General features: G+C 33.9%; 60 protein-coding genes, 3 long non-coding RNA genes, 5 other non-coding genes and 3 pseudogenes across 100 annotated transcripts; 31 read left to right on the top strand and 40 right to left on the bottom strand.

Moving 5' to 3' along the window:
- Positions 1-3,505: 3,505 nt before the first annotated feature.
- LOC127904390 (uncharacterized) lies at positions 3,506-4,132 on the bottom strand. The gene is made up of 2 exons (XR_008057521.1): positions 3,840-4,132; positions 3,506-3,651 (listed from the first exon to the last, which is right to left on the bottom strand). It is a non-coding gene; the product is annotated as an uncharacterized LOC127904390 (long non-coding RNA).
- A 1,329-nt stretch (positions 4,133-5,461) lies between these two features.
- On the bottom strand, positions 5,462-8,765 carry LOC7456622 (protein TAPETUM DETERMINANT 1). 2 transcript variants are annotated; one of them, XM_002321691.3, is made up of 4 exons: positions 8,575-8,765; positions 7,582-7,934; positions 7,184-7,291; positions 5,462-6,260 (listed from the first exon to the last, which is right to left on the bottom strand). In XM_002321691.3, the coding sequence occupies exons 2-4, from the start codon at positions 7,691-7,693 to the stop codon at positions 5,920-5,922; spliced, it is 561 nt and encodes a 186-aa protein (XP_002321727.2). In that variant the 5' UTR covers positions 7,694-7,934; positions 8,575-8,765; the 3' UTR covers positions 5,462-5,919. The 2 variants fall into 2 exon arrangements, with proteins under 2 accessions (XP_002321727.2, XP_024442236.1); XM_024586468.2 differs by lacking the exon at positions 8,575-8,765 and adding an exon at positions 8,081-8,532.
- Positions 8,766-12,308: 3,543 nt separating this feature from the next.
- Positions 12,309-20,760, bottom strand: LOC7456621 (protein MICRORCHIDIA 7). The gene is made up of 20 exons (XM_024586920.2): positions 20,137-20,760; positions 19,936-20,010; positions 19,772-19,806; positions 19,599-19,677; positions 19,201-19,293; positions 19,029-19,113; positions 18,858-18,933; positions 17,773-17,901; positions 17,391-17,489; positions 17,202-17,303; positions 16,047-16,208; positions 15,873-15,968; positions 15,068-15,119; positions 14,874-14,985; positions 14,707-14,780; positions 14,159-14,568; positions 13,555-13,649; positions 13,400-13,481; positions 13,123-13,245; positions 12,309-13,005 (listed from the first exon to the last, which is right to left on the bottom strand). Exons 1-20 carry the CDS (start codon positions 20,588-20,590, stop codon positions 12,922-12,924), a joined length of 2,517 nt encoding a protein of 838 aa, XP_024442688.2. The 5' UTR covers positions 20,591-20,760; the 3' UTR covers positions 12,309-12,921.
- Positions 20,761-24,868: 4,108 nt separating this feature from the next.
- Positions 24,869-27,201, bottom strand: LOC7456620 (omega-hydroxypalmitate O-feruloyl transferase). The gene is made up of 3 exons (XM_002321689.4): positions 26,892-27,201; positions 26,279-26,746; positions 24,869-26,128 (listed from the first exon to the last, which is right to left on the bottom strand). Exons 2-3 carry the CDS (start codon positions 26,717-26,719, stop codon positions 25,271-25,273), a joined length of 1,299 nt encoding a protein of 432 aa, XP_002321725.3. The 5' UTR covers positions 26,720-26,746; positions 26,892-27,201; the 3' UTR covers positions 24,869-25,270.
- A 3,066-nt stretch (positions 27,202-30,267) lies between these two features.
- LOC18105862 (DEK domain-containing chromatin-associated protein 1) lies at positions 30,268-37,452 on the bottom strand. The gene is made up of 11 exons (XM_006374503.3): positions 36,759-37,452; positions 36,625-36,658; positions 35,093-35,172; positions 34,877-34,936; positions 34,573-34,683; positions 34,398-34,478; positions 34,227-34,298; positions 32,648-33,182; positions 31,110-31,207; positions 30,979-31,009; positions 30,268-30,886 (listed from the first exon to the last, which is right to left on the bottom strand). The coding sequence occupies exons 1-11, from the start codon at positions 37,182-37,184 to the stop codon at positions 30,714-30,716; spliced, it is 1,701 nt and encodes a 566-aa protein (XP_006374565.1). The 5' UTR covers positions 37,185-37,452; the 3' UTR covers positions 30,268-30,713.
- A 4,958-nt stretch (positions 37,453-42,410) lies between these two features.
- LOC7456618 (chitinase 2) lies at positions 42,411-43,977 on the bottom strand. Its single transcript, XM_024586133.2, has 2 exons — positions 43,815-43,977; positions 42,411-43,580 (listed from the first exon to the last, which is right to left on the bottom strand). The coding sequence occupies exons 1-2, from the start codon at positions 43,876-43,878 to the stop codon at positions 42,745-42,747; spliced, it is 900 nt and encodes a 299-aa protein (XP_024441901.2). The 5' UTR covers positions 43,879-43,977; the 3' UTR covers positions 42,411-42,744.
- A 784-nt stretch (positions 43,978-44,761) lies between these two features.
- Positions 44,762-45,875, bottom strand: LOC7454740 (chitinase 2). The gene has a single exon (XM_002321686.4). The coding sequence runs from the start codon at positions 45,866-45,868 to the stop codon at positions 44,945-44,947; it is 924 nt and encodes a 307-aa protein (XP_002321722.4). The 5' UTR covers positions 45,869-45,875; the 3' UTR covers positions 44,762-44,944.
- Positions 45,876-47,650: 1,775 nt separating this feature from the next.
- Positions 47,651-51,426, top strand: LOC7456341 (SWI/SNF complex subunit SWI3A). The gene is made up of 7 exons (XM_002322243.4): positions 47,651-47,849; positions 47,966-48,510; positions 49,227-49,721; positions 49,891-50,060; positions 50,166-50,215; positions 50,721-50,884; positions 50,997-51,426. The coding sequence occupies exons 1-7, from the start codon at positions 47,747-47,749 to the stop codon at positions 51,192-51,194; spliced, it is 1,725 nt and encodes a 574-aa protein (XP_002322279.4). The 5' UTR covers positions 47,651-47,746; the 3' UTR covers positions 51,195-51,426.
- Positions 51,427-51,858: 432 nt separating this feature from the next.
- LOC7454739 (ACT domain-containing protein ACR4) lies at positions 51,859-54,366 on the bottom strand. Its single transcript, XM_002321685.4, has 7 exons — positions 54,036-54,366; positions 53,899-53,944; positions 53,635-53,749; positions 53,480-53,547; positions 52,730-53,314; positions 52,527-52,631; positions 51,859-52,446 (listed from the first exon to the last, which is right to left on the bottom strand). The coding sequence occupies exons 1-7, from the start codon at positions 54,092-54,094 to the stop codon at positions 52,120-52,122; spliced, it is 1,305 nt and encodes a 434-aa protein (XP_002321721.2). The 5' UTR covers positions 54,095-54,366; the 3' UTR covers positions 51,859-52,119.
- A 5,494-nt stretch (positions 54,367-59,860) lies between these two features.
- LOC7463145 (recQ-mediated genome instability protein 1) lies at positions 59,861-65,802 on the top strand. Of its 3 annotated transcripts, XR_002978064.2 has the most exons (9): positions 59,861-60,440; positions 60,537-60,707; positions 61,076-61,221; positions 61,810-62,066; positions 62,393-62,733; positions 63,849-63,959; positions 64,042-64,170; positions 64,335-65,042; positions 65,526-65,802. XR_002978064.2 is itself a non-coding variant. In XM_002322242.4 (8 exons), exons 1-8 carry the CDS (start codon positions 59,970-59,972, stop codon positions 64,503-64,505), a joined length of 1,797 nt encoding a protein of 598 aa, XP_002322278.4. In that variant the 5' UTR covers positions 59,861-59,969; the 3' UTR covers positions 64,506-65,204. The 3 variants fall into 3 exon arrangements, 1 of the variants encoding a protein (XP_002322278.4); XR_002978065.2 differs by lacking the exon at positions 65,526-65,802 and having other exon boundaries at positions 64,026-64,170; positions 64,335-64,482; XM_002322242.4 differs by lacking the exon at positions 65,526-65,802 and having other exon boundaries at positions 64,335-65,204.
- Positions 65,220-66,280, bottom strand: LOC7463144 (uncharacterized). The gene is made up of 2 exons (XR_008057542.1): positions 65,753-66,280; positions 65,220-65,661 (listed from the first exon to the last, which is right to left on the bottom strand). It is a non-coding gene; the product is annotated as an uncharacterized LOC7463144 (long non-coding RNA).
- An 898-nt stretch (positions 66,281-67,178) lies between these two features.
- On the bottom strand, positions 67,179-69,271 carry LOC7463143 (11-beta-hydroxysteroid dehydrogenase-like 4A). The gene is made up of 6 exons (XM_024586020.2): positions 68,958-69,271; positions 68,633-68,825; positions 68,449-68,534; positions 68,074-68,205; positions 67,864-67,992; positions 67,179-67,617 (listed from the first exon to the last, which is right to left on the bottom strand). The coding sequence occupies exons 1-6, from the start codon at positions 69,138-69,140 to the stop codon at positions 67,417-67,419; spliced, it is 924 nt and encodes a 307-aa protein (XP_024441788.1). The 5' UTR covers positions 69,141-69,271; the 3' UTR covers positions 67,179-67,416.
- Positions 69,272-72,177: 2,906 nt separating this feature from the next.
- LOC7463142 (11-beta-hydroxysteroid dehydrogenase A) lies at positions 72,178-75,197 on the bottom strand. The gene is made up of 7 exons (XM_002321682.4): positions 74,984-75,197; positions 74,342-74,653; positions 74,027-74,219; positions 73,842-73,927; positions 73,380-73,511; positions 73,176-73,304; positions 72,178-72,596 (listed from the first exon to the last, which is right to left on the bottom strand). The coding sequence occupies exons 2-7, from the start codon at positions 74,522-74,524 to the stop codon at positions 72,396-72,398; spliced, it is 924 nt and encodes a 307-aa protein (XP_002321718.2). The 5' UTR covers positions 74,525-74,653; positions 74,984-75,197; the 3' UTR covers positions 72,178-72,395.
- Positions 75,198-77,736: 2,539 nt separating this feature from the next.
- LOC7463141 (uncharacterized) lies at positions 77,737-78,746 on the bottom strand. Its single transcript, XM_002321681.4, has one exon. The coding sequence runs from the start codon at positions 78,568-78,570 to the stop codon at positions 77,959-77,961; it is 612 nt and encodes a 203-aa protein (XP_002321717.3). The 5' UTR covers positions 78,571-78,746; the 3' UTR covers positions 77,737-77,958.
- A 7,178-nt stretch (positions 78,747-85,924) lies between these two features.
- On the bottom strand, positions 85,925-87,387 carry LOC7454738 (HVA22-like protein e). Its single transcript, XM_002321680.4, has 5 exons — positions 87,155-87,387; positions 87,028-87,054; positions 86,763-86,885; positions 86,447-86,666; positions 85,925-86,302 (listed from the first exon to the last, which is right to left on the bottom strand). Exons 1-5 carry the CDS (start codon positions 87,199-87,201, stop codon positions 86,282-86,284), a joined length of 438 nt encoding a protein of 145 aa, XP_002321716.2. The 5' UTR covers positions 87,202-87,387; the 3' UTR covers positions 85,925-86,281.
- Positions 87,388-89,462: 2,075 nt separating this feature from the next.
- Positions 89,463-91,917, top strand: LOC7463140 (palmitoyl-acyl carrier protein thioesterase, chloroplastic). Its single transcript, XM_002322241.4, has 6 exons — positions 89,463-90,204; positions 90,405-90,538; positions 90,749-90,862; positions 90,954-91,131; positions 91,234-91,302; positions 91,430-91,917. The coding sequence occupies exons 1-6, from the start codon at positions 89,758-89,760 to the stop codon at positions 91,667-91,669; spliced, it is 1,182 nt and encodes a 393-aa protein (XP_002322277.4). The 5' UTR covers positions 89,463-89,757; the 3' UTR covers positions 91,670-91,917.
- Positions 91,918-107,143: 15,226 nt separating this feature from the next.
- Positions 107,144-109,332, bottom strand: LOC7454737 (heavy metal-associated isoprenylated plant protein 7). The gene is made up of 5 exons (XM_024586120.2): positions 109,085-109,332; positions 108,760-109,000; positions 108,431-108,636; positions 108,250-108,340; positions 107,144-107,768 (listed from the first exon to the last, which is right to left on the bottom strand). The coding sequence occupies exons 1-5, from the start codon at positions 109,091-109,093 to the stop codon at positions 107,311-107,313; spliced, it is 1,005 nt and encodes a 334-aa protein (XP_024441888.2). The 5' UTR covers positions 109,094-109,332; the 3' UTR covers positions 107,144-107,310.
- Positions 109,333-119,299: 9,967 nt separating this feature from the next.
- On the top strand, positions 119,300-120,460 carry LOC7454736 (uncharacterized). Its single transcript, XM_002322240.3, has one exon. It carries the CDS (start codon positions 119,489-119,491, stop codon positions 120,278-120,280), a length of 792 nt encoding a protein of 263 aa, XP_002322276.2. The 5' UTR covers positions 119,300-119,488; the 3' UTR covers positions 120,281-120,460.
- A 2,172-nt stretch (positions 120,461-122,632) lies between these two features.
- LOC7454735 (UDP-arabinopyranose mutase 1-like) lies at positions 122,633-124,243 on the top strand. Its single transcript, XM_052447679.1, has 4 exons — positions 122,633-122,726; positions 122,971-123,211; positions 123,445-123,613; positions 124,016-124,243. The coding sequence occupies exons 1-4, from the start codon at positions 122,633-122,635 to the stop codon at positions 124,241-124,243; spliced, it is 732 nt and encodes a 243-aa protein (XP_052303639.1).
- A 1,655-nt stretch (positions 124,244-125,898) lies between these two features.
- LOC7463139 (probable WRKY transcription factor 43) lies at positions 125,899-127,498 on the top strand. The gene is made up of 2 exons (XM_002322238.4): positions 125,899-126,468; positions 126,922-127,498. Exons 1-2 carry the CDS (start codon positions 126,110-126,112, stop codon positions 127,097-127,099), a joined length of 537 nt encoding a protein of 178 aa, XP_002322274.1. The 5' UTR covers positions 125,899-126,109; the 3' UTR covers positions 127,100-127,498.
- A 2,296-nt stretch (positions 127,499-129,794) lies between these two features.
- On the bottom strand, positions 129,795-133,409 carry LOC7454734 (SUMO-activating enzyme subunit 1A). Its single transcript, XM_002321677.4, has 10 exons — positions 133,059-133,409; positions 132,927-132,978; positions 132,636-132,831; positions 132,358-132,437; positions 132,107-132,223; positions 131,545-131,595; positions 131,000-131,066; positions 130,464-130,567; positions 130,269-130,373; positions 129,795-130,184 (listed from the first exon to the last, which is right to left on the bottom strand). Exons 1-10 carry the CDS (start codon positions 133,139-133,141, stop codon positions 130,068-130,070), a joined length of 972 nt encoding a protein of 323 aa, XP_002321713.1. The 5' UTR covers positions 133,142-133,409; the 3' UTR covers positions 129,795-130,067.
- Positions 133,410-140,380: 6,971 nt separating this feature from the next.
- LOC7454733 (squamosa promoter-binding-like protein 13A) lies at positions 140,381-144,048 on the top strand. 6 transcript variants are annotated; one of them, XM_024586040.2, is made up of 5 exons: positions 140,381-140,534; positions 140,661-140,721; positions 141,298-141,807; positions 142,543-142,676; positions 143,239-144,048. In XM_024586040.2, the coding sequence occupies exons 3-5, from the start codon at positions 141,389-141,391 to the stop codon at positions 143,829-143,831; spliced, it is 1,146 nt and encodes a 381-aa protein (XP_024441808.2). In that variant the 5' UTR covers positions 140,381-140,534; positions 140,661-140,721; positions 141,298-141,388; the 3' UTR covers positions 143,832-144,048. The 6 variants fall into 6 exon arrangements, with proteins under 6 accessions (XP_024441808.2, XP_052303670.1, XP_024441807.2 ...); XM_052447710.1 differs by having other exon boundaries at positions 141,286-141,807; XM_024586039.2 differs by having other exon boundaries at positions 141,263-141,807.
- A 3,182-nt stretch (positions 144,049-147,230) lies between these two features.
- Positions 147,231-153,713, top strand: LOC7454732 (F-box/LRR-repeat protein At5g63520). Its single transcript, XM_024586194.2, has 11 exons — positions 147,231-147,679; positions 148,280-149,641; positions 150,561-150,668; positions 150,776-150,868; positions 150,965-151,096; positions 151,288-151,386; positions 151,472-151,511; positions 151,631-151,783; positions 151,996-152,174; positions 152,633-152,751; positions 152,914-153,713. The coding sequence occupies exons 2-11, from the start codon at positions 149,411-149,413 to the stop codon at positions 153,371-153,373; spliced, it is 1,614 nt and encodes a 537-aa protein (XP_024441962.1). The 5' UTR covers positions 147,231-147,679; positions 148,280-149,410; the 3' UTR covers positions 153,374-153,713.
- A 1,355-nt stretch (positions 153,714-155,068) lies between these two features.
- Positions 155,069-161,775, top strand: LOC7463137 (F-box/LRR-repeat protein At5g63520). Of its 5 annotated transcripts, none has more exons than XM_002322235.3 (10): positions 155,069-155,289; positions 155,612-155,722; positions 155,824-155,916; positions 156,067-156,186; positions 156,459-156,560; positions 156,644-156,683; positions 157,211-157,366; positions 157,512-157,699; positions 158,910-159,028; positions 161,031-161,775. In XM_002322235.3, the coding sequence occupies exons 1-10, from the start codon at positions 155,071-155,073 to the stop codon at positions 161,482-161,484; spliced, it is 1,602 nt and encodes a 533-aa protein (XP_002322271.1). In that variant the 5' UTR covers positions 155,069-155,070; the 3' UTR covers positions 161,485-161,775. The 5 variants fall into 5 exon arrangements, with proteins under 5 accessions (XP_002322271.1, XP_052303589.1, XP_024442556.1 ...); XM_052447629.1 differs by having other exon boundaries at positions 155,824-155,925; positions 157,518-157,699; XM_024586788.2 differs by having other exon boundaries at positions 155,824-155,925.
- Positions 161,776-162,167: 392 nt separating this feature from the next.
- LOC112324368 (uncharacterized) lies at positions 162,168-164,989 on the bottom strand. The gene is made up of 2 exons (XR_002978216.2): positions 164,712-164,989; positions 162,168-162,631 (listed from the first exon to the last, which is right to left on the bottom strand). It is a non-coding gene; the product is annotated as an uncharacterized LOC112324368 (long non-coding RNA).
- Positions 164,990-166,887: 1,898 nt separating this feature from the next.
- On the bottom strand, positions 166,888-171,658 carry LOC7454731 (gamma carbonic anhydrase-like 2, mitochondrial). Its single transcript, XM_002321676.4, has 2 exons — positions 171,189-171,658; positions 166,888-167,548 (listed from the first exon to the last, which is right to left on the bottom strand). Exons 1-2 carry the CDS (start codon positions 171,565-171,567, stop codon positions 167,172-167,174), a joined length of 756 nt encoding a protein of 251 aa, XP_002321712.3. The 5' UTR covers positions 171,568-171,658; the 3' UTR covers positions 166,888-167,171.
- A 2,501-nt stretch (positions 171,659-174,159) lies between these two features.
- Positions 174,160-174,249, bottom strand: LOC112324405 (small nucleolar RNA snoR114). The gene has a single exon (XR_002978262.1). It is a non-coding gene; the product is annotated as a small nucleolar RNA snoR114 (small nucleolar RNA).
- Positions 174,250-174,254: 5 nt separating this feature from the next.
- TRNAG-GCC (transfer RNA glycine (anticodon GCC)) lies at positions 174,255-174,325 on the bottom strand. The gene has a single exon. It is a non-coding gene; the product is annotated as a tRNA-Gly (tRNA).
- A 2,671-nt stretch (positions 174,326-176,996) lies between these two features.
- Positions 176,997-177,577, bottom strand: LOC112324282 (polyadenylate-binding protein RBP45A-like; annotated as a pseudogene).
- A 1,975-nt stretch (positions 177,578-179,552) lies between these two features.
- On the bottom strand, positions 179,553-185,445 carry LOC7463134 (truncated transcription factor CAULIFLOWER D). The gene is made up of 8 exons (XM_002321675.4): positions 185,175-185,445; positions 184,980-185,058; positions 181,228-181,289; positions 180,990-181,089; positions 180,737-180,778; positions 180,529-180,570; positions 180,309-180,385; positions 179,553-179,855 (listed from the first exon to the last, which is right to left on the bottom strand). Exons 1-8 carry the CDS (start codon positions 185,354-185,356, stop codon positions 179,828-179,830), a joined length of 612 nt encoding a protein of 203 aa, XP_002321711.1. The 5' UTR covers positions 185,357-185,445; the 3' UTR covers positions 179,553-179,827.
- Positions 185,446-191,641: 6,196 nt separating this feature from the next.
- On the bottom strand, positions 191,642-195,409 carry LOC7463133 (uncharacterized). The gene is made up of 2 exons (XM_002321674.4): positions 195,092-195,409; positions 191,642-191,932 (listed from the first exon to the last, which is right to left on the bottom strand). The coding sequence occupies exons 1-2, from the start codon at positions 195,129-195,131 to the stop codon at positions 191,727-191,729; spliced, it is 246 nt and encodes an 81-aa protein (XP_002321710.3). The 5' UTR covers positions 195,132-195,409; the 3' UTR covers positions 191,642-191,726.
- LOC112324404 (small nucleolar RNA snoR114) lies at positions 192,923-193,012 on the bottom strand. The gene has a single exon (XR_002978261.1). It is a non-coding gene; the product is annotated as a small nucleolar RNA snoR114 (small nucleolar RNA).
- TRNAG-GCC (transfer RNA glycine (anticodon GCC)) lies at positions 193,018-193,088 on the bottom strand. The gene has a single exon. It is a non-coding gene; the product is annotated as a tRNA-Gly (tRNA).
- Positions 195,410-199,024: 3,615 nt separating the features above from the next.
- Positions 199,025-206,418, top strand: LOC7454729 (CBS domain-containing protein CBSCBSPB5). Of its 2 annotated transcripts, none has more exons than XM_024586119.2 (14): positions 199,025-199,434; positions 200,212-200,380; positions 200,494-200,626; positions 200,711-200,881; positions 201,031-201,109; positions 201,237-201,350; positions 201,494-201,560; positions 201,892-201,997; positions 202,079-202,137; positions 203,806-203,915; positions 203,999-204,132; positions 204,428-204,513; positions 204,607-204,696; positions 205,995-206,418. In XM_024586119.2, exons 1-14 carry the CDS (start codon positions 199,304-199,306, stop codon positions 206,169-206,171), a joined length of 1,626 nt encoding a protein of 541 aa, XP_024441887.2. In that variant the 5' UTR covers positions 199,025-199,303; the 3' UTR covers positions 206,172-206,418. The 2 variants fall into 2 exon arrangements, with proteins under 2 accessions (XP_024441887.2, XP_024441885.2); XM_024586117.2 differs by having other exon boundaries at positions 199,026-199,434; positions 202,079-202,146.
- A 4,010-nt stretch (positions 206,419-210,428) lies between these two features.
- On the top strand, positions 210,429-212,715 carry LOC7463132 (non-specific phospholipase C6). The gene is made up of 3 exons (XM_002322231.4): positions 210,429-211,788; positions 211,959-212,135; positions 212,287-212,715. The coding sequence occupies exons 1-3, from the start codon at positions 210,711-210,713 to the stop codon at positions 212,583-212,585; spliced, it is 1,554 nt and encodes a 517-aa protein (XP_002322267.1). The 5' UTR covers positions 210,429-210,710; the 3' UTR covers positions 212,586-212,715.
- A 343-nt stretch (positions 212,716-213,058) lies between these two features.
- LOC7454727 (mediator of RNA polymerase II transcription subunit 30) lies at positions 213,059-215,800 on the bottom strand. 12 transcript variants are annotated; one of them, XR_008057509.1, is made up of 5 exons: positions 215,218-215,793; positions 214,646-214,726; positions 214,233-214,396; positions 213,697-213,767; positions 213,059-213,636 (listed from the first exon to the last, which is right to left on the bottom strand). XR_008057509.1 is itself a non-coding variant. In XM_052447642.1 (3 exons), exons 1-3 carry the CDS (start codon positions 215,620-215,622, stop codon positions 214,332-214,334), a joined length of 561 nt encoding a protein of 186 aa, XP_052303602.1. In that variant the 5' UTR covers positions 215,623-215,800; the 3' UTR covers positions 213,059-214,331. The 12 variants fall into 12 exon arrangements, 2 of the variants coding, with proteins under 2 accessions (XP_052303602.1, XP_002321708.2); XR_008057508.1 differs by having other exon boundaries at positions 213,059-213,608; XR_008057507.1 differs by having other exon boundaries at positions 213,121-213,451; positions 213,534-213,636; positions 213,697-214,396; positions 215,218-215,791.
- On the bottom strand, positions 215,801-215,882 carry TRNAS-UGA (transfer RNA serine (anticodon UGA)). The gene has a single exon. It is a non-coding gene; the product is annotated as a tRNA-Ser (tRNA).
- Positions 215,883-215,978: 96 nt separating this feature from the next.
- On the top strand, positions 215,979-217,307 carry LOC7454726 (thylakoid lumenal 17.9 kDa protein, chloroplastic). Its single transcript, XM_002322230.4, has 4 exons — positions 215,979-216,269; positions 216,420-216,534; positions 216,616-216,685; positions 216,946-217,307. Exons 1-4 carry the CDS (start codon positions 215,983-215,985, stop codon positions 217,164-217,166), a joined length of 693 nt encoding a protein of 230 aa, XP_002322266.2. The 5' UTR covers positions 215,979-215,982; the 3' UTR covers positions 217,167-217,307.
- Positions 217,308-220,798: 3,491 nt separating this feature from the next.
- Positions 220,799-224,879, top strand: LOC7454725 (uncharacterized). Of its 2 annotated transcripts, none has more exons than XM_024586279.2 (2): positions 220,799-220,969; positions 221,907-224,879. In XM_024586279.2, exon 2 carries the CDS (start codon positions 222,006-222,008, stop codon positions 224,310-224,312), a length of 2,307 nt encoding a protein of 768 aa, XP_024442047.2. In that variant the 5' UTR covers positions 220,799-220,969; positions 221,907-222,005; the 3' UTR covers positions 224,313-224,879. The 2 variants fall into 2 exon arrangements, with proteins under 2 accessions (XP_024442047.2, XP_024442046.2); XM_024586278.2 differs by having other exon boundaries at positions 221,903-224,879.
- A 3,116-nt stretch (positions 224,880-227,995) lies between these two features.
- LOC7454724 (nuclear transcription factor Y subunit C-1) lies at positions 227,996-232,869 on the top strand. 2 transcript variants are annotated; one of them, XM_024586781.2, is made up of 2 exons: positions 227,996-228,853; positions 232,449-232,608. In XM_024586781.2, the coding sequence occupies exons 1-2, from the start codon at positions 228,141-228,143 to the stop codon at positions 232,462-232,464; spliced, it is 729 nt and encodes a 242-aa protein (XP_024442549.1). In that variant the 5' UTR covers positions 227,996-228,140; the 3' UTR covers positions 232,465-232,608. The 2 variants fall into 2 exon arrangements, with proteins under 2 accessions (XP_024442549.1, XP_024442550.1); XM_024586782.2 differs by lacking the exon at positions 232,449-232,608 and adding an exon at positions 232,618-232,869 and having other exon boundaries at positions 227,999-228,853.
- Positions 232,870-234,663: 1,794 nt separating this feature from the next.
- Positions 234,664-236,050, top strand: LOC7454723 (protein transport protein Sec61 subunit gamma). Its single transcript, XM_002322227.4, has 3 exons — positions 234,664-234,881; positions 234,967-235,082; positions 235,887-236,050. The coding sequence occupies exons 1-2, from the start codon at positions 234,788-234,790 to the stop codon at positions 235,080-235,082; spliced, it is 210 nt and encodes a 69-aa protein (XP_002322263.1). The 5' UTR covers positions 234,664-234,787; the 3' UTR covers positions 235,887-236,050.
- A 6,909-nt stretch (positions 236,051-242,959) lies between these two features.
- Positions 242,960-245,354, top strand: LOC7454722 (acetolactate synthase 2, chloroplastic). The gene has a single exon (XM_002322226.4). The coding sequence runs from the start codon at positions 243,050-243,052 to the stop codon at positions 245,000-245,002; it is 1,953 nt and encodes a 650-aa protein (XP_002322262.1). The 5' UTR covers positions 242,960-243,049; the 3' UTR covers positions 245,003-245,354.
- Positions 245,355-246,198: 844 nt separating this feature from the next.
- On the top strand, positions 246,199-248,573 carry LOC112324281 (acetolactate synthase 1, chloroplastic-like; annotated as a pseudogene).
- A 209-nt stretch (positions 248,574-248,782) lies between these two features.
- LOC7454721 (uncharacterized) lies at positions 248,783-250,733 on the bottom strand. The gene is made up of 3 exons (XM_024587011.2): positions 250,220-250,733; positions 250,044-250,136; positions 248,783-249,939 (listed from the first exon to the last, which is right to left on the bottom strand). Exons 1-3 carry the CDS (start codon positions 250,265-250,267, stop codon positions 249,013-249,015), a joined length of 1,068 nt encoding a protein of 355 aa, XP_024442779.1. The 5' UTR covers positions 250,268-250,733; the 3' UTR covers positions 248,783-249,012.
- Positions 250,734-255,612: 4,879 nt separating this feature from the next.
- LOC7463130 (glucuronoxylan 4-O-methyltransferase 1) lies at positions 255,613-256,587 on the top strand. Its single transcript, XM_024586131.1, has one exon. It carries the CDS (start codon positions 255,613-255,615, stop codon positions 256,585-256,587), a length of 975 nt encoding a protein of 324 aa, XP_024441899.1.
- Positions 256,588-257,530: 943 nt separating this feature from the next.
- On the bottom strand, positions 257,531-260,992 carry LOC7454720 (TITAN-like protein). Its single transcript, XM_052447640.1, is given in 10 exon segments — positions 257,531-258,171; positions 258,173-258,222; positions 258,459-258,697; positions 258,859-258,913; positions 259,746-259,816; positions 259,923-260,193; positions 260,196-260,240; positions 260,376-260,411; positions 260,413-260,503; positions 260,627-260,992. Coding segments are annotated over 10 exon segments (1,413 nt in total). The 5' UTR covers positions 260,911-260,992; the 3' UTR covers positions 257,531-257,900.
- Positions 260,993-265,153: 4,161 nt separating this feature from the next.
- On the bottom strand, positions 265,154-266,047 carry LOC7454719 (zinc finger protein SHOOT GRAVITROPISM 5). The gene has a single exon (XM_002321669.4). It carries the CDS (start codon positions 265,965-265,967, stop codon positions 265,440-265,442), a length of 528 nt encoding a protein of 175 aa, XP_002321705.1. The 5' UTR covers positions 265,968-266,047; the 3' UTR covers positions 265,154-265,439.
- An 8,012-nt stretch (positions 266,048-274,059) lies between these two features.
- LOC7463128 (uncharacterized) lies at positions 274,060-277,478 on the top strand. Of its 2 annotated transcripts, XM_002322222.4 has the most exons (9): positions 274,063-274,434; positions 274,549-274,624; positions 274,725-274,764; positions 275,200-275,258; positions 275,333-275,370; positions 275,691-275,754; positions 276,011-276,064; positions 276,724-276,825; positions 277,151-277,478. In XM_002322222.4, exons 1-9 carry the CDS (start codon positions 274,235-274,237, stop codon positions 277,205-277,207), a joined length of 690 nt encoding a protein of 229 aa, XP_002322258.1. In that variant the 5' UTR covers positions 274,063-274,234; the 3' UTR covers positions 277,208-277,478. The 2 variants fall into 2 exon arrangements, with proteins under 2 accessions (XP_024442686.1, XP_002322258.1); XM_024586918.2 differs by lacking the exon at positions 276,724-276,825 and having other exon boundaries at positions 274,060-274,434.
- Positions 277,479-277,522: 44 nt separating this feature from the next.
- Positions 277,523-282,564, bottom strand: LOC7454718 (ubiquitin-like modifier-activating enzyme 5). 3 transcript variants are annotated; one of them, XM_024586916.2, is made up of 14 exons: positions 282,359-282,564; positions 282,167-282,235; positions 281,960-282,073; positions 281,610-281,738; positions 281,329-281,397; positions 280,829-280,981; positions 280,550-280,586; positions 279,897-279,979; positions 279,632-279,706; positions 279,261-279,335; positions 278,970-279,056; positions 278,742-278,857; positions 278,452-278,533; positions 277,523-277,923 (listed from the first exon to the last, which is right to left on the bottom strand). In XM_024586916.2, exons 1-14 carry the CDS (start codon positions 282,449-282,451, stop codon positions 277,795-277,797), a joined length of 1,311 nt encoding a protein of 436 aa, XP_024442684.1. In that variant the 5' UTR covers positions 282,452-282,564; the 3' UTR covers positions 277,523-277,794. The 3 variants fall into 3 exon arrangements, with proteins under 3 accessions (XP_024442684.1, XP_002321704.1, XP_024442685.1); XM_002321668.3 differs by having other exon boundaries at positions 278,452-278,498; positions 282,359-282,560; XM_024586917.2 differs by lacking the exon at positions 282,359-282,564 and having other exon boundaries at positions 281,956-282,073.
- An 11,196-nt stretch (positions 282,565-293,760) lies between these two features.
- Positions 293,761-295,219, top strand: LOC7454717 (F-box protein At5g50450). Its single transcript, XM_002322221.4, has 3 exons — positions 293,761-294,014; positions 294,112-294,274; positions 294,389-295,219. Exons 1-3 carry the CDS (start codon positions 293,866-293,868, stop codon positions 295,151-295,153), a joined length of 1,077 nt encoding a protein of 358 aa, XP_002322257.1. The 5' UTR covers positions 293,761-293,865; the 3' UTR covers positions 295,154-295,219.
- Positions 295,220-301,560: 6,341 nt separating this feature from the next.
- Positions 301,561-305,787, top strand: LOC7454716 (uncharacterized). The gene is made up of 12 exons (XM_002322220.4): positions 301,561-302,008; positions 302,074-302,202; positions 302,291-302,383; positions 302,467-302,546; positions 302,928-303,041; positions 303,287-303,360; positions 303,570-303,646; positions 303,999-304,082; positions 304,310-304,402; positions 304,519-304,626; positions 304,707-304,775; positions 305,134-305,787. Exons 1-12 carry the CDS (start codon positions 301,700-301,702, stop codon positions 305,581-305,583), a joined length of 1,680 nt encoding a protein of 559 aa, XP_002322256.1. The 5' UTR covers positions 301,561-301,699; the 3' UTR covers positions 305,584-305,787.
- A 1,946-nt stretch (positions 305,788-307,733) lies between these two features.
- On the top strand, positions 307,734-309,728 carry LOC7454715 (uncharacterized). 2 transcript variants are annotated; one of them, XM_052447639.1, is made up of 5 exons: positions 307,734-308,080; positions 308,341-308,584; positions 308,917-308,995; positions 309,325-309,406; positions 309,498-309,728. In XM_052447639.1, the coding sequence occupies exons 1-5, from the start codon at positions 307,788-307,790 to the stop codon at positions 309,559-309,561; spliced, it is 762 nt and encodes a 253-aa protein (XP_052303599.1). In that variant the 5' UTR covers positions 307,734-307,787; the 3' UTR covers positions 309,562-309,728. The 2 variants fall into 2 exon arrangements, with proteins under 2 accessions (XP_052303599.1, XP_024442085.1); XM_024586317.2 differs by having other exon boundaries at positions 307,735-308,075; positions 308,336-308,584.
- Positions 309,729-311,936: 2,208 nt separating this feature from the next.
- On the top strand, positions 311,937-317,074 carry LOC7454714 (probable inactive purple acid phosphatase 27). The gene is made up of 12 exons (XM_002322218.4): positions 311,937-312,264; positions 312,816-312,907; positions 313,265-313,331; positions 313,431-313,553; positions 313,728-313,820; positions 314,194-314,323; positions 314,714-314,795; positions 314,891-315,023; positions 315,405-315,610; positions 315,718-315,843; positions 316,188-316,491; positions 316,650-317,074. Exons 1-12 carry the CDS (start codon positions 312,061-312,063, stop codon positions 316,953-316,955), a joined length of 1,866 nt encoding a protein of 621 aa, XP_002322254.2. The 5' UTR covers positions 311,937-312,060; the 3' UTR covers positions 316,956-317,074.
- A 4,876-nt stretch (positions 317,075-321,950) lies between these two features.
- Positions 321,951-324,967, bottom strand: LOC7463126 (50S ribosomal protein L21, mitochondrial). The gene is made up of 5 exons (XM_024586127.2): positions 324,421-324,967; positions 324,256-324,336; positions 324,040-324,141; positions 322,497-322,571; positions 321,951-322,404 (listed from the first exon to the last, which is right to left on the bottom strand). The coding sequence occupies exons 1-5, from the start codon at positions 324,859-324,861 to the stop codon at positions 322,285-322,287; spliced, it is 819 nt and encodes a 272-aa protein (XP_024441895.1). The 5' UTR covers positions 324,862-324,967; the 3' UTR covers positions 321,951-322,284.
- A 4,960-nt stretch (positions 324,968-329,927) lies between these two features.
- Positions 329,928-338,256, top strand: LOC7463125 (DExH-box ATP-dependent RNA helicase DExH12). The gene is made up of 4 exons (XM_024586522.2): positions 329,928-330,032; positions 330,278-333,260; positions 334,345-334,734; positions 334,849-338,256. The coding sequence occupies exons 2-4, from the start codon at positions 330,300-330,302 to the stop codon at positions 338,050-338,052; spliced, it is 6,555 nt and encodes a 2,184-aa protein (XP_024442290.1). The 5' UTR covers positions 329,928-330,032; positions 330,278-330,299; the 3' UTR covers positions 338,053-338,256.
- Positions 338,257-340,515: 2,259 nt separating this feature from the next.
- Positions 340,516-344,796, bottom strand: LOC7454712 (uncharacterized). Of its 2 annotated transcripts, none has more exons than XM_024585975.2 (7): positions 344,290-344,796; positions 344,004-344,190; positions 343,655-343,905; positions 342,192-342,306; positions 341,965-342,057; positions 341,709-341,852; positions 340,516-341,045 (listed from the first exon to the last, which is right to left on the bottom strand). In XM_024585975.2, exons 1-7 carry the CDS (start codon positions 344,643-344,645, stop codon positions 340,983-340,985), a joined length of 1,209 nt encoding a protein of 402 aa, XP_024441743.1. In that variant the 5' UTR covers positions 344,646-344,796; the 3' UTR covers positions 340,516-340,982. The 2 variants fall into 2 exon arrangements, with proteins under 2 accessions (XP_024441743.1, XP_002321701.1); XM_002321665.4 differs by having other exon boundaries at positions 340,516-341,029; positions 344,290-344,736.
- Positions 344,797-348,368: 3,572 nt separating this feature from the next.
- On the top strand, positions 348,369-350,942 carry LOC7454710 (pentatricopeptide repeat-containing protein At5g50390, chloroplastic). The gene has a single exon (XM_002322214.4). It carries the CDS (start codon positions 348,672-348,674, stop codon positions 350,784-350,786), a length of 2,115 nt encoding a protein of 704 aa, XP_002322250.2. The 5' UTR covers positions 348,369-348,671; the 3' UTR covers positions 350,787-350,942.
- A 688-nt stretch (positions 350,943-351,630) lies between these two features.
- Positions 351,631-354,784, top strand: LOC7463124 (RNA polymerase I termination factor). Its single transcript, XM_024586830.2, has 2 exons — positions 351,631-351,796; positions 352,114-354,784. The coding sequence occupies exon 2, from the start codon at positions 352,185-352,187 to the stop codon at positions 354,423-354,425; it is 2,241 nt and encodes a 746-aa protein (XP_024442598.1). The 5' UTR covers positions 351,631-351,796; positions 352,114-352,184; the 3' UTR covers positions 354,426-354,784.
- A 392-nt stretch (positions 354,785-355,176) lies between these two features.
- On the bottom strand, positions 355,177-356,804 carry LOC7454709 (cytochrome P450 726A27-like; annotated as a pseudogene).
- Positions 356,805-365,846: 9,042 nt separating this feature from the next.
- Positions 365,847-368,423, top strand: LOC7463123 (exocyst complex component EXO70B1). The gene has a single exon (XM_002322212.4). The coding sequence runs from the start codon at positions 366,256-366,258 to the stop codon at positions 368,224-368,226; it is 1,971 nt and encodes a 656-aa protein (XP_002322248.1). The 5' UTR covers positions 365,847-366,255; the 3' UTR covers positions 368,227-368,423.
- A 1,915-nt stretch (positions 368,424-370,338) lies between these two features.
- On the bottom strand, positions 370,339-373,621 carry LOC7454708 (SNF1-related protein kinase regulatory subunit gamma-1). The gene is made up of 6 exons (XM_002321663.4): positions 373,248-373,621; positions 372,855-373,027; positions 372,227-372,397; positions 371,865-372,140; positions 371,343-371,506; positions 370,339-370,914 (listed from the first exon to the last, which is right to left on the bottom strand). Exons 1-6 carry the CDS (start codon positions 373,444-373,446, stop codon positions 370,617-370,619), a joined length of 1,281 nt encoding a protein of 426 aa, XP_002321699.1. The 5' UTR covers positions 373,447-373,621; the 3' UTR covers positions 370,339-370,616.
- A 5,379-nt stretch (positions 373,622-379,000) lies between these two features.
- LOC7463122 (uncharacterized) lies at positions 379,001-382,649 on the top strand. The gene is made up of 6 exons (XM_024585980.2): positions 379,001-379,285; positions 379,786-379,831; positions 381,159-381,285; positions 381,602-381,672; positions 381,770-381,888; positions 382,309-382,649. The coding sequence occupies exons 1-6, from the start codon at positions 379,166-379,168 to the stop codon at positions 382,339-382,341; spliced, it is 516 nt and encodes a 171-aa protein (XP_024441748.1). The 5' UTR covers positions 379,001-379,165; the 3' UTR covers positions 382,342-382,649.
- Positions 382,650-384,337: 1,688 nt separating this feature from the next.
- LOC7454707 (SWI/SNF complex component SNF12 homolog) lies at positions 384,338-386,885 on the bottom strand. Its single transcript, XM_052447638.1, has 3 exons — positions 386,769-386,885; positions 384,801-386,440; positions 384,338-384,616 (listed from the first exon to the last, which is right to left on the bottom strand). Exons 2-3 carry the CDS (start codon positions 386,345-386,347, stop codon positions 384,547-384,549), a joined length of 1,617 nt encoding a protein of 538 aa, XP_052303598.1. The 5' UTR covers positions 386,348-386,440; positions 386,769-386,885; the 3' UTR covers positions 384,338-384,546.
- A 98-nt stretch (positions 386,886-386,983) lies between these two features.
- LOC7463121 (60S ribosomal protein L17-2) lies at positions 386,984-389,830 on the top strand. The gene is made up of 7 exons (XM_002322210.4): positions 386,984-387,109; positions 387,333-387,369; positions 387,456-387,496; positions 388,848-389,078; positions 389,190-389,292; positions 389,391-389,458; positions 389,595-389,830. The coding sequence occupies exons 1-7, from the start codon at positions 387,107-387,109 to the stop codon at positions 389,655-389,657; spliced, it is 546 nt and encodes a 181-aa protein (XP_002322246.1). The 5' UTR covers positions 386,984-387,106; the 3' UTR covers positions 389,658-389,830.
- A 6,799-nt stretch (positions 389,831-396,629) lies between these two features.
- On the bottom strand, positions 396,630-400,962 carry LOC7463120 (UPF0235 protein At5g63440). Its single transcript, XM_002321661.4, has 8 exons — positions 400,511-400,962; positions 400,273-400,447; positions 400,015-400,129; positions 398,980-399,133; positions 398,694-398,787; positions 397,593-397,681; positions 397,412-397,480; positions 396,630-396,837 (listed from the first exon to the last, which is right to left on the bottom strand). The coding sequence occupies exons 2-8, from the start codon at positions 400,385-400,387 to the stop codon at positions 396,778-396,780; spliced, it is 696 nt and encodes a 231-aa protein (XP_002321697.1). The 5' UTR covers positions 400,388-400,447; positions 400,511-400,962; the 3' UTR covers positions 396,630-396,777.
- A 565-nt stretch (positions 400,963-401,527) lies between these two features.
- LOC7454706 (elongation factor 1-delta 2) lies at positions 401,528-403,967 on the bottom strand. Its single transcript, XM_002321660.4, has 8 exons — positions 403,815-403,967; positions 403,598-403,693; positions 403,319-403,435; positions 403,133-403,226; positions 402,850-402,967; positions 402,518-402,631; positions 401,830-401,991; positions 401,528-401,721 (listed from the first exon to the last, which is right to left on the bottom strand). Coding segments are annotated over exons 2-8 (693 nt in total). The 5' UTR covers positions 403,684-403,693; positions 403,815-403,967; the 3' UTR covers positions 401,528-401,719.
- A 12,743-nt stretch (positions 403,968-416,710) lies between these two features.
- On the top strand, positions 416,711-430,947 carry LOC7454703 (uncharacterized). 2 transcript variants are annotated; one of them, XM_002322207.4, is made up of 28 exons: positions 416,712-416,958; positions 417,038-417,239; positions 417,366-417,484; positions 417,623-417,739; positions 417,925-418,065; positions 418,228-418,602; positions 418,705-418,862; positions 420,571-420,692; positions 420,803-420,894; positions 420,989-421,232; positions 421,353-421,416; positions 422,989-423,137; positions 423,253-423,323; positions 423,422-423,595; positions 425,162-425,233; positions 426,054-426,155; positions 426,245-426,334; positions 427,985-428,060; positions 428,143-428,248; positions 428,344-428,413; positions 428,571-428,750; positions 428,891-429,013; positions 429,099-429,182; positions 429,280-429,464; positions 429,618-429,756; positions 429,858-429,917; positions 430,361-430,465; positions 430,555-430,947. In XM_002322207.4, the coding sequence occupies exons 1-28, from the start codon at positions 416,806-416,808 to the stop codon at positions 430,666-430,668; spliced, it is 3,687 nt and encodes a 1,228-aa protein (XP_002322243.2). In that variant the 5' UTR covers positions 416,712-416,805; the 3' UTR covers positions 430,669-430,947. The 2 variants fall into 2 exon arrangements, with proteins under 2 accessions (XP_024442428.1, XP_002322243.2); XM_024586660.2 differs by having other exon boundaries at positions 416,711-416,958; positions 418,228-418,862.
- A 1,747-nt stretch (positions 430,948-432,694) lies between these two features.
- On the top strand, positions 432,695-438,181 carry LOC7463119 (conserved oligomeric Golgi complex subunit 2). The gene is made up of 12 exons (XM_002322206.4): positions 432,695-433,242; positions 433,506-433,700; positions 433,846-434,182; positions 434,693-434,854; positions 435,006-435,105; positions 435,234-435,449; positions 435,603-435,711; positions 436,268-436,468; positions 436,651-436,758; positions 437,304-437,429; positions 437,515-437,649; positions 437,808-438,181. Exons 1-12 carry the CDS (start codon positions 432,772-432,774, stop codon positions 437,919-437,921), a joined length of 2,274 nt encoding a protein of 757 aa, XP_002322242.1. The 5' UTR covers positions 432,695-432,771; the 3' UTR covers positions 437,922-438,181.
- A 2,195-nt stretch (positions 438,182-440,376) lies between these two features.
- Positions 440,377-441,128, bottom strand: LOC7463117 (calcium-binding protein CML37). Its single transcript, XM_002321658.4, has one exon. It carries the CDS (start codon positions 440,924-440,926, stop codon positions 440,504-440,506), a length of 423 nt encoding a protein of 140 aa, XP_002321694.3. The 5' UTR covers positions 440,927-441,128; the 3' UTR covers positions 440,377-440,503.
- A 2,606-nt stretch (positions 441,129-443,734) lies between these two features.
- On the bottom strand, positions 443,735-444,082 carry LOC7463116 (anther-specific protein BCP1). The gene has a single exon (XM_024586130.1). The coding sequence runs from the start codon at positions 444,080-444,082 to the stop codon at positions 443,735-443,737; it is 348 nt and encodes a 115-aa protein (XP_024441898.1).
- Positions 444,083-444,720: 638 nt separating this feature from the next.
- On the bottom strand, positions 444,721-454,265 carry LOC7463114 (ribonuclease J). Its single transcript, XM_002321655.4, has 17 exons — positions 453,956-454,265; positions 453,633-453,867; positions 453,349-453,472; positions 452,092-452,148; positions 451,532-451,723; positions 451,374-451,451; positions 450,487-450,669; positions 450,315-450,395; positions 450,126-450,191; positions 449,964-450,056; positions 449,115-449,240; positions 448,684-448,797; positions 447,858-447,953; positions 447,677-447,774; positions 447,131-447,579; positions 445,564-446,033; positions 444,721-445,294 (listed from the first exon to the last, which is right to left on the bottom strand). The coding sequence occupies exons 1-17, from the start codon at positions 454,068-454,070 to the stop codon at positions 445,199-445,201; spliced, it is 2,673 nt and encodes an 890-aa protein (XP_002321691.2). The 5' UTR covers positions 454,071-454,265; the 3' UTR covers positions 444,721-445,198.
- Between the last annotated feature and the right edge of the window lie 880 nt (positions 454,266-455,145).

The following is a 455,145-nucleotide window of genomic DNA, read 5'->3' as shown; positions in this document are numbered from 1 at the left end:
TATCCATCTATTTTATCCCACATCAGTAATCAAATGCAATCTAAATAATTTGATAAATTTGTGTGTAGTTCAAGTAGCCTCCTCTGTGTTCGATCTATAAGCACAACATTGTATGGACATTGCATTCATTAGGATTGGCCTAATCTGGTGTTAAAAAGCATTTAAGTAGCTATGATCCCCCTTGTTGTTTTATATTTTTGACGTTAAATCTAATTCTAAAGACATTAACAACATGTGATTAGGTCATTGAAGAACAGCTTTGTTAATCATGGACATTTAGAGCTTGTTTGGCAGTGTGGTTGCGGGTGCTCTTTAAATAACTTTTCGTGCCAAAATGCATGTCAATGATGTTTTTTCATTTTTTAAAAATCATTTTTGACATCAGCACATCAAAACGATCCAAAACGTACAAACCATATTAAATTTTAATAAAAAAAAAAATTTAAATTTTTTAGAAATACAGGTTGAACCGCGTTCCCAAATACTTTCTTAATGATGTTCTAGCTGCTTGCTCATCTAGACAACTCTCATTAAATTATATTTCTGAGCAGGTTCTTCTTCTGTCATGTGTAGTGGACTGTCCAGACTTAGGGCTCCATCATGTGTTTCCGAGGTAATGGTTTTGTGCTTATTTACTTCTTTCGGTGGTTAGTTGGCTAGACTGCAAAGTGTACGAGCTGCCTTGTGGGTGGGAAGGTGCATAGTACTGCCTTGCGAGAGTGTTGCCCTCCAAAACGGCTGTAGCAACAGTTAACCTGACCACCTTGGCCCGGAAGAGAATCCGCCTCTGTACGGCCGTTGTAATGCGCCAAATTTCTAAGAATACAACTGTAAAATAATATAACAATCGAATTAATTGAAAAACTTTATATGAAATTAATTTTAAAAAACTGACTTAAGATATTAAACTGGAAAATAGATTAGGATTTTTTTAAAAAATCAGTTTGGTCTGATTTAATTTAATTTTAAATTTTAAAAAAAAAATCAAACTAAAACAAATCAAATTATTTTTTTTCTAAATAAAAACTAAAAATGTTGACGCTTGCCACGTCAAAGCTTATAAAAAAAATCCAAATTAAAAGACTCATGAACTAATTTAATTTTTTAAATAAAAACCGAACCAAATTTATCGGTTTAAACTGGTTATTTGGTTCAAAGAAATTGGTTGGATTAGATTTCTTGATGGCAACCAAACAAAACCAACTGATGCTTACCTTACCTCCAAACAGACATTTGTGTGTTAGATTGATTCTATATAATAACCTGTTGATCAATGATAGAACATTAAAAGCGCACTTCAATATTTATATTTTTTTTAATTAATTTGTTTTAGAGTTTAATACACTAATTAAGATGAACTTGAAAATCCCTTTTTAATTACTGTTGGAGCCCAACGAAAGAGAGCAATAGTTTCATTATTTTTGAACCTTAGCTTTATAGTTTAGACAGCAAACAAGAAAATTGCGTATTTGTGTTGGGTGCGGATTGACATTAGTTCTAGGCTTGAACAAAGAAAATGAAAGAAGCTATGTTATTAAGTATAAATGTTTTATTATTATTATTAATTAATAGAAATAGATTGTTTCATCCACCACCAGCACACGACCACCGAAGAGGGCAGGGGCGCCTGCGTGTCGACGGCTACACCCATTGTTTATACACACAGAGAGAGATAGTTGACTCCCACAATTGACAAGTACCGCTGCCGAGTGCTAATTATTTATCTAAAGTCCTAATTAGGCAGGCAGCATGATGCTTAAAAAGTAACAATAAAAATAAAATCATCTCTCTCCTGTCTCTAGCTTATGTTTTCAGCAAAGTTGGAACCGTATTTTTTAGTGTATTTTGATTATATTAATATCAACAATAATATATATATATATATATATATATATATATATATATAAAATTAGGTTTTTTCAGGACAAGGCTTGAGATAATAAGAATCATAAGTTGAAATCAAAATCATAAATTGAAAGGATTAATCCGGGACAAGGCTTGAGTTATGAATTGCTGAGTTTCTTATCAGGTTTTACTTGAGTCGGGATCTATTTTTTCTTTATTTTTTTTAATATAAACCTGTCTAGATTTAGATCGGTCGAGTTCTAAATCAATTTGCCGAGCTAATTCAAGTTTTACAACTAGAATCCAAGTTTACATATAGATCATTAGATTAATGCCACATGTGTTTTTAATAAATTAATCAGTTAATTTTTTTGGTTTTTTTTTTTTCAAAAACAATACTAAATCCTTTATGTTTCCATACTTGATTGTAACTTGAATCTTGTGTTGTTTTTCATTATAATTAACTATTTTTGCTTCTTAAAATGTAATTATTTTGTTGTAAGATTTTTTTTCTTTACACGTATGGCACGGGGTGGATCGATTTTATATTAATAATTTTTAATATATAACATGTTATTATTGGCTGGTATTGAAGTATTTTATACGTATGGCTAATTCACACATATATCAACTTATCGAGAATTGCATCTGTTTTACTAAAGTATTTAAATTAGATTTGAATATATTTAGATACCATATATACCTCTATTTTGTTTTCTTTTCTTCTTTGAGCTATTCTTTTTAACGATAAAAATAATTGAAATTAATAAGTAAACTATTTTTACTCATTATTTTTAGATTAATATAGGTGTTCGGGCCAGCTTGTACGTGCATCTTGACTAATTTCACGTGCCCTGAAGTTAACGACCATGTAAATCTCCACTGACCCTGAGGTTTGTGGGATTCGAACTGGTGATATCTGGTGTCATAACTCAATTTTTGATCTTTTTATTTTAATTATTTTTATTTTCTAAAAAATGATGAAAAACAAGTAAAAATAAAATAATTGAAGAATGAATTAAAATTTGGGTTAAGAACAACATGATTAGAAGTGTAAAGATTTAATTAAACTCTTGACTAGTTTAATTAATTAAATCAATGGCTTAATTGGAGAATTGATTTAATTAAAATTTAGATTATTTTACTTAATGAAATTAAGAGTTTAATTGAAGAATTAATGAGTTTGAGGACTTAATTAAACTTTGATTTAATTAATTAAATAAATTCAGGGACTTAATTGAAATTAATCCAAGGGTAAAATTAAAAGATTGTTGGGATCAAATTGTTAAATTCCAGAGGCAGGGGTCAAATTGAAAATTCTCATTTTTTTACCGAAACGGCACCGTTGCTAACAGCCGTGCGTCTTCTCCATCCCGCTTCAACAGGGGAGCTCCCGATTCAGCAGGGGAGCTGATAATCTGCAACAAATCCGATCGTGGACCACGTCTCTCGCCCACGATCTCGTCGGGGAAGATAACAGTCCTGTAAAGGCAGGACTGGTTAGAGGCAAACAACTGGGTCTCTATAAAAGGGGCCGAAAATCAGAGGAAAAAGGGGGGGATTCTTTTGGACGAAAAATCAGAGAAAGACGCAGCAACAGGGGAGGAAAAAAACACAGGAGAAGAACAAAGAAAAAACACAGCGACGGGGAGGAGAAAAATAAAACCCAGAAACCAGACGAAGAGCCAGAGCTAAAAAAAAAACAGAGCAGAAATACAGAGTAAAAAAGGCACAAATTCACAGAGAGAAGGAGAGAAAGGGGAGGGGCAACACAGAGAAGAATCAGCCTTGCTATTGTCTTCGTCCCTGCAGAAAAAGAAGAACCCGAAGTCAGTAAAAGAAAAAACTCAGAAAAAACAGAGCAATCAACCCAGAAAAACAGAGCACACAAAACACAACCCAAAAAAAAATACAGAGTCAAGAACGGAGACATCAACCCAAAACAGAGTAAAAAACCAAAAAAAAAAACAGGGCATAAACCAAAAAATATATACACAGAAAAGGAGAGAAAGGCAGAGGGGAGTCACGGATCAGCCCTGTTTTCATCCCTGCAAGAAAACAATTGATCACCGAACCATCGGTTATTGACAGAAAGCAGTCGAACCCACACCGGCGTTGCAGCCTTCTTCACCATCGCCAGAAACGGAAAGCAGTCGAACCCCACCAGCGTTGCAGCCTTCTTCGCAATCTCCAGAAACAGGTGCGCCCGTTTCCATTTGTTTTTGCTCTTCTGTGTTCAAATTGCATTTGAACAGTGCGAAGGTAATTTAATTACCTTCGCGCTGTTGATGCACGCGTGAAAGTGCTTCACGCGTGCATCAGCTGTTTTCTTCTTTGAGCTATTCTTTTTAACGATAAAAATAATTAAAATTAATAAGTAAACTATTTTTACTCATTTTTTTAGATTAATGTGGGTGTTCGGGCCAGCTTGCACGTGCATCTTGACTAATTTTACGTGTCCTGAAGTTAACGACCATGTAAACCTCCAGTGACCCTGAGATTTGTGGGACTCGAACTGGTGATATCTGAAAAGCAAACCCAGAATTTAATCAATTGAGCTACACCTCTCAGAGTTACTATTTATACTTATTTTGAGGAGAATGCTCGCTGTAATTTACTTTGATCACTAACTATATAATATGGAGTATAAAAATTACAAGAATATAATATCAAGAAGTAGAGGAGGTGGCTAAATTAAATTATGCGATGGATGATCATTAATCTTCCTGTGACTATATGTAAGTAGAATTTAAATATGTTAACTTTATATAGAAAACAAATTAGGGTATCAGTGTCGGCAGAAAGGGCGAGACAGTAATATATAAATTATGGAACTATGTGCTTGCAGTGATAATATTATATCCAAAAACAAGGACGTGGGCTTATTAACATGCATTGCTTACAAACACAGCTATAATAGAGTTTTTTACAAGTAATATATACAAACACTAGCTAGGGTCATATATTTATTTTTTTTAAAATGGATATTTTGGTTTGTTCTTTTACATAAAAAATCAAATTTTAAATCAAAAAATTTATGCAAGTCTTTAATTAAATAAATTAATAATTATTTATATCAATAAATAAAAAAACAAATCGTCAATATTAATCGAAAGAAAAAGTAGAAAAATTAAAAGATAAATATGAATTAAAAAATTTGATCAATCAAAATAATTATGTTTATTAAATTTATTTATTAAAATCAATAAAATATAACAAAAATAAAAATACATATGAAATTAATTGAATAAAATAAAAATAGATGAAAATATTATCTAAAGCCCAACATATTATAAGTGTTATTTAAAAATAAATTTTAAAAACTAAAAAATATTGTTAAAAATAGATTTTAAAAAAATTAAAAATTATTATTTTAATAATTTTTCATCACTGCTATATTTAAAACACCCGAACTCGAAGGAGGTGGCGAAAGGGCTACTAATCATGCGATGTATTAATCTTACTGTAACTTGCTTAAAGAATAAAAAATATAAATTTTTTTATTTTAAATTAATATATTTTTTATATTTTCATTCTAATATTAAAATTAATTTTTAAAAAATAAAAAAATATTATTTTAATATATTTAAAATAAAAAATATTTTAAAAAACAAACTTCTAGATAAAACTTGCCACAGTGTGCTTGCAGTGATGATATTATATCCAAAAACAAGGGTAAAACATGATCTCTAATCACACTTGCAAGTTTTGGCATGTCTCACCATCCAATATTAACTACAATATACTAACTTGCTAGTATATAAACCATATACAGATAGGTCACCCCAAAACAAAACAAACAAAAAATCAAAATCACCTCCAATTGTTTGGCCCTCTTTCACTCTCCCAATTCAGCTTCCAGGCCTCTCTCTATACCGTATCCTAAACCTCTCAAACTATATCAATATCCCCAAAAAATGTCCGGCCAGCCAAGTAGCAGGAGACCCACAAAATACACAACGGCCTCCCCAGGGGCAGTGAGTGCTTGACCAAAATCCCGTTGTGGGTTCTAAATGATAGTGCTGCTTGTTATTGTTAAGAGATACGTACTACCTTTTGGTCTTCGTATATTCTTCAATGACAAACTATAGAAGAGACTCCCAGAGGGTAAGAGAATGTGTTGGCATATTCGAAGGTGAGAGTGCCGCCGGTTACCAAAGGCTTTCCATCGTTAACAAGGCAGTCATTGTAGCGAAGGCGCTTGAATATCTTGGGGTCGATGAGGCGAACAGAGCTGAACCAGCCACAGTTGAGGTGAATTCCGGAGATGTCACAACCAGTGGCACACATGTTCATGATCTGAACAGTGTAAGTAGGTATGCCACTGGAAAGAGGGGCTGTGGGTCCCTGACTTACCACTATATCAGCGCTGGTACACTTTTCTCCTATCCTGTTAGGCTCCTCCATTGCCATTGCTGCGTAAAGCAGATGCAAAAAAGAAAAAAAAAGTGAGTTTTTTTATTCAATTCCATGATAGTGAAAGCTATGTTCTCTTTTTATATATATTTAAAGGTAGTCGCACACTTGGCCGCCTCGATGAAACGTAATGTGAACACACCCAGCTGACCCACCAATAAGGGAATCGTCAGCAGACAAAAAATACTTTTTGGAGGTGAATCACAGGAATTATATAGGAAAAAGGAACAGACAAAATTAACTCAAAAGGCTAGATTAGGGTAGGGGTGCATGATGCCTCCTCTATTCAAAGTTCAACGTTTCCCTTCCCCATGTACATCCACTTTCATTGAAATCGAAAACTCGATCAAAACTTTTGGCTCACTCTCTTCGTAATAAACATAAAATAGTTTAACCATGCAAAATCAATCCCAACTGGCATGTCCCAAAACAATTTGCCAAGGCACTGATCGCAAACTTTCAACAAAAAGACTAATAAAAGGTGACAGAAACACGAAGGGATTCTAAATTCCATCAAGAAGATACTCTCAAGAACCCAATTGTTGAAGAAGGGCGGAGAGCAGGGGACCACAGTTTGCCAGCGGTGCACGTTAGCATGAGACGCAACAAAAAAAAAAAAAACACAGACGTGCCCCTCTGACAAATATATCGTACGCACATCTGAATAATGAGACGACGATAATTACTTGCTGGAAAAATAAATAAAAGTTGTTTCACTTGTAAACAAATGGAGTGTCAAAGACTGATAGTTTTCAGGACCGGCCCCTCACAACAATCAACCTACACTCAAAACAATCAAAAACCCACCCACAATTCTTTTGATCCCCATTTATTTCATTTCGAAAATATTAAAAAAAATAAAAAAACCACTTAATTTCTTTTTTGAAATAAAAAAGCAAAATCACAAAATATGAAACCTTACAGCGAACAAGGAGCTTGCGATGTGGGGCAGGGGCCGTGTAGTTCCCTCCCTCGTGAAGAAATACGTGACTCGACGAACCCATGAATCCACCTTCGTCTTTAGCCAAACCTGGAAATTGTTAAAAACAATTGATTAATTAGAAGAATGAAAACAGATAAGATCGATCAGGTATTTTGGATTTTATAAATAAAATAAAAAATGAAGACAAAAAAAAACAAATGGAACAAACATAGAGAACCCCTGATGTCCCAGAAAGAGAGGTCCCCAATCCACCAAAGCATATTAAAAGCAAAGCAGAACCGACCACAACAATAATTTAAAAATGATGATAATAGTAATAATAAATCATTCGTTTTCGTCGGAATCCATAAAAATAAATAAAAAAATCAGGGACGAACCAGAGGAAAATGAAAACGTGGATAGTAGTATAGCGAGCAAGAAGATCATCACCAAAACGACGCCGATTGTCTTCGAAACCACAGTTGTCATCGTCGAAGAAGGAAAACTCATTGAGACTCAAAAAACCAAAAAGGAACCAAAAGCTTCTCTTCTCTTTCTCTTCTCTTCTTCCTCTTCTTGAAACTCTCAAAAGAAAAGGCGTCTCCAAGAAGTCAAAGACTATAAGATAGACTGACTAGTGATAATAACAGCTCGAAACTCAGTGAAAACAAAACGAGTGAGTCTGGCTCGGAGATAGCTTTGGTTTATGATAAGATGTTTCTCTCTCTATCTCGCTGTCTTTCTCTGAAATCTGCATCAAAGAACGAGGGAGATGTTATTATTCATTAGTCGTCGTGTGTGTGTGTATTTCACATCAAAGAACAACCGTCAGATTATAAAAGAAACAAATGGTTGAGATTTGACTTTCAAAACAGCTAAGACGACGACTACTACTACCTATAAAACCTGTCTAGGTCGCGGTCTCACGAGGGAGGGAGAAGATGCTTTTCAAAACAAGACTAAACGACGGCGATTTGCAGCAGAGCTGGAAACAAAGCATGAAAAAGGAGGAAGAACAAAATAGCAAGAGTTTTCAAAGGAGGAAGTTGTTGAAGGAAGAGAAAGGTGTTTGGTTGTGATAGAAAAGGAAAACATGTATTTTCCAGGAAAACTTTATTTGAAAAAAACAAAAAAAAACAAAGCAATGACAGCTACTGCTAGAAACAGCGGAATTTACTGCGCTATAACAGTGTAGACAAAACACACAGAGAGAGAGGTTTAAGAGACAAAAATTGCAGAGACAGAGAGAGAGAGAGGATCGTTAAAGCCAGAAATGACAAAACATCAGAATCCTCCTCTAAACACTGCATTTATACCTCATACTCTTTAAATACACCGTATACAATTACGTACATCCATACAAATGGTGTGTATGTGTACAGCATACGTACTCAGGTTACGGAGCGTTCACTGATTCTTCCTTCTTCACCCCCGAGAGAGATCCATGCAGAACAATCAACACCGAAACGCGTGCGTTTTGTTGATGACAGAGAGAGAGATTAGGGTTTGGTTTGAAGGCTCGGTTTTTGAGTTGAGAGAGAGAGAGAGGGAGAGAGAGAGCAAATGCTGTGTGTATTTGTAGCTCTGCTTTTTTTTTTTTATGATTGATTAAGGGTTAACTAGGGTCAGGGTTAAAGCGTGGAGTGAACGTGGGAGTTTTGACTGTGAATGGTTGGTTTTTTAACTGGGGTTAAAATGTGCACGTGGTTGTGTTACTTAAGGAGGATGGATATTGATAACGACGACGATGACGACGGATATTAAATTAAGCAAGGGGTGAGAGGGAAGAGACAAACAACATTGCTCGTGTGGGTTGACAGTTACAAGAATCTAATCATGATTCCGAGCTATGGGTTCATTGCTCTGTTCATTCCACTGTTAACAATGCCCGCCTCGGCTCAAGCCAGTTCATGTTGATTTCGAGCTGAATCGAATTACTTTGATTTTTATATTTCTATGAGCATATGATCAACGCATAGCAAGAATGATATTGCAAAATACAAATAAAATCGATACCCAGAAAACCATATATGTTTATAATAAACCCTCGAGAATATCTGAAACTTGGCTCTTCTCAAGTATAAATCAGGAAGTCACATATTCTTTCGACATCTGCAAAAGCATGTCTCGTGAAAAGGATGAACAGCCGGAATGTGAGGGAAACTTTTTATTTTGGTTGCTTTCTTGGATGCTCACGGAGGTTTTGACTTGATGACAGTAAATGAAGCTCAAACGATGTGGGTCTTGTATTTTTGTGGGTATTCTTTGATGGTGACTTTAGATGCTCACGGAGGTGTTCCAGCGCAGGCGTCGAGAAGAATATACTGATACAAATTAGCTTCTTCTTCTTCTTCTTCTGTCATTGACCCAACACTACCATGTCAAAGTCGGACGATATTGGAGGCAAACATAATTCGTGAGAAATGGCTACACAAGACCTTGAGGAGGTGGAGAAGATCTAAACCTAATATATATATACAAATTATTTTATTATTTTGTTGAATAGTAAATAATAGTTGTACAATAAATATCTGTCTGGATATTTGAAATTTGATGAATAAGATATAAATATTTAATTTTTTTATTTAAAAAATAATAAATAGGACATGAAAATAAAAAATTCCAACATGTGAATTCCTAATTTTATCCATGAATTTAACAACCATCACAGAAGGCAACCTTCTTCGGTTGGGTAAACAGTTAAAAACTTAAGAGAATTTAATGGGTATTTAGAAGTATGGTAATTTATTTTTTAAAGTATTTTTTATTTGAAAATATATCAAAATAAAATTATTTTTAATATCAATATATTAAAATAATTTAAAAACAAGATAAAAATATTAATTTAAAAATAATAATAATAAATTGAATTATTTTAAAAAATATTTTTAAAATAAAAAAACAAAAGAGGACGTAAACTTATAACTAGTGATCCATTGTTTTTACGACAGCTGATTTGCGGTTGCCGTTTTGGTTTCATAGTGGGGAATTTTTTGGTTGTAAGTTTGGGCATTGCTCGAGCAAGGAGAATAAGGAATTGGAGTACAGTTGGTTTTTGTTACACTAATGTTGTTTTCTGAACTACTTTTAAGTATTTAATTTTTTTTAAAATGGAAATAAATATTTTAATAAAAATTGTTTTTTTACAATAGGCGGTTGAGATTCGAAATCTGAAAGATAACTCGGAGAGCAAACCCACTTTATAACCAAGTTGGATCCTCAAAAGTCAAAAGTAAAAGATGATTTGCTACCATTACTTTCTCTACTAAACAGTGAAGCATTTCTTCTTCTTTTTTTTTTTTCAAGTTTACAAACTTTTTTTAAAAAAAATTATATCCTTTCAATTCTTTTCTTTTAATTTTATATTTTAATATTTTATTAAATAAAAAATAATTTATTAAAAATAGTTAAAAAAAACAAAATTTTTAAACCGTACAGTCCATAATTTAAGTCATAATTTTACAAGTTAAGCCTAAAAACCCGAGTTGATTTAATTTATTGCCATCTTAATATTAAAAAAAATATATATCATCTTAAATTTTTTTAAAAATCAAATATCATCAAGTCAACTGAATCATATTAAATCAATTTTTATATGAATTAATTTTAAAATTAAACTAATTAATGAATCGGATCAAGAAATCATGCTGTGCTTTTAGGTATTCATCCATGGTGACTAGAGGAAGCTACTTCTAAGCATCGGAAAAAAGGTTAGACATCAGCATATCATGTTAAATATAAACCATGACATCCGCTATGCGTTTGCTTTACGAGGGATCTTGTTTTTTAAGCCCAATAAGTAGTCTCGGTAATTAAATTTTAATTTTAATGTTGAGATTATAGGTTTGAATTTTATAATTAACCCGGTAATTTTTTTTTAAATCATTGTCAAATATCAAGAAAATGGTGTGGTTAAAAAATTATATATATCTTTCTTTGATTATCTAGCTTGAATCTTTTGAAACATTTTATAAGAACAACAAGGAATGGCACCTTGCACCCAAAAAAAAAAAAGTAATAATCAACCTATCAATTATTATTATTTTGAGTCGATCCACCATATGCTATCCCGCATCATCTAATTTTTAATTATTTTATGAAAAAATATTTTAGTATATCCTTATATATTTATCCGCATGGAACAACCCACGAGTTGTATTGCAGTAATTTAAATTTTTTTATAGTGAAAACCATTGACGAGAGAGTCCTCTATTCTGAAAACAAAGGAGGGAATTAAATTTTGGAAGAGAAAAGGAAAGGCATGATTCTGAAGCTACATGGGCTGAAAACAATGGTATAAAAAACAAACAGCTCAGATTTGAGTTTTAAATAAGCTAATTGAAACTCATTGTAATATTTAATTCAACAAATAATAAAGATTCAAGTGAAAACCTACTTCAAGGAGAGAGGGAAATAAAGGGGGTTTCAAATGGAGTTTTTAAAAATTTTAATTTTCTTCATTTTAAATTAATTTTTTAAGTGTTTTTATATTGTTTTGATGTAATTATATCAAAAATATATATATTTTTAAATATTATTTTTAAATATTTGCAAGTAAAAAACATTTTGGAAAACAATTATTATTACTATCCCAAACTACCCCAAAATTCCACGAGTAAAAACAAGATTTGACGTGATTAAATAAAACTAGTATCAGGAAAATACATAAATAGTATTGGAAAAATATATAAAGTTTAATTTCTAAACTCAATCCCGAAACCCCTTATATATCATCTCTCATAAACAAGGCCGGGACAAACATTTAGGATTGGAGGGTCAAAAAGAAAATAAGTGATTTTTGAAGGTGCAAACCATGTTTTTCCTATAAAATAAGCTTTAAACCTGAAGGGGATAATTAAAAAAACATCAAAATTTTAGAACTAAAAGTGTAACATTTTTCAAATTTTAGAGGGAGTCATAGCCCCAACCATTAACCACCCAACATAATTCCACCTCTACTCATAAACTCGAAGAAATCCTCATTGATGTCACATTTTACAAGCATGATTGATATCATGTTTCTAAATCCAGCCTATGAACGCCTTCTGTAGTGAATGGGCTCTAGATGATTTTTCTCTGCGTGCGAACTAGCCCCCGACTAACCAATCAATGCTTGACGCTGGTGTGGTTATGAACTGGATTCAAATAAAAATCAGTGTTAATTATTTTACAGCCAGCTTCCCAAGATGATCAAACCCAATTTCGAGTTCAATAGGCCTTGAACTGGAGAATAGTTAGTTACATTTTGGGCGAGCAAAATTCAGATCAACTCACAGCTGGTACCAGGAAATGCTAGCTAAAAGAGATGCATGCAGTTAATATGGCAAGTGACTCATCTACCATTGTGATTGTCCAAACTCAATTAACAGGGGATGCATGCAGGACTTGTATACATTATTTACAAAACTCAATCAATGCAGCACTGACTACAGCTAAGATATGGGACCTCTCACAACCATAAATGAAGCTCTTCTCCTCCCCGATTCATCAAATCGGAGGACATGAGCCTGAACAAAATTTGGTAGCCAACACCGAAACTACAGCTTCCCAAGCAATTGCTGCAAAGAGAGAGAAGGATACCAGGGCCAGGTGCAGGAGAAAGGAATGGTCAGTGGTTAGCAGATTTTGAAAGCCCAAATATGTCTCTGCTTAAGGTCACGATGAAGACCAGACACTAAATAGAGGAAGATCAGTCTGCACAAGATATAGCTGGTGGAAGAGATTGATATACAGAGCTCTCAACGTCCTTTGAGATAAGGAGATTTCATCTTCTCCAACAGCCTGACCTTGTCAAGCAACTCTTGAATGGTATTTGATGCATCCTGCAGAGATACAACTCATGAGTTGTCCATCTATGATCAATAAGAAGAAAACATTCAAAAAGCACGGACAACAAGTTCCACCCAGTGGTGAAAAGGGGGAGAGGTGATGCAGATAACCTTAAGCTTCTTTCTCAAATTCTCCTCCTCCTGGTCTCGCCTGACCCTCTCCTCTGAGAATATATCAATCAGACTTTCCTGTTCCTTGTTCAATTCTTCAAGCTTTCGCTGCGCTTCCTGCAACTGAAGAAGCAGAGAGAGATTTGAAGTTTCAGGACAACTCAAATTCATCAAGTCATGAAGAAAACAATAGCACCAACAACATATCACTTGGAATCCTGTATTCTCAATATCCCATCCAGCACAGTAACCAATGATAGGTGGAGATTTTGCATACCTGTATCTCAAGAGATTTACACTTCTCACACTGAGAGCCATTCCTGTACTCCCCTCGAGTCTCTCCTTCCAATTTCTCTAATCTGCAAACAAAGAAACGAGTTAAATAAAATAAGATGTGGCACAGTTCTTAAAAAACAGAGGGAGAAAACCGACCTTTCTTTTAGTTCACGATTCTCTTGTTTCAAATGAACAAGGGCAAGCACATCGGATTCTGAAAAGGAACAATCCATCTTATCAACATCACCCACCTGTCAATTGAACAGCCTTAATATGATTTCTATCAACTTCAATACAACAAGCACAGAAGCCCAAAGAAAGGGTGCAAAACCTACGTTCTCATTTTTATCATTTAATAAAGATGAATGATAAGGAAATAAGTCACTTGACAACATGTAGCGCTTGAAAGATGACCAAGCCTTTCTGTAGACTATAATCACAAATACAGATGTGCCCTAAGATTTCAACAGTAGAAGAATCTTTGCCAGCTATCATTAACATTTTCTGCTTCTTTTCCAATAGTTCTGGAAGTATGACAAAGTAGATAGCTTAATGACCGAAGAGTGTCTGATTAACTTCAGACAGGGAACTCATCAAAGTAGCTTTCTTTCTCTAAAACTGCCATCTGGACTCATATTGGGAATAAGATCCCACATTGTAAAGAGGGATAAAAAGGATAGCATTGGAAAATATCACCAGCTAAAAACACTATTTCATAAATGAAGCACGTAAATTGGCATAAACTTCATAACACAAATACCTTTGTTTGGGATCTTGTGACAGTATGAACAGTCCCCCCTCCAGACATGCAATCATGCTGAGATCCAGAATCTTCCATGCATGAAGACGACTGAGTTGCATGCAACCCATCTTTCTCAAAAGACTTGTTGGTAGGAGTGGTCCTTTGAGTGCTCCCATTTGCTTTTCTTACAGGAATAGCAACACAGTCATCATCTTCACTGCTAACATCCTGAGCAGGAGGTGATGGTCCAGGCGATATGGTGCTTTTTCCAAATTTGGTTGGGGTATTTGTTCTAACATTCACTTTGTTGGAGGCATGCCCATTGCCATACCCATGGTCGGAATGTGAAGGGGATATCTTACTGCCCAAGGAAGTATACTTCTTTCTAGAATGAGAAGATGTGGGTGGTTGATAGCCAGGAGAAGTTTCTACAAAGGAAAGACAACTTCGTGTGAGATTTGGGGGGGTAATAAGAAAGCATTCAAAACTAGTAAGCAATTAAAACAAGACAATGCCTGATACAAAAGATCATATACTTAGAAACAAAAAAGGCTCCCAAAATATACCTATATCTGAGAACTCATTTATGAGTTTCTTATTTCGCCTTGGAGCATAACCAATTTTGTGACAGTAAGTGCTCCTAACAAAGTAGTTAACAGCAATTAATCACATTTAAGCCTAACATATCCAGGAGCAATTAATAACAATCAGTTAAGAGACATAAACAACACACCAGTATTGTTTTTGCATTTGTACTAATCGAGCTTCTAGTCTTGCAAGAACTGTTGTGCGTTCAAATCCTTGCTTATCATGAGCTGGCTCAACAAAATTAGCTTCCAACACACCTGTCAGAAGAGAAGGAATCATCATGTTTCCAAAACATTTGCTAGTCATTGATAGTTGGAGATGTAGAATGCAATTTTTTACCTATTACTCCACGTCCATCACTTCCTGCGGCATTCCAAAGCCTCCAAAATGGCTATAAAACAGCAGTGCTTATTAAGAACAATTGAAATCAACTAATTGTTTGGCAAACTCAAATCACAGCAACTAACGCCTAGGGATTTGAATGTTTGTTGATAATTCATATGCATGCTATTAAGTACATCTAAGAGGTATTAACATGGTAATTACTTCCCATCAGCATGCTTTAAAGGACATGATGATTGGAAAAGAGAAGGATAGTATTTAAAATGCATTATCAGCAAATTTAAGAGTGGAACATTAAAATTTTGGTTGGCATTTTTTGTAAGTTGCAAAACTCAAAAATGTCACATCCAATGATCTATGCAATTCATTTTTTCCACAATCCTTCATTACCCCAAGATATTTCTTCCCATTGTCCAACTTTTACATGATTTTTCAAATCAAAACAAAGTATAAGTTCAAACACATTGTTAATACCTCTAGCTCTTGCCATGGGACACTAATCAATCTACACATAGTTCAAATAAACTTGCCCGTCCATAGTTCATTAACAAAATGAGAAATGGAGCATGGTCGGAACTTTTTGACGACCATATTCTAAGCCTATCCATCCATTCTGGAAAATACACAAGCACACAAAAGCTTGAACAAAGAAAATGAGTCAAGCATCAAAAATAAATGAACACAACAATAATAATAAATAAATAAATACAAATGCATCATAATGCATTGAGTGTCACATTATCACTTAAGTTTTTAAAAAGAAAAAAAAATCAATGATAATTTATATTAAAGCAAAACAAACCTTAATTAGTCGATTTTTGTGATAAACGTTGAATCCTTGAACATCAATATGATGCTTTGCATCCTTCACAAAGCCAATAGTGACAACAGCAGTCATCTGCTGACAATAGATGCAAGTAATTAGCACCAGAATAAGAAAAGAAGAGAACTATATAAACAAGTTCAGCTGCATTACATTTGTGTCTTTTGGGACACCATCTGCGCCAGGCTGTGGCCGATATGTTACCTCCTGCGATAGCATCATATCATTCACTATATTGTGGTGCTCAACATCTTTCCCACGGAGAATGATTCGAAAGCTGGAAGGCAGTCTGAGATAGAGAATTGAGGCATAATTCTGGAGGTTGACATGGAAGAGGATAAGCATCAATCAATTACATAATAAAAGAGAGATCTGGTGATCTTTAAAGCAGCCAAAAAGGTAAGCCTCTTTAATAAAGCAGAAATTGATCAAGCCATATTAATTCCACAAAGTTAAACAAGTCACAAATGGAGTTATTTAGATTACTCAATGCATCGCTAGAGGTCAAATGAAAACCCAATATGCTGCCCAGGCTGATGGGACTTGACAGAACAAACATGATGAATTGATACAAGTATATAACCAATAAATATAAAATTTAAGTTGAAACTAAAATCTTTTCACAATCCATCCTTCAATTATTGGACAACCAAACATCACAATCGTTCCTTACCCTCAAGACCCATTAAAGAATCTCCACTTTATTCAATTTGTTTCCTATCATTCTTCATATTTCCTATTCTTTTTTTTTTCTAAGGAGTAAAATAGATAAAAAACACCTATGCAACACTAAACTTATGAATTGAATAATTACCAGCATAAGAATTTTCAAATTACATTGTTTCAGGAAAAAAAAGTGTTTTTTCAAACGTTTAAAAAATTTCACATCAAGTTTTTCAAAGACTCGAATAATAAATCTTGATTATATTGAAAGGTAAAAAAATGGTATATTCGTAGCTAGTTTGATTTTTTTTATCACTATGCTTTATACAATTCCACAAGTTAAAAAATGAAAATCCTATGCATGGCACTCAAACAAAACTAGTTCTATTAGGATTAAGTGTTGCCATTTACAAGAACAAAAAAAAGTACAAAACACAAAAGCATAGAAATAATGGTGTGAAGGGATTAGCTAAATCAATCTATTAAAGTAGAAAAACATGGATTACAGAACCAAAAATTGACCAGTCAGATAAATCACAGATACTCTTAACAGATGTGAAGAATTAAAGAAATCAAAATTCTGATCATAGAAAAAAAGAAATTAATCATCTGAATCATACAAAACAGTATAGAGGGATTAGCTACCCTTAATGAGTGCCTATAAGTAAGGAAGTGTCTGGAATTGGGAAACTCTTTCGCCATTTTTATATGCTTCTCATCTCGATTGACACCTCTTAGTTGGATATCCTGTCAGATTATACACCACATAAAAATACTCTCCAAATGATCAATTTCAAAATCTTATTTGAAATGCGTTAGAAATTGAAGACATACATGAGGATCACTGTCAAAATCAAGTTCCAACAATCCCTGGTCATCCTCCCAAAGATTGTATATAATTATTCGCGTCCCATGATCTGACATAAGATTAAACTATAAAGTACAAAAACAAGAAGTTAATAAAAAAATTACAGCGAGAACATGATAAATACAAGTGGTCACAATTGAGCTGCCACATGAGGTAAGTTTGACAAGAAGAGAGAATCACAATTGAAAAAAGGAAGCAGAAAATGATATGCAGGAAGTAGAGAATACTGTGAAAAGTAGACCACCAAAGAGTAATCATGCAAACCGAAGAAAGTAGACAAAAGAGGAGAGGAGGTGCAAGGGCACATTAGTTTTTGTTCTTTTTTTACAGTTCATCAGTAGAAAATACCTGACGAAGAAGGTCTGCCTCGCTGGAAAATGGAGACCAACAAACTATCGTCTCTACATTTCTATTCCAATCACTAGCAGAGTACCGTATCATCCTGCTCCATTCCCGCCCCTTTCTTTGAAAGTCAAGCTTCATAATAATTCAAAAAACAATAAAGATTAGAAGCACATTATTTCATTAAAGATTAGAAGCACATTATTTCATTAGAGGCTTCTGGTTATTCATCTACAAGAAAACTGTGATCCACACTCCATAGTTCACACATAAAACTAATAGAAACATAAATGGAGAAAAGTTGAGAGTTACAACAGTGACTAAGGTGTATCGTTAACATGCAATCGAGACTGGACAGTTGCATGTTGTCACCAAGATAGAAAACAAATAAGTACGAGAACCAAACTTTGGGCATTCCTCTTAACAAGATCTGTTTGTCTAAATTTCAATTTTAGCTAGTATAACCTAATGTCAACAACTCCAATTGACAATCACGTGCAATACAGAAACGTTGGCTATGCATGCAACACTGCAGAGTACACAACTCAACAAAAAAAAAAACAGTAGTAACTCAGCACCATAGTGAAGACACAGAGTTCATTCATTCTCTAATTGAAGTAATGCATGCAGATACCAAAATGCAATACCACAGTATGAAAATGAGTGGTTTTTCTTAAATGCAACTTTAAACACAATTACGAACAGTGTAAAGATTAAAGATCCTACAGAACCAAAATGTGACTCTATAGGAAGAAAATGAAAAGTTTTACCAAACTGCACCGCAATTTTCTCAAATAGTACCCAACTTGAAAAATCTAACTACTACTGTAAGCAACTCATCAATTTTGATAACAGTTGAGAACTATACAGAATAGCATACGATATGTGAAGGTGAAGCCATTGGAAAATGTGGCCCCAGGAGAGCCAACCACTTCTATGCATAAAGAAAGGACCAATCAAAAAGATCACACAGCAAAGATACTGGTCATCCTTAAAGATATCTCGAGTTGCAGCTACATATGTGGATAAGATGACAATGTTTAATTTATAAACAAATTCTTCCAATGCATTATAATGTTCAATTTTAGTACCATGGGCACCACAATATCTTCTTTCCCCGTGCTCCTCAAAAAAGTGTATGATAGCAATCCAATGCTCTGTGTAGGACTGAAACCAAACAGAAAAAACAGTCAACATTCACCATCCATATGAAGAAAATGCAACACAAATGACATGATCATAAAGAAAAACACAGGTCAAACCTTTTTCCATCTTTTCCTGGACAACGTGAAAACACAATGACATCTGCTCCAAGCCTCATGGTACTTGTCTTAAATCCATTGCCATCTGAATAAAAACAACATAAGCGGTTTAAAAAACTACAAAACAGAAAAATAAAATGGATGCATCTTTTCCAAATAATTGACGGTTTACATTGTCCAATGGTGTTCGCCACTTTGCTTTTTGCAGAATAACCCAAGGACATGCATTGTCGCATTTTATCTGGATCCATTCCACCGCCATTATCTACAACAAAGAACAGAAGCATCCCAAAGATACCACATTATGTATATAATAGGATCATCGAGAAAAAAGTCTCAGAAGAGGAAAACATGACATGAAGCCTCAAAAAATATTCTCAGAAGAGATTATATCATGAAGCTGTTTGTGAGTATGAAAATTATATTTGAGGAAAACAAGCCCCTCCAACATTAACATAGAATTGCATATATGTCAAAGTAACACCTACAATATCACCAGTGATCCATATAATTCTAACATAACTAGACCCAACAAAGATAAACACAAGCTAAGCAAAGGTAAGCAAATACCTTCAATCAAAAGCATTCTGCTGCGATCCTTCTTACTTTCAACCATATCTATGTTAACAAACGTAGCTCCATTGCCAAACTAACACAAAAACAAATACAACCATCAAAAAAATGAAAAAAACAATTCTACTTCCCAAGCTTCACAACACAAAAGTAACCCATAAAAAAAATACCTCATCCAATGCATTGTCCATAAGTTCCGCAAATGCTGTAAAAAGGGGAAGGATAAACGAAATCATAGCAAACCAAAACAAACTAATCAATTTCATGCCATGTCTAGTATAAAAAGGAAAAGAGAAAATCATGCTGCATGAATAAGCAAATTAGGTAAGTTTACCTCCAAGTGCCCATTTATGACTAGTTGCATTAGAATGCAAAAATTTTGGATGAACCCTAACACGATCCATTCCACCTACATATAGTAAAAACATTTACCATCACAATCACTTCTTCATACATTACCATTAACAATAAAAACTCTTTCAAAAAAATAGTAAAAAAATTGCAAATATAGCATGCAGAGAAAGCAAGAGATTACCAGAAGATAAATCCCAATTAGCATGAGGAGCACCCTCATAATCACCCGCTTTCCAGAATTGCTTGCTGCTTTGACCAATCAAATTCACCATCGTACTCTCCGTCGACTCCACCACAGCCATCTCCGCTTCAGTGGGCGGCTCTGAAGACGGCGGTTGCGGAAGTGGAGCGAGAAACCCCAACGGCAACACAACACCTAAATCATCCAAATTCCTTCTCCTCTTCTTCTTCTTCTTCATCTCAGAACCTCCATCACCACCATTAGAGTCCCACTGTCTCTTAGAGACAACGCTGTTTCCATCTAACTCGGTTTCCGACTCACTGTCACTACCGCTACTGCTTTCACTGCTGCTACTGAGTTCGATGACGGCGTCTGGAACTCCCGAAACGGTGGCGTTTTGTCGATTAGGTGAAGGTTCAAGAATCTCTTGCTTTACATTACCAATACCATCCATGATGATTAAAAATTAAACAGAGAACTTCAATAAAATCTTTTCGCAGTGGCTTTTCGCTATGCTTCGCTTTGCATGAGATTTTTTAACAAAAAGAGAGAAAGAAAAGAAAGGAGTATTTCTTTCCTACGGCAGAATGTGAAGCGTTGGAGAGAAATAAACAGCCAGCCGTATCGTTTTCCTCTTTTGGTTTGTTGTTGTCGTTTTGTATTCGATTGATTTGGCAGGGTCCATGAATCGAAATTTTTTTCATATTTATATTTATTAAATAAAAAAATATATATTATTTATCAAATTTTAAATATTCAACAGTATTATTTATAGTATTATTTATTATTTATTATTTAATAATATATATACACACACACAAATATATGTTAAATAATAAGATTATAAATATTATATCTAAGTTTTGAATTTAAAAAATAAATGAAACTTTATTCCTATTGATATATGATAAGTTTAAAACAATTTTAGAAGGAGATAAAAAATAAAGCAATTTAATTAAGATAAAATAATGTACATCAGTATGTTAAAATTACCAAAAAAAACACTTAAAAAATAAATTTAATATTTTTAAAAATAAAAAATACTTTTAAAAATATTTTAAAAAAAAAAGAAGTTGTGCCAAACACTCATAGGAGTGTAATTTTATAGCAAACATTTTTTTTTTTCTTTTAAGTTTCTATTTTTTAAAAATTCAGATAATTGAAGTCCAATAATTAATTTGTTAACCAACATTTTGCGGTGGTTGAACAAGCATGGCCCCTAGGTTTACCCTCATAAAGTAGGCTGGCGACCTAATTTGTTGACTTTAACATCATCTAGGAAGAAATAAATGAAAAGGCCAAGGAGCTCTGCTATAGGCAAAGGTCAATTTTATCAGCTAGGAAGAGAGTCAAGAAACCCGACTCGTGAAAATTCTACGCTTTCCTTTGTTCATGCTCCTTTGACGTCGTGGCTGAGTCAAATGCCTCGGGAGGATATGGATTAATTTTTTAAAAAAATTTATATATAAATACATCAAACTAATTTAAAATTACTATAAAAATTAATTTAAAATAAAAAAAATAAAAATTTTAACAAAAAAATAGGTTGAGATTCACTTTCAAACACCTCTTAAATCTTGTTGAGGTTGTTCAGTATTATTATGGCAGGGTTGATTTTTAAAATAATATTTTTTAAAACTTTTAAAATTTATTTATCCTATTAATAAAACATAAAAAAAAATTATTAAAAAAATATTTTTAAAATACAAAATTAAACAGTATAAAATTTTGAATTAATGGAGATATCAAAGGCGGCAAAGAACATGTTTTACAACTAATGGATACCATCACGCAAACATTGTTTGAGCCACAATGTTAGCGAACTTGGATCCGACCCGATAATTGACCCGATCCCTCCATCAAATCAGGTTACCAAGTCAGTGGATTATAGGGTGGATTTACCGGTCCACAGTATCTTAAATACAACGGTATTGTCTAAATTACATTATTATTTTCATAAATTAATTTAATGACCTGTACATGGCAAGGAAAAAGGTTTCTGCAAGTAAAAGGTTATGCTTCTAATTCGCTACTTCAAAGGAAGATTCTAGAAAATATTCATATCATCCTCATTTGTAATGTCCTCACCTGTAGCTTGTTGGCTTTGAGATCATTCACCAAAACAATGAATTTCTTTATAAAAAAATTTAGCTTATTTTTTAAATTTCACTCTAGCTATTGTTTGTGATTTTTCTTAGTATTATTAAATTTATTTTATCAAAATCTTTTTTATTATAATAAAAATATTATCATCAAAGTTTTGATGTGTTTTCAAAAATCATGCTTTCTTTTTTGTCTCTCCTCCTAGTTATTGTGACACCTCATTTGTTATTGAAACCAATGTTAAGTGCTTGTTTGGTATTGAAACTACGGCCGAGGTTTATAATCAACCACAAATATTAACATTTAGTTAAGTTAAAAACTGAGTTTTGTTCTGGTGAGATCCATTTAAATTACGGATAAGATCGCGGTTCAACAAAGACAAAATTTATAAGTGGAGAGTGAATTATTCTCTACTGTTCATGTGAATAGTAGAGAGCATCTCCACTGTTCATGACCCGGACGGGTTCCGGCCTCAACCTAAAAGCATTGGACTGAGTCCGACCCGATAAATAAAAAAAATCCAACAAAATTTCTCAGGCATTGTGTTTTATTTAAAAAACTAGTGTTTAATATTATTCAATGACACTACATAATTATATTAGAAGAAGATTCCATGATAACGTAACATTTACAGAATTTGATCGCAATCCCAATTTTATTCCTGATGATATTTTACCTGATATTGTTGCACGCTCAAGAAGCCATGGAAAAATATTACTAACCAAACACATTAAACTACTTTTTGTTCAACCTCAATTTCAACCACAATTTTAACCAAACATATATTTTCCCAAACCAACCCCAACTAAAAGTACTTTTTATAAAACAACTTTTTTCAAACCTCAACCACAATACCAAATATATATTTTTCCAAACCAACCTCAACTAAAAGTACTTTTTATAAAAAACAACTTTTTTCAAACTACAACCATAATATCAAACACACTCTAACAAGGAAAACACCCAAAATAATTAGTTGTCTGAAGGGTTATTTATTTTTGCATTTTAAAAGTATTTTTTAAAAAAATATAATTTTTTTTCTCTGTTTTATTTTTATTATTATTTTCAGATTATTTTGATATACTAATATAAAAATAATTTTAAAAAACAAAAAAATTATTATATTAATATATTTTTAAATAAAAAACACTTAATATATTTTTAAACAGTGCTGAGAGATTCGTTACGGTTGCAGAGTAGTTGTTGTAAACTTGTAATTATTATAACATGGATTAATTTATTTCATTGAATTGCCGTTAAGGAAAAAGGGCAAAAAGAAAAAGTTTCTCCAGCCTATTCCAGCCTGTTGAGCCCATTTATGTTCATTAATAGAGGCCCAGAGCTTCTGACTGTCACTGGATCATTGAAGCTCGACCAGAACATGAACACGTCAGCCTCCATTTATCAACACGAAAATATACAACGCTTCCAGATTCCAGATTTTTTTTTCCACTTAATATACCTATTTCATTAGTTTTTTTTCGACATTATCCACATTTGTTTTTTGCATTCGAATTATGCGACAGCTGGGGTGGTGGTCAAATATTTTGGGTTTTTATCAAAAAAAAGTACCTTTACATTATGCAATATATAAAAAATATTGTAATGTCATTGAACTCTTAAAATATAAAATAAGTACCTCTTCCAAGCATAGATTAAAAAAAAACTTATAATATTAATAAAGTTTTGTTTTATGCTTTTGAGGTTTGGCCCAACCCTTTTTTCCGGTTGGCCCAACCACATATCTCTCCGGTAGTTACCGCCAATGATAAGTACAATAAGGTATCATAACCCAAATTTAAGCACATGATTGGCATATAGATAAAGATATTCTTATGGTCGCTTTTTTCTATGCTAAGCCTCATATTTAAACATAATTTTATCATAATAAAAAAAATATTAATATAAAAATTAACCACCCTTTGAAATAATAAATCATATATACATATACATGTCATTCCAAAATAATATGAACTATTGTAATTATGGAGTTTAAGCCATACACAATATCATAAATCATGTTCACAAGATAGGTATCAAAACGAGAAAGCCCACACGAAGGAGTGTTGGATATACCAACTTAGGGTACAAACAATAACCCCCTCCTAATAAAATATATGTACATAGACTAACAATTTCGTCTTGGTATAGGTATTTTAACTTGTATGACTCTACAATCCATTTCATATTAATATCTTAAAATCACATAATTCAAATATAAAATAGATAATCAAACTAATCATATTTAATTAAAAAATAATGTGATCCATGTTTATGATTATACATATATTAGTATTATTCCACGATGATTAAAAAAAACTGAGATAAATATTAACATTCACTAATCACAAGGGAGCAATATATAAGGCTTTCAAAGTACCTAAACACAATTCAATGCAAAGTGGAATTAATTTTCAATTCAAAAACAAACCGTAAAACTTAATAATAAACCACCAACGAATCTCAATTATTTATTAAAACTCATCTTAATATTATATAAGGCTTTAAAAATTATTTTTGATAAAATGATATAAAAACATTAAAAAACTATTAATTTGAAGTAAAGAAATAAATAAAAAAATTATTTTTTTTTAAAATGAAAAAAAAAAAAGTGAAAGGGAAGGCCTGCTTACACTTATAATCTTATTTCAATAGATTTGGCAGAAAGCATAATACATAGAACCCATTCGAACCAATAGGACAGCTGCGACATAAAATCAAATTCAAAGCTAAGAGTTGCGTGTTATCGAGGTTTTAAACTTACGACATCCAGCATGATGCCTCAGACACGTGCATGTGAAAAATAACAGAGGAAGCAAGGAAGATGAACTTGCAGTTCATCTGCCATTTCATCCAGACCTGGATTGAATTACTTTGCTAGGATTTTTTCTTCCTCCGCTTAGATATCATATCATAGCCATGTAAAGTGCATCTCTTGGCAAGAAAAAAAAAACAACACATAATCAACTTCAAGAAATAGAAGTCAGGGAGACTTCTCTACGATACGAGCTTTGGATGAATCTTTTGATGCTCAAATCTGCATTAGTTCTTCAAATATCTTCATGGAAGAAGCTGGCAGGCCTACGAGAACGTTTATGTTTTTCCTCTCAATCCCATGAGAAAGGAAGAGAATTACTTCCTTCTCTGGTAGAGCCACAGGCCCTGATAAAATAGGCACCCCCCATCCGAAGTCTGTTGTGTGGAAAGATAGCCTAGACCAAGTTGTGATTAGAAGAGTTGCAGTCAGAGAGGGCCTGGCTCTTGTAACTTCAAAATAATCTATCGCTGATCTCATATAACTGTCATCAACCATTTTAACTGCCTCCTGAACTAGCCTTACAGCAAAGGACAACTGGTTTTCCATTATCTCTCCTGCTGTGCACAGAGAATTTGTTAACACGATCGCATTGCCAAAGTATCCTTCAGGAATTGGTGGCTCAAATCTAGACCGTCCATCTGCAGCAAACAGGAGCTTTATCTGTTGATCAGGCACCATCCTCAATGCCTGGCATCGAGCTCTCCACACAAAGGCTGAGAGAACTTGAAATGTTGTGCACTTGGCTATAACTCCGTCTTCCATAGCTTTTTCCTTGAGTTGATCAAGTTTCTCGGGGTCAAAACAGAAAGATCTATAGAGCATTTCCTCTTCATAAAGCTTGCTGGTATTTGACACATCTTCAATGTCATCAAATTCATGGTGTGGAAACTCTATCTTAGGCGGGATTCGAGCTTTGAGTATGCTTCTATCTAGAAATGGAGGTACATCAAGAGCCAAACCCCTAGCAGTAGCTCCCCATGAATTCACAAACTCCATAGCACCAATTCCATCGAACATACAATGGTTCGTGCATAGCCCAAGAACAAATCCTCCACATTTGAATTTAGTCACCTGGAAAACAATAGCAAATTTTTGTGCGAAAATGAGATTTTTTGTTCTTTTAGGCTTACTTTCGAAAAGGATTTTACATCCCTACAGTAGTACAACTATATAGAACCTGCAAGGTTATAACTAACATAAATATTCAAAGATTCTTCAAACCTGAGCCGTTACAGGAGGCATCTGAAGTATGTTTTGTGCACCAGGAATTTCATAAACCAACTTCCCAAGAGTCACAGGATCAGGTTTTGTTATGTCTCCAAGCTCGGCTATTTCACAATCCGTTTCAGCCTCAACAAAAACAGCACCTTCCCCGGTGCAATCCACTATCAGCTTTCCTTTTGAGCTAATTGTTAGCCGCCCAGCTATTGGATAGTAGTGCACAAGAATTTTTGACAAGGCATTCTTAATGACTTCCACAGCATCCTCATTTCCTTTCACGTCAGACTTAAAGCAGTAAATTGTACGAACTATGACTGCGATATTTTGATCAAGGTTTGAGAGAAAGTACAGGCCCTTCTTTGTCTCCTCTGCTGGAGGAACCAGAGTCGGTTCTCCTTGCTTAACAGTAAGTTTTAAAGCATCGTTACTACCATCTGCCATCAGGTAAGACTCCTTAAAAAACAAAACCTGGCTCAAAAAAACAAAGAAAGATGCTTCAAAAAAACAAACAATGAAAAAAACCTATGATCTGTTCAAGAAACGCACATATGCTCCTTGAACATCACAGATTAAAGACCATACAATTCATGAATAGTAAGAAGAAAATACATACCTGCAATGCTAGAGTATGGAACGGGGAACAACTGGATATCTACTTGTATAATAATGTTGAAGATATATAGGATGAAATGGACCTGGTGAACATTGAATACAGTTGTTTTGGTTGATAAAACACTACATCTTGATAGGGACAGGAGATGGGGATTCTTCGTATCGCAAAAATTGCACGTAAGGTTGTGTAAATGGAGGAACCCTACAATAAGAAATTGAAAACTGCAACCCTTTTGAGTCTTCTTTTGGACATCGTCACAATTTCCTTGTTGCAGATTATGGAGAGGTCACCTATGGGGTTGTGGTAGGCTACTGGCCAAAGAACCAAAACATCACCAGCTACCAAAATTGGCGTGAGAAAGAAGAGTCATCCTGGGGTTGGTTGGTGGGGTTGGCGTCCAAGATTTGCTTACTTCGATTTTATTTATCAGATTTCTTATAAACAAAATTGTTCCTTTGTCTACAGCTTTTACATATAAAACTAGTTACATGAACCGCGCGATGCTGCGGGTTAATTTTTTTTATATATAAAAATATCAAAAAATATTAAAATTTAAAAGTATTAGGTTTTTCTGTAAAGCTGTATCCAAGAGTCTTGGGTTTGACTGTAACGTCTGACCTAAGAGTAATATTTATAATATTAATAATAACATTAAACTTACATGACCCAAGTTTAAGTGGGTGTGGCTGCAATACTAGACCTAATAGCCTTGGATGTGGGTCTGGCTGCAAGGTCGTGTCATAAAAATATGATAATTAAATAGATTAATTAAAAAGAAAAAAACAAAGAAAAAAAACCAACAGAAAGAAAAAAAATTAATGAAGAAAAAAAATTAATCCTTCAAAGTAGGTTAACCCATCAAACCTTTGATTCGTGTCGTAAAAGTTTGATAACTAAATAGAAAAAAAAAATTACGGGTTACCCAGAATTAATTGGGCTAACTCGTCAAATCAAGTTAATCCATCAAACCCGGAATCCGTATCATGAAAGTTTGATAATTAAATAGAAAAAAAATTGAACTTTAACAAACTAAATTAAACAAAAAATAATAATTAAAAACAAAAAAAAACCAAAACAAACAAAAGGCATCAGCCTTTTCACTGTGGACGGCATTGTGCAGTCCACAGTCAAAGGCATAAAAACAGCAAAAAAGCAAAAAGAAAAAAAGTTTTTCTCTAATTAGCCAAACCTAAGATAACTAAATAGAAAAAAGGCATCAACCAATAACTAAATAGAAAAAAAATTTATATTAATGAACTAAATTAAATAAAAAATTATTAATTCAAAAGAAAAAATAACAGAAAAAAAACTTATAAGAAGAAAAAAACTAATGAAGAAAAAGAAAAAAAATCTAAATTAACTGGGTTAATCTGTCAAACCTAAGATCCGTGTCATGAAAGTTTGATAACTAAATAGAAAAATATTTAATATCAACAAACTAAATAAATAAATTAATTAAAAATAAAAAAAACATTAGTCTTTTCACCGTGGACTGCACTGTGCAGTCCACAGTGAAAGGCATAAAAAGAAAAAAAAAACAAAAAAAAAACTAAAGGCATTAACCTTTTTACTGTGGACTGCATACAATATTAAAAGATGAAATCGGAAGAAAAAACTAATGAGAAAAAAAAATCGAAATCAACTGGGTTAAGCCGTCAAAGCAGGTTAACCCATCAAACCTTGAATTCGTGTCGTGAAAGTTTGATAACTAAATAGAAAAAAAAAATTGACGGGTTACTCAGAATTAATTGGGCTAACCTGTCAAACCCGGAATCCGTATCATGAAAATTTGATAACTAAATAGAAAAAAATTAAACATTTACAAACTAAATTAAAAAAAAATTCATTAAAATAAAAAAAAATAAAAAAAAGCTTTTTAGTATATGTTATAATATAATAATAATAATAATAATAATGAGAAAAGTCTAAAAGGCGTGGGAAAGCTACGTATTTTTCCCACGCCTTTTAGAGTATTGTTAATTATTAATTATGTGCTGAATACCTGCAACCCACTTTGATTTGATTTTTTGATGGTAAAGAGATACAAGTTATGGACCCATGAGCCGGCTGATTATTCAATACACAAATAAGATGCTCCATAATGCAGTACAATAGTCAATGCAAATTGATTGTTTAATGGGTCGATGGTGTCCCGAATTGGTTGTACGTCCTTTGCTCTGGAGCCCAGTCTCTTTTATGATCCTCGACATTGCGAGAAATTTGCAGCCTCTGGATATATTATCCAGTTAAACTAGCATTGGCTAGCTTGGCATCAGCCTAAGCAAGAAAGCTTAAAAAACCTTTGATTGGTAGCTTGTCGGTTGAAACATTTCAATCAAACTTTTTTAGCTGAGGGGCCAAAATCCATTTGCAAATCCTGTCTCGTGCCAAACTTAGAAGATCCCACAGGGCAATAGCTTATTCATAAAACTCAGAGTTGTAGCACAGTGTGAAATGATCGCCACTTGCATGGGTTTGAACACCCCCCCCCCCCATTGTCGAGTTCAAGTAACGAAAAAGACTTGAATTTCAAAGATAAAGATGGATACCAACTCAGAGCCCAGTATTAACCCACAGATATGCAAGTTCAAGTTGGGAAAAAAACGGATAGAGATGGATACCAGATCAGAGCCCAGTATTAACGTATTAATACCAACTCCATAAGGAAAAAGACCGTCTACAAATCAAAGTATGGACACCAATTCGGAGCCAGCATTCAAAGCCCGAGGCAACTCCATTGATAAAGATAAAGACCTTAGCTTAATTGGTTTTAGGTATCTTAACCTGTCAATCGAATGGAAATACCAGGGAGAACCTTCAGCAAAACCATCACCTGCATCAGGTAATTAGAGCCCTTTGCTAATTTTTATTTGCATCAGCCCAGACTGGACAGGAATTCCTCTCAAAGCTTACAGCCGAATAAATCCATTCTCAAAAGCTCATGCAGGCTTCAATTTCACACTTCAAAACACAAATTTCATCTACCAATCAACCCTAGTAAATCAACCAATGCTAGTACGCAGAACAAACACTTCATCCATCAACCTATTGACAAACAACTTTTACCAAGGAAGCTTTATTAGCAAAGCAACTATGGCATGTACAACATTCTGGTAGGCTGGAAACATTGATTGAAGGTTCTTGGTGCTATGGGCATTGTAATACCAAAAACACCCCCAAAAAGCATCCGGTTGGCAACTTTTCAGCCCAAAAACACTTTGGAAAAGCACCTTCCACTGCAATACCAACACTAAAAAATGTGTGACAATTGCTGGTAAACCGAGCAAGTACCTTACTCTCAGAGAAACATTATCTTTAAGTTTCAAATCATGAAGGCCATTAAATTGCATAGCAAAAAGTTCCAGATAAATTTAAGTTAAACAGAAACTATCACCTGTGACAGTTAATTTGCAAAGCATTCAACTTACATTGTTCATAAATTATAAGCACCCGTAAGGACCACATGAGAATGCGGTTCAAATCTCTACTCCTTTGCAGGGAAAAGTCAACAAATACACCTAAAAGCCAAGTCTAAATGGAAAGGGACGTTGGGGGTGGAGGTAGGGATGGAGAAATAAAACTACCAAGAATTTAAGTTCAGCTCAGCACTACTTGTAAGAGCAAAATGTACTAAAGCATATGATACAAAACAAACCCGGTTGGGTGCCTTCATCTGGAAATGGTAACAAGATCCAAATTGCAACAGTGGTGCATCGTCAGTATCTGTTGTTGAAGCCCCTCCAGTGGGGGGTGATATCTGGAGAATACACCACATACCTCATGTTCTACAAGAGTCAAGTAAAGCATTTGTAATAAAATGAACTAATCATCATCCTCGTCAGCATCTTTATCTGCATCATCACCACCCTCAGCATTATCCTCCGCGTCCTCCCCTTCACCTTCTTCTTCATCATCAGACATGCTATTTATCACATCTGTAATAATATCCTTCACTTCCGCTTTTCTATGCATTAGATCTATGCCAAAGTGGGTACCTAATATAACCAAAATTATATGTATGATGTGCAAAGTTGAAACGGAAATATGCCAACATCTAAGTAATAGAAGAAAGATAAACCATACATACCAAGCTGTCTGAGAATATCTGATAGAGTTGCCTGCACATCACCAGAAACAGATTCTTAAGGATGGTATAACTAGCAAGACAAACTGTCCTAACTATGCAAATTACAACGCTAAATCACAGGCAAGACTTACAGTATTGAAATCCACTTCCTTCAGAATATTTACTACAACTGCATGCATCTCTTGTCTGGTGGGTTCTGCCTTGGCCCTTTTGTTAGACTTGACTTTACCTAATTTTCAGACATAAAAATCATAAGGCAGGTGAACAAATTCTCTAACAACAAAATTTAAACAAATGGAGATCCTGTCACCCTGTTTATTGTTTAACAAATATCTCCCAAGCACAACAGGTTAAATCCAGGAAGATGTCATAGACAACATCTATTATATGGGCATCAAAATCTTTTCTTCATGCCATAGATACAAGCACTCTATGAATGTTATTGTTTCTCCAAAATAACATCTTTTACTTTATCCTATTTCTCTCCCCGCAACTTGTGACAATGACACCATCTCACTCTTCATTTTATTTCTCCAAAATAACATCTTTTACTTCATTGACAATGACACCATCTCACTCTTCATTTTAATTCTCCAAAATAACATCTTTTACTTCATCCATCCTATTTTTAACTGCAATTGAAGAGCTGATGCATATCAATTTTAAAAAGAATTTATGCTTGTATAGTTTTGTCCTTTCTCCAAAACCCTGCAACATTCAAAAGATGTCCTTTTATGATTCACCACTAAGCTTGTGCACTCATTCTTTTTTGAAAGATAAAACTGGACCTAGTTTTTTCCTTGGCTTTTTTTATCATACATAATCTTCAAAAAGGATATTGATACAGACACTTTTAAGGAGGTTTTTGGAAGCAGGTGAAAGGGAGTGAAAAATCACCCATGCAAACTACCTCCTCGAATAATTGTTCAGTAAGACAAATTGTTAAGTTAATAAATCAGAAGGGTAACGTTTCAAACGCTACTCGCCAACCACAAGGGATGGCAAACACTCTTTGTAATTTGTTCTCAAAACTAACACTCCCTGTCCAGCCAAGACAATTATCTATGGATCTCTCAAATACAATTCCAACCACATTTCTTGGATATTCTTTAACAACACAAACCTTATAATCACATTATAATTATTGCTCCATCCTAGCCCTGTCTCCTATAACAAACCACTGTCACTTAGCATGTTTCAATGTCCTTCAACAGTGATAAACTTCCACTGAGCTCAAGCTTCCTATTTGACATGATTGTGGTCGCAGCAAAAAAATTATAAGGGGGAATAATCCAAGTTCTGTCCACTTTGAAGAGTGCAAAAGAAACTGGAAGAAAGAGAAGTGGTGTTTAAGGAACAACAACAGTAACTACAAAATCAATAAATTATTGAAGCAAGTGGATATGTGAATCCTACTAAATGCAATCAATATTTACAACTTCAACAAATTCCCCCCCCCTAAAATTTACACATTAACACTTGCATAATATTTTACCCCTACTTTTTCACCTCACAAAAGACTCACCATAAAACACATAATCACCAAAATATAGGTACATAAAAGAGTGTTGCATAGACAAAATGCAAAACAAATCAATTACTTGCTCAAAACAGTCACAATTTCAAACTGAAAGCTTTAAACATCAGGAATAGAAGGAAAATCATTCACCTTGATCTTTTGCAGTATCCTTTGATGGGGACTTAGTCGACTGCTTCTTGCCAGTGACCTTGTCCTTGGACGAAGCGCTTCGGTCCTTAGGGTTTTCCTTTTCAACCTTAAGTTTCTTAGATGCAGATACCTTTGATTTAGAAACAGAACTGGAACTTCCATCAGTATCTTTAGCGCCCCTTTTTGATGATGAGCCAGAAGTATTTTTGGTAGATTTTACTGGACTTTTGACAGGCTTTGCAGGGGTGCTCTTTTTGCTAGGCGTAACTTTCTCTGCACCTTTAACCGCTGAACTCTGCTTTGCAGATTTTTTTGATATCTTCTTAGGTGGCGTCTGCTCCTTTGGCTCATCTTCCTCTTCCTCTGATTTGCTCTCCTCATGATCACTCTCTTCTTTCTTTTCTGCCTCATTTTCATCATCCTCTTCTGAATCATCTTTAGCAACTGGTGATTCAACTTTATCTTCATCATCATCTTCCTCATCTTTGGATGAACGCTTTCGCTTTTGTCCACTTTGGGGTGTTTGTTTTTGTTTCTGTTGAACAATGAAGTACAGAATTCATAACCAGCTCAGCATAAAAGCAGGAAAAACAAAACAAGCAGTGGCAAAGGATATGCATCATGTTATATTGAAGACAAAAATTTTAAAACAAGTGATGGGTAAGAGCACTATCTTTCCCTATTTACACCATCTGCAAAGAACTGTGTCATAAGACAGGCTTTTGCAGAACATGTGCAGGCTAGAAAATTGATCCTGAAGGCTTAGGCAAGGTCCAATTAGCTGATCAAAACATTTGAGAAATAGCAAAAATGTATGGAAGATGAAAAACAAGAAAATAATATATCAAATATATGATCAATGGTTCACGTTGTCAATTATAAGGATATCCTGTGTATGTCTGTTTGGAATTTATGGATGATTAAACTCAACACAGAATAATGAAGCAGATGAAAAACAAAGTAAATAGGTCATATAAGCATTCCTGATGTATACATGTGTCTGTGCTAGCACCGGGCTAGTATGTGCCCTGCATGGGATTGGGTGAGGGTGTGCGTGTTTGTCTATGAGAGAGAGAGACTTGAGGTAAGATGAACATTTAAATTGTCTTACTTTTTATATGGAAATCAGGAACGTCACATTATGCAGCTTCACATAATGTCATCCATAATCACAACAGTTGGGATCAGTTAAAGGCATTTTGCTTCTCTAGAATAGAAGAACATAATAACTTGCACACACCTAAAAGCAATGTCAGTTTAAAATGTACCAATTCCATACTACTAGAAAATGCAGAGACTGTTCTCATTTCTGCTTTTAATATTCATGATTTCACATCTAAAAATATCAGCGCTGCAAAAAATTATTAATGATTAAGCAAACATAGCAGTTGTAAGAGGTGCATTATGACACAGCCAACATGACATTCAAATATCATCAGAAGCAGCATAAAGGAGTCTTGAAAAAAAAACAGAGCACTGTCTATTGGTGTGCACCAAGAAAACACATCCATCCAAAGATTTTATTAAAGAAAAGCTCTATAAAATGTTTTATACAGAAATGATGCTGCGAACAACAAACCTTTGCTGGTGTAGTTGATGCTTCTACAGGACTTGCATTTTTTCCGGTTGAGACCTTACGCTTCTTACCTTTCTGAAACCAAAATAAGCAGCAAGTATCAGCAACTCTCAAATTGACAGTGAAAGGCTACCTAACAATCTGCAATGGGTAAATATTTAAAGAATAGATAACCTGTTCCTTGTCAGCAAGCAGAACATCAGTGGTGGCATGAGGGGATTCCAAGAATTCCAATATTTTTACAGTGAGTTCCTCCTGGAAACAAGGCCCAACCAAGTGACTAATCAAATGGGTTTTAGATGGATTTGAATAACAAGAAAATAAAACATTTAACATAGTTGATACAAACCTTTTTCACAGCAGACCTATTTATAGGGACATTGAGCACATCACAAAAATCCATCAACTTCTCTTTGACGCACTTGTCAAGCTTTTCCCTTACTTTTGCTTTCTGCTTATCCTGATAAGATGTGAGGAAACCAATCAAAACAGTTTCAAAGCACTCACAATCGCTAAACATATTGTGCCTTTCATGAATGAATCATGGATACAATCTTATTTTTACCTGAGCACAGGCTTGTGCAACAACATATGCAATACAAGAATGTGTGGACAAACATGCAGCAACAAATATAAGGCAAGAACTTCAGTACCTCATTCTCAACCCACACATAGCCTGAAAACTGGCCTATGTTTTTCTTTAGATTGTATGCCTAAAAAAATCACATTAACATAATTTAGAATGGTCATAAACATTAATGAATCAATCAGCAATGATAAACTAATTAACCAAGACAGCAATGATAAACTAATTAACAAAACAAAATGAATTAAAACAACCATTTCCAAAGACTATATCAGACAAGCACCTTTCCTTTCTTTCCAAACAGAATCATATGAAGCATCTGTAGATTGTCATCAGGTTTTCTCTTGGACAACTTGAAAGCCACTGAAAAGTTCACAATATCAGACAAAAAAACAGACCAGTCTGTTGTAATGACAAAGTTGAAAAAAAGTAAAGATAAAGCATGTGCAAGCCAACAAGATAGGAAAATCTGTTCCCACTTATGTACAGGAAATCTCCTATATTATGGAAATTCAGTATTCCTGAATAATAAAATCCAGATCCAAAGAATTTATCTCCCTTCCTACAGGATAATTGTGCATCCTTTGACACTAATAACAAAAATGATAGTATGATAAAAATGCCAGAAACAATACAAAGAGAATGCCAGGAAACAAGAAGGGAAGTCAATCAAAATATTAGATCAAGTCTCAAATACATGGACAATGTTCAGAGAGTTCAAACAAACTATCAAGCATTTCTTGTCTGTGAAACCTTTAAAACTACATGCATTCACATTCCTAGCAGACTTTTAACACCAATGAAAATGGAAAACATCCTCTACTTTCAGGATAATGTTCCCAGAACAGTTAGAACCAGTAAGCAAGCACTTTGAGCAGTAAAACCCATTGAGGGTAAAACCACACATGTTTATGCAAGTTCAAAGCTTTTGTTTATGTTTCAAAGTTCTATACAAAGAATGTTCTAATGTTATAGATAACTAGTGCCACAATTTTGTTCAACCATAAATTTAATGGAACAGAAAAGAGGAAAAGAGTGATTCATGAAAACAATGACAGTTAGCTCAGAAGCCGGACTTAATTGGATGTGTTTTCCTCCAAGGTGAACAAGTGTGCAGAACAAAGAGCTGAAAAAGAGAATCTTCTCCTTTGATGAATGGATTTGCTCTCATTTAAAACAATTGGCAGGCAAGCCTGCAAATGCGACGCAATGTAACAACTTTTAAAACTCACAACAAAGCTAGAACCCAATTCCTACTGCACAATCACCTTCCTCTAATACTGCATACCTACCAAAACTTTTCTTCTCTCTCCCTCTCTCTCTCTTTCATAAGTAGCTACACATTGTACAACAGGCTCCATGCTAGCACTTCAGAAGCAAGTAACCAGTAATACATTTCCCTGCTAAACAGTTAACTTTTCTCAGCAATGTAAGTTAGTTATGAAACATTGATGAATTCCCACAGTATTCACGAGAAACCCACAATATCAAAACATATAGATGGTACTTTCACCAACTTACCAGTACCAAAATTAAGATTAAACCTATTTGATTGCATACCCATGCTACATAAAATTAAAAAATAATCTCATTTCACACAAAATCACAACATATAGATATGCATCAACCATAAATGTATCAAAACTTGTCGTCGTTGCTTAGTTGCAATTACCATTAACGTTTTCTACTCCATTCTTTCGTGATAACTTCAGAGCATTTAAAAAGCATAGTTACTAAATAGCAAACAAAACAGTACACACCAAATAAACACAAACACCAACAACAGCATGGGATCCACAAACAAATCACACATACCATTAGGAATATCCTTCAGTGGTGTTCCTCGTCCCTGCAACCAAAAAAAAAGTTATCTCAAAACTCCAAATCCAAAAACCATTTTCTTTTCCAAGGAAACAAGATCCTTTTTTTGTGTAAGATTTGAGTATTACCTTTTCAATAGACAAAGGCTTGGTCGCTGACCGTCCAGGCTCAGGAGCAGAGTACCTTTCCACCATCTTCCTCTCTCTGGCAGGCCTCTCACTACCTGGAGTCACCGGCTCCTTCTCCTTCTTCTCAGTCAAATCTTTACTCGATTTCTTGCTTCCTCGCTTAGTTTTCTTTCTCTCTACCTCTTCCTCTTCTTTCGCTTCTTCTTCTTTCTCCTCATTTCCAAAAGACTCCTCCTTTTCAGCTCCCTCCTTCTCAATCTTCTCTACTTCTTTCACTTCCTCGTTGTCAGCCTCCTTCGCTTCATTCTCTGTACCCTCCTTCGGTCCTTCGCTTTCAGTTTGCTCCTTTTGTGCATCTGGTTTTGAATCCTCACCAGGAGGAGCTTCCTGCCCTGGTTTCTTCTCTTCTAGGGTTTCACTCGCCATGGAAACAAAACAGAACACTAAAACCCTAAAAAGTTAGGGTTTTGACAGAGATCACAAGAAGGTGAGATTTTCCGTACACAACAAAGAGAACGAGAGAGAGAGAGAGACGGAGAGACGGAGATATGGAACTTAGGGATTAGGAGATTTTGAGATGGCGGGCTGATTTGATTGAGAAAAAAAGGAGGAAGGCGGGGGTTCAAAAATTTTTGATGCCACAAAATGAGAGCGGGCTTTGGGGCTTTCGTTTTTTTCACTCTAAAAAAAGTGGAGGCAAAATTAGGGGATTTTGTTTTCTTATATATCCCATAAAAAAAAATTACAAAATATGAAATAAATTCTTTTCTTAAACAGCTTTGTAATGAATCCTATATTCTCTCTATCCGAAGATTATGTTTTGTATTACAGTGGAGGCCCTTTTTTTAATATTTTTTAATTAAAAATAATTTAAAATGATTTTTTAGAAAGTTTTTTTTATTTTTTATATTAAAAATTCAAAACTATTATAAAATATCAATTTAATAATTTTTAAATAAAAAAATGTGAAAAATACTAAACTATTACAATTACAATAAATAAAAGTTATTTTAATATTACTTTTTATTAGTATTGTTATTATTATTATTATTGATTTTAATGTACAGCAGTAGCCAGTAGACGACTGTGTACTGCTCTGAGCTAGCTAGCTAGCTGTCTTTTTATTGGGCACACACACACCACTCGCAATTTGTACTTGCTGGCTTTACGGGATAAAAAAGGTCATTAATCCATGTGGATTTGCATGGCATTTCTTATGTTGCTTATCAGCTGTTGCTCTGTCTTGTCGTTAAGGTGAGTCTGCATGGAGTATGTGACGGTTAAAAAATATTTTTTATTTAAAATATATTAAAATAATATTTTTTTATTTTTTAAAAATTATTTTTACATTCAAACATCAAAATAATATAAAAACAAAACAAAAAAATTTAAACAAAAAAATTTAAATATATAAAAAACATGGTTTCAACTATATTTGCAAACACTACCTTGCACCTTATTTATTTTTATGTTTCAATAGTGTTTTTAAAAAAATTAAAACTTTTTTATTTGCTTTAAATTAATATTTTTTTATATTTTCAGATCATTTTTATCATCAAAATTTGATGCATTGGTGTTAAAATAATTTAAAAAAAATAGTAATTTAATGCATTTTCAAGTGAAAAAAAATTTGAAAAGCAACCGTTACCATATTTTCAAACATCATTTAAATGTGTTTCGTTTGTTTTTGTTATTAAAAAATATTTTAAATTTTTTTTTTATTTTAATTTGTATGTATTAATATTAAAAAATATTATTTTAATATATTTTAAAAAACATATTAGTACACTTACTTATAATTATTCCTTGTATTTTTACTGGTGGTTGGAGGGGGTGGTGCTCTTGGTTTGCATTTTGATTTGATGATTGGAACTTGAAAATGGATTTATGTTTGGATTCCCACCAATAACGAATTTGTAGCTGTCTAGGCATGATTTGTCCTTGTGTGCTGATCATTTTGATATGGGTCACCTGTGATTTAGATTTTTTAAAAAAAATCATTAGACATCATAATTACAGGATAATGCAAGTCGTTGCTCGTAGACAGTTATTTAATATATATGTTAATTAATCGGTTATGGTGTTTATATATATATATAAAAAAAATATTGGTACGAGAACTTGAGTTGGATAGTTGTTTGTTTTTTATTTGATGATTGGAACTTGAAGAGGATTTGTTTTTGCCATGTTATTATGTTTTTTAAAAAAAATTAAATTTTTTTTATTTTAAATTTTTTTATTTTTATTTTCAAATTGTTTTGATGCATTAATATTAAAAATATAAAAATATTATTTTATTATTTAAAAAAACCGCTATCATGATATAAAATACTACCCAAAATAATATTTTATAGCATTCACATTCATGCTACTTGTTTTATAGTTAAATAACTAAAAAATCATTTTAACTAGCTCTTTAAAAATTATAATCATATACATAATTTTTTAAATAAAAAACTATTAATAATGATTTAGTACTGAGACGGTCGAACTCCACCTAGTGGTAACACCGGCGATCCACGGGGTTTGTCGAATATTTTCTTTTTCTTTTTCAACGTGAGACCAGTTAAGTCTGTCGAGTATGCACAGATAAATCCTTTGCTCTTCACACTACGAGCTCTCAAGCAACTACATTTGATAATTAAAGACAGTAGTTTCCCAACAACAAGCTAACAAAACAATATATTGTGTCTAAATAGAGATCGACCCGGGCATGCAGCATGCATTCTAGCTAGGCTGAGGTTTGACTATCCATCTTACAATATTTCCTTCATGGATTATCTCCTCCATGCGTACATGGGCAGCAGTAGCCATGAAAGAAGCCATCTAAACCCCCACAGACAGGCAATACATTCGAGTAGACATTCGTAGGGGAACTCTTTCGAGTATCAGCTAAACAGGCCAGAGAAATATGACACGTACGATGCTTGAATTTAAGTGCTGGGAATGTCGAGAACAGGGAAAGGGAAGGCCAGCTTGAACTGAGAAGGCTCAATTCATCTCACGAGCATGCAGGGAGATCAACGAATAATCATGGAAGAATAAGCGTTATTGAAAAGAAAATATGATGTGATATTATTCTGAAGTAGCAGCTAAGTTTTTTATATTATAATTAATATGAATGCTTGGATCAGTTTACATGTATTTTGATTTATTTAAATATTAAAATTAATGATGATATAAGTTTTTAATAAGCTTAAAAAAACTAATTATAACTAGATAAGAAAAGGTGAAAAGTATAAGCATTTTCTTAACACAATCGCAACGTAATATTTATAGCAACTCACTAAAGGGTTGGTTGGGTTATGTACGCGACGGTCCAACATGTTTGCGACCAGGATGTGTAATTATATTACATTATAGCGCCATTCTTTACTTTTTCTTTTTTTATTTTGGTCATGGATTTTTTTTTCTCATTCTTTTTATGGACAAATGAATCAACAATTCCTTGTAAATTGTTCTATGAAACAAAAATTAAAGACCATAGCGTGTAACACAAAGAACACGCATGTCCGCTCTGAATTTTATAAAAAAAAAGTTCATTTTGATATGTAATTTTCCTTTGATTACCTTTTAGTTCCTTTAGTTTTTACTAAATGAACTAAAAAGGTAAAAACCAAGCCCGTGCGTCTAATTTTTTTTTATTTATATTTAGATTTAAATGCACATTATAGTAGTTTATCAAGTCATGCAAGTAAATAATTAGATGAGCATATATTGAGCCTGTTGAACCTAGCCTAGATTCTATAAAGAATAGTTGTTAAACACTTTGTTTGTGCAATTGTGTCTTATATATAATGATTTATTAATGTTCATTTATTTATAGTATCAATGTTCGCAATTTGCTAATTGATGTTTTTATGCCCGGTTTTAAATACCAGAGTAGTGAACATGACAAGTTAATTTACTTTGAGATCAGATTTAGTGGCAAGAATGTTTAAGACTTGCAAAGGAAACCAATACTCTTGATTGATACTTAGGTGACATTGATAGTTACTAGGCCTCGATGTATAAAATCTTGAAAGGAAAACATGTTTTGAAACTTAAAAACAAATAGAATTAAGGTGTTACATCTTATCAATATTTAAAGTAATAGATCATTATAAGTCTATTTATCTGAAATATTACGAATGAATAATAAAATATTTATTTTTAACGTGATTTTTTTAAAAAAAGTTTTTGAAAAGGGTTTTGGAATATCGATCTACAAAGATCTTTTAACACGAGCTCAAACCCTTAATAGATTTTGTAATCAAGATGTGAATATGCATACATAATGATGAAAATATTTTTTATGTTATTTGAATAATAATGTGAATATGTCTCTCATACAAAAAAAAATAAAAATAATTGATACTCAAATATTTCAGATGAAAATAACATGACTACTAACACATAAAATAATAAGGCGTAATTCAAGAGATTAAATCAAAATACAAATATAAATATCAATTCAATAGTAAAAATGATTCAACAAAAAACCTCATCAATACACATTAAAATCAACCATAAAATCAAAATAATCATTCCAAATATGTATGGGATTCGAAATAAACCTTACGGAGGAGCTAGCTAAGGTGGATTGGAAGAAGTTGAAACAGTTGCTAGAACAATGGCAATAATGACGTCACATGCAAGCCACGCATTGAAGAGGAGGATTGTTATGGTTGACATGTCATTTTGCTAGTCACCAAAGTCTAACTAGCGTGCGGAAGTCTTCACCTAGTGCACCACTCCATGTTTTTCCTTTCGGTGTAGATGGTGTCATCCACCGCTACCACACGAGGGAGATTAGAGGTGTTGAAGCCTTATTTTTCTTGTTTTTCATTTTAATCTTTATTCTATTCTTTATTTTGATTTTCTTGTATTTTAGTTTTTTTTTTCTAAAAAACAACGCTAATCTCAATTCGATAAATAAAACAATTAAAAAGTATGAAATCAATGTATTAATTGTCAAAGAACCATCTCAACCCAATAGCTTAAACTGTTAGGTAAGGTTCCAGGATATGATTTATATTATTCTCTAACACACCCCCTCAAGCGAAAGCCCTTTGGGCTTGAAACTTGCACAAGTCCACATTATCTTGTGCTTGATTTTTTTATCAAATAAATGGGGATGGTGAGATTCGAACTCATGACCGCTTAGTCATTAAGACTCTGATACCATGTAAAAGAACCATCTCAACCCAATAACTTAAGCTGTTAGGTAAGGTTTCAGGATATGATTTATATTATTCTCTAACATTAATAACTAAAATGTGTCGAAAATATAATTTTAAATTCTGATTTTCAAAAGAACATTGAAAATTACAAAATGCACGCAAGTGGTTTAAAATATATTTTTAAATTTTTAGTTTTTCGGAAAAGTCATCAACAAGATAAAAATATTGAAAAATTATAAAATGAACGTGTGAATGGATAAAATGCTTTGAATTTTTTTTTCTTTGATTTTTTTATTAATATATATTATTTTTTACTAAATAATAAATAATAATTATAAAATAAATACTCAGATATCTGAAACCGATAAATAGAATATAAATATATAAATTTTTTATCAGCAAGGATGATAAGGTATGAATATAAAAAAAAAACCTACCCTTAAATACCCGTTGACATTCCAAAACATGAACGAAGGCCCAACTCATCATATGGCACCTATAATTAACTTATTACAATGCCTGGTTGATGCATCAATGCTTAATTAATGCATCCCTTATTCAAGAGCAAGAAAGCAGACATGGACATTTTTTCTTCTCTCGTGACTTCTGCACAAATTTTTGTTGACGATGAAAAACTAAAAATATCATCGGACGATTGTCTGCACGCAACGAGGACGAAGCCATACAATACAATAATTATATCCCCCAAGTACATCCACGTTATTCAAGCCCAGTTGGATCAAGCCGTCCAATGGACTTTTTAGCTGCACAATTAACACAGCACACATTCCTTTATTTTTCATTTACAGATGATGACAGCGCAATCAAGCAGCGAGAAGATGTTGAGAATTTTTCTCGCCTTCAAATCCATGCTTCTTCGAATTATCAGCAGACCAAATAAAAATACCTCCCAACTTTTCTTTGCCTTGTAATTCCTTGCAAGCTTCAAAAAATCCACCGTCAGGATCCAGACCCCCTTCACTCTCATCATCAGTGCTGAAGCTAGCCAAGATTTGACCACCTCCATAATTAGAGGCTTGTTCATCAAAATGCTTGACAAACTGAGACACGCTTGATTTCTCGTAGGCATAAAATTGGAAGTTTACATGATCAATTGCATGCCCATATTTTTTCCACAGGGCCAAGTAATGGCTTTGGACCTCCCCGTCATCGTAAGGGGCAATTGAAGCAAATGATATGGTCCTACTTTTCTTTAGAGTCGTTATCAGCCTTCCTACGCACTCGGCAAATGTATGAGGATCTGACTTGAAGTGCTCATAGTCAATGTCAATTCCATCCAAGTTGTATTGTTTTATCATACTGGTTAGTGAAGATATGGCATTTTGGACCCAAGAATCTATAGATTTTGGTGCGAAAAATGCCTTCTTGCTTCCAACACTATCTCCACCCAAGCTAACAGCAACCTTGACATTAGAATGCTTGTCTTTTACGGATGCAATTTCTTCCGGGGTCACATGGCTGGATGCCCAAAAAGCATTGAACTTTCCATTGGTTGGTGATGGATTTTCAAGGCCTGTGTAGTCGATTGCAAATGCAATGATGAAATGGAATTCGACATTAGAACTTACAGGCACGTCAGAGAGCTTGATCGAGCTAGACATGGCACCAATGTACTCCCTAAACAGCTTGGAGTTGGCAGCTACAAGGAACAACCAAAAGAACTGTCAGCAACATTTATAGTCAACTTCACCGATACTAATCCATGGAGGACATCTGATTAAATAAAAATTCAATGCAGCAACTAATTAAACAGTTCTGTTCGCATGAATTCGGCTGGACACATTAAAAACATTCTACTTCTGTTGACGGAACCAATTATTCTCCGCTACTGTACATGAAAGAATTATAAGGAACTTCTATGGCATAAACTTACCATTGCCTGTGGTGAAGAAAAGGATCAGGATGCTGGTGATCAAGAGGGCTTTGCGGAATCCCATTATTGTTTTTGGTGCTGTGAAGGTGGATCTTCAGTTCATTAGTGATGAATATTTATAGAAGAACTGAGACAAAATGTAGCCGTAGCAACAGTCAGGGTAGGAAGCGGCTCTTGTTATAACCGTAAATAAAAAGAAGAAGAAGAAGATTAGATGGAATCGTTTAGGGAAGATGGTGATGCACACGACCAATCAAATGTGGGGTTGCTTAGACTTGCCCATGAAGTATCTTGACAGTCACCTGTCTGTTCTTGTCGTCGAGGTATCTTGCTTAATTTATTCTGTTTGTTTTCTTGTTCAACATGAATAATCAAATTTCTGATTAAATCGAAGTTGGGTTCGTGTGAGCTGTAAGAAATTGAGTTGTTTTTGCTCAACTTTTTTAGTTTTTGGAATATTAGAAACCTCAAAAACGGCTTCCGTACAACCCAAGAAACCAGTGCTGATTCTCCAAGGATCATGGGTGCCTTACCTGTGATTATGGCACAGTCAACTCCATGATGATCGTTACAGGTTGGCAGCTGTCGGATATTTGTTGTGATTTTGAAGATGGTCCCTTAATTAAATATATATGAACAAAATTAATGTTTTGTATAATCAATTGATTAACTATAAAAAAATATACACTAATATTAAAGTTATAAATGATATAAGAACTCTATTCTGATATATTTTGAAATTAATTTTTAAAATATATATTTAGTATTACATACATAGAAGAAAATGATATAAGAACTCTATTCTGTTATTAATTACATAAACACACAAGCCAACAACCACAAGGCCACAACCAAGATTCAGAGGCACCACAGGCTGAACAAATATTTGAGCCAGAAAAGGAAGAAGTTCGATCCTCACAGACAAAATGTCGTGTGCTTGGCGGACGTCTACTGAAATAATACTGAACAAGCAGTCCAGCATTCAACCGAGCAAACAAGCTACATCAACATTAATAAAAGAACCGAATCTGAAATGTAATTAGTATTACATACATAGAAGAAAATCATGGAGTGGTAAATGACCATGGAGTTTAATTCATTACATATAGTAATTAAGCTAATTAACAACGCTAGTGATGAATTGCTAGTAGGGCTTGCGACTGCTTTTCGTAGCGGAAACCCTCGGCCTTAGAGTCATCTGCTGACCAAACGAAAATCCCTTGGAGTTGCTTCTGACTCTTAAGCTTACTGCAGGCTGTAAAGAAGCCATCTGATGGAGATAGCCCGCCGCTTCCATCACTGATAAAGCTCACCAAGACTTTACCACCAATGTATTTAGAAGTCTGGGTTTTGAAGTAATCCAGAAACTGGGATTCTGAGGTACCCTGATCATATGCATAAAATTGGAAGTTGACGTAGTCTATTTGATGCCCATATTTCCTCCATAAGGCCAGGTAATGGTTTTGAACTTGGTCATCATCGAAAGGAGCTATAGAGGCAAATGAGATGACCCCATTCCTCTTAAGGGCTGCAATGAGTTGTCCTGTGCACTCTGCAAATGTCTCAGGATCAGCTTGAAAGTGCTCGTAATCAATATCAATCCCATCCAAATTATACTGCTTAATGATCCGTGTGAGTGAAGAAACAGCATTAGATACCCATGAATTAACCGAGGGAGGATTAAAGTAAGCATAGCCATTCTCTACTCTATCCCCTCCAAGACTCAAGGCAACTTTGACATTGGAATGGCGGTTCTTGATAGAAGAAACCTGAGAAGGGCTTAGATTATCGGAGTCCCAAAAGATGTTGAATTTTCCATTGGTGGACGAAGGAGAATTCGAGGTGTCATGGTCTATGGCAAAAGAAAGGATGAAATGGAATTCAACATCTGGGCTGATAGGAACGTCGGTGAATCTGACATTATTGGACTCGGCTCCAATGTATTCACGGAAGAGGTTTGAGTTTGCAGGGGCTGCTTGGATTGATGCATGAGAGGGGAAAATAGCTTGGAGAACAACAAGGGTGGTGATGAGCAACAATATTGAAAACTCCATTTCTTGTTTGCTGATCAAGATGTGTGTTTTGCTGGGTGCATGCTCGACGTTGTCTATATATATACACACACAGTACTGTCAAGCTGGCAATGAATTCAACAAAGCTGGATAGTATTGAAATTTTCAGATGGCAGATAATTTCTTCTTGATTCATCATGTAATATTGAAAGACAACATATTTTTCTACCATCTTGTAAATGAAGGGGAACAAGTTATTTTGTTTTATTGGGAAGGATATTGCGACGACCGCGCTTGTTTGAAACTAAAAAATATTTTTTTTTCTATTATCTAAATCCTTCAAACTTTTTTGGATATTTATTCTTATTTTCGCATGATTATGATTGACTTTCAAAATGATTCCTTATCTTCGTCATTTTCTCCACTCCACGTTTTATTATACCTATATTACTATTAAATAACATAGTTATTAATTTGTTGTCTATGATTATAAAATACTTACATGTTTATCTATATTTTATTTTTACAAATAATATTAATTTTTTATTTTAGTATGATCACAGCTCATAGCTTATTTTATACATTTTATAATTTATTTGTTTATGTTTTTTATAATTTATTATATTAAACACACACATAATCTTTTTATAATATTCAAATAATAAATTTCTTGATATTATAAAACACACCTATTACTTCGACATCTTCTTTCAATATCTAGGATGTACTAAAATATAGTTATTTAGTAATAAAATTAATTTTTTTTTATTAATGTGAGTATTCGAGCCAGTTTGCGTGTACTTGGATTAATCTCACGGTCCTTAAATTAATGACCATGTAAGCTTCTAGTAGCCCTTAAATAAAGGTGGTTCATTTTGCAGTTTAATGTTATTCTTGAAATATAAAATTTCATTATACATTTACATTGCTCTTGTATTAATGTTTTATATCATCCATTAAAATACACGTATTAAAATCTCATGATTAGCAAAAGGCCACGTCAATGCAATTATAAAAATGCTTCAACTTCGGAGCTCCATGAATACATTTAGAAATGTTTAGAAGAGGTGGTAATTATTTTTTTAAATATTTTCTATTTAAAAATATATTAAAATAATATTTTTTTAAAATTATTTTTTTATATTAGCACATTAAAATTATTTTTTAAAAAAAAATTAAACAAAAAATATTCAAATTTTAATAAAACACGCTACTCCAAAAAACAGGGACATGATTTCGATCTCAAAATTTGTTGAGAAACTATTTGCCTATGATTGAATTATTTCAAGATTAATTATTCTTTGACCGGGCGATGTAAATAAAAAATCTCATCACGGCCCAACCCGACTTGACAGGCCTTTCTCAACAGGGCCCAACCCGACTTGACAGGCCTTTCTCAACAGGGCCCAACCCGACTTGACAGGCCTTTGTCAACAGGGCCCAACCCGACAGGACTCGGCATTTCTCTCCAGGACATGAATTTATGAGAAATTTCATAGGGCACAAATCTATAATTACTGAATATAATGTATAAAAGAGATAGGAAATGACATCAAACCTGCTAAAAAGTGATAATAATTCAATCACTTATTTAAAAACTATGCTATAAATAACCAGAAGTCACAACTTCACCGTCATAGAATTTATAAGAATTTTCCATCTTGTTTATTGATTTATTTATTAAATGAATTTATATAAAAGGTCTCAATTGAAAAGTTTTAGGAAGTTTGGATCCTAGATCGAGATCCATTGCACAACTGAGGTTTTTCCAAAAGAACTCTTCATTAATCCTCCACTTTTCGAACCCCTACTGGTCAGTTACGCAACCAACCACCACCTCCTGTCACCGAAACACCCAAATCCCAATCTCCCGAAATTAAAAATCTCACAAATTTATAAAAACCAAACACAAAACCACTCATGTCCAAAATTATGGAGCCAACAACACACTCCGACCCGAATCTAAACCCGATCCGACCAAACGAACCAGAGCTCGACCTCTACACCATCCCCAGCTATTCCAGTAAGTCGTCTCTTCTCTGTGTTACAAAACCCTAACTCTCTGTTTGTTTCCCGTAAAAAAAAACTTTCCCAGAAAATCTACAAAATCTTCTTTTCTTTTCTTTGTATTTTTCTCAGGTTGGTTTTCATGGCATGATATTCACGAGACAGAGAGAGTCGCTTTAAGAGAATTCTTCGATGGGAGCTCAATAACGAGAACTCCAAAAATCTACAAAGAATACAGAGACTTTATAATCAACAAGTACCGTGAAGATCCTTCTAGAAGGTTAACATTCACGGAGATTCGAAAGTCACTGGTTGGTGACGTTAGTTTGTTGAATAAAGTTTTTCTGTTTTTGAATAATTGGGGATTGATTAATTTTAGTTGTGAAAAGAATGAGGAAATTGGTTCGGGTTCGGGTAATGTTGATGTTCGGGTTGAAGATGGGGCTCCGAACGGAGTTCGGATTGTGGAGATGCCTGATAAGTTGAAACCAATTTCGGTGGGGTCGGTGCAAAGTAGCGCAGAGGGTAGTGGTGGTGGTGGGAGTGGGACTGGGTTGAAGTTGCCGCCTTTGGCGTCCTATTCGGATGTTTTTGGCGAGTTAGTCGGGAAGAAGAAAGAGGTTGTTTGTGGAAATTGTGGTGGAAGTTGTGATTCCGGCCAATACGAGTATAGTAAGGTAATTGAAATTCGGGTTTGATTGCAGTGGCATTTGATTTTATGTTGGTTTATTGCGTTCGGTTATCTTTTGGAGTCTTAGTTGTGAATTCATTATCACATTGTATGCTAAAATTTTGCTTGTGCACTTTTTTGCCATGGAATATTTCGGTTCATCATTCGATTGTAGGTTCATTTGTGTTGTTCAATTTGTTAAGATATAGTGGTTGGTTTGGTGCGTTGACTGTTTTTCATATTGTAATGTGACTGTAATTTTGAGAATATATGCTAGGTTAGGACTTCAGACCATCGACTCAGTAGATTTTACCTTTCTGAATTGTCCGGTGTTCTGTGTCTAGGCTGGTTAAAGAAAAGAGTGGCTAAACAACTGTGTTTAGGTATGCTAGGAGATAATCTTGGTCACCTAGAAAGCAGCTTTATTTACCCTGACGGAGTGGTGCATTTTTGGACTTAACACAGCCTGTTCTCTTGTCCCTGCCATTAAGTTAGGTGATATGAACTTTGCGGCATTGTGGATTTGTTAGATGCGTTGTGAGACTGCAGATAATTCTCTTCTTAAATATCTGGAATCATTCACTTCAATTAGGCATTTACCAACCAGTGCTTCTGTGCAACCCTATCCATTTTTGCTATTTTTATATTTGGGAATGATCTCTCTCTATTTCCTTCTGTGGGAGTGCTGATTTTATTTTCTTGTTCTAACGGTTGAATTTGCAGGGTGATTACTTAATCTGTCAAAAATGCTTTAATGATGGAACTTATGGCGAGAACAAGTCTAAGGATGATTTCAAGCTTAAGGATAGTGCTGAAAACAATGGTAGCAATGCAGCTGTGTGGACTGAGGAGGAGACTTTGCGTCTTTTAGAATCTGTTTCGAGGCATGGGAATGACTGGGACCTGGTTGCTCAAAATGTTAAAACCAAGACTAAACTTGATTGTATTTCTAAGCTCATTGAGCTGCCATTTGGGGATCTTATATTGAGTTCTACATATGGAAAGGGCAATTCTAGTGGACAGATTGGGAGCACAAACAACTCAAAACAAGTTCCTGCAGCTCCATCTGAGCATCAAGATGACACCAAACATGAAGATCAATTGCATGAGCAGATGAATGCAAATGAGGAGAAGGGAGATGTCATGGATGATGGCCCCCTTTTGAAAAGAAGACGCATCACTTCTGTTTCAGATGCTGGTGGCTCTCTGATGAAACAGGTAGAATTCACCGCTACAAAATCCTACTACTTTTAACTTCTTACCAGACTTTCTTGTTGACACACCTTCAATAGGTTTATCTGATTTTGTTAATTAGGATATGTTTCAATTGTAGTGTTTTTCATCTTAGCTTATGTTTTACCATGCAATTGGTGATTTTTTTCATTAGGTAGCTCTCATCTCAACCATGGTTGGCCCAGATATCACAGCTGCTGCAGCTGAGGCTGCTGTTGCAGCACTTTGTGATGAAACTGCATGTCCAAGAGAGATATTTGATGGTGAGGAGGATTTTCCATCTAATGGGTTTTCTTCTCCCTCCTTCCATTCCAAGTCTAAGAGGTTGTTTATTTATGTGATTTTTATCCTCTGCTGTTCCTGTGATTATTGTTTTGCCCCTGCCTTATTGATACATGTTAAAGTTTTCTGTTCATTTTTCTGTTTTAGAGTTGACGAGGTTGATGCCTCAGAGGTGAAGCAAACACCCACTCAGTCAGGTAATTGATACAATGCAACTGTGCAAAAAATCGACTGGATGATATCCAAAGAACTTTGTTGGAGGGGTTTCTGCCTGTTCTTAATGTTATCATATGCTTCTTTATGTTTTGTTCACTTGTTGATTTCAGTTTCATTTGCTCAACATGCTTGTTTAGGTACATTGCCATTTTTCTTGTGAATGTTCTCATGTGTTTTTATGGGGAGAGGTGGGGGCATATCCACTTTGCTACATGCATGATAGTATGGCATTCTAGTCTGCTAATAGTTTAGCTTGCAATAGACCCTACGTGTAACTTGCGAGTAATCCACATCAACCATATCACAAAGTATGGCATTCTAGACTGCTAATAGTTTAGCTTGCACTAGACCCTATATGCAACTTGCTAATAATCCACATCAACCAAATCACTAACTTCTTTATGTTGGCCAGCTTTCTCCTATTGTTTATATAGTGAATATATATTTACCAATCCTTTGGTCTCTTCACATGTCTATCTTCGACAGTAAACGAGGAGGCATCTGCATGGCAGAATGACATTCCTCTATCTTTGCGTCTTAGAGCTGCTGTTGCAACAACTCTTGGGGCAGCTGCTGCTCATGCTAAATTACTGGCAGATCAGGAAGACCGAGAAGTTGAGAATTTAATGGCAACCATAGTTGAGACACAGGTAGGTCAGGTTGTCTATCTCTGTATCCATTCTATACATTTTATACTGAAGAAATTTCCAGTTTAGAGGATGCAGCTCTTAATATTCTTTTATTAAATGAATGCAACATTAGTTGAAGAAACTGCACCACAAAATCAAGCACTTTGATGATCTGGAGCTGATAATGGAGAAGGAATACGCTGAATTAGATGAACTAACAGAGTCCTTGACCGAGGAGCGGATTGATGTCTTGCAAAGGGCAATTCGTGCAGGCATATCTAAATCAAGGGATCATGCTCCCATAAAATTTCACATGTCAAATGTAGTTTGAAGGAGTTGTAGATCAATTTAGCATAAAAAAGTGGCAGAATGCACATGATTTAAGCTTCACCTGTTCCAGTTTACACCTTAGATTTCCAATGTATTTAGCGATCACTTCTTTTAGCTAACTGTAATTGAATTTGCAATTGGGGCAGCTGAACATAAACTTGCTTGTCACTGATTGCATGTAGCCTTTTGGAATGCTAATAGTTCAGTTTAGTTTAGAACACATTTTATTTGCATCCTGCCGGGTTATCTCGTTGTGCACTATTTGTTATCAGCGTCAAATTGTCTTATTGATATTGCAAGAATCCTTGAGATGGGTTGGATGAGGAAGCATGATCATGGCAGCTTAGGGGATTTCTTAACCTGTATAATGATCGAGTTTTATTTGAAAAATCTAGTTCCCATTACTAGCGTCAATTGTTTCAAGGTTGGTAGCTATGTGGGAGGCGTTCCTTTATCCTGAAAAGAAAGAGGAGAAAATCCTGTTGGAGCTTAGAAGAAGGAATCGAGGAATGGGATATTAAAGTCTGTTCAATAGATGCACTTTAACAGGGCAACAGAGCCCTACCTTGGTGCAGCTTAGGGAAACAGTTCATAGAATATGAAGGCATGATTCTTGTTCAAACGAGTTGAAGCTAGCAAGATGTCGATTGAGCTAGTGCTGTGAGAAAAAAAACCATGGCAAAAACATACTTGCCTCTTTTCAGAAAAGATCTTCCTTCTGTAGTCATTTTCTCTCACAATTACAAACCAATTTCAATCTGTACACTAGCTGTACACAAACCATGAAAAATAACAATAAGCTTTCAAGTGTATTTTGCTGTGTTCTATTGCTTCAAGTCACTTATGGTCCCACTGAACTGGAGTCGAACAGTTTGTTCTGTCGTTTTTGCAACGTTAACAAACGATAAGCATATCACGAGTGGGATTTAGTTGAGTCCAAAATTCTGGAAACTTGGGCATCTGAAAAGGGCCCCAAAGAGGAAACTTCTTGGTGTCTCCCGAAATTTCGGTGGCATGCTCAAATTCCCCTTCACCTGTAACACGGTTTGTCCCATTTGCTGGTGAATCAGAAGGATAGTTTTGGGGTCAACAGGGTTACCAGACACATCTGTGACAATATAACTATGTTTTGCTTTCCCATTCCTTGTCGAGATTTCTGCACTTTTGGGCCACAAACCGTTTTCACGAAGTATCCTTGTAATATAAGAGAGAAGTCCAAAATGGTCATCTGTGAATAGCTCTAGTGGTAGACCCTGCAAGATATCAAACAACCTGTGAAAATGTGCTACATGGACTGGGAAAATAGAACTCACAACAGGAGGTAGAGCAATACCTCTGATGCTCGCCTTTCAATGGCTGCCTGAATACATTCTATGACACGTTGTCGCTCAGCTTCTGAGCTTGTAGGGAATCCATCCACATGTCTGATATAGTATTCCTGCAATCATATAATTAACTGTTGTCAAGATTCAGTTTTACACAAAACCCTCACGCTTAGGCACTAAAGAAGTCCACTAATAGGCAGAGAGTAGATACCTGATAAGCTTTCTTGCTATCTGTGATGACTGTGCCATGGAACACCAGATACTGCATGTCTGTTAGAGTGCACACGGTATCAAACACTAACTTTGGCCGGTCGATGGATGTTGCTGTAACAACAGTGTAATCTCTATCAGGACAGTCGAACACAGTCACGTAGGGCCTTACACTGTTGTCGTTCTCGCTGCCAGGCCTTTCAAAGTCCCTAGCAGCAAACATCATCTGGTGCAACCTTCTCCCTATATGTATTTCCCCAGGGGAAGAAATGGAAACTATTGGTGTCCTAAAATCGCCATGACCTTTTAGGACATTATAAAGAAGTTCCTTTATCAAGGAAAGCTTCCTTGGGTCTTCGATTGCAGTTCCAGTTGACTGGTCTGCAATGTGAATGACTGCTGCTGCTCTACCATTGTGTGCCCAAATCTCCGCATTGACAACATTGCACCTCAGGTCGGTCAGCACGGCACATACTTCTGACAACAAACCAGGCCGGTCAGTGCCGGTCAGTTCTATTAATGTGTGCTCTTTAGAAGGCAGCATCTTCCCCGTTGACTTAACCATGCAAGCATCAGTCTCAAGAGCCTGCAAAATCAAGCAAAATAGTTGTAAAGATTATTCTCATACAAAACCGGCCAAATTGAGAACTTAGTAGTGAAAAACCGAGCCAAAGAAAACCGAAATAATTTGGTAATTTTCAAAACCAATTTGATTGCATGGTGAATAGAGAAGAAGCAAAAAATTGAATACCTTCTCTATGCAATTGACGATGTCTTCATCTCTGATTTTGTTTCCATGGTCATCAGTCACATAAAACACTGAAAATTGAAATAAACAGTCAAATTAAGGGAGCAAAGAGGATTAAATTTCTTCATTTCTTTAAGAAGGTTTTCAATTAATTATACCGTTCATGAACCACACTCCATCAGAAGACATGTATGCTTTTGTCATTACAAGGTTTAGGTCTGTGAGAACTTGAACAACTTCAAGTAGAGCACCTTGCCTTTTGACAGTATCCACCTAAACAAGAAAAAAAAACAAATTAAAAAGTATGAAAAAGAAACAACTGGATAACAAAAAACAAAAACAAAAACAAAATTCTAGATGGATAAACCTCACCATCAGACAATCCTACATCCTTACAACATGAAAGTTCCAAGGTGATTTACCTGAATGACTGTTGCATGCTCACAGGCATCATTGTCAACCACAACTCTGCAACCACAAAGTAGGTGTCAGGTAAGGACTATACTTTCTCCCACAAATGAACAAGTGTCAAGTGGGACTTGGGAGAGAGATGAAATACCTTGGAGAGTTCACTCTCCTTAAAAGTTTAGCATATGCATCATCATCATGGTAATCCATTTCTGGGTTTCTTTGATCTTCAGTAGAAATTAAAGATCAACCCACCAAAACTCTCACAGTGGCCTAAATCCAAAGTGAGAAACAGAGTGGAGTGTTGTAGCCATTTATAGACAGAAACCTCGAAGAATACCAACGACAAACAAACTAGTTGGTTACATGTAAAAACAGTCAAGGTTGGTTACCTATAAAATAAGTAAAGATTCCACATCCATCAAAAATGGAAAATGAAAAAAAAAAAAAAGAGAAGAGAAGAAATTTCTTAGATTCCAAAGAGCGTCTTGTTCTCGGATTCTATAGCCGTACCATTATTGGACTTTAGGACATAGGTAGCTTAGCATTCTTGAAATGTTGCCTCGTGACAGATTTAACAACTTAAAGTTGATTTATTCTCCATTAAAATAAGGGATAATTACAAAAACTATCCTTTAGTTTTCTCTTTATTTACACATCTTAAAATTTATGTCTATAAAAATTTACATTCTCATGCTGATTTGCATTCTCATGCTGAGTTGCTGCCTCTTAGCTAACAAAAAAATATTGAATTATATTTATTATATTTCATTTAATGTCTAATAAACCCTTACAATATTAATATTAATACTTCGTCATTGAACTAAAAAACCATAACCATTAAATAATTAATTTAATTCAAAAACTTAAATTATTAGATAAGATTTTAAAATATAATTTATATTAATTTTTAATATATTTTTTAAGTGAAAATTCTTTAAATTTAAAAAATATAATTGAGGAATTTAATTAATTTATTGGATTTAGTAATCGTGAGAAGCATAATTGAGAGTTTTAGCTGGGATGAGAAGAGAAATAAGAGATTCTTTCAGTGTGATTTTGTGGAGATTTCTAGCGTGTTTTATTGTTAGATTGAAAGTGGGAAACGTGTGGAATATTGAAAATTGTTGTTGGGTTTTTAGTTTGTGAAGTGAATATGAGTGGATTTGGAGGGCTACGAAAGTTCAAAGTGGTGTAGATGGAAGAAGTAAGCAAGCATTTCTCCAATGGATTCTAACAGAACAGGCGAGGGCATTCCCCAGAAACATTGTTTGAACGAGATTTGAAATTTGGCAGCATCGGCCGTGGAATCCAAGATTGAGGGTGACCGACACCACTAGATCTGTCGATCGAGACTTGATCTTCTTGCAGTGCTGCAGCCTTTTGACTTTGTGGGTTTCAAATTTGTCCCTCGACTATCTCTAAAGACTTTTCTGGTGATCAAGATTCCTTAACTGTGGGGTGTATGATCATGGAAGAAGGGTTTTGAACAACATGCGCTTTGACGTGGACGGCCTAAAAGTTTTTTTCAATGCAAAAAAGAAAAAGAATGTTCATGCGTTTACATGTTTTCTGAAACCCAAAAAAAAAAAAAAACAAATTGCAAATAAAAATCTTTATTCATATATTTAATTAAATAAATCAACAATAATTTGTAATAATAAAAGAAAAAAAATAATATAAGCGATTACTAATAACTAAATTGAAAAATTAAAAAATAAATGCGTATTAAAATATATAATGAATCCAGTTATATTTAATAACTTTATTTTTTTGAATTGATTTTTTACTAAATTGGATAACAATAAAACAAACACGCAAAAGAAAAAACATGCGAGTTGGATTAATCTTTTTGTAAACACAAAAAATTACTCAAACATCATTAATGTGTTCTATAAGAGAAAAATAATTTATGATTTCTAGGTTTGACACGCATTGAAAGATTTTTTTTATATATAAAAATATTAAGCTAACAACATATTAGATTGACTTGAATAAACTCGATTTAATCAATTAAATTTGCGACTTATGTCATGAGACCGTAATAATTCTATAATAAAACAAACCAAAACAAATTATGATATCCAATTCCCAATTAATTCGATGTTGAAGTATGAAATTGAGAATACAAATATTCAATTAAAAAAGACTCGTGTTCCAGTGACCAAAGGATTGCCGAAAGACAGCGTCGTAGTTTTTTTTTTTGCCTAAAAATTTGATTTTCAACCTATTATTTTACCTAAAATACCTAGAAAACACTCTAGACATCTTGATAATCCCTTCTATAATATTAAATAACCCAAAAATTTGTTCAAAATCTCAAAATCAAATCGAAATAAAAAAAAAAACCTTCCTATGATAAAATTTACCATTCGAGGTAAGGGGAAGGACAAAAAACACCCATGTGAAGCTCTTCTAATTAAATAAAACTCGTTGATACTAAAATTAATCTTTTTATGATTGAAATCAATGCTGATGTTTTCTCTCTCTTACACTATAATCCAGCAAACTCGCTCTTCTTTCTCTTTCAAATCAAGAACTGAAAAATAAAAAATATGAAGCTGTGTATCAATGTAAACATTTCATGATAATTTTGAAATTACCATCTATTTGCCTCACGGGTTTTACTTTAAGTCTATGTCTTTTAATTCGGGTATTTTTTAACAAATCAGGAACAATGGAGTACTATTTTGGCAATTAAATGATCAATTCAAAGAGAAAAAAGATCGATGACAAAATAGAAAACATCTTTGCCCTTTTCTTTTGTGTGTAATTGTTATTGTAATGTCCTGCTTTCTGCTGTGTAGACCAGCGCCGAAAATCCACCATTAAACTCCAAGCATGGACATAATATAGCCCGAGGCTAATAATCAAACACATAGCCTCCGCGAGTAAAGTCGTTTGAACAATAAATATTCCTTCCAATTAACCATTTGCAAAATCAGAGCTACGTGACATTGTTGTAGATTTGGCATTCATTTCATCAGGTTGCCAATCCTTATCACTTGATCAGCTCCTGCTGAGATGAAGTTATACGGCAACAAACTTCAAGGCACCGATGCCTAAGAATATCTGGACTGAGATTTTTTGAAGCAAAATGAAAATCTCGAGGAAAAATCATTGTTGTAAATCTGATGCAGGATAACCCAAAACAGCAATCGTGTCAAGGATTAAACGAGTTAATCTAGTATTTTCACAAAAAAATTAAAATCAGAACTCGGTTCTGAAAAAAAAATCAAAAGATAGTCGGGAGATCATTTTAGATTTTAACCGAGACACTGAGTTAACTTCTCCTATTTTTCTGCGAAACCCAGCTGGAGTTAGGTGATCACAGCTCACTCTAGCATGTCGGGGAAGGTAGCGATGGGCCAAGGCAAAACTTTATGGTATTGTTTGCTCAATTACTCTGTACATCAATTCTTAATTTCTAAGAAAGTAAAGCCACGCTGTGCTGTGGCCTTCTTGAAGATATCGAGCAGGAAAAACAGGTCTTGTAAAAATGGGACAGGATAAGAACTTGTCACCACATATTTCAATTACGAGAAAGATTGTCATAATGCATACAAAACATGCAATAAAAATCATATTTAACCTGCACCTAATACCGACTAAAGCTTAACGGACACATAAAATATTATTATTTTGATATATTTTCAAGTAATAAATATTTCAGAAATTAACTCTAATGTCATCCCAAACACCCAATCGTTGCCTTCCACCACAAACCACCCAAGTCCCTGATCAGAACTCATTAAAGCTTTTAGATTCAAGCATTAAACCAAATCTAGTGCCCTTCTTAAACGCCAGCTCCAACCATCAAAATGGACTCCATGAATAACAGGACAGCCAGACAAGTGACGTGGACCAAAAAGGATGGTTCGTGATTTCCCATTTTGGTAGTTGGTGTATTCAACTCTCACAGTTATTTGTCAAACATTGAATGTTGCAGCCAAAAATGGAGGTGCGTTTGTTGAAGTTTCATGCTTCATAGATATCTCTATACGAACAGCACACCTTCATGCATTGTAGCATTTAAGAATTCGCGTTTCTGGAGGTGAGAAGTTGCCGCAGATTTCATGCCACTCCGCTTAAAACACCATTTTAAAACTCGATCCAACCACCTGATAAACACTGACAGGTTGATGTGTTGACTCGATTACTCAAGATTTTTAAAATGAAGGTGAGAATTGAAGAATTAATTTGGGATTTTCTAAGTTTAGACAAACTAAAATTAAGTCACACTAACTAGCTCTAAGCGGTGTAACTCAACTGTTTAAGTTTTGAATTTGCTTTTTAATTTGAGTGTTGTAAATCTTAGAATCACTGAAAACTTACATAATCATTAACTTTTTGATCTTGAAGAATTAATTAAGATAGGTTTAAATTAGTCCGAATACTCATAATTAAAAATAAAAAAAACAATGAGTCACACTCTCTATATTCTCAAAAGGTGGATTCACATGCTACTAAATATATATATATAATATATTGACTGATGAATATAGAAAAGATGACTGACGAGTAGAAAGAGGGTGGATGGCTTGGGAAGGAGACAACACATTTCACGGAACGAAACATGGTGATAAAAGCTTCATTTCAATCAGCTATTGATCAGTAACAAAACTAAAGAGAATTGCAGAGGCCTCTCTTGATCGAAAATGATGGTTTGTCCGTACGTACTAGACCATGCAACTGCTAGTGCAGATTCTTGCCACGTTGACTGTTTCGCAGTCACTAGTTGAAATCAAATTGAAAAGAGAATGGTAGGCATGGCAGTGATCGTTTCCGAATCATATGTAGTGGTATTTTGATAAAATTATATAAAAACCTTCTAAATTATCATAAAATTATAGTGACTCCTGAAGTTTGAAGGTATTATAAAAACCCCTAAGCCTTCTCTTGTTTTAAAACATAACCTGAATATTTCTGAACAATTTTCGTAAAATTAAAGGCGTTTTGGAGATATGAAAGGGGATTTTTGTAGTATTTTAAAACTCTTTGATGATAATTATACTCATAGTTTTTAGATCCGGTCCGGTATAAGGCCCGGATTTCGGGTTTTGACCGGGTCACCGAGTCGCTCGGGTCAATTTTTTTTTAAAATCAAAACGATGTCTTTTTAGGGAACGCGGCTGCGGCTGCGTTCCCAAAAATTTTGAATTTTTTTTTACTAAAATTTAATATGGTTTGTATGTTTTGGATCGTTTTGATGTGCTAATGTCAAAAATGATTTTTAAAAAATGAAAAAATATCATTGGCATGCATTTTGGCACGAAAAGTTATTTGAAAAGCACCCGCAACTACACTGCCAAACACGCTCTTAGTAAAAAACAACAAAAGTCAACGGGTTACAACCGGGTTTTTCCGGGTCATTAGGGTCGCCAGGTCAGCCGGGTCACATCGAATTTTTTCTTTTCCTATTTTTTTTCAACCCAGCCTGGTTTTATCCCCGGGTCCCGGATCGACCCGCCGGGCCGAACCGGTTTTCAAAACTATAGTTACAATTTCATTTATAATACATCAGGGGTTATTATAATTTACCAAAAAAAACAGAGACAAAAAAAACTATAGTTATAATTTCAGATCTGGGGCTGGAATTGGGCCGGGTTGAAGAAAAAATAGAAGAAGGAAAAACTTGGTGTGACCCGGTGGGTGTAACCCAGTCAAAAACTCGGTTGCAATCTGTTGACTTTTATTTTCTTACTAAAATACCGTCATTTTAATTTTTAAAAAATAATTGATCCGGATAACCCGGTTAAAATCCGAGCCTTAGACCGAATCTGCTTTGAAAAACTATGAACAGAAGATACCTCGATAATATATCATAAATGTTAGGTGGATTAGTGTCAGGCCCAATATCCACCTGTTAATTAGATTTGTGTAAGGCCCATAACCCATTTTCCTGTCTGTCAAGGACCTTAAATTTATAGGAAAATTGCAATTTCACCCCACTCCTCCTCCACTTTCCCACCTTGACAAAAAATAAAAATAAAAAAATTATATCACAAATCTGGAGGGAAACCCCAAACGGCCAAAAAAACAAGAAAAAAAAACCCTCACTGGCTCACTCCTTCTCTCAGTAAAAATGACAAGACGACGCCTCAGACTCAGCTCTTACTCCGACGACGACGACGACGAAGAAGAACAGCAAAACCACCAACAAGATTATCAAATGGAATCTCACCAATTACCAAACCCTAACCCTAACCTCCCTGAACAACCAGTGCCACTTCCAATCTCCTCCGACGATGCTGAATTCGCCGACGCCTCCGATAACCTCACTCCACCGTCTCCTCCGTATCCTCCGTCGGTGGCTCCACCCATATCCGGTTGTCCTATTGGGGATTTTCTACTGAGAACGGGACTTAGTTTAAAAAGAGAGTGGCTTGATTCCTGTCTTCGCCAAATTGACAACTCGCTTGACATAGTGTCAAAGGCTAAGATTTGCTTCGGTCAGTTTTTGATTTCAGATATGAATCACTGCGGTGCTGGTGTGCTTCCTCCAAATGTGGACTCTATGCACCTTGCTGATCTCCCCGGACCGTTTGTGTTGCAGGTGGCCTATTTCGATTTGATTACAAATTCTGTTAAATTAAATAGATAAATTTATAATACGTGATTGTTTATTTACGATGAATTTTAATTTTTTTAGGTGGATGAGATTGTTAACATTAGTTGTCCACTTAAAGGAAGGTATCAGGATGCGAATGCGGGAGTGAAGAGGTGCCTTAAGCTGTCTATGACGGATGGTGTCCAACGTGTTTTTGGCATGGAATATAGGTCTATTAAGGATCTTAAAGTTTTAGCTCCTCCAGGATTCAAGGTTTTATTATAATTTTTTTCCTGATGATTTATGGTTTATTGAATTGGAGTATCTTTTTGTCATTGTCTTTTGTCATAAATAGTGATGATAACATGGAAGGTCTGAGATGTGTATTTAGTAATCTGCATTGGTAATTGTGAGGATGGTTTAGAAATATGGCAAAAATACTGATGGATTCTGTTAAAGGTTTTTGAGTGTGGCGTGACTATAGTTGTTGACCTGGATATAAGGTGTTTCATGTTTGAATGGCTAGCTAAAGAGAAAATAAGCTGATACGTTAATTTTGTTGTGCAAATGTTATTCTCATGTTTATGCATCAGTGCTAGTTTCGTCAGAAAATTGCGAAACATAATTCTTTTGTATTGTAGGTTGCTATCTGTAATGTACATATACGGCGTGGGCTTTTAATGTTGGTTCCTGAAGCTTTAGCAATTTTAGGAGGAGTGGTTGAAGAGTTGGATGCAGCACGTCAACGTCTTGCTGATGAGATAAATAAACCACCAAGGGGAAGAAGGTATGCTTTAGGTGTCTAGGATGTATTGAGCTTTCTGAAGATTTACAGCATTGTGCCTTTCTTATTACTTTGCTTTTCAGTTTTTTTTATTTCTGTCCCTGAAAAAGGAAAATCTGCTTTTAAATGTTATTGTATAGTGAAGTTCTCTGCATGTCTTTGCCGGACCATGCTCTTATTGCATAATTAGCTGTACCTTTTGAGAGTGGTTTATGGTTGAGATATTGGATTACCCTCTGCAAGGCTTTGCATATGAAAGACTTCTTTAAGCAGAGGCATGTGCAAAGAACTAGACTAGGACTAATTCTTGATTTCATTGCATTCCTGGATGTGAAAATTTTGAGGTTATAGTAAAAAGTTTTCCAGAGATAATCATTAATAGAGTTGATGATTGAGTTACACTGAGAGACTTTTTTTTGGGTTTTAGAATGGTTGTTTTCAAGTGTAGGCTTTTGATCTTGCTGGTTATTTTAGTTTCAATTCTTTTTAGTTGGCCTGTTAGGTGAATTGAGTTCTGATCTTCAAGGGATCACTTGAGATCCAACTGTTTGTCTCCTTTAAATGCAACTGATTTGCACTATTGTTATGCAGATCAAGGACTGGAGAGGTTCCTCCTTTAGCAACTAGAGCAACTCAGGCTGCATGGGCCCCTAATGGAGTCAATATTCCCAGTAGCACCAATAACTCAGGTAATGTTCCTGGGCATACAAATACCTCAGCGGATGATCTTCAGAACACCAATGGTTCTGGTAATGCCCTGGGACGCACCAATAGTTCTGTCAAAGTTGTTCAACATACTGATAGATCCACATTACGAGTTGCAACTCCCTTTCAGGAAGATGGACGAGGTTGGCCTGCTTTCTTTCTTCTTCTTGCAGTTTTGAGTTACTTTAACACGTAAATGATGATATAGCAAACTTTTGGGAGAATGTCAAGAGTAAATTACACTGTACATGAAGTAATCTTGTGTTTTCGTTTTACTGTCTTCAAATGTATAATAGGGAATAAATAAACTCGTGAATTAACTATTACTTTCATGCTTGAGGATATAATTACCAAAAGGTTCACATTTTGGCGGATTACAAGCCTGTTAATAGCTTTTATTGTATGCTGGAGTTTACATAATGTTCGTCTAATAAGAAGAATGTTTTTTTTTTTTTATCATGTTTTCTAGGTGCCAATTTGGTTGTATCTGGCACTGATACTAGTCAAAGGACTGTGGAAGAATGTGCTGTTCCAATGAGTGCAGAAACCACTATGTGTAATCTATCATCTAGTATTGTTTCCGATGTTGGGGAGATGCATATCAATTCTCCTATAAGTGGGGTGAATTCTGTGTCTAACCAACACTCTAATGGTACTTTGGAGCAAGAGGATGTCTGCATGATTGATGAATTTGAACACCCCCTCATATTATCTAGAGACCGAGAAATCCCATTCACATACTTGGCTAGTTTGTCAGCTAAATGGGCAGCAATGAAGGAGAAAGAACCTTCTGTTAGAGGAAAGATCAAGGTGTGTAGTATCTCTCTTTTTGAGCATGTGTGCAAGTGTGCAAGTGTGTTACTCATCTGGTGCTTATATTTGCACATTGGCATTATGTGCTCTCCTAAAACAGGTTGTGATTTGGATTTTGACTGGCTTCATTTATTGCTCAACTGAATTTGGTGCAAGTCGCAGAAGTCTTAACTTCAGTATTCTGGGTTGGGTGCAAAGAATAGTATGTATAGCTTAGATATTATGGAAAACAAAATATTGTTTTAAAAAGACAAACAGAATGAATGAGGTGTTTTTTTTTTTTTTTTGTAGTTTAATACTAACTTCTATTGCTGCTACTTAATTTTTAAGAAACATTTATCAAGAAAACCAACTAGCTGAGCTTTGTTAATGATTGATAACTATTTTATAAATGAATAGCTTTGCTCTTAAAAATAAAAATAAAAATAAAAATAAGTAGCTTTGTAGTTTAGAAGGTATCCAAAGAGCAACTCCCAGTAGGCTCTCAGTTCCAACCTAAGGTTTTGGATTATGTATAAATTCTTGTATAACTTTTTCTATGCCCGTGAAAAAGGACAATGATTCACATGCTGAAATACTTTAAAAAATATACTTGAATATGCTTTCATTTTTATGTTGATGAATGATGGAGGAACATGGTAAGGATGGTGTAACTCCTCTGCAGCCTACTGGTTTATTGTTTTATTTCATGCTTATAGTTTCCTGACTTTCAGGGGCCTTCTCTTGCTGTAATGGTAAATACTTGCACTTTGTAACCACAATGATAAGAGTTTTAAGAACTCTATTTCACATGAATACCAAAGTGTGAGACTCTCAAAGCTGAGACTCTGGATCTCGTTTTGGTGGGACTATATTTAAATAGTAACCATAATAGTTTCAACACCTTTATTATGTTGCATGGAAATGTGAATTATTCTATTTCCATTAACCGAAGAAACTTTTTTATGGTGGTGCAGTCTTACATATCTGAATAAATTCCCATGAAAACAATATATAAGTTTTCTTTTTGATGTTATTTGAGCATATAATTGAAAGTACATACCAAACCCGTATAGTATCTGTACTTTCTACTGTTTCAGTGCTTTCTAATATGTTCACATAAAATTTTGCAGTGCTTCTTGACTGGTGTAAAGGGATTCCAATATAAGCAGAGGACGACATATGAGCTTCAGGTTTATGTTGATGATGGCAGCCTCATTTCTGAGATCCTAATTGATCACAATGTGAGTTCCAAGTTGGAGTTTTACCTTTTGATGATACGAGGTTAATTTTTTTTATAGTTTTACCAGTCATTTGTACTTTCAGGTAGTGCTGAAAGGAATAGGTTGTTCTCCTGTGGAGGTTACCACTGCTCTTTCTTCGTCAGATAAAAAGAGAGCTGGTGAAATGAAGGAGACCCTGAGACAGTTTCAGATGTTCTTAGTGAATTTTGAGGTATTATATGTTAAACCTTTAATTATTTATGAATTTGAGCTTCATTGAAGAATCAGTCAAGTTCTTTTCATAGGAAGACTTCAATGTTCTTTGAATGTCGTGTTGTTGAATTTTTAAGCACGGTTTATTTTAGTTTCACTCAATCTGGAAATACTTTGGTCCAGGGAACAATGCTCATAGAGATAAATGGAGCCTCTAAACTTCCTGTTGCTCTTGAGATGAACCAAGGCTGTCCTCCTTCTGATGCATGGTTGCTTATGAGAAGACTGAAGTCCTTTTCTTCTTCCCTAACACCACAGCATTCCTCCATGGGACCTATTGATATATCACCGTAATGGCTTCACATGCGATGATGCTTAAAGGGAAATGAAAGTTGATTATGATCGAATTTTTTTGCTGCCTTTTCTGGTTAAAGGAGGAACCTTCTCTCAGCATGGTTATGCAGATTCCTAGATCATATTCGTGCTCACTCACCAGGCACCTATAAAATAGCCTGAAATTTTTTGCAGCGACTGGGAAAATCATGGTCTCGCCTGATATCATCGATTGAGATTATTTGCCACATGTATATATGGCTGAGAAGGTGAATGTTGCTGACACTTTACCAGGCATGATATTGCATCATGTGGTTTTCATGAGACTTGTGTGTTGCTGCTGATCTTCTCAAAGATGGTCATCACATTAAGTCATTTGTTTATGAATGGGTGAAACTATGAACTGGAGATTTGCCAATTGTGCCCAGAAGAGATGTACATGAAATCTCATCTTTGTAAAAATGCAAAGCCACTCATATCTAAGGGAGGGGAGAGGATTATCCGAATATTAACGAGACAAGGAGAAGCCACTGTTTGCTTCATTAACTTTTAGTCGAGGTACACTCACGCAACTCCATTAACTTTCCTTTTGCTCTTATTTTCTAAGGCTCTCGGATTTCTTTTTGGGTTTTCTTAGCATAACTCCTCACATTCTCTGTAACATGCCATATTTGTAAGTGGATATAAATTTCTGTAAAATTATCATAGATTTCCAGTAAAGTTCAACCGTTGCTCTAAAATAAATCATTCATGATATCCCCATAAATTTATCACTTATTTCTTGAGACAGATACATAATTTCTAGACTGGCATTATGCAATACAAGACTAGTTAAGGAAACTTCTATGATACAACCATACATGATGCAAGAAGCTTCCGTTATGGATTCAGGGCATAAGGTTAAAATGTTATAGATGCAAGACCGACCTTCATTTAGTTACTAGATGGAGGATCTTCTCAGTACTTCTCTCAACTCCTATCTGTTGTAGATTGATCTTGTCAAGATTAAAAATAAACGGTTGCTCCACTCTACTATATCAGGGAAAAAGTACCTGAAATAAATTATGGAACGGTACCAAGCTGGTTCAACCAGGTATTTCTCTCCTCGGCATGCACCATCTACAATTGCTTTGGCACACTCTGTGGTAGACTCCGCTGGAATCGGATTTATCATTGCCTAACAAGCAATTCAATCCTGTTATAAGTGGAAGCATAAAGTTGAAGACGACTTTTAACTACATAATTGTATCATGGGTATGGAAATTTACCCTTCACATTTCTTCATCTAATTCCAATTTGCCTTGCTGGTTTAGGAATTTTTTTTGTGTCATTTCTGACTTGATCAATCCAGGAATAACAATTGTTATTCCGATCTCTGATCCTAATTCTACCCTCTGTCTCATACATGCTATACACTGCTTTACTTGCCTATAAACATTGTGAAAACAGAATGGATATTAATTGAAGTAACAGACGGATTTGAAAGATGTAGATGGAAAATCTTACATTATAGAAGCTTAGTCTTGGGATAGGTAGAAATGCGGCAACTGAAGCAACTACTACGATCCTTCAATTTTTCCTTTTTAAGTGCGGAATTGCAAAGTAGGTACAATACACTGAGCCCCAGAAGTTTATGTCCTATACGAAATGAAAAATTAGCATAGAAAATGCATGGAGACATGAGTTTTGATGGAATCCCATTCCTTGTTCATCTGAAAAATGGGAGGGTCGTTTTAAGGGTTTGTACTTTGTATGGCTGGTGCAAAAGGAGTGACATCATGGGCGTCTTCGAACACGCCCACTGTTGCAACCCCAGCGTTGGCCACCAGATGATCCACTGTTAGCAAAGAAAACCTATCAAGAGTTTATCATTTTAGTGCATTTGAGTCCCAAAGCGAATCGGAAATCGATTGATACTGCTAGCTCAGATCTTCTTGGATGGTCTACTAACAGTGACCAAAGTGCTTCACTGTTGCATCTATAAATCTTTCACAATCTTCGTCCTTGGTAACATCTCCAGGGATAAAAATAGCTTCAGGTGATCCAATCAGCTCAGCCATGGCAGCGACTTGTATCAGACGTTCCTTTCTTCTTGCAACAAGGGCTATACAAGCTCCTCTCCCAGCATACTCAAATGCTATGCTAGAGACTTCCATCTAGTAGCAGATTATATGGACTTGATGTAGGTTTGATTTGGAGGAACTTTCATCATGGAGTGATCATGAAAGTGCTGATATGCAGGAGCTGTAATTTGATTAAAATTTCCGACTAGATGGGAGAGGTCCAAAACTCAAGCTTTTGGTTTTCTTTTTTGACTGTATGACAAGCTACAGTATTGGAAGCAGGAATTATTATCGCAAGAGAGAAAGGAGGTTTACTTATAAAGCAAAAAAATATTGTTGTCGTGTTTCGAACTCCCTTCGAGTTTCTCCTCAAAGATTGACAGCCTTATTAAAGCTGGTTTTGGTGGGACAAATCACTAGAGGATAGGAAGATATATCGAAAGAGTTGGAATGTCCTTACCCCTTACCAAGTCCAAGCAAGAAGGTAGCATGTTTCATGGAAATGGAGTCTTTAAACAACACACCATTTGATCCTGTCACAAGCTTTATTCATAGTCTAGTTTCTTTTTACTCGAAACAGAACAACAAAGTAGTAAACGTGGAATATCTCGGCAGAAATTTGAGTGAAAAATTCAAAATAACCTGAGATGCGAGATGAAATTTATTCCATTATATTCTGTTGTTTTTTTTTTTTTTATATGATATGAGATATACCGGTTATTCTAACCGGAATAGAATGAAATTATCAAACATTCTGAATTTTCAGAGGAATAAAAAAATGAAACAGAGTCACTGCTTGAGATCTGGAATTAAAGCTGAAATGCGCAAGGCATATTTGACGCCTGTTAAGTGAGATACAGAAGCTCATGCTAGTTGCTCTTCTTGGAACTCTTAGCAACCAATATCCTGTGGAACCACCACTCCAGCACTTCAGGGCAAAGGACTTTCATCAGAAACGTAATCCTTGCCCAAGACGGCTCTACCAAGTACCTGTCTCCTCGACAAGCACTGTCCACGATTGCTTTAGCACACCTTTCGGTCGACTCGGCCAGAACAAAGTCCATTTGACCCTATTTAAAAAAATTGTTAGAAAATCAAATTGCGCGGACGAATTAATGTAGGTAAAACTTGGACCTATTATACATTCATATATATATATATATATATATATATATATATATATCACATGTTTTTTCCTAGATTGAATTCATGGTGAAATTCCATTACCAAAAAAAAAAAAAACATCATGCAAGGATTCAGAAGTACACAGAGGAGCATTCATATGTTATTGGTCTGTTTAGTTCCTTCAGAAATACCTTTGATAAAAAATCGCCTTGGGTCATTTCTGACTCAACTAAACCAGGAGTGACGATTGTTATTCTAATATCCGAACCAAATTCAGCACGTAGTGTCTCATAAAAACTTGTTATGGCTGCTTTGCTTGCCTGATGCCATTATAATATTGATTAGTTACTCTAAAAATGACTGACTGGGTGCAACATATTAATTTCAAGGACATTTCTTACAGAATAGAAGCTCATCCTAGGCACTGAGCACCATCCAGCAATTGAAGAAATCCCTACAATCCTCCCTTTACTTTTTCTTAGGTGTGGAATAGCGAAATGGGAGGCGTATACGGAACCCCAGAAATTTGTGTTCTGCAAAAGGCACCAAAATGGATCCTTTCAGAAAATATTCTGGCATGGAAAAATGTCGAAACATGAATAGCTTTGAACCTTTAAGTTGGTAAGTAAGTAATTCCCAGATCACACCCTACTTTAAAATTTTAGAGGTATACTTAATTTTCCTATTTCTAAATGACCTTATATTTTAGTTGCAGTTGTGTAACGGCGCATGTTAGGAACCAAGAAATGTCAACGGTTGCGGTAAAAAAAACATACCATAATTGTTGCAAAATCTGATATTTGCTTGCAATCCTCAAACATGTCAATTTGAGCAACACCAGCATTGTTCACCAGATGATCCACTATTGCATAAACCCCGTGAGTCATAGTAAAACAACGACTTCTATGAAAAACCTTGCACGTAAACTCAATCTGAATTAAGAAGATAAAAGATCCTTACACTTGCCAAAATGATTCATTGCCTCATTAACAAACCGCTCACAGTCTTCAACCTTCGAAATGTCAGTGGCGATGACTATAACATCCGGTGACCCCAGCTCCCGGGCCTTATCAGCTACTGCTCGAAGACGCTCCTCTCTTCTAGCAGAGAGGGCTAAACAGGCTCCTCTCCTAGCATACTCGTATGCAAGATACTTACAAAAACCACAAAATACAGTTAGAGCATTAAACAAGCAGTATCCCAGTAATAATGGTAACAATATTCCAAATCTTTAGTCTGCAAAATATGATAGACATTTACTTCTGTGCAGAGAACGTATACCAACCTCGCCAATGCCTGAAGATGCACCGGTGATTAGAACTACTTTTCCTGCCACCTTTTCGCTATTTATTGATCTTTTTATGCGACTTATAAACTTGGAAACAAGAAAATACGGAAAGAAGAGAAGTAGCAGAATCAATGTTATAGGAGGAAGTACAATGTTCAGGACCTTGTGAATCAAATCCATGCTGTGGTTCGGTAAGGTCGGAGAGAAAAGACCAAAACACAGTAATTTCTGTTTCTTGTGTAGCTGAGCTCAGGTTCACGAAAATATTCGTCCTGGCCGTGGTTGCTCTGTATAAATATATGATAACAACATTTCCCTTCAAATTAATAAGCATATATCCCCAAATGATTTTAAAAAAGGCAAGAGGAATTTAATGCCGATCCCAAAATTTGAATTCAAACCTCCTGTTCAGATATCAATAATATAATTTCCTAACATCGCTGATATTTGTCAAAAATGTAGCAGTTGCCTATCTATCTATCTATAAAAGCGCGCTCCTCCATATATAGGAAAAGCAATAAAAATAAAAGTAATAATTGTATTTTATTTGAAAATATATTAATTTTTTTTAAATTTATTTTTGATATTAACACATTAAAACAATTTAAAAATAAAAAAAATAAGTATATCTCCTAGAGAATGTTAAAAAAGGCAAGGGATTTGATGTAGATCCCAACCTCCTGGGAATGTTGAAAACTCAAGTTTTTATTCTTTCATATTCAACATTTTTAAAATTTTGCATGCAAGGCTCTTATAATCCAACAAGGATTCTAAACATAAACCACTAAGTAATTTTTCTGAGCTTCATAAACGACTCTAATTTGATGGTATCTTCTTCTATATTTTCTTTGCAAAGGGTATATTGGTTTTCAAGATCCTACAATTGTATATAACTTGAAATATATTTTTAAATTGATTTTAATTCAATAATCTATGAATTACTGAAACCAGATCTTCTGAGACAAATTTTGCTATGCAGAGAATTTCTTGCTTTTGCTGGTAAGAGGTCAAAATATTAGCAAATACTTTTTTTAATCTTCTTTCATGCGCGAAGTAAAGTTTATAAACTATTTTTTTTTCTTCGGGATAATATATTTTATTTAGGGGTGATCATTTTCGGTTCGGTTCGGTTTTTATTAAAAAAAATAACCAAACTGAATTTTAAAAAAAAACCAAACCGAAACCGGTTCAAACCGACAAGTTTTGGTTCGGTTTGGTTTTTTAGGACAAAAACAGGTTCAAACCGGTTTGGCTTGATTTTTTCGGTTTGACTCGGTTTTTTCTGTTTTGGCTCGGTTTTTTTTCTGATTTTTTTCGGTTTGGGTTCGGTTCGGTTTTTTTGGTTTTAAGTTTATAAAACCGAAACTGAACCAAACCGGTTGGTTTTTTAAAAATTTTAATTGGTTTAATCGGTTTTTTTTTACGGTTCAGTTTTTTCGGTTATTTTTTTTTCCAATTTTCTTGATTTTTTAATTTTTTTAATCACCTCTAATTCGATTGATGGTGGTTTCAATTCCTCATTGCATCCATCTTTATTTCTTCAACTAAGGTATTTTTTAAGCAAATTAGAGTCTATTTTTCCCCGCGAACAAATAGTAAACTAATTTTAACGTTCTTTTCACTTTATCAATCATGAGTCCCAATCTTCATTTGTCCTTGAGAAAACTCGTCAACGAAGGATTTTAGAAGTTTGATTTACATCATAACTGTATATATTCCATTTGTTATGGAATCTTTATTGATTTTCCAAAATAGGCTCCGTTTCTGTAGCTTTCCCAGATAATTTTTAGATATCAGACAATCGGTCATGCTTGCAAACAATGGTAACCTTACTGTTGCAGCTATGGCGTCTAGAGGATTAAAACTAGTCCAAAGCTACATATGACTTCCAAAGCTATAAAATCATGGTCTTCAGCACCATGTAGTAGAAAACCAAATCCTTCAACAAAAGCAAAGGGTCGAACAGAGGTTGGAGGAAGTGGCTGTTCTCATTGTGGAAACTTGAAGCATGCTCGTGAAAATTAGATGCTTACATCTACCAAAATAATTTACTGTTTCCTCAACCATTTTTCTACAACCATCCACCCTCTGAACATCTACAAGGATAACGATGACATCAGGAGAGCCGACGTACCGGGTTGTTTCTGCAACTTCAGTGAGGCTTCTCTCTCTCATGGCTATGAGAGCTAAGCAGGCTCCTCTACTAGCATACCCACAAGCCAAATGATGCAGCAAAAAGAAATATCCTATTCTTAAAAAAAAATCCCAATAAACGTTTCTTATTAGTAAATTCTATAAAAGTTAAACTATCAATATAAATACCCACAATATCCAACCTTGCAAGAGAACGAAGAGAACAGAGGAGAAGAGAGAGGAGAGAAACGAGTCACGACAATTGTCAAGAGAGAGGAATTACATGAAATGATTTGGTTAGCCATGAATCACAGGAGAGAACGAGATACGAGGCAGGGGAGGTGTGGCTGAAACAAAAATCAAAAGGGAAAAAAATATTTTAGCTTTAGGTCAAGTTTCTATTTATACCATTTTTTTAGTTGGTTTAAATTCAATGCAATCAGTTTCAATTTTCTGAAACCAAAACCGAATCAAATCAAGTGATTTTTCTGGTTCTTAAATCGGTTTCTTCGTTTTTCTCTCGCTGTGGTTTTTTTAGTTTTCTTGGCAAGTCATTTGTTTTGAACACCCCTGTTCCTCCCGTCTTGAAAACCAAGGACACTAGAAACATGTACTCCGTTGATTGCTACACTTCCTTCGATTACCTCCTGGTTACTAATTAGTATCTATTTTCCTAAATCTTCCTGGCTAGCACCATCTCTTGATTCAATCAAAATCAATTTTGATGGCGCATTTAATTAGGCTGCAAATCAGGGTGCTTTAGGCTTGGTGTTGAAGGTACCTTTTTAGCTCATGCAAATGACCCTGCTGTTTTAGGATCTCTTGCTTTGAGAACTGCAGTTCATATGGCCTTAAGTTTACATGAAGAGAGAACTTTCATTGAAGGAGATGCTAAATCTTTCATCGAGACCATTCTCCCAAGTTCTTTCAATAATTCTTCCAGCTAATTTAATCCTCCAAGACGCTGCTGCCGCTTTAGGAGGACCGCGGACAATCGTTTTTTATTTTGTCAAAAGATGTTGTGTTGTCCATGCTGAGTTAAGCATAAAAAGATCCAATCCTGATGTGCAAAGTTGAGCAGACCTATGAAAAACATCAATGACGTTTTGATTTATTTGTAATATTATGAGATGAAGATGGTTGATGAGTTAGAAAAATGCAAGTTGGATGTCTATGCAAAATCCATCTTTAGTATTCAGAGGAATAAAAAATGAAACAGAACCGCTGCTTGAGATCTGGAATTAAAGCTGAAACGCCACAGGCATATCTCGATGCCTGTTAATTGAGATACAGAAGCTCATGCTAGTTACTTTTCTTTGAACTCTTAGCAACCAATACCATGTGGAACAACCACTCCAGCACTTCAGGACAAAGGACTTTCAGCAGAAACGTCATTCTTGCCCAAGACGGCTCTGTTAAGTATCTATCTCCTCGGCAAGCGCTGTCCACGATTGCTTTAGCACACCTCTCGGTCGACTCGGCCGGGACAAAGTCTATCTGGGCCTGCAGAAAACACCATTTAGAGAATTGTTAGAAAATCAAGTTGTGTTGATCAATTTTGGTAAAACTTGTATCCAAAGGAAATGTCCTACTTATACTTGAGGAGACAGGACAAGTTTAATAGATTAATGAACATTTGTTTAAAAGATCAAATATTGGTATCTCTCTCGACTTTTCAACCATAAAAGTCGGAGTGAACATGAAACATATTGGTAAGTAGCTATCGAACAGAACAACTGGGAGAAAAAAAAGATGTCCTTTTTGTTTTGAAAGTAATTTACTTCAAAATTATTTTTCAACAAAACATATAAATTTGTCTTTTTATCATGAAAAATTATGTGATATATATATAAATCTTTGTTTTTTCAACAAAAAAACATTTTTTCTCTATTTTTTCTATCTTGAAACATTAATTAAATGCAACCTAAATAAAAAAACATGGGATTGCTAACTATCATGAATATCACATAATTTTTTCCCAAATCCCATAACCCCGCCCCCCCCCCCCCAAAAAAAAAAAAAAAGAGAGCAAATAAAGGGACATTCATATGTTATTTCTCCCTTTAGTTCCTTCATAAATACCTTTGACAAAAAATCGCCTTGGCTCATTTCTGACTCGACTACACCAGGAGTGACGATTGTTATTCCAATATCCGAACCAAATTCAGCACGTAGTGTCTCATAAAAACTTGTTATGGCTGCTTTGCTTGCCTGATGATGCCATTATAATATTGATTAGTCACTCTAAAATGGCTGAATGCAGCATATTTCAAGGACATTTCTTACGCAATAGAAGCTCATCCTAGGCACTGTGAACCATCCAGCAATTGAAGAAATCCCTACAATCCTCCCTTTACTTTTTCTTAGGTGTGGAATAGCGAAATGGGTGGTGTAAACGGAACCCCAGAAATTTGTGTCCTGCCGAAGGCAACAAAATGGATCCTTTTAGAAAATTTTCTGGCATGGAAAAATGTCAGAAACATGAATAGGTTTGAGCTTTTAAGTTGGTAAGTAATTCCCAGGTCACAACAGAGAGTCACCCTACTTTAAAGAGAGATGAGAAGTGAGCTCAAAACTCTAGCTGTCAAGGAATATCAAATGCATTTACTTAAGTTTAACAGCTTGTGATGGAAAATTCAGAGTTATACTTAATTTTCCTATATCTAAATGACCTTATATTTAGTGGCAGTTGTTTAACAGAGCATCGTCAGAACCTAGAAGTATCAACTGTTGCACCAAAAAGCATACCGTAAGTGTTGCAAAATCTGATATTTGCTTGCAATCCTCAAACATGTCAATTTGAACAACACCAGCATTGTTCACCAGATGATCCACTATTGCATAACCACCATGAGTCATGGTAAAACAACTTCTTTAATGAAAAAATCTTGCACATAAATTGAAATTGAAAGAAGATAGAAGGAGATCCTTACACTTGCCAAAATGATTCACTGCTTCGTTAATAAACCTCTCAGAGTCTTCAACCTTCGAAATGTCAGTGGGGATGACTATAACATCTGGTGAACCCAGCGCCCTTGCCTTACCAGCAACTGCTCGAAGACGCTCCTGTCTTCTAGCAGCAAGGGCTAAACATGCTCCTCTCCTAGCATACTCATATGCAAGATACTTACAAAAATCACAAAATACAGTTAGAGCATTAAACAAGTAGTATCCCGGTAATAATTGTAACAAGATTCCAAATCATAATATGATAGACATTTACATCTGTGCAGAGAATGTATACCAACCTCGCCAATGCCTGAGGATGCACCGGTGATTAGAACTACTTTTCCTGCCACCTTTTCGCTGTTTATTGATCTTTTTATACGACTTATGAACTTGGAAACAAGAAAGGACGGCAAGAAGAGAAGTAGCAGAATCAATGTTATAGGAGGAAGTACAATGTTCAGGACTTTGTGGATCAAATCCATGCTGTGCTTCAGTAATTAAGGTCGGAGAGAAAAGACCAAAACACAGCAATTTCTATTTCTTGTGTTGCTGAGCTCAAATTCTCGAAAAGATTTGTTGCCGATTTAAAAACTTCAGCTTGAAAGGTTCTCCTGCAGTAGTTGAACGTGATTAACAATGAACTAAAATCAGGTTTCTCGAGATTCCCGGGTCAAAATATAAAATAATAACAGTCTGGACAAACAAATATTTGATACCCTATAAAACTATAATCTGAACTTTGACCCTTATGCTCCACATTCATGCAAATGTGTTCAATTGAGCAATGCAATAATTGAAAAAAGAAAGAAAGAACAAATCCTAAATTAAACTTAAATGGACAATCGTTAATATGGCATATACATATAATCCAATAGTGACATAGCTCTTGGATAAGAACCGGCAATAAAACAGAGATAGTGCAAGAGTGAGAGAGCACATACCAGGAAGCAGAAAACCGCTCTTCTATCAATTCCTCTGTATTTGGGAAAAAGCGATAAAAAATAAATTCAATATTTTTTTTCTCGTCCTGGCCTTGGTTGCCCTGTATAAATATACAATAACAATATTTCCCTTAAAAATAATAAATATTATTATTAACAAAACACTTTTTTTGGCAAACACACTAAACAGTATTGTTAAATCATTATAGCGTGTTCACAATATACTATTTATTAAAATACTGTTTTGTGTTTTTATTTTTTTATTTTTTATTTAATTGTTTTTTTTTTTAATTTTACCCTTTAAAAACCTATTTTGGATTTTGTTATATATATATATATATATATATATATATATATATATATATATGTGGAGAATGTACTCCATGAATAACAGCCATATATATATATATGGAGGTTGTCTAAAATGTACTAACAGCCATATATATATATATATATATGGAGGTTGTCTAAAATGTACTCCATGAATAACAGCCAGACAAGTGACGGGACCAAAAAGGCTGGTTCTTGTGTTAAATTCAATCATAAAACTTAATTTGTTTTTGTTTTTTTTAGATTTTTTTGATGAGTCTTATAAACAAAACTCAATCTCGACCACAAAAACAAAAACACCCTAAATGTTGCAGCAAAAAATGAGGGTGTGTTTGTTGAAGTTTCTTACTTCAGGGATATCTCTATATGAGCAGCACACCTTCATGCATTGCAGCATTTAAGAATTCACGTTTCTGGAGGTGAGAAGTTGCCGCAGATTTCATGCCACTCCGCTTAGAAACACCATTTTAAAACTCGATCCGACCACCCGCCTGGTTGATGTGTTGACTCGGTTACTTGAATTTTTAAAATGGAGGTGAGCACTGGAGAATTAATTTGGGATTTTCTATTTTTTAGAACTGCACAAAAGTTGCTATGCACAACTACATTCAAATAATTTTATATGATATGAATTATTTTTTTTTGTAAGATAAAATTTTTTCGTGGGCATAACTCTCAGCATGTCTACTACTATCCTCTAATTTATAGTCAATGTCGTACAATCATGAAAATGTTAGCATTGACTTGTTGTCATATTAGATGAATAACACATGTCAATGTTGTTCGTATTTCTAAGTAATATATTAAGAAAAATAAATAATAATTAAGAAATAAAAAAAATGTTAACCCTCCGGCCAAATAATAATTAATTAAGAAGGAGATTATAATTTTAAATGAATTTATCTTTTTTTTATTACGTGGATGTCTGGGTAAGCTTGCATGTATCTTAACTAATCCTACGGATCATAAAGTTAATAACCATGTAAGCCTCTCGTGGTCCTGAGATTTGTGAAACTTTAACTAGTATTTTTAAGTGAGCAAACTCAGAGTCTGACCAGTTGAGATATATCTCTCGAGGTTATTAAATGAATTTATATGTTTAAGTAATAATTTGTGGTTTTTACTTTTTTTTTTTGAGAATTTTAAAATTACTACATTTCTCTTAAATAATTCAGGAAAAAAAATATAATGTTTCTAAGCACTTTTCTTTTGCAAATTGAAGAGCAAATCAAATTCAATCAACATGGACTTGGTCAAACATTGAGCATCACTTTTAATACCGTCATGATGGAGGATCCTTTTTTCTAAATCCAGCGTTAATACCTCATAGTGATAAACTCGGTCAGTAGTTAATCTTAAAAGCTCATCACTCTGATTTAATTTAGATTTCAAATAAAACTAAATTTTTTTAATAAAAAAATTAAAAGTACATGGTTTAGAAAAAAAAAAAGAAAGATATAAATTTAAGTTTATCTAATCACTTGTGAGTTCACAGCCCAGCAACCTCAACTCTTTTTCATGTCAGAACGTGAAGTGGAGCTGACAACAATCTTTATTTATAATATAGCGATTAAGGTTAAGGACTTCAGTTAATCAAACTATCATGGTACAGTTATAACGCTTGTAATTAACTCTTTGGATGGGTTGGATGACGAGTCGTCTCTCTGAAGAACAGAGAAATTGAACAGTGAATCCTCTTTGTGGCTTTGAACGAAAGGAAAGCAGAGGGTTTCTTCACCAATAGACAATAACCGACCTGGTTGCCATGATTGACCAAGGTCCATTTTTTTTCTTCTTTAATGGCTATTTCTCTTCAACGTTTTCTTTTCAAATCATGTTTCCGTCAGCAAAGCAGGTTTGAGTTAAGACTTAATTGTACAATGGTTCAAGGTCCTCATTTAATAAAAAAAAAAAACTTTAAAAACAAATAAGATGTATTTCAATTATAATTTATAAAATGATAATTGCCCTCACTTAACAAAAAGTTTCATATATAACCTGTCAGGAATAGTCCTGATCAGGAAAGACCATCTGAGACTTTATTCAGGCTAGAACTCAGAGACAGAGTCCATCCTTGCTACCTTAACAACCAACGAGAAAAGGGGAAAAAAAACTTGCCATTTTAAAGATTGAATCAAGTGAATTACTTCAGTTACATAAATTTTCAGCTAAGTTCAATCATGGGTTTTTTTAACACATGACGATCAGCGCATAATCTTTTGATTTCTGGTGGAAGGCACAGAAGGAAGATAGGATATTTTGAGTAGTCCATTCATGAAAATATTTCAGGGATGATTATACATGTTGGGATTCTGTGAAATCTGGTTCATGTGTTCAACATTTGTAGCATCAAGTGATCCAATCCGTTTCCCATGGATGACTTGTTGGTATTCGTTTCAAAGTTTGTTAGAAGCAAGCTCATATAATGGTGAAAGATAGACTGTATTCTATGTTGTCCGAAACCATGAATTTTACATGGTATTTATGTACTAGGATAATTACATAGAGGAATCTTCACTTCAAGCAAAGATTCTAGTTCAATTGAGGGTCATGTACAGGACCATCTATTAGTTTAAACTCACCCAGATTTAATCCACAAAAACCAAACTACTAGCTAGTTCATGCCACTAATTTACTCGGTTTTATTAACTATAGCATACTAATAGCCTAGCTTCAAGCATCCTTTGTCTGTTGACTCTTGCAATGAAATCATCAGCCCTTTTTTTCAATTCCTCTGTCGGCAAACTGAACTCTTCTTCTCCTTCTAAATCCTCACGTTCCTTGTGTACTTTCAAGTTTCCCTCACACAATCCTTTCCCTCCATTGTTTTCTCCGCTTTCGCAAGTTTTGCTTTGTTTTTCTTTGAAAGATTCCTCCATTTTTACCTCCTTTTTCTCCTCCACGCTAGCTGAAGTTGTTTGAAGGCTCTTTTTCTGGTCAATGTACTCATCATAGTAAACAGCAGTCGCTGATGGAGAGTTTGAAGTAAAGTACTTGGACTCACCAACAAGGACAAAGATTATGAGGTTGCCAACAATGAAAATAAACTTGGGGCTGAGTAAAATAGAACTTAGTTTTGGAAGAGAGACGAAGAGAAAGAGCTTCATGGAATGAAATAGGGAGGGAAACCAGAAAGGGCTAGAACAGAAAAGAGTACAGGACAACACAGTGAAAGAATACAGGAAAAAATTGTCAAGAAGTTGATGCTTCTTGGACTTGTTAATCGCATGAATCTCTCTCAGCTTAATGAGATCCATTTCTTGATTTTGTATAGAAGAGGGGTTAGCTGGGGCTTTAAGATAAGTTTAGAATCTCACTCTATCCTTTAGGAAAGGAATAGAAACAACTCTGGGAAATAATTCAGAGGCAAATCTTAAAAGACATTAGAGAGAACAGCCATTTGACTGGACAGAAGGCATTGTAAACATGGAGTTATATAGAAGGGCAAAAGGAGGTTAATTTGGTAAAACTAACACATGCTACTCTACTTTACTCTGGAATGGTTATATGACTTTATGAAAAGCTATGGGAGATTGATTAGTGCTTATTGGCTACTTTTCTCTTTTGGCTACCAGCTTTCCTGTAGTTGATGTTATGTCGATTAATATAGTAACAAACTATCTGAATAATTATTAAGGTAATCTGTAAACATTCTCCTTTTCTTTCTATTTACATGCACGAAAGAGTGAAAATGTCTCCTTACATAGTTTTTTTTGCCTGGCATCAACTGACAAACTTTAGCTTAGTGGTTTTGATTTGGAGGGATAGGGGAAGTGCTTAATGTTTCATGAATATCAGAGATAGAAAACCAAGAATGTTTGCTTAGGATCAAGGAAGCGCAGTGTACCTTAAGATTAACAAAGTGAAAGAGGAAAAATTATACTGATTATTTGTCTCTTGTTGTCTTAGGAGATTTGCTTCAATAACTACGTACATAGTCATGGTGAGGCTTCATAGTGCTGGGAACCATGGAATTTTTATTTTTCAGAATTTTGAGAGAGTAATACTAAGCATATTAATTTAGGAACTCCACTGATAAAAGCATCGGATTTGTTTCTTTCCTGGAAGAGAAGTGTGGGGTTCTTAAAGCAGTTGCTAAGCTTTTCCTTGCATAATTCTACCGGTAGAAGGCACGTTGTTGAGTGGAACGAAAAAGGGAAGCTGGTATTTCCTGGGAAGTGGGGTATTTTCAAAAGTTATTGGCAGAAGAGAGGCTTTTATGGATATAATCAGAATGCCTAGACATCCACACACAACAAATAAGCTTACTTAATGAAATTAAAGACTTGGTTTGTGTTATATGACTTGTATTATAGGTATCATATACAAACCCATTCTAGTGGTTCTAGGGCATAGAAATAGAGGGTGGGTGCTTTTTGGATAACAACTATAGGATATCAAGAAATGTGCTCTCTGTTTATGCATCTTCATTTTTCATGTAAAATAAACTTGAAAATACACAAGCAAGATATCGGCTGCTGGCTAGCTAGCAACAGTTTGTTTTTGTCTGCTGATAAACAAATTGCAATACTCTAGCAGCCTCTTGCGCGCGCGCACTTCTCTAGCTTCTCGACCATTAAACAGTGCAAAAGAATTGCATGCTTGGTCTTGGTAAACTTGCTAAGATCCACAATAGATTTAGAAATAAGTATAATATACATCTCTCGTTTTAAGATAACTTTATTATTGGTATTCTAAGCTTAGTTGAATAATGAACGTATCCTCTACAGATTTACATGTTGAAAGCAGAAAAAGTCGAGCAAAAAAAGGGGAACAATTACTTTAATCGAAGATTTTAACATATTTATCTCCTTGTGTCTAATGTGGTTTTTCTTTTTGCTTAGCAACAGCAGTATTGAGGTATTGGGGATCGCCATCGACCTGTCTACTTGTACTGATATCTTGCAGCAAAAAGAAAACACCTTCCCAAGATACCTACAAGCCAGCCAGTGATTGATGATGGTTAAACAATTGTTATATATATTGGATGAATGCGTGCGGTGTATCAAGCAAACATTTTTTAAGCAAACATGTGTGCAATCTTACCTCAAAGTTTAGTCATTCAATTACCTTTATTAGGTAGAAAAAAGCTCCAAGAACCCTTTAGATGCATCTAGAGGAGCTATTTTTGCAATTGCTTTCGGTGAGGTAACTAAGCATTATTGATTTTCTCTAGACAGATGTTCCATTCTTTGAAACTCGAAAGTAGATGTTGCCTACCTTTAGTTTTTCATCGAGGGCACATACTGTGGAGTTTCCCTTGTTTTTTTCTCTTTTTTTTTGAGATTTTTTGTGGACGTGTAAAGATTGAAAGGACAGGCATGCTTTTGCTAAAGGTAATTATATCTCCTGATTTCACCCAAAGGATTCAAATCATTTAAGATTTGAGTTTCTGTATGTTTAAGTGAGAGAGAAAAGGAGGGAATGGCCCCTCTGTGCAATAGAATCTCAATGTATTTTAAGGTCATTGGTTTACTTTCCTTTACATGTTTTCCTATTTTAATTTAAAAGAGATCAAGAACATTACATGCCTAAACCATGTATCTATCAAATATTAGTGGACACGAGGTACAAATGGAGCATATGAAGATTTATGCACATACTAACCTTGGTGACTCAGCTAGGTTGTCGGTTTGGATATTTTTTTGTGCGTAAATAATAATGTTCAGATACTGAAATGAGATGAAAAAAATATATAAAAAATTGGTTATAACAAGCCTGTAAGCATGCTAATTAGAGCGGAGTTAACTTGAGATATCTTGTCAAACCCACGGTTTAGATTATGTGATTGGAATAATCTAATTAAAAAATTAAATAGAATTATAAAGCTGTTTTTTTAAAAAAAAATGTGTAAACTTTTTAAATCTGTAACCCAGGTCATTAGAACTAAAACACTCAATCTGGAAAAATTATGAAGTCTAATTCTCATTCAATTAAATATTGAAGGATGAAATTGAAAAAAAAATCAATTATACAAAAAGATTTTTTTAAAAATAGCAATTAAAAGAACGAGATTAAAATTATAAAAAATAATTTTATATTTAATTGAAGGATGAGATTGAAAAAAATCAATTTAGTAAAAGGTCAAGAAAATTAAAAAGAATGAGGATGATAATTGACATAAAAATAAAAAAATAATGTTGTAATTAAACGGTGAAATTGAAAAGAATAATAACTTTTACAAAAAAAAAAAAAGGATCAAATAGAAAACATAATACCATTTAAAAAACTAAAAGTAAAACAAAATATTATTCTAATTAATAGATTTTTTATGGGTATGACTACAATGATTTAGCCACATCTATTAGTGTTTTGTTAATAAATAACTCAATGGAAAGATAATTAAAAAATAAATTATAAAATATAATTTCCAAAACAACCTAAGTATTAAAAGAAGAAGTTGAAAAAAAAAACTAAATAAAAAAATTAAGTTATTTAAATGTTAAATTGAAAAAAAAAACTAAAAACAAAACAAAACATTATTATTAATACGAATGTTTCTGCCTTCATAGATGTGTGAAAGAAAGAAAGAAAAATGTAAATGTATAAATGCGTGCGTGAGAGTGAGAGAAAGAAAGATATTGAGTGGTGTGAGTGAGGAGTGTAGATACAAACACTTTACCTTGTGGTGTAGTATCATAGAATGTGTCAAAGTGTTGTTATTATAATAAGTTCTAATGTTTTGTTAGGCTGTCCTAAATCCTACAAGTTGCTCGAACATTCAATATCTTAGCTCTTTCCCGAATCAAACCGAACAAGGGTTGGTAAAGCAGAGATTCTGCCCGAACTTGGAACCTTAATGCTTAAACAAAGAAAGAAAAAACCTAAAGTGCCTGAGCACATGGTCTTACACTGATCATAAAGAGAAGAACAACTGGGGATGAAGCTTTCTTGGCCATTGACAAATATCAGAAACCTTCTTTTAGAAAGCATGGGTGGTACTGTTATATACGGCCTGCATGTACTCCACAGTACAAGAAATGGTATGCATACCTTCTTTTGAGGGAAACCTAATTAATTAAACAAACATGGCATAGGCGATAGAGCTAGCTAGGGGGGAATATGCCACAGTTTCAAGGCCATTATTGCTGTTTAAAGTTAAAGAAGCCGACCTTGAGCTCGTTTTTCTGCATATAGAAGAATCTTTGATGCCATTTGGCACACAAGGAGCCAAAAGAAATGCGGATTCGCATGCTGCTTCTTTCACGATTTGCTTGTTAGAGAAGGCAAGGAGACAGAAGAAATGCGAATCCGCATATCTGCTTGCGGGCTTTCACGATTTCCTTATTAGCGAAGGCATTTTCCAAGGGAAGGTTTGTTATTATTATTTTAAATTGATTTTTTTTTTTTATGGTTTTGAAAAATTGATATTAAAAATAATTTTAGTGTTTATTAATTACTTGTAAATACATTAAAGTAATATTTTTTTAAAAACAATATTACTTTAATTCATTTACAAATGATAGACTTTGAAAAGTAACCGCTGTAACAATATCAAATACTACCTTAGTAAAAATAAAAAATCTAAATCATGTAGAAAAAAATATTTGAATAGTATTTTTTTCATTTTGCCTTTCCCCATGCAAACATAAATGTTAGCAAATGAGGTATTATGGTCTTTTTACAAGGACACATATGTCTTTTAAAAATTTATTGGGGCACAAAGATCTTTTTGCTTTTTATTTGAATAGTTAAATTACCAAAATAACATTTTTTTAGGAAAAAATGAACTTTTTGTCCAAGAGCTTTGTGGTCATTTTCTTTTTTAATGAACAATAATAAACTTCAGTGCCATTAGAATTAAATAATTTTAAAACTTCCTTGCAATTATTTTTTCATCTTTATCTCTAGTTAATTTTATTTAGTTTTTGTTATTTTTAGGTGTTCTCAAGGGAATTTTTGTTTTCCAGTAATATAAAATATTAAAAACAAAAACAAAAAGTTAATGGCACGTGATAAACACACAACGAGAGGACGCCGCTTGTGCTTTTCAGACGGTGCATGCAGCAGCGTACAGACGTCAAATACCACCTTTTGCGGCGGCTTTGAAAACACGTCAACATCCTTTTCTCGATAGTATGACACATGTGTGCGGCGATGTGACAATTTGGCTCCAATGGTCTTTTCTCTTCTCTTCCCTCTTTTCTCTCTCTTCTCATTGTCAAAGTATGATGATGTTCTCTTCTTGTCTTTTAAATTCAATTTGGACCTCCATCTTTTAATTTCTATTTGTTTTGTTTTTGTTTTTTTATCTTTTTTTAATTGATTTTTTCTTCAATTTTGTCCTGGTCATTTGATCGAATTTGATTTTTATATTTAATTTTGACTTCATTCTTTTAATTTTTTTAAACCCTTTTCTATTTGAATTTTGTTTTCAATTTCATTCATTATTATTTGTTTTTAATTTTATTTTTACATTAAATTTGGTCCCTTTTTTATTGTTTTTTTTATCTTTTTTATTGCATTTCTCTTTTCAAATTTCATAAATTGTCATTTTTTATTGAGAATTTTTCTTTTTCTTTTTTTGTTTCATTCCATGGGGTTAATCTTGATCTCATGACTAGGTTCATGGATTTCAAGAGTTAACACGATATGACTTTAGTTTTTTAGGCCCTTTTATAAAATTAATTTATTTTAAATCTCATCATTCGATGTTTCATTTTATATTGGTCTTCATGCTTTTTTTTTGTTTTTCTTTTTTTGTGGGGTTATCTCATTCATATGCTCATGGTTGCGGGGTTAACGGGTTAACTCATATTAACTTAAGTCTTTTTTTTTTCATTGTTTTTTTAATTATTGTTTTTTTCATTTTCATCACTCAATATATTTTTTTTTAGAATCTTGCTTCATTGTTTTTTTTGGATTTGCCTTTTATAAGGTCAGTTTCAGCATCAAGATCACAATCACGTGTTTCAAAAATTAAAATGGATTGACTTTGGTTCTTTTTAAATCCTCTTTTAAAAATGAATTTTTTTCAATTCCTTCCTTCAATATATTTTTTTAATTAATTTGTGTTTTTTTTCACTCTCTTTTTTGTCTGGCTATCTCAATCTTGTGCTCATGATCGCAAGGTTAGGGGTTTTATTAAATTTGGTTTTATTATGAGTGATTATTATTATAGTTTTAAAATCTATCTCAAAAGTCGACCTGAGATAAGACCTAGGTCACGTGTCAGGAGGGTAAAATTGGGTTGACCCAAGTCAACATTAAATAAAAGTGGTTATTATCATAGTTTTAAAAGCTGACTTGGATGTCAACTAGGACAAGGCCCGGGTCATGAGTTGGGAGGGTCACATGGGTTAACCCGAGTTGATGTATGGATAAAAATGGTTATTATAATAGTTTTAAAATCTGACTTGGGAGTCGACCTGAGACAAGGTTCAAATCATTGGTTGGGAGGATTAACTCGTATAACCCAATTTTTTTTTTAATAATCAAAGCAACCTTTTTTTGATCAAGTTTTTTTTTTTAAGGTCAACAAGTTTTTAACTCATGTCTTATCTTGGGTTAACCTATATTTTTAACCATGTTAGGTCGAGTCAATCCTTTCTCTATTTTTTCTTAAATTTGGACCAATCAAGGCCCTAGACAAACCTGTCAAGTCAGTTGTGGTTTCATAATTATAGCTATTATAATATTATTAATTTCAACACTCTGTATAAGCTAAAGTGTATATATATAAGTCTGATAATAGTAAAATAAATTTTTTCATATTTTATTATGTTTTATCCATCATAACCAAATATGATATAAAAACAATCATTTTATTATTTACATCACTCTCAAACATGATTTATATTTGTTTTTATTTTATTAACATGATTTATATTTGTTTTTATTTTATTATTATTATTATTTTTTAATTCTGAGACGCTAACCAAATGCTATCTTGGTCTGATCCCAAAACAACGACAACAATAATCTTCATTGGGTTGTGGATTTTATCTCCCTGGATTTAGAAATTGGATTTAGTGAGTTACTGGGCTGATAAGAGAGTCCAAATCCATAGCAATCAAAGTTTGCCCGAAGCTCAACTAGCTGAACTCGTAACCATCTTCTATACCTCCGCAACGGTCATTTCGGGAGCCCATTACTCTAGCCCAGTTAGCGTAAAATTAGAGATTGCAAAATTACCCGATGGGGACCCCACCAAATTAATACATATGGGAGGTATTTTTCTCCAATAAACAAACAAACAAATAGGATGAATAATATATCCTCATCCTGTAAAAAACCCAAACTTATTGTATTCAACACATTTCTTGAAAAATGGATCCTTTAAAATACTTTTTTTTTATAATTAAAATTACCTTTATATTATATATATTGAACTATCCATTAGATTTATATATTTACATGGCTTAATATTAATTTTTTTCATTGTACATTAATTATTAAATATTTTATTGTAATTACAATAATCCCTTTTCTTTTTATTATTAATGGAGAATATCTGAATCCACCTAAAATTGATGAAAATTCTTCCCCGCCCTAAATCTAATAATAGGGATGAGGAGGTAAAACCCGTCCTGTTACCATTTTAAGTAAAATTGTTTCTCACGAGTTAAGAGTTTCAGAACTTGATTACCCAGATGGGTCCTGAACCTTCCATTAAATCAATGAAAAACATAATTTCGATTTCGAGAGACAAATGTTTATATTTAGGTATCATAAAAAAAATCAACCATTAAGCTCTCAGATAAACACCCACAACATAATTAAGATGATATACACGTAAGATTGAAGAAAAATCAGTCAGAGCATCATCGTCAAGGGGACAGACGTTCAAATCTTCCATCATAGATTTTCAACATAGCTCATTAACCTAGGCATATGAAAGGAAAGTCACAACATTCCAACAAAGTGTAAAGGGGAAAAGCAAAGAGGTGAAGAGAAGAAGATCCACAAAAGCAAGCTGCCGACCATGTCTTTACTTGTCTTCTCTTCTAGCTAACCTTTCTTCCCTCTTCAGGAAACCTCATGTTCTCCCTGAGCACGCACAGTATATTCATGCCAAATTATAAGAATACGTACCATCAAAAAGATCACGAGGAACTAGTTAAAAGAGCCTAAAATATTAATGTGGCTTATGCAAAAGTAATTAATGATAGGTAGATTGATTTGTTTGCTTACTTTATTGGGGGATATGAAGTGAACGAACTTGTTCTTGCCTTTGCCGCCACCACCACTACCACTGGCAGTGGTAGACTTGTGATGGGGATGATCTTTTTCCCCTATAAATTTCCTGATATGCTCTCTCACAAACCTTTCATAAATGAAAGCTGCACCTTTGAACTGTGGTAGAACCAACCATGCAGCCACCACCAATTTCAAAGAGTACCATATAGGAATCCTACAATAATATAATAATCTGAACCCCATTAACATAAAGTATTATGATAACTAATAGCCCAAAAAAGAAAATTTCGAAAATGATTTTCTTAATTACCACTCTAAAATGGATTGGAGCAGCATCTCTGTAAGTGTTAGAAATGAATATAAGATCCAATAAGCAAGCCACTGCTCATCATCCTCCCTTGATGGACTCTCTATAGCAATTACTGATGCATACCTAGTGATCATAAAAAAGAAGAGAAATTGATTGCTTAATAGACCATTCGGTGCGCACATTTCACGCACTCTAAATGAAAGCAAAATACACAAAGACAACAAAAAAGACTGGAACTTTTGGAAAATATGGTTCAGGTTCTTACAAGGGGTAGAGCAACATCATGACTGGCCTGCATATTGTTAAACAAACATCAATCAGATCATTAACCAAAACATTAAGGCCTAAAAGAAAGAAAGAAATTAATCATCTTGGGATCACTCAAAAACTACCCAGATAGTGTGTGAACATGAGTGAGAAAAGTCCAAAAACGACCCATATTTGCTGATCCTGCTCTTCCTGTTTTCTCAGTGGCAACAAAAATCAAAGAAACCGAGTAAACTGAAACTGAAAGAAGGGTGAAGTTGAAACCACTCAATGAGACTGAGAAAACTGTTTAGAGGATGTAACGACAGGTGGACAAAGACTTGAAGGTGAAGGGCTACTTATACGGTGTTCTTGAAGACACTTGGCAGGAAGGGAGTAAGCATCAGATTCTGCCTTAAACGTGTCGAACTAGATTTAGCACCGTCCAGATTGGCATTAATCAATAAATAAGCTCGGGTGCTTGCAGGGCCAGGTTGCATTTTAATCTTAAAAATCACAATCTTTTACTTTAATCACATATTTTTTCATATACAAATATTTTGGGAAAAACCTAAAAACAATGCCTTAACTACGTACTTTATCTTGTTCAAGTTGTTAAACAATGTTTTGTCTCAATTGGATCCTCGAGCTCGAAGTACTTTGAGGGATTCTCAATTAAGTTTTTGATGGTTGCAGAAAGGTTAGTATAAAAAGACAGAGTACTAGTTAAAATAGAGTTATCACAGCATCTCTCTATGTCACAATTTTATTTTTGAAATAAAATCTAATAAGTTCGGTTTATAATATTAACTTAGTAATAAAATTAAAATCCTAAAGTCAAAAGGAAAGAAAATAAAAAAAACTAAAAAAAATACATAAAATCAAATAAAATAAAATAAAAAATCAAGTCAAACTTCTTATAGAACTAAATCTCGGGTATCTCTTGAAGAAATTTGAGTCCTATAAAATAATTAGATCTAAAGTTACAAACTTTTAATGCTACTTTATTGGCCTAACTTGATCAAGTTTTTTTTTTTTTTGACTTCGCTCTACCTTAATGATCCATAAATGCATGTATTAGACTATTTATATAATTTGTAGGTAATGTATTTTTATCTAACCAAGTTAGATCCTTACCCGAATATTTAGAATATTCACTTTCTCAATACATTAGTTTCTCCATCAAAACTCTTTTATTTCTTATAAAATAACTTGTTTAATTTATCATTAAAAAACAATAATAATATGGATGGAATTCCTGTACAAAAAATGAATGAAGATACTCAATTGAGAATTAACATTAGAGAACCCCAGTTGATCATATGAAAAAATGTTCGGGGACTCGATCAAGACAGTTCGGGAACTTCTTCAAAGGTCTGCCCAAGATATTAATGGGGTTGTCCCTTTCCCAAGCAAAAGCCACGTGCTCATGTTTTTGAGGAATGAGGTCGGTGACACTTGCCATCAGGAATAGGGTTCGTCTATATGAGGACAAGTTCCTACTTTTATAATATTTTCATGGGCGGATGGATCAAGACAAATGTTGGAAGCTTTGTGCAGGCTAATTATAATTTTTGAAGTTACAAAAACTGGCCGGTTAAATGGTGCTGGGCCAAGAACATGAGGATATATTGATCCAGGATAAGATAAATGGGCTCAAGCCCAATAAAATGATTCTGGGCAGCGAGAGAAGGCCCAGTTCTTGCTCTTCCGAATTGTAGCAAATCCTCTATGAAATCATTTTGTCAAGTGTCACTGTCATCTACGCTTGTTTTCCGATTCCGTGGTTGAACCAATGAATCACTCAACCGAAAGTAAATCATTTAACTGATGTCTACAAGTTATCAATCTTGTGAAATTTCGTAATTTCTGCCGAAGAAGCTTCAACCACCCCACCAATCTTCTTGGAATAATAATTTTTGTTTGGAGGATCTCTAATCAAAATCTTTAATAATATATTTATATTGTTTTTGAAAGTATTTTTTAAAATGCTTTAGATTTTTTTATTCAAATTCCCTTTTTTATTATATAGGCTAGAAACCATAGAAACATGAATCAAATACAATTAATTAATGCACTTAAGGTTGAGGTATAACGGAAAAAGGGACTTGTTTTTTTTCCCTGCACCTGGATTCGATTTTCTCTATACATGCCTATCATTCCCACGGTGCTTTACATGCTCACTGGGCTTGCAGGATATTCAGTGAACCCGAGAATTAGTTATGGTGCGCGTAAGCTGGCCCGAACACCCCGGATTATATATAAAAAAATACAATTAATTATTATGATTGAAGGTGTCCTTTTTTTTTCTTTTCCTTTTTTTCTAGCTCAAAGGAAACAAATTAGTGGTCTAAGTAATTATTGATGATTACCACAACATCCAAATATTTAAAAACTATCAGAGCCCTTAAAAGCAGGCAAACAACACCGTTCAAATCCCTATACATTTGCGTGTAAGCTAACAATGGAGACCATTTCAAATGCTTAAAGTAGTTGAGCTGCTTATCAATCTCATTTTCCTCTTTTACTAATGCTTTTCTCCTTCTAATTGAAGTGAAGAACTATAGTTTTTCCAATATTTTGGTTTAGGCTTCTTGTTTAAATCTTTTGTAGATAAGTATGTAGTTAGACCAACAAAAACTTTGAAAATTTTCTCTTCTAGGAAGTGACCAATCTAAGCTAGAAGCTTCACCCTCTTCCTTTTTCAAACTTGAAAATTTTATGGGGCTATAATGTGCTTGTGTGTTCAATGAATGATCACTTAGCAATGGCATCAGTGGCGACAAAGGGTGCATCTGGATTATATTTTCCAGGGAATTTGTACAAGGTAGAGGAAAGGAATAATATGACAATATTGGCCATGGCCAGGGCAGGATCTTCTTGTTCTTGGCGCATGATCACCCCGAAAAAACGAAGCTTTTACGCAATAGCAAGCGCCGGTAATCCACCAAGCTTGGACATGAAAAATGGGAAGAAGGTGAATGGGATTCATGTAAAGGAGACTCCGTCTCCGTATATAGGCAATACAAATCCCAGAGGGTTGGCAATCGATAGCAATGTTGGTGAACCTCACACATATTTGCTTGGGAGGTTTGTGGAGGATAGGTTTGTTTATAGGCAGACATTCAGTATCAGGTCTTATGAGATTGGACCTGACAAAACTGCCACCATGGAAACATTGATGAATCTCCTTCAGGTTAGTTAGTTAACTTTGTCATCCTATCATGGCTCTTGGCATTTATCCTTTTCCTGCAAAGCTTTTAGACAAACTGTGTAACATTCCTTCTCAATTCCAAACATTTGTGGCCTATAATGCAAGTGCCAATTAATCAAGTTTTTATGATTAATTAATGTATCACACAGTGAGTGGACTCTATCTAAATGCATTTACTTTAGGAAACTGCTCTAAACCATGTGACAAGCTCTGGACTAGCTGGAAACGGCTTTGGTGCCACACGAGAGATGAGCCTGAGGAAACTTATTTGGGTAGTCACTCGCATTCACGTTCAAGTACAGCGATACAGCTGCTGGTATGTTATCTTCTTGTAGTCCAGAATTCTTCTTAAATAATGTTGCGAAGATAGACTGGACGACAGGACAAGAAAAATTTGCAAATACACTAACTTCTGAATTGTTTCACCATGTTCTATAGCTAATATATAGACGTTCTAAATTATATTCTTTACATTACTAACATTTGTGATTTGAACATACTGTTTCTGGACAATTCAATGTGACAGGGGAGACGTTGTTGAGATTGATACTTGGGTTGATGCAACAGGGAAGAATGGTATGCGCAGGGACTGGATAATTCGAGACTACAACACCCAAGAGATTATAACAAGAGCAACAAGGTTCTGCACTTCCATCTTAAAAGTGCGAGTGAATGATTTCTATCTATTGAGAGTAGTACTTTAACTCCTAATATTAATCATCTCAATGCAGCACATGGGTGATCATGAATAGAGAAACAAGAAAGCTATCCAAAATCCCAGGTGAAGTCAGGGAAGAATTGCAACCATTCTACATAAACAGGCTAGCAATTCCCGCTGAACACAACGATATTGAAAAAATTGATAAGCTCACTGATGAAACAGCAGGCAGAATTCAATCCGGTTTAGCTGTAAGCGGAGATAACTAAGATTTGTAGCTTGTCTTTATTACCTATCTACTTTGTTTCCAAATAGTTTTGTTTATTAATTCCTGGAATCTTGTGTTCATGCAGCCAAGATGGAGTGACATGGATGCCAATCAACATGTAAACAATGTCAAATACATTGGATGGATTTTGGAGGTAATTAAGATAAAAAAAAATAAATCCCTCACCACTCATAAATTCAACAGTTCAAGCACAATTTTCATTGAATGAGCAGCAACAAGATTACTATTTATTATAGCTTATTTTGATGTTATGTTCATAGAGCGTGCCAATGCATGTCCTGGAACATTACAACCTGACAAGCATGACCCTTGAGTATCGACGAGAGTGTCGGCAATCAAACCTGCTCGAATCTTTAACAAGCACGAGCGAAGATTCAAACAGCAATTCCAGTAATCGCAAAGCAGACATGGAACACACACATCTGCTGCGTATGCAAGCTGACAAGGCAGAGATAGTTCGTGCAAGAACAGAATGGAAATCTAAACTAAAGCACGAGTGATGCGATTTCATATATTTTCAACCACAGCTCATGCTCTATTTTGCTTTTTTGTTTTTCTATTTATTTTGCTTCCTTCTTTTGTATATTAACCGTTGTTGCTTTAAATGTTGTTACAAGCACATGTTATTGATTGTGCAATCATTTCCTGGTTTATATGCAGAGCATAAACTATAGAGTATCATCAAGCAAACTTTCATGTATCGAGACTATATTTATCTTTTCAGCCTAAGATGGTCTATTCATTTCAAGATTAGAAGGATTCTTGAGAATTTTTAATTCTTAATAATGCATGATGATTGAAATATTGGGTTTCTTAAAACACATACATACATACAGCACAAACATTAACTTTAAATTTTTTGATGAATTTCAAGAATTCTATTATATAAATTTAAAATTGTTTATGGTCGATGTAAAAATTACATGAAAATCAAATGTTTTTTTCAACTTTAAATATCTGTTTTAAAACATGAGTTATTACAAATTACAAGCTGTCAAAATATTCGGTTTCTAACAATAATCCTCGCAAACTTACGTGTGAGGAAGCAAAGTTCTTGTTGGTGTGTCTATATATATAACTTGATGGGTATTTTGGGAGAGAAATTTCAGTAAGAGATTCTATCAAATCGCAAGTCTTTTGGTCTCATTTGTTTTTGCAGGAATTTGAGATTTGAATTGTGTAATGACCTGATTAATTTAAAATAACAGGGACAAAATTAAAAGACTTTTATTGAATTGAAAGGATTTAATTGCAAACAATAGGACTCAATTGAATGGAATTAAAAGTTTCTTAGCAGATTCAAGGTAGCCTTAACCTTGTAGGATTAACTAGATTGTTCTTAACATTTTTCATACCTCTCATGCCTGCAATTGTTATTGAAAACAGATTTCAAAGATCCTAGAGACTGAAGACCAAGTCTTTCCAAGCAAAACATTCACGTCTTCTCAAAATGACGGTGTTTCCTTGTCTTCAAAATGCCATTGTTTACTTGCCAAACATTTCCATCCCTTCCAGCAGCTGACTCCTCTTCTAGTTGCCTCCCAACATAATATGTTCGTTGTCCTAACAACAAAAACAACTGGCAGAGAATGGTTCAATATCTTCATCAAATCTTCCCAGGTCCATTACAATCCCTCCTCTTAGAAAATCTTTCCCCCAAGGTGTAGGTAAGTATTCCTAAGCCATGATTCTTCGATACATACATCTTCTTTTTGTTGTCCTTACCATCGGACCATGAAGTTCCCTCTTGGTTTTGCGTTTAGAGACTCGTTCTCTCCGATCTAGCACCTATGTTGGCTCCAACTACACCTTCTTCCCTTCCAAACCAAAAAGCGGTAGCTTGGGTTCTGGCTGCTGGTCCTTGTCGGTTCATCTTTTCATAAGAGAAACTTGGAAGGTGTGGTGGATATATTTTGGCCTTGTCATGTAATTCTAAACGATAAGCCACCTTCCCTATCCTTGCTTGTATTTTCAATGGTCTGTGGTATTTATAAGCTAACTTCTTATTTTTCTTCGGATGCAAGCTCAATAAACAATAATGTTGGAGCTTAAGCTACACCCAATCTCCCTTTAATTCCAGTTCCTTCCTTCCCTTGTTTGCCTGTGCTTTCTACCTATTCTGGGCCTTGCGTAAACTTGATTTGATATTTTATATATAATGACATTGCCCGATCTCTTAAGTGCTCCTCCACTGCCTGATTTTGTGTTGATCCTGGGATGCCAGTGGTTAAAATGGCATTAGAAGGAGATTCTACTGGCCTCTTTCCTTGAGTTTTAATAAGTTAATCTATTTTGGGTGACATGTGCTATAATTGTTGAACTAGTTCTTCTAAAATCCGTTGTTGTTTTATGCTGGTGATTGCTAACTATGACCCATACACTAAAAAAAATCCTTCCATAACAAGTTGGGATTATTTAACTATTATGTTTACATATGGACAAGGACGGGAGAAGTTGGGAAACATTCAAGTAACATGAGGTAGTCTAGGCCTCCTACCACGAACTAGATTGTTCTCAACAAATTTTCACACCTCCCCTGCCTGCTGCATTTGTGCAATTTATAGACAAAACTAAGAATTTAAAATTTGCAACTTGAAGTTTGAAAACAGATTTCAAAAATCGTTGACTAACAAACCGAAAACCAAGTCATCCGAAGCAAAACGTTCTCGTCTTCTTAAAATGTTGTCCTTTCCTTGTCTGCAAAATGCCATCGTTTCCTTAGCAAACGTTGTCGTCCATTTCAGCAACTAACTTCTCTTCTCGTAGCTTCCCAACAAAATATGTTTATTGTCCCAACAACGGGCAGGTAATGGTTCATTTTCATCGGATCTCTTATGAGAATTGTTTAAAACCTAAGAATTCAATTGAATTATATAGAGTTCCAAAGATTTGGTCGTCTCCTAACAATTGATGTCAATTAGTAATTTAGTATCAGCACGGTGTTACCAAAAAAAAAAAAAAAAAACACTAGCATGGTAAAATGGGTTAACCATCATTGGGCCATGTTTGGAATTGACAGGGATTGAAGTTTAAAGGCACGTCCACCATTGAATCACAAATAAGCCCATAGATTGGCATAGTTGCACCAAAATGAGGCAGACTTGTCATTATATGTAGGCCTAGTCTGAACTTAGAGAGCTTGGTTTGTGCCCCGGATATAGCTCCGACACTGGAGGTCCTCGTTAAGGTAAAACTGTCTGATCGCCTTCTTGTGAAGTAGACGTCCAATGAAAGAAGAAGAAATATCTCCATGGGAGGAGTACGTTCTTTAACCACTGTTTTCTTTTGTTTCCCTTGTCTTCCTTTATGCTTCCAAGGACCGCAAAAAAAAAATTTACGTGTATGTTTGATTTTGATGTGTATGTTTCAATTGACTCTCCACTAGCCAAAAATTACCTTAGTTTAATATATATCTGGATGGTACATAAAAATCGAAAGGATCTTGACTATAATATTTTTTTTAAAAAAAAATGGAAGTGTATGAGAAGGTTGAAATCTATGAGATGACAGTAATAAGATAATATCATTAGCATAATTATATATCATATGATGACCTCAATCTTAACATAGGCAAATTCTACACTATTGTGGTATATGGGCGCGCGATGTCAAGGGTAATTAAAGGAAGTCGTCATCTAGTTATTTGGTTCAGGATTACTAGAAAATTCAAGTATATTGGTCTTATCAGAAATTTCAAGGGTAAATGACTAGTTATGGCTAGGGAAGATATTAGCACCCCTAACACTTTATTTGAAGTAAGATGCATTATGTGGTCTAAATGGTTTAAAGGTTTTGATGGATTACTAACTGGTGGTCTGTCTATGCCTTGGGATCAAGATTTATTCGTGTGAATAAATCTGGCATTTCAAATTTATTATAGGCTCATCCCAAATGAATTCTTATGGAAAAGATATATATAAGTTCCCTAACATAGTTCACCTATTTTGAGAGGTGAAAGGGTTTTTCACAGCTCGTATGTGTGATGAAAAATATTCTTAATTAAAATTGATGAATATTCAGAATAATTTTAAGAATTTTCTAGTCAATTCCTGATATTTAAATATTAGCTTACTTGTAGGTCTGGTATTTATATCAGAATATTAACTATTAATTCTCATAAATTAAAATTTTATGAGTTATTAAAATATTGGTTAAATTTTCATAAAAAAAAAAAAAAGATTTTGTTATTTTGGTTATCACGGTTAGTAGACTCCAATTCTGAAGGGAGACAGGACATCATCAAACACAAGTATAAGCCTTCTTATTTATGTCAATGTCCTTCCAGTTTTCGGTGTTGCATTCTCACAGCCATGGAAAGGCATATACTCTATTATTAACTCTGATTCGGCAACTTCAACTATCTTAAAGAATGAGTGCTATTTCAAGGTTGGTAATGGGAAACCATTAAATTCTGAAGAATAAATAGCTACAAGCAGGGACTTTGCAATCTTGTTTTCCCACCGCTTTATTAAGTATCAGCATCCAAAACAGCGTCACTGCTGGGAATGAGGGACTTCAAGTTAGATTCTTAGCACTGGAACTTTAGATGGAATCAGAGATTTAAGATCTTCAGATCAGACACAACTTCAGCAGCTTGTTCTCCTATTAGATGGGGTCAGCTTTTACTCTAACATCGAATCTGTACAAGGAATTTTCTCGTACATAGGCGATTGCTTAATCTCAGTCAAACAGCTTGCGCTCACTACAATATTGGCATAAAGAATGTGAATCACCCTTTTCTTCATTGCTACGCATTTTGGCGTCTTTGGCAGCGTTTCATGAATTGGTTGGGCATTAGTTGGTGCATGGAAAAGTCTGTCAATCAAGTTGTTTTGCAATGGAGCGTTCTAGTAAAAGGCCAATTCCAACGACGAGCACTTACAAAGTCTTCTTATGGGATTTTGTGGAACACTTGGAGTGTAAGAAACAAACTGATTTTTTAAGACATCATGCCAGTTTGGAATACAATGTTTGATCATATTCTTCATCATTTGTCTCTCTGGTTGTTAAAGGCTATGGATGGAAATTTTTCATATATTGGGAATCATCTAATTAGAAGCTCAGATGGTATTTTATTATTGGAGCTTTTTTTCTAAAATAAAATCTCAAATCATGCTGTTTGGGTAGTTAAATGAGCTCACATAAATATATTATTACTTGTATTTGAGATAATCTAACATTAATATAATAAAGTTTTTCAATAATTATGAGAGAGACATGAACATTGGACGTTCATTTCAAGTACAAAAATACTTAAATTTAAAAAAAAAAATGAAATTTTAATTTTATAATGCTGCACAAAAGTTTTTTTAATGTCTCATAATATTTGATAAAAAGCTTGGTTGAAGTATTTTAATTAATGTTTAATAGTTAGATTAAAAAATATTTTTTATTTAGAAATGTATTAAAATAATATTTTTTATTTTTAAAATTTATTTTAACAAAAACGTTTTCTTTTTCGGTGATGATAGCGTACAGTTGTAGGTTCTAGCTGCTGCTTTACAAGTACAAGAAGTGGATATGCGTACGTATAAGTATATAGAAAGCAGTAAATTGAACGGAATACGATGCTTCGGTGCCCTAAAGACGGCAGACAAAATGTACGAAAATGGTAAAGTAGAGAGAGTGGAAGTGGGGGCAGTCACGTGGGTTCGGCCGTAAATACCAAATGGACCCACCACGTGGGGCCAATGTAGAACCACCCCATCATCAAGTTCAGGTATCTGCCCTCCCTCTGTTTCACTAGAAAACAGATAGAGATATATAAAAGGTGATTGCGTAATATTTGAAGGAAAAAAAAAGAATCACTCAAATCTTGAAGGCAGGAAGGAATCCGGGAAATATTCCCGCATAGCTAGAAAGGAGAGACGCGAGAGTTTAAGTGCAGTAGGCTGCTACTGTTGTAGTTGGAACCTGGACAAGATTGCTAGTAATAGTATTATTATTCGATAATAACGGTGATGATTTTAAGTATTTTTTATTTAAAAATAAATTAAAATAATTTTTTAATTTTTTAAAAATTATTTTTAATATCAGTATATTAAAATAATATAAAAATATAAAAAAAATTATTTTAAATAAAAAAATTTAAATTTTTTAAAAAGATAATTTACACCATGTTTCCATACTAACTTTAATCTTCACACATTTAGGGTTTGAGGCTTGTAAATGGGGTGCTTATGTGGCGAGTGGGAGATACCATACCACAACCAAGTGCTTGGGGATCGGAGGGGATCGGAGAGATGATATCTCTTCTATTGTATCTATGAGTACTTTAATGTCTTAGTATAATTGTATTCTACATCTCAAAATAAGAAAAGTGATGGCTTATTTTTTTTCTTTAGCTTAGATATATCAAGGGCTAAACCTATGAATATATAGATCTGATAAATCATCAGATTTATTATCTCTGGATTCAATTAGACGTCAAGCACATACATGTGTAGGTCTAACGAATCACCAAATCTACTATTCAGAGATATTTTACTTTGATAAGTTAGATATATTTACAGACATGTGTAGGTCTAACGAATCACCAAATCTACTATTCAGAGATATTTTACTTTGATAAGTTAGATATATTTTATCTATAATCATATATATATTTTATACCAGAGATATTTTTCATCATTAATACTATCAGAGCGATATTATATCTTTAATCCTCCCCTAACCATAAAGAAACTCATATGTTATATATAGATCACGAATCCTTTAGCATTAAGGAATCCATTATCTACTATATATTTTATTTCTAATGTATTTGTATGTGAAATCATTATATTTTTTTCTCAAAAAAATCACTAACTTAATTATTGAAGAGTAATCAAATTCATGAAAGAGAATTTTTATTACAAGTATTAAACAACAACCACCTCAAAAGATAAAATAAATCAAATTTCTAGAATTAAAAAAGTCAATTAATTATCCAAGATATATACCAAGCAATTTGAGTATTTTGAAACTCATTAAAAAGAAAAGGGCTCAATAATTGTATCCTTCTTACTAATCACACGTATGTGTATAGAGTTGGGTCCACAGGATTCAATCCGTATGTTTAATTTCCAGTTACGTACAAAGGGAAGGAAGGCAGTGAACTGTGACGTAGATGTGATAAGCATGAATAAAGACAGTGCAGTTCCTTCCATACGCACTACTTGCACATTTGCACACGAAACTCTGCTACTGCTTAGATTAAACATATATAATTCTGTTTCAATTTGTAATTTTATATAAATAGATATGGAATCTAATTTCTCTTGAAAAAAATAAAAATAGATATAACAAACTAAAAAATTAATTATTTAATCTCTACGAATACTAAAAAAAATATCCCTTCTCAGAAAAAAAAAGAAAAAAGAAAGTGAACTTTAAAAATATACTGCATGCATTTGCGGCGTATACACATAATAACATAAAATCATCACCACTGCCCATACGCAGTTAAAAAGAGCGGAAAAAATTAAAAAAGAGTGGTACAGAGAAATGTAGAAAAACTGCATAAAAATGCGAGCTTAAGCTGATCAGTGGCAGGACCGTTCACCACCACCACCACCCACCAGCACTGATTTTCTTCACTCACTCATAAGTGACTGACCGAAAAATGAGACCGTAGTGTGTTGTCGGCCGAATTTAGCACTGTATCAGGTAATAAATGCGATGTCTACATGGGGCAGGCTGTGGGAGAGTGCCTGAGCTTGGAGTATTGTTGCCTGGAGAGTAGGTGGCTAGATTAATGGCGGAACTTAAGCAATGAAGATGATTTAACAGCTAGCAAAAATGCTAGCATGCAAACAAAAGCTGGGAGTATCTGAGTTGAGTTAACCTCAAGCTGACATGAACCGCTCAGGTGGTTCCGGTTAACCAGTTGTTGAATCAGTTCGTTCAGGTGTTGGGCTGGTTTTTTTATTCTTATTTTATTTTTAAAGAATAAAATTACTTAAAGTCAGCTCTTTTTTTTTTCTTTCTATTTTTAGCCATGCGAGTAAAAAATTAGCTAGTGATTGGATGATTGGGTTAATCAGTTTTTATTTTTTAATAAAATTGGTTAAAGTCAATTTATTTCATATATTTACCCATATGAGTAAAATACTGTATCAGTGGTTTTGTCTGATTTACTCTCAAGGTATCTGTGGGTCATTATAGTTAAGATTTGATTACATAAAATCACATCAATCTTTTTATTTTAAAGGCTACACAATAATTAAATCTATAATATTGAAGATTTCTTATGCTACTTCACTGTTTATATTTTTTCTAGCATTTTTTTTCAAACTTTTATTTCTTTTAATTGAGGCTTTGAATAACCTAATTAAATTAGTTTATAGGCCATGTCACGCTATGTCTCAAATACAAAAATTTATATTATAGAAAATTATTTAATATTATTATTAAATCCGACACGGGTCCATCTTAAAACTCTTAACCCATTTCATTGTCTAACTCAGATTTAAAATTAAATTGTGAATGAATTGTCTTGACATGATTGTTCGTCTTATTTGGTTAAAAAATAACCTATGACTAGTAAACAATTGTTATTAATACCCTCTCTCTTTTTTTTATATTTTTTAGTTTACATTAATTATTTATTTAAATTTAAATTAATTCTCTCTAGCTTTTTATTTTTTATTATTTTTTAAAGAGATTATTGCAATTTTTGCTTTTTTCTTTTATATTTTTTATTTGTATGATGTATTTAAACAAAAAATTGTTTGTTCTTGATAAGAAAAAATAACCTCTAAACAAATCATCAATTCAAAAGAAAAACAGGTGTTAAGTATTTGCATAATTATCTAAATAATATTGATATTCTTTTACAGTTGATCAATTTAACTATTTTTAAATTTATTTTATGAAGTATAAATAGCTTTTTCTCATTTTTTAATTAAAAAAAAGGTGTTTTTCAGGTATGTCTGGTCATTATATCAATTTTGATAATGAGGAATGCTAAGAACACTCGCAAGCATTGTTCCTTTAAACCAAGCTAATTGGTAACTATACCACCATAATCGAAAAAGATTGAATTAATTAATTAATTCTTAAAATAAACATGAAATAAATTACTACAACGTTAAATTAAAATACGATTGCTGCCATTGTGTATATACGTCCATGGTCGGGATTATTGTAATAGAGAAATAGGATGGAGTTAAAAACCTTGCATCATTAATAAGCTATAATTAAAAAATGGATTGCGATCATCTTATGTTCATTTATCTCATATTCATTAAATCATAATCATTAAATTTAAATTGAATGGACATTAATGAGTACTGTATGATAAAAATTACAATAACTTAATTTATTATTATTTTATTTCTCTCGTCTAGCTAATCCAAATCAGTGAATCTGAAATTAAGGATAAGATCTCAATCATTACTGATAATGCTCCTTTAAAAACATAAGTGAATTCAAATCCAATAAAATTATAATTTTTTAAAAATTTATGTATATTAATCCATAGTTACAAAAGTGAAAATTCCAATAAACTATTGTGCTTCTAACTTATATTTCTAAGAGAGGAATAAAGATATGTATTTGTGTTTGATATTGTGGTACAAAATATTTTTTAAAAGTGTTTCTATCTTGAAAATATATTAAAATTATTTTTTTAGATTGTTTTTATATAAATACATCAAAATTATCGAAAAATATTAAAAACATAATTAATTTAATTTTTTAAAAACAAAAATATCCAAAAACAAAAGCTACCACTTACTCTCCATTTTAAGTGTACGTTGGAAAAAAAAAAAAAAAAGGACAAGTGAAGAAGGTCACCAAGTTTATCCAGCTTGCAAGAGACTTTTCATTGTTCACCAAGTGTTTGTTCTCTGTAAATAGATCATAGAGAGTGTAAGGCATAAGGTTTGGCCTATGGTATTGATCCAGGATCACCTAGGAACGAGGGTTGAGAAGTTTTCTTTCGATTTTCTTTGTTTTTCTTTTTTCTTAGTTATTTATTTGCTTTCACATGCTTCTGCGTTATTGCTCAACTTTAAAATAAACTTAGGGTTGGTTGGCATTGGGACTGCTTGTAATGTTATAATGTAAATATTCAAACGCACTTCTCGATTTAATTTGTATTTTGTACTATGAAATGGAGTGCAAATCTCTAAATTAATTCCTATCAGTACTTTTTAATGTAAACAATTTCATAATTAAGTTAAATCCACGAACTTCGATACAAACCTAACTTGAGGCATGTGAATGAGATGGATTGCTTGTATTCACAAAAGGAGCAAATTATATGAAAATCCTTGATTATTCAATTAAAAAGAAAAGCAATTGTAGCACAGTTTTTTTTATCAGAATATTATTACTAGTACAGTACTTTGAAGACATTTTACAACGTTTTCGAGATTCCACCTAAGTTTTCTGCTCGTAATTAATTAATTTTGATTTTATTAATGTAGTACCTCACTCTTTGGAAACCGAAATTTAGTTGTCCAAGAACAATGAGTTGAAACCCGTCACCGAGTTTCTTAATGAAAATAATTGACCAAGTCGGCTAAACATCCATGCATATCGGAATTCTCCTCTGACGACTGCGGTGTCCATGCATGGAACAATAATAAAGCTGTCACTAGGGAATTTTGACCGAGAAAAGGAAAAAAGTTTAGCAACTCCAATTTGGCTTTGCAAGGATAACATTGAATCGATTGTCGATCAATGAAAAAGTTGATAAATTATTTTAATGTCAAAATAAAAGAGATTTTTAAAGTAAATGTCATCCACAATAAAAGATACTGCTAATTTCTTTTTTAATGTCAAAATAAAGAAGATTTTCTCTCCTTGAAATTAAGCTCGAGTAAAACTTGACTAATTCATCGAGACGTAATTTTATTGGAACCTGCAGGCTCAATTCCAAGGAGTGAAAGGAGGAGGATATTCATGGGAAGAGTTCTTTTAAACTCGAAGAAAAGGGCAAGAAAAAAGACATGGAAAACGACGAGGAGATAATCAACATGTTATTTCGTGTTGACACAAATAAATGAATGAAAAGATCGAGACCATCTTTCTAGATTAATTTTTGTGTTGAAGGCTAACGACCACCAACGACTTAGGGCCGGTGAGCTGTTCCTATCACTGTGTATACGGGGAATATAGTGAGTAAATGTAAAGAAGCTTGGACAAGGACAATGTTGCTCAAGTGACTAATTAATCCACTGCACCTAACCCTCCAACATCCGGTTCGATTTTCATTATTGAATTCATATAAAAGACTTCCGACATTTACTGTAGCAATTGATGCAATATATTGGATAAAAGTTAAGATTCTCAAATCTTAAAATTATTAAAAAATGAGTAGGAAAAACTCTTATATCTTGTAAAAATATCTATAATTTGATAAAAAAAAAATATATATATATAAGATATCAACAACCGACATAACTAAAAGAATTCAAAGCTAAGTAGAAAAAGTAATTAAATCTAAAATCAATTAGGAAAATAATTAAAACAAAAAATATTTATTTGGGATCTAATTTAAATTAAGGCTTTTTGTAACACGACCGGTTATAATCAGCCATCTCCTATGAAAATGATTCTATAAAATCTAGTAATTATGCAACGGTCGAACATAAATTTATAATTATTTTTGTGAAGGCTATGTATTCAACACATTAGAGCTTAATTTTTCGAGAGTTTTTCCTTACCTATCTAGTCCTAAACACATAGGCAACATATCCCATGCCAGCAATCTAGTGATTATACGGATAAATCCATCGTGTGGTCCCTTGATTTTCAAGAATGGATTAAAACAACCCATGTGCTTTTGTTTTGGGTGTGATAAATCACACTTTCAATATCAATTGTGTTTGCATGGATCTAACTGGATGAAGGGATCCCGTGTGTGACCACCAATTGAACGTATGAGGTTTGATATGCCTAAAGTTGAAGAACATGAGCTTATTTAATCAATTTATGTTTGATTAAAAAATTAACAATTTATGTACAGTATAATTGTGGGTAGATTTCCCATAATCTAGATATTGAATAAGTCAGAATATAATTGTCCAATTCCCTGGTTTGAAAACTTAATTAGTTAATATAACATAGAATTAATTAAATAATAGAATTTGTAAGGAATCAAGACACTTTAGCAATTCTTTTAAATAGAAGAATGGAGCATGAATTTGCAAAACATGATGGAGGATTAATTCTAATAAGCATGATAAATAGAAAAAAATACACACTGAAGCTGAGCATCACGGAGGAAATGCCAAAAATAAAACTCAGCTTTATTGGAGCTAGTCCCAAACTAGAAAAAAAATACTAGGATTCGGTTATATAATTACCAAAACCAATGGAATGAAGAATGTCTAGCTTCCCAAATTTTTTATATCCTAGGAGAGAAAGATGCTTAAGATCAATCTCTCTTTTGTTCGCAAAAGCTTCCTCCGGGAATTTTGAACCCACCCATAGAAACAAAAACAAGAAACCTTTAGCTGGAATGATGACCTAGCATGTGATGGGCGAATCTCATGCAGCCACAGAAGCAGTCATAAGAACTTTTGGAAAGGGAATTTGGCTAGCTAGAGGTCGTCCTATAATCTAATATGGAGGGAGCCATGATTGAGTTGTATAAACAGTGTAGGCACAACTCTCGACATGCTACTTTGAACATACAGTAGCCCTAAAGGAGCAATGCATGTGCTAGTATCCTCGGCAAGTATGGTCGTTAAGAATCAATCTTATATCATTGAGACGCATATGAACCCACACTTATAACCTAAAAACCCACTCTCACCATCAAACATGTCGGGACTGTCCAGGAGTTGATATTCTACGTTGTCATTATACTTTTATTTTTTATATCAATCGCTTCCTTCTGCGAAAATCATGATCATACGCTGACAAGAGATCAAATTGGATTCCATTGCCCACTCACAGGTCACAGGGTTCTGTAAAGTACCTTAGGTAATGATTATTTTAGAAAGAAAAGAAGAATGATTGAGTGTAGTTTCAGAAATTTTAATTATAGAAAAAAAGTTTCTGAAATTTTAGCTTGAGAGATTCTTGTACAGTACTCGATTCATACAGCACAATCTCTCTTCTTGTGGGTTTCTGTATGATGCAACATTCCAAAGCAACAATGAATTATTGACTTCCAACGCATGGAAGAACAGTTCATGGAATAGGTTCTTGGATTCATTACGCAATTCGTAATTTTATTTGATTACTATTTATGCTAGGGTTGTATTTTTCGAGGAATAACCAAGTTATTTAGGTGATGCTAGGGGTCATACGGCAAACAGTATCCTAGTTACAATGAATTATTGAATCAAAATTATTATTTAATTAGGGTTGAGAATTTGATGAAGTTCGTGGTCTTCTAAAAGCGGGCTTTCCTAGATCAAGGTGAAAAGTTCTTTGGGTAAAAGTAAATGCAATTGGAAATTTAAATGATGCAAAAACTTTTATCAAATTTGATTTGCTTCATCCCATGCTAAAGGGAGAGGAAAAGGTGGTGGAAATAGGTCAATTGTTTTGAATTAACAAATTTTTTTTCCAAACACATTTTTTGAGTAATTATTTTTTGATATGGGGGAAAACAAATTTTATTGTTTGGGAGGAAATGGGTAATTTTTTTTAGGGTTTTGTTTTTTTGGAGGAAACCATATTTTCTTTTATTTAATTCTCAAGAGGATATATATAAATTATAATTTAGTGTATTCATTTGTAATTTTTAACAAATCTCTATGAATTAATCTCCACCATCTAATCTCACCATCCATTTCTACTTAACGTACAAATTAGGTTAGAATGATCATGCGTGACAAATAATAAAAGTTTGATATCTATCACACCAAAAAGCCAAACCAAGAGGATTAGAGTAATATTTCTACTACGTTAATTTTATTTTTTTAATTTAAATATTTTTTATTTTTCAATAAATTAATAAGAATAAAGTGTATTGCAATTTAGTCATTATAGTACAAGATATAACTGGATATTAACGAATCAAAATTATCTTAAAAACATTAAAAAAATTAATTTAAAATAAAAATAATAAAAATTTTAAAAATACTTTAGAATCACAAAAATAAATAGTTTTTTTTACTGATTTCTTTCTATATTCTCATCACTCATGGCAGTACAGTTTTGATGCGAAAACATGGCAGTACAATTTGTCCTTTTTACCTTTCATATAAAAAATAGCAAAAAAAAACTGTCACATAAAGATACCATATAATTAAAAAGTAACATGAAAGTGTAATCCAAATAAAGAGACGAGGCCACTTGTAACTTAAAAATGGATCCAAAAAAAGTGTGATCATAATCTTCTTCTTTCCTTCCATTAATTTCTTCTTTGTTTTAATGATTTTTAGGTGCAAAATGCAACAACCAGTCCAAGTGCTGAAGGAAACAAAATCTGGGTCCATATCCCCAATCATTTCCCAAAACTCTCCCACCTCACATTTCCATCCACTTGTTTAAACCGTAGCAAAGAAGATACCTATAAATTAATTTAACATCCTCCTATAATAAAATGAAACTATATAGTAATAAAGAAGATTAAGGCAAATCCACAGGATTTCAAGACCATATATGCTATGTAGTTTTGGTTTATACTTAGATTTGTGATCCCCGCTAGGCTACAGATTGGTCAAAGACTTTTTAGCACACAAAAAATATTTAAACAATGACAATATTTATAAAGAAACAGGAACAATCTTATACTTGAGTCATTAATTTAACTAGATCTAATAAGACCGGTTAGTCTAATAATTTGATTTAAACCACGGGCAATGATTGCAGACGGATAGTAAAAAAAACATTTGGTAACAATTAACTAAAACAAATAAGTCACTGATATTATACTCGAAAGGAAAATGAAAAAAAAATCTTTGATAAACTACTATCACTCCATTGTAGACATCGCTCATCACAAAAAAAGCTAGCTGAGACGGTTTAAATCCGACCTTAAAATTTTGAACAATAACATAAGAATAAGTCACATGGATCGCTGGAGCAAAGTCCTGGAAAAGCAAATCGAACAAAAAAAATGAAGTGCACATTTATTTATTTTAATTCTATTTAATTTAAGAATAAAATTTATTTTTTTTAAATAAAATTTACAAAGAATAACAAATAAAAAAACTTGAGGTGACCCAATTAAATAAAAACAAATGATAAAGCCAAAGTAATAGAAAGTATGAAAAAAAACGGAGCTCAATCTCGAATTAAATAAATATTGAAGAATAAAATCAAAAATATTAGCTTAAAAATGATAAAAAAAAAAAAAATCTAAAGCGGTTCTAGGCAAACCTCTTGAAGCTAGGTTAATTTTCAAAGCTTGCAACCCATGAAATCATGAAATCTTATACACGAGCTTGATCAAGCTCAAATTCAAATCAATTAATTATTGAAGAAATAAATCAAGTAAAAAATACCGCTTTTGAAAATTTTGCAAAGAAAAAAACAATAAAAAAATAAGAATGAAATCTATCAAAAGAAAATTTAACGGAGGGTGGAATCAATAAAAAATGTGACTCTAAAAATTATCTCAGACTACAAAAAATAACAATAAAAAAAATAAAGATCAAAATTTTAAAAAAAATTAAAAAAAAATAAAATTTAAAGAAAAATTTAACTACTAGAATTAGCGTGACCTTTTTATGCATTAACCGATTAGTTCCAAAATAAAATGATTCAAATCCCCTTTAACCAAGAGTTAAATTATTTTACACCTAGTTATTTTTGTTATTCTAAAAATAAAAAAGTTGTTTTATTTTGTATTTTTTAATTGAAAATACAAAATTAACTCAAAAAGAAATTATCTTACCTGCCCCAGTCAATTTTAAAGCACCAAAATTATCCCTTACAAAGACTATTTTACTTTTTAAAACCAAGAAGAAAACACTATTCCCATCCACAGTCAATTGCGTGCGTCTAGATATACAATGTTTTGTCCTTTCTCTTTTATTTTTTTTTAATTTAAAAAAATTAAGAAAAGAAAAAAACTACAAGCCTCACAAAAATTCTACAGCTTCTCTGTAGATTATAAATTTATCAAGGAGCACAAAGGAGGGTGCACATTTAGGCAGGATTTTATATATATATATATATATAGGCAGATCATGTTTATCACCCATTTTAATTTTCCTCATCCCATCCTGCCCCTCATTTTCATAGTTTTTTACATCACAGAACATGCATTGGGGTTCTCATCACTGAAGATCTGAGGATGTGCATAGTACTCATATCTTGGTGGGCAATAATAATTATAAAAATCCATTTTCCTGAGCTCCACCACCGTGGTCTCTTCTGTAGTTTCCTCGGCTGCTGTTGCTTCTTTAGCTTCTGCTTTGGCCTCACTGTCACCACCACCAGCAGCAGCTTCTTTCTTGTCTTTGTTCTCTCCTTGCTCACCAGCACCACCATCACCACCTTTGTTTTGTTTGTCACCTTCTTCACCTTTTTTCTCTTCCTTGGATTCTTTTCCTTTCTCTTCTTCTTTCATCTCGGGCTCTTGTTTTACTATTACTGCGTGCTTGCCAGTTCTCTTGTACACATACTCAACTAGTTTCTGAGGTTCAAACACTCCCTTCACCGTCACCTCTGAGCTCTTAAGATCTGGTTCAGCTGATTCCACACCTATTAATATTATACCAAATTTAATTCCAGAAATTAGTGTTGGCTAGCCCCACATAGAAATGTAAAATTTCAAGAAATCTAATTTGGGGCTGGTAGGATTTGAATAATTTGATGCAAGGGGAACTGAATTGACTTCGATTGGGACCAAGTTCCGTGGAATCTAACAAGTTCAAATATATAATAACTAGAAAGACTGTGTTGATTTTAAAGGACTGATAAAGAAATGAAATCTTTCTTTAAAAGATTCAAAAGGTGCCAAAAGGGCATGGGCGAGTCATTTTTTTTCTTTATGGTGATGGAGAAATTATCTTAAATAAAAAAAAAGGGGGAAAAACTGTGAGCAACCAATAAATCTTACTAACAAAAGTTGAAGTGAACGAAACCACAATCGCATGAACCAAAAAAATGGTGCAAAGGGACCCAAGTAGAAGAAAAATAGGCACTTTTTAATTAATTAAAAGAAAACAAAAAATAGTCATGCCTTTCATTCTTAGTATCCGTTTCTTGATTTCCATCGCACAAGCTTCACAATGCATGGATACCCTTAGCACCACCAATCTGATCACTGGAGGCTGCACTTAATCAAGAAAAATAATCAAATACTGAAATTGCAAAGAAAAACAAATCAAAAGAGCTGTTAAAATAAGAGTGTTGGTAAATACCTCTTCTTTCTTCTCTTCAACTTTAGGCTTCTCCTTCTCCTCGGCCTTCTTCTCCTCCTCCGACGGAGGTTTTGGGATCGGAGATATAAGCACCACTTGCCTATGGCTTTTCCTTTGAATTCTTTCAAGAACTTTCAATGGATCCGCTTTCTCTCCTTTCACAACCACCTTACTAGCCTTACAGTCAGTAGCTACATCTTCAACTCCTGAAATTAATTGCTCGTCCACAAAAACACAAAAAGGAGTAAAAAAAAGAAAAGAATAAGCGCACATTAATTACAAATGGGGTTACAAGTTAAGAGCGAAAGCCGCTAATTAAAGACACTGACCTTCGAAGCCCTTAAGGCACCTACGGACCTTACGGGCACAGCCCTCACAATGCATGTAGACTTTAAGTACAATTTCTTGAGGAGGTGGAGGTGATTTATCTTTCGTCTCCTCTGGTTTTTTCTCATCTTTTTTCTCTTCAGCCGCTGGTTTTTCTGCTGGCTTCTCTTCTTTCTTCTCCTCCTCTACTTTCTTTGGTTCCTCTGGTTTTTTCACCTCTTCTGCTGCCGGTTTCTTCTCTTCCTAATTAAAAAATAATAATAATCAAGAAGCATGAAAAGCAAACGAAAACATTAAGAAAGACTCATTCTTGTAAGGTTTTAAGACCTCCCCCATTATCAGCTTAGGTTTTTGTACTGCAAGAACACGAGTAGACCTGTCAGGGTGATAGATAGAGAGTGATAAGCTTTGAAGTGCTTGTGTTTCAAGGCTTCAGTTTGGCTTGTTTTCTTTTCCCTTTGCTAAGAAAAAGAGAGGAAAAAACATACTGCTGCTTTGAGTTCTGTTTCTATGTGAACAGTGGTGTGAGAGTTTTGAGGACCACCAGATCTGATGAGAAGGGAAGGAAGCAGCTATTTTATTTACAAGGGCAGGCAGGCAGGAAATCTAAATTGTTAATTAATCATCGTCGTCGTCATCAACAACAACGACAACAGCATGACGTGGCTTTTGATACGAGGGCACGTGCAGTGGAGGAGGGGCATGGTGGAGACAAATGGTTCCCGGAGGTTACATGCTCTTTGGACTTTTCCTTTTTCCCCAGTTTTATTTTATTTTTGCAAACTAAATCATTACTGGACTTATTTGTTTTTTACTTTTGCTAGGTGGTAACTTTTGTCTGTTCTCCTCTCTCGGTGGTCCTATTAACTATTATAGTTTTGTTTGGATTGGATTGAATGTATGTGACAGCGGTTTGAAAAAAACTGAAAATTTGATTAAATGGAGAAAATTAGAAAAATAATAATTAAAAAAAATTAAACCGCGAAAAGAAACTGATTAAACTGATTAAAATTTTAAAAAAATCAACTGATTTGGTTTCGGTTTTATAAGTCTGAAACCGAAAAAACCAAATCAAACCCAAACCGGAAAAAAACCAAGCCAAACTGGTTTGAACCAGTTTTTATCCTAAAAAACCGAGCAGAAACCGGTTGGTTTGAACCGGTTTCAGTTCGGTTTTGGTTTTTTTTTAATTTAATTATTTATTTTTAATAAAAACCAAACTAAATTGAAAATGACTACTCCTATGTAATATCCATCATCTTATCACCATTTTTCAGAAATTGATAAAGACGATGTGCTCGGCTAATTACTAATTAGTTCTTGGAATTAGGTTATCTATCAGCCAAGGAAATCAACACCGGCGGGCTTGAAAATAAGACTATGCGGGGTATTGTAACTCTTGGAGAGAGCCACGGTTATAAGTAGAAACTCGAAATAAATTTGAAACATATGTGTTATTTATCTCAATACACCAAGAAACATTTCTGTTAAAAAATATATGGTTCATTGAATGATGTTATTTATCTGATTGAAATCGACTTGATTCATTGTAAAATTTTATTTTTAATATCAAGATAATGATATATTAAATCAATCACAATTAACTTAGATTAACTGTTAAATTTACAATCCTAAGTTATAAACATGACTATAATGTGTTAACTCAATTGTCTATTTGTCTATTTCTTTTCCCTTTTTCTTATCTTTAATGGACTAATTGGCATTGGAGAGGCGCATACGGCTCCCTCAACTCTAGAAGGCCACATTCTTTAAGGGTAAGTGTTTGGGAACGCGGTTATATCCATGTTTTTAAAAAAATTAATTTTTTTTACTAAATATTATTTTTATATATGTTTTGGATCGTTTTAATGTGCTGATCTCAAAAATAATTTTTAAAAAATAAAAAAAAAATCATTTTGATGTATTTCGGCACAAAAAACACTTTAAAAAACAACTACAACCACACTACCAAACAGATGTTGCCGATATTGTCACAAAATAGGCTTTCTCTAGAAGCAGCATGCATAGACAATGCACCTCCACTGTTTCTCTGACTTCCAATTTTTCTTCTCTTTCTTTCCCTCTCTTATTCCTATCTTTTTTCTCTATTTTCTATTTAGTTTCGTTACAAATAAGGTTTGTTTGAGATTGTGGTTACAGTTACAATTTAAAGTGTTTTTCACTTAGAAATGCACTAAAATGATTTTTTTTATTTTTTAAAAATCATTTTTAAGATCAACACATCAAAATAATCCGAAAATATAAAAAAATTAATTTTAAATAAAAATAATTTTGAAATTTTTGGAAACACGGGTTGCACCGCGTTTCCAAACGGATTCTTAAGGGTTTTTTTATTTTATTATTATTATTTTCATAGTAAAACTACAGTTATACCCTTTAGAGCAAGTAACCATTTAACTTGCATGGGAAAGGCTTTTTTTATATTTTCAATTTTTTAAAACAATGAATTTACAAAACTAACCTTAAAATCAAAAAATTATATACATGATTCAAGGGTATTTTTTTTTTACTTATGATTTTTTTATTTTTTAATTGAGCCAGAGCATTAATTTGAGTTATCATCATTTAAAAAAATATATATTTGGTTGGCCTGTTTGGAATTGTAGTTGCGGTTACAATTCAAAGTATTTTTTGTTTAAAAATATATTAAAATAATAATTTTTATTTTTTCACTTGTGATTTTTTTATTTTTTAGGTTGAGTCGGAGCATTAATTTAAGTTATCATCATTTAAATATATATTTTATGTTAAAAAAATTTTAACCCAGCGTCACGCAGTACGGTATCTAGTTTATTATCTAAAGGCTCTCCTCATAGTAATTGGATTGGAGGCTTACACCCCCCCACTGTTATTTGAAAGAATGAGTAGTCATAAATTACTCCATTTTTATATTCATTGAAGCTCAACGCTGCCCCATGGTTGCATGAGGCCCACTGTATATACCGCCAACAGATACAGTAAACACTCTTGCAGACTTGCAGTTACCTCCTTGAAATTAATTAAATATTCTCAAGTATTTTAATTACCTCGGCATGTTTATTTTTATATTTTAAAAATATTTTTTTATATTTTAAACTAATATTTTTAATATATGATGTCAAAAATAATTTTTTAAAAATAAAAAATATTATTTTAATATATTTTTAAATAAAAAATATTTTAAAAAACAATCACTACTATAATTTCCAATACTAAAATAATTATATGTCTATGGCAAATGGGCATTGGCTGCTGCCGACAAACCTTTCCAGGTTAGGTAAAACAATAAATGTTCAATCTTTATAGAACAATATTTGCAATTTCCATGACAAGGAGAGCATTAAAGACGTTGAACCATAATCTGAAGCATATTAATTTATTTTCATTTGCTAATATATACCTTTTCTGTCATTCACGTACATGTTGAATCCTGTTCAGCAGTATCGTCTGCGGCATAATTGATATTTTTTTTTTTATTAATATGAATATACGAGTTAGTTTATGTGTATCTCGACTAATCTTGTGAATTCTAAAATTAATAATTATATAAACTCCTGATAATTATTATATCCATGAGTGAAATTTAAAAAATATACAAGCATAACATAACATCAAATAATTTTACTAATCAAGCAATAAATGATTAATCACATTGGTTGTCTTCAGCAAAGATTTTAGCTTACTGCTTTTTTTTTTTCCTGGTGCATGTGACGCTGAGTGTTAGATCATTTAATATTTACGAGCAGTAAATGACGTTAATACTTGGGCATAGTCCTAAATTGTGAAGTCGTGGACATTAATTATAGCCAAACAAAGAAAATTTTTTTGTAGATCTTCCCGTTGGTAAATAATAATAATAATAATAATAATAATAATAAGATTGAAAAGGATACTCAATGTGTTTAATATGCATTAGCAAGTGCTTCACCACCTTTAAAATTCCTTGAAAAAATAATTTAATCTCTCTTAAGAATACTTTTTTATCGAATCAAGAGAGAAAAATATTGAAATATTAACTGTCCACTTTCTTAAGTATTGCAATAATGCCAAATGATTATAATAATTGGATCTTGGATTTAAATTTAATGGGTTCCATTTTTCTATTTTTTAATAAAATTAAAATTCTCTAGTTAAATTAATATTGACATTTTTTTTTTATTTTATCTTCTTAGAATTTTGATATCTTATTTTACAAGTATTGATCACAAAAACAACCCGAAAAAAATTTAACAAAGTTGAAAGGAAGTTAATTTGATTAATTACCCCTCCTCCTGAAAAAAAAAAAAAAAAAAGAGTGGTTAATCATCCCCTAGCAAGCAATATTAATGTATATTAGATTATTAACCTGCATTATGTTGTAGGTTAGATAATTTTTTTATAATGTAAAAAAATATCTAGTTATTGTTAATGTCTTTTCTAATAAGAAAACAATTTAAAATTTAATTACAGGTAACCTGGTTAACTTGATGGGTTAAAAAATAATTCGAATAACTATTAAAAATATAGTTTGACTACAAGAAATTTAACATATTTTTTTTAAATATTAAAATAAAAATATATTGAATTGATTTAAGTCCATCCAAATTAATTTGTTAAATTTATAATTTATATCATAAAACTGAAATAAGTTTATGAACAACATATAATTAATGAATTTAACAGACGGAAACATTGAATTCCCCTCCTCATTTAATTTTTGTTTAATAATAATAATAACAATAATCAATCAATCAATCAATCAACTAATTAATTAATTGTCATGATAAAAAAATAATTGTGTTAGACCGTAGAGTGTAAAATCTCACTATCCAGCTAGTACCCTGATGATAGAGTATGATAATAACATTTAATTAAAATAAAAGTACATTTGGATTTGGTGAAAAGAAGGTTAGTCACAAACCTACCGAGGAACAATGCCTTCATCATCATTCTAAAAACACTGGCCTTCAGCGTTATAATTAACATACAAGGATTAATTAGTACTTCAGTTACGAGTCAATCCAGAGGTGTTTCAGTCTTTTTATATTTTGCTAGAACAAGAAAATGATTTTATTACCTTTAAAAGCAAAATAAAAATAGAATTCTAAGGACTTCTTTGTAACTTCATCATGACTTTTTATATATGTGCATGCATGCATGCATGTATGGTTAACTAATTATTCATAATTATTGAGTTTTTTGTCTTCATTCATTTCTGTCCTTTTTTTTTTTTAGAATGAAATGGAAAATAGGTAACCAAAATTTCAAAGAGGCGGGCAATGTTGGTTGACTCCAAAACCATGAAAATGGTTCTATAAAATGGGATAAGGAGAATAATTAAAGAAGATTAGTAGGGGCCATTTGAGTGACAATGCGACATGACTACTCTGATTCATAAGATTAGTAGTACATTTTGCTTAAATGATAGAATTATAAATTAATACATCGGAATAAATTTAAAAATAAAAAATTATTTTAATATATTTCTAAATAAATAAAAAATTATTTTCACCACAATCCTAAATACATTAACGATACAAGAGCTAAACATCCTTTTTTGATAAGGAAATTAGATAGTTTTCTTAGATTTTGTTTGTTTGCTAGAAGTAATTTTCTTTTATAAAGTTGTTTTTTTTTAAAAATAGATTCCTGAAAAGTAAATTATTTTTCGATGTTTGGTAGTGTAATGGAAAATAAGTTGGAAAATATTTTCCAGTGTTTGGTTATGTCATGGAAAATAAGCTGGAAAATAACTTATTAATATTTTTTTCAAGTTTATTAAAATAATAAGGATCAAATCTTATAAATTAAAAAGTTGAATGAGAATGAAATTAAAAAAAAAAATCTAATTTCATAAATTAAAAAAAAATCTAATTTCATAAATTATCTCAAATAAAATAAATAACAATCAAAATTAATAATAGAGATCAAATCTAACAGATAAAAAAATTAAAAGATGATGAAATTAAAATAATAATAATTACAATTTTATAAATTATTTCAAATAAAATAAATAACAATCAAAAGAATGAGGATCAAATTTGATAGATAAAAACTTTCAATTAAAAAAATAATAAGAGAAAAACAAATAACAATCATAAAAATGAGGACCAAAGTTAATATAAAAATCAAATTAAATCAAATTCTAAGGAGTGTAATTGAAAAAAAAAGATTCAAAACAAAATTTATAGCAATCAAAAGTTTTAGGACCAAATTTATTATAATCAGTAAATAATATAATATTTCTAAATTTTTCATAACTTATAGAAAATGTTTTTCGTCCAAAATAAAAGGAAAACACTTTTCTGAAAATCAAGCCAAATTTTTCTTTAACTGGAAAATGTTTCCCGATGATTAATTTTTATAATGACATACAAATACAAAAAAAAAAATTAATTTTTTTTTAAAGTATTATTTTTCACCAAACAATCAATGCCTTAGCAATACATCTTTTTCTCACAGGATTATATATCATGATTAAACTATTCTCTCGGCTATTGTGCAATGGTACAAAAGGGACGACATGACTGGCATTTGGATCACGCTCTTACTGCTTAAGATTAAAACGAAAAACACCATTGCTATTTATTTCCCCCTGATTAAAGTTAGCAAACCAGCAGTAACTTGCTTGAAATTTGGCATGTATGTATGTCGTGGGAACGAAAAATCCATAATTAATTATCTATGTGATGATTAATGCAGTGTAGATACCAGGGCTAGACCACTTGGTGCCTGATAAATTCAATTCCTGGCTGCAGGAAACGCAAAATCACTGTTATTTTTACACTGGACTATACAGAATTCACATGTACGTGGGCAGCTCTTTCTCGTTTGCTTCGCTGTGGCCGTGAGCTTGTTGGCCATAATTAATCGATCGAAGAAAACCAAGCTTAGTTCTCACGTTTTAGATTTAGGTTCAATCAACAAGAGAAGGGAACAGTACCTTTATATATATTAACTCACTAGAAAAACCTTTGTTTGTGTGTGTGTGTGTGTAGAGAGAGAGAGAGAGAGGGAGAGAGAGAGAGTTAACCTAGCCTCCTTTCTAACAAGCTAGCTAGCAATTGTTTCCACATATTTGGAACTTAATAAATTCTATTTAATGGGAGCAAGTATGGATCCCAAATTGCAATGTCCAATAAAGGGATACCCTCCAAATTTAATCGAGTAGGAATCGAAAGTGAATGGTTTGCAATGGATCGAGGGCATGCATCACAAGTGTCACAGTTCTCCAGGATAGGACCATGACTTCTTCAGAAAAAGATGATTAACCAGCTCACAGAAACCTAATGTACAAGAAAGGTCAGGGCCTACAAAACCATATGCAGTTCCCTTAAGAATTGGGGAGCATGTTACAATAGTACCTTTCATCTCTTCATTTTGTTAGACACAAATAATAAAACTTACAGCAAGAGATTTATCCATCTCAAAAGTCTCCTAGCTTGTGCATAGTTCCCAACTTTTTCCTGATCAGTTAGGAGGTAATTCAGCCTTTCCCAGAGATGTATATTTAATGGCACATGATGGCGGTACTTTTGGTTATCATGTAGATTTTGGCTAGATTTACCAAACCAATAATGGTACCTAGAGGATACATGGCTAGTGTTTGGTTATTATTTGAGATAAAAAAATAAAAATAATGAAAACAAATGAAACAAGACAAAATAAAAATAAAATTATGTTTGGTAGTAGTGTACAAAATAAAATGATTGTTTTTGTATCTTATTTGGTTGATGATGGATAAAACCAACTAATATAAATAAAAATTTATTTTATCCATAATATGTGTTACCGTCAAACTTATATATTTAAAAAAATAATTAGACATTATTTTTTTTTTACTATAGCTAATATTGTGTTCAAATTAATAAAGTATAATAACCTAAGTTGTAAGATCCAGACTTACATGGGGCCTAAACCAGTCTGGGTTTAAGAGAAAAATAGAGAAAGGGTTGACTCGGCTTGATTTGATCAACCTAGGGTAATACACGGATAAAAAAGTAGTGTTATGATTGTCTTTTTGTTTTTGTGGTTTTTGATTCTATGGTTTGATGTTGTTTTCTAAAGTATTTTTAGGATATGTTTGATGTTTTTAATGTAATAAAAGCTTTCTAGTTGGGTTGATTTTAATAAAACAATGTTTTTTTTTAGTTTTATTATTTTGATTAATGCATTGTGAAGCAATATTGTTAATTCTTGATTTACAAGTCTTGTTCATGACCAAAATATGTTTAGAAAACCAATTTTAAATCTAAATTGCATGAATATGTAGACTAATAAGATTTAACAATTTTAGAAAATGAAACATCATGCATGTTTTGATGATTTGATGTTGATTTTTAGTTTTTTGGATTCAACTATACTTGGTATTGGTAATGTGGTTTGTGATAACAAAAAACAATGGGTTTAAAGGCCTAAGAGGCCATTTGCTAGGTTTGGTTGCATATATGCAATTTCTGGGTTTCTCTAAGTAGTGTTCTTGGAAAGAACATTGCTTTAGCTATGATTTTGACCTGTTTTGTTTTATTTCTTCACATCTGCATCTTCATATGACATCATTAGCCAATAATATATGGTCTTTTTTTTGCATCGATAACTTGTATTTCAGTGTTTTAGTTTTAGGGTTTCAATTTTGAACCAAAACCTTCTCTGACCAAATCGTGATGATTCATTGATAATCAAAGTGAAAAAATATTATATTATTGATCCTTGCATGATTTTCAATCTCTTGTACCTCTAGATTTGCTATATCTAATCAAAGTGAAAAAATACTATATCTCACGCTACATCCTCTTATTTTATATATATATTATTTTCTCCTCTACATTACTGATTTAAGCATTGAATACTCTCTCATTCCATGAGACATTTACTTTTCATAAACTCTTAAACACAAACTCAACTTGGTACACACATCTTATCCAAGTTTGACAATAAACCGTGAAAAGCATAATTTCCATGTGAAGTTTCTTTACTACTTCATCATTAATAACATAGAAAGAGACATTACCATGGATGCACTACATATGCTTGTCTGATATCAATTACGTCTGCTTTGTCTATATTTTCTACTCACTCACGAACAAAGCCTTAGAGTTGATGCATAAAACAAGTTGGAGCAAAGCCATCCAATTTTTATCATATCGTACTCAAAGAATGACTCTAAAGGAGATATCAAGTGCCAATCATGTCCAACTAAAGCTTACCATATAATGGTAAAATTATTTGATGGGCAATGCATGTGGTGATGTCTTGTGGATCCCATTTTGGACCCACTTTAAAATGCAGCATCTTAGCGGGCATCGACCCAAATAATCAGCAAATAGTTATTTCAACTTTTTTTTTGAGCCCCATAAACACAAGCGCCCTCTCTTTGCCTCTTCGAGTCTCAAAATACATGATCACGATAGAAAGAGTATAAAAGACGTGACAATTGCCTGTATGGCCACCAATGGCAAAGAATCTACTGGGACAAGGAGAGTGGATTGTGGCATGGTACCTTAGGGTTGATGGGCCACGTAGTGGAAGACACATCCTGCTCCATAATTTAGGAAGAATGCGATTTTATTGAAAGAAGAAAACTAAATGAAAACATAATTTAGCATACTTTGCATTGCGCTTACAATAAACCTATTCAATGGCAGCCTCAGGTGTCTAACATTAGCTTGGTAACGAAGCCCGATTGAGGATGATATCCATGTAGTAGGGCCTAAAAATAGTTGGGTTTAAAATAAGGTTTGGAAAACATGAGGAGTAACCAAGAAAGCAAGCTTATGATGAATTCTAGGCAAGGAAGAGCCACGAGTGAATTGTATAGTTTCAGGCTTTCAACCCAATTGTTTTTATTTTTTCAGGATTTTGGAGCACAATATTTCATGCTGTTGTTAAAAACAGTTGTGGTGAGTTTGAAGTTCTAAAATGTTCCTTCCAATATCATGACTAGCTCAAATAAGGCGGTTCTCATATGCATATCCTTTATTTAGCCATTGTTAACATTCAGTTTTCGAAGATGCATTCATGGCTATTCGATCTGATGGCCGCCGGAAACAGATGTGTGTAGAAGAGGGATGCTTGCCATAGCCAAACACATTTTAATTACCATTAAATATCATACAAGGTGATTACAGAGAACTTATAAAGTCTTATGATAGAAGAAGGTGATTGGAGTAAAATCTGAAACGGTGACTCGATCCCTTAGCAGTACCAGGCTCTCTGGACAATCTCATTTCCTATTACTGCGGCTCAAAGCCCATAGAAGGAGCTCTGTGTTAAGACATAAGACATGTCCATTTTTGAATGGATATTCATTTGGGACTCTCATCTCTACGAAAAGAAAACTGGATTCACTTGTTGTTTTATCTTAGAATTCCAGAGAGAAAGAGAGAAATCAGGTTAGGGGCAACCCTTAAAAAATGTGTTTACCAATGAGCTCACACGGACTTGAAAATTGAAATAGCCTGTTTGCTGGTTCAACCCATAAAGTAAAGGCTTTGTTTGCTATGTTTTCGTTAGCTGCCAAAGCCTTAAAATTTTCCCAAGGAACAAAACAAAATGCAGACTCTCTCTCCTTCTTTCTCTCTCAACTTATAAAGGACCTCTCGTTAATGATCAGTACATCACCTATCAGTCCCATTCCTATCTTCCCTCTCTTGGGACTCGAGAAAATAAACAAAGAAAAATCCTCCTTAACATTTTTAATTAAGAATCTTTCCACAACAGATAGACAAGGGAACGGAGAAACGAGCGGTATTTATGCTAACCAAGAAAATGAAGGTTGAGAGAAAAGGCAAAGCGTACCCATCCCAACCTTCAGCATCATCATCAAGATTTTCATATAAAGATCCTGACTCGGTGTTAAAGCTTCTACCAGTAACTATTCTAGCTCTAGCCCTCTCTCTTCCTAACCAGGACCGTGAAGTTCTAGCTTATTTGATAGCAAGGTCCATCTTTGTCACCACCGCACCAAACCCATCTTCACTTATAACCCAGCATCCAAAAAAGAAATGTAAAACCAAGAGTACTGCCAGCAAGAATGACAAATATTGTGACCAGAAAGTTCCTTCTTTTCAATGTGGGTGTTTTGATTGCTACACTAGGTTTTGGTATAGATGGGACTCATCTCCAAATAGGGATTTCATCCACCAAGTTATCGAACCATTTGAAGAGCATTTGGTGCAAAAAATTGAGTCCTCAAAGAAGCACAGCAGAGGCAAGAAGAAAGGTAAGGTCTTGATGATGGGCCATTTTGAATCTGATAATGTTTTGTTTAATATACCTGAAATAGCAGTGCCTAAAACTGTATGCGAAGTGATGATAATGCAAGAAAATCTTGAAAGTGGAGAGATCGAGGGAAATGGGGTTGTCTTCGAAGAGGAGATGGTGGGTCAGGAGGTGACTAGGAACCTGGAAATGGAGGTGGTGACAGGACATCCTTCAGGCTACAATGATAACAACCACAAGGGTTTGGCTATGAAGGTTTTACTGGACGTAATGGGTTTACTGAACTCTCGTTTATGGAGTAATCTTTGGAGTCCTGGCATGTAAGGAACATATGTTTTGCTCTTAGTTCATTTTGGGAGATATTGTTACTTTTGCATGTTGGAAACCTTTAATTTCTAGCACTATAATATTTTGGGGAAAAATCTCTAGGGCATTATTCTTCAGATGGCATATAGTGACGGAAGTGGGAAAAAAAGAAAGAATAAAAAACAATATTATGGCTTAGATATGGTCCAATTATGTTCCAATAGAGGTAGCAATAATTTAGGGACTGTTTGGTAGTCGGTATTATGGTTCAAGTATGATGCAATATTTAACTTCAGGGGTTTAGCTTAAACAGTCAGGTCTTCGGTTTGCGTTTCAGAGATCGTCAGTTCGAGTTTCATAAACCTAGGATCACTGAAACTTACATAATCATTAATTTTAGAGCCCGCGAGATTAATCAATATGTATATAAGTTGACTCAAATACCCATATTAATCTTAATAAAAAAGGATAAAACAATATTTTAAAAAACAGTTTTTATTGTATTCTTTCAGAAAGTCTACTATAGTGATTTTTTTTTTAATAAAATATCTTCATATTTGTATTTTCAGAAAGGGTGCTCCTGATATATTAAAAAGAATTTAGTATAATGCAATTCTAACAGGGCACTCCTAGAAGGAATTTAGTAAATTCTCTGACACTGACCTACCTCTAGCTTTGGATATTTTAAGGTTAATGATGGTTTTTTAATGTGATTTGTCACAAAATTGAAGACCTAAAGTAATATATTGCTGGTGAGATAGAGTTTGAATGATGAAAGGGACCAGTCTCAGATCATTTCACGGGTTAGGATGTCCTAACTCAAAAGATTTCCGAGCAACGATGGTGTTTGTCAACATGATATCATCATTAGCGAATCTTTGCTACAATCAAGCAAAGAGATATTATGTTACTTTTGTGTTTTTTTTTAGTGCGTGGTGCTGTTTATTTTTATGTTTTTAAAATATATTTATTTTTAGATGTTTTTAGATTATTTTGATAAATATCAAAAATAATTTTTAAAAAATTAAAAAAATATTAATTTAATATATTTCTAAGTAAAAAGCAATTTGAAAAACAACCACAAGTGTATTTTTTGAAATTATTTAAAAAAAATATTTTTTTTAATATTAATATATCACAATTATTCAAAAATATATAAAAAAATAATATTTTTAAAAGTACGGTGTTTTTGAAAAACAAACACTACATTCAAAATTACTTTAAAAATAAACTGAAACATAAAACAAACTCTCCATTAATAATATGCTGATTTTCCATGTAAAACTTTTTATATAGAATGTTGTTTTATGTTGTTTTTTTTTTTTTTTTGACAAAGGTTATTAGTGGTGTATTCTCTATCCATACTTTTAAAATTAAAAAATTAATTTTTTAATTCATAATCTAGATCTTAATCGATCTGAATCAAACTCGAATTAGACCTAACAACTATAAATTTAAGGTGGTTAAGCTCGGATAAGACCTAACAACTATAAATTTGAGGTGTTCATCTTATAATTCATATTTGTTTGTTTTTTTCTTTCAAAAACTCTAGGGTTGACTTGGTGCCAATTTAAAAATGCAATATACAAATAAACATTGTATTTAAAAATGTTTTTAGTCTAAAAATATATTAAAATAATAATTTTTTAATTTTTTAAAATTTAATTTTAATATTACACATCAAAATATCTAAAAAAATTAAATAAAAAAATTTGAAGTACAAAAAATTTAAATTTTAGACAAGTAATTTCAATCACACTCATGTTGTAGCATGAAAAGGAAGTATTCGTGTATTCATGGAAAAGAACTATACTATGAGCTTCCCCCTACTGCCTTCGAGCCTTGTATTTATGTGTTGGGTTTGAATGCGTGTATTCCAATTATATTTGAGTTTAGCCCATTTCTTAAATATACTCCATCTTCAATCATAGGGATTTTCGGGCTCTCATTGGTGACGTTCCATGCATATTAAAAAAAATGTGGAGTTTAAGCATTAGTATCATGAATCAGATATAACGATATTGATGCAATATCAAGATGTTGTTTTACATCTTAATTAATCATATAACTAATGAAAATACATCACATGATCAAGTTTAAATTCTATACATCTAAAATACTTCTAATTAAGAGATATATTAGAGTAAAAGAAAATTTTTCCATTAGTGTTGACAATGAAAATTTGAAAGAATGATTGATTAGAGATAATAACAGCTTGGTATTGGTATCCCAACTATATAAGAAACTTAGATTTCTTGGAGCAGTGTAGACCTTTCTTTCAGCCTTGCCATCTCATTATTGTCCAAGATGGTGATCCTAACAAGAATATTCCGGTCCCTGATGGCTTTGTTTACGAGCTTTATAATAGGAATGGTGTGGATCGGGTTCTTGGTCCTAAAGCTAATTGTATCTCCCTTGAGGATTCTGCATGTCGTTGCTTTGGTTTCTTGGTTTCCAAGAGGAAGTATATCTTCAGTACCATTGATGATGATTGTTTTGTAAGTTCTTCTTTCTGTCTAGCATTCTTTTTCCGCCATTTTAGAGAGCAGGGAGTGAGATCGTGAAAGTATTTGTGAGTGTGGCAATAGATGTTTTCAAAAATATATTCAAAACGGGCGATTCTATGATAAGTAAACGTGGGGTGGGACCGACAGGGGGCCACGTTGAGATTTTCTTGAGTTTTTGTTGACGTGGTGAAGATGGCTAAGGAACAAGTGGGAAGGAGATCAATGCATTGGCTCAGCATATACAGAATTTGCTTAAACCATCTACGCCATTTTTCTTCAACACCCTTTATAATCTGTTTAGAGAAGGTGTTGATTTTGTGAGACGGTATCCTTTTAGCTTGAGAGGAGGTGTGCCTGCTGCTATATCTCATGGACTTTGGCTTAACATTCCTGATTATGATGCTCCAACTCAGCTTGTCAAGCCTCTTGAACGTAACACCAGGTTTAATCAAGGAAAGAATCAGTAGGCACCATCTATTCTTAGAATCAGTAGGCACCTAACATCAATTGCACATTGGTTACTGATTCTTGGTCTTGGCAGTGATTTTGTCTTGAGTGTCGATTGAATTCAACCTTGTCTTCGTAGTTTCGTTTTTATTCAAAATCTCTAAAGAAAGAAGTGTGTGCTTTTGGCTTAATGTTTGTCTTATTGAATGTTAATTTTATTTCACACAGGTATGTGGATGCTGTTTTGACAATCCCAAAAGGCACACTATTCCCAACGTGTGGAATGAACCTTGCCTTTGACAGGGAATTGATTGGCCCTGCAATCTACTTTGGACCCATGGGTGATGGTCAACCCATTGGGAGATATGATGATGTGTGGGCTGGCTGGTGTGCCAAGGTAATCCTTCTCTCGGTTAGTTTTGATCTGTTCTGCTACCTAATTACTAATTGGATTTGAATGGTGAAAAGATAATGCTTCCGGCTGACATTATTTCGTTGCTGATTTATTGATCTCGTGAAATGTGATTGATAATGCGATTTCTGCTTCTTTTAATTTATATAGATCTTGATATTTATATCTAAATTAGTGTCTTAGGAGCTAAGATTAGCTGCATACCTTGATGCTTCAAATGATGGGCACACAAGGACCCTTTTCAATGTCCTGTTCGATGTGGATTTCAAGTAATCTGTGATCATCTGAATCTTGGGGTGAAGACAGGGCCTGCCATACATTTGGCATAGCAAGGCAAGCATTCCATTTGTGAATTTGAAGAAGGAATAAAAGGGCATATACTGACAGGAAGACATCATCCCATTCTTTGAATCTGTTGTCCTGCCAAAAGAGTGCAGAACCGTGCAGCAATGCTACCATGAGCTTTCCAAACTGGTCAAGGAAAAACTTGGTCTTGTTGATCCCTGCTTTCAAAAACTTGGTGATGCCATGGTTACATGGATCGAAGCCTGGGACGAGCACAACTCACCAGCACAAGAAGCTGCAGCTCCCGTCACTGGCGTTGAGAAAAGCTGAGTTCTCTCTTAAGCCTTAAGAGACAGCATTTCATTTAATTTAAGAGAGAATTTCATTTCTTTGACTGTTCTAGTTGGATGTGATTTCCTTCACCCTATACCATTATGCTCTGCTTCCCTTTTGTCATGCTTTGGATCTCTATGATCTAGATACAAAAGATTTGTGATCTAAATATAAGAAAGGATTGTCATTATTTTATATATGATCTTGAATTTTGGATGCAGCTTTTTTCTCAGGTTTTCTGGACTGGACTATCTATCTAGTGAATCGGAGTCCAAATCTTATCTGCTTTTTGATTCAACTAATGAGATATTGTGAAAGTTGTTAATCTTTTATCTCCTATCTGTATAATTAACATGTCAACTGTGGATTTAGTTTAAAATAGGACCATTGCACTGATCTTTTAAGATTTTCATTGGTTTATTAGATTGGAATTGATGGTCCATTTAGTTAAGTGAACTAGAATATATCTTAACTTGTTTGAATCACGTCCCCTTGCAGCCCTCTGGTACCTTTTTTATGTGGGAGATTGACTGAAAAGGCCATTATACATGAAACATTAGCTGCAATAGTGCAAACTGCGAAGTTATCTAGTCCCATTCCAAAGGTTAGGTTTTGTGGCGGCCTAGAATTTGTGGGGTGCTGATGTGGCTTCAGTGTACCATCCTTATCGAACCCTAGTACAAATTGCAAAAAATTCCATTGCTGTGTGCTGCCTAACTCGCATGGTGTCCAGCACCCTCAAGGTGGCTTCTCCTTATAAGCGTTTCAGAAGATAATATTGTCTGCTCCTTTAATTTTGTCAAAGTTAATGCCATAATAATTCCAAATGGGTGCCTATTTTATGATAATAAATGGGCTTGGCCGGCATTGAAGCAGTAACTTGAAAATTACGTATGCTGTATTATCCTTGAAGGCAGGAAGAAGCCAGAACTCTCAAGAAATCCCTCTCCTACATTAAACAGCCATTCTAGAGCGCACAAGCATGATGATGGAAGTGGATGTATATGATCGATGCACTCCTCTCTCTGCCTTGTGAGTATGAGAAATTGTGAGGCGGCCTAGACCTAGTCGCCTATCGGAGCTAGCTGGATGTGTACTGAACAGCAACATTTTGTATCCTTTATCCAAATCATGATGTGGGATATCATTATCATCCATTTCAATTCAAAGGAACATGACTTTTCCATGTAGCTTGCAGATATGAAATTTTGGTGAAGTCTGCTGTTTTCTTTTAAGAATCATAACCTAAAACACCAATTCAACTTGATGTTGCAACCTTAAATTGGTTTTGTTTAGAACGCAAAAAATACTCTTACCATTTGCACACGATAAAGGGTGATTTATTTTTTTATTTATGAACGTGCAGAGTTCACAAGTGTCATTAGTATGTGTGGTTGAGATTTAGCATAGAAAAAACGGAAGTTAGGTTTGAATAGCTTGTGAATTTCTCTAATCCTTGCGAACATCAAACATAAGACGTTTTTACCAAAACTATCGTAAATCCAAACACTGATGTGACTTAACTGCAATAATGAGAAGCTTTTTCTGTCGTCTTTGTACTATAACTCCCTGTTCATGTCTTTGCGTGCCGTTTACGACTCATCTTTCTATACACACACACACACACACACATATATATATGAAGGATGCATACATGAATAATGTGCACTAGCCTTTATAGATGATTTTTTTTGCTGTGCCAAGTGAATTGGACGTTGCCTATTAGCCGCCCACCTTTTTCTTACATGGTCTTGCCTTTTTATATTTGCCATAGCTTCTTGTATATTTCTTCTTCTCGAAGTAGTATAGACTTATGTGAGTGGTCGTAGCAGCTCAGGTCTTGTTTATACATATATACCATTAATGCCAATGGAGAAGTATCAAATATTCCTTCCTGTTTCTGGCCCATCAAGTCCTTCAGTTTCACCATCATCACTAAACATGGCAAATCCTCTAATCTATTTTCACGGTGACAGTGAAAATGGGGTCAAGCCAGAAAGTAGGTTTCAACATTTGGATGCTAAAAGCAGTGTTTCTCAGACTAGTAGAATCTGTAACGGTTCTGAGTTTAAGGTGAAACCAGGAAAGAGAGGAGGGGATAGTGATGATTTTAGGAAGCATAGATATGCATTTCAAACTCGAAGCCAAGTTGATATACTTGATGATGGGTATAGATGGAGGAAATATGGGCAAAAGACTGTCAAGAGCAGCAAGTTTCCAAGGTTAGTATGCTGTTAATCAGCTAAAGATTTGCTGGTTCTTTTGTGGCATGATTACTTAAACACTCTCTGAACTCTCTAGCTTGTCAATTTTCTATCTTCAATTGAAGCATGAACGTGCATTTTTACTACCTACCTGCCTTATTAATTGTTGTAGTTGGAATTAACTATATTGGTTAGTGTTAATTCTTGCCAAAATTTTCCAGATGCTCTCGTACCCTCCAAAAAGCTAGGTTTTTTTTTTAAAAAAAATTCACTCCAACATCGTGATCATTTTGACTCAGACATTATCTATAGTACACATTGAACAAAAGTGACTAAATTCATTGAAGACAGGACAAGGCTTGTGATATGTTCATTGCTTATTGAAAATTAATTTAGATCAGATCATAAAACAGAACCAAAATCATCATCCGATGGGAAGTTTGTTTGTTGAATATTTAATTTCGACTGCAGAAGCTACTACAGGTGTACAAGTACTGGGTGCAATGTCAAGAAGCAAGTCCAACGCAATTCTAAAGATGAAGGGATTGTTGTGACCACCTATGAAGGGATGCATAACCATCCAACTGAGAGGTCCTCTGAAAACTTTGAGGACATCCTGAGGCAGATCCAAACTTATACTCCTTTCTAAATTATGCTGCAACTTTTTCCTTAATGCTTGGATTGCACATAAACTACTGTAATTCTGAATTGGGGATGGAAAATAAATAATCTTCAACAGAAGATAACATTGGAAGCCACTTTCCTTCTAGCTATGGAGTAGTTCTGATGATGCTGGACAGATTTGGCAGATTCATTATATCGAGTAGCCATACAATGTTTAGAATTGGCATATAATTACCTCTGCAATTCTGAAGACTCCTTACTTTAGCTCTTCTGATTCACAATTCTTGGTCAAAAGCAGGAGCAAAATTGGATGCTAAGAAGGTTGGATGAAAGAGTATCATTATTGAAGTTTTGGTCAAATTTGTAAATGCAAATGGTTGGATAACCTATTTCTATTTAAAATCTGGGATTGGGATTGGATTCATGTTGGTGCAGATTGAAAAAACTCAACTAGAACCTTATGTGTATTTTATTTGCATCCATATTATTCTTCAGCATCAATTGCTTAACTGTTATATGATAGACAGATATCCCACACATTAAGGGCTCAAAGGAAAAGGCTGGGAGCTCAGAATTCAGGTCACCTTTTGTTCTAGATACGACATTAAATTCATGTTCTTCTGTAGATTTAAAGGGAGGGCATAAATTTATTTATTTTAAATTTCATTCTTCAAAATCCCTTAAATGTTCAAGATCGTTCCCATGTCAGCAAGATATTGGGGTAATAGCTCCATATATCATAGATTCAGCTATCTGTTTTACTACATGTATCATCACCAGTAAGTGTAGTAGTATGAAAATTCATATATATCTGCATTATTCATGATAGTAAGGTAAGAAAATCTCCAATCAGAAGACAGATTCATTCATACAAAATATCAAGGAAACATCAGTTGAATGACCACCTCAGTTTAGAACCAAGCTAGAAAGTAAACAAAGAAAATATCATGTTGGGAACTCAATCACCTCATTGCCAACCCCATGATTACCAAAACTCTTTGAGATGATCCCGAATGCGCACACAATGAAAGCAATTGTAAGCCAACCCATAGCAACCATCCAGCTTGCCCCATATCTTTCTTGATCAGCATTCAAAACTCTCTTTTCTTCTTGTTCACTTGCCTCCACCACCACCTTTTCTTCCTCTTTCTCTCTCTCAGTACAGTTATCACAAATATAAAAAGAAAAGGAAGAGGAAGATGATGATGATGATGAATAAGAACAATGATGACTATATGGAGACAACCCTCCTTTGCTTGCTTCAACATCTTCAGTCTCATCATCAGAAGCATAAGAGAACACTGATCTAACTTCACTCTCTTGAACCAAACCATCCAAATTATGACATATCATCTCCTCTATCCCTCCAAAATCCATCTCACTCACACTACTCCCCATGGCCTCAAAAAGCCTCCTTCCTTTCAACTTGCCACTCTCAATGGCTGCCCTTCTCTCTTTCAATATCTCATCAACTGCCAAGTCATTGTTCTTAACCTTCCAAGCACCACCTCCTCCTCCTGGTGGAGACCTCCCATGTTGAAGTGAAGATTTAAGGTCGCTTGGAGAGCTGTATAGGAGTTTACGAGCTTTAACCATGAGTTTTTGAGTCTGTCGATGCTCCACGTAGGTTAAAGCTCTTTGACTGTTTTATGGAGTCCATCCTTGTTGCATATGCCTATACTGTTGCTACAGTTAAATTATTGTTTCTTTTCATGGTCTTTCCATGGTGGGGTCTGTTTCTTTTTCGCAATTCATCATGACTTGGAATATTTTGTTGTGTTTTTGAATCAAGAATGAGGTTAAGTTGGCGGATTTTGATTTGAACGTGATTTACTGGATTAGATTACAGAGGGATAAGAACCACCGACATTATGTTTTCGAGTTTTCATCTTGGAGCTTGTACGATTAACATGAATCTTGCTTGAGATTAATATTATTATCACAGAACATAAATCTAGATATTTCAATAGTCGAATGTTGATGACCTTTTTCCTCCTCTGTGCCATGAGATTAGTTATGTAATTAATCACAAACAAGGGCTAAGTGACTTCACTTGTTTACAGGAAGGCATATTTCACCAGTGTCATTCAATTCAATTAATTGCGTTTCCTGACTCCCCTTCTGCTCATGATGTTTGTCTGTAGTTTCGATACTGCTATGATGACCAAATAAATCTCATGACCCACTAAATATATTCTTAATAATACTACGAACTAGTTTATAATTCTTGTTGAATATAATTATCTTTTCAAATTTTCACTTTCTCCCAGAGCTTCTTCAGTGGCCGCGGAGGCACGTACATCTGGAAACCACCAATAAAGCGACTACTTTCATCTTTCCTCGAGGATGCAAAGTCACACATGCGATGGCCACCTTTCATATTTTGCTCTAATTTTATAAGACAAACTAATTGCTTATAGCCCACATACATGCTATGATCAAAAGAACATTTTGCACGAGCCAGCAATCAATCTTCCAGCAACCAGCTCAACGGGCAACATCCATGAATCAATATCACCAAGTCTTGTCTAGAACTATTTAGCATGGCTGTGGCGATGCACTGTGGAACGTACTCATTCGAGGGACACAGTCACTTGAATCATTCAATAATAGTAACATTTTCTTAGGAAAAAGAATGATCATCAACAGCCATTCTTGGCTATATATTGCCCTGCCTCTGCCGCTGTACATTAGTTAGTTAAATATACGCAGGCGTGAACTGTTAAAAGTCACTTACTATGATGAACAACAATCTATGGTAAAAATAAAACACCAGAAAACCACTAGCAACAGTCGACAGCTAAAAACCAGTAACAAATCAATAACCAAGCTCCCAACTTTCCTGAGCTTCAGAATCAGCTTTAGCTTATCCTGGCAAAGATTAAAAAAAGAAACTACAACAAATATGACATCTCCTACACGGCAGTTGTCAGTATTCAGTACCCATACACTACTCAATTTAGTTCATTAAGCTTTCACTAAACATGCCGTGATCAGCCTTTTGGGTTAGGATCTGATATGTCCTCTATAATGCCTTTCCCATCCACACTATCAAAGAAGAAGAAATTCTTGAGGGGATCCCCTTTGCCTGATATTGCTTTGATTACCTCCTAAAAGTTTTAATGCCACATATTAAACTAAATTAATTGAACACTTGGGAAGAAAACAAGTAAATAAAGATATAAGGAATTCACCTGTCCAAGGATTCCTCCAATGATGGCACAAACTGGAGGGAATTCTCTTGCACCCATAACCAATCTTTCAAGGAGGGCATTGGGAATGTGAGATTCATTCAGTGACTGAAAGGGATTGTGATAGCAAGGTTTAGAAGCTGCCTTTCTTTCTTTTTCAAATAAACAAACACAAATAACTGATTCCTACAGGCATACCTGCGCCTCACAAAGTTCCTTTTTCAGCTTCAGAACAGCAGGAAGGTCCTCAATACAAATTTCTCCTGGCTTGCGTCCTTCGTCCTCTTCAAATCTTTCAATCACTACAAAAGATAGAGAATAAAACAGGTCATCTCTTCTACAATGGAGACAGTTTAAAAACACTGCTCGGATTTATTTGAAATCCCAACTCATCAAATTATGAAAGAAACAGGATTTCAGATTCTTCATCACAAAATGGACAAACCATTCATTAGATTCCCAGTTCCAGAATAGAGAAATCAGTATTCATGCACTTCAGAATGAAGATGCATGAGTTAGGTTGTGAATAAGAAACAACTCATCCTTGTAACACAATTACAGAAAGGAACATTATATATTCCTCAGTTTTGTAGCAGAATTCCACCAGGACAAGAACCAGGCAAACATGAGTTGTGAACAGTTTAACAGTACTCTACATTCACCATTAGTTTGGACCACCTTTTTTATTTTCTATTTTTCCTTCTAAATAGCAATAACTGAATATTTAGCCAGACCTCTCATAGCCAAATAAAGCTTTGAGACTTTCCGGGGAAGTGATCTCCAAGGCACTGAAATAGCTTCCTGAAAATAACAGATCAATTACATAAGTTGTCAGTAAAATGGGCACCATAGCAAATAAATTATTTATTGTTTATGTCAATCAAAATCAGCTCAGACTTCCATTTCAAACCGATGCTAATTAACCATGAGCTTGGTAGCTATCCTAAATGAATACTACAAAGCTAATTTCCTTGGCTGCACCATATTTTAGTCCAAGTAGATTACTATAGCTGGCCACTTGGTTCATTCTCTGTTGGTGTCCCCTTAATGGCATACATGTGAAGATAGCATGGATCAGTTTGCTACTACTCTCACCAATTACCAGCTAGCTTACCTATAGGGCTAGCTTAATTTAATAGAAGCCATCCTTTTTTTTAACAATAATGTTACAGAAGTTCATGTTTGACTGAATATACATTATGCACTTGTACTGAAGGAACAAGGCTGGATGAGGCCACACATTTGGCTATCAAATTCATTGGGGAGAACTTAGTGATACCTGAAAACTTGGATATTGCAGTTCGCATTCAGTAGTTCCATCTAGCCTTTTCTGTCAATAACATGAAATAGGGAAAAACCCAGGTCAACAGAGCACACTATTTGAGGATGCTTGAAAAACATCAACAATTTGGCATCCCATGGGAGTTGCAACTTCATACAATAGATGTCAAAATTAAGTATAGGAGATTTAAGGAGACCAGTCTGCGTACATGCCAAAAAGATCAGTGCTCAGTTCTACTTCCACTTTTTAACAACAAGGCCATTCATGATCAAGGTTCACAAATAGACAGTACATCTATAGTTTAATAACATGTTAAACTGGTATCTTCATCTCCATCCTTATAAGTGAACATGAGGCATTCAAAGAAAGAATGACATGAATAAATGAAATTAAGAGTCAGCATGAGCTAAAACAAGAAATAAACAATCTGCCACTCAGAACAAAACTGATTCAATGCTTGGCTTTAAAAAAGAAACATTTGGATCAACATGATCCAGTTACAACATGATCCAGTGAGAGCAGAAAATGTGCGAAAATGGAAAGGTAAAAGATGGTTTACCTTTGCATAATTATATTTCTGCAAATCAACAAAGATCTCGCCACAACAATCTCTACAGTCAACTGTGTAAAATGATACACGCTTCGATAACTTCCGACACCTCTCATTGATCAATTTCTGCATTAAAAGCATAAGATTCGAAAACATAGCAAGTAAAACAAATACAGGCATTAAATCACAGAGCAGGAAAAATCCTAACAACAAGCACAATTATCTACACAAATTAATAAAGGAAAATGATTGACCCGTACTTTGGTTGCAAGGGAGCAGAAACTTATAACTACAACATCAAACTTATCAAAGAATTCAACGCCAAAGCTTGCCAAATCACCTGCAATTTCAATATCCCGTTAGATAATTTCGAATTCATTGCACATGTAAAAAATTCTTATGATTTATAAAATTAGCAAACAAAAACATTTTTCAACCAATTCCAATCACTAAATTAAACAATCCAACAACAAAGTTAAGCATTAACAGTTACAAAACTATAAAAACAAGAAAAAGTTGTGGGACAGACAAACCAAACCTTTTTCAACCGAAACACGAACCATGGGGTTAAATTCATTCAAAGAATCACGGCAAAGCTCAGCAAGAGTTTTCCCACTACAAGCATTTTCATCAGGGGGCATCAAAAAATTAGCAGACAATGCTTCTTCAGTCACAGCCCTGTCATCCACTAGTGTCAGACTTCCAACTCCAGCCAAAACAATGTTCTTGCAAAACTACCCAAAAATAAACACAAAAACACTAAGCCCCATATTATCAACATAAAAAAGAACACATTTTTAGTGGGTTTTAAGGTTGTAGTAGCAAGTACCTCAGTAATAGTGCCCTTCATTCCATAAACTAATATATGGGATTTGCTTAGTCTACAAAAAAATAAAACATGGGTTACTTAAAAGCGTAAGTTCTAAATCAAATAGAGAAGTTTAATGAAAAAGGGTTTTACCTTCGTTGAGCATCAGCACCCCAAACCCTAATTTGGCGATCATACAATGCAGTTTCTTGCTCTGTTAACTCTTCTCCGTCCATGTTCAAATTGAGCCTAATCAAACAACGAAATTCAACTTTGGACTAAACCCTTAAAAGGGTTCTATTTTGATGAAAGGAGAAATGATTATAGACCCGAAAATGAAAAGAAGAGAAAAAATCCCGACAAGGTAAAGAAGTTTTCAGAGTTTTCAGAGTTTGAGAGAATTAAGGAAGTGGTTGTGTTCGGGTCTAAACAAATAGTGATGTTGTTGATCCATACTTGTGGTCTTGGGCTGTGGATATTTACATGGGCCAAGTTTAGTAGCCTATGATTCTCTCTTGATCCCCTTGAAAAAAGTATTTCTTAAAGAGGTAAAACTTGTAGTGGAAATGGAAATACAGAAAAAAAAAATTGTTTTGTTATGATTTTTAAATTTCCCACTGCCTTTTGTTCGAGCTATGTACAGCTACTACATCAACTGTTATTATCGTACAGATTATGAAGAGTTAGGTCATCAATGATTAACATGCCTGCAAAACATAGAAACGAGGGACTCTTTTCTTGAAATGATACGAGATGGTTTTGCTTCTTGAAAAATCCACAGTAACACCTTCAGCCCTGTATGTGAAATCAATGCTCAACTCCAAGAAATAATTAAAGCTAGCGTTGGATGGAGAACGTAACACTAGTAACATGTCTCGTTAGCTAATTCAAGAAATAATTGAAAAGGTCTAGACTTTGTAGCCAAGATATCATGAGCAAAACCCAAGTTCTTCACGAATAACATGCACACGTAGACCCATACACGCACACACTTTCTTGTACGATTTGCGACTCTTGCTCTTGCTTCATATTTACGTTGAACCTTTATGAACATACCTGGGTCTTGATGATAAATGTGTAATACTTCCTTGTCATGATCGATCACTAATTATAGAAGTGATCTCAATCTCTTTTGGAATTTCCAGACTTCCAAATCACAAGATGATTTCCAGCCAAACTTGTAAAAATATCTGTTGTTCAATGGCGCACAACTTGGGGACTTTTGTTACCCTAGAAATTATGTAATGGCAGTCCATGGAAACGTGGAGAGTCTACCACTTTATTAAATAGTGTTCGTCAGAAAAAGTGAAGAGTCGTTTCGGAGTTGCAGATTTTAATGACACAGAGTACGTCTTGGATCACCTTATCAATGAAGGACGCGTAGAATCCTTTTTCTGAGCAAAGAACAAATAATGTGATGAGATGGGGACCGGTTCTTATTGAAGAGTACAGCTAGCTACTAGATTGTGTTTAAGCGTACGGCCTTGTTCTATGATTACTGTACAAGCACCGGTGATAATTCTAGTGATGTAGTCAATCCAAGGATTTGTTACGAGCACCGGTGAAAATTCCATTGATATTGAAACAAAATGATTTTATAGTATAATTTCTGTTATTTATTTATTTTTTATAGAAAAAATTGTGTATATATGAAAAGTATGTGCGGACTCAAGAACTTAAAAAATATATAAATATATGTGTCATGATAAGATTGGATAAATTGAAGTAAGTAGGCTTGAAATACTAGCTTTCTAGACATTCAAGGCGAATCAATTATGATTTCTAACACTTTGGCAAGCCTAGATGGCTATAAGGCCAGCCATGTAGGCTTGGTCAAGGCAAATTGGTTAGGTTATGCTCAAATAACTAGTTTTTTTTTTAATTTTTCATTCACTTTAATTTAACCCCACGGCTTTTAAATAATCATATTTAAAAAACTTATCTAGTATAAGTAGAGGGAGAAAAAATTACATGTTTCGTACAATTAATATTACCTTTTATGGTTGTTATTAATATTTTTTAACATAATTTTTATTAATGTTTTTACAAGAGAGAACAATGTAATTATTTTGTTAGTTCAGATAAGCAATCTAGTAATAAAATGCGAGCATAAACATAAGTAATATGATATGTGTATGCATTTCACAAGAAAGTGTATTTTGAATAGTCATAAAGATCGGAGAAGGATCTCTGATTATTTTGGAGATAAGTAGTTGTGGAAACTTGAAGAATTTTAAGGGAGTTATGGATATCACATTGTAAAGATTTATTGTTTAGGATATGAAGATATATTTAGAAACACAAATATTTTGTTATTGAGGTTTTTCATTAGAGATATTAAAGATACAGAGAAATATTACTGTTTTTATTCAAAAGTTCAAAAGATAGTAGAAATATAATTTTTAAAAATTATCTAATACCAGGTAATGCATCATGAGGATTTTTCCTTGTTTGTTCATATTACATTTCCTTATTCACAAATTGTTAAGGTATCCTTTAGAGATCAAATTTTTTTAGGACACGATATTCTTTGGTGTTATGGCTTTGATAATGATGAAAGTGACAATTTATTAGGACTTTTAGTGTTCATGTCACTCTTTATTGAAGATGACCATCACACAAAATCCTTTCTTTGAATGACAAAAATCATTTAAACATGTTCAGTGGTAAGAGATATGGTTAGAAACTTAATGAATGTCAAACGATCACGAATGGATTCATTGGTGCTTCTTTTAAATGATGCACTAGTAAGAGATTAATGGTGTTATGAAGATTATGATATTTGAAAACAAAGGTGTCTATGTCTGTTGACACTTGCTTCTTCCACTTGAATATGATTATCCATAGCCTATTTTACATTAATGAGAGTCATGTCAAAGAGAGTATATAGGTGTTTCTATAATAAGTAGTTGTAGAATTCATTAATCAGGCTCTTAGTGGTAATGAGTTCGAGTAGATGCTCAATGTTAAGAATTTTCTCATTAAATCTCTAAAGCTATACTCAGGTGCTTTCATCTTCCTATTGGGTGATGGAAAAGAGCATTGGTGTTCCATGAAATATCGCTAGGAGAATTTTACACATATCGTCACTATTTTATGTTACAAGCTCTAGAATATTTCTAATATTGTACACGTGCTCTCCATGTTCTATATGACGGTCATAGCTATCCAGGTTGGCCTCTACGAAAACATAGTCTTTGAAAAGACGAGTGTGTAACACTTTATGTCAAAGTGGAAAGTTTCTTACTTGATGAGAATGATGCTCATTCTTATTCTTAGGAGCTAATACAATCTTGCATGTATAGCTTTTTTATTAAGGATCATGTGAGCGGGACTAAAAACAAGATTGATGGTGATAGTCACACTTGTGGCTAGGTTTTATTGTTGAGTGCTCTTTATAACGAGAATTGTTTCTTTGTAAAGTTGAAGTGTCGTGCCCACTTTGCATGTTGTTTTTTTTTCATGGAACTGATTTTATCTATGTGCATGTAATGGAGATAGAGTTATGTGTTGTATTTGAATGCAAAGTTGTTCTTGAATGACTAGAATAATATTATTGAATATTTGTATTTAATGAGAGAGTTGGTGAAGATCTAAAGAGGTTATAGTTTCTATAATTGGGAGATTAGTTATTATTCCATGTCCTAGAGTTTAGTTAACCAAAAAAAAAACTAATTTTTTATTCAAGTTCACACAGATAACATCATTAATGAAGTCATGAGAAAATCTCATATAAGAATTGAGTTTTCCCCATGAGCTTCCCTGCAAAGTAAGCTCATTATAGGCACATGAAATACTTCGATGCTTAAGTTAGTAAGATGTAAAAGGAGAAAATAATGTACAATAAATTAAAACAAATAATAGGGAGAAATTGTATGTTTTAGGAGTTGTTAAGTGGTTATTTACGATTCTAGAATTTGTTATGTAGTTTTTATGGTTCATAAAACTGTTGGATGATTGATGGTAATTCATGGAATTACTTATAAGATTGTATGGCTAAGTGTGGAGTCCAAGACCTAAGACCTAGAACTCATGACCTTGCATGACTAGTGATAGGTTTGGAACTTGTATGACATAGAATCTATATGGTTATGGCCTAGAACTTGTATTTTGCATGGTCAAGACTCTTTTTTTTTTTCCTGGTGATTTAATATATTTATACACTCAATCCTTGAACTTACTTTATAGAGAAAGAAAATATTTTTATAAAAAAATTAAGTCATTAATGTTGTGTCATGCTCATTATTAGTGGAGACACAATACTTTCCTAGGAAGTCGAGAGTTGTAATGTCAGGTGCGTTATTAGTAAAGATATTTCTAGTTAAATAATTATTGGTTAGAAAATTAATGTTTGTACTGCATAAAAAGGTACTACATATATGGAAAAAAAAATTATGTATACATAGAATTAGGGCTTTAAATATTAGGTTTCTATCCAATTTGGTCACAATATTAAAGCATTTTTTTTATTAAAAAAAAAATAGTGCACAATCACTATTGTACAGGAATAACAAAAACAATTTATGCATATTTTTGTATAAAAAAGAATCAAAGCTAATATAAGAAAATAACTAAAAACTTTATTTAAAAAAACTAAAGATCTTAAGTTTTGATATAATTCAATTATTTTTTTTATTTTAATTATTAGTTTTGATTTGCATTTTTTAATAGTATCCTTACAGTTAATAGTCAAAGTAAAGTTTCATAAGGTACTATATTAGTTAGAGAATGATTTAAAAAGTTTATTCTATATTATTTAAAGTTTTATGTAATGCATAATTAAGCATAAAATGGAAAGAATATTAAATTATTATTTTTAAAAAATATATTATAGTTTCAGTCCTTTTCTTAATCAGAGACAAATGAAATACAACTACTAAAATTATTATTCTATATTATTTAATAGTATCTTTTTAGTTTAATAGTCAAAATAATGTAATGCATAATAGAATTTATATTCTTATATATAATTATAAATACATAATATTTTTTCATGTACAAGGGCGCCTATTTTCTAAATTAAACCAGGAAATTAGTTTTCCAACAATGTAAAATAAATAAATAAATAAATCACTCCATATTAAAGTGTGCCGACAGTTACATACATGAAAGAGGGAATAGATTTTTGCAACAGTGAGAGCTTCAATTTGCATGGCTGAGATGAAGAAAGATGGACACGTGGGGAACAAAGGAAAGCCCACAGAAAATCTATCCAGCCTAGAATTATAGGGGTTGGTCCCTACTACTGACACTAGCAATTACAGCTACCACTGACATTGGTCCTGGTGGTTGCCCTCCTTTTTTGTATCCCATTTTACCCCTCCATCTTTTCTCTATTTATTTCTCCGACCCATCTCCCTTTAATTTATTTTAATCTAAGATTTTTATTATTATTTATTTTCTTAACTATTTGCATTGCCCACGCGCACCCCTTCTTTAGCTTTTTAAACCAAGGTGTGGTCCAAGAGCCATTTTGTGCATACAATGCTTTTCTTTCCCGTCATTGGTAAGAGAAACTTGCACACAATCCACCCGCACCCACTTACACAAGAATATTCTCTTTCTCTTTCTTTTAATAAAAAAAAAAGATTATTGCTAATACATCAAGAATTTTTTATAATTTTTTTAATTTAAATTATACAAGTTAATCTAAGAATATTCTTTAATCATGAAAAAATAGCATTATAACTTTTTGTTTGAGTTTATAAAGGTACAGAGAGTGTCGTAACGATTGCTTTTCAAAGTGTTTTTTGTTGAGAAATGTTTAAAATAATATATTTTTTTAATTTATTTTAAAAATTAACACATTAAAACGATTGTATTTATAACAATTTTGTTTAATTTTCTAGATGTAAATAGTCAAGATAATGATTAAAATAAATAAATAATCAAAGAAAGATAAAATTCACAGATGCTTCCATTGGTGGGAGTGAAATTAAATGATGAAAGATTTTCATTATTAGGTGATAGACCTTGTTTTTGGCTGGCGTCAAAGATTTTATTCATTTTCACTAGATTTGGCTTTGTATTTTGTTTCCTCTTTTCTTTTCTTTTTTCTACGTGCAACTCATTATTATTTTTTCTTTTTGAAAAATTTAAACGAGTGACGTGGAAATAAAATTGAGTGAGAAATTGACAAGGCATAAATCAGGCCTCAATTGATTCTTTTTCTCTTTTTTTCATCCTCTTGCATGTTTTTCATGTGATACATTGAACGAAGTTGATTTTTATTTATATACTGTGGATGAAAATGCAGCTTGATGCTGGTTCACATGTCAAGGAGCTGCATGAATTAGGATCGTGATTTCAGGTTTATACTGTTAAGAACCTATAATTGAGCTTCGTATAATTAAATATATCATGTTTTTCTTGAGAAAACTTTCCTTTTTTATACAGGACAACTCACTTTTTCATTACAATAATCATAATTTGTCATTACATAATCATGATTATGAAATTTAGATTTATTATTGGATTAATAAATCTAGAATTCAACCAATCTAGAATTTCTGATCAAGTTCTAATTAAAAAAATAAAATGAAAAGTGATTTAGTTTAACCTAGTTAAAAACTCTGGTTAACATATAATAAAATCAGGTCCTCAAACCGTTGAATTATTTTAAAAAAAATATTGTTTTTTCAGTGTTTTTTTAAATTATTTTTTTAAAATGATCCGAGGTAACTATTTATCTTATCTTATTCCAAGTCACATCCTGGATCGAGTTTTATAATTTCAACAATGACAATATTAAAGTACGAGACAGACTATATTAATTGTCATGTATTTTTATGAAAAAAAAAAGATACATGATCATTCAATTACCGATATAATTGACAAAACTACCATAATTTTTTTCTCAAGAACATGGTCCAAGAATCAACATTGTTCTTGCGAGATTTACTTGTTAAAGGGAAAATAAAACATGTTGCATCCTTGATTGTTTAATCATGATTTCCCATAAACAAGAGTTACACTATGCTAGAAGAATCAACAAGCAAATGATTGAACAAACAAAATCTGGTGGTCCTTAACAAGAAGCAATCACATTCAATGATGCTGAAAGGAGAAAATATTCCAAACACAAAGTTCCGTTTCGAAATCTTCCTCCTCCCCTTGTTCAGGGCCAGGAAGAAAGAAAGAAAACACTAAAAAAAAGAGGGCTCAAGTTGAGGGTAGCAGCAAAGTTTCAAAATGTTTGTTTCCCACTCTCTAGTAAAAGTAGAGTGGGATGCACACACAGCTTGAAGTAAAAGAAATCTCAAAAGGAAAAACATGCTGTGAAATGTGAAACACAAGGTCACATGCTTTGTCCCAATTAGCATCAATATCCTTGTACTTCTTTTCTTGCCTCCCAGAAAAAGTTGAAAGGAACAACCAACAGCCTGTCCTTATTTTTTTATATATATTTCAAACAAACCCTAAACATGAAAAAGAAAATAATAATAATTATATTTTATATGAAAAAGGAAGGAGTGAAGTTAATAAAGACAGCATATTTATCTCAGCTCTATTTGGCTCTTCATGGTAAGCAAGCAGTGACCTCCTTTTTCACTGTTACTAAAATTTCCCACTTCCAACACATTATTATAATCAACCCTTTATGGCATTTTGGTACTGGTGTACATACAGGTAGTGATTTTTCAAACCTACCGCACACTCAGCTTTACAGCTTGATGTATTTTTTATGTTGTGTGTGTTTTGTTTTTTCCTTGACTGCTGATCACTTTTATGGGTTCTAAATGGAATCATTGTCAGTGAATGAATGGATGAATGGGTGGGAAAGCTCAAACCAAGTCTTCTTCTAGTGAACCTGTCTGTAAGTACTCTCTCACCTCTTTCCCTCTTTCTTTACTTATTTATTACTATATCTTTATTTATAGTTAGTACTTAGTAGCCTTCATTTTTTAAGCTTCCAATCTTCTTGGAAGTATATCTCTGCAAACTGTATTGCTGCACTCACTAAACAAAAAGGAATAGCCTTTTGTTGGGGGTTTCTTGTTTCCCCCCCCCCCCCCTGCTTGGTTGAGTAAAGAATACCATTCTGAGATGCTCATCCTTGCATTTCTTGTTTTCTCCAAATCTTTTCCGATTTACATTCTAATTCTAGTTTTAAATTTACAATTCTGTTCACTTGAAATCTGACAGTTTTTTAAGCTACCAACGCAAATATGAGGATTAAATTGTTGTTTGTAGTGTATAAAATGGGGGTTATGAGAGAAGGGCTTGGTTATTCAAGTGTGCTGTTCTTTGCTTGTCAGGTTTAAATTGCTGGTCTTTACTTGTTCTGAGGTTTAATTGATAAAATTTGGTGTAGTTTTGTATATCTGGATGTCTCTTGATTTGTTTGTTTGGTTTAGTGTGAAATAATTTCTTATGCAAGGGTGGTGAACAGTGAAAGAGAAGTTTAATTGAATTGGTAGAGGTGGTGTGGAGCAATAGAAAGATAACTCTGAGGAGAGCAACTCTCTTAAGTGGTAGATTTTATGGACTGGAACTTGAAGGCAACTTCCTGGGATTTGACTGAATTTGAGCAAGGAGCTGTTCCAAGCATAAGCATAGATGCATTTGATAGGTCAACTAACTTTGGAGTTAACAGGAGTGGAGGGGGTTTTTCTATTGATTTGAAACTTGGTAGGGTTGGTGATTCAAGTGATGAATCTATAATTAATTGGAAGCAGCCTGGAGTCTCAAAACTACAGCCCTTACCTTCTGGATCAACGAAGAGAGCACGCGGAGCTAACAGTGGAACTCAGGTAGCTATGTGCCTTGTTGATGGTTGCAATTCAGACCTCAGTACTTGTAGGGACTATCACAGGCGCCATAAGGTCTGTGAGCTTCATTCCAAGACTCCTCAGGTTACAGTTGGCGGTCAGAAGCAGCGATTCTGCCAACAATGTAGCAGGTATGAATTGTGGTATCGTGTTCTTAATTTCTCAAACTCTAATAGTGCTTAGGTTATTTTGATTTAAATCTTGTTCTGATTATAATTTTCCATCTTTTTCCATAGCTGCTTTCATGTTCTTACAGGGGTGTGCTAATTTCATCTTCTTATTGCACTTCTGCATTGCTTTTTCTGAGTTGGACAGATATTTTCTCTTAATTTTAGGAAACAATGTAATTGTACTGATAGAATCATTTCCTGTTCATCTTTCATGAGGCTCGTACTATATGAAAATCAAAATCAAATTTCTTTACCATTATGCTGCATTTATTTTGAGACATGGTTTTAGCACGTCTCACAGTGTGATTTCTGTAAAGAACTGCCATGTGGTTTGAGCATGTATGCGGAGGAACATGGAAAGGTCATTATTCTGAACAGAAATGGTAATACCTTGAAGAGATTTTGTTAATTCTATGCAGAATTTATTTTGCAGCCTACTACAGTCTTATGAACTCTACCTATGCCCCTGAAATCATGTATAACAGCATTCTTTTGAATTGGTTCTCTTAATTCTTTGTGGAATAAGTGTTGATGACTTCCACTTAGACTGGCTCCTTCCTTGCTTCATTCTTGTCCTGTAAATAAAACAGGCTTCATGTCTATAACATGCATTTTATTCGTTTTTTCTTCTGCATCCAAACCTCTGTCCACCTGTGGTTTCATAGCAGTCTTATACTTTTACTACTACCTTACTAGGTTCCATTCCCTGGAGGAATTTGATGAAGGGAAAAGAAGCTGCAGGAAACGTCTTGATGGGCACAATCGGCGGCGAAGGAAGCCTCAGCCAGATCCCCATTCTCGTCCTCCAAGTTTTTTATCCAATTATCAAGGTTTGTTACAACAATGTTCAGTGGAATCTTTTTCAGCTCTAAATCTGGATACTGGCACACACCCAGTTGCACGACTTCATTGGCAATGATTGCAATCATAGATCTTTATAGTTCATTTCAAACTTAACTAGTTGAGTGCCTCTTCAACTTGCATGGATGATGTCACTTAGAAGATGATGATCTAGTGGCCACTATAGCTAATTTCCACTGCCAATATCCATCCTACCTTTACCTTTTGGCCATGCCGTTGCAGAAATATATACTAATGATCTACGATTCCAAATATACAGACTGGACTTTGACTTGAATTTGAACATTGAAATTGCTCTCTTTCTTGAATTTGCTTAAAATCAATGCTTGTCAATGGAATTTTAAATTATTTAGCATGATTTTGTCATTTCAAAGTTGCTTCCATAATGCACAGAACCAAACTGAAAGAGTTCTAAAGGCTTTCTGTAATTCATATTGATATATATGTTAGAATATCAGATATGTCACTTGTTTTTGCAAATGACATTTTTTCGATTAAATAGTTAAATACATCTTTTCAACATTTTTTCAGGTACCCAATTATTTCCATTCTCTAGTTCCCATGTATATCCATCCTCTACTGTATTGAATCCCACGTGGTCGGGAGTTGCTAGTACTGAGGCAGATGGTAGGCACCATAATCTGCATCAACTTCCTGACAAACAGAACCTGTTCTTTGGATCATCCTCGAGCAGTTACCATGGAGTGAAGCAGTTCCCTTTTTTGCATTGGCACAGCCCTGGCCTTAACAATCAGACATCTCCGGAAGCTTCTGTCTGCCAGCCGCTTCTAAGAACCATTGCTTTGCCAGGAAGTAGTGGGGCAAGTAGCCATAGTATGTTCTGTGACAGGTTAACACAAATACAAGACTCGGATTGTGCTCTCTCTCTTCTGTCATCAACACAGACGCATGCATCCGGGAACCTCATGGTGCAACATAATTCAGTCCCTTTATCGCATCCTATAGGCCCAACAGTACATGATCATGGTTTAGGGCCAATTGATTCAGTTTTGGTTTTCAATAACAGGGATGCTAATGTCCATTTTCCAGGAACGTTTCAACCGCAGTCTGGTGGTTCCTCTGGCAACAAAGCCCCTCAAACACTTCCATTTAACTGGGAGTAATAATCTCCTGGACTCCCATTTTGATGCACAATAATTTTGGATTCTTGCTGAAATATTCCTCAAGGGATTCTCATCTCTACTAACTAGAATGCTGGATTGTTTAAGTTGTTTTTTTAATGATTGACAGCAAATTGAAAATGTTAGTAGTTCAATTTTTATCCTTCCATTGTTACAAAACCTTGTATCATATCATTCTGTGACTAGGAGATCTTCATCAGCTAGTACTAGCAAATTATGAATTGCATTTGAGAAATTGATAAGCTGACTGCTGTCATAAACTATGAACAAGTTAGGCATGATGACTGATCTAGAATGGCACACAGAAGAACCACATGGTGAAAAATATTTTGGAAAATTTGTTTAAAACATGGGTAATGGGTATTTTTGAAGTAAAGTTAAAAGTGGAGTTTATTTACCTTTTAGAGTTAAAATTTTGCTAGAATTTTATTTCTCATATAAGCTATTTAATATTATTTAAATAAATTATTGGTAAATAAAAAATTAATCTAAAAAAACTCTTGATTGATATATTTTGATGAAATCTAAAACTTTCAAAATAATCTCTATTCTAAATAGAAAATAAATAAAATTTTCTTGGTTTTTATATAATGACAAGTTAAAATTAAATTTAAAAAACAAACAAACTTTTAGAGGGAAGAAGTTTTAAGCAAAGTGAGTTTCGAGTTTAAGCTCATGCTCTGGTCGTGTTTCAGCTTAAGTTTAGGTTTATAATTTTTTAGTCTATAAAAAATTATGTTTATCAATTTAAATGTGGACTTGGATCTGGTTCATGAAGAATTATTTTTTCTAGTCCATCTTACTGTTTTGTCCAACCCTTGAATGTAAATAACTAATAAATTATATCATGAATTGTTTTTACATAATATAAACAATTTCTCCGGCTCAAAAGATGAATGATCTCAATAAAAAAAAACATTCAAGTTTAATTCTGGTTTTATAAAGAGTATTTAAAGCTGATAGTAGATAAACTTTAACAATTTTCTGGTTCCTAAAGTAATTTATAAACGGAATGAAGAAAAGTGTATTGGGGTTAGGATTTTCTACACTGTTTTGGACAAATTTTTCTATAGAATTTGACACTCTCCTTCATCTATTTTTAGCTTAACTCTTCTAGTTTTCAAGCTTTATTTCTTTTTTGTTTTTTCCTCGTAATATAGAGTTTATGTTTGAATTTTGTGAAGAGATGTTGAGTACAATTCATTTCCAGATTTTAGTCATTACTGTGTTTTTTTACCCAAAAAACTTATTTTTCAACTCATTTCAACCCTAAAACAGTTTTAAAACATCAAGAAACTAACTTAATAAACTAATAAACCACCAAAAGGTCCAAATTACAAAATTAAATTGAATAAAATATCTCATCCTCAATTTAATTCTGGATTTTTAGGCTATATTGAGGCTTAAAACAATCACTATAAGACTCTCATCACCTAGTAAAACCTGTTGACACCAATTTTAATTATTTTGGTGGTCGGAATAAATGTCGATAATGAGTTTTCTCTCTTTACATAGAATCCAGTGGGCTTTCTGTCTCCTCTCACAAAAAATAGACTGAAAAATAATGAAAATAAAGTTTGGTATCAAAATTAAATTTTAAAAAACCGAAGGGACTAATCACCTATTAAGTGAAAAATATGGGGGACTAAACTAAAATTTATGGAAGAAATTAGAATTTGTCACCTATTTTACTCATGTTTTTTTTTATTATTATTATGGTCCTCTATTTTTCAATTTCATCATCTCTTAAAAGAAAAGGAACTGATTGACTATTAATTTGAGTCTATAAGGGTTCAATTGTGAAAAACAAATAAAAAAATAAACTAAATTAAATATTTTTTAAAAAAATCACTACTTCAATCCACAATAATTTATAATTTATGAGAAAATATACAATAAAAATTACTATATAGAAATGGTCACACAACTTAGTGTTTTGTTAATTTTATCTTTGTTTGATTACAAAATCACCAAGAACTTATATTTTTGCATGATTATAAACCAAACATATATATATATGCTCACTTGTTCAATAATTTAGAAATTTTGGATAACATAAACAAATTGAAGGGGAATGCAAAACAACCTAGGTACGGCTGCTGTTGAAGAAATCTCTCCATAAAAAAAACAAAAAAGGATTAGAGCTTCACTCTATAAACAAACTCAAACTCATAACGTTGTGAATTGTAATAATACAATGATTGTTTTGTCATTGTCAACAAAAATAAAAAAATACCATTGACTTGGTTATTATAAATAGTATAATCATTTCACAAATTCCATTAATTATTATTAGATTATTCAGGTAACAAATTAGTCTTTTAGCATTTTTTAAGCACAATAAAATAACTAAATAACTCTTAAATTTTTTTAAACTCATATACATGAGCTTCTGGTATTTTTATTTTTTAAAGCGCAATAAAATAATTAAATTACTTTTTTAAAGTAAAGTTTTTTAGCATGTTTTTTTTTGTTATAATCAAGTTAATCGAGGAAAAATTTAATAATTTTTAAAAATATATATTATTATAAAAACAAAAATAGTTATCACATCACTTTTACAGGTTATGTCCACGCTATTTGAGTAGTGCTTAAAAAAAGGCTTAACACCAAACAATGACTTTATGGGCGATTTTTAAATCATCTCAATGACATTTCCATTCCTAGATGCCACATGTGATTTACAAACTTCTAGTTTGGCTTTGATACCCTTTCCCCCTTTATTTTTTTCTCTTTATCAATTTACATGTCTGATCTTTAAAATCTTCAAAATATTTCTTCAATTTGTTTTTTCTTATATTTAGTATATGTTTATTTAATTAATATATGTTTTATTCGAGATAATTTATAAAATTAATTTTTTTGTATGATTTTATTTTTTTTAATTTTTCTTTTCATATCATATTTGATTATTATTTTTTTAATTTTTATTTTTGTTTTTACTTTGAAAACTTTTTATATTGAAATTTATTTTTTGATTTTATGCCTCTTTCAATGTAGTCGTTTAGTTTGTTTAGTTTTTTTATAATGACATTAGAACTGTCTTTGTAAGCTTATTTGGGTGGTGGGGCAGAGCAATAATAAATCTCTAATATATATTTTTTTTATTTTTTTTTCTCCCGAATATGATGGGAGAATATGATGTTGGCAACTTGATATTTATAGTTAATTATTGCTGATTATTTTAGTTATTTTTATTTACTGTAAATATTTATTTTAATTATATTATTAAATTAATTAAATTTTTTTAGCGTAGGCAAATTAATAATCTGGATTTAAAAAAAATAATAATTTCAGCATCACCTAAACATGTTTTTTTATATTAAAAAAATTTAACCAACGCCGGCTTGGGACTTTCTAGTTATTATCTACCACCTTCTCGATTACCGTTAAAACTTTATCTTCTTCCCTTCTACTATGTAGCTGTAGTTGTACACTGTAAATTCATGTCTGAATGAGAGAGAACATGCATCACTTTTCTAAATTGTCCATATTACACAACATGTATCAAAGCAATAAAACTTCAGTATTTTCAAAAGCTGTCCCAATGTAGAAGTCTGTGATGACTAAAACCTTGGAACCTTCCTCTAATCCCAATATCATTATTGTCCATGAAGACAGCAACCCCAATCTGAATACTTCCCCTATGCTCTTAAATGGAACGAATTATGTGATCTGGTCCAAAGCAGCAAGCATGCATCTCTACAGCAGATCCAAGATGGGTTTTGTTGCTGGAAAGAAGCCAGCTCCAGCACCTGATAACCCTGCATCTGGAGACAATCTTGTCAGATCATTGTTGATCAACTCTGTGGAACCGTGACTAGTCGAAGGTATGTATTTTCGAACTACTGCTGAGGAGATGTGGAAGGCCCATAAAGAAATATATGGTGAAAAAATAATTTTGCAAAGATTTATGAACTTAAAAAAGGCATATGGCAATACAATGGAACTCTTGGAGGCATGTGGGATGAATTAACCCAATACACTCATATAACAAGTGATATAAATGTTAGAATTAAAGAGGTAGAACAAGACAAGACTTTTACCATGTTAACTGGCCTTGACTCTGCATATGACATGGTTAAAGGTCAAATTCTAATGGCCTCTGAGTTCTTTCTCGCTCTACTGCATGCTCTATCATTCAAAAAGAATAGACAAGTAGAAGGGTGATGAATTCTACCTTGAAAAGTGAGGCATTTAATACAGATGAATACTGACAATGTCCTCAATTTGTCTAGAGAACAACTGTATCAGGAACAAAGAGCAGCTTCTCTCTTTTGTACATAGAGATTCACATTTTTGTCACCAAAACATGTGCCATTGTCAAAGAATTCTATTTCTTGTTGAGACCGATTATTTCATTTCTGGTACATTTCCTTACCTGTAAAGTTTTACTACCCTGACATTTATAATCCTGCAATTCCTTGCAGATATTTGAGGAAAAAAATTTCTGTACATAGACCAAGAACTTGATGCTTTCAAGAGCCCAGCAGATTTACAAATTTCTTATCACCTCTGATAAACTAAGCACATTTAGGATCCTGTTGCAGTGAGTCTGTAACTATGATGATTGATATTGGGATACATACATAAATTTTTGCCCCTTACTTATACTTGAATTTCAAGTTCATCCAAAATGGATCCATTTGTTAGGGACAAAAAATTGTCCCTAAATTTGTTTCAAATCAATTCAAAATTAGACAATGTTTCCCCTCCATCCAGGAACTCTCAAGTGTTTTCTACTTGTATTTTGGTCTTGGAATTGGTCAATATTACCTAATTTCTAACAGGTTTGGATCAGAATTGAGAGAAGTAACTGGTTGTGATGAAAATAAGAATAATTAGGTAATATCTTAGGGGGGAAAATGAGGTTTCATGCGAAAAACAAACATAAATATCACTTCTCCAAGGGAGTGGTTGAAGGAAAAGTTGCCAATCTACCTTTGAGGAAGAGGGGCTGCAGCTGATCTTTAGGAAAGCTAGTTTGAAGACAAGAAACAACTAATTGGAGGTCTATAAAACTAGATATTGATATTTGAAAACAGAGGAATTCTTTATACATAGATGGACCATAATTCATTGTCAACAACACCAAAATCATTCGAAAAACTTTCATGTCAAATGCTCTTGCAACTTGATTGCAACCGGTTTCTAAAGATGAAAAGAAAACCTCAAGGAACAAGTAGCTTTTATTATGGGTTCATTTTTAGGATTGAAAATGAAGGCATCCTCCACCATATTAATGCCTTTTACCTTATGGAGGATATGTACAAAAACATGAGTAAACAAAGCAAATAAATATGGATACTGAAGTGGGATATGAAATCAGATAAAACAAGCAAAAGAGGAGCTGGTTCTGACAGAAAACACCAAAACCCATTCAATTCAGAGAATCCAAAACCAGAAACCAATAAAGGAAAAGAATCACAATCTCCTTAAATGGCCTTAATTGCAACAAGATTCTGGAAAAGATAACTCCTTTTTCAAAATGAATTGCTGCACTCTCTCACCAAGTATAAAATAGGCAGCACCTCTCCTATCTTTTCCATGCAAAACTGTACATGCGCTTTGCATATAGAAGTACTACTCAAATGGCTAAGCAGCTATCAGGAAGAATGAGGTGTGGGTTCTCCCTTGTGACTGAAGAGATAATGCAAAACATACTCTCAAGGTTACCGGCTTTGGCCTTTGCATATGCTGCCTGTGTTAACAAACGCTGGTACAAAATATGCAGTCAAATACTCAAAAGGCCTAAGCTTGCTTCTGCTCTCTCCCTCAACCCTTCTCTCCATGTAAGTTGTTATACATTCAAATATTTTCAAATCCAGTTATGAAAATTGGTATTTTTTCTTTTGATCGGACAAATTGTCCAATTTTAGACAGCATATATGTTCACCGAATATATTCGCATGCACGTGCATGACACGCGCAACTAGAATTGTTCCTTTCAGGCAGAGAAAACAAGAGGAATCCTGTTGTCAAACTATATATTCACATAACATATTTGCATGCACGTGCATGACACGCGCAACTGAAATTGTTCCTTTCGGCAGGAGAAAACAAGAGGAATCCTGTTGTTCGCATATATTTTCATACGGAACATATTTGACATTGCGTGTCATGCATGCGCAACTGGAATTGATATTAATTGTTCCTCCAATTGAAGAAGCATGAGGAGCTCTATTGTTGCTAATGTGATTGTACAATTTCAGTCAGCATATATGATCATAGAACATGTTTTCTGGTGTATGTCATGCACATTCAACTGGAATTGGTATTAATTGTTCCTCCGGTTGGAGAAATCGGAGGAACTCATCATTGTTGATGTGATTGCCTGATTTCAGTCAGCATATATGTTCATAGGACATATTCGCTGGCGTGCCTCATGCATGCGCAGCTGGGATTGGTATTGTTCCTACTTCTGGTTGAAAAAAACAAGAAGAATTTTATTGTTCCTAATGAGATTGTCCAATTTGTCAGCATTTATGTGGATAACACATTTGCATGCGTGGCTGGAATTGAACTGTAATGACTAACCAAAGTTTTTATCAAGTAAAAAAAGGAAGAAAATAGTGGAAATGAATTAAAAATAAATAAAAATAAACGAAATGCATAGAAATCTTCAAGATTTCCTTTCGTGTTAAATTGTTTTCCTTCGTTGTACCAAAGAAAACCAATAGAGCTCACCAGTTTTTGTGTTATGATTGCAAGGATGCTGTGGAAGAGGTTATTGAACAGGTTCTCTCTGAGCCTATTCGTCCACACTTTGCTATTGCTTGCATCAGCAAGGAGTTTAACTTGGAACTGACTCATGGACTGGTAATAATTCTCTGCTGAATCTTTCATATGGTTGTATATGGTTAATTTGACTCTAGATTCCCTCTTCTCTCTTCCAATGTGAACAAACTTTTGATTCCATAATGCAGATAATTAAAAAACTAGGTTCAAGCATCCCAATCATTACTAATATTGCCAGTGGAATCATTGGTGTTGATGGCATTGCTGATGAACTGTATGAGGTTTGTGTGTTTCTTCTCATTTCATATGCGTGTTTATGTAAATTAATTAAAATATCTGGATGTAGTGATGCCAAATCTTATGAAAATATTATGCAGGAAAAATGGGAAACAACAACTGCTGGTCCTAATTCGCAAGATTCGGATAGAGTTGACCGAGGATTAGTTTTGCTTGTTGGATTTTTACCTGGGCTCAAAATTGGCACCATTCCACTGTTACGACCGATGCAGGTAAGGTGTATTATTTTTAATGGGAAGTGATGTATGCCCGGTCTTAAGTAATAATGCATTGAGAATGGTGGCCATCACACTTAGTGAAGCATAAAATTCTATGACATTGAAATCTATAAGTATGAAAGCTATTTTTCGTTGTTTGTATGCATAATGGGTTGTTGACTTGCAATATTTTCCACCATTATCAGGAATCCAATACCTTGGTTGACAAATTTGTGATGGATATTTTACATTACACATCTGCTGTATCAGATTGTCCAGCCCCTACTGGGATCATAATATTTGGAGTAAGTTGGCATCCTTGCATAATGTTTTAATTAAATTCTTTTAATTTTCTTTGGTTGCTAACATGTGACATTGTTGATTGTCTAGGATAAAACCACTGACATGAAACCTATTGTTTCAAAGATGGGTAAGTATCTTGTTACCACATACATAATTGAGGTAGAGGGTGTCTTGGCTCAATCCTTTGTTGCATTTCTTGCCGTGGCACAGCTTACATATGTAGCTGATGACATTTCAACTTTGCAGATTGTGCCATGCCAGAAGAAACAGTCATTGTAGGCGATGCAAGTGCCAACTTTATTTTCAGAAATGGGGATAATTCTCTAAACCATCTTGCTCATACTTGCTACTTTCAAGCTGTTGCTCTTGTATTTGCAAGGGACAGATACAAGCCTGAAGGTACTTGATGATTTGTATGAATTGAAGCAAATTATGCTAAAATTACCAATCACAATGTGCTGCACTTTAAAAGTAAAAATGATGTAGCAGGTATCTTAATTTTGAAGCTTCCAAAATATGTTAGATACAGCAGTCTACATTTCTGCAGTTGCTGTATTTGCTGAAGATCATGATTCTGTTTTGATGTCTTTTCTGGGCTTTTGGGTATGCAGGTATAGGAGAAATTCAATTCCACGTGACAATGTCAAAAGGTGTAATGCCATTTGGTCCCACACTAGAGGCAGCTTCTGTTCTACAGAAAGATTCAGAGTGTTCATGGATCAGTGCAAAACTGAAAGGACAGAATGGCATTGTGGCTGCCGGGGAGATTTTAAATGATCTCAAACAACAGGTTTTTTTTTTTTTTGTCTTTTTACTGTTCTAGAAAAGTGAAGAAATGACGGGATTTCCTCTTCTATTGTTTTGCGAAAGATCTATGTTAAGAGTTCTGTAATGAACTAATTCACATCTAGACACAAAGCTGAACCACCATGCTATGCCCAACTACATTTGCTTAATTGCCATTTTTTGATGTTCAAACTGGGTAGATGAAGTTCCATGTTTATTAAATTGAAACTGGTATTAATTAAGGCTGATTAGAAGTTTGCCTCATAGTCCCCATCTGACTATCCCTTCACAGTTTCTTGGTTTTGCTGTTGAGTTTAAGACATACAACTGAGAAATTGCTGTTATCGACAAATCTAATTTAAAAGTGGAGTATTTCCTTGTGCTTTTGAAGGAGAGTGTCTCATCAGTATATTGTTTTAAAACTTATTTTCTTCCTTAATTAACCAAATGAATCTGTTGCAGTTCAGGGACGCAAATAAGTCTGCTGATATCTACATTGGTGTCACAAAAGAAACTATAAGCACCAATGATTCCGGAATTTGGACACCAGGAAGATGTTTGGATTTCTACGAAGTAAGAGGGTAAGATAAGCGATCAGTTTCCATCTGTACTGTGTCTTACATTATGTTTTTTATTTGGTAACAAATATATCTGGTCCAGAATATATATATGTTCAGGATTTCTTTGATCATCAATAGCACCAAATATGTAGATTGACTGTGTTTTCTCTTGACTTTAAACAGAGGAGGTGGCCGTTACTTTAATGTCAATGGTGTTGGCATCCAGCCTGGTGATTCCTTCCTATTCTACCAGTCAGATTCTGAAACTGCTTCATCAACATGTGATCACGCCTTTAACAAACTTTTAGCCCTGAAGGCAGAACTGAAAAGCAAAAATTATCTTCATTTGAGCAAGTTCGCTGACAAGGATGACAAGAAAGAAGTTCTCGGTGGTCTCATTTTCTCTTGCTATCGTCGTGGCGAGTCATTCTTCGGGGACCCTTTTGTTGATAGCTATCCATTTTGCGACAGCTTTCCTACGGCTCCAGTAGCAGGATTATTCTGCAGAGGAGAAATTGGAAGGGGCCCCGAAAGCTTGATGAATGAAGAATACGAAGATGTAAACTCCCCTAGGTGCTGTCTCCATGTTTACAGCACAATATATTTGGTTATGTCATATCTTCCACCATCCGTAGAGAATTAATCTCTATTAGGAGTTAAGCATGAGTAAATCCTGTAACAGCGAAAAGAATGGCAATTTCCTGCATCTCTTGTTATGTTTACCATTTTCCGGAAATGAATCGCTGGCTCTCTCTTCTATGAAGTGTTTCCAGAGTTTGGACTAGCAGGATACTTTGCTGCATTAGAGGAGTTGGACAGGTATGTAGTTGTCAGTCTAATTACAGTTGAAGCTCTTTAGTTTGTCATTTATGTTTCGTCAACCTTAAAAAAGCAGTAGATGCTTGATGTTTGTATGCATAATAATGTATGGAACTGTATTGGAGAGGATCACTCCTTTTCTATATGATCTCCTTTGCCTAAAAGTCTTGCTTCCTTTATTAGACTCTAGTGTCTTACACATGCAGTGAACAAAATACACTCAAAACTAAGAATTGCATGATTGTTCAGGGTAAAAAAAGAGAAGGAAAAAAAAAGAACAGATTGAAGTGGAAAGCCTTTAGTTCATACTGGATGATAATTTAATTCTAACCCAACTTAATCTGAACCGAGTGGGTGGTTTTTTTTTATGAATATTTTATCCGATGAATATCGCCAACCTAACTCAAATATATACTTATATTATATAAATATATATTGCAACATTTTTATTTTTTGAATCCAATATAATATATACATATTTTAATATCAATATAATATATATATATACATATACACATGCACTTCAAATATATATACATTATAATTTTATTTTATATTAAATAATAAATAATAGTCAGATATCTATATAAATACTCAAAACTTGATGGATAGGATATGAAAATTAAATTTTTTATTTAATAAATAATGAATAAAATATAAATATAAAAAAACTTAACCTATGAGTGCCAATTTCTATCTCTAATTTCATAGTTCATACAACCAAGTCATTCCGTTCCATAATGTTAACAAACTCTTAAATCTTGTCTACCACCTATGATTGGAAAAAATAGGAAAAAAAAGGAATTATTATACATGTAAAAAACTATTTTCATGAAACTTGAATCAATTTGATGTGATGATTCAATACCTAAACTAAGTTAGGTTAGGTTGAACTGATTAAAATTTAAATTCAGATCGATCAAAACTAATGATTTAATTATTTTTTTAAATAATATTTTTTTTATTTTTTTTCAAAAATTAAATTAACATGTTAATTTATAATTTAAATCTTACACGGAATAAGTCAAGTTTAATAACAATTTTAAATACACAACTAATATCTTTTTTTAGTAAAATATAATAAAAAAAATTAAAATTTGATTTGGAGGATAAGTGAATTTACTTCCTATACTATTCTTTCTAGTTTGAATGGAAGAACGATGTGAATAAATAAATATGCAAGTTTAGATGTGGTTAGTATTGCTCAATTATCTGAAAAGAGGTTTGAAAATACCCTAATTTGTTGAAAAAATAAATAAATAGATAAAATAATAATATGTCAATTATTTATTTATATATATATATATATATATATATATATATATCCTATTTGAAAATATTATCATTTTTGATGGAGTAAAATAAATACTAAAGAATAATAAAATGCCGCCAACATGTAATGAAACGCACAAAACGACTCCTTGGCAGAAACTCAAAAACAGTTGTCGTTTAATCAGATTCAAATGACAAGTCGTTTGCAGAGAAAAAAAAAACCTATATATTTTCAGCAACAGTTGTAGAATGCTGACAACAATAGAGGAGAAACCAAAAGAACCCAAAACGCCAATGACAAGCTTTGCATCAATAAACGAAGACCTTATCCTAAACATACTAAAGAGACTACCAGCTTTATCCTTTGCATCAGCAGCTTGTGTTAGTAAATCATGGAACCAAATTTGCAATCAAATCCTCTACAAACCAAAGTTTGCCTCTGCTTTTTCTCTCAATCCAGACGAAAAGGTTTGTTGGGTTTTCAAAAAAATCAATAAAGATTATATCTTTAGTGCAAATTCTGTCTCTATCTTGAATTGGAGTTCTGTGTTTTTCGATGATATCAATAATTACATTTATATGAGTCTTGTTGGGACCTTGAAAAATAAATAAACGATCATAAGTGTAGTGCAAGTCTTTAACTTGAATTGGGTTTTTGGTGTTTTTCAATGATATCAATATTTGCATTGGAAGAGTCTTGTTGGGACCTTGAAAAATGAAGAAAAGATCTTTAGTGTAGTGTAAAGTCTCTAACTTGAATTGGGTTTTTGTGTTTTTGATGATCAAACAGGTTGCATTAGAAGAGGTGGTGAATAAGGTTCTCTCAGAGCCAATTAGACCACATTTTGCCATTGCAAATGTTATTGGCAGTGGAGTTGATTTGAGTGAAAGACTCAATTTTGTAAAATTTATCATTCGTTAAAGTATTTCCTCCTGACATTTTTTGGCTTTCTTATTTTTGGTTAACATAATAACGTTTACTTGGTATGGTTTGTTTTGCAGTTAGCAACAAAACTTGGTTTCCAAACTCCAATTATTGTGTCTTGTACAAGTGGAATCATGGGAAGAGATGCTGTTACTGATGAACATAGAGAGGTCAGCACTGTAAAGGATTTTTAGTTTTGTTCTTTTTAAGAAATATGAAAGACTACATTACTGGCTTCTTTTTAATAAATATTTACTTGTGTAGGTTACGTTGGAAGCATACATAACTGGCTTCTTTTTAATTAATATGTACTTGTGTAGGTTATGTTGGAAGAATATTGGGTTGATGGAGAATCAAATCCATGCAATGGTATTATTTTGACTGTGGGGTTTTTACCAGGACTAAAAGTTGATGCCATCCCGCTGTTTCAACCAAGAAAGGTAACTAAACTTCAGTTTGTAAAAATGATGTTTTCTATAGGATTCTTCATTTTCTATTGCGCCAAGTTGAATGGTTCCGTGGCTCTGAGCTTGATTTGGGAAAGGAAATGGGGACAATAAGGTAGAGCGAAATAATCATGTCATTCTTGATGATTGGCATATGTGATGTGTAGCATACACCGATTATTATTTTAGAGGAAGTATGTAGAGCTTTATGAGTTTTTTGTCTATAAGATAACTGCTCTTGTGGATGTTTTGTTGAAGTGAATCAGGGATGTCGAGCGACAATGGTTGATAACTTTGTGATGGATATTAAGGATTATGCAACTTCTATTTCTGGTTGTGCATCACCAGTTGGCATTATAATGTTTGGAGTAAGCTAATGTTTTCCAACTTGCTCGCACATCCTTTTATTGAGTGAGATTCTTGCTAAGATGTGACTTTGGTCCTGCTATAGGATGAAGATGCTGACCAGAAACCTGTCATGGAAAAGCTGGGTGAGCTTTCTCAACTAAGGAAGCATTCTTTCTTCCTTTTTTTGTTGTTCTTTATAGGAAAATAGAGCAAGGATTGTCTTGTCCACAGAAAATGTTTTCTTTTGGGACCCTGACATGGCAAGGACTGCTAATGCAAATTATGCAATTAATTGGCATAGTTGATCTGAAGGTTCATATTTATATACATTCTGAAACCAAACAGTGTTAAGAGGAAGAAATTTTTGCATCTATTATTTGTTCATTTTGTTTTCTGGAAGAGTCATAAGAGGTTGATGAGAGTAGGTTCCTTTTCTGCCATGCTCTACCTGCAGCAATAGGTTATTTAAGAATATAAAAAATTGTCACTTATCTTATCTGTTTGGTTAATCACTAGAAAGTGGACTAAGCAAACTCATATCTATTTAGCTAACAAAATAATTGGCCATTTAATTCTTGTCCCACATTTTGAAAGGATTGCGAGACATCATAAACTGTCACATAGCAATCTCCTGTGTTGCTACTTAAGTTGATATTATGTTCTGTTGCAGATCATGCCATGTCAAGTGACACTATCATTATCGGTGACGAGAGAGCCCAATTCTTGTACAGAAATGGCGTAGAGTCAAGAAATGACTATGAGAGCAGTGAATATTTTTCTGCTGCAGTTGCTCTTGTATTTGCAAGGGATCGAGACAAACCTTGCGGTATCTAATTATTCATCTCTGTTTTTGTTACTTCAACTTTTGCAACTAAAATGGAATAGACAATGCACAGTATGTACTTACCTATTCATTGTCTAATCATATGACATGTTATCTCATATCTCTGCTACTTTCACTTATTGAGCAGGCACAGGGGAAATCCAATTCCATGCTGCATTATCATCTGGTGTTTCTGCAGTAGGTCCAAGGTACAAGGCAGTTTCTGTCAAAAAGATTGTATCTGGGACAGGTCATACTACATGGCTTACTGCCAGAAGAGAAGGGGAACATGAGATTCAAGATGGTCAAAGGATTCTAGATGACATCAACAATGAGGTATGCTGGCCTTTTGGAAAGCCATTCTTTTGGCTTATGGTGATTTCCTAATTCCTAGTTGTTTGTAGTGCTTACATCATCTATATATGATATTTCTATAAGATCTATGCTTAGAAATATACATTTCTATATTTTGATGCTTAAGGGCAATGAACTTCTACTGCCTCAGTGTTTTCTTTCTTTCCTTTTGCTTTGGTGCTCAAATAAAGTGGGATTGAGTAATGGGCTTTACTGTTGCATGAACCATTTGCATAATCGCTTGCAAAATTTTATTTTGTTCTAACAACTTCTGATCATGTTATCTCTGACTGACGGTGATATATATTTGTTAATTAATATGGTCGGAAAATGAGATTAATTTGTAAGTTATGATGCTTAGACCTTGTAAGAACTCCACATAATCGTAATCATTGGAAGTATTTTTTTATTTTGGTGATGTCAATCAGTTGGAATCATGTTTATTTCTGCACGATTAGTCTATACTACACAATACACTTGGTTTTCTTTCATTTCAAATTTATCTATCATCAACTAGTTCTTTTCTAGGGATTTGAAGCATCTGCATCTTGATCATATTAAAATGATGTGTTATGGAGATGGCTCGTTGAGATGGTAGGAAATTTGCAATTTCTAGTTTAAAAGCTTATTTTGCTCCCAGGAGAAAAAAGAAAAGAGGAATTTGATGCTTAAATATACTGCCTCGCTGTTATTCTGAATAGCCAATTTTCTGAGGTGTTCCAATGCTGGTTTAAAAAACTACAACTCTAAAAGGTTATACCAAGACTTTAAAGAATTGCTTTTTTTCCAGATTGGAAGAGCATAATGGAAAAGATATTAACTTTTATTCTGAATGCAGGTCAGAAGTTAAGCTATGCAGTATTTCTTGCTGCATACACACGTATAATCTGAAACGTTCATAACAGAACTCTTGTTCTTACATCTAACTGTTGTTTGCGAAAGATGAGTGTAGGGTTCTTTTCTGCTTTTAGTTACAATGTTGTTGTTAGTTTTTAATGTTGCATTGAAGTTTATGGTATTGTTTTAAAGAAAGTATCATACTTTTCATGCTCTAAACGAGACAAAATATTACATTGGTTGTTGAGTGCTGTTTCAATGTTATTAATCTTCTATTATATTATGTTTGATTGAAGGCATATAATCACTCCTTTCATTTTATTTGTGCTCTCTGTAACTTATGAATATGTGACAGTTGGTGAACCAAGTTGGACACCCTGATCTGTACATTGGGGTTACTGAACAAAGACGTTGCTTTATAGGGTCACAGAAGTCAAGAGTGATGACATTCCTGGTTTTCCATGGAGTTATGGGGTGAGATGTCTAACTTTCATAATCTTTACATGCCTTGTATTTTTTACAGACATTCATCATTGACGCGGCGTATAGCGTGGATAAAAGCTAGGGTTTTCAAGCCTTAAGGTTAAAAGCCTAAGCTGTAAAACAATTTAGAGAAAACTCTCTAGTGTTTTATTAAAAGTCTAAATAAGAATCTTCAATCTCAAAATAAACTAGGCATCTCTATATATATTAGTTTTAAAAAATCTTTTATAGAAAATGATTCATAATTAAAACTAAAATCCTTTATAGAAAAGGATTCCTAATTAAAACTCACCTAATTAATAGAATCCATTTAGCATTAGAATTACTAAATAGTAAAATACTAATTAAATTAAAAGTTCTAAGCTAGGTAAGAAAAAAAATCCAAATACAATAAGGTAAATAAAGATAATTTTGCATGGTAACTTACGAACCTTATTTGAATTCCTTCTCAATCTTCAATCATCAAGAAATTTTAACTTAATAGAAAACAAGGCATTCAAAATCTTCTATCAAAATTTCTGCTCAATCCAACGGTCGAATTAAAAGTTATGTTTGATTTACCAAAACTACATCTTGAACTCTTCTTAAACTCTTCAAAACCTAAAAACCTTAACCATTAATGAAACAATGCAATAAAAATTATTATGCCAAGAATATGGAAGAAATTTCCCCACGTCAGTCCTCTCTACTTTTGAAAAACTTGCCCATGAGTTATTTTTCAAGAATTGAACTCTTCCACCCCAAATGAACAAATATTTCAAATATAGCATTGTAACTAACATATTCACGAAGTAGCATGTCCTTGACCCTTGAACTTCAAAATTTAATATATGATGTGTGCCTGCTAAAGAAAATTCCATATTTAATGTTATACATTCCATTCCTATGAAGTCCACTTGTATTTCCTTCCCACATTCTCTTCAAACTTGAGTTCATCATCATTTATGACCTCCAATACTTTAACCATTGTATGTAAAGGAACAACAAAATAATCTTTCCATAATATCTATAGGAAAATTGTCAGAAACTACCATATCCTCCATGTTCTTGTTTGTTAGATCTTCATTCATGACTGAAAGATCATTATTTACCACTGGCTTCTCTAACTTAAGGTTAAAAGAATGAAATTGTTTGTCAGCACCCTCTTTGATCATGTTATCTTCGACATAATTAGATAACTTTGAAATTTTGCTCTCTCCAAACTCCTCCATGTTTTTCCTCCTTGCCTTTTGAAAATTTTAAACACAAGGCAAATAATAATAATTTATTTGCTTACCTGCCCAATATAAAATCTCTTTATAATCATCTTGTATAAACTCCAAAATTAATAATTGTTTCAAATCTTGCCAAGATGAAATTAAAGGTATACTAATACGAGTTCTAAAGTCTAGTAATTCAAACCATCATTTTCTAACACCACAAGAAAGTTTGTGTATGACAAATTCTACTTTTTTATGATAAGGAATCTTCTTGAAATAAAAGTAAGCTTCCAACTCTGCCAACCACTTAATAATTTTTTTCTTTGAAAATCTCCCATCATAGAATGCAATCATCAAATTTAGGAATAGGTTTAGGGTTTGGCTTGCCTTGAGGCAAGTCTCCAGGTAAGCTCCTCTCCTCAAAGAAATTTCCCTACGGCAACCATGCTCTTGGAAGAATTTATGAAACATGAAAAGTTTGTTATCTTCATCAACTCACCTCATCATATGTAAAGAGATTCTCGCATTATTTTCGTCTTTTCCCTTTTACTATGTATTCCTTAAGAATGATCACAATGTTATACTCTTAAGCGTTTCTGAATCTATAATCAAAACAACTGATGAAAATTGAATTTACAACTTTAGTGTTGTGAACACAGGTGCTAGAACCAACAATATTAGTATCATAGCAATAAATTTGGGTGTAGGAATTGTTTTCTTTGCTTGGTTTAAGCTCACACTCGCAGACCATTTTCTAAGATACTCTTCTCACCGAGATAGTTTTTTGTCAACAGGGGAGATCAAGAGTATCTTTTTGCTGACGGAGTTGGCATCAGAACCGGTGACTATTTCCAATTTTACCATCCAGATCCAAGTGCTGCATTATCTTCATGCAGTAATGTCTCCAAGAATTTCAGAAACCTGAATCTAGACTGGAGTTCTAGAAACTGCCTTCACGCACGGGGTGTTTATGACAATGTTTGTAATAAGGAGCTTGTTGGAGGTTTTGTTTTCTCTTGTTGTGGCCGTGGTGAATCATTTTTCGAACGCTGCAATGTTGATAGCTCACCATTTTTGGACAATTTTCCCGGGTTCCCAATGGCTGGAATATTTTGTCGAGGGGAGATTGGACGTGGCTTTTCAGTTTTTAATGCGGATGAAGGCCAGGAAGAAAGGACTTCGCATTGCTGCCTACATGTATATAGCGCTGTATATCTGTTGGTGTCTTATACTCCTGCACATCCCTAGCATTAGATGTATCTTCTTCCCGATGGATTACCAGAAGTGACTCTGCTATTGTTGGGACTGGGTGGTGATGTTGCTTGATAGTAATTCTGTTAATAAGCCAGGATATGATATGCATGTCTTTTGGTCCTGTTATTTTATGGTTATGCTGTGTTCAAGGTTTAATACTGAACCATAAGCTAAACCTTTCAGGAATTATGTTCTCAGTTCAACAATCAACCAAAACTACTAATGTTACCTGGGGAGCCAGGATGAGCAGTAATAGTAATAACAAGTTATTAGCTTATTGCACTAGTTTCAAGGATGTCGAATCTTTCCCTAATGTGCCTTGTTCCCTTCTGCATCTTGTCAATTCGTGTGATAAGAGTAAAAGATTGGATTGCATCTTGTGTTTCTTATCTTTCTATTTTTTATGATTGAATTATGTAACATATTACATTTATAAACTCGAAATAGATTTCCTGCTTCTTAAGACAAATGAGCCTTGCTTGGAATTGTTGTTTTTATTTTGTTGGGGTCGTTGAAAATTCACTACTTTGCAGGAGAAACATAGTGAATTTTTTGCATGAAAACCCTCGTGCTTTAATTTTTAGTCACAGATTAAGTTGACCCTCCATGCAAAACATTTTCATCAGATGTGTGCCTCATGTTACCACACGTGCACATGCAAGTGGATGAAGGGATCATAAATTGAAAGTATTAGGTTTGATATGCTCATAGATAAAGTATAGGAGATTAATTTACTCACTTACAACACTTGAGGGACCACAACGAATTTAGAGGGTGTTTGGAAAAATGACAGAGATTAATTTTTAAAGTATTTTTTGAAATAATATTTGTTTAAAAAAAAAAATTGTTTTTCGTTTGATTGTATGTATCTTTCTGGGACAATGCCAAGGTCTGCGAGTCCTCCTGGTCTTGTTGTTCAAGAACTATGCTGTGTTTTAGGTTCAGCATGTTCTAAAGGGGGAACCCTGCTGGAAATGTAGGTTCACTGTGACTAACAGAAATGACTCATCTCATAGGGCAAGCCAAGATGAGCATTAAATGAGCGAGCAGTGAGTTTGTCAATAGAGTAGAAGCTCTGCATGCTGCTCATGCCTAGAAATTCCCACGCTGTGCCTTGCTCTCTTTGATACCTCGATAACTCCTGTATAAAGAAGAAGAGAGCTTAAATAACATGTTTCGACAAGTACTAAATTCATCTAGTGTCAATTTAATTAATGCTGTTCTACAATCACTAAAAGCTAGCATGTTTCGACAAATTTGTTTTCAATAATGTTTTCTTGTTGGGGGTAGTTAAAAGATTTGCTAAATCTTAGGTTAAGCTGGTAATAAAGGGTTTATTATGCTCATATTTATTGGCGATATGGTGTTGGGTTGTGTTTAAGAGGCTTTGACTATAACTAGAGCCATGCTCCCAGATGAAAGTTCAGGGAGAATAGCTGCAGGTTCCTGCCTACTTCTGTTATGGGCTAGGTCAATTCTGGCTTCTGTTTAATGATTTAACTCGCAGCCACTTTCCCTGGCATCACAAGTCATTCAAATCTAGCTCTCGTCATGGCAGCTAGAAAAATTATTGCACTTACTGAAAGAAATTTCTCGTTTTTTCACCCTTTTTCTTGTGATGGTGCAAACAAAAAATTCTTTGTTAGGTTTGTCGACAGATCAATTCGGCTCTTGTTTTAACAAAAGAAGGAAAAATAAATCCTTTCTTCAGCCTTTTTTTTTCACCCTCCATTTAGCTATATGCCTATATCCACAAAGTACAATGCAAATGTTTTAGCTTATGTGGGCGTAATTCAATTTTATGGGTGGACTATATATTTCCTTTTATCCTACAAAAAAAAATGAAAGAAGAAAAAAAACTTCAGATGACAGCTAGGTTTCTTGAAATAAATTAAGTGAAAGAAAAGAAAAGGTAAATGGAAAACGCATCGTTTCAATTCGTTTAGTGGGAATTAATGTGTTATAATGAAATATACAAAACTTTGTATTATAATCTGTTTTTTAAATTATTTTTAAAATAATATTTTTAAAAAACACCAATACTAAACATATTCACATATTGCAACTCGATCAAAATATTAAATTGTGCCTACTCTTTGTTTCTGTCTCTCTATCGTGCACATGCACGCACACATATATGTCCTTGTACAGATCAAAGAGAGAGCTTCATGTATATATACTCACCACACACACACACACACACATATATATATTATATATATATATATATATATATGATGAATTAATCGACCAAATTCGATATGTAAGGAAAGATTATATAGGTTAAACAAAAGAGGAGCTGGGAAATCATAATTATTAACGCTAATTATAAATAAAACAAAAGAAAGTTAATTAATTAAGCACCTAACTAAAGGAAAAGAACATGCTTCTACTGATCTGCATGCACAACCGTACACAAAATTATCAAACCGTGCATGCATGTATAATATCCATGCAAGAAGCATGCATATATATGGATCATCATCATTATTAGTCTTGGTTTAGTGATTTCTTTGGCTCGTTCGTCTAGACCCTTAAATTTTAGGATGTATCGAGTATCTGCAGGTTGATGATAATATACTTGTAGTTTTCCTATATATGAGATTTAAGATCATGCAAGATTTCATAAAGGATTGTGGAGAAGAGTAGCGTTGGAATTGTTCAGTGCTAATTACAGCAGCAGCCTACTAAATATTGCCCAGGCAGAAGTTTGTGAAGGAGAGATGAGAAGCTTAGCAAAAAAAACTAAGTACTCGGCTAAATCATGACTCGAAAACACCCCAAATTCTCCAACGACTTATACCTAACTAGACTGTACTTTCATCTATTAGTGAAAACCAGTTTATATCCGTCTTTTTTCAGAATATAATGATGGTTTGCATCATCATTTAATCAATTATGGCAATAATATTACCAAAACCCTAACAATATTAGATGTTGCTATATGCATTAACCCTAAAAGAGAAACATGTATAAATAAGGATCAACAGATACGAGCATAACATAGGAAGTTGATTCATTGTTGAAGAGGTAAATGAAAAAAAGAAAATAAATATGAAAAATATCCCATCAAAAATCCCAGAAAAGAAGAAACTTAAAGGATCATATATAGTTAGTGTGATATTGGCACGGCTCAATCAGATTAAACGACCCAACATCATAGTTTGGGAGATTTGATATGATTGAGCCATCCCAACATCCCCCACTTTCTCCGAACTTACCACACGTATTGGAAACATGGCTGATTAAGATCCATCAGGTATTTGCCACTTAATGTCCTTGGAGCTCGTAGACATTCAAGATGATCTTGTCTTTCATCTCAGGGAGGAAACACAAGAGAGATTGTACTGGCAATCAATATTATGAGAGAGTCTAGCTCGATATGGTTATTTTGATTGAATATTATTCATAGTTTATAAGAGAAAGAAGAAAGTGGAAAAGGTATGAAGGAGGTACTAGCAAGAAATCAGGATGGTTGAGATGTCAAGATCTTTGCTTTGTTTTTAGAAGAGTGATAATTTATATAAAATTCCCATTAAGTCTTCCCACAAATTGCTTAGTGCTTGATGACATTGGCACTAAGTATACAAAAGAAAATAAAGTTATTTTCAACACTTGGTATTTTCCACGTTAATGTTTTCTAATAATAATCGCTAATATCAAATCATAATCATGAGTAATTAATTAATAACTACTTGGTAGCTCGATAATTAATTATTTAAGAGCATCGTTGGCATCATGCTCCTCACACAGAATCATTTGAATGAATTGGCATCCAAACCCTGAAAAGAATCAAAGAAAAACTGCTCTCCTTCAAACGGGTTTGAATTTTTCTTTAATATGAATGTGTTTAAATCTTTTGTTTAATTGAGTTTTCTCTGGCCATCTCCTCTATGGACTTTGTAACTTTCTTTCCTAATCATCAATAAAATATCCAGGAAAATGGATCGTCGGCTATAGAAAATTTCTGTAAATTCAATATATACTGATATTAATCTCTGCAATCAAAGTATGATAATGAATCAATTACTGCTATATTAGCTGCTATTAATAACCTTATCATGGCCATGGCCAAACAAATCACTCGATATATATATAAACCTAGTTATTTAATAAAATTAATCGAAGCAAAGAAGAGTATTTAAGGAAAAAATATTTTTAAGACAGCGGCAATTAATCTTGTCTTAATAAAAACAAAAGACGACAATAATTTGAATTTTACAACGCATGCAGATTTATATAAATGCCACTTAACAAGCTCCCTGTCTGAATATTAAGTGACATGAATTCTTAATTTAATGCTAGAGAAGAGGGAAACGTAGGAGAGGCTGAGTTGGCAAGCCTCCATGATCCGTCCCACACCTCAGTTCATGATCACCATTTCGAATTTTAGAGATGTCAGTACTGCCCTTTTTATTGGAAAAAATAGGATTTTTAATCTCAAACAATTTTGATCATAATAATGACAATGATATGACGGTGTGTGAATTTGCTACTGGTTGCCTTGACAAATTCTTCTGTGAGCAAATGCTTGGCCCTGGGGGGAGGGCAGTTGAAAAGTGTTTAAAAGAGCTTAAATAATTAGACCATTAAAAAAGTGATTTTGACAAAGGATATCCATCAACTTGCTGGTTAATTATTTAGATATTTAAGGTGGGCTATACCTTGTGCTTGATGATTCGCCTACTCTCTCCACTAAAGATGCTAAGCTGCCATTGATTCCTTATCCGATGACCCCATACCTAATTTCTTGTCCTAATTTCCCCACAATCTAGCGCATCATTCAAGAGAGAGTGAGATTTTGACCACCCGCAACATGAGACGAAGAAGCGAAGCTCCTCCCTCGGCTCTTTGCCTTGTTTTATCAGAGAACAGTACTTGATTGCTTAGGATCCTCTCGCTGTTTACTTTACCTGAACCATTAATCTATGCCCTTGGTGGATGAATAGAAAGCTCTTAAATTAGCGTTATCTTGATGGCCATTGACCTGACCCAAATACAGGAAGGGAAATATATATATATATATATATATATATATATATATATATATATATATATATATATATAGCCCCCCATGCATTATAATCCTACCACTGCAATACAATATCTTGATAATTCACAAAATGGCTAGGTATGGTTGGTGCTCCAGATTCGAGCAAGAAACAAACCAAAAAGGATAGGGTTGATGGAACTATCATTACAACTTTCCACCAACCCTGGATTCGATAATCCCAGTCCTGGCCAGGTACTTCTTCCGCAACAAAAAGAGAGGAAAAGGTCGTATCCTTTGCCCCCCATCACGACAAACCCTCCTATCAACATCACCATTAGTTGTTTTGAGCAGGTAACATTAACATTTGCAATGCTGTTTCGTCTACTGAAATGGAGCATCTTCACTTGTACTGAACAAAGGATTTTTTTTAAATAAAAAAAAAAAAGTAGATAGAGTAAGTTTATACAAAAGCTTATGCTAGACAGGAGGATCACTTGAAAAAAGTGTCCTTGGTGATTTCTACAAACCTATTTGGTTGAAATTCAGAACCGGCTCTTTCAATGATCAAAGAAAATCAAATACAAACAGAAAGAACAGAGAAGCTTGCTTCAATATGTTCTCGACCTGTTTATTTCATGAAAAGCTACAGTTAACAACTGATACATAGAAAGAAGACAGCAAAAAAGCATCAAACACTAATCCCCAGCTTCTTCTTCAACTTCTCAACCTCTAAATATACTGTGGAGTACGGGAGAAACTCTGAGAAATGGGTTTTGCTGTGATCATTAATTGCAACAGCTAGTTTAGGGATTTCTAGTATCTCTTCATGGGTCAGTGTTCTGACAAACCTTGCTGGATTTCCTGCCCAAAGTTCACCTGTTGGAATTCTCCTTCCTGGGGGAAGCACAGACCCAGCTTCCAGGATGGAGTGTGTCTCCACCAATGATCCTTCCATAAGGATAGAATGCTGCCCAATAATGCACTCCGGCTCAATTGTGCAGGACCGCAGGAGACTGTATGCACCAATGGTAACATACCTTTCAATAGATGTCTCTGCTGGCAGTCCTGGCACATGGAAAATACACAAAAAAAAAATTAAAATCAGAGGTCATCGTTGGAGCCACATGTTTACATTTCTTGTGGAGTGTAGACCTTTCAAGGGTAATTGTTGCCCTCAGGAAGTGGGAGTAACAATTACCTCTCAGCTATTAAACTCCTCTCTCCTCAAAAAACACAGTAATTTGTTTGTCTTTCTATATCTTACCACTATGTATATTTTAACACACTCGATTTACCTTCCAATTTGTTAACCCGCCAAACGTCTTAAAAATCTAACTTTTACACAGTCAAAAATTATCATCCATTATTTCACCTCAAACCAAGCTCACCCTGGACCTCAGAAGCCATAACATGTATCACTACATGAAGATATCAATGACAGAGCCATGGCATAACATGGTAAGGTGCCCATAGTACGCATGAAAACTTTATGCCAGTGCAGTTCCATCACTTATTAATATATATTTGGTACAGTTCCCAAATGCTATGGACGCATGCAAAATGAATGATCAGACAGGTCACAAGACTTAACAGGTAGAGCATGAGCAAAATAAAGAAATTTTGGTCGACAAATTCAAGCAGTAACTATCATACATACATATACGTGTGAATAAATATTTTTCAGAATGCAAGATGCTTAGGAAGACGGTGAGAAAACTTTGATAGGGTCAACATGTGGGCCACAAAAGATTAGAGAAAGAAAGCCAAAAATAACAGCTAGAGCAGAAGGCAAGATGGATATGCAATAATTGATATCTAGATGGTAAACGATGCTCTGAAACATTTTGGATTTTTAACTTCAACACAAACAAAATGCTGAAGAAACAAGTCATACGGTTCTTTTAAAACAGCCAAAGATGAGAAAAGAGCAAAAGGAAGTGCAACAGCAAAAAGCAAGAAAAGAAAAAACCAAACCTAAGGACCCTTTGGTTAAGCTAAGGTTCTTTCAGCATGAAGTACAAGCTTTATCAAACCACGACTTTCTATTATATTAGGTGTCCACATTTTAAATCGAGCAAGAGACCCTATTGTAATAACTAGGTATTTGGAGTTGCCAAAATCTTAATCTCTTATGAACAGGTAAAAGAAATAGCAGAAAAATTTAACACAACAAATTCTTTAGTTTCAAATACAAAGTTCTCTAATTCTTATAAGTTTGTTAACCTATTGGGAAAGAACCGATCTAAGGCCACAAATAATCAACAAATTACAGGACAGGAAGCTTTCACACGTGCAAAAACACATGCATGGATTGGCATGAAAGCACAAACACATGCACAGAACATAATCAGTAAGCTCATAGAATACCCAGCAGTGATACAGTCTATAACTCAAATCTCCAATGAAGTATCGAATATATTAGAAAAGAACTTTCCTTGTGGGAATAATGTGTTTAGTTTGTAGTCAGAATTAGATGCGTATAAAGTCAAAGTGTCCACACCTATTCTTTCAACACCTAACATTACATTAACAGTGCCTAGCAAAAAAAAAAGTAGATGAAAAGCTTAAAGCAATGACTTTGTTGGATTGATGTGAATGTGAACATCATTTTTTTGTAATTCTAAAGATAAACCATCAAGTATCAACATTGAAAATTGTAAAATGCTCTAGAAACCATCAGACGTTGGTCTGAACATGCTTAAAAACAGCACCTTCAAAATGTGATTCTGATCATTGAAGAGGAGGTTTAGTCTACCTTCCTATGTCTCTATTTTCCTTTCCCACCACTCCATGTATTTTCTGAAAGCTTACATGATACTCATGCACAAAATCCACAAAATAGAAAAGTCATAAATAGATCAAATCTCTACATTGTTCAATGACAACAACCTTTATTAATGAAGTATCCATTACATGAAGGTCAGGCGTCAAAGTGTCACCAAACTTTAAACAGAGCTCTTGAAAGCTACAGCTCATTCCTGTTCCTCAAAACACCTTTGTTTTCATTCTTTCTATAACCAATACCAGGATGAGAAATGCTAGAGGCAGTCGTTCTAGCAGCTGACCTTCTGACACTTGCTTTTCATGAAGCCACATATATTTAGAAAATGTGTCATCAGTTATTCCTGTTAGTGTTTTCTTTTCCTTCTTATAATCAACTTTATCATCAAGAGATTCCCAGGTCTATCTTCACTCTTCATTGTTCTGTCTCTCTGCCTCAACTCTCTATCAAAAGTTTTGTTTATTTAAAAGATCTCTCCACACACACGTACTTTTTTTCCTTTATGTTGAAAACAAAAACTTTCACTTGAGCCGGGAGGACATGAAAAAGATCAGACAAATCCTGCACTAAATCACAGATAATATTTTTCCTCTTTGTCTGGTTCAAAGAGAAAATAAATCCCTCTGTTATCTTTAGTACTCCTTTTATAATGCCGTGACTTTTTCTATTGTGGTGGGGGGTTTATGTGAGATTGGTTGCGGAACTTAAAAGGCTGATTGAGTAAATCAACGGCAAGATCTGAATATTTTGGTTTACGTTTTACAAACTATACATAAAGATTCAGGAATTGATTATCACAACTACACCCATAGATTTTCAAGAACACAAGCACAAATAGCTATGTCTTTGCATATAAAGAAGAATATGTAGAATCCCAGAAACATGTACATTAATCAGGAAAATAAAGTAACAAGTAGAACAACATCAGGTATGGCTGGTTATTGGATGCAGCTGAGATTGATATATGAAGGAATGCGAGAAAATGATATGAAAATCTCGCTACAAGGACTAAGAGAGAGAGAGCGAGGGCAATATAAGAGGGGTGCTATCTTTCTGGCCTTTTGCAACAGTGAAAGATGAGTTACCAGTTGCCCCAGTTGAAATCAGTGTTTTTAGGTGAATGAAGCATCCAAAGCAACTGCTTACAGCGATGGTTGCTAGCATTTCCCATACCACTTACAGATTTCACCTTCTATTTCCTTCTTTCTATAAGCAATACAAAATGAACCTTGAGCAGGGATATCCAAAAATCCCAACCAAAAACAAAAAAAAATCAATTAAAACTCACCATTTCTAATTTATAGAAAAAAAAATTGAAAAAGAAAAGGAAACCAAAAGGAAGAAAAATAAAATAAAACAAACCAGCAAATGTATCATTCGTGGACATCATTCCACCCAAATCTGATTACAATCTTGTAAGAAGAGACTGATTGTCAGTCCTTAATTCACACCACCTACTATCAATAACCTAAAATGACGTTCACGGACAATTGAAAATAAAAAATAACCATGCATGGCGTGTCAACTGTCAACATAAAATGATCAAACACAATAACTTCAAATTCCGACAATAAATCAGCACTTCAATTACTTTCACTCTCAATCACTCCATGCCTCCTATTCTAATCAGTTAATTCTAGCCGAAGTCCTTTAACCCCTAAAATCACATTCAATTACTATATCCATTCCAATCACGAAATCATAGAAATAACAAATTATCCGATTCAAATTAAAGATTCCCAAAACATAAAATCCCCTAAAAAAGCCACATTTCACAAATCATTTCAAACTTCAATCATAAATTCAACAATTAAATCACGAAATTCTAAACAATCAATCAAAATTATACGTTAACAACCCTAATCCAGCTCAAATTTATTAAAATATTAAAAAAAAATTGTACAAGAAAAGAAAAACCCGAACCTGTAGGAGAGTTCCAGGCAGCGTGAACGACACACCGTTCTTGAACATTAGAGCTAAAACCGACGGTGATCTTATTAAGATCGCCACGTAGGACAGCTCCATTCCAAACTGATGCTCCATCATACACAGTAACTTGACCCGCGAGTACCACATTTGGTGCCACGTATGCATCCACAGCTACCTTCGGTAGCCATTGACCTAACGGAATTATTTGCCTCTGTCCTCGGGAGTCCCATTTCACTCGATCTACTGATGGCGTTATCGATTTTGAAGACGCTGTCGAAGCCGCAGCCGCCTCCGTTACGAAGTGACGGTTAAGTGAGAGATTGGTGGTGGTGGTTAGGGATTGTCGAGCGATTCTTGCTAGGGTGGTTGCCATTTTTTTTTAATAACTGTTTGTGTGGAGCTTGGGTTTGATGAACAAGCAGAAACGAAAATGGAGAGAGTGATGGAGTGAGAAATAATATCCGGGCTTGTAAAATGGGCCTATGGGCCTTTTTATGTTTCATTTTGGGTTTTTATGGCTGAGAAGTGGGGTTTTTCTTTTGTTCAATTAGTTTAATATTAACAGGTAACAGATGAAGTATTTTTTTTTTCTTAACTTCAAAAAAAGTGTGGAGGTTGTTAATATTTTTTTATTAAGAATATTTTTTAAATTTTATAGTGTGTTTAATTCATTAGAATGAAAATTATATGTACTAGAAAATCATAACAAAATTGTTGATTATAATCAAAGATTGAGTCGGAAAATTATAAAAATGTTATTTCTTAAAAAAAATATGTTGGATATTTGTTTCAGTTTAAAATTAGACCCCGAAAGTTTTAATTGATTTGAATTAATAAAACTGAATTTTTATTTTATCAAATTGATTATTAATTCAACGTCAAAACTTATTCTTAGCATTATAGTAGCCTCATATTCAGTTTATTGTGAGAGAATTAGATTGGAAATAAAAAAGTCAAGTGGCCAAAAAAATTAAAAAAAAAATATTGTGGGTAACTATTGCAACCCATATTAGATCATGTCTTTCTTCTATACTGGATTTTTATTATTTTTTTTTAATATTTTTTTTATCTTATATTATATTACATGATCACGATTCTAAATATCATTCTATAGTTTACCGAGTGTTAATTTTATAAATTTGCAATGTAATGGTTAAACAAAAAGTAAAATAATCCAATAAAAAAGGTACGTGCAAATAATAAAAAAAAGGAGATTTATTAAATGGAAAGTAAAAGAACCAGTAGAAAAAACACTTGAATGAAAAGAAAAGAAAAGAAAAGACCTGATAAAAAAAAGGGACTTGAATGGAAAAAAGAAGAAGAAGAAGGACTTGAATAAAAAGAAAAAACTTGATACAGTTCAAAAATAAGCAAGTAAACAAATGGCAACCAATAAAAAGATGTAGCTTAAACAAAATAAAAACAAAAACAAAAACAAAAGGCCCATGAATTAAAAGATATCAACCCTACAAAAGGCCTGGCCAAAAAAAAAACAAGAGGCTTTCACTGTTGAGCCACCCAAAATAAATAGGCCCAAAGATTAAATACTTAAAATAATTACTGGGGAGGACCTTCTCAAACCAAGATTGTCAATTCCGTTTTGATAGATGTTTTATTTTTTCAATTGGAATGGAATGTTTCAGTTTCGGAGTGTTTCGGCGTGTCGTTTCGGGGTTGTATTGTTCATATATATATATATTCAACAAACATAATTCAAATTCAAGATAAATTAATTATAAATTATGCAATACAAACACAATGCCAAACAAATATAATTTTAAAATTTAAAATATTCATAAATAGTCAAGATTAAATAGATATTTAACTTAAAGTAATTCAACTTAAACAAAATATCAAAATATTATGAAAATAAAATGTTTTAACACAAATATTTTAAATATAAAGTTAGGTCAATGTTTTCAAGGCTAATGAAATCTAAAACATCCCTTGTTTTGCTCAAATTCCTACAAAGTATAAACATGAAAAAAACAACATGAATATAAACCATATATATTAGTGATAAATCTAATTTTAAAAAATTAATATTATTGTTAATGAAAATAGTAATAATAATTTTCAATATTATTATCAATATCATTGTTATTGAAAATAGTAATAAAAAAGAGCTTTTTATAATTGGGTGGTTTAATTAATTAAATTGAACAAGGTTCAATTTGATTCAATGACTTTTCAAGAGCGGAACGGAATATGTGGAATGAAACCGAAACGTTTCAGGCGGAATTTGGCCGAAAAATATGGAACGGACCGAGATTTAAAATGAGATGAAATTTGTTCCGTTTTGTTCCGTTTTTTGAATTGGTATGGAATGTTTCGGTCATTCCGGACGAAACGGAACGAAATTGACAACCTTGTCCCAAACAAGTGGGCTCAAGACACTTAAGGAATTGAGGGGTGTAAATTTACATTCACATATAGTTATCATGATAATAGTTAATAAATTTAGTCAGACTTAGTTAACGGTTTATCATGTAATAAAATTTATAACGAGTCAAGTTTTAAATTAAATAAAAAAACATATTGATCTAAATTGAACGAGTTTTATTGTAATTTATTTAATTCAATCAAATCAAATCCGATTAATTTTAAAAAAATATTTTTATTAAAAAAACAATATTTTAATAAAAATAACTAATTTGAATTAACTTAATACGTAAATAATTTAATTTTTTCACAAATCAATCCTCAATGGAGTTTTACCATTATAATTATAATTATGATGAATTTAGATGAAAGAGTAAATATTATATTGTAAATATTTAATAATTCATATGAAAGTAGAGTCCATTTGTATTTGGTAATATTTATGAAGTGCAAATATAATTTTTTGTTTGATTTAACTTTGGGTATACTTCGTGCTAATGAAATTGTCTACCATGCAGTAAGATTTAGCCCAAAAAAAAAAAGTTACTAGCTGCTAAAGAATTTTTAAAGTAAAAAATAAAACAAGCTCAGATGCACTCTTTGTCGTCGGATGGAGATCGGACGGTAGTGATAGACCCTATCATCACAATGAGCACAGATTTCCTCACAGCTTGTGAATGCACCAGCCGGGAATCGAACCCGGGTCTGTACCGTGGCAGGGTACTATTCTACCACTAGACCACTGGTGCTTGTTGATAAAAGCATGTGAAATATGCTATCTATTGTGTTTACTAAGGTACTTGTCCGATTTCACCACTAGGAAATTAATTTCTCCTTATCATGATATAGCATGCCCCAATACTTCAGTGCTATAATATTAATTGACATTTCACCATGACTAAAATCCTTTTACAGCAGATTATCTGCATCACGCATTTATCTGATTATTTTTTATTTGAAAATATATTTAATAATGTTTTAATTTTTTTATATTAGTATTTAAAAACACAAAAAAAATTAATTTAAAATAAAAATATATATTTAAAAATTAATAAAATAATAATTCAACCACAGAAACAAACACAAGTTATAAAGCCATTGCGGTGCACAACTTTTAGGACTCATGGCAGATCCTGAATTTAAGACTTTCTATACCAAAAATATTCTTTTAAATAAAGGCATTCGTGCTTGGATAGTGGCTCAAGATCAGCCTTATAAAAACCTTATATTCCCTGAGAAGGTTCTACCCCGTGGAAACGCTCTTTAATGAACTTTAGTTTTAGCTGGTCGTGACCAAGAAACCATAGGTTTCGCTACATCCTGAACAATATTATGTGCGAGAATATGAAAGGGTTGATATCTTTTATATTGATTTTTTTTTATCTTTTTTAATATTGAGTATTTTTTTTTAATGAGGATAGCTCAGCCTCACGACTTGAATTACGAGTTTGTCATGCTAACTCGGATTGACTTGGAGTTTTTATTTAATATTTTTTATTTTTTTTTTGATTTCATCCTTTTAATTTTGAGTTATCTTGAAATTTAGCTTTATAAATTTTTTTTTTCTGCAAGTCATCATAATTACTTTTTTCTTTTTATATTCAGTTCGTTTACCATCATTGTGTTTTAATCATAAAATTAAATTAAATCATCTTATTGTATTTTGTTTTAAAACAAGTTAGCACCGCTTTAATTAACATTATTTTTTAATTAACATTGTTCGCGCAGGGCAACTTACCTAGTACTAACTAATTAAGCTACCTCGTATCTACAATGAAGTATACTGTCATCTTTGAACAATGGAAAATCACGTGCTCCTGCAACTTTGAACACATTCATGATAATATGCCAAGAAATTAAGAAGCAATCATTCTCTCTCTCTCTCTCTCTCTCTCTCTCTCTCTATATATATATATATATATATATATATATATATATAAGCAAATCAAGAATATTATCCACAACCAAAGCCAATATGGATTGTCTACTTGCTTCTTTTTTCTTTTTCATTTTTTTTTATCAACTAATTAATGAATGAATGGAAAAATAACCATTAGTCAAAAAGTTAAAAAGGGAAAAAATCTCATAGGCTAGAGAAGCATTATACATATGTATTTGGACTGGAAATTCAACAGCTAAATTATATACGGAAGCATCTTTTTACATCCCGTAAAGTGCCCAAGTAAAAGGATAGGCACAGAGCTGGAGGGTTATCTCCAGGCACCCCCAAAGCAGGATAAGTTATTATCACCATGGATCATTTTTTCAACTATCTTGCTGATCCAGATCCTGTTGCTAGCATTCTGTAGCTACTACAAGATATTTTTTGATCGACCATTATCCATTTGAAACAAGTTGTACCAAGTCACTGCTATAAATACCAGCACTTCTGATCCTGGATTTTCACCACAAAAACACACACATATATATAGCAGAAAGAAGAAAGAAGAGCTGTTTTTGAATCAATGGAAGCAAACTATAAGCAAAGAGGGTGGTTCAGTACCAGCAGTGTCAAGCTGGTCATGTCTCTGCATCAAGCATCCAATCCATCATCATCTACTGTGCATTATGATAGCTCAGTCAATCCGAGCCGATCTTCATCAGTTGCTTCTGTGCGCAGAAAAAATGATGGAAATCTGGATCATCCACATAACATTTATAATGGTCAAGACAAGTTCCTAACTGGTGATGAAAGCATTGATGCCAGAGCTGCAAGTTACATCTCAAGCGTTCGGCAACGGTTTAGGCTTGAGTGATTTGATTAAGCTTATATATATATACCAGTGGAAGCAAGTATATATCTTTTTTATATACTTAATTTCCTCAACATCTCATCTTAATTTTATATGCTTAATTAATTGTATGTCTACTAGCTATCATAATGTAGATTGTGGAAGTTTCTGTAGCTTTCAGTTCTATAACCATTGCACCTAAGTGGTGCTTCTACTCGAAATGGACCTCCTCTGCAGTTTCCACTTACACAGCATGAAGAAAAAAATAAAATAAAATAAGAGATAAATATATTAAAAATAGTATTAAATTATTTCAAATGACCATGTTTATATTGTGAATATAATAAGAGATTATGGTAACAAATTAAATCAATCTACAAATCATGAATAATTTGATTTTTTATATTGATTCTAACCGCTCCATAATCTTATCTGCATTATATTCTCTAATATATCCATGGATATTTAAAATAAATCTCGATTGATTTGACAAATAATTATATTTAAGGACATATAATTTTTGCTTGGAAATATATTAATATAATATATTTTTTATTTTTTAAAATTTATATTTTACATTAACCAAAAATACAAAATATAATTAAAATAATTAAAATTTTAAAAAAACACACTTTCAAACACAATCTTGAAACAACAAGATACGATCGACATGGATATTCTCGTACTATGAAAAAAATAAAACAAGAGAATTGTATTAATCAATAATATTGGATCGTTATAAATGACTATAGTATAATAAAAGTCTCAGAGAACCGTCTCAACCATGCACGTCTTTGTTCATTTTCATCTGCAAACCTAATAAATCCATATCGTCAGGAACAACTTTTGCACCTTTCACAGATGGTTTCACATTTCTAAATGTTTCTTGTGGAAGGTAATCATTGGCATCAGCAGCCCAATCTCCAACAAAAACTGTATAATCAGGCCCATCATCTTAGCGCCTCTCACCAGCACCAAGGGCAGCCCAGTTCAGCCGGAAAGCCTGCTCACTATTTGGCATTGTTGTGCCGTTGTATGTCTGCAAAATCCTCTCTGCTGCAGCACGACTTATAAACTCAATAAAACCACAACCCTCTGGATAACCTGTTTGCTTATTACGAATAACTCTCCAGTGGCAGCAAAGATGCTAAGAAGGTAATTCTCATCCATCCACTGCTGCAAATCCCCGATCCACAACGACTTAATCTCGTCTCCACCTCCCCCACTTCCGGCGGCTGAACCGTATTGAGTCGGAGGAGGAACTGGCGGTTATTCGTAACCGGTTGCGATTGTTGCTGTTGCTGCATCATCCATTGCTGCTGTTATTGTTGGTACTGCTGTTGCTGATCTGGTTGTGGGACCCCCACTCCGGCGAATCCCGGTTGTTGCATCATGTTTGGATCTAGGGATCGTGTCGTCCTGGCGGAGGATAAGGTGGTGACTGGCGAAGATACAGCGGAGAAGGAAACCAAAACAACCTCGTTTAAAAAGCTTAAATCTTTGGTTGAAATAATTTTTTTTGGAAAAAAACAATAACAATAAATTAAAAAAATTAAAAAATATAAATAATTTGATCTTTTCAATCTCGTCTGATTAAAGGTTTGATGCGTTAGAGATGGTCTCTTCAGGCTGCATCCATAAAGTAGAACAAAAGGTTAGAAAAAGAAAAAGGTCGTCATATAATTTGATCCTATCCTGTCGAATCTTTTTGTTTAATGAATAATGAACACAACATTATAAAAAGAAAGTCTTTCATTTCCAACTATATATTTGGTTTATATATAATTATATTATATGTAAAGTGACGAGTTAGGTTGTTGAAAACCTTCCTGTGTTCTTTTTAAAGATGTTATGGATTGGAAGACGTCCGTGGGATAACTGAAATATGATGACTTTTTCTCTCATCTCTTAAACAAAAAACTAAAAAAATAAAGTTTTGAATTAAAATTAATTTTTATTAAAAATTTAAAAATTAAAAGGATCCAGTTGTTATAATTAGTAAAGAATGATGACTAAGTTGAATGTTTTTAAAACAAATTCAAGAACACCACCCATCTTCTTTATGTGTTTCATTTTAGTCCTTCATTTTTTAATTTTGTCATTCCTTAATAATTTTAGCTAAATTAGCCTCCAATTAGGCTCTTAAAGGGTAAAGTAAAAAAAAAAACAGAAAAAAAAACTCATGGACACAGTAAACTCGCAATGCCCCGTGAGTGTGAGTCCACAGTGCTTGATAAAATAATATTTCCCCTATGCCTTTTACCGTTCTCTATAATATAATGTAATAATAATGAGCCCAAGTACATAAAAAAAATGTCTATTTTTTGTATATACACTTTCATTAAGAATTTGTGTTACAAAAACAAATTTAGAATTAAGAATCTAATTGCTCATGGCACCTCCTCGTGGATTCTTATACATATAAAAACTTTATCGAAGACTAGTCAATGATACATGAAAAAACTACACAATAATATTAATTCTTAGATCGAGTCCAATCGAACCTACACAGTGTTTTATATAATATACACATCTCCATAAATATCTCTATATAGATATCTAAGATATTTATATTAAATATCTTATAATTTATATATTTTTTAAGATATTTATCTTAAAAAAATCTATATAAACAGAGTTCATTTCTATAGAGCTCAGATTTCATAGCTCCTTTCTACATTTCATGTCTCTAGACAAAACAAGTATAATACAAGGCTTAACAAGCATTTAAGACTAGAGAATACAATTCGCTCTTCCCGTCACTTGTACAAATATTATATCGACTTAAGCTCTAGATTGTTTTTTTTTCAAGTCTTGTTGGGCCCACCAAGTCTCCCAGGTCTAGTTTTATCAGTCCATGGAAAGCCCTCTAATCTTTCTCCTAAGGGTTTTTTCTAGCTTCATCATTGATATCATCTATGGAAAATGAACAAAAAAACAGTTCTCGAAAACTCTTTTTATAGTTGATGAAACCCCAACTCAGCGACGACTATATCAGCGGCTATGCCAATGACATGCCATCATCTAAACTAGCAGCTATGCTACTCCTCGGATTAAGGATAATTAAAAAAAAAACCTCATTTTAAATTTAACATGGTTTTGACCTGATATAGGATAATCCATAATCTATCAACTTGATGAAAAATCGATTTGATTTTAAAATAAAATTCAAAATATCCCATAATCCGATCAATTTTTTTTTCAACAGATTTGACTCGTTCATCATTCCTGTAATTAAGAGGGGTTGTTCCAAAGAAAACATACCACGAGCTAGGCTATTTAGTTAAATTTTATACACTTAGTTTATAGACTTCTCTCTTGTTTTTTTCTTTTTCATGGGAACACTTTATACACCACAAGTCGAAAGAACACAACCGAAATACCAAGGGGGCATCATCAGCCTCCAGAGCTTTATGCAAATAAAGAGGAAGGCAATTTATTATCACCACGAACCCAGCCACCACACGAGGTTCATTTTTGAAGATTATAGCTTCTTGTAAAGGACCGTTCACCGCCTGTTTATTGGTGAGATCCCTCAAGAAAAATCCTGCATTAATTTCGAGAATTCAGCACTCGCAAAAGAATAAATCAATATTTGATTAACATAATTGTTATCTTCGATGCCGACGTCCATGTAATTAATTACTTAACGAATAAATCAATATTTGATTAACATATATTCACTTAAACACTTTATTATGCAAAATTACAGAATTGAACACCTATTTGGATAAAATTAAATATCAGACATTCAATTGTAAAAATCATGTAATTTCATACATTTAAAATCGTTTGATCGAGTAAATGTATTTATATCTTGTTGTTTCTAATTCGATGATCCGGTTTTCTCAATTTTATTGTGATGATAAGAGGGTAAGCTTAAAATTTAAAGGCAACCTCATTAATTAAAAACAAAAAAGACCTTAATTTGTGTGATGAACCGAAGAGAAAAAAATAATTAATTTGCATGGATTAATAATTAGTAAAATTGATTAATTACCTTTGCTGATGAAAAGCATTACATGCATTTGGTTCCGGAATCCTCGAGCTTACATTGGCATCGGGCAGCTCATGCAACTTAATTAACCCCAAAAATTAATTATAGGCAAATAATAATAATAATTAAAATTTCAAACTCCAACTCTAATTAATTTAACCTATGCTTTTATTTTCTTGAGAAAAAAAATACAATTTTAAGGTGGCAGTTTTGAATATCTCACTCTTTTCTGAAGACGAGCATTCTCCTCTTGAAGGGCTCTTTGCTGCAATATTTCAACAAGAAAGTTTGGATTTTTATTCAATATATATTCTATTATATTTCATTCAAATCCGAAGATGATCGTATAAATCAAGAAATAATCTGTTAATATGAGCTCTGATGGTTGAAGATACATAGCTAGGAGCATATGAGCTAGAGCTTCTCCTTACCTCGCTCTTCAACAATTTGATGTGCTCTGAGATGACTCGTTTCTGTGGATCACAATTAATCACATGCGAGTCAAAATAACATTTCAAATATATATAAAACCTTTTTTTTAATTGTTTTCAAATATATATATATATATATATATATATATATATATATATATATATACTGGGTTTTCACAAAAATATATAAAATGATTACCCTGTTTTTCTCTCTTGCTATTTTATTTCTAAGTAAATATATAAAATGATCTACCTTCTTAGAGCGGATACGCTCAACCCCTGTCTTTAACTGTCGCTCCAGTTGCTTCAACTCTTTCAACCCCAGCGGTGCTATATCTTCTCCAATAAAGTGCCTAATAAAGCAACGGTTCGATGATAGTACTGATCAGTTATCAGGAGGAGAGGAGGAGGAGGCGGCGGCGGCGGCGGCGGCTAACCATTATAAATTAATTTACAATGATGGTATAAAGAGGTGCATGGAACATACATACCTAAGCTGTGCTTCTGTTTTAGTTATTGTTCTCCTTAACTCTTCAATCTCACATCTCCAAAACTGTTAAACGAGGTAGAAAATCCATGAGATGCTAGCAAAATCAGAGAGAAACTGTAAAAGATGTTGCAGTCCATCATGAAATCTATTTAATTCACTCCAAGGGGAAAAATGTATCAATTTTTGGTTTAGTAGATATTGAGAGATCATAAGCACGTATTTGTACTTAAAGTCTAGTGATGCTTGTACATATTAGGGTTTTTTTTTTTTTTTTTTGGATAGGCCAAGCAATTCATCTGACATCAAGCACCAAGAAAACTAGGAAAGAGTCATAAACTCATAATACTTGTTAGAATCCCACATTGCCTAAACGTACCAATACCAAGCTCCTTGTAAACCCTTGACAATTCTCATCTTTAAAGATGAGTTCGCTCTTTGAAGCCAGGACACTATTTGAGGAATATTTATTTTCGATGATTATCGAATACTTTTTTTTTTTTTGGTGAATCCATCTAAAATAATATGTGATCGATAACCGATAGAATTAGAATTACAAATATTATATTTTATCGATATGTTTATCGATAAATCTAAAAGTGTTATAATCAACCAAATCCTTATTCTTTCCCTCATTCTTCTTCCTCTCTTATAGGAATATGGTGATGGATGCAATAAAAATAAATCATGATTATTCAGGTGAAGGTTTACGTGTAGATGCATAATCAAGGTGAGTTTTTGGTGGGATGTAACAAACTCATAGGTGGTAAAGCAAGTCTAGGAAAATCACAACATAATTATGTAAGTTTTAATGTGTGACGTGTATGTTTTATGAATAATAGTAATCTTTTTTTCATAAATTTCTTTTTGCTTAATGAAATTTTTAACCAAGTTGTGCGATTTATGGTGTGGTGCACATAAGTATGCTATGAGATATGTTGAGTCAGAAGATTTTGATGTTTCGAAGAATTATAAACCTCCTCGCATCATAGAGAGTGACTAGGAGAGATATTTATAGTTCTTCATGTCAGACACTTTTAAAAGGCACTCACGGAGTAGGTCCTCAAATAAAAATAAAAAGATTCATGATTTCATTAGCAAGCATACTAGCGAGTCATTTCTTTTCACTAACCGTGCAAAGCATCTGGTAAGAGCCTATTTTATTTTTAAGTTTTTTTCTTCAAATAGTAGTTATTATTTGTGATAAGGTTTAAGTATTGATTTATTTTTCAGTCTCCATAGCTTGGGCATGAGCGTACTCCAATAGAATTATATATGAAAACACGATACGGAGAGATGATAGACGGCAAAGGATGCAATAGTTCATCAATAGCCGAGCTGAGATGTTTTTTTATAAGTAGACTTTGAAATTTTTTATATATTGTTTGGACTACTGATTTTTTATACATATATCTAACTTGTTTTTCTTTGGTGTGGGAACAATATAACGCTATCATGTGTGTCAGGTATGGAGAGGACCCTTCAACTCATTCAGAATACAATCTAGGTTTATGGTACCTCTATGACTACAGTCCGAGATATAAGATTGGGTTCTAGTGTCTTGACTGTAGACACCCCACAATTTGGCTCGAGTCAACCATCATCAATCATTGAGGAGTTGGTTGAACAACGAGTTAATGCTTTAGGAGCTGAAATGGAGGCAAAATATGAAGAACAAAAAAACAAATAAAGAAGATCAAGGCATACTTTTCCAGTCATTATCCTCCCCCCTATGAACCTCCACAATATTTTCCTCCCCCTCCCCCTCCATCTACCGTTGAAGCTTGTAATTGCTTTGTATAAACATTTGTAATTGATTTTTACATTATATATAATTTGTTCTTCATTTTAAATTAGTTGTTTGAAGTTGTTTAATGCCATTGTGAAATTGTTTGATAGCATTTTAAAAAAACAATTTGTTTAAAGACCGATGAACTTTCTGTCAATAAATGATCAACCTTTTAATCAGAGAATTACAAAGAGTTATTAATTATTTTAGTGGACTCCGATGGAATCACCAGCATAATATGTTGTTGGTGATTCTGTCAATGAACCCGTCAGTAAGATAGATATATTGTCCATGGATAAATCCATCAGTAATTCATCGATAATATTCACCAACGAACTTGGCGACAGATATTAGTCAACCCCTTTTGTATGAACCGATAAGCAAATAAACTATAATAATAACTAGACTATTGTTAGATAACAAATCAATAAAATTATACGTCAAAGTAAATAAATTAGTAACATAAATAATAATAACTAGACTATTGTTACCAATAAACAAATAATTAGATAACAAATCAATAAAATTATACGTCAAAGTAAATAAATTAGTAACATAGCAAGCAATCATGAGATAATTTAATAGTTATATTTTTAGATTATTAATTACCCTATAATTTTTATACTTATAACTTTTTAAATTAATATAAACTTAAAAAAAAAACAAGAAGAAGAGAATCAAACCCAGGATCTTTTCAAGGAAGTGGACATGTGTTTAACAATAACAATAATAATAATTAAATTAATAATAATTTGTGAAATAATAATGTGATGATAATGATAAAATTATTAATTTTGGTAGTGTTTGATAGAGAGACAGTAAGAGATAAGATGTTAGAAATAAGATTGATTTGTATTCGGTGAGGTAAGATGGACAAAATTTTAAGTTTTTTTTTTTTTTCCCGTCTTATCTTTGTTTTGTGGTAGGAGACGAGGCGGAGCAAAATACACAAAAAAAAAAATCTAATACTTTACATATAATTCAAACATTTTTCACATGTATTTTAAATAATCTTTTAATAAATATATTTTCTCCACTTAATAAAAAATATTTTATTTTCGAGTAAAAATATATGCATTATTTTTTGCGCTATTTTTGTACCTAAAAATTGAAATACTAGAGAAAAAAAATTTATATTATATTATATTATGAATAATTATATTTTCTTAATAATAATTTTAACCTAAAAAATTATAAGAGTTTAAAGTAAAAACATTGTCATGCATATAAAACCACATAAAAGATAGTTGTGAAAAAATTAGTAATAATAACATATTTTATTTTATAGAAAAGGTATAAAAATAAATGTGATTAATTCAAAATTAAATAATATTTAAAAATAAATAAATTTAGAGACCCATGGGCTGCAATCCAGAAACACCTAGGCTTTAATAAAAGCCCAAAGCCCATTCATGGCTAGCGAGTCGTTCTTGTCTTCTTCTTCATTGATTTTGCAGAAATTCGACCGACAAGTCGGGTTCTTGCTTGCCCATCTTCTTTTCATTTAATTTGGATGGATAAGAGTCATAAGACTCGTGATTTGGTTATTTCTTATTTTATAACACGTGTTTTTAAAAGTATTTTTTAATTAAAAATATATTAAAATGATTTTTTTCTAATTATTTGGATTTTTAATATTATTACATTAAAATTATAAAAAAAAAACATTAATTAATATTTTTCAGAATAAAAAAACATTTTAAAAAATATATTCAATAACATAAACAAAACAGCCCTTTGAAAACGGTACCGACACTGTTAAACAACAGCAAGTATGGGAGGTTCTATTCTCGAATATCTTGTCGTGCGATTGACGGGTCGTCAACATCATGTATAATTTTAAAGCAGTATTGCTTCAACAGTTAACTGAAATCGAAGAGACTTTTTATGCACAAGAAAATAAAAAAGATGATGCTTTAATTTGGATTTCTATACAAACTTGCAGAATTTAGGGAAACAGTAATTACCTCCAAGGATCTAGAGCGTTGGTCATTTGTTCCAGGCAGACCGACTTCACTCCGGTACCGAGCAACGCTCCTCTCCATGCTGCGACCGTCGTAGCAATAAACTTGATCTTGTTAATTTGCTTATATAACTTGTAAAGCATTCAAAACACAGAGAAAAACAAAGGTAAACATGAGAGGAGAGGAAGAAGTACTGACTCATGACTTGAAAACTGGTAAAACTTTCCGCTTGGAGAGAAAATAATGAGGGAAACTTCAGCTTCGCAGAGAATTGAAAGCTCGAAAGCTTTCTTTAGAAGCCCATTTCTTCTCTTTGAGAAGGTTACTTGCCTGCTAGCTGAATTCTCTATTCTTTTTAGCTCCACTTTCCCTCTCCCCATATTTGTCTACCTCCAAGAAGGAAAAAACAAACCTTATATTAAACGTTCCTCTACATATCTCTCTCTCTCTCTCTCTCTCTCTCTCTCTATATATATATATATATATATATATATATATATATATATAATGTCCTTCGAGATAAGTATATTACCTTTTTTATATGGCAAAAGGGAGGATAAAAAGAAATTAGGAAGGATGTCGTAGTAGATGATAAGAAAATAAGATGAACGAAATCAGTGCCGTTTGTTTACGTGGTTGGAAAACATTTTAACAAAAATTGAAGTTTTTTTTTTATAAAAAAAATTAATATATTTTCAAACGAATATATTTTAAAAAATAATCACGGAATAGAAGTCAGCCTTACCACTAAAGTGCTCTTTTTGGCAGAAAGGCCCTTTTATTTCATTGTTATTACAGCGGACTCCACTTACGTGTCGCATGCATTTTCCTGTCTTTATTACGTTTTCATTTGGGTCTCAAAGAACCCAGTGATTCATGAGTGTGTCGATTTCTTTTTTGCCTCCTGTGTACTTTCTCTCTGCATCTCTTTAAATATCATGTATTAAATTTAAAAATACTGTAATTAAAATATTCTGAAGTAATCATCACAAGCACGGTCCATGATTGACATTCATAGCAAGATTTGAAAAATTTAGGATCGGAAAGACCAATCAAGATAATTTCAAGGACTACAATTTTATCATACAAGGTCATGACAAATCCAACAGGTGGTTGAGATCGAAGAAATTGGAGGACGAGACATAGGAAGGTGGGTGACACGCAGAGTAAACTTGGGACAACGAAAGGATTCGATTCCATCCAATAAGAGATTGACACGAGCCTCTGATATTTGATTGATTTGATTTCCCCTTTTCAAGTAATTTTGATGGAGAGTAATCTCATAATTTGCCAAATAAGTCCCTGGTGAAACTCGTCATCATATCCTTTTGAATAAAAGGAGGGTGGTTAGTAGTCAATACAGGAGAACCACAGTGTTTTATTCATTTAAATAAAATTATATGTGTAATAATTGATGATTATGATTAAAGTTTTATGATTAAATTGATTTTAAAATAAAAATCATATCCATTTTAATATGATATATCTATCAGTACCCATAATTTTATTTAGGGGGATGGTTTCTAAACCTAAGATATCAAATTTATCGAAATTATTATGGAGATTATCATCAATCCTCTTTAAAATAAATTTTTATTATAAGATAAAGATTAAGAGAAACGTGATAACATTTTAAGAGATAAACATGGATTAAAAAGATTGATTAAAAAACAAATCTTGAGAAAACATTGTAGAACTTGAGGGATTAGAGAAGCAATTAACTCAAATATATGAACGAGGAGAAAGAGATAATATTTGAATCAAAGATATAATGATTGTACAGTGCAAAATGTCCTGCCTTTATAAAAAAAAATTAAAATAGGAGTTTCAACTTATTAATAAAAACCTAAAAGTGCTTAATGTTTTATCATAAATATTGTCTATTCGACCAGTATTTTATTTTTTTTAGTTTCTATAATTTTTTATATTTGGAGCTTTAATCTTTCTTTCTTTTTTAGTTGATCCTTTAATATTGTTTTGATTTTATGATTAGTCTTGCTTTTTTTTTTTCATACTTACGTATAGGGATCTCGATATGCTAAGGAGATGTTCTGTCGCTCAGTTAATCCTTGGTTTGTAAAAAAAAATCAATTTTATTTATTTTGAATAATTATAACTTTGTGGACCAAATTTAAAGATTAAATTAATATCTAGTCTCTTTATTCTATCAAAATCAAGGAGTGATTTGCATAATCAAGGGGGAATTCATGTGCCTTTTTTAATTTTGATCTTTCAACTTTTATTTTTCAATTTGATCCATTCACATTAGCATTATTTGATATTTGACTTGATAGTTTATTTTGGATGCCTGACACGAGGACCTCGCAATATTAAGAGAAATATTTAGGGCGCGGTTGATACTTGATTTTGCAAAATAAAACAAAATTTGATCAATATAAAATAATTAAGTGTTAAAAAATCAAAATTAAAACTAAAATAAATATTGAGATAATATATTTTCATGATATTGTCGATAGTTTATCTTTTAGTAAACCTAATCATAACATTCATAGAAACCTCGAAAGGGCTTAATAAATCGTGAATAAAATATTTATAGAAATTAATAGAACTTTCTCCACCCAACAAATCATAATTTCTTTCAGATAAGGGTTCTTTCTATATATATATAAAAAAAAAACATTCTCTGAATGAACAACATGCGGGTTCCTATAACAAGGTATGATGACAAACAGCAGTTTTGCAGCTAATTTTAGGTGCTGATTTTGAATGAGTCCACAAGAACAAAAAAACAAAAACAAACAAAAGCGTGGTGATGATGCATACAGCTAGCTATACAGGTGGGGAGGCTGTGATGCATATTCAATAACAATTCGAAACGTAGATAACTTTATATCAAAGAATTAATGGTGACATTTTGAGATGATGTGATCAGATGAAAAGGGCGATGGAAATGGACCAGAGGTGGGGCTGGCAGGATAATATTTTAACTCGAGAAGCCAACTCTTTATTCCACTTTTCTCAGAAAAGAAGGGGAAGAAACCTCCTCCTTTCTCTCTTTCTTCGACTTGTGGATAGTGTTGTCTACTTGTAATTCGTCGGAGGCGGCTGCTACGTGTTTTGAATTTTCAATAAAGCCTCCAATGGAGTTTACCAAGAAACGATGTGGATCCACTGACCAAACAAATTCAAACATCGAGTTGTAGGGCAGCAGCAGCAGGGAGAGCACTAAAACAAATGGGGGTGGTTTATTTTTTTAATTGATTAGATAAAAATTCTCTATCTTACCTCTATTGGGTATAGCGCGCGGGTCGAGACCGAGATCGTGAGTTCGAGCTACATCTTGGGTGCTAGTATTTTTTTTTATTAATGTAGGTGTTTGAGCCAGCTTGATGCATCTCGACTAATCCCACGGGTTCTGAAGTTAACGATCATGTAAGTCTCCAGTGACCATCATATTAACAACCACAGGGCTCGAACTTGAGACCACAGGGGGAGCAAACCTCTTGGTCTCAAGTTTTTACCATTGGGTCACCTACTAGATGATTTGGGCCTTAGTATTTTTATTTAGACGATAGATGACCTGTTATTTATGTATTTTTTTTTCCAAATAAAAAGCAGGAAAACAATTATTGGATCAGGAGCATGTGCCCGACTGTTTGTTACAGGCTTAGTTAGTGTGGTTGGGCTCTCTTTTTTTTTTCTTTTTTTTTTCAATTTTACAGTTTGAGGTGGGGTTTTTTTAATTGAATTTTTTTATTAAGTATTAGGTTAATGATAAATTATTTTTTATATTTTTTTATCATATAATAAAATAAAATAAACAATTCAACTTAATGGAGTCGATAACCCGGGTCGTGGGTTTAGCAGGTTGACTAAGGTTAACATGCTATGTTTCTTCTTTTTTTTCCTTTGATTTGTTTTAGGTCTGCCCAGCTAACAAGATTATATTATGACAACTCTCATGCAATTTAATTTAAAACCTGAGCTAAGCAAATAGTTAGGTCAAGTGTTTTCAAGTTTCAATTATTGTGCCAAGTTTAATGATAAAATCAAAAAGTTTTTTATAGTCTATTTATTACTTTTTTACATTAAAAATATTTTTGGTTAAGTTGTAGTGAGAGCGCGGGAAATAAACTAGTTGGTTAATGATTCTTTAAAATCTCATAAAATAAGTAATATTTTGGGTAATTATTAAAAAAAAACCGGGTAGAATTAATAGGATAAAAAATCCAAATCATACTTTCTTAAAATCTTTCAATTATAAATTCAAAAAATTAATGGACATGCAATTTTCCTTCGATTTTATTTTATTTTGACCTGTCAAAATTCTTCTTGGATCTAGTCCTTTTACATAATTGCAATTTTTAAAATATTTGAGGTAAAAAAATATAACAGATAATAAAATTCGTCTTACCCAAATCATCAAATTAGTCGGATAAGAGAGAAAGAACTAATCAGGAATGCTCACCCTAATTATGTGAATGGCAAGTCTTGTGTGGCAATGAAGCTATGGATTACACGTAACATCAAAGGTAACCTGATCGCCACGCTACTGCCTTAGGCCCTTAAGCAGTGATCTATACTTCTCGAGTGCAAGATCCAGCAACCACAATATTATTATTTTTTTATTATTAATGTTACTGTTTAAATAACTTGTATCTCGAATAATTTTTATGGATTTTAAAATTAATGATCATATAAGCTTCCAGTGACCCTGAAATTTATGAGACTCGAACTGATGATCTCTAGGAAGCAAATTTAGAACTTGATAAGTTAAGCTATACCCTTCAGGGATACAACCATAACATCATTAGACGCATAGGTGGGTGACAGACAGTCCTTAAAGGGTCGGTGCCCACGGCTGCGGAAAAAAAAACACATCAATATGTTTATATAGCATGTTGCTACATCAAAGACAAGTTCTTTAATAATGAGTGATGAAATAAGGTCATGGGTGGAATATGACCTGTTTGTTTTTGTGTTTTAAAAATGAAAAATTTTAATATTTTAATTTTTTTTATTTTAGATTAATATTTTTTTGGTATTTTCAGATCATTTTAATATGTTGATGTCAAAAATAATTTTTAAAAAATAAAATTTTTTTTAATACATTTAAAAAAAACACTTAAAAAAAAAAATACCACACTTTCTAAAAGGTACTAATTCTAGCAAATCTCGCTAACCAATCAGCTACTGTGTTCCCTAACCTGCTAATACAACATAGTTTAAACTTGGCATTAAGACATGAATTATTATTATTTTTCTTGAAGATTATTTTTTAATTTTTTTTAATTATTTTGATGTGCCGAGGTTAAAATAATTTTTTAAAAATAAAAAATATATATTATTTCAATATATTTATAAACAAAAAAACACTTTAAAAAACAACCACCACAATAATCTCAAGCAACCTAAACATTTGTTTTATGTCACTATCTCCTATGTCGACTCATTATTATTTTGCAATATAGATATAAAACCCGGCTAGCAGGTGAACCTAGATCCTAGGTCGACTAAATTTTATTTTGAACCGGTTTTTTTTATTAAAATAATATCATTATTATTTTTTAAAAAAACTCTGAAATGTCGTTGTCTCAGGAATTATAAGTTGGATTGATCCGACAACCCATGAATCAACCCGCCTAACTTCCAACATAAGTTATGAGCCGTTAGCCTTTTAAATGTTTTGCAAAATCTCCTTTTGCCGCGACCAAGGAGCTTGTTAGCCTTGTTTCCAAAGGGACTCGAGGCTGGAGACATTGGGCTAAAGTCATTGCTTCTGGAATAGATCAGATTAGAAAGCCCTTGAAAGGGGCCCAACTCCCAAGCCCGTTGTTACCAAAGTCAAATTTGAATTTTTTTGCAAATTTTTTTATTATTCAGTTTTTTATTATTGAATATAATTTTAAAAATTATAAACGAAATATATTAACTAATTAAATCCAAATATATAAAAAATAATAAAAATAACAACTAGTTTCATGGCATCATTTATTTCATTTTAATAGCACCGATGACTTGAAATAAATTTTTATTATATTACATTCCTATCAGATTTTCAAGATAGAATCTCAATCTTAATTATAAATTACGTAACCACATCATGATATTCTTATGATACTCTCAACCCCGTTTACCAACGACCAATCGTTTCTCAGTGCTCCTCTTTCTAGTCAGCATGGTTCAACAAATGCTCAATTACAACTTCTATTTTATTGCTTATTAAAGGTTGTTTGGCGTGCTGTTGAAACGCAGTTTTGTAAATTTTTTTATTTTATTTTTAAATATATATATTTTTTATTTTTGATAGGTTAATATCAAATTTTAAAAATATTAAAAATTATTTTAATACATTTCTAAATAAAAAAAAAACTTTTAAAAAATAATTTAATCTCAAACTCCCTTTTAATAGCAAAAGTTATTCAAGCTGAGATCCTGATCTACACACTCACACAGTATACAGCATTTTTTCATGGGCCAAACAAGACCTAAACTCGAGAACAGTGAAGTGTCGGTCCTCAAAACTCATCTCAGCAGATAGGAATGATGATCACATGTTTACTTCCAGGTTTCAGCGTACAACAGATAGAAATCAATACCAGACGCAGAAATCATACTCTGTATGGATAGTTTATATCAGTACTGCTCAAATCCCATATAATCACCAGATTATTTAAATAAAAAAAAAACTAAGAAGAACCATATCAACAATAACAAAAGTTCTATAAACTTGGGAGAAAAAACAAAAGGGCAAAAGAAGAAGAAGAAGAAGAAGAGGGACTACAAGAATTACTTAGCGGCATAGATGTGAACACCAATGGCAACAAGGAAGATAGTGATGAGCCCAGAAAAAACAATAGCATGTACAGCAATGGAAGCACCACTTGTCTGCATATTCCCAAACTCCACCACCCTGCTCTTTCCAGGTATCTGAAACAGCAGCCCCGGTGTTAACAGCACAAACAGCACCACTGCTACTATCACTGGCCCCCAATCTGCCATATCAAAAAAGAGAGAAGAAATTATAAGAGAGAGTATAAGAGAGAAATGGTGGGCTTGTTGAAAAGAGGGTGGAAATATGGAGTTCAACGAGGGGGGTATGTATCGATATAAAAGCCTTCTTTGCATAACGTGTCCGTGCATTCTCTTTTTTTAACGGCTCGGATCTTCCTGACATGTTAGTTAGCGTTTCATATTCTAATAGTTATTGTTTTTTTGTTTTAAATGATATTTTAAAAAATATATATATCTTGTTTGAAAATTTATTAGAATAATATTTTTTATTTTTAAAATTTAACTTTAACATCAATAAAAAATCATAAAAAATAATTTGAAACAAAAATAAATTCTCAAAAAAATTTAAAAATATTTTTTGAATAAAAAAACAAACACAATATTGACTTAAAAAATTAAACTTGGATGAATGTTTATAGACAAAAAAAAATATGATTTGCTCACCTGATGATGATCCTTTTACCTAGATGGAATAAAATACGTGGCAGTTACAATAGAAAATAATATGTTTTTATGGCCTTTTAAAATATCTAAATTGTTGATATGATTTTTTAAATAGTGTAAATATGATTTTTTTTATATACATTATAATAATCAGAAATTGGCTCTCTCCTTTTAGATGTACTTGGGTTAATTAAGTATAATATAATAAAGGTTATATAAGACCCGTTTGTTTGCTACAAAGTAGTTTTTTTAAGAAAATAAATTCTGAAAAAATAAATTATTTTCTGATGTTTGGTAATATAATAGAAAATAAGTTGAAAAATACTTTCCAGTAGTTGGTTATGTCATTAAAAATGAGTTGAAAAATAACTTATTAATATTTTATTTTTTTAAATAATAAAAAATACATCTTAGATGTACTTAGGTTAATTAAGTATAATATAATAAAGGTTATATAAATATAGTTCATATTGTTTTGCATCTCCTTGTTCATATAATAAGGGCTCAAAAAAAGTGAGAAATAAAACAAGCTCAGATGCACTCTTTGTCGTCGGATGGAGATCAGACGGTAGTGATAGACCCTATCATCACAATGAGCACAGACTTCCTCACAGCTTGTGAATGCACCAGCCGGGAATCGAACCCGGGTCTGTACCGTGGCAGGGTACTATTCTACCACTAGACCACTGGTGCTTGTTGAAATAAGTGTGATATATATTGTATTTGTAGTCTTAAGTTTCAATGAAATCCACCGCACAGGCTTCGATTATTAAAAAAACGCATAACCAGCCCAAAATCTTATTTCAATTAAATTAAATGATTGTTCATACAATAAGCACGTAAGTTAAACTAGGAATAAAAATATAATGTTAATTACATTAAATTTGATGTTGATAAGTAAATATATCAAATGTTCTTTAGGGTTACATAGAAAAGAACTCCTTCTATGGGTTCGGTTTAAAATGAATAGAGGTTTTGAGTAAAATTATAAATGAAATATTTTAAAATATTAAAAAAATATTTTTTATTAATTTTTATACATGTCTGACAAGTTGGGACTTTGAGCGATCTTCAATTTATATTTGTAGTTTTTTTTTTGTTAAGTAGAGGTAATTTTTACAACATAGTTTAAACTTGGCATTAAGGCATGAATTCTTTTTTTTCTTAATATTTTTTAATGTTTTCTAATTGTTTTGATATGCTAAAAAAATTATTTTGATCATTTTTTTACTACAAAAAAATTTCCTGCAATATTCACAATTTTTTTTTTATGTTTCAAGAAAAATTGGTCTGACCTGTGGTGGAGCTCGGGTCAAAGGACTAGTTAATTAACAAAAACTGAAAGAGGTAGTTCTTTTACTATGAACCACCTTACAAAATACTATTCATCGCAATATAGTTTTTCTTTGTATTGTTTTTTAAATCTATGCTTTTTTTTTTGTAATTCTATCATTCAACATTTGATTATTGAAAATAAAGCTTTTATGGTTTGTTGTGATTTACCTTCCATGTGGTTATTTCAATCTCATGACTCGTGTCGCGTGTTTGATGGATTAACTCGATTGATTGTAGTTTTTTTTTTATTGGTATTTTTTTCAATTTTATAATTCAAAATTGGTTTAATTGGGAATAAAGTTTTATGATTGGTTTTGATTTTTTTTCTAAGAAATTATTTCGGTATCATGTCCTAGGTCACGGGGTTTGCAAGTTATCTAGGTAGACTTGAGTTTTTTTAATATGTTCATTTCTATATTGGATTTTTTTTTCAATTTCATCATTTAAAAATGGATTTATTAGGAAATAAACCTTTATATTTTTTTAGTTATCATGGTCTCATAACTCAAGTCGCCTGTTTGACGGGTTAACTCGCTTAGGTTATTTTTCAATTTACTTTTTATGAGGTTATATCAGTCTCCTATTTATGAGTTTGACAAATTAATCTGAATTAACCTTAGTCATACTTTTATATTCTCTTTTTTAATTGATTTTTTTTAATTCCATCATTAAATATTGAGTTGATCAGGAATTAGGCTGTATAATTTATTTCAATTTACTTTCTACATAGTTATCTTAATCTCATGACCCAAGTTATTTTTTTTTGTTTTTTTAATTGATTTCTTTTTAATTTTATCTTTAAACATTAGGTTGATTGGAAATTAGACTTTATAATTTGTTTAATTTTCTTTATATGAGTTTACCATAGTCTCATTACTCGAGTGGTCGCAAACTTGACAGGTTAACTTGGGTTGATCTAAGTTAATTCAATATATTGTCCCCTCAATATTTGAAAAGAAAAGTATGTTATTTTGAATTTTCTTAATCGAATTATGTTTTTACTGGTCATTTGAATTGTTTTTGGATCCAGAAAGTTGATCGGGTCACATCAGATCTAATCCCATATAATTATTTTTTTTACTAGAAAAATATTATATATTTCTTTTTTAGATTTAAAAAATAAGAATCTAACCAACAATCTAGTCATCATCTAAGCAGTAAGAAATAGAATTAGTGTTGACAATTCCTTAGAGAACTCACAAAGTTTCAGGTAAATCAATTTGCCATGTACATGGAGATATCAAAAATCAAATTACCTAAATCAATTTGCCATGTACATGGAGATATCAAAAATAAACAAAAAATAAAAAAAAAATGCAACAATTATAAGAACACAAAAAGAATCTAAAGACAAATCTTACTTCCAACTGATCCTGTAGATGATGATTTTGCTTGTAGCATATTAACCAGTGTAAATGCGAATGCCCAGTGCTAAAATGAGGATGGTAAAGACAACGAAGAATATGAGGGTGTGGACAACAATGGCCTTTCCGTTGGTTGTGAAGCTGCTGAACTCCAGGTTTCGTGTGTTCCCGGGTACTTGGAATAACAGGCCAGGAGAGAGCAGAATGAAGAGCACAAAACCCAGCAATATAGGTGCCCAGTCTGCCATTGTTGGATTCTTTCTCTCAAAGACCTCCTCCTTCAAGATCAATTGAAGAAATGCAGACAAGAATTTTCTTCTTGGTTTCGGTACTGCAGCACTGCAAGACCCTTTATAGATGTTATATTCCACTGCCATACGGTGAGGTTCGAAGAGAAGAAGATTCCCACGCAAAGAATCCTTTATATGTTTTTCCTTCTTCTTTAAAGGGGAGAGTTCAGTGCATCATCCACGACCTGAGATGGATGATATCTCCTTGCTGGGGTTAGGCATATTCTCCTTTAGAATGGTCCTCGTCGGTGGCTTTATCAATAAATTGTTGTGTTCTAATGATCAAGAAAATAGACAATCAAACAATTAATTCTGTAAAAATAAAGTGATGACCAGAAACAAATTGGTTCTGAGATTAGTGCAGAGCAGTTTAGCCAATGGATTGCTATTGTTTAATAGTACTATTTGTGCGTGTATTACGTGTCGAGCAAAACATTCTGTAAATTCCAAATCATAATTTGGATAGGCGTCGATGGTATTGAGTTGGCCACTAAATTGGTGGCCAGTGTTTCTCAATAGCCGGGATTAATTTTTTTTAATGTTTGCTGGCGTGTTTTAAAGAATAAAATAAAATTATATTTATAATAGAAAAACATTGATAATAAATGAATTGATTTTTAAAAAACAAAGATGGTAACCATAATTAGAAAAAAAGAAATGCTTGTCAAAAAGGGAAAAAACACATAGTTGAATTCTAAGATAAATCAATATAATAAATTATATTGTGAGGTCGAGCAAACGTTATGGGACTAGTAAGTTAAGTTTAACATGTTAAAGTGGTGTTTGACAGTGTGGTAAATTACTTTTCAAAGTGTTTTTTGCTCAAAAATACATTCAAATAATTTTTATTTTATTTTTTGATATCAACACATCAAAACGATATGACAAACATAAAAAAATAATTTTAAGTAATTTTTTTAATAAAACTCTATTTGGAATGCAATTCCAAACAACATCGAAAAAAATAAATATTAGTTAACAAAAAGAGGTCCAAAAAACTAAAACACCTATACAAAAGAATTGAAAGGAAAAATTTAATTATACAAAAGAATAAAAAACAAAAAGAAATAGCAATGATGAGAAAGAGAATCAAATTTTATATAAAAAATCAATAAGATGAAAAGTTAGAATTTTGAATTAAATGGAAAAATTAAATTCACAAAAAAAATTCAAAACAAAAATTAAAATTAAAAAAATAAGGACCAAATACATAATTTATCTCCTATTAATTAAATAATAACCAATATACTCTATGAAAAAAAAAACTATATTACCTCCGATAAAAACCAACCCAATATAGCACCATTTTCCTCAATTTAATTAACACCATGCTAATCTCAACATAGGTGTGTTATCCAAACTGTGATAGATCCTAAAAAGCACTTTGCTGAGTTGTCTCGCGTGCGCTGTGAGTTAATTAAGCTAAGCTCGGTTGTCTTTTGGCGCTTTGATTTTGGTTTGTTTTTTTTTTTTACTTACTTGAAATATAATTGTCTGAAAACTTATTCATAAAAGACCTGAATCATTAGATTATTAAATCAACTTACCAACAATATTATTATTATTTTTATTCTTAAAGTTAACTTAATCATATTTAATTAGGTTAATTAAGTCACGATCAAGTTAACTAGTAACATAAAGCCGATGTTGAATATGGCTGAAATCATGAATTTTTCAGGTCAATCCATCCGGGTTAAGGTTCAATAATTGTGTTTACGAGAAAGGATTAGTTGAAAACAAGTTGTCAGTGAACAAGGATTGCAAAATGAGCAGGAGGGCTGACACGTCATAAATAAAATGGTGACGTGTGGGTCATCAATGTTGCATTTCACGCGCTCAATGGGGATTAATTTTACAGTCACAGCCACCACTGCAGCTCCAACCATCTAGAACCATCTAGGTTGTGGCATAATGGTAAGAGTTTGGGATCAAGAGGTTTGCTTCCTCTATAGTCTCAGGTTCGAGCCCTGTGGTTGCTCATATGATGGCCACTGGAGGCTTACATGGTCGTTAACTTCAGGGCCCGTGGGATTAGTCGAGGTGCGCTCAAGCTGACCCGGACACCCACGTTAAACTAAAAAAAAAATAAAAACAAAAAGCGGTCATCGGAAAAGAAATGATCAGGACAGCCACTCTCGTCCCTCCACTTATAAATGACATTAAGCAGTCTCTCTCTCTCTCTCTCCCCGTTTCTTTTACCTCCATCCACCAAATTCTCCACCACCGCGCCGCGCCATCGAAACCACCTGAAACACTGTAGTGGCCAATAGCACCTGCATAAACAAACGAACTCAAAACAGTCTCTCTCCGACATGAAAAACCATCATCAATCACGGCGGCACGACCAAACATAACTAATGCAGCTGCATATGCTCGGATCTGGTGTGCTGGGGTTGCATAAGTTAATTTTTTTTAATGCAATCATGGGTATTGATAAAAATAAATAATTTTTTTATAATTAATCCATCTCAATGAAAATATGAATCAACTGAGAAGGAGAGTATTTTTTTTTACCGTGCATTCGGTTTTATTTCAGATATTTTTTTACAGTCTTCCATATAAATATGAGCGATGAGGTAGTTTGATCCGTGATTTGACAAATTCTAATATAAATTAGACCGAGTCAAAACAAAGTTTTTTTTTTTAAAAATAAAAAAATAGATCTGGATTCATAGAAGAATCCAAACCCTAAACCAAACTAAATCCAACAACTATGCTGTTAATTAACAAATATGTTGTCAACCAATCACTACTGATTCATTTTTCAATGACCTTTGGTGGAGGGATTTTGTCTTTTTTTTTTAATATATAATAGTAGACATTAAACCAGCTTATATATACTTCGACTAATTTTCAAGATTATAAAATTAACGACTAGATAAGTTTCTAATGACTATGAGATTTATGACACTCAAACTGATAATTTCTGGAGAGCAAACTCAAAACCTGACTAGTTGAGTTGAACCTCTTAAAATTATTTTGTCTCTATTTTTAATTTTAGAGAATCATGCTTTTATTTTTATGTTTTGTATTGTAGAATATTGTATCATCTAATAAAAACAGAAGTGTAACTCTTTATCTAATATATATTTTACACATAAAATCATTATAGTTGTCAACTATATTAGTTGATAGCATTATGTTGCCATCAAGAAATTTTTATTAGTGTCTTAACTTTGTCAATGTGCTTTTGTAGAAGTGAAAAGTTTTTTAATTATGCATTTAAAATTTAATTTATATGTCCTATAAAATATAATTTAACGATTATATAAGTAAATAAATGTAAAAAGAGATTTTAATAAATAAAAAACAAATATAAATATAAATATTTGGTTTAAAACAGACTCGATGATTGCTTAATACTTATTTTGACATAAAATAAAATTTCAAGATTTTATGTTTATTTTTAAATATTAAAATGATGATATAATTTAAATTAAATACTAAGTTTTATTTTTAAATTTATTTTTAATTTTAATATATAAAAATGATTTAAAAAAGAAAAAGACGAATCATCGTACCAAACAATCAATTTGACATTGTTTATTTCTTTTTAGGAGGTATGAAAGGAAATTTACAAGTTTTACCCAAACTAAAATAAAATCTTACCTTACCCCTTTAAAGCAAAGAAAAGGTAAGATCCTAAAAACAAACGGGGCCAATTCAGTAACGTGCAAAATTATCGTTGGCCTTCCTCCCCATTCTCTAGCAATTCTCTTTCCATTTCCAATTCTTAAGGCATTCCTTTTCCCTCGCCTCGCCTCGCCGGTCCATTTTTCCCGGGAAATCCCGACATCGCGAGAACTTTACCGGAAAATATTAAAAAAGAAAACTAATTTCCTCTTATCGTGATTATTCCCTGAATTATCAAAATATATCCGGATTTTGATTCTGAATACTGTTATTATTGGCGGTGAAGATGGCAAGTCAAGGAAGTTCGTCGAGGAAAAGTATGTCGTATTCGTCGTTCCAGGGAAGAAAAAAGGCTAATGAGAATGGAGGAGGAGGTCTTGATGGTTCTAGGAGATCTCTCACCTCTTCCCGCTCTATGTATGTTCGCTCTGAGTTTTTGTTTTTATTTATTTATATGTTTGATTCTGAAAACCACTTTTATTTCTATTTCTTAATTTAATAATTAGAGCAATGAAGGAAAAAATCAATGAGTTTGGAGTATTTTAAATATCGGTTTTTACATGTAATTTTTGTAGAGATTACTTGGCCGTAATAAATTGTGGGATACGAAGAGAAGAGCTTTGAATTGTATTGTGGCTGTTGCTTGCAATTGTGAGCTATTGAAATGATTCAATGAATATTAGTTTGGTTAACGAGGAAAACAATCTGTGTTTGAGGGTGGAGAGGAGAGTCCTAGTAGGATGAATTTGGATTTTAGGTTCGTTCTTGTTGCCGTGTTTGGTAATGGATCTATTCCTTTCTCAGCAAATAAAAAGGAAGAAGAAAATTTGTGAATCAATGACAGTGAATAGATTGATTGAGTTGCAGAATGTGATCATGAGGAATTCTTTTATATCCTATCATTATTATTCATGCTTCTCCCACTTCTCCCGAATACAGTAATGAGATGCTTGAGCTTAGTAAATCACGAAACTCTGGGCGTGGCTTTGGCCTCATGTTTAGGTAATCAATCTCTCGGGCTACTTCATCACTGGATGCATTTTAGAAGACATAATAGTGATATCAGATTATGTAGATAGATAGATTGGCATGCTGCTCACATGACAAATATCTATATTCACCGGAGGGTCCGGCAACAATGATTGTTACATCACCATTAATGTAACCTTCCATTTATAACTGCATCTGAAACAGGGGACTAACTGGAGAGCGCACAGTAAAACGTTTGCGTCTGTCAAAGGCCCTGACAGTACCAGAAAGCACAAGCATTTATCAAGCTTGCTGTCGGATGGCTGCTCATAGAGTTGATGCCTTATTGCTAACTGACTCTAATTCGTTACTTTGTGGAATCCTTACAGATAAGGTATGACTAAAATTTTATGTTGTCAGGACAAAAGAAACTAGTGGAAGGAATTTTCCTCTTGCTGCCTTTAACATAATGTGGACCTATTTTTGTCTTATTTCCTCTTTCTGTAGGATTTAGTTTCAAGAGTAATTGCTTGTGAGCTTAATCTTGAGGAAACACCCGTTTCTAAAGTTATGACCAGGAACCCTGTTTTCGTTCTTTCTGAAACTCTTGCCGTGGAAGCTCTCCAGAAGATGGTTCAAGGTTTGTTTATTGAGATGCATGTCAACCCTGCAACCCTGTTACATCTCACCATTTGGATATGGTCCTGATATTAATAATCAACAGGAAAATTCAGACATTTACCTGTTGTTGAGAATGGAGAGGTTATTGCCTTACTAGATATAGCAAAGTGTTTATATGATGCCATAGCTCGTATGGAAAGGGCAGCAGAAAAAGGAAAAGCCATTGCTGCAGCTGTTGAAGGTGTTGAAAAAAATTGGGGGACATCCATATCTGGTTAGTGGAAAGTGTTCTTTTGAATAACTTTTGTGACTACTTGTCCTTCCGGCTACTTTGTTACTACATAATGCAGTGTAGAATTAATTCCTTACTTTTCTTCATGCTTTTGTTTTATTTTTATTTTTATTTTTTTGGTTCACACACAGGAACCAATACGTTCATTGAGACACTTCGAGAGCGGATCTTTAGGCCTGCTATATCTACGATAATTCCAGAGAATTCAAAGTAGGTAATAATTTGTCTTCTTGAGTGTTTATCTTGGATATTCTTCTTCTACCACTGTTTGCTTAGAGGATTTGTGGACAAAACGGACTGCAAGTTGTTTAATTTGATATGTTGTTGCATCTTTCAGGATTGTAACTGTATCACCGACAGAGACTGTTTTGGAAGTTACAAAGACGATGCTCGAATCTTCATCAAGCTGTGCAGTAGTGACAGTGGATGGAAAACCCCGAGGAATTTTTACGTGAGTTTATTTTTAAATTGCATCTAACAAGCAAGTGAATAGAGTTAAAACTGCATTGGTTATCTGCGTTTGCATCTAAATCTTATAGCAGGAAGTTTTTGTTATGCTGTTATTATTGATACACCTTTTTTTTTTATTCTCGGTTCAAAGGATATCCTGATGCGAGTAATAACACAAAATCTTTCTCCAAATTCAACTCTTGTGGAGAAGGTATCTTTCTCCTTCAGACAGCGTAGCATGCTTTTGAGGGATTTCATCAAAAGAAAATTGTACATGTCCTGTATCCTCCTATTTGCAATGATATAGAATCTGCTAACACCATGGAGAATGTGTATATCTACCCTCTAAGAAAGCCATTATCCAATTATGTTTTCAAGTTGATCTCATAGTGAGAATTTAGGAAAGATATTACCTATTTAGCATATTTTAAATGAAGCAGTGACTAGCAAAACTTAGACTTGGACCCTTAACATAGAAGAATATTTCTCTCTGATAAATGGAAGAAAGTGGTTACGTCAGCCATCTTTGAATTTTTCTACAGGTCATGACTCCCAATCCAGAATGTGCAACGATTGATACACCAATTGTTGATGCTCTGCACACCATGCATGATGGGAAATTTTTGCACCTTCCTGTGCTAGACAGAGGTGCCATCCTCGTAGATAAAGTGTGAAATGCTTTTTAGCCAGTCATTTTGGTTTCTGATGACCTTGGATGGTTGGATGCAGATGGGAACATAGTTGCTGTCATTGATGTAATTCATATCACTCACGCTGCAGTGGCCACAGTAAGCCAAGTCTGTTTCTTTCTTGGACTATGTAGTGCTTTACAATGTTCCCTTTGCAAGTTTTATTGACCTGGAACGAGTTCTGATTTCTTTGGATTAAAAAACACTAAACGACACAGTGTTTTTACTATACATCACGCTACTATAGCCCCTCTCACAATTTACTATGGATTGCTGCAGTGAATTTTCTTTTTTGTTTTGATCATCAAGATTTTTTTATCCTCGATTGAATCTTTTTGTGGCCAAATTAATGGCTGATTGCTTCTGATTTGTTAAAAAAGGGTAAGATTGAAAGACAAAGGGAAAATAAGTGGCAATTTAAAAGTTTGTATGAAAAGTTTAGTTTGGTCCTGTGTTCCAATTTCTGAACTTTCTATCCTTTTAGTTTTTGAAAATTCAATTTTGTTTCAAAACTTTATTTTTTATTTTTATTTTTTAGTCTTTGTTTTGAGAGAAAAGAGATAGAGTCGCCAGATTTCAATTGAAGAGTTTTCAATTGAAGAGTGAGAAAGTCGTGGTTGACACCGATTCCGACAACGAAAAAGATTAATCTTGGTGTTAATGAGTTATATTTAATGAGGGGAGTTTCACCTAATTGTTATTTGTCATTTTCCTTACTTGAAATGGTAGATCTGACCTTAGGAAATCTTTTAATTTGGGTTGATTTTGAGATTTTTATGTTTTTTTGACTAGTTTTTGGTTTATTTGAGGCCATGCATGGCTTTATCAAGGTCTTTAGGGTGTTTTCTAGGTGATTTGGGTAAAAAAATAAGTTGAAAAATGAATTTCTGAGCATAAAATACTCATGGCCCGACTTTTCATTGACCCCCCAATCGTCGGTTTCTAGACTAGTAGCGACGCGTCTTCTACGTTGTTTTTTTAATTAACCCTTTAATATAAAAAAATAAGAGGCCTGACTCGTGGACCAAACCTCTTTTGAATGGGCTGGGCGTGCAGGCCCACACGTGCATGACCTGTGTTTTGCCCCTAAATTTTAATCTTTATTCCCATTTAAATAGATTCATAAAAAATAATTTGAAGTTTTTTTATTGGATACCATTGAAATTCCATATTTTTTTTATGAAATCATAGTTTATTTTTAATGATATTACTGAGTGTTTTTTTTTTTACCTTCGTTTATGATATTTTTAGATTTTATTTGATCGTTATATTTTTTTTTGTTTGTTGTTTGATTAAATATTGTTTGATCTTTTTTTTCCATGAAATTTTACAACATTATTTTTTATAACATTAGTGGGTGATTGTTTTTGCAGCTCTTCACGATGATTTTGACTCACAATAAAAAAAAATCTTGGTTCACAATAAAAAATTTTCTTGCTGCTGCATAAAATATGTTGCTAATGGCTACACTTTTTTTTGGCTGATTTTTTTTTATCCAACCCATGGTGGAGTGCAGGACAATAGACGAGTAATAGCTGTAATATGTTAGATTTCAAAAAAACAAGTATTCTTAAAAATTCCTCATATATCCGTTTCCAGCTTGTATTCGATGTATGTTGTGTTTAAATAATTAGGTGGCATGCATGTGGTATTTTATTTTCCCCATAAAGTGTAAATTTATATTGTTGGTTGGTCTTGAGGAGAATATATGATGCTATGGTTATTTCTGAGAAGAACAAAAGCATTCATGTGCCCTTCATTAATCAGGTCGGGAGCGCTGCTGCAGCAAATAATGAGACTGCAAACACAATGATGCAGAAGTTTTGGGACTCTGCCATGGCTTTGAGTCCTAATGGTGACGATGAGGAGGCGCGGAGGTTAGATGTTTTGGTGTTAATATTATGCTAGCATTTCGATTTCATCTATTTGGTTTACTTACATGTAGTTGATGACATGCCAGTGAAGGTTCCTTGAAATTGGCTTCCGAAGGAACAGAGGCTGGGAGATCGCTTCTCTATCCATCATCAGTGTATCCAAATGTATTTTCTTTTAAAATTGAAGACAAAAGGGGGCGAATGCACAGATTTACTTGTGGTAGGATATTTGTTTTGCTTTTTATACTAGGCTTTTTAAGATGGTCATGGATTTGGTTTTCCCCACTGCATCAGGCATGCATGTAGCTTATAGAATTTGCATTTCATTGCAAGTTACTGCCAGGTGACTTGCTTTAGAGAGTACAAACATATATTTGTTATTCTCGTGAAGTTAGGCTTCTTTGGCATAGGAGACGTGAATGGCTGAATGCTGTGAAATGCTGGGCTCACTTAACGAAAATACAGTTCACATATAAAAGGTAGCTGACTTTGTTTATGGCTTTCTTTTGAGGTAGAGACCCGGAATCTGACTGATATAATAACTTCAATCCTTCAGAGGCTAGGGGATGACATTAACTGTAACAACTTACCTCAAATTCTGGTATGTTTTATGGACTTCATACTATGGTCAATAGCCTGAATTAGTTATTTTCCTTCTCTTGATTTCATACTAACTTGAAGTTGCATTCCAAAGTATGAAGATGAAGACCATGACAAAGTTGTTCTGGCATCAGATAGTGATCTCATCACAGCTGTAGAGCATGCCAGATCAGCTGGTTTGAAGGTATTTTCAAATGTCTGCTTGTCATTGATGTTTTTCTATAGAAAAGTGGGATAAATTAGTTAAATTAAGGGACAAAATTACCTGGAGAATGGGCTATTGGTGGCAGTGACACTGCTATCTATAAACTGTGAGATTAGTTCTCTGTGGATCATCCTCTTGACATGACAGGCTCTATGAAGTTACTATTTTCCAATCTAAGTTCTATACAAACATTGTTACGTATCCAAAAAAAAAAAAAAAAAAAAAAGGCGCAACCTGAATAACACTTAAAAAACCAAATGCAGCAGTCACCTACTCACCTTGCGGTAGAATATTATATTATTTTGGATATGCTTATATTGGATCCTAGATGAAAAAGAGGAAGGGATTTTTTGGGCCAGTGGATGCACACACTCTCTCCCCACACAGCTACTAGGCTGCCTTCATTAATTTCTTTTCTTCTTAGGTTAAATTTGGTATGGAATTAAAAATTGGAAGGGAAAATGTTAAGGGGGTAAGATTTAAGAGTGAAGCGTTAAGGATGTAAAAAATTTGTTGATGAGTGAAATGTTAAAGGAGTTTGGTATGTGTTTGGTATGAGTGTTATACCTTGAATTAAATTATATTAGAAAAATAAATATACATAAATTGATGGGTCCTGAATGCTGCATTAAGATAAATAGGGAAACTTTTGATGCTAAATTAAAAAAATCAGAGGGAAAGCAGAAAAACCAAAAGTTTTCCTCCTTAAAACGGTTTTTTTACTTCCCAACTTGAAAGGTAACCCTTACCCTTCCAAATTTTGCGTACCAAACAAGGGGGAAGGGGGGTGAAAAATTACAAGGGTAACTTTTCATCTGCCTTCCTTTCATACCAAACACAACCTATTTGATAACTTAAATGTATTCCTAACCTACAATAAGAATAAGTTTGCCCCTTTTTAATCCTATGAAAGGTAAGTTTCCTTTTGTTTTAGGTAATAATATAAAATTTTATGAAGTGCTAGTAAAACCACATTCCATTCCCTTTTATCGTTGTAATTAAGAATGGTTTATCCTGATTTTGATTTGCATGTGTAAATTGAATGTTTGCTTTTATCTCTTTTAGAAGCCTTGATCTTTCCCAGATTTTGGAATTTTTTTTAGAAAGAGCCTTGAATGTTTGCTTTAAAGGTGTTGTTCTGTTTGTTACCAATATAAAACAGAAACCCTAACTATAATGGAAACAGCCCTCAGGAATCATGATGCGTTTCAGCAATTTTTATTTCTGAAAGGATATGTTAAGCTCGGCATTCTTAATTTCTTTGATGAACTCTGCAGAGTCTGAGGTTGCACTTAGATTGCTCAGGAAAAGGTGGAAGGAAGGGTTCTCGTTCAGAAGGTTTCGATTATGGTGAAGCAGATGCACGGGCATCTGCATACAGTACTCTTGCCGCAGGCGCTGCTCTAGTTGCTGGGGTAGGCGTATTAGCATACCTGAAGAGGTCTGGTTACTGATGCTTCTAAAAGTTACGAGCTCATTCAATCTTTAACTTCTTCTGATCTAAAAGGCCAAACAGGCATTGATTGCAACGGGATTTTCCTTTGATTGATGTTTTGTAGAATAATACAAGTATACAAGAAAATCACATTCTTGGTTCTGGTTATCGTGTAACTTCGCCTGTATCACTGCCACTTCTGTGTATTCTTTCATGGAGATTTTTGTGTACAGAAAATACAGCGATCATCCAGCTTTATTGACAAAGGCAAGTTTTCCTACCCCATTGTTGCTTTTCTCAAGCCAAGCGTTTGTAGGAAAGAAAACAAGGGCAAAAAATATCCATAACTGATTTTATATGATATGTTAAATAAAAACCCATTAAAAGAACTTATTTTACATGTAAAGGAAATAAATGTACATGTATAATATTTTTTTATTCATAATATATTTTCAATGGTTATTAAAGTAACAAATTAATTATAAACCTTCTCAAAACCAAAATAAATAAATAAATAAATAAAGCATTTTATTCTCTCCTACTATTGCTTTCACCCAACGAAATATATTTATATATCACCCGCTTGTGAAACAATCAACTATCCATAACAGAATAACCGTTTCTTTAAAAACCCACATTTTGGCGCCACTTCCTCAAAAACTCTTCTCATCACACAAATTCTCTCTCTCTCTCTCTCTCTCTCAATCTTGAAGGAAGCCCAAAGAAGGTATCAACAATGGCTGGCAAAGATCAAACTACAAATGATCTTACGCAATCTCCCCAAACATCCAATCTTGAAGCTCAAACCACAAAGAATATTATAGATCAGATTGATGAATTAATCAACTGAGAAGAAGATACATAAGAGTCAAAGATAGATGATTATGAGGAGCACTCTCCAACTTCACAGTTGAGCTTTACAATGCAATCAGAAAAGACAACCAAGATACTGTAAAGATAGCGGCACGTTCTGGTCAACATGAAAGACACAATCTTGAAGGAATAAGCCCAAAGATTGATTCTGCTCAAGAATTCAGTTATCAGCTTTATGGTAAAAAGCTTGGCACTTTCTACTCAACATCATACAACCAATCTTCAAGTAAGAAAAAAGATAGACTATTCCAAGAAATATGGTGACCTTTATGGACCCGAGGAAGGAGAAGATAGAGGGGTTAAAGGGTTGGCTGAGTTGGAGATTTTTTGAAGGAGAGGAGCTGGCATTGACTGGTTACTGTGGAGATATTGAAGAAGAAAGGAGTCAAAGGAAGATGATTCCGAGGAAGAAGGATTTCTCGGTGCTGAAAATATAGAAGAATCCGAGCCAGAATTTAAAGAACTGTTACGAACTTCGGAGAGTGACATAGAAAATGCAGAACAAGAACAAGAAAAGGAAAGTGGAGAAGGTTTTGTACTAAGAAGAAGTCTCTCCTTGAAAGGATAGCGTATAGTTCCTCTAATGATCTCGAGCAAGAAGAAGCATCTGATGGTGCTGGAGATATTTTGACTAATATGGAAGGAGTTAAAGAAGTAATGCAGAAATTTGACATCATAAGTGGAAGTAATGATGTAAGTTACCTACTCAAGAAAGAAGAAGGTGATGTGTATTTGATGAATGAAGACGAGAAAGATCAAAATCAACTAAAAAAGAGTCTCATGGAATGGTTAAGGGGATATGTTGAATTAGATGAAGATTGAGAGACTGTTAAAGAAACATTTAAATGGAGACTGATGTGCAAGGGCCTGAACTGTGACTTTTCCATGCAAGTGTCTGGTGATGTACCTGAGACACCATGCCTTGTGGGAAGGAAAGAGAAGGTGGAAAAAGTAGGAGAAAAAGTGAGCGTCAGGAATTGTTTCTTTCTGCAGTGCTTCCTGTTCAGGTGTTCTTAATTATGATATGAGAAATATGAGCTACGAATTCAATTGGAAAATCCATTTTCATGTAACCTGCTGGCTCTAAGACGCATTTAAATCGTTGGCAATAACAGCCCTGGCAGTAAGTCCTCAAGGTAAATGAGTATAGTAGCTTTGTAACAGTTTCGTAGCTGAAGCTGCACAAAACCACATTTTGCACCATACAATGAAGAAACACTCTTAAAGAAATCAACAATGGCTGACAAAGATCAAACTCTAATTTCGCAGCTGAATCTTTGCAACGCAATCAGGAAACATATCCACAATACAATTAAGAGGAGGAATGTGATGCCGCAACGCAACTAGATTTCAAGCGAAAAAGTAATCGAGCAGTGCTTAGATGTATAAAAAGAAAGCTGGAAAATGTCATATTGCTTCTCTGCATTAGTTTGAGTAAAAAACGTGCAACAATATTGTTGTCTTTCTGCTCTCTGCTTTAGTTTCTGGCAGAAAACTTTGATAAAATCCTTGTTGAAACCCCTCCCTGCCTTCTGTGTGGAATAGAGCTGGACGACAAATCCAAAGTAAACTATTCACCAGAGCTTCAAAACAAGTTTGGAAAGATGGATAGTAGATTTTAAGGATCAAGTGCTTCAAATTAGGTAAAGTAGGAACGGAGATATTCTTCAATTTTCTATGAGTACCCGTGGGTTTAGGCCCCACGCCTGATCCCAGAGGTCAAGTGCTCCTCTATCGCCTGTGGACCCAGGCACGCTCCTGTCACCTCTCGGGTCCAGTCCCTTTTCCTTTTTTTCTTCTTATTTCACTCACGGAGCTTCTTCTTTTTTCTCGTTTTTATTTATATTATCATCTTGAAAATAAAATTAAATAAAAAATAGATCATGACAATGACAACTACTTAGAAAAACAATACAAAGAATGGAAAAATTTAATTTTTTTTAAAATGTAAAAATAAATAAGAAGTAATATATATTATTTATTTACGCGTTATACTCTGGGTTTTTTTTAAATAAAAGTTTTTTTAAAATTATTTTTAAAATTTTTGGATTGGTATAATATGTTAATATTAAAAATATTTTTTTAAAATAAAAAATATTTTTAAATGAAAATAATTTAAAAAAACCCGTAAAAAATCAACTATGATATACTCGATCGACCCATATTCCTGAAATCTAACAATCATGAGAATGGTATTATAAATTAATTAGAATTAGTTTGGTAGAAGGAAGTTATAAAATATTTGAATTTGAGCGCTAATTCAGCGGAGAGAGAAAGAGAGAGAGAGTAAATTGTCCTTAAAAATTGATGTTCCAGGCAGGAACAGACAAAGCACTAATCTTCATGTTTTTGACCTTTCATACCCTTCCATGTGTCTTCTTCAATTCTTTTTCCATTTCATGACGTGTCACTCACTAGTGGAAGCCCCTAGAGTTGCCACGCATAAGATTACATGCAATAGCAACACGTGCTTAGCTTCTATCATTAGTGCCCCTACATTAACGATAATGTCTTATGGTGTGTTTGTTTCGCTTAAAAAAAACAATTTTTAAATCTTTTTATATTTATTTCTTGTAAAATATTTTATAAAAAGAATTGATTAATAAAAATTATTTTACAGTAAATCTTTAAACTTAATTCACTTGTCATGAACTTTCTTAAATATTTTATAAAAAAAATTAATATAAAATTATTTCTTAAGTTAATTTTTTTTTATCCAACGGAGAGAAACCGTGTGAAGTAACATTATTTAACATAACATATTGCATATATATATATATATATATATATATATATATATATATGATTTGGAAGACTTTTTATCGAGTGGCAGCTAATTAAGCAATATATTTGATATTTTATTTGTCATTCTCTAATTCCGTCACGGGGTAATATGCAACCTGTCAATTCTGGAGTTTATGCGGCCCAGCACAAATAAAACTACGTGCTCTCAGAAAAAAACAAATAAATTAAAGATACCTTCATGTTGACATTCTTTCAATTTTAATCTTTTATTTAAAATTAATTTGTTTATATTTTTTTGATTATTTTGATATAATGATACTAAAAATAAATAAATAAAATTTTAAAAATATTATTTTTATATATTACTTAAAAAAATATTTTAAAAACATCCACACTTATTAATTAGCACATGAAACTGTGAAATTCTACGTTGGGAATGGGGGTAAATAATTTATTTATCTAGCAAGATATAATCAAATCACCGAAAACTGAATCTGCTAAAGATCTGGGTAGATTTGACCATCTTTACTGAAATCTAACTAGAATTATGAAAGCGATCAGTATATTAAACACACAAAATGTCATTTTCCCTTTATTTCCACCACCACCTCCCTTATAAAAAGCAAAAGCGTAGGAAGAACACACAAAAAAAAAAAAAAAAAAAAAACAGAGAAGCTTCTTTATTCTCTCTGTGGCCAAAACTAGTACAGTGAAAACTCCTCCATCTCATTCTGACTCTATAATATCCACTCAAGCAATAACTGTATAAGATACCAAATCTAATTTACTTCACACTGGCAATCAATAGACAGTAGAGGTTCCTGTTTGAGTTCTTTTATTTGATTATAAAGACAAGAAAGCAGATAAGCTTACAGGCCAAAGCTAAAGCAAACCCACTTTTGCCAAGAGGGTTATCTCCTGGCAAGAGAGAAAAACAAGAATGGGAAGATTCAGAACTAAGCCACCTTCATTTCCCTCCATTTTCTTGCTGTTTCTTACACTTTCATGTGTTTCTACGACCCAACAACCAAGCCCCATCAAGACCATTGTGGTTTTGGTGATGGAAAACAGATCTTTTGATCATATGATTGGTTGGATGAAGAAATCTATTAATCCAGCAATCAATGGTGTCTCTGGAACAGAATGCAATCCTGTATCGACCAAGAATCCAGGCCCACAATCCATTTGTTTCTCAGATGATGCTGAGTTTGTGGATCCAGATCCTGGACACTCTTTTGAAGATGTGGAGCAACAGGTATTTGGCAATAGCTCTTTTCCTTCAATGAGTGGTTTTGTTGAACAAGCTCTCTCCGTGTCACAAAACCTCTCTGAAACTGTCATGAAGGGCTTTAGGCCTGAATCTGTGCCAGTTTACGCCACACTTGTAAGGGAATTTGCAGTCTTTGATAGGTGGTTTTCTTCAATCCCTGGTCCAACACAACCCAATAGGCTGTTTGTGTATTCTGCTACTTCTCATGGCTCAACAAGCCATGTTAAGAAGCAATTGGCTATAGGATATCCTCAGAAGACAATTTTTGATTCACTTCATGAGAACGGTAAGGACTTTGGAATTTACTTCCAAAACATTCCAACAACTTTGTTCTTTAGGAACATGAGGAAATTGAAGTATATTTTTAAGTTTCATCTGTTTGATTTCAAGTTCAAGAAAGACGCTAGAGATGGGAAGCTGCCAAGCTTAACTGTGATTGAACCAAGGTATTTTGATCTTAAAGGATTGCCTGCAAATGATGATCACCCATCTCATGATGTTGCTAATGGTCAAAACTTGGTTAAGGAGGTTTATGAGACATTGAGAGCTAGTCCCCAATGGAATGAGACCCTTTTGGTCATTACATACGATGAACATGGGGGGTTTTATGACCATGTCGAGACTCCTTATGTCAATGTTCCCAGCCCAGATGGGAACACCGGCCCTGCCCCATCTTTTTTCAAGTTCGACAGGCTTGGAGTTCGTGTGCCGACAATTATGGTCTCTCCTTGGATCAAGAAAGGCACTGGTAAGCTTAATTTTTTATCTTTCATGTGAAGTTTGGCTGGTACCTAATGTCATTAGCTACTTTGTTCTTGAACACTTTGACTTTTGAAGCATGGACGTTATGTTCTGTTGTTTCACGCTCCCTCTTTCATTTTCTGCTGTGTTGATATCATTATTTGTTTATTTTTTCAGTGATAAGTAGCCCAAATGGGCCTGCTCCAAGCTCAGAGTTCGAGCACTCTTCAATTCCTGCAACCATAAAGAAAATGTTCAACCTCTCCTCAAACTTCTTGACACACAGAGATGCATGGGCCGGCACATTTGAAGGAGTTGTTGGGGAGTTAACCTCTCCCAGAACTGACTGCCCAGGTAAGAGTCTTATCAATGCACAATTAGGCATAAATGACTCAGATTTCATTAGTGATAGATTGATAATTTCTATAATTTTGTGTACTGATAAATCATAGGGTGGAGATAGATTGTTTTCTTTTTTAAGTTCTCCTTTCCAAATTCATTGCAGTGACCATGCCAGATGTAGCACCTCTGAGAACAACAGAAGCAAAAGAAGATAGTTCATTATCCGAATTCCAGAGCGAGGTAGTTCAACTAGCTGCTGTTCTTAACGGTGACCACTTCTTGAGCAGCTTCCCAGATGAGATAAGCAAGAAAATGAACGTAAAAGAAGCTCTAGATTATGTTGAAGGTTCTGTTACAAGGTTCATTAGAGCTAGCAAAGAGGCTATCAATTTAGGAGCAGATGAATCTGCCATTGTAGATATGAGATCATCGCTCACTACTAGATCTTCAGTTCACAATTAGTTGTTAATCCTCTGGGGGGTTTCCCTCTATTTATCTGTTCAAAACTGTGTAGCTTCATTTGTCATTCAATTGGTGAAAGTAGAGTGCAATAAAGCAGAAGGAAAGTTCTCCTGCCGGACGATTTTGTTTACCTTGGATCGTTTGAAGCAAACAGTCTAGCGAAGCACAAGCCTCGAGTCATTCGTCATGAATGGCCAGACAGGCTACTTGTGTTCATAAATAAGCACGCCTCCAGTAATACTTGCCTATGAAAAAAAAATTCAGATACAGAAGCACGCAATTTGCGGTGTTCATTAAGCTCTCAAAATGACATTCTTCCATTCTTTCATTAGTTCCGGCAGGGAGATACTGTCATAAATTTATTCCAAAAATCACATCAACTCAACAACCCATTAAAGTGATCTCACAAACAGGGGAAAACCCTTCTTTTTTTCTTCCATATAGAATGAATCATCACCATGGGATAAGCGCAGTAGTAAATGGAAAATAAATATACGTGATGAATGTCAGCTCAGCTTGCAGTCTGAGCGCAATCTTTAACCAAACACGACCTCCTTTATTTTTTACCCAAAATTTGGTTGGCATTCAATATCAATACAGATGCAAAGATCAGTCCCACATTTAAATGCAGAAGGGACCTCGTTCTGTTTGGTCTGTACTGACGGTAGCTAGCAGACAAGGATAGGCAAACATGACGAATCAAATTTTCTGCGAGAAAAAGGATTGCAAGGCCACAATACACGGCCTTCCTGTCCTACACGCAGGACATGTGGATGTTCTTCAACATCAGTTGCTTATAAGAGAATCAACATTTTCTGCTAAAAAGGTCCATCAACGATTTCTCTTTAAATATGCCATCAATGACGCTGCCAAAGAAACTTGAAACACTTGTAAGGTGTTTGCTCAAACAGTGCAATAAACAGGCTTTTACAGAGAAATTAAATTTACCTGTATATGCCCTCCAGTTTCTAGGAAGGTCACCTTGCCTTGATACAATGTTTGACCTGATTACGTATCATGGCTCTGTTACAGACTTAGTTGGATGAGAAACCTAACATTAAATGACCTCCAAAGGGTAAAACAATAGGTAAGAAACCTAACATTAAATTACCTCCAAAAGGTAAAACTTTGGGTAAGGAGAGAGCAGGCTACCACAAGCATATGCACAGGAGACCCTTGCATCTGTTAACAAAGCATTACAGCTAGAGTGTGCTTTCAAAAAAAGCAACTTCAAATTAACTTCTTGGTAATCTGATTTAAAACATGTTGGGGATAGTATTTTATTTATATTGTAAGGCCACTATGTGGAGGAATTAAATTGTTTATTTCATGAGATGCAGCTACAATTTCCTAAGGGGTTCAAAGCGAACAAAAACCAGACATTACAAATTAAAAATAACAATGTCTGAAATCACTTCATGTAGTGATCAAACAGGGAATGTCATTGCGTATGAAAAAACAATCAAAGTTGCTTGTACCAGAAATTTCCGTCAAGATATACAACCCATGCTCTCTTGTTCAAAATCTCTTTGGTTTTACTAATTTCTGCTAACCCAGAATCGCCTTCTTACTATCTAGCTCTAGAGATCTACAGTTAATGTATATCAGTGTCGCAAGGAAAGAAAATGTCAAGATAGACACCATCACCTCACAAAGACTCAGTCCTTTATTCTCAGGCATCCCCTTTCAAAATAATGATTTCTGAACGAACTTCAGACAGAACAAGGAGTCTGCCATGTAGATATGTCAGTAATGATCTCTCGTAATTGATCTATGAGTAGCTTGACATATGTGTTCTTCTTTGCAAGTTCCTGTGATGAAAACAATTCAAGTTCAGAGCTAATTCGTGCAGATATTAGGGGGAAAACACGCACACAAAACTTCAAAGAAGCTTAGAAACCATTATAACTATATGAGATAAATGGCGTTTTTTAGTAATCCAAAGAATCAGCCCAGTGCCATACAGCTGTACTATTGGAGCCATTATAAGACAGAATAGTAACTGCATAACCTCAACAAAACTATTACCCCATATGACTTCACAATTCACCGCAAATTACCTTTCTTAGGCTGGAGGCTCGCTCTTCCAACTTCTTAATCTCAGCTTCATCTGCTGGAGAACTCGTTTCAAAAGGTTTTGCCTATTTTGGAAGATGAAAGAACCACACTATTAGCTTGATAACCAAATCACAAAGACAATTTTTCCCAATTTGAAGCCATAAACATTTCCAGTTAACCCAAAAAATTCATAGTCTAGATCACTAACTTATCAAGTATTGAAGCTTAAACATTTCTAACAGCAAGTTCCACTTGACTCCCAACTTATTATATACATCAGATTGACAATTTGAGACTAAATAACAAAATTCCAATCAAAACACAAAAATGTCTCAAAATTTTAGGGTAAAAACTGTTCCTTTTTAATCAATTACTATCCAGTATTCCCCCAAATTCTATCTTAATACATCATAATAACATTTTGCAACTAATTAGAGCAACATTTAATCAAAACACACACAAAAAAATACCCTTCAAATGTTAGAAAAGAAACGCCCCTTTTAATCAAGCACTATCTAAGCAAGAAAATCACCAAAAAAAGAAAACTAGGGTTAGGGTTTCTAAGAAAATAAACCTTGTGAGAATTAGGAATTGCCGCAAGAACATCACGAAGAGCAGCAACCGAATTCTTATACCGAAACCGAGCTTCATCAAGAGCTCCATTACCCACACCACCACCACCACCACTCAACTCATGAGTGGAATCAGATACAGCAGCATTAGCATCACCATTGACAGTAATGACGACGGCACCGTTTTGGGCATTTTTAGAAGTAATGGGTGAAGTCACAGCAGTTGTAGCAGTGGAGGTGGTGGACCATAAAGTGGGGTTGCAAAGCTCATCGTTCATAGAAGAAAGGATTTGGTAACCAGCTTGGATTGTTTCTTCTAGATGTTTTTGGCCTTCTATTGCTAGTTCTTGTGTTGTTTTTGAGTGTTGTGGTGTTGCTGGTGAAATGGGATTTGAATTATATTCCATTTTCCGTTTGTTCGAGGAAAAAAAAGATGAGATCTTTTTTCGTTTTGTCTATCGTTTTTTCTTAGAAACCAAACATGGGGTTTGAGAGATTAAAATGTTTTTGGAACAAAACCCTATACAAATAAAAATCATCTCTCTCTCTCTGCTTTCTATTTTGTCAGAAAGAAAATTGGAAAAACGTCGACAGCAGGGTTCGAACCTGCGCGGGCGAAGCCCAACAGATTTCAAGTCTGTCTCCTTAACCACTCGGACATATCGACGATTGCTGTTCATGTTGCGGGAATGTTAAAATATATAAGATTCCAATTATGATATGCAAAATTTCCCTAGTTTGTTGGTCTTTTGTGTCAAGAGGACAGCATGAAATGCTGGAAAAAGGAAAGGATAACAAACGTAACAAGTATGAGCTTGATTGGTCATGTTCTTCCTCCACATCTTTCAACCTCCAAAATCACTAACTTTACTTCACAAAATGTTACTCCAAAACCCATTCTCTTCACCAATCTCTTCTCCTTAGCCCTCACTGTTACCTTAAATTCTCCATTGCCTTCCTTGGCTATCCCTTCTCTTAACTCTCAGCCTCCCCTTCTCTCTCCTACAACCCCATTTTCTCAGTCCAAGAACTTGCAGATTGGGCTAGAAAATGGGTATGTTAATCAGAATTCATGTGTTCTTCAAAGGGTTCTTTTTTGTTCCCACTTGTTCTTTTCTGGGATTAAATGTGGGTGGTTTGGTTTGTATGGCTTTGTTGTTTTGAATCGAAACTTTTGACCCTGTGCAATTTTCTGTTGTTGCAGGAAAATTAGGCCTTGCCCGTCAACAAACCCAGGTTGTGTTTCAACGAATCCGCAATCTTCATCATTTTCATTCCCATGGAGGATTCCTGAGAATGATACAGAGAATGCAATTCAGGTTTTAAAGTTGAAATACATGTTTACTTATCTTCCATTGTGCTAAATTATCCCTAATTTGGTTTACAATTTACTATTGCAGAAGTTAGAGGAAGCAATCCTGAAAACGCAGAGAAATGCCAAGATTCAAGTCATTGAAGATACCCCAAATGGTATTTCGACTAAACTGAATATGTAAACTGGTAAATCTACAGTCTACACCATATATATGCAGCCATACCTAACAACTTCTGAAAGACACTGAACACTATGACCTATGGATTATTTGGAAGAAGAAGAAGACACAAGAGATACAAAAACAAGTTTAGGACTTTAATATACTTCGTTGTGCATTTTAGATGTGATTGTGATAATACATGCATTGATTGATGCTAATTTTAGTTTCTATGAGTCATTTCTTTGGTCCTTTCAGGGAAATATTTACAAGCTGAGGTTGATGGAGGGTTTGATCCGGATGTCCTTGAGTTTTTGGTAAGAGGAGATGTAGTTGCGTATAGGACTATGGCCACAAAAGTAACCTATGTCTACCCTTTCACAACAGCATTTGGGGATTCAAAAGGACAAGAAGAAAGAATGAAGAAAATCTTGAACGAATTAGGCTGGTATGCTCCAAGTTTTGATTCCATGGATTAGATTTATGTTATATTTTATGTGAAACAACATAATTAAATTTAGTCATTTTAATTACACAATATTCATTCAGATGTTTTGTTGTTATTGACCTGATATTTTATTGCAAAAGACACAAGTCTCGGCTAGTAGAGACTGCAGTTTTGAGTGTGCTTCATCAATTTGTGGATGTTGTCAGGGATATCAGTGAAAACCTTCATCTAGTGGTTTTCGCTGGCTCTGACTAATCGTTAGTTACTAGAACAACATAAGGATTTGAGTCCAACTTCCAGACTTGTATAAGCACTTGATTTTAGAAATTTTTGTTTGGAGAGTCTGTTCTGATCATAAAAATTACTGTCTTAAATTATCTTGAAGACCATGATGATGGACAACATTTTGGACCAACATTTGCGTAACTTGTAATAATACCTTCTCAAATTCATAATTTAGATTAGATGCAAGATAAGATGACTAGATAAGTGGGAAAGGCATCTAAGGTGATGTATCATACATTCATAACATGCAACCATCTTGCTGCTCATTTCCAGCTGAAAGGGGGGAAAGAAGAAGCGAAAACCCACTTTCAAGTGTTCTTAGAACTCCATTTCAGAATGAGTGACAAATCAAAAGCACCTCCGTGCAGCTTTGATTAGAAATAAGATTTGAGCTTCTATAGGTGAAAGAAAAAGTTCATGATGAGGGCGAAATAGATGAAAGATCATTTGGTATGCAGTTGCAATTGCAATCCATTATGCAGAATGTAGGTGAAATAACATGTTCAGAAAGGATATGAAAATGGTAAGATCATTTCTTACTAGAAACAACATGTGCCACAACTAAAGTTCAAGCAAACTTGGTAAAGATCATTTCTTGCTTGAGTGCTGTAAAGCATATCTGTTGTCATGTGTAAGTTACAAAGATATTTTGCTTGAAGCTTGTGTGAGGTTTTATGGCATCCTTGTGTTTCAGACTCAATATTATCATTATTTGTTATGTTCGTTTTATAAAGGTTGATTTTCTAATAATGGCTTGTAGCAATGAGTTTGCTGTTGCTTTTGTTACAGAGTATTATTAACTTGATTTGGAAGTTCCAACTTTCTTTTTAAGTTTATTGTCAATGTTTTGTTTTAGGTAGAAAATGACTAGGGTGAAGAAACTAGACATGATTAGTCATCAATTTATTGGTTTTATTTGTTTTGAATTACTGATTAATTACTATCATGTCTACATTTAGAAGGATGAGGAAATGAGGGAAATGAACATCTAGAAAATTTCTACAGTATTGCTTCGATATATGTGAGAAGTTGCAAATGGCTATATTTTTTTGAAAGCATGAGCCTAAGAGCTCAACTGGGTCACCATTAGAAGTGAACTTCATTATCATATAACTGCTCTTTTCAGAGTCATAAGCTATTGTTTTCTTCCTCTGTGCAAGGAGGACAATTGTCACTGTCACCTTTGGATTTTCTCATGTTCAATGATAGTGAGGCTTATATGAAGTATGAACAAGTTATATACCTAAAATCTGGTTATCAAATATCCGCTCTTGACCAAACATCTTATAAATTTCTTACGCATCATTCTCAATGGCTAAAATCTTTTCAGGACTGCAAAGTGGTCAATGCTTGATAATTTCATGGAAAGTGATGGATATATGGTTATGCACTTGTATCTTCACTTATCTAACTGTCTAGCAGGTGATGAAATTTGTTGAAAGAAAGTGGGAAATTATTTGTTCAATGATTATAAGGACTTGTATGGACCGTGCCTTGGAGGTTAAAAATTTGATGAAATTTGTTGTAAAACAAGCAGTAGGCAATGCCTGCAAACCCTTTTCTTGGAGGTTAAAAATTGGACTGGTCAACTGCAAATTCCAAGGCGTTCATGCTTGTCAAACTAACCAAATATGAGCAAAAACTTATAATGTTGGTGGGCCAACTCGACAAGATTTATCAGACAGAAGGAAAAACTTTTTTTTTCCTGCAAAAACTTGCTTATCAGGACAGGAAGATCTGCTCTCTTCACTCGTTAATAATTCCAAATTCTGAAAATAAGCTCGCAAGTTGCATGACAGAGATCTACTGTCACCTTTGCATGAAGGTTTTGCATTAAAATCCATTAATATTTAGCCTCGTGTTCCAAATTATATGTTTCTATACACATTATGTGAATTGGATGTAAGTAACCAGTGTTTTGTCTTTCAAGTTAGGGAAGTGGAGTGACTGTTCAGATCTTCAATGGTGAACGAATGAACCATTCCATCAAAAAACAACTATGCACTCTCTTGTATCTCTTTCTAGTTGCCCCCACAACCTCTATAGTTTCCTTGATGGGAAGAAAACCATGGTTGATGAAGATTAGTATTAAAAGCTGCTTTCCCTTGTGCCTGTTTATGGCTAACATCACATCAAATTATCATCCTAACGTCTTTTTTTTGTGGGGTTTAATTTCCGATTCCTTTCATGCTGGACTTGCCTGAAGAACAACGTGTCTGATCTCATCAGCAAATAATATCTTCTCAATAAGCTCAATCACTTTGTCAAGCAGTAGAAAACAGAAGAAGACAGCTCAGATTGAGTATAAGTTGGTTTTTCATACCATAAAAAGTTGTAAAGATACCACTCCCTAATGAAAATCTCTTCTCGTGAAATGCAAAGCCTATAATCTGTGACCGAGTAAACTGCACCTGAGTTGAACGCTATCTTTCATGTATATCTTGTTTTGCCCAAGGACTAACATAGAAAATGCCAAAAATTGCTGGATTGTAATTTCCTAAACGAATATGAGAAGAATGGCAAGGCACTTATGATATACAGATTGAACCTCGCGACTCTTCTCACCCCCACAAGGTAAGTCCAACCAAGTGCTAAACTAGCAGCATTATCCTTCATTCCAGACAATTACAGTCATATCTAGGATTGGACTCTCATTGTTGAGCAAAATCTTATCTATATTAGCAATGAAATGGTGGATAAATACAAGCCTTGAACGCCAAATTACCAAGCCAATCCATCTATCACATTGTGCTTGAACACATGAAATTCCCAATATGAAGGAAATTACAACGCGAGCATTAACAAGAAAATCTGAGACTGGGATCCTTGAAACTTGCCATTTAAGCAAAGCATAGCTACCATGTTCGGATGAGTAGGTGGTGAATCGAAAATGCTCATATGGTTAAGCAAATCTATGCTAAATTTATTACCTCGGATATCACTCACAGAGCATTTTGAAGTTCTTGGATTTGGTACAATAAATTATAAATCGAGGATGAAAAAAGAAAGCTCCATTGTTAAATTTAATTAAAGAAATTCAATATTTCTGCATGTAAATAATGCCTTCTTCTAATTTCTGAACCAGGCAGATATCATGTTAGACAAAATTTTTTAAAAAAAAAGCAAAAAATGAAATTGAAAATAGACATGTAATATAAAAAAGAAAAATGTTACTCATAAAATTTACACCATTCTTTTTTATTTTTCTGTCTTGGACACTAGATTAATTTGCTTTCCATATTTAGCTAACTGTCAATACTGTTTACCAGAGTTAAAAACAAACCATGGTCAGGGTTTAACCATGCACAAAACATTCCATTTTTTTTGCATATAAATAATAGAAAATCCACTCTACTTTTTCATAAAAAAAAATATTAATATACACAAGTAGAATTTCATTTTATTTGAGAATTCTAAATTCTCATAGCTTCCCCAAAAGAAAGAAAAAAAAAACCCTCCTTTTAGTTTTATTTGATCCAGGGGCCAAAATCAACAATTTTGCAGCTAAGTCGTCAATGGGGTCTCTTTGATTCAAGTTTCTGATAACGGGTAATTTTTATTTTTCTCTGCTTTTGATTTTTTTTTTTACATGTTTTGCTTACATTATGCTTTTGCACTTACATTATGCTTTATTTGGGATTGCTTTGCTAGTTTATAACGTGTTTTAATAATATGTGGGTTTCTAGTGAGAATTTAACTTTGAATGTGAGTTACTTCTTGTTGTTAGAATTTACGTACCTCATTGTGTGTTAAATATTGGGTATGTTTTGTTTTTGGTAAATTCATGTCAATCTGTGAAGCGAATAGTTTTTGCTTGCCTTGATTTTAGTTGAATACTTGTGTTTGTGTTCAGTTATGGATTGAGGGTTGTGTTGTTTTGAAGAAACTTGAGTTTCTGAGAGAGTTGTTTGAATGGGATACTTGTTGACACCTTGAGTTTTGTTCTCTCATTTCTTGTTGTTTCTTATAGATCAAGCAGATTGTTGGTATTTTTTTGTTTGATCTCCCACCTGTTGATTTGTTTCATGGTCCTACCATAATTGAGAATCGTTCATGGCGTTGTGATTATACATTTTTGGAATGATGTGTTTTCGAATCCGTTTTGCTTATCTTGGAAGTTCGATGATGTTTTCCGGTAATTCCATGGGATCATTTATAGAAGTTAAGATCAACAGATGTTAAATTAATGTAATTGATGGATCACAAGAAGCAATCATTTGTTATTCTGTTTTTGTCATTGTGGTCTTTATTAATCATGGCCGTGTTGTTCGGCGTGAATCTCGGTCATTATTTTTCTTCTTTTCAGATAGATTCCTAGTTTTGGATTCATTTTTGATGCATCAGGACTTGCCATTTGAAGGCAGCACCCTGATGATGCATGTGGGGAATTCAGACTTTTTTTTTCCCTTCTTTACAGGGATAGTTTCCTTCTTTTTTTTGTATCATTTTTGCCAAATTGAAGGCAGTTTCTTGATGATGCAGGTAGGAACTTCAGGTTTTGGATTTGATATTTGTGATTAAGATATCAACAACATTGCATTGGCTTGTACTTACAAAGGACAGCCAACAGTGTGACCGGTTGAAAATGGAATGTAATAAAGAGGAGGCATTTAGAGTTAAAGAGATTGCAGAGAAGAAGTTTATAGAGAGGGACATTGCCGGGGCAAGAAGATTTGCACTGAAGGCTCAAAAACTGTATCCTGCACTTGATGGTCTTCCACAACTTTTAGCAACTCTTGATGCGCACATGGCTGCTGATAACAGAACAAATGGAGAAGTGGACTGGTACAGAGTCCTTGATGTTGAACCGTCAGCAAGTGAGGACACAATCCGTAGACATTACAGGAAACTGGCTCTCATTCTGCATCCTGATAAAAATAAAGCAGTTGGAGCACATGGGGCATTTAATATTATATCTGAAGCCTGGAATCTGTTGTCCGATAAAGCCAAGAGAATCGCCTATGACCAGAAGCGGAATGTAACAGATATGGATCAAAAAGTTCCACATTGGAAATCATCAGTGCCAACTGGTCATGATAACAATTCCAATGCACGGAGCCAGAAGAATGCTATGCGCCCGAAGCCTGCGCCCCCTCCCCTGTTTTCCAAACCCAATACCTTTTGGACAATCTGCAATGCATGTAAAACACAATTTGAGTACCTTAGAACTTATCTCAACCACAGCCTTCTTTGTCAGAACTGTCATCGGTCCTTCTTGGGTGTTGAGACGCCTCCCCCATCCATGGATGGAAATGGCCCATCCCCTATATGGACTTCTTACAGCCAAGAACATAATTCTACTTGGCATGTAAGGACTGAAAATTCCACAAATATGGGACCTAAGTTTCAGTCAGGAGCATTTTCTAAAGATGGCGGTTTTGGAAGTGCACCGTCAACATTGTCAGGTGCTCAATCTAAGAAATTGAAAAGAAAGCATGAAGAGGAATTCCTTTACCGGAAAACAAAAACAGTTGCTGATGGAGCTTCTGGATTCAGTGGTTATGGTTCCAGTTCTGTACTGAAAGGAGACAAGCTGCAGAAGAGAAGGTGCATTGATGAGCAAAGGGCAAACAGTAATGGAAGAGAGACAGCAAAACAGGTGGCTAACAGAAATGGAAGAGTTGGTGAATCTGGTTCTCAAAAGAGTAGTTTAGAAGCAGGAAGGAGGAGCATTTCTGGCAACCATAAAGTTAATAGCACAAGTGAGTTGTCACAAATAGAAATTCGAAAGATGTTGATGGAGAGGGCTAAGAAGGATATTTCCAAGAAGGTGAAGGAATGGAGCAGTGTGGCTACTGCTCTAAAGACTTCAGAAAAGGATATCAAGAAGGAGGGAGGAAAGCAGAAGGATGGCACAAAAGCTGATGCGAAAGAATGTCCAGAGTTTCTAGATTCTAAGAGCAAAGCTCACACCACTGAGCCTTCACCAATTAATGCTAATGATGATCCAGTTACAAACATCAATGATTGGCCAGTCATGAGTGTTCCAGATCCAGATTTTCATGATTTTGACAAGGATCGCACAGAGAGTTCATTTGGTGATAACCAGGTTTGGGCTGCTTATGATGATGATGATGGGATGCCTCGGTATTATGCCATGATTCATAGTGTGATATCACGGAAGCCTTTCAAAATGCGGATTAGTTGGCTTAACACCAAAAGCAACCGTGAATTGGGCCCACTAAACTGGATTGGTTCCGGATTTTACAAGACCAGTGGAGACTTCTGGATAGGGAAGCATAAAGTCAACAAGTCTCTTAATTCTTTCTCTCACAAGGTGAAGTGGGTGAAGGGTTCAAGAGGGACTATTCAAATCTATCCTGGAAAGGGTGATATTTGGGCTGTTTATAAAAACTGGTCTCCCGATTGGAATGAGCGTACCCTGGATGAAGTCATACACAAATATGACATGATGGAAGTGCTTGAGGACTACAAAGAGGAGAGAGGAGTTGCTGTTGCTCCTCTTGTTAAAGTTGCTGGTTTCAAGACAGTGTTTCGCCAGCATCCTGACTCGAGCAAAACCAGGACAATCCCAAGGGAAGAGATGTTTAGGTTTTCTCACCAGGTTCCGTCAGTTCTGCTCACAGGTCAAGAAGGTCAAAATGCTCCCAAGGGTTGCTGGGAACTTGATCCTGCTTCTACTCCTTTGGAGCTACTTCAGGTATTATCAGAAGTTCAGCTGGATGGAATGATGGAGACTGCTGAAAAAGATAAGGAAAAATATTTATCTCGTGATATGACAAAATTTAATGAAGAGTTTGTTGAATATGTCAACACAGTCGAGGAAAAAGGTGTGGTGGGAAAGGCTGCTAGAGGAGATGTAGCTAATGCTAGGAAGAATAAGAGGAAGGAAACAAATGAAGACACGGTAATGGTGTATAAACGGAGGTGATGAAAGAAATGGGAAAAAAAGAGACTAGAAGTTTCTCTGTTAGGTACTTAAAACTGAAGCACTTGACAGTTTTTTCCAAGTAGTTGAAGTAGTGTTAGAAGAAATTGAAGTTAGAGATCACTCCAAGCCATGTTGTCAGAAGAATTTCTTTTTAGAATTCCCTCGAAGTATAATGGGGAGTCATCATACAGAAATTGATTCAGCAATTCTTTCCTTTTCTATACATTGGCTGGACTGCAATTTTGTTTGAAGTTACAGGATGCCCTCAAGGCTTTATCTTAGCTTTGTTTGTTGCTTGAAGACAGTTTGGAGGGCTGAATTTACACACAGGGTAGCAGAGTTTATAGCTTGACATCCAATAGGCTAAGCTCATTTATTGCTGCTCACTGATGCTCTTAATACTGTTTTATGGATACCCTCCAAAAGAATAATTTTTTTTACAGCTAGTCAATTTTGTGTTATAGGAACTGCACCTTTTAATTCTTTTACACCAGAGAAAGGCCCCAGAATCTGTTACTTCTTTGATACACAGAACAGACACAACATCCCACCCTCTTCTTTCTCTTATATTCTGGTGTGTCAAGCAAATTATTTCTCATTTAGCTTATGACTCCAATCTTGCATTCTAACTGCACGCTAACCAGGGGTTTGTTTTTAATTGTTTATGATTTACCTATTCTCTCATGGAAAGATTGGCAGCATACCATTTTATTTCTCTAGTCATTACTGGTATGGTTGCAGAAGCTAAACTAGTGTTGGTGTCCCTCAAAAATCTTTTGAACTACCGGTGAGTTTCTCTTGCTCTCCCCTCACTGCATATAGCTCAAGGTCGAGCGCCCCGCTGATACATTACTGCAAGGTGTGTAGAACACAAAAAAGTGCATGCATGCGCTCCTGTTATTTAATAAATTGTAGAGGCTAATGAACAGGTGCATCTCCTGTAACCTAGCATCACCCTGCTCCTCTGTGTGTTCTCTCGTGTGATAGGGAAGGGGCATCCCAAAGGGAGCAGTTAAAAGAGGGTTTCTTTTAGAAGATGGATAGTCAAAACTGTGGAGCATATCAAGCAACAATGAAATATGCCTTCGCCCATTTGATCAAAACAAAAAAGAAAAGCTTTTTAGAAAGATGCAAAGCATCATGTGATGATGGCACTACGTCGTATAATTGGTTATTAAGTCTGTGGAATTGACAGGGTGATAAAGGCATGGTACGTACACATTAACCTTTTATTCTATTCTTCATTCAACCTACTCGAGAACTAATCTTAGGTTATGATTTATGAAATATTCGAGTTAATTCAGATTAAATAAAAAATAATTAATATTTTAAGTTTTTTTTAAAAAATTTAAATTAGTTTTAATTGGAGCAAATAACATGGCAATACTAAGTGGATTAAGTTTAATAACAGTGTAGTTAATCTTGAGTAATGTATCTTAACTGATCAGGTTTTAGGTTTGTTCCACAAAAATTACCAGTTCGAGTCTTACAAACCTCAAGATCATTAAAGGCTTACATAATCGTTAATTTTAGGGCCCTTAAGATTAGTCGAGGTGCGCGCAAACTAGTTCAAACTTGATTAAAAGAAATGTTGTCAGCCGAGACAGTTGAAAATTGACGTTTTATTTGACCAAACTTGATTACTTCGTACATATGGTTTTATTTCTGGGTGGTTATTTGGGAAGAAACCGTGTTCCATATAAAATTCAATATTTTTTAAAATTAATTTTTTTATATTTTTTTAAATATATTAAAAAAAATTTAATATATTTTCAAAAAAAAAAACTTTAAAAATGTGTAAAATTAATCCGTTTCCTTTCTTTCTCTCTCTCTTTGTTATGCTTCATGCTATTACAAAATTCTTAGTATTCTTCCATTCTCTGAATTCACAAATTGTGTAAAATTAATCCATTTCCTTGTTTTTTTTTTTTGTTGGGATCAATACTTGAATTAACTTGTATTTTCAAATAAAAACTCTAGATTTCTTTTAAGAATAATGGATAGAGTTTTATGGGTAGAGGATTTGTCCATTCTATTTTTTTTTCTTGCCTAGGTATCCTCACACTATTTTTAAAGAGTGAGAACTAGTCTTGTTCGGGGTTCGTGACTGTCCCTCCCAATAAATGCGCTTATTGAAAATTGAACTTATATTTTTATCCTTACAGGAATATAGTTGATCCTATTGATAGGATGAAAGAACACTAAAAGTATAAAAATAATAATGGACCCCGGGATCCATAACTTCATCTCTGTTTTTATTTTTTCACTTCTTTCCTTCTTCAAATAATTATTGGAATTTGAAGAAGTTGACCCAATTTTTTGTATTTTTATTTTTCATCTTCCTATTTAAACCCCTGAAGAGATAAGCAAATCTCAATTTCATGGATTAAATTTCCAATGCACACTAGAAAAAACAGCAGAGGATTAAATTGTCAAATGCTACATTGCACATTAACTTGTATTCTACCAAAGAATTTCACTTAGACCAAAAAAAAAAAAAGAAACCATAATCAACTCCAACATTTTGTATTAATAAAGTAAATTCCATGCCAAAAAGTAGATTTTTCAATTTTATTTTCTTTAATTTTTTTTATCTTTATTCTTTTAATTGCTATTTGTTTTATTTGAAATAGTTTTTAAAATTAAATTTTTTTTTATGATTTTATCCTCATTTAGTTTGTTTTCCTATTATATTTGATCTTTTTTTTATTGATATTTTTTTTACTTTGATAAATTTTTTAAATTGATATTATTTTTTTATTTTTGTCTTTCGACAGTAAATTATTTGGGAATTGAGGTTCTTGATTGAATCCGAGTTTATGCGAGTTTGGTTGATTAACACAGGTTTAGAAGATTCACCTGTGTTTGTTTGGTCCCCCCCCTTCCTCCTTTTTTTTAAGCTCACGTTTTTTTAGTTTCATCCTTCAGAATTTATTTAATTGAATATTAGATTTTTTTATTTTTTTCTATAGAAAAAAATATGATTTAAAAATGACCTAGGTTATCTCAAGTTTTTTTATTTGTTAAATTTAGATTTTTTTTAAAGAGATTTTTTTACTTAACAAAATTAATTAATTAAATATAAGCATGAGATACTCATATCATGATATTTTATTTAATTTATTTTTTGAGTAGTTGCTCTTGCGGCGCTTGTGATCTTTTTTTATGTTGTTGTCCAGCTTTCTGTATTGGCATTAAAACTATATTGATAAGCTTTTTTTGATGATAAGACACACAACATATCGATGATGAGTCTTTAATGGACTTTTCTTTCTTCTCATCCAAATTATTATATTACAATTCATTTTTTATAGCTAATTATTGTCATTTATTTACCATCAATATATATTTTTTAATCATATTATTAAATTAATTGAATTTATTTAACCTAATTAAATCAATAATCTAGATCTTATATTTTTCTTGTTTCATTAAAAATGCTTACATTGTTTAAATATTATTTTTTTAAGTATATTTATTATTATTGTTTTTTTTTTATCAGTGTTAATCGAGTTAGCTGAGCTATTTAAATATATTACTCGAGTGAATTTTTTATGTAAAAAAAAAAAAAAGATCGGGCCCCACACTAGAAATATTATGATATCCTAGTTGTTAAAATAAAATTACAAAAATGACACAAAAGAAGCCAAACAAGAGGAACAGAAAAAGTCATTCAATTAAATGAACAAATCAGCAAATCACAGGGACAGAAAGCACTGAAACCCTCCACCTTATCTCTTCATCCCCCCCATTCATCGCATCTCCAACCCTCAAAATAAATAAATAAATAAACAAAACAAAACACGAAAACAACTTTTGTTTCCAACAATGGACAACACCACCACCAATCACCAGCCTCAGCCCACGGCATACCCAACGCAATCCATCACCACCACTCCACCACTACCTCCAGCAGGTGGAGCACCATCCTCAACCCCATTCCACCACCTCCTCCAACAACAACAGCAACAACTTCAAATGTTTTGGTCTTACCAACGTCAAGAAATTGAACAAGTTAATGATTTCAAGAACCATCAACTCCCTTTAGCAAGAATCAAGAAAATCATGAAAGCTGACGAGGATGTGCGCATGATCTCTGCTGAAGCACCTATTCTCTTTGCTAAAGCATGTGAGCTTTTCATTTTAGAACTGACAATTCGTTCTTGGCTTCACGCTGAGGAAAACAAGAGAAGGACTTTACAGAAGAATGACATTGCTGCTGCTATTACAAGAACTGACATTTTTGATTTCTTGGTTGATATTGTACCTAGAGATGAGATCAAAGAGGAAGCTGCTGGTCTTGGTGGAATTGTCGGTGCTACGGCTAGTGGGGTGCCATATTATTACCCTCCGATGGGACAGCCTGCCGCTGCCACTGGAGGGATGATGATCGGAAGGCCAGCCATGGATCCTGCCACTGGGGTGTATGTTCAACCACCATCTCAGGCTTGGCAGTCTGTTTGGCAGACAGCTGCCACCGAAGATGGTTCTTATGGGAGTGGTGGTGCGAGTGGTGGACAAGGGAATCTTGATGGACAAGAGTATGTTTTTATTTTTTTTATGTTTAGTGTTTTCGCATTTTTCATGTTTTGGACTCTGGTTTCTCATTTTTGTGCACTTTTTTTGTGTGGATTTTGAACGTGGGTTTTGTCGTAATGAGGTGATTGTTTGAGATGATTTCTGGGTTTTGTTCAAAGGGGATGCTTTGGAGTCATTTGGGGGAAATCTTTTACGGGGTAATAAATTCTGTTGTTTGAAATTTATGTCTTGGCTTGTATTAGGTTATTTTTTTGTATAGGAGATAAATGAAACCTGGAAAAGAAGCAAATTTTTAGTGGTTTGGTGGTTCCTCCCAGTTAGAATATGGTAGATTTGTGTCTGCAGTGGTTTAATGGCTGTTAGATATCACTTTAATGGTAAAGAAGCAGTCTTTTCGCCTATTTGAGTTGAATGCAGCTGAGTTTTGCTCAAAACAGTCTGGCTTTATGCATTTTCATTATCTTTGTGTAGAGGATTTCTTTTGCATGCCCATGCTTAAAGGTGTTAGCCACTTGTTGGCACCTTGGTGGGTTTTGTACGCTTATGTTGGTTGGTTCAAGCACGCGACAATGAAGAACTTTTGATGGATTGTTTCTAATAAATACAGGTTAACATTTAGAGCCAGAAAAAGTTATATAGTAGCAGTCATATTTGTGTTGTTATCTCCTAAATCCCTTGTAGTCCACAACAAATGGATATTGTTTGTGTTAAGTATTCTATTCACATTGATGGTCACCACGAGGAATTGTTTAAGTTTAAGAAAAGAATGGAGGGCGAATCATAGGATGGACGTCAATGAAAGCTTGAGTTGTTTGATTATCAATGAAGGTATGATGTCAGTCATTTTGATCACCATGGATGTCTGAGGAGAGGGTCAAAGCATGAGGATTCTGTCCGTTGTAAAAAAAATACTTTTCTATAACAAGAGACAAGCTTGTTTGAAAGCTTGAGTTGTTTGATTATCAATGAAGGTATGATGTCAATCATTTTGATCACCATGGATGTCTGAGGAGAGGGTCAAAGAAGGAAGATTCTGTCCGTTGTAAAAAAAATACTTTTCTATAACAAGAGACAAGCTTGTTCAGATTGTCATTAATTTGATCACACTGCTTAAGGACATTTCCATCAAAAGTGATTCTCTTAAAAAGGGTGGTGTTTAGTGTATGCTAACATGTGGGAATAACTTTACCGTCTAATAATTTTTCATTTGTACTCTTAGAATTTGACAAGTATAAGTACATTTTCTAAAATTGGTGAGGTTAATCTTTGTCGTTTATGCTATATGTACGGTGCTCCTTGTGGGACCATGTTGTTTCGGTTGTAGAATTTTAGTATTTGGAATTTCTGTTAAGGGAATAAATATTAGGCTGTCTTTTGTTATTTGGCACACGAGTCTGCGTAGGAGCTCGCGTGAGTAAATTAAGGAAAAAATGCCTGATTTTTTTCTATCTTCTTGTTTGGTGGTTGAATGAAAATTATTTTTCGTTGAGAAAATCGTCAATGATTTTTTCAAATCTTTTTTGGTTCATAAAATCTTCAATGTGGTCCTAATATGATTTCCCGGGACAATCAGTTCCATTTCCTTATTACCATGGGTCACCCTGTGCATGTACGAAGAACTTAATAAGAAAATTTCTCAATTTTGTCTTAAACTGTTGCCTCTCTTGCTATTGGTGTTTGCCTGAAAATTGTATTTTGTTGACAGTCTTCAATTTTGACCTATCTTTAAATAGTTCTATTTTCTCCCCATCATAGATCACCCAAAGAAATTGTAGTATTAGTAACTGTGATCAGTGTATGAACTTCCTTTTACTTTCACATACTTGTTTTTTTAATGTCGTGGCATGTATATTTCTTTCCTTTTAGCCTCTGGGACCAGGACTGGAAATTATAAACTAGACTGTCATTATTGTGTTATTACCATCTAAATTCCTTCTAAGCTACAGCAAATGGACACTACCGCAACTGAAGTAGCCTGTATACATTGATGGTTTCCATAGGAAGTATTTGAGGTCGAGAAGAATGGAGATGTGTCATACAGTCATCAAATGGTTGTTTATAAGAGCTCAAGTTGTTTGATTTCTACATGTGTGCAATGTAAATCTTTTTTATTAGAATGTCTCTCTTAGAGGAAGGATTAGAGAATGAGGATTGTCCTTTGTCAAATAAAGGCTTTATCTAGACCTAGAGACAGTTTTGTTCTGATAGTCTTTGATTTTGATCAACATTACTTGATGGGATTTCACTCGAGGGAGTTTTTCTTTAAATGCTGGTGTAAAGTGTATGCATAACATGTGTGGAATGATGATACAAGCTATTGATTTTTATTTGTGTTCTGAACTTGATGAGTAATTTACGTGGTTAATTTTTGTTCTTTATTCTATATATGTGAGGTGTGCTGTGTGGGACGATGCTATTTCACTTCTAAGTTTTTTGTATTTAGATTCTGTTAAAATTAGAATAAACATTAGGCTGTCTTTTGCTACCTGGCAGACCGAGTAGCAACATACCGTGGAAATGCCTGATTTTTGTTTCTAGTTCCCTTTCTTCTTGGGTGATGGTTGGGTATAAGTCTTATTTTCCTGAGAAAATCTTGATTGTGTCTTTGGTTTATAAAATTCATGGATCTTCTCGGACCATACCATATATCATACCTGTCGGAAGAACTTAATAAGGAAATTTCTCAATATTTTTTTTCCAAATGTTTCCTTTCTTGCTGTTGGTGTTTGTCATAAAATTGTATTTCACGTAAAACCCTTCGATTTTGTCGTATTATCTCTGAGCTGTTCTGTTTTCTCCATGCTACCACCCAATACATGTATTATGTTTCTATATGTGTATTTCTTTCCTTTTGACACTTGTTTGTGTATTCCTGTGCCACTATACCAACCCATCTTTATGGCTGTCAGTAACTCGGTATATTGTTAAAGTGGATGCCTTGTGTGCAATGTGTGCTGAAGCTTTGGTGATTTCTCTCTCCTATCAAACTAAACTTATGTTTTTTTGGTTCCTCTTCATTAGCCCTTCTCATATAAGCACCGAGTGCTGAGTATTTTTGGTCAATCAATGGGGATGTAAAGGCTCCAAATTATCTACTTTTTAGGCAAAATGAAATGTGAACCTTAGGATGCTTCTATTTATCGTTAAAGGTCCTTTCAACTTCAATGTTAAACTCTACTTAAAGTTTCAGTTTGCAGACATTTCCAACCCATGAAAAATTCCAAAGTTCTTATAATATGTTAGTTTTCAACTCCTTATGATTTGCTTTATTCTGTTACAAGGATTTATTTTGCATATGAAGGGACAGTCTGTTTTGTTGTCTTCATGGATGTGTTCAAGCTATCTCAGCTCGTCTCATATTATCCCAAAGACTAAGAAAAAGAGAGAATATTATGGGATTTCTAAACTCAATGTGATTAATTGTGTCTTTTGCTTATGAGAATCAAAACGACAACTATACCTTCTTTTATTCATCGACATGTCAAAATTGTCACATCAAAATATATATTTGTTTTGTTTATGCTTTTTTTCTGACTTTTATTGCAATGGCATGAGTTTGTGAAATCATACAGGTGATTCTTGTGCTGTCAAATTCAGGATCTGCTTCTTTTAACTTCTTCTGGCTGTTGCTGTGACTAGTGATCAAGTCAATAAAAGAAAGAGAAATGGCTATGCTTTGTTATTCTTCCCATTCAATACCATATGATGTCTTACCATTGCTTTCCCTATGATTGTCCAACTATTTGTCCTTGTTTTTTCTCTGCAGTTAAGCTTCTCGGATGCAGAGGCGCGACAGAGGCTAACAAGGGCCTTGGCTAATATTACTGGGAAATTTGAGTGCATATGATATCTAAATGTGCTTGCTTGCTATTGTTTTCTGGAAAGTTGTCCGTAGCTGTAGAGACTTCTTAAGATTTTTAACTTCAGTGTATGGCAGCTCTACAATTGCTGCTATAACTTGCTAACTTTATCTGATGTGCAGTTTATTAATTTATGATCTATTTGTTACTGATTAGAATGGTTCTATTGCGTCATATGCTACCATTTGAATTTGAATGTCTCTCCTGGAAGATCTTTGCTGAGATTTTTACTTTTAATTTGATTTTGCTTTTATATGAGATAAAGGGTCTTGAAAAGTCGCCCATAGTTTTCTATCCAGTTGGATTTCTCAAGCACTTGGTTTACTTTTAACGTGGATGGTTGGGATCTCCGACTCTTATTAAGCAACTCAACACCAGAGTTGCAGTTCCGAGCTCACTGTATTAGGGGAAGAAATGTTATTTCTAGTGAGCCGTTGCTTTTGATATTTTCTTAAGCAACTAGATAGACGGGGGGTCATATTATTGGAAAAATCTGTGCTTTTATCTCTCCCTGGTGTTCCTTGGGTTATAATTCAAACAAGGAAAAATGGAGACAAGAAAGAAAAGAAAAGGATATCATGGATGGACTAACTTGGAGAATTCATCAATTGACTTCATGATGATGATTAATTATGGTGTAAAAATGATAGTATTAATAATGATGATAAGATATCATGACGGGCTGGAATTTAAGTGCCAAAAAAATAACTTGGATGGAGCTCAACAAAGAAAAAAAAAAACTATTGATTTAGGCCATGTTATGCTTTTAATTACAAGTTTATTATTATCATAAATATAGATCTATTTAATGACTATACATATACAACATGTGTTGATGAAGCAAGTTATATATAACATGTGTTGATGAAGCAAGTTTAATGTTTGCAATTCATCGAGACAATAAAAGAAAAATAATTTAGTAATTGATGTTTTTATACAAAAATTAACATGAAGGGATTGAAACTAATATTTCTAATTATTATATACTTGAAGCAAATAAAAAAATTGATGGAGAGTTTTGACTAAATATCTACAAGATCAATGCGAAAATAAGTTGAATTTGAGGATTTTTAATTTGAGAAGACTAATGAATAATTCTTTTTTTAAGAAAATACAATTATTTTTCTTCTTCATTTAAGAAAATTTCTTTTTCTAATTAATGTTATTAGGTTTTTCTATTTTCTATTTTATTCAATACTATTAGGGTTTTCTTCAATATATATAGTATTAAGTATTAATTTTTTGTTTTAGTAGTTTTTTTCTTGCTTTATGTTATGAGTTAAATAAAATAAAAGTATGAACTTTAAAAAAAATATGAGGCTTTAAAGGGACCAAACTTGAATTCTCTTAACCTGATAAAACCTGACCTAATGAGTCAACCTTGAATGTTCTTGACCTAGCTCCTTTCTTAACCCTGTTTTAAAATTAAACTAGGAGAGTTGTCATGATGTAATCTAGTCGATTTAATGAATTCAAAGACAACTCAAGTGACCGGTAAATACGTAATTTAATTTTATAATAATTTCAAGATAATACTTTTTTTTAATATTGAGATGATTATATATTAGATCAATCTGAACTTCAAATCTTAATCTATTAAATCCGTGACATGAATTATAAAATCCAATAAGTTTAACAATTTTATTTTTTTAAGTTATTTTTTATTTAATGATATAATAATAAAAATAAATACTTATATAATTTAGTATCGACTAAATATCAAAGTAACATCAAGAGTTTTTTATATATAATTTGATAAAACTAAATTCTTTCCTGCTCTGATATTCCACTAGCAACCCTAGAAAAAAGAATGATATTGTCCCAGCAATATTTTTGTCAAAATTATTCAAGGTTTGCTTCAGTCCAATAAAATAAATAAATAAAAATAAAAATAAATTTTACTTTCCAACTTTGACCTAGGTAAAGTCTCCTTTTTTTTCCGTTACACTTGTCATAAAAACGTGTCTTAACCGTCAGCTACTCTTGTAATAAACGCTCTCTGTAAAAAAGAAGAAGAAAAAATCCCAATTCAATCTACCTAGGGTTTCTCGATCTCCCATTCAATCCTCAACAAAAATGGACGCCATAGATTCCGTCGTCGATCCTCTCAGAGAATTCGCTAAAGACAGCGTCCGACTCGTCAAACGCTGCCACAAACCCGATCAAAAAGGTTTTTTTTGTTTTTTCAATTTTTTGATTGGAATATTATAGTAAAAAAATCAGGGATTTTTAAAAGCTTGATTTTTTTTTTGTAGAATTCACAAAGGTGGCGTCTCGTACTGCAATTGGATTCGTGGTTATGGGATTTGTTGGATTCTTCGTGAAGTTGATTTTTATCCCAATTAATAATATCATTGTTGGGGCTTCTTAGGTAATGTGTTGATTTCAGTATCAAGTTTTTGTTTTTTATTGATGATAATTTTTTTATTGATTATTTGGTTAAGAGATTTGTTAGTGGTGATACATGGAGGATCGATTGTTTTTATTTTCTCAATTATGAATGCAATTGGGATAAATATGAAGTTGATACACGGATTAATCATTTAATGGTGGTGATTAGGAAGTGGTTGGATTGATAAGTTGTGGCTTGTTTGATAATTAAGAATTGAATTTAGTTTTATACCTGTTTGTGTTATACACATCGGTTTCTGTATGAAAGTCATTTGACAATATTGGTTTGAAAATTACTATAAGTTATGTATGCATTGTTTGCGCACACAAATTGGATTTGCTATGATTTGGATGCGCTAGTGCAGTTCCTTTAATTATTCTCATGATTTGATAATGGTTTGGATTATTTTAGCATTTTACCAATGTAGTTACCCGTCCATCTACTTTTCTAGTGTTAGTTTTGCCATCTCCATCATGTTCTATTATGTGTAAAAATGGCACCCAGACAACATAATTAGAACCATACTAGTTATGATTAATTTATTATAGTACACCAAAGATGATGCAAGATGTTTTGGTCCTTTTGTCTCTGCAGAATTTATGACATGCGTCATGCCTAGATGTGTATAAACTTAACATTCCCTTGATTTTCCATATTTTTTTTTCCTTCTGGTTATTGAAAATGGTCATGTGGTCCTATTAAGCTTTTGTTTAAATTGTTTCTGAATTGTTTTTGGTATGAAATTGATCTGAGGCTGATTATATTTTTCCTCTACAATTGCAGGCTGTATGGATCATCAACAATTAGAATATGAAGGCAGTCTGGTTGAAAATTTGTTTTTAATGAGAAGCTTAGCTGTTAACTTGCTTAATTTCCTTTTTGATATGTTTGCAATACTCCATAGACCAGGTAATCACAATATAAAAAACTTTTATCATTTTTGTTAACCTTGGTCTCTCTATTTAATGTTCGACCTATTGTGTGATCTTATGCTTTTCCTTGTTGATGAACTGCTTGATGGGTTGGTTGGCTATCTTCTTTTCCTATGTCTGGAGAGCAGCATCATGCTCTTGTTTAAGTAGTCAGGAAAGAATTACAGCACAATCATGGTCATTTTTTTTTGTTCTATTATTGTCGTCATCTTTGTACTTTAGTGCCTTGTTTATCGATATCACGTGAAACTTACAGTGTGGGACTAGCAAATGCTGAGCCAAAAAGTTCTAACCAAGTAGATGGGACTGGTATTCTGTGTTTTAATGGGGGGATTTGTTAAAATCTTGGGAGTTAAAAGTCTTGATGGAAAGGTTTGAGTGCAAAGGAGCAAGGATCCTAGAGAAATTCATAAGAGGTTTAGGTGCAAATCAGCAAGGATCTTCGGGAAATTCAGAAGACTGGCTAATGATTCTGAACTTAAACCAGTTTATGATCAAAAGAGAGCAGCTATACACAGTCGCGCCTCGCTTTTTATAGTTGTCAAATGACTCACCATATAGAAGTTGCATCGTAGTGTAAAGAATGCTTTTATTCTTTACACCAAAATATACTGAAGATGATCTGGGATTTCCTTGGCTAAGCACTACTTTGCATTAGATGGAGTCGAACAGTTTGGGCTTCGGCAAAAGAAAAGCAAGAAATTAAGGCCCTGAGGTTCCTAATAAAGCCCAAAAGGGCCCACAAAAATGTTCCACACGCATTTGCTGATCAAATTGTTAGGAAATGAAAAATGTTCATGATGGTCGAGAACCATCAGCCACATCACGAACACACGTGGTGTTCGCTTTCTTTATTGAGAAATTGATACAGACCAAACTCGTGCAAATCAAAACAAGTATATTTTCCAGAATCCCAGGCTTGCAGCTCTAAAAGTCTGGATTGAACATTGAGAATCCAGTACTAGCCTTGTGTTTTATCACGCTTTTATGTGTTTAATCATGTTTCAGATTGGAAACTTGATGGAAAATTTTACCAGAATCAGAAGTAAATTGAAAAGAAAAAAAAACCCAATAATTTTCACTCTCTGTTTCGCAGAAGCCAAATGAAGATAGGTGACAGCATAGAATGCTGAAAGAACAATTGACAATTGACCTCCTAAAAATATGAGAAGATGATATTATTGATGCGAAAAAAAAGATCGCGAAGAAAATATTTGGATTGGAGAATTCACCTTTTTGTCTTACAAAGAAAGTCGATGATTTACGAGCATCCACTTTGCTTCCACACTATATTATTCATCAGGGCCACAGAAGTAAAAAATATTACAGTTCTTGATAGAGAGCAGCAGACCTCCTGATGCTGTGACTCCTCCTTTGCAGCAGCTGCTCATTTTTGTCACTTTCGATTTCTAATTCAGAGAGAGATGAAAAGAAAAAGAAGAAGCTGCAAATAGATAGAGATGAGGGACAAAGAGAGGCAAGGAGTCTATATGTGGAAATATGTTTTTCAATATACTAATCGCAATCTGCCATTTTTCAATTTCCTTGAGCATAGAATTCAACCCATCAGCAAAATGTTAATAAACACGAGAATTTGGCCCAGTAGAATTCTGTTCAATTCAACTCCATTACTTCAGGACTTTCTTGCAGGTTTTTGTATGCTTGCAAACGAGTTACTACGCAGAACAGTACTGCTTAATTAAGGATTGGGAGAGGAGATGTAGTCATCTTTCATGCCACTAAACCTCATCATGCCAATGCCTGCCCCCAATTCATAACAAAGCTCTCTCCTGCCCAATACAACACCTAAAGCAAGAATAAGGCTCGCATGCCTGGTTTTTTTCAATTGGTAACTTATTGCAACAGGCGATGCAGCATTTAACACAAAGAACTGAAATTCCAACTACCACCTATAATGGTCAGAAATCCAGGGTCTTACTTTTTAGACCCCAAAAAACTATTTCCCAACCATTTTTTTTTAATTAAAATATACTAAAAAAACACTCCAGGCCTTAAAAAACCCATTAGTGTTACTAAATTTGAAAAATAAATCTATCCCAAAACAAAAAATCAAAATCCCAAATGAACATTGTTATGCGAGGAAGCTACAATGAATTCACTAATTAATCTTTTAAGTTTCTTGTTATAATATAAGTGCAAAAATACATAGTGCCAAAATAAATCCCAAATGAGCATGATATGTAAATTTGAAATAGAAAAAAAAATGTAAAAATACTAGTGAATTTCATCAATTAGATTCAATTCCACCAAGCCAGTAGCGGTTATAATAGTCTTAAATTAGTAGTTATGAAATCAAAATCATTGATTTCAAAATTTATAGTTTGGATTTCACAAACACATAGATCACTACTAACTCAGCTTTATGCTCGGTTAGGGTTTAGTTCAGGTAGTACGGACTTTAACTAAAAATATCACCATTAATCATTGTGTCTAGCTAGGTTGGGAATGTATGGTGGTAAGAGCTAGACTCAGAGATGACATCTTTAACCTACATATCAAATAGATTCGGGTATCCTGCCAAAATTTTTTCGTTGGGAAAAAAAAATACTAAGAAGACGTAAATGTTAAAAAAAAAGGATTTATTTACGTGATTATATTTAATAAGCTTGATTTATTTAAATAAAATGATTAAAAAATACAGTGAAAATAAATAAATTGATAAAAAAAATCAACAAAAAAAAAACTAACTCGAGCCCATTCGGGATAGCATGCAAAATTTATAAACCGATTATGATAACAGGGTAACTCCGTTAAAAACAAACTGAATAAAATTATGAAGCCCAATTTATCAAACAACAAAGTGTTAAAGAGCGGAATTAGAAAAAAAATCATTAAAAAAAGCAATGAAAAAAATTCATTAAAAATAATCAAGTCAACTCGGGTTAACCCGCTAACCCCGAAACCATGGACACATGATTGAGATAACCCTATAAAAATAAAATTAAAAAAGAAGAAGAAGCATGAATACCAGTTTCTAATAAATCAAATGTTGAAGGATAAGATTGAAAAAAAAATCAATTTTTAAAAAAGGACCTAAAAAAGAACCAAAGCCAACTCGCATTAACCTTCAAAATCTGTGACTCTAGTCATGAGCCCAAGAGTAACCCAACAGAAGACAAACCCTACAAAATAACAAAGCAAAATCGTAAATCATCAAAATATCAAGGGGTGAAATTGGAAAAAAATGCAATAAAAACGGATCTAGAACAAAAGAAATAATAATTAAAAGAATAGGGACTAAATTTGATATAAAAATAATTTGAAATCACATGTTGAGGATGAAATTGAAAAAAAATAAATTCAGAAAAGTATTAAAAAAAACCAAATGATGAGGGACAAAACTTAACAGAAAAATCAATAAAAAAAAGTAACAAAACCGATTTTTTAAAAAAAAAAACCGAAACCGGTTGAAACCTGTTTTCTCGGTTTTTTGGTTTTTTTACTCACCCCTACTTGTACGAGAGCAAAAAAATGATGAACGGTCCATCCACCTCACCACTCATATTCAATATTTTTACTGGTTTTTTTTATCTTGTTTTGCTAATGTATATAAATATATTATAAAATTTATAAAATAAATTTAACTATCCAATCTCCACTTATAACTAGATTTATACTTTAAAACTAAAATAATTCTTATTTATTTTCTTAATACATATGACTATAACAAAAACTTAAAATAAAAGGTTTACTATACTTTAAAACTAAAAGAATTCTTATTTATTTTCTTAATACATATGACTATACAAAAAGTTAAAATAAAAGGTTTACTATACATATAGAATAGATTCACCGGTACAATATAATTATTGGTTTTCCTGTTTAAAAAAAAAGGCCTTAGTCATCATCATATTGATAAATGATATAATAATCTTTTTCATTTTTAAATGCACAATAGAATTATTAATTTATCCTTTAAAACAAAATTTTTAATTCTAGCATCTAAAAGCCTTTAGTCTTTTCACTCATTTACGCAAAGTAAAATGACTCAACTTCCTTCAAGATCAAGATTTGTAATGGTTGTGTTCAAGGGATTTATCTTGTTTTTCATCTTTTTTTTTTTATTTTCAAGTTCGTCGAGGGTAATTTAGTCATTTAACAAACATAACATATTATTAAAATTGAAAAAATTGCTAGCACGCACAACAAAGTGTGGGAGGTGCCCGCAACCCTTCGACAACGCTTGTGGTGCCTCTTGGTGGTTGAAAAAAAAATCATTTCTCCATGTCGTTGGAATTGTTGTGGTGTTTTTGTCTTAAAGAGGCGACGAAGACAAGATAAATTGTCGTTGGTGAGGCTTTCTCTTTTTTCATCTTTTCTCTCTTCTTCCCTCGAAAAACACGTTGGGCATTCAAGATTTTTTAATTGTCCTCTTAATTATTGATATTTTAGATTTGGTTCTTATTTTTTAGATTTCTAATATTTGTTCTGTCTTTTATAAAGGTTTTGTTTGTTTTCAATTTTATTCTTCAATCTCAATTTATGATATATCATGTTTTCCAAAATCTTTTAAAAGATACAATATAAAATTTAAAATCAAATCAAATTAAATTTTCTTTTAAAAAGAAGAAAGAAAGTAATAAAATTTGATCAAACAACTTCCAAATTTATATACTTTTATGAAGGCATGAATAAGAATAGTTATTGATTAGATATAGGCCTACATTGCGCTCTTAGTTTGTATTTTTCTCTGTGAAAAAACGATGTCTAGGAATGACAAGCGTGTTTTAAATCAATAAGAAAAATAAGTTACTTGAATTATAGCCCTTATCAAATTTAAGAAGTTGGTTTTATTTTAATAAGATGATAAAAAAATTTGACAACGATAGTAAACAAACAAAATAAAATTAAAAAAACCCATGATAACTTGGAAAAAAAACATCGGAAGTATGTAATTGGATAAAAAAACAGATAAAAAAACCAATGATAACTTGGAAAAAAAACATTGGAAGCAAGCTGGGTAATAAAGGGAGAGTCAACTCGTGTTAACCCGCAAAACATGTAGCCCAAGTTATGAGATCGAATTAACCTGATAGAAAAAAAATTTAAGAAAACCACAAAGCCTTTTTTATTTTATAAAACGAATGTTGAACAATGTAATTAGGAAAAAAAATAATAAGATAAAAATAAGAGAGGATTTCGGTTTACATTAACTTTTCAAACCTGTAACCCGAGTTATTAAACTGAAAAAACCATACATGAAAAATGATGAAACTCAATCCCTAACAAATAAAGCACTGAATAATAAATTATCACCATTATCACTATTTTCATTATCATTATTACTATTATTACTAATATCACAGCTACTACTATTATTATTATTAGTAATAAGTAATACAATCATCATCATTATTATCATTATTGTTATCATTATTAGTATAATTATAACCATCATTATTATTATTATCATAACAAACTATTATTACTACTATTATTATTAATATTAATAGTATTATCATTAATATCACCACCACCACCACCAACACCACTATAACAAAAATCATAAACTTGATTTGAAAGATAAAATTACTAAAATTACTATTTATTATTATTACTATTATTTCTATCATTATCATTATTTTGTAGTATTATTACTATTATCATTACTATTATTTTTATTATCTTTTTATCACAATTATTAATATTACTATAACAAGTATTACTATCATTAGCACTATTACAATCATAAAAAACTATTATTATTACTACTATTATTACCATTATTATCATTATTAGTAGCATTATTACTAAGTATCATTATTATCATTAATAATATTACTATACTATACTATTATTATTATTATTTATTTATTACTACTACTACTACTATTATTATTGAAAAAACAAAAACCATAAATTTGATTTGAAAGATAAAATTAAAAACCATAAAAACTTCGACAAAAGAACCAAGAAAATAACAAAGAAATTAAAAGAAGAAAGACCAAATTGAAATTATTATTATTATTGAAAAAAATCATTTAATTGACTTGAATGATAAAATAGAAAGTCATAAAAACTTTGACAAAATGGAATATAAACAAAATCAGAAAATCAAAAGCAGAAGGACCAAATAAAAAATATTATATATACAAATTAGAATTGAAGGATTAAATTAAAAAAAATAAAACCTTAACAAAAGAAAAAAAGGACAAAAATAAAAATTCAAAACTAAAAGGACTGAATCTGAAAAATAATACAAATGAATATGTTAGTGCATTTCTACATGTATGAGAGAAAAATGAAAGGGAAAAGAAAGAAAAAAAAGGCCACCAGTGATAAACCGATCATCTTTAAATGACACGCACTAACCATAAAAGAAGAGAATACAACAAAGAACAAAATGAGACAGTGGACAAATATTTTTCGTCACCTAGAGGCGCCGCACATGTCACCCAAAGTTGGCGGCAACTGCTGATAGCTTTTTCAATTAAAAAATATTTATTAAATATTAAATTAAGTTATAACCATTTACCAACCTAGTAATTACAAAAAGAACATTGGGGAAAAAATGCCAATACCCTTGTTTAAATAGACTAATTTTTGTGACCCTAAGGACAAATATGTAATTGTACTGTGTAATTAATTTTTTTTTTATTCTAGAGATATTTTTGCTATGTTACTATGCATAAAAAGATAAAATCAATAAAATACTCTAAATAAATCAATAATAATTAATACACCGTGTAGAAAACCAAAATAATCCGAAAACAAAAGAAATCAAAAGTTTTTGTTTTTTGCGCCACAGACATCATTCCATTATTACAATAAATAGGTAATTTGAGTCTATCGCCACACTAATTTATTATTATTATTATTATTGAATAAAAAGATTTATTATTTTATATTGAAATTTGCCACGTAGGTAAATTCCACCATCCAAGTCCACACCTCCTTCAAACTTGAAACTCCTAAATCAGTAGGACAAAAACGGTCTCTCAACTCCTGCCACAAACTCTCTCCAACTTTTCTCTCTCTCCTTGCACGTTCAACATGGCGGCGGCGGCAGCAGCCACCTCTACCTCCACCACACCCATCCGCAAACCCTCCTCCATATACCCATTACCCATTTCCAAATTTACCCTTCCCTTTGCCTTTAACCCCAAGAAACCCTGCTCTCTCCACATCTCCAACTCCCTCTCCAAACCCGCCTCCACCACCACAGCGTCCCCTGCCACAACTGAGAAATTCTCGTTTTCAAGATTTGCTCCCGATCAACCCCGAAAAGGCGCCGACATCCTTGTAGAAGCACTCGAACGTGAAGGTGTGAAAGATGTTTTCGCTTATCCTGGCGGCGCTTCAATGGAGATTCATCAAGCACTCACGCGCTCTAACATCATCCGAAATGTCTTACCGCGCCACGAGCAAGGTGGTGTCTTTGCTGCTGAAGGCTACGCCCGTGCGTCAGGCTTGCCTGGCGTTTGTATTGCAACGTCAGGTCCTGGCGCCACAAATCTTGTGAGTGGATTGGCAGACGCGCTGCTAGATAGCGTCCCAATAGTGGCCATTACAGGTCAGGTTCCGCGGCGAATGATTGGTACTGATGCGTTTCAAGAAACACCGATTGTTGAGGTAACAAGGTCTATTACGAAGCATAATTATTTGGTTCTTGATGTTGATGATATTCCTAGGATTGTTAGAGAAGCTTTCTTTTTGGCTACTTCTGGGCGGCCTGGACCTGTTTTGATTGATATTCCCAAGGATATACAGCAGCAGCTGGCTGTTCCTAATTGGGATGTGCCTATGAAATTGCCTGGTTATTTGTCGAGATTGCCTAAGAATCCGAACGAGTTGCATTTAGAGCAGATTGTGAGATTGATTTCGGAGAGTAAGAAACCAGTTTTGTATGTGGGTGGAGGGTGTTTGAATTCAAGTGAAGAGTTGAGGAGGTTTGTTGAGTTGACGGGGATTCCTGTCGCGAGTACTTTGATGGGTCTCGGTGCATTCCCTGTAGGGGATGAGCTGTCTTTGCAAATGCTTGGTATGCATGGGACGGTTTATGCGAATTATGCTGTGGATAAGAGTGATTTGCTGCTTGCTTTTGGTGTGAGGTTTGATGATCGTGTTACGGGAAAGCTTGAGGCTTTTGCGAGCAGAGCAAAGATTGTGCATATTGATATTGATTCAGCTGAGATTGGGAAGAATAAGCAGCCTCATGTGTCCGTCTGTGGGGATGTCAAGGTGGCATTACAAGGGATGAACAAGATTTTGGAGAGCAGAGGTGCTAAAGGGAAAATGGACTTTAGGGCATGGAGAGAAGAGTTGAATGAACAGAAAATGAATAATCCGCTGAGTTTTAAGACTTTTGGAGAAGCAATTCCTCCTCAGTATGCTATTCAGGTTCTTGATGAGTTGACTGACGGGAATGCCATTGTGAGTACTGGGGTTGGACAGCATCAAATGTGGGCTGCTCAGTTTTACAAGTATAAAAGACCAAGGCAGTGGTTGACATCAGGGGGTTTGGGGGCGATGGGTTTTGGATTGCCTGCTGCTATTGGAGCTGCTGTTGCAAATCCTGATGCAATTGTTGTGGATATTGATGGTGATGGAAGCTTCATCATGAATGTCCAGGAGTTAGCAACTATTCGTGTGGAGAATCTCCCTATCAAGATAATGCTTCTGAACAATCAGCATTTGGGCATGGTGGTACAGTGGGAGGATCGATTCTACAAGGCTAACCGGGCTCACACATATTTGGGGGATCCATCAAACGAGTCTGAGATTTTCCCCAATATGTTGAAGTTTGCAGATGCTTGTGGAATACCTGCTGCCCGTGTGACTAGAAAGGATGATCTTAGAGCAGCAATTCAAAAAATGTTGGACACTCCCGGGCCATACTTATTGGATGTGATTGTGCCTCACCAAGAACACGTCTTGCCTATGATCCCAAGTGGAGGGGCTTTTAAAGATGTGATAATTGAGGGTGATGGAAGAAGAAAATACTGATCTTCCTCTGCAGAAGATATGTTTTTAAGTAGTTGTGTGTATGTTCTGTGGTATTCCATGCTATGTGTATGTTATGTGGACTTCTATGTTCAAGTTGTGGCAGGGCTTTTCATTTTTACTGTTCAGGAGTTGGTTCTAGTGGCGTGCTGATGTAGTGTTGTTTGATGTGTGGGGACTAAAATGTACTCATCTACTGTTTTGTATTAGTATTGCCAATGTCATTAAGTCGTTTGTTTTTGCTCTATTTGAATCTTGCATTTACTTTTAGATAATGACACTGAGCATGAGTTTCAACTTTGAAACTTTCTGTATTGAAAATTTAGTTCTTCAATAAAGTGGCACTTTTCAGTCAGGTTGCGCTTGTGTAGGTTTGGTGATCACTGGATGAAACTCTTATGCAGTGATCGATTTCCTGAATTGAGTGAGATGATTCTTGTCAAGTTAAAACTGATTTATTTTGCTTCTCTGTAACTGTCATCACTTGCAAGTTCATCAAGCAAAGGTGGCAGGGCTTTTATGTCATGTGACCAGGCTTTCCATCTTATCAAGTGTATAAACCCTGTGTTGAAGGTTGTGAGCCAGAGAAAAAACGGATTCTACCTTTTCAGGGTATTTGATCCAAGCTTTAATGAATATATTATCTATACAATAGAAAGAAAAAATGGCTAGAGAAGCTTAAAATAATGTTTTTTTGTACAACTCTCGATAGTAAAAATGGACAGGGAGCTGACAGAAAATAGGACTTGTTTTCCGAGGCAGGGGTGTACTTGCTTTGACCTTCTATGCTCTGCTTATATCGGGACTTCTATGTTTCATGTGTGTTCATGCGGGTCAATAATATTCTTTGAAAGGGTCCAGATATTTGAACTCCAGTATTTTGTTATATCAGAGTGAATATGCTTTTTATGCGGGCTAAATTCTATAATTCTTATTAAAGACATTCATGTCAATTGAACTGTATAACTCAATTTGATAGAAAAGAAAAATTGATGATGGAAAGAAGCCAACAAAATCCACGCTTAGCAAAGATGACGGGCTTGAATTTTAATGTGCTACAACTTTGATGAGTTTAGATAACCTGCCAACTGCAATGTTAGAAATAGGGAAAAAGTCCCAGGGGTGGAGTGCTGGTGTGGTGGGTCTGCACTGGCTGATTTATCGGACAATTGGTACCAGGAAAGGCAGGAGTGGCCGTGATGGCACAAGGACTGTTTCTGAGTGTCCTGTTGCGTAGCAGTCCAGATATGTCTGCACCGATTTCTGAGCTTGGGAGTGGGGTTAGTTCTTTAGCAGCATTTGATGATGCTATTGGCAAGACAGGTCAGTTTGATTCTCAAGATGGTATTGCTTTGGGCTATTGTTTGATGATTAATTGGGTTTTCCAAATGGATACGGAGTTTGATGATCTTCTGTGGTTTCAGAGGGCTCAAATGAATACGGAAGATAGCCGATGACCCTCAGTCATTCTGAAAATATCTTTGGTTGACGCTATTTTTCATGGAGGGTTGCAGGAAGAAACAATTGTGATCGAAAGTTCAAGATAGAAGTCAAATAAGCGATGCGAATGGTTCTGAACTCTGCACTACTCATAATGTTGGATAGAGAGACTGGGATGGTGATTGAGGTGACAGATATGAGTTTTTTATGCAGATTGAATGGTAATATCTATGACATTCCCAGTTGAAGAAGTTGATTGGCAGAAGGCTCATTTTTCAGCTAGGATTGAAAGGAGAGAACCTGAAGGAAGGATGGCAGAGTTACACTTCTAACAAAATACTAGACATAAATTCAATCCTGGAAGGGAAAGATGCAGCTCACTTGCAAGATCATGTGAGTGTGAAATGCTCGTATTTGCATCTGAATAGGCCATGATAATTCATAACGCTCAAAGAGGAACAATTTTATTCAAGAGAAATCTAAACTATTTTCCATTTTAAAAAATCATATTTCCTGAAAACAGGATTTTCAAGAGTCCATGTTGGAAATTGAAGAAGGGCATTCCAGCACCAAATACACTAACAATGAAAGTTCATGATAGCTGAGGCAGTCCTGCGTGACAAGATTGGTATGAATGCAGTCTCTCTCTGTTTGCATTTGATTTCTTTGAGTTTATTTTTAGGAGAAAAATAACGAGACATTTGTTTTGTTGCAAGATTATGAATTTTAGAAAACGTGATCAACAATTTAGGGGGAGAGGGGGAGTGAGGTAAGGGAGGATCATGTATGAATTTCAAATTCTTAATTGTTAGTTTATTACCATTTGTATCTGTCCTCTGGTAAGAATATCCTCCAAACATCCTGGGGCTTAAAAATTACTAGTAGAGAGTTTGACCGCGAAAAGGACACGGCAAGAAGAATCTCACAGGTTGGGAGATTGATTCTGACATTTCATCCAGTCATTGATTAGGTGTTAGATTTATGATCAACATTTTGATTTCTTGATGCAATTAGTAACCACGAGATACGACATCAATAGGTTGCATCTATATTAATTAATGATCTAGAGTTGAAATGGTCTATATTTACTTAAAAAATAGTTAAGATTCAAATTACGTATGTCGATAACTGCAGAAAAGGATGTACAAGCAAGGGCTGATAGCAATAGGTATGAACCAATTATGCAACCAGCTACTAATGCAAAGGTAAACAAATAATGAAAATAGAGATTGAGCTTCGCGAGTAGGGAATTTCATCAAGACTTTTTACTGCATAAATTTTATTTGGACTGAGGTTTGATGATTGTGTGACTGGAAAGCTTAAGGCGTTTGTGAGTCTGATCAATGATTGTTCGCATTGATATGGATTCGGCTGAGATTGGGAACAACAAGCAGCTCATCTATCAGTTCTTGCAGATATAAAGTTGGCCTTGCAAGGGATCAACATGATTTTGGAGAGTAGGGAAACTAAAAGTGGAACGGATTTTAAGGCATGGAGAGGAGTTGAACGAGCAGAAAGTGAAGTATCCATTAACTCTTAACACCTCTGGAGAAGAAATTCTTCTGCAGTATGCAATTCAGGTTCTTGAATTACGTAGTGTTACTACAGTCATAAGTACAGGGGCAGCATAAAATGTGGGCTGCTCAGTTTTACAGGTGTAAGAGACCATGCCAGTGGTTGACATCAGGGGGAATTGGGAGCTATGGGGGCTGCTATTGCAAATTCTGATGTTTATATATGGATGGTGATGAAGTCTTCTAATGAATGTTCAGGAGTTGGTGACTTCGTTGAGAATATCCCTGTCAAGATAATAATTTTGAACTATCAATATTTGGGCATGGTGGCACAATGAGAGGATCTGTTTTATAAGGCTCACAGGGCGTGCCCATCTTTAGGTGATCCATTGAAGGAGTCTGAGATTTTGTCTGATATGTGGAAATTTGCAGAAGCATGTGGAATTCCTGCTTCCCATGTAACAAGAAAGGATGATGTTAGAGCAGCAATTCAGAAAATTCTAGACACTCCTGGACCTTGCTTGTTGGATGTGATGGTGCCTCATCAAGAGCCTGTGTTCCCCATGATGCCTAGTGGTGGGGTTTTTGATGATATATTAACTGAGGCTGATATGGAATGACAGAGTATTGATCTTTCATCCTTCTCCCAGCGAAATATATTTTGATGAAACACACTGGCATATAAATGGAAGAAAATAGTATTCATCTTCTAATACCTTGTTTGGAATTGAATTGAGTTTTATTAGTAGAATCTGCTCAATGAAAATCACATATTTGGAATAAGTTTGAATCATGTGAATGGAATTAAATTGAGTTGTGCTCTCTGAAATAAATCAATGAAAAATCGAGTTTCTTTATTTTCCATAATACACCTATCTGTTTCTATTGGATGCCTAGGATTATTCATAGACTGAAAGATTATTCGATGACAGGTTATAATTAACCAAATCAGACTACTAATTTCAGATACCAAGGCGGAGACATGTGTTGATGTTCCTTAATTAACCAGTCTAAACATGTTCAATATTCACAAACGAACACCTCTTCTTAATCTTTGAGCTAAGATGAAGCTATTGTAGTATCAAAAGATTTCTTCCTAACAAGAAGGCATGTGATTGTAGAAGGATTAGCAGGGGTATTGTCAGGACTGCACAGCACAAAGTCAGGCCTGTGAAGTGAAAGATTCAACCTATCCTTCCCGACGACCAGGGCGGTTGCATCCAGTAGAACATGCCATGAGTTCCGATGGGCTTCGGATACCCAATGCATCGAATAGCGAGTTCCATTCACATCAGCTGGGTATGAGAATAACCCCTTAGGACAGTGCTTACACTTCCTTCTAAAATACTGGCTAAGCTGTGATCCCTTGATTCTCAAATTCAACCAATTCTCTGGTGTCGGGATCACTTTTGATTCCTTGTAGCTGGCGAATTCCTTTACGTAATCCATTTCTTCCCCGATAGCAGTCATGTAGAAGTTCCCTCGGAAGAAGGGGTAGCTCTCTCCTACTAACATCATTGCATCTTTGTAGTTTTGAGTGAAAAGGACAAGATACTCATCATCAGGTAATCCACAGTGCCTCAGAACCTTGTGCTGAGCTTGGATTTCAGGTATCGATACAAAACTCCCTGGAAATGAGGATTTCTCTGTAAGAATATCAAGCAGTCTAGATGGCTCTAACTGGGTTCTATCCAAGTCAGGGTGATTGCTTCCAAAGGATGGTGTGGAGACCTCTCTAAGACCAGTCCTAGGTGACTTGTTCTTGTCGTCGGGTGAAGGCTCTGAGATCTCTTCGTTGATACAAAGAGTAGAGAGATCTACCTTCTCTCCGATAAAGCCAGCATATTGGGGGTACTTCGCCAAGACATACTGCTCAACATATTGCATTTCTGTTGTTGTTATTGGACCTGACCATCTGAGGTCAAGACCACGGATTGTCGATATTGCTTCTGCCAAGATATGTGCAGGAACTACAGTATGTACTTTCTGTTTTCATCCCAGATTTAATAAAAAAAACCAAAACTAGTTAGATAGCCATGTATTAAGAACTTATAAAAACATGTTTGAGATGGTTTAGAGATTGAAAATACCTTCAAAATCATACTGCTTGACCTGCTATTTTCGACTTCATGTTTTGTTATAGATGCAAAAAGAGATTTTTTAGGTTGACCTTCCATCATGGCCTGGTTTTTTTCAATATCCAAATCAGAATTCCCTAAAACTTTTGTATGATCAAACAACTTGGCACAGAGTAAAAGTTACTTACCTTCGATCCTGCACTGTAAAGAACCTCTCCTTCAGTGTTCCTACCCATAACAGTACCAATTATCTAAACCAATTTCTGTCTTAAACATGCGAAGGATTTCTTTCTGGACCAGTCACCAAAACTTGAATATCTGAGAAAAACAAGGGATAAAATTGAGAGACAAATGGAAGTATATGTATAGAAGTCTTTCAAAAACGCCACGACAAAAACTTATTGCTGCAAAGGCTGTTGAAGTATGTGTCAATATGGAAAAATTACGAAACAAAGGTAAAACCATGGAAAGAAAGGACCAAGGGAGACTGAGAATCAGAAACCAAAGTGGTCAAAACCTCTGAGAGGAAAAAAAAGGATCTGTGTAGGAGTATCGAAGAAACCAAAGTGATCACTATAGGAATAGGAGGAGCAAGTAGGGGATTTGGTGTAAGAAATTAGAGGTGGGTGTGAAGAGAAGACAAAGCCAAACTGACTAAAACATTTCTTGTTGCAAACTTGGATCTTGATGTAATAAATTAAAGAAATTAAAAAAAAAAAAAGGAATAATGAAGGGCATGCTGACAATGACAAGAGCAATGTTCTAAAACTGGAAACCATCATCAATAGTTGTTCCCAATTGGTATTTTAATAATGGTTGTAATTGTATGATCTTATGCAAGATTAATACATGTCATGTGATCATTAGTTAGTAGAAGTATTTCGAATAAACCTTGATTATACCATTAATTTTGCTCAACTTCCTCGCCTCTATCAATCCAACTCAAGCATAAACAAGCAGAAGGGAAAAAAAAATGAATTCTCAAATGATGATAGAGTGACAACAAACTGCAAAAATTAATATATTCAATTGGGATGACATCAGCCTCTCAATTCTTTAATCTTTAGTGGAAAGTGACCATTTAGGAACATTTAGTTAACAAGGAAGAATGACGGAGTTGTGTTGAATTATACAAGTCCTTTGGTGTGAATCCAAACCCTAAACCTAGAAACTTGGCTTGAAACCAAGCCTGTTGCAATTTGCAAGCCATTTAAAGGACAGCAACTGAATTCTATAAAATTTTCTGATGACCTTCATCAGAACTTGGTACTGTTTTTTAATGGCAGGAAACTACCCTGTGGGTGTTGAAAAAGATCATAAATCAGTATTAAAGATAAACCAGCAATATGCCATTATCGATATCAGCCAAGTTAGTGTTGTCAGTAGCCTTCAGCTAGCTAGAGCCGCATCCTACGGATTAGATGAACAATTGCTCTAGAAAATTGTAGGGTTTTGGAGGCCCTTGGAGCTGAAGAAACCAACAAAAAGTATTTTGATACTTTACAATCCGGTATATTCAATGTCTTTAGAGGTAGAAAATGCCGCCCTTAGATGCCTGAACGGAGTAGTTCCATAGAGACAAAGTCCCAAGAAAAGAGAAACTTAAAATAATCTGCAAATGGACCTTAAGATAATATATACAGATGCATTTCCTCTAATTACATGATTATATATGAAATTAGTGGAAAATGTTGTGCTTCCAGGCTAGCTTGCGATGCGCTGCCGTAGACCCAGTCCCACCATTTCTGGTGAGCCAACTACTTTATTGAAGAAAAAATAAATATTGCAATAATCTCAATACTCCATTTCATACTCCACATTAATTGAAAAGAATCATTAAAGAACTCTTCCCAGATATTAAAGTAATCAGAATACCACTTTCCTCGAAGCTCAGCTTGACAAGGACTGCAAAACTTAAACAACACTCTCTCCTCCTGATTGCCTAACCATTGTTTTTCTTTTCCACCTTGAAATTGAAACAATTATTTTATTTTTTTGTCACTATCCAATCCCGGTACGGCAACGTAGGAGCGATAACACCTCACCTATATTGCCTATGTTAAACCTTATAACATTTATATTATAAAATTTATGCAGAATTTTATAATCTTTTAAATATTTCTTAAAATTAATAAAATAATTTATAATTCAAAATACTTATTATATTAAATAAAATTCTATCTTCAAAACAAATATCTTAACTTAAATGAAAACAAGATAATAGTAAAGCGTATAAAATATTGAATCACAACAAATAAAAAAAATCTCGCGGAAGTAAGTAAGGCATACCAATAAATAAAGTAGCAGTAACTCTCGATCAAAAGTCAACTTCCTAACAAAAACTAAGAATCTAAAATAATACTAAAATGAAAAGGTGAGTTCAATCAACTGATCAGTAAAGAAATAATATTTAATATATATTTTAACTATTTATAAGTATAAGAACTAAAACAGATACACACACGAACATTAAGCATAATAGAATATGATAATAAAATATATATCAGAGATCAGATAAAGTCATTCCTTTAGATAACAAATGAGGTTTGTGGCCTCGATCACTATGAGATGATCAATCACCACATGTTAGTTCTTTTTTCACCAGCTAGATATACAGAACATTACGTGTATATAGACTAACTATTCTCCGTTAGCATGAAGTTACTGACAAGTATACAAATATCAAGACATAAAAGATATTCACATGAATATTAAAACAAATAAATATCATATCGAATATAATTTAATTCAATAGAATACGAGTGCAAAATCAAGAATGAATAAGTACTCATAAAGTAAAGCAACATATATATATTAAAAATTATCACATTCACCCGGAAAACAAAGCAAAAGACAAGTAGATATAGAACCAAAGACTACCGAGGATCGCTAGTAAGAACATCACCAGAACCTATAACGAATATGGGAAAATACTTAAAAATATAATTATAAAGTCGAACTGATTCAACCGATCGATCCCGAACATACCCCAAATTGATCGAACTTAAAAGACTCGATTAATCCTTATTGTTGGGTCAACCGAAATGACCAACCAATCGACCTTCACCACAAGTCAATCGATCGTCCGATTTAAACTGACTGGTTGCTTAGGATTTAATAATCTCGATTTTCCAGTCTTTAAATTTGAAGATCCCAAAAACAATTAATCTGTTCTTCAAGACCTATAATTCCAGTAATCTAATCAGTTTGTTTTAAACCAACTAACACCCTAAAACATCAATTAAATCTCTTAAATTATCCAATTACCAAATCATAATAAAAACCCTAAACACTTATTTAAATCCATTAACTATCAAATCCCTAATTGAAAATAGTAGGAAAGGTAATCACAACACTTGCTTCTTTAACCCTTTTTAAAACTCAAAAGCTGAAGTTTAGATAAAGCTGTGATTCGGGTATGATAAGCCAAATCATGGGTCTTACATTTTTCTACTACATAAAAGAGGTTTGTAAGAATTGATAAATATTAACGATGATTTTAATGAGCTTGGATGATATTGATTTTGATAAATAGTTTGAAACAACCTAAATAGGTGTCACTCAACTTAATTATATCTTGGTATTAGTATTTTATCCCTACCTAATGATTTCTTTAATTAAATATTTATATGTAAAATCATAAACTTGATGAAAATTAATCAAATTATTAATTTAAATGGATTGATGGAAAATGCAAGATTTAAATATATATATATATATATATATACCCATTTAAAATATATTTTTTCCTATGATGTCATATATTTATTTTCACCATTTTCTTTTAATTTTTAAATTTATTTTTCCAGTACATTATATATACCCTAAAAATATAAAAAATATTGATTCTAGTTCAAAATATTTTTAAAAAACATTCTAAATCAAAAACAAAAACCCCCCCGGTACACCCTCATATAATAGATTTGTTCATTTTTATCTAACTTTATTCCGTCACTTTTGACCTTCTAAACAAACCATGTTAGAGTTCTTACTATAATCAATCTGGATATTCGTTTGTCCTTAAATAAAAAATAAGTGTTCAACTACCATCAATTCAATTATTTTTCTTTTCGAAATCTCCTTTTGACTATATATTAATTTAAAAATAAAAAGCTAGAGATAGTTGGCCCTTTTCTAAAAGAATAATTAATGGAGTTCTTAAAAAAAAAAAAATCAAGAGACTAATTAATTTATAGTTTCTGAAACTAGAGGGACGGAGATATTATAATTAAGTATTATAGATGGATATTTTCTGTGTATCAAAGATAATACAACATACATTCATTTAAATTACTTGAATAACAATATAAGCGTTTCCTTGTAATTGTACGATATAAGTTTTCTATTTCTTGTTATTATAGTTTTATCTATTAGGTTTATTTATTTTCTTTAGAGATTTATTATTTTTTTAATATTTTTCAAAAATAAATTATGGAGTTAGGTAGGTTGGAATTGTGTTTCAAATGAGTTTTTTAAAAAATAATTTTTTTATTGTTATTGTTTTTAAATTATTTAATTTATTAATGTTAAAAATAATTTTTTTAAAAACAACATATATTATTTTAATATACTTTTAATAAAAAATACTTAAAAAAACAAACACTAAAACACTCTCAAACACCTCCTTGTATACCTCTTATATGATATGATTTGTGTCACCTAGTCTTTTTCCTACATCAAAATCAACTTGAAATTAATCAGACGCATAGTAGTAGATGATCTATCGCTTAGACAAGCATGGCAATCAAATTACAGTGGCACAGATGCTTCTACACACCTAAATTTACTATCCTAGGGCAAGGTTGGGCTAGGATATCACTTCAGTCTCTCTTTTTGTACCACCCTTAAAAGGGACGATGTGTCTGCAACTAGATGGTGTAGTATCTTCAATAAACATTGAAGAATGGCAACCTCTAGGCTGCTTTCTGGTGCAAAAATGGATGGCTCTCCATAAAACAGGGTTCTGGTATGTGGCTAACCAGTAAGGATCATAAGGGACTTCGTCCCTGCAAAAATAAAACCCTACCCTGTTCTCCTTGCTGTAAGCCCTACGCCAGCAGAGTCAATTAGGGGCAGTGACTCGGTTATGGATCAGTTAGCCACCAAAGTACTGAGTTGACTGGTTGGGATATGGCATACAAAAAGCCAACATCCCATGTCCACCGCCCTTCACATCAAGAACCAGCAACCTGCTATATATAAAATGATTGGTGCGTACCATGAAGTCAAAATTGATTGAAAGCAACCTTCCAACAAACCAGCAAGTACACCTTAGCCTCCTTCAACTTCACTCGAATAAAGCACCAAACGAGCCCAGATGGAGATGATTGACAAAGATATACACTTGGGCAACTTTGATTAGCGAATTGCAACGCTTAACCACAGCAATTAGGTGGAGATAATATAAAACTTGAAACAGAAGCAAAAGATCATTTTCTTCTGCCACACTCAAGAAAAATTAAGGAGTATTCAATAGCATACTTGATAAACGAAAAAAATGCCACCAGCAGTTCAATGCCTTGCTAAGAGGAGATGTGATTTAGAGCAGGGATTTTGCGGGAAGGGTTAGGCGAGGGAAAAAATGCCCCCAGAAGTACCGCATTACCGTTCTCTTGCTACTCCTCTTGTGAAGTCTTCACCTCCGAGCTCACCTGAATCACAATTCAGTATACCCGTTGGCCGCAAATATTTCAAAGGAAATAAGAGTATGGCAATTCCTGGAAGAAAACTTATACCTTCTGTTGTCTTCATCTTGGCATGCATCTCCATCCTCCGACTTCTTAGAATTGCTATCACCACCTCACCTTCCGCCCCTTTGCCTCCTACTCTACAACACACATGTTCTACTCCTTCTCCGGCCTGTGAAAAGGCTCCATCTCATACACCTAGCAACCAAACAGCACAACAGAAAATCGCTGCCGATGAACCTAGTCTCACAAAAAAGGAATTTAAACTTCTATCTGATCTCATTAAACGCAAAGCCCCCTGCAACCTCCTTGTTTTTGGAGCAGAGCCCCAGTACCTGAGATTGTCCTCCATCAACTCAGGTGGCACCACAATCCTTCTAGAGGATGATCCTGACAAAATAAGTGCTGCTAGAGCAAAATCCAACACCACTCAAATCTACAAGATTGACTACCAGACACCTGCAAAGAAGGCTTACAAGCTGCTTGAGCATGCAAGGAAAAGTCCAGCTTGTGCACCAAACCCAGAAATGCTTCAGAATTCATCTTGCAAACTTGCATTGAAAAACCTGCCACGTGAAGTATATGAGCTTGAATGGAATGTGGTGGTGGTGGATGGACCAAGTGGGCACTCGCCAGAGGCACCAGGCAGAATGGGAGCAATCTACACAGCTAGTATGATAGCAAGAGCTGGGAACACAACAGATGTACTGGTACATGATGTTGATCGGACAATTGAGAAGTGGTTTTCCTGGGAGTTTCTGTGTGATGAGAACTTGGTTGCTTCAAAGGGGAAACTCTGGAGTTTTAGGATCTCAGGTAAATCAAATTCTTCAGGATTTTGCTCAGACCACATGGTTGCGATAGAGTGATGGCTTTGTTGCGCACAGTAAAAGGAGCTAGTCTGTACAGTTCACGATCATTCTTTCCATGCACATCTTGAAGATTGCTGCAGATGTCATGACATGTTTTTATCCATGAACAAGTCAAGAGCATGCCGATCAAGGTCACTGTCTTCTCGCGGAGGCAGATTCAAAGTACAGAGAGAATATAAGCAGCTTTACATCCGACACGCTTGAAAAGCATTTCCGGTCATCCATAGGCAGTTCCATTATTTTAAAGTTGATTCAAGTTCAAGGTAGGAGCCCCAAGAATCGAATACCGCCACAGTTTTTGCCAAATGAAACCAGCGTTGTAGAAAATTTGTGGTTTGCTCGTGACCCATTGTCCCACAGCTGTTTCTATATGATTAAAGAAAGGGCTCTCTTGTTAGCAGATGATGTAATCTTTTAACCATGTTCTTAAAAAAAATCATTTCCATGTTTTTGGTTCCATAGCTTATTATTCTAATATTCGAACACAAAGTAGTGGTGGCAAGGTTGCCCGCACTAGACAGACCACAATAATTAGACTAAAGCTTTTGGTGAACGGTACAATCTGACATTACAGAAAAAGAATCTGATCTTTAACATGAGATCTGCGAAATGTAATTTCAGGTATACGGAAAGGGCATCTAACAATATAATGATTACAAGACGGACCCAACAAGTGATCTGCCATTTCTGGGCTCAAGTTTTTAATGATCCCTTGCTGCCTTTGACAAAAATATATACATTCAGATCTAAAATCTGAAATTTAAGAAGGGGGTGGCAGAAGCATATACAAGTAACCTCCCATGATGTTTGTCACCAGAAGCATTGTTAGCTCATGTCATGATCACCACAGCAGCCATCATTCAAATGCACCCCTCCTCCGTGTTGGGGACAAGATAAAAATTCATTAGGTCAAGGAAACTAATTTTGCATAAGCCCATCATCACATAAAGTTCCACAAATCAATGAAATTCATGCCAGACTTGTATACAATGTCATCAGCCTAAGAAGCAAAGAGTTTTTTACACAGCATATCACCTAAAACTAGCCAAGACTTCTACCTACAAAGGTGAACTACGCTCTGATAATTTGACCACCTGCAAATGCTTAGTTCCAACTTTCTTTTATCACATTATGCTGAAGTAGACTGGTGTCCTATTACAGCAATTCATAATAGAATGTATCTAAGAACTCACAAGTACTTTAGTCAAATTTATATGTGATGAGGCGTCACTCTCTACTAACATGGACAATCAAGTAAGAAGAAAACAATGTATTGTAATGATGTTTGAAACATAAAATGTATATTTCAATCACCTCTGCAAAATGAGCCAAGCCTGAAAATGGAAAAGATGGGACATAATAAGAACTGCAGAATACACAAGGACTTGGAGCTTAGAGATTGCCATGTGTTTGCTGATATAAGGCTGTATCCTAACTGGCATCTCAGTATGACTCTCCACATTGGGTAATTTTTGTTTCTCACTCTCATATTCTTTTCTAGATTCCTTTTGGCTGCCATGCTGCCAAACTCTGCCAAAATTGGGGGGCCAGTTAGCATCACAATCGCTCTTGACAACCTGCCATCTCCATCTTTCTCCTTTCTGCCCAAGCAGTCCCTGATATAAAATTATTCTATTAGGTGAGGTCCCAAAAATAGTTTTATACTACTCTCTAACACCCACCTCGAGTTAAAGCCCCCACACTACCTTGTACCTAATTTTTTTTATTAATTAGAATGGATGTGATGAGATTTGAACTCATGACTGTTTGGTCATCAAAACTCTGATATCATGTCAAACAACCAATTTAACCCAATAGCTTAAACTATTAGGTAAGATCCCAAAAATAGTGTTCTATTACTCTCTAACAGCCCCTACCCTTTTTTGGTTCAGTTTGTGTGCTTTCCCAGACTTATTTGCAACCAAAACAGATCTAGAAGAAATCGGTGTTACTTGAATGTTTAGCTGATTTTCTTGAGTTGCTTCAAACCAAGGAGGAGCTCCTGTATGCACATTTCCTCCAGCCATTTGTGGAGTCAAGGCAGGTACTAGAGTGACTCCAGCCAATTGTAGAGCCATAGCAGGAACTTGAGGTATATTGTGTGAACCTAACAGGACAATTACAAGATGAGGATTGACATCGCATGGAACACCATGGTAACAGGACCCATCCACCAAGCTACTCAAATTATGCATGTACTACCCAGATGACTAGCTTTAAATTAGAATAATATAATAACAGAAATGAGATGTTGAAAAAAATCATTACCCCATAAACTGCTCACTCCATGTACGGATCTTTCACCCTGATAAACCTGGCACAGCTATAGCAAACAATATAAGTTTACACATATTTTAACTCCAAAACAAGTATACTCGGAAAAGAAAACCTTGCTGAGAGCCTTTGACATCACTGAGCATCAAGCAAAAAACAAACCTTGACAGCATTTAGAAGTCAAAGGGTACTTACTACAGGCGTGCAATTAAAGAAGGAAGAAGGAGATGATACACAAAACAGTATGACAACTTGCAAATCCTAACACTAAATGGATAACTCCTACAAAATGTTTTAGAAATCATCATCCCGGTGGAGAGTGTCAAAATACATGAAGGACAGGACATCTACATAGATTTATGCACTTGACATATTCATCTTACCCTCATTGGAATGATCAGAAAATAGTATTCACAAGTGGAGGGAAAAAATTCCACTTAATATAGCTTTGTAATTATCAAAAGCACCCCTAAACAACGGAAAGGGATGGAAAACCACAACTAGTTTCATAATCAGTCACTTTTCACACCATGACTAGAACAGTCACCTAGCCAAAGATGTCTGACAAAATGCTGCACGCCCTTATGATACAACCTTGAGAGATGCTTAGCCTATCGAGTAAAAATAATAAATGCAGCACTTAAAGATATATACCAACACAGCAACACATAAATTCAAAAGCACTGCCGGCCATGTACCGTATATTCTACAAACTAATCATGAGAAACCCAACTGCTATTAAACTGATGAGTTGCATAATATAAAATTCACTACAAAAGATTAGCCACGGTAAAAAAGTAACAAAAGAAGAAAATAATCTCCAAATTTTGGAGAAAATGAAATGAGCTTCATAGAGAAAGAGTGAAAAGGACCAAACTCACCTGTCCATTACCGAGATTGGGTGCACAGTTTATACTGTTATAAGGGAAAGAATGTTGGCTATTCCAGTTAGCTGCAAATTTCAAACACAGGACAAACAACAGAACTAGTATCAGTATATCTCCATTCAGCACGACTTCATTGGAGGAATGGATATCAAATAAGCAGGTTACTCTTACCGGTTAAATCATTAGGATTGCATAAACATGTACCAGAATGTGCATTCAAAGGCAAAGTAGAGACCACACAATACATGGATGGTCCAACATTCGCAACTGCAGAAAATCCTGAATTGGATATCTGATACTCAATTGTATTATGTAAAGGCATAACACCATTTGAAATATTCAAATTAACATTACCCAAACTATTATTTTCAAAGTTATTTATATGTTCGTGGTTGAGGATATCTTTTGTAGGTCCAACTTGCATCCCTCTTGATCCATCGCTGCCAACGCTGCCCCTTCATTCCTCACTGCTTCACACTACTTGTCCCACTACAATTACCGAAACACGAAACCTAAATTAGTCTCGAGTATTACACATCTTTCAAATCAACACTATCATATTCATTTATAGAAATCCAATAGCATAACACTAATCTTCCATTGAACAACGATTCAGCACATCACCTTAGCTACATCAGCTTCTAAAACCCGAAAAGTATCCCACCCAGCCCATTCCACCACCGTATTTCCACATAAAGTGCTTCAATTTCTTCAAATGTTCCTCACTCGGCAAGTGACTTATCGCATTAGCGCTATATTTTTTTAGCGAATACAAAAACACATTAATGACTTGCACTACCAATTAAATAATAATCACTAGATAATTAAAATAAACAGTGACAATCATAAATAAATTTTTTTTTTTTTTTGTTTACCATGCGAAGGAGCTGCCGGTCTCGTGGATATCGAAATCGCAGAAGACGCACCAGATGCGGTTGCGAGAGGAGATTCCAGGGCGGAGAATGGTAGGGATTTTGAGAAAGAATCGGACGTCGACGATTTTGGTTTGGAAACGAGAGAGGAAATTAGAGAGTGAATTTTTGTGGTTTGGATAGTACTTATGGTTTTGGCCTTCATCGTTATTCAAATTGCATACTTCGCAAAACGCCATTTCATTCTTTTTATTCTTCTTGTTGTTAATTTTCATCTTCTGGTTCATGGTGATGACTGATGATTTTAGTTATTAGCTCTGTAACTCAAAACTTGGAATTTTACTTTTTCTGGAAAGTAGATGCATAACACACAATGACACGTCGTTTCTTACGTAATGGATTGTTGTGATTTTATGTCTATGAAACGCAGCGTTTCTCTACCATATTGGTTCCCGCCAATTCTCTAATTTAGAGAAAGTATTTCATGGAGCATATTCCGTTTTTTAAGTTGCGTTTTTTAAAATTTATTTTTATTAAAAATATATTAAAATATTTTTTTATTTTTAAAAATTTATTTTTAATATTAACTCATCAAAATTTAAAAATATAAATAAATTGAATTTTAATCGTTCTCACAGTTTATGTCGCTCTCCGAAGCGAGTGCTTAAAACTTTTCATGGTAGTGGTAATGTGCAATGACAAAGCAGCCGTGTTAAATATCGGTTCTTCAGCTCTTTTAATTGCGTTGAAATCCATCTTGACTGGAATTATTTTGTCTTCTTTATGGCAGAATGGAGCGACTTTATTAAGAGCTTAAACATCTAAAGATTCTTTCAAAAACCCACTTGTAGTCTTTTTCATGGCATTCATTGGACTACGCTAAGCAAGTTTCCAAAGAAGAAGATAAAATGAAAAGCCATCGCAGCTGTTTTAGTGGCCGGTATTGTGGCTGCGCAGATATTGTTGTTTGGTTAAGCAATGAACGTAATTTTATTGCTGGTAGGGCCCATCATAAATTGGGGCTGCAGGTTTACAAAATCATAATTTTGCTGGAGGAATCACTAAACAGTGTAGTCATGCTTGCTTCAAATGCAGTTTTTTTTCAAACTACAATCACAAAAGCCAATATTAATGCATTCAATGCAGCAGATAAACATGTTCGAGTCAGTTGCAGAGATCAAACGCAGGATTAAGCTGCTAGCACAACAATTGGAAGCTGGTATCAGTAGACGTAATATCAGATTAGATAAGACAGATAATTTTAACTTATGATCTACAGGAAAAAGGGTTTCACCTCTGAATTAAAGAGGATTAACTGGCTATGTTTATGTTATATGGGTTGGACATCATAGTATAGCTTGACTAATTCTTATTTTCTGATGTGAACTGCAAATGGAAACTTTGTACAATGTCCACTCTTGTCCATATCCTTCCTTTTAGCTTTTCATCATTGAAAAAGATAAAAAGTTTCACCACCCCGGCTGTTAGCTCAGTATAGCAATGTAATGGTGTGATTGTTTTCAGTCCCACATGGTGTGACTCTTAAGAGCTTTGAGCCCCACCATGAGCTAAGCTTTCCTGACTTTTAAAGGTATGTGCTCTTTTTTTCTTGGTTGGTTTAGATTTGACCAAAATGATGAAACATTTCATATTCTGCTCTTATTGTTGCCTTGAAAGAGATTGTGAATGGTCTGGTTGTATGTGGAGAATTAACTATCACTAGTGCCATGTAGTACTAGCAAAAGTTTTTACTTAATGAATTCTCACAAGACAGAAAATAAACTCCACCAGTTTCTGTTTCCTCTTACTTCTAATAGTTCTCACTTCCTGCCAAATTTTAAATGTTAATGATTGGTGCTGTCCTTTAGATGATCTAGACCAGTAGATTATTTACTGCTAATAGCAGTAATGCGCTGTTCAAGCTGTGCATTGCTAGGTGCAAAATTATGACAAGTCATGTATATTGATGTAATGGGCTACTTGGCACTAATGAGACTGATGGGGGCTTCATGTCAGATTCAAGAAGAGGTAATTTCAGAGGACATGGTGCTGGAGATGCTCAAGGACAGCCAGGCTTTCTGATTGGTAATGGGATAATTAAGGGTCACTCATCTGCAGAATTCACTGTGGTGATGGGCGTACGATTCGACACGACAGATCTACATCGGTTTGAAGTAGAAATACAGTATCGTTTCACCATAATATGTGGACAATCTGAAAAGACAAATGTTAAGGTTTTGTCATAATGACTAGTTTGATTGATCACCCCGAGTATGTCCTACAACTTTTATCCTGCTCGTCAACTTTATCATGGAATCGATAGCTCTTGCATATCTCTGATTGTATCCAAATAAAAGATAAAAGACAAGGAACCCATAATGCAAGTGGTCATATGTCGGAGGAGTATGGATCTTTGATTAGTATGATCATTATCTAGTAAATCTGAAACTCAATTAGGATACAGTGAATGGACAATTTTTTTGTTAGTTTCCAGCCCGAAAATGTTTACTTCTATCATTGGCATCATACTTTATGGCAGAGCACCACTTATAAAACACAAGTTCAGTCTCCTACAGGACAAGGACGGTCAACGTTGAGGTACTGGGCATTCTCAGATTCTTATCCTTTTCAGCAGTAGATTTAAAAGAAAGAAAATGAAGGGAATTCTTCAGTTGGTTCCCATGCAACTATTACAGATTCTTAATTATACCCGAAGCAGAGGAGGAATTATCAAATCTGAAAAGCAAAAGAAGAAGTGCAATAAAGAAGAGTGTGAGCTCTAAATCTTGTAGAAACTTTAAGCATTAAAAAGCTTGAGGATGGACTGATTGTCTTTTTGAAGGTATATTAGAAGTGGTTAGCCCTAAAAGCGTTAAAGCAAGACCACAAATGTTTAGAAAGTGAAAAGGGGGAGTATGCTTTTGATCTTTAATTAGGTTGAACCCTTCACAAGATTCTGCAACTTAAGGCCAATAAATTAATTGATGATGTTTACCTTTTCTTTCTTTCTTTTTCCTCCCCATGCTTTCCTTGCTGTTGAGCAGATGTAATTTTTAGGAGGACCAAAGTTTTGAAACTTCAAGATCCTCTGACCCCACTGGATTATGTTTTGACCTCAGCAAAGAATCAATTCAGTGTATTATTGAAGCCAGCCATGACAGGTTAACTGTATTTGAGAAATATGTTTGGAGGTTGCTGACAAATTAAGCTAGTTTTCGTTCTCACGACATCTTGAAAGGGGTGGCAGTGTCACTGTTCATTTCTCTGACTGATGCTTTCAATTGAAATGTGTCATCCTGTCCAAAAAAATGTTTCTTTTGTGTTGGATCCCAGACATAGATAGTGGGTGTTTGGTTTCTGATCAGCAAAAGTTAAGAAGTTGAATACAAGTGGATGCAGCTACCTATGCACCTCCTGTCTTGATCTTGATGATATTACTTGCTTTTTGTTCTGATTCATTTGCCTTTCTATCAAAATCAAGGTTCTTAGTGTGCCATCAGTTTTGACTCATTTAGCCCACATTATGTGTTAGAGCTTCACTAGCATCCACATCCACTACAAATCTTCTACTTGCAAGCACAACTCTGGTGTTTGGTGGCTGCTGCTCAGAACTTGCAGATTATAAATTATTGTATTCTTTCTGCCTCACTATTCCCTCCTCCTTCCTTGCGCAGATATTATTGAGTTGAACTTGTTCTTAATAGGTTTAATATTTTGGCTGTGAAGTCCCAACTCACTAAAAACTGAAAGGAGCTACGAAAAACTGCTTCTCTCTGAGCTTGTAGCTCAATATTTTAGGGCAAGCTGCCTAGTCCAGCTCCAAACTTAATCCTTTGGTTACTATTGGTTCCCGTACTTGATTTATCATCAGCAGAACATATAATATATATGGATTAGCTGGTTCAGGAGTCTATTTCTTAATTGTTAGAGGACATGGAAGCCTATACAGCATCCCTTATCATGCACCTTGACATTCCGCTGAGCAATTATGGTTTAACAAACTGGAAAATCCATTGATTTTATTGACCAGGGAAAGGGGTTGATTTCGTGATTACAGATTAAAGTTTCTAATCTTGCTACAGCAATTTCATTCTTGGTGCATGTATATATCAATCTGGGAGATGATTGTTTGTTATTGAAGGGAGCAAGAAAGAAGAAAAGGGCTGAGAAGGCAAATATCATGGAGATTGTAATCACCAATCTGTTACAAATTATAAATCCCAAGGTTCGTGCAGGTTCATTCAACAAATTGCACAGAGTCTTGAATTTCTTTGAAACTAAAGACAGAAATAATTTTCTGATGGAACATGGTTATGCCACAGAGTCTTCCTCTATAGCTTTGCTGAAATTGCAACTTGTTGAATGGCAATTGCTGTCTGTTGTCTTGAGAATCAATCCTTAGTAAATGCTTCAAAAATGGACACGAGTGGCTAGAGACAGAATCTTCTCTTTTTTTATGAGCAACAAATTATTGATTTTTTTTCCTTCATAATTTCCATTTTGGTTTTTGAAAAGCAGTGCAACATCCCATCATTGAAATAAATTTTGCAGCCAAGAATTCATCAACATACACATCACAAATGATAAAATACAGAATGGGCATTATCATTGGAAACTTTTCAGTCTTGCCACTTATGCTGTGTGCTTTTTCATCGATCTTATCCCTTCCATTGTTGAAAGAAGAAATAGAAGGAATCCAATACCCAAATATAATCCAGACTCGATAACTTTGTCTCTAGAATAACTCCAACTTTTCTTCATCATGAAAGGTTTAAAAGTTCATCTCAATCTCATAAAGGCATGATATGATATCAATTCAAGGCTTGAACCTTTGCCTGCAAGACTGGCAAGTGATCTCCATGCACGTAGAATCTATCTGCCTTGTAGCTTTCTCTTTCATTCTCTCAGCTTTTTCCACTTCCTCTCTAGCTCTTTGCCACATATGTCTAGCCCTTGCAAACTCTGACTGCGCCAACTCCATCTCCCTCCTTGTAAGGTCCCTTACTCTCTCTGCATAAGCCTTTTCAATTGCTGCCAATTTAACTTGCTCAGCAGCCTGCCATTTCAAGGCCTCAACGCAGCTCGTATCCGTCTTCACATCGCTGAAATCACAAATGGGACCTGTTAAAACACAGTTAGATTGTGCCTGGATTGGCCTCACACTTATCGATAGTTGCAAGTCCAGTGATGGCCCTCCAAACTGATTGTGATGGTGGTGGTGATCAGACACCACTGATGATTTGTACCTCAATGAAGAATCCAATAAAGAAGACGAGGAAGAAGAAGAAGCTATGGAAAGCTGTGAAGGGAGAAGCTGAAGCTCCTTTTGGTCTCCCTCTTCCATGTTGAAAAAAAAAACAGAGAGAAGAGAGGTTGAAGTTTCAGCCACGGTACGGTGATGGCAATGGGGAGATTTGTGGGGTGGCAGAGACAGCTGCCCATATATACACGCATATATTTTCTAAATTACCATCAAACCCATTGTTTTCTTGCAAAATGACTTAACTACCTTGAACACATTGTATTTTTGTTATGACTAGATTACCGCCTTTCTTGTCCATTAACATAGGGTAAATGTAGGTTCATTGAAGGGTATATTGGTAATGATGAATGAAGATTGAAAATTCCGTTATAGAAAGAGCCAAAAGTATGGGAAAGAAATAACGGATAACGTTATTTAGGTATGCGTAGCTTTTTGTTGATGCAGTGAAGTGTTTGTCTCTCTTTTTTTCACATCTTTTTACTTTTATTATTATTATTATTAAATTACTTATTTTATTGACTTTGTGATCTTTTATTTCTTTTCTATTTTATTTTATCTTTTTGGGATATGAGGATATGGAGGGGTGTGGGTGTGTGAATAATTATATACGCACGTGCATTAAGTTTTTTTTTTTTTGTTGTTTTCACTACTTTATTAGAAAATATTTTTAATTTTTTTTATAAATTTTAAAATTAGTTTCAGTTATAGGGCAGACTGTTTTAGTTAAAAAAATATATAAATTATAGTGTACTATTTTGGTCTTAGAAACATATGATTAATATTAAATACATTAAAATCTCGTGAACATGTAAATAAAATATTCAGTAAAATACAATGCAGAATCAATATGGAATATATATTAAATATATTTGAACAATTAGTATTTTATTTTATTATTTTTTTGGGATAAAAAAACATATACAATACAGAGAGAAAAAAATATGTCTATCTATTTTTGTCTCTTTAATCAAATATGTATGTATGTTTTTTTCTATATTTATTCCTTCTATTATGGAATATTATTCAAACACAACCTATGTAATATATAACTAATAGTTAAATCACTTACGGTATGTTTGAATTGAATTTAATTTATAAATTTTAATGAAATATCATGTTTAAAATCTAATAATAAATCAGAGATGAATTCTTCTTATTTACAATTATAAAAATAGAGAATTAATATTAAAAATAACTTTTTTAAAATACTCTTTTATTTATTTATTTCAAAGACTTTTAAAGAAACAAAAAGAAGATAATAAGGGTAATGAAGAAAATAAAATTAATTAAATTTTATCTTTTTATGAATTCAATCTATTTATTAATTAAGGCCATGTTTGTTTCCCGGAATTCATTTTTCAGGAAACCACTTTCCAAACTTTCCTGTGTTTGTTTGCCATTGGGAAAGTTGGTCAACGAAAAACACTTTCCGGTCAACAGAAAACACTTTCCAGTCAACAGAAAACACTTTCCAGTCAAAGAAAAATTTGATTTGGTTTCCAGGAAAATGTTTTCCCTTTTGGCTGTGTTTGTTTTCCGGAAAGTGATTTCCGGGAAACCACTTTCCAAACTTTCCTGTGTTTGTTTGCCATTAGAAAAGTTGGTCAACGGAAAACACTTTCCAGTCAAAGAAAAATTTGGCTTGATTTTCAGGAAAGTGTTTTCCTGGAAAATTTGGGCGGAAAACACTTTCCAGAAGTTGTGAAAAAATTAGAAATGTCATTATTTGCTGATTATATCAAATTTGATCCTCAAACTTTTGATTGTTATTTATAATTTGTTTTGAATATTTATTTTTCAATTCCATCTCTTGAAATTTAATTTTTATATTAATTTTGGTCCTTATTTTTATAATTGTTATTTGCTTTTTTCTTATCATTTTTTTATTGAAATTTTTTATCTATCAAATTTGGTCCTCGTTTTTTTTATTGTTACTTATTTTATTTGAAATAATTTATGAAATGTTAATTATTATTATTTTAATTTATTCACCTTTTATTTTTTTTAATTTTTTAGATTTGATCTCTATTATTTTGATTATTATTTATTTTATTTGAGATAATTTATGAAATTATATTTTTTTTCAATTTCATTCTCATTCAACTTTTTAATTTGTAAGATTTGTTCCTCATTATTTTAATAAACTTGAGAAAAATAAAACATTAATAAGTTATTTTCCAACTCATTTTCCATGACATAACCAAATATTGAAAAGTGTTTTTCAACTTATTTTCCATTACACTACCAAACATCAGAAAATACTTTCTCGGAATTCACTTTCCCTGGAATTCACTTTTAAAAAAAAAACTACTTTCCAGCAAACAAACGGGTCTAAATTCAGATCAGAAATTGTAATTAAAATTAATTATAGTAAGATTTTATTAAATTTATGGGAAGAGATGGGTTTTTCATAAGTAGCTTTATGGTAGGCCTAAAGCTGTCGGGCCTGAGGACAAAAAGGTCTCCACTTTCTAACTCAGCAGCCCACGCTCCACGGTGAGAGTGGCACGTGGTATGGGCAGAAAGATGAGACTGACCATGATTGTGGGTACTGACTCTTCCACTTCTCAGCCATGTTTTCTGTGGGCAAATTGTGAAGGGAAAGCCCTCCCCTTTCTTATTCCTACAATATCTATCCTGTGGGTATCAATGAACATATCCTCGTTTTTATGCTCCTTCTCCTGCCTTCCATTATTCCAATTTAGTGCTTCCACTTGATTTCTTTTTCCCTTTTTGCCCTTTCAATGTTACTTTAAGATACGTTGTCCATCTCGAGATTATATCCATTTCATCTTCCGTTTGAGAAAATATATGTACAAACTATATATTTAGTATTTTTTTATTATTAATTGATTCGGTAGTTTTAATGAATACAAAAGCTAACTCCAAGGAGTACAATTTTCGTACAGTATTGAAAAGAACTTTATTGATAAATATTGAAAATTTGAACATTCTGTCTTGTCTTAAAGAAAATCTACATGTCGAAATTAAAAAGTATTTACATAAATCATTTTTTCCTTAAAAGTTTAGGATAACTAAGGAGTATCCAAATTTAAAATGTTTAGAAATAAAATTGATATATTAAATAATTAGTTAATCTTTTTGTTCAAGTAATATAATTCATTTTTTATAACCAAGGTGTTTGATGGCTTGATATAGAAAACTTAGGTGATAAAATTGTTTGGTGGCTTGATGTTTAGAAATAAAATTGATACATTGAATAATTGATGAGTTTGTTAAAGTTATGAATGGGTAGAAGTGTTCGTGGTAAAGGGTATATTTGTCTCGCATCCTGACCTGGATGTATCTTGGTTGAGTGCCATAAAATGACCTAGAAATGTGGGAAAAAAAGTTTTTGAAATTGATGGTTTTTTTATCAGTTTTCCACATACAACATATGGAAAGCCACTGTGGTTGGTAGTTCATAACTTATGGTGTCAGGTAAGCTAACGTGGTTGATAGCTAGTACTTGCAAAAAGTCTCATTTGATGGATATAAAAACTCTTTGATGCTTAAGTCAGTAACTTTATAAAGAGAGAAAGTTAAAAGATATTTTACAGAGATAAACTCTGAGAATATATATGCTGAAAGTATTATGAATGAAGAGATTTTGAACCTTGAGTTTGAAGGATTTTATGGTGTATTTGTAGCTCATGAATCTTGTTTTTTTTTTTATGGAGATTAGGGGTTGGAGAGTAAATTCATCCTTGTAATATTTTGAATTGTGTTCAACTCAAAGTAATACATATTAAACCGGTATAAAATATCAAGGTACTCGTATGGGATCTAGAAAAAAATTCTCAATAAAAAGTTAGACTCGAGCAAGTTGTTTGAGCTCATTAAAACTAAAACAAAATAGTTCCAAATGCGTTTTCTAGGATGAGCCCATGAAGTCGGCTTCTCCTTTAAGGCAAGACCATGGAGTTGGACCAGTATGTTAAATGAGGTTTTTTGATGTTTTTTTTAAGCTCATGAAATTTAAATTTATCAACAATGTAAGATAATAATTAGGATCGCATATATCAATCTTAAAAGATTAAAGTTGTATAGTGTTATGCTAATTAATTTAGCATATAGGCACGTTAAATGTTTGGCTAAGGTTATTATCCAAAACTATAGGAATTTAAAGTCGTCCTAATTGCATTTTAAATCAAAGATATGACACCTAACTCAATTATTAAATATGAAAATCTCTCAAGAAAAAACTAGAAGATGCGAAGCACTTCCCATCAAATAAAAAATAAAAAAGAAAGTAAGATGTGATTGATTTCAGTGTTGAACCTTAAAGTGAATTATAATGGCGATTTCCAACATAAAACCTGGATTTCCGGAATATGCAAAATTCTATTTAAAGGCTTTGCGTATCCTTCTTCGTGGTATTGTGCCGACATCTGGAAAAGGGATTGTCATTTCATATTTTATGTCATTAAACTTTATGTTGCAAGAAAATAATATTGCAAAGCTCAGAGATTATTATATGAATTTGATATGATATCTAGAATCATGGACCAACGGCTAGGAACTATTATAAATAATTAGATTTGCCTATATCGTATATATATTTAGTAAATCACATTTAATTAGAATATGAATCCTTTCACATTTTATAGAAATAAATCTTTATTTATGATTATAAAACAAAATAATTATTAATGTATTCATCATAAAATAATGTGTAAAAACTTTATTGATTTGGTCTATAGTTTTAGATGATGAAATAAGTTCCTATATTAAAAGAAGCTAAAACCCCTTATAAAAACATACATATACTTTCCTTAGAAATTAAAACATTAATTGTAGCTTCACAGTAAAAACACATTGTTTCTTTGAACGTGTGTAATGATGATTTTTCCCCATGACTCAAAAAATTTAACACTTTTTATTAAGGATATTGATATTTTTTCTTGAACTTGTTTGTCATTGACAAATTGCTATTTTTAGTTTGATTCTCATCTTGTATTTGAATTTTAATCATTATTTTTTAAATATTTTTGTATAATTAATGAGTTGTTAATTGATTAACATCGTTTGTACTTTTTTGAAAAAAAAAATCTTTTTCTTAAGTTATCTGCTTTTCTTTTTAAATTTAATCTATCTACTATCGTTTTTTATTTTTTTCATCTTACATAATTAAAATCAGCTTATTCGATCTAATTAAGTTCATGACCGAGCTGAATGTTTTTCTTTCTCTTTTAAAATACACTTATGACAATTAAACTTGATTTTTTGCATTAAAAATAGTTTAGCTCATGGCAAAGCATGAATACTGAGTTTAATTCATACCTACTTGATCATTAATAACTTAAAAAATTAGATCTGAGAGTAAAAAAAACAATTACTCATTTTCTTAAATTTTTTACCAACACTAAAAAATAAAGAAAAATGATTTAATTTTGATTAATGTAACAAACTGGTTGAAAAATACTCATGATTAAGCTGGATATTAATGGAAACAAAAAAGTTGAATGATGATAGATTCATTTTATAATCACATTATAATATAATAGCTTTATTCGGTTTGCATATCTTCACAATATACAATAAAAAAAACAGTATTTTATGGTTTAATTTATTCTTATATCGTTATTTTTAACAGGATAAAACAAAAGAACTGGGAATAACTCTAGTTGAGGCGAGGAAGAGAGCTTTTAAAACATCAGATGCATGTGCAAGGTTGATTCTCTTGACTGCCTATGCTATCATGAACAAGCTGCATGCATTGATGAAAGTTGCTCTATATTTTATCTCGCTCGATAACCTTTCCAGCCAAGAAAAATAAAGATGTTTGAATTTATTTATTTTTTATTCCCAGACCTTTTGAATATTAAGCTCTCTTTTCATCTAAAAAGTGCAAGTAATAATTTATTTTTCTTAGCCTTGGAAATTTATATTAATTATTGAATTGAAAAAAGTAATGTGGAGATGGGATCTGAACCCTCGCCCTTCAGCACCAGATCCATAGATTGAGTGTTAAATCTAATTGTTTTGGACCCCATCTAGATTGTTCCACTTAAAATCATGGAGTCTGAATTTCAAGATTAAAGTGATAACGTGATACCTTGACTAATCTCACAGATCTCATATAAGTTTCTAGTGGTCCTAAGATTTGTGGGACTTGAATTAATAACTTTTAGGAAATAAATTCAGGATCTGACTAGTTGAGTTACACCTTTAATTAGTTAACTCGATGATTTATGGACCAAAATCATTTTAGACATTGACTCGATTAAATTCGGGCGACTTAGCACGTCAAGTAATAATTTAGACACTTCAATAAAATTCAAGTAAGATCCAACCAGGTCAATACTAAATTTATTTTTTTTATCTTTTTATAAAAAAACATTCGACCTACTAACCCAATAATTAATTTATCAAACAGCATCTAAACCCTAAATTGGATCGGTGCCAGACCAAATCTAACAACTATGCATGTAAGACTTGTGAGAAATTACGAGATACTTTAATTCATTGAATGCTATTACATTATATATCCACATTTAGCTAATTCGATGTTAATAACTTGCCTATAATAATCAACAATGCCAGTAGTCTGCAGTGGTGAGGTGGTGATAGAGGTCAGTGAGGACAATGATTTATATACATGGACTACAACTAAGCACCTCTAGCACCATTGTTCTTCGCCAGGGTCCCCATGCATGCATATGAGCTAGAAAGGTTCCTTTAAAGTTGCCTAACCAGCTTTTTTTTTTTACGATAACCCTACGCTACGTGCAGGTCTTACCAGATTTATTTTATCATATATATGAGACCTAACATAGTACTGCTGGTGTTTTTTTATCGGCCATTCATGCATGAGTGCCGTGCCTGGACCGATACATGGAGAAATTTATTGGGAATTAGAGACGATGCATGTTCCTGGTTTTTGTAAGGTTTTGGCTGCATATTAACTGAAAGAGAATGAAATCATAAAAACAATTAATTTTAAAAATTATCTTAAATAATAACAAATAACAATCAAAAGAATGGAGATCAAATATGACAGATAAAAAAAATATTAAAATTGCAAAATATTTTTAATTTTATAAATTATTTCAAATAAAATAAATAGAAATCAAAATCAGTGTTTTTAAACCTGGCCTGGTGGTTGATCATTTGAAATCATTTTATATTGTTTTTGCTTTTAATGGTAATTTAATCATTTCATTACGCTTAAGTAGTTAAAAGTCATAAAAGATCCTAGACGCTAGTTAAATAAATTATGTTTTTAATGATAATTTAGTCATTATATTATACTTTAAAAATAAAAATAAAAACAAATTGTCTCTAATTAATCAAATAATAACTAATAAACCTTTAATAGACAATTTATTAAGCATTTTTAGATTGGGCAAAATGGTTATCAAATTATCTTGATCCACGATGCAATTTGTCTTGGTTCCATTGAAAAACTAAGCCCTGATAGGTTTTTATTTTATTTTCAGAATTATAATTTCAAACAACCTTTTGTTCCCAACAACTCAGCTTGATAAGTTCATTTTTTTGCCTTGGATCTACGAGAGAAGGGAATATATTTTTCTTATTTAATGTCAAATAGAATCTTAGATAGCATACATGCTAATCAAGATTAAGTCTCTCTCTAAACAATCTTAATAATATAATCTTTAAATTGATGCAATTAGAGAAATTTAATAAAATAAAAATTGAACTCAGAAAGTCAAGAAATGAAATGAATCTCCTTTGTTTAGAATTGAAGGAGAAAATATAAAAATACACCATAAATTAGTTATGGAGATTAAATTTTTCTCCAAGTAAAAAAATGATTATTTATTCATAATCTAAGAAAAAAAACAACATGTTCGTTAACTAGATTTTTAATACACACAATAAAGTCATATTTGTTTTTGTATTTCAAAAATATTTTTTAAAAAATTTAATTTAATTTAATTTTTTTCTTTGTTTCAAATTAATATTTTTTTGGTGTTTTTATCTCATTTTGATACGCTGATATCAAAATAATTTTTAAAAAATAAAAAAATATTATTTTAATATATTTTTAAATTAAAAATATTTTAAAAAACAACTTCAATTTGCGATTTTTTTTCTACATTTTTTTATAAAACGGGCTAAGCCCGACTTGATTGAATAACCCATACTATCCGACCCGTATCTAAAATATCGCCCCTCTCTCGTCCGTTTTCCACGCGCGGGAAATGGAATCCCCCCCCTCGTAAATTCTTCCCGCTAATTTCTGTACGACCCCTAGCCAATCCGATTCCCGATCTAATTTTCTCGCGAAACAAACACAAGAAAAGAGAAGAAGGGAAGAAAAAACAGAGATAAACTTTCCTTCTCATTTTCTCGCACTTTCTTAGTTAAATCAAACTCCAATGAATTCTCGAGAGCTTGCACTTGTCTCCACAGCCACAGTCTTCGGAGCTTTAGCTTCTGCTTTTGCTGTTCGCTTCCTCTACTTCAGCAACAGCAACTCCAGGAAGCGGTTGTTATCCAAAACCAAATCGGTTCCAAACGGTGACGTTTCGAAGAAATGCTCTATTCAGAGCCAGTTTGATCCTTCCAAACGCAAAGAGTTAGTCGAATTTCACACTCTGATTTTTTTCTTCATTTATTAAAGATTGAAGCTTTCACTGTTTAACTTTCCTGTTTGAAGTGTTTTGTTTTTTATTATATGATTTGGTTTCAGGTATTTATCATGGGATGATTATTTCATGGCAATTGCGTTTTTATCAGCTGAAAGATCTAAAGATCCAAACAGGCAGGTCATGATCTTTGAATGTTTATTTTTATTTTTTCTGGTTCTTGAAATGCTTTGTTTGGTTGATACTGTAGGTGTTTGATAATATGTATTTGGTGTTGTAGGTTGGGGCGTGTTTGGTTAGTCAAAATGGCATAATTCTTGGTAAGTTGATTTTGCATGTAGTTTTCTTTACCTTTTAGTTATGAATCTTGAACTCCATTTGTTTTTTAATTCCTTCTTAAAGTGAATTGAAAATGAGAATATGAATAGTAAGGATTGATGACATCTACAGAAGTGAACACTTAGATTCTCCTAATAAAAAATAAGAAATGGTGCAATGAGATTGGTAATTTAAATAAAATGATTTTCTTCTTTGAGATTGCGAACCAATTGCTTTTGCTTATTGCTTTTCTGGCTTCTTTTACATCAGTGGTTCTATTCCTCTCTTAAGAAGATAAATAAACGGTAACTCTAGTTTGGTGATATATTTCTGGTTATGGAAGAACAGCAGTTATGCGGTTGTTTTTGAGTTTGATGATGACAATAATACTCATGTACATTGTGATGTTTTCAATTATCATGTTAATCTTTGGTCAGGCATTGGCTATAATGGATTTCCAAGAGGTTGTTCAGATGACAAGCTTCCCTGGGCAAAGGTTGGTATATGATATTTACGTTTATCATATCATCCAGGAATTACATGTAATGAACTTATCCTGTAATGTTTCAGAAATCCAAATCTGGGGATCCTCTGGAGACAAAGTACCCGTGAGTGTCTGTGCTTTCATTGACTCCACTTTTGATCTTGCTGCTTCATATGATACATTTTCTGCTACACTCACGCACACAGAGAGAGAGAGACGTGTAGTTATCATATTTTACATTTACACTTTTTCTTGCTAATTAGTTTATGTGCTAGGAAAAGCTGCTTTTTAGTTCAAGAAGTAGAATTTTTGCTCCGCCACCACTGTAAATATCATATTGTCTAATACTCATGCTTCATTGAGATTTTGACTAAATTGCCTTTTGACTTGGCTAATATCTATAACTTCAGGTTTCGAGCTAATACCTCTAATTGTCTGTTGTAGTTATGTTTGTCATGCTGAAGTCAATGCTATTCTGAACACAAATCATGCTTCTGCTGCTGGGCAGGTAAGCAATTGTCTCATTTCCTATTATATCCAATTTGTATCCCCCACCCTGAACACACACAAACAAACTCTTCTTCCACTATATGGTTTGACCAGAATTAAAGATATATTATCATTCTGAAACAAGTATAGGTGCGTCAATATCGTGCATAATTGTTGATACTGTTCTCTGAGTTTTCTAGTGATCATTCTTTAAAATAAAGGCTGTTTCTCACCAATAGAACTAAGAAGTGTCTCGCCCTCTATAATTATTGCAGAAGCTTTATGTGACTATGTTCCCCTGCAATGAATGTGCCAAGATAATCATTCAGGTTTGTTAACCACTCTTCCTTATGTTATATGCTTTACGAGTGCCTCATCGAGGATTTCCTTCTTTTTTTTGTGTGCCTTGTATACATTATGAGCAGGCAAATAGATAGAATGTACTGCTTCCGTTCCTCCTTTGTCAAGAAGTAGGTCACAGTTCCATTAGAGTTTGGTTAATCTGGAAAACTGAGGGACATTTCCATTGTTTAAACCTGCCCTTTACAATTTTAAAACACTTCCTGTTTACAGAGTGATGTGTACTTGCTTTTGAATATCAACATATACTTGAAAGCATACTGGAAACCTGAAACATGGATGGATAAGAACATTATAATTTATGTTTTCAGCTGATATCTTTCCAACCAGGCTGAATAAGACATTAGGTTGCAACCTGCAGTGCTCAACTATAGCTACGTGATATGATCCCCGTGATTTTGACTAAATGTTTGGAATGTAACATGGAACTAGTATACGATCTAAATAAATTTTCTTTTATTGTGAAAAATCAGCTCTCAGTGGACGTAACTCTTTGCCATCATGCTGGTATTTGTTTTTTAAGTTCTTGAAATGTGCCTCATTCAAGTGTTAGTGCTGTCTTCCAATATCCTCTTTCCTTGCCTTTCATTGTTAATTTCTAAATGGATTTAGCTTGCCATCCTTGCAGTCTGGCGTCTCTGAAGTTATATATTTTGTAGAGAAAAACTTAAACAATTCAGATATTGCGTATATTGCTTCACACAAGCTGCTGTCCATGGCTGGTATTAAAGTAAGTTTTGATGTTTCATGTAAGTTTTGTTGAACAGTTAATCTATCTTGAAGCTCCCACCGAGTTTAGTTTGACCAAAACACTTCCTCTGTATGATACATCAAATTTCGCGTTAGCTGGTACTGATATCCAGTCTTAACATGTCATGGTCAAACATGCCCCAAACTGTTTAAGGTGCACTAACCTCATTGAGTATATCTGTAACACGATCATGCAGGCGCACATTAACAAACTCTTCAACCCTCCATGGATCATTTGCAGTGGCTTTGGGATGTAACTGCGTTTCATAGTCAATTTTTAATTGTTTTTGTACTTTCAATGGCAGGTCAGAAAACATCAACCCCGGATGGACCAAATTTTGATCAAGTTCGAAGATCCCTAGATAATGACTACTGCTCTTCATTTGCCAAGCCTGATTATCAGTTACAGTTATATGATCAACCCTGGTTGTGCTCCTGTTCTTCAGCTGGGCTGTTATCCCGTGCTGTTGTTTATCGAGTAGATCACCGTTTCTACTCTTTAAAGGGCCTTTGGATCTAGCTTTTACTGGTGCATCCGAATGAGATTCCTTTGTTTTTTGCGTGAACATTATCGATGTTCTTAACCTGGGGTAAACTTGATTGGGTGATTTAAGACATGCAATTAGCCGAAATTCTAATGCCCTTGACCTTGTGTGTGCGTGTCGAGCCAGAAATCATTTTTGCCGCCGCAGTAAATTTTGGTTTTGTTTTAAACTGAGTAAATTAGTTCGACTGGTACACAACAACAATGTTGGAAACATGGGCACGGTAAAAAACGGGGACAAGGGAACAATAGCAATGCACAGCTGAATTCTCCCTTATCGAAAGCTAAAAAAAGAGAAGCTTGTTCACCCAAGAAAGTGCTTGGTCAAATAGAATCTCTTCCTTCGCCTGACTTTGTAGTTGTATCTGCACTAAATGCTAATATTGGACCTTAATCAGTCAGCATTTAGGGCATCAAGTTGTTTCCGAAGTTCTTCAATGTCGTCAAAAGTGGCTGTAGCTGGTTCAGCAGCAGGGAATTTTTGAAACTCGTCCGCAGCTGGGAGCTCACGAGTAAGACCTTCAGGAAGAGCATCTAAAATGGACAAAGAAAAGAAAAAAGAAAATCAACATGTTGAATAGGAGAGCACCATTTGGACAACAATGCAATACCAAAAATTTGAGATTCAGACACAATGTTAACATGGAATGGTTCTAAGACCAAACACTGGCCTCTCTACAACATGGACGTGTGTGTATTTAACTGCTCGTTTTATTCTTTATTTGTTGATGGGGTGCAAATCTGGGTGCTCCAGCCAGCAATTGCCAGGAGATGGCGGCTTTTCAGGGTTCATAGCCTTGGGCCTCGAGGCTAGATTGAATAAGTGTAGTTTATTGAAAACTTTGCAAGGAAATTAGGACCAAATGTTGATAGAGTAATGCTATTTCACAATAAAAAATAACAAGGAAAATTGTGAGTCATCCAATCACATGACTAATGTGAAAGTTATTGGCAGGTTCCAGTCCACCAATCTGATGGCTTGGAATTCCTTGCCATCTATTCTTGTTTTTGTAGTGTGAATAGCATTATTGCATCGAAAAGTCATGTAGCAGTAAATATCACCTGAACTTGTGGCATCTGTCCTTTCTGGCGCACTATCATCGACAACACTGAAGAAACACCAAAGAACAAGTGAACATGTTGCCTAAGCTCCACAGAAAAGAAAAGAAAATCACATGATAAATAAGTAATGAAGGAAAAGAACTCTTGTCAAAACATGCCTAACTTCTCTCCTAAAGCAATTGGTAGACCAAAGCACTTGCATATGATCATATTGAACACGAAATATGTTTTTACATGCTATAGACCTATATATCGTAGTATATACACCACTATATCACCCTAAGAACCACCTGATGTTCCATTCATTATCAGTATGAAGTGGGCCTTCTGGAACTGATAGGGCTTCTGCCTCCATCTTGGCTATAATTGCAGCGTCCCTAGCTGGCTTTACAAGGAGGTATTCTTTCTGCACAATAAGTATGATTCTTACTATCACCAAGAAAACAAAATATGTCATATTAATAGGTTTTTCCAGAAAGATATCTGGTAGCAAATCAAGGCAGATCTGTGTATGATACCTGACGCTCCAGACAAGCAGCATTTGAACACTGAGGGTTCGGCCTCATTTCCATGGTTGGGAAAAAATCTTTAAGAGAATTGTAACCCTGCAACCATGCATTAAAGCCAAAACCTATCTAGATCAGTCAGGATAATCAACATGCATTTGCTAATTTCATAAGAAAACTAGGTTAGAAGAGAAACATAAAGTTCTATAACCTTTTTAAATTCTGCTTAAGGCCTTGAACGATCATTAAAAAAGAACAAGAGAGAGAAAGATGGGGGAAGGGGGTTGTTAACATGAAATTTACCAGGTAAGGAGACACTTGTCCAAACTGTAGCAGTAACTTCAGCGTATTTTGCACTAAAAGCCCTGCAACAACTCCCTGAAATGCAATTCATATAACTGGATATTAAAACATGAAATAAAAATTCAAAACCACAAGCCATTAATATCCAATGCAGCAAAATAAAATCAGGTGTCATGTACCACATTATGCCTATCTGTTGACAAGGGAAAAAAAGCTTTTATGTAAAGGCACCACCAGGAGCCATTATGCCTAGCCTATCCAAAAGTGTACATAATATTCCTAACAATTAGAATAACATTCCAGCTAGACATCACTGTATCGGAGTTACTTCTCGAAATGAGATCATTTAACAAAGTTTGTGAAGGAATTACCATGGTAGTAGGTAAAGATGCTGCACAGACTCCTTCACGTTTGAGAGTACGCTCGTCTACTCCAGATGCCACAACCTAATAAAAGTGAAATCCTTTCATATTCGATAAAAAAGCAACAAAATCTTGATCCCAAATTGATTTTATTTATAAAATTATGATGCCACAATAAGAATTTAAAAAACAACTTCAGAATCTTGCATTAAGGTCACTAATCCTACACTGAAACTCCATTAATCAAAATACCCAGATAAGAAAATGAACATACAAGAGGAGGTGCACATGCAAAACAAGCAGTTTCTCCTGGAATCAACAGTTGTATGTGACCTGAGACTGCATCCTCAGATACACCTGCCAAGAAAACTCTTCATTTAATCTCATTGATGGGTGCCAAGAAGGTGTGCCAAATGACGCAAGGTATAAAAAGCAGATGAACTATGCAAACAAAAAACTAGAAGCACAAGAATTTATAAGGCTCAAACTTGCAACTTCAACTCCATTTATATTTCATGCATGGAATTTGAACATACGCATTCCTGTTGCATAGGAATAAAGTGTCCTAAATATTTGTTGCTGACAAATGAGGCTCGACAGTTCAGAACAAATTGTACTAGAAACAATTCAAACTCCATGGAAAGCATCCAATGATCCAAAGGCATTATGCAGCAAGAACAGGTTATACAAATCCACCTTGTCATGTTCAACATGTTACCGCAAATCAATAGAGACAGACACCGGAGAAGCTTAAGCTTACTCTGGACTGGATCCAAAACAGAATTTTCATGGAAGCGTGTATTGAAACCCTTTTGTATGTCACACTGGTACACATTTGTTTATGCAAAAGCAGTTTGAGAGTACAGTGAGTGCACATAACTCTTCTGATTATAGAATAAATCAATATTTAAGAATGATGTTGCTTACCAGACTCCATCCATGTTTGATTCAACTCATTGCAAGCCTGCATATACATGAGAAAATTATATATGAAATCTATAATAATTAAAAGAATATTAAATTCATAAAAGGTGACAATAAAATACTAAATTTGAATTTTTAAAATGAACTAGACAAGCCAATGAAAAGTAATTCGAAAATGAAAGCATCAGAACAAAAACATTACACGTAGGTTATTGGGCTTTTACATGCCAAATCAAAACCACAAAATGGGAAATGAATACTTAATATAACAGACTTCTTTACCTGGTTAACAGCCATCCTTGCCTCATAATTATCCACACAGCTCAAAACGAGATCTACTCCACTGCCTTCTTTATTTGGGCGAAATGATTTATTTCTTAAACTTGACATAAAGGTTTCAAATCCTTGCACTGTCGTGATGTTCAATGTGAAACTCTGAACAAGAAAGAACCAATCAGTATACAGTAATAATAGGAATATAATCAATTACTCTTTCTCCTGTTATCATTTTCAGAGAACTCAGATGCAAAATTAATCAAAGCCGGGCACTTGAATGGCCAAAATGCAAATTATCAGAAGAAATGAAGCAACACACTACCAGATTATATAGCTAGATAATAAATGTTTACCCTATATTTGTCCTTTCCACTGTGCCAAGTCCCTAGATCTATGACCAAAGAACACCCCCGGCCCCAACCCGCACACAAGAATAGAAGAAAAACAAAAACAAAGCTTTTGCATGTGCAAAACAAGACACGGAACAACTTTTTGAAGACACTCACCTCAAGGACGACATCAGGATTGATGTCTGAAAGGGTCTGACTGGCAGCATCAGTCTTTGTCATGCCAACCTATGAATGCAAAAGTTTTTCTAAATAACGAGTACAAACATGATTTTTCATACAATTTCAAACAAATTTATTAATCAGCACATTTAACTTGAGTAAAGAAAAGAACTTCCTCATATGATAAAAAAGAAAGAAAAATGTTGAGTAATTTTGTTGAAAAGCATGTTGTATCCACAAAGTTTACAATAAGAAAGAAGCGAGTGAAAGTGAAAAACCTGTTCCGGACGGAAGAAAAGCCTATTCATGTTAGCTAACTCCACTTTGTCATAATCATACAACAAAAGACGACCTATGCCACACCTTGTTAACATCTCAGCCGCAACACTGCCAACACCACCAATTCCCTGTGATAGTATGAAAACAAACAAAAAATTGAACATAAGGTATATCAACACAAACGTCTGTTACATATATTTGTTGCACTTAATGAGTTAAGAAACCACAGAATGCATGCTACTTATTGGGGTGGCAGATCATCATAGTGTACGAGAGGCATTTTACAATTTCAATGTCGAATTAAATCCTAAAAGGGTAAAAGAAAGAGGAAGAGGAGATAAATACAGACAACAATGGCAACAGAGAAGTCCCGAATGCGCTCATAATTGTCCACAATACCCATCCTCTGAAGTGCCATTAGCCTACTATATGGATTGCTATCTACCACCTCCGCGCTCATATCCTGCCACCACCAACAACCAAATAAATAATCACAATCCTATATACTAACCAACAGCTCAAAAACCCCTCAAGACAAATAAAATTAAATAAAAACCTGGACTTTCGTACGCCGAACAGGTGCAGACTTTGCCAGCTTCGTGAGATGCTCAACACGCGATTGCAGCTTCATTAAATTAAAAAAAAAAAGGGTAAAAATCAATTTACAACAGAGTAGGTTTTGATTAATAAAAACTGATCAAAGAATAGGAGGTAGATAGATAGAAAGAAATCAAGCAAGTTCCATTACCTTAAGAATTGAAGATGCAAGATTTGAAGGATCAGGCTGTGATTGCTTGAGAGAATCAAGATCGTTAAGCATCTCTTTCAATTCCGCCTCCATTGCTACTGCTAGTCGCTTTCTCTCTTCTCTCTCTGGAGCTAAAATGTTATTCACTGTTGTAATCTAATTTCCTTCTTTGCAAGCGTTTCTTTTTGCAACTTTTTCCTGTGTGTTTTTTTCTCTTTACAAACTGGATATTATGGGCTTTTGAGTTTAGATTAAATCCCAAAACCCAATAGCGATGGAATCCAATTGTGGCCCAACTCTTGATATGGATTTGTAATGAACTGGTTGGTGTTGTTGATCATGGACCTTACTTCTTGTGTTAAGCTTTAGGAACGCCGAGCTCTCTCTCTCTCTCTCTCTCTCTCTCAACAATAAAGGACTTTTCTAATGATTATATACTAATTCTTTATTTAATTTAATATTAGATAAAAATATTTTATCAAATATGTAAATTTTAATTTTTCTAGAACTTTATTTTAAATCATAAATCAATAATAATAAACAAAACAATTTGATCAAAATTAAGTATTATTCACTTTTTATAGAAAATAATATATCGTGGAGTTGTAAAGTATATATTTTTTAATTTGATCATTTTATATTAATTTGAGAGTAAAAAAAAATCTTATTATTTAATTGATATTTAATTTTTTTTAAAAAAATTGTTTGGAATTTTTGTTTTTCAAGAGTTTGAGAAAAAACAAAAGGAAGGAAAGAAGACAAAAATGGGTTGTTAAAGCCTCACCGACGCTACATCACCGCTACACGCCGCCATAAAAGTAACCCCCCTACGGGAAGATTCCAACGGTACTAAAAAAACCATTATCGAAGATTGTAGGAACGAATGGGCCTTCTCTCTCACACTTGCATTTGTATTATACATGCCATGCACCTTTTACACTCCTTTTTCAATTTAATTTAGTTTTTTTAATTTTTTAATAACTCTTCAATAATTTATTCTTAGATCCATTCGAGGTTAATGAAAACCTAAAAGAGAAGAGAATAAGGGCATAGAAGAGAAAATGACAAAAAGCTAAATTGAATCGTTTAATATGATCGTGTTAATAATTCAAGATGTGAATATGACAAGTTAATTCAGGTTAATCCAATATATAACTGTTTTAATATTAAAATAAATAAATATCATGTTGAATTTTTTTTAAATCAAGTCATTTTTTACCAGTCATATAGGATGTATTTAGACCCGCTAAATCAACCAACTCATATTAAAATGACTATCACATGGTTTAATTTGAAACTCAGTACAAGGAGTCAAGTCGAGAGGTTTCAGGATTAGTCCATTAAGTCAGGTTAAATGATACTATAAGAGAGTTTTTCATGACCAGAATATTTTTTAAATACATTAAAAAAATAGCGTTTAAAATATTAAAAAACAAAGTTAGACCAACATCATCTTAAAAAAAATCAATTGGAACAGGTTTCAATCTATTAAACTTGATATGTTATGATTTTACGCTTGCTATTAAAAAAAAAAACTCATGAGATATTCTTGACATCTTGTATTCATAACAGAACTAGTGGAGACTGAATTACTAGGACATCAATATTTAATTACTAGACTAGTTTATATTACCATCGAATTTCTTTTCCAAAAATCTCTTATTGAAAAAAAAAATCGAGATGATTATATTCATCTATCACTTGAAACAACACCTCAAAGATAGAAAGGAAGAAAGAAATCATATTAAAACAAAATAAATCTCACATGATTAGTGACAATATGTGAGATGTAAGTCTTTTTTATTCATCACGACATTTTTATTTTATTTTTATATAAGATTACTCCTTTTTTATTCATTAATTTTATAACAATGGGTCTCCCCCGAAATGATTTTTTATATTGTATAGTCATCACTAAAGACTTGAATTGACATCCATCCCACATTTCTCCTCGGATACATTATAGAAATCTGGAAAGTTGATGTTTCCTATTGTATATAACTAATAATAGACGCATAGAAAATAAATCGCAAATTAATGATTCTCCTTTTAATTTTTCATGTTTGGTAAGATATTGGAATCAATATCATATCCCATACTTCAACATCCACATCTCCCGAAAGCGACTAACTTTATGTTCATGGGAGGATCGGATGGCACACATCATCAATCCAAGCTTATCACTCTATAGAAGATGGATGATTTGATTAATTAATCAAACTTAATGCTTGTTTGATATTGTAATACGTACAGAGTATTGTAATTCGTTAAAAGATTTATCAAAATAATTTTTTTAAATTTTATTTTATTTTTAATATATCAAAATCATAAAAAAAAAAAACATCTATACAGTATTTTGAAGCCAAACACATTTTTTAAATTCACTCTAACAATAACGAACAGAAACAAATGGTGTGTCTTAATCACTTAACTTTATAGCTATACCAAAGGAATCCGTGAAGAAGTGATGACTCCTCCAAGTCACAGCATCCATGGAAAGTTTCAATGAAAACTTACACCATGTTTCGACAAGAGAGATAAAAAGGAAGGATCCAAATGCAAGAGACGGGCAAGAGAAGCCATGGAAAGTTGGATAAGGTTGAAACCAGAAACTATGCCAATCATAAAAAGAGAGGCACAAGAATGGCCCATGTGGTGGAGCCTTGAGGATATCTACCGCACCCAACTTTTTTTAAACAATTTACATTATTTATTTAGATTTTAAATTTATTTTTTAATAATTATAAGTTTGAGTTCTCTCGTAACTACTAAAAACTTAAATAATTATTAATTTTAAAATTTATAAAATTAATCAAGATACGTATAAGACTTAGATACTTATATTATACAAAAATTACTAATGATATAGTTGTTGATTTTTCCATTTCATAAACTTTCGACCTTATCCCAATTCCCTGTAGCCTGCACGAAACGTGTGAAAAAATAAAAAAATATTCAGTGGGGCCATGGAAGAAGAGAAAATTAAATCCCATCATTATATGCTAATATATATCACTATGCTTACACTCTATAGGACCAAGAAATTCTCCGAAAATAAAGAGTTTGATACGCCACCCACCACCCTTTCAGAAACATGGTAGGTGCATTGATAAATGCAGGTCAAATTCAAAGAAAAATTTGGAGGAGATAAATAAGTTTCTCCTTGCTTAAACATGATTGGATTAACATTTTATCAGCATGTTTTATATGTCAAATTCTTTAGGGTTGGTAAGTCAAAGTAATTAACTGGGGTTAGGGTCATGCATAATTAGATCTCGAAAATGTTTATTTTAATTTTTTATATTTACTTTTTGATTTTTTTTAATTAGATTTCATAAATTTATTTGGTGTAGCTAGGTTTCTTTATCTTGGTTGGCTGGAGTTATTATTTAAACAATTTACATACTGTTTTTCAAAACAGATTAATAAGTTAAGAATTATTGATATATATATCCAGAATTTATAAATTAAATTCTCTTTTTTTCGATTTCAAGACCCTAATTTTAGGGTTTGATAAACTTTGATTCTTCTTTATACTGTTATACGTACTTTGTGTCGACACAAATAAGAAAGAAAGGAGGCAATAAATTACAATTCATCAATAGCAAAACCATAAATTGAGAAAAATAGTTCAAAACATCAACCATTTAACGTGCCCATTCAAGAAACCTTATTTGAGCATTGATCTCACAAGTAAATTAAATTAATTTCAGGAGAATCAAAGTCTTAGGATTATACCCACAAGATGAGCTATTGTTTATTAAGATATAAAGAGAGGCGATCCATGCAATATACAGGTGTGCCACACCATTAGGCACATATATATATCTCTCTCGTTTTCCTTCTGTCCTTTCTGTGGTCGATGAGCTCATTCTGTAGCTATGCCACCCCATGGTGCAGCAGGAGAAATCAAGAGCACTGCTGTAATGTTATTACAGGAACATATGCCAATCAAACAGAACCCCAAAGGGTGTTTGGATCGATTTGGCAATCCTTGAACAGTACTGATCGAGCATTCGTTCAATCTCCCCTGGAGAAGTCTGAATCCCACGGGGGCTCTCAGGCCTTGTGTTTTTCTTGTTGAAAAGTACGTGAAACCTATTAGGGCTGCAATTATGTCACTCGATTGAAATCACAAACATGCTCGCACATGCACACAGTACTCTTGATAACATGCTGTGTAAGGTAGCATGTCACTCTCCTGCTAAAGATTTATAAGCACAAGAAGGGACAAATCAATCAATCACTACAGGAACACTGTTCCACGACATTGTGGCCATTTATTTGCTTGCGGTGCAAGGTCAACAAGCCATGTTTTTGTGACCACTTCTTTTGCATTATTGACTGGCTCGAGGAGACAAATCAAAATCAAGAAAAGCTAGCTACTTGTATATTTATTCAAACAATAGTGTTTAACCAGGAGCTAGTGACCGACCAAGACTTGGAGTTCATATCTAGGATAAAAATTAATCATACGATGATGCAAGCACTTTGCTTGTGATTATGGCTAATTATTCCACGACAGTACTTCATGAGGATTCGTAGCTATGTCTTCTACACAACACAGTGCCTTTCATGTCAGGATAAAGATACATGTTAAACTTATAATAATCAGTTCTAAGTGTTGCATTCATGCATTTAAATAAATAAATCTCTATTAAAAAAAAAGGCACAGATAGATGAAAGTTACTAGGTGCAAATAAACACGCAAAAGATATAATAATCACCGAGCACACGACTTGCAATGATTTCTCAAATAAAATATATATTTAGCGTTGATTTTTATTATTATTATTTTAAGATATAACATAGTGAGATAATAAAGATAAAAATATATTTTGTTGAAAAGATAAATAATAATTTTGGAATGAGTACTTTTTATATTTTTAAAATATAAGGTATATAGAGACATCTCTCATCATATATATAATATTTTTTATTTCTAAAATATTCTAGTAAAAAACTTTTAATTTTAAAATTGTATAAGTAATACATTTAAGGATAAAAATAGTTATTATCATAATATTAAAACCCAACTTCCAGGTCGCTCGGGAATAAAACCCTAGTTACGGGTCAAAAGGGTCAAGTAACTGAGCTGATCTGAGCAACATAAAAATAAAAATAGTTATTATCATAATTTTAAAATCGACTCAGAGGTCGATCTAAGACAAAGCATGGATCATGGGTCAAGTTAATCGTTGACTCGGGCCAACATAACAATAAAAATGATTATTACCATAGTTTTAAACCTGACTCGGGAATCGACCCTGAAAAAGGCTCTAATCATGGGCTAAAAGGGTCAAACCTGATTGACCGGGTCAACTTGAGGATAAAAGTGATTATGAATATAGTTTTAAAACCTATTGGGTGAGTACTGGTTTTATAATTAGGATCATTATAAAATTATTAATTTCAAAACTCAATATAAATTAAAATAAAAAATATCTAATTATTTTTAAAATTTGTAAGTTTGTCAGTAATACATATATATATCAAGTATAAAATAAATATTTTTTTGTATTTTACTATATCCATCATAATCAAATGGGATACAAAGATAATTATTATGTTTTATATATCACTGTCAAACATATATAATTATAATTTTATTTTATTTTTTTATGTTTTTTTATATTATTTTTTATCCCGAGATAATAATTAAAATCGATGTTTTATGATTTCTCCCTCCAAACAAGAGCCCTGGGAACAAAAAAAAATAAAATAATAATAATCATAATGCATTAATTTAGCTTAACTTTAAGGAGAGAATTAATATATTTATACCGCTGTCTCTTGGAACAAGTTGAAGTGGAAGAATTTGACTTCTATGTATTTTTCTTACTGTTTAATACTGAAACATCAATTAATTGATTATTACTTTCAACAAAACTAATTAACGAGGAGTGCACGGAATACTTAACTTGTGGAGTATAAGGAGCAGTATCGAGGAAGACAATCGCTCTTCTATCGAAAGACCCATTTACTAAATCACTCAATACAGATAATTAGATTATATTTCTAAATCAATAGAGCAGTAAACTAATAAATTCTTATAATTTCAAAAAAATCCAAGATTCAATAAAAACCCTTTTGATGTCCAAGGGAATTGATTAAATATGGTTAAAAAACATTGATAAATAAGATAAAGAATAAATTGATTAAAATTAAATCATAAATTTAATATTGTTCATATACTAAAATAATTTTATTTCCAATTTAGTCACTTTTCTTTTTTTTTTTAAATCCCCCTTTTCTTATAAATCATATCTAGTGATATTTCCATGCAGTCAAATTCAAAAGGCTAACTAAAGATTATTTAATTCTCACATGCTTAAATACGATACAATCGATAATTGTTCCAAGGTTGCGTTTCAAGATTGTGAGAGAAGAATATAGAGAGGGATACTTTTTTAATCGCAATTACGTACCCACGGAATTTAAAAATTATGAAAGTGTATAGAACTGAAGTATGTAAAAAAATTATTTTAATTTAATAGGTTAAGTTTTTAAGTAAAGTTTTAATTTATATTATTCTCTAACATATTTTTTTAAATAAAAGTTATTTGATCTTGAAATTTATATAAACTCATATTACCTTAAATTTAATTTTTATCAAATAAATAGAGATGGTGAAATTTAAACTCGTGATCGTTTGATTATTAAAGCTCTGATACCATGTTAAAGAATTATCTTAATTCAATAACTTAATCTATTAAATTAAATTTTAATATATAATTTATATTATTTTCTAATAATATTCTATTCATATTGTTGTTTATATCGTTGAATGTTGATAATAACAGGTAATTTAGAGAAGACGACAAAGAAGATGAATCGGATTAAAAGAGAGGAGTCATGGACAGAAATCATTGATAGGTGAGCAGATTATGGAAATAGAAAGATTTTCAGTGATATTCTTATTAATTAAAAGATGATAGATGAGGTACGTTAATCGAGGAAGAGAAAATGTGGAGTAAATAGAAAAATGTTTTATCAACCTTTCAATGGTTAAGAAATAAAAAAAAAAAGGGTTTTTGTAAAATCTTCTTAATCTTTGAGGGGTTTATTTTATAACTGGATTGGTGTGCGCAGCCGGGTCAAATATTTTATCAAATAAAAAAAAGATATTTGGATAATAATAATGTTTTTAAAAGACTAAAAAAAAATCTAGGATTTATGATATTAATTTAAATGAGATTAATAAATTTTATTAATTTAATAATATGATTAAAATGAAAAGTCAGTAACAAAAAAAAAATGCCTATGACTTTCGAAAAAAATATATACTTGTGAATATTATAAAATAATACCTTGTTTTTAAAAAGTTTTTGTGATCTTAATTAATAAGAAAACAAAAACTGAATGACATCAAAATAACTTTATAAAGAGAAAAGTAAAAAAAATTCAAAGCTCAATTACCGATAAATTAAATAAAAAATTAATTTAAAAAAAAAACAAAAAACTTTACTTAAGTGAACATGTTAAATTCACGGCTTGGTCATGAGACCAAAAAAACCTTGCACGGAAAACAATTGAATAAAATAACAGAGGTCAACCCCCAATCAAACTAAATGAGGAAAGATAAAACATAAAAAAAAATTAAAAAAAAAACATAAAAAAATGAGTAATCCCAGGTTAACTCAATTAATCGGCAACCAGGAATATAAGATTTGGATAACTTCATAGAAAGAAAAGTGAAAAAAAAATCTCAAGGCACAGTAACATAATGTCAAAAGATGAAATTGAGAAAAAAATAAATTTTAAAAAAAAGTCTTAAAAAGATTCATCGAAACTCAACCGTTGATCCACACAAAGAGTGTGTGCGCCTTTCACTTGTTGAACGTGTCAACCACTTTTATTTTTTAAATTATATTTATATTTATTAAAAGACTGAATTGTCCTTCATTCAAATTAACTATAGCTAAAAATAACGATGAATATACAAAAAAAAACCTTTGGACATTAAGTTTATGTTTTTTTTTTAAGAGCAATGTAATTAATTTATTATGCATTCAAAATATTAAAAGACTGAAAAGCTCCTGAATCATAATTTTATTTTATTTTTATTTTTAAAAGTATTTAAATTATTTCACTGTATATCTATAATGTTAAATGTTCAATATAATAACAAATTATAAACCCTATAAAAAAATCATTTTACTTTCAATAACTAATTAAATGATTTTATTTAAGAATAATAAAATAATTATTTTACTATTTCAATCTACATTAAACTAATATCCTGGTTACGTTTAAAGACAAATCTCTTTTAGCATTTGCTTTAATATCTTCCTAGGATTTCCCGATACATTAAAAGAATCATTACAATTTACCCTTATCCAGAACCTAGGATAGCTACCTAGGATTCATCTCTGTGTTTTTGGTGTTAATGAAAGGGATTAGTTTTCTACCAACTCCATAAGCTTTAGACCTTATCCAGAACCTTCATCGATCATCCAATTTGAGAAGTGAGAAAATCACTTCTCTCCTGTTTTTTTAATGTCCCTACACATAAAATATCCGAGGCTTAGCTTGATTTGCAAAACTTTCCTCGACTGAGTCTCCCTTGCATCTGCAAACAACAACATATCATCTGCAAATAATAAAGGAGAGACTTCCGGTTCCTTTCTGCAAACTCTAAATGGCTTCCAGGAACCGCCCCCCCTCCCTGCAAATTAGCCACGACAGCCTTTCTTAGCTTAAAACAAAAATATTAGGTGAAATAGGATATCCCTGTCTGACATACCTCGAGTAGGAAGGAACTTGGCTGTAGCTTTCCCATTCCATAGAACGCTAAGTGTGACGCCGCCGTCTCAATACATCTCATGATAAGATTTGCCATATGTTGCGGTAATGAGCCTTCTCCAAGTCTACTTTGATCGCCATTAATCCTTTACGATCTTTCATATCATGCATGGAGTGAATCTCCTCCTGCGCCACTATGATATTATCTACAATTTGTCGTCCCGGGATAAACCTACTTTGATATTCAGAAATCAAAATCGGCATCAGGAGCTTAAGCTGATTCACCAACACTTTAGCTACAACTTTGAAGATGACATCGCATAGCCCTATTGGTCGAAACTAATGTATAAATTAAGGCCTTGGACTCTTCGGAATTAACACCAGACAAGAATGATTGATCACCTCCAAAATATCATTTTCATCATCAAAAGCTTCCCGAATAAACTTGCATTCTTCAGAGCCAGCTATGTTCCCTTGGATCTGATAGAAAATGGGTTGAAAACCATCTAGACCCGGAGCTTTCAGAGGTTTCCTCTCTTGTAAACAGCTTCTCATAATACTCGTCGGTAGCCGTGATCCCTTCCGACTCAACTAACTAGCTAGGTTAATTAAGTTTATTGTTTAGCACGATCAGAAAGGAATAAATGTAATATATGGGATTGAATCTTGCTCACATGAAAAAAATATATAAGAAATGAAAGAGATTCAAGAAAATAATTTTAAAAAAATCAACCGACTGTATTGAATTAACACACATCTAAGCTACATTTGCTTTACTTCTTCATATGATGTTTAAGGAAAAACAAAAGGGATTTCTGTATTTATTGATCAAATTTCTTATATTATGTTTATTTAATTATATAAAAAAAGAATATCATGTTTATATATCTGGTAATCAATGTAATAAATAAATTATCTACATAATATGTCGTATTTTGATTTTCAAGAAGTTGATTTGTATATATAAGTGATAGAATGTGCTATATTTTATCAGCTAGCAGACCAACATGTCGGTCATACACCAAACAAGAAAAATAAATCACAATTAACATAAAGAACTGGCAGCACATGCTGGCCTGTCAATTATTTTCTTTCAATTTTCATCAAGATTAATGTGATCATTAATAAAAATCAGTAATTATTTATCTGATTATCTCTACATGCTGCCTATATAGTTATTCCTTACATATTTTTTTGGTAAAAATTACATAAAACTATACTCATCATTAATTCTAAGATTTTGTTATTCCAAAATGTAGAAAATTAATAAAAATAATTAATGTATATATAAATAACGAAATTGAAATTCTTAGAAAAACATATCCTGAAGATTTTGAAATACTAACATACTTAATGGGATTAGATTCGGAATTTTATTATTTCTCTTTCGATTAGTGAAAAACCAACTCACGGGATCAGATTTCGAATCCATTCCTCTTACCTTTTTTTTTTTTTTTTTGCTCGAATTTCAATAGGCAAACGCATCAATGCCTTTGCACTCGATGGCAGTCACTCGTTAAACAAAGGCATCTGCATTCCAGCACCCCAAACCAAACACACTAGCTTTTACCGCTTATTTGTCTTTTCCCCGAACCCTATGCGTAGCTTCCCCTGGCTGTGGCCTGCAATGGGGCCGCTTTGACCACCACTTCCCATGCCCACCGTCCATCATTGCCCTTTTCCTTTTCCTTTTTCTTCTTTTACCAGAAAATAGTGTAAAATACTATGTTTTTCAGGTTGAAACATGTTTTAAAAAGCTCTCAGAACTGTATCTTTATCAAAATCGATTTTTTTCTTCTTACAAATCAGAAGTTTTTTTTGTAATTAGGCTATCGCCAAATTTAATTTCTTCCTAAAAGTAGAAAGTCATATTGCGTATTTTTTCTTGTTCGGGAACTCTCTTTTTTTTTTTGAAAAAAGAAAATATTAAAGTAATGCTATTTTTACATAATTTTCTTATAGAATTCACTTAATAAAAAAAATATCAATCATTGGATGGGTATATATGTCACACATTAAATAAGTGGATTTTGTTCTAAACTTTCACAAATATTCCAATTATTGATATTTTTCTACAAGTGAATTCTAAAAAAGAATTATGTAAAAATAGAATTATTTTAAATATTATTCACAAATAAAACATTTATTTCAAATATATAACACAGTAACAAAACTCTTAAACTTCAATTTTTGCATATATATTTTTTTTATTTGCATTAATTATGAATTTAATAACCATAAAGTAAAATTTCAATAACATTTAATCATGTCAGAGTAAGATACTTCATAGTTATATTGAAGATAGGGGGTAATATATACAGTCTACTAATAAAAATATATAACACCATTAAGAGAACCTCTTCAAATAGCTAATAATAGGATTTTTAACTTTATATCTTAAACTAGATATTGCGCATGATCAGTCCTCTAATTACCAACTGAATCGTGCTTAAAATTTATGATCCATTGCTTGTAGGGCAACTAAATGGTGTTCTAGTGGACAGCAAATAATTAAGAATAGCCGGTGAGAAATTTAGAAATTGTCAACTACTATATTAGCTTTTCCAGAGACATTTAATTTATTTGACAGAAAATGGACCCCATTTCAAAAATCGCTTTGTTTGCTTGTGCCTCCATGACTCCATCGATCTCTTTTGCATGATGAGCCCCTTATAAACGAGCCAACAATTGAAACGTCTCGTTGATACCACAATCAGGTGACAGTACCGCGCCCAGCTTTCCAAATCTCAAGTTTCAGTAATATGGTCACGGCTCAAAGGAAAAGATTACGTAAAATCTCTGAGAAACCTGATCTCTTTGATCAGTTACCGGACGATCTTGTTCTTTATATTCTTTTCAAGCTTAGCTCTTCTGCCTCCTGCCCTTCAGATTTTATAAACATTCTTATCACGTAAGTCTAGTTTTTGTAGATTTATTGCTGTTATGGTTGGTGGGTTTTTGTTCCAATGTTTGACGTGTTATACTTTGAACATGTATGTTCTCAACAGATGTAAAAGATTAAAGCAGCTTGCTCTTGATCCTTTGGTTTTGTCGAAAGTTGGAGTTAAAACGTTCGCCGTGAAAGCAGAACGTTGGTCGGATTCGGCTCACCAGTTTTTAAAACAGTGTGTTAACGCAGGCAACAGAGAAGCCTTGTACACTCTAGGAATGGTCAGTGTATATTATATTTGTATTGAAAGTTTCAAGTTTCTCTCTTTGAAAGACGGCCAATATTATATTTTTGACCCATAAAGATTGAAAGTCTCAAGTTTTTGGTGTTTTTAGATCCGATTTTATTGCTTACAAAACCGAGGAAGTGGAGCGTCTTTAATGGCAAAAGCTGCTATCAAATCTCACGCCTCGGCCCTTTATTCTCTCGCGGTTATTCAATTTAACGGTAGTGGAGGCTCCAAGAATGATAAAAATCTCCGAGCCGGCGTGGCTTTATGTGCTCGAGCCGCTGTTCTGGGTCATATTGATGCGCTTCGGGAGCTCGGCCATTGCCTTCAAGATGGTTACGGCGTCCCTCAAGATATTGTTCAGGGGCGTCGGTTTTTAGTCCAGGCTAATGCAAAGGAGCTTGCATTATCCTTACGGTCCATGTTAACATGGAAACCCCAACAACAACATGTCGACGAACAACAAAATCTCCACTACGCTTGTTCGGTAATGGGTACTGCTATCACTGGATGTCCATTGCTAAGTGATTTTGGATGTAACGTGCCCGCTCGAGAGGTGCATCCGGTGAACGAGTTTTTGAAAGAGTGGTTCGAGTCGAGACCTGGGATGCTGGATCACGGTTTGAGGCTGTGTTCTCATAGTGGGTGTGGGAGACCCGAGACAAGGCCACGTGAGTTTCGCCGGTGTTCGGTTTGTGGCACTGTAAATTATTGTTCAAGAGGATGTCAAGCACTTGATTGGAAGCTGAGGCATAAAGTGGAATGTGTACCGATGGAGCAATGGCAAGGAGTTTTGGAAGATGGTGGAGATAATGGAATTGGAGGAATGGTGGAGATCGAGGAAGGTGAAGATGTGGCTCTTGTTGAATGATAAAGATTTGATGCATATTATGAAAAGGAAATGTTGCCCTTTGGAATCGGGAATTCTTGATTGTAACTCTCTCTCTCTCTCTCTCTCTCTCTCTCTCTCTCTCTCTCTATATATATATATATATATATATATATATGCATTTTATCTATGTACATATGAATATAATTGTTGAGTTTGAAGTAAAAGAAATATTTAAATGGCATGAATATAATTGTTTCAAATCTTAAAGTATAGTTTTGAAATCTGCCAAGCTCGGTAAGTCGATCCGGGATCTGACCGACTCGAAGCTAGAACTGGGTAGAGTTGAAGAAAAAACAGGGAAAAAAAAAACTCAGTGTGACCCGGCGATCCGGTTGCAAACCCGTTAACTTTTATTTTTTTTTTACTAAAATGATGTCATTTTAATTTAAAAAACACTGACCCAATCAATTTGGTGATCCGATCAAAACCCAAAACCCAGATACCTGATTAAAATCCAGAACCCGAATCTTGAAACGTGTCTTAAAACTATATCTATGTCTCAAAGACAGTTCCCATTTGATTCTGTTGCTAAAATATAACATGAATAGTATTTTTAACCTTTATAAAAATGACAATAATTTAGAAAGAAGAAACAGAATCTGAAAGATAGATATATAGATAGATATCAGAAGAAAAGGTTGTCAGGAAAAACGTCATCCTAACCTTTTCATAAGTTATTACTATAATGTTTTTTTTTTTTTTTGGGTTAGAATCTCGACTAATATAACTCTTACTCGAATAATATATTTATAAAAACTTTATTTCTCATGTTTTTTACTCTTTAAATCAATCTCGGATAGTAACATAAAAAGCAACTGGTCAGAAAAGGCAAAACAATTGTTTTTTATAAGAATTAAGGGATAATATAGCTATTTCAAGTAGTTATTTATTATTATTATTATTATTCAAGTAATTTATAACTTTATATAAAATCCCGAATTCCTTAGATTTTTGTATTGGTTATTTTATTGTTATTGTCTTACATTATTTTTCTTATTTTTTTTTATACACACTGATTAATAACATCTTTTTTAAGGTTTAAAGGAGTTTTAATTAATAAATATATTAAAAATAATATAAAACACATCTTAAAATTTCATTTAACAACTTAAATTACTAGGTTGAATTGATTACTTGATAATATTATCCATATCATATATATTATTAATTTATATTGATGCCACATTTCTTAAGAAAATATTTAGGTAACATGCATGTAATTGAAAAAACTATTTAAAATAAAATAAAAATAATATTTATAATAACATAAAGTTAAGTGGCAATTATTGTTTGAAATCTTAAGAGATGATTTAAAGTATGTCTCCAGGTATACATATGTGCCAAGAAACTGATATTCTACCAGAATCAAAGAATACTACAACTATCTCGAGGACGTCGCAATCCACGGATGGCTTGCCGACGGTCCAGTCAATTTTCGGGGTCGGAGCTCTTGGTTTTAATTGATTCAAACCAAATATTTGACAAAAAAGAAGGAGGAGAAGGAGGAGGTAATTGCAGAATTATTGCCTGGACATTCTTAATGCGGTGCATGATGTTAACTTCAAATCAATTAAACAGGGTGGAACCATCAATCATGTCGTCCGAAATGGTTTGGATTAATTATTGCCATCTAACTTCCTCAGCCTAGCATTAAATTGTCATGAGAGGTTGACAAAAAGAGGGCCCAAAGTTGTGTGAAAGTTACCGGCCGAGAAGATGTGCACAATACGCCTATGGCCTCAGAGACAGCCTTGACATTTTTATTTAAAGGGTGAAAATCACTCAGGGTAAAAACATTGATTCCCATTCTTTCTCCGTGGGAATAATGCAAAGGCATGTCAATTTTTAGAATTGTTGTTGTCTTTTTGTGACCCCACAAAAAAATTTTTTTAAAAAAATCAAAAATACAAGAGGATAAATACGCATTGAAAAAGACAAGAAGATTTCTCAAGTTGGGTATGGAGGACCGAAATGACAAGTTGAAAGATCATAATATACAAGATTGACAAAATAGCAACCCAGTTATGATTGACAAAAGACTCATTCGGTGAAAATATTTTTATTTTGGGTAAAGAAATATAATTTGGATGAGTAAGTACTCAATGAGGATTTTGGAAGGCTTAATCAATTTTATTAAGGACTTGATTGCAAGGAAAATCAATTTTTTAGAGTCAATTTGAGTTTAATTGGAATAAATTGAAGTTTGGGGGACTGAAATTGGAATCTGTGAAGTTTAATTGATCAAACCAGGAGCTTAATTGTAAAAATTTAAAGTTTAATAGCAAATTAGGGGTTTGATTGAAGAAATTCAAAACCAATAACCAAATTGTTAAAGACACGAGACTTCAAGGGATGAAATTGGCTAAATTTTGCTTTCTTGAGTGCAAATAAATGATATGAAAACCTATGACCAAATCGTTAAAGACACGAGACTTCAAGAGCTGAAATTGGCCAAATTAGAGGCCAAATTGAAGAAAATTTAAAGTTTGATGTCAATTTAGGGTTCAAATGCACAAATCAAAAACCAAATACTAAGATGAAAATGACATTAAACTTTGTTGTTGATGATTGAATTTAGCAAGGGTGAATTTGTCTGTTTCATTTGCTAATATTTTTTTGAAGAGGTTTTTGGATTAAGGGGTTGTTTGGCAAACACACCTTTAGATTTATTTTGACTACATTGTTTTTGAATAAAAATGAGTTTTGCCAAACAGACCTCGGGTAAATTTCAAAAAAAAAAACCAACCAAATATTATTTGTAAGTCCCTCACACCTTTTTTCAATATTTTCACTTAATATCAGGATTGTATACTTACACTGTAACATGTGGGTTTAATATTGAAATACATGTTTTCCACCAAAATTTCAAAAAAATTAAAAAATTAAAAAAATCTTCTCATTTAAAAACTATAAAAATGGTTTTATTTGGTATGCATATGGTGAAGCCTCACAAAAAATAATAAAAAATCATATTTTAAAAACATATATATACAGTGAGTTTTAACATTTTTTTTTATATACAAAAATATGTTCTTATAAGAATTCTCATAATTACATGCTGATATTCAAATATCATAAGTTGGTTATAAAATTCTCAGAATTATTTTGAATGTTCATCAATTTTAATTAAGAGTATTTTTCACCGCAATACATGAGTGGTGGAAAACTCTTTCGTCTTTCATCATAATTAAACTTGTCAAGGCATCTACATTGGCCCTTCCTATAAGAATTTATTTGGGCGCACGTGTCGATAATAAATTCAAAATGACATATTTATTCATAGGAGTAATTTTTTTCCCGAGCCATAGACTAACTATCGGTTAGAAACTCATCAAGACCTTTAAATCATATGAAGACCACACAATGCAGTTTATCTCAGGTAAGGTGCGCTAGGGGTGCTAATACCTTTCATAACCACAACCAGTCCCTTGCCCAAGAATTTCTGATAAGACCAATACACCCGGATCTCCTAGTGACCTTGAACCAAAAAAATAGATGGCGACTCTTTAACCCCAACACAACTCGCTCATGTGCGACAGAAATGTATCTGGGTTGTTCAGAATTAGAAAAATATTTAATTTAATTTGCAGCATGACCGAGTCAACTGCTTTAATTTATATAGCAGCGGTTATTTATTAATACATGCTTGATGTTGTAGTGAACAATACTTTTAAAAAACATTTTTTATTTAAAAATACATTAAAATATTTTTTCATATTTTTTTTTTTAACATCAACACTTAAAAAAACACTAAAATTCATTAATTTAATGTCGTTTTCACATTAACCATACTTTTAAAAAGCATCTAGAAGGAAAAGATAGACAAAGCCATGGGTATTAAACCTGATCTAGAGACGACATGTGTCATTTAAAAAAACCAATCAATTTTTACCCAGATCAATTGAATCACAGATCAATACGTGTTTATATCAGGACACCGTACTAACCTTTTGAATTTATTATGAAACACAGCACCGGCGAGGTTTTCACCTTGATAAATTCTTGTTTGAATTCACCTTAACTAACGCTTTCTTGGTGCTTTGTGGCCGGAAATCTAAAAGCCAACGATATGTTCTTCGTAATCAACATTTTTTTTCCTGGAATTTCCAAAAGTCGACGCGTACATGTTAGAAAAAGCTCCTGCATATCTAATTTCTCGGTGTGGAGAAGAGATTCAATTCACGAGATGAATTCTTTTCTTGCAAACAAACATAACTTTGTTATTTTCTTTGTGTTTTATCAGGATTTTGGGACTGTCCTCCACTTTGCAATAAGTTGGGTCGTTGGGCAAAAGGCCAAGAGATACGAACGAAATTTCTGGCCCACCACTTTCTCGAAACATGAAAATCCAATTCTGAGACATATGTCTGGCTGAAAGCCTGTCCAGATCCAAGCTAGACTAGTATTTATTAAAAATAATTTGGGTTTATGAGGTTACAGTATTGTCTACAGTGAAAATACTATATATCTATAGTATATAATATGATTCACAGTACAATAATTTTACATCCATAGTAAATATAAGTGTTTTTTCCATACATTTTAAAATATAATATAATATTTAAGTTTTGAGTATGATGTAATACAAAGTGCTCCATGCAATGCATTACATACTTTAATTTTGACTAGGGTAAATTGATCCCTCTAGCCCCCCGTGACTTCAATCTTTTTATTTTTATTAATATGAATATTCGGGTCAGCTTATATGTACATCGACTAATCCCACGAGCCCTGAAGTTAACGACCATGTAATCCTTCAATAACTCTAAAATTTATGGGACTCGAACTTGTAACCTTTAAAGAATAGACTTATAACCTGACCAGTTAAGTTACACTCTTTAGTATTCCGTGACTTTAATCTTGATTGCACAAGATCTGATGTTTTTAATTATTAATCATGCATGGTCTTTTTATTAATATTAATTAGTATCGTTGTTTGGCTATGTTAGTAAACCTAAACGTGACGCCACATGTATGGTTTGAAATATAAAAAACGAAAAAAAAAAATGGGAGAGGAAATATGAAAAATGTAGAAAACAAAGAAGGCTTTATCAAATTAAACAAAATAAAAAAAAAATCAACAAAAATATATAAAAAAGACCCACAAAATCGAAGTTTTGGAAACGGAAGGTTTATCTGAGCAAAAAAATGTAAGCCCAGTTATGAAGATAAAACAGACCGCTATATCACAATTTTCTTTCTTTTGTTAAATCTCAACCTCCTTCTCCTTCCCATCTTAATTTAATTTCTTTAGTTCAAAAACACATCACCAACTTTAACTTCAATTTTCTACTGGGTCATTGTCCATAATTTGAAAACAATTATGGTGTTAAAAATATAAAGAGAGGAAGTTTGGTCTAGAAATCCATTTCCCATCTATTTTCTCCTAAAACACGTCTCCAAAACACTATAAAAACCTCCATAAACCACTCACAAATCACAAAAACATCCCAAAATAATAATAATTAAAAATCAAAAAAATTTAAAAAAATTAAATGGACCTTGATCTATTTGTTTAGCATTTTATAGAAAAATCATCATTATCGAATTTCTTTCATCGAATACAATCATTTGAAATTTAAATTGATCATTTTAATTGTTAGAATGTGGCTGACCGACAACTTCCTTGTTTTTTGGCTGTTGTTAATGATTTTTTTTTCCTCTCTTAAACCTAAAAACTAAAAAATAAATAATATGAACTTTTGAATCAAAAAAAGATGCTAATTTTTTTTACATTGACTATGTATTTTTCTTGTATTTTATACCGTGGTTCTCCTTATTTTAATTTTATCTTTCTACTATAATTTTAATATTATGATCCTTTTTATTTTAATTTTATCGTTATACTACAATTTTTGACCTTATTCTATGGAATTAGGCCATAAGAGAATCAAATAAAAAAAATGTTAGTTTAAAAACTATAATAAACAGAGTTAAGGTTATAATTGATGGATATTATCAGTGAAACATAACATTGATAATGAACTATATTTGTAGTTAACCCTAATTTTTAATTTCTAATTTTTTCATCCTTATTTTCCTATTTAATGGGTGTAATCTATGTCACAAAATCCAATCCCTTGATTTCATGAATTAACATAATTAGTAGACTTTTCATCTTCATTCGTTTCGTGAAACCAAAAATAAAATAGAGGGCCAAAATGACTAATTTTTTTCTTATGATTAAAACAAATTAATAAATTATATGTATTTGAAAAGTTAATTTTAACTAAAAAGATATATTTTTCTTTCAGGATTTAAGTCGTTTTTTTACATAATTAAAATACAAATGATTTAATTATATTAAAATTATAATAAATATTTTAAAAATTGCTTTGTGGCTGTGCGGATAGTATACCAGGGAAAAAAAAACTGTATCCTACGTGGCAACTGGTAAGGGTCCCCTTTGTGAGGAAGGATCTCCACCTAAAACGCTAAAACCCTAGCTCACAACCGCATAACAGGAACCCGAAGAACCCACCTTCTTCACTGTTCCAATCTGGGTAACTGTACACGACCCTAGCAATGTCAGATACACAACGAAGTATCGATCAATTAGAACCTCTAACATCATTAAATGAAGCCAAGCCCGAAGTTGAAGAACAAGTATCCGAGGAGGAAGATTCTTGGTCATCAGACTCTGAAATTGCCGACGCGTTAGACTGGTTAGATACCAGAAACGACGACGATTCAATTGACAGCTCGATCACTCTCAATTCACGCCGTCCTAATGCTCACGGCGGCCTTCACTCGCGTCCTAATTCTTCAACTCTTCAACCTCTCTCTAATCGCAATCAGAAGTTCTCGCATCATATCCGCGCTTCTCCTTTAGAGGTATTAATTTAATTAGTTTTTATTTTATTTTATTATTTTTTACGTGTGATTTTGATTTCGTGTAGGAATGGGAAGGGAGAGTGAAAGTTGGAATGTCGAATTCAGTTACGACTGCCATTCGCCATAGTGTGAGAGAGATGGCTATTGGGAAAACTAGAAATACCGAGAAAGCCGATCGCGCTACTGTTGAGCAGGTGATGATTATTTGCTAGTATTTGTTCAAACTTTTTTTTTTTTTAATTATTGCAAGGAAAGTGTGTAATCTGGTGTGTTGTTGTGCAGGCTATCGATCCTAGAACGCGTATGGTTTTATTTAAAATGTTGAATCGCGGTGTGTTTAATGATATCAATGGCTGCATTTCAACAGGAAAAGAGGTAGAGAAGGGCATTACTGGTTTCATATTATTTGTACCAGTTCTGTGTTGTTGTTTGAACTTTTTGTCTCTGATTCGTGGCAGGCAAATGTTTATCATGCAACAAAATCTGATGGTCAGGAACTAGCAATCAAAGTGTACAAAACTTCGGTCTTGGTTTTTAAGTAAGTTCAGGGCGGATTTAGTTGTTAAGAAAGGAGTGATTGTAACGTTTGATGTTAAAGATATAAAATAGGGTGCTACACAGTTAACAGTTCATGTGAGATACAAACAAATTGGAAGTAGAAAAACCACGGAAAATGTTCTTGAATCAGGATACTGTTGTTTAGCTTCTGATTTCCTTGTTTTATTGTCTCTTAAATAAATGTTTTCTCAAATAGCAGTCAAGCTCCTTAATGATTGTCAGTGGTGGTAGATGTTGTGCCAGAAATAGCTTTATGGATTGCCCTTGTGTATTTGCGTGCATTTTTTCTTTCTTATACCTACATGTATTTGTTTCTCTTTGACAAAAAATAAATTATCTTATTTCTTTTAAACAATTATAGAGATCGAGATCGGTATGTACAAGGTGACTACCGTTTCCGACATGGATATTGCAAGCACAATCCCAGAAAAATGGTAAAGACGTGGGCTGAAAAAGAAATGAGGAATCTTTTGAGGTAAGACCAACATTCACCTTTACATTTTTCATGACACTGCAAGGTTACTTATTGCTGCAAAATCTGTTTGCCTATCATACATGGTTCAAACTTTAAAGATAGACCCTATTTTTGGTCATCCATTAGTATTTGTTTCTGTGATCCGGCTAAGGAAGAAAATAATCTTATAAATACACTTCGAATCTAATTTATTCCACCAATTACATTGGGATTTTATGTGTTTTCAACTTCATTGTGAGCCACAGGCTAAAAGCAGCAGGAATCAGGTGCCCAACACCCGTACTTTTGAGACTTCATGTTCTGGTCATGGAATTCATAGGTACTTTGCTCTTTTGTGTTTGTTTGTTTGTGCATGTATTTCAAGACATCTCCACATCAATATGCCAGGAGAAAGATAATCTGCTTTATATATCAAAGCCATCAAACTATTTACCTAAAGTTCCTCTTGTGTAGGATAAAGTTTGTTTCCTGTATATTACTACTTTGTGGAGGTAATGAGAGTTTTCTTGGTGATAATCTGCGTTGTAGGAAAAACTGGTTGGGCCGCTCCTCGTCTAAAGGATGCTGCCTTATCTTTGGACAAGTTGCGTGAAGGTTATATGGAGGTGTGTAGGCTTTTGGGTTTTTATATTATCATCATTATAGGGTAGAAGTCTGAAATAACAGCAAAAACTTATCTAGTTAAGAATCTCATAGGCACTCTGGTGTGCTTGAATAACTTTCATAATCGAAGTTAAATCTTCTGATAATTATAATAGCCTTCAGGTCCTTGTGTGGATCAATTTGGAGGAGCCTAAAACAAAACTTCTCCTAGGATGCCATGATATGGGCTGTGGCACATAGACAATAGATGCTTCTTCTTGTCACTTCATTTAGAATCAAGAAAAAGATTTAATGTTTGTATTTTGCTATTTTGTTTTTTGGTGATTGAAATAACTGCTTGCTGTGTATTTCTAGATGATTATTACCATGCGGAGTTTATATCAGAAGTGTAAGCTAGTGCATGGAGACCTCAGTGAGTACAACATCCTTTACTTGGAGGTGAACATCTCTTGCTTCCTCACTGAACAGATATCATGTCTTCACCAGGCATTTTTTTTTATTAAGACCACGGGAGAAAAACAAGAACAAATTAATTAAAAAAAAAATTCAATTGAAAGTGTGATTATGTAACATGATTAAAATTTGCATAGCTTTCTGGAAGATATTGAACTGATCACATCTGTTCCTGTGGATATTTGATCAAAATTATTTTTCCTGTTTGGTAGGGTCGCTTGTATATAATTGATGTCTCTCAAGCAGTTGATCTTGACCACCCTCATGCCCTTGACTTTTTGCGTGAAGATTGTCTTCATGTTTCTGTAAGTGCTATCCACATGATGAATGGTTGTGGTTTCTTACTGTTATTACCTTTAGCAAAAACACAGGTGCCTGCCTGTTTTTAAGAAAGTGAATTAATGAAGATTGGTGCACGCAGGATTTCTTTAAGAAACATGGTGTAGCAGTCATGACTATCCGGGAGCTGTTTGACTTCATAGTGGATCCGACTATTAATGATGAATCCATTGACAGTTACTTGGAAGAGGTTTGCCTCCTTTCATGTGCTTGATTTTCTTAAAGACTATCATTGAGATCACTGCTGTGACCATTTATTTCTTTTTTCAGGTTCAACAAAAAATTTTGACAAGAGATTTGACTGCAGAGGATGAAATTGCTGACTCTGTATTTGTTCAGGTTATTATTAGTTTCCTTTAGAAAAAGACAACTGTGATTTTGTTTTCCTTGTGAGGGAAAAAAAAAAACTGTATTTGTTCAGGTTCTTATCATGTTTGCCCAGTTTAATAATTTAAAAGGCCTTGCAAGTGAAGCATTCAATCTCAATTTCAAATTCTAATTTACCAATATACAACTCTTTTTTCAGTAATTTACTCAAATGTGAAATTTATTTTGGTCTTGGGAGGATTGACATTTGTAATATTTGGGATACCTCATGTGGTGAGGATAAAAAAATCTTTGAAACATGATATCATAACGGACATGTATATCTGGGATAGATCCTAATTTTGTGGAGTGTTTGTTGCTTTCTATGTAGTCATATATTCCGAAGACATTAGATGATGTCAAGCATGCCGAGGAGGATGTAAACCGGATAACAAGTGGCAACGATACTGGAGACATGTACTATAAGACTATTACTGGACTAAAGGAGGCTCTCTCTAACTCTTCTGCAGCTCAACAAGAAAGGCAGCAAGTGGATGCAAACCCAGTAGAAGAGTCTTCAGTCATTCAGGATGGGCATTCAAACTCTCCTGAGAGTGAATCCGACTCTGGGACAGATTCAGAGGAAGAGGGCTCCGGTGATTCAGATGGGAGTGGTTCATCATCAGAAACCGAGAAACAGGATCCTGTTGATAAAAAAGCCGCGAGAAAAGAGAATAAGAAGAAGGTCAAGGAGGAGAAGAGGGAAGCTCGAAAGACTAAAACTCCCAAGGCTATGAAGAAAAGAAAAAAGAAAATGGCCAAAGCCAAAAAGACTAGGTAAACTCTTTGTAGCTGTAACATTTTGAATTTAAGCATGCAGTTCATATAGCCAGCAGGTTAGAGAAATCAATTTATTATCTACAAATCTACAATATGTGACACCTATGCTACCATTTGTTTTATTTTACATCTTGGGCTAAGCTGATTTTGCCATATTTTTTTTTATAAGTTGCAAATGTGAGATAAATTAATCTCTATTTAGTTAGCATCATGGCTTGTTTTTTATTTGTTGCCCATGTCTTAGGGTTTGGAACCTCCAAATGTATTGCTCATCATCTCTCTTGTTAATGGTGGGAGGGATTTGTAGATGGTGGCTTAAGTAATTACTAGAACGATATATAAAACAAATTGAAAACAATTATTTTATTTTTCTTTTGTTTTATCTAAAATGTTTGCTTCAAGAGGTGTTTTGAAAGAAGATGAGAAAATCCAAAACATTAATCAGTCGAAATTTCAATTAACAATGATGAATACCACAAACATGTCCTGCAAAAATATTTGTAATTCAACCGGATTAAGACTCAATATATTTTTTTGTTCAAAGTCTCTTTTCTCCTTTGGTATCAATAATAAGATTTGGTTTAGGACCATGCCATCACTTTTTTTTTTCTTGTATACATTCTTTTTAAGTGTTTTACCTATGGAGAAAACTAATTTCTTAGCCGAACCATCGTTTGGGGTATTTAAAAGTACGGTAGAGATTGTTTTTTTAAATTTTTTTATTTAAAAATGTATCAAAATAATATATTTTTTATTTTTAAAAAATTTATTTTTAATATCAGAATAATTTAAAAATATTAAAAAAATTAATTTGAAATATATATTTTTTATTCTTTAGTTTTATCAAAATGATCACAATTTTTCTTTTCAAGAAGGTTTGAAAATCGAAAGCTCGTATTGAACCATACTTGGGCCAAAATATAAGCCCAAATAGCTGTGCTGGGTTGGGAAAAAAAAAAAACATGTTCAAATTGAGTTTGAGCGCGACCTCAATCTATTAACGAGTATAGTACAAACTTTTTTTCATAATCGTAAAATCTGCGTTATTATGTTCCATGCTTATCTAGGACCAGATCGATCTGGTATTCGAATCAGTTTAGGTTATAAAAAAAAAAAAAAATGAAAAACCCAGCTGATTCTATAATAAAAAACTCAGTTTAACTTGCTGGCTTGATATATGTAAATTTGATCAGATCAAAATTTTATCTTTGTATTATTATTATTATTATTATTTTATTTTTTTAAATAATATTATTTTGATAATTAAAAAAAAAAGACTGGGAAAAGCTTGAATCTAGTGTACTCTCCTATTACGTTTTACAACTATATTTTTTTTATTAGATTTTAACAATATTCAAATCAACTATTATTTCTCCAATCAATTCTTATAATGTATTTGAGATGATGATAACCGATAAGAATAGCAAAGTATTTTCTTGATTGAAAATATATTAAAATCTATATATATATATATATATATATATATATATATTTTAAAATTTATTTTTAATATTAACACATCAAAATAATATAAAAATATAATAAAATTAATATAAAACAAAAAAAATTCAAAATCTCCCATTGCACCTCTATCCTAAACGTGCTTTTAACCCAAACTTTTAAGGTAGAATAATGCATTCCCAATAATTATTTTTGTCACGGCTTTTCGAATATAATTCACCCTATAAATTTATCTCAAGAAGGTGCTTCCTATAATTATTTTTTATATTTTTTTTTATAATGTTTGTTATGGTTACTTAAAGATATTATAACTCGTAATTATTTCATTTTTTTATAATTTAAATTTTATATTTTTTTTATTTAAAGTAATATTTTTTTTATTGAAATTATACTTAATTTCTCACCACTATCATTGTTATAGATAAATTATTTAAATTATGAAAAGATAAAATAAATTTTAATGTTTTTATATTTTTTGTAATGCTTTAAGTGAATCTACTTAAAAATTGTAATCAATCACTCATTAAGAAATGAACAAATATTTTCTTTTAAATAAAAATTATAACTATGTTATAATATTAGCAATTAGCATATCATGAGCTAATTAGCAAAGTTACTAAATAATAAAATACATTATCAAAAAGTCTCTAAGCTTATGGATAAAACGACACCGTTTAAACAACAAATTCATAAGCAACTCATAGTGTGAGGGACAGAGGGAGCGAGAGTCCAACAAAAACAAAAATGTCGAATTCAATGGAACAAACCCTAGAAGGAGAAGACGACAACAACAACAACAACAACAGAGGAAGCGAACAAAACCCTAATCAATCACAAGAATGGGAAACAATGGCTCGACTTTGGCTGAGTGCCTTTTCTGGAGTGAAAGCAGTGAGTACGATGGAGGTGGAGACATGGATTGATTCTAATTACTCATCTTTACCTTCTGATTTACAATCAATGCCTCGCTCCGATCTCATTGATCGGTTGCTTTCTATTCAAAAATATATGAGACTTCCCACTCAGAATCAGGTACCCTTTTCTTTTTTAAGTGTAAAGATTTTGTCTTTAGACAGATACCTACCTAAATTTAACCATCTGCTCTATGAAGTGTTACACAGTCTGTCAAAAGAAAACACTGCATAGCCTGCCCGTGCCTTACAATTCATGATATTGGGTGTTCACTTACTAATCTTATTGTCTATATTTATGCTTTGCTGTGCGACTGGTATTTTTCCCTTTTCATTCTCAATGCGTTATGTGCTAAATAGTTGCCATTTCTCCTGTATCAGATAACCGAGACAAATCAGGTTGATGTTCCGCATGCTCGATTTCAACGTACAGATCAATGGCTGCCGGTTTATTCCTGGTTGGAGTCTTTGGATAAAGATGAGGTAGTCAAGTCCAAAGATATTTCTGACTGGCTGACTGAGAATCCAGAGATTAGAGAACAGTTGTTCTCTAGACATTCTCGATATCATTTGATGCACTACATTAAAAAGTGCCATGTAAAGATTCTGAAGAGGAGGGAAAGGAAGAAGGTAACAACTGCTCATTATCTCTGCTATTTTTGTTTAAGAATCTGTTGGTGTCCAAATACATAACTATCTAGACTCTTCGAGGAGAGAAAGAGGGTGAGCAGATAAGTAAGGTGGAGAGAAATAAAGAAAAAGAGGCTTAATTGAGAAAAAACGAAGTGTCTCCATATCTGTCTTGGGTAGCAAAGACCTAATCCATTATTAAAGACTTTGGAGTCTTAATTGCTTCTATTTGCTTTGACCTTTAAGATATTGCCACTATTTGTTGATTGCATTTGCTGATATCGATTAACCTTTTTATGCTAATTTTGTAAGCTATGACTTTGCTTGAACAGGGCGTGCAGCTGACTGGCAATCCAACTTCTCCAAAATTTCAGAAGAATGTGGAGGTGAAAGAACTGGCACCTGTTCCAAGTACGGCTTCTTCAAAGCTTATGTTTTATGTATTTTGGAAATGGAAGGATTTTGCACCTTGCACAGCTTTGAGGGCACTAGACCATCATAAAATGATTGCATTTCATTAGATGGATCCTCATATAACATCAAAATAAAAAAACTGAATGATCTTTGAAGTTTTTTAAAAATAATCTTTTGCGAATACATTGGAACCCCTCAAGTTTATTGCTATGAAAACCAAAAGCCACTTGATGCAGATCATGTATAAATTTGAACACGTGAATTTTTCAGTTTGATGTCCAAAACTGAATGTAATTCTTGTTAACTGTATTTCTTAATTATTGTAGTGATCAATCCTTTGAACAACATACCCAAGGATAGCGAATTGTATGTGGCAAAACGAAATGAGGCTCTTCAGAAATATGAGATGTAAGTGATCATTGTTTTTTTTAATTGCATTCTAGCATTTTTGTTTTTCAAAATTTAGTTTCATTCCTAGTTATTGTTTATGACATTTCAGTTTGCTGGAGTTGGAAAAGAAGCTTACCCCCTACTTTTCAAAATGTCAGGCTGTAAACAACTGAAGCAAGTCTTGAATCAAATTTCTCCTAAGCAGACCTGAAATAGCTCAGGTGTTGCAAATGATTTTTCACTAATTATGATTTTTTTTTGTTGTAAATAACTGCCTGATGGATGATTGCCTAACTTGTCTCAAGTTTTATAAGAGCTATTCTTTCTTACCCTTTCACTATATATGTTGTCTATAAATCTAGTTATACGAGTGCATTTGTGTTGCTGAATACAACTTAGTCCATTTATTCAGCATCATTATGTGCGATGACATTTTTGGCTGTTTGACCACAAATGGTAAGACATTGCAAATGAAGAGCGAGGCTTTGAGAAACTTTTGCTCTCCATAAACATTAAAGAGAATTTTAGTTTAAAATGCTATTTGAAAGAATTAAATTTGTGAACTTGTTTGTGACCTTAAACTTGCTCTTGATATTGAAGCCTGATGCCAGAAGTTGTGCGCTCGGCTTTTGGGAGCATAGAATCAGTGAAAAATGTTCGTGTTGTAGAAGTTGGTATCCAGTATAATACCCGTTTGATTTTAGGAGTTGCCCAGACAAGTACCACCATCTAGATCCTTTGCTCACTTGCCCTCAAGCTTGGCACATGATCGGGATTTTCTGTAAGACAAGAAAGCACTCCTTTTCATGCTGCAAAACTGGTTGATAGAAACTCACGCAGAATTTATCTTCAATTGAGAATGGATAACCTGTTGGTTTGACCTCGCTCCCAACAGGCACCCTTACATTTGCCATGGCACAAATATATAAAGCCCAACTTGTGTCCAAATCTGATTGTAAAATGGTGCAACTGCAAGAGCTCATTCACTCGGATTCTCCTTCAGTTAGGCAATGGCCTGGATTCAAGGCTGTAGCCAGAGATGAGTTTGTTTTGGGTGCCAGTTGGGAGCGAGGTCGAACCTGCAAAGGCTCTAGATGGTAGTGCAAAAGGGTCCACAGCTCAGCAGTTCTCATATTAATGCACGGGCAAATGTAAGAAGAGAGAGAAACAACAGGGCCATGCAAAAAATTGAAAATGGACCAAAATTGATAGCAAGGCAAATATGCTTGCTTTAAAAAAAAAAGGAATTATTCATGGAGCACCTTTTTAAAGATTTTTGCCTCTATATTTTTTTTCCTTTTTAGTTTTTTAAATTTGAAACTTTTATATTTTACTCCAAAACTTCATTTTGTTCACATTTTAATCATTAAGTTTTAGAGAGAAAAGAGTCACCGAAAATGATGAAGAAAAAAGAAAGTGGTTGGCTGACAATATTTGATGAACAAAAAATAATAATTCAAAAATTTGATATTAATGTGCTTCTCTTTACGAGACGAGTATCATTGATGTGTTTTTGAGTTTATTGCTGGTAAAAGTAGATTGGGGTTGTGAGAGATTTTTTTTCAATTTCATTGTGTTTTTGAGTTAATAAATTAGTTTATTGAGGTATTAAAAGTGTTTATTAAGGGTGATCATTTTCGGTTCGGTTTGATTTTTATAAAAAAAAGTAACCAAACCGATTTAAAAAAAAAAACCAAAACCGGTTCAAACCGACCGGTTTCGGTTCTCTACTCAAAAAACCTTTGTTTTTTCTAGATTTAATTCTTGATTTATGGTAATTAATCAAATGTTGATAATAGTAAGAATTAATTCTTAGTAATTCTTCAATCTTTTAGCTTTCAAAATCCACTATAAAAATGGAGGTGAAAGAATAGTTTTTAACTTGAATTTTTTAGATTCTTACACACTCTCCTTACCTCATTGTTAATGTTTTTCTTCTCTTTTTTATGCTTTGATTTTCCTCACAAATATAAAGCTTAGGTTTATTTTATTGAAAAATCTTTGAATTTTATATTTTTTGGTTCAAATATCTTGTTTAGAAATGCATCTATTTAAAGGCGTGGTTGTTGAAATTATGAGAGACATATTATAAACATCCTAGTTACGCAAGTGAGAAGTAATAAAAGTTTTTTAAAAAAAATCATCCTTAACAACAATAAAAAATTCATTATTTTAAACTGCTTCAATAAATAAATAATAATACTCTTTTTGTTTTGATTTAAGCATAGTTAATTTTATTATTAGAATGCATGCTAAGACTTTAATGTTATATTAATTGTAAATTTAAATATATATTTATTATATATATGTTGAAAATATATTTATTATAGATTATTAGTTTATATCCTTATATATTTAAATTTCTATACACGTTAGGGTTTTATTAAAAATATTTTTATATATAACATTCCTTGATAAACTAAATTTAGTTACTCCCCAATCTAATAATATAATATATATTTAGATCTTTAATAATAACAAAGTCTTATCTTTGAAATCCGTGACCATAACGTATTAAGAAACAAACAGCAACCGTTGACTAGAGAAAATGACTCGAAAGATCCATGGCCGGCTCATGTAATGGTCCACACTTCAAGGCTTCTTCTGTGCTTTTTAAATAAGGGATTTTGAAGTCATTGGTCACAGAGAGTGACAGTGTGAAAATAATACTAATGGAGAGTTTCTCATCTCTTCAAATTCTGATTATACTGTTAGTTGGATGCCTGTGTGTGGACTTGGGTCGTCTTGATGTAGCAGCTCACAGCAAGAATGGAATGGGAGTTCAGCCACTGTCGAAGATTGCTATTCACAAGGCTGTTTACTCTCTTCATGACAATGCTTCTATCACAGCATACCCGTATGTTCTTGGTGCCAAGGTAATATTTAGTTCTTGCCAACATGTCGCCTGATGAACTTTGTGTTACAATGTCCCTTGAAGCCATTGAATATTGAATAGCATCTTTGCTGTTTTTTTTTATCATTATTGTTCATTGCTTGTGTGTGTGCACGTGTGTTTATTGGAATTCTAATGCAAATTGACGAAGTATTCTGAATTTGGAGTCCTGTGATTACAGTTCTTGGAACTGGTTTTATTACGAGTCCCTTCTCCATCATTTCATTGAAAAGCTTTCATGTCTTTTTGAGGAGCTGTAGAAACACCTTCCAAAATTTGGAATAGAACACATGAGAAATGGAGTTTTAACTGAGTGTATAATAATCCATGGCATCAGAAACTACAAAGATCATAAACACTCAGCTATTCATATTACCAGAATTTATTGAGCTACACACAATGGTACCATCCCATAGCAGTTTGATGCTAACCATGCAAGGCACTGCAAAGTTAAGATAGCTGCTATATAAACAATGGCATGTTTCCTAACGCTACCATTTGAAATAGCAATATCTGGTTTTTATTCATGTGCAGGGGGGAAGTTCCCAGTGGATAACTGTGGAAATTGAATGCCCCAACCCTACTGAGGATGACTGGGTTGCAGTATTTTCTCCGGCAAAATTCAAGTATCATCACTTTCCACCCCTTAATTGCTTTGTTTTCCATGTTTAGAATGAATGAATATTGGACAAGCATCTACATAGACTCTGCTCAGACTGAATAAAACCCTGAGCAGAAATTCCCAATTTCTTGTAGATTGCTAGTCCTTTCCATCAATTTACTTGTAAACGTGGGAAAAACAGGTTGTCTTTTATATCATTACTTTTATACATGGGAAAAAAGTTCATCTTGTTCTGCAGAAATCTTCTTAACTATTATGCTCACAAATCACAATCCCGTCATCGTCGAGAACTGCCTATTGCTGGAACTTTTTCCCTAATTTTCTATCTTATAGAGTAATGAAATTCATTCTACTTTGCTAGCTCATCAACATGTTCATCTGATGACGACAAACAAGACGAGCCATATATATGTTCAGCTCCAATAAAGGTCTGCCTTAGTTCAATGCAATATGACTGATATTCTGTAAATGTGTAACCTTTTGAACTTGCTTTGAGCAATCTCATGATCAGTGATTCTCTTTCTCAGTACAAATTTGCCAACGATTCTGATGCTGGATACACAAAGACCGGCAAAGCATCTTTGAAATTTCAATTGATCAATCAGCGGGCAGATTTCTCATTTGCTTTATTCTCAGGCGGGTTGTCAAATGTGCGACCAAGTCTATTTTCGTAGTCTATTGCTTATATATGTGAACATAAAATGCAATGTTTCAGGCTTGGATTTTAGTATCAAATTTCTGACTTGGTTCTACATTATTCTTGTGCCACTACTTCAATCTTGTTGCTCAATCCTTTAGATTGCCGATGATTTTATGCATTGCAGCCAAAGCTGGTGGCAGTTTCTAACTTCATAAAGTTTGCAAATCCAAAGGCGCCTCTTTATCCAAGACTCTCTCAGGGGAAGTCTTGGGATGAAGTAAGTTTATGCCATTCAAATTCTATGCATACTTCTTTTAACCAGCAGTTTCAACAATCAAAGGCTTATTTACAAGCTCAAGCTACTGAGAATAATGAGAGAGAACTTTTGGGGACATCGCTATATACTGGTCATACCGATTGATTTGAAAATATTTAAATTTATAGTTTGTAAACTAAAGTCGCAAAGATGTAACATTTCTCACGGATGAATCAGAGATAAAGATAAGGTTGTTATTAATAATCATCCATGGAGTCTGAAAATTCATTCCATCGATCAGTTTTTAGCCTTTCCTGGGTGCTGCATTTTTTACTCACTTCTTATCAGCTTTGAGAATTCATTTTAAGATAGCTTTGTTTATTGTATCATGCAGATGACAGTTACCTGGACAAGTGGTTACGGCATTACAGAAGCTGTGCCTATGGTTGAGTGGGGTCTCAAGGGAGAGTCTCAAACTCGATCACCTGCTGGGACGTTGACATTTCATCAAAATAGCATGTGTGGTATGAGCCATATCCTCTTGGAATAATGATAATGGTATTTGCAATTATCTTAATAGTCCATCATGTTAGAAATACTTTTTTTATTCCTTTTCTTGCCCAATTATCCTCTTTCAAATGCATCAACTCGTGAAAAATAACTAAAAACTAAGTTGTTTCTGCGTTGTTTTCAAAATCTAGTCATGCTCTATGTTCATTCAGTAGCAAATGTTGAAGTTCAGGAAGTATCTCGACTTTCTTCTGTAACAAGGCGACAGGAAGCTTTGTTTAGAGGAAGAATTATGCTTCTGCTATTTGCATTGGACCGCTTACCGGGATAACTTTTTCCAGGAAATTAGCAGGATAGAAACTACAGTGGTAAATACTTGTTAAATACTTGTTATATCGCTGCAGGTATACCAGCTCGAACAGTTGGTTGGCGTGATCCCGGTTTTATCCATACGAGTTTCTTAAGAGATTTGTGGCCAAACTCCATGTATGCATCTTAAGTTCTAAGAATCATATTATAACAATGACAAGGAGCATAGATGGGAATTATTCTGATGGTTTCAGTGATGATTGTTTATTCAGGTACTCGTACAAGCTTGGTCATAAGTTAGTTAATGGTTCATATATATGGAGCAAGTCTTATTCTTTCAAGTCATCACCATATCCAGGGCAAGAATCATTACAGCGTGTTGTGATATTCGGCGACATGGGAAAGGTACTATGAAGTAGTATAGTGCAGGATAATAATAGCCTTCTGGTTAAAAGCATTAGTTTACTTGATATTATATATATATTTCCTGGACACCATTTGTACTTTCGCTTAGATCAAAGAACCTTTGATCACTGAATGCTTATAATAACATACATCGAAGAAGGTTCTCCATTATATTCCGTATCTAATGTTCTTGTAATTGATGGAATTTATAAATTTTAGTTACCAGCTATCAACGTTGACAGAACAAGCTCCAAGAGCTAAAAACTGTTCTGTAATTATGTGGAACATACACACACTGTTAGGTATACAGATTTGAAGAAATTAGGTTGTTTGTAGCTCATGCAATTAAAGACATCCACCATTTCTTTCTTGATGTTTCAGGCAGAGCGTGATGGTTCAAATGAATTTAATAATTACCAGCCAGGCTCCCTTAACACCACAGATCAGCTAATCAAGGACTTAAATGCCATTGACATAGTTTTTCATATAGGAGATATCACATATGCAAATGGATACATCTCACAGTGGGACCAGTTTACCTCACAAGTAGAGCCCATTGCATCGACTGTTCCATATATGATTGCGAGGTTTGAATGGACGCTATGCTTGCTTGTTGCAATTCATGTATGATTATGTTAATAGGTACAAGTTTTTGCTACTCCGAGATACTTTAACATGGTTCTTTCTCCGATAGTGGCAACCATGAGCGAGACTCACCAGGGACAGGATCCTTCTATGATGGAAATGATTCCGGTGGTGAATGTGGTGTTCTAGCAGAGACCATGTTTTACGTTCCCGCTGAGAACAGAGCTAAGTTCTGGTAAGTAAATCAGTTATAAGAATTATTCAAACATCATGAAAGATTTATTATGAGAAGACTTGAATATAAACACCTGTAGTGTATAAAGAAGGCCAATTCACTTTCCAAAGTTAACTAAGATTTTACAAATTCGACATGTTCTGTATATTCCTGAAGGACTCAAGAAAAAAGAAATCTACATATTTCAGAGAATGGCATGAGCTACTTTTATCAATCTTTCGGTGTAGATAAATATACAAGCCTGTGATTATGTTTAGATTTAGCTTGGAAAATATCCAAATCCTTGTCTGGCCAGTTCTGCATTCAATATGTTTATCCATCAAGATGAGCACTGTTTTCTGCAGGTATTCAACAGATTATGGCATGTTCCATTTTTGCATAGCTGACAGTGAACATGACTGGAGGGAAGGATCTGAACAATACAAATTCATCGAGAAATGCCTTGCATCAGCAGACAGGAAAAAACAGCCTTGGTTGATATTCGCTGCTCATCGTGTTCTTGGTTATTCCTCCTCCTACTGGCAGAGTGGTTCATATGGAGAGCCAATGGGAAGGGAGAGCCTGCAGAAGCTTTGGCAAAAGTATAAAGTAGACATTGCATTTTTTGGACATGTCCATAACTATGAAAGAACGTGCCCAATTTACCAGGTGTGCTTGTGTCTGATTTCATAACGTAATCGCACCATTTTCTTGGCTTTCATGACTTTTTGTGCAAGTCCTGATTCTCATTCAACCCTTTCTCCTAAACCCAGTCTATGTAATTGCTTGCTAAGTCTGATCATGTAATGTTTATTATGGCAATGCAGAATCAGTGTGTGAATACAGAAAGATCCCATTATTCAGGCACTGTCAACGGAACAATCCATGTTGTTGTTGGTGGGGGAGGGAGCCATTTAGGAGAATTTGGTCCAGTGCAGACCACTTGGAGTATTTACAAAGATTCAGACTTCGGATTTGTCAAACTTACAGCATTTAATTACTCATCTCTTCTCTTTGAATACAAGAAGAGCAGTGATGGAAAGGTCTACGATTCATTCACCATATCAAGGGACTACAGGGATGTGTTGGCCTGTGTGCACGATGGCTGTGAACCAATTACTTTGGCTCGATGAACCTGACTTCCCCTTTTATTTTCGTTTAAACTATGCTTGCTTTTCTTTAAAAAAACAAAAACTTATCTCCATCATTAATGCGATTATGACAGGATCACAAATGGGTGTTTGTGGAATAACTATGATTTTTGTTAGCATATGGCTGTTGCTTATATCTACTTGAAGGATTCTAAACAAAAATCCTTTCAAGATTAGGGTTTCCTACTTTAGAAATCCTTCTCCTATCTCAACTGATCTTAAACTGCCGATACGCAGATTACTGTAACCAAATTTTCTAAAGCAATCCAAATTAGGTCACTATAAAATCATTTACACACCAATCCAAATTTTCTTGTTGACAATGTTCAAAAGAAAACTTAAAAGCAGTGACAGCATCACTATAAAATCATTTACACAACAATCCAAATTCTATTTTATAATTCATAGTTGTGCAGTCTGCAAACCGCAATAATTTATTGTATCTGGAGAATAATTATTCTCCTGAATTCTTGGTGGATAACGTTAAATTACAGCTATCCGAAGTATCAATTCTCCTTGATCATTCACTTTCAGGTGAATTTTGCCGGTGAGAGGAACTTCGGAAACTTTGCCAAAGGATATCTGTCCTAAAGAACAGTCGAATTTGAAGATGGATGAATTGCTCTGCCTGTTGCATATTTTCTTATTGACAAATGATAACAAAAAATAACAAAAAATTACCTCATTACTAATCTCAGTGTATGTTTATAACCTGCAACGAGTGATTCTAAGCAGTTATATATGAATCTGCCACAACTAGATAAGAATTTATTTGAGATGGATTATGTAGATGATTTAATTGATACATTTATAAATCAATGAGACATGTCTAGATTCAAAAGGAGATCTAATCGTTTCGGGCTAGAATGATGGCTCAAAGAGACTATTATTTTTTATCCAACTGTTAAATTGAGCTCGAATCTTTACATTGCTACATGAACCATCAAATCTTTAGATATTGAAAATTTTGTTGAGACATGTAGTTTTGATAGTTTTCGGATTTCATGACTTATTTTGAATTTTATGGTTTTTTTTTATATATATTTTCAGATTTCTTTTTATTTTGTAGTTGAAGTAGAGTTTTTGAACTATTTAAGATTTTATAAATCTAAAAAAAAACAAACTTTATTATCATTACTTTCAGAGAAAGAATAAACCAGTGAGTTTGGGATTTACATCTGCAGTCAATTTTACTTATAAAATTTATGTATTTTTTGTTTGTTATTATCTTTAGTTTTCATGAGCGTCACTTTTCCGTGTGATTAACTTTTTATTATCCCATTTTCAATCTCAATGCGTTATGAGCTAAATAGTTGCCATTTTTCATGTATCAGGTAACCGAGACGAACCAGGTTGATGTTCCACATGCTAGATTTCATCGTCCAGATCAATGGCTGCCGGTTTATTCCTGGTTGGAATCTTTGCATAAAGATGAGGAAGTCAAGTCCAAAGATATTTCTGACTGGCTGCCTGGGAATCCAGAGATTAGAGAACAGTTGTGCTCTAGACATTCTTGATATCATTTGATGCCCTGCGTTAAAAAGTAAAGATTCTGCAGAGGGGAAAGGAAGAAGGTAGCGACTGCTCATTATCTCAGCTCTTTTTGTTTGATAGGATCAGATTTCATTCTTTTTTATTTTATTTTTTTTATTTTGATAATTTTTTAAAATTGATATTTTTCCAATTTTATTTTTTAATATTAAATTGAATAAAAATTGAGCTTTTTGGTTAAGTTGAGGTTTAGAATTTCACGAGTTGTGAGTTTGAAAAATTAACCTAAGTTTCAAATATTTATCTTGATTTGTTTATTTTAAAAAAAAAAATTATATTTTTCAGTTTCATCTTTTCTTATTTATTTAATTACAAATTAGCTCAATTATTATTTTTTATGTGCTTTTTACACTAATTTGGAAAATAACTCAAGTTATTTTAGGTCTTTATTTGTTTTTTAAAAATTAAATTAGCTTATTTTAAAGAAATTCATATATAAATTAATTTAATTTAATTGATGAAATATAAATATAAAATGTTTTGTGTGATTTGTGATTTGTTTTTCGGATCTTTGTTGCCTCTTTCACAATGACATTACAAGTGTCGCGATAAGCTCTTTCTAGTGGGGTGTTTTCCATAATACAGCAACGATAAGACTCTAACAGGAGTTTTTCTTTTTTTTTCCCTCCTGAGTATAATATTAAGTTGTTTTTTATGATTAATTATTACCATTTTTTTTTTTGCTTTATTTACTATGAAAACTTTTTTTAATTATATTATTAAATTAATTGAATTTACTAAATGTAGTCAAGTCAATGATCTAGGTGCCAAATTTTTCTTGCTTATTTGAAAACACTGGCTATCTTATTTGAAATTGATAGCGTCTCTTGAACACTTTTTTTATATATATTTAGAAAAATTTGACCTGGCTATGCGTGACGCCTACTTAGTTCCCATTACTTACTGATTGTATTTTTATTTTTCCAATATCGTTTGACCTTTTAATGTTAATTTGGTAAGCTATGACTTTGCTTGAACAGGATGTGCAGCCGATTGACGATCCACTTCTCTAAAATTTTATAAGAATGTGGAGGAGAAAGAGCCGGCATCAGCAATGTGGAGGAGAGAGCCGGCATCAGCTCCAACTACGACCTCTTCACAGCTTTAGTGCTTGGTTAGATTCCATCTCCTATAATTGACATGCGTGGTAGACTCTCACACATTCCTTAAATTTCAAATCATGTTCTTCAACTAAATTTTTGGCAACATCGTTCCATTGAAATGAAATAGTACGACGAACGAAATAGTACGACAATGGCATTACCAATCGGCCATCCGCAGCCAGTAAAGAGTCGAATCTTACAGGAAAAAAAATACTACAAACAATCCTCATGATTGAAACACTGGTCACCGCAACTGCAGAAAATTTAGTGTATAATACAGTTGAATGCAAGAGATCTCAGTTTCTACAATCAAACTCAACTGGTTTTCATCTGGATTGGTTTAAATCTCGACCAGTTTGCATCTGGATTCCAATCCATTTATGTAGCAATATATAGCTTACAATAATTGGGGTGAAGGAGTGACAAAGTGGAGAAACTAATGTGACAACCAATTCTATTAGCATAATCATTTTTAAAAGGAAAGCCGGGAGAGACAAAATGCTTCAGAAAATTCCAAGTCGTTTACATAGAGTTTGCAGTTGAAAGATGACTAATTATGGTGGCAAAGAAAGCTTCAGACTTCAAATTTATTTAGAATATAGAAGGAAACAGAAGATCTAAAATGGTGGCATGATTGGGCTCTCACCTATACATTGACCCCTAAGCAAGTTACTGGCATGGACAGCCAAAGCCTCGGTACTTTGAGGGATCAGTGGGACCCTTAACCAATTAAGAAACTGGAGTACTAGAAAGCCAACGAAATATCAATAAAAGGGATGGTTCCAAAAAAGAAAATCAATCAAAGGGAGAAAATGACAATAAATTTAACGACCAAAAGTGGAGAGTTTCCATCCTAATCTAGACTTGTGTCAATCAAAGAGACATGCATGAAAGAGAAAGATCCAGAAGGGACTCACGTTGCAAGTGGCATCAATTTAAACAAAGAAGGGAAAAAAATGGAGGGATGTATGTAGCTCTTTGCAAATTCCATTCACATCTATCATAATCATACTGTTATTAGTACGAAATGATGGCATTTAATGCATTGTCATTGTCGTTGTCTTTATCCCTAAGTTTTCGACTATTGCAAGTAGCAAAGACGTGCAACACATTGCTCATGCAAAAAAGAAAAATTACTGTTCAATTTGGCTCCACGGAGGTAGCCCGTCCGAGAAGTACATTTGCGCACATGCAAGCATTCATAACTGGCAGTCCTGTTACAATTCAGACCTTGAAAGAACAGAAACTGAATCTGATCACCTGTGAACAGTACTACAAACTAAAACTAACCATAGATCTCAGAAAGTTTGTGTTTGAGTATTGTTTGTCTGGTTTATTCATGTTCATTCTAAACAATGGACAGAAGAAAAGAAGACAGGATAGAAAGGAAAGGAGCTTGGTTTCTTTGCTCTGACTTTGGAAGAAATAAATGGAGGCAAAAATGAGGCCTCCCTTCTGGACATCAAGATAACCAATGTCTGCAAAGTGAAGGGATTGACGAGGAAAAATAGATAAAACTAAGGCCGAGCACACTTGATAAGGTTTTTGGAAGTAAAAGAAATGATGCATTTCTCTTCATGTCTACCTCTATATCATCCAAACAAATGGGAAAATAATTTTCGTTTCTTTCAACAAGTTTGTTCTTTCCTTTTGTCCATACACACCCTTGACAGTTTGGACAACAATACCTTTACCATAATGACAGCTATTCACTCAAAATACAACTTTCAAAGTTCCAAAATTGTCTGAAATAGTGTGAAAGACAATCCTAGAAAGTACCAAACACTTTCAGCTATATATGGCAGAACAAAACTCTATCAACCCTTCGGTACACTTTTCATTGCAGCTGCCAGCCCTTCTTTAAACTTAATTCTACAACAATCAATAGTATTACTGTTTTGAATTACACAATACACATTCACATGCGGACACACAACCACCCTAAAACATCACCTAATTTTCATTCACAACTACAAACATGAAGTTGAAAAGGTGTAGGTTGGCATATCACAGTTCAAGCAAATAAAATTGCATAAAAAAAGAACAAAAGTGCATCGCACCCTTCTAAAAGCCACAAGACTTTTTCATTGTATAGCATCCCAGCCAACTGTCTCAGAGCAATGTTATAGTCTTATGGCTAAACTAGAGATAAAAACAGGCACAGTATGTAATTAACAAGTTTTCCCCATCAGAATCAACTAGCAATCAAAAGAAGAAGCTCACATTAGTAGCAATTATTATACTGTGGATCATCTGAACAGAAATGCCATTTTAAACAAATCACAATGCAGGAGCAGGTTTTCAGAAAATAAATCCAATAAGCTAAACTGCAACGAGTAATAATTGATTTAATCCTTGAAAATAACTCTATTAGAACAAGAGTGTGCTAGCAAGTCTTGGCTATGATAGTAAATGCAAATAAACTAACAAGAATTACAAAAACAAAAGTTTCCCATGGGAAAAAAAAAACGTACTTCCAGTGTACCAACTCCTCGGCACCTATGGTAAGATAAAAAGATTTGCTTCCTCAAATGGCATCCAAAATGTACATTGGATGAGCCAGGATGGAGATCACGCTTGGTAAAATAGCACTGAAAGTCAACTCCAAATAACAGAGAGCCATTATTGTGGACATACAATCAAAGGAAAAATACCTCTCAAGCAGCAACCGCAACCTTTTCTTGCTGCTTAACAGCTACCATTTTTTGCTTTGGATCAACTTTTGGCTTTGGTTTCTCAATTCCTTGGATATCAGCTATTCTCAACCTAGTCAATTCCTGAAAAACAGAAAAACATGGGTGGAGAAAAATGAACACCACATAATTGGAGAGAGAAAGCTAGAACCATTCAGAAAATGATCTTTTTATACCTGGCGATGTCCTTTCGTTCGACGGTAATTCTTCCTTCTCTTTTTCTTAAAGATAATTACCTTGGCATCTAATGCCTGAGGGAAAAGGGAATAAAACATGGTGATTAAATTTCATACATGAATCAACAAATCACCAATTGTAAAAACCATATACTTAAAACAAAATGAGAACATATGATGTGCTGTAATTATATTGGTCAGCAAGTTTGGGACAAAAAATTTCCCAATTAAGCTATAGGACAAACTCTCTCTCTCTCTCTCTCTCTCAATAGACAACCAGGCAGTAACATCAGCTGGAGAAGATCATTGATTGTCATGAACCCTACTGTTACTCTCCTTCCAGAACCCATATATAACAGCACACCAAGAGAGAAGAAAGAAAACACTTCTTTTGAAGGATAGCTGTTGCCCATTGCAACTCGTTAACCCAATCACCTATATTCCTTACAACACCACTTAGCTGCAAATATTCCTCCAGACAACAAATGAAAAGGAGCAGCCAAGAAATAGGTGATCCCTGTTTTCATCAGCAACTCCACAAAGAGAACAGGGCAGATATTTCTTCCTATAGCATCTATAAATCAAGTCGGAAGACTTTGTTTTGGGGTTCCCCGAAGCCCCTGGATCGTTTCTGCCAACAAAATGACCACGGAACCTGTTCCAAATGCTTTTCTGATCCAGAAGTGGAGTTCTCGTGAAAAGAATAAGATGCTGCTCTCCCTCCCTGTCTTTTCTCGCTTTCCCCCCTCTTAACACGGCCACGAGAGGAAGAAACCTAAGAGAAGATGTTTTCTCTCAGGTCTCTCAATTTAGTACTCAGTCTATCCTGGATAGCCATCCAAGTGATGAAACCATGCCTGGAAATGTGACCCAAACAAGATCAAACCACTCAACTTTAGTGCCTTTAACCCTGAGATACTGCCAAGCACTCCGAGATGAGAATTTACCATCTAGTGTAAGATTCTGAACTGAAAAGTCTTCACTTAAAGGATGAACAACACTGCAAACACTTTGAACCTCCACCATAGCTTCCAAACAAGATTAGGCCAACACCACTCATTATTGACAATAACAGCTGCCACTTTAGAGTTTAAACCTAAGCCAGACTCATGAATAAGTCTTGACCCGTAAACTTTAGCTTTGGGATAAGTCATTTATCCCACCACAAACAAACATTCCTCCCATTACCAACAACTAGATCAATAAGATCCCAAGATATTCTTCTTAGCTTAAGAACCTTCCTCCATGCCCAAGTACAGTTAGTTGGGTCTTTAAGACACCAAATACATGAACCCAAGCTACCCATAACGAACCTGATTCTCTCTGTCTTTTTTAGCTATATGGGAACACAAGTTTTCAGATTTAAACTTATTTTTCAACGGGAATAACTCTACAAGAAATTTTTTTTCATAGTAATGGGCAAAGTTGTATCTTCGTGTGGACACACCACCATAGTCATCTGATGTCTTCCACTTTCACAAAGGCATTGAGATGTGTGTGTGTGTGTTTTTATGAAAGTGTTAAAGAGAGGAGGGACACTTACATGCTCCTCAACAACTGCATGAACAGCTGCATCCGGCAATATAGGTCTACCAATGATTGTTTGAGTACTTGTTCCTAACATGAGAACCTTGTTCAAAATCAACTGCAATAGCAATGGACACAATCATGAAAGCATCGTTCATTCAGTTCGCCGAAAGTATTTAATATGTAAGGAAAACAATTTGCTTTCAACTTTCAGGAAAATGGGCAACTCTACCTTATCATTTACTTCACAAAACTTCAATCTCTCCACGTAAATACAATCTCCATTACTCACCTTAAATTGATGAGAACCAATCTACACGCACCAAAAAAAATATAATATATCACCGCATAATCTCAAAAAAGTTCAAAATACAGTAAAACATGAAATGAAATAAACCTGAACAACAGCGAAAACCGGCTCACGATGTTTTAAAACCCGGTCCGATGGCAAGAGCGGTCCAATCACTTTATACCCAATTGCGGCAGCCTCCGCTTCTATCTCTTCCGCTGAATATTCTCTCTTCATATCCGACACCGTAACATCATCCACCTCCGCCTCATTGCTATCACTATCGTAATCTTCTTCTTCTTCACCTCCTTCTTCAACGTCATCTTCTTCGTTTTCGCTGTCGTCGCGAGAACTTGAAGAGAAACTGCGAGCGTGGAACAAGGTGGGATCAGTGTATAGAAATTGTTGAAGGGGTTTGGGAGAGAGAATGGATTTGAGAGAAATGGGGGCTGGAAGGTGAGGTAGAGGTTTGAGAGAGGTTGTCGGTTTTGAGGAGAGGAGAGGTAGGGCATGGCGGGTTACGGTTTGGAGCCACCGTCTCTGCGCCATGGATGGTGGTGATTGCGGTGGTGGGGGTGGTGATGGATTGTAGTAGGGTTTTAGTGTGCAGGTGAAATGGGGGGGTTTTGAGGCGATGCTGTGAGGTTTAATATTTTAGAACGACTTGTCGTGTGGGAGAGTTGTAATAAACGGAGTACAAATGCAAATTTAGTGCATGTACTTTTTTAATTTATTCAACCAAGTACCTTACCTTTAACTTTTTCTAGTAAGATCTCACTTCTTTTAATTGTTGTATCTTATATGCGCAATATATTTTTAAATAAATGAATATTTAGGTTTTAAACATAGAAAGAACAATTATAGGCTTGGTTGTGGTAAAAAAGTATTTGATAATGATAAAAAAAATTGATAAATAACAAAGTTTAATAAAATTTTATTTTTAAAATTGCTATTGGAATGAATAAAGGCATGGACGCGGGCTTTTTATTCATGGGTTAGGCATTTGGCCTAGTCTCATTTTTTTATATATATAATTTTGATTTTTTTTTAATTTAAACCTTATTTTATATATTTTTAAAAAAACTATTTTTTAGTTTTTATTATACTTCACTATGTTTTTTTTTACTTATTTAACTTTTTAAAATAACAATTATTTTTTAATTATATTAGAATTGTTTAATTTTTTTTAATATATGCAGTCTTGCATAGTATATTTTTTTTTTTTATTTTATTCAAAAAAACTTATGTGTATCTCAATTTTTATTACAAATTTATTTTAATAAACAAATTCATTGAACACAATCAGGTGAATGACTTGTATAGCGATATTAAATATCTTGATCTGTATTTGTTTCTTAGTTTTTTCAATTTTATTTTTATTTATTATTAATGATTTTTTTCTTAAATTTATTTACACAATGGTTCTTGATTTATTTAATTATATACATGCATAAGTTTTTCAATTTGCATTTAGAATTTTTTTGTGTAAAAAAATATCTTGAAAAAATCTACATGTTCAATTTATTTATCATGTATTAATGTTTTCAACTTGATCTTTATTCTACATATTTTTTATTTTTTTCCTTGATTTTTTATAAAAGTTTTATTATTTCTAATTTCACCATTTGATCCAAGTTTATAATGTGTGCTTTTTTTTTATTTTGGATCTCATTCTTTTGATCTTTTTTCTTTTTTAATTTTTTCTTTCTTTTCAATTTAACTCTCAAATTGAAAATTTGTTGTTGCCCTTTAATTTATTTTTATTTTAATTTTATCCCTTATTTTTTTAATTGCTATTTTTTATGTTTTGTGTATTTTTTTTTCGATTTAACTCTTTAACATTTTATTTTCTAGGGACTATGCTTTACAATTTTTTTCATGTATAGTGCTTTGGGCTGATGTTCTGGATCACAAGTTTTAAAAATTAACAGCGATTGACATTATTTTTGTCTTATTTTCTTTTTTTACAGCTTTTCCCAGGCCAATATTTAAAATAAATCTTTTTTTTTTGTGCTACTTTAGTTTTTTTTTTATCATTTTATCAAACTAATTAGTTTTTGGATTTATCTTGCTTATTTAAAAAAAAAACATAATCATCTCTTGAATGTTTTTTTAATGGAAAAAAATGTTGTGGCCTGCAGGGTGACCAAACTAAAAGATGTGGAAAACTATTGTTCATCCACAAGCCTTGCATTATAAATGACAATATTAATTTATTGTGTTATACTTTTTTGTTTTGTTATTGATTTTTTGCTATGATTTGTTTTTCAATTTTTTTTTGTCAATTTCATCTTTTAAATTTTAATACTGAGATAATTGAGAATTTAACTTTATATTTTTTTACCTTTTTTTTTTCCCTTTCCATGGGGTTAGCGTGGTTTGCGAATTTGTCAAAATAATCCAAGTTATTCCGGTTTACAGGTTTGGCAGAGTATTTTTTTTAATTGAACTTGAATTTTTTTTATCATCTATTTTTTTCTTATATAGTAAAAAAAATTATTTTAAGAGAAAATTTATATTATTAAAATTTATAAAATACATGAATATGTTCACAAGTTTGGCTAGTTGACCTAGTTTTTAGGTCTGACAAGTTTAACTTTTTTTAATTATTTATTTTTCAACATCTCGTTATTGAGTTGGTTTTTAATTTTGCATTTGTCTATTTTTGTTACTATATAGTTAAATAAAAAATTAAAAAAAAACAAATTATAATCCCACTGGAGTCCATAACTTTGTTCACAGGTTTGGTGTGCTAGCTCGGGTTACCCGATTCACAAGTTTGACGAGTTTACCCACTGACCGAATAAGTTTTTTTTTCCTTTAATTGTGTTTAATTTTTTTTTTCGATTTCATCCTTCAATATTAGATTGGTTGAGAAAAAAACTACATGATTTATTTTTGTTTTCTTTTTATAAAGTTATCACTGTTTTCAAATAATTGTGTATTTTTAGATTGGTTCTCAATTTTACAAGTATATATTTTCATCATCTAATTAAATAAAAAAAAATATTAAATTCAACGGTGTCCGTGACATGGGTCGTAGGGTGACCGAGATCAATTTAATTTGTCATTGTCTTAATATTTTTTTTAAAAAAAATTATCATCTTGAAGTTTTCTTTAAAGATAGATCATGTTTTTACCCATCATCAAAATTATATTTGAATCATAAAATCAATCTATTTAATTTAATTTAGACGAACTCTATGGAGTTTGATTGGAAACTTAGTTGGATTTAATTAATCAAGATTTTATTCACTATCTCAACCAATAAAAAAACATTATTGAAACTATAGTTTTTAAACCCGACCTGGTTCAAGGTCCAGGTTTCAGGTTTTGACTGGGTCACTGGGTTGCCCGGTTCAATTTTTTTTTTAAAAATCAAAACGACGTCGTTTTAGTAAAAAAAATCAATGGGTTGCAACCGGGTTTTTGATCGGGTCTTGCTGGGTCAACCTGCCGGGTCACTTCGAGTTTCTTCTTTCCCTATTTTTTCTTCAACCCGGCCTAATTCTAGCCCCGGACTAGCTGGGTCTTGAATTGACCAGCCGAGTTTCAAAACTATGGTTGAAACAAGCATTAGTTACACAAACTTGCAGTAACAAATTTTTACTTTTCAACGACAATTCTTCACTGCAAATAATCCTGTAAACACACAGGAGGTCAAGATTCAAACCAGTAGAGAAGACCCCACCAAAGGAAGCAGCAGCAGCAGCAGTCAAGAAGTCCAGATCCAAACCATCTGTAGCCGACACTCGGGAGAAATCAACTTTCGTGAAGAGGGGTAACTAACAAGGACTATATGAGCCTGAGAAGTCCCAGGATTTCAAAAAACAGCTCTTTCTAAGGTTGTGGAAGGAGTAGGATGAGATTGCGTTGTTGCAAGGTACAATTAATTTGAGAAGAGTTACTATTTAAAATTAAAATATAATTGTTTTTTAAAGTGTTTTTATTTAAAAATATTTTTTAAAAAAATTTTATTTAAAAAAACACATTATATAAAAAAAATAATTTAAAATAAAAAAATAAAAAAATAATTTTTTTTAAAGTACCTTTAAAATAAAAAAACAATCAAAATCTTAATAAAAAAAAATGCATTCATATTTCTTTTCGAGTCCCTCCTGCCCTCGAAATTATCTGGTCCCGTGCTCTTCCTTTCATCACAGTAGCCAGGGCACATCCTCCTTCCCACACCAAATGGCGTCATCTTAAACCGTTTGGGACCGATGTAAATCATATTTCTAAAAAATTTAATTTTTTATTTTATTAAAATTTAATATATTTTGTATGTTTTAGATCGTTTTGATATGCTAATGTTAAAAATAATTTTTAAAAAATAAAAAAAATCATTAACATGTATTTCAGCACGAAAAGTTATTTAAAAAACAACCGCAACCACATTCCCAAATACTCTTTTAATCTCTCTACTTCCTGTTATGTCAGATGCTTCCCCTCCACTACTATTCAGAAACCTTTCAGGCTCGAATGCCATGGGATCCTCCCACACATTTGGATCCCACCCCATATCAGCTGCCATAAAAATTATTCATTCAACATTGTATCTTCTGTCACTGCATGTGGCAAGGCAAAATGTGAAGGTGGGTGCCTTTTTTATCCTAGGAAGAGCATGTTTGGAAATGTCGTCCAACTTGTGTTATTAAAAGTTTTAATTTTTTTTAATTAAAATTAATATTTTTTAGTGTTTTTGGATCGTTTTAATACGCTGATATTAAAAATAATTTTTTAAAAATTAAAAAACATCATCTTAATACATTTCTAAGTGAAAAACACTTTGAACTACAACTGCTATCGCAATCCTAAACATACGATTTTAGGTATGACATCTCTTGCAAAATCATCCTCTTTTACGCTTTCATCACCATCCCCGGCAGCCCCTTTGATCTCCAGTAATAGCTTCTCTTGAATTTCTTGGTACTTCACCAAATTTGCTAGGGGTGGCAAATTTGGACAAATAAACACATGTATTTAAAATTGAATAAATATGCAATCTTTAAGGGTGATAACGAGTATACATTAGTCATATTATTTGATATATGTACTTAACTTATTAACTATTGGACAAATAAATACATTTATTTAAAATTGAATAAATATGCAATCTCTAGGGATGGTAATGGTATCCGTGAGTAATATTTTTTTTTATATCTATATTCTATTTATTACATATAAAATAAAAAATATCGATATTTATTATAAATTATCTATCGAGTTTTTGATATTTATATGAGTATTTATTATTTGATTATTATTTATTATTTAATAAAAAAATAAAATCATTAATATATATATATATATATATAGTATTAAGAAAAATCTAAATATTCTATAAATATATTTATATAATATAAATATATATTTCAAGTTAGATTTAAATAAATTTCAAGTTTGATAATATTCATATTTTATTTATTATTTATTAAATAAAATAATTATTTTAAAAATACCCTCTTATTCAAATCATGTCGCATTAATATGCAAGGAATGGGCAAGTTAAAAAATAAAATCGGAGAAATTGCAAAAGGCCGCAGAGCCCACACGGACATAGCCCATGGGGATTCAGAAGAACGGTGCCGTTCCGTGGTCTTTGCATTTTGCAGTTTAATAGAAAGAAACAGCCTCCCTCCTTCTCAAAACACAGTGTAGCACTACTGAACTAGCAGCTGCAGCGACTCCAGGAAAATCAGAAGAGCCGAGACGCTTCTGTAAGCATTTCTTTCCCCTTTTCATTTTGACTTTCGATTATAATCAGTTATACCTAATTAGGGTTTCGTTGAACTCAGGCTTAATCTCTCTTAATGCGTAACGCTACCCATCCCTCCTAGTTAGGGTTAGGGTTTAGTAAGCGAGACTATACAAGTTGTCTGCTTGGTTAGGGTCTATCATCCTTAACTTTTTGAATCGAGTTTTGGTTTCTTATTGCTATTCCGTTTGATTTTGTTGAAATTAGGGTTTGATTTGGAGATTCAGTAATGGCGCATCTGGGTGGTGGTGCTGAGGCACACGCTCGATTCAAGCAATATGAGTATAGAGCCAATTCTAGTCTGGTACTTACTACTGATTCTCGCCCACGTGATACTCATGAGCCTACTGGTGAACCTGAGACTCTCTGGGGCAGGATTGACCCTAGAAGTTTTGGTGACCGTGCTTATAGAGGGAGACCTGCTGAGTTAGATGAGAAGATTAACAAGGCTAAGAGGAAGAAGAAGGAGCGGGATGCTGTTTCTGAAGCTGGTCCTACTCGTCAGGCTAAGAGACGGCGCCTTAGAGAGGAGAGTGTTCTCACTTCTACTGAGGAGGGAGTTTACCAGCCCAAGACCAAGGAAACTAGAGCTGCATATGAGGCTATGCTCAGTGTAATTCAGCAGCAATTGGGTGGTCAGCCTCTTAATATTGTCAGTGCTGCCGCTGATGAGATTTTGGCTGTTCTCAAGAATGAGTCTGTTAGGACCCAGGACAAGAGGAAGGAGATTGAGAAGTTGTTGAATCCTATTCCCAACAATATGTTTGAACAGGTTGTTTCGATTGGTAGGCTCATCACTGACTACCAAGATGCGGGTGATGGTGCTGGGGCCTCTGTTGCTAATGGCGATGATGCCCTTGATGATGGTGTGGGTGTCGCTGTTGAGTTTGATGAAGATAATGAAGATGAGGAAGAGGATAGTGATCTGGATATGGTGCCAGAGGAGGAAGAAGAGGAAGATGATGTGGTGGAACCAGGTGGTTCTGGGGCTATGCAAATGGGTGGCGGGATTGATGATGATGAAATGGGGGAGGCAAATGAGGGATTGAACCTTAATGTTCAGGATATTGATGCTTATTGGCTCCAAAGGAAGATTTCACTAGCTTATGAACAGCAGATTGACCCACAACAGTGCCAGAAGCTAGCTGAAGAAGTTCTTAAGATACTTGCTGAGGGAGATGACCGGGAAGTCGAAACAAAGTTGCTGGTCCACCTCCAGTTTGATAAGTTCAGCCTCATTAAGTTTCTTTTGCGGAATAGGCTGAAGATTGTCTGGTGTACACGTTTAGCTAGGGCCAAGGACCAGGAGGAGAGGAAGCAGATTGAGGAGGAAATGATGGGTTTAGGTCCTGATTTGGCAGGAATCTTGGAGCAACTGCACGCCACAAGGGCAACTGCTAAGGAGAGGCAAAAGAACTTGGAGAAGAGTATAAGAGAAGAGGCTCGCCGGCTGAAGGATGAGACTGGTGGAGATGGAGATAGGGATAGGAGGGGACTTGTTGATAGAGATGCAGAAAGTGGTTGGGTGAAGGGCCAGCCCCAGATGCTTGACTTGGACAGCATTGCTTTTGAACAGGGTGGCCTTTTGATGGCTAATAAAAAGTGTGATCTTCCAGTTGGTTCCTTTAAACATCAGAAAAAGGGTTATGAAGAAGTTCATGTACCAGCGTTGAAGCAAAAGCCGATACCTCCTGATGAGAGGTTTGTCAAGATATCGGAAATGCCAGACTGGGCTCAACCAGCTTTTAAAGGGATGCAACAGTTGAACAGGGTGCAGAGTAAAGTCTATGAGACTGCCCTTTTCAAGGCAGATAATGTACTCCTGTGTGCCCCTACTGGAGCAGGAAAAACCAATGTCGCAGTCCTCACTATACTTCAGCAAATTGCTTTGAATAGGAATCCAGATGGTTCATTCAACAATAACAATTATAAGATAGTCTATGTGGCTCCGATGAAAGCCCTTGTGGCTGAAGTTGTGGGTAATTTGTCCAATCGTCTTCAGGAGTATGGTGTCCAGGTGAAGGAACTAAGTGGAGACCAATCACTGACCCGCCAACAAATTGAGGAAACTCAAATAATTGTGACAACCCCTGAAAAGTGGGACATTATCACCAGAAAATCTGGTGATCGCACCTATACTCAGCTGGTGAAACTACTGATTATTGATGAGATTCATCTTCTTCATGATAACAGAGGACCTGTGCTTGAGAGTATTGTTGCCAGAACTGTTAGGCAAATTGAAACCACCAAGGAACATATCCGATTGGTGGGGTTGTCAGCTACACTTCCTAATTTTGAGGATGTGGCATTGTTTCTAAGGGTTGATCTGGATAAGGGGCTCTTCCATTTTGATAATAGCTATCGGCCAGTTCCTCTGTCTCAACAGTATATTGGAATCAATATAAAGAAGCCACTGCAGAGGTTTCAGTTGATGAATGATATCTGTTACGAGAAGGTAATGGATGTAGCAGGAAAGCATCAAGTTCTTATCTTTGTCCACTCAAGGAAGGAAACAGCCAAAACAGCTCGAGCAATAAGGGATACTGCACTTGCTAATGATACTCTAAGTAGATTCTTGAGGGAGGACAGTGCAAGTCGTGAGATTCTCCAAACTCACACAGAATTGGTGAAAAGCAATGATCTCAAAGATCTTCTGCCCTATGGTTTTGCTGTTCATCATGCTGGGATGACAAGAGGTGATCGCCAACTTGTTGAGGACCTCTTTGCTGATGGGCACGTGCAAGTATTGGTTTCTACTGCAACTCTAGCTTGGGGTGTTAACTTGCCTGCTCACACTGTGATTATCAAAGGGACTCAGATTTACAATCCAGAAAAAGGAGCATGGACTGAACTAAGTCCGCTAGATGTTATGCAGATGTTGGGTCGTGCAGGAAGGCCTCAGTATGATTCTTATGGGGAAGGGATTATCATAACTGGCCATAGTGAGCTGCAGTACTATCTCTCTTTAATGAATCAACAACTTCCCATTGAAAGTCAGTTCATATCCAAGCTGGCTGATCAGTTGAATGCAGAAATTGTTCTTGGAACGGTTCAGAATGCTAGGGAAGCTTGCCATTGGCTTGGCTATACATACTTGTACATACGAATGTTGCGAAACCCAACACTCTATGGCCTAGCACCAGATGTTCTTACAAGAGATATTACATTGGAGGAGAGGAGAGCTGATCTGGTAAGTATCTAGCTCTTTCATCTAGTTTTTATAATAAATGGGCTTCTTTATTTGCCATTTCTTGTTGACATGAGTTATATGTGTTGGTAACGTTTGTTTATTTGGCCTTTTTTGTGCCTTTTGTCTTTGGGTAGTGGAGAGCAAATTTGATATGTTTGTCTCATTTTCTTCAATTGTTCTTTAGTTTCTTGAACCACTGTTGTTGTCTATGTTAATGTGCTAATACTTCCTGTTTTGATAGATTTGGATTTTGGTTTACGGGCTTTCATCTTCTGTCATTAGGTCACAAGGGTCCATACATGTGAATTTTGTTCTTTATCACATGTATTTCGTATGTTCAATGTTCCCATTATGTCTTCATCATCATTGGTTTCTGCTCCCAAAACATGTCTGATTGATGCTGAATATCATTCATTTTTGTGTGATGCAACCTTAGGTGCTTGGATTGATTGACTGCATTAGCCCACGACATCAATAGTTGAGTGGGGATAGGTTATCATATATAATTAGTAACTCAACTTTGTCTGAACATGTGAAGATGTGTTATGGAGAATATGCATTTCTATAACATAAAAACTACTGGCATCATGTCCCATCAGAAACCATATCAAGTCATGGTATATTGGTCCAGAAATTAGCGCATCCAACACTATTTCATAAGCTTGCTTATAAAATGACTGGAAGAGGATAGTGTTTCCAATCAGAAACGGTGCGCACGCGCCAAAGATGATGTGAAACACTACCAACAATTAAGCCTCTATCTATAACTCCTATGGCCATGAAAGAGTTATGGTTTCAAGTATGTCCTTGTTTTGAATAAACTATAGTGTGACTGTCTTTCTCTGTTCCCACTTTCCTTGTTCAAATTGCATCTGTCTAGTCTTCCAATATAATTGTCATGCAATTCTTTCCACCTCCTATTGTTGTCTTCGTAGTGAATTTTCATTGCATGTATTGGCATATGTCTATGCTGTTTCTTAATATAAACTGTCACGTTACCTTGTTTAATCTGCTAAAAGTTATGTTCCAAATCATTTTTCAAAAAGTCTAATTGTGTTTTAATGGACGTTTGTTCTCTTTGCAGATACATTCTGCTGCTGCTATCCTGGACAAAAATAATTTGGTCAAGTATGACAGGAAGAGTGGATATTTTCAGGGGACTGACTTGGGTCGTATTGCTAGCTACTACTATATTACTCATGGAACAATATCCACATATAACGAGCATTTGAAGCCAACAATGGGAGATATTGAGCTGTGTCGTCTATTCTCACTTAGTGAAGAATTTAAATATGTTACAGTTAGACAAGATGAGAAGATGGAATTGGCGAAGCTTTTGGACCGTGTTCCAATTCCAATCAAGGAAAGCCTGGAGGAGCCTAGTGCCAAAATTAATGTTTTGCTGCAAGCATATATTTCTCAGCTAAAGCTTGAAGGGCTTTCATTGACATCTGACATGGTGTTCATAACTCAGGTTTGTGTTCATCTAATTGGCGTTTCAGTTTCTTTCTTCTTCTTCCTCTTTATTTTTTATAGTTAGATTTTGGATTTGCATACAATTTTTTTTCCTTTTTTTTTATACCTGTAGAGTGCTGGCCGTCTTATGCGAGCTCTCTTTGAGATTGTCTTGAAAAGAGGATGGGCCCAGTTAGCTGAGAAGGCTTTGAACTTGTGTAAAATGGTTAATAAGAGAATGTGGAGTGTCCAGACTCCCCTTCGCCAATTCCATGGGATCCCGAATGAAATTCTGATGAAGTTGGAGAAGAAGGATTTGTCCTGGGATAGGTATTATGACCTTAAACCACAGGAGATTGGTGAACTCATCCGATTTCCCAAGATGGGCAGAACACTGTACAAGTTCATCCACCAATTCCCAAAGCTAAACCTTGCAGCGCATGTTCAACCCATCACTCGCACCGTGTTGAGGGTTGAACTTACAATAACAGCAGACTTTCAATGGGAGGACAATGTACATGGTTATGTGGAGCCTTTTTGGGTTATCGTGGAGGATAATGATGGTGACTACATTCTTCATCATGAGTACTTTATGCTGAAAAAGCAGTATGTTGATGAGCACCAGGTTGTGGACCTCACACTGAATTTCACAGTTCCTATATATGAGCCATTGCCACCTCAGTATTTCATTCGTGTTGTGTCAGATAAATGGCTTGGTTCACAAACAGTTTTGCCTGTCTCTTTCAGGCATCTTATCTTGCCAGAAAAATATCCGCCTCCAACAGAGTTGTTGGACTTGCAGCCGCTGCCTGTGACTGCATTGAGAAATCCATCATATGAAGCTCTTTATCAAGATTTTAAGCATTTTAATCCAGTGCAAACTCAGGTCTTTACTGTTCTGTATAATACTGATGACAATGTCTTGGTTGCTGCGCCAACAGGGAGTGGGAAGACTATCTGTGCAGAGTTTGCCATACTGAGGAATCACCAAAAGGGACCTGAGAGTGTCATGCGTGCAGTGTATATTGCACCTCTTGAAGCAATTGCCAGGGAACGCTATCGTGATTGGGAGAGAAAGTTCGGTAGAGGTCTTGGCATGCGGGTTGTTGAATTGACTGGGGAAACAGCCACGGACTTGAAGCTGCTCGAAAAGGGTCAAATAATCATAAGCACCCCAGAGAAATGGGATGCTTTGTCTAGACGCTGGAAGCAGCGGAAGTATGTGCAGCAAGTTAGTCTTTTTATCATTGATGAGCTTCACTTGATTGGGGGTCAAGGTGGTCCTGTCTTAGAGGTGATTGTCTCTAGGATGCGATACATTGCTAGTCAGATAGAGAACAAGATACGGATTGTGGCTTTGTCATCTTCTCTTGCAAATGCAAAGGATCTTGGGGAGTGGATAGGAGCTACATCTCATGGCCTATTCAATTTTCCTCCTGGTGTGCGTCCTGTGCCCCTGGAAATACACATTCAAGGTGTAGATATAGCCAATTTTGAGGCAAGGATGCAAGCCATGACAAAACCGACATATACTTCTATTGTCCAGCATGCAAAGAATGGAAAGCCCGCTATTGTGTTTGTCCCCACAAGAAAGCATGTGCGACTTGCTGCTGTGGATCTGATGACATACTCAAGTATGGATGGTGGAGAGAAGCCACCTTTTCTGTTAAGGTCCATTGAGGAATTGGAGCCTTTCATTGGAAAGATTCAGGAAGAAATGTTGAGAGCCACTTTGCACCATGGCATTGGCTACTTGCATGAGGGCTTGAGCAGCTTGGATCAAGAAGTTGTGTCCCAACTGTTTGAAGCTGGGTGGATTCAGGTTTGTGTCATGAGTAGTTCAATGTGCTGGGGAGTGCCTTTGTCAGCACATTTGGTGGTTGTGATGGGTACTCAATACTATGACGGGCAAGAAAATGCTCACACAGATTATCCTGTTACAGATCTTCTGCAGATGATGGGCCATGCTAGCCGACCTCTTCTAGATAATTCTGGAAAGTGTGTCATCTTTTGCCACGCACCTCGTAAAGAATATTACAAGAAATTCTTATATGAAGCATTTCCCGTGGAAAGTCATTTGCACCATTTCTTGCATGATAATTTTAATGCTGAAGTTGTTGCTGGAGTTATTGAGAACAAGCAGGATGCTGTTGATTATCTCACATGGACTTTCACGTATAGGAGGCTCACTCAGAATCCAAACTACTACAATCTCCAGGGAGTTAGTCACAGGCACCTTTCTGATCACCTTTCAGAGCTTGTTGAGAACACATTGACTGACCTAGAGAGGAGTAAATGTGTCGCTATTGAAGAGGACATGGACCTTTCTCCTCTGAATCTTGGCATGATAGCGTCTTACTATTACATCAGTTATACTACTATTGAACGTTTTAGCTCCTCTTTGACTCCCAAAACAAAGATGAAGGGTCTTCTGGAAATCCTCTCTTCAGCCTCAGAGTATGCACAATTGCCAATAAGGCCTGGGGAGGAGGAGGTGCTTCGAAGATTAATCAATCACCAGAGGTTTTCATTTGAAAATCCTAGATACGCTGATCCACATGTGAAGGCTAATGTGTTGCTACAAGCCCATTTCTCTAGGCAATCCGTGGGTGGGAACCTAGCATTGGACCAGCGAGAGGTGCTCCTTTCTGGCAGTAGATTGCTTCAAGCAATGGTTGATGTCATTTCGAGCAATGGTTGGTTGAGCCTTGCTCTCCTTGCAATGGAAGTTAGCCAAATGGTGACGCAAGGGATGTGGGAGCGTGATTCCATGCTTCTACAGCTTCCACACTTCACAAAGGACATGGCTAAGAGGTGTCAGGAGAACCCTGGAAAGAGTATTGAGACGGTATTTGATCTGGTGGAGATGGAAGATGATGAGAGGCGGGAGCTTCTGCAGATGTCAGATTCACAGTTGCTAGATATTGTCAGGTTTTGCAATCGATTCCCCAACATTGATATGTCTTATGAGGTGATGGATGGTGATAATGTTAGGGCAGGAGAAGACATCACTTTGCTGGTCACTCTTGAAAGGGATCTAGAGGGGAGGACAGAGGTGGGACCTGTTGATTCACCCAGGTATCCTAAAGCCAAAGAAGAAGGGTGGTGGCTTGTTGTTGGTGATACCAAGAGCAACCAGCTGCTTGCCATCAAAAGGGTTTCCCTTCAGAGGAAGTCAAAGGTGAAGCTGGAGTTTGCTGCTCCTGCAGATACTGGAAGGAAGTCGTATACTCTCTATTTCATGTGTGATTCGTATCTTGGTTGTGACCAGGAATACAACTTCTCTGTTGATGTTGGTGAAGCAGCAGGCCCGGACGAAGACAGTGGAAGAGAGTAAACTGCAGCCTGAGAAATTTCCGTTCTTACTCATTTTGTGACTCGTCCAGTAGCAATGTTGGATTTTTCAAGAATAGCTGGTTATATTTTTCTATTTTTATCTATCATGGTGTATTCGCTTCTGTTTTAGGATAGTTCATGCTGTGAAAATGACCGCTTCGGACATGTTATGGCAATGCGATGAAGATTTAGATTCAGAATTTCAGATGCTATATCGTGATGAAGATTTTAGGATTGTGCCTTGCTTCATTGCAGACTTTACCCAGCTGAAATTTCTTTCGTGGTGTTGCTTTTCCTTTTTTTTTTTCTTTGACCTTTCACTGAATCTGTCTTCAACGTACTTGATTATCACCGGCGCTTCTCGGTGGTGTTTTTTTTCTTTTTCATTACGCTGAAGTTGCATCATCGTGATGGAAACCCTTCCAGTTTTCTTAATGCAAGTGAAGTTGGCAAAGTCACATTCTGCGTCCCACCTAGCATATGGGATCCAAGTCCAAGATGAAAAATGCCAAGAATTTTTTCTATTTCTGTCTCCGATACTTCTAATTCTATATTTCTGGTTTGATAGCTCAAGGACATTGAGTTGTTATATGAAGTTATACAACGATGTTCAACTTGCTTGAATTAGGTTGGATAAGGATTTTGTTTTTTATTTATTTATATATATTAAATAATTATCCCAATATAAAAATTTAAGATTTTTTTAGAAAGGTCTTATGATATAATTTATATAATTTTCTAATATTTCTTTGAAGTTAATTTTTTGGGTTTGAAAATTGTACAGACCTATATTATTTTCTGTTTGATTTTTATCAAAATAATATAGAGACGGTAAGATTTAAACTTATAATCGCTTGATCAATAAGATTCTGATGCCATGTTACAAAATTATCTCACCTAAAAGTTCAAACTATTAAGTGAGGCTCTAAATTATAATTTATATAATTCCTTAACACACATCCTTAAATAAAAACGTTTTGGACTTGAAACTTGTATATATCAGAATGATGAAATTCAAACTCATAAATATTTAATTAATAAGCCTTTGTAAGTTAATTACATTAAAAAGTCACCACTAAGAAAAAGATACAAAAAAAAAAAACTTTGGAATCCTTTCATTTGAATGGGTTAGATGGTGATAATCATATAAAAAGTTAAGGATTTAAAAAGAAAATAATGAATAAATGAATTGTTGTTTGGTCTTCATTGGAAACTTGAGTGATTACAGGATTTTGAAAGAAATTTCGAAAGGAATTTACACAATAACAAACACAACCCTTCGAATTATTATTAGATGAGTCGGTAAGTGTTGAGAAAAGATATTCACCAAAAAATCACTGAAGAATTAATTAATAGCATATTAGAGTGAAGGTTTAGAACTTATTTTCACTGTGGATGAGGAATCAGATCTGCTAGCTTGACGTAACAAAAAGGTGAAGGGGGACGATGAGGAGGAATCGAGTTGGAAAAAAAACAAGATATTATTCGTGTTAAAAAATCAATTTAATAATTTAAAATATTAAATAAAATTTTAAAATTTTATTTATATTATTCTCTAACATATTTTTGATCCATATTATTTTATGCTATTAATTAAAAGAAAGAATAAAAATAATAAAATTTGAACTCGTAATTATATGATTCTCAAACCTTTAATATTATATCAAAGAACTATTTCAATCTAAAAATTTTAAATTTTTTAGAAAAATTTTCAAGATATAATTTATATAATTATCCAACTAGAACCATGTTGGTTGAACAGCAAACTAGCTAATAAAAGATTATATTTCTGAACAAAACTCTTGTAGCTGCAGTTGGTGGGAACGATGCCTGTCTCTGTTAAGATTTGTTGCCGTTCAGCAGCATATAAACGAATTCACAAATCTGATATGGGCAGGCTTGAAAGCAATGAGAAGCCACACATCTCGCACAGAACTAACTCGACTCTTATGGTGTAGTTTAGCATCATGGAAAAGTTCTGTGGCGAGTGGATCTTAATGTTTTGTTCATATCTCAACTCTGTAACAGTCATTTCTTGTTTAAACATCAATTTTAAGGGTTTTTTTGGATGATTTTAAATTTTTTATTTTTTAAATATAATGGACAACGTCATGTCTACATGGCCAAAGATTGAGCTGTCATTTGGCTCGAATTCCAGCTATCATAGCTTGCAAGTTCGAAAATCAGGTATTTGGCTCGAATTCCAGCTATCATAGCCTGTAAGTTCGAAAATCAGGTTTTGGGTTCTTGCATTCAAAAACACTCTTTTTAATTTTTTTTAAATTAAAAATATGTTTGGATGTGTAGTTACGATTGTTTTTTAAAATAATACTATTCACTCAGAAATACATCAAAATAATATTTTTTTTATTTTTAAAAAATTATTTTTGATATCAGCGTATCAAAACGATGTCCCAGACGGTCCATAACACGAAGATGACTCAAAGCTAAAATTTGAGGCCCATTGAAACAGCAAGTAAGAATTTCAAATCTCATATAGATAAAGACTATCTTAACATTACAGAAGGCATGACTGCCGGTTTCAAAATTACACGGGAAAAGAAATATGATTTAACAAGATTAAACCACATTTGTACACAATATATTGTAGGGAGTTGTCGAGCCTCGTACTCCTTGGCAGTTGTGCAGTTGCCCCTATATTGCCAAACTAGATGCAAGAGAAAACCCTGAGCCGATAGATGAGGACTTGCTTCAATACGTGTCTCTCTACAGGCAGCTGAATGGATTGGAGAAGGTCCTGACATGGAACTGATGGAGCCCTTCTCATGAATTATGCACCGCATTGTATAATTAGGCTCGGGAAGCATGAGTCTTCCCTTTGCTATCATGAACAATCACAATCAGCTAACCATCTCAATGTCACAAGGTCTGTTTTGTTGATCGTCTGGTGAGGAAATAGATGCGAGTAGATCATCTATTTTTAAAGGGCAGTGCCGGACAGTGTGCTGGAACATGATCTGCAAGTGGATTTTGCTAAGCAATCTGTCAAGCAAGCTTCTAAAATGACCCGTAAAAACAAGCAAGTCAAAATGCTCCAAAACTACAGCACACCCCAGACAAAATGCTATAAGACTTTGAAACACAGGCAGACACCCGCATGTATATGTATATACGCAGCTACAACATGCAATCATAAGGGCACGGATCCTAGTGTTGATAGCAACTAGTTCGTGCTAAGAAGGCAGAAGAGTAGGACTGTCTGACCCTCCTAGGAACCCACTTTGGTAGGATTGTGACTTCATGCCAACAGACTAATGAAATTTTTACACCTCCCAAGTCTCACCGATCCAAGATGCATACAAGGAGAAACAACAGTGGAACTGAATCGAAACCCCTGCCCACTCGTATCAGTTATATCAGCTGGTATTAACAGAGTATAGGCTCACTGAGGAATGTATTCATGAGAAAGCATGGCCAAAGAATCAAAACAGCAGATTAATTGAACAAAGGCAGTGGTTCAGTGATTGATGAGTCGATTCTCCTTTTTATTGAAAAAAAACACAAATAAATACACATAAAACAATGACCAAACTTCACATAGACCAAGTCATGATCTCCAGTGTCTATTTCAGTCAAAATCGTCAATCAATTGAAAGAAAAATTCGTTGTGTGCAGGGGGTAGATTTTTCAACTAACCTTGGAGTAACTATCTGCAAATGCACGTGCTCGATTGGGCTTTTCGAGATAATGTAAGTCAGCCTTCACAAGCTTCCCATCCACAGAACTCAGCCCACCATCACTAATAGCAAAACGCAGAAGATTTCCTGAGCACAGTCCTGACTGAAGGATGAGTGGCAAGAAGATAGAAATCATAAGGAAATTATCACGTAGAAAATAAAAAGAGGAAACAGAGAAAGAAAAATACAGAAAAAATCCAAGTGACTGCACAAACCTTTTGGATAAAATCTGAATCCAAGCAGCCAAATACCACAGGAGGATCATCTGATGTAACCAGTTTTCCATCATCTTGTAGCTCCAAAACTACCTGCTCATACCAAAAATAGGGTTATCAGCAAAACAAAATATCACGTGCCCACAAAAGGAACCAAAGTAAGCATGGTTGACAAAGGGGCAAAAAAAAAAAAAAAAAAAAAAAAAAACAGACATGAGATCAAATACCTGTTGCTGGGTTGGAACCTCTCCTTTATTGTCAGTGTCAATGACATATTGGCTACAGTTCTGATCCTTCCAGACTAATGCTAGTGGTGTATTTCCTGTCTGATAATGTGCATGCCTGAGAAAGAATCAAAGTGAACATCATCAGAAAACTTTCGAGAAAGAAAAAAGAGAAGTTGGACAAGTCAAATTTCAAGGATCGTCCCCTTGTTGTATGCTAATACTAATGTCAAAGAAGAAACAATACCTAAGAAATAAATCACTGAAAATGAAGATACACAGGTCTGAACATGCAATTACAAAGTAACATTCTTATGCAGCATATCAATTCCATTCAAGGATACATTGCTGGTCTTGCTTACAAAACATCCACAAAGTAAAAAATAAATAAATAAGTAAATGCTGCAAAAGCAGGCATCCTAGAGAACTAATATACTGAGTGTTAGACATCCCTGCACACCGTCTCCAAACTTCAAATATGATGTCAGAAATCCTTGCATATCTCCTTGCTAAAAGAGATACCTCACTTACTGCAAAGCAATTTAAATTACAAAGAAATGTGGTTTGTGATAAAAGGGGTTTTAATCATTTAAGTACCCATTTGCATACTCTCTGTTAAATTCAGACCAACCTCCTTCTTTAACAAAAGGATCTATGGTACAATGCTCAGAATTGCCCAATGATCATTTATCAATCTCAATTCAACAGTCATCGTAACATTTTCTGAAAGGTGCATAGATAATTTATTTCACTAGTTTGTATTGCACCGATATTATTGAGACAATATATGAAATCCTACTCTAACTCTGCACAACTTGAAAACTATCATAATCTTGACATGATGTATGGTCTTGATTAAATCATCCAGGAGCCTTTTCTCATTTAAGCACCTGCTCTAAGAGCATTTCCTTCCCTACAAAAACAGGGGCCAGACAAGCAGCATTCAAATTTCAAAGAAATTGCTCTAAAATATTCCTTAACAACCTGACAATTGCCTAAGGATAAAATATCAACCTCAATGGATTAAATCATGATAAAACTTCTTAACAGATAAAAAAAAAATCTTTCATTTCAGTATTTAAAAGAGAATAGACGTTTCATCAAAGAACACACCTAAAACCCTACACTTCATTAAATCAAACCTAGGAAGGATCTTATTCTCTAGGTGACCAAAAGACCAAACCCAAAAGATTGCACCAACTTTTTCTTCAAGCATGAATCACATCCACTTCACGAAAACAACATAGTTGCTCATGCTTAAAAGTACTGATTATCACTCAGCTCATTTCAAAGCAGCACCACAAATAAATAACTCTACCAGCATTAAAACCAGTAATCTACACAATGCAGTTGTTTATCCCTACAAAACTCAAAAACTTCTCTAAAACACAAACAGACCAAAAAAGGAACGAAAAAAAAACAGCATTATAATAAACCGATAACTTTCTTAAATAAAAAACACTTACTTGTTATAAAACAACAATCCATCCTTAACATACGGCACATCTCCTGAATATGCAGAGAACAAACCATTCTGATCACAATTATAAACTGGAACGGTACTGAACCTGTACTTGTGATAGAAGGAAGGAGGGTCACAAGCTCCAGTCTCTCCAAGCTTAGAATTCAACCAAAAAAACCGGAATTCTGCCGCACAATCATATAGTGAATATCCCCTCCAACACACCATATCAATCACATAATATGTCTGATCCAACTGCACAGAGATCATTCAAAAAACAAACAATTTTTTTTTTTAAATGGTAATTAATTTTTTAATTAATGAAAACAGTTTAATTAAATTGTTAATTTTACCTCGTGAAAAATGCAGTCTAGTATACAATAAGACTGATTAGGACCAGAACCGTCTCTTTTCTTCGCTCCGTTAGGTAAAGCAGAAGGAAAACGATGCAGTATTGATCCATTTCGCTGCCTACTGACAGTCGTTCCGTTTGTTGACACCACAAAACACCGTTTTCCGGCTGGCCTTGCAAACACATACCTGAAAGGACACAAAATTGACAATTTAACTCAATAAAACAAAAACAAATAAAAAAGAAAATAAGAATTTGAAATTAGTTAAGTGAGATTGAAAAACGACCAGTCGTCGCTTAATCGATCGGGGACATCAATCATCCACTCATGTAGCATCAACTGTTTAGCGAACCATTTGCGAGCTTCGGCTCCTTTAAGCCTCGCTGCGTGACGGACATCGAGGTCTTGTGATGAAGCTCCAGATTCTTCGGATTCGGGTACGAGTTCAAGCTCGATATTCGATTCGGGTTCAGGGGTGGTTTGGTGTTGGAGAGAGAGGACAGTAGAGGCTAAGCATCGAGCTTGATGTTGAGCGTCTCGGCGGCTCTGTGCTTGCCTCTGTAGACTTATGTCTCGACGGCGCTGTTGATCGGAGATCGCTAGTCTCTTGAACGGACGGCGGGTATCTTGCGGTGGTGCCATGGAAAGGATACTAGACTTTCTCTGGAGTTTTGAATTCTGGCCCCTTGACGAATCGCTTTGTTTGTATTTTTGGCTGGTTGTAAACGGCGACGTTTAAATAACTGTAATTTGGCCCAAATAGTTCCGAAACTAGGCCTGGCCAGATCAAAGGTCCAAGTTATCAGCTGGGTGTGCAATCCATGGCACCTCCGCAAATCTAAGCTCGAGGAACTATGCTTCCAAACGTTTTTCGTTACTAACTCTATTTATGATTTATAATCTTTTGGTGAAACAAAAACATTCAATGCTGCAATTGTTTTTCTTTTACGTTCTTCTTGGAATCTGGGTTTCTTGGGGACGCGAGATAGTATAAAACTATTTACGTGATTCGTGGCAGACTTTTCAGAAAAAAATTATATATATAGATTTTTTTTATATTTTTATAGTTCAGAAAATATAATAAATCAAATAAATTATTTACACTTAATCAAATAAATTAAAAATTATATGCACTAATAAATAAATAAATAATATTTAATAATATTTAAAAATAAAACTTGAAAAATCAAAAGACAGATGTAGATAAAAATACTTAATTTTAAAAAATATGATATTAAATTGATTAGATAAAATAAAAAGAAAAAATAATAATATGTAAGGTTATATATATTAAAAATATCATCTGAAAATAAATATTTTTTATTTTCAAAAACATAGTTTATTTATATAAAAGATAAAAAAACAAAACTATAGATTAACTAGAAAAACCACTCAAAAAATTAAACGCATAACAAAAAATCAATATTATTTAAAAGATGTCATCTAAACAAAATAAAGAGAATAGATTTTGTTCATTTTCTAGTTTTTTAACCGAACCCAAAAAAGCAGCCTAAAAAACTAAACTCAACTCGAAATCAAAAATCAACCCAAGCTTATATTTGTGTTCTCATAAACTTTTAAGGTATAAAAAAAATCTAATATGAACTCCCCACATCAAATGGAACAACGTGACACAAAAATCCTTCATTTTTGTGACCTAAATAGATGCCAAGGACAAGTTTCTTTTTCTATTGCCAAAATATGGCGACTTCTCCTCTCCTCTCTCAACCAGGGATAAAAAAAATAACAAAAATAAATCTCTGTATCAAAATGAAATTGGAATAGTTTCGAGGGACCGCAATTATATAATTTGCGTGATTATTTAAGTTAGAGGACCAAAGTGAATGTTTTAAAAAATTATGGTACGTCACTTATGTTTGCCGTGTTTTTTATTTCGGTCTCTTCTCTTCCAATCTCATTCTTTCATAATAATTTAAAATTAATTGTTTTTTAAATAAAACTTAATAGCCTAAAAATAAAATTTAAGAACCAAACTTAAAAAATTAAAATTTTACAATGAACAGTAAAAATCTCACGCAATTTATACATAAGCAATGCTTTCCTTTTCTCACAATTACTATTTCATAAAAAAAGGTTATTGGTGGAGGAGGGTATGTTTTTCAACCTGTCAGGTTACCCTCTCTACGCTTGAACCTTGTTGTTGTTGTGGTGCCATGCTAGTTTAAAAAAATGTTAGCCCGAAATGTTGTTTTCTCAATTTTATAAAATATATCTTTTTATATGCATTGAATTTTGATTTTATAATTATTTTTTTGTGTTAAAAAACATATTAATAAAACCCCTGTTTCTGCCTGTTATTTTTAGCATAGAATCAACATTTTCCACTTTCCTTTTTGGGCTTACAGCACACACGATTCAGTTCACCTTGCGAACCCTCCTTGGTTAAGTTGTTCATTTTCAGCTCTGCAACTTCTTTGCTTTTTCTAACCGGATTTCTTTTTTAAACAGCCTTCGATTAGTTGCCTTTAATCAAATATTTGTTTACCTATTCCTTGCAGTTTTTTTTTTTTTTTAAAAAAAAAATGATTCATTCACTTCTCCCACTTCTTCCCTTTTCTTTGTTTTTTAAAATAGTCTTGACAATTGAAATTTGACCACCAAGTTGAAATGATATGTAATCACTGCATTAGCTTAACACACTTAAAACAGGGGTTAGTTGCAAGAGATTAATTCTGTGTTTGAGTTTGTGACAGCGATGAGGGTTTTAAATGCTTTTTATTTAGAAATGTATTAAAGTTAAATTTTTTTATTTTTTAAAAATTATTTTTGATATCACCACATCAATACGATTTAAAAACACAAAAAAAATAATTTTTAACAAAAATAAAAATAAAATTTAAAAAAACATGGTTTCAACCGCGTCCAATGATTCTTGTCTATTATACCAAGTTGCATAAATTTTTTTTTTTTTTTTGTTAGAAAGGCCATCGGTCGCAGAATTGCCATATGACGGGGAGCAACTCTTTTTTAATTGCTTACTGTTGTCTTAGCACCTAATCTATGCAACACATTAACTTCAATTGTTTCCATTAAGTCATTAATCTACCTTACAGAAATTATTACCTTCATCTACCCTTCCCAGTTGCTTGTCTTCTGTCTTTCTTCCTCACATTCATGCATAGCACTTTAGTCATTTCTTCATTGCAGGACTGCTAATGAGCTACTGAGACAGATTAGGCAGCTCTCTTCACAATTTGGTGATGCGACACAGAGATTGGCTCATTTCTTCGCCAATGGTCTTGAGGCACGCTTGGCCGGCAGTGGCGACGGCACCCGAAGTTTTTTCACCTCCCTTTCTTCAAAGAGGACAACAGCTGCTGATAAGCTGACATTCCAGGCATAACTCCAGTAGAAGAACCTACAGATCGAGATGAAGAAGCAATAAAAAGCCAAAAATTGATATAATTTTGGTTTGAAAGGAAAAAATCAAATTACATCAAATTAAAACTGGTTGGTTTGAATTTATTTTTAGTTCAGTTCAATAACTTTCATAACTGGACTGTACTGAAAATGCTCGTACCTAGTATAGTGGCTTGTCAGGAAGTTTTGAATTTTGGTTTGTATGATAATAAATGCCAGCAGAAAGAAATAGTGTGAATGGATAGCAAGTCCATTTTAATGGCTGCTTATGCATGCATCCATTTGGGTATCGATATGGGTGTCTACAATTTCAAGATATTCAATCCAAAAACTAAAAAAAAAAAAAAACCGTTCTCTTATGTATTTCTAATGGGATTTTTGTGGGGTCATTTGAAAGTACTTTTATTTTTTGAATTTTGAGTGATGTTTTTTTTAGAAAATTATTTATTTATTTTCACTAATAAAAATTGATATTAGTGGTATATTTGAGATTGTGGTAATGATGATGGTTCAAAGTGTTTTTCATTTAGAAATACATTAAAATAAATTTTTTTTATTTTTTAAAAATTATGTTTTGATATTACTACATCAAAACAAATTTAAAGGAACGCGGTGCAAACCACGTTCCCAATCACACCCTTGAATATTAATATTATGTCTTTCTTTTTTATTATTTTTTTATATTCTCGTTTTATTATTTATTATGTTAATCAAGAATTTTATGCATCGATGCAAAGCTTTCATCTTCTCAACATTTTTGGGAATTGGGATAAAAAGATATGTTGGATTACATTGGCGTTTCTAAAGATATTTAAAGTAAATTGAAAAATCTCAGAATTAGGAGGATACATTTTGAACCTTTACAAGGATTACAATCAATACTATAAATTTTAAAACAACGAGGACCGAAATAGAATAATTCTTAATCTACAGAAGCTAAAATATACTTTATTTACTGTTTTCGTTAAAACGTGGCGGTGGGAGTTGCAAGATGCAACTACCACAACTACTTGAGAGGCGGATATTTCGATGCTAAACCATCAAGCAGCAGAGGTATAGAAACACACGACAAGCTCTCTTTCTTACATAAAATGAAAAAGAAGAGACAAAACAACAGATCGTTAACAACACTGCCACTCCACAAGTTTCTCCTCGTAATCTCCGAACTCGAAACCTTTTCTTCCGTCCTTGCCTTTCAATATTCTCGTTACCTTTCAAAGGTACGGCCTTTTTCTTGGCTCTTGTTATTATTATTAGCATTCGCTGATTTGGTTTTCGTTTTGCAAAATGGAGGTACCATTATTGCGTTTCCAAAGTTTGACACCCGATCAAATCCAAAATCATAATAATTGTAGCTTCCCTTTTTTGTTTCCGATGTCCAAGTGTTTAGAGCAAAGAATTTTGTTTTCTGGTTATGGTTTTTCTTTCAATAAAACAAAATGGAAGAAGAACCCATTTTGGGAAATCAAGTGTTGTTCGTTAGATCGAGGGTTACAACCACGTCCAAAGCCGAAACCGGCGAAAGTTGACATTGATGTTAGTGTAAGGAGTAATTTTGTCAGAAGACCAAGTGTAGGACTTTGTAGTCAGATAGAGAAGTTAGTTTTGTTTGCTAGGTATAGAGAAGCTCTTGATCTGTTTGAGATTTTTGAGATTGAAGGTGGGTTTGATGTGGGGATTAGTACTTATGATGCATTAGTGAATGCTTGTATAGGGTTAAGATCAGTTCGAGGAGTTAAAAGGGTGTTTAATTATATGATTGATAATGGTTTTGAGTTTGATCAGTATATGAGGAATAGAGTGCTGCTAATGCATGTTAAGTGCGGGATGATGATTGATGCGCGGAGATTGTTTGATGAGATGCCAGAGAGGAATTTGGTTTCTTGGAATACAATTATTTCAGGGCTTGTGGATGTAGGGGATTTTATGGAGGCGTTTAGGTTGTTTTTAAATATGTGGGAGGAGTTTTCGGATGCTGGGTCGTTCACATTTGCAGTGATGATTCGGGCATCTGCTGGGTTGGAATTGATTTCCATAGGGAGGCAATTACATGCATGCACTTTGAAGATGGGCATAGGGGATGATATATTTGTGTCCTGTGCTCTGATTGATATGTATAGCAAGTGTGGGAGCATTGAAGATGCTCGTTTTGTCTTTGAGGAGATGCCAGAGAAAACTACAGTAGGATGGAATACTATCATTGCTGGTTATGCACTTCATGGCTACAGTGAGGAAGCATTGGATATGTATTATGAGATGCGTGATTCTGGTGTTAAAATGGACCACTTCACATTTTCCATGATTGTGAGAATATGTGCTAGGTTAGCTTCAGTGGAACATGCAAAGCAAGCTCATGCTGCTTTAATTCGCCATGGTTTTGGATCAGACATTGTAGCAAATACAGCACTTGTGGACTTCTATAGCAAATGGGGAAGAATAGAAGATGCTCGGCATGTTTTTGACAAGATGGCTTCCAAAAATGTAATTTCTTGGAATGCTTTGATTGGTGGATATGGTAATCATGGTCGGGGTTCTGAGGCTGTGGAGTTGTTCGAGCAGATGATTCAAGAAAGAATGAATCCCAACCATATCACTTTTCTTGCTGTTTTATCTGCTTGTAGCCATTCAGGTCTATCAGAACGTGGGTGGGAGATTTTTCAGTCTATGGGCAGAGATAACAGGATCAAGCCCCGAGCTATGCATTATGCATGTATGATTGAATTAATGGGTAGAGAAGGGCTTTTAGACGAAGCTTTGGCTTTGATAAGAGGTGCTCCCTTTAAGCCTACGGCTAATATGTGGGCTGCCCTGTTAACAGCTTGTCGAGTCAACGAGAATTTTGAGCTTGGAAAATTTGCAGCTGAGAAACTTTATGGCATGGAACCAGATAAGCTTAATAACTACATTGTGCTTTTGAATATATACAACAGTGCTGGCAACTTGAAGGAAGCTGCTGATGTTGTCCATACCTTAAAGAGGAAGGGTCTGAGAATGCGTCCTGTGTGCAGCTGGATTGAAGTTAAGAGACGGCCACACGTCTTCCTTTCTGGAGACAATCGCCATCCCCAGAGAAAGGAAATTTATCAAAAAGTGGACAAGCTGATGCTAGAAATTTCCAAGTATGGTTATGTTCCTAATCAGAAAACTTTGCTTCCTGATGTGGATGAACAAGAAGAGCGTGTACGCTTGTACCATAGTGAGAAATTGGCCATTGCTTTTGGTCTCATCAGCACTCCGTACTGGGCACCTTTGCAAATTGTGCAGGGCCACCGGATTTGTGGTGACTGTCACGAAGCAATTAAGTTGATAGCTAGGGTAACTGGAAGGGAGATTGTCATAAGGGATGCCGGCAGGTTCCATCATTTCAAACACGGGCATTGTTCTTGTGAGGACTACTGGTGAACAGTAAAAGCATTCTTTTGTAACCACTGAAAATTCTGCTGTATTTTTCTCCGATCATACCTATTTTTTTTCCTCCTTAAATATACAATAACCTGAGCACGAGTTGTAATTGTTATATTTTCCATCCTATTATTTGAAAACATATCATTTTATCAATTAAGTCCCCAAAAGTATTAAACGCTCTTATGTTAAAGTGCTTGACCATGCTTGTATCATAGAATATGCAATAAAGTGACATTATTTTGGAGAGAATTTGATGTTATTATTAAAAACATCATGGAAGATTTTAGACAGGGATCCAATTAAAGAATTTATGATATCTTAGGGTTGAAATTGAGAAAATAGTTAGTTTGGGGATAATCTGGAAATTGGTTGATAATTGAGAGATTTATTTGAGATTTTCCCCAATGTCAATTAACAAAAGATAGACAAACAAGATTTGGGATTTTATTACAATGTGCACTGTTAATGGTTAATTTTTAAAATATTTTTTATTTAAAAATATATTGAATTAAATATTTTTTAAAATTTATTTTTAATATCAATACAAAATATAAAAAAACTAATTTAAAAAATAAACGGATTTTTATTATTCCTGTTAATAGTTTTTTTTTTAACGTTTGTTAAAATCTATATAAAAAAAAAACGCATAAGTTAATGGAATAGAAGTAGTATCCCTTAGAATTTTCCATCAAAGTTTTTGCTTAGTTGACCTGTTTTACATTGTTAAAGCTGTACATCTAACAAAAAAAATCAATAAATATGGATAAAAGGATGAAACTGAAAACTATTTGAAACATAAAATTTCCACGGGGACGAAATGGAGAATTAGATAATAGTCAAGGGATAATATTGAGTTTCTGAGACCACTTAACCCTACTTCTCGTTCAGAGATTCGGAAATTAAAGAAAAATTAAGCGAGGATCAAGCCTACTCCATCTTCAAATCGGTTTAGGGTTTAACAGAGATAGAAAGAGGGAGAGGGAGAGGTCGGACTCTAAAACTTTCAGGTACCCGCTTCTTTCTACTTCATCAAAGTCTTTTTATATATATTGGCAATATCTTTTAAGAATCTGGAATTGAAGTTGAATTAGAGGTGTGGTGTTGTTTCTATGCGAATTACTTAGATGGGTTTTCAAATTTCAAGGAAAATGAAGCCGGCTAATTAGAATTTGTTTTTCAGTTCATGGTGTTGTTTGTCAATGGTGGAGGGAATTGGAGCAAGCCCTTTTCTTGAATTGGCTTTTAGAATATTTTAGGTGAAAGGGGCTTCTATCAAATCACTGCCTGCCTGACTTTTCTTTTATGTTTTTTGTGTTGTTTTCAGCTTTGCGTGAGGGGCTGGCGCAGCTATAGCTATTTCGAAAGATTAGAGTGGGATCAGCAGTCGTTGCCCAAATGGTGGGGGGGAAACAGCGTGGGAAAAAGAAAACAAAGGATGAGGATGGTTCCTTGAAAGAGGAAAGCTCTTTGAAAGATAGATTGCTTGCGAGTGGAGGGGAGAGTTTAACTCCAAGTATTGAAATTATGAAGAAGAAGAAGACGAGGAGGAGGAGTGAGAAGCATGAGGCTAGTGCTGAGGATGTTGGAGTAAGTTCTAGTCTAAGTGAGGGCAATGTAGATGTCAATAATGCAGCAGACAAGAATGAGAGGAAGAAGAAGAAGAAGGAAAAAAAGAAGAAGAAGAGCGAGGGGCATGGGGATTGCAGTGAGATTGTTGCAGTAAGTTCTAGTCTAAGTGAGGGTAATGTAGATGTCAATAACGCAGCAGAGAAAAATGAGAAGAAGAAAAAGAAGAGCAAAAGGCATGAGGCTTGCGTTGAGGATGTTGCAGTTAGTTTAAGTGAGGGTAATATAGATGTCAATAACGCAGAAGGCAGGAATGAGAAGAAGGAGAGGAAGAGAAAATTGGAGCATGGTAACAATGAGAAAGAATCTCAAGTGGCTAGGAAGAAAAATAAGGTGAGTGAAGTAGGAGAGGTTTTGGAGGAGACCCATATGCGAATAGAGGATAATATGGGCTTGCAAAAGAATGTCCATGTGGATTTGGTCAGAAACTCTGAGTCAGAAGTGAGAAGAGATGGGAAAAAGAATCGAAAGGAGAAGAACAGAGAAGATAGATCAAGCACCGTTGCCCCTGTGGTTAACATCCTTGACGATAACAGAAAGGAAGAGGTGGTTGGTGTACAGAAAGGCCCTGGGAGTGAAGGTATTGCTAACATGAATAATGGGGAAGGACGGGATCGAAAGAAGGAAAAGAAGAAGAAACAGAAGAAGTATGGTGGTGGTGGTGGCGATACTGAGGTAATTGAAAGTGCAGCTGATGGAAAAGATGCTGGAAGAGAGGAGTCGACTGAAATTGTTCAGGACAAGGTAGAGTCTTCAAAGAAGGAGAAGAAGAAAAAGAAGAAAAGGCACAATGTTGTTCAAGAGGCTGCTTCAATTCAAATTATGGCTGAGACCATGGGCAACCAAAGCAGTGTAATAGAAAGTGATGGAGGTAATTCAAGTTCGATTAAAAATAAGGCAAGAGATGGAAAACTAAAGGTCAATGATGAGGGTGGAAAAAAAAGGAAGAAGAAGGCCAAGTCTTTGGGGAATGGTTCAAAAGAAAAAAGTAGCAAAAGAGTTACACAAATGGAGAAAGATGTCGAGACTACTGGTCCATCAGAAAAATCTTCATCGAAAGCGACATCGAAGAGAGTAAGTTTTTGTGAAGATGTAGAGGTTTTCCCTTCATCTGATGGTCCTAGTGATGAGAAGGCTGTTGGGGAAGACGGCTTAGTGCGAGGGAAGCGGTTCTCACACGAGGAAGATGAGATGGTTAAAGAAGCTGTTTTAAACTATATCGATGTTCACGGTTTAGGTGCAGAAGGTCTAAACATGGTGCTGAATTGCAAAAAGCACCCTGCAATTGTACATTGTTGGAAGGAAATAGGGGCGGCCTTACCTTGGAGGCCTCGTCAGAGTGTATATCATCGAGCCCATATACTGTTTGAAAGGGGCCAGAATTCTTCTTGGACCCCAGAAGAGTATGAACTTATCCGGAAGTTCCATGAAAAACACGGTTCAGATTGGAAGACACTGGCAGAAGCCCTGGGAAAACATAGGTTTCATGTAAAGGATACGTGGCGGAGAATAAAACTGATCAATATGAAGAAAGGAAAATGGTCCCAGGACGAGTACCAGTCTTTATTTGATTTTGTGAATTTGGATCTGCGCTTGAAAGCTTTTGAAGAAAGGAAAACAAAGCATGGGATGTTACGAGATAATATTAGCTGGACAGCAATTAGCGAGAGGTTAGAAACTAGGACTGATGCTCTCTGCTGCCAAAAATGGTATGACCAGTTAACATCACCTATGGTAGCTGAAGGTAAATGGCTTGATACAGATGACTATCGGCTGCTGATGGAGCTCTACGACTTGGATGCTTGCTGCATGGAGGATGTTGACTGGGACAATCTTCTAGAGCACAGGTCTGGAGATCTATGCCGGAAGCGATGGAACCAAATGGTGAAACACCTTGGTGACCATCGTAACAAGTCATTTGCTGACCAAGTTGACGTTCTAATTAAGCGGTACTGTCCTGATGTGCTTGAAGCAAGAGAAGCCTACAACAGCAAACCTGCAGTTCCTTGAGGTCACAATCCTCTTGGGTGTTTTATCACTCCATTTGTGATCCCAGTCCAAGTGTTGGTGTCCCTGGATTAGGTTGCCATTGATTATATATAAAGGAGTTTAATGTAATGAAATGAAGTCTTTTTCCCAAGCAACTGAAATTGCTTAAATCCCCATTGCTTTTTCTGCTGCTGTTTTGTAATTTTGATTTGAAGATCAAGAGGGTGTGAAAGGGAATGGATTCCTTTCCCTTGTTTAAACATGATGGTCATATTTGTATTTTGCGATTTTTGTAGACTACTTTTTTTACCAGACCATATCTGGGCCTTTTAACATGCAGGTTTCTTGCTAGCATCATCTTTAAGCTGGCTTTCAAATGAGATTTTGTGGCTCTCGTTGCTATCTTCATCCTGCATCAACTCTTTTAAGCTTTTTTGTAAATATTATAAAAATTATTATACTTGTGTGTCTGCAATATATTTTTATGTTTGAAAATGTGTTTTTTCATGAACAATATATACTCGTATATGCATAATCTCAAAAGATGATGAAAGAAAAAGGGTAGAATTATCCTCTAGAACAAGTAGGATTTATCAATAATTTTTTGAATTAATCTCCTTAAGATTTTCATTCATTGACAATCTAATGTAGCGTTCACTTTGTATATATTTGATGACAGCAATTGGAATTTATTCTAGAACAGATTTCTGTATGAAACTGATTTCTAAGACTTCTTAATTTATTCATATATGACTGAAGCATAAAACTATCTTCATTTCGCAGGCGACGAAGGATGGTATGGGATGGGAATCAGATAAAGCTCATGCTTTCTCTTAACAGTACTTCCAAGTGCAGTATCCTCTTTCATGTTAAGGTCTTCATTCTTCACTCCATCACATAGTTTCCAGTCAAAAATGTACAATAGCTTCGCAAGCGCCATCTCTACTATAGCCAAACCAAATGCCATGCCAGGGCATTTCCTCTTTCCAGCACCAAATGGGATGAATTCAAAATTAGTGCCCATGTAATCGATCGAAGAATCTAGGAATCTCTCTGGGTTGAACTTCTAAGCCTCATTCCAATAAGTAGGATCCCTTCCAATTGCCCATGCATTGATCATCACATTACTTCTGTCAGGTATGTCATGTCCATTAATCTTGCATGCTTCCCTGCATGCTCTTAGAATCAATGGTGCAGGAGGATGGAGTCTGGTAGTTTCTTTGATAATTAGCTGCAAATATTTAAGTTCATGAAGTCTTGTTTCATCATCATTTCCCATCTTGGTAAAAACTACCCTCACTTCTTTCTGTGCCCTTTTCATGTGTCTTGGATTCTTTAGCATTTCTGACATTGCCCATTCCATAACTGCTGATGACGAGTCACTCCCAGCCAAAAAGAATTCCTGAGATAGAATTGTTAACCTGCTTTTAAACATATTTTCCTATATACTTCAGACAAGCATACATATCTATATTAGAGAGAGAGAGCATACTAACCAGAAGGATTGCTTTGATATTGTCATTTGTGAATTCGAGATTTCCTGAGTGCATGTTGCATATTCACGAGAACATCTAAAAAATCCTCTTCTATTTCATGCTCACTGGTCTTTGTCCTGATTTTGCTGGCTCTGCGTTCATTTATAACGGTTTCAAGCATCTCACCTATCTCTTGATGTTGCCTCACGAATTTTGACCTTGCCCAGCCAAGTGAGTGAAACAATTTAAAAGAAGGAAATATATCTGCAACATCAAAACCTGCTCCCCCTTGTTTCCATTCTTCTATACTTGAAAGCAGCGCTTGGTTTTTGCCTTTCTTACCCAAGATCACTCTTGAAATTAATCCAAACGTTAATGTAAAGAGCATTTTACTAAGGTTGATAGGTGATCCTTCTTTCGAAGAAATTGATGTAACAAAATCCGATACCTCTTCTTCCATGGTTGATCTGATCAGTGACCTTACACATTGTGGACTAAGCAGCTTGGATGAGCAGCTTTTTCGTAATTGCTTCCAATATTCTCCATAAGGTGTAAAAGAGATGGCTTTGCCGTTGTAAAACACGATTCTTGGGATGACACCATCAGGTCTGTCAACAATGATGTTTTCATTGGTTTTCATCACCTCTTTCGCTGTTTCTCGTGAGGAAATAACAACAAAACGAACCTCTCCGAGCAGAATTTGCATGACTGGTCCATACTTCCTGGCCAAGTCTGTAAAGCGATGATGGATTTGATGGCCAGCTACGTGGTGAATGTTCCCGACAAGAGGTAACTTCCATGGTCCTGGAGGTGGATTTGTAGTCAAGTACTTGTTGGTTTCTGATTTTTTCCTCATTCTCAATACCATGAAGATAAAGAGAAGGAAGGTTAAGAAGATTGCGAAAAGTGGAAAATGTTGCTCCATGAAGATATCAAAGGTAGGATTTTGGTGGAGTTTGATTTGTGAAGTTGCATGTCATGCTTTTGGTTTTATACATGCACGCTGGTTTCAGGTTGCCGCATGATGCTGATTACTAGTCAATACTAGATACCGATGTTCGTCATGTAATAGAAAAATTTTAGAAGACAAGTACAAATTACTGGTAACTTTACTGTTGCTAAGCTGTTCAGTCCCTCACATCTGTCTTAAAATCGCAGCTTTACTAATCATTATAAGCTTTTATTAGAAAAATCATGCTTTTGATATAAAAAAAGAATGAATGAATAAAGAAATGTATGTTTTTTTCCTGAATATAAATAATCTGGATTTTTACAAATATTTTTTTATATTTTTTTAAGGTTTTTATTCAAATAAACATATTGTCAATAATAAAAACTTCATGGGTTTTTTAATATAAAAAAAATGCTTAAACAAACAAAAAAAAGAATTTTGAATGAAGATATTAGTTTTTACTAAGAATTGATCATTAACATTTTTACAAGTATTTAATTTTATCATCACAAAATAAAAACAAAAATAGTTTTTGAGAACGACCCGTAATTACATCATGGTGAAAAAAAAAAACCAGTGGAATCTATAATCTTACAGACTTTGTGACTGTCTGGTCTATGCAGAAGTATCTGATGAAATCATGAAGATGCTTCTATTTTGTCTTAGAAAAGTCTGCTGCACATAAATCACAGAACAATCAAAATTGATAGTGGTCTGAATCCTATCTCTAATCATTAATTAATTTGTTGTGTCTGTCTATAAATGAGGGCCTCGAGGTGTCTCCATAATATTTTGTTATTGGTGGACGCTCAACTATATAAAATAAAATTTTATTTTATTGGTTTTTAGCAATTAAATTTTTAGAGATCGAATTTTGTTCTAGGTTTTTTTATAAAATCTTAAAGTCTTTTCAATTTCACCATTTCATAAAAAATTAAAGTATATCTTATTTTATTTTTTAAATTGATCCCTATTTTTTTAATTGATATTTTTTTCTTTTGGATCCTTTTGTGAAATTGATTTTTTTATTTTCATCCTTCAATCAAAAAATATAAGTTGTACTAACGTTTTTTTTTATTTTAATTTTCATTCTCATTCTTTAAATTACTATTTTTTAAAATCCTTTTGTAAAATTATTATTTTTTTCATTTTCATCATTCGACATGTAGGTTGGTAAGAAATTTGGCTCCTTGTTTTTTTGTCGATGGGGTGGTTTCGGTTTCATGACCCCAATCACGGGATTGATAACTTAACCTAGGTCAACATCATTTTTTTTCAGGGTTTTTTTTACATTATTTTTTTAATTTCATCTTTCCACATTGAGGGTTTTTTTTTAAATTAGGCTTCATTTTTAATTATTTTTTTTAATTTTTTTTTAATTTTTTTTGTATTCGGTTATCCCGATCTCATCACCTAGGCTATTGGTTTGGCAGGTTGGCTCGGTTTGACTTGGGTTTTTTTTAAATTAATATTTTTTTTTGCTTTGTTCATAAGCATTGAGTTATTTTAGGTTTGCCTTTTATTGAGTTATCTCATTCACATGAGAGTTTGGTGGGCTTGCTCACTTTGCTATTTTTTTTTCGGTTCTTTTTATTATTAATTGATTTGTTTTTAATTTTATCCTTCTACAATATTGGACTTGTTCAGAAATGGGCTTCATCATTTTTTTTCTTTCTATTTGTTTAATTTGATCTCAGGACCTGGGTTGTAAATTTGACATGCTCACTCGGGTTGGTTTGCGTCATTTGTTTTTTATAATTTCATCTTTTTATATCGAGTTGGTTATGATCTGAGCTTTGTCGCCTTTTTTTTCGTTCTGGTAGGAGTTCTTTTCGTATAGGTTCTCATGAAAACTTATTTTTTGTATAGTTCAATCAATTTACTATTGTTGCATGTTTTTTTATTATCTAATTAAATTATATCATCGCATTTGGTTCAATGGTGTCGACTATGCTCTAAGTTGCATGTTTTGTTTTTACTTTTTGAAACACGCTTGTGTTGTCCAGATATTCTTTTTTTACCAATAAAATTTTTTTGTTCAACCCAGCGGTGTAGCACAAGCTCACGAATCAAATCATTATCTAAAAATCAAGAACACCATGCATGAATATAGAAAGATATTCAAAAAAATTAATTTTATTTATCACAACTATTCTCTTCAAATATAAAAGCCTAATAATATATATATATATATATATATATATATATATATAAAAAAAACACTTAACTTAAAAGGAAGAAATAAAAATAATTAAGAAAATATTTTTTCAAAAAGTTATTGCATCAATTTCTCTAAATTGAAAGGAATTGGTTATGAATTTTAAATTGCCCGTGGTGCATAACCTCCCTAATCGAAAATCATCAATATCCACCGTGAAACACACCCAACATAATGTTCTATGAAAATCAAAGGAATTGGTTCTTATATTAACTCATGCAACCGAGAGTAAAAGATAATATATACAACTTGTTATAAGTCAAAACTTTTTAAAATAAAAATCACCAAAATTATAGGAAGACACCAAAATAATGAATTTTTATTCATTTTATTTTTCTTTGCCAAAAGCTATTGCAACTTTTTATAAAACATGAAAAGAAATCTATATATTAATATTGAATAACTTAAAAAAAAATGAAATATTCAAACTGAAAAAAAAAAGAATTACAGAAAATATTTATTTTTTCAAAAAAAAATTCTTGAATGAATGAATGGTGTTCAGGTTGATTTTCCCCGGTTGAAGGCAATCAGGACTGGTCCTGCTGCTGTTATCAATCTGAAGGTATCGGCGTCTTGTCCTCGGAATCTTTTCGCATTAGGGTTCCACATGATCCCTTGTTTTATTGGCTAAACTATCACAGATCATGCGAAGATATACAAATTTTCTTTTGTTTCAGCTGTTGGAAGCACAATATCTTAACTGCGACGGTCAAGGTTTTCCTTCGTCGGGACTCTTTTGGCAATGGAGAATATAGAGGCATGTGACTGTGCTTTGTTTTGTAATGAAAATGCAGTCCTTGGTGTTGAGTCGATAATGGTGTTATGAGTAGTGACTGTTGTATTATTGATCATTATTGAGTGAGAAAAGGCAAATAAAAACAAAACGAAAGGAAACGAAAGAATTATTGGATTTTGGAAAAAACAAATAATTGAATGCTTTTAAAGCACCATTTGTTTTTGCATTTACAGTTGGAAAGTATTTTTGCAAGAATTTAATTTTTTTTCTTCAAACTAATATTTTTGTATTTTTAGATTATTTTGATGTGTTGATATCAAAAATAAATTTTAAAAAATAAAAAAATATTATTTTAATATATTTTCAAGTAAATAACAAAAACATATATATGCCTATATATGAAAATTGGCAATCATTATTTTTCTTAATTCTCTTTCCATGTGTTAAGTGATAATTTTTTATTTTTTTTTAAATACATTAGCAACACTTAAGCATTGTGTTTTTAATTACATTGCAAAAAAACCAACCCAGCTCGCGGCAAATCACGAGCCAACTACCTAGTATCGTTCATTCTCATCATTGAATACGATTGAAAACAACATTTTATGACGGCAACGACAAGGGGGACAAGAAGTTTTATGCTTTGTGTGCAACAGTTTGGTAGCTGTTTCTCTCTGTTTCTTAATTTCTAAAAAAGAAAATTCAAACTCAGATTTCATCAACATTTCTATGTGGAGGAAGTTTGTGTTCTTATACATAGACAGCACTGCACAGTAGCTTCTTTCTATACCGAAGAGGTGATTATACTACTGTGTCAATTATATATCAAAGTTTGCGAAATGCTTAGCACAAAAAGGTTGAACCACATAAAGACACATCCATTGCAGTACTTGTGGATGCCAAAACTGGGCACCATGGAGTGCTTGCTGCAATGTGCTTCTTCTTTGCCAGAATTGTGTACCTGAATGAGCTGCAAACTGGAACCCTTCTTCTTTGGTTGGTCCCTTGTGATGTGATCTATTCGGCATAAGTTTTATTGTCTCATATATATGCAACGCAGCTGGTAGGATCAGTTTTTTCAGACTCTTCTGTTATGTTTTTATATATTTTACATGGCTTGGTAAAAGCGGGATGGAGCTTTTACCATCTTCATTGCAAATTAAAAGGTTTAAATGGCCTTTTAATGTGCATCTGTCATAAACCAAGTCTTAGGATCTCCTTGAAGTTAAATTTATTCTCATCAAGTAGAGGACGATCGAGCATATCAAAATGCAATCGGATTGCAGTCAATGGATATGCAAATTTAACATGTTCATTCGTGGACCAGTGCTGGCCTGGATTTCGCGAGGACTGCATGAAAACAGCTACCAACTTCCATTTGGCCAAACAAGAGTGGAGTTCCAAATTCAATCCTCAGAGTTATTGACTGATACACAAAGAGACGAACTTAACGTGCCATGATATCTCCAAGACTAATTGTGCGTGCAGGTCGAGTCTTAATTTACTGTAGCCTGTTTTGACCATTTGGGAAAAACTTGACGTATTCTTATATACTCGAATATGGCGTACCAATCCATCAATCCAAATTTGATCTAGTTTGGCAAGTAAATGACTTCATTAACGGAAGTTCATAAGAGTACTCATCAATGGTCAAGATCGATGACTTGGAATTGAGTCTGCACTTGCTGCATGGAGACAAAAGGAGAAAGTCTTGGCTCATGCACATGGTGTTTTTTTGGTAAGTTAGCATATTTTAAAAAAAATAATTTGTAAGGTAACATAAGCTGAAAAATAATTAGAAATTTAGTGCAGTTAAGAGGGTCGCAGATAATATCCGATTAATCCGTTATAATATGAATTAAATTTTAATTTTCAACATTTGAGAAAGAAAAACTTAATTTAAGCTTTAAAAATCAAATACTTGACTTAAAAATAGAAGAGTGTGGTGTTTATTCAATGCACATGGGTAGTATTCCAGAAGAAGAAGAAAAATACATAGAAAAGATTTAGTTAGAAAGACAGAGACATTCATATGAAAATAAATATGCTCAACTATCTCCGTTTCTCACCTAAAACAATAACTTAACTTAATTGATTAATAGATAAGAACCAAAACATTACAAGAAATCAAAGTTGATAAATCTCCCATGCATGTCCTGAACCGAATCCTTGCTTAAGTTCATTGTTTCAAACGATTAATTAATTTGTAAGTAAATTAAAAGAGAAGAAAAGAAAAGAAAAGAAAGAAAGAAACCAGATTCGTCAAGACACGAGTCTTGTCAAGTGGGAACCCAATTCCATCAACCAAGTTCGGTGACGAAAGTGATTTGACAAAGGAGGAGGCACAGCCTTCCGGTTAGTAGTTTCAATCAAAACAGCAAGACAGCCGATATCTGTGGTTGAAAGGCTGCTGGGTGGGCAATGATGAAGATATATTTCTTTTTGTTTCTGCCTGGGAAATGGTCAGCATTTGTGGGGATCGAGAGTTGACAATGGCAAACTCTGCACGGCATGATCTGCAAACAAGTTGATGTCAGTGTTCATAACTAGAGTTTGATTAGAAACACAACAACCTGACAGCATTGAATGTGTTTAATTAAATATGTTTTTTTTTTTAAGTTTAATATAGGTGTTCGGCCAGCTTGCGTGTACCTTGACTAATCATACGGGCCCTGAAGTTAACGACCATGTAAGCCTCCAGCGGCCATCATATGAGCAACCACAGGGCTCGAACCTGAGATCACAGAAGAAGCAAATCTCTTGATCTCAGGCTCTTATCATTGAGTCTCCTGGAAGGTTTAAATATATTTTTGATAAGGTGTGATTAGGCTAAACATCTTCGAATGATTAGGTAACTTCAACTTCTGATCCATACCTTTGATCATGACAGTCCCTGCTTAATCTTCTCAGATTTCATATTTAAAATCATTTAAAATATTTAAAATGAAATTCAATCTCAAAACAATTATGAAAAGAGTAGATCCGATGTCAATTCATCTCATTTACTATATTAAAAAAAATATTAAAAACTAGTTTCTTTAAAATATTCATCTAATCATTTTTTTTTAAAGACTTTTGAAATAATAAGATAAAAATAACGAGGATAATATAAAATACAAAATGAATTATATTATATTTTTATAAATATGGAAATTCAATTTATTTATCAATTAAATTTAAATTAAATATTATAATTAAAATAATATTAAAAAATTATTTATGTGAAAAGTTTTAAATTAATTTTTTAAAAAAAATAAAAATGACATAACACTTTTGCTTTAATTGTCTTTGTCTCTCTATACTTTGTTCATATTAAACAATGTCTCAGTCTGTACTGAGACTTTTTTTATATATATATATAATGATGTGATATTTTATGCTAGTTTTCACATTAGGATTTATTTTATATTCATCTTGCCTTCCATGTTAAATTTAGGAACTTCTTAAAAAAAAATTAATAAAAAGAAAATAAGAAAACATTTAGGACACTATTTTTGAGTATTTTTTTTCAAATTAGTATAGTAAAAAAAATAACACAGTTCAAAATTTATTTTAAAAAATAAAACAGTTTAGTGATTCGTAAGAATATTTTGCGACTCTCTTACAAAAATAACAAAGTTTTTAAAGCTATTTTAAAATTTAAATTTAAAATATAAATCAAACTTTATTATAATACAGAAGTAAGATTTTAATTTTTATATAAACTTTACAAGTAAAAAAAACTGTGTTTTTTTGTGTAAAATTAATCAAGTTATATGATTAAAATTATTTTGAACAGAAAAAAAAATTACAGAAAATTTTTTAAATTTTTTTATTTTGTAGACTCTTTTCAGTTTTCACATTGAATAGTGTTCACATGGAGATTAATTTATTTTTATTTATTTAATTTTTTTTTTGTAGTCAAAGGAAAAACAGAGAGATCGTCCTTTAACATTAATTAGGACAGCCCTCGTACTATATCTTGTCAAAATTACAAGAAAGCCTCTCTTGAATTAAACAATGGATGGTTAGAGAATAGAATCTTCTGAAGATTTTCTCCATGCCCAAATGCTATTTTGCATCAAAATGGAATACACAAAGGAAAAGGGCAATGTCTTCTAGACTTGGAATCGGAAAATCAACCCTTCATTATCTGCCCATGCCAGATTTCAACTTTAAGCTCCAAGAACCTTCTAATCACAGACATTTTCTCATGCCAGATCAAAAGAATAAACAGCAAAAATCAAGCCCACCAAAAAAAAGCACAGCAATTTCCAAACCAAAGTACACCCAGCTTTCTTCACGTCTCCAAACAGCAGACAGTACTATCACATCCCCGTCGTGCTGGTTGTTTTTTTTTTAAAATAATATTTTTTTTATTTTATAAAATTTATTTTTAATATTAATACATTAAAACTAACCTATATAATCGCAGTCGTCTGTTTTCTCTCTTGCATTCAAATATCAGACACCACTACAAGCGTCAGACTTGAATTCTTGTATCAACTTCTTCCGCAGTCAACATGGGCCCGTAAGACCACTATAAAGAGGAGAAGACTGCTTGTAAAATTCAAAACAAGCCCAGCCCATTGCAATATGTTGCAGCACTCACCTAGCTGTCCACCATCCAAACTACTAAAATTCTAATATTGTAATAAAAAAAAAATTGTAATATTGTATAGTTTCACAGCATTTATATTTTTTTTTATGAAAAATAACTATATACAACAAACTAAAATCCATGTTTTTTTAACATTTTAAACTTAAATCTAATTTAAAAGTTGTGAACCCATGTTAGTGGTGTAACCATATTGAATCCAACTTAAATATTGTAAAACAAATATTAGATTAATTATGAATTTGTACGGAGTGTGTGAAAATTTTTATTTTTTAAAGGTATATTTATTTTAAAAAATATTAAATTAGTATTTTTTATAACTTTAATGTGTTGGTATTAAAAATTAATTAATATATTTTAAAAAATATCTTAATATCACATAAAAAAAATAATGACAGAGATTGTATCGTGTCCGAGAAACATCGATCGATCGAAGCTGGACAGGACTGGTTAGAATTTTTAAAGTGAAATATTATGAAATCACTTGTATTGAAATAAAATGACATGAATATGAATATCAAAATCTTAATTAACATCATAAGAAGGAAAAAAAAAAAGAATAATTGTAATATTGTATAGCTGCACAACATTTATATATTTTTATGAAAAATAACTATATACAACTAACTAAAATCCATGTTTTTTTAACATTTTAATCTTAAATCTAATTTAAATGTTGTGAACCCATGTTAGTGGTGTAAGCATATTGAATCCAACTTAAATATTGTAAAACAAATATTAGATTAATTATGAATTTGTACGGAGTGTGTGAAAAATTTTATTTTTTAAAGGTATACTTATTTTAAAATATATTAAATTAGTATTTTTTTTATAATTTTAATGTGTTGGTATTAAAAATTAATTAATATATTTTAAAAAATATCTTAATACTACATAAAAAAATAATGACAGAGATTATATCATGTCTGAGAAACATCGATCGATCGAAACTGGACAAGACTGGTTAGAATTTTTAAAGTGAAATATTATGAATTCACTTGTATTGAAATAAAATGACATGAATATGAATACCAAAATCTTAATTAACATCATAAGAAGGAAAAAAAAAATAATTGTAATATTGTATAGCTGCACAACATTTATATTTTTTTATGAAAAATAACTATATACAAGTATACAACTAACTAAAATCCATGTTTTTTTAACATTTTAATCTTAAATCTAATTTAAATGTTGTGAACCCATATTAGTGGTGTAACCATATTGAATCCAACTTAAATATTGTAAAATAAATATTAGATTAATTATGAATTTGTATGGAGTGTATGAAAAATTTTATTTTTTAAAGGTATATTTATTTTAAAAAATATTAAATTAGTATTTTTTATAACGTGTTGGTATTAAAAATTAATTAATATATTTTAAAAAATATTTTAATATCATATAAAAAAAATTATGACAGAGATTATATGTGTCCGAGAAACAGGACTGGTTAGAATTTTGAAAGTGAAATATTATGAAATTTATAGGGATGATTAGGTAAATACATACATAGCCCAATCAACATTCATTCAACAAGCTTAAGCACGATAAGTCTTCCTTTCTCTAACCGCACTCAACACAGCACAGGCACTTCTCTTCAATCTTCTCTTCGGTTTCTCTCTTTCTGTCTACAACTAAAAACCATAAAACAAACTCTCTCAAGAAAAAATAAATATATATATATATATATATAGGAAAAGGAAAAGGAAAAAACAAAGCAGACCAGCCGGCCAACCGAACACCACCAACACCCGATTACTTCCCTCACTTCAAAAAAAAAAAAAAATGTCACCAAAATAAGACAACTTCGGTCTCTATATCATCCCCTTTCCACCAAATCCCGAAAATCAAAAAAAAAAAAAAAATTCAAATGACAACCACCACCGCCACAGGCAGTCTAACCAGTGGAGGCGGAGGAGAAGGCGGCGGAGCAGACGATCGCGTCATGGCAACTGCACAGCAGATCGTGAACAGTTTAAACACGACAAAAAACGTGCGCGAAGACATGTTATTGATCCTTTCTAGTTTCGATAACCGTTTATCGAACATATCGGATTTAATCAAAACTGTTTCCAGTTCTCAATCCTCCGTGTTAGACGCAGCTGAGAAGATCATTCTCCGGTCAGACTCTGGCATCTCCTCCACCGTGTCTTGTGATGAGTCACCGAAGGAGACTAGGGATTATTTATCTGCTGTTGATGAGATTCTTGATTTGTTAGATAACTTATCAGTTGAGCCTGACTTGGAGGTTTTGGACCGGGCGGAGACTGCGGTTCAAGTGGCCATGTCGAGATTGGAAGATGAGTTTAGGCATATTTTGATAAGGAATACAGTTCCGCTTGACGCGCAGAGTTTGTATGGATCTATTAGGAGGGTTTCGCTTTCATTTACGGCAAATGAAGGGGAAATTGATGAGGATTTTGCGAGTTTTGGAGAAGTGGAAACCGAGAGTGTCTGTTTTCATGAGAGAGGAGCGAGCTTAGGAGATGATTTGTGTGTTGATTTGATTAATAGCGAGGCGGTTGTGGAATTGAAAGAGATTGCTGACAGAATGATACGATCCGGGTATGAGAAAGAGTGTGTGCAGGTTTACAGTAGTGTGAGAAGGGAAGCTTTGGATGAGTGTTTGGCTAGTTTGGGTGTTGAGAAGTTGAGTATTGAGGAAGTGCAGAAGATAGAGTGGAAGTCCTTGGATGAGAAGATGAAGAAGTGGGTTCAGGCGGTTAAGATTGGTGTTAGGCTTCTTTTGAGTGGGGAGAGAAGGCTCTGTGATGTGATTTTTAATGGGTCGGATTCGGCTAGGGAGGTTTGTTTTAATGAGATTGCTAAAGGGTGTTTAATGCAGTTGTTGAATTTTGCAGAGGCAGTGTCTATTGTGAGGAGGTCATCGGAGAAGTTGTTTAGGATTTTGGATATGTATGATGCCTTGTCAAATGTTTTCCCCGATTTGGAGGCTATGGCTATGGATAGGTTTGTGTATGGTGAGGCAAAAGGAGTGTTGGATGGATTGGGAGGGGCGGCGAGAGGGACTTTTGTGGAGTTTGAGAATGCTGTGAAAAGTGAGACTTCTAGGAAGCCTATGTTAGGTGGAGAGATTCATCCGCTTACTCGGTATGTGATGAATTATGTGAAATTGCTTGTAGACTATGGTGATACCCTGAATTTTCTTTTGGAGAACGATGATGATGATGAATTAAATGGATTGCAAAATGATGATGGTGAGAGGTTGCAGTTAGAAAGCATGGCTCCTATAACAAGGAGATTGTTGGCTTTGTTATCGACTTTGGAGTCTAATCTTGAGGAGAAATCGAGACTGTATGAGGATGGTGCTATGCAGTATATATTTCTTATGAATAATATTCTGTACATGGTGCAAAAAGTTAAGGATTCAGAACTTATAAAGATTTTGGGAGATCAATGGGTCCGCAAACACCGTGGCCAAATACGCCAGTATGCTACAGCATATCTTAGGGCTGCTTGGAGTAAGGCCTTGTCATGCTTGAAGGATGAAGGGATTGGTGGGAGTTCTAACAATGCCTCTAAAGTGGCTTTGAAGGAAAGGTTCAAGAGTTTTAATGCGTGCTTTGAGGAAATATATAGGATTCAGACTGGTTGGAAGGTTCCGGATCCTCAACTTCGTGAAGAGCTTCGAATATCCATATCTGAAAAGGTATTACCAGCTTATCGCTCATTTATGGGGAGGTTTGGGAGTCAGCTAGAGAGTGGAAGACATGCTGGGAAATACATAAAGTACACACTAGATGATTTAGAGAATTATTTAGTTGATTTGTTTGAAGGGACCCCTCTTGTTCTTCACCACCTAAGAAGAAAGAGTTCATAGGATTCACGACTCTTTTAACAGGTAAGCACTCGTTCTCATAAGGATTAGAAAAGGAGAGGGTTTATGTATTTGCTGTATCTGGATCATATGCTTTTCGGATTTTCTTAGTGTAATGCTTTAAACACAGGCTTCTGAGTTGAACAGTTATCCCTTTATATAAAACTTTGTACATGTATTAAAGAACATAGGTTTTTTTACTTGTGGATTCCTTCTTGTTCATGTATTTTACCGTCACCAAATCACCATCAGCAAGCTTTTCTAATCTGCGTGTACTATTTGGCTATTGCAATTTTATAGCTTTCAATGTTCATGTAATGGATCGAAGCTAAGAGATGTTATCTTTCTTTTCTGACATCAGTATCACTTAAAAACTCCTAATGATTGAGCAGTCTGTTGTATTTTATTTGCCAAAGTTTGTATTGCTAATGATTGGAATTCAATATCATGATGGGATAAGGAGATTATATGAAGTTGGCAATTTTGAACTAGATTTTGAACTTGAAAATGAAGTGCTAAATGAAAGTGTGATTACAGGCTCTTGCAACTACCTTTTATTTTGGTTATGGAGGTCCTGAGGTAGAACCTAGAATGTGCCGTTGAAAGATGGCAGTGCGTAAAACGTGAAAAGCTCCTTCAGGGAATTGTATTGAGTTGGCAGTTTTGAACAAGATTTTCTTTTGGAAAACATAGAACAGTCAAACAAAGTGAGTATTAGATATTTCAGAGTTCCTTAGAATCACTTAATGATCATGTAGCGGGAAAGTAGTTGGGTCCAATAACGGATGATTCCAGAATAGGCTGTCAAGTCTTAAATTATGGATTATAAATTGTTGATTGGCACAATCTTATGTTAGATTCCTTACATTTCTGTTTAAGGAATCCCCAGAAACATATTCCTGATGAAAATAGTTGCAGCTAAGTGATTATTGGGTTGGAGAAACTCAGTGACTGAGAATCCAAAGCTTTCTAGTTTGATGTATCCGAGTCACGCTTAACTTTTTTAGCTTTTATTCCCAGTCACTTCTGACTTGTTGTGCAAAGCGAACAAGGGAAAGGAGGAAAACGGTGGTTGGCATTCACACACTTTCTGAGAGGAAATTTAGTCTCAGTTGTCTGCTCCACTAAGTGCTCTCTTTTTAATGTCCTTACTCCTAAGGTGACTTCCGAATCAATAATTTGATTTGTCTGCAACCACAAAGTTTCTGTAAAGAAAAGGCCCCTTTCAGTAATGGTTTCAGGCAGGAGGTTCATGGTTGTCCTTTTGTCACTTAGCTGAACTCAACCTAGTGGGGGGCACGAGGTTCCTGAGCATGTGGAGCATATAACCCGTATGCTTCCAAAGAAATGTGACCAGTAAACATGCCATGGCGAATGGAATTATATGCTTTAATTGCCCTTGCAAAATGTTGGCATGGTTCTTGGTTAGCTTAGTCTTGGATCAGACAAGTTACATCACTTGTTTGCCTTGGATGCGAAAGCACAGCTGCCCATATTAAGCGGAGACATGCGAACAACTCTGGTGTTTTCGTTGTCTATACCAATGGATTGGTGTGATGAGATCTAGATTCGAACCGGATGAGAATGATGCATGAATATTATCTTTGCCCGATTATCCAAAAGACAACCGTTGTGCTGTCACATTGGAATGCCCGTGGATGTTGTTGCTCCCATATGCAGCGACAAGAAGGCTCGACCTAGCATGGATGAGGGAACCTGTCTGTCTTCGCTTTAAAAAAGGTTATCTATCTGGTGGCCTGAACTGGAAACAATGTTTAGATACCATTGAAGAGGACATTTAACTAAGGTTCGGTTCGATTCGATTCTTTGCTTGAGGAGAAAATGCCTTTACCCACGTATGAGACATTCAGAAAAGGTTGCTCTTTCTTGCTCGAAACGAACTTGTGGATTCGATGCGGAATGTTGCCACCTTACAGAGCTCACTGGAGTTGTTTCAAGGAAGAAAATCCCATTTCTCATGAACAATAAATTATGGCATATCAGATGCTTGCTGCCTTATTGCAAAGCATAAGAAACACCACCAAGATATAAATGGAAAGAAAAACAAAGGGACCAAGACAACATATACTTAGAAGTAACTGTAAAAACTTGCAATTTACTCCTGGGGAAACTTAGCATTGAACTTGATGAGGACAAGCAGAAGAAGTCCTGCTCGTTTGATTTTAACACAAAGGAGCTCAAATTCGAGTTCTGTGATACATCAACGTCGGAGTGGAGGAGAACTAATTACAGGGGTGCTCGCCTATGTTATAACCACCACATTTACTGGGTATCCAACAATCAGAAAGAGATTAGCAGAAAACATTGAAAAACACCGTCAATTATTAGGGAATGACAAGATCATTATAATACCCCTTGCACTCTACTGCCTCTTATACTCTACTGTTCAAAGGTAATGGCAGCACTCCATCAAAGAAATCACCAAAGTAGCCATAGGGCTCATGTACAAGCCTTGAGATTATGTCTCTCAATGTGATCACCCCTTCCAGATTCCCAGCATCATCCACAACATATACACGGTGGATTTTCTCAGAGTCAAGCTTCATAATCAATTCTTTAACAGAGTGGTTTTTTGTGCATACCACCATGCCACTCACAAAAGGTGAGGTTCCTTGATGCTTCTTCAAGTAGCTTCTAACTGCCGTCAAGAAGTTCTTCGCTGTGATAGATCTGTCAAAGTATTTCAAATGAGTGTACTCAAATGGGAAAAAGATTGACGCTAAACTAAGATCCTAAAAACTTCAGCTTAAAGAATTATGAACTGTTTTTTACTCCTTAGAGCACATGACCCGAAGACATTCATGGATTCACCAACATATGACTCAGCAAAAAGAAAAAAATAAATAAATTGTTTGAGCCCAACCAAATAAATCCTGCAAAAAAAGCTTTTTTGAGAATTAATCTTCATGAAAGACAATTTCATCAGCTTCCAAATTGACTCTGAATACCAGCTTATTATTATCACCAAAATCCTTATAAAACCAATGTGACCAAGCATATTGCAGGGCTCCTTAAGAATTTGAACTACAAAACACAGGACATTTTGATAATGAACTATAAAACTAACCACAGTGCTGGGAAAAAGTGGAGCTACAAACCTATAATCGTGGTAGATCTCTGGTGCAGTTAAAAGGAACTGGACATCTCTTATACTTATGTTGCCAACAACCTTTATACCGCTACTATCAACAATAGGTATTGCTCCAACTCTCTTTTTCCTCATCAGCTTAAATGCCTGGAGCACTGGTTCTTCCTCGTACACCTAAAACAGGTAACTGACCATTCAGGTGACTATCATTAACCTATAAATCTTCAAAACAACATATCATTTTGCTTTAAAAACACACTAAGAGAAAATGGAGAGTGCTTGCCGACAAGAAAAACCTGGTCTTGGTTAAGACCAAGGTTTCAACTTTCAAATGTGCCATTACCTCCTCAATTTATTTGCATGGCCAGATCAAAGACTCAATGGCTCAGTAGTCAACATAAATACACACACAGCAAAACGATTCATCCCATGCATTGTTAAACGCAATATAATGACCAATGCATGAGATGAGCATGAATGCAAGAAACCCTGAATCCTCATAAAGAAACTTTAAGGGGAAAAAGTGATGGACCTTGACTACATGATCACGGGTCATCAGGGGAAGACCAATTTCAGAAAGTTTCTTGGTTCCCCAACTTTCAAACCATTGAAGCCCAGCACATTCTGCTAACATGTGAATAACAGAAGACTGAGTGACGATGTTGTCAATCTTCGCCTCACCCAGATCAACCACTGGAACGCTCTTCATTTTGTAATTTGAAAGCAGCAGAAGCATGGTCAAAAAGGAGTTTGATTTCTGTAAGGCAAGAAATGGTGCCCAACGGAATGACCCTGCAATGTCTCGAACCTGTATGGTCTCAAGTTAGCATGGAGGATCCAATGCAACATAAAGATTAACAAGCTTTACATTATCAGCAAAGAAAGAACCAAAACCTTTGTGTTCTTGTAGAATTCAGAAGAAGTCAGTGCCTCAAAAAAATTTCCAGAAGTTGCTTGAGCATCTTCAGGGCCTAAGATCCCGAAACCAGCTGCATTGGTCACTCTATTAACAGCTACTTCAAGAGCTGATCCCGGGGTTGTACTCCTGGGTGATGGAGGTTCCGACTGTCCAAAAAAAAGAAAAAACCATAAAATCGCATTTTCAATTCCCATTCAGACAAGATCTCCAGAACACAAGATTAAAAGACAAAAGGCACCATACATCTCATTCTCATAGTTTGACAGACTAAAAAGAAAAGAAATTGTCAATGCTACCGCCTTATATAAAAGCACAGACAGGATCATAGGCCACATCAATGAATTAAGAAAAACAAAACTTTAGTCTATCCCATTCTCTCAAAATCAGACACGTGATTCCTGTTCTGTCTCTACACATGTTTGTTAATGATCAATGTCATTATCAACCATTACAAACTGTATAACAAATCAAATACACAAGATTGCCTTCATATATTTTTCCTCTTCCAATTTTCTAATATAAAATAAACAGAACAATAAAGGTAATTGAATCACTTTCATTAATCAAAACAGAAAAACAAGGTTGGCCAGGTAGCTAACTAACCTGATGCAAAATCCAGACTACAATCCCAGCAAACTCAACAATCCCAATGTATCTGTCAATCCAGCTAGCATCCTCAGGAGCATCAACATCCACCACAGGGGCACTAAGAATCTTGTGTTCTGAAAGTATTTGAACAGCCTCTGCTAGACTGGTGTCTGATTTTATCTCGATCACTGCAGAACCAAATAAAACAAAAAAATAATAATCACGAGGAAATCTTTTTTCTATAGAAAAACTCCATAAAAAAACAAAACAAAAAGGGTATAAAGAAAGTTCCACTCTTGATCATAAACACCACCCAGACAACCAAACCAATCATGATCATCATAATCCAAAACTTTTAACATTCAATTTACAACTTTAACTCAAGTGGGGTATCTGTTATTTATTTACCTTGAGAAGAAGGAGCAGGAGGGAAAGCAGAGACAGGGATACTCTCAAAGCAAGCGTTAAGTTTCTCAGTTGGACTTAACTGTGGTTCTTGAACATCCCATAAATCCTCTACTTTCATTCCCAGCCTTGCCTCTGGACTTTTTGGACTATCTTGCATAACTTCATGAACAATAGCATTTTCCTTTCTCATAAGCTGCATGCTTGCCGTTTTTGCACCACTATCCGATCTCTCTTCTTTGTATACTAGTCTCTACTAGTGTCTCTCTCTTTTTTCTGTGGGCTCAAATCCAAGGCAGCGTGGTCTTCCCACTCACTCGCTTTTTTTATTACATTGCTGACAATGATGGCATCTCCATCTTAGATAACTACAAAAGTTTCTTCCTTTATTCCCTACCACCCATCTCATTGTGCTCTCTTTATTCCCACACTTTAACACCGTTTAAAATTATTACCGTTTTTTATTTAATTTTCTTACAAAAAGAAAATCTTACTGATTTTAAAAGAAAAAGATTGAGATTTAGTTAAATGCATCATTATTGTAGGTTAATAATATTCAGAATAAATATTATTTTTTAACTTTCAAAAGCTTGGAATGGTAAACAAATATACCTTCTATTTATTATATTAAATTTCAATTTAAGAAAAAGATAATTTGAAGTAATTCTTTAATAAATCTCCAATTTTGATATAAATAAATATAATTGAAAAATACTTAGATTTAATTGTAAAATTTGGCTGGGATATATTTTAAGTCTTAACTTCCAAAATAAAAAAATACTAATTTGCAGATAGTTTTAAATAAAATAAGTGAAATAATAAATAGAGTAATAGAGTACAGGTTAATTGAAAAGAAAATGGTAAGATATTTTTAGGGGTAGAAATGTGGATTGGTGAATGGGAACACGTGGAGGGTAGGGAAGGGTGAGGGAGCATTGATGGCGATGGAGGAGTGTGGTCAAAGTATTTGACCAAATTGCATGGGTTAAGCTTATCATGGGGGTCCTATAAAGAAGGATGGGAGGGGCCTTTCTTATCCGCTTCTTCATAGCGGCCACTTACGTGGCAAGCTACTACGCGCCACAGCGTGCATTGCGTGCCCCTTGAAAGTTTGACGTTTACTGAATGATTTGGACAATGACGTGGCTTTGATCTTGACATGTGGCAATTACAAAGTAGTTGAGTGCTGATGCCACGTTTTGGCTTCTATAGTTAAAGATTCTTTGTTCAATAATTGGAGGCGCTGTTTGGGTGTACAGAGATATTGTTTGTCGGTTGCACCTTATTTTTTACTAAATTTATTTTTTAAAAAATATTTTTACATTATTTTGATATATTAATATTTTAAAAATAAAAATATATATATTATTTTAATAAATATTTAAATAAAAAATATTTTAAAACGCAACCACTACTATAATATTAAATAATATATTAAAAAGGTAAAGTGATTGAATTATTTTCAATGGATTAATGATGGATTATTTTAGTAATCAAGTCTAAGTCTGTTATGGTATCTAATCTATTGGAGGGGGTAGTGGACAATTTGCTTTTTTAAGAAAAAAATATTGTATGATATTATTTCCAGGATTGAAATAAATATTTTATTATCTAAAAAAATATCTTGGGACTTGATTTTATATACTGTGATTAATTCATCTTTTAATAAATGATGAATTTATGAGATTTTTTTTTTTTTACAAATCATGGAATTTTGCACCTTGCATAATAAATTACTTTTGTAATGTAGGTTTAGAGTATGTTTGGCAGTGTGGTTGTGGTTGTTTTTTAAATAATTTTTTGTGCTGAAATACATGCCAATGATGTTTTTTTATTTTTTAAAAATTAATTTTGATATCAGCACATCAAAACGATCCAAAACATATTAAATTTTAGCAAAAAAAATGAATTTTTTAATTCTCTCTCTCTCTCTCTCTCTCACACACACACACACACACACACACACACACACACACACTTTTCGTGCAAGAAAGATTTTGAGCACTCCAGAATCACCTACCCTGTTTCTGGTTTAGTAAAACCGCCTTTTAGTAGCGATCACGATGTCTACATCACAAAAATAGTTATAGATAATTACTAGTCGTGTGCTGATGTGATGTGGGGAAGTCATTTTCAAAATTTATTTAATTTAATTTAGTGGTAATTAGAATAAATATTTCTAGGAATCTCAAGAGTTTAAATTCTGGAGAAAAAACTGTGTTTCTTTAGCTAAAATTTCAAAAAAATTATCCATGTCTTTCGTTTTTGTTTTCATGAAAATATGGTTTTTTTTATTTGCATGGTTTTTTGAATTGAAAAACATGTTTACAAGAATTCAAATTATTTAAATTAAAAAGGAAAAAAAATGTATTTCTCAAGTCAAAACTCTTTTTTTTATTCGTTTTTTATATGTAAATTGTTTTTTATTAGAATAATGATTTTTAAAATAAAAATTTATCATGATTTGAAAAGAAAATCCTAATAGAAAATGAAAAAAAAATTACTTAACTACATGGAAAAAAATTAATTTGAGGAAATTACATTAAAAATAATAAAACATATATTTTATTCTTGTTTAATATTTATGAGTAATTTTTAAAAACTATACATATCAAGTTTACATATAATTATTTATAAAGTAGTTGTTAATATTATTCTAAAAGGCTCTAATATTAGTTAAAAGCATGGTATAATCAGATGATTTTTTAAAAATAATTCATTGTAAATATTTATTTTAAAGATAATTTTATTTATAGGTTATAGGTAATTGTAGGATTACATTTCATTTAGGTATATGTTATGGATGTCAATTACATTTTACACCAAACCTAGCTACCTTGTTTTTATTTAGAAATTTTTTGTTTGGGTGGCTCAAGCTCATCATGCCTTCATTTTTATAGATATATAAATACCATTAAATTGCAAAATCTTGTGGTTACTACGCATTCTTAGTAATAATTTGTTATATTATGAAACACTCTAATATATATATATATATATATATATATTGCTAAGGTCACCATTACTCTTTTCATTATTTAATAAGTGATTCAATTTTTTTTTTTAAATCATTTAATTTATCATAAGCACTACCAATGAGCCTGAGGGTATGTTTGAGAGTGTAGTTGTGGTTGCGATTTAAAGTGTTTTTCTCTTAAAAATGCATTAAAATAATATATTTTTTATTTTTTAAAAAATTATTTTTGAAATTAACACATCAAAACGATCCGAAAATATAAAAAAATTAATTTTTAGTAAAAAAAAATTTTAATTTTTTTGGAAATGCGGGTTGGCCCGCGTTTCCAAACGGGGCCAACCCAGTTTTAAAATTTAGATAATTGGCAGACGTTGAATTATTTTACACGAAAAAAAATATATTATTTTTTATGAATGATAAAACAATTGATTTTTCCGATTGTTCCCTTATTCAAAGGTTAACATTTGTTTTAACATTCTTTTCTTTTTTAATGTCTGTGCTCGGATCAATTGTAAATTAGCTAGTTTCCTAGTTGCGCGCGCGCACAAAAAGAAAAGGGTAAATTAGGTAGTAAAAACTCTATCATAAAACATTTTTTTGATTTATTAGAAAATAGATTTCGTTTATAAAGAATTGAAGCCCAGAAAGCCCACCACAGGCAGGTCAAAACATTACTCAGGGAAACACAGCCCTTTCTTTAGAAGGGTTAAGCCCAAGAAAGCCAATATTTGCCCTATCACAACGTTATTGTTGGGAGATTTTTTAAATTAAAGAAAAAGTTTTTTTCAATGCATAAGGAGGATGCTAGGTGACACAAGCATTTTTTTTTTAAAAAATTAAGATTCGAGTTATAGATTTGATTGTATTTAATAAGTTTATTTGATTTAAATATTATAAATAAAAAAATACAATAATAACAAATAAATCAAAAAAAAATTAATAACATAAAAAATGTAATAAAATTTGACTCGAGCTCATCCGATTTAACATGTTAAATTTATGATCTAATTGTGATATTAAGGGAACACTATTAAAAGTATATTGGATAAAACCATAAGCTCAATAATCAAGTAACTCAATATTAAAGGATGAAAATAAATTTAAAAAAAATCGAGTCAACTCGGGTTAGCCCACTACTTTGTAAATATAGATATAATATTGGGATAACCTTGTAAAAAATAATTTTTTAAAAAAAAACAAGAATACCAATTCCAAGATGCATTTGTTTTTTACATGAATAAATTCTAAGATAAAAAATTGATTAATAAAAAAAGTTATTTTAATAAAAGGATTTGATTGAAAGACAATAAAGATGTAAATAATACATAATTAAACTATAATAAACTTTTGTATAACTTAGTTTCTCTCTTCGTACTAGTTAATCAATTACTTTTTATTTTTTATTTGTCTAAATTCCGTTAATTATTAATGCATGCTAAATTATGATGGGACATGTTAATTATTTGCATCCAAATGTGAGAGAGGAACCGCTCTTTTCTTGTTTCTAAAGCAACTCTCAGAGCAATAAAATCCTCCAACATCATCATTCTTGCCCAAGAAGTTTCTGCTTGGCATTGTTGGCACTGTGGTTCAATTGTCTCTTTGAATTTTTTTTTTAAATTATTTAAATATATTAATATATTTTAAAAAACATTTTCTAACACACTTCAATTAGATATTGCAATATGCATCGAGAGAGCGTTTGGAAACGCAATTATATCCATGTTTTAAAAAAAAAATTGGCTAAATTTTTTTTATATATATTTTGAATTGTTTTAATGTGATAATTTTTTTTAAAAAATAAAAAAAATCATTTTGAAGGAAAAAATTTTCTTAAAAATTAATTTTTTTGGCTAAAAATTATTATTTTTATATATTTTGGATCGTTTTGATGTGCTGATTTTAAAAATAATTTTTAAAAACTAAAAAAATATCATTTTGATGCATTTTAGCATGAAAAACACTTTAAAAAACAACCGTAACCATATTTCCAAAAATGCTTTCATAGTTTCGTTTTGAAGTTTCAAATACCACTCTACAAAATATCATATTTGTGATCAGTTTACATAACCATGCCTAATTATTATTTGATATCAAAACTAATATATCTATGACACGAGTTTATGATTTTGAGATTTATATTGTTTATCCTAAGATTTTAATTTGAAAAAAATTATCATAAATTTCTCTAGCACAATAACATTTTCTCTTTAACATTATTATACTTTATATTTTTCAATAAACATTGTATAGATACACATTTGGTGATGATTTACAAATAACCCTAATATTTTCTCTTTAACATTATTACACTTTATATTTTTCAATAAATATTGTACAGATACACATGTGGAGATGATTTACAAATAACCCTAGATTCCAATCAAAATAAAGACCCAATTAAAACGATTTTGAAAAAAAAGGCAACATTAAGACAAATAAACAACTTTAAAAGTAAAGGAGGATAACAAATGCGTGATTGGTATTATAATAGTATTTTTCACTTGAAAATATATTAAAATAATTTTTTATTGTTGATATCAACCTATAAAAAATATCAAAAAACATAAAAAAAATATCAAACTGATGTTTTTTCATATCAAACACTCTTTTTAAACGCACGATGAAACGCAATACCAAATAACCTCTAAGATAAATAAAAGTAGAAGGGATAAAATTAGTACAAAAGAAAAAGAAGAGGGACCAGTTTTGTTGTATAATGTTGTTGCCTCCTTGCTGTGGATTTATCAGCAATCAGAAAATAAATCTAGCCAAAACCCACACTTCCCGTATATATAGCAAACAGTAACCCATTACACACAGACACACAAACAAACAGTGCCGTACAACTTAGCACAAGCCCTAAACCTTGTTCTAAAATTTTGACTGTCATACTTGCGGGTCTACCCCTTCTCTCTCGGGTTTCCTTTTGCTTTTAAGCTCCATGGAGAGCTCTTCTTCTTGCCCATCCGATTCAAATCCAAAGCCCCCTGGTGCTTCCAAGTTCCTCTCCAATCTCCCCTCCCGCGGCTTCTTGTCCTCCACCGTCTCCTCCTCCAACCCAGTCATTCTCTTCTCTTATCAAATAATGTTTCTCTTTACTTTTAATTTTACTGTTTGGTGTTTAATTAATTTTAATATTTTAGTTGAAATAGTTTTTTTTTTTCCACACACACACACACTAATTGTGATAGGGTTTTAGGGTTATTGACTGTAGGCCTGCATCTATTAGAATGGTGGAAATGTTTGTTGTAATTTGATATTTTTACATTGGGTAATTAACGTTAACGAGGATTTAGAGATTGTGATTGGTGGTAATGAGGAGAAGGAATCTTGAATTTTTCGATTGCTGTTGTAGGGTTTAGTGGTTGCATTTTTGTTGAGTAAGATGTTGGTGTAGAGAAAGTCATTTATGTAATTAAAGGTTATTAGGGTTGGCTTATTTGCTATTAGTGTCTAGTGTTTTATCTTTGTTTACGGCGTCTTCGTTTTATTCTTATGTGAATGTATGTGTTCTTTTCTAGTTTGCTGAGAGCTTGTTTGAATGCTGGTAATTTTATGCAGGGTGGGATGCGGGTTTATATTTGCGAGCATGACACATCACCTCCAGGTCTATTTATGTTTTTAATTTTCTTGGTTTTCTAAACTTTGGTGTTTAAGGCAATTTGTAGCCCTGAATTTACGCTGTATCCAATGCTGCTCTAGGAAAATGTCAATTTTCATTCTTCTGATTCTAGTTTTGAGATAACAGCGACATGGTCCCACATGGCTGGTTGAATTTCTTGTTTTAGAGAAGCAGCTCTTGTTGTTCCCCAGGAAAGAGAAAGTGTGTATTTTATTGCAGTCTTTGTTATCTCCTAGTTTAGTTTTATACATGGTAGATTTTTAGCAACATGAGTTTTCCTTCCTGGCTGAAATTCCAGGCATCATGAAGCTCTTTACTTAGATGGCATATGGAATTGAAGAAAGAATAAGCAAGCCAACTCTTTTAGCTTTTAAAGCAATGGATTTTCTGGTAGCTTGCAGTTTGAAAAATTTGAAAGCACTTGCTATAGAAAATGGACTGCTTTCTCCTATGTTTTACTTCTCTCATTTTTTTTTTCCTGTTCTCTTTTAATTTTAATCTTTTTGGGAAACGAAGGGGGGAAATGGAGCTTTTGGGATTCTGCCACATGCTACCTTTTACATTTCGCAATGGTTTTTTGTCCTTGATAAAAGATATTTCTGCCTGGGTTAGGTATTTGACTTTGGAGAGTGTTTTGGAATAAGAAAGTTAATCATGAAGTGAAATGAACTAATATCTCAAGCTGCTCAAAAGTTTGAAATTTGATTGGATTGAAGATTTCAAAACCTTTGATACTCTTCAAAGTTTCTTTTTTTGGGTCCTATCTCAGGCTATGCACTGAGGATTATTGCTCTTTATTCCCAAACACTCCCCTTTCCTGGTGGGATCTGGACTCATTCTTAAGTCCCTAGACTGAACTTCAATAGTCTTTACAAGACTAGTTACATAGCACCCCAAAGTTTATTAGATTTTACTAGTTATATTTATTAAATTAAACTTCAAATGCTGGATGTTTTAAATGTACCATGAGTTGATTATGATTTGCCTTTATGTGAACCATAAAAGCATGAACATAGAGATTCCCTATATTTATACTGTTATAGTCATATGTCTATAATATTAGTTTTTCTTAGTTGTTATAAACAGTGTGGGAATCATGTCCATGTGTATTATCATGTGTTGGTATTGGGTTTTCTCTCTCATCCATATCACATGATAAATAAAAAAGAAGTATAATAAATACATGTTGAGATTATGTTATACTGTAATGCTTTGTTTTATGTTATGCAATCAAAACTCCTGGGATTTCCTAAAGAGTGTGAGTGCATGTTTGGATATTGGAAGAACTGACTTCTTCTCCCTGTTTATTCAGAGGGCCAACAAATAAAGACTAACCAGACAAACATTCTGATAAGATCACTCCAGCTTAATAAACATAAGGGTGATTCAAGTTCGAAGGACGTGAAGGGGTTAACTGCAACGGAGGGTTCTAGAAAGAGGTATTGCTTCTATCTTACTGGAACAGGATGCTTCACATGCTTTGAAAAGATCTGCCTGTTGTCTCCTATAAGCATTATACGATTATGTTGCAACCATATATTTGTGTTTCAATGCAGAAAGGCTTTCATGCTTCAGTCCCGTCCTGTCCCTGTTGTCTATAGTGATCCACATGAGCATTTATTTTTGTGCCTTTTATTTTCTTGTTCTTAAGCTCCTTTTCATTTAGCTGTCAAAATTTTGTTGTTGGTGAATCTCTATGCATATTTGATCATGTTCAGTCTTGATTCTTTCTGGTTACTGCCAACAATTTTTCAGGGCTCCAGAAAGAGCTTTGGATTCCAGGGCACCAGCAAAGAGAGGCAATAATCAGATTGGTTCTCGACAAGGTGATCTTTTATATTTATTGGACATGTTCTGTTCATCTTCAACTTATATATAAACTAATGGCCTCATCACTTCTATTTTGACTGAACCTTAAAACAGGTTTTGAGCACACAGAGGGATCTGATAGCCGCACATCAGATAAGGACTATTACAGTTTGACAGTAGAGAGGCTCCGGGCTCTCCTGAAAGAGCGAGGCCTTTCACCCAAAGGAAAGAAGGCAAGTATACAGCTTATCCGAATCTAATCTAGACTTCTTTGTTATCTAGTCATATGGGTGTTATTGCTGATTAATATGCTGAAAGAGAGTGATGGTTACTTGCTACATATAGTGTATGTTTCATTGGTAGTTCAGATGCAATGGTGCTGATTTGTATTGCACCATTAGTTTGAGTGGTACATCTCCTCCTGCTTCATAAGGTGGAGGCAATAGGTATGAATTGCAGAAAGGTGAACCCTTTGCCTTTGTTGGGTGGGAGGGTTGAAGGGAGGAGAAGGGTCTCCTTTTCACTAGCCAACAAACTTATATATATTTTATCAGTTGGGGTGTTGTTGGGGGCGTTCTCATATTGACAAGAAATGAAAATCATCATTCTCATTTTGCATGTGCCTCTACTGATTAGTGGTATTGCATGTGCAGGACGAGCTGGTAGCAAGGTTGAGAGGTGTGTAAAGTGTAAATGGTTGATTGTTCAGGTGCAGGGTTGAATATAATCTCCGCGTGTGTACCATCTACATCCAGGATAAGGATAGTAGATGATTTTCTCTTCTTCTATGTAACTTGGAAAATATAAAAAAAATGTTTAACTTAGAAGTTAAATAAAACTTTCGCACAAGAATGAGCTCGCTGCTGCTCTTGAGAATCGCATCTTGTATGGTTTTGTATTTTAAGCGGGTTCGGTCATAGTTTCCAAGGTACCTCCTATTTTCATGAGGTTACACGCGGTCTTATGATTAGAAACATAAAGATTATCTGCACAATTTTGGGTGTCTCAAATGTCTCTAGTTTGAATTAAAATTTTCTTTCCGATACTGTAGTCTAGTTTCAACATTGATCAATGACTTCAAATGCTAATCCTTCGGATTTTCAATGGCAGCTCATCCATCTAAAGTTGTGTTTAAAAACTTGAGCATGTGATAAATGTAGTTTAGGATATGGCACTCCTAATCTCATTCAAGCTTGCAAGTTGCAGCTGATTCTTCGTCTCCAAGGAGCTAATACAAACTTACAGTTTTCTAAGATTAGAAGCTTTCTCATTCTTGTTTTCAGGGACTGTTCAAATGGTCCATGATAGATTCATCAGATCAAAGCCGCAAGCTAGTGAAAAAACCATTAGACTGTAGTATGTTGACTCGTCTCACTGCTTGTAACTAGGTTTGTTATGATAAATGAGAAACTCCTCAAGATTTGCACTTTGCAGGGTGGTCTTGCTAAAGGAAATTTGTTTGCAGTTTGTACGTTTCACATGATTGGCAGCACTAATACTGGAACTTGAACCGATGCCTGACAGAGCTCACGATATTCCTCTGATGGCCAGATTTTGGTCTGCGTTGAAATTTCTGTGCCTCACTGTTAACACGTCCAGTGCAATTCTCTTGGACAAAGAGGTGAGTCCTTGTTACGAGCTGACACTATAATAAAACTTCTCCGGAAATGCTCAGAAGATAGCCACTGTAACGTCGACTTCTCTTTGTTTATATGATAGATAGACTAGCTTTATGCACTTTCTCGTCTTTCTCAAATAGCCTTCGTTCTCCTTCCATTTTTTTCAATTTTGTTTTTTAAAAAAACAAGTTTGGATGAACATGAAGCTGAAGAAACCCAAACTCAAATAATCCTTGATGATGTCCAACCCAAGTCTACCACATTTGTAGTTTGGGCTTAGAATAACCCTAGGGGAGCCATCACCCCAGGCTTATTGGGGGACTAGAGTTGGGCTGGTGGGCTCCCCAGGCTTATTGGGGGACTAGAGTTGGGCTTGGGTCCCACCAACCCCAACAACTAAAGTGGTGGGTTCAGACTGAGCTCACTATATTAGTGGCTTGGGCTTAGGGGGAGTTAAATTAATCCAAGTACACCGTCTTAAATTTTATAGTGTTATGATATTGACCTAAATTATTCTATGTACACCACCTTAAATAAAGAGAAAAAAAGATAACTATTACCAAACTAGGGATCGGTTGGCCAGACGCACTACCTAGGTACGGAAGAGTAGCCAAGACAATTTGATTGAAGCCACCTTTTGGACACCACAAAACCCCTCTCACACCGCCTAAAAGGTGCAGGGTAGCCCATATGTTGCTGCATACATCACACGTACCTATGCTGAAAAGTATTTACTATGCTGAAAAATTTGAAAGACTTTCCTGTCACCGTTCAATAAATAAACAACTAAAGAACCGTGAGGTAGAGACCACAATGCTCTCAAGAGCAAGTTCAATGAATTTTTTTTAGAATAGGAAGATAATCATTTTATAATTCCAGTCTTGAGCTAGTTCCTTTATTCCACAAAGTCACTTGGGCATTTGTTTCTAGGCACAACAGCATCAATAATTGAAACAGAAGTGTGGTTCGAACTAACTGTGCTTTCAGGATAGTGAAATTGTATCAGGAAGGTTTCATGATAAACAGCCAAGTAACTGATTATAAAGCATTTATGAATACTACGTAACAAGAAATCGTGTCGTTCTTCATGAAGCATAATAACCAATATGTTCAACTACAGCCTGATTATGAATTCCCATCATAAAACTACTCTATGTAACTGCAGAAATCAAACTAAATCGATGCAAAAGAACAGAAGTGGAATGGAGATCAAAATGGTATTACAGCAACTGAACTTCGTGCCAACTTTTTGAAAATCTGACCATCTTTCATTCAAGAGCTTCCGGGAGCATCATTTACAGTAGACTTGCGATTTAGGTAACGAATAACAGCATCTTCAACCCTACACAAATAAACAAACACCATTACTATGAGTTTATTTCCACTTGCCGTCTTCATTTTGCCTGGGCAAAACCAAACTCCCTTGGCAGGTTTCAAAGAGTAGAAAAGCAAACTTTGAATAGAAATATTAATAATGAATCATAAAAAGATTAAAAGTATAGGTAAGAAACTGGAAAAATGCTTACCACGGCTGATTATAGAAACCAGATCGCTGCTCTTTTTCTGCATTGCGGCTAGCATCTCCAGCAACAAGCTTCAGATCATTGCTCTGAGAAGCAATTAAAGCATTAATAAGCTCTGCTGGAGACTGGCTGAAACCAAGAAAGAAAGCCTGCCTCTGGCGATGCTCATGTATTTTCTTTATAGAGTTACATATTAATTCATCACAAGCATCAATTTCTTTGTTCCTCTCTGTGCTGGTCAAGAATGCAGCAAGGTCCTTTTGCAATGGCAAAGGAACATCAACTATGAAATCATAGCAAGCAGTTCCAGCTGGGCAATTCCCTGAGAGCTTGATCGAATGTTCCAAAAGAATAGGCTGTGGAGGAGTTAAATGCAGACTTATCCTCTGTAGTACCTGAGAAAATTTCATCTTCTCTTCCCCGAATAGTTTCTGAAGAGGGGGGTCACATGTGAAGAAGGAGGGATCATTTGGGTTCTGCAACTTCCTAGACTTCACATAATGCCATATTGCTACCAAAATTCTAGGGCGAGTCTCTACCTCGATTCCAAGGATTTCTGATAGAGTAGGTGAAAGCTTGAATTTCTCAGGCACGTAATTCATTTCTAGTCTAATTCTTGCAGTAAATTCCTTATTTCCTTTTCTCTTCACCTCAAAGCCCTCGTGAAGAACAGGTGACCGTGTGCTCTCCCATAGAATTACATGGTTATCTAGATAGAGGCTCTGGTCCAAGTATATTGTAATCTTCTTGAAGTAAGATGAGAATTTTGGATATGGTTTCTGGGTCATTCCAGTCAGCACAGGGTCCTTCCCATCTTCCAATATCCTCCCAATAATTTTTAATGACCAAGAAGGAGGCTCAGCACTCTTCCTCTCATTAGACCCTAGCACCTGATTTTCAAAAGTGTTAAATACATATACCCGAAGCGTTTTCCAAACACGGGATGGGTTTTTAAGTGACTCTTGAATATCCATCTTCTTTCTTGCCATAGCAGCGTCCACTCTAGCCTCAAATTCAAGCAGCTGGGTATAAAGTGCAGACTCTGGCAAAACAGGTACCACCTTATCAGGTATCTCCTTCTCATGAAGCTTCCTTTTCTTCCTACGAACAGCTGGAGCCAACTCCATGGTCTTGAACAGCGAAGCCATGTTGGCATTCGATGAACCAGATGAAGGCCTTGAAGGCGGTTTATAGCTAGTCTTTTTAGCACTCGAACTGCTGGGCGTGGGCACAGGAGGTGATTGCACACCAACATTAGCAGAATTAGCATTTTGCAACTGAGCAACAGAATGGTTGGTTGATTGTATATGAGATTGAAACTGAGTGTGAGCTGCCTGTGCAAACTGAGTGTATCCTAGCACCCGAGCTTGTGGTTCAGACAGCTGAAAGTGGCCAGGAAATGCAGGCCCGCCTTGTGTTTGAGGTTGTGACTGTGAGAGCAACTGCGGTGGTTGGTGGTTCACGTGCGTAGATTGTGCCATTGCACCAGGATTCGCAAACGAGGGTGGCACACCAATACTTCTTACAGGATTATTACTATTATTATTCATTGGAACCCTAATCTCATGCGGCAAAAAAAACTCTCAAAACCAATCAATTCTACATCCAAGAACAACAAAACCCCAGACAAGCCCTCATAAACCCTAATAAAACAAAAATCAAATTCTGGGTTTTCAAAAACAACCCAAAATTTCACGCCTTTAAAGTGTAAAAACAAGCTTAAACAAGAAAAATAGCTTGCTTTGAAACAAAACTTCAAAACCCTATCTCGACAATCAAACCCCGAGTCTAGCTCACAAGCTTTAAACTAAACAAACACCAACTAAATCTCTAGCTAAAACATAATTACAGGAAAACAAAGTCCATAACTTTGCTTTCATGTGATTCTGATTTTCTTTCAAGACACTAGCTACGCAATGTGTATATCTCAGATACAAAATTATATATAAGTAATTAAAAGGAAAAGCTTACAATGATAAATAGAGAGGCTTTGCACCGACTTGTTTTGCTTCTGCTTTTTTTTTGGCCAAAGTTTCATCCTCTGAAATCTGAGAGAGCCAAACTCTGGTTTTCTTTCAGTTTCCTCTCCAATTTTGTGCTCATTTATTTTGTGGAGATACGTAAATACCCTTGTTTTAAATAACTTAGGCCCAAGTAAAATGGCCCTGATTCTTATTTGAAAGGGCCCAAATAAGAGAAACCCTAGCTCCATTTTATTAGGGTTTTTTAGCTAAAACACTCTCTATGTATCATATAACTGCGGTCTTTCTCTTTTTGTGGCCACCGAAGAATAGACAGAAGCTGCAGCGATGGTGGGTTTGATTAACTTTGCTTTTTTCTTAATTTTGATGAAGAAAGGAAAAACCTTTCTCTTTCAAGCAATGAAGAAGCGTAGATCTTTGCATTTTGATTTCTTGTGGGACAACATAAAGAAGATAATCTCTTAGAATTAGTGGAAAAGGTTTAAATCTTTATGGGTTTTATGTGTTTTTGTTTTTCGATTTATAATGGGATCCCTTTTGTTAAACGTTTCAGGTGAAGTATTCAAGAGAACCAGATAACCAAACCAAGTGTAAGTACATGAAGTTTCATTCTTTTTTTTCCCATTTAAAATAGTGAAAGCGAAATCTGATTTTAATGTTATGGTTACTTTTTCAGCCTGCAAAGCAAGGGGATCTGATCTTCGTGTTCACTTTAAGGTATTTTGTGTGCTATACAGTACTTCAATGTCTTGGCTGTAGTGTTGCTGATTTTGCTGTGTCTAATCGACGGTAGTTTTAGCTAGCAATGCTTTGTTAATTTGATCATCCGTGCTGCCAAAGTATACAGTTTGCCTTGTGTCTTTGCTTTGAATTTATCACGAACTGATGGGCTGTTGGTGTTTTCTGGTATTTTTTCATAAGCAAGCATGCCACTGCTTCACTGTTTTTTGTTGCCAACATTTGAATTTGGCATGAATAGCCATGTCATTCTTTTTTGTTGGCAAAATAGTTATGCAGATATAATGTAAAGGTGCCAGTTGAAGTAGATGGTAGCAATACTCTGAAATAGTCAGAGTGTGAATGGTTAAAATTTCATGATAAAACTGGTTTCCTTCCATCATCTGAATGGTCTGTTCCTTTTTCTTTGGTGACTAATAAGAACTTTGAACTTCTTCAATGGCTCTTTTGATTTATTGTTTTGTCATGCAAAATATTCCTGTGTTGCTCAGTTCAGATTCCTGCATAGGGGATTTGGGCTTAGTAAAATTTGCATGAGATTGAGATCTTTTACACATAGAGAGGGACTTGTAATTGAGTTGGCCATGCAATGTAAGCCAATTTTATTGTTGCTTTTTTCAGTTTCAGTTTCATTTTGTAGTTGATGTGTAGGACTGGGGAAGGGGGATTGGTTATAGGAATCTATTGACTCTGTGAATGGACTTCTTATGAGACTCAGAAGATATGCATTCCCCTTTCTATGAGTTTTGTTATTTACTGTAAGATTGTTCACTAATTGCACAGTGTTCAGAGCTTTAATGGATATGGTCAACTATGGATGGGAGTGATATAAGTCATAGAATTTAATCTTGTTAATTTTCTTTAATAGAGCTTGTGGGAATTCAATGATTCTCTTGGCCTTCCAAACTTTTCCACAAAATCATTTTTTTTCCTTTTGTGCATTGCAATTGGTGAAACTCTGTCTGTACTCTTACCCATGGTTTCTGATTTCACATGAGATTTTATAAAGAGCTCTTATTGTCTCTGGTACCTAAATTATTTTTTGATAAAGATGCGATGACATGTCACTTTGTTGAAATTGCCAAATTGTCTGTGCTGACTCCAGTATTACTATTCTCTATAATCATTTTTTTTCCTTTTGTGCATTGCAATTGGTGAAACTCTGTCTGTACTCGTACCCATGGTTTCTGATTTCACATGAGATTTTATAAAGAGCTCTTATTGTCTCTAGTACCTAAATTATTTTTTGATAAAGATGCGATGACATGTCACTTTGTTGAAATTGCTAAATTGTCTGTGCTGACTCCAGTAATACTATTCTCTATCTCAGAACACAAGAGAGACTGCGTTTTCAATCCGGAAGATGCCTTTGGACAAGGCCAAACGGTACTTGGAGGATGTTTTGGCACACAAGCAAGCTATTCCTTTCCGACGTTTCTGTGGCGGTGTTGGGCGAACTGCTCAAGCTAAGAACCGCCACTCAAATGGACAAGGACGCTGGCCTGCTAAATCTGCTAAATTTATCCTTGATTTGCTAAAGAACGCTGAAAGCAATGCTGAGGTGGTTACTTTTCCTGGGTTTTATTTTGGTTATATTTTACTCTAATGTTTGCTTCTTGACCTCATGGATATCCTGTCTAATGTTTGTAAATTTTATCTGCTTGTTATTTAGGTGAAAGGTTTGGATGTTGATGCACTTTACATATCACATATCCAAGTCAATCAAGCACAAAAACAGCGTCGCCGTACTTATCGTGCCCATGGAAGAATAAACCGTGAGTCCTTTCTTTAAGCCATTAAGTTCATTTCTTTCCTGCCTGTCTTCTCTATTTGAACAGGGGCACTTAATAGTGATGTGTGATTGCTTTGGCAGCTTACATGTCATCGCCATGTCACATCGAGTTAATTTTGTCTGAAAAGGAAGAACCTGTCAAGAAAGAGGTAATACTCTGAAAAATGATGATTCTGTTGAGTCATAGTTGATTTAAAATTTTAGATTGATGTGCATTACTAGCAGTGCTCATTGGGATTGTTGTGTTTTTATTATTTTGCCTTACCTGGAATGTCTTTTTTCCAGGCTGATACTCAGATTGCTCCTAGGAAGCCTAAGGGTGCTCTTCGTAGTGGAGCTTCCTCCTGAAAAGCTTTGGGCAGATTCAGGATAGTTGCACCATGAGAACATTTTTGTTTTTTCTTCTGTTGAAGCAGCTTATCAAACTATGAATTTATATGCTAAGATTTTGTTCATGAATTTGATATTTGATGTTGGAATCACAGAACTTTCTCATTAAACAGTAGCATTGGCTTTTATGAGGATTTTGTTTTTGTGATCTTACTTGCTGGAAACGAAAATCTAGGTCCAGTGAAAAGGATCATTTTGCTTCTGCATAGCATAGATACGAGGCGCGGAGCAAGAACCGCCCGATTGGTGTGATTTTGCTTGTCAAAAATCACCACTGGAAGAAACAATCTGTCTAACTGTCTTTAAGGTGCAAAACTAATTTGTTTTATTTTAAATTAAGTGTTTTTTTTTTAATTTTTTAATTATTTAATATGTTGATATTAAAAATAAAATTTAAAAAATAAGAAATATATATATTTATGTTTTAATGTATTTCTAAAAAAAAAGTATTTTGAAAATTAACTTTTTGAGAATTTTAAATTAATTTTCAACATAAAAGAAATTTTAAAAGAATATATGTAAATTGTTAAATAAAAAATGAAAAGCTATTTTTAGATGTATATGCCACTATTTTGTTTTATATTTTTATATATTTCATTTTGTTATGTTTTATTTTAGAAGTTAATTTTGGTTGTTAAGAACAAAATATTTTTGTTCTTATAAATATATAAAAAAAATCTTCAAGTCTCTTTAAAATATTAAACAATTAAAAAGATTGATTATTTGTTTTTTAGATATGGTATTAATTAAACTATAAATAAAAAATAATGAAAAATTAAAAAACTAGGAAAGCCAGTGTATCCGGCCAAGAATGAAAAAACCCCGAAAGCTAGGCGCGAATCTAGGTATGTAAATCTTTAATTCTCACTAGATTTACTGCCCGCGCTTCGCTGCGGGGCAGGCTTCGCAGCGGATTGAGACATTAGTTCTATGTTTATATAAACACAATAAAAGCAGCATGCATTATCTTTTTTAACATGTGCAAGGCTGTAATGCAAAACAACAAAGCAGCCGTATGAATTGTTTCAAACCCTTCAAAGCAATTACATATTTGAATTGTCTTGTTCAATTAAGCACGTTAGTCTAGCATGGTATGGAGTTTCATGTTTCTTAATGAATATACATAGCAGCCGTGAAAAAGTTGATGAAGGCCACAACTGCATCAACAAAAAAATTTCTGGAGCGGTGGTGCAGCCTCTCTAGAGCTTCAATTTTCCTGTAAAAAGAAGGTGATGTTATTCATGGACATTAATGAGATGAGCAAAAATAAATGGAGTGAAGGATAAGGCTAATCCAATATCAATAGTAATAAAACATGAAGAGAATGAAAGAAATCTTTGAATTAAAAAGGGCAAACCAAAAATAAACCACCTAGCTTGTTCTCTATTTTCAAGCTATACAGCCCACAAATGGTAAATATACATTCTTATGAATGTTTAGGATCTTCATTGAAATTCTAATCCAAAAAGCTCAATGGTTGTTATGTGTTAGAAATCACAACCTAATAGGAGCATTCATACATGTTACCTACATGTTCTTTTCAAATTTCTGGAATAAAAAGTTCAGTGGTTGTGCTGTGTTAGAAATTGCAGGTTCATGGGAGCATGCAGACTTGTTTCCTACTGGCATCAACATACGGGACCATTGCAACATACTGGAAGTCCACTGTCAATGATAGTGATAGTGTTGATTATAGGAAGACCAACTATAAGAACCTTGGAAGCCACTCCTGCAACAATGCACGTACCACCTTTGATTTAACAAAAAGATACAAAACATAGCATTGCACTTGCCAAACTCTTTTTACAACCTATTTTCCATCAATGACCACATCTTCTATGTGGTCCAACGTTAATCATTGATGGTGTTGTAAACACTCAAAAGTGATTTTGTGTTAGGATTGCAACCCAACCAACCACCAAGTTCTGCCAGCCCCTATCCAAAGCTATAGTATATCATGTAAACTATTTGTTTAATGGTGAAACCAAAAAAAGGCAAAAGTAGGAAGCCATCAAAATCTTGAAAAGTCCAAGAATTAATTGATCACATTTTCATTTCTGAATGAAGGAAAAAATTTGATTAACCGGGTAATAAATTGCAAGTTACACAGAATGATGTACACCACTTACAAAGTTTTCTTTCTAATCAACTTGTGCAGATCCCTGCAACTTTTTGTTGGTCTAAAAATCCCTGCAAGCAAAAGTTGAAAAAACCTTGGATGCTTCTCTTCTCAATCAACAAAGATCTCTCTCTCTCTCTCTCTCTCTCTCTCTCTCTCTCACGCACGCACGCACAAAACCCTCAAAACCCCATAAAAATCCAATCTTTCCCTCTCACACTCTTCTTCAGCTAACAGCCGGTGGTAGCAACAGATCCCTCAAGCGATATCAGTAACCAAATATTGTCATAACACGGGGTTTGTTCATCAAGATATAAAGCTAGAAAATAACCTCCTTGCAACCTCCGCGAGAAAGAGGTCCATCCCAATTCAAGCAGCAGTTTCCTGAAGGCAGAAGTAAAGCCAAGAAAGATATCTTGTGCATAGTTAGAAAAAAATCATAAGTCTCTTTGACATGCATATGGATTAACTTTGATTCGGATCACTTGAATAATCACACCTCTCAGCATAACATGAAGGTCAATGCTTAGTGGTTACGCCCACAAACCTGTCATCCGAGATGATGCCCCAAGAATCTACATTATAAAAAACAGTCGTCGGCATTAGAAAGAAAAACAAAATTAATAAAAGACTTCTCTGTCATTACATTTAGGCATATAACATCAAAGAAAGGCACAATTAATAGTCCAAGACAATAGTTTTACTACAATGAGCTTGAACTGTAACATATTGATAGTAATGTAATAGACCACACACGTTGTACATATAGTTCATTCTTTACTTTTGACACCAGGGTTTGAGACCATAAAATAAAGTCAATATTGTTGTCAACTGAATTCATGAAGTTATATGGACAAAATCATAAATAATTGCTGATCACGATACATACGTTTACACAGCTCCATGTAATATAACTTTCCAACCACTACTTTCATTTCTTCACCCCGACCCAATAGCTATGCTACAAAAATCTTCAATCTAATTATTGAGTCTGACTGGGCAAACTGTTTTTTATAAAAACCAAGTTAGGGACTGCAGATGGAATAACCAATTTAAGCTTGGATTGTTAAATATACATGGAAATAATCAAGATCAATGGTAAGCAATATAGAGATGTCAACAAATTGTGCACTTGCTTATTCAAAGATGAAGAAAATAGCATAACCTAACTAACAAATTTGATTCATTGATTAGCAATTAATCATGTCCATCATCAAATTCAAATGAATTAGCATTCAACATGAAAAAATAAAAGATGGAATTTGAAGAGGCAGGCCTAACCTTGGCGACAAAAACGACAGATGACTTGGTCTTGCAAATACAACGATGACAATCATCGCAGATGAAACAGAGTCGAGCCATGCATGTGGAGCAAACTTCACGATGGCGGTAAACAACCCATTCTAGAATTTCTACACAATAATAAATAAATATGCAAGCTCATAAGGGAATTCAATTAAAATCATGAAAAAATCTTCATGCAGGAAGGAGTTTACAATAATTGAATAGAAATAACAAAAAATAACAAAAAGATCAATTTGTTTTTGTGAATGGAAGAGAGAGAGAGAGAGAGAGAAAGGCCTGGTGTGTGTGTGTTTTTTTTTGTTTCAACACAGAGACAAAGTGAATGGATGATTCTGGGGAGGAAAGAAAGAAGAATATTTTACGGCAAAGAAGCCATGTGCGTGAGAACGAAAAGGAAGTGAGATTGAGCAAATCAATTTTGAGAGAGAGAGAGAGAAAGAGAATCGATTTCTTTAACTTTAGCCTTCATGACTGTTTTTGTTCTAGAGGGTAGGGTGACAGAGATAGGAAAAAAAATAAAGAAGACAAAAGATAGCAAATTGATCTAACAGATTGAAACTCAACTGAAATGCAGCTTGATTTAGGCAAGCCTAGTAACCAGTAATCTCCAGAGCTATAACAGTACACAAATTGCTCAACAACAAAAATTAAAGTAAAATCCCCAACTAAACACAAATAAAACCACCAGCTTTTTCAGTAATTAAAAAAAAACTAAAAGAGTGGGCGTTACATTTAATGCACATAATGAGAGCCCATACAATCTAGAAGAAATGTCTCCCAAAATCACGCCGGATTTTCTGGGTTGGTGCCCATGTTTTTGTTTTTTTTTAGGCAAGTTCTCGGCTGGTTCTTGATTGATTCCAGATTCATTTTGGAGAGGCTGCTTTTGGTCTTGTAAGCGTGATTCCTATGCCATTTGATTGTAGTCTCAACCCCAACATTAGTCTCATCCCCTGCAAACCTCACCTAACAATCCCAGCCCCAATAACTGTCCCATCCCCCATAAACCGCACCTAACGAATCCAAGAAACCACCAAAATCCAAGAAACCACCAACAAATAAAACAGAGATGAACACAATCAAAGAAAAACTGAGTTCATTGTGCGAGTCCACAGTGTATAACTATGAATGAACAGTTGAATCATCAAATCTTTTAGTTTTTTTTTGTTATGATGAAGCAAAAGAAAACACGCCAGCGAACAACACATAAAAATAATTGAAGAAATTGAACAAAACTTCTCGTGAAATTGAACAAACTCACCGTGAGAAACACTGTTTGAATCCACAGTGAATCCACTCAGAATCCACAGTGTTTTCCTGATCTCTACTCACCGTGAGAAACACTGTTTGAATCCACAGTGAATCCACTCAGAATCCACAGTGTTTTCCTGATCTCTTTTAGTTTTTTTTTAATTGTTCACCTTTTTTTGTTTTTATTTCAACAGATCTCAAAAACCTATTCTATAACTTATTTTCATATAAAAAACATTATGCAAACTTTAAAAAACTTATTTCTAACTTAAAAAACACTCTATAATCAATACAAAAACCAAAAATTAAATGAATAAAAAAAGGATCATGAACTATTTTTTTCCACTGATTAATTATCAACACCATCTTAATTAAACTTTCCTTACAAAGACGAACCATATACACAAAGATTAATTTTTTTTGTAGTTGAAATGTGACCAATCAAATATTTTTTATTTCATCAATATTTTTAATATCTAGGAATGAAACGTTAAAAACTAAAATTTGATATCAAAATATAAAAAAGCCTAAAATAAAAAGGATCAAATATTACATATATTGAAACTTGAGGGACCAAATTAAAGTTTCCCATGCTAAAAATGAGAAAGGGTGCCTTTTATGTTACATCCTTGTTCTTTCAAGTTTTTTTAATTATAACCTCCAATTTTATTTCATAACATTGGTCTTTGATTTAACATTAAAATATTCTGACACTTTGTATATGTGAAATAATGTAAAGTGAAAAAAATCTCTAACACATAAAATCATCCTAATATAACTTGGAGAGATTGCAAGGAAATAACGTTTGATAAATAAAAATTTTTATATAAAAAAATGACACTTAATTTATTAGTTATCAAGCCTTGGTGCTAGCATTTTACCGCAGGGCTGGACTATTTTTTTTTTTTTTTAAATGATGTCAAGGTGTCAAAATGAGGTGAAAAAAACACTCATGACAATCTTGTAACTCTAGTAATCAGGGTCAAGCCACCTCAAGATATCTTGTCAAACCCGTGACCCAAATCATGAGATTCGAGTAGCCCAATAAAAAGTAAAACTCGTGCAAACTTTTTAAACTCATGGCCTAAATTATTAGAGCCAAAGCACCTAATATAATAAAATAATAAAGTCCAATTCTAAATCAATCAAATGTCAAATGATAAAATAAAAAAAAATTATACAAAAGGATTTAAAAATAAGCAAGAATAAATCAAAATTAAAATACAAAATAAATTTTATATTTAATTGAAGAGTGAAATTGAAAAAAAAACAAAAAGAAATAAAAGAATGAGGATAAAAATTGACATAAAAATAAAAAAAAAACAATTTTGAAATTAAAAGGTGAAATTGAAAATAATAATATTTTTTCCAACAAAGTCGAGAAAAAAAAATAGAAATCAAAGTAATGAAAATCAAATTGGAAAATATAATATCATCAATTGAATTGAATGATGAAATTGAAAATCACTAAAATTTTTATAAAATGACCAATGATAAAAATTAAAAATCCAAAAAATGAGGAGCATTTTGGAGAATATAATATTTGGTAAATTGAGATTGAATGATGAAATTAAAAACAAATAAAACTTTTACAAAAGAACCAATACCAAAAATTAAAAATCAAAATAATAAGAACTGGAGTTGAAATGTTAACAACCAAGAGGGCCAAACTACAATATTTGAGGGTAGAGAAGGAAAAAAAAAATTTGTTGTCACCAAATCAAACCACCAACGGAGACACGTTACACCAACAGGAAGAGTACATGGTGATGCTTCCAACGGCATAGTAAAATGGTAGTTTTGGACACTGGGAGGCACTATACGCGCCACTCGAAAGGCACATGTGCCTCCCATGCACGCCTACCTTTTTTTTATTTAGCCAAATATGAAATTGTTCTTGAGTTAACTGTGTAATTATAAAAAAACTATTGTGAAAAGCCAAAAATACCCCTTGACCTCGAGCTTAATTTTGTAAGGGTATTTTTTTAATTTCATTGTATATTTCATTATTTATTATTATATTTGTGTAAATATCAAAATGCCTCTAAGCTTAAATTATAATAAAGAAAAAACCATTGTGAAAATATAAAAATTTCTTTTGATATTAAATTTATTTTTTTTCTTTCCAATGATATTTGAGTCTTTTTACTGTGGAATCAAAATAAAAAAAATACATATTTATCCTCATCCTATTTGGAATGATAAATGAGTCATAAAAATACTTTAATGTTCTTAATCCTATTTGGAATGATAAATGAGTCATATAAAAATACTTTAATGTTCTTATAAGTCTGTTTTAAGTGTTTTAGGTATAGAAGTAAAAACACCATTACAAATTAACCAGACATAAAAAGAAATTGCTGAAACAATTCGAATCTATGTTGTATTAAAAATACAGCTGCTTCAAGGTTGTGCTGCTTCCAGTAGTTTCTCGTACACCTGTCTAGCAGACAGATCCTCCACCTGAAAAAAGAAAAGAAAGTTGATATAACTGGAAACAAACTTCGAGTAGCAGAATCATGGATACGTAAATGCTATCTCCAAATGTCCATTATTGACAATTTGGAGAAAAATTAAGGTAGTTGCCAAATACAATGCCTACAATTCTTCTCTTGTTCAGACTGGCAACGTTCCTAGAAACAACAGATTAATTTGGTCTAGACTGGATTGAATGGTCATCAAAGGCAACCAACTAAGAAGATTTATACGGTAATCAGTTCATTTGGACACAAAAATTTCCACATTTTTATCAATTATATCAAACTTGGTATTACTAGTTCTATTTCATATATGCTTGAAATCTATAAAAAAACGAATAACTAAAGCAGTGAAATGATGGTCTACGCAGTATCAGAGAAATTATGTTCCACATAACAAGCTGATCTCCAACAGATAAGCGAGTAGGTGGAAGTATTTAAATGGATCTCAAACAAAACTTCCATCTTCTTGGATTTTACACATTTACAGAAGATGCAAGCACACATGCGCTCGCATGCAAACCTAGGCTGATGAAGAACAGAACTTTCAATTTACTTACAACAAGCAGCTTTGATTTGTTATTCCATCCTCTTTGAAGAGTCATCTGGCTCAGTTTCAGACCTAACACCTGTGTGAGGGAGGATCATGTTAACCTTGGCACGTCAAATTAATGATGTAAGATTCTATGCCTAATTTTACTAGCATGACTTTAAGGGTAGGGTTATAATAGAAGAGCATACCTTGCCCACAAATTCCAAAAGTTCGTTGTTAGCTTCGCCACGGGCAGCGGGGGCAGCTACAGTGACTCGAACATCATCAGCATTCACTCCTGAAAAGAAAAATATTAAACATAATGTTCACGATTTAAAAAAACAATACATGAACAGGCAACAAAAAGCATTAGATAAGACAATTATGATGTTCTCTTCCTTCACCATTCTGAAACTTCTGCATCTTTTTCATGCAACTATAAGTTGAATATAAATGTGTCTACGTAGTATTTGTACGTTTGTATGCTACATTTCATATGCATTCATGCATATCACTGCTTGTGGTTATGACACAGGTGGTTTGTGCCTCTCCAGAATTTCCTCAATTCTAACAAAATATTATGGACATGAGGTCGGATTACAAGTGATCATGCAAGGAGCACAAACCGAGTGGGGAGGGTGTTGCACAGATGCAGGATGACAACAGAGGAAACACTACATTTGTTAACTGGAGAAGACTTTAACAAAATGCATCCCCATGCTTGTTATATCCACCGCACTTCATATAATCACTTCTTATTGATCCAGGAAGTAATTATAACTAAAGGGATGTAATGTGCTAGGAAGATACTATCAATTCTACTGTCAGCTCAGAACTCCATATAGGTCACTCCAATTTTTTCACCAGTACAATAACAGGGGCCTTTTCACTCAATATTCCTTAAGGTTGAGCACTCAACTCTCCCCATTCCTGCTTCTCTCTCTCCCCCTTCACCAAAGAGATACATCCATTTATACTATTTGCATATGCACATTTCCTTGAGTTTGTCAAAAATGAAAACATAATATGTGCCACTTTATGCATGGACAGAACTCAACATCTATGGGGTATATGGATTGGATGCCGAATTTAGTTCAACTGCATCCAACCTGTAAAGCAGGTAGACACATGAGCCAACAGACTACGGACATATCAGCAACTGTTAATTAATTAACACCACTTCATTTGATAATTGTTTAAACAGTGACAGAATGAAGGTCATGTCCATTTTAATTGGGGCCAAGAAGGAGATGCAAGCCAAATAGTATCCAAGATATGCAGATCAAAACATTAGGTTAAAATCACATTACTTGTTATTGCTGATCTTTGTGCACGGTCTTCAACCTCAATGGCCACCTGCACAAGTCCTCCTAATTGTGATATGCAAGGGGGCACAGGAGCATCCTACAGCATATGCCAGAAGACCATATGAGGAAATTTCCAAGGCACACGTTCATTATCATTTTTATGCATAAACATGAAAGGCAGGAAATTATATGATCAATGAACATTGGATAAAATCTCATAATTCATTAAGCAAAAGCTTTGGATGTTTGATTACTCCAAGTCTTAACTCTTAACAACAGTTACTTGTACCTGAGGGTTAGTTTCGGCGGCAACTGTGCTAAGTGCACCATCAACAACATATATAAAAGAAGCAGATTCCAGATCTTCTTCAGCTCGATAGCAAACAAACAGCCCACAGCCCATGCAGTTCATGCGAAATTGCTTCTCAAATTTTCCTTCACCTCTAGACATGAATGATCCAGAATCGTAATGAGCTCTAATGCAATTAGAATCTATCTATCACTGAAACCTCAAGAAATAACATGTACACTCAATAACTTAAAGAAGAACACTTGCAAACATATACTACCTTAGCAGTTCAACATATGACATGAAACGAATCATATGATGGATCGATGCCAGTGAAGAAATAGACAAGTCAACATCTTCAATCTTGATAGTTAGCTTTAAAGATTAACTACCATTTCTAACTTCAAATATACAGCACAGCCTAGAATAGGCATGATGGTTAGAAAAAATAGGTCATGACTCCTGGAAGAGCACTTGTGAATTCCTCCGAAGAAACCATATCAGGAAAGCGTGTGAACATTTGCCAAGAAACAAGGTCTGAGGCGCCTTGCAATAAAATTCCCACCAAAAAAAAAAAAGAATGGCCAAGTAGCCCTTGCATAAAAAGTTTTTTCCATTTCAACCTCAAAGAATCACTTCAATAACAGAGAAGTCAATATCAGATTCCCTTTAGGTTTACTCGTCGACAGCAGCCAAACAACAACTAACTGAAAACAACCTTCCAAACTCGATATTTTTCAATACAAAACCCTCCTCTCGAAAAGCATTCATTCACCTACAATGACTATACCATCACTACATGAAACCAACTAGACGGAAAACCGATACCCTTAAAGTTGTAATGGACAAACAACATAAAAATGAAAGATTGACAGATTCAGTTGGTACTACTATATATAAGTAGAATAAATCCAGCAGCATGTTTCTTTGCGCCCTTAAGAAAATGAAATACCACAAAATAACAAAAGCAGAAAGCAAAGTTAAGAAGCAGAAAGCAATGAATGAAACAAGTAAAGATGGAAGTAAAAATGAAACCTTTTCAGGAGAACTTTTCCAGCCTCATTCATATGGAGCCTTGCAAGATGTTTCTTCTTGTCTAATACATAAGCTCTATCAGTCTTCCTTTTCGGCATTTTCTGCAATTGGTTATCTTATAACAAACAAACAAACATATTTCAGTATTTAAAATTAATAATAAATCAACCAGATATTATTCATAACTTTAACATGGAAATTTGAAGGTTAATATAACAATAATAATAATAATAAAGTGATTGGGAGAGAGGGAGGAACCAGTGATGAGGAGGTGAGAGCCACAATGCTTGCAGTAGTAGACGAAGAGTTCGGAGTCTGGTCCTTCGGGAACTGCGTTCTCGCTTGAGTACGTGTGCGTTGTTCTCTTCGGCATCTCTCTTTCTCTCTCTTACTCCAAATCTAGGTCTAGGTCGAGGACAACCAGGAATCCTCCCTACAGTAATCAAATTCAGAGCGCGGAGAGAAGCAAAAGACAGAAAGAAAGTAGAACCTTTACCTTTAAGGCTCCAACACGGTGTCCTCTTTTTATATCAAACTACAAGACGACTTTGTAACAAAAGGAGAAACAAAACAAATTTATCTGCATATTCTGAAGAAAGCTTGATATAAACTAAAGGATAGTCTTGTCAATTGCACTCAAAGAATATTGTGGCATCTTAAATAGAAAATCTTAATATGCTCCATATGACTTTGTCTTCACCGTTTAATCCACATGGAGGCCAAATCACGGCAATGCATTGAGCAACACTGAGCATGGGGACCTATATCATACCAGAATGAGATTGACTTGCCATCTCCAATAACCCATTTAAGACCTGCTACAAAATTGTCCCAAATCTTGGCATACAGTCCTCGGAATTTGGTATGGTTTGTCTAGCGCTTGGCTTTAGTTATGGCTGTGTTCGTGCTTTTGCGGGCACAAAATCCCATATCATTTTTAGCTTTGGCATTGTAAAACATCAATATTGTTTTGGTTTCCCTGGAATATACCGTCAAAATTTAGGAAAACAGGACGATTTAAACCTTCAAACATTTTTGCAACAAAGGAAAAAAAAAACAATTCTAAACAAAAATTTGGTATTAGCTGATTTCTATACAAACCGAAATGCAACTTTTAATATGATTTTAGTGGTCTGATTACATGAAATGGGGTCCAAGCAGTCAAGGATTCTCAACAAAGAGCAGATTCGAAATTCCGCAAATTTGCTAGTCAGAAGAGCACAAACCGCACAAATCTGTGCCTGGCGAAATTACAAGTTTCTCATGTTGCTTTTTCAATTTTTCCGAAGTTTTTAGGCTCAGTTTTGCAAGTACTTTTGTAAGAACCTGTTCACTGTCATCATCAACTTTTAACTGTCGTCCCATTTAACAAAACTCTCAAATCTTAACAGAATGATACGACGTTGGGACATCAATCGCTTGAACCAAGCAAACAACGTAAAGGCTGCCATGGTTAACTGAAAATGAAAAAACCATTTTCACAGCAAACGAGAAAATGATTAACATCCAAAAAAACAAGAAGTTGACACTCATTTTACTAGGACCGCAAACGAATGGGAAAGGACTACAGTAAACTCAGTTTTGAGCAACAAAAATAGGAATAGGAAATATAATAATATGGCTCCGTTAAGAACGAAATAAAATTTATAACTCCTTCACACTCCTAGAAACCTCGCCTGCGCCCATTGTCACCGTGATCCTTCGATTCTGCAATAAAAAGAATAAACAGCATGTAAGCATGAGTCAACACACTTTCGAATACACAGGCTCTGGAAGGTTCCATTATGTTGTCGCATAATAATCATCTACACTTACAGATTTTGTTGAAGGCCACGATGTCACAGCTCTGGACATACTCGTTGATGGGTTCAGTTGTCAAACGTTCCTCGATGAGAGTGTCCACAGAGACCAAGTCATCAACAATTGTGAGCATAATTGTCAATTTCTTAATGCCATATCCTACAGGTACAAGCTTGGCTGCCATAGAAAACCAAAGGTAAGCATCAGAAAAATATGCCAAAATCAACAGTACTCCTTTCAAGACGAATAATAAAACTATATATCCCCCCCCCTACAGTAAAAAAATAATAATTAAAAGACCAGGCAAAAGCGTGCTAACTTGGAAGAATCAAGATACAAGTAACACTCTAAACGAAAAAAAAAGGCAAAGAGGAGTTCAAGCACAACTTAGAAGAAAATTACAGGCACAGCACAGACCATCTTATTCTGTCGTTAAAAATTATCATTTTTTCCTTAAAGGTGCCAGGAGAACAGCTTATGCACATTAATTAGTTACGGATAAAGTGGATATAATAGCGCAGACCAGTTATGTTTAAAATAATCAACTCTTCTCTATTCTCTTAGAATTCATGGGGAATGGGGGATTGATGAATATCCTAGAGATGTATGAACAGTTCAAAAAATACAAGCCTAAAGAAGAGTTGTATCTGCCTTAATAATCTAAACAGTAAGGTCGCATTAAGTGGCTCTCCAAAGAACTTACATGCTCCCCAAAGAAGTCCTTCCATCTCAACACTTCTAACTGCTTCCTCAAGCTTCTTCATGTCAGTCTCATCATCCCATGGCTTAACATCCAACAAAACAGATGACTTGCCAGCTGAGAACAGAATACAAAGAAAACAGAAAATCAAGTTCGTCGAACTTTACAAACACAGTAGTAGAGAACCCAAATCAACATGAAAGAAACACGTCAAACTATTCCCACATGAATAAAATTTATCTACAGAATTCCAAGAAATTTCTTATCAATGCCTCATTTAAACAAAAAAAAACACTTTGGCCACCTTCCCAATCAGTGAATGAAAAGAAGCTTACACTCTTTCTTCTTCGAGGCTGCCTTAACAGTAGCTGCACGTTCTTCGGCAGCCTTCTTTTCCTCCTCGGTCTCCTCACCAAAGAGATCCACATCATCGTCATCGTCATCCTCAGCAGCCTAAAAACCAACATACAAATCCCACCGATAAATAACAACACATACAGGTTTTACAAAGCAAATTTAAATAAATTCAAAGCAACAATAGAGAGCAAATCTCCCACCTAAATTACTTGATAAAAACGACAAACCAATCGCCAATTCACAAGAAAAATCAATACTTGCCTTTGTCTCAGCAGATGGAGGAGTGGCAATTGCCTCCTCTGTGATGGGAGCAGATCCCTTGACAACAACTCCACATCCTTCAGCTTCGACACCACTACAGCAGACCCAAATACAAAATTGAATACCCCACTATCAAAACTATTGAATTTACATAAACAAAAGATAAAGAAAGTCACGAAAACTTACGAGATCCTCAAGAGAGCATCAATATGAGTGTACCACCGATACACGTTAACATGTTCAGCTGATGGGGCACTTGAAAGAGCTGAGTACACAGTCAGATCATCTTTGGAAGCTTGGTACCTGAGAAGACCAAAAAAAAAAAACAGTTACTAAAGAGAGATCCTTAGTCCCGGCATGGACAGCTTGTTTTTTACTTGACCAAAAAGGTGGACATAATCACCGGATGTGCCAAAGCCCAGCCGATATACCACAAAAAAATCCCAGATAAAAAGAAAAGGATACCCGGAAATGTAGCTGCGGGAAAGGAGAAAGTCATCGAGTTTCTTGAGGCCAGCAGCTGAGGTGAGATCGTAGAAAGTGACTGCCATTGCTTAAAAGCTGAAATAAAAAACATGAAACAGATGGTGATTATATTCAAATATGATAACAAGTAAGAGAAATCGCCAAGGTACGAAACTACGAATATGTAAGAAAATCTGTTGGGTGGATTCGTTCGTACTTTGGAAGAGAGAAGGTAATGACAACGGCAAGAAAGGAGATAGAGGTATGGCACAACGTTAAGAGGTCTAGGGTTTTTTTGGGAGAGTGAGAACGGGAATAAATATATATATAGAGAAGGGAGAGGTGATCTGGTGTTTTATGAGCAGTGTTACTTCGTGATATTATCGGAACCCATTCTTTAGGCCCAACGTATTGCCACTTTTGGTTTGGGGTACGTTCTGTTATGATACGTCATTTTTTATTTTTCATTCTATTTTTAAAAATGTTTTTTAAACTAGTTTTTTATTATTTTAACGTATTAATATAAATACTAGATTTTTATTTGAGAAAAAATTGATTTGAGAATATTTAAGAAAAATTGATTATATACACTAGATTTTGATTTGAGTTTAAATAGTCACTAGAGAGAAAATGATATTTTTATATATTATATATGAGTAGTTTGGTTTCTTTATGCAATTAATTTTTTTTATCAACCCCGGATGTAAGTTATGATTTTTCAAAATACAGTAGGTAAGTAATTAATAAAGCAAACTAAAAGATATTAAAGATAGTTTTCTCATTAATTTTTAATTACCGTCATCTCTCTTATTTTAAAAGCTTGTTAGTTTAATTATTTAAAAAATAATTAATTGATCTTTTAAATTATTTTTATAGTGCTTCAAAGATATTATTTTAATTTATCTTTGATTTTTTTCTCATCTTAAATTTAAAATGGATAAGTTGTATTTTCACAATTAATTTAGAAGAACGAAAATCATATGTATTTAGCGAGTAAAACTAACCTCAAAAATAAATAAAATAAAATGTAAAAAATAAAAAGAATAAGATAAAACATTTACATGTGCATGTATCTTTTACTTTTTACAAAGAAGACCAGCATCCCATTTAGATCTTTAATCAGCATTAACAATTCTTATTCAATTTATCAATTTTTATATTTTTCAATCCATTTCATTAAACACAAACATCATATGTATTTCAATGGATTTAGATTTCAGTTTTTATCTTCGGATTCTCATCCATGTTAGATTATGCTTTTCACTCTACTTGTGATATTCATTTTTTCTTTCTAATGTCGTATGATGAATAAGAATGGGCGGTCTCGAAAGAAAGATCATTTGGTCACAAAAAAAAAAAAGCAGACCAATGCATATTATTAATTAATAAGTATAAATTTAGAATTTATAACCAACTCATCACTTCACATTATATGGATAAAAAAAAGCAGTCAAAGTCAAGATAGAATCTATTGGTCATTTCATTGTAGCAATTGGAATCGTTTTTGCTTATGGAAAATGTCAACATTGATTATGGAGAAAGGTACTTCGTCTTTCTTTTTACATAAAGAAAAATAGGTGAAATCCTCGGTTTCACGCTCATGTTGCTTCCTCAGTCACCATTTTTTTTACCTAAAAGCAGCATACCTTCCCTGGTCTTCCAGCTGCATAAGGTAGTTTGCTCGTCCGTCTACCCTGGTGGAGATCTCTCTCTAGGACCTCTTTCTCTTGAGCTATACTAAATAAAAGAGAAGTACAAGATAGCTTTGAAGGCTTTCTTCTACTGTAACTTTTTCCCCAAGATGAGTATTTGTTTGTCATGAAGATCTTGTCATAAAACATGAGAGGAAAACCCAATTAAGAAAAAAAAATGGGGGTTAAATCGGTGTTAAGGAAACTAAAGGCCAGTATTGTTCTTATTCAGGAATAAAAGCTTTTTTCGATGAATGGTGCTACAATAAAAGAGGTGTGGAAAGTGAATCGTGTGGTTTGATTAGTGTGGATGCTCAAGGAAATGTGATGCTCTAATTCCATAGTTATAGAGAATAACTAGAATAGGAACTCCACCTTCAATGAAGAGCTACAAAATGATAAATTGTCTTCTCTTATTGTTTTCTACCTTAGATTATACATGTCCCTCTTGCTCTTTGATTGAACTCATTTAGTCACATTGCTTTGTTCATATCTCTTCTTTTTATTTATATAAGGGTGCGCCTCTTTCTTTTTCTTTGAGTCAATCCATAAGGGAAACCCTGAAATCCATAGTAGCTGATGATTATGTGCCGAATTGAGAGAGAAAGGTCGTTCGCCTCCTAGTTGTTATGGATCAAGAGATTAGTTGGCTCTTCTTGTGGCTAGGCATAAATTAGTAATTCCTCCAATCTCTTTAAACTTAAAAGGTTGGGCTGACTTCATTGTCCGATCAATCCTCGAACCTTGAGTCATCTAGTTTCCTAATCATAGGTTGGAAATCGGCTTTAAATGAAAATCATGGTCTTTCTAAATGATTCTACTTTTGTTTGATCCCAATCAATAAAAATGTAATCTTGAATCTTTGATTTGGTAGAGTGAGACTTTTATCCTTTATCTCATCTACCTTTTCAAGGACTTCGACTCATTGGAGGAATTCCTAATCATAGATGGAGGAAAGGTTGAATGTTGTCTTCTTCCTTTGACCCCAAATCATTATTTCAACCTTCGATCATGCGTCTAACTAAAAGGAAGCTCCTGAAGCTAACATCTAACCAAAATCGAATTGACTTTTCATGTTGTTGAATTGAATGGCCAGTGAGTGAAGTTCAAGGGCTTGGCTTGGAGGCTCAGATTCTGTATCGACAATTTGTTCATAAAGCCTGTTCTCGAGCCTATATCTACTCTCTTTTCTTTTAGAGGCGTACCTCTCCACGAGATTGAACACTTTACTAAGGATTGAATCCAAAAGCAAGAACTTAGTTTGGGCGAAAGTTCATCTTCAAATTTGTCTATTGTCATGAACAAACGACTTTCTCTACATTAGAGCGTGAGGTGCACAAGAGATTCATTTAGGTAAGCACACTAAAAGGAATGGACTTGTTTTGTCTGCACTTTTAATGTCTTGGTGCATCCGCTTGAATTAGGAGAAGAGGAAAGCACTCTTCTACAAAAAAGAAGAAAATGATTATTGCGAATAATAAGACGTTACCCTTGCCTTAAGGAAGATATGTGAATTGCGATAAAGGGAAAACAGATCTCAATGAGAATGAGTGGTCTACGAACAACACTTGACCTTCCAAGCGTAGTCGATCAGACTAGGATTGGGCATCAATCAGTTTTAGATGTCCCAAAAAGGTTTTGTCAAAGGCCTATCTTTTGGCATTAAAAGACAAGTTGACAGGATTCCTATCTAGGTTATTAAAAAAGGTATTTGATCTTTCTGTTTATTAAAAAAAGTAACCATGACCTTTTTAAAAGTTGCAATTAGGAATGGTGACATTTTGAAGAAATGGTTAAAATGAGTTAACATAAATTTCAAGAAGAAGAGGGGAGAGAGAAAAGAAAATAAAATAAAGAAAAAATAAGACCCTATAGGCACAACAAAACATGATGACAAATCTAATATTATTAAAAAGATATTGACAAGACAAATCCAACGACACTAAGAAAATGTCACAAATGGTGGCTAAAGTGGGCCATGCGCATTGTCTAGAGGTAATAGGTGGTTTATTTGCTTTTGAGCAACGTGTGTGACCCATTCTGGCTATAATTGTTGACCTTTCTTGGTATTGTTAGATTTATCTTATCGAGATCTTTTTATTGGTGTCGAGGATGTCGTCAACGAAGCTTCAATATGCCTTCAGGATCTTATTCTTTTTTTATTCCCTTTCTTTTCTCTCCTCTCTTCTTTTTGAAATCTATACCAGTCCATTTTAACTATTTCTTTAAAATATTTTATTCCTAACCATAACTTTTTAAAAAGTCACAATTTTCACCCATGACTTTAACCAAACCATGTTATTTTCCAAAATCTTTTTTTGGCTTGTGCTAATTTTCTAAAACACTTCTTAATTTTTTTTATATATAAAAAATACATGGGTGGTGGGATGGGATGATAAACACCGATCAACACGAGGCAATGTCAATTCTAGTCACATGATCAAGCTAAAACAGGGAAATTATTCATGGTGGATGATCAACTTTTGTTTCTTAGTAAGATTTATATCATCATCTATATTCCCTTTATCAATTCTTTTATCCCACCCAGGTTTAAGAATTTATCTCTCGATTACATTTGTGCACCTTGTTCTTGCTTAATGTTTGCAACGGCCAGGGAGGCAATTGTAAAAGTTAAGTCTATCATCAAATCGACAAAAAATAATGTAATTGACTTCCTTTTTCAAAATTGGATGGAATGGTCCAACCTATCCAAGAACACTTATGTCATATAAGAAATCACTAGTTTGATCCCCCCACATTATACCATGGGGTGGAGTAATTTTTCAACGCAAAAAATACATAGGCGTTGTTATTTTTTTTTACCACTAAGAAAAATTTTAACCGCAAACTAAAAAATTAATACGTGTGTTTAATAAAATAAATTGAAAATTATGTGTTAATAAATGATAACAAATATTTTAATTTCAATAAAAAAAATTGAGTCGGGAAGCTGAGATAAATATGCATATTAATATATCTGATCTCATATCACGAGAGCTCTTCAATTATGTTTTTTTAGAGCATGAATAATTTAAACTTCATGGACAATTATTTCTAGTATAATTTCTGATTTTCTTACTAATATTTTTTCCAAAAAAAAATATCATTTTTTTCTCACAGGTTTTTAATTTGATAAAAAAATAAAAAAGATTTAATATGTATATTTTTCTCATTTAATATTAATGAGCACATTATTAGCAAAAATCCACATATTATGTTAATACATAATTATTTATAAAGCAGTTGATAATATCATCATAATTTTTTTTAATTTTTTTCAAAACAGCATTAATGTTTTTAATTAGGATCACACTTTTTGAATAAAGAGGAAAAATAATTAAAATAAAGGTTTGTTAAAAATTTAAGTCATTTGATAAAATTAAAACTACTCAGCTTAATACACCAAACATACGACCTAGGTCATAAATTTCTTTAGATTTAATAAATTTATTTTTTAAAAATATTTTTTACTTAATTATACAATAAAAAAATAAATACTTACAAAATCGAGTACAAATCAAATGTCAGGACATTTGTTTGAGATTATAACAGTTTTATAGATAGCAATTTAAAATAAACTACAAAGACAAATTCAAAATCAAATAATTATTAAATAAAAAAATAAAATAAAAAAACAAATTTTAAGGAATAAATTAAAAAAATATATATAAATTGTTACAGTAAAAACCCACTTGTTTTAGTATTTTCTATAATAATAATAATAATTCTTGTCATAACACTGTTCAAGGGTGGAGGCAATGGATTGGCATGGACATGAGCCTGCAAAAAAAAATCATTAATATTATACCTCTATAAAAAGAATAATTTTAAATTTATGGTTAAAACTTTTAAAATTTAAATTTTGACTCCCTGGAAAATTTCTACCGTCAACTCTTAACTAATATGAAATATAAATATCAATAGCATTGAATGTATAACTCAAACACCATTTTAACTCCATGTAAAAAAAATGAAATTTAATATTATTAAAAAAATTCCCACCCTTTTCTTTCTATGAATATGTTTGGTACAAGGGTTATTGAGGTTGAAATTTGCCCTTTCACAATTTAATCATGTTTGGTTGATTTTTTTTTTAAGAAGTTTAATTGTTAAGGATCCTACCCGCATTGGTGTTTTTGAAGGACAAAAAATTACCTTCCATGTAAAATTCACTCTCCAGACTAGGGGTAATTATTTTCGATTCGGTTTGATTTTTATCAAAAAAAAGTAACTAAATCAATTTTTTTAAAAAAAACCAAAACCGGTTCAAACCGACCGGTTTCGGTTCGGTTTTTTAGAACAAAAATAAGTTCAAACCGGTTTGGCTCAGTTTTTTTTGTTTTTGGCTCGGTTTTTTTTATTTGAGTTCGGTTCGGTTCGGTTTTTTTTGAAATTCTAATCGGGTTTTTTTCATGGTTCGATTTTTTCTGTTATTTGTTTTTTTATTTTCTCGGTTTAATCAGTTTTTTGATTTTTTTGCTCACCCCTACTCCAAACAATACTATTTGTATTTTCTCTCTCTCTCTCACTTTCTTTATCAAAATACACACTAATTTTTTTAATCTCCCTCATCAAATATTTTTAATAATTTAAGTACTTTCTCTCTCTTTTTTTACTGACAAATCATTTTTAAATTTATTAACTATTTATTTAGAAGTGTGGTAAAAATAGCATTTTAAAATATTTTTTTACTTAAAAATATATCAAAAAAATATTTTTTTATTTTTAAAATTTATTTTGATATCAATACATTAAAATAATTTAAAATATTCAAAAATAATATTCAAAACTAACTTCAATATTTTAAAATTATTTATATAATAACTACTCATGAAATAATTCACCTCTATTTTATTTTTTTACTTTATACTAAACACTATCCAAGGTTTAAAATTATTTATCCTAAATCTTAACATTCGGGGAACAGCGTTCAACTCCTTTAATAATTCTCCCTCCTCACTCCTCTCTTATTTCTCTATAAAAAATATTTAATTAATAATTAATATTAAATATTAAATATTAAAAAATGAAATAATAATTGACCTATCATTTAATTTTATAATTTTTAATTAATTTCATTTTTAATTAAATATGCAATGCAATTCCCGAAACTATTTCACATATTTTATATTTTGTTTTTATATTTTGTTTTTATGACCAAGAGATGTGAAAGAAAAAAAATTTGAAATGGAAAAGCGTCCATTGTAAGTCTTCTAAACCTTTGGTATAGGTTCAAATCCTATTAAACGCAATATTTTTTTAAAATAATTTTTTTTATTTTTAAATATATATTGTTATTATTTCTTATTTATTATTTTTATTATTTATTAATTATTAATCTAATTATAATAAAGATTAAGAAAAGATTAAGAGATCAATCGTTATCCTTATAAAAATGAACCACAATATTACCGTATCGCTGGCGTATCCTAAGAAGAATAATTTTATCTCGTCTTGATCATATAATATTCTATTATTTTATCATTGATTTTTATATTTTATTATTGACACCATTTAATGAAAAAAACCTCAACATGTCTAACAACCTCTGTATCTGTAAATTATGTTCCATTCAAACAAGTATTTAATTATGTTAAGAGAGCTTGACCCAACACTACTTTGGCTAGTTCAAGTCATACAATTGAACTGAGTTAATTATTAAAGGATAAAAAAAGATTTATTCATATTAATAATTAATTAAAATAGAGAAGCTTAGAAGTGAAATAGGAAAAAAAAAACTTATATATATTAAAAATAATTTTGTTTTATCAGTAAAAGAATTTATTAAATTATACAATATTCCTAGATCCCGTTTACCACGGAACTTCCTCCTTCTATTGTCTTAAACTTGAAATTTGTGTTGAGGTGTGTTTCATTTCAAGCCAATCAAAGTTTGACGTCTCATGTTCGTGATAGTAAGATAAAGTTTGTTGAGGATCAAATTCAGCCTTCCAAAATCTTCGGTAAATTATAGGTTTATGAGAGTTTAATTGTGATTATTTTTTAAAATATTTTTTATTTAAAAATTTATTAAAATGATATTTTTTTATTTTAAAAAAATTATTTTTAATATTAGTATATTAAAATGATTTAAAAATATTAAAAAAAATTAATTTGAAGTAAAAAAAATTAAAATTTTTCAAAAGTGTTTTTAAAATGTAAAAATAAATAGAAATCTTAGATATATTGTTAGTAAAGATGCTTCGAAAGTAGAGGGGCAAAACTTAAAATCTAATAATTTTAGGGCTTAAATTTATAATTATTCAAAAAAATAAAATAATAATTTTAATTTTTATACGGTCGAGGCCGCTGCCAACCACCCCTCTCTCCGTTCTTGTTTGGAGGGGTTTTTTTTTTATTTTCATCGGGACTCCTTGTTGAAGAATGTAAATCATACTTTTATCGTCCTCGTTTCTAAAGAGTCCTACTTGAATGTCATAATTGAAACTTCTTTCATCTTTTACGAGTGTGGTCGAAGTGTTTTAGTTCTTGGGCATTAATTTGATTGCCGATATTATTTGCTTTTGTTTTAATTATGATGATATATGAAAAAACTATATAATAATATTATTTTTTGGGCCTAATTTAATTGGGTGTCGGGTACACTTCACCTTGCCCGAATAAGATACCCATGCACTATCAGCTCCAGTCGAGTCCACCAACATCGAACAACCTGACCTTTGTCTGATCGATCAGATCTTCTTTCTCATTATTTTTACAGTGTTTTATACAATGTATATATCTTTATAAATATATAGGATATTTATATATATTTATATTAAATATCTTATAACTTAAATATTTATGAGATGTTAATATAAAATATATTAAAACTTTGATATTTCTTAAGATATTTATCTTAAAAAAATATATATAAACAAATTTATCTATAATTCATTTTTATAGAGCTCTAGCACAACACATGTCTAATACAATACTTAAACAAGGTTTAAGGAACATTTAAGTTTAAAGAATACCATTTATTCTCTTTACACACAAATACAACTCACTTTTCCTGTCACCGGTAAAAACACTATACTGATTTAAGCATTAGAGATGTTGAGCTCACAAAGTCCTCTAAGTCTGGTTTTATCAGCTCACGAAAAGCGCCTTCAATCCTTCTCCTGAGGATTTTTTCTAGTCTCATCATTGGCATCGTATGTGGAAATTGAACAAAAATACAGTTCATTTTGGTCTTTCAAAAGCTTGTTTCATGGCTAACAAAACCTCAACGCAACGACAACTATGTTTATAACTATGCCAACGCCGAGGCCAACAATTATGCCTATGAATGCACCTTACATGGGCCGGAAACAACTTTTATGACGGCTTGTACACACAAAAGCTAACATTACTCGTTTATAAATAATTCATTCCCCACTCCTGCAAGGTCAAGTCTTCCAAACTTACTTGTTTGCAAGACTTGCAAAGCTTTTATGATACATGAAAAAAATATACAATAATACTAATTATTGGGCTGATCCAATCGGGCTCCGAATAGGCTCCAGTTCATATTAAATAAATATGACTCATCTACTCTAGGCGGGCCTAGCCAGACCTACTATCATCAGACAAGTCGACCTTCATCTGGTTGACCCGCTTTTCTTTCTTATTATTTTTATGATGTTTTATATAATGTACATATTTTCATAAATACTTAGGATATTTATAAGATATTTAATATAAATATCTTATAAACGAGATACAAAAAGATATTGAGTTTTAGGTTTAAAGTGGATGGTGGGAGGTTTATCTTAAAAAAAAAATGTACTAGAAAATCATTATATTGTTAGTAATTTGTCTTTTATAGTTTATTGGAGAAGGTCTGATCAAGTTATTAGGTAGGGTGCGTCACCTTGTATTATCAAATCACCTATAAACACACGTAAATATAAAGTGGAATTGTTTGCTGGTCTCACCGAATTGCAATAGAGATAACAAGACAACTATTTTAAAAATTCTTTTATTCGATATAAACATATTAGATAAATTTCTTCGATATAATATTTATCTAATATAAATATATTGTATAAATTCCGTGAGTGTGATCCAATTAAAAATCAATCAAAATTCAGTTTTTTTTAGTTAAAATTATTTTTTTAATTATTTTAATGTGCTGATATTAAAAATAAAATTTAAAAAATAAAATAAAAAATATTATTTTGATGCATTTCTAAATGAAAAATACTTTGACAAACAATTTTTACCACACCTTCTTTTTGCGTGTTTTGAAATGTGGTAGCGATTACTTTTCAAAGTGTTTTTTACTATAAAATATATCAAAATAATGTTTTTTTTAAAAAATATTTTTGACATCAGCACATCAAAATAATATAAAAAATACCAAAAAATATTAATTTGAGGCAAATAAAATTTAATTTTTTTAAAAAACACTTTTATAGCAAAAAATATATTTTTAACATGTTTTCAATTAAAAGTATTCTTACAAAAATATCATATATCACTTTAACAAACACACTTAAGACTCAACCACACTCAACGTCTTGTCAAAGATAAAGAGCATGTTTAAAATTGTGATAGAGTTTGTTTTTAAAATATTTCTTTGTTTGGAAATGCATTAAAATAATACTTTTTTTTTCGATACCAACATATTAAAATAATATAACAATACATAAAAAATCAATTTAAAACTAAAAAAATCAATTTTTTTAAAAATACAGTTTAGCCGCACAAACAAACACTACCAAACCATTCATTTATATTTTTCTTTTCTCCTAGACTGAAGTTTGAATGCTGGTGGATAAAGAGATAATAAGTTTGTTTGAGAATATAATATATTAGTTTTTAATGTATTTTTAATTTTAAAAATATTTAAAAATATTTTTTTTATTTTTAATATCAGTACATTAAAATAATTAAAAATTACTAAAAATATTTAATTAATTTAAAAACAAATGTTTTTTTAAAATATGATTAAGGCTCCATTTGGGAACACGGTTGAAACCACGTTCTCTCAAATTTTAAAATTATTTTTTTTATTAAAAATTATTTTTTTATATTTTCAAATTGTTTTAATGTGCTTATCTCAAAAATAATTTTTTAAAAATAAAAAAATATTATTTTAAAATATTTTTAAATAAAAAACAATTTAAACCATAACTACTATCGTAATTCTAAACATGTCAAATTCCACGATACCAAGCAAATGCAGCATATCCCTTTGCCATCAACCAGACGGCTAGTACCATCAGGTCAGATGGTGATGTTGCCTCATGAGAAATTGATCTCCTGTTCATAGCCTTATCCAATAAACAAGAGACAAAAGATTTTTTATTTATTTGATTCAACCATGTTTTAAAAAATTTAAAATTTAAAATTTAAAATTTTTATAATTTAAAATTAATTTTTTTTATATTTTCAATCAGTCTAATATATTTATCAAAAATAAATTTTTTAAAATTTAAAAAAAATTATTTTAATATATTTTAAAAAAACTTTTAAAAATAATTTCCTCTGCACTCCCAGTGTTCCGAAGCCAGCCAGCTGACAAAAGAAAAGGCTATCACAATTGTAAACGGGTGGGCCACACTTCTCCCGTCCAGCCTTCCAGCACCCCGTCCAATCCAAATCTGACGGTCACGATTCAACACCGCCAAAAGTCTATCTAAACCTTACCTTTCCAAGACTGAACGTCAACATAAGCAATAACAAAAAAAGAAAAAACAAAGAAAAAAACCCAAGTCTCCGCCTCTGCTTAGCGCGCGCACGCTAGCACTCTCCACATCCCACGTGTATGCATGCGGGAAACAACCACCAAAAACCTTAACCGTAACTTTCATGCCAGTTGCATGCATAAAAAGCCAACCCATCATAAATTCCCCCGAACTCCGCTCAACGACTATTTAAACTACAGAATCATATTGTAATTGAGAGTTGACCGTTGTTTTTAACACATACACCAAAGAATGATAACCTCACCCCACCCATAATCATCTTTTCAAGAGTTTTTCCCTTTTTTGCCTCTCATAGGTTAAAAATTCCAATTATCTTCGCATGAAATAAAAAATACATGTTCTGGAGTCAAAGGTAAAGTCTTACCAAAGAAAAAAAGAAAAAGAAATAAATTAGGAGTCAAAAAATCAAATACAATAACCTAACAAATTAGCCAAAAGACAAAACCCAAGTCTATGTTGCCTAACTTGCCTTGTATTATTATGAGGGAAATTTGCTAGCAGTGCGTTATCAAATTTTTTTATTTTTATTTTTTAAAATTTTTATTTTTATATTTTAAAATAGTTTTGATTTACTAATATTAATAATAATATTTTTTTAAAATATAATTTTAAATAAATTAAACTTTTTAAATAACCGCTACCACAGAAAATACAGGGACGCTTTACTTCTTTGCGAAGAACCAAACCAAACTGCTATGCTAAGTTGCTGCTAACCTGCCCCGGAAACAAGTACTCATGAGTTGCTATCTTACGCTGCAAAACTACACACGGCTTTGGTGCACCAAACCAAACACAGGGAAGAAAGAGGAGATACGTTATTTACTGGATAAACTACAATCTAATCCCTATAGATTCAACTATGATCACTTTGGTTCCTGTAGTCTTAAAGTCTCCATCATTGATTCAGAAAAGATGTTAATAAGTCTTAAGCAAAAGAGAACTAAAGCTCCAAATAGAAAATAAAACCCTAACATGTATTCGATCGCCTTTGAAGCCATTTTTTTTTAATAATATATACGAATTTGTTGCTATAATCATTATTTATTTAATACATATTATTTAGTTGGGGATTGAGTGAAATAAATTGAATAACCTTAAAAAAAATCCATCCGAGAGCATACTTTTTATTTCTATTCCATCCCTGTTTTAAGAAAAATTTAAAAATTAAAACCGTATTTAAAAATATGATTGCGGTTACTTTTCAAAATATTTTTCACTAGGAAATATATCAAAATAATATTTTTTATTTTTAAAAATTATTTTTGACATCAACACATCAAAATAATTTGAAAACATAAAAAAATAATTTAAAGTAAAAAAAATAATTTTTTTTTAAAATACTTTTGAAACACAAAAACAAATAGGATCAACAAGAAAAAATATCTTTTTTTCATTTTCTCGTTTTTCCCTTATCTTTCCCTTTTGAATTTCTTTACATGTAATTATATCACAAAAAATATCAAAAACTAAAAATTTATTAAAAAAGGAAACTTTCATTAGTTTTCCTTGACTATTTTATGGAAAATACCCAAATTATTTTATTAATTCTTGTTTAGAATATGATTGATATTGAAATATTTCAAAAACATAAATGCCCAAAATGAAATATTACAAAATATTAGGGATTAAAATATATTCTTAACCTCAAAACTTTACTGCTACTTACTCTCCAAAAATGAAAACAAAAATGATTGTTTTTTCCTTATAATAATAAATTAACAATTCAGCATTGAAGGTCTTGCCTCTCAATTAGCTAAAACAAAGCTACGTGAGGGGAAGAGAGAGACAAGCACACAAACAAAAAAAGAAAAGAAAAGAAATCATGGTTTCCACAAGAAGTGGATCTCTTTCTGCTAAGAGATCTTCTTCAGATGACAATAATAACAGTAATAGCAAGAGATCTTCTCCCTCTGAGGATAATAATAATCATAATCATAATCATAATAATAAGCCACCATCACCCAAACGTCTTAAGGTAAAAAAGAAGAAAAAATTGAAAGATTTTTTTGGTGTTGTTATGGAAAAAGTTTTTGATTTGTTTCTCTGGATTTCAGGGAGAGAATGGTGGAGTTACGGAGAAACAGATGCCGACGACGGAAAATTCTAAGGAATCGAGTCCACCGGAGGAGGATCCCGACGACCATGGACCTGGAGATGCTCCGACTAATGGTTGTGGTGGTGGAGGCGCTTTGATTTCGGGGAAAGGTCAAGAGACGGTGACGTCGGCGGTGGCTGTTGTCACACCGATCGCTGAAGGTAGTTTACTTTCATTTTTTTTCAATCGAGTGTTAAGCTTTGTACTAAATTTTGGATTTTATGAATGTGTGAAATTTGAATTTTAAGTGTTGTTTGGTTGATTTTTTTTCTGGATTTGATTACAAGGTTCTACTCCGGTTGTACTGGAGAAGCCAAGGAGTTCGTTTTCCACTTGGAGTTTATATCATAAACAAAATTCAGGTTTCGAAACGCCTTGGTGTAAGCTGCTGTCACAGTCTGCTCAGGTAGTTCGATTTGCGATTATTTTTGACTAAATTGTATCAATTGTGTGTGTGTGTGTTTAACGTTGAAATTGAGAATTTATGTGCAAAACGTTTGATTTTGAAGTTTGACTAGAAATGTTGATTGTGTTTGGATTGCAGAATCAGAACATAAAAATCTGCAAGTCGAGCTATTTGATTGGTTCAACCAAACAATGCGATTCTCTGTTGAAGGATCATGCAATGGGCACGATTCAATGCAAGATTAAACACACACAGGTATTGGTTATGTGTTAAGGTATTTTGTAGGATGTTTTGGCAAATGCAGTGTGCATGTTTGTTATCTGGAGGGTTTTGGATTAGTACATTAAAGTGGTGTTTTGTTCATTTAATAGTTCTTGTGGAGGTGAACTCCTGAATATGTATATGCAGTTTGAGTACTCATTGTTTGTGGACATGACCAGCGTGAGGGAGGTGCTGTTGCTGTGCTAGAAACCTCAGGGAGCAAGGGTACGGTGCAAGTAAATGGGACAGCTGTCAAAAGGATCTGTGTGCTTAATTCAGGAGATGAGGTTGCCTTTGGTGTGCTGGGGAATCATGCCTTTGTATCCTTTACTTCATTTTAGTGGTTCAATCTTTCTTGCTTGTGGATTCTCTTAGCCCACTTACCTTCCGTCCCATCTTGTTCTTTTGTTTGCAATCGTTAGACAATAGACTTCGTTGTTTCATTGTCACCTGATAATTTCCTTAATATCTGTCGAAAATAGATTTTTCAGCAACTTTTGACTGAGGTTGCAGTTAAGAGTGCTGAGGTTCATAGTAGTATGGGAAAACTTTTGCAACTCGAAAGGAGGTCAGGAGATCCATCAGCTGTTGCTGGGGCATCAATATTAGCATCCCTTTCAAGCTTGAGGCCAGATTTATCATGCCGGAAGTCTCCAGGACAGACTACCAGTAAAATACACCATGGTAGTGATGTGCCCGCACAGTCTGTCATTCATGATGGTTCGGAGGTCGAGCTTGATGGCATGGAAGGCAATTCAACTCCAAATTTAGGGAGTGATAAAGCTGCTGAAGTTGGAGCAATCGACCATAATCTTTCTCATGATTGCAGCCAGGACTCTGGCACAGAGGCAGGCAATGTAAAAATCTCTGGGATGAATGATTTGATAGGGCCTTTCTTCAGGATGTTAGCTCGAACATCTAGTTATAAACAAAAATTGAGCAAAAATATCTGTAAACAGGTATTGGAAGAAAGGAACGAGTGGACGAAGGATTCACAACTGGCATCGACCTCAGGTATGTCATTGCGATGTGCAGCATTCAAAGACGACTTTCATGCTGGAATTCTTGATGGCCAAAACATAGAAGTTTCATTCGATAATTTCCCTTACTATTTAAGGTATAATTTTCTCTTGCTATCTTTAGTGTACAATTTCATGTTATTTCTGGCAGTATTCCAGCTGGCAATTTTTTTTCTCCATTTCTTAGATTCCTGTTATGACTTAATGTTAAAACTTCTATTGTCATACTTTCTACTTGCATAGCACAACATGTGAATAGGGTTGTTGTTGCTAGCCGTCAGAGAGAAATGATTGCACGGTATCTGGCTGTTTTATGTGCATTTAGACTGTCTATTCTCCTGATGTTAGAATGTGATTCTGATTTGAGTGTTGAAAACTGGAAAGCTGTGGTTTTAGCTCAGCTTGGTGCTGCATTTGTATGTGATTCTGATTTGAGTGTTGAAAACTGGAAAGCTGTGGTTTTAGCTCAGCTTGGTGCTGCATTTGTTTTAGGCATGACTCTTAATGCTCATATGCCATCGGCTTTTATTGATCACTATTGACACTATTGCAAAAGTCTGCTAATGGAGTATTCCTTATTCATGTCCTATTTGTTAATATAATTCCATACCAATGATTGTTTATTATGGAAATTCATGGTAGAACTGAAAGGGTGAAAAAACCAATTCCCTCATTGTTAGATGGCTTAGAAACCCAAGGTCTCACAAGTAAACTGCCAAGAAAATGATGGATCTATCCATGGAGCTGTGTAATTTGGGGGATAGAGCATATATGAAATCAGTATATATGTTAAGACTAGAATTTGAGATCTGGAATGTCTCATAGTGAAAGGAAGGGATGGTAGTTGTGGGAATGAGAAGAACCAAGTAAACATGAATAGATCCATGGACATTTTATGATTAGGATGTCTGGAACTAAGAGAAGCTAAGTATAATGTTAAACAGGGATGCTATTTCTTTTTGAGTGGGGACCCTACTTTTGAGCTTGATAAACCTGATGAAATAAAGTAACAAAGAAACAAAGTAATGAAATAAACAAACAGATCCCACACTTGTATCCAGCTTGAATATTTATCCCTGTAAACCTGGGTATTGGGTTTGAAAAAGTTGAATATTTGGACAAGTACCTTGTTCAGACACTGGTACTAAGAATACCTTGCACAAACAATCCCTTAGAGGAAAGGCCAATCGAAAGGGATGGTCTGATCAGACATGTACACCAATATGGTGGAATTATGTGAGAGTTGTGGAGGTGAATTTTGTTCCTGTTACACCACGAGGTGGGCATCCTTTGTGAAAGGAGCATTTGTTCGACTTACCACGCACAATTTGTTTTTTAGGGCTATATTATACAGCAACTTATTGCATGCATTGCACAGATCTCCCTGCCTGTGGTCATGGGTCATGTGATATGGATGGTTTAAATTGCACAAAGCAAAAGTTCCACATTTTCTCGTTATCCAGAGCTGTATGACCTTTACGATGCTGTGACTGTTATGGCTGTATTTATCCTTCATTTCTGTGTTCTGCAAAATGTTTTGCTATGCGTTGTATAAAAATAAACAATGCAATACATGCGTGCATGCGATTCTGATTCAATGGCGATTACCACCTTGCATGTAATTTTGTGTCGATGATTATTTTACCTTGGATATCTGGTACTGCCAATAAATTTTGTAATCTGAATCAAGTGGGAAGACACATTGCTCATTTGAGCACGCAAATCTTTTAGCAGGAATTAGAAATGGTATATTTGTTTATTTATTTGCACGTTGATGATCTCGCATTTGTCATCTTTCTTCTGCAGTGAGAATACAAAAAATGTGCTAATTGCAGCTTCATTTATACACCTGAAGCACAGAAAACATGCAAAATATACCTCAGAACTAACTACAGTCAATCCACGGATTTTGCTTTCTGGTCCCACAGGTGTGTGGCTATTTTACTTCCATTGTTATGTTTTAGAGTTTGTAAAGGTTAACTTTTGTAAGAGATGAAATGCTAACTTGATTTCTCTCTCTTTTGAATGCTATTTGTAGGATCTGAGATATATCAAGAGATGTTGGCAAAAGCACTTGCCAATTACTTCGGTGCTAAATTGCTCGTATTTGATAGTCATTCATTTTTGGGTGTAAGCTAAAACTCATCTGCTTGACTATTATAGCTCTCTATCTGTAGTTTATGAAGACTAATCAGTGATTGAATCTTCAATTGTGAATATGTAGGGTTTGTCTTCTAAGGAAGCTAAGCTTATGAAGGATGGATTTAATGCAGAAAAATCCTGCACTTGTTCTAAACAAAGTCCTGTGACCACAGATGCATCGAAGAGTGTGATTTTATCAGCCAGTGAAGCAGACACACCTTGCTCTTTAAATGCACCTACTAATCTAGAATCTCAAACAAAGATGGAAGACACCCTGCCTTCTTCTTCAGGTGTAGGAGCATCGAGGAATCTCTTGTTTAAAAAAGGTATTTAAGCTATCGCAAGAGAGGCCTTCTAGCTGGCCCTCCACTCTTCTTTCACATTCTAGATCTTTTGATTTTTATTGAACTCTGATGTAGCAAGATGCTCCAAATATTAACATGTAGGTGATAGAGTGAAATTCACAAGCTCATCTTCTAGTGGCTTATATCAAACAGCATCATCATCAAGGTACAGTCAGTGTGAACAGTTCCTTCATCCTTTTCTTCTCTGTTATTGCTTTGATCAATTGCTTTGTGGTGTCTTGAATGTGAACTGCCCTGATATTCAAGCAGTTCAGTACTTCTCCTGATCAATTTATAATGCTTCCCTAACCATTTATTTCTCGTATACCAAATTTGCAATTATTGGTCCTTGATGGCATCTTCTTCTCATTCAAATACTATTGAAACTGACATTTTGGTCAGATGATAGAATTCATAGATAAAAAAAAAGGAGGGTTTGGGGATAAACATTTTGTTATTTGTGGTGCCATAGATATTTCGTGTTGGGTGGAGGTTTGTTATTGTGCACTTGATGTGGATGGAGAGAAATTTTAGAGTTCTCAAGAATGGTTTTATATTTAAGCTGCTAATATGGCATTGAATAGTTATTTGGTGTCCTGGCTTTGGAATTTTCAGAAGATCTTTTCTTAGCTGTGATATTCTTCAGGGTTGGCAAACTCTTTATTTCAATTTTCTGCATTTTGCAGCAGACATTATTCTTTTTCTTTCTTCTTTTCTCTTTTCTTGTGACGTCTTCCATTTTGCAGTAGGCATTATTCCTTTTCTTGTGGTTTGTGTTCTTTCTTGATAAAATTTTAGTCGTCCTAGAAGAAAGGACAATTTACCTTTGCATAACTAAATAAACAGCCCCACATACTTGTTGGATAACTGGAGCAGCCCCAATAGCCGGCTTAATTAGGAGCTGTGTTTGAGATAAAATGGACAGATAAAGAAGCTTTGAGGATGGTTCTGTTCAGTTGTTTGAAGTTTATAATTCACTTAACAAGTTACTCTTACTTCATGGATGCCCAAAACACATGCACTGACAAAATTGATAAGAAATTGATCTTGAATTGAATTCACTTTTGACTGAGACTAGAGATGATATTGGATGATTACAACATTAACATGAACCCTAATTGACTAGGAGTTGAATTGTTAAGAAATAAAAGAGTGTATATTTGAAGAACAAAAGAAGTGCATATTTGAGAGAGCTTTAATACTTTTTTTGGAGTTGTATTATGTTAAGGCTCAGATTGGTTGTAAATATTCATGATCAAGAATGGCTATAGCAAGCTGTTATAAAAGCAAGGCTCATGTAAATGCAAACATGGCTAAGCGTATCCAGTTTTGGTAAATTGGAGCTATATTATATCTAGTGTTTCAGATCAGCATTCCCTTTGGAATACAGAAGAACCAGCATGTAGAAAAAAGAAAAGAAAAGAAAAGAAGGAAACTAAAAGAAAAAAGACGGAAAAGGGAGAAACAGCATTATCGTTTATGGGTGAGAGAGGCAAAAGGAAAGGTATAACCTGATTAACATGTTGGCAGCTTAACCCTCGCTCCCCCTTTGTGTGGTGTTGTCTCCTTGGTGATTGATCTTCACTTGTTTTACTGAGATAGGAAACTCATCATATCCTTTTGTATTTATTATCTTTCCTGGTCATAGTTTTCCTCTGTCATCCTTGTATTCTCAACTTTTTTGTTGTTGATGAAGCATGATGTTTAACAATTGATCTCCTGTTAACTCTTGATATAGGGGCCCACCTTATGGGACTCGTGGAAAAGTTGTGTTACTTTTTGAGGACAATCCTTTGTCAAAAATTGGTGTGAGGTTTGACAAACCAATACATGATGGTGTTGATCTTGGAGATGTTTGTGAGGGAGGTCATGGATATTTCTGCAATGGTATGTTGAACTGGGTCATAAACATTGTCATGTGCATAGACTTGATAAATGGTTCTATCTTTTCTTCCTTTTTCAACTCTTAAGTAATTGAAAATGTCCTTTGCTTTCTCTCCAGTTGCTGATCTTCGTTTGGAGAACACTGCTGTGGAAGATTTGGACAAGTTACTCATTAACACATTGTTTGAGGTAGCAATCATTTAGTTATTAAGTAATTGAACTCATTTTGTTCTGGCATGTTATATCCCATTTCATTGTCTTATAAACCTTATTGACTCTTTCTTCAGGCTGTTCACAGCGAGAGCAGAAATTCTCCTTTCATTTTGTTTATGAAAGATGCAGAGAAATCTATTATAGGGAATTCTGATTCATATTCTACATTCAAAAGCAGACTTGAAAAACTTCCTGATAATGTTGTAGTAATCGGTTCACACACGCAAAATGACAATCGGAAAGAAAAGGTAATGTTAATGCAAATATTTATTTACTTGTTTTATTTTTTGCATGCCTGAAATTTCATCTGTATAAAGATTAAAGGTGCTGAGTCTAAATTCCTGTTTGAATTACTGGTGTTGTTTGTTGAAGTGCAAAGATGAAGTTGAGGCATCTGTGTCTTATGTTCCTCTGTTTTTAAATAAAGTCAATAAACATGAGGTTGCTATAGAAATTAGAAAGTTTATACCACATTGTTTATATGCATGTTTTTTTTGTATTTTTGTATCATGCATGAGCTGAGGGCTTCCTTCTGATGTCATAACTTTTATGGGTTGACCACTGTTACCTGCAATGTGGAGTGGTATGCAGTTTGCTAGTCCCCATCCCCCTCCTGCCCCATCTCGTGGTGCGAGGGGGATAGGCTTAGTAGGGTCACTATTTCAGGCCGTGGTTCATTTCTACGTGGTCGTACATAGAAGTATTTATTAATATTCTTTTAATTATTAAACATTAGATTGTTTTATTAAGATAATCACGCCATGTGTACTTTCAAATTCAATCAGTATTGTATGGGTGCCTGTAGATTACAACTTCCAAACAAGATACTATCCACCCTTGGCTCCTTAAAATAGCATACAGATTATCCCCTCCACAAAAGCTTCTCCAGGCACAAGACCATTTTTTTTAAGGCAACAAATTGAAAAGTCCAAACTAAATATTCATCTTTTCAGATTCCCATTAATAATAGATTTTTTCAAATATGAATATTTCCCTTCTTGTATAGGTTTTACACTTTTACTGCTATATTTAGACTCAAATACTTGTAAATCTATCATAAAGTCTAAAGAAAAAGCAGGTCGCCAGTTTTCGCAATCGGGATTTGGTTTGACAATAACTTAGATAAAAACAAATTTCAGAGTGTGAATAAAGTTTATAAACATGGATCACTTGTTCATTTTAAAAGTCATGGATTCAAATGGGAATGATAGTGCTTTGATGGGTGCCCTTGTTAACTAAAATTGAGTCTGATACTAGCTTTTATGGGTGATGAAAGGCCTGTTATCAATAACAATGATGAGCCAATACTGGTTAATGGAGATTCATATGTTTGGCAAGTACATTGAGGTCATTATGCATCTCTAAAATATGTTTGGAAATTGTTAGTTGTTTCAATTCAACTCTACGAAGCCTTAGACCCACTTAGCTACACAGACTATTCGTCCAATTTAAGGTGCTATCGAGGCAATGCGTGTAATTCTTTGAGCTTAGCTCCATATCATAACAGGTGGAGGAAATGGCATGTTGCATCTGACAAAGATTGACACGTCTAGGTCCTAGGAGTTATAGGTATCACAGTCTAATCCTTAGCCAGGATCCCTTTATTTTTTTTAAAAGAACAAATAATTGGTAGCTCACTATATGTTTAGTCAATTTCGTGGTGTTAGTTATGGACTTTAGGGGAACCTTGTAAAATTTGAGCTTATGTGTTGCACAGGAAAGGATTTTTCTTCCAATCTTGCATTGTATTATTTATGGTCCTGCTATACAAATCTTGTCATTTATTTACGCTACAGTGTTTTCTTCCCTTGCAGCCACATCCTGGTGGTCTTCTTTTCACAAAATTTGGCAGCAATCAGACCGCTCTGCTTGACTTGGCTTTTCCAGTGAGTCTATCTTTCCCCCTCTCCCCCACTCTGTTTTCTATTTTTCTTTAAAGTTGCAACAAGTATTCCTTCTCCCTCTCAACTTTTCATTCTTTAATTGTATTCACAGTATGTATGGTTCTTTTACTTATGTGGGAAAAGGGAAATTTTCATCTTCTATGCAAAGTAAATTAGTAATGCCTCTTGAAAGTTATTTTGGTGCTTTTCTATGCTCCTGAGTGGTATGCTGAAAAAAAAAGGTGCTTGCAGGTTTATTTTTTTCTGTGGATGATTGACATTATCGAAAATTCATTCTTGTTGGCTTTGGTGTAGGTTTGTTCGAAATAGCAGTCTTAAGCAATAAGCATCATCAATATATTCCATTTATATCAAGCTAAAATAATTTTCATGTTTGCTAAAAAAAAGGTTTAATGTCTAGGCCATGCTATAGTACTTCACCGATTTTTTTAATATGAAAAATTTCTTGGTAAAAAAGGAAAATGCAATTGGAGTGAATTTTTTATGCTTCTATCAGCCTTCCTGGGACATTTTTATATCGGGAGGGGGCATTGAGTCAGTTTAGAGTCCTTTTCATTTTAGTACTGGTTTCCAGATGTCTAGTGGAAAGGGATGGAAATTTTAAACTTCTTTTTCTAGGAAGTAAATGTATCATTTGTATAACATTTCCTGTATGAAGTTCTCTCTTTTCCTCCCTTTGTCTCTCTCTATATCTCTCACACAGAAGCATATATGTGGCCAATTGATGGTAAGTAATTATATTGTGACTGATCTATACTGTTGATTTTCTGATGATTGATTTTGGCGCCTTTGATATTTTCAGGATAGTTTTGGAAGACTTGGTGACAGGGGGAAAGAAGTGCCAAAGGCAACAAAACTTCTGACTAAGCTCTTTCCAAACAAAGTAGCTATTCATATGCCACAGGTCTGTGTGGTGGTTGCAATTTTTTTCTTTATTTTATTAGATCAAAATTTTATGTGCAGTTTCTTAAGGAAGCTTGTTAATTGATGCAGGATGAAGCGCTTCTAGCATCTTGGAAGCATCAGTTGGGTCAAGATTCTGAAACTCTTAAAATGAAGGGGAATCTAAATAACCTGTGCACTGTGAGATATCCATCCCCATACCATTGTTTGCAGCTGCTTTGTTTTGTTTATTGATCAACATTTTTAGCTTCAGTTTCTGTGGCTGATTTTTACTTGACTGTGCCTCATTTGACAAGATAACTCAGGTGTTTGTATATAATAGACTAGTCAGTGATTCATGCATGCAAGTGTTATCCATCTGTGTTATTATATAATTCACTGTTGCATGAGATGCTTGCTTGAACCTTGTGGTGCATTTTAGTCCCTAAGATAACCATCAGCCTTCAGTAGATATATCAATCCTGTCTTTTGGGGAAAAAAGCTAGAGTGATAGTCTTGTCGTGCTTTCCATGTTGATTTTCAGGTCAAACAGTTGAACACGGAGTTTGTGAAGATTGTTTTCAACTGTTCATTGTCTTCTAGTTTTCAAGTTCATATGTCTGAACACTATATCCTAGCTTTGGCTTTAAAGTATGTCTGGGAGGGTGGAAAGTGGGATGGAAGAAATCAGGGGGCAGGAAATGAGGGATTGAAGTTACTTTATGATCTTTTTGAGAAGAAGAGAAGGTTAAGGTCAAGAAAAGTTAACCTATAGCCTACCAAAAACCAAAATCTTGAAAGTGGAGAGGATGTGTGAGGGAAAATGAGTAAACATTCTCATTTTCCCGCACAATAAATTTTCTTTAACACAAAAGGAAGGATAACAAATATGTTTCTTTTCACTTCAATTTCCTTCAATCTCTGTTCCTCCAAACATAATTTTTCTCTCCACAACTTCCCTCCTCTTCTATCCTTGTCTTGAGAAGGTGGTATGGCGTTTTGCCTGTCCCGTGAGAGATGTCTAGGTGGAATGAAGGCAAATTATTGATGCCATGGTAGTAGTCAATAAACTTGGATATTTGTATAGGTGAGTGGTGGATTGTGTGATAAGGTTGATATGGAGAATTCTTAGGAGAATGGAGTTTGATGATAGCTGGAGGAAATGGATTATGAGGTTTTATTGTATACTACTCAAAGGTCAGACAAAGTGACGTGGTATTCTATATTAGTCACTGTAGATGGGTAATAATATCCTATTGGTGGCTACATTACAGACTCACTTGCAGAACATTTTTCAAGGAAAATTATTAGGCAGCTATATGCTTTGCTCGTTTCACTTGATTTCAGTTATGATTTCTCTCCTCATTTGTAGTCTCTTTTTTCCTGTTCTTTGTTCCATCGCAACACGTAGTATTTCTCTAAGAAAGTTCTTATGCATCCAATGCATGGCCTGAAGTCATCTAGTTTTTGTGTTCTAAAAAGTTGTGATTTTAAAAGTTTTTTGTTTGTATCGGAAGTTTCTGCTTTCTCATATATTGAGAAAGGAGGACATGGAGCTGCCTTTTTTTATTGTGATAAATGTTAACTCATATATGCTATTTTGCTCCCTTTCTTCTTTGTAATGTTCTATTTTTGTGTTCCTGAATGATATTTTTGAAGGGTAAACTAGTGCGTTCAATCTGGACAAGGATTAAACAGTAAATTTTCGATGAAATTAAACCTTTTCTTTCACAACCATCTAATTTCTGTGCTTGTAAAGAACTATGATGGATGTTGAAATGGCGGTGCATGGTTAAGAAGTAAGGCTTTTGGAGATGGAATCTCTCTAATTGCGTGCCATTTCATATATAGGTTTTGGGCCGGTGTGGAATGGAATGTGAAGGACTGGAGACATTATGCATCAAGGATCAAACACTTACAAATGAAAGTAAGTCTTATATTTACCACATTGCAATGTTAACAATTTCCAGTGATCTTTCCAAAAACTCATGTTTTGGTGTGCATTGCAGGTGCAGAGAAGGTAGTTGGGTGGGGACTGAGTCATCATCTAATGCAGAATTCTGAAGCTAATGCTGATGCTGATGCGGATGCAAAGCTTGTTTTGTCTAGTGAGAGGTAATTGATAGTTTTTCTTGTATCATTCTCCTGACTCCATGTATTGGTTACTGTGTTGATTACATGTTTGTAATACTGTTTTGCAATTCTGGCAGCATACAGCATGGGATTGGAATCTTGCATGCTATCCAAAATGAATCTAAAAGCTTGAAGAAGTCACTGAAGGTGATATGTAGATTCACTTGCAGATACTACACCGAACAAGTTTATTCATATGCACCAATTTTTTGAAGCCCGGGGCTATAAATAGCTACCTAATTTCCTATTTGGGAAGGTTTCATGAGCTGATCTCCATAGTGAATTTTTTTTTGGTCTCAATCAGGATGTCCTGACTGAAAATGAATTTGAGAAAAGGCTTTTAGGTGATGTCATTCCGCCTAATGACATTGGAGTTACATTTGATGATATCGGAGCTCTTGAGAATGTCAAGGACACCTTGAAAGAGTTGGTGATGCTTCCTTTACAAAGGCCAGAACTTTTCTGCAAGGGACAATTAACCAAGGTCTCTTCATACCTCTGTATTCAGTGAAACTAGTTATTTCATTTAAAGGAACTTTGATATTTGTTTTTAAGTAATAGGATTAGACTGTGATATGTATATGAAGAAAGGCATATATGCTCACGGTGATCTTCCGTGTGCAGCCTTGCAAGGGCATACTTTTATTTGGACCTCCTGGAACTGGAAAGACTATGCTAGCAAAGGCAGTGGCAACTGAAGCTGGGGCCAATTTCATCAACATCTCAATGTCCAGCATCACATCCAAGGTTAAGAGTATAGCATGCTTTATTCAATTTCTATGTGGAGTTTATTTTCTGATCCAAAAACTCATTTTAATCTCATATGCTACAGTGGTTTGGTGAGGGTGAGAAGTATGTCAAAGCTGTATTCTCGCTAGCCAGTAAAATTGCCCCCAGTGTTATCTTTGTTGATGAGGCAAGCTTCATATAACTCTTTCAGCATTTTGCACATGTTTTTTTTCCTTTGAAATATGAAATCAAGTATTTTTCTGTGGTTTGGCTGTGTTGTATAGGTTGACAGCATGTTGGGAAGGAGGGAAAATCCGGGGGAGCATGAGGCCATGCGGAAGATGAAAAATGAATTTATGGTGAATTGGGATGGTCTACGAACAAAAGATACAGAACGAGTTCTTGTACTTGCAGCTACTAATAGGCCTTTTGACCTTGATGAGGCTGTCATTAGAAGGTTGCCACGAAGGTGATTTTTTATTTTTATTTTTTTCACAACAAGCTTACTAGTTCAGATTTAGAGAACTTGCATCTTGTGTGTGAGTCCATTTGGCATATGATAAATTTTGTACCTTCAAGCTTGTGCTTTTCTAATGCAATTCATTTTCATGTACTTAAACAGATTGATGGTAAATTTGCCTGACACTCCAAATAGAGCGAAGATACTCCAAGTCATTTTAGCGAAAGAAGATTTGTCTCCTGATGTTGATTTTGATGCAGTTGCTAGTATGACTGATGGATATTCTGGAAGTGACCTCAAGGTCCTAGCTTTTTTGTTCTTTCCCTTAACAAGTTGATATGTGAAATGATTTTTTGTCAAGCTTGGTGGTTGTCTTACACATCTACACATGTTATATGGCAGAACCTATGTGTAGCTGCTGCTCACCGACCAATTAAAGAGATATTGGAAAAGGAAAAGAAGGTCTGTCTTTTTCTTCGTCATCAAAGATCTGTTAGGTTAAATTCGATGCATTTACATTTATGTTCTCCCTGAAATTATTGTAGGAATGCCCTTTTCTCCTGTTCCATACACCTCCATTTAAGACTCTGTAATGTGTTCTTATAAAAAAAAAGAAAAAAAAGGTGTCCAGTGTATTTATATAACCACATTTTCTCATAAAGTGCCCATGAATATACGGTCCTCAAATTAAGTTTCAACGAGGCAAGTACAATATGGATACCAGATAAAAATATGGATACCAGATAAAATGATCTGTTGTCAGTTAGGTTGAATGAAAATTTGCTTTGGTGGTTCGAGTATTGGGTTTTACTGCTGCTGGCCAGATGCATTTCTAGTTTTATTAGCAGAATTATATTGTTCTAGGATTATTTGGTCCATGATCGAGCATGCACAATTGATTATAGGAACGGGCTGCAGCTCTAGTAGAAGGTAAACCTGCCCCAGCATTAAGCAGGAGTTCTGATGTCCGGCCCCTAAACATGGTTGACTTCAAAGACGCTCATGAACGGGTAAAAACGATGACCAAATTTTATCGACTGCTTTTTTTTGTTAATCTGCCTGATTGTGTTATTATGATATTTTCCCTGTATTTAAACAGGTATGTGCGAGTGTTTCATCGGAGTCGGTAAACATGACAGAGCTCCTACAATGGAATGAACTGTATGGCGAAGGCGGCTCTAGAAGAAAGAAGGCTCTTAGCTATTTTATGTAAATTTTCCTTTGTACAAAAGCTTCCCATCTTCTTTTAATTTTTTGTCCCTCCTAAAGTGGGTTCTCAAGGAATTTTGCCGCTCTCAATTAGGACCGGTAGAGTAGCCATTTTGCCTGTAAGGTGAAGTATAGGTTTTGCTAGATCATGTTTTTTCTCTTACCTCAACTTTGTGGGGATGGGATGGGTGGTATAAAGGGCGTGAAGCTACCCCCACCCCTGTTAACAACTGAAATAGAGAAAGAGTAGAAAAATAAAAGACTTTGTCAATAGATTGCATCATTTACGTGCATTTTAATTAATTTCTCAAGATCCTGAAGTTATGAAGTTAATGATTAGGTAAATCTCTAGTAGTTCTAAGGTTTGTGGTATTCGAATTAGTGATTTCTAGAGAGCAAATCCAGAACTTGATTAATTGAGCTATAGTGAATATTATAGTAAAGTGACATGGCTTGATATTGATTTTAACAAAATACTGATTAGACGATAATTAGTTCAACAAAATATTGAAAGCATGGACCTTGGCATCTTGTCTCTTTTGCTATCCTCCGAACTCTTATGGCTCTTTGATAGAAAAGCACACATTTCTGACGATCAATCACAACTTTCTCTAGCATAATGGCCATTTCAACCAAGAAAAGAGAATCTCAAACTTAATTTTGTGTCTAGCAAAACCAATTACTTCCACCATCTTGAGACTTTGATATGAAAAACTCAATTTTTCATATGTATGCATGACACTGACCTTCAGAGTAAGTTTGTGCAAGCAATGGGATGCCCTAATTAGGGGAGGGGGATCTATGTCAAGCATACTCTCATGGGATTTTGCAAACGTTGTAATTGGCAGATGCTTTGGCTTGGTTACTTCAGGAATATTTGGGAACTCCTTGTTTTTTTGCGATGACAAATTTTAGAGAAATCAGAACCCATAAATCTAAAAATGTACTAGAAATACTCCTAAAGATCACTAGTTCGAGTTTCATAAACCTCAAGACCACTGGAGGCTTACATGATCATTAACTTCAGGGTTTGTGGGATTAGTCGAGGTACGTTCAAGCTGGCCCGGACATCCAAGTTAATAGAAAAAAGTACTAGAAACACGCACAAACCAAGGATTTGATTGATACATACAGTGTGAAAAGACAACTCAAGGGTTTTTAGCTGACAGAAATAACTTAAAAGCAAGAAAGATAGACATGCGTGCGCGGGTAGTCAAGGTCCAAACTTTTTTTTTTTTAAAAAAATATTTGTTATAGATATAGTAACACATCAGCTAACCATTTTTTTTTTAAAAAAAAAGATCACGTCATCTAGATTAGTAGACGACATGTTGACTCTAGTTTCCTTGCTAGCCACCTCAAGTGGCTAAAAGTTAGATGTTGACTTCTTGGACCAAAAAACATGCCCTGGATGTCTCCTTAAACCTATTTTGGGTTTAAATTATCCAAGAATTTGAAAAAAAAAAAGGAAAAATCAACTTAAATTTTTAAAAACTTTCCTGGGGCCTCATCTATCTTTTCGAGAAAGATAAAGACTAAAAAACACTCTAATAAAACTCTTTTCAATCATCTCAACCACCTCATGTGTATAAAAAATCGTGTTTCCAATTCTTTAAACAAAAAAAAAACTATTTTCAACCTTAAAATACCAAAAAAACACCTTAAAAAACCTATTATGGGTTTAAATTAGCAAAAAATATGTCAAAAAGAAAAAATCAACTCGAAAACCTTTTTGAGACTCGATGTACTTTATTAAAAATGCTATCATCTTCTAAGCATTTTTTCTATACTAGAAAAAATTTGATTAGATGCGTAATATAGCGCTCGCCACCTTTATAGTTAATATTTAATTAATAACATTTTTAAAAGTATCACGTAATATTAAGTTACGAGGAATTTGCAATCATCTCATTTATCACAGCAAGAAGAAAAAATCTATTCTATTTAGGAACTACATTGATAATAAATACATAGTTGGAGGATTAAGTTTAGGTTTTCTGCAAAATAAACGAACGCCCACCTCTCTCTCTCTCTCTCTCTCTCGCTACATAAATAGCCAAAACAAACCATATCACACGAAATTTCTCCCTCTCTACGTGCATCCAAAATGGCAGTGGATCCGATCCAAACACCACCACCGCCACCTCCAAGATCCAATGCCTATCTCTTCTCGGACCCACTAGATTCCCACCCGTTATGGTTCAAACCGGACCTTTTCCTCTCTCCAAATTTTGACTCCGACTCTTACATTTCGGAGCTCCGAACTTTTGTCCCCTTCGACACTCTCCGATCGGAACTCCAAGCACACTTAACTTCCCTAAACCACGAATTAATCGATTTAATCAACCGTGATTACGCGGATTTTGTTAATTTAAGTACCAAACTTGTTGATGTGGACTCTGCTGTCGTTCGGATGCGGGCTCCGTTATTGGAGCTCCGAGAGAAGATTGAAGGGTTTAGAGGGAGTGTGGAGTCGTCTCTTGTGGCTTTGAAGAACGGATTGGAGCAGAGATCGGAGGCGGCGGCCACTAGAGAGGTTTTGGAGTTGCTGTTGGATACGTTTCATGTTGTTTCTAAGGTATAAGGTCGTTTTGTTTGATTGGATTCCGTTGTTTTGGAAATACTGTCTAATGTACTAGATCTAACTACAATTTGTGTAGAATTGGAGTGTCGTTTTGAGAATGAGTGCGTTTTGTAGAGTGGAAAGATGCTAGATCTTAGAAGCATGTAGAATTGGAATTGATAATTAAAGGGTCTGTTTTGCTTATTAGGTTTTTCAACATGCTGAATTGTTGTTTCATTTTTTTAGTAATTCCCAGTTGTATATTTTGACGAGTGCAGGTTGAGAAATTGATAAAGGAGCTACCTAGTGTTCCTGCTGATTGGTCGAATGGAGATGTGAATTTGGCGGAAAAGAATGTTGTGAGCAATGGCAGCATTGAGAATGTCACGAATGTGAGAGAGACTCAAAGCATGCTTTTGGAGAGAATTGCCAGCGAGATGAATCGACTTAAGTTCTACATTGCTCATGCACAGGTCTGTTTTGCTCATTCTTATGTTTTGTTTTTTTGCTTGTAGAAGCAAACGTTATACAATTCATAAAATGTATTTAAGTCAGTAATATTTTCGTTGGAGGTTGTACAATTTGTGCTCATGTCTTTTCTCTGTTATGCCAGTACAGAACCTCCCTTTCATTCAGAACATGGAGAAGAGGATTCAAAGTGCGAGCCTATTGTTGGACGCAAGTTTGGGACATTGTTTTGTAGATGGGCTGGAGCACCGGGATGAAAGTGTAATCTATAATTGTTTACGTGCATATGCTGCTATTGATAACACTAGCAGCGCAGAAGAAATCTTCCGCACGACTGTTGTGGCTCCATTAGTACAGAAGATCATTCCACATGGACCATCAGGAGTGGCTGTTGGGGCATCTGGAGATGGACTTGAAAATGATTATCAAGAAATCAAGACATGTATCAACAAGGACTGTAAATTCCTTTTGGAAATATCTTCTGCAGGTATTTTCTATATCTATTTTATCACTTTTACCCCTACAACCTGGTGAAGCCTCGTTTTAATTATCTGGCCTGTCATAAAAAACATTAATGTTTGTAGCTTTGTTTTGGGCTTGGAGTTGAGTTATCAATCCTTGTCAACATCTTTCTCTTGTAGTGCCTCTGGTCCAAGCTGCATTACTTCTTACCATAGTCACTGGTCTCAATTGCATGGAAGGCCAAGTTGTCCGAGTTTGTGTCATTTTTTTGGTGTTAACTCTTCCCCTGCAATCACCCTGTTTAACTTGCATGTTCTAGGTACATGCTTGTTCAACGAACAGTTATTTTTACATCAAGCATTGAAGTTGCTGAGCCCCTGATGAATAATTTCTATTTACTTGTATACTTGCAATTTATCCTGCTCTTATTTTGGTGTATATACTTTTTTCATAACTTTTACCCCCTTCATCCTGAAGACATCACATAAATATACTCACTCTGAATGCAACTTATTGTTTTTTTTTTCCTGTTCAGAAAATTCGGGGTTGCATGTTTTTGACTTCTTGGCTAATTCAATTCTGAAAGAGGTTCTCTCTGCAATTCAAAAGGGAAAACCGGGTGCTTTTTCCCCTGGAAGACCAACTGAATTCTTGATAAATTACAAATCAAGTCTAGACTTCTTGGCTCATCTTGAAGGTAGCACATGACACTTTTTTTTTCCCACTTAGTTCTGTTTTATATTACTCCCTTAGGATTAAGAAAGTTGCAGGCTGATATGATTATACTGTTTGATTATTCGAAAATATATGATGTTCATTGTACTTATAACGTCCAATTGTCATGCAAGGCTATTGTCCATCCAGATCTTCTGTTACTAAATTTCGAGCTGAAGCCATCTACAATGAGTTCATGAAGCAATGGAATGTTGGGGTTTATTTCTCTTTGAGGTATGCAGCATAACTTTTTGAAGTTGTCTTTCAAAGTTTATTTTGAGCCAACTTTGCTGTTGGTCTAAATTCATTTTGTGCACTAGTACATCCTATCACGAGGCTGATCTTGCATCTGATTAAGACAGGTTCCAGGAAATAGCTGGTGCTCTGGAATCTGCACTTGCAGCAACCAGTCTTATTCCAGTTCACAATTCACATTCTGGCCATTGGAATTCCCAAGATTTAACATTAAAACAAAGTATCACTCTTTTGGAGAGCCTGAGATCTTGCTGGAGAGAAGATGTTCTCATTTTCTCATGTGCTGACAAGTTTCTTCGCTTAACATTGCAGCTTCTTTCAAGGTCAGTTTGATTGAGAATGGACGAGTCCATTCAGATGATGTATCAATGATTGACTGCTGTTATATGTTTGACTGAATACTTTTCTTTTTTTAATATTTTTGAAAGAATATCTATAATCATTTTGCTGAGTAACTACTCACAAATGTTTTGCAGATTCTCAAATTGGTTGTCTTCTGGTCTGGATGCTCGTAAGACGGGTAATACCAGCTCCAACTCTGGATATGAATGGGCAGCTTCAGCTGTTCCCAGTGATTTTCTCTATGTAAGTGTCATGTCATGATTCTACTATTTGTCTTTTTTGTGACATGAATATGAAACTTGAAATATCAGAAGAATGTTGTATTCCAAAGGTCTTGATGTCTCATAGATTTACACACCCTACTCCGATCCATTTTGCAGTCTAGTGCAAACCTGGCTGATGCAAACCATCCCTTGTACATGTACACATATAAAGCTTGGCCTTGCTCTCAAGTGAGACATATAATTTGCATTAAGTGAGACATGAAGTTAGACTTGCTCTATGTGAACCATCATCCCGCAACTGAAACTTTATTTTTCACATTACTTGAAGAATGATGCTAAAGAGAGTAACTTCTTTACCTAGTTTATTTTACCAGCTAATGAAGCAACCTGCACCATATTATATTATATTATAACTATTTATTGTGATGATAGCTAGTGTGTATGAAATGTTTTAATTGTCTTGTTACTGTGATTTAGAAAACATTCCTATATAATAGTTGCCACATTTATTAGCTGTATTAATGTCACATGCATGTGCTTAACCAGTATTTTTATAGAGGTTCTTTGATTTGCAGATTATTCATGATATAAATTGTCTGGTCACAGAGGTTTGTGGAGGTTACCTTGATGATGTACTTCAGCTTCTATCTTCATGTTCCATCGACATACTTGATCTAGTAAAACAAAGCATTTTACAAGGTGGGAAGTCATTAAATGGTTTGACACCTCTAGTTATCAATGCAATCACAGAGTCACTGGTTGATGAGGCTGTTAAGGTGAGCTGTAATTGGGATTGACTTTGTTTGAGAATGCTTGGCTTCCTTCTGCCTTGAATCTTTTCTAGATGTAATATTTCCATAAAAGTTCTTCATTACTGGTAATTCAACATATTGAAACATTATTCCTGGCTCAGTTCAATTAGTGTTTTGAATATTTAGTAACAAAGTTTTTTGCACAGGGCTTGAAAGATGTGAAGGCAATTGCTACGACTTTCAGGATGACTAATAAGCCTATTCCTACCAGACATTCACTCTACGTATCAGGATTGTTAACTCCGTTAAAGAAGGTATATATAATCTTCTTTGCTTGTAACTGTTGTATTACCCTTTAAATAGCACTCCTTAGATGTGGCTGGTAAACTCATTAGTCTGTTTGACCTCCTTCCATACTGTCTAAGTATATGTGCATGGTTGACCATGGACACAACACTCCCACTGAATTAATAATCATGCACATGCAAATGCTTGCTTGGCTCAGTTGCTCATCACTAATGATCATTACAAGGTAGTACCTGATCTTTCAAGGCTTGATAAACTCATTCACTTTTTATTCGAAGAAAAAAATTCAATTACTTTCACTAATGTTGACTTATAGATCTAATGCCGTTAAAGTACTTAATATTTTGATTTCTGCTCTTGTATAATTCTTCAGTCATTACATATCCTGCCTTGACTCCTCTTTTTTTTAAGGCTCTGGCTCCAGCCTTCCATAGATGTAGGCATGTAGCTTGTCCTATGTCAATATATTTTAACATGAGCTTCAAACATACTGATATAATCATGGATTAGTTTTATTATAAACTTTGCATTGACCCCATGACTTTGCTTCTAGGATTTTCTGGATACTGAGAAACATAGCCCATATTTGACTAAGGAGACTATGAATGAGTTACGGCATGGTGCTGCTACTGCAATTACTGGTCGTTATTATGACATGGTTGCTGAAATCGTCAGTGTGGTTAGTGTCTGAATTAAATTATTTTTTCTGACTCGGCCTTTATTTTGAAATTCCCGACTTTAATATGTTTGTTTGTCATGCTCAGGCTAGGAAGACAGAATCTTCACTCCAGAGATTAAAGAAGGGTGCCCAAAGACGAACTGGAGTAAGCTCAGATGTCTCAGACCCCACTGTATCTGATACTGACAAGCTATGTATGCAATATTTCCTTGATATTCAGGTGAGCATTGTCCATTGTCTTTAACCCAAAGTCACACACCTGTAAGCACAAGTATGCATACAGCCAGGCACTTCCACACACATAGAGGAACAGTTGGTGTCTGTTTTGGAAATAAAATGGTCTTGCTCTATTGGACTTATGTGTATGTAATTTACCAGGAGTATGGACGCAACCTCTCCACCCTCGGGGTTGATGCAAAAGAAATTCCAGCTTATCAATCCTTGTGGCAATGTGTCGCTCCTCTAGATAGACAAAATGTGATAAATTTGTGAGAGTTGGCATTGCTTGCTAGCAGTCTCTCACCCCTACTTTCATTTATCAGTTCAATATACAAATATATTCTGTAAATTGAGTTCAGAGTGAAGTGCATTTTGTTTTTTGGTTTTACTCCATAAAAATATCCTAGGCTCTCGGACATTCATTGCTAGGTTTTTTATCCCCTTCTTTTTTTGAGATAATTTTGTACTAGCAACTTTGATTTCTTACGTAGTGTTTAATGATGCAATTCTAATATCATGGTTAATTCTCTTCATCAACTCCACTACCATCTTATATACAGTCAAAATTATTGTGCTTTACTAGGTGGCGACGGCCATTTTGTGCCCGACATTTGGTCATCTTTGACTTCTAGGAGGGTTTTCCCTTTTCCTCTCCTTGGAGCCATGGCTTGGGCTCCAGCATGGAAAGCAGCAGTTAGCTCTGGCTGCGTTTTCCTGCTTAAGATTGCCAGTAACATATGGCGCTCTACTGTTGAGAACTCGAGGGTATTCTCTAGGCACAGTTGAAGTTCCATCTTTAGGTTATAAATGGCAGGCTGCCATCTTTAGCTCAACATGTTTCTCCCTTCCCTACGTTGGACAAGGCTCCTGTTTGGAATCACTTGATTCGTCAAGCTGGGGTGATCCATTCATGCTGCTTTGGCGGCACGAAGCATTGCTATAACCTGAATGTTAATAACAAAAAATTAAAGATGGTCAAAACCTGATCTCAACTGCCAACGAGAAGTATTTCACCAACAGAAAATTGCCAGAAAGTGCCAATTCTTTTGGGTGATTGATGTGTTTTCTGGCTATTATCTTTCCCGCCACATGATAGAGCTAACCGCATAGAACAGAGAGTATAAGATCAATTAAATTTATTTCTCATAGAGCTTGTGGAGGGTGCTGTTTTTTAGGTCATGGAACCTGAAATTCTTGAAGCATGCTTGAACGCATTTGCACTTGATACCGGGACAAGAAAGAGATTTGAAGAAATTAAGAAGGAACACTATCTTACCGCCTTTGACACTGAAAAAATCATCTTCAGAGTCTGATCCTAGCGAGGCTTGACAATCATAAAAGTTCTCTTTGCTAACTGCAAAAAAATGGAAGTACGATTTATTTATATAAGCAGCTTGCAAACCCAAACCGAGAACAGCGAAATTGAACATGAGATTGTAAAGATAGCAGAAAACATAAAGTAGTCAATATCTATTCATCTCGGTTTCCAGTACGCAGAGGTTCATATGATACAGACTTTTAGCTCGGGACATATGCTCACAAAATCATGATCAGAACATTTTACTGAATAATTTTGACTAAGCTTTGAAAAATTTATATGAATCATTGATCAAGTTGCTGCAGAAGTTTAACCATTCATACCAATGTCCTGGGATTTTTTCACTGGTGATGCTGCGGAAGACTAATCAGAATTCAAATTGTTTTTGGAAATTGGATTATCCTCAATGACAGGACTTTCCATGGAATAAGATGGATTAGAAACCTTGTAGGTTTCATTACTTGATGAGCTCAGTGTTTCACTGACTGAAACATCGATGCCACGGAAATTTGTCTCGGGAAGCACTATGGAAGACTGATCAACATCCAAGCTGTTTTCAACCAATTGATCATCTGCAATGACCAGACTTTCCTCAGAAGAAGATCGCATAGATACTTTGTCTGTTCCATTACTCGTGTCTGATTTCAGTGTTTCATTGACCGAAACACTGATGTCTGCGAATTTGTTGAAGGTGGTGCTAACAAAGACTGAACAGACTCCAGACTGTTTTCGTCAGTAGAATTATTTGTATCGACTGGACTTCCATTAGAAGAGGATGGCATAGAAACCTTGTCCATTTCACTACTCGAATATGAATTCAGTATCTCATCGATTGAAACACCAGTGTCTTGAGAATCCATCACCAGCAGCTCCATGGTTGATAGATCAGAATCCAAGCTGTTTTTGGCAGGCTTATCTGCTTTGGCAGGACTTTCCTGGGAAACATCGAGTTTGGTGCTTCACCGGCTGAAACACCGCAATCCATTTTCATTGAGAAGACCCTTTCTTCACGATGCTTCAATTTTCTTTCTTTAATTTTAAGATCCCACAAGAGGAGAAAGGCAAGAAGAGGAAATGAAAGGTTACTTTTAGTTTAAGCTGGAAAAAAGAATATACCTCAAGAAAACAAGAACAAGAAATTAAAGAACAGAATGAGAGATCGCAGACAACAAAGTTGATGTTGGAACAAGTGCATTGATAATGCCGATTGCTGAACAACAGTTGGCTTCTTGGCTGGCATTTCTGGACCATGTTGTCCTCGATCAAGAAAAAGACCAGGCTGCGTTTTCATCAACTTTCACAAATACATCACAGCCCTGGAGAAGTTTACATGTACTTTTCTTTCACAGATTTTCTTCATCTGTAGCCGTTATAACATATGAAATATAAAAGGAAAATTCATGAAAAATGTGAACTCCAAACAATAAAAGAAACTTTCATTATGTTTACAACTTACAAGATATGAAGAACCCAAGAATCCCATAAAAGAAACAACTGGTGAAGAACATGATATGCTATAATACAATACATAAGAGCATCATTCCATCATAACCATAAATTCTTCAAAGCTAAGAACACCATCCCCGTTAAGGTCAAACTTGTTTATCATCACTTCGCATTCATCAATTGATCTTGACTCTCCAAGTCTACCAAGCATTGTTTTCAAGTCCTTGGCTCTGATAAACCCACAATTATCTATATCATACAAGCGAAAAGCCTCTCTCAAATCATGCAACTTCTCTTCTTCACCTCCAGCTTCCATTAGTCTAACAAGATCCTCCAATCCCAACAAGCCATCTCCGTCAGAGTCCAACGACTCTACAGCAAGTTCTGCCTCCTTCACGAGAAACTCTCCTGCAATCAAACCTAGACAACGACTTAACTCAGATGGTGAAACCTTCCCATCACCATTCTCATCAAGGTGGCGAAAAACAACTTCAAATTCTCTAGCGTTAACCATGTTAGAATATCGACCTAAGATGACAGCGAACAGGTTAACTTGTTTTGCATGCAAATGACAGATATCTTACTTCTTGATACAGAATGGAGGATTAAACATTCCTATTTATAAATTTGAAGGCCGTGTTCCGCTTACAAGGTCTTTGGACCTACGATCTCCATCACCCGAGGAAGAAGTTGTATTGACGAATAAGAATGCCGTGGCTGCAATAATTTAGTATTTTACAGGCAAGGAGGAGGAACCTGACCGCACTCGGAGAATTCACTGTGTAAAAGAATAATGGGTCGTGGTCAACGCCTAGACAATTTATGTCTTACTGCGTAGGCACTTCGGTCTAATTTCTTAACACTAGAGTTTTAAGTACATGTCGTGTTCGATTCATGAGGCCATAACCAGAATAATTATTAACATTGACGTGGAATGCAAGTCCACAGTCACCATATCCCAATTCTTAAGCTTTCTGGATGATTTATTTATTAATGTTCCACATCATTTTTTTTTATTTTTTTTTATTATCCTGGTGTTCCGACCAGTTTATATGTCTCAATTAATTTAAAGTCACGAGTAACATAGTTAATAACGGTTATATTTCTATATAAAAAGAAAGTAGCTTTATATAACAAACAAGAGAAATTTTGCAAATAATATTGAATGGGTGTTAGACTGATTCAAGGTTTTGAAATGAATTAATTATTTTCATTTAAATGATATCATTTTATTTTTTTTTTTGTAAAAAATTTAATATTAACCTGATCAACTAAATATTTATTAGATTCGGTTGATTTTAATAATTATATAATATTATTGATGTTTCATTTAGGAGGATTATTGGTTTTACTAAGAAGAATATCCTATTACCATTGATTTTTGTATTCAAATTGATATGAGCATAGTTATTAAACTCGGACCGGCCTGGCAAGTAAACTCAGGACCCGGTGACTAGACCAGTCCAGGTTTGTCAAAAGACCAGCCAGTACAACAACCCGACTAAACCCGGGCGACCCATGACCCAGGCGACTCGGTAAAGACCCGGTGTTTTTTTTCTTTTCAAATGTGGTTTTTCTCCTACACCTCTCTTTTTCTATATTTTTTAGTCGGTTATTAATACTTTTTAAAGCTCATTATATAAATATTAGAAAAGTGTTTTATTTTTTTAATATGGAATTTAAAACCTTTTAGTATATATACTCTATGTTTCCAAGAAAAAAAGTTATGTTTTTTCAATATGAGATTTGAAGTCCTTACATATATATATATATTCTATGTTCACAATAAAATAGTTATGTTTTTTCAATATGGGCGTGAGATAAAAAACTTTTTGGTTTAAATACTTTAACTTAAAATTTTTAAATTAAAAGGATAACATAATATTTTTTCAATGTGGGATTTGAAACTCTTTAGTATATATATTTTATGTTCACAAGAAAAAAATTATGTTTTTTTTAATGTGAGATAAAAAACTTTTTAAAATACAATTTTAAACTTTATTATTTACAACATGTATAGCCTATATTCATATGAATTTTTTTCTTAATTTTTTCATATGAAATATTAAAACTTTAAATATATTTTTTAAAATATTTCCGAGTTAATCCGGATTGATCCGAGTTGACCCATGAAACTCGGGATCCGGTCCCTTGGCCGGGTCAACCCCGGGCCAGGTTTGATAACTATGGATATGGGTTGATCGGTAACTGCATTAAAAATTATTTTTTTATGCTTTTTTTTAGAATTTTACAGTGTTTAGGGTGAAAATTAGCATTTATATATATAAAGTTTGTGCACAACAATTTAATAGTGCCCTTAATTGATTGTTTGTATCAAGGAGCATGAACAAGTCTTCGAAGGTGTTCCAAAATCCATAGACGAGATCAAGAAAGGATCAATTCTGGGAATTAATATTTAATTACGTCAAACCCCATGAAAGGATTATAAAGAACGGCCATCCAAGACTCTTAAGAACTTGGAAAAAGAAAAAAAAATGTAAAAAGAGCTAGAGGAGGACAATATTACCGTTGAACTTCGTGGAAGAGCAAAGTGTTCCTCTCTTTTCGATCCAACATTACAAGGAATTTTCTTAATTAAGTTGTTTTCGATACAAACCCTACAAGGAAGTTTCTCGAGTGCCCTTCAGAGAAATCCAAAAACATTCATCTTGAAATGCTTTTCGTACAGTGAGATCAAGAAATGCTCATATTTTGAATATTGTATAAAATAATCCATATCGGATAATTGGAGTTTTCGAAAATCCAGTTCTTAGCATATGATGTAGCTTTGGCTTTTAACGCAGGACCCTCCAGAAGCCATAGACTACGATGGTTGTTCGACATGCTACGAAGATTACCAATGATCTCCAAATTCAACAGCAAGCTTTGCTGTTTTTGAAAAACTTTAATTTTCATGTTAAATTAATTTTTTTATGTTTTTAGATGATTTTGATGATCGAATATTAAAAATAAATTTTAAAAAATAAAAAATATATTATTTTAATATATTAAATTTTTTAAAAAATAAATACAATATTTATCACGCTTTTAAACAGGATTTTAATAATTTAATGAGATGGACATGAAACACTCTTTCTTCCTTGGCATATCGAAAGAACTTATATTTAACCACAACAAATTACTCTTACTAGTAACACTTTATTCAAACAAAAAAATATGTAGGCGTGGAATGCCCGTAAAAGCCATGAAATATGTAGCTGTAATTTAATAAACAAAACTACTCAAACAATCAAATATGTGTCCTCGAAATAGGACAAATCAAGCTTGGATGAGGAATTTTATAGATTTATAGTTAGCTAGCCTAGAAGAAGAAGAAGTAGCCAGCAACAGCGGCAACTCCAGCAACGGCAGAGAACTTGAGGGTGGCGACACCATCTTTTTCAGAAGGACCCTCAGCTACTGCAGTGCTCCCCATTGGTCCTGGAACAACTGTGGTACCATCAGCAGAAGGTGCACTAGCCGCACCACCGTCATCAGTACCGATAAAATCATTGCTTAAAGGTGCCTCAGCTGCAGTAAAGTCAGTTGTGGAAGGAGCAGGGGCTGCAGCTGGAGGAAAGTCAGTTGTGGAAGGAGCAGGTGCTGCAGCTGCAGCCAACCCAACAATGGTGACAAAGACAAGAGCGAGAACAATGAGTTTGCGTGCCATTTTTGCTTATACGGAGAATATAGCAGATTTTCTCTCTGGGACAGATCAATAGAGAAACTCTGCAGGACAAAACAAAGATGAGGTGGTTGAAGGATTTGGAAGGGAGCTTGTTATATAAACCTGAAATGGGGTAGGGTTTTGATGAAAATGAGGAAACCACACAAGTCGGAGGCTATTTTTGGTGGATAAACTCCTAAAAATTACCATGGAAAGTTTGCAATTAGTCTAATTAAGTTAAAACCATTAGTCGATCCATATCGGTTTACTACTAATTACTCGTAACTTTGCATACTAATTGATGGTTTATAACCATGCTTCTCGTTTGTCTCTTGCCTGTAAAAGGGTTGAATTGGTCAGGATTTTTTGCAGTTCTTGAGGCCAATAAATTAATAGTGCTTACCCCCCAAAAAAAAACACAAAAAATTCTATATTTAAACTTGCATGGTCAAAGAATAACTTCTGAACTCGAACCATTCATCTGCGAGTTGTGCGGGGCATGTTTTTTCTTAAGAAAATCTTGGTATGGAACCAGACATCACCCTTAGCTCTCAACCTTTGAGCCACTCGTGAATCTATAAATTATTGCTTTCTTGCACCAAAACTTTCAAGAGTAAAGAAATAAAAAGGAAGAAAAAAAGTAAAAAGGAGCTAAATTCTTTCAATTGAATAAAAGAAACCGGCAAAAAGACACCCAGAGGCTGAGAGAAACTTCTGGGAATTTAAACCTGCGTAAGTTTGGCTAATAAGCAGTTTTAACTGTTGAGTTGCATCAAATCTTACAAATGCTAAACGTCCTCCAAAGTAAAAAAAAAATAATATCACAGTCCCTATTCTTTAGTATATCTGCTAACCAATTTTTGGAGGAGCTTGTGGCTACAAAACCATTTCATTTCTTGTTTGTCAGTGCTGGCCTCTCTGATCAGATAGTTTGCACATCGGTCATGAGGCTTCGGAACAGCTCGGTTTCCTGCTTGTATTATAACTGCAAATCCCTGACAGTGATTATTCTAGTCGACGGCTGCGATGAAGGTCTTTAATTGCCTAGCTTTGCTTGAACAAGAGGCTGTTGAAAGCTCTTCCAGAAAACTCAATGCACTGTTTCCCCCCCTCTTCCGATCATTTTGTTGCCATTGTCTCTGAATCAGATAAAATATTATCCATGTCTTCGAAATAGGACCAACTTTTTTGGCTTTTCTTGTCACTCTTGCTTTCCTGTTCATTTTAGCAATGGTTGTTACTAAGCAACATGATAAAGGAGGGATGAACAGATGATTGCACTTAGTGAAATTCAGATAGGACCCCTACAATGATCTGGATTTCCATTTTTGTGTGCCATTGGTCCGGGAAAACAGATTACTTGTGGCAAAAATCTATACTAGCACAGAGGTATTCACATGCAGATACGAGCTTCAATCCACAATAATAAACAGAAATCAAAATGCAATACCAAAATTTTAAATGTACGAAATGGAGGAACAAACCTCATATTTTTTAGCAAGAGATGTCCATAAATATTTGCACTGTCCTGGACTATGATTGATCCCATCAGCCATCAAGTTAGTAGATATCTCTTCCCACAGAGCCATTCTACCTCTTACAACTTGAAATCTACTATGTAATTCCCCACGCATTTTAATAAGACTCTTAACCTCCTCAGGTTTCCATTTGTTCCGTTTTACAGGTCTGGAACCCTTCGATCTAGAATTTTGATTTTCCAACGAGTCATCATCACTGCTTATGGTACCATCTTCCTTGAGCTCATTTACATGCTCCCATGGTGGAACCAAGTCTTCATCACTTTTTACCAATTCATTGACTGGGGATGGTGGAATGAATGATTTCCTGAAATCATCTTGATTCTCAGAGTCGGAGGAATGTCCTTCAGCTAAGCTAGGACTTGAAGAAGTCTCCTCTTCTTTAGATAGCTCTCTTTCAAATTCAAAACCATCAACTGCATGATTACAATGTGGGGAAAAAAGAACACCACTAAGTGTACTGGTTTTAAAATCCCAAGTTATAGAAAAGTAGTTCTGCTTAAAAGAACATAGAAATTAAGCAAAGGTCAAAAACAGAATATATATATGCATGCTGAGCTGCTGGCACTATGCCTTTCCAAAGAAAAACTCACCTGCATAACATAACTGGAGAAGGATACAAAGATGCCTCACCCAATCAAGAGGAAATGATCTTATAGTTTATAATGAGAGTAATTGAGTTTGAATCACAACACCAAGAAGCTATTCAGATCATATGCAAATAAACTAGTGGTCCTAAACTATGACAACAGAGAATGTGAAGTTGCTTTTAAATCACCAAACCGATCATGTCGGTCATGAACAGTTCTAAGTTTAGTTCAGTAAAATCTAGTCTTGTGATAAGCTAGATGATGTTGAGGCTCATCAAGAACAGATACTGAAAGCATGTTAAGTTTAGCTCAGATATGTAAACTAGCAGAGCTCATGAACACACAATATAGAAGCCTGCATCAGAGACCAAGACAAAGGGGAAGAGGGAATAATTCATTCCTGGACTTCCTCCTCCCACTTAGATGTGATATTATAACAACATAGATATAAGCGGGGGGCTCTCACCCTGGAGAAACCTGCCTTTGTCAACTGAAACTTGGAAGTCAGATGTATCCAAAATTTTATTAAGATTGAGAAAATGATCACCATTTTTGTCTATTGTTTTTTAACATTGAAGTTCTGTAGCTTTGTGAGTTGTGACTCCAACATCTCAAGCCAAGCTCAAGCTCTGTTTTTTTTTTTCAAGCACAAGCAAGCTTGAGCACCCACAACAATCAGCTTGCCCTGTTTCCAAATGCAGCCTTAACTTTATTGTTGTTTGTTTTTTGTATACCAGTCATTTACTGGCTTATTGGCATGAGATGGAAAAAAAATCCCCAAGCCTTAAGATGTGAGTCATACACTCACGCTAGTTTTCTCACATGTGCTCATGTACGGCTAGTCATAAAATGGCCACCCATCCACAACCTCACCACACACACACACACTCAATGAAAACACAGAGATGCAGAGATATGAGGACCTTCTGAATTTTGTGTTGATGTTTTCTCTAAATTTGCATAGCCATTTCCATCAGGTTGCTTCCTGTCCACCCGAATTTTTTTTTTATGCCCGTCAGCCATTTTTCTCAATGCTGATATGCCAAGGCCAACATGTGAATTGCCAGATAACTTTGCATTGAGTTCATCAGAAAGAACAGCCGCTGGGTTCTCCATGGCAACGGCAATGACTTCTGGCCTTTTACCACTATACTTCCTTACCATCTTTCTCAACACCTCAGATACTGTTCTTTCCATGTGAGCTAAAGGACAATTCACTGGACAGCTTGAAAGTGCAGCATGGGCAGCTTTGTGGAGTGCATCCAAAAGCTTCCCTTTGTCCAGCCATAGGCAGCGTGTTGTGATTTTAATTTTTCCTTTTAAGCTATTTTCAACTAGCCCATCTGCATTTTGAGGGCGTAAAATTTCCATGCTGTAACATAGAAATGTCAAGAAATCATTACAGTAATAACAAAGATTAGTGCCACGTGGAAATGTCAAGATGTCATTTCAGAATATGCAAAATCTACCTGACCACTACAATACCATCTGTTGCAATTCTCATTCTCTCATCAACACAAAGCTCAGTTGATGTGCCAAATGCCTTATCCCCATCATTGTACATCAACTGCGATACCAGACGAGATTTCTTGGAATGTATCTCAATTAAATTCCAATAATTGATTAAATAAAACCATTAGCACAACCAACCTGCAAATTTTCCTTCCCAAGGAAGACAAAACCATTGGATAGAACTCTTCTGTTCCTCAAGTGAGAAACCCCAAGCATCTCTCCGTTCTTGATAACCTGACAGAATTATAGAGTGCTTGTAACTTTTACCAAGCCAATACATAGTCTGCAACTTGAAGCATTTGCAGAATAACAACAAAACAAGATTGCATATAATGTCATATGTACAATAAATCCATCATATGCGTGTCATTAGCCAATGCAGTTAGACATAGCAGTCTTCTCCTGTTGTGATGGAATAGTCATTAATAGATTTTCAAATTAAACCATGCAACACCCACCTACAAAAACACTTTCAGTGAGGTTATGTGTTGTGGGCAGAACATCCCAAGAGTTGACCCATTCTCATTTACATGGAAATTGGCTGGATTCATATAATTAACAGGATACAATAGAGTAAGAAATAAAGAGTATCAGTTGTCCATATTGCTAACATTTTGTTTATAGCGAAGAAAATTTATTAAGAAAGGATACAGAAGTATATAAGGAGAATGATCCCTGACAGAATACAAGAGAAAAGCAACACGATTAGAACAATAATGCTCTACAGCCTCTCTACAAGTATACTATTGATCTTCTAAAACTCCTATAGGATAGCAACTATTTTATCCTGTATCAGTAGAAAGAATGATTCCTTATCCTGAAAGATTCTACGCTCTCACTAAATGCATCAGATTGTGGCAAACATAGTGAACTTCAAGATCATCTTATGCATACTAATTACCAAAAGAATGCAAAGACTAAACTCACAGTAGTATTACCAAACAAATGTAAAGACTAAACTCACGGTAGTGTGCTGAATGCCAGTTGATTTCCCAAGCAGTTCATGTTCTTTCAAAAACAAAAGTTCTCCATGTATGGGAAGAAAATGTTGTGGCTTCACAATTTTAAGCACTTCCTCCTGAAGAAATGAAATCAATGTTTAGATCAACTTTCCAGAAATTTGACAAAAATAACAATAAATATAGAATTGAACAGGTAATTAATATTCACAGCACTTAGTTCTACATGGTTCTCCATATAACAATGACAAAACAAAAAGGTAACACGAATAACAGGAAGAAATAACCTTCATACAATGAGTCAGTATGTGAAGGTTCTTTTCTTTTTCCACTCTTGACACAGAACCATCACATGGAGGAGTACAAGGTATAAAAAGATAATAACTAAATAACAACAAATAAGTGAGATTCTGAGGAGAGGCATATGAGATCTCACCAGTTCTCCACGATACCCATGACCAGACGTGTGAAGCAGCTCATTCTTACCAATTACTATAGTTGAGCCAATCTCTGATATGCGATTCATCATTTTCATTACCCTAGATTCATTGCCAGGGATTACCTGAAAAATAAAATATAAACTGAAAACACATCTACTAATTGGAAGTAGTTTCAGCAAGAAACTACAAAAATGATTAGCATTATGACCATATACCTAAGCATTAAACTTTAGAACCTTGAAAAAAAGGAAAACAGAGGTTGAAAATTATGAAATACACCTGTGGCAGAAATATCATAAGATAGAGGAATATCATGCATAGTTGAGTGTAAAATCAAAAGTCCGCTTAATTCAAGTAGTTCAAATTCAAAGTACAAACATGACCAACCAAATGCAATCATCAATTCTGAAGAAAAAAAGAAAGAAATGAGAACAAAATGGAGCACCATTGCTGGCCATCTTCCATAATATAAAAACCTCTTATAAAATTTCCATCAGGTTATGCAACATTTTTGGTACTTCTAACACATAAATATCATGGACATTATTAGATAATGAGAGAATCCTAAGTCATGTGAGATTCAATCATTAACAGCACATCTTGGTTTATTCTACACCCTGTAGAAAACCATAAATCACCTCCAACTACATAATCTTAGCATACAGGGATTACTGAAGGGAAGTTTGAAATAAAGCAAAGATTAAAAGGAATAATGCCTCTTGAGTTATTAAGTGATAAAGTGACTTACAAATTCAACAAAACACACTAGTTAAACAAATCAGAAATCAACTTGTGAGTAAATTTTGGTTAAAAGATGAATCCAGGCATATTATATATCATAATACCTTAGCTGAATATAGAATAACATCTTCCTTGTTCAGTTTTAAGGCATGACTGCTTCCATATGACGCAAGATTGAGTGCTGCACGCGGCTCTGCCTGACACAACAGCAACATACCAGCTAATTGATACAACAGAAATGGAATCAGGCAGCTGGATTAACTTACTTGTGATCCAGTTGTGACAATTAGCAGATCCTTTGGGGCATAAGCATCAATATCTTCCACTTTAACCTATATAATTTCGGAAGTGTTCAGCAGAAGTTATCACAAGGTCTACAGGAGCGAGGTGGAAGATATCTCTGGAAATTTAGAACTCTCAGAGAAACACATCAGATATTTATGCAAAGAAATTACCAGAGTGGATGGATCAATCGGTGCCTTTCCATCCTTCCACGCCGCATCCAAATATGTCCTCAATGACATGCCAACGAAGACCTGATAAAATGATTAAAGTATCAAAACAGCAAGTCAAATTCCACTTGAAGACCAAGGTGATAATATTAGTTCTAAGAATAGAAAATCATACCATCTTTCTACCGGTCAAATCAGCAGCTGCTTTCACACTTCCAAGACGGTGTATATTTGATGCAAATTGAGTAGTGATAATCCTTCCTTTAGCAGCTGAAATACGTCTCAATAATGCATCAGCTACCACACTTTCACTAATTGTCCTTCCAGGTGACAGTATATTTGTTGAGTCACTCATCATCTGAGCAGAGGAGTGCATTATTAAAACCTTAAGTTGCATTCATGATGAAGCCGCAGGTAAAATCAGCATCATAGATAATTCATTAAACATTATTGAAAAAGAGAAAATAACATGAGAAACTCAAATGAATACCAAGACAAAAAATATAAGGCGTCAGATACAAATGTTCAACCTCAGAACTATAATTAAAAAATATTCTGCCCAAAAAAACCATACAATGTCTAAGCTTAAACAAGATGGCTAAAGCAACTACCCTACCACTACTGTCACTGCGGTTTCGTTCCTTTAAATTTTGTCCAGGATAAAATGTATGCTCATCATCAAAATGTTAAAAGTGCTAACTTTTTCCAGATTAAACTCTTTTTTCTCAATTCTACCTAATGGAATCATTTATCCACGCTGCAGGAAACACACAACTTTGGACATAAAATATCAAACATGCAGGTGTCATGCACACCATCTCCATGAAGTCTTGAACGTGACCTTTTTTTTTTGAAAGAGCCACTCTTCATGAGACTAAAGCATTCCAAAACAAAGTCCAAAACTGCCATAGCATTATATCATGAAAGAAATGACACAATTTACAACTCAGCTTCTCTCCATTCCCACACAAACCACTATCTGTTCCATAAAATGAAACCAATTAAGTTCCCATGTACAACCACGTCAATATGGTAACAAACTACATAATCTTGGAGACTTACCAATGTAACTCCTTCTTTTGAGAGTTCCTCTAAAGTTTCACGATCAAATTTTTTTCCATCCAATGGTGACTCATCAATCTGTAGAATATAAACCTCTTCTAAAGCTTACAAACTCATTGAGAGATGGAAAAAGAAAATGCATCTATAAGCAAACTTACCTTCCAGTCCCCAGTGTGAAGAATTGTACCATCAGCACAGCGAAGGACCAGTCCACAACAATCTGGAATAGAATGGGTCACCCTGATAGGCTCTATTTCAAAAGGCCCAGCTGCAAATTTCCTCTTCGTTTTAAACACCTTAAGTCTTGATGGAACAAAGATCCCATTCTCCTTTAAACGTTTCTTGATGAGCTGTCATAAAATCATTTTGGAAGCACTTGGAGACTCAGAACTACAAAATGTGACTTGCCATCACATAAAACACAAAGAAGATAGTGTAGAGAGCTGCCATGCAAGTGTGCAAAATTTTAAAACGCCACTTGAAATTGACAAAGAGTATGACTGTGTGGTTAATATCAATCTACTGAAAAATAAAAGGTCAGCACTTTATACTATGAGCTATTTTGTTAGTCCCCATAAGCAATATTGGGATACTTCAGTTCATGAAGGTGCATTTCAATGCATGTTTATGTACATATTTATTTATAAATGCATGCTTAAGCCAACCAAATTACGTTCTATTTTCAGCACAAGTATAAGTAAGAACCACAACAAAATACCTCCATTGTAAAGGATGATGCATAAATTGGAGTGTGATGATCCAAAGCTGGAATAACCTGCTTAGACAGTAAGAGAATTATCAAGAGTGAAAACACCACAGCAGAATACCTATATCAAAACATGACTAACAATTTACAACAATAACCAAATGATACAGCTCAGATAGCTGCACCTTTCCAATAAATATTAAATCAGCAAACACCACTTACTATTAAAGCCTTAAACTAAGTTTAGATTCATGTTTCCTAAGTGCATCCCTCACACTTTTAGCAAAATTGATCATCCAAATCTGGTTTCCAATGTTGCTAAGGTTCAGCATTTTAACTAAGCTTGCTTAGCTAAAGTTCCTGGCAAAAAATAATCCCACATTTCTTTTCATCTAGAAAAGTAGAGGCACACATGCTAAATACTATTTCAAGAGAAACAAAATGTTGCTTCTTTTCCTTCTAAACATGTGACGTAGACACCATCTATCTGGGTCATAATGTACCCTCTTTACATATCCCTTAAATGATTTCAGATTTTATTTTTCCTTGTCCATGTATCAAATCAATTCTCTTCTGGTAATTCTTTTTAACCTCCTGTAGTTAAAATCCAGTCAAACTGTGGATTGAAACAATTCATTGCCACCACCTCGACCATCACAATTCATGGCATCGTCATCAATAACACATTTGATCGATGAAGTGCCAGCTATACTTGCTCAGTGAACATCACTTATCCCATGGCACACCATCTGATACCATCATATCAATATATCAAGCTCAAAATATACAACACAGTGGTCATAGGGAATGTACTCAACTAATAAACACATTCATCTAACTGCACACTAATGTCAACATATACTATAGATGTACTGCAACTAGCATTGGAACAGTACTGAGACAATCCCTCAATCCTTAGGCAGGCTACAGGCAAGGTCCATTATGTAAAATACTGCATCAAATGCTAATTATCAAAGATCCTAGACTCAGCCTATCCGAATCATTAACCAAGATGCCAAGAGTTACCATTCATTTTTCATCCAAGCTTTGCAGCCATATGCCGAAGGCTACATTAACTAGGCAGCAATCAGTGTATTGGCTCACCCTTAATTGAATCTAACTATCTATTCAACTATGCCCTATTAAGAACTACAACTCAAATGTCAACAGCACAAACTTTGATATAGTTAAAAAGGTCATATAAACAGTAATTTAAACTGGAAGGGCAAGGTCAACATGACACTTGTGAGAAGTCGAAGGAAACTTTACCCAAGGCAACGCGCCAATGTGATCTTCATGACCATGTGTTATAATAACTGCTTCAATTTTGTGTCTCCATCTTCTGATAAATGTGGTATCAGGTATAATCTTTTGCACTCCAAGCTCATCATAACTGAGCATATCATCACACAAACAATATAGAGTCATCACATCAGAAAGAAGCATTTTTCAGTCGCATGTTTAACAAAATGCATTCAATCCTTGTCAATTAAGCATTAAAAAATGAGCATATATTGTTTAAAGCATCCTCCGAAATGCGGCAGAATACTTACTCAGGAAACATAACACCGGCATCAATTAAAATATATCGATCGAAATTCCCAACAAGCATACAATTCATCCCAATCTCACCCAAGCCACCAATTGGAACAATTCGCAACGGCGGACCATCAGACCCTTCATAGAACTGCTCCATTTTTCTTTTCACCGAATCTTCCATACTTTTCCCTGCCCCTTCCATTCTTTCACTCCTCTTATGCCGCGGCGGCGCTTTCGTTCCTCTACTGCCTAAATAAATAACCACAAAAAGGAATTAAAAAGAAGAGCTAACTATTAATTATTTCAAAAAAGAGAGAGAAAATGAAAGAAATCAGACCTATAGTAGTGGTAGTAGGAGAGGCAGTAGAGCAGGAAATGGAATGTTTGGTAGAGTTATGGCGGCATACGAGAGTGTACGGAGAGATGGAGAGAGCACTGAAAGCAGCGGCCATTTTTTTGAGAAGTTTATGAGAAGTGCAGTAGAGAGAAAAACCTCCGAGAAGCCCTAACTGCAAGAAGTGAAACCCTAGATTTTATGGAGAGAGCGGTTGAGTTGAGGCTAGGCTCTTCTTCTTGTAGCGGGAAATTTGAGCTAGCTAGTGAGGGAGCAGTGCAGGAGATAGTTTCCTTTTGTAAGGTTGAGAAATAATAAATATCTTCTTCTCTTATCATTTTATTTTATTTATTTTATTTTTGTTTTTTTCTATAAACAAAAAAACTGGATTGCGAGATAAACACTCGCACGTGCCTTCCTATATAATCCACACGCTTCTACAAAATATCGTTTAGTCCTTGGGTTCTCAATACAGTTATCCCTTGATATGTTTTTTTGTTATTTTGAAAGCCTATAATTTATGGTTGACCCGTTGTATTTTTAAAACATACTCTTAACTCTCGTTAATGTTGGGTTTTTCTTTAAGAATTTAATTTGCATAGTGAAGATTAGATAATTGAATGAATTTGGACCAACTTTTTAAATCTAGAACTAAATTATAAGATTATAATAATTCTATATAAAATTTTTAGTTAATCCACCAAGTCTCTAGATATTTTTTGTTTTGTTAAAAAAATTTAATTAAACTCGTAACATATCGTTAGCCTTTAAACTAGTTTCAAATCTCTTGCCTTTTTTTTTTTAGTTAGGGAAGCTCCCTCTTTCCTTTTCTTTTATTTTTGTTTTTTAAGTCAACCCATTTTCTTTTCATTTTCCCTTCTTTTTTTTTTGTTTTTTTTTAATTTTATCCTCAATTTTTTTTAATAATCATTCAGGTTGTATTTTGTCAAGACAACTCCTAGTTGGTTTAATTTTAAACCCGGGCTAGATAAAAATCAAGTTCAAAGGTTTTTTTTATCAATTTTATTTTTTTTAATTTCATCCCTAGATTTTTTTTCAAATTGACATGGTCATATCAGGACAATTCTTACATAGTTTAATTATAAACCCGAGTTAGGCAAGAAATTGAATCAGAAAATTTTTTCCTATCAATTTCTTTTTTTTATCTCAATTTCATACTCAAGATTGCATTT

The sequence above is a fragment of the Populus trichocarpa genome, chromosome 15 (genome assembly GCF_000002775.5).
Source record: "Populus trichocarpa isolate Nisqually-1 chromosome 15, P.trichocarpa_v4.1, whole genome shotgun sequence".
Lineage (NCBI taxonomy): Eukaryota > Viridiplantae > Streptophyta > Magnoliopsida > Malpighiales > Salicaceae > Populus > Populus trichocarpa.
The sequence above is the reverse complement of the archived record's forward strand: the minus strand, read 5'-3'. Positions and strand labels throughout refer to the sequence as shown.

Excerpts from the sequence above, each read along its gene's own strand:
- LOC7454737 (XM_024586120.2), bottom strand. Across the intron at positions 108,341-108,430 it reads TTGAAGAGAAGAAAGAAGAG|CCTCCAGTGATCAGATTGGT; the intron begins GTATTTACCAAC and ends GATTAAGTGCAG. Across the intron at positions 107,769-108,249 it reads ACGGATACTAAGAATGAAAG|GTGTGGAATCAGCTGAACCA; the intron begins GCATGACTATTT and ends TAATATTAATAG.
- LOC7454721 (XM_024587011.2), bottom strand. The coding sequence starts at position 250,267 with ATGGGTAGGAACACTGAAGGAGAGGTTCTTTACAGTGCAGGATCGAAG. Across the intron at positions 250,137-250,219 it reads TTTACAGTGCAGGATCGAAG|GCCATGATGGAAGGTCAACC; the intron begins GTAAGTAACTTT and ends GAAAAAAACCAG. Across the intron at positions 249,940-250,043 it reads CAAGCAGTATGATTTTGAAG|AAAGTACATACTGTAGTTCC; the intron begins GTATTTTCAATC and ends GGATGAAAACAG.
- LOC7454707 (XM_052447638.1), bottom strand. The coding sequence starts at position 386,347 with ATGAATAATAATAGTAATAATCCTGTAAGAAGTATTGGTGTGCCACCC. Across the intron at positions 384,617-384,800 it reads GGTTTCTATAATCAGCCGTG|GGTTGAAGATGCTGTTATTC; the intron begins GTAAGCATTTTT and ends TTATTTGTGTAG.
- LOC7454726 (XM_002322230.4), top strand. The coding sequence starts at position 215,983 with ATGAAATGCTGGAAAAAGGAAAGGATAACAAACGTAACAAGTATGAGC. Across the intron at positions 216,535-216,615 it reads ATACAGAGAATGCAATTCAG|AAGTTAGAGGAAGCAATCCT; the intron begins GTTTTAAAGTTG and ends TTACTATTGCAG. Across the intron at positions 216,686-216,945 it reads CATTGAAGATACCCCAAATG|GGAAATATTTACAAGCTGAG; the intron begins GTATTTCGACTA and ends TGGTCCTTTCAG.
- LOC7454715 (XM_052447639.1), top strand. The coding sequence starts at position 307,788 with ATGTCGAATTCAATGGAACAAACCCTAGAAGGAGAAGACGACAACAAC. Across the intron at positions 308,996-309,324 it reads AGAACTGGCACCTGTTCCAA|TGATCAATCCTTTGAACAAC; the intron begins GTACGGCTTCTT and ends TAATTATTGTAG. Across the intron at positions 309,407-309,497 it reads GCTCTTCAGAAATATGAGAT|TTTGCTGGAGTTGGAAAAGA; the intron begins GTAAGTGATCAT and ends ATGACATTTCAG.
- LOC7463126 (XM_024586127.2), bottom strand. The coding sequence starts at position 324,861 with ATGGCGCAGAGACGGTGGCTCCAAACCGTAACCCGCCATGCCCTACCT. Across the intron at positions 324,142-324,255 it reads TTTGTGAAGTAAATGATAAG|TTGATTTTGAACAAGGTTCT; the intron begins GTAGAGTTGCCC and ends TTGCTATTGCAG. Across the intron at positions 322,405-322,496 it reads GAACGAAAGGACATCGCCAG|GAATTGACTAGGTTGAGAAT; the intron begins GTATAAAAAGAT and ends TCTGTTTTTCAG.
- LOC7454712 (XM_002321665.4), bottom strand. The coding sequence starts at position 344,645 with ATGGCACCACCGCAAGATACCCGCCGTCCGTTCAAGAGACTAGCGATC. Across the intron at positions 343,906-344,003 it reads TAGACTGCATTTTTCACGAG|TTGGATCAGACATATTATGT; the intron begins GTAAAATTAACA and ends ATCTCTGTGCAG. Across the intron at positions 341,030-341,708 it reads TTGCAGATAGTTACTCCAAG|ATCATGTTCCAGCACACTGT; the intron begins GTTAGTTGAAAA and ends ATCCACTTGCAG.
- LOC7454703 (XM_024586660.2), top strand. The coding sequence starts at position 416,806 with ATGGTTTCCACAAGAAGTGGATCTCTTTCTGCTAAGAGATCTTCTTCA. Across the intron at positions 425,234-426,053 it reads TGCTTGACTTGGCTTTTCCA|GATAGTTTTGGAAGACTTGG; the intron begins GTGAGTCTATCT and ends TGATATTTTCAG. Across the intron at positions 426,156-426,244 it reads TAGCTATTCATATGCCACAG|GATGAAGCGCTTCTAGCATC; the intron begins GTCTGTGTGGTG and ends TAATTGATGCAG.
- LOC7463145 (XM_002322242.4), top strand. The coding sequence starts at position 59,970 with ATGACAAGACGACGCCTCAGACTCAGCTCTTACTCCGACGACGACGAC. Across the intron at positions 60,441-60,536 it reads CCGGACCGTTTGTGTTGCAG|GTGGATGAGATTGTTAACAT; the intron begins GTGGCCTATTTC and ends TAATTTTTTTAG. Across the intron at positions 64,171-64,334 it reads TGTTCTTAGTGAATTTTGAG|GGAACAATGCTCATAGAGAT; the intron begins GTATTATATGTT and ends ACTTTGGTCCAG.
- LOC7454725 (XM_024586279.2), top strand. The coding sequence starts at position 222,006 with ATGGAATGTAATAAAGAGGAGGCATTTAGAGTTAAAGAGATTGCAGAG.
- LOC7454740 (XM_002321686.4), bottom strand. The coding sequence starts at position 45,868 with ATGGAGTTTTCAATATTGTTGCTCATCACCACCCTTGTTGTTCTCCAA.
- LOC7463141 (XM_002321681.4), bottom strand. The coding sequence starts at position 78,570 with ATGGATCTCATTAAGCTGAGAGAGATTCATGCGATTAACAAGTCCAAG.
- LOC7454739 (XM_002321685.4), bottom strand. The coding sequence starts at position 54,094 with ATGGATTACCATGATGATGATGCATATGCTAAACTTTTAAGGAGAGTG. Across the intron at positions 53,945-54,035 it reads AGGAGAGTGAACTCTCCAAG|AGTTGTGGTTGACAATGATG; the intron begins GTATTTCATCTC and ends TTGTGGTTGCAG. Across the intron at positions 53,315-53,479 it reads TCGTCAATTGCATAGAGAAG|GCTCTTGAGACTGATGCTTG; the intron begins GTATTCAATTTT and ends TTGATTTTGCAG.
- LOC7454719 (XM_002321669.4), bottom strand. The coding sequence starts at position 265,967 with ATGGAAGAGGGAGACCAAAAGGAGCTTCAGCTTCTCCCTTCACAGCTT.
- LOC7463116 (XM_024586130.1), bottom strand. The coding sequence starts at position 444,082 with ATGGCACGCAAACTCATTGTTCTCGCTCTTGTCTTTGTCACCATTGTT.
- LOC7463133 (XM_002321674.4), bottom strand. The coding sequence starts at position 195,131 with ATGCTACAAGCAAAATCATCATCTACAGGATCAGTTGGAA. Across the intron at positions 191,933-195,091 it reads ATCTACAGGATCAGTTGGAA|ATTGGGGGCCAGTGATAGTA; the intron begins GTAAGATTTGTC and ends TTGATATGGCAG.
- LOC7454708 (XM_002321663.4), bottom strand. The coding sequence starts at position 373,446 with ATGCAGCTTATGAGAAAGGAAAATGCTATTGTTCATGAAGTTATGCAA. Across the intron at positions 371,507-371,864 it reads CCCGTGATCATGTAGTCAAG|GTGTACGAGGAAGAACCAGT; the intron begins GTCCATCACTTT and ends TACCTGTTTTAG. Across the intron at positions 370,915-371,342 it reads GAGATCTACCACGATTATAG|ATCTATCACAGCGAAGAACT; the intron begins GTTTGTAGCTCC and ends ATACTTTGACAG.
- LOC7454738 (XM_002321680.4), bottom strand. The coding sequence starts at position 87,201 with ATGGGTCGTTTTTGGACTTTTCTCACTCATGTTCACACACTATCTGG. Across the intron at positions 87,055-87,154 it reads CATGTTCACACACTATCTGG|GCCAGTCATGATGTTGCTCT; the intron begins GTAGTTTTTGAG and ends AACAATATGCAG. Across the intron at positions 86,886-87,027 it reads ATGATGTTGCTCTACCCCTT|GTATGCATCAGTAATTGCTA; the intron begins GTAAGAACCTGA and ends TATGATCACTAG.
- LOC7463125 (XM_024586522.2), top strand. The coding sequence starts at position 330,300 with ATGGCGCATCTGGGTGGTGGTGCTGAGGCACACGCTCGATTCAAGCAA. Across the intron at positions 333,261-334,344 it reads AGGAGAGGAGAGCTGATCTG|ATACATTCTGCTGCTGCTAT; the intron begins GTAAGTATCTAG and ends TTCTCTTTGCAG. Across the intron at positions 334,735-334,848 it reads ACATGGTGTTCATAACTCAG|AGTGCTGGCCGTCTTATGCG; the intron begins GTTTGTGTTCAT and ends TTATACCTGTAG.
- LOC7463130 (XM_024586131.1), top strand. The coding sequence starts at position 255,613 with ATGCCCCCAGAAGTACCGCATTACCGTTCTCTTGCTACTCCTCTTGTG.
- LOC7454722 (XM_002322226.4), top strand. The coding sequence starts at position 243,050 with ATGGCGGCGGCGGCAGCAGCCACCTCTACCTCCACCACACCCATCCGC.
- LOC7463124 (XM_024586830.2), top strand. The coding sequence starts at position 352,185 with ATGGTGGGGGGGAAACAGCGTGGGAAAAAGAAAACAAAGGATGAGGAT.
- LOC7456622 (XM_002321691.3), bottom strand. The coding sequence starts at position 7,693 with ATGAGTTTTCCTTCTTCGACGATGACAACTGTGGTTTCGAAGACAATC. Across the intron at positions 7,292-7,581 it reads CACGTTTTCATTTTCCTCTG|GTTTGGCTAAAGACGAAGGT; the intron begins GTTCGTCCCTGA and ends AACAATTTCCAG. Across the intron at positions 6,261-7,183 it reads TCGCAAGCTCCTTGTTCGCT|CAATGGCAATGGAGGAGCCT; the intron begins GTAAGGTTTCAT and ends TGCTTTACGCAG.
- LOC7454710 (XM_002322214.4), top strand. The coding sequence starts at position 348,672 with ATGGAGGTACCATTATTGCGTTTCCAAAGTTTGACACCCGATCAAATC.
- LOC7463143 (XM_024586020.2), bottom strand. The coding sequence starts at position 69,140 with ATGGATTTGATTCACAAGGTCCTGAACATTGTACTTCCTCCTATAACA. Across the intron at positions 67,993-68,073 it reads CTAGGATGAGCTTCTATTCT|GCAAGCAAAGCAGCCATAAC; the intron begins GTAAGAAATGTC and ends TAATGGCATCAG. Across the intron at positions 67,618-67,863 it reads AAGGCGATTTTTTATCAAAG|GGTCAAATGGACTTTGTTCT; the intron begins GTATTTCTGAAG and ends TTTTTTAAATAG.
- LOC7454718 (XM_024586916.2), bottom strand. The coding sequence starts at position 282,451 with ATGGAGGCGGAATTGAAAGAGATGCTTAACGATCTTGATTCTCTCAAG. Across the intron at positions 278,858-278,969 it reads CTGCTTGTCTGGAGCGTCAG|AAAGAATACCTCCTTGTAAA; the intron begins GTATCATACACA and ends CTTATTGTGCAG. Across the intron at positions 278,534-278,741 it reads GATAATGAATGGAACATCAG|GCAACATGTTCACTTGTTCT; the intron begins GTGGTTCTTAGG and ends TGTGGAGCTTAG.
- LOC7463134 (XM_002321675.4), bottom strand. The coding sequence starts at position 185,356 with ATGGGGAGAGGGAAAGTGGAGCTAAAAAGAATAGAGAATTCAGCTAGC. Across the intron at positions 180,779-180,989 it reads AGCGTATCCGCTCTAAGAAG|AAACGAGTCATCTCAGAGCA; the intron begins GTAGATCATTTT and ends TGTGATCCACAG. Across the intron at positions 180,386-180,528 it reads ATGCTCGTCTTCAGAAAAGA|TTGCATGAGCTGCCCGATGC; the intron begins GTGAGATATTCA and ends GGGTTAATTAAG.
- LOC7454724 (XM_024586781.2), top strand. The coding sequence starts at position 228,141 with ATGGACAACACCACCACCAATCACCAGCCTCAGCCCACGGCATACCCA.
- LOC7454716 (XM_002322220.4), top strand. The coding sequence starts at position 301,700 with ATGTCAGATACACAACGAAGTATCGATCAATTAGAACCTCTAACATCA. Across the intron at positions 302,203-302,290 it reads ATCGCGCTACTGTTGAGCAG|GCTATCGATCCTAGAACGCG; the intron begins GTGATGATTATT and ends GTTGTTGTGCAG. Across the intron at positions 304,403-304,518 it reads AAGATTGTCTTCATGTTTCT|GATTTCTTTAAGAAACATGG; the intron begins GTAAGTGCTATC and ends TGGTGCACGCAG.
- LOC7463132 (XM_002322231.4), top strand. The coding sequence starts at position 210,711 with ATGGGAAGATTCAGAACTAAGCCACCTTCATTTCCCTCCATTTTCTTG. Across the intron at positions 211,789-211,958 it reads TTGGATCAAGAAAGGCACTG|TGATAAGTAGCCCAAATGGG; the intron begins GTAAGCTTAATT and ends TTATTTTTTCAG. Across the intron at positions 212,136-212,286 it reads TCCCAGAACTGACTGCCCAG|TGACCATGCCAGATGTAGCA; the intron begins GTAAGAGTCTTA and ends AATTCATTGCAG.
- LOC7456341 (XM_002322243.4), top strand. The coding sequence starts at position 47,747 with ATGTCCAAAATTATGGAGCCAACAACACACTCCGACCCGAATCTAAAC. Across the intron at positions 50,061-50,165 it reads TTCCATTCCAAGTCTAAGAG|AGTTGACGAGGTTGATGCCT; the intron begins GTTGTTTATTTA and ends TTTCTGTTTTAG. Across the intron at positions 50,216-50,720 it reads GCAAACACCCACTCAGTCAG|TAAACGAGGAGGCATCTGCA; the intron begins GTAATTGATACA and ends TATCTTCGACAG.
- LOC7454714 (XM_002322218.4), top strand. The coding sequence starts at position 312,061 with ATGGAGAGTTTCTCATCTCTTCAAATTCTGATTATACTGTTAGTTGGA. Across the intron at positions 313,554-313,727 it reads TCTCAGGCGGGTTGTCAAAT|CCAAAGCTGGTGGCAGTTTC; the intron begins GTGCGACCAAGT and ends TATGCATTGCAG. Across the intron at positions 315,844-316,187 it reads GAGAACAGAGCTAAGTTCTG|GTATTCAACAGATTATGGCA; the intron begins GTAAGTAAATCA and ends TGTTTTCTGCAG.
- LOC7463123 (XM_002322212.4), top strand. The coding sequence starts at position 366,256 with ATGACAACCACCACCGCCACAGGCAGTCTAACCAGTGGAGGCGGAGGA.
- LOC7463128 (XM_002322222.4), top strand. The coding sequence starts at position 274,235 with ATGAATTCTCGAGAGCTTGCACTTGTCTCCACAGCCACAGTCTTCGGA. Across the intron at positions 275,259-275,332 it reads ACAAGCTTCCCTGGGCAAAG|AAATCCAAATCTGGGGATCC; the intron begins GTTGGTATATGA and ends GTAATGTTTCAG. Across the intron at positions 276,826-277,150 it reads TGTCCATGGCTGGTATTAAA|GTCAGAAAACATCAACCCCG; the intron begins GTAAGTTTTGAT and ends TTTCAATGGCAG.
- LOC7454735 (XM_052447679.1), top strand. The coding sequence starts at position 122,633 with ATGGTGTGGATCGGGTTCTTGGTCCTAAAGCTAATTGTATCTCCCTTG. Across the intron at positions 122,727-122,970 it reads TTCTTGGTTTCCAAGAGGAA|GAACAAGTGGGAAGGAGATC; the intron begins GTATATCTTCAG and ends AAGATGGCTAAG. Across the intron at positions 123,212-123,444 it reads CCTCTTGAACGTAACACCAG|GTATGTGGATGCTGTTTTGA; the intron begins GTTTAATCAAGG and ends TATTTCACACAG.
- LOC7454731 (XM_002321676.4), bottom strand. The coding sequence starts at position 171,567 with ATGGCAACCACCCTAGCAAGAATCGCTCGACAATCCCTAACCACCACC. Across the intron at positions 167,549-171,188 it reads TGCCTGGAACTCTCCTACAG|GACTGCCAGCAGAGACATCT; the intron begins GTTCGGGTTTTT and ends TCCATGTGCCAG.
- LOC7454717 (XM_002322221.4), top strand. The coding sequence starts at position 293,866 with ATGGTCACGGCTCAAAGGAAAAGATTACGTAAAATCTCTGAGAAACCT. Across the intron at positions 294,015-294,111 it reads TTTATAAACATTCTTATCAC|ATGTAAAAGATTAAAGCAGC; the intron begins GTAAGTCTAGTT and ends TGTTCTCAACAG. Across the intron at positions 294,275-294,388 it reads CCTTGTACACTCTAGGAATG|ATCCGATTTTATTGCTTACA; the intron begins GTCAGTGTATAT and ends TGGTGTTTTTAG.
- LOC7454736 (XM_002322240.3), top strand. The coding sequence starts at position 119,489 with ATGCTAACCAAGAAAATGAAGGTTGAGAGAAAAGGCAAAGCGTACCCA.
- LOC7454733 (XM_024586040.2), top strand. The coding sequence starts at position 141,389 with ATGGACTGGAACTTGAAGGCAACTTCCTGGGATTTGACTGAATTTGAG. Across the intron at positions 141,808-142,542 it reads TTCTGCCAACAATGTAGCAG|GTTCCATTCCCTGGAGGAAT; the intron begins GTATGAATTGTG and ends CTACCTTACTAG. Across the intron at positions 142,677-143,238 it reads TTTTTTATCCAATTATCAAG|GTACCCAATTATTTCCATTC; the intron begins GTTTGTTACAAC and ends ACATTTTTTCAG.
- LOC7463117 (XM_002321658.4), bottom strand. The coding sequence starts at position 440,926 with ATGGTTAACGCTAGAGAATTTGAAGTTGTTTTTCGCCACCTTGATGAG.
- LOC7454734 (XM_002321677.4), bottom strand. The coding sequence starts at position 133,141 with ATGGACGGAGAAGAGTTAACAGAGCAAGAAACTGCATTGTATGATCGC. Across the intron at positions 132,979-133,058 it reads GGTGCTGATGCTCAACGAAG|ACTAAGCAAATCCCATATAT; the intron begins GTAAAACCCTTT and ends ATTTTTTTGTAG. Across the intron at positions 131,067-131,544 it reads TGCAATATCCAAGTTTTCAG|GAAGCTATTTCAGTGCCTTG; the intron begins GTATCACTAAGT and ends TGTTATTTTCAG.
- LOC7454706 (XM_002321660.4), bottom strand. The coding sequence starts at position 403,683 with ATGGCAGTCACTTTCTACGATCTCACCTCAGCTGCTGGCCTCAAGAAA. Across the intron at positions 403,227-403,318 it reads GATGCTCTCTTGAGGATCTC|TGGTGTCGAAGCTGAAGGAT; the intron begins GTAAGTTTTCGT and ends GGTCTGCTGTAG. Across the intron at positions 402,632-402,849 it reads AGCCTCGAAGAAGAAAGAGT|CTGGCAAGTCATCTGTTTTG; the intron begins GTAAGCTTCTTT and ends TTCTGTTCTCAG.
- LOC7454732 (XM_024586194.2), top strand. The coding sequence starts at position 149,411 with ATGCGCTTTGCATATAGAAGTACTACTCAAATGGCTAAGCAGCTATCA. Across the intron at positions 151,387-151,471 it reads CTGGGATCATAATATTTGGA|GATAAAACCACTGACATGAA; the intron begins GTAAGTTGGCAT and ends TTGATTGTCTAG. Across the intron at positions 151,512-151,630 it reads ACCTATTGTTTCAAAGATGG|ATTGTGCCATGCCAGAAGAA; the intron begins GTAAGTATCTTG and ends TCAACTTTGCAG.
- LOC7456618 (XM_024586133.2), bottom strand. The coding sequence starts at position 43,878 with ATGGGATTCCGCAAAGCCCTCTTGATCACCAGCATCCTGATCCTTTTC. Across the intron at positions 43,581-43,814 it reads TTTCTTCACCACAGGCAATG|CTGCCAACTCCAAGCTGTTT; the intron begins GTAAGTTTATGC and ends TGTTCCTTGTAG.
- LOC7463121 (XM_002322210.4), top strand. Across the intron at positions 389,079-389,189 it reads ACGCTGAAAGCAATGCTGAG|GTGAAAGGTTTGGATGTTGA; the intron begins GTGGTTACTTTT and ends CTTGTTATTTAG. Across the intron at positions 389,293-389,390 it reads TGCCCATGGAAGAATAAACC|CTTACATGTCATCGCCATGT; the intron begins GTGAGTCCTTTC and ends TTGCTTTGGCAG.
- LOC7463139 (XM_002322238.4), top strand. The coding sequence starts at position 126,110 with ATGCCAATGGAGAAGTATCAAATATTCCTTCCTGTTTCTGGCCCATCA. Across the intron at positions 126,469-126,921 it reads AAGAGCAGCAAGTTTCCAAG|AAGCTACTACAGGTGTACAA; the intron begins GTTAGTATGCTG and ends TTTCGACTGCAG.
- LOC18105862 (XM_006374503.3), bottom strand. The coding sequence starts at position 37,184 with ATGGCGAGTGAAACCCTAGAAGAGAAGAAACCAGGGCAGGAAGCTCCT. Across the intron at positions 36,659-36,758 it reads AGCCTTTGTCTATTGAAAAG|GGACGAGGAACACCACTGAA; the intron begins GTAATACTCAAA and ends TTTTGGTTGCAG. Across the intron at positions 34,684-34,876 it reads ATGTGTGGGTTGAGAATGAG|GATAAGCAGAAAGCAAAAGT; the intron begins GTACTGAAGTTC and ends ACATCTTATCAG.
- LOC7454729 (XM_024586117.2), top strand. The coding sequence starts at position 199,304 with ATGGCAAGTCAAGGAAGTTCGTCGAGGAAAAGTATGTCGTATTCGTCG. Across the intron at positions 201,110-201,236 it reads ATAATTCCAGAGAATTCAAA|GATTGTAACTGTATCACCGA; the intron begins GTAGGTAATAAT and ends TGCATCTTTCAG. Across the intron at positions 204,514-204,606 it reads ACAACTTACCTCAAATTCTG|TATGAAGATGAAGACCATGA; the intron begins GTATGTTTTATG and ends TGCATTCCAAAG.
- LOC7463137 (XM_024586788.2), top strand. The coding sequence starts at position 155,071 with ATGCTGACAACAATAGAGGAGAAACCAAAAGAACCCAAAACGCCAATG. Across the intron at positions 157,367-157,511 it reads GGATCGAGACAAACCTTGCG|GCACAGGGGAAATCCAATTC; the intron begins GTATCTAATTAT and ends CTTATTGAGCAG. Across the intron at positions 159,029-161,030 it reads GTTTTCCATGGAGTTATGGG|GGGAGATCAAGAGTATCTTT; the intron begins GTGAGATGTCTA and ends TTTTGTCAACAG.
- LOC7463120 (XM_002321661.4), bottom strand. The coding sequence starts at position 400,387 with ATGCCGAAGAGAACAACGCACACGTACTCAAGCGAGAACGCAGTTCCC. Across the intron at positions 399,134-400,014 it reads GGAAAAGTTCTCCTGAAAAG|AGGTGAAGGAAAATTTGAGA; the intron begins GTTTCATTTTTA and ends ATTCATGTCTAG. Across the intron at positions 397,481-397,592 it reads TTTTGGAATTTGTGGGCAAG|GTGTTAGGTCTGAAACTGAG; the intron begins GTATGCTCTTCT and ends TCCCTCACACAG.
- LOC7456620 (XM_002321689.4), bottom strand. The coding sequence starts at position 26,719 with ATGGCAGATGGTAGTAACGATGCTTTAAAACTTACTGTTAAGCAAGGA. Across the intron at positions 26,129-26,278 it reads TGCCTCCTGTAACGGCTCAG|GTGACTAAATTCAAATGTGG; the intron begins GTTTGAAGAATC and ends ATTGTTTTCCAG.
- LOC7454723 (XM_002322227.4), top strand. The coding sequence starts at position 234,788 with ATGGACGCCATAGATTCCGTCGTCGATCCTCTCAGAGAATTCGCTAAA. Across the intron at positions 234,882-234,966 it reads CCACAAACCCGATCAAAAAG|AATTCACAAAGGTGGCGTCT; the intron begins GTTTTTTTTGTT and ends TTTTTTTTGTAG.
- LOC7454727 (XM_002321672.4), bottom strand. The coding sequence starts at position 215,622 with ATGGAATATAATTCAAATCCCATTTCACCAGCAACACCACAACACTCA. Across the intron at positions 214,727-215,217 it reads CAATTCCTAATTCTCACAAG|GCAAAACCTTTTGAAACGAG; the intron begins GTTTATTTTCTT and ends CTTCCAAAATAG. Across the intron at positions 214,397-214,645 it reads GAGCCTCCAGCCTAAGAAAG|GAACTTGCAAAGAAGAACAC; the intron begins GTAATTTGCGGT and ends TTTTCATCACAG.
- LOC7463119 (XM_002322206.4), top strand. The coding sequence starts at position 432,772 with ATGGCAGTGGATCCGATCCAAACACCACCACCGCCACCTCCAAGATCC. Across the intron at positions 435,712-436,267 it reads TTCCCAGTGATTTTCTCTAT|ATTATTCATGATATAAATTG; the intron begins GTAAGTGTCATG and ends TTTGATTTGCAG. Across the intron at positions 436,469-436,650 it reads TGGTTGATGAGGCTGTTAAG|GGCTTGAAAGATGTGAAGGC; the intron begins GTGAGCTGTAAT and ends TTTTTTGCACAG.
- LOC7463140 (XM_002322241.4), top strand. The coding sequence starts at position 89,758 with ATGAATGATCACTTAGCAATGGCATCAGTGGCGACAAAGGGTGCATCT. Across the intron at positions 90,205-90,404 it reads CATTGATGAATCTCCTTCAG|GAAACTGCTCTAAACCATGT; the intron begins GTTAGTTAGTTA and ends CATTTACTTTAG. Across the intron at positions 91,132-91,233 it reads GAATTCAATCCGGTTTAGCT|CCAAGATGGAGTGACATGGA; the intron begins GTAAGCGGAGAT and ends GTGTTCATGCAG.
- LOC7463114 (XM_002321655.4), bottom strand. The coding sequence starts at position 454,070 with ATGGCCGCTGCTTTCAGTGCTCTCTCCATCTCTCCGTACACTCTCGTA. Across the intron at positions 453,473-453,632 it reads GCCGGTGTTATGTTTCCTGA|TTATGATGAGCTTGGAGTGC; the intron begins GTAAGTATTCTG and ends TGATATGCTCAG. Across the intron at positions 452,149-453,348 it reads ACATTGGCGCGTTGCCTTGG|GTTATTCCAGCTTTGGATCA; the intron begins GTAAAGTTTCCT and ends CTGTCTAAGCAG.
- LOC7463142 (XM_002321682.4), bottom strand. The coding sequence starts at position 74,524 with ATGGATTTGATCCACAAAGTCCTGAACATTGTACTTCCTCCTATAACA. Across the intron at positions 74,220-74,341 it reads CATCCTCAGGCATTGGCGAG|TATCTTGCATATGAGTATGC; the intron begins GTTGGTATACAT and ends GATTTTTGTAAG. Across the intron at positions 72,597-73,175 it reads AAGGCGATTTTTTGTCAAAG|GCCCAGATAGACTTTGTCCC; the intron begins GTATTTATGAAG and ends TGTTTTCTGCAG.
- LOC7463122 (XM_024585980.2), top strand. The coding sequence starts at position 379,166 with ATGGAGAGCTCTTCTTCTTGCCCATCCGATTCAAATCCAAAGCCCCCT. Across the intron at positions 379,286-379,785 it reads CCGTCTCCTCCTCCAACCCA|GGTGGGATGCGGGTTTATAT; the intron begins GTCATTCTCTTC and ends AATTTTATGCAG. Across the intron at positions 381,889-382,308 it reads TTTCACCCAAAGGAAAGAAG|GACGAGCTGGTAGCAAGGTT; the intron begins GCAAGTATACAG and ends TTGCATGTGCAG.
- LOC7456621 (XM_024586920.2), bottom strand. The coding sequence starts at position 20,590 with ATGGATGGTATTGGTAATGTAAAGCAAGAGATTCTTGAACCTTCACCT. Across the intron at positions 19,807-19,935 it reads TCATAAATGGGCACTTGGAG|CATTTGCGGAACTTATGGAC; the intron begins GTAAACTTACCT and ends CCCTTTTTACAG. Across the intron at positions 19,114-19,200 it reads GGCGAACACCATTGGACAAT|ATGGCAATGGATTTAAGACA; the intron begins GTAAACCGTCAA and ends GTTTTTATTCAG.